The sequence below is a fragment of the Crocodylus siamensis genome, chromosome 1 (assembly GCF_052110815.1).
Source record: "Crocodylus siamensis isolate JL-2025a chromosome 1, ASM5211081v1, whole genome shotgun sequence".
NCBI lineage: Eukaryota > Metazoa > Chordata > Crocodylia > Crocodylidae > Crocodylus > Crocodylus siamensis.
This window is the reverse complement of record NC_143395.1, coordinates 344369008-344945723: the sequence shown is the minus strand read 5'-3', so window position 1 is coordinate 344945723 and position 576716 is coordinate 344369008. Positions and strand designations below refer to the sequence as shown.

General features: G+C 41.7%; 1 long non-coding RNA gene across 1 annotated transcript; it reads left to right on the top strand.

Annotated features, from left to right (window-relative positions):
* The first annotated feature begins 162087 nt into the window (after positions 1 to 162087).
* LOC149874918 (uncharacterized) lies at positions 162088 to 414578 on the top strand. Its single transcript, XR_016439985.1, has 3 exons — positions 162088 to 162264; positions 252736 to 252794; positions 414500 to 414578. It is a non-coding gene; the product is annotated as an uncharacterized LOC149874918 (long non-coding RNA).
* Positions 414579 to 576716: the final 162138 nt, after the last annotated feature.

The window sequence follows — 576716 nt, the reverse complement described above, 5'->3', positions numbered from 1 at the left end:
GCCACGTGATCATAGATTTGGTTGCACAAACTTGTGTGTGTACCCTAGGTGGCAGGTGCATTTAAACAGCTGTGCTAGCAAACCAAAGTCTCAGGGTTATGGTCTGATAGTAATCATGTTGACTGAAGCAGAAGCTCAGGCTGCATTTGGATGATTGGAAATATTAACTGCTGCCACTCCCAAAAACCTGGAAGAAATCAGAAGTTACTCAAAAGGAACTGAGTGAACTGTCCTGTGCTTTGTACAAAATAAGGCCTGATGTAAAAGGAGATAGTATTGGAATACTCCAGCCAGATGCCTATCCAAATAAAAGCCTTGTGTTTGGAACACAGCAAAAGTATATTGGGAATCATTTATTTGAAATAAGGGTGAATGCATAATCAATATGTGATTAAACGTGTTTTAATAAGATTAAATCATTGTGTAAATAAAAAAGTAAAACATAAATCTTCATTGGTGTAAGACAACTTTGGAATTAATATACTCTATGTTATCTATCCCTCCTTGCTAGCAGTCTGAGTCTGATTAGCTGTTTGACAGTAATTAAAGGCTATTCCAGTAACACACTCATGACTTGTGCTTTGTATGCTTAAATCTTTAGACAGAGCATTTTACAGGCTACAGCCAATGAAATTGCTCTTACACAATTGTCAGGTGACATTTAGTCTCAACCTGCACATTGGTTGTGCATTGGATGAAACAGAATTCTACTCATTATGCCTGTAAAGAATAATCTCCTCCCTGGGACCTTAAAGCTAGGGGCAGACATTACACATAAATCTGACCTGTTCTATTTAGCATAATAGTCAATAAGAAAACAGATGTGAGGAAACTATGTATTTTCATCAAGTCTGTGATCGCCTACACTCAACAGTGGTCTAACTGTTTGGGGTGGTGGGGGGGGACATCCTCTCCCCCTACCTGGGCTTCCTTGGCTAGGGGTAGACATTACACACAAACTGGTTTAAATGATCAGAACTGGGTTTAAACCTGCAACAGACCAGATGTTCAGTGCACATAAACCAGTTTGAAAATGACTGAAACCAGTTTGGGATAAACCTAGTTGAATGTAGTATCAGACTTAACTGTTTTGGATCACACTGGTTTATGCAATGTCTGTCCCAGACCCTTTGCTGGTTTAAGCTACATCAGACACCCCCAGCATCCCGGCATGCTCTCTGGGCTGGGCAGGGCTCTCTGCTCCATAGCAGGGATGGCCTCTTCCCTCTGCTCCCTGGCCAGAGCTCCGGTAGAGACTGCAGGCACAGCAGGGTCTGCTGGCTTCCCCATGCCCCCCCTCACCACTCACTGCTGAAGCAGAGATCCATCCTTTCCTTCTGTCTCCCACAGCAGGGACTGTAGCCAGCATGGTGTATGCTTGCTAATGCAGCATACCACAGCATACCTAAGGCACAAAGGACAGTATTCACTTAGGGCTTTTTGAAGGTAATCAACAGCTCAGATGGTAATATCCCTGCATCCCTTCCTTTCAAAAAAGCTGTTTAAGAAGAGCTTGTAATGAACAAGGCTTTGTGTTCTGATAGGGTGTTAAATGCTGATAACAGAGGTAATAAATGCTCTGTTATCAAGGGGGGGAACCCCTCCCTAAACACAGCATTCCCCCTTAACTCAGTGCTCTGTTGTGGGAAGGGAGGGCCACTCTAACACCCCCTGACTTCTAGCCTGAGCCACTGCAGGCATGTGCCTGAATTTCTGGGGTGTCTGTCTGGTTACAAAACTGATTTAGCCTAGCCAGATTAAACTAACCTGCAAAGATTGAAGCAATTCAGGCTCAGGCTTTTTTGATGTATATCCCTAGCATAGAAGGGTATCTGGAGACAGGGGCTAAGGACAGAAGTTACACAGAAACTGGTTTATGTGATCAGAAGCTGATTTAAAACTGTATCAGAACATACGTTCAATACACATAAACCACTTTCAAAATAGCCAAAACTGGCTTAAGACAAACCTAGCTGAATGTAGAATCAGACTTAACTGATTTGGGTCAAACCAATTTATGGAACTTCTGTCCCAAACCCCTTTCTGGTTTAAGTTAACTCAGAGTCCTCCAGCATCCCAGCATGCTTTTCAGCCCTGGGCTGGGCTGGGTTGTTCTGTCTACTCCAGCAGAACAGGGTTGGCTCCACCCCGTCCTCCCTAGCCAGAGCACTATCACTACTCCTGCTGGCTGAGAAGGGGCTGAGGGTGGCAATCCTGCTCAGGAGTACAGCCAGGTCTGCCTGGTAATGGGCACAGCAGCCATTGCCAGGTTTCCCACCCCCAACCCTCGCTCACTGCTCCAGCAGCAGGAGCAGGGGACATGGCCAGATACAGTAGCCTGAAAGCAGGGGAAGGATTAATCCCCCCTCCCTCTGGCATAGGATAGGGGAAAAATGACAGTGAAACTGTAAAGGGACAGAATGGGTGCTCCAGCAACTGATGGGAGGCAACCGCATGCCCAGGCAGCTCAGGGTGGGCAGCTGCAAGGGCCAAGACAGGACTGCAGAGTCTCACAGAGTGGCTAGGTAGCTGATGCCCTGGGTAGCTGAGGCCAAGTGCAAGGCAGAGGGGAGGCTTGGCCAGTGGTGGGCATGACAGGGTAGACCAGTGCCAGGAAAAGGCAGTGGGGTAGGAGCTGGGGCTACTGGCAGACTGGGAGCTATTGCTCTGGGGCCAGTCAAGGAAAGCCTTGTCCCCCATACAGCCCCAACTGTGGCATAACCTCTTTGCTGTTTGGCCCCGCAGCTGAGCCCTGAAGGCCAGGAGCTGTAGGACAAGCACATCAGCCTGTGACTAGAGAGGCTGAGGCCTACCATGAGGAGACTCCTGCTCCCCAAGAGGGCAGCAATGCACCACGCTGGCCCCAACAGGCTGGAAGCTGCATCCTTGCAGGGCTCTGGGGTGCTGCTACACAGTGCTTTGCTTAGAATGCTGCAGCTGGGGGCACTAGCTACCCCTGACATCCCTTCCAGCCCCTGTCTCCTATGACACTGAGGCTAGCACTGGGCAAGGGCTGGGAGAAGACAATGGGTGGGAACCAGGTCTGAGCCCAGAGGAGAGAAGCACTGGACTGAAGGATGTCTACCCACCCTGCCTGAGCTAAGAGCCAAAGACAAGCACATCCATGGGCCCTGCAGCTGTGCATGGATCTGCCTCCCACCTTCTTTCCCCGGAGCTGCTCCCAGCACCACTGTGGAACTAGGGCCATCTGGGCTGTGTTGGGAGCTGGGTGGGCTACTTCCTTGGTGCTGGCAGTGCTGGGCTGGGCCAGGCTGGCTCTGGGGGTCCCTGGTAGGGCACTGCTCCCAGGGTACAGTGCTCCTAGGACACGTCCCCATGGGCCATAGCAACTTTGCGTGAAGTGACAGGGACAGCCCAGGAGCTGGGGTCCGAGGGTTCTCTTGGCCATGCGGGGCTGGGCTGCAAGGGCCTCCAGAAGGAGGCTGAAGACTGGCTCCTGCATGACCAGTGCTTGTCCAGGTGCTGGGCAGCAGCTGTGGGTCCAGCTGGCAGGAAGCACTGCCCAGAGAAAGGCCTATCTGTCTAGGGAAGAGCCTGGCCTTGCCCCCTTCCTCCCCCAGGTCATCTTGCTTCAGCCACTGCCAAAGGGAAGGGAGGGCTGCTCTAGCACACCCTGGCTTGTAGCCTGAGCCATTGCAGGCATATGCTTGCATTTCTAGAATCAACAGTGAATGTCTATTCACTTGCAAACCATTTCAATCAAGGCAGGTTAGACTAACCTGCAGAGATTGAATCAATTCAGACTCAGGCTTTTTGAATGTCTGTCCGTAGCCTTAATGTCCATGTCAATGTTTATAATCCTGCCCCCTCTTGCCTTTATGGAGGAATATATATTATTCATGCAAATAGCATCAGCTAAAAGAACTGTTTTGTTATAGCCTTTTATGGCAAGATCACCTTTTACTGAATTAGGATATGGTATCACTCAATCTCCATGCCTGTTTCTTCAACGAAGCAGTCATGGAGTCATATATGAATTAAATTATTAGCAGTATTTTTCTCAATGCTACATACTAATCAAGTGAAAACCAAGCTAAACCCCTGTGGATGTGCAAAGAACCTTAACCTTTTCTTTGTGAAGACCAAATCCTTTAAGGCTTCCCCAAGCCTATCTTTAACATTATCTTGATCATACCATATCAGCATGGAAGTTATCCAGGTGGATATTTGGATATGTTAAATCCATTATGAATTAGCTACTGTAGATTCTGAAGCTCATATTTCAGTGCACCCCATTAGGGGTCAGTAGCTTTTTCAGTTTCTTTGCAAGGTATATGCATTTTAGGCATCTGGATGTTCAGATGTGGGGTTCAGTTTATGCCTTTTACTAAATGTTCCCTAGTGGATACATCAAGTGTAATGTATATGGTCAAGCACTTGAAGAAAAGGAAGAAAGAAATTTTACTTATCTTTGGCTTGAGTTTTAGATTCATAGATGCTAGGGTCAGAAGGAACCTCAACAGATCATTTAGTCCAACATCCTGCCCTGGGCAGGAAAGAGTGCTGGGGTCAGATGACTCCAGCCAGATGCCTATCCAGCCTTCTCTTAAAGACCCCCAAAGCTAGGAGAGGGCACCACCTCCTTTGGAAGCCCATTCCAAATTCTGGCCACCCTTACCATGAAGAACTTCTTCCCAATGTCTAGCCTAAATCTGCTCTCTGTCAGTTTGTGACCATTGCTTCTTGTTACCCCAAGAGACACCCTGGTGAATAGAGCATCTCCGGTTCCTTGCTGCACCACAATTCATTCATCTCATGAATTTGTAGGTGGTCACAAAATCACCTCTCAGCCTTCTCTTGCAGGGGCTGAAGAGATCCAGGTCCCTTAGTCTCTCCTCATAGGACTTGGCCTGCTAACCTTTCACCATACAAGTGGCCCTCCTCTAGACCCTCTCAAGGGTATCCATATTCTTCCTAAAGTACGGCACCCAAAACTGGATACAGTACTCCAACTGTGGTCTGATCAATGCCTCATAGAGGGGCAATGCCACATACAGGGGAAGAGGGGAGTTATCTATATGTAGTCTACAACCTGATTTTCTTCCAGCTTTGATGTAAAAACTGAGTACTGGTAGGCCTACTCTGCTCTACATTCTCTGTCATGGGAATACAAGGACAATCAGGCTCCATGTGGGTCCTCAACAGACATTTTGTGCCAAAATACTGAAAAAAAGTGGGACATATTCCACCCAAGAGAGGAATATATGTAACTGACACCCTGAACTCACTCCAGATACTATAAGAAACTCTTCTTCAAACCAAACAACCAAATGGAGTCTAATCCTGGAATTTCCCCAGCCAACAATACTCCATAACTATTTGCATGCTACATATACTACATCCAGTTTATAAAACTCTTTTGCAATTCAGTACTGAGCATCTAGCCAAGGTCAGTGGTTAAAACAATAACATATAAAGTTACATTTTATACCAAGGAAGGAATGAATGTAAAATCTGGTCCACTGTCCCTTTATGTCCTTCTATTATTAGTGCTTCAGAAATCCAAAAGCATCAGCTAAATGTAGTTATGAAAGTAATACATCTGAAATAGTTTTAGGGGGGGAGAAAGGCAGACATTTTCATATGCAAAAACTGGGTTATCTCCAAAGGGATCTGTAGAGTTGCAAACTTAATTCCATACTAGAAAAAGGAACCCCATAATCATGGGACTCATGTCTCTTTAATTGGTGATAGTTAAATAGTTTTTACAAAACAATTTAAGCTGAATGAAGATACAGAAAATATTCATAGTCCTCAATACTGTCTAACTATGTTTGAAATAGCAGCTCCGTGCCACTAGAGATCAGTGTTGCTCTTTGCAGAAGTGAACCTATTTAACTGTACATTGCAGCATATATCTACAGTTGCAGTCTTTTACTTTACAGAAGAATTCACCTCAAAATATGATAGCTGTAGAAAAGCAGGAAATATTTCTGGATCCCAGGTTTCTTCTTTAAAAGTGCAGGCCTAATAGTAGCAATAGGATTTGGAGATGGGTTGGTCCAAATATTGTAAGGTGAAGTTTTAATGAAGGTACACAAGAAATGAATTTAATCCAAAATGTTAAATACTAAAGGTCAATCTGATATTTTAAGCATAATTTGTACTAAAAGTACAACTAACTATGCAGTACAGAATTTTAATTTAAAATAGTTCAGTTCAGGGAACAGATCAGTTTAGGGAGTCATATAACTCTATATCTATTGGGATATCTATGGATATCTATAGGGCTATAGATCTATAACAGATCGGTTTAGGGAGTCATATATCTACATATACAGAATGTAATTGAGGGAAAACACTAGAAAACATATCCCTCTATATCTATATCAATAGATCGATAGATAGATATTGAGAAATATATTTTCTGGTGTTCTTCCTCAATTACACTTTCTTTATCAATGCCAAGAACTTTTTGTTGGGTTGCAAGTTGTCTACAAGATTTTGTGCTCCTCCTTCATTCTATCTTTGTACTTCATTGTAGTTTACTTTCAGCAAACTACAGAGAAGGAGTCTTACCTTAATCCTAATATGTCAACAGAAAAAGTCTTTGAGCATTGGATCAGACCATAAGTGTTCTGGGTAATATATTCTAGGTTGCAGACAATAACATAGTAAAAATATTATAGAATAAAAGAAATATATATATATATTTTTTGGTCTTGATTACTGCTAGGATTTAAAAAAAAGGCAGGGGGCGGAGGGAATTATCCCAAAAAGGAAGGTATTGAAGGTGACATTCTAGCCCCTTTGACTTCAATGGCAAAACTTCCTTTGATTTCAATAGGTCAAGGATTTTATCATCTTCAAGATTCTCTTTATGGTTATAAATAGCTATTCCTGCTATTGTGCAGTCACAGGGGTAGCCATGATATTCCCCTGGAGGGTCTATGACTATGCCTCATTCCATCCCTAAGGTGCCTTTTCATCTTTTCTGCCATACCTTGATGGTAAACATAATAATATGGATGATCCCACAGGCTTTCACTTGACCCAGTTCCATCAAACCTCCATCAACCTCTACCCGTGTCCAGGCCCCTCACTGAGCCCGATTCCATAACTGACTCCTGGATAGCACCTCTAGCCTTAAGGGCAAATTGTGTGGCTCCAAATCCTCCCCTACACCATGCTCCATGCCTTGCAGATGACATCCTTGCACATGTTCTGCTGGTCATTGATGCAGCTCCTCCCTAGGCCTTCTGATCTCTCAGCCACTCTCTGGCCCTCAGAACCCTTGGTCTCTCTCCTGGCCCTTCTCTGGTTGCCAGACCCCTCAGTCTGCCCCCTGGCCCCACTCTGAGCCCTTAGACACCTTGGTCTCACCCAACCCATTCCTAGGCCACCAGACCCCTCAGTCTCTCTCAGGCCCCAATCTGGGCCCTCAGACCCTTAGTAACTGCTCTCTGAGCTACCAAGCTCTGCAATCTCTCTCCAGGCCCCTCTCAGGAGTATCAGCTCCTCTGTACTTTTCTGGCTGCTGTCCAGGCCCTCAGACCCATCCAGCCCTACACTCTATTCCCATTCCCTCTTCAGGTTGCTGCACTTTTCCAGTCCCACTACAACACTGGGCCTCACTATAAGCCTCAGTCCCCATGCCTTACAACTCTTGGTCTTGAAACCTTCTGGTCGTATCCTCTATATTTCAACCCCTTGCTGGGCCTCTGGACCCACATGGTTCCAATCTTGCCTGGTGAAGTGCTTTTCTGTGTAGCCTTCCCCCTCCATGGGGTCATCCCACAAGGCAATGGGAACTGAGGCTTCCTGGCTCCCCTTGCTTGCCTTTCCCTGGAGTGGCCCATGCAGGACATTTCACTGAGGCTGCCCTGACACAGGCAACCCCACCACACCAACTAACTCCAGCAGAGTACAGTTTTAGGTCATACCCAGGACCAGTTTTTGAATCTTTCTGCTGTTACATGTTCCTCTCTGGGCTCTTCCCTAGATGCCCTACACACCCCCTGGGCTGCTAACCACCAGGCCCCCCGGTCCTGACTCCATCTCACAGCTAAGTCCTCTATCTCTAGCCCCCAGCTCACTCTCAGACACACTGGCCATCATCATTCCAGAGCTGCCTGCCCCTTGTCTCTTTCAAGTCTCTGCTATGACTCCCACCATGGACCTCTGTGTCTCTCCTATGCCCTGGCTCTGCCTCCAGGCCAGTTGAGACTCCAGGCTATCCCAGCTTTGGCTGTCTCTTGCAGTGGCTGTCTCACCCTTCAGCCCCTCCTGGGCCCTGGCCCCAGAATAGGTATGTCAAGGTTCTCAGTGTCAGTTCTCTCTCCATCAGTCCCTTCATCTCTGTGGGTCCACCTTCTTAGGCCTCCTATGACTCACTCTCCCTGTTGCTGTGGGCTTGGAGCCCTCCCTAGGTCTTGCTACAGAGCTGCTTTCTTCTCTTGTTACAACTGGACAACTCAATAGGCCCCCTGTACTCTGACTCCCTCATGGACTTCACCCAGACCCTCCACCAGGTCTCTCAGGGTCCCCCCAGTCCTATTGGCCCACCACTTCTCAGGACACACCTGGTCTATCATTAGGCCCCTGTGCATTCAGCCTCTCTCTTTCTAGGCTCATCTCACATCTAAACAGAGCCCAGACACTCAGCCCTTCTCTCTTTGCCCCTCAACAGATGCACAGAGTCTCAGTCCCCATCTCAGGGCTCTGGATCCCACACTGGGTTCTCAGGAACCTCCTCCATCCCCTCAGTTCCTACCCAAACCTCCAGATGTTATTCTCCTTACTAGCATTCAGGAGCCTTCCTGCTGCATGATATTCCCCTACCAGCTCCCAAGGTATTACAGCCAGCCCTCCTCTTAGGGTCTGGGCTTAAACACTGTCTAAGCCCAACCCTCTTTCAATCAGATAACTCTCTTTAACCAAGTGACTCCTTTGAGCAGGCCTAGCCACACCTGCCAACCTCCTGGGTCAGCTGACTGCAATCAGCCCCTACCCTCACCTGCCAGTGGTTCAGCAGGCTGCCTGACCTCTTAAAGTGGCTGGCACATCCAGTGCCCTGGCGCACACAGTTTCCAGTCTTCAAGGAAACCCTATAATGAGAAGTACACTGTGTTTAATAGTATTAATTGTGAGTACATTTTTCTATTGAATTATTCACCACTATAGCTCATAGACTTCAGCTTCTTTGGCTTTCTTCTGCTCCTCACCCTGTTGATAAAGGCTAATTTGGACCTAGTTCATTTTTTGTTCTTGCCTTAATTAAACTAAACACAGATACTTTCTCCTTCTCTCTCTCTCTCTCTCTCTCTCTCTCTCTCTTCCTCTCGCTTTCTCTCTATATATGATAAATATGTGTGTATAAGGTCATGATATATTACACATATACATATAAACATTACACATGTATTCTCTCTCTTTCCTCTCACAATATACACACATACATATATAATGAGCTAGGCTCCTTGGTTTTCTCTGATAAAAAATGCCAAATTTTTTGATTAAGAAAAGGTAACCTAAAATCCACATTTTTCAACGATTAAAATGAAACACCATTAATGTATAGATATAAGGATGTTTCATTTTAATTGCAGGAAAATGTGGGTTTTGTGTTACTTTTTTTAAACTGAAAATTGGGCTTATTTTTCTTGTTAGAGAAAACCAGGATCCCAGATAATGAGAGTGTCTGGTACCTGTTTACCTAGAGCTAGCTGTAGATATTCACAAAGAATGAGGACTTTCCAAATCCTTAGAGTTTGTAGCAGTCTTTTTTTCCATTGCACTTGTTCCCTGCTGTGTAGTCTTCTTGCTCTGTTTCACAGGCAGGAGATTTCATTGGAAATGGCTTTTTCTGTGACACTACTGCGCAGTAGCATCATGTGGCAACAACAGTATTGTCTCAAGCTACTCCACAGTAGTGTCACAAAAGAGCTATTTGTCAGTGCTACTGTACAATAACTCAGGTTATGGTGTAGTCATTTAGCACTTGTTTATACTGACTGCGTAGTAATGACTGCACACTCAGCATCTCATGAAGATGTGGCCTAAACATAATAAAAATCATTGGAAGAAACCAGATCCTGGCTCTTACACAAATAGCATAGAACAAAGGAAGAGTAGAGTTTCAGATTAAAATGAGAAAAAGAAAAAAGAGAATCAGTTTTTCCTAACATCACTCTAGATCCAGAATGCCTGATGTCATATATCAGGGATGCTCAATTTCTAGCCCTTGGGCCACACCCCTGTCCTTCCCCCTGCTGTGCATCCAGATTGGGGCCTGGAAATGTCCCTCACCCCCTGCAGCTGCATCGGGTCTGGATCACGCTCCCTTCTACCCCCATGCAACAGATTAGCCCTGATTCAACCCATGGGCAGATTGAGTACCATCCTCTGTCCTGAGATGGAAAAAAATTGGGCACCGCTGCTCTAGATGATATAATAATTAGTATTTTTCTGATACATGGATGGTTTGGAGGCAGGGGAATGGTGAGAGTTTTGGTTGCCAAAATGGCTACTATCACATGGCTGCTACCATTGTTGTCACTTTTATTATTCCTTTTGTGGTTCCCTGCTGACCAGCTGCCCCTCTGACCTTGACCATTATTATTTCCTTGCAAGGCTTGAGAGAATGAAAAAGCCTTTTTGTTCCTCTTCACCTTCACAGTAACCAGCACAGATTTCATTTCTTGCAAATCACAACAAAAATAGAATAAAGACTGCATAATATATTTCATGGTAATAACACTATTCATAATAGATGAATAAAGCCCAAATGCTTTCTTTATTACTTTGTCTTTGCATTGCCCATAAAAACAGTTAAAATCTACTTGTATATCTAAATTTGCATTACTGCACTTCTAAAGTTAACTAAAAACAAAAATATAACAGCAGATCTTTCTTCTACCAAATATGCTGCCTGTATATCTCCCAGATTGTTGAGATACTTTCTTTTTCGGATAATAAATACAAAGCATGTGAAGTATAGTATATCTTTTGATATGGATTCTTGATGTGTTTGATTATAATTTTAACAGATGCTACATTGTTTGATGAAACATTTCAGATCCTGAATGAAGAGTCCTTGAAGACCAAGAATGAAAATAATGTCCTACATGTGCAAAATAAATCTGACTTCTCAAGTATAATAGTTATTTACTGCTATCCAGAGTGCCGTGCAATACAGTCATCACAGAGTTCATCAATGAACAATAGATGATTATTTTTTTGTCTTTGTCAAAGAATTACCCTCTACACATATTTTTATAGATATTTGCCCAAGTCCTGAAGACCTTACTTATTCAGTGCCTTATTTATGATGGATAGTATGCAAATGCTTAGGTACTTCCATTTGCATGCTGCTTAAGGAAAGCTCATTCTTGACTAAACCATCCCAGCTAAGTGTCTGTTTAACTGGTCCTTTACAATTTCCAGGGATTGGAAATGTCACTACCTTTCTAGGTAGTTTATTTAATGCCTGAATAGTGGGAAAGTTTTCCTAATCTCCAATCTAAATTTTCTCTCTGTAGTTTCAAACTAGTGTTCATAGTACTGTTCCTGAGAAAAGTCATGAGAAAAGTTTATCTTTTTTCTTATAATAGCTCTTCAAGTATTTGAAGACTGTTATCAAATCCCCCTCCAGTATTGTCTTTTCCAGACTAAGTAACCCTAGTTCTTTCAGCCTTTCCTTGTAAGTCATGCTTCCCAGGTCTCTAATTATTTTTTGTCACTCTCCACTGGACTCTCTCCAATCTGTTCACTTCTTTCTTGAAATGTGGGGCCCCAACTGGACACAGCACCCCAAGTAAGGATGCATCAGTACTGAATACAGTGCCAGAATCACTTCCCTTGATTTGCAAGCAATGCTCCAGTTCATCTAAGCCACTATGCTTTTTAGAGGTTTTTTTACAAGAGTACACTGTTGGCTCATATTCAGCTTATGATCCACTGTAACCTACAGGTGATAAATGAGCATCTGGAAAATAATTAATGTGTATGAAAATAGTATTGGTTTTTTTGGATTTTTTTTCACTGAAAATATAAGCATTTATTCATATTAGGTATTTATGCTTACTGATGCTATTTAGCTGACTTCAGTGGAAAAGCTGTCATGTAAAGACTACTTGCGCTCATTAGTTTTGCAGGGTTGGGCCATAATTGAATATAATATTATTAGTTTTCAGTCATTTTCTTCATCCACTGGGAAACAGCATCCAAAATAAATACACGAATTATCAGGAAAGCTGGAGAATTAGTATTTGCAAACATCCCATAAGTTTGTGGAGCATGTTTAAATTTCCTAGCTATTGAAAGATTTTTTAAAAAATTTCTTTTTTTTTTACATTTGTTTCTAACTGGAGCCTAAAAACTCACATATTTAATTAGTCTTTAAGGTATGTAAAGAGTGTAAAATCAGTAATAGGTTCAAGTCTCCCTTCCCAAACAAGAGTTATGAAAGTAAGACTCTACCAGATCTATATATATATGTGTGTGTATATATATATATAGAGAGAGAGAGATGGCAATGATAATTTAGAAATTATATACATATATAATTTCTAAATTACCATTTTTCCTGATTCAAGAGTGCTTAATAACCAGACCCCTTTCAAATTAGTAATAAATTTTATTTTGAGTAAAAATCACAAGAGAAGTACTGAAGTCTTGTTAGCTAAACTTTTTACATACATAAAGGCAAGCAATAAAAATATTATTCTAAGTGCTTCCTAGTTCAGCAAAAATGAACATTAAAATCTATAGTGCCTGAGCTACCTGTTGTGTTAAATTCTAACAACCAGTAGAAGGTGACAGGAAGGTCATTGTAACCTATAAACATGTTATGCAAATTTGTTGCTCAGAGAAACCACAGAAGTTGATAAAGAAATGAGGTTATACAGGAGGTCATGCAAAATGATCTCATGGTTCCTTCTGGTTTTAAAACACATGAATATGTGAAAGGGGATGAGGAAAATGGGGGCGGGGTTGTATTTGGGAGGGTTTGTTAAGCAAGAAAAGAACAAAAAATAGAGAACATTTGTGTTTTGATTGGGAAAAATGCATATTTCCAAACAAAAATATTCAGTTAACTGTATTTTCACATGTCTAGGAAACCCTCAGAGTTCAGCTATGACCCTGTGAAGCCCCTTTCCCCCACTGCAGCTCCGTATTCTTCATGGGCTCCCTGGCAGCATGACTATAACTGATTTAGTGTGTAATAACACTCTTGTGACTGAGGACAAAATTGAGCCCATGGGGTAAAATACATTTAAACTGAATAAAGTCACTTTAGTAAGATAAAGTGAAAGTGATGTGCAGAGCTAGGGAGGGGAACAGGGTAGGGGAAACCTATAAATCCACCTTTAGGATAAGTTCTAGGTTTTTAGTAGGGCTTCTAGGCTTGAATTTCCAATGGCTTTTAGGTACCTAATTCTGTATTGAAATCACTCTATTAATCATTTCCCTTAATGAGAGAGGTAGTTACCTGTGGTAGTTTGAAGTCAGGCAGAAGGTGGCACCTTAGAGACTAACTGGTTCAAGAAAGGTATAAGCTTTTGCAAGAAACAGCCAACATCTGATGAAATAGGTTTGTCGCCTACAAAAGGTTATGTTACTCTGAACTAGTTAGTCTCTAAGGTGCCACCCTGCCTTGTCTATTGCCTCTGTATAGGAGACTTTATGCAATTTAAATCAAGGGTGGGCAGTTTATAATCCATAGGCCTGATTCTACCCACAAAGGGATTGGATCTGGCTCACTATTGGTTTGTGTTTTACCAGCAGTGTGCTGAAACCCTGTTGCAGCCTAGGTCTGCAGTCTGGCCCAGAATCATGCATTCTGCATTTTACTAATGGGTGCCTAATCCCCCTGACTGCAGGTTTCTGAAGAGGACTCTGTATGATCTTGGTTCTGGCTCCACTCCATGAAGACGGTGCACTCTCTCCACACACTGCAGCTTCTGCTCACTGAGTTAGTCACTCTGGACTCTGTGGTTAAGAGACATTTCTGATGAGGCTATATGGGGAGGGGGTATCAAGAGATCAGTCCCTCTGCACAGAGCTGAAACAACTGGGGCACAGCAGGGGATGGATAGCTCAAGGCACCGGCCAGGTTGCAAAGAGTGGAGCAAGGTAAGTAAAAGTTTGGCAACCACTGATGTAAATATATTTTACTCTCTGGGCTCTAATCCTGCCCTCAGTCATGACAGAGCTATTAAAAATAAAATCAGCTGAAATCAATAAGATATTAATCATTTGGGGGAATTTGGTATCTATCCAAACTTCATGGAGTATCAGCAGTTCCTTCATTCCACATGTGTACTTAGGTTTCCTAACTACTAAAATCAGACCGGACTACTATGATCATGTAGTTTGACATTCCACATAACCCAAGTCACTGCATTTTACCCAATAGTGGTGGTATCCAACTACCTCCCTGAAACTGGTGTTTGATCTTGACCATGTCCCTTATTTATGCTGAAACTTTCACATTTATCTGATGGCTTGTTCTCACTTTGGGCCCTCTCTTCACCTCTCACTTTCCCATTTGCCCTGTCCAACAGGATTTCGAGGATCCTTGAACATAGGCTATTCTGCCTGATTTCCTTTTGCACATCACCTGTCCTAGGCTTATGAGCTGAGAAAAGTCTTTGAAAAATTTACATGTGTAACATGACAAGAAAGATATGGACATGTTTGAAAGAAGCACAAAAGAAATTATTTAAGGTCTATAATGGCTGATATAAGACCTGGATGCGCTGGGACATTTTAGCTTATCAAACAGAAGACTGGGTTGGGAGAGAGAACAGAGGGGAAGGTATTTGGTAATAGTCTTCAAGTGCATAATAGTTATGATAAAGAGAACGGTATTGACTTTTTTGTCTGTGCACAGTGGAGATAGGAGAAGTAATAGCATTAAATTAGAAAAAAATACATTGGGTATTAGAGGAACTTTCTAACCCTAAGGGTGTTTAAGTACTAGAATAGATTAACTAGAGGCTGTATTCCTGTCACTGAAAGTTTTTTATAACATGTTAACCAACTTTGTTTTCCTGGAATAAATTAGACATGGATGATCCTGTCTTCAGCAAGGGGTTGGACTAAATGACTTCCTGAGGTCCCTTCCAGACATATTTTTTTTATGATTCTAAAATAAAAAATACAAAAGGAAAACTAACGTTCCAACTATTACTTCAATAGTGTTATGGTAAGAGAATTATAAGCAGGAAGGTCACTTGGAAGGCTATTCCCTCTGCTTACCAGAAAGCTCTATCCCTGGATATGGTGCTAAACACAGAAAGCACAGGTCAGAGGAAAAACATACGATGCAAGCATAAACTTACACCCAATTCTCAGATATAAGGAGATTGAGATATAGAATATATAACCCTTTTTCCTGTGGAAAGGAAAGAAAGGAGCAGATCTTGCTCTGCTTACTTAAACAAATAGTTGCAACAACTTCAAGAAAGTAATAGGAGTTGAATTTAGCTCAATTTATATATATATTTGTATTTATTCTACATTGTCTGTCTTTATTTATTTCGTAGAATACTTTTTTGATTCATATACATTAAGAAATATATATTACATATGCATATTGAAGGTATGTCACTGCTATTTAAATTATATGAAAATCTAAGGTATACCATAAAACAGTTTTTTGGTTTTGTCTATAGGGGGCAGCAACAACCTAAATCTCTTACATTTATGCTCTAAATGAAGCAGTATTTCAAGAAAGTTATCTGTATAGCAGAGAAGAATATTCTCTTAATAATACATGAACATTATTTAACAGGAACTAGGGAGTCAATAGAAAACGAACAATGACTCCCCCCTCCAAAAAAAAGCCATTGCAACCAGAGCTGGTCCTTTTCTTCAATGAAGTGAAAGACTCGTTCAATTTGCTCAGCGTGGGAGTCTTTGTCATTTTAACTGGATGGCACAATAGATATTGATAAAAATAAAAGTCTTTTAACATAATAGCAGTGCAAGACAATACCAAGAAAGTGTCTTGTCTGTCAGCAACGGCCATTAAAAATGTATTAAAACATGCATTCAGCTCTTTTATTTCCTAAAAAATAAAAAGGCTGGTAAGTGCTTACGTGCAAAAACCTTCTCATAAGGAAAGAAAGAAAGAGAGACAGAGAGCTCAGAAAGGAGGCCAATAGATTTAGACATGGAAGACAAAAGCAAACTTAGGGGAAAGGACCCATGAGACAAAGGAAAAGCTCAGTGACTAGATTTAACTGGAGAGAAACATAATAAATCTAAACAATGCAGTGGCCTTCCTATAACTCTGTGCAAAATATCATTTGAAGATGCTGTCTATAAAATTCCCCAGTCATCTCTTCTGAATCCAAAATAAATTTGTTCAGTTTAGTTTTCAGAATTATCAGGTTGCTGTTCTTCAATTGGCAGTATTTTGCCTAAAAGATGCAAAGATGTATTTTTATGACATAATAGTAGACAAAGGCACAAGAAAGCATAGTCTTTCATGAAGGCATTGTTTCTCTTGAGCTCTTTAAATAAAGTGCCCTCGTTAAACTGTTTTGTAGGTAAGTGAAGTGAACATGATGGTTTTCTTCTATACAGAAAGGATAACTTTCATTGTGGAAAAACAGTGAAGAGAGGGAAAGATTAAAGGGCACAATACAAGCCATGGAAACATTTTTCTGATGAAGCCAGCTATTGAGGAAGGAACTGTTGTTTTACAGTGCCTCACAGGGTTCAAAGCATGCATATTAAAACAACTTACAGATGTAGGTTGTACAAAATATTAGAGAGAGTTCTTACTAAACTCAGTTTGCTCAGCTATTTCCAGTCCTTCAAAAATTCATAAGTCCTGTAAATCCTCCAGAGCCCACTGTCTAATTATATTGGGCATCTTGTATACCTTCTCATTAAAAGCTAACCTCCTATTTTAATGACTTGTTTGAAATCCTTTGAAGATCAGACCGTTAGTGACTGAATGCTAGTAGTGTGAATATCCTTTCACGCTAGCCTCCTCCCTCTGTTCTAAGCATTGGCTATTTCTTTCCTGTTTTCTTCAAACCTAATTTTAGGTTCTCCACCTGATTCATAGTTGAAGTAAACTGAGGTGCTCCTTGATGTGGGTCACTTCTGACCACTGACAGCTGATCAGACTGAATCAGACATTAAGGTTGCTTTTAAATAATAGAAGAACAGCTATTAACTATTTTGGTTATGCAGTGGCTGAACAGATGCAGTATTTACAAAATCATATCTTTAATAAATTGAGCTAAATTCATCCCTGGGATAATTTCAATTAACTTCATTCAAATTATGTGACTGATTAATGTGTACCCCTGGGTTTAAGATGATAAATCTATACCCAGTTTCCTAGTTATAGGGTGTCTTTATCACTGGAGTCTATCAGAGAACACAGTGGTCTGGGCAATCATACTGATTCATCAGTTCGGTCTTTTGGGTGATATAAAAGAACTGGTGTTCAGGATCAGAACTAATATTAAAGCGTTGATATTACTGTGATATCATCATTCCATTCCCATCTTTGTTTTTAAATAAAGAAAATTATATTATATCTACAAAACCAGCATATATAGATTTATATATAGTGTATATAAAACTATATATGTTGGTTTATTTCAACATTTTAATCTATTTATAAATATATACGTATACTTGTATGTTCAGTAAACATTTTACTCAGCTTCAGAATTATGTTTCCCCTATGCACTAGTGACTCTATATATTGAGGTATATGATATGTTGTAGAATACCATCCCTTCCCTGTAAATCAGTGACCACCAGTTCTCTTGAATTTTCTTCTTTCAAATTCAGCAAATAAAACTTCAACAATAAACACAATACAGGAAAGGAATACAATAAAGGAAACAAAACAATAACTATATAACTATGATATTAAAGGTACCTTTAGATATTTTAGCTATTACTAGTGTCTAATGCATAACCCTATATAAAAATATAAGCCTCTTATGGCAGGAAAAGCCTTTCCTAGGTGCATCTATATGACACCCTCTGGCTGAGCCGTAACTCATTACTATAACATCGTAGCATCACCGGGCACGGACCACGACGGTGAAGCTACTGTGCAGTAGCATCTAAAACAAGACGTGCTGGTGGCATTATGCAGTAATGCCAGTTGCTGCACAGTCATTTAGTACTTGATTAAGCACAGTAACAACTGCGTAGTCTGCTGCTCATGTAGATGCAACCTCTGTCTTATACAAACCTAAACCCATTGATGGTGTTCAAGTAATTAGTGCTCAGACTTTATTAATATGCATAGTTGCTTCACTCCGAGCTATGTAACAATTTCTGTACTGTGGGATACAGTCTACATTTCTTACTGTTACAAAGCACGTATAGTGTCATATTATGATACCTGGACATACAATGAATGCTGCTTTAGTCCTCATGTATTCACATTAACACCAATTAGTTACAAAGTGACATGTTTTATGCCCAAAGAAACTAATAAATGAATCTTCCTAATTTTCAGATCGAAGACAGGAAAGTATAGCCCGCTGAGGAAAAAAAATGAAGTCTGAAAATTCATTACAAATTATACTGGAAATTATATTTTATTTATTTTGACAGGTACAGAGAAAATGTCTTAAAATATTTCCTTTTCAAATTGAATGTAATAGTAAATAGGGATATTATTTTGATACATGGCTTTTATAACAAGTTGCAAGATGAAATATTGCCGATCGTAGAAAATACACAAGCCTTTTCACAAGGAAAAAAAAAAGCCAGCTTTAATAAAAGCCAAGGCTTACTGATTAAATAACATCTTATATTAAAGAGCTTCTCTAACATAAAGACCTTTATTGAAAGAGGAGACACACACCCAATGGAAGGGAGGGGCCATCACCAGGGAGGACTATAGTGCAATTGCTCAGGGATGCAGGGGGGCAGTCAGGGAGGCCAAGGCGGAGATGGAACTGAGACTAGCTTCCTGGATCAAGGACAACAAGAAGTCCTTTTTTAAATACATAGGGGGCAAAAAGAAGGTACCGGGTAATGTGGGGCCCCTGCAAGACACGCTAGGAAATTTGGTCGTCATACCAGATGACAAAGCTAATCTATTTAATTACTTCTTTGCCTCCATTTTCCTGAGCAGGGACCAGATCAGATCTAAAGAGACCCACCTTTCCATGATGCAGATCCCCTAGTAGAGTCCCAAAGGAGGCCGTTGCCTGGTTTAAGGAGTTCTGCTGTAAAGGCATGGAAATACCTGGTATTGGCCCTATAATAGAGAAACCAAACCTTTTCTGCAACACCTCGGGCCCCAGGGGAGGCACACCTGGGCCAAGGGTTAGTGAGGAACTAGTTAGGGAACTTCTGGAGGGACTGGATGTATTCGAGTCAGCTGATCTGGACGATCTCCACCCTAGAGTTCTAAAGGAATTGGCCGAGGTCATTGCAGAACCCCTGGCATGGCTTTATGAGCACTCGTGGTGCTCTGGTGTGGTGCCAGAAGACTGGAAGAGGGCCAACATGGTTCCCATCTTCAAAAAGGGGAAGAAGGAGGACCCAGGAAACTATAAGCCAGTTAGTCTTACCTCGATCCTAGGCAAGCTGTTTGAGAAAATTATTCTGGCACACATCCAGGAGGGGCCAGCAGGGCACTGCATGCTTAGGGGCAACCAACACAGGTTCATCAGTGGCAGGTCCTGTCAGACCAACCTGGTGGCCTTTTACGATCAGATCACCAGATCATTAGATGCAGGGGTAGCAGTGGACATAGTCTTCCTGGACTTCCAGAAGAATTTCGACACTTCCAAGAGAAGTGGTGCAGGCTCCTACCCTGGGAGTCTTTAAGAGGAGTTTAGATGAACACCTTGCTGGGGTCGTTTAACCCCAGTACTCTTTTCTGCCATGGCGGGGGGTCGGACTAGATGATCTACTCAGGTCCCTTCCAACCCTAGAAACTGTGAAACCTGAGGCTTGGTAAGATTGCAGGGAATTTGTATGTATTATGACTAGCTGACAATTATTCATCAGATTTAAAAAAAATATTTGCTCCAGGAAATAACTCCCAGAAAGGACAAGGTATAACAAGAAGGTTAAAAATAGTGGGGTGAGAGAAACTATGCAAACTGGCTCATATCTCAAATTTGACAAAAAGCTATATGCAAGTTGAGCTCTGATTCATTATACAGTTGGGTCTGAGTTGTAAGGCTGAGCTCTGGACTCAGATTTCCCAACAGCCTAGTGAAGTTTTAGTTCCATTTTATGGCACATATCCACCGGTAATTAAACTCATGCCTTTTTATTCAACAGTTCAACTCATTTTTATATTTAGATCTATATTGCCTCACTTCACAAGATAAAATCATTTTTTACTGCTTTCTATTCTTGTAAGCTAATAAAGCTATGGGAACAAACGTTGCTAAGTGTTTGCTGCATATCTTACTGATGACAATGATGGTATCAAAAAGAATTCACTTTTACTTTCATATCCTAAAAAATAATACTTTCATATCCATTTAAAAAAATAAAATATTTTTTCTTCTAAATTGATTTCTGAATAGAAATTATCATCATCATAGACAATCCCTCATAGTCAAAGATGACTGTCCTCTATGATTGTCTTACCTGTGGGTCTGAAAATGGCTGACAAGGCCTATCTGGGATTGATGGACTCTGTTTCAGAAATAGAAGCCAGAGGCAATAAATAAAATAATGCTACTTTTACAGAGGTACTTCTTTGTGTGCAAACAGACAGACACGGTATATCTCATTTTCATGTCAGTGATGACAACATGCAAACTAAGGATGTTTAAAAATTGAAAAGTATTCAGAAATGAGGCCCAAGAACAGTTCAGAATCTGAAAAATATACCTTAGACTGAGAGATTTTAAAAAGGTAAATCTTTTCAGTTTATCCAAGAGTTAAGAGGTGACTTGAGTGTGGATTGTAAGTAACAACAAAGAGAAGAAATTTCTGACAATGAATGTTTTTACCTGAACAGCGTGAGTCAAAACAAGTACCTGGAAGCAGAAGCTAGACAAATTTAAGCTAGAAATTAAAACCAGATAAAAACCAAAATTATGGAGTTACAGATTTTGCCATGGGAGGGGGTTTGTTATTACACTTGTATTTTGCAATGGATTAGATTAGGTGACCATAAGAGTCCCTACATGCCTACGAAGTGATTATTCTGTTTGTGAAGCCATGCTAAATCTATACCAAATACTGTTGTGAAGATAGGACTAGGAGGAAATTCAAGGGAACACTAAAGAACACTCCATTTGCTCTTCTTGGGCAAAACTAGTGTAAGACTAAGCAGAAGAGTGTTTAAAATTTAAAGACTAGTGAACATTAAGCAATAAGACCCACTGGTATGAAAACCAATAAATTGTCACTAGTGGATAGGAGGGAGGATGTGCTGACTGCATTCCAGGGGGAAAGCAAGGAGAAAGGACTCTTTTCAGCCTCTGGGTTGGAGGAAAGATGTTAGGTAAGTTAGCAGAGATGGGAACCCCTTTCCTTCCTTCCAGACATTTTTTGGGGAGCATTTCTCTCAATGGCAGATGAAAGAGACAAAAGACAAGAGCAGGAAGTAGAAAAAAAAGAAAGAGTAAAGTCTTTCTTGTAGCCCAGCCTAGCCCAAAATCTTCTGGCCGGTATCAGTGTACTGAAAAAATGGTCTGTCACAGTTTTAGGTATTTCTATTTAATTATAAATCTACAACAAGATATATGTTAGAACTTGATACCTCTGTGCTGCACATGTAATTTTTGTGGCACTGATCTATTGTACTACATCACTGGAGTTTCCAGTATTAGGAAAGTATTTGAAACAATTCTATATGGTACAAAATTAGTAACAACATTTATGAACCTTTTGCTTTAAATTTTTTTATGAAAAATGAAAAGCCATATAACAACCTTTGTTCATTGCATACCTTGTTTTTGGAATATGAAACATTACACCCTACATACAATGCAAAGGTTGGTCCACAAACACAGAAATGTATTTTGTTGTTGCCGTTGTTGTTCAGCTATGCAGCACTGTATGCTGAGTATGTCAGATTAGAATCTGTCTCAGTACTAACATATTCAGCTTTCTACATATTTATCTTTTCCACTAATGGAAAAAAAGATTTTTTTTTGTATACATTTTCTGTCATCATTTTTGTGGTCTTATCCACACGCTGACTGAAGTACAAGGACATTTGGTCAGATACACTCCTATACATTCTTTGTAGTGCATGTTATTATTCATTATATGGGAGAGGATATTTTTCCCTCTAATAGGGTGATAAAATAAAACACTTATATTTGGGGGTTGAATTACACGGTCACAGTCACCACAGAAGTAATTGCCATCGGGTAGCAATGCCAGTGAGGGTCTACAGTGATTAACAATGCACTTTGAGAGCACACTTTTGTCTTTTAAGTTGGGCTTCTTCCATAAACCATCAGGAGAAGATCTTTAAACAAGTTATTAAGGTCAGGGTTGTTTTAAAGAATGTTCAAACATTTCCTGATAATTGCTTGGATTCCACCTAGCTATTCCTTAACCTAGTGACATGACTAATAGAAAATTATTTGTGTTTTGATGCAGGGCATTCCAATAAGAGCTCCATTCATGTTTTCCTAACTCCAGGTTTATTCTAGACATTAGGGAATTGTACTCAAGAAAATTACCCTATAAAAATAAAACTTCTCTTTCAACCCGTCAGACCTTTTCATAGTTTCATAGTTAGTAGTGTTGGAAGGGACCTGAGCAGATCATCAAGTCTGACCCGCTGCCATGGCAGGAAAGAGTACTGGGGTCAAACAACCCCGGCAAGGTGATTGTCAAGCCTTGTCTTAAAAACCCCCAGGGTAGGAGCCAGCACCACTTTGCTTGGAAGCTGGTTCCAGATCCCAGCTGCCCTGACAGTGAAGTAGCGCCTCCTGATGTCTAATCTGAATTTACCCTCTGCCAGCTTGTGAACATTATTTCTAGTCACTCCTGGCAGTGCTCAGGGGAACAGGGACTCCCCCAGTGCCTGCTGGTCCCCTCTGACTACTTTGTAACAGGCCACTAGATCCCCTCTCAGCCTTCTCTTGTGGAGGCTGAACAGGTTCAGGTCCTGTAGCCTCTCCTCATAGGGCCTGCCCTCCTGCCCCCTGATCATGCGAGTGGCCTTCCTCTGGACCCTCTCTATGCTGTCCACATCCCTCTTGAAGTGAGGCACCTAGAACTGGACACAGTACTCCAGCTGCAGCCTTACCAGTGTTGCATAGAGGGGGAGAATCACCTCCCCGGACCTGCTTGAGATGCATGACAAGGTGCGGTTGGCCTTCCTGACCTCGTCCCTACACTGTCGGCCCATGTTCATCTTAGCATCAGTGAGGACTCCAAGATCCTTTTCTGCCTCTGCACTGACGAGAAGGGAGTTCCCCAGCCTGTAGGTATGGTGCTGGTTCTTCCCCCCCAGGTACATCACCTTGCACTTGTCAGTATTGAATTCCGCCCACCCCTGTAACCTGTCTAGGTCCGATTGTAGCCTGTTGCTTCTTTCTAGTGTGCCCACATCCCCCCAACATCTTAGTGTCTTCAGCAAATTTGAACAGGATGCTTTTACCCCTTGTCCAAGTCACTGAAAAGATGTTGAACAGTGCGGGCCTGAGGACTGAGCCCTGTGGAACCCCACTGCCCACATCCCTCCAGGTCAAAAATGATACATCTACTACCAATCTCAGGGTGCGGCCCTCCAGCCAGTTGCCGACCCATTTGACTGTGTAGGTGTTGACACCACAGCCCCCCAGTTTCTTAATGAGAACGGGGTGGGAGACAGTGTCGAAGGCCTTCCGAAAGTCCAGAAAGACTATGTCCACTGCTACCCGTGCATCTAAGGATTTGGTGACCTGGTCGTAGAAGGCCACCAGGTTGGTCTGACAGGACCTGCCTCTAATGAACCCATGTTGTTTGCCCCTAAGCATTATCTTCCCTGCTGGCCTCTCATGGACATGTGCCAGAATAATTCTCTCAAAAAGCTTACCCAGGATTGAGGTAAGACTAACTGGCCTATAGTTCCCGGTCCTCCTTTCTCCCTTGTTTGAAGATGAGAACCACATTGGGCTTCTTCCATTCCTCTGGCACCACACCAAAGCACCATGAGTGCTCGTAAAGCCGTGCCAGGGGTCCTGCAGTGACCTCAGCTAATTCCCTCAGCACTCTGGGGTGGAGATCATCCGGACCAGCTGATTTAAATACATCCAGTCCCTCCAGAAGTTCCCTGACTAGATCTTCCTTGACCTTTGGCCTAGGTGCGCCTCCCTTGGGGCCTGAGGTGTTGCAGAAAAGGTTTGGTTTCTCTGTTATAGGGCCAATACCAGGTATTTCCATGCCTTTACAGCAGAACTCCTTAAACCTGGCAATGGCCTCCTTTGGGACTCTACTAGGGGATCTGCGTCATGGAAAGGTGGGTCTCTTTAGAAATCCTAGTACTGGTAAAACAGATAATAGACATTTACCTGGCACGCATACTCCTTTGGCCTGCTCAGTTCTATCCTGCACTGTTCAATGCTTTCACCGCTCCTTCAAATCACCATCTGCATAGACCAAAGGAATGGAAGATTCTGTCAGAAAAACAGCTTCATCTCACTCCTAAGGTTCGCTCTGTGTTTGTCAGGCCACGACTGAGCTTTGAATAAGACCTTAAAATCTGAAGAGTGTTTTTAAAGCTTATTTGTTTTACAAGTGTAATCTTAAAACAAAATTACTTACAAGAACCAACATGTTTTAAGTGGCATAAGTGAAAAGGAGATATTTCTCAAAATAAATCGGCATTTTAGTCACTTAAATCCTAGATAAGTTCAAATGTAAGACGACTCTTAACAATTATATTCAATTAAAATGATAAATTTGTTTAAATTTTTCATGTATAAAGTACAAATATTAGAGAGTTGCTTTATGTTCATCCCCCTGCACTGCTGTGATGGGAAAGTAGCAGCAAGGGAGAAAGTGTTGGGGAAAACCAAGGGCAGAGGCCAAGCAATGGGGAGATCAGGCAACCTAACCCTACACCTTGCTTTCTCACACCTTGTGCCCCCAATGTCTAACCTACCATGCTACCTAACCATCTACCACTCCTTTGTGTCTGCCTCCCTGCCCCTTGCTCCTCGTATCTTTCTTCCTTCCCCTGCCACCACTTACCTCCCTGCCTGTCCCACTGCTACCCACTACCCCTTCTACTGCTGTCTCCAGCTGACCCAGGCATGGGAAGAGCCACAGAGCCACCCCTGATCTGCTCCTTGGTTGTGCTACAGGGACCAGTTGTGCAGGAAGTCTGGCTTCCTTCGTATTACTCCTTTCCCCCCTAATGTCTCCTCTGCTGGTTGGGAGCAGGCTGGAAGGAGCAACCTGTGGACTGTCACAGCTTCTCCCTGAAGCAGGGGCCGGAGTAGATCAGGAGCAGCTCTGGGGTTTCCCCTCATGCCTGCATCAGCTGGGAGTCAGATCACTGCAGCTGGGGAGCCGTGGGGAATATCTGTGCATGGATAGCATCTTGGTAGAGGACAGCATCAGCACTGTGTAGACTGCTCCCTCCAGCATCTGTTCCCTCCCAGTGAGGAAGAAGTGGCAGAGGGGAGCCAGGCAGGAACCTATATGCTGTTAATGTTGTCCCTGCACTGCCATTCCCCACAGCTCCCAGCTGGCACAGTCTGATACACAATTCTAAGATGAAGCTTTGTTTTTCCCATGATGAACGGGAAAGATAAACTCATCTTCGAATTGAATAAATGCAATAAATAACTCATTCTTTTGGCCAAGGGAACCTGGGGGCTAGATGAGATTCAACCAGTCTCTTTCTAGATGGTTCCAAGTTAAGTGACATGAGACAGTCCCTCACTAAAGGTGTAGATGTTTTTTTTTTCCAGTTAGATGTGAAACTATTTTTTCTTGTTTTAGATTATTTTTTCATGGTGTCTGTTAAACTAGAAAACAAGCAACAATTTGATTCAACTAGTAAATCCCAAATTCACACAGACTGTGGAATTCAACTTACAAATGGTATAAATGAAAGCAAATCCACAAAAAAGTTATGTTTGCGTATGCACAACCAGTGGTGAATTTGTCCCTGTAGGCTGCAGTCTATAGAAACTTCTAAACGTATTGCTCATGGGGAAATTATGGTTTTAAGAGTTTCTCTCACAAGCAAGATGGAAGTAGTTATTTTGTTCAGAAGGTCAGGTAACACAATGATGACTCATTAGAGCTCTGAGCACTGAAAGAAGTTGTTTTCTGTTGGATTACTTGGATGGGGGTGATTGTGGTTCCATGAATAAATAATACCATGAGTGGAAGAGTGGAACAATTAAAAGTGTCCTCAGAATTGAAACTGTATAGATATCTTCAGGACAGCTATAGAAGTTTTAAATAGTACCTCATTCTGAAATAAAGCAACATATTGCTGAGAAAAGGAAAATAGTCACATAGTAACTTCATTTTTGAGAGTAGTTTCTGAATTTCTTAATATTCTAAATAGTTTTTAGTTAGCTTTGGCAGAGAATGTCAATGATAAAATTGTATTGCAGAAATCTGAGTAGTGAATTCCATATAAAAATAAATTTATGAATAGTCTGTCTTTACATAGAGGCTACAAAAGGAACATAAAAGAGAAGATTCTTATTTTCTAAGACTAAAGAGTCAATCTTGCAATTTTGAAGACTGATTCCCTGATAAAAGGCCACATTGTGATAGTATCTAGAATAAAGCTCTCAAAGTAATTCTGACAGACCCAGAATTAATCCTTAACAAAGCAACTAGAATTTGATGATCAAAGGAAGTCTCAAACTGATGCATGGTGGACAATGCTCTGGCACTGTAGGCTTCCTACAGAAAAGAGACCTAGGGCAAGAAGTCATGCTGAGCTCAGAGTCACACTCTATGGCCACATCTACACATGTACTTTATTGCAAAGCAGACTAATTAGCTGTGGAATAAAGTGTTATTGTCTACATTTACAACAGTGTTAGGCTGCAGTTAACTAATTTACACTAGTGTAAGATAGTACTGTAGGTGACAGTACTATGTTATTCCAGGATAACTTATTACAGTTACACACACATGTAGACACTGACGCTAGATGTAAATTGAACCCAGTCAGCCCAGCCAGCCAGAGGCCAGTCTCCTGCCTGCTGCCTAGTCATATGGCTCTGCACTTTCAGGACCCAAATGTCCCAGCCAGCCCGTCTTCCACTTAATGCTACCTCCCAGAGCCAGAGCCTCAATGCCCTTGCCAGCCCAGGACTGCTCTGCCCTGACTCAAATTGCTGCTGTCCCTGTACATGTGTAGATGCTGCACTCAGAAGTAGTTTATTCCAGCTCAATCTCCTCTGGGTTTTTTTGCTTCACATTAATTGTACATGTAGATGTACCATATTAAAAAAGATCACTTGTGGTGCTCATATACATGATGAAAATTGGCCGTTTTGGTGATTTAATTGCGTCATGCTGTACACAAGCAGGTTTTTTTATTATTTAAGAGTTTGCTGCAAACTAAACCAGATCTGCATGTAGTTTATTTTGCAATGTAGCCAAAGGAGGTGAAAGGCCAGAGCTAATGGAGATTAGCCCCCACCCCACAATGTGGGGCAGCAGGTAGGGCCATGGGGCAGCCCAGCTACAGGTTCTGGCAACTGCAGCAAAGGTGGGGAGGAGCACTCACACAGCCAGGATTGCAGCCTCATGTGTGGATCACTGCCCAGCACTGGCAGGCAAATATTAGTCTATTCTGTGAAAAGGAAGGGGATTGGAGAGTGGGGGGACAGATTGAGGCCCCTACATTGAGGGAGGAGTGAGGCACAGGCAGAGACAGACAATCCAGTGAATGGGGCCCCAGGGAAGTTCATGGGATGCTTTGAGCCCAGGCATCTCATCCAGGGGTGATGCATTGGGCGTCCCACAGCTGGCAAGGGAACACAGTGCAGCCCAGTGGCAGCAGGCACATGGCATTACACAGCTCTGAAAGCAGGGGCAGTGGGGCACAGAGCCCAGTGCACAGTAGCAGCTTGCCTCTGTCCTGAATACAGATGGGGGGGCATGTGCCCCCTGGGCCTTCCCTAGGGTGCATGCAGCAGCAGGAGATCCCCCCCTGCTGCATCCCAGGATGAGCTACCCAGGCTCTGATCCTCTCATGACCCACCCCTGCCCTGCCATTCAGCCCAGTCCCTGCCCCTGCCTCTGTCCCACTCTCTCCCTCACCACAGGGGCCTTGATTTGCACCCCCATGGCCCATCCCTCTCCCTCCATCCCTTCCCCCGCAAAGTAACTTGCTGGACAGGGGTGTAGGGTGCATGTGGACCTGCATTCAGCCCCTCCCCCAATAATTTTTTCTCCTTCTGCCTATGAATCAGCTCACCCCCTGCTGTGGGAGAGGTGAGCTGAAGGAACAAGCAGTGAGGGGCCCAATCCTTTTTCCTTTTTCACAGAGCTTGCCTGCATCTCCCACAGCTGTGGCATGAGCTTCCAGTGGGTTGAGTGGCCCCTGAGGTGCATAGGACCCCAGTCCTTCCTTCAGCAGCAGCTGCACCACCTGAGACTGCCCACTAGGTGCTGCTCCCTGTGCAACCTCAGGGAAGAGTTGGATCCAGTCCGTGCTGCCTATGAGTTGGGCAGCACCTACACAACTAGCACCCTACCTGGACAGCCCCAGGGGGTTCCCCTGCCATGGAGAAAAGGACTAGGCCCCCCTGCAGCTCAAGGAATGCATGGCCTGGTGGCAGCTCATGTGGGGAGGCTTCACTGGGGAAAAAAATAAACAGCAGAGAGAAGCCTGATCTTTCCTGAGCCTGCCTACCTCTCTCACAGTGTGGGGGGACAGCAGTGCCCCCTGGGTGGTACCCACCTGCTAACAGCCCACCCAGGAGGACCTGGGGGGGTGATGCCATGGTGGAGGGATGGACCAGTGCCCCCCATAGTTCAGGGGCCATTCAGCCTACCAGAAGCTCATCCCCCAGCTGTGGGACAGGCAGGCAGACTCTGCAGGGGGGAGAAAAGGAATCAGGTCCTTCACCGTAACTGTGACAGAAACCCCTAAATTGAAACAGTGGGTTTCTAATGATCACAATTAAAAACCACCATTTCTATTTAGGGGACTAAACTCCCCCCAACATGTGCAAGTGGCCTTGCAGTGTGCATATAATTGGAAAAAAATCACAAGCTAAGACTAAGCCCTATGTTAAGAAACCTATGCAAAAAACTAGAACAGAATATATAACTGAGCTTAGAAGAATTGGAAAGTGACAACAGTGTGTGTCATTTAGTACTTGTTTAGTGCTGCACAGTCAACATCTCATGTAGACACAGCCAAAAAGAACTAGTTATAGAATAGTAGACAGTGTAGCAGTAAGGAAATAACGGATAGTCTGTCTGAAAGCAAATGGGATATTTATTCATTTTAAGTTGGATACACCTGTACAAACCAATCTGGCACTAACTGAAATATTAATGCAGGCATAAAAGCCATTGGTAGGAAAATGTAAATGAATAAAATTCAACTCTTCCAATGGTATGAGAGACTAGGTATAGAGCTAGGTATAAATGTATGGGTAGAAAGCAAATTGGAAAACATATGTTTTGTAATTATATACACAAAAGGAAAAAAATTAATTAAAAACCTGTTGAGTCGTTGACCTCTTCAATAAGGTAACCTCTTGGGAAGGCTAAGAGACCATAACAATTCTTTAATATTTTTAAGGCACTGGGAAGAATCTGAAATGCTCACTGGCCCCACAATTCATGCAGCAAGAAAGTTTATCTCTCCTTAAGACAGAGGTTTGAATAGGCTTAGTGCTCTGGGACTTAGAAAACAAGTAGAAGAACCAATAGAGTAGATGCATTCATTAGTCTTTGTACAAGTGTGTAAACTCAAAAGAAATAAACTGATAAACAGAGAATATTTTCTGTTTTTTTCAAGGAGAAGAATTCTGAGAGGTGTCTGATGAGATGACAACTTTTTTTCTAAACTTGATGAATCATTAGATTATTAGCCAGAGCCCTTGGGAAACAAAACAAAACAAAACAAAACAAAACAATGAGGATGCATTTGTTCCCATTGAACACCTGCTTTAGAAGACTCAGACATCATCCCTGTTTAATTTTAACTGACTTCAGGGTAGTTGCAGGCATACCAAGAGCTAAGATAGAGCAGCTGAAGTCTGATATATCTGCATCCTCCACAATGATACCAAATAATTGTACATTGTGGGAAATTAGATATCCTTTGGGGGTCATGGTAAATCATATTTTTATTTAGGGAAAACAACAGGAGAGTGAGACAGGAGGCTCTGAGAGGCCCAATAAAGGACAAGAATTGCTGGTCTATATCTAGACAAACAAGAAGCATTGTCCAGTGGGAAAAAAGTCAACCCATCAACAGGACTGCTTTGTAAGGTGGTGGCCTTCACCAGTATTCATGCCACAATATACAAGGAAGAGACACAACAACTCCTGGGAATTATGAACTTTTTAGGGATTTTTGTTTCCTAATCTACCTAGCCAAATCAAAGACTTGAAAGTGCTACCTTGTGTAAAAATATCCAACAGACCTGACATACAAATCTTAAAGAATTTTAGAAACTAAATTAATTAACAAAAGGAGCTCCCATCCAGGGAAACAACAACAGTAAAGAGATTTGTGGGTTTTTACTTACAAATATATATTTTCCAAACTAAATACAAGTTTGAGAGAGAACTTGTAGCTGATAAGCAAATTCTTCTAGATTAAGGTCAGAAATCCATGGTGCATTAGCTTTATCTAGCCAGCAGACATGGGGCTTGGGCAGTAATCAGCATCAGGAGTCTCCAGCAGCAGTCACATTTCCCTGCTGCCAGGGAAAAAGGCAGAAGTGGCAGATGAGTCCTAGTGTCCACCCACTTTCCTGCTCACCTTTAACTCAAATTGGGCCAATCTGGCCTGCCACCTTAAAAGGTTACTGACCACTATTCCAGACTGCTTGCGGAAAATGCAATAAAATACTGCATTTAAATATTTTATTTATACCATTATGAAAATATAATAAATAAGACAAAAAACTTTGTTCTGGAACTGCTAATCAGTATGAGACACTGAGGGCTTTGTTACATTTTACATGGAAAGCCACACAAATATTTATCAGCTTAGTGCTACTTAGCTTAGTGGAGCAGTCACACCTTAAGGCAAAAAACCTGCTCTGACTGACCCACACCTGCACAGCTGTGACTTGCCACTAGAGGCTTGGTAAAAGGGGTCCTCATGGGGAACTAGGGAAAGGACAGACTGACTGCTCCTGCTGGGAGTGGATGCAGCATCCCCAGAGTGCCTGACAGCCTCACTATCTACCCACCTCACTGCTCTGACCAACTCTGCTTCCAGCAAGAGAAGAGCGAGTGGTTCTGAGTAGGAGGCTCTGCTTCCCTGCCACTGCTTTGACCACCTCCTTCCCTGCCTCTGCTTTTGCTGGGACTAGAGTTGGTTGGCGTGGCAGTGGGGAGGCCATGTCGCCCCCTGCCCCCAGCACTTGGACTGGCTTGCTCTGCTCCCACCTGGAGCAGAGCCAGGTAGAGGGGTGGCAGGGGGCACTCTGGCACCAGGAGTTCTGGAAGGGCTGCGGTTCTACTCAATATGCCCAGGGGGGCAGGCATTGCGCCCAGCTCTGCTGTGCCCCTACGTCTCAGCTTGCCCTGTTGCGGGAGGGCCCACTGCCTTCTGCAATGCTGGAGGGCTTAAAGTTTGGTGGAAAAACTGTGGAGAGTGGCCACACATTAATGGAACAGGAGCATAGTTATGCAGATTAGAGATAATCCTGCCATGGGATGCCATAAAATTAAGGCCAATAATGACTGCATTATGCCACTTAAAAAGGTGTTAGGCTCCAGAAGCCACATAAAATTACAAAATAACAAGGCTCTGATAGTACAGGTTGACTAGAACAGAATACTCCCAGTTTCCATTATCAATTTAAGAAGAACGTTGTTAGATGGTATTTCATTTAAAGCACCAATATAGTAATTCCTATTGTGTTATATAAAAAAAATCTTAACAGATAAACATGATGATTTAGAGAGGTGGTTCATATTAGTTATGAAGGCGGACAGAGTGGCATCTCAGTTTAGAAAGTAATGTGCTTTCCTGGGCAACAACGTACTTCATCAGATGCTATGAAACCTATTGCATGATGACTATTTAGGGATTGAAAATTTAAATAGAAAGACCAGAGGTGTTTTATAATAGCTTAAAATGAAACAGCATTGAAAAACCTGCTAATGTTTGTCTTATAGGCTAGATCATGTGAAAGAGTCTGTGTTGGTGGCACTGGAAAAAAAAATGACCTGTGGCAAAATAATGATTTTGACCATGTAGATGATTACACAGTCAGGTGGGTGGCAAATTGGCTTAGGGGTCACACCCAGAGAGTGGCGGTGGATGGGTAGGTATCAACCTGGAAAGATGTGGACAGTGGAGTCCCACAAGGCTTGGTCCTTGGACCTGTGCTGTTCGATGTCTTCAGCAGTGACTTGGATGAGGGCATGGAAGACACTCTGTCTGAATTCACAGATGATACCAAATATGGGGTAAAGTTAACACACTAGAGGGTAGGGCATGAATCCAGGCAGATCTGGACAAGTTGGAAAAGTGGGCGGAACAGAATAGGATGTAGTTCAATAAGGACAAGTGCAAAGTGCTGCATCTAGAGAGAAGGAATCACACTTACAGGTTGGGGAAGGACCTTTTCAGTAGCACAGCAGTGGAAAGGGATCTCAGAGTCATTGCTGACACCAAGATGAACATCAGTCATCAATGGGATGAAGTGATCAGTAAAGCTAACTGCACTTTATCGTGCATTAGCAGGTGCATCACAAACAAGTTCAGGTAGGTGATATTTCCCCTCTATGTGGCATTGGTCAGGCTGCAGTTGGAGTCCAGTTTTGGGCACCACACTTCAAGAGGGATGTGGGCAACCTTAAGAAGATTCAGAGGAAGGGCACTCATATGGTTAAGGGCCTGCAGGCAAAGCCCTACAAGGAGAGATTGAGGGCCCTGGATCTCTTCAGCCTTTGCAAGAGAAGGTTGAGAGATGATCTTGTGGCAGCCTACAAATTCATTGGGGTAGGGGGGAGGGGCACAGTAAGGAATAAGATATGCTCTGTTTACCGGGGCACCCCTTGGAGTAACTAGGAAAAATGGCCACAAACTGATGGAAAGCAGATTTAGGTTAGACATCAGGAAGAGCTTCTTTATGGTAAGAGTTGCCAGAATCTGGAATGGGCTTCCAAGGGAGGTGGTGTTCTCCCCTACCTTGGGAGTCCTTAAGGGGAGACTTGACATGTACTTGACTGGGGTCGTCTAACCCCCACACTCTTTCCTACCCAGGGCAGGGGGTCAGACTCAATGATCTACTGAGGCCCCTTCCGACCCAAATATCTATGAATCTATGAAAAATAGATATAGACTTATTTTTGATGACTGTGCAATATTATGTACTTGCTCTTGATTGTTATTCTTATTTCCCTGAAGTACCTTACTAGAAGATACTACATCTAGATAGATGAATGTGCATTTTAAACCTACCTTTTTCAGAGTGGTGTAGGGTATAGTGATGTCTGAGAATGAGCCACAATACAGTGGACATAAATTAAAGTTATTTCCTACAGTATAGGTATAGTATAGAGCCAGAAATATAGGTTTCGATAAGAACTGTTAGTTCCCCATTTCCTTGGATGCTCTTTGGTTCTGCAGTATAGATAATAGAAGGAAAAGGAGCTACACGCTCTTTCCCACCCTGGCACATCTCAGAAAGTGTGGGTAGATCTAATTGTTTTCTACTGGTTGGAGCCAGTAACAGAGAAAGAACAAGTAATGAACTCTGTGCTTCACCATAATCAGAGATTATATGTACACAGGCAACATTGTTCATATTTAAATTCCCAATCCTGCAGAATAATTTGCATGTACCTATTTTTATTCCAGTGAAAATTCCCATTGAGTTTTTACTGGAGTATGAATCAAGATAAGTATATACATAAGCCTTTTCAGGATTGGGGCCAAAGCATGTAAAATTCAGTGACAGAATTATAAAAAAATAATCTGTATATTTTAATATTTTGCCAAATTTTTATAAATATGTGGAATTGATAACTAGTGAATCTTCACTGAAAAGTATTGTACATAGTGTATACACACAGAAACTAATCATATTTGTCAGTTAACAAATTCCCTTTTAAATAAATATGATTTGATAAAAAATGGATCCCTGTGGAAATGATAGAGCTAGATGGATCACACGCCCCTTTGAAATAAATGGTATGCGATAACTATCACTTCCCAATAGATGTGTTAGTTATCAAATCCCATTCATTTTCTTGGGAATAAATTGCAATTGCTTTTGAATACTATTCAGTCTAATGTAGAGAGGCCAGCTATCAAATCCCATTCATTTCAAAGGAGATTTGGTTAGCTATCAAATCCCATCCCACTCATTTTAGCTAATTGAGGGCTCAGTTAATGCCATTATTCCCATTGGCTAGAAGGGGGGAAATACTTGGTATGTAAAAAAAAAATTAAAGGAAATACTTTAACAAACTATAAGTTATATAACATTCAGATCTGAAAAAGTTCACAGCTTTAAGGGCCTTTTTGCTTTAACGAAACCCTAAAATATATACTTTTGATATAGGTCTTGTAAATGTTTGAACCTACCACTTTTTACTACATGCAGTTTGAAACTACCACTTATGGCATGATATAGAGGGAATCTAAATTTACTGCTAAACTGGCTCAGTGTTTTGAGCAAATACGGATTGATTTTCAGTTTCAGAAACAATGCTTTCTTATGGCTTGATTGGGTAACCAGACTACACCTGAGTATTTTACATGAATTTTGCTCATAGCATTTAGTTTTGAGGCTATCCAGAAAACACAGTTAATCTGCAGAAGGAATAAACACATATGACTAAAGAATTAAAAAAAAAAAATGCTAAAATTAGTGGGGTGGGATTTGATAGTTAATTCCTAAAAAATGAAATGACCAGGTTTCACACAATCACACCTCAATGAGCAAGTCTACACGTCGCCCTACAACAACATAGCAATGTGCTACATTTCTGTACAGTGCACTACAGTGACATAGCAATCACATGGGTCTAAATGACATCAGCAGCTATATCACCATAGTGGCGCACTCCTCAGGCTTAATGTGACACTGTGGTTAGTAGTGATATCTAACCATGCACCATACACACAGTGTAGTAACCACCCATACTGCACCATGGTTTAGTACTTCCTAAGGAAGTACTAGAGCACAGTGCTATAGCAATGTCACCATACGGTGATATGTAGATGCACCCAATAGTATTCAACTGCTTTCAGAAGCATACTTAAATATTTTGTGCAAGCTTCATGTGATTTCCTGCATGAGGGAAGATAGGGGAAAAACAATCCAGCTCACAGAAATAGTTATACTGGCCCTGTACATGGTGGTGTAATAATTATAGCAAGAAAATAATAACTGTATTTTCCGATATAAAACATGGCCCTGAATAATATAGGTAACTTGCGTTTGAAAAGCAAATGAAAGAAAAAAAATTATCTTTCCTAAAAATACTGGTAATTAGCAGCAAGTAACTGAGAAGCAGCTTCCATAGCTTATAGTAGAAAAGAGAAAATATCCAAAGCCAGCAGCTAGAAAGCCTCATGTGCAACACTTTCACATTTCCGGGCAGAGGCAAAAACTTTTATCACCATATTTCTTCACATATAATGCTCATACCTGTTTCCAGCAGCTGAATTTAGGAAAAAGGTGTGTGTATTGTATGTGAGAAAATTTGCATGTCTGGAATGGAGACTATAATAAAGGATTGTTTTTTAAAACAACATACCACAACATACAATTCTGCTACAGCACAAGGACAGTTTCATTTTTGTGTCTTCTACACATGCTACTAAGTACCCATGGTAAACATTTTCCACAAAATGCATCCTACAACTCTGTTTCCATCCAGCCATTGCTTCAGTGCACAAGAAGCAGATGAGATTGGGGTTATTTTGAATCGCAGTGCTTGCTTCTCTTTCTGTTGGTGTTTGCCTGCTACATCTTATTTCAGAGAATGAATAACAAAGGCTAGAAGGTAGCTGTACCCACCATTGAGGGCAGATTTCTCTCCTGAATTTCCATAATCTTGAAAAGATCCATTCTAATCTTCCAGAACCTGGACATACCTAGAATGTGATCACGTTTAGGAAATACTGCCAAACTCTCCTTTTCCAAAAATGACTTTCTTCCCTAAAATGATGCATATAATATTGAAATCACAGTTACACAAAACCCCCAACCAACCAACCAAACAAACAAACATAAAGCAACCTAAAATGACTCACAAAATGAATAAATCAGAGAACTTTTAAAAACAACCCCCCCAATTCTAAAACGGTTTATATATCAAGACAAGAGAAGTACCCAGGGGAAGATGCAGTGGAGGTGCAGTTGTATCCTGCTTTCAGACCCTGCCAGAAGCAAAAGCCAGAGACTCTTCACTCCTTGAAGCTAATCCCACTCTTTCCCTTCCCCTCCATGATCAGTGAAAGGGAACCTGCTATTTTCATCCCCCATCCTCTCCTATTCCCCTATTCCCTGCCTGCCACAGCTGATGTCCCCACTGTCCCAGCTAACTTAGGGTTGTGGGAAGCGCAGAAGCAGCCCTTCTGTTCCTGCTGTACTTAGCTGGATTGGATGGGAAAAGAGGGGTCCCAAAAGTGTGGTTACCTGATTCAGAGACTTAAAAACTGTTTCTGGCTGCTGCTTCTGTGTCTTGGTTGGAGGAGTACCTGGGTGCGTAAGGTGCAGCCACTCTTGAAGGCTTGGTCACTGTTCTCAGCCCCCTTCACAAAATCCTGAATAAGCCTATGGAAGTATCATATATTCCATGAACTTTGCTACAGACTTCGCACTTGTTACTGACTTTGCTTGGAAGGTATACTATGGGGGACAATAGTTAGAAATCAAACAGACAACCCCCTGTATAATAAGTATAAACATTTTGTATGGGAGCAGGTGTAATTCAGGCACTTTTAGAAAGAGACCCTTATTTGAAATTTTGCTAGTTCATCACTGACAGTAAGCCTGTTTCATAAACAAATCAAATGAAGCTGTTTGATAATTTTATAGAGAGCAACCGTCAGTCAACTGCTCCATCATCTGTAGAACAAAATAATTAAATTGACATCAATCATTTGAATAAAAGAAGTCAAGTAATTTTTAAAGAATACTGTCAGAGGATGAAAGTGTCCTGATCTGTCATTTGCCTGTAGCCTTTCAGAATGAAGATCTTTGTCCTGGGGCAATGTTCTATTCTATTAAGATTATCTCTCAAATCCTGTGAGCATAATTGTGGTGTTAACCTGCAACCTGAAGTCGAGTGCAGTGCATAGCTCCCATGCCTGGAAAGAGCTTTAGAAGGTCAAATTATTTATTGTTTATTATACTTGGTGAACATATCCATGATTGCAATAGAAAAATGAGCTTTTCTTTTTTGAGGTAGGACTGGAGTGTTGTTCTAGCTGGGTTGGTCCAGAAAATGTTCAAGAAGGCAGAGTTTTTTTGTGATATCTTTTAGTGCACCAACTGTAGTTAGGAGAGATGTTGGACAAGCTTTCAAACACAAAGATCCCATCTCAGGTTATTTGAAAGAGGTCATTTTATGTCTGAAGGCTTATCCCGTGTCTCTCCCACCTACACCGGTGATCCAATAAAAGTTATCATAAAAACTTGCCTCTCATATTTTTCTTGTTTTGGTTCTTTTTTTTGGAAGACCCATAATACTGCATCTTTCCTTTTGAAAAAAATATTCTACAGAACTATCATGTTTCATTGTTTTGGCTCTGTATCTTCCTCTTCTCTCTTCTTGATGTTAAAACATCAATGTCAAATTTTAAAAAGTTGTCTCTTTTTCGTGTGTGTTCAGTAATCATGTTTAGGGTTTGGTTTTGTTGGGGTTCTTTTTTCTTTCTTGCTGATAAGTCTCAGCTAAAACTTCAGCTAAGTTATATGGGAATATATTTTTAAATTTAAAAATCATAAAAACTCACTCTCATACTACCACTGCCCACAAAATAATTCCACACATATATGCCTGTGTAATACCACTGTACTAAATAGGTTTCATGTGAGCACATGGGTGTATCCATCAGGAACACTTTGTAGCACTGAGGTCTAGAACATCTGGATTGGAGCATCTGGATACCACACAGTAAATAAAACAAATATTCTTAACAGACATAAACATATTCTCCAAGACTTCAAAGGCATGTTCATTCCAACAGTTTCCAAAGCAGAATCATCTTTTAGAAGTTTCCAAAGAATTATTTTATTGACTGTTTTTTTTTTTTGAAGTAAGGAAGTTATATATAAATGATTTGAGTTTGAAATTAAAAGAAAAAAAACCCCATGTACTAAGTAGATATGTTGAACTATCAATGCTGAAAATGGCGAATACATGGCTGGTGTGTTAGAAGTACAATGGACAGGAAAAGATGATGAAAGCAGTAATTAAAATGGTTATACAAACTAAAAGCATTTAGAGCAAGGTTGGGGATTGTTTTTTTTTTTAAGAGAAAGTCATATATTTTTCAATAAATGTAACCATAGGAGAAGTGAAGTTAGTGCAGTCTGAATTCATCGGTGTAGCAGAGAAAGTTTGATGACAGGGGTAAAATATGGAAAGCCTTGAGGATATAAATAAAGGCCAGATCCCATAAAATCCAGACTGGTCATTTGCATGCCTACTTACCAATAACAGAAAGATGTGGATTATGTTCCTTGCATTTAGTGTTATTCCCTTTAAAAAAAAGTCTTAATATAAAATTCATAACCAGTATAGGGATCAAAGACTACCAGACAATGAGATGCTACTTATCTCTTATGTAACAGCCTAGTGATTAGTTCAGCCACCAAAAAATGCGAGACTAAAGTTCAAAGACCTCTCAGGCTGAGAGAATTCAAAGACCGTTTTCCAACCCTCTGGAGAATTTGCCACCAACCAGTCTGACGGGAAGTACCTCCATCTCTTTTGTTGAAGATGGACTATGGGGCATTCAAGAATGCAAGATTCATGAGACCAAAAGAGGAGGAAGCAAAAAGTAGCATGACTGTGTAGGACATTCAGCTGAGGCGGGTTCTGAGTCCTGATATACTGTGTCCGGGACATTTTTATCTTCTTTATATCACTCACTATACAAATATCTCATAGGTTTCTACCCTGCCTCCTATATACCGTTCTGTGGCTGCCTTTTTAAGTCTGGGACGAGTTACATGCATTGCTTTTTGCATCTCTGTCTTTTAACTAGTATCTTATATTTTGCTGTACAGTTTTTGTTTTCTTTTAAAAAATATCCTTATCAGTAAGAAAACAAAATGCTTTCACTGTCAAACAAACTCCATCTTGTTAGTGCAGTTTAAGTATAAATGTAGGTTAGGTAGGTTCAATGTAAACTAAATGGGTAGGTGTGTGTTTTCCAGAAGGGGAATATAAGGGAATGGAGTTGAGTTAGAAATACAGTTTTTACCCAGTGCTATAAAGCATTCAGTGGATAAGGAGGGTACAGGAATTTCATACACCTAAAATATAAATATTAGTCAAAAGCTAGTAATTTGGCTTATATCTTTATTTCTTTGCAACTAATTTTGTTGTGGAGATATTGAATTAAAATCTCTTCCTGCATTTCTTTTCCCCAGTTATGCGAACAAAACATGAAAATCAAGTGGAAAATAAATGATACATCCATTTTTGGTTTTAAGATCCCACTTCCCATGAATTTCTGTTAAAATATGTTGAAAATGTGAACCACAAGCCACTCTTTTTAAACCAAGTAGTGACACACACAGTTCATTTTCCTTTCAGCTTTCTAAATTGTGCATCTAACATTTAGAACAAAAAAAAAAGATAATTGAGCAGGATCATATTGGTGGGCAGCAGTGATAACAATGTGGTTTCTGACCACCTTGTGAAATTTCACTACAGTTAGGAAGAACTTTGTCAAATCTGTTGTGTATCATATATTTTATTCTTTTATTACTTCATATTGTAAAAAGCAAGATCCTGTTTTTGCTATCAGTGAATAAAATGTTTCCTGCATTATTTAACTGCCTTACAAATTCAAACCTTTTGATTTTTTTTAACTTCTTTTTTTCCTGGCAACAGTCATTAAGAGGAAGGCTTTGTTTATGATCACAACTGCTTTTATTTAAAATCCTTTATGTTTAAAAGCTATGGGAAGAGCTTCAGTGCATCAGGTTGACTGTTGTTTATATGTAGTCATGGACTATTCTTGAGAAAATTATGTTCCTGTTCCATCGGCAAAAAAATGTTCATTAGACAGAAATAACATGGAAACAAATACTTTCTTTATGTGAAATGTCAGCATGGAAATATGAATTTGAAAGCACTGTGTGTCACCGAAAAATGATCAAGAGGGTGCTGCAATGGTTTTTGAACTAGGGCAGTTTGCATAGCATAAACACATAGGACCTGATTCTTCACTCTTCCTCCTTCTTATTTACCCTTTGCATAGTGCTACCAAATTAACATTACTCTCAAAATTGACATGTTTTACACAAATTGTACATAGTAGGACAATAGGAAATTGTGCTAACGAGTTGCTGAAATAAGATCGACTGGAGCAACTGAAAGAAGAATGAGACAAATTAAATGTGTGATTCCTAGTCCCTGCTATCTGGCTTTAAGTAATAAGTATGATCCAAATTATTTTGTTGCTTCCTTTATCCCAGCTGTTTGGTAGCTGCTTTGCATCACCAGAACATCAAAAGAAGCCCGATGAACCTGACCCCAAACCTCAGCATGGGTTTTCTCAATCTTGGATTTGTGACAGTGCCCAAGGCCCATTTTTTTATACATCTCAAGCAACTTTAACCTTAATAGGAGTTTGATTGCATTAGGAATTTAGGTTTGGATCCTAGTTAACCATCTTATTTTATTTTATTTCCAGTGTCTAGTATTGAAGAACAACATCTTGACATGAAATGTTCATTTTCTCATCAGAGCTTTCTGATGTTATCTTCACATTCTCTGAATCAATACTTTTTTCTCATAAATCTTTATTTAAGTCCTCTTTCTTTTTCCTGTACAACTGAACATCTTTATTAAATCAAAATGACATCTGTAGTAGTCCCTAACCTCTCACTTTTAATCTCTTTCCCAAATGTACATAAGTGTCTTAAAAATATATATGCTTATACAATATTACATTGCAAGTGCTTAAGCCAACACATTTTTGTAACCTTGTGCCCTAATTTGTTCAGAGGATAGTGGTAACTATTGTCAGTTAATTTTTGGAAAGAAGCGGCATGCAGAATTGGGTAATCTTTTAACTTGTTAACGTTCACTCATATGTTGCTTTAGCTCTTTTCCTGGTTATGTCATTGTGAATTTGACTGTGTAAAGCCATTCTAAGCCCCTTTTAACTGGCTCATTGCTTTGAATCACTAGAGCAGGGAAAAACAGCAGAGCATAACTATGTATCTGGTCCTGAGCCTTTTTGCCCCCCCATGAGTGCCTCAGTCTGATTCTGAAAACCCTTACTTCTTAATATATTAGTTGTAGGGCATCTTATCTTATTCTAATTGGAATCACTGCCTTCCCTGAACCCTCCTCTTAACCTGAAGTTATAAGATTACCCAATTCTGCATACCACTTCTTTCCAAGAAATAACTGACAATAGTCACCACTATTCTCTACCTCCTCTGCAGCCTCCTCCTGACCTGAACGGAGCAGGAGTCATAAATGTTTATTCACACACTTCCGTAGAGTTTGTAGAATTAAGCTCTGAGCTGAAATTTAGATATATCAAGACTCTGGATTTGTTTTGCCTTTTGCACTAGTGTAACTCAGCTGAAGTCCATTTAGCACTGATATAAAACTGATCTAATTGAACACACATTGTGATTACAGCATGTCAGGCAAAATTGATTCTATGTACTCAGTTGTGTTTTTGATCATATAGTTTCCTTTAATGGCTTGTGTGGTCAATACAAGGCTTTAAGCACTAAGATAGGCTATAATAGCAATACAAGGAAGGCATTTTATTTTAAAAGGGAATATTGGTGACTTTTGGAGGCAAAGGCAGATGAGCACAAATTAGCAAATTTTTGAAGCTGTGGATTCAGTTGGCTGTTGTTTGGAAAGACGGGATACACAAGGAGTCTGTGCTATTATAGATGAGAAGAGGGAAAACCAGTAACTGACAAAGGTCACAGTTGCATAAAAAGAATTGAAAAATGAATGTATATAAGAAAGAGAGCCACATGCAATCATGGAGAAGACAGATACATCAGTGGAAAGTTGTCACAGTTCAGCTCAAGATCAAGCTGGCTGCAGGAATCATCATAAATATCTGACATGTTGAGGTTAAGGAAAGTATCTAAGCATTACAATGACTAGATAAGAGAACCACAAATGACTGCACAAATGTGCTTAACCCTTTGAATGTTGTTGACTGTTCTTATTATTTGAAACATAATTGTAGCACGTCCTGCACCTATATTTGAAGTATTTTCACTGTTAAGTATATTTTATTGGCAATATTTTGTTCCTCCAAAATCATATGAAACATTAAAAGAAAATAGCTATCTTATTCAACTTCCAGAAAATAAGTGATCTTGAAGGAAAACTTTTTCTGTCAATAAATTCTCTAGTTCTTAAAATATTTGATAAAAATGAATGCTTTAACGATTGATCATTCTTATCCACATGTGCAATTAGAGGATCATAATAGACTTGAAGCAGCATAACACATTCAAATAAAGCCATTGCAAATATTTTTCAATACTTGAAAATTTCTGTAGTGTCAGCACAGGATTCTGTAAATCTTGGTTTCTCTGCAACCTGAAGTTTTTGTTATAAGCAAAATTACAATAACCTATATATTAAAAATTACTTCCTTCATTTTACCCCTGAAATCTGTTCAAATTAGAAAATGTTTAAAACTATGCATGTCTCTATTGAAATTATGATTTTAACCTAATTTATTTTAATAAGAATTGTAATGTATTCTGCCCTTTGATCTCTTAGTTTGAAACACTGCCTGTTGTTCCATTATTCCACCATCCATTTGCAGATAACAATACATCAGAACCTTTTTCTTGCTGCAGAAACAATGCCCTTTATTTGAGAAAGGACATTGTTTTGACAGATAAAGTAGGCATTTGATAAATTGAAACAGGTTCTGAATTATTTTGAGGGGAATGTGTGCTACATCTGTCTGCTGATTTTCCACTGAAGCAGTGCTTAACTTTCTTGTCTGTTTGTGATTTATTGAGCTGCAGAAAAGGTTAGGAAAATTTCATGGCTCCTCTCTTATAATTTGTAAGTGAATCAAAAAACATTTGTTACTGTTCATGATGCTCAAAAGACAAAATTATCCCTAAATACTTACCTACAAGAGAGACTATGGTGACTACAGAAACAGAAAAAATACCCTTAATCAGGATTGCTATCTTCTCAGTTATTAAGATTCCAAGTTTAAAAATCTAAATACAGTCCAAACCCCAAATTCAGCTATTAAAATGCATATAATGGTAACAGAGTTTTGAGTGCCTTTAAGAAATAACACTGAAAAAAGAACTTATTTTAAAATGTAAGATTGCTATTTTGATAAGATTATTACAAGATAGTTTTTAATTTTGAAAACACTAAAGTTTTTAAACATTAATTATAAGTATTAAGAAACCCTAACAATTTGTCCCTTTATATATATATATACTTTTTTTGAAATTGTGTTTTGCACTTGATTTCAGGGGGCCTGGGATTTGCTCGTTTCTTATATTTTCATCCTACAAAATACTATAGAATCACATCATATTAAACAGACAACACATGAAAGCTATACTCTTTCACATTTTGTGATCTCCCCACAGCCTTGAGACACATGCCAGAGTGTGATCCATGTATTCATGAAATCACAATTGCTTCATCCACCCACTATTCCTGGCACCTGGCCTCTGTCCCTGCAGGACTTGATTCAGCAATCTTCCTCTGCTCAGCTGAGCCACATGTCTTGCAAACTTGAGGGGTTTTTTTACTTGACCATCTTGAGGATATTAGGTATCATTCCAGTTATGCTGCAAATTTGGATGATTACCTCTCATCTGCTTTCCCAGAGCTTTCCTTTTAGGCAGTTTGTTAAACTATGGACCACACCAACTTTTCTACTGCAAGCTAGGATCAGTATTAATTAACATACTCAAGGGTGGAAGGAGGAAGAGGAGCACCATGGCACTCTTCCCATCTCCATGACTGTTCATGCTGTTCCAGATGAAAACACACAGCTGAAACATTACATTAAATTCAATTGGACTCCAAGGATTTGGAAGAATTTTGGTGAAAGAGAAAAGCAGTTCATCTCTGGCATTTTCACCTGGCCCCTGGGACAGTATCCTATTTTATAGCAGATGATGAAAATGGAGTTTGAGATTAACTCTAAGTTACCTGACCATTGTATAGAAGTAGTATATAACCCCTTGGGATATGTAAGGATGAGTACAAGCATTGGCTGTATCTAGTCTATGATCACACAGCTTCCTTTAAGCTGTGACCAGAGACAGGAAGCAATGTGTACAGATGTTTGTTGGTGCTGGGAGTCGAATGGAAAACCTCATGTAAGTAATTCAGGGGAGGGGTGAGTGGGGTCAGGGGAGGATGACAGGTCTGCTGGGGGCAGTGTTTGATAGCCATGGGTTTTGGCAAGAAGTGGGGATGGGGAGGGAAGGGGGAGGGTAGGAAGAGCCTTGGAGCTGGGATGAACAGCTGGGCTTTCCCAGCCTCAGGGCTGCACTCCAAACCCATTCAGTTGTTTGCTGGATCATTTTAAGCCATTCCCAATCTAAGTTTGTTCATATACTCAGGTGATCATGTAGATCAATCTAATTTAAGCTTAGTCTGCACATGCCCTAAATGTCCCCATTATAGGGTTAGGGAAATGTTTAAGGAGCTTACCTAAAGGATCCAAGTTCCGAGCTAAATAGATATATATATGGTGTATGATTATAGACATGAAATAAACTACAAGTCCATGCAGGGCCTTGAAAAAAAAAAGTAGGAATTTTCTACTAAGGGCCATCAGCCAACAGAGCTATCTGAATATAGGTCTAATGAACTCATACTTTTTAGGTGAGGATGGTGGACCAAAACATTCTGTATATTCCTGAGTTTGGAGAGCTTATTTAGGCTGCACATTTTTGTTGTACCTCTGGTTATTGTCTAAAATGGTTGAACTCCAATAGAATCAGAGAACATAACATTTTAAAAAAACTCAACCATTTTGGGGGCCACTGTAGTGACATACTGCAGGCAATCATTTTGATTGTACATGTTCATTCAGGGTGGTATCTATTCTATTAACCTTTATTAGACTTCAGATTATGGTTGGCAGGAATAAGAGACAAGGAAGAACAACGTACAAACAAATGTACTCCTTTACAGTGGACCCCATTCTACCATTAGATCTGCATATGAGGCTGCCATTGCTAACACATCCAAGACTAGTAGTTGGCCTACTGATCTTTGCTATTTAAATAACAACTAATATAAAAACAAAGCCTCATTCCAGATTCTGAGAGACCATAGACTGTGGCCATTCCATGGAAGTGTTCAAGTGCCACTGAAATGTCAGCCATTCACAAGTGTTTTTTCAATTTCATTGAACTACTTTGGAAAACTGACTTGAACTAAGGGGCAGTTCTAGAGCTGTGTGAATGGTTACTGAAGCAAAAAAAGAAAAGAAAAAAGTGAATAAATGTTTTTGCTTTGACTGAAATTTTTTTTTAACCTTTTGGAAAACTTTGTACATTTACCTTTTTTAAACTTAAATTTAGAAGCAAACCACATTTTCAACATGATTTGTTTTTAAAGTGTTAACCAAACATTCCATTTTTTCACAGTTATTTTATTTGCTGAATTTGGTACAGGTTTGCAAATGGCTTTAGTTAGCCAAAGACTGTATTTTTTGACAAGTAAATTATTTATCCAAATAATACATCCAGTTCTAGTCAGCAAACTACCCTGTGCACTAAAGTAGGTAATGGCCTCACCTGCTTTTACTTTCAGTGATCTGTGATGATAATTTACAACCAACTGTTGTAATATAACTGACTTATTATTCAAAATCTTTATGCTTCTTCACAATTTAGGAAGCATCCTGGGAAGGTTGCTAATAAAAGGCACATGTTCCAAGGCAGAAGAATATGCAGAAAGAAGCAAGTGATTGCAGAAGTGGTAACATGATGCTCTGGTTTTAGCTGGAACGGCACTTTCATTCTAAGCTGCAATTTTTCCAGTGCTTACCCTTTAGTTTTCATTACTTGTCAGGATGGCATTTCTCATGCTTGTTCAAAAAGTGAGTATTTAAAAAGGTTTTAAAAATTCCATTGAACTACTTTGGAGAGCTGAACATGAAAAAAGAAAAAAATGGTTAGCAAACATGAAGGCTTTCTATTTGAAGTAGATTCAAGGGGCCAGATTTGTAGTTAGCGTAAACTGGCACAACTCCACTGAAAATACCAGCTGAGGATAAAACAAAGCATATAAGGAGCATTTATTTTCTTCCATAAGCTTCTAAAACTACAATGTTATAGGCAATGTCAGGGATAAAAGTGCTACTTCTATGGATTTTTGTCTTATTATTTTCAGAAACATTTAAGCTGTCATTTGATAAAAATCTGCCTGTGGTTTGTCTGTTACGAGAAATAATATTTCTCTTGCAAAATATTGCCATCAGACACCACAGAAAACACATGGGACATTAACTGCTCAAAAGAAAATAATTTTAAATTGTCTTACTCTGCAAACTGATAGCAAAGCTACAATTGTGATTGTAAATTACTTATACTGATTAGGTCTTTCAGCACTTATCTCATAGCTACTGTAAACTAGATAATCATTTAGAAAGGAGAGATTTGGGGTTTAGCCATATATCTCTGTAACATTATCTTTGCTTTCTTTTTCGAGACTTTATCACTGTTCAACAACATTCATACAACAAAAATAAGAGGGCATTTTCCATTGCTGGTAACAGAAAGCTCCGGGCTCAGTTGTATTCTGTGTATAGGCATATTCTGCTGTTGAGAATACTCTGACCAAAAATATAACGGCTGTTATGCCTACTGGCAAAGGAATTTTTTTGTTGGGAAGTATGAGATTAAAGTTGAAATAGGACTCGCTACACTGATAGAGGTAACAAATTCTAATAAATAACTGAATTGCTGAGCTATACTGGAGAACAGTTGAGCTGGACTAGTGGCCACAGCTCCTGTAATAGGGATCCACTTAATCTATATAATTTTAAATAGTAGACAGTGATGTGGCATAGGCCCCTCTCCACTGGGTTGTGCAGATTTGGCACACATGTGGAGTCATCTAATGTGAATGCTTCCTCCCCAAATAGGACAGAGCAAATACATGCAAATAAAGTTATTTTGTGTATATGTGACAGGGAGAATTGAATATACTTTCTCTAAAAGAGTCAGTAAATATGACTTCCAATTCCTTGTCTCTCTGCCTGTCAGGAAGCATTTCAAGTATTTTTAGATCTGGTTTTATGCCTTCCCATTGTTTAGAGAAGTGTTACAAAAGTGGTGGTTAATGAGTAAAAAGAGTCACAAAAGTTTTATTAAATATATTTTCTCAAGATTTTAGTAACATGGCAATGCCTTTTTTTCATTTGTTTTAATTTTCAGTATTTGTCAGATTCTAAATAACTTTGGAATGTGTATATTAGGCTGTTTGAATTATTTCAGCGAGAATTTTACCTTGAGTTAACATTAAGTTAGGATTTAAAGAACTACTCTACAATTGCCCTACAATTAGTGTCTACATAACAGAACTATTCATTCCTCTAGGACAGGGGTGGCCAACCTGCAGCTCTGGAGCCACATGCGGCTCTTCAGAAGTTAATATGCATCTCCTTGAATCTTTGCACAAGCACACGGTGATCAGCTTCCATTTGGGTGGTTAAAATGCATAATCCAGCACCCTACTTTAGGGTGGTTAAAATGCATAATAGCATTTCCAGGTTATGTTTGTTTCGTTTAATTGAGAAAACTTTGAATAAAGCGCTCTTTTTGACACACTGAATCTGGAGCTTCCTGATAGTGCCACCTCCAGGAATGTCATGGATTTCAGTCACTACCTCTATGTACTGAATACTCTAAACAGTATTGTTAATTCATACATTATTACTAGCTTTCTGGCTGTGATGTGATGATTCTGCATCTGAAGCTCAACATTTTGCTGACACTTTCTGACTCTACTTTTGGATATTATTATTTGTTCTAATCATAGCCACATGCAATCACATAGGAAAACACAGGTCCCTACCCCAAACCATTTACATTCCTAAAAAAGTTCATATTCAGCTTGCTGACCTCCCTAGATTTCCTCAGGCATTGTTTCTTTCCAAATATCTTCATTCTGTATCTAAATTTCAGATGATTTCCCCCAGATGTATTGATTTTCATTTTCCTAAATGAATCTCATTTAGCTATTTCCTGCTAGTATTTCTAACCTTTCTAGGTCACTGTGTTTTATATCTGCCCTCAATGGTGTTCACAACCTATTCCAATTTGGTATCATCTGAAAATTTAATTAATGCGTTGTTTACCTCTTCTTCCAGATAAATTACTGATACATATTCTCAGTTCAACAGTCAAACACCATCTGCAGTCTCTCTCTCTTAGGCACACCCTGTGCATGCCCTCCTACACATGTACATACTCCAGTCCATCTGGATTTCTTTGCACAAACCTCATACTCAAGAACAAGGATAAACCTCAGTCCCATTTATTTCCTAAAAACAGATTTGCCTGCATGTTATCAAGATCATATACATTTAAAAAAAAAAAGAAAGTTGTAAATTAGATATTCTTCTCCAGAATACTTTGCCATCCATATGACACATTCTACATTTTTAGGGCCAGATTTTCAAAAGTGGCTTCTAAATCTCCAAACTTGTGTGACGTTTTGGAGTAGTCAACATTTTATAAGTTTCGAACTGTGTACTTTCTTGCACTGATATTCAGATAATTATCTTTTGCAGTGGCCAATGCAGGATACTAAAATCTATTTTGAGGTGCTTGAGTTCAAACGCAATTTTAGATATCTGCATTTAAGAACTTTGAGAACATGGGCTATCATGAGCATTCAAGGTTAAATCATCATGTTACTGTTTCCCTGGCTTAATTTAAAAAGACCAAGGTTCTTGTGAGATCTAATAATGCTGATCAAATGTACTCTTTTCAGAGGCCAAAATAGCTCCAGTCATGATGAACTGTTCTTCTTCTAAGTATCCTGTTTTCAAGAGGAGAAATATATAAAAAGTGAAGCAGACTGAGAGAACTGTAACTATGGCATTCATTAACAGGGGAAAAATGATACTGCTGGGCTGTCTAATTTCTAAGTGACTCAGGGATGGCAAATGCCCACAGGGACCACAAGGCCTACAGGCTGCATGCCACATGCCACAGGTGCCCTCTTTGGTACACAGCATGCATAGGTGCTCCCCTCACTGTACTGGGTGCATGGGCAACATTCCCCACATTCATCCCCTGTTGAACCCAGGGAAGATCTTAGAAAAGTTTATTAAAGAGGCCATCCTTAATGGACTGGCCAATGCCAACATCCTGAGGGATAGCCAACTCGGGTTTGTTACAGGTAGGTCTTGCTTGACCAATCATTTCCTTTTATGACCAGGTGAACTTCAAAATCTTATATGGTCTCTCCCCCAAATGATTCTCTGAGGATCCCACATCTGCTCAGTTGCATATTCAGACTGCTATTAGTAATCAGCATAGCACCTGAGGATTTAAACAGGCTTATGTTTTTCCACCTTTAAAATGAGATCAATTATTCCAATTTTGGGACCAGGTAGCCTTCCAGAGATTGAGACGGAAGGTTGCAGAATCAGTTTAGAGACACAGGGGTATAGAAAGAAACAGGAAATAGCATGTGTTAGAAAAAGCAGGTCATGTCTGATGGAGGCAAAACCATTCCCCATGAGAACTGTAGCAACAGGAGGGGAAAATAATTCTTCCCTGGACTTACATGGCAACCAGCAAAGCCCAGAATGAGGGGAAATATGAGGAGTAGAGCACAGGCATAACTATTCCTAGGTTAATCCTAACCAATACTTGTCCAGCCTCTTCTTGAAGATCTCCAGTGGTAAAGATTCCATAACTTCATTAGGCAGACTAATCTACTGCCTTACTGTTCTAACAGTGAAGATGTTTGTCCTGATAGCCAATCTAAAATGACTTCTCTGCAACTTCAAGCCATTGGTCCATATTCAGCTCTCTTCCCTCTTCTTTGTGGAAGCCCTTCAGATATTTGAAGATAGGCATCTTAAGCACTTTTCCCAGAAACTGAAGATGCTTATTTTTTTTCAACCTTTTCTTGTATGACTTGCCTTCTAAGTCCTGTATCACTACCAGTGCAACCCACCACCAGTGCAACCCACCACCAGAACCAGCCAAATGTGATAGTGACTATTTTTGTTCCTATTCACAAAGGTACTACTCAGGTTTGCTGCCCTAGTCACTCAACTATACTACTGCAAATTCAGAGGCAAACTTTCAAAAAGCTTCACATTTGTGGAATGCAAACCAGATATTTTCAAAGCTAGTCTTAGGTCTGAACAAACTACCTTTGACTCTAACATATCTTTGTTACATACAAACACAGGCTAATTACTCAGGGCCACTAAATATATCAAATATGCATCACTAATTCATACATAGTCTGAAAAATATTAATTCTCTTGAAATGCTGTGTGGACATTAGAGGGTGTTTGGCCTATCAGATGCAAGCTGCTTCTGTTGAGAGAAAGATCCCTGTCCAGTTCTCCTCTGGAAGCTGAATTTTCTGTTATATGACTATTGAATTCTCAGTCTTTTTTCCATATTAACCCAACATGAATATTTTCCCTCAGTGAATTGTGTTCCTTTTCATTCTGTCTCTACATTTCTTGGGAAAGCAAATCATTGGCATTTGGCAAATGCTATATACAATTTGTATACAATTTATTTAGTTTTCCAAAGGTTCATGTAATCCAGATGACCTCCATTACTATGAATATTTTTTGTTATAGAAATAGGAGATTAGAGTATAACATTGAGATGTCACTTATGGGGAAAAAACAGCTAAAGTTTCCTATATTGATGTGGAGTAACAGTGCATTATTAACCAGACAAACCAGGGGTATCTGTGGGAAGAATGGCAATGTAACACAGCTGCCCTTAAAGCCCCATATTTAAGAAGAGCTACAAGCTATGATTTAGAAAGAATGTGAATTGTATGCATTTAAAATAAAGTACTGAAATACAGTTTTAATGATAGCAAGCACAAAAACACTTAGCATGTTCACTCAAACACAAATGTTTAATCCTCTGAATTCTTTAAATCTCTGATCTCCTTTGGGAATGAAATAACTTCAGGGCTCAATTTGTACTGGTAGCTTAATGATTAAAGATGAAAAATTCTTTGCCTATGCATCTGATTTTTATATGCCTTGTTTTACTGCAAATCCTATTAAAATAAACTCTGTTTTTAGTTGCTGAGAGTAATTGGATCCAATACTTCACAGTTGAAAAAATGTTAGCTCCTGTTTTGAAGGCTTGTTGCTAGAAGGGAATTGACACTCAGGGAAAAAAAAGGCTCCATTACGTGAAATTGTATAAACAAAAATAGAGAACTGTCCATCAGGGTGCAGCCTTCTTTGTATTCGGGAATATTCAAACTGCAAATGAAAATGATTGTAAAAAATAATGTTGTAAGTTTGTCACTCACGTTGGTGCCTTGTGCGCCTAGCAATAATGCATAAATTCTCTAAAGCATTTAATACAGTACTGAGTAGACACTTAGGAATTATGAAAATAACTTGTGGGATGAAAACTCTCAGAGATGGCCTTGCTATGCTCATGTTAAAGGAGCAAGATTGTTAATGCAAACAGTCTTGCTGCTATACAATAAAATATTGCTAAGACTTAGTTGTTATGTATGGGTTTTTTATACAACAAATGCTATATTTTATTTGGTTTATGAAAAAAAGTGTAAAATAACTTTAAAATAAAAATACACGAGTTCCATTTGCAACGCTAAAGTGAAATACTCTAGACCTACATGTTTCACTGACAAAAAACAACCATATAAATCTTCCATACACAGCTGCAATTTAGTGAAATATGCAGTTTTCTGTTTTCCATTACTATATACTGTATAAATTCTTCCTGGTGGAAGACAGATTGTGACAAATTTGCAAACAGCATCTGTATTCATACATTTGAAACATTAATTTATCTAGCAATAAAAACTCTGATTTCCCAAAAGGAGTGCCATGCCTGAGAACTAATGCCTGTGTTTGAGACTTAACTGAGTTTTCAGTGTTAGTCATTTTCTTATGAGTTACAGTACTCCTATGAAAAAATATACAACTTAACAGCAAGTACAGAGAGTTAAAAGGGTCACACAAAGCATAAATCTATATGCTTAGTTTATGTATGTGTATAATTTATATAAACAGACAAAGTTCTGACTAGGTAGAGTTTCCATTGTGGAAAAACCTTTTGTTAACAGCAGTGCTTAAAAGAATAACAAGAAAGCTATAACATCTTCCCTACATTCATTACTTAAATAGAAAAAAAATATTTTTAAGTGAGGATGAAAAGGTATAATCAGAGATTATAGTTGTAGTGCTTCTTTAAAGGTAAAATTAAAGTCTATTTTTGGGTTATCTTCTCATATTCTTCTTGTAGATTTTTACCCCATTAGATCAGACTTTAATAATATTAGCAAGTAGATCCTTTGACAATATAGTCCTTCCTGGAACATATGTTTATCTGAATGTGAAGGTATGTGGCAGGTTGTAGGATCACATATATAATCTAAAAAGCTGATACCGTGGACAAGTGCCCTATGTTAGACATGCTTTCAGAGAAAGTTGTCCCTTAGAACAAAATAATTTCTTTAAGCAAATTATATTATATTATAACTGGAAACTTTACCTTGGAATTTACTTTTTGTTTGTTGAATGATAAGCCAAAGTTCCTCTGAAGAAAAGACCAAAACTCTGAAACAAATGTATTTCAAAATATCCACCATATAGCTTGCAACTTGGGACATAACACCCAAAGCCCCTACTGTCTTTTAACAACCTTCAGCTCTGAAAATGGAACCACTTTATGTTCCTACTTATGGAATTTGAAGTTGATTTTATTTGCCTGCAATTTACAGTTAGCCCAAATGCATTGTAGTTATTTTATATCTTTCTTCATCCAGGGTATATTTTGGAAGATAACTATTTCATATAGTCATATATGATGAGTCCAGAAGGAACTACTAACCATTTAGTCTGACTTCCTGAATAAGGAAGGTTCTATAATTTCAGTCAGTTATTCTTGTATTAACCCCAATAATTGTATTTGTATGAAACATAGTGGTACAGCAGCTCAGAAAGGGTTAATGGAAAACATAATTACTTCCCAAGTGCTGATCAAAGATGCCAATCAGAAATAGCAGCTGGGAAATTCAGGGAGTGGTTATATTAAATAGAAAATAATTTTTCTTTTTTTAGTGTGTTCCTCATGTTGGTATTACTTGGCAGGGGAGAATGGTGTTGTCTTATTCTTTCTCGATAACTAAAATTAAGGTATGTGGGGCATAAACACATTTTTATACATCCCAATAGATTTTACCTTATCATTACTTACATACAGACACATGTACACACACACACACACACACAAATATTTTTACTAATATGCCTGACTTAGGTCCCTCCTACAGGTTACATCTATAACACAATTCCTTGGTTAATTGAGTACTACATTTAGACAGACTACACATGCAAATCAACTATGGTACCTTAAAAAGGTCCAAAAGGCTATAAAGTTATTGGTCAAAACATGTAATCTTCCAGTCCCAGGGGTGCTTGGGGTGATCTGTGGCTGGGAGATTGCAGCAGCTGTGGTCTCCCAGCCATGGGGGTGCATAAAGCACTCCAGCAGCTGGGAGACTGGAGCAGCTGCATTCCCAGCTGTGGGGGTGCATGGGGCGCCCCTGTGACTGGGAGCCCTATTAGCAGAGGTGAGTCCTAGCCATGGAAGCCTGCTTCTTGCTAATTAAGGGCAAGCCCAGGATCAGGTTCCCTCTGCACTAGCCAAAAAGTATAATGAGATCTAATGCACAATCCCAAAATCAAGCCTCCTGCTATGTAGAGGGGGCCTTATATTGATGCAGCTTGTAAGGGCCACACTTAAGATAAGATGTAATTGGGTTATATATGTTATGAATACATAGCAACAAACTGTAGGTCTCTTTAGCAGGTTGTTGTATGGCCCAAGTGAAGATGACTGACTTACTTAAAAAGTAAAGAATAGGGTTAAACAAAATAAGCCATGTAATCTTGAAATCACCTGTGTAGATACTACCCAGCTTGCTTCACATGTAACAGAATGAAGATTTGCAATACTCAGTTTGCATACACAGATGAATGAAAATACATTCATTTATGTGCCCAGATTGATAACATGGTAAATGAGAATGCACAACTGCTTGCATACAAATGCAGAGCACAAACCAGACCCTTGCATTTATTTGGCTCTTTAATGCTATACCTATGATTCCAAGAAAGCTAAAACTACCCCCACAAGGCACCTGCATAGTTCCCTGACACAGGAAAAATGTATCTGGGTACATTAGGGATGTGACAGAACAACTATTACATAGGGCTGTGCAAAGCTTTGGTCCCTGATTGGATTCGGTGGAGATTCAGCCAGATTCAGCGGCCGAATATCCAAATCCAAACTGAACCAGAGGATCCTTTGGATCTCTCCAAATTGAATTGGAACCTTCTGAATCGATTCAGAAAGATTCGGAGATTTGGACATAGACACAGCTTTAAACGTTTTTTCTACATATCTCTAGGTAGCAGGGGCTTATGATCGCTGCAATGCTGGGGTGCATGGAGTGTCCCACAGAAGCATGGGGGGCTCCCCAGCACACTCAACAGAAGACCCGGAAGTGGACCAAAAGTAGTTGTGGTCCACTTCTAGCTCTGCCAGGGAGTGCGCTGGGCCCCCACCCCATGCCACCCCGGCTCAATGACTGGTGCCTCCTGAGTCTGGGGGGAGGGTATCCAGGGTTCCCCTGAAGCCAACTGCTGAGCCAGGGGGGCCCTCCAGCATGCTTTCCGGCAGACCCAGAAGTGGACAGGAAGCACTTCTGATCCACTTCCAGGTTCACCATTGAGCACATGGAGGGCTCCCCCCACTCCTATGGTATATTCCACGTGCCCCATCATGACAGCAATCATGAGCCGTGCCTGCTACCTCAAGGTATGTACAAAAACTTTTAAACTGTGTCTACAGCTGAATTGCTGATTCTCTGAGTCAGCATCGCATCGAAACTTCAGATTCAGTTTCGTCTGAATTGAATCAAGGACAGTGATATGAATCAATAAATTGAATCACTGTCCTTGATTTGGGCCAAATCCAAATCTGAATCAAATAGGGCCCACTTAGCACACCCAGGTGCTGACCTCAGCCTCCCCTACCCCACTCAGGGCAATCTGCACATACCACAGCATGAATGCAGGAGTATGCACGGGGACAAATATGTGCTGCTGCTAGTTGTCCCCGGGTAAATGCATGTTCCCACTTGTGAGTGCATAGAGTGTATCTACATGAGATGCTTTATTGCGCAGCAGAATAATCTGCTGCACAGTAAAGTGTCACCCTCTAAACATGTGTGGCAAATAGGGTGCAGTAAACTGATTAATTGTGCTGCTGGATAGTCCCATCAGAAACAAGTGGTATCTGGCAGCACAATAAATTACTACACTTAAATGCATGTGTAGACAGTGATGTCAGATTAGCTCACTCTGGCTCCAATTTAGCCAGGGTATATTCAGTCATATTATTTGCATGTGCAAACATGCCCACAGACAGTTTTGCCATTACTTTAAGTTATGAAGCAAATATAGGGCTGCTGCATATAATGGTTAGCCCAAATTTTATATACTTAACCCACAAGGCTGTTACTGTAAGCCTTATTATATTCTTGCTTCATTTGTACTATGAAATACTTCAGGAATTATTTGGCTTAAAAATATGAAAAACTCATGTTAAAAACATTTTAAGTGCATTCAAATAAAAAGCAATATTTAAAAAAGGAAGAAAAAACCTATAAGATTTTAAAATTCAAACAGCTTTCCCTGTATTTGAATAGTGAAGATCTAAAACCTGTATTCATGCTGCTTTTTTAATTAAAATTTTACCCAAAGGAAAACAGTATTCAACAGTATGCCAGTTTACTCTCTCCAGAAATTGTGTAGTGAATTGTTTGCACATACCATAAGGTGCCCTGGTGTCTTGGGCTTTAATATGGTAACTGACTGATCTCTTTTTCCTGCTGTTATGCTTTTGACCCATTTTAATTGATATTAACGATTGCATTCAAATTGTACTGATTACCTGAACAGGTAGTGAAAACCAAAGTGTAAAAGGCAAAACTATCATGCATTGATTGAGTGCCACAGAATTTGAGTACTATTCAGTGAGGGAACTTAAAGAAGACTTGTCTAAAAAAGAAGGCAGTGACCACAGGGGTCTCTGCCTCTTCTACAATTATGAATTCCCCATTTTAATTAATCTCTGCTCAAGATTAAATGCTTTCTCTTTCTTTGACCTACAAGTACAGTAGAGATGTTAGAGCTCTAGCCATTTTTTGTTGTCAAGTAGATTGGAAAAGAATGATCAATCAATCACTTGTTTCTTGTGCTGTCAAATATAGCCATGACATCTTCATGTCCTAGGAAACTTGTGGGATGTATGGACATAATAGTTCAACTTTTTCATTTATTGGTAATCATTCCACGATTGTTGCAGTTAAGAGGTGTCCACATACACACTGGCAAGGGTTCTAAGTAGAACGGTCAATATTTGGGCATTGCAGTACTGCTGAACTACCATCGGGGTGGTAGTGAATACCACAGTAATCCATGAGCAGAGGAGGAAGTCCCCTATTGGTTGGATGCCAAGGAAGAGGAAGAGGAGATGAGAGTCCAGTAAAGAGAAATTGAGTTTAATAAAGACTATGCTTCCCTTTACTGAAATCTGTGTGGTAGTACCTTGACTGGGTGCACCCAGGTGTGTGCACAGGGTGGAGAAAAGGGGACCTGTCTTGACTCCTGCTTTTGGGATGATTTCTAGAGCTTTAGTAGCTTCTAAAAAACTTTCCCCATCTATTTACTTCCTGGCAATGTACTGGAATCCAGGATGATTAGGGAGTGAAGAAGTTGCCAGCTGGTTAGTGGGGGCAGGAAGGGGGGATGCCTAGACCTCTGATTCTTTCTTCCTGATGGGGATGGATGCTCTGAAATTCAGTCCAAGTTCTCTGGCTCAGGCTACTGCTTTAAAACTTTCTGTAGGGTTGGCCATATATAGGGGGAATACCTGGACTCATGCTTCCCAGGAAGTTGGGTGTTCTGGGAGCTGCCCAAGATCTCTACTTCTTTTAAATAGCACTTTCCCCATGAGTATCCAGCTCCCCAGAAACAGAGGAAACCTCTCTACCCACATAACACCCCTTCCAAGCTCAAACTGCCCTGGAAGGCCTAGAAACCTGGTAATTGCCACCAATGGACTGTTACTGACAGGTGGCTTGAGGAAAATGGTCTTAAAAGCTACAGAGAAATTGGGCACAGCCCACCCTCCCACAGCCCCCAGCACCCCAGGAACCCAGAAGCAAAAGTGTCTGTACACACCTGACCACCCCCTCATCTCTCCACAGCCTGGCATGGCACAGACTGGGTCAAGTGCAGTTAATATAGTTTGGGGCAGTAGAGTTCTAGGTGCATACTAGAGTATGCATCTAGTATGCATACTTGCCACGTGGAAGTTTAGGGGATAATGAGGAGTGCAGTGTGGGATGTCTGGAGGACAGACTGTTTCTGATCATTTCTGACTGTTTCAGGCTGGACATAAGGAAGAACTTCTTTACTGTCCAAACCTGCAAGGTTTGGAATAGATTGCTGCCAGAGGCGGTTCAAGCACCTACTCTGAGCTCCTTCAAAAGACATCTGGATGTCTATCTTGCCGAGATCCTATGATCCCAGCTGTGGCAGAGGGCTGGACTCAATGTTCTTCCAAGGTCCCTTCCAGCCCTAGTGTCTATGAAGTCTATGAAATCTATGATATCAGTGATGGATAGGTAGTTTGGTGCCGACGTGTAACACTAAAATGGGTCCTGGACCTGATTATTCTGTTGTACTTTTGAAATGTTTCAGGATATGTAAACTGTTTTAACTGGCTTTTATGTCTGAAGCCATGTGGTTTAAATGGCATTTAAACAGGTCTAAGTGTTATGTCTGCCTGCAACCTTAATGAAATATTTATTTAAAATGCACCCAGAGAAGCTCCAGCTAGCTCTGGGAGAAGGTGGAGATATCTAAAGAACTGTTGGAGTAAGTAGGGAAGAACTGTAACCACCATAATAATATATGAAAAGGGGGTGTTTAAAAATAAGTTAACTTAGAACCCTTCCACCAACTTAATGAAACATTCCATTTCCTTGGTAATTTCCCCAGACAATAATAAAATGTGATCTTCTAATCAAAGCAGGAGCAATTGTAGAGAAGTAGAGTAGGGATGTGATTATTTTGCATGTTGTTGCAATAAAAAGGAAAATTAAGTTAATGTTTTCAAATCTTTCATGTCCTAGAAATCCTGATCAGAAATCCTAGAGAGAGATCCTTTTGTTTATCTCTGAAGCCATTTACCTTTGTTCTACTTCTCTATTAGCTACCAGATCTACCCTACGTTGGTTTTCCACTTCTCTTTTGAAATTGTATTCCCAAGTATTTCTAAGGATCTTCTCTTCACCAAAACTAGGTGCCAGGTTTTATTTTGCAGCAGACAATACACAATATATTCAGGCTTTCACTGAAACTTGTGTTTCATTTCTTTTTTCAGGGGTGTAGGCATGTTGGTATAAGGACATAGGCAGACAAGGTTCTTTGAGTAAATCTGATATCTTTTATTAGACCAATTCAAATAGTTGGAAAAATTGAATAGAAAATAGAAAAGAAGAATTTTTCCAACTATTTGATCTGGTCTAATAAAAGATATTGGATTTACCCAAAGAACCTTGTCTCCCTATTTCTTGTTGCAGTTTGTTATTGTTCAGGTGGAGAAGCTTCTGGAAGGTGTAATAAGTTGAGAAGAGGTTAAGAAAAGAAAATGGGGAGCAAAACACATTGAAAATGGGACTTGAAAAGAAAATGATGCATGTCCCATTTAGGAACATAAGTTCCTATCACCTCTCACTACAGTACAGCTTTTGAAACCAGTCTCAATCTAATCCTAACTTCTCACTGCTTCAGCACCCATTCTAGTAAGAGAAATAATCATGTATTTACTCTCATCCTTTTTATGTCTTGTCTATTTAGACTGTAACAGGGAAAAGAGATTCTTTCACACTATGCACACAGAAACTAGCACAACTAGGTGCCACTTTATAGAAAACCCAGTAGGATACTTTAATGGACTCTGGAAGTAGTTCAGAGTATTGTATACATCAGAGTGAAAACATAGGATGCAGCCCCTAGAAAATCATGTGATATTCTCACAAATTTAGAAAAACTGATGCAAGCCAGAATACAAATAGGCAGTATCTGGTCTATAATGACCCTCAACATCTTTTACTGATTGAACTTGTAAATGGAATTCAGACCAAATCTAAGCACCATCTGACATTTCAACAACAGGCTGTAAGCACGTCAAAAGAACATCATGGTTGATAATCCCAAATGCTTTTGAAAGGTCTGACAAAACCAAGAACAATAAAGAACGTGGATTGGACAAATTCAATATATCAGACACAATTACCAATCAGGCTCCCTGCTATAGTCATGACAGAAAAATAATATTAAAATACCTAGAAAGGTTAAAAATGGGAACAACAAAATAATCATCTTAGAAGAGAAAAAATAAAGCTACAACAATACAATGTGTGTACTGGGAGTTGGCTGCAACTTATTCATTGTGAGGAATAGCCTGGGAAACATATCAGAAGACACAGAATATGTAAATATGGTGAGATAAAAAAGCACAAAGGTATTTTTCTACCAACCATTTTCCGAGTGCAGTATCTTTCAATTTACAATGCTCAGGTATAGCGGGAGTAAGAATTATGGGAAATCTGAAGCATGTCCTGTTAAACCTGTTATTTCATCTCCAGTAATATATAACTGTTCAACTGTTTTAGAAAGCAGAGCTGACAGAAGATGAATTTACACAAAGACCAAATAGATGAGCCAGAAATAATGCAACTAGTTACTAGATTTAGCCAGAAATTTTCTGCTGTTCATTTTTCCCCCAGAAAATTCCAATTTTTCAATGGAGCTTTCTAGAAAAATATATATATTTTTTAAAACATTCATCAGGAAAGTTCAAGTGTATCTTTGGATGGGTTTGACCCCAGAATAGTAGAACGGTCCGCATTTAGGGGACTCACTTGGGATGTGGGTGTTCCATGTTCATGTCCCAGTTCTGCCTGATTCCCTTAGTGTGAGCACAAGTATACAGGTATACATGTTCCTAAGGATCTGCCTCAATGGGAAAACTGTACCAGCTATACTCTTACAATTAAGTGCATATAGTTTTACTTGTACAACTCTCCATGATTTCCTGTGCAAGATGGATTTTTCTCAGGTTCGCTTAACCCCCACTAGCTTGACTTAAACTAAACAAAAGTCATTCTTGAATTGGAATTAGTATGTCCATGTGGGGAGTTATATTATATTTGCTACATCATCTTAAATTGCCATCTTCCCTTATATGCTATAACTGTTCCATGTAAAAAGTTAATAATAATTTATACTCTGTTCCTACAGGAAAAAAATGATTCCAGTGTAAACACTTATGTATCATTATAACTGAATTTATATTGATGGGAGTGGGGATAATTATATCAGTATAGTTAAAGCTGCAACTTATGTTAAAAAATCTTAAAGCACTTTCTGAATGTAAAGCATTTAAAAGTAATGGCATGCCATCATCTTTACCTGCATTTTGTTGAGAAGTAAAGAAATAGGAATCCTGATGGTCAAGATACAGAAATATTTCATTATAAACAAAACCAAATAAACAAGTTTTTATTAATATTGATTGCCATATTTTCTCAAGGCATTAATTTAAAACTTCTTCTGTCTTAGGGTTTTGCATAGGTAATAGCACATTCTGATTTTATTAAAAAAGCACTCTTTTCCTGAAATAAAAGACAAATGTTCAAGAACAAGGGTTGTAATAATACGGGGATGTGTGGTGCTATAAAGTGATTATATGGGAGAAGTCTTTGCCCTGAAGGGTTAACAATATATGACCCCTTAATGCAATGTTTCTGTGTATTATCTACAAGGTCTTGCTTCTCAATTAAAAAGGTAAATTTTAAAAGTAGTCTGTGTGAATTTGGCTATGTAACTCCAATTAACATCAGTGGAGTACTACTGCTATGTCCCTGTGCTCTGCTTTGAAAATTTACCTTTAAGTTGCTGATCAAAAGAGCTTTATTTCTCAGTGATCTGATCTTAGATAAATCTCTATAGTTTTCTACAAGTCCTATTAACCAAACCAAAACATTCTTACTTAATAAAAACTTTTATCTAATCTCACATTACTTTTAAAAACAAATTCTAATTCAGAAGATTTTTCTTGAAAGACAGATTTTAAGGGCATGTATACATATACTCTGGGGTGGAGGATGGGTGCTTTAATTAAAGCGGCTCTGAGAGTTGGTCTAATTAAAGCGTCCACAGCATCATGAACTCAAGCTCATTCAACAAGTTTGAGTTAAAGCACCCCCACCATCATTTTGAAACATGGGGACACTGAATAGATGTGACATGGAGACTGCTGGAGATCATTAATACTTTCCAGCAGACTCAATAATTGAGTCTGCTCCAACATGTTCAATTAGCATGCATTGGAGCAGATTTCCAACACATGTATAGGTGTCCTAGGACACTATTTTATATACTTCACTATATACATATTGATATATATATATATGTATGTATATATATATGTATATGCATATGTATGTATGTATACACACACACACATAGTGAAGTATATAAAATAGTGTCCTAGGGCACCTATACCTGTGTTGGGAATCTGCTCTAATGCATGCTGTATGTGTATATATATTCCTCATCCTAGGATTGATGACCTTTAAGGCATGTAGTGAGTACTGCCTCTTTTTCTTAACTTTATTGGAAGGCTAAGGATGATGAATAGATACCTGGGAATGACAACTGTTTGTGTTCTGGAGCAGAATAGGCTTCAGAAAATGTATTTTTTAAAAGTGTATTAAGCATGCTATATTTTTTGCATTTCTGCAGGAAGTTATGACTTATGGCAGAAATCTGTAGTGTTTAAACTTGTCTTAGTACCCCTGTAGACTCAATTTCTGCAAAATGGTATGATTAAAAAATCTCTGGGAAATTCCATACGTTGGAGCATATTTCAGTGCTTTTCTGTCTTCTGAGAATCGTGGCTCTTTTAATATAGCTACAGTATTATGTCTGCTTGAATTTTTAGAGAGAAAAGTAATAAAAGTTTGCAGTCATTATGCCAAGCATATATTATTGCTCCATGAGGGGTTTGTATCACCTGAAGACAGAACAAATTCTTTTCTTCAGGTTTTAGCTGAGTTAGGATCTTATCTGTAGTAGGATGTTTATCAGTAGGTATGCTACATAGATGATGACAAGAGACATCTGTTAACATGATGATGATGATGATGATGCATGGTAACCATGCTCAAAACCTCCTTGAAGTTAATTGAAGATTTCTCAAGTGACTTGATGGGCTTTGGATCAGGATTGTAAATATAACTTGCCATTTAACTTACGCATTGTTGAATTTTTTATTTCAATATATATTTAGCAGCTTGCTATTTAAGAAACGGAAGAGTGCAAAAACAGAAGAAGTACTTGGCTAGAAGGCAAGAGACAGAGTAAAAAGATCGCGTTAGGACACATATTGGATGTATTAGAGAATCTGCCTTAAATAGTTGGAATGGCACTCAGCAGATTACTCTGTCTTCCTGACACTAACAGTATTTCTGGGTCATATTTTCACATGGATGAAAAGTTCATGAACCAATTCTCCAAAGTCTTAGGTATAAACTTGGTCCAATTCAAATGCAGGCATTTATTTCTCCTTCCACCTCTTTTTTCTATAACAAACATATTTTATTTTGAAAACACAAGAAATATCAATTTCAATCATATTTTCTGTCCTGTATTATACCGTTCAGCCTCAGAAACTGTCACCATTTCTTTAAGAAGTTTTTGAAATGGAAGTCATAATATCCATTCTGGATATTCTTAAATCAAAATAGTTCACCCACTCTCCAAACATATTGAATCTAAAAGTAAGAAGTGATGAAGTTTAAAATAATGGCAAAGATCTTGATTTATTTTGTTGGATTGCTGTGTTCAGGAATTTAAAGTTGTGTGAACTGCACTCTATTCAAACGACATACCCATTTTTGCCTCACAGAGGATAACAGTGGATAACATATAGAATGTAATATTTATATCCTATAACTAATCAGATATATTGTATACACCGATTATCCTAACAAGATAATGACAATTTAGAAAAGGACCCCTTCATGAACTGTGGATGGGTATAATATTTTGGATTTCTTCACACTATAATAAAGCTATCTATGATAGGGTGAGTTTCACTCAGAAGAAAGGGAAATACCTAAGAAGAAAACATGCTAAACCATTTTCCAAGTGGCTAGATATTTGGGACATGGAACTCTACCCTAGGCTTGCATTGTTAGTGATTCTGATTTATAGCCTCTTCTTGGAGCATAATAAAAAGAGTACTGGCAAAAAGATCACATCTCCCACTTTCTGGAACACAAACACGCATACACACTCACACTATGGGACCCTCAAGAAGTTCAGGTAAAGGCACTATAGGATCTGATTCATGATTCACACAATTACACCTCCTGCCATGCCACACATGCATAATAGGAGTGATGATTGTAGGATCCAACATCAGATCTAATCACACCTTATTGCTGGTGCAGGGGGAACCTGTGATTATGATCCTGGGATCCTCCTGCACCACAAAATAGCAAACTACTGAGGTTGACAGTCCAACAGCTGGGGGTGGCTCTTGGCTGCAACAACGTGTGTAGCACTGCGACAGCCGCCACCCCCATCAGCTGTGGCAGCTTGCACTTACGACTGCAACATAGTGCACCCCTGCAGTTGGGAGCCCTGTCAGCTGATGGGTCTCCCAGCCACAGGGGAGCATCTGGCCAGATGTTTAATTAATGGCATTATAAGGATGAGCCACCAAGTTATTATACATTTTTTGTGGAATAACTTTGTGACTTATTCCTTGTTTTATCACTCCATTAATTGATTGAATGTGTGGCTAGATCACAACTTAAGTCATGATTAACTAGATGAGACCTAGTTTTCTTGCTGTATAACTCCAGAGCATGACGTAAAATGATCAGTCTGATTGCAGCATATTTTAGTTAAATGGTTTAATTTCTGAAATGCAAAAGGGTTTCCTTAGTGGAATATAATGAACATATCTCTTAGGAGAAAAATGCTTCAAATGCATATTCATGCTTTTGGCAGTTTCTGAGTGAAGCTTGTCAACAATGGCTTACCTATATGCTTGTTTCAGTCTATGATATGATAAAGTAACTTGACCACAAAAAAGAATAATTAGCAAAATTGTTGCCTGAATTGCTAGGTACTTCCACTAAGAGGAAAGGTAAACTCACTTGATGATTTTTTTTTAATATTACCAGAATAGTGTGATGCAGTCCAAAATATTGTACCCACCCTTGCTTCATGTGGGCATCTTTTTTCTTAATTGCTATTTTTATAACATAATTTGCTTATGAAAGACATCTGAATAGTTAAAAAAATAAAGCACTCCCACTCATTTCAGAGTTTGAAATTTGCAGCCTTTACTTGAGCCAAGTTTCCACTTGTGAACTCCAGCAGTAACAGAACCTACCACTAAAAAATGATCTAAATGTTGGTCACTGCTTGATAAGTAGAGAATAACCATAATACTCCATCTAAAAGCATAAATATTTTTCACCTTGTTCAAAAATAACTCTGTTCAACCTGACATGTGCTGTTAACAAACTTGGTAATTCATCTCATCTTTTCATACAATTATTTTATGGAGGAAATATATTTAGAAATTTACCATTCCCAGTGGAACAATCTACTGTCACACAAATGGTCACCTTTTCCATCTATGCAGCCTTCAGAATAATGACTAAAAACTCAATTCCATCTTCCGCCTTTGTTTCTTTTACCAAGAACTCCAACTTGGAACTTAAGTGGCATCCCCCCACCTCACTGGCCACATTGTTGCAAAAGTAAATATTAGGTGCAAGTGACAAAAAACAAGATACAGTGCTTTAAAACAAGAGATAAATCAATGCATTAGGCATCAAATCTCTCAGGGTTGTATAATATAAAGTATTATCAGACTCTCTTAATTATTTATTCTTCCCTAGAGGAAGCAAACTCCTCACATACAAGACCCCTCTTAAAGTTACACAGTCCTTCATAAATACGGAAAGGAATCTGAAACATGCATTTCTTTCTTTGTGCACAACTACATATTCCTGTCCTATAACCACCCTAACTCAAAGAGGTGCCCTGGTGAACAGTTTTTTGCTGAGCCCTTGATGTATTCCCCTGATATAGAGGTAAGCTGCTACCAAGTCCCCTCTCGCCTTTCTCTTTTTAGGCTGAAGAGGCCCAAGTCCCTCAGCTTTTCCTCATATGGCTTGCCTTGCAAGTCTGATCAGACAGGTCACTCTTTTCTGGACTCACTCAAGCTTTTACACATCCTTGTTGAAGTGTAGCACCCAGAACTGGATGCAGTACTCCAGCTGCAGTCTAACCAATGCTGAGTAAAGCAGAAGAATCACTTCCTTGGTTTTGCTTGAGATGCTTCGGTTGATGCATGCCAGAGTGTTGTTTGCCCTGCTGGCCGCAGCATCGCACTGACAACTCGTGTTCATACTACGGTCTATTTACCCGTGGGTCCCTTTCAGTCATGGTGCTAGTCAGTTTGGTGCCATTGATCCTCTATGTTGGGGATTGTTCATCCCTGGATGGAGCACTTTATGCTTCTCAGTGTTTCTGATTCAGATCCTCCCAACCTACCAGCCTGTCTTGGTCCACCTGTATCCACAGCCTATCTTCAAGCATGACCACAGTCCTTCATAACCTGGTGTCCTCTGAAAACTTGGCCAGTAAGCTCTTCACCCCCCACATTCAAATCATTGATAAAGATGTTGAAAAGCACTGACCCCTGAGGGATACCTGTAGCCACTTCTCACCAAGATGACACAGATCTGTTCATTAGAACTCTCTGGGTCCTACCTCACAGTCAGCTTCCTACCCACCTAACTGTCAAACAGTTAAGCCCACAATTCTCCAATTTTCCCATGAGAACATCATGGGATACCAAATCAAAAGTCTTTTGGAAGTCTAGGTATACGATGTCAACCTTCTCCCTCTTATCCAGGTGTTGAGCTACTTGGTCACAGAAGGAGATGAGATTGGTAAGACAACACCTGCTTGCGACAAAGCCATGTGGGCTGTCATTCAGAATCCTACCTTCTGAAAGCCTACCACATATAGACTCTTTGATTAATTTTTCCAGGATTTTCCCTGGGATAGAAGTTAGGCTAACTGGCCTATAGTTACCTGGATCCCCTCTCCTCCCCTTCTTGAAGATGGGCACAACACTGGCCCTCCTTCAGTCTTCAGGGACCTCCCCTGAGCACCATGAGTTCAGGAAGAGTTTCACCAGAGGTCCCACAGTGACTTCAGCCAGCTCCTTCGGCACTCTTGAATGAAGTTCATCCAGTCCTGCTGACTTATAAATTCCTAACTTTTCTAACTGATCATGTACCAGTTCAGTGTCAACAGTAGGAAGGTGGTCATTCCCATCATGCTCATTCTGTACCATGTCTAGCATGACTTCTCTCTTAGTCCAGTGAAATACCGAAGCAAAGTAGTCATTCAGAAGTTCAGTTTTCTCCTGAGTATTGGCAACCAGCTATCCTAAGTTGTTAAGCAATGGCCCCACACTTCCATTTGTTTTCCTCCTGTTCCCTACATATCTAAAGAAGGACTTCTTATTGTTCTTCATTTCCATTCCTAGTTTAAATTTGGTCACCACCTGAGCCTTTCTAATCTGCTCCCTACAAGCGTGGACCATTGTTGAATCATCTTCTTTGGGAACGGTCCCAAGCTTCCATTCTTTGTATGTCTCTTTCTTCTTTTTCAAGAGGACCATGATATCTCTATTAAGCCAGGAGGGCTTACCAGCCCTTCTGCTACATTTCCTCCTCATGGGAATGGACTTCTTTTGGATCATGTCATTGAGGAACGACCGCTCTTCATGCACTCCTTTCACCTTTGGTCCCTGGTCCCAAAGCCCTGAGCCTGTTGAAATTCCCTTTTTTGAAATCCAAAACTTCAACCCTGCTAGCTGATTTGCCTGCCATGTCACAGATAGTGAATGTGATGGCTTCATGGTCGCTGTCACCCAGGCTACCCTCTATATTCAAGTCACTCACCAGATCATCTCCTTTGGACAATACCAAGTCTAGGAGAATGTTACCTGAGGTCTGGGTAATTGAAGTCACTCATGATGACCTTGTCCCATGCACAAGTGTCCTCTGCCAGTTCTCAATAGAATTCCCTGTGTATGAGCTGTTGACCAGTTCTGGGACTATTGAGTCGGGCAGCTGCAGCTAGCCTCCAGGTTAGAAAGCAAGGGCTCGGCTCAGGAACCCTGTGAACCAACAGACCCCTTTAGACCATTCGGTTTTATGCACTGTAAATGAACAAGTCAGCTATCCTGCCTACGCTGCGACCAACGGTAGCATGAGTACAATTAACCTTTCATACAACCAATACGCTTCAAGCCACCTGACTCCTACTCGCCGCTACTCCCCACCTGTCCAGTCATCTATCCCTTCTGCGCCAAGCTGGTTGTGCCGACCCAGGCTTGCAGGTCAAGGGTATACCGGTTATGAGGTGCAACACATTCCAAATATGTGAGGAGTCCCACCAAGTCTCCATAATCCCTACTAGATTGTAATTCTGATTGGAGAGTAGGAGGGCTAGCTCCTCCTGCTTGTTCCCCATGCTCCTGGCATTAGTGTACAGGCACCTGAGTCCTCCAATTGAGAGCCTTGATTTCTTGTCATGTTGAGGGAGAACCATTCCCTCAGCTTTTGCTAGAGTGGCTCTCCTGGTGTCTCCTAATTTGGAGCTTCTTGTGTGCCAGTCCCTGGGTATGCTCCAATCAGTGTTTCCCCATCCACCCATGACCTGGGCAGGAGCAGGTGCATCCTGCAGATCAACACCTGGCTGCACACGTGGCATCATCAGCAGGGCTTTCCTTTTTCAACCATGGGATATTCAAAGATGAAGGATTGCTGAGAAGAGATTGACTAGTGGAATGAGTTGACTAGTGGTCCTTTCTTCCAGAGTGTAAGGTGGATAGAAAATTGGTAGTAATCAATGGCTCAATGTCTGGTTTGCAGCTGGTATCAAGTGGAGTTCCTCAGAGGTTCGTTCTCAAGCCAGTATTGTTCTATGTCTTTATCAATGACCTCGAAGATGGAATAGGGTGCACCCTTAGCAAGTTTGCAAATGACACTAAGCTGAGGGGAGTAATAGATACACTGGAAGGTAGGGCTAGATTTCAGAGTGACCTAGACAAATTGGAGGATTGGGCCAAAAGGAATTTAATGAATTTCAACAAGGACAAGTGCAAAGTCCTGCACTCAGGTCAGAACAATCCCATACCCTGGGGGCAGGGTGTCTCCTGGCCTTGTGCTCCCTGCCAAGCCCTGGGCTTGAACTAGAGCCCAGAGGGAACTAGAGCTCCCTCTGGTGGTGGTAGAGGACCACTGCAGGACCCCAGGAAGTGGGAGCAATTTGCTACCATTAACAGCAAATCTGGTCCTGCTTCCCTACATGTGTAGACACCTGCCTGAGAGCATTTACTCATGAGTAAACTGATCCTGGATCAAAAGCATGTGTAGATGCATCCAGTAAGTTTTGCCCGGGAACACATCTACCAAGATTTGTGCCCAATGGCAATAGGCAGATACAGGCCTGCTTCTACTCTACTCTGGCCCCCTGCAGAGGCCATCCAGGGGTAGCTGCAGTCTCTGCCCACAGTTGCCTGGGTTCCAGGGGATTCCAGGGGAAGGCTCAACCTGGCAGGGGGTTCTGGGAGCACAGGCTCAGGCTGGCAGGCAGTCTGAGGCAGGTCCAAGCTGGCAGGGGGCTGCAGGAGGGAAGGATAAGCCTGGCAAGAGACACTGTCCCAGGAGCCTGTCACCAGGGTGCCTTAGATGGTCCCTGCCCTCTCCTCCAGCAGTGGTGAACAGGGCACAGTGTCTGCAATGCGCTCACAAATCTTATAAAATCATAGAATCATAGAAGTAGGGTCAGAAGGGACCTTGTAGATCTTAAAGTCTGACTCCTCGCCTGGGTGGGAGAAAAGACTGGACTCAAATGAGTCCAGCCAGGTAGTCATCAAGCCTCTTCTTAAAGATCCCCAGGGTAGGAGCCAGCACCACTTCCCTAGGAAGTTGGTTCCAGCTCCTAGCCGCCCTAACTGTGAAGTAGTTCTTGTGGATGTCTAATCTAAATCTACTCTCTAGTAATTTGTGGCCATTGTCCCTTGTCATGCCAGGGGGCACTAGGGGAAACAATGTCTCCCCTAAACCCTTCTGGTCCCCCCTAGTGAGTTTATCATCACCCAGTAAAGTACCTGAGTAGCCGCTCATGAACCTCAGGCCCACAGGGCAACTCCAAGACCATGCACACTATGGACAGTATGCAGTAAACACCAAACTTGATTTCCCTCCACCACACAATAACAGACCTTCCCCTCCTTCTCTAGCAACAGACCCCCTCCTTCCCTCCTTCCCCACCCTCCTTCCCACTGACACATCCCTCTCTAACCCTGATATATACCAACAATAAAGGTCCTTCTTCCCCTTGCAACTATATAGAATGTGCTTTCTGAACTGTAAGGTGGGGAGGGCAGATCTATGAGGTGGAAGTGCCTATGCCATGGGTCTCAGGAAGAAGTATCTGGCATCCCAACCTCTGAACATACTACTGCAGCTGCAGATGCTGCAGTGAGGCTGGCAAGCTGGAGGTTCACCCAGGGGTGAGGGACGGTACTGCTCATACTGCTCAGCCTGCTTCATCTCCTCTGCCATGGGGCTGGGGCCAGAAGAACCTATTTACAGAGCTGGCTCAGCTGTGGGCCCCTGTGCAGGGCTTACCAGACAGACATTCCTGTTGGTCTGACTCTGTCCCTGCTGGCAGTGAGGTCATCCAGCTTCCTACAGTGTCATGGGGTGTGGAAGCATGGTGCTTGGCCACCTGGGCTGTGGCCACCTCCAGAGAGGACCTGGAACTGCTTGTCACTGTGTCCATTCCTTGCCTGGATTCCATGCTTGATGTGTGTGCTCAGAGTTGATGGGGCAAGTGTTGGCCTAGAGTCCCTGCAATGTCAATGAGGCCAAGGGCAATAAGCATGCCAGGTTTTGTCACTGGTGCCCCTAGGCCAGATCCCTCATGGCCAGAATGCAGTTCAGCTTCTGTGTGAAGGGTATGGTCCTGTGGGTAGCCCCAGATTGGTAGTTGTGGTCCATGACATGGGCCCACTGAGTCTAAAGGGCCTTGACCTTGATGAAGCACTGCATAGGCTGGCCCTGACCTCTGGTGGCTGTGGTCCCACATACAGACTGTCATCTCCTCATATATATGGGTGTTTGACTGGGTGGCCCAGCTTCTGGATGTCTGCCTCACCCCAGATAACTATAAAGTCACCAGTCTATTGCTCTATCCAACTGGGGCTCAGGGCTGATTTCTCTGGTATCAAGGATGCTCACATTGCAGATGCTGCCAGGGGCCTTGAGGGCCAGGCAGGCACTCCAGGTATCACTGGGTACTAGCAAATGGCTTATTAGACTAATTTATTGTGCAGTCATTGCTGTGTACTTGTAGAGGGTGATGCTTTATTGTGTGTGAAATTAGTCTAATGTGCAGTAAAGCCTCTCTTGTAAATGTGCTCACTGTCACTTGTATATCCCATACAGATATAAAGACGCTGTCCATGAAATTGTTATCCATGTTTTGGGAGTGGTAGGACCCTTGATAATTTACTCCCATGTTAATCATTTTACTGTCTTTAATATATCATGTGCACTATCCCATTAGATAGTTTGACCACCTATAATAAAAGATGAATATTCCTTATTGGCTAAATATAAAGTATTCCATATGTGTGCATTCTATACTGTCTGAGAAGGAAATTCTAGGGAAAATTTTTTTTTTAAATTTAAAACAAGTAGTTATAACATGAGGAACCCAAGAAATATGAATTAGAATTTTACACACTGACAAGAGAAGTCAAGAGTGAGTTATAGGTAGACATAGCCATAATACTGCTGACTCTTTTGCAAAGGTCCAGATAGTACTGCTTGATAAGAAAGATGTTCTGTACTTCCTTGTCTAAATGGTAGATAATTTTTTGAGTTCAGACATAACATTTAGTTATGCTAGGCAGACCTATCAGACCAACCTGTTTTTTGTAGCTTTTTTCTCAAGGATAAATCAGGAACAGAAAAAGAAATGAAATTTTACCATGTACAACTTAAAGAAAAACAAATATGCATCTTATTGAAGGAAATTTGTGAGGGGATTTGGTTGCTGTATACCGGGGAAGATAACACATACAGTACTACTTAGAGTCTTTTCAATGATTCAATATTTTTTCAAGGGTTATAGTTTAACCCATTTTTTTTAATAATTATATATCATATGTTCTTGGAATCAGGAGGAATAGTTGCAATGGTCCTTGAGGCTTTGGAGTCTGTAAATCTTTGAGTTCTCATATTGAATTTTGTTTTCATATGCCCTGTGACAATGGAAATCTCAGTATTGCTTTTAATATACCTATAATACAGCTAGCTCTGCTTTAAGACAATGCCCAAAATCAAATTTCATGCTTCAGGACTTCAGTCAATTACCTGAAGAGATGAGGAGAAATTTCTGTCTCCCCATGCCTAATTGTCCAGATCTGTTCTAGGTTTTTGGTTGCATTTTCCTTGGAAACAAGACATTGTTAGTGGTAGGACACTGGATGGGGTGGACCAGTACTCTTAGAAAGTACAGGGATTCCTTTTAATTACATACCAGGCTGGCGTGTTTTGATCATATCCTAAGGATAGAAATGACTGCTAGATTTGGGATGGGGAAAGACTTATTTCTAGATGTATGCCACCTAAGCAAGTGTGTATCATGGGCTTTGGGCACTGGTCTGCTCTCTGTTAGTGACACACAAGAGTTTTAAATCTCCAAAGGACAAAAAGCATCAGCTTAAGTGTAGTATTTTCAACAGAGAGGTATCTGCTTGAAATGTGATTTATGGAAAGTCATATTAAATAATCTAATGATCTTTGTGGCTATGAAATGGATGTTCTTAAAAGCAGGTATCACAGTTTTCCCCTGGCTTTCCCAATGATTCTATTAATATAGACTGTGAAGAGAAATGGGCAATAGATCAAACACTCACTGCAGGGAATGAGATGGAGCGGAGGAGAGAAGAGACAACGGAGGGAAAGCAATGCTTCTGGAGCAGCTGCTCCATTAAGATAGAACAGCACTGGGAGGAGAAGGGAGGGGCATGGTACTAGGAGAGCAAGGGATAGCTCTGGGAAAGCCTGAGATCACAGGATGAAAGGGGGAATCCCCTAGGACCAGTTTTGAGCAGGTAAGAGAGCTTGACCAGATCCTAATAAGCTAGGAGTCACTGGCAAAGCAGATTCTTCTATACACAATATCCTGAGCAGCAAAGGAATTCCAGCTGAGATGGTCATGCTGTGAGGAAAGCAGCTGTCATTCAGGTTACAGTGAAAGATGGTTCTATTGTTCTTTTATTTCATTTGGACTTTGAATTAAGCCAATTGGGCTCTAAAGAGACTTAGGAGTGAGAGAGCCTGAGCAATGGTAACTCACTAAAACCCTTCAAGAAGCAGGAGGGCCTTGAGAGCTCTGCTGAGGCAGGACCCCACCAGGAGGCAGCACAACCTGTCAGAAAATGCTTAAGATGGGACAAAATAGGAATTCCCTGTTTTCATTTGGACTGTTAAGTTATGATTACCCCAAACTGTACACCCAGTCATACTGGGGTGAATCTTCTTGAAATTAAAATTAAGACTTACCTGATTCAGCATTGAAGTAACAGCAATCTGTTAAACTCTGGTTGATTGCAGATGTAAAAAAGATCCTGAAAAGTAAAGAAAAAATGGAGAAATGAATCATAAAGAAAACTGTTTCACCCAAAGAAGACTATTTCAATCAATGACATAATCTTTGGGTGGTGCTTAGAAGGGATGTGAGGAAGTTGTAGCCCCCAAAAAGTCCTCACATATGTTGCTGGGGTCCAACTGTGGTAGAAAGCAAGTAATATCTCCCAACTAATAACATCACAGAAAAATCAAGATGTGGCAGGAGAGAGTCAAAACATACCACAGGGAGTCTAAGACAGACCAATCTCAGTAAGAGCAGTTTAGAATAAGATGCTAGGCCATAGGCAGAACCACCACATAGACAAATGCATTAAATTTCTGTATTTATCTTACCTATCAATACTAACTGTCATCACCAGGCATCCTGGTTTTCTCTGATTAAAAAAAAAATCCCCAATTTTCAGGTTAAACCCCCCCCCCCGCACCCAAAATCCACATTTTTCCATGATTAAAATCAAAAGCCACACACACACAATGTGTGTGTGTGTGTGTGGTGTGTCTATGGCCTAGTGTTTTATTACAACCACTCCTTACTGGCTCAGACTTACACTCCCTGTGGTATCTTCCAACTCTTTCCTGCCACATCTTGATTTTTCTATAATATTATTATAGAAATGATATAAGGTTATTGTCATTGGAGAGAATGGGAGAGAGCGGGGATAGATGGAAGAACTAAAGAAAAAGAAAAACACCACTTGCCTGCACCAGGAGCCGTGGCACAGCAGGGAGAAGAGAAGAAGCCCACATGGCCCATCAGCCACATCTTTATTCAGCTGGGACCGGCCGGTGATGTCACCAGCGACTGCCAACCAGCAAAAATAAAAATGGTGGTCAGCAGGAAAAGCAGCAGGGAGGAAACAGACAGCAGCAGCGTGTGCCCTCAGGACCCCTGCCAGGAAGCCACCAGGAGGGAGAGAGGGCTGGGTAAGGAGTCAGAAGAGACTCCTGGCCCTAAGCCTGACAGCAGGAGCAGCAGACCAGCCACCAGCATGGGAAGTGGGCTGAGGACTGTTCCTGCAAGCTGCAACCACAGCAACAGCAGAGCCCAGAGAGAAATGCGTGGCAAAACCTTCAATACAGCAGGTGGGAGTATTGGGCATGGTTGGGAGGAAGAGGAGTCCCCGGCAGAATAAGCCCAGCAAGAGCCCAAGGAGGGTGCTGGACAAGCAAGGCACCTCCAGCACCTATAGCCAGGTGACCAGCCCTGCACAAGGGGAATGGTGGAACTCCTGGAGGGGGGATGCCATCAGTGGGCGAGAAGAGACGTGGCCTAAGTGCATGTTAGGAGCCAGCAAGGAGAAGTAGATAACCCGCATGGGTATAGATTAGGAGTGTGCTAGAAAAGGGGAGGTTTCCCCTAGATATATTAGAGGGGAACTAGGCCACTCTAACCTCTACCATGAGGAAGCAAGGAAGGGAACTTTCCTAATTCGCAGCGAGGCAACAGAGGCAGTGTTTAGTGTTTTTTGTTACGTGTGTTTCTTTTGATTTCCCTGAGTGAAGGGGTTGAGAGAGAGAGGGCTGGCTAGCATAGCCCATAGGACATCAGGTGATGATTTGAACCTGATGCCCCAAGTGCTTAGGGTAAAGAATAGGGTCCATGATTAGGACCTCCAACCACAGAAGGCCCACAAAGGGGGTAAGCCAGGCAGGCTTCAAGAACGGGACACCAGTAAGAAGAAACTTGAGAGGCACCATAACCGTAGGAACGAGGGGACGTGGCCAGGAATACAGCTGGATCCATCGAGGGGGTGTGAGGCTGGGGTGTAGGGATGGTGGAGCCCCATGAGTGACTGTCGAGCCCACCGTGGACTGCAGAGGGACCCAGGACAGTCACCCCCCCCCCCCACAGGGAACATTTAAAGTTGGGGCAGGAGAGATAGGAGAAGATGACTTCTGGAGGGAACAGCTATTCTGCCAATCACAGGAGCCAGTGAGACTTACATCACCCATCACTCAGTCTAAAGCTGCACATGACAGGGTACTGGAAGCTCGGCGGTCACAATTATATATGATGATCAAAGTGGTCTAAGACCAAGAGAGCCAAAGCTAAGCCCAGAGGGGACAGCAGGGGCAACCTGAGGCTGAGAATGCCAGGGCTGAAGTCCAGATGGAGTTTATCAGTTTTGAGCCAGAGTAACCTATAGGCTAAGACTAAGAAGGCTAAGGCCTATATAAGGGAGTAAATAGTGACAGAGTAACATCTGCAAGGCATATAGGGAAGAAGGCCACGAATAGCCCTTAAGGTGACTGATGCCCTGAGGTGTTGATGGGGCCAAGGGGAGACCCACTTAGGATGTGAAGAACAGGACTGGGGCTCTGCTTGGTACTGGAGGGACCCACTGGCCAAAGCAGACTAGATCGCACTCAGGGACCCTGGGGCAGCCTCCCTTCTTAACAGAAAATAACTCCATTGAGGCATGGCAGGAATGGACAGGAGCTGTGTGGCCACCAGGGGGTGACATGGCAAACCCTGGGGATCAGTCCTATCTGCTGAACATCTGGTTAAGTAGTGGGTGTCCTTCTGGGAGCTTAGAAGAGAAGAAGAAGAGGAAGAAAACTATGAGTGGAATAGTGTGCTGCAAGGAAGAACCAGGGGGCTACGCTGGGGCCAGAGCCTAAGGGGCTTTCCTTCTCACATATAGGACAAGGAAGAAAGATTTGATTTCATTTATCTGTTTGTTTGTCTATTAGTTTAAAAGCTCATGTTTTGATTTGGCTGGAGAGCTCCTCAGGGAATGAACCCATCTGCAGAAGCCAACACTCTAAGCAGAAAAGAGATTCCTGCCCAGATCTTTTGTGAAATATGAAACATCATAACCAGAAGGAAATATGATTCTACATCCTGTTTACCACCAAACAGCTTCATGGTAAAAAGACTTTTCCAACCTTCCTTTGAGCCTAATCTCTACAAAATGTACTGTTCCAAACAGGAGACTTTACTTTTCAGCTCTCCTGTGAAATATGAATACTAATTTCTACCTAGGAAAACTTTTACAATCTTTGCAGTTTCCTATGCCTGATGAAGGGTGCCTGTGCCTGAAAGCTTGCAAATAAAGATTTTTTTTTTTACAAATATCTAGTTGGTCTAAGAAAAGATATCACATCAGAGATATCACGAATCTGGATTCCTTTTTGCCTCTAGACCAATATGGCTACAACCTGGATACCAGTCTAAGTACTGCATTTATACCTCCTCTCCCCTATCCCTCCACATAGCTTGATTTGTCATTTCCATGTTCAGTTACTGCTACATATTCAGAGGTCTAGACCGCATTTCCTCTTCAGTTTTATAGCAGCAATGATAAGAAGACAAGGTCCCTTTCTGAGATGAAGCATAGCTTTCTCTTTCTTTTTTATTTGGAGTGGAGAGAGGGACCATAAAACTGTAGGGTAAAACTGTACTGAAGATAAACATCTAAGACACAGCTGATAGGTATAGTACAGGTCAGCACAACATATAAAATCGATTAAATCTTTGCTGGAAACCATAGTAAATGACAAAATCAATTTGCCAATCAGCTCAGCAATGTTTTCATTCCAAACCCATACAGGCAGTTGATTAGGAACATACTTGCAGTTATTATATCCATCATTTCAAGCAATGTCAATGGACGAGTCCTCTCCAAAATTTCAGAAGAAAGCAAGGAAGAAAACTCTGACAACTCAGGACAAATTCTTTCCTGACCCCAAAATGTAATGAACAGTGTGACTGGTTGATATGATGCAAACAAAATATAATTTTTCCTTTTTAGTTTTACACCAAATAAGGCCAGGTACCAGGTAACTGTCCATTCGATTTTGGACATACTCCATGCCACATAAGTATGTACTGTATTAAGGAGCTCCTAGTCTAAACCAAAAGCAGAAATGTATGACAAGCAGGCTGATATTAAATTTCCAAGGACCATCATTTAATGGCATTATGTAAGAAGTGTTTTTATCCATTATTAAAATATACCTCCTCTGCAGAAGACTGGATAGAATGTCCTAGGTCAACAATTTCCTCCCCTCACTGAGTATATTTAATAATTGCATCAAGCTCTATCTTAAAGTAAGTTGTTATTTTTCCCACTACTACTGCCCCTGGAAAGCTGTTCGAGATCCTTGCTCTTGATCATTATAAACCTTTTTCTGATTTTTAGCCTAAATATGAATACATTTTATATCAATTTACTTTTGTGCTGGCACTGTTAGCTTAAACAGATTATATTTTCCCTAGTATTTACCTCCCAGATATATTTAGAGAAAGGAACATCACCTTTCTCAGGCTTCATTTTGCTAAGCTAAGAAAGTAAAACACAACTAGTTGGTTTAAGGTACCTTCTACTTCCATAACTTTCATGTTTGTATGCTGACTGTCAATATGGCAGTAAGATTCCAAAACAGGAAATAAAACAAAAGACTACTTAAAGAAGTTCAAGTATATATACAGGCTGCAAATGGGCATTTGTATTGGATTTTGACTTGGAGAAAAACAGAACCACCACACTCATTTATGCATGTAGTTCTTCAAAGTTGCATTGATTATTTTTTACCAGTTGGTAGCTAATGAGAGTACACATCCTAGGCAGTTTGAATGGAATGACAAATACACACCAGAAAATCCTGGGGGCAAAGTAACGGTACATTTTATCCCACATACTTCAGTAGGACAGTGGTCTTGCACATCTGTAGGGAACATAGGACAAAACACTTCATTCCAGGACAAGTGCAATATCTATTTAGCACCACGGTAATCACATTTTCTTCAAGATCTGACTAAGCTTTTATCTGAGAGGCTTCTCTTAAAACAAGTATTATTGCAGTATATATTCTGAGCTACTTTCCATTCAAACTATATGTGTTTCAAAATAGCCAAAGACAAAATGATGTATCTAGGAAGAAATAATGAAGTCTGTGCATATAGAACAGAGGACTGTATTGTGGAAAACCAAGAGAGTAATATGTAGGAGTTGGAGTATGATTTTAATTTTATAAAATCACCCCTCCAATTCAGGAGTATAGGATAAAGTTGCCATTATCATATTTTAAAAGGATCTTGAAAAATTGAAGAATGCAAGGAAGAGCCCCAAGCCTGTTTCCATGAATGGAGAACGTACCTTAGAGTAGGAAATGTAAGTAGCTGTTTAGTTTGTCAAAAAAGATGGATAAATGACTTGATTACAGGGCAGAAATAGTGTCGTGGGGAGGAAATGCTAGCTACTAAAAGACTTATTAATCTAGTGGAGAAATGTGTAACAAGAATGAATTCTGGCAAGTTAAAGCTAGATAAATTCTACTTAGAAATGAGACATGCATTTTTAGCAATGTTGGTTAACTACTAGAATAAAGTGACTATGGCCGTGCATATATGAAATGATGGGGGTGTGTATATGACACTTTAAAATGGGCTAAATGCTTTTGTACTGTTTTAATGGTGTTAGTGTTTGTGTGTGTTGGCAGCATATTGCATATTAATTCCAGCCACTGTAGGAAATCCAGTGGTGTAATGCACCTTATAATGACTTGGGGCTCAGCAAACTAAAACTCATCTGAGCGAAGCACCAGGATCCATGCAGCTCTGTGGCTCTGCAAGAAGCCCTGCAGGTAGCCTGGCAACAGCCCAGGAAGCCAGGCTCCACCCAAGAAAAGCAGTGAGCCTTATTTCCCCCCTCCTCCCCTCATTGAACCTACCTGCCTGCCTGAGCTGCATAGGGGCCCAACTTATAGCTTCCCTTCATGTCTGAGGTGGCCCCCAGGACCACCTGAGCTGGGTGCCTGCGGGCAGATACTGCCTGGGTGGGGCTGCACAGAGGGAAGCACCAGTCCCCCTTCTTCCCCGCTCAGCCCAGGGACCACTCCACCCAGCAGCAGCTAACTGTCTCCTACCCACTGTTGGAGAGGCAGGTAAGTGAGGAGCGTATGCATGACACAGGGGTTTACTTCACCAGGTAATCAGTGGGAAGGAATGTTTGTGGGTGTGGGGGGGACTATGTGGGAGAGGTGGGTCCTCTGCCAACTCCCCTGCATGGCGCACAGCTGCACACCCTTGGACTGGGCTGGGCTGGCCAGCCTGGTCTAAGGGCATGCAGCTCTGGTGTGCAGTGCCAGGACTCACAGGTAACAGCAAGAGTGGCCCAGTCCTGTGTCAGGGCATGTGCCAGAGGCTCTGGGATGGCATCCTGCACCATGTGCAGCCACAAGGGTTCCCTGCCTGCAGGGGCCACAAGCACTCTGATGATTGCTGCTGTTGCTGTGGGGCCCACCCCACCACATGGTTTCTCTCCACTCTCACATAGTCCCTCCACACCCACAGTCCCCCCATCCTCACACAGGCCCTTACACCTATAACCCCACCACAATCCACCCAGAAATCCCACACCCCCACCCACAAGCCAAGGGGAGAAGACAATAGACCAGGCTTGTCTAACATATGACCTGCGGGCCGCCATGCAGCCCTCCAAGCCATTTTCTGAGACCCGAGGTGCTGCAATGGGAAACGAAAGTAAACACTGTACTTTTGGTGGGGTGATGTGATACCACTTCCTGTGAGGTTTTTGAATATGGCTTACCAGCCCACTGGGTGATAAAAAGTTCATGATCCAGCCCCACATTCAAAAAGGTTGGACACCCCTGCTATAGACTGTAGAATCCTAGTCTTCACAGGACAAAAACAACAAAGAAGACTTAGAGCCTTGTTACATGGTAATTTTAAGTGGCTCCTGAAGCTCTTAACCCCTGAATTTGCTGCATATAAGCACTTTTAAGTAGCTTAAAACACTTGTTATAGGTCAGGCTGGCAGGTGGGTCAGCTTGAGGTGGGTCAGGCTTGTGGGGAGTGAGGAAGGAATGAAGCATGGAAAGCCAGAGCTGATACACCAGGATAGTGCTGCAGGATGGGTAGAGCATGGCCCAGCACAAGAGAAAGGGGAAAGTCATGTGAGTCAGTGCTGAGGATGCAGAGAGTGCAGGGGGAGGGGGGTGCCTCTGGTACTCACTCTGCTGTCCAGCCCTGCAAGGTGCTGATGGTTCCATTGCTGCCCAGTCTGGGAGCATTTCACCATGCTGCCTCCCCACTAGTTTCCTCCCACAGCACCATGCTGATGGGAGCATTTAGCAGTGCTGGCAATGGCAATGCTGGCAGTGACAGGGCAGGAAGGGTATGATACCCCATCACGGTGAGCCACCAGCATGCTGCCTGCACCCATACCAAGCCCCAGAGAAGGTAAGTGACAATGACAGTTACATGTTCTTGCTCCTTCCCCCACCCCATCTCTCACACCCTTGCCCAAAGTACAGGAATAGAAGCTTGTCCTGGCTCACCAGCCCTGCTCACCAGTGGCAAGTCAAAGCTCTGCAGGTGGGAGACAATCAGAGAAGTTTTTTAGCTTTATGGTGTGACTGCTCTAAACTCCAAGCTAGTACTAAGCTGATCAGTATTCGTATATCTTATAGAGTAAGGTGTAACAAAGAATGTAGGTTCCAATAGTTCTTAGAACTTAGTACATATGCCCCCATAAAAACTATTCTACAATTTTAAAGTGAAAAACATAATAGCTTAAATAAAAATCTTATTGAAAAATAACTACTGTAGTTGTTTTAACCTTTTGCATCTGTTAGATATATGGTAAAATTTTGTTCAGAGAACTTAAATAAACAATTTTGTAATGATTATAAACCTGTAGTAATAAAGGGCAAAATGAAAAATGATGAGTTCTGAAGAAGTACCAGTAAAGAACATTATACCTTTTCACACTGAGTGTAGAGTACAAATAGAGAGTAGCCTCCAAATGTTTAGTGTGGGGGGCATCTATAGGAGATGCTTAATGCACAGTAGACTGTGCATTACAGTATCACAGCAAATACTGTGCTATTAAGCTAACATATAATAGTATTAGTCTACTGTGAATTAACCATCACACGACAAGAGTGAGATCATGCTAGTGCTCAGTACAGCAGCCTATGCTGCATTTATTTAGTACTAACTTTAATGTGCAGTAGGAGTTGGAATATAATGTGAGTATGGAGAAAAATGAATAGAAGAGAGAGAAACAAAGCAGCAACACACTTTGGAAATAGTTAACAGAGATTTATACAGTAAATTAGGCCAGAAGGATATAAATTTTGTGTAGTCTCTCGCTAACTTATCAGTAGTATAATAGAATAGATTTTATTGTGTTTAATCTCTTTTTTCTTTAAAGAGCAGGTTTGGGATTATTGCTGTGATATTTTGAAGTAATGAACATCCTAAAGCATAAACTCTATGAATATTTGATTTCTGATTGTCAAATTATGTTATTTGTGACTGTCACAGAGTTTATGCCTCCACAATGTTTCCTTGACATTAGGCCAACCATAACTGTGTTAAATAAAACAACAAATGCAAAAAATGAGAATGAAAGGCCAAGATGTAACAAGTCTATCTGATATGCTAAAGGGATTCGCAAGTGTGTGTTCTTTCCATTGGTGATGAGCACTGGGGGAAAGGCGGGGGGGGGGACCCTTGCCGCCCCCCCCCCCCGATTTAATGTTCATTGATTTTATTGATAAACATCAATAAACATTGAAATGTATAGAAAGGAAGGAAGGGAGGTAAAGGGAAAAGGAAATCTGGGGCTACAGGGAATGGAGTGCCACACACATGCATGTGCACACACACAGAGCCAGCACTATAGGGTGGTGGGAGGTACTCCTGCAGCACCTTCCACTCCACTTCAGGCAGGACTCAGGAGATGCTTCTACAGGAAAGTCTATGGGATGGGGCAGGGAGAGGGGCATTTGAGGACCAGGGGTTGGAAACCATCCCTGTACCACTGGGGCTGGGGACTGAGCTCTAGTGACCCCAAATGAGCCCTGACACATTAGAGGCCTCCCTGATGGCACAGGGCCAGTCTGGGCATTCCAGAGCCTGATGCACAGCCCCATTGGTGCAAGACCAATCTGGACACAACTTTTAAATTATGCCCTTGATCAACAGGATGTTTGAATAGCAAATTATTTTTAAAAAGAGATGGAAGTAGGTAGATTATATGGAAACTTAGGAGTCTAAGTTGAGAACCCAGGACAGTGCTATTGCTTTGTAAAGGAATCCAAGGAAATAGCAGGAATTGACCCAGTGTTACAACACCTGCGTAGGTGAGATATAGACTTTACAGAAAACCTACCCATTGTGCTTCCTCTTCATAATCCAGGGGTGGCCAGCCCATGGAATATATGCTACACACAAGTGCTAGGTGTCTTTACTCTGGTGCCCAGGGCACACACTCTGTTGGGTACGCTTCTGGGGCATGGAGAGTGGCACTCAGGGAGGGTCAGGGATTAATTTTTGGTAGGTTGGCCAAAAAGTTTAGCCATCACTGTTCTGGAGTATTTCTCTACCTTGTACTCAATATTGCTGAGGGCACCTGCTCTTGAGCATGACCAGGCCATATTCTCTCACACTGAATCCAGAATGCTTCAGGGAATTCACCACCTGCCTATAGCCACTGCCAGGCACACTAGGACCTATGGGAGTGTGTGCTCTTGGAGTAGCATTACTCTGCATTTCCACATTTGATACATGTTAGCAGGAGTGTGGGGGAAGCAGGTAGTCCTGGCAAAACTGGGAATTTATTCTGGTGTTGACTTACCCTGAAAACCTTTATGGAATATATGCAAACATTGAAAAGATTAGGTGGGTAAAATGTATTATGATATACAGGAAATCAGACTACATAATATAAGACTCTTTCTGGCCATAAACTATATAAAACTAGGTCTCCCAAACCACAGGTGAGTGTTCTAGACAGTAGGGAGCCACTACAACTAATGAGCCATGAGATAAGGGGAGGTAAGTAGCTATGGTCCCTCTTTGGCCATGTTTTCATTGAAGGACCTTTCATCAGTTCAAAGGAAGTAGGCAAAGGCTCCGGGATATATAACCTAAATAGAAAGAGATGCCTCTATGAACACAAACTGGGCACATCTACACATGTGATTAATAAGCATGAATAAACCCTGGATCTTATTGCTCCAGAGTTTTTTGCTCCCAGGTGCACCATCTGAACATGTGCCCAGAAACAAAAACTGTGGAGTTTATTCATGCCCAGTATATGGAGCCCAATTAGAAGTAGCCTGGGCTGACAGAGAGCCCAGAGGGTCAGCCTGCCAGCCTGCTCTGATCAGACTCCACATGCTGCAGAGTGGCTGGCTGGCTGAGGTACAAGCATGCTTCAGCAAGGGTGCTGCCTGCCAGCTAGCCCCACACCAAATCATTCTGTGCCCCACACAGCCAGGGCAGTGTCTACACATGTTGCTGCTCTTTGAAAAACTCTGCAGTAGGGTAGTACTTGTATTTTACTCCTGCTGTGGAGTTTATTAATTTTGTGCACCTTAATAGGGGTGCAGGTGTAGATGCCAAGATGTTTACAGTACAGTTAATTAGTCAACTGAACAGTAAGCATCTCGTATAGATGCACGCACTGACCCTGTCTGCATGAGACACTGACTGCACTGTAGCTTGTTAATACTGTGCTGTAACTTGTTACTACTGTGCAGTAGCGTCTCATGGCATAAAGTGTGATGCGAGACTAATGAGCAGTAGTAATGAGCTACTGCACATTTGGTGTCACCAAGAAGTCATTAGGGATGTTACTATGCAGTAACTCTGGTTACTGCACAGTCGTTTAGTATTTATGTATGCAAGTACTAAATTACTACACAGTAACAACTGCAAAGTCAGCATCTCATATAGACACGGCCACTGTGTCCTAGATTTGAATGGGATTTAACATATCTCTCTACTCGCCCAGTTTAAGTTGACCAGTTTATGCTTCTCTACTCTGGTTCTTGTCGATCACTTCCTTAGGCATATCTAGACCACTCCTGTGGTGACTTTGGGACCTCTATTGAGAAACAAGGCCTTACCTACTTACCTACTGTGAACTTGTTGCTCCCAAAAAAATATTGTGCAATTTACTTTTGGTAAGTGCTTTCAGGATACCAATATCAGGCCTTCTCCTGAAAATAATGGTAGGCATGAGCAGAACTACTCTACTAGTGACTATATAATATTTTTTCAGTATAAGTCATGTGTGAACTGTGATAGGACAGGCAAGATTCATCTCTCAGCAGCAAGCTTGGAGACAACATGGACATACTATTAATTTCAGGAGCCTCAGAGCCTCAGCTGTCAATTCCACTATGGAGAAGAGGTGTCTAAATCCCTATATAGATTTTGCTACCCTTATTTTTTTAACACTTTTGTTTAGTATAGCACGTTCATTGTATTCAGCCATAATGTATTTGGAATAAAATAAATATTGTAATTAGCTGCTGAGCATTGGCATATACTGTACATGTAATTTTCTCGCCAGTGAACATTTTACAGCATCCAGTTTTATCATTCACACATTTTAAAGTTTTAGTGCCCAGCTGGTTATTTCTGTCATCTCCTATATCTGTTAAGTAAGATTTTGTTTTGTTTAGATAGTAGTTACAGCCATTACTATATGAATCAATCTTGGTTGGAGTCATTAATGATGCCTGAATCTTGTCTGAAGGTAACTGTCTTCTGAAGAATTGTTGTTTATTAAACTGAACAGCTTGAAGGAGGATTTTTTTTTAGTAGCTCTAATATTCTGATACTTTGGAGTTCTTTTTAGATGGAATAAGTCAAACCTAGTATTTGCAGTTGCTTGGTTTGTCATGTACAACAGGTTCACTATTAAAATCCTGTAATGGTGTTTATGGGTCACTGCTCCAACTAAAAGCACTACTAGTTCCTGGCTGCAGAACAGAATGGAAAATATGTCCTGAATTCTTTCAAAATTGGGAACACTAAAGCCACAAATTCATAGAAACAAGATTTGTTACCAATTAAACTTGACTCACATGCACCTGGGAATAGGGAAGTGAAGGATATTCAAAAATCCAAGCAGGAATGTGCTGAGGTGGTTACTCAGTGAAACAGGAACACAACAGTTACTACTTAATATATTTCAGTTGTGATCACATTTAAGTCTGAGGAGATGTGTTTTTGTTTAGTCCTCTGTATTGTTTTTCTTTTTTTTGGTATGACTAGCAGTTTAATGAAGCTGGCACAAAGCCCAAAATGTAATTTGCTATTTTTATTACTCTGTCAATATTGTGCATTAAGGCCCTCAATAGTCTTCGATGAACGTAAAAGAACTCTTTAAACCAAGCAATGTAGAAATGAAAACAGGAAATGTCTAATGCATGTTTCTTAATACTATAGGCTAGATTAAAGGTTTAGAAGTGGACTGACTAATTAATTTGAAACTGTTATGAAAACACAAAGTGCCCATAGAGGTAAGGTTTCCAAGATTTTCTGGCAAAAGCATTTCTTGAAAGATAATTCTTGTTTTTGACAAAAACTATGGATAGCCAGGATATATAATAGCCTACATAGAAGCCATAGTTTCTCCTATGCCCCAGGAGAGATAGAATAAATCTGTATTTCACTTCTTAGATCAGATTCATAAGCTACAAAATAAAGCTTCTGGGGAGGAAAAAGAGAGAGATGTAAATCTTTAATCTTATTTTCTGCTGATAGTTCCATTTTATATTTTCTATAGTAATTTTGCATCATCTCAAACTCTGAAACAAGTAGCCATTAATTTTTTTTTTCATTTTGTAGCATGTATATGAAACATGCTTCAGATAATCTCCTGATATTCAGCAGATAGGAAGTAAATTAATATAAAATTAAAAGAAAAGAAAAGCAAATACCTAGAAAATTAAAATAAATATTACATTAGTAAATGGTTCTAATTGAAGAGATTGATACATCTTTATCTTAAAGACTATACAGCAGTCCTAATTTAGAATTTTGTCCGAGAAAAGATAGGCTCAGCTACATGTAAATGCAAATATGCAGACAAATTGATTGTGTTTCACTGTGTCAGCAAAGGAAAGGTGATATGTGAGCATTTTAGTGTTTAACTAAAATAGGACTTTTTGACTAAACTTTTACTATACATAATTGCTTATAATGATCCTACTGTAGTACTTGATGCACATAGTTTTGAGACTGTGGACTACCCAGTTAGGACTTCAAGGCCTTTTGCGCTAAACAGAAAATTTTATGAGGAGGAAATCCATGTAACCAATCAAAACTTGGCCCTGCATTCCCTTGTACAAGTGCTATATATGTATAAGGCACAGCACAGGAGACAAAGCAAGCAAGTCAGAAGGTAAGAGTGGAGAAGTCACAGTATCCATGTTGTGTTGTCTCCCTGATAGACACATTATGGGTAAGATTCTTTTATTGTTATGTTAATATGTCCCTCCATTCCCAGTCCCAATTTACTTAAGTCACATTTCTGAAACAGCTCCCAGCATACATGAATGTGTGCACTGGCAGGGCTCAATCTACAATCACAGGAATGTCTACACAAGGTACCTAAGTGTGATTCTTCTCCACCCTTTTCAAGTCCCTGAATAGTCATATTGAATATTCACATACCATCATCTGAACTTTAAGACTGAGTCATAAAAATGCAGCTAGAAAGAGGACCTGCCTACCTTTTCTATCAGTCGTTTTCCAGGAACTTCAGCAAGGTGGAGTAGAATTATATTTAGGCACCTAACTCCACATACATGTTGAATAAGAGAATTAGAACATGGTTCTAAATAACTAAGTTCCAACAGCATAGTTTTCTAAAAGGGAGACTAAGCCTTTTAGATACAGCAGAGTATAAATCTAAAAATAAATACAGACGTACATAAATAAATATTCAAATGAAGAATCAGGCCACTGTATCTTTATTACTATGTTTATACATTTGATATTTGCCACAAATTCCAAGATTTCTAAGTTCCGATTTAATAGCATTAATATTTAGTAAAATAGCTAGCAGCCAATGACCATGATTTAAATAAGGTAACATAGCAATACCTCTTTAGCCCACAGAGATCTATTTATAAACTGAACAGCTTGGATTTATGCTGAAGTTTATTGTTATAAATACCAGTAACTAACTAGTCTTGATTGTCCCACTGTAGCCATAAAAATGGCCTCTAAGACAGATGCCACATTTTACTCATACTCGGGCAGTTCCACACATTTCTTACAGTATTTTAGAGCGGAAAAAGCACAGACATTCCAAATAATTTGTATCATATTTCAAAGAGTTGCTAAAATTAACTGTCAGGATCTTAAAAAAGAAAAATAGATGCAACTTGCTGCATACTCCCTCCCCTTCCAGCTCTGGGAAATAGAAAAAAATATATAATATCTTCTAAAACAAAGGGGGGCAACCATTTGGCAAGTTTGCCACAAAATAGCTCCACGCTCTCCCTAAGTGCCACTCCCATCCCCTTCCCCTACCCACTTGGCTGCTTTACATTGCATTCCCTGCCATGTGCTCCTTCCCTGTTTTGCTGATCTGTTTTCTGTCCCCTCCCAATCTGCCACATGCCACACACAAAGGCTGCCTGTACTACTTCTGACACATGTGCCACAGGTTGTCCCCACCCCATTTTAAAATATTTAATAAGATTCTCCTAATTTTGTTATCATGACTTACTTCTTAAGCAACAATAGGATAAAATATACCTTTGAGTCAAAACTGATATGACTTTTTTAGTATTTAAAAAAATTATAGGAAATGTATATCATTTGAACGTCTAGTTTACACAAGAAGATTATGAAACTGTTCTTTATAATACATTAAACATTTCAAAATAACTATTGAAATGACTGACATCCCAGTCTTCCAAGAGGTCCTACTTAATGATGATTTGAAAAGTATATGCACAATGATGATGACATAGTCCAATGATTCTGTCTTGATACAAGAGAGATAAGCAGTGAAATGGCCATGACTAACCTCAGGCCTAGGCTCAGAAAAGTCTAGGGAATTCTTCTGTGTGGGAAGCAACTTAAGAAATGAAACAAAGTTTAATTGCTCTGGAAATATGCTACTGTCCTGCATGTGTCTCACTGCAGATCTTTCTTTTCTGCATACTGGCCAATCTATTTATGTATGCAGATAAGGTAACCTTCACTAATATATGCAGTTTACATCTTTAACATAGCTCACCATTTCACGTAAGAAAAAGTAGAAACTTGAAATCTAGTGCTTTACTCAACAATATTGTCATAGGTTCAGGATTTAAATGTAGGGCTCTATGCAAAAGTTAATGCCTTGAACATAAGACATTTATTAGTCTCTATTTATTATGTACATTCAGTTTTTTCTGTTGGGTATGTTTTTGTCAAGTACATATTTGTATATTATACTGTTCTGAATAGCCCACACTTCATCACCAGCTGTCAGATACCAGTTAAGGCAAAGAAAATACCTGTACTACAAAACAGAGATTTCAGGGAGGCATACTTCTTTCTTTGCTTTTTTTTCTTTTTTCTTTCTTTTTTTGAGCAGACATAATTCACTTTGTGCTCTGCTATTGCTGATAAAGACTGAAAATGTATTCATAACTGTAATATACCAAAGGATGTTTATTTACATAAATAGAAACAATATTCCCACTGTAACAACAAATATTACATACAGCATGTCATATGTCTGTCATCATATATTGAGGTTTGGGGCATTCTTTTTTCAGGTCTGGGGTGCACTGTTTGTCCATGGGAACACTGAATGATATTTGGACTGACATAGAGTTCTTTGTGCTTTGAGATACAGCTGGGTTTGCCTATAGCTGCATCTTTACCAAAGTAGGAAATTTGCCATATGCCATGTGCTTTAAAGCAGTGGTTCTCAAACTTTTTCAGCTTAAAACACCCCTCTTTAGACTCAAGAAAATGTCAGCTCTTATTTTTCACTCATTTTTTGACATTAAAAAAAAATTAATAGAGCAATTTCTGTTTCAAAGAGCTCAGAAAGACCACAACAGGTCAGAATGTTTTAACACTATGGATTCTTATTTGAAATCCCTAGATTTATCTTGTGAATCAGGTTTTCACACTCAACAGTGCTAATATTGCATGGAATCCCCATAATACCCTTGAAAGAATCTCAAGTCACCCTAAGGTGCTACAGCACCCTTCTTGAGAATTGCTGCTTTAAAGTGTCTCAAATGCTGAGAAGGATTGTTATGGTACCTTACTTTTTAGAGAAAGAGTTAGAAATAGTGAGGAGGAGGTAGTCTTCCTGTATTGTATCTTTTGCTGGCAAAGCCCTGGAACAGCTGGGCACACTCTGGTTTGGGTAGAGAGCACCTTGAGCTCTGCTCCTTGCAGTTTATTTATTTTTTTATCAGGAGTGAACCTTTTTTCTTTTTTTTTAAATACTCTGTGAGTATCTGTTATATTGATTTTTTCATTTGGCTTCCATACCCCTGCAATTTTGTGCTACTTTCAATCTCTTTGTACTGATATCTCTATTAAAAATGCATCAGAACTGGAAAAAATATCATGAAATGACTGAGTTGTTGAACTGAATCATGAATAACCTCAATTTCATGTCATCAGGCTAAAGTGAATGAGAGATTTAACTTTAAATTCTTTTAGTTGAAACAGTCAATTGAAAAAGAAAATCCTTCTGAAAATACAACAGTGAGAAGAGGAAAATTACTAGATAGACATTGTAGGGTGGGATATTTTCTTTTAAATCCACTCTATTATTACTCTCAAATGATAACTGCAAGGAGCCTTGAAAGGAAGTCAGTTTAGGTTGGTATAAAGGTTGCAATGATGTGTAAAATAATGTGGATTTTTATGTAAGATTAGTAGTGCAAAGTAAAAAAAATCTTAAACCAATGGAGTGAACATTTCCCTCTGCAATATAGGAATTCAGAAAACCATAATTCAAATTAGAGATTAAGTTTTTATATCTATCAAGGCGCCATTAAATATCTTGTTTAAAACACCTGAAGGCATCCCAAGTGACAGTTATCAATATTAATATCAGGGACTCCTGGTGTTCACTCACATTTATGCCCTTTGTTAAGCCAGATGACACAATGGTAATGAAGTGCATCCCAAACAATCATGCTGAATAAGGAAATCAGTGAGATAAAGCTAATACTAAAATGAATTATTCGTTCAAAAAATTATTATGGTACTCTTCTTTGTTGGTATTTGAGATGCATATTTTCCTGTTATGATTATAGTACTATATTCTGTAGAAGTGGCCCTCACAACATATGTAGGGTCAATGATCCAAGAAGCATGTAAAATGCTGCTGTGAATGGGATAAGAATATTGATCCATGATATTAGTCCAAATCAAGTAGAGATGAGTTTGAAAGTATATCATATTTAGTATCTAGGGAAAGAAAGCATCTACCCCAGCAATTGTCAACCAGGATGTCACAGCAGGTATTACATGTTATTAAGGCTAGAGACAGACATTCACAAAACCTGAGCCTGAATTGATTCAATCTTTGCATGTTAGTCTAACTTGCAGAGTTGAACCAGTTTGCAAGTGGATAGATGTTTGGCACATGCCTGCAGTGGCTCAAGCCAGAAACCTGGGAGTGGTAGAGCAGCCCTCCCTTCCACAAGGAAGCTGAGCTGAGGAGGGGGGGCATGGCCAGGCTGCAGCAGGTCTGCCCCATCAGCTCCCTGACAGCCAGGAGCAATCCAGGCCCACAGGGCTGCACAGCCCCAGAGGGCAACTCTTTTCCCTCTTCCCTCTCCCCCACCACCCCGGGGCAAGGAGGGGGTCCTGTTTGGTGCTGGGCAGCTCTTCTCCCTCCTCTTTTCCTGCTGCCACTGTGGGGTGGGGAGGGGGGCTCTGTGAAGTTGCTAGACCCCAGAGGGGGACTCTTCCCCCTGCCTCTCCCCCCCTCCCAGGAAAGGGGGAGGCTCTGTTCCATGCTGGGGGGATCTCTTCCCTGTCCTCCCCCCACCCCCCGAGGGGCGGCAGGAGTGTGGGTTCTTTTGGGCAGGGTGTGGGGGTGAAGATTTTAGGGACTTCTACACAGTTCCCCCATGGCATGCAGCCCCCACTGCCTGGAGGTAGTAGCAGGTGGGGCTGTTAGGGTGCTCGTGCCTGATGCGTGTTCAGCCAGCACTGTTTGAGGGACGAGGGGGGGAGCACAGCCCAGCACAGCCTGCCTGGCTGCTTCTATCCCCGGTGCTCCACACTGCATGCCTGCAGCTCTGCTCTCACAGAAGAGAAGCCCTGTGCTGGACTCTGTAAGGAAGCAGGAGTGGGGCTCCCTTCATTCCCAGTAGAGTGTAGGGGCTGCACAGCTGGCAGCAGGGGAGTTATCAGGCTCCAGTCTGAGGCTTCCCCTGCTGCCAGGGCTGGAGTTACAGGTGTGGGGAGCAGAGCTTTGCAGATAAAGCAAGCTGTGCTCCCTCCCCCTGCCCCCCAAGCAGCGCTGGCCGGAGCCACATCTGCATCAGGCACAAGTGCCCTGACATCCCTGCCTGCTGCTGCTGCCAGGCAGTGGGGACTGCACACCATGGGGGTTGTGTGTGGGGGTCCCTACACCTTGCCACCCACACACCCTGCCCAGCTTACTTATGCACTCCTGCTTTCCCTCAGGGAGGAGGAGCAGGAGGGGGAATAGTTCCCCCCAGCATGGAACAGTGCCTCCCCCTGACCCCTGACCCCATTCTGGGGCTGGACAGCATTTCATGGAGCCCAGGGTGGCAGGGGGGAAGGGATGGAGGAGGAAGAGTCCCTATCCAGCACCTGGGAGGAGGAGGAGGGGGAAGAGCTCCCCCCAGCATGGAACAGAGCCCCCTTCCCAATCCTGTGGGACAACCAACCCAGCATGGCCCTGTTAAGGTGAAGGGTGCAGGGAGAAGGATTAATTCCTCCCTCTGTTTCCTTCCCTGCAGCTGGGATCTGGCAGACCCAGGGGCCACTGCTGCAGCGTCCTCCCCTCTGCTCCCTGTTAGACCCTGGCTATGGTGGGGCAGAGAGGAAGGGGGGAAGAATTAACCCCCTCCCTGCCCACTTTGCCTTAACGGGGCTATGCACATTGATCTCTCTGCTAGGGCCAATCCCAGCTCTGGCTAGAGAGCAGAGTTGAGGGGCCAGCTCTGTTATGGAGCAGAGAGCTTCGTCCAGCCCAGAGAGCATGCTGGGATGCTGAAGGTGTCTGGTTTATCTTAAACCAGCAAGGGGTCTGGGACAGACATTGCATATGCTGGTTTGAGTCAAATCGGTTAAGCCTGATACTACATTCAACTAGGTTTATCTCAAACCAGTTTTGGCCACTTTGAAACTTGTTTATGTGCACTGAATATCTGTTCTGTTACAGGTTTAAACCAGTTTCTCATCACTTAAACCAGTTGATGTGTAATGTCTGTCCCTAGCCTAAGCCTGCTGTGGGGTGCCTCATACTATTAATACTGTTAAATGTGCAAATATGTGCATGCGAATCACAAGATAGGTACAGGAGACACATCTAGAAAAACGCGCACATGCAGTATGCTGTGCCACAAGCCCATCTGCTGTGTCACACGCTGCACACATCATACATGCAGGTGTTCCCGGCAGGAATTTGATACCAGGAGATCCCAGTGTCAAAAAAACTCACACCTAAAAAAACTGGGGTGGCACATGGGGTGGCAACATGCTGCTGCCCGAAACCAGACGTGGCCAGGCACCCTGCTGCAGAATCACCATGACTGCAGGCCCCAGAGGCCCCCAGGATCCCACTTTAGGCTGCTGAGGCCAGCACAGGTACTGGTCTCAGCCTCCCCTACCCAACCCAGGGCATTGTGCCATGTGCTAGAGCATGCGTGCATGGGCATTCCACACATTGTGCTACTGCTGTTTGTCTCCAAGGACACACACATTCCTGGTCAGAGAGTTTTCAAATAGGAGTCCATGAGTCAATATTCTGAGCTGTTGTGGTCTTTCTGAGTTCTTTTTGACAAAATAATGTCTGTATTATTTTTCTGTAGTAAAAAAAAATAATGACAACCAAGAGCTGGTATTTTCTGTGGGGTGGCTTGAGTCTAATGGCAGGTACTCTGAGTCTAAAATGGTGGAAAACCACTGATCTACCCTGTTGTTCAGCACAATCTTCATTTTCTTACTGATACATTGATTAGCACTGGCCATGCTCAAAACATACCAAGTCTCAATCAGTAACATGAAAGTGGAGTCACTGTGGTAGACTTTGAGGGAGAAAGCAAACTTTAAAAAGATGGCATGATCATTTTGGAAGGAATCTCTGGGCTCCCTAAACAACACGCACATTCTCTTTACACAAAATAGACAGTATATCACATTAGGTAACTGACTTCCACCATATTTCAACTTCCCCTAGGGCAATATTGTGCAAATATAAATGACTGAAATGCACTGAAATTTGTTTCTTTTATAGGTATTGCTAAGTTTTAAAACAAAGGACTGGGAAATACATTTGACTCTCCTAGTCATTAAACTGTGATATTTTCCTCTGCTTAGACAGCAAAAAACCCAAAATTCTCTCATTTGCACTACTGCAAATGCATTGACTTTATTGGAGATATTCTAGCAGTAGAGGAATATATACCCACACTAAGGTCTCTTCTGCTAATTCCTGCCTTCAAAGTAGCAAAATTTGGTATGGGCAAGTGAAACACCAGCCCTGTAGAAAAAATTAGAGGGGGCACTATAATGGTGGCCCCATGAGATATCTTTCTTTGATGCAGCCCCAGCCCTAGCAGCTCTTTGCTGTGACACTAGCAGTCAGACCTGGGGGCACTGTATCACTGTAGCACAGGAGCGAGAGGGATGGCAGGAAGAAACAAGAAAGCAGGATCTTTGAGTCCTGACCACTCCAATTAATTCCACTCTCAGGCTAGGGATAGAAGTTGCACATAAACCAGTTTAAGTGATCAGAAACTGGTTTAAACCTGTAACAGAACAGAAGCTCAGTGCACATAAGCCAGTTTCAAAATGGTTGAAACTGGTTTAAGATAAACCTTGACTAATTTGGGTCAAACTGGTTTATGTCCTATACCCCTTCCTGGTTCAAGTTAAATCATAGTCTTTCAGCATTCCAGCATGCTTTGCAGCCCTGGGCTGGGCTGGGCTGTCTGCTCCAGAGAGCAAGGCTGGCTCTTTCTGTCTGCTCCCTACCTGGAGCAGTGAGGGCTGGCTGACAAGGGGTCAAGCCTGGCTGGGGGAACAGTTGGAGAAGAAGTCCAACTACAGACCAGTCTATAGCGAAAGGACTGCCCTCCCTGGCAAATCGCAGCCAGGGTCTGGGACTGGGGAGTAGGGTTAAACACCCCATCCTGTGCTCAAGCTTACAGCTGGCTGCAGCTGTAGACTACAAATCCCAGAGGCACCTAGAAACAGAAAGAGGAAGTGATGAGCACCCCCAGAGAGTCCTGCTGGTGTGATTGTGAACTGCAAATCCCAGGGACCTTGGGGGCAGCAGGAAAAGGAAGTGAACAGACAGCCCTGATCTAGTGCCCCTTGGGTTCTGGCCAGAGCTATGGCAGGCATGTGGCTGCATTTCCTGCCTCAAAGGTAAATGTCTGTTCACTTCTGTTTCAGTTTAATCTGTGCAGTTTAGATTAACCTGCAAAGTCTGAATTGAATCAGCCTCGAGCTTTTTGACTATCTGTACTTAGCTTCAGGGTTTTGCCCAGGGCACAAAAACTAGTTATTTATGTAACTGGTTCCGGGGACACATACTTAATTCTTTAAATAGTTTTAGTCCATTCATTTCAGTAGGAAGTAATTTCTAAGGAACATATTCTGCGCTGAAACCAAAGTTCTGTTTTCAGAACCCAAAGATGATTTTGAAACGAACCCTAGAAAGCTAAGTTTTCCCATTAAAATACAAGTGACTCTCCTAAATTCTACATTTTCAATGGTATTTTGTGTCCTTGTTTATTTTGCCTAGCAGAGAAACATGATAATGCATACCCAGAGGTATAAAAAATAAAATAAAAATGTTTTCTGAAAATAAAAATGTTGCTTGGAAAAGCAAGTTAAAGTTATCTAGAAATTTGGGTTTATGGTTAATGACTTCACCATTTACAATAACCTTATTTCAGTAATTCAGTTATAATAAATGTATTCATCTTCAACATGTTGCAAAATGTTGATGATCAAATAAAATTAGGGGTTTTTTTTATCATCTTAGGTATGAAATAGCTTATAACTGTCCTTTCCTCTCAAAATATGGGGCAGCCAGAACTTACAGAGAGAGCAGAGAGGGTAGAGTGCCTTTCTAAGTTGTTTATTCTACCCTAAAATTTTCTTCTGACATGGTGAAATCTTTGCAGCCATGTTGTCTTGCTTTTTCTTCCTAATAAGGAAGGACATGCTTTTCTCTGATTTAAAAAAAAAGCCCTAATTTTTGGTTTAAAAAAAGTAACCCAAAATTCACATTTTTCTGTGTTCAAAATGAAACACTGCGCGCACACACACACACACATGCACGCACACACTAGTGGTGTTTCATTTTCAGCACAGCACAGAAAAATGTTGATTTTTGGATGTGGATTCTTATTAATAATAAGAAACGAGATGCATAGACAACTCTGGATACTCTAGTTCTTGTATCCTTCCCAAGCCTCCTTTATTTCAACCAGGAATCCCACTCTTAAATTTATTATTCTCTAATAAAAAAGGACTTGAAGAAAGAAAAGCTCCATCTTAAATTCCCCTAAGGAAAAAGGAGCAATAAATTAATTAATTTTTTTTAGAGTATATCAAGTCTCAGACTTGAGAGCATCCAGTGTTAAGGAGAAAGAAGCCCATGTCCCTGTGGGCTTATTGTTCTGCAATCATGGAGTTGTACACTCTCTGGGGAAGCATATGGTATTTTCTATATTCCCACATTCCATAAACAATAGGGTAACTATGATTTTGACATGAAAAAAAACACACAAAAGTTTTGGTATTTAAAAACATTTTTTTCCAGAAACAGGAAAATCTAACAGATTAAACCAATCTCAATCATTGGCTTCTTAGACCAATATATTGTTAGGCCTAATACATGCTAAATGAGTAAGGAAAATGCTCTAGCTGGAAAAGAAAATTCCTACATAGAGAAGAAGGAGAGTGTGCATTTAAAAAAATAAATAAATAAAAATTGATGCACTAAAATTTTTTTAAAATGGTAAGTCACTCAAGAGCTGTATACAGGAAAATACTATTTGGGTAAAGCAAGATGGATCTTGAGTTAGAAGAAATACTAGATATAGTTAAAGGTTTCTGGGCTATCACTAGATATTGATTTAAAGCTGTAAAAACAAATAAACAAACAACCCCCCCAAGAAAACAGAAAAACCAAAATGTGCCATTTCTGTAAGCACATAGTTTATAGGAACAAATACCATATGGGAGGACCAGATTGTGCTTACTCTCCTGAGTATGATAGGAGGTAAAACTTTCACCCTATTACACACTCTAATGCAACCAGACAGACTGAGAATCACAGCATATGCAGAGACTGCGTAAGTGTTCCTGTTATTCTTTTCTCTTAATTTGTTGGTGATCACAAAGGATCCTGTAGTTTCATGAAAAAGGAAAAAGAAGAAATATTTTGACAACTGATGGTAGTTTTATGACAAACAGGTCTGTTTATGTAGTCACTCAGCAAAATATCAACCATTGTATGAGCCATGTTTCACATAAGAGGGAGTCTGTGAAAATAACAGTGTCCATTAAATTCCCAAACTCTAATTAAGCCAAGAATATAAGACAGACAAGAGTGAAATTGTCATAAAAAACATACAGTGCCCAGAAAAGCTGATGGAGAAGTGTGGGTTAATAAGAGCAGTATAAGGATAAAGACTTCGGCTGTAAGTATTTGAGGTACTCCTTACAGTCTTGGGTCTGACAGAAATGGCACAGGCATTTATGCACTTATATTTCCAAGCTGCATTGTTGCTTCACTAACCATAGGTGGCAGTGACATGCATTCTTGTCCATGGAATGACCCACAATAAGCTTGGAGACATATACAACACTATCCCAGGAAAAAAAAGAAACTTTAGTACATTTTATCCTGCATGTTTTGAAGACAATGGATCTTACAGATAAAGGAGTCTGGGACCAAAAGCTTTTTCCCAGGAGAAATACAACATCTGTTTACAGCTATAGTAGAACAAGTTGTGATAAAAGGGAAGCACTGAACAAAGAACAGACAAGAAAACAAAGTCCTACAAAAAGGGATGCATGGGAAAGAAAAAAAAGCAGTGTTATATGAGACTTTCATTCCCTTCAATAAGATTAAGGGTATGGAAAGGTGAGCTGAGAAACCTCTATACTCACTCAGCTGTTATTCACCTTTGCAAGGTAATGGACAATCCACTCTGTGCTTCTGGATAAGTTTACTTAGTAATCACTAGGGCTTATTTGAGTAAGTGGTTCAAAAAATGTATATCACTGTTGTTTCAGGCTTTCAGTACGTATTTGGAATGACTTAAGGACTATGACTTTGGATGGAAACAAAAAAGGAGTTGTATTGCCACTTGCCTCTCATACATATTGTATCGCTTGCATATCAAAACAGCCAGTTCTTTCCTTTACTATGTCTTATTATCAGGGATCCTGGTTTTCCCTGTTTAAAAAAAACCAATTTTAAGAATAAAAGAGTAACCCAAAATCCACATTTTTCCATTATCAAAATGAAACTATACGGCTTTACGAGCACTCATGGTGCTCTGGTGTGGTGTTGGAGGACTGGAAGAGGGCCAACATGGTTCCCGTCTTCAAAAAGGGGAAGAAGGAAGACCTGGGAAACTATAGGCCAGTTAGTCTTACCTCGATCCTAGGCAAGCTGTTTGAGAAAATTATTCTGGCACACATCCAGGAGGGGACAGCAGGGCACTGCATGGTTAGGGGCAACCAACACGGGTTCATCAGTGGAAGGTCCTGTCAGACCAACCTGGTGGCCTTTTACGATCAGATCACCAGATCATTAGATGCAGGGGTAGCAGTGGATATAGTCTTCCTGGACTTCCGGAAGGCTTTTGACACTGTCTCTCACCCCGTTCTTATTAAGAAGCTGGGGGGCTGTGGTGTTGACACCCACACAGTCAAATGGGTCGCCAACTGGCTGGAGGGCCGCACCCAGAGGGTGGTAGTGGATGGGTCCTTCTCAACCTGGAGGGATGTGGGCAGTGGGGTTCCACAGGGCTCGGTCCTCAGGCCCGCACTGTTCAACATCTTCATCAGTGACTTGGACAAGGGGGTAAAAAGCACCCTGTTCAAATTTGCTGAAGACACTAAGTTGTGGGGGGATGTGGGCACACTAGAAGGAAGCAACAGGCTACAATCAGACCTAGACAGGTTACAAGGGTGGGAGGATGAGAATAGGATGGGATTCAACACAGACAAGTGCAAATTGATGCACCTGGGGAGGAACAACCGGCACCATACCTACAGGTTGGGGAACTCCCCACTTGTCAGCACGGAGGCGGAAAAGGACCTCCAAGATGAACATGGGCTGGCAGTGTGGGGAGGCAGTCAGGAAAGCCAACCGTACCTTGTCATGCATCCATCTCGAGCAGGTCCAAAGAGGTGATCCTCCCCCTCTATGCAGCACTGGTCAGGCTGCAGTTGGAGTACTGCATTCAGTTCTGGGCGCTGCACTTCAAGAGGGAAGTGGACAGCATGAAGAGGGTCCAGAGGAGGGCCACTTGCATGATCAGGGGGCAGCAGGGCAGGCCCTACGAGGAGAGGCTATGGGACCTGAACCTGTTCAGCCTCCACAAGAGAAAGCTGAGGGAGGATCTAATGGCCTGTTACAAACTAGTCAGAGGGGACCAGCAGGCACTGGGGGAGTCCCTGTTCCCCTGAGCACTGCCAGGAGTGACCAGGAATAACAGTCACAAGCTGGCAAAGGGTAGATTTAGGCTAGATATCAGGAGGCACTACTTCATGGTCAGGGCAGCTAGGATCTGGAACAAACTTCCAAGAGAAGTGGTGCAGGCTCCTACCCTGGGGAGTTTTAAGAGAAGGTTAGATGAACACCTTGCTGGGGTCTTTCCTGCCATGGCAGGGGATTGGACTAGATGATTTAGTTATGTCCCCTCTGACCTTAGAAACTATGAAACACCAAAGTTGCTTTTGGGGAAGCTACTGCCTCTGCCCTGGGTAGTAACTCCAGAAGCTCCAGATTATGACCCCCTACCTTCTTCCCTCCCCACCGCGACTAGACCCCACTCTTAGACCTGTCTGTGCCTTGTGACCTGGCAAAAGGCATTTTCTCTGAAGGGGTAGAGGGGTCACACCTAGGGGTGAGAAGGGAAGTTGGATCAGTGCCAGAACCACCCCTTAGGCAGTAGAGTTCAGGGGGAGGAACATTTGTCCATACAGAACAGGAGGAAAAGCATGCTGCATTCTGGGATGCTGGAGTACTACAACTTGAGCAGCTCATCTATGGGAAGTGGCCATATATTAATGGAACACAAGCTGGGTGAAATGGATCAGAGATAAAACTGCACTGGAGTAGCATAACTTAAAGCTGCAGAAAGTGCGCTTAAAGCTAGTTTCAGGTGTTAATGTGGAGACAATCCAGGAGTTAAGAGCTCCAGGAGCTGTCTAAAATTATTGTGTCACAAGGACATATAATAAACTCAGAACCCCTCCACTTCTCTGCAACATGTATTAGATCCACCATTCAAACAGTAATGGAATGATAAATGCTGTTACCTTAATCTGGCTACATTTTCTTTTCATTTTCCTATACATCACTTGCCACCTCTCCCCACCTCTGTAATTTCAGATGTACCAGTTTCAACGTGAGTCAAGAGAACAGGATTTGTCTGTTTTCAAGATTATACTACTGCTGAGAAGCCCACTGCTCTATTGCTATGCATTGGTTTGATAACACTCGCTAATTACATGAAATTTGCACTATTTTAAAACTGCATATAGGAAGCAAACATTTCAGGAGCAAGGAGTGCTTAAGCAGGATAGGACATTTTAGCTTGTCAGTGGTACATATAAGGTCATTCCAGATGAATTTGGTTTTGGCAGATAAAGATTTACTTTAGCGAGGAAGACTGTTGATTTGCAGTTATTCTGTTTCAGTGTGGTACACAACATTGATTATGAATATTATTTAGATTGTGCCAGGGTGCATGCAGCTTCTTGGTCTATCCCAACATTTGCATTATTTTCTCATTCTTTTCTTTCCATTTTTCTCTTCTCTCCAGTCATTCTTCCCCACTCAAACCCTCTTTTTTCTCATTTATACTTTCTTATTCTCTCTCTTAACTATATTTTGCCATGTTCCTGTTCTCAATTTCTCTTTATTCCCCAATTCTTAAGGCTATAAACATTATTTTTTCTTTTTCTTTTCATCTATAACTTCATTCTGCTGAGTAAGTTAAGATTTTTGAGGCAGAAATTTTAGATGCAACTTTATAGGAACCTCTACATCCAGCGACAAGTCAGCAGATCTTAAAAGCAAAATATGTAAATAATATAGAACTAACTATAGAAAGAATAACAGCAGATCCATACAATATTGAACTTCAATTAGCACATAACACTAAAGAGGAAAATTTGGAATTTACCATTGTATTCTGAAAATGGGAAGGACTTCAAACTTTTTTTAGCATGGCAAATGTTTATTGAATTGAAGATATAAAGAGAAAAGGCTGATCTAACAATGTGTGCTTTTTTACAAACCTCCTCCACTTTGATGTCCTCAGAATTTATTTTTCCAAGTTTTCAAATGATTTACTATATTCAGTAAATATTCTTGTGCATTCAGCTCATTTTACTTTCAGCCATGCTATTTTGGCCTGTGATCTTGCTGGATCTTACAAGTTATGCAAGATTGAATTTCTGGTCAATAATTGGATTAGAAAACTCCCTCCAGTATTTCAGGTTGTGATTCTGGTGAATCAGTACTCTTCCAGCTGAGTCAATACTGACTCAGCATAGTGAGTCCGATCCAAAAACACATTCAAGTCAATGGAAAGACTTCAGTGATCTTTGCTTCAGACCCAATGGTAAAGAAAATCACTGGTAAAAGTGCCTTCTGTAAAATAAGATATTAATTCAAGGTTCTGACTATGTATGACCAATAGATACCTCTAGAGATGGTTTTCAGTTAGATACATCTCTGCTTTTTGTTAACTGTCTATTCTGCATTTGTCTATTCTAGTTTAAGTGTGGTTATATTGCAGTATGAAGATAATCTATTACAATTATTAATTTTTACAATTTTCTTAAGTAAAACAGGAAGTAAAACAAATGTTCAAATTGGCTCATTGCACATTATTAAATAGGATTCCATTTATAAAGGATATATAAATGCTAAATATGTTAATCAATGGTTAATCAACTGTTATAGATAAAAAAATGACAACTCTGCTTATAACTATTTCTCACCTTCTGCTGCTTTGCTTACACTTGCATGTCTATAATTAACCTCTAGAGACTGGCCCACAAGGAGGATATATTTCCTAAAAGCATGAAAGCTGCTGGAGAATCTTTATTAGATCAAATGGCAGAGTTCTATGCCTTTAGAGCTGACAGGTCTGATGTGATGTCTGTTCATAAGCACCAGTCAATTCAGTAAAAGACTGCATCAGAAAGAGAGACACATATGTTATGTTATATGCCATAACAATCATGTGAAAACTACAATCAGATTTTTTTTTTCCTTCTCCACTTTCTTTTTCCTAGAAGATAGATCCAGCAACAGAAGATGTCTGGGTTTTATCTGAAAATTATTGCACCCATCTTCTTCAGAAGTTGATGGATATTACCAGACACCATTGATAGTTTTATGACTAGTTTGGCATATAGTTAATTCTTTTATATCAGAAAATTCAGTTTTATATTAAGTAAACAAGAATATTGATTTTTAGTGAATATTTTCTGCCTATTTTGATTTTGAAAGACAAGATATGCATAGCATATATGCATGGTTCTTCCACCCTGGAGATGGACAGCAGTTAGCATTTGGCTCTCCAGATGAAAATCCTATTCTTCAGTGCCTAATCCTAGCCTGTCCCAGGTAGACAAACACATCCATCTCTCTTTCTATTAGGAGGCAGATGTATGGACAGCCTAACTCATTTCTATCGTGTTGCAATTCAGCTTGTTTTGACTTGCAATGGAGAGGGATAGCAACATAGAAAATGTCTCCTGATGTGCTTAAATTGGGGAAAATGGACAGTGTGGTAGAGCACAATTGGGTTACTCATCACTGAGTGTGGGCTGCAGCAGGCTGGAAAAGTTCCTGCTTTCAGGACAGCCTGGAGACACTCCCCAGGAACCATTTTAAGGGGAATAGGTGGGTAGCAGAGCACCTTTGGTGTCTACTGCTTTAAGGAGGAGAGCAGGCAGCGGATAGTTGAAGGCCAGCCCTGATGAGATGACCACTTTAAGATCCTGCCTCTCAGGGCTGGGACAGTAGTTTACTGCCAGGAGTCACAGGAACAACACCACCTAGCTGCGCTGCTGTTCAAGGAACATCTTAGAGGTAAGGGCAGGAGCTGTGGGGATGGCGGGCGGCTCCTGGTCCTGGGCATAACTGAAAATTGCACCCTACCAGGGAAGGGAGGCCTGGCAGGGCTGTTTGTGGTGGAGCAGCCCCCAAGAAATGTCAGGCCAGTGACCTCTCCAGTGTAAGGCAGGTAGAGGTGCCTAAACTGCAGCCCCCACCAACCGCTGGGTTTATGAGACCAGAGACTAGTGGGGCCAGACACACCCATGATGGGCACCTGAGCCCATGGGGGTGTGAGACCCCAGAGAGTGTAGTGGAGCTAGGCATGTCCATGAGTGCCACCTGTGCCTGTAGGGATGCAAGACCCTGGAGAAGAGTGGTGGGGCCAGGCATGCCCATTCAAGGAGCGCCTGAGTCTGTTGGGGTGTAAGACCCTGAAGCCTGAAGAAGGGGTGAGAGTTGAGTTGAGGCCCTGGCTGAGGGCTGAGTGTGTTGCAGGCCAGGTAAGTCTTTGGATACCTGAGGCCACAAATGGGCCTTAGGCTGAGTAGGCAGCAGAAAAGGAGCTGTGAGTAAGCAGGGCAAGTAATTTGCTTCAATTAGGGATGAGTTACCTGGTGTGAGGCTAGAGGTGAAGTCAGCCCAGCTTTTGACTAATTGTCCAGCCACCGTGTAGATGATGGTCGTGGGAGAGACCCAAAAGTCTACACCAGGGCCGGCCAAGTAGAGAAGGATGATGACCTACATGGTCACTCAAGGGAGCAGGGTGGTATGAGTGAGGCCCAGTAAAGGGCATGAGTGTGAGAGGCCTGCTGAGAGCAGGCAGAGTGCTAGAGGCCCCGGGGAGGGTGGGGGGGTAAGAGGAGCTATATGAGTGAGGCCCTGAACAAGGCAGCGTGAGAGAGGTCTAACCATGTACTGAGTTTGCTGGCCTCAGGCCAGGGCATAAACCAGCTTAGAGATGACATCTGAAAGGCATAAGACATGATAGGGGAAGGTAGGAGTTGTGTTTTTACCTTCTGTGAACAGCAGGGCACTCGAAGGGCAGCCTCCCACCTAATTAACATAATAATTATTTAACAACAAGGTGTGGTAGGTGAGGAAGGTGGGTGGCTTGCCCAAAGACAGGTGGCAAGGCCAGCACTGACTGGACCTGGAGTTTGCCACCCTGTCACAGACAGGAAGAAAAAGGGACCATTTTGTCCATAACTCTGGTCATCAGGACACTTGCTCAGGAAGTAGAAGACCTGGGTTTTAGAGTCACCTTATCCTGAGGAATGAACCCACATTTCCATTAGAAAATTGTCCTGACAAACAAGTAATGGGCTAGGAAAGGCTTAGGTCCTACTACTCCGTTCCCCATAAAGGACAGTTACTGAGAAACTAAAAAGAGTCAGTAGGCCAAAAGAAAAATAAGAAAAAGATAGCATGGTATCTATAGCCTAATGGTTAGGGTTTTCAGTTTTGAGTTCTGATCCCTGCCATGCTATCCAGTGGTTGCATCTACATGAGATGCTTTACTCGAGATATAGCAAGCTACTGCATCTGCACATGTAGATGCAGTAACTTGCTCTAATCATGAGTGAATTTGCTACCTTTAAATACAAGAAGCAAATTTACTTGGGGATAATTACTGCATAGGGGATAATTACTGCACATGTAGACAGCTGACTGGAAGCAAATGTGTGGCAGAATCTCCTAGCTCTGGCTCCCCAGGCACAGAACTTGGGCTAGGAGATAAGGATCTCTTAGCCACTGCTCCAAATCATAATAATGCACAAGAACTCTCTGTTGCCAGAGCAGGGTGATACTGTCCATGCCTGGGCTCTGGTGGCAGAGCCCACCCTGGCAGCATGCAGCTCCCAGGGGCAAGGAGCAATCTCTTGGCCTCATGATCCCTGCCAACCCCTGGGCAAGCAGCTGTAACAGCCTACAGCTCCCCTTGGCTGCTGCAGGGGGCTGGTACAGGAACAGTGGAGTGGGAGCAGACTGCTACCATGAGCAGCAAATCTGCTCCCACTTCTCCACATGTGTAAACTCATCTCAGACCATTTACATATGTAGATGTGTCCAGTAACTACTACAAAATGCATAAAGAGTTCTGACAGCAGTTGTTGCAACCACTGCCACTATGTCAACCAATCTGTGGGGTTATTTCTTGATCATGTGTTTGCAAATCATGTATTATACACTTTTCCAGACGAATTAAAATTGCACAAGAGGTTAAGCAGATTTAGAAGTCAAGGTAACTACCTTGAGTTTTCACAATAGGAAAATCTAGATATGTAAAGAATTGTAGAGAGCCTTTTAGGCTAAGATTGAAGTGCCTAAAAGAAACATCTGGAATCAAAACTGCCCTAGCAGAATTCTGGTTATTGCATGGGAAGGAGTAGAAACTCATGTTATGACTGAAACCCCCTAAAATGTCCTTAGAGACAAAATGCCATTTCAGCCATAGTTTAAGATTCGTTTCAGGGACAGACTTACAATAAAAGATCAGTTTTATTGTGATACAAGTAAACATGTATCATTCAAAATACTCTTGAATTGTTTTATGGAAAGAAGGAGAATAGATAAATATATGGTTTATCCCTTTACAAATGCAGTAGAAAATTATCGTTTTAGGTTACATTCGTTTGTAGTCATTTATCATATTCAAGGTGTTTGTTCAATCAGTTTTGACCTCAGATTCAGAAGTGAAAGGTCATGTTATTAATCTACAATGTCTATCCATTCTCTCTCTCCACCTATCTTTTGGATTCCAATTGAATTTAATATTATTTTAAATGGAGTTATCAATAACTTTTTAAATTAGATCTTGGAGCAAAAAATCTAGTTGCATTTGCAATGTGTATCTCAGTTTATTTATCAATACACTGTGATAGATTTGATTTTTTTTTTCAGGTGAAAGAAGAAAAAAGACCTTTATGAATCTTTCTTTCACAAAGCTATTAATGAAGATTGATTTCAAGAAGCAGCTTTACATAAACATTTTTTGTTGAGAGAAAAAATTAGTAATTCAGTGAGCTTTTTGCAAAGTATTTACAACAGCACAACATTCTTTCACTGCTCTGCACTCTTTAGAGTTGTCATCATGAGTGAGTGTAAAATTGTGTCAGCTGACAATGAAATTATCAGTAAATTTTAGTGAGTCTAAACATGGCAACAGATAAAAACATGAGACAATCCTGACTATCACTGTACTCTCAAGAATAAGTTTTCTTTTCTGTAGCGCATTTGATTACAGGATTGAATAGGGCTTTTTAAAAAAACCTGACCATTATTTATGCATATTTAATGATTCATAATTAACATTTGAGAGATAACCATAAGATTTGCATATTGCTTGCCAGTGTTCCCACTATGACACTTCTAAAAATTTCCCCCTAAATCTGAAGGGGAGAAACCTTGGGCCCTCAGAAACATAATAATTGTACTATTCTAATTCTTTAGGGAGACAGGCAACAAAATATGCCCTGAATATTAAAAAGTTCAAACTTTTTACCATGAAACTCTAAACTATGTAAAATTCAACTGCTTTTAGATTTTGCTAAATAATATGAGCAAGTATATAAAAATACATTAAGGTTTTGTAAGCTTTCAAGCACAATTGGCATTGGTTTATAATTTTGTGTTGAAATCAGTCACATTTTTGTGTTTTCTCCTTGTAATGCAAACACTTCTATTGAGTTTAACACTGAGATTTTGGGGTAGAATTCAGTATCCAGCGTGGGAACATTTGTAACACTTCCTAGGACAAGATCTTTTTTATGGATCAAAACAATCACAGAAACAACTCAATTTCCCTGAATTGCAGGGGCCCCAAAAATACATTGTTTTGTAATATATCAAGAAAAATCTCATTGTATGAGTGATTCTTAGACCACAGTTTGAGTCTGGCATAAATATGGACATTAAGGGTTTTTTACTACTTGATAATAAGGAATAACATATTTTTAAAAACTTGTGTTGTGAATTGTTTAAGGAGAAATAGTTTCATATTTTTAACTTTCAGATAATATTCCATCCTCCAAATAATTCTTGTGGTGACTAAAGGTTGAAGTCAAGCTGGAAGTCAAGTCAAGATTTTTTTAAGTTAATAAAAACACTGTTGTCCTTGCAAAGTAGGTAAACTGTTATTTTTACCATAATTTTCTTAAATATTAAAAAGTCAAAGATGGAAAGAGTTGCATTTCCATCTTCATTACTTGAGCCATAATATAAGACTATATTGATGCTATATTATTATTGGTGCCTTTTTTTGCAGTAAAAGGAAAAGAAGTGGCGGCGGGGAGGAGTGGGAAGAAGTTGATGTTATGAAAGAAGTTGGTAATCTGATGTCATGGCAAGCAGAACCAACATACATCTGAGGAAGAATTAAAAGAACACACTGCAGATGCAGATATGCTTTAACATATGACTCTAGCAGTGAGATAGATAAGTGGTATGTAATGTTAAAATGATATCTGTACAGTAAAGGAAGTTTTTTTCTGAGCGTGAATCCTATGGCACCACAGCAGCAATTAAAATCCCTGTAAGGTGTGATGGGTAAAAAGCCAAGGGCGTGGTGCCATGGGTAAAAAGCCAAGAGTGGTACTATTTAAATTATTGCCAAAGTAGTGCTATATTCTTTTTAAAAAGTCAAAGGACCAAAAGGCTAACAGTACTTCCTCCTTAATTACAATATGTACATTGGTGGCAGGAAAAGATATAGCAAGAAACGTAGAACAAAGTATGTTGATCCTTCTGGACAAGATTAGTTCTGAAGACCAAAGATGAGAAATCGGAGAATCTTGGGGATGTTCAGGATTTCCTGCCCGTGATGACCAGTTTTACTGGGAGGTTCATTTTGGGGCTACAAACATTAACTTATTTTTCTGTCTAGCTGATTTTCAAAACAGAAATGATGTTTGGAAAGGCCTAACAAATTCATGTCATGTTAAAATTCTTCTTCCTGACTGAATATAACCGGGGGAAAAAAGCCCTTCTTATTGGAGTCCCTGATATAATTTCCAAAAGCCCAGTTGCTTCATATTATATTTCTGTATTGATTTCCTTGTGCTATCTTACACAGTGTAACCACACACACACAAAAAGGAATGCAGCATTATTTTTTTCAGTGGTAATCTCTGTGACTACCAGGGATCCTGATTTTCTTTGATAAAAAATAACTATCCCCAATTTTGGGGTTAAAAATGTAACCCAAAATCAACATTTTTCTGTGATCAAAATGAAACACCAAAAATTGGGATTTTTTTTTTCAGAGAAAACCAGGGTTCCTGGTGACTACCAATTCTAGACAGTTGATAAAATGTCTATGGAGCAGAAGATGTGGGGATCTCACTTTGTTAGAAGAACTGTAGTAAGGACAAAAGGGTAGGAGTACATAGGAACCTTTGAAAGGGGAACTGCATGAGTCATCTCTGTTGTAATGTCAAATTACCACCATGGTATTATTAGCCATATTTCTCTGTTGTTGGATTGTTCAAGACTACCTCACCAGCTTCCTTCATGGACTGAAGGTGTAGATTTAATGTAGTTCCTGTCTTTAACATATTTCATTTCTGTCGTCATTCTGCCGATCCCACCTTAATTATTCTGGAAAAGTTGTGGTGTCTGATACTTTTTTCTTATGTCCTTGTCCTTTTTTAGTTAAATTTTATTTTTTCCTTTGACTTCAATTAAACTATTATCTTTTATAGGGATGAAGTTCAAACTAGTTTCCTGCCAGGGCTTTTCCCCATGGTTCCAATTGCTTACCATTGTCCAGTTTGCGCTTTTGCATTTTGTTTAAAAATATATGTATATTATATATCTATATATAGGTATATATATTAGAAAGTTAAAGATGGAAAGAGTTGCATTTCCATCTTCATTACTTGAGCCATAATATAAGACGATATTGATGCTTCAGTTCCTATTATTGGTGCCTTTTTTGGGAGTAAAAGAAAAAGAAGAAAACTAGTTTAAAAAAACATATACCTATATATAGATATATAATATACATATATTTTTAAACAAACATATATATATATATATATATATATATATAATTGCAGTCTTAGCAGCTGTAAGACCCTTGCAATGTATTATTTTTCCTAACCTAGCATCCTGACAGTTAAGCATAGCAACATAAATTTATTGGATTAAAAGGGACTACACATATTTTTAGGCACACTGTTGAATTATTATATTCAAAAGTGATACTCCATGGAAGTTGAACACCAAATTCCCATATGTATGTTTGTTTGTTTTCTAAATCCCGCACTAAACATTTTCAACATGTTCAATGTCAAGGCCTCAGTCATATATCACAATGAAATCTGATTTTTTTTTGATGTAGCTATTTCTTTCTATTGCAAAAGCTCTTCATGAATATGGCCTTGAATATATAAAAAAATAATAATAATATGGTTTATAGCAGTAATCCTCTTAAATACTTGAGGCTTTGCCAGCTTTTAACTAACAAGCTTGGTTATTAACAGCTGCAGTTCTACAACACTCAAGGATTATTGTCTAGGCCTGCTGACAATGCATTGCTAGTGACCAGTTTGTAAAGTGCAATCTTATTGTATTTCACAACTAGATCAATGCTTGAAAATGCTTGAAGCGTGAAAACTTGCCTCTCAAAACAAACCCACATTTTTTTAAATAGCATTGTATCTTTCTTTTTATCTGTGATTAAAGGTTATGATTATTACCAGTGTAAGTTATCTGGCAGCATTTTTTAGTTTGTGGTTTGATCAAGTAAACTTGAAAAGAACATCAAGCTTAAAAAAAATTACTTTTTACCTTTAGCTATAAAAAGGGACAGATCTGTCAGAAGGCTGTCTTCTATTTCCTAATTCTTAATATAGAGTTTCTGACAAGTATACAGATTTGCCTTAATTATTTATTCATTTCATTGAAACCATCTTCATCTGCTTTAAATTTCTAATAAGTCTATTTAAATAAAGAGAATCCTATTTGAATGTTGATTTTACATTTAAAAATCCTGAAGGTGTCTGTATTCAGACAGCAGAGGCATGCAAGATGCTCTTCTCTAGTGTAATGCCTCCTGTTGAAAAACCTATGGCTTTCTACACAAATGATTTTTTTAAAAGAAAAAAAACACAACAATCATGGCTGTAATGTAAAACTTATATTATTTAAATTGTCTCTATAGAAAATGCCACTTTTTATGCTTAAAAGCTGAAATTCAAATCCCTTAAACCCCTGCACAACAATTGAAAACCTTGGAGGCACTAAGTTGCCTAGGCACCTATGTTTCTCCGGGTAAGTTGCCACTAGGTTCCTACATTTCTACAACTGGCAGGCAAGCTACAAAATCCTGATTGTACTAAAGTGCTCACCACCTAAGCACCAGCAAAATTCTGAGACTAGGTGCCGCCCTTTCTGTTTTGCCTCTGGGGCCCAATCTACTATGCATTTTCAGGCCGTGCCCAAAAACATACTATGGCACATGCACACATGGATACAACACAGCGCTGGACATTTTTAAAAGCACTTTGCATTGTGTTGCATGCATTTGTATAAACAGTGAAATGCACATCAATGCTGAGAAAATAGCAGCAGTGTGTTTCTCAAGTAAAATGCATCAAAGGTGTTTTAGTTTCAAGTGCACCACCACCATTTTCTTAATGTAAAGGCACATTTCACCATTTATACAAATGCATGTGATGCATCACTGGGTGCATTAGTTCGTGTGCTCAACAGACTCGATTAATTGAGTCTGCTTTGACATGCTGGATTTCCGGTGCATCAGAGCAGACAAGCATATGTGTATAAATATCTAGTCAACAGTATCTTCCTGTATGTATACTCAATATATGACTGGGTATAAATATACTCAATATATGACTGTTTAGAGTACCTACTTGCAATGGGAGACATTTTGGTTCAGATCTCCACTTTGCCCAACTTAAAACAGAAATTTGTACTTTTATCTGCATACCTGCCTCATCACTGGGCCAGAAAGTAGTCTATGGTAGGTTACTTTCAATCTCTCTTGTCAATGCATAATAGATTTAAATACTCACTGCACTAGAGAAAGAAGATGACTCTATAGCCTAGGGCAGGGGTTGTCAACTGATGGTATGCATAGCCTCAGGGGTATTTGGAAAGGCCCTAGGAGGTACACACAGGCAGGCAGGGATGTAATGTTGCCACCTCCCAGAGGCAGGGCTGGGGGGGAAGGGAGGCAAGGGCAGTGTCACACCTCTGCAGACCGCACAGGTACCACCTAGCTGGCCATGTGGATGCTGAGGAGGGAAGCTCACATGCAGTGGCTGCCACTGCCACCCACTACCCCTCGCTGTCTCTGGTCTGTGTCCAACCACCTGTCACCCCCCTGCTCCACTTCTGGCTGTGCACCACCCCCCTCCCCCCAACTCTGCATCTGGTCACATACCATCCCCACCACTCTGTGTCTGGCTGCTATGAGTACCCTTATTAAAAAAGATTGAAAACCTCTGGCCTATGGTTCATTCATGGGGATACCTAGTTCAAGTCTCTGAATCAGGACCCAAAGTGGAAATGTGTTGCCTCTCTATTCGTATACCTCTCTTCTCCTAATACTATGGTAGCTTCCCACTGGTATGTGACTCAGACTGGAAATAGTATAGTCCTTATACACATGTAAAAGCCCCCTTGAAAGCTACATAGACAGACATTTTGGTCCTATTGAAGTCAATGGAGTGTTTGGCCATTAACGTAAATGGACCGATATATTCTGTGTATGGTCTCAGAATGTTTGAAAGTGAGCTGGAGTCAGGAAGTCCTATAAATACATACCCCTTTGTGACACTGGTTTGGACAAGCTAAGAGTAACTGCAGATCTTTGGGCATTGAAATATAGAACAATAGCCTGCTATGGGTCTCTGTGTTATGGATCAAACATCACTATTAAATATACAAGAAGTAATATGTATTCTCCAGAGGGAATGACTAGATAAACTCATTGACTATGACTAATTTCTCTTTGAAGAACACTTAAAACATAGCAGTTGTGATTTAGTCTATAACATTCTCTTGTAAATCCAGATCTCTTCTCAAAGTTATGATGAAGTAAAAAAAAAAAAAAAACCAAAGAAAAAGAAAAGGAAAGATAAGAAATATGGCAATTTTTTAAAACTTATTTTAAAATATCGGCTTGGAAACAATAAAAGCATGATAGCAGTCATTGTGGAAGTTGGGAGGGGAGCACAGAGGAATTCCACCTGGACAACAAAAGCCTCAAATGGATGCCGGTGAAAGCTTTCCATTCCAGCATAGTTTATCGGTAAGGGGGGCTTTGTTCTTTGATTCACAGATGGTAACAGAAAGAGAACTGAAGGCTCTGCAAGACATTTCACAGAGACACTTCTGACAGGTGATCAAATCATCGAACACTTCTCTCTGCAAAACAATGTTCAGATGTAGTCTAAGCATGCACCCTGTGACAGCAGGAACATACCTTCTTCTGTGTTGACATTCATTTTAATAATAGAAAATGCAAGCTGAATTTCTGGCATTAACAACAAAAAAAGTATATGCCTTCATGTTTTTGATTCAGAACTCTCGTCTTTTTTTTTTTACTTGGGAATTACCGTTTTACTAGGAAACTTAACTTTAGAAAGCATGTGGAAAAATTGTGTGTACAATATGGAAACACTAAATAAGCTTTTTAAGAGGTAAATGGTCCTATTCAATGCAGGATTATAAATGTTGGTGAAGATGCTATTAATGGTGTTAACATGATGGTTTCCTACTAAATCATGTCCTTGATATTTGAAGCTAAACACATAAACAACATTTCAAGGCTCCTGTCACTCAGAAGCACATTTCTGCAGAATTTAAGCATATCTGTCAACCTGAAATATATATACAGAATTTTTAAAAATGCAAACAATTTTCTCATTTTTAACTCTGCATAGTTCAAAAATGACTGAATGAGGTTTTAATATTTCATAAAAATTGTAATCTTAATCTCATAGCTCAGAGAAATAAATTGCTAGGAAACACTTCCCTTTAACTCCAATGGCCTAGGTTTGATGCTCTACTTCATTTGATGTCTAGTATGAAACATAACAAGTGTCATAGAACCTATCCGATATATTCTAAGTGCATCTAACATAAATTTATAGATACTATCAGGGACAAATCTATTAATGTGATCAGTTAACTAATAGCTACTTTTTATTCAGTACTGGAATGTTTACAACATAATTTTTAGCCGTTTACTTTTTTCCCTACTATATGTATGGCATTCACCATTTAGAACCGAGTGGAGCAGTACATTTTTTGGAAATGGAAGCTGAATTTAAAGAACACAGAGCCAAATCCTACCCACATACTTCTATTGAAATGAAAAATTGTGCCAGGAAGGAATACTGGCCATATGTTTTTGGGTAGATGTTCAAGTGGTGTAAATAAGTATTGTTTTCAAAGGAACTATGTTAATTTATTAATAACAGAGTGCATACAGTTTAACCATTATGTATATTCTCAAATCAGTTTCTGGAAGCGTTGGTAGTATACAATATTCACAGGAATTAAAAGAAATGTATGTCTTTTCTGTATATCACTTAAGCAATCATACAGGCATTTGTCACGAAGGGAGAAGTAGGTTGTATTGTTCCACTGTCATTAGTGAAAGACAGATAATCCTTGTTATAGCAGTACAATTTTTGGTGCTGACTAAAATCTTGGAAACTCCAATGTGCTTCACATAAAAAGCATGAAAAAGGTACTCCTTAATACAAGCAGTAGGACATATATAGAGTTTAATTCAGAAAATACCAGGATTCCAAAAAATACAGATTTGAACTCAGTTTAAAAATTCTCAAATGCCAAAAACCATTCAAGCAGCAACCTTACATACATGTCTAGCAGAAACTTGAAGAACTAGCCTTTTAAGAGAAGAGTTTAACTTCTAATACTGCTATCAGTCTCTAACACAGAGAGAAACGTAACTGTTCTTTATAGCAATGCCAAACTGAATCTATCGTATTGAAAATAAGCAGGATGAAATTACCTTTATTTGAAGGGATACATTAAATATAATTTGAATATTTTTTCATTCCACAGTTGAAAGATAATTTTAGTATTTCTAAGTGTTCAGGAATGTACATTATTGTCCAAACTGTCCTTGTTGTATCCCATTCATTCAGAAAGTACATTTTTTATATAAACTGAACAAATAGTGATTCTGAGAACTTTTCATAGTTTCATAGTTTCTAGGGTCAGAAGGGACCTGAGTAGATCATCTAGTCCAACCCCCTGCCACGGCAGGAAAGACCCCAGTAAGGTGTTCATCTAACCTTCTCTTAAAAACCCCCAGGGTAGGAGCCTGCACCACTTCTCTTGGAAGTTGGTTCCAGATTCTAGCTGCCCTGACCGTGAAGTAGCGCCTCCTGATATCTAGCCTAAATCTACCCTCTGCCAGCTTGTGACCATTATTCCTGGTATTGATATTATTTTATCAAACTGTAGCCTTGAACTGTAGCACAGAATTGGCCCAGCTGGATAGTGCAGGGCTCATGCATGCAAGACCCAAGCCAGCAGTCTCCGTGAGCAGTGTGCAGTCCCAGATGACAGCCCTTAGATGCCCAAAAGCACATGGGCCCATGCCACACCACGCTGCACTGCACTGAGCTACAGCAGCATGCTGTGACATAGGCTGCATGGATACCTGGTGGCTGGGGCCGAGCTGTGCTGCCCCCCACCATGCAGGAGGGGCTGTGCCATGAGGCCAAGAGCATGGCTGCTGTTGCTGGTAAGCTGTGGGGGTTGGGGGTTTGAGCTGGAAAAGAGGTGAGTGAGGAGCATGCAGCCAGGCGGGGAGCACACGGGGGTGCTGCAGCCAAGCAGGGGGCATGCTGGGGGGGCTGCACCTGGGCAGGGGGTGAGCAAGGAGGCTGCTGCCAGGTGGGGAGTGCATGGGAGGGCTGGAGCTGAACAGGGAGGTGAACAGTGGGCTGAACCTGACCGCAGGCCAAGCGCGGGACCTGGAGCCGAGTGGGGAGGCTGCAGGCAAGCAGGGGGCTGCACCCAGCCGTGGGCTGAGCAGGGGGACTTCAGCTGAGCAGGGAGGCAAATGAGGGGCTGGACCCAGCTGCTGGGTGAGTGGGGGAGGGCTGGAACTATGCAGGGAGGCAGCCAGTGGACCCACTCCTCCCAAACTGCCCCAGCATGGTCCCTAGAACCCTCCGTAGCACCCCCCACTCCTCCATCTCCCCTCACCCCCTACTTACCTGGCACAGAACTCAGGACCCAGTTTCTGTGACCGCTGTAGGGGGTATGTGGCACCTGTGGGGGGGAAGACCATGAGGTGTGCAGGGAGGCTGCTCCCTGTGGGGGACAGGGGACTCACCCCTCCTGGCCAGGCCCCCCTCATAGCCCCCTCCACACGCACCCTTCTCTCACAATCCACCCACAAACCCCACAGGCAGAAGTGAAGAGAATGAAGTGGGGGGGTAAGATGTGGGTTGAGAGTGAGGGACAAGGCAGGGACATATCAGTGCTTCTCAACATTGCACATCCTGGTGAGTGAAGTGGGTAGCGGAAGCTCTGATTTTTCTATGACAGGAAGACCAAAGTCAATGCCAAACTGTATAGATAATTAGAATTTATTTTATTATGATGATGGTGGCACTGGTAGGCTTCCAAGTTGCTTTACAATTGCAAATATATTAATAAAACATTGCCCAACTGACTCCCCACCTCTCTCTCTCTCTCTGTATCTATTTATCTATCTGTCTATCTAGATAGATAGATAGATATCTGTTCAGAAAGGAACCTTATTCTTAGGATATTTTGGGTATGTCTATGGCCACGTTTTAACAAACTGAGAGGAGTGTGTGCATAACATTTTAAAGTGGGCTAAATACTTTTGCACCACTTTAATGGTGTCAGTATTTGCATGCCTCGGTGGACTATTGCACATTAATTCCAGCCACTGTAGGAAATTTGGCAGCACGCGCGCGTGTGTGTGTATTTTTTATATATATATATATATATATATATATATATCTATATATAAATAGTGGTCTTTTGTTTTATTTGTGGAGGAACATGGATTTGGGGGTATTTTAAAGAGTGAATTTTGGATTATTTTTCAGAGATTTTGTAGGTTTTAAACAGGGAACAACAGAATTCCAGCTAGTGAGGCAGTTGGCAGGACCCAGAAGAGCCTGCTCAGTGCCTGCTTGGGGCCAGGAAGACATGCTTTGAAGGTTCAAACCAGGCCACTATATGGGAACATCTTCCGGGTGATAGCTGTCCAGATGGCCATGCAGGGTCACACATGACAGTAGTGCTCCACAAAGGCAACTGTGCTGCCACATCCCATTTGCAGCTGGCCCAGAAGGCCAGGTACCTCTACTGACTATGCAGTCTCCATCTGGGTCTGGCAGGTGTGCAACCTTGGGACCACATCCTGTTGCAGGTGGCAGCAGGTCACAGCCAGGCAGCAGCCCCCACTGCCAGACTGCTGCAGTGGGTAGAGGATGCAGAGAATTCTCAGTGCTGCTTCAGCAGTCCAGCTGGCACAAGGGCTAATGTCCCCAGATACCAATTGACTGGTCCCCAGAAGCTCCTAAGAGGAAGGAGCCCTGAGCTACTTGCCAGGACATCTTTTTGTATTTCTGGGGCCAGCACAGGTGCTAGCCTTAGGCTCTAGCTCCCCCTGGCTGCAGATCTGGGAGGAAGCAGGCAGGGTTATTTTGCCCCAAGTGGCATAATTTGCCCCACACCAAAGTGCATGTCTGGGCACGTGCATTGAGGCAAAAAGCCCTGGCTCAAATTTGCACCGCTTCTATTTGAGCTCCTGCAAGTGCACATGCTTGCATGTAAGGATGTACCATCCATTAAGGTGTGGCAACTCCCCATAGATTAGATGCTCAAGTGGCTGTCCTTCAGCATCCCAGGATGCAGTGTCCCCTCTCCCACCTCCATGTTCTGTGTCAACAGACTTTCTGCACCCTGAACTCTACTGGCCAGGAGTGGTTCTGGTACCAAGCCAACTTCCCCTCCCATCCAAGGGATGTGAACTTTCCACCTCTAGGTATGCAGCTCTGTGCAAACAGCCTGCAGACTGCTAGCCAGCTAGCAATCAAGCAGAAACTTTTCCTAGTCCTGCAGCTCAGTCATCTTCAGCATGAGCCAAAGGATTCCCCTTCTGGACCCCATTAAGGCAGGCATCTAATTGGAGCCTTGGTGAAGTGATGGATCTCATTGTGATCTGGGGAGAAGAGAGGACCATTGCAATGACTATGAAGGCAACAGACAAAATCAGATCATCTATGAGAGGATAACAGCAGAGATGGTGGTGCAAGAGTCACTACTTGTAAGCTCAAAGAAGCACACTTTGTGCCATCCGGACAATCTTGTCACAAAAATATCATGCAGGGTGCCAGGAATCTAACGCTGGGATGGGAGAAAAGATTTCTGATGGCTGGAGAGAGGAGGGTGAACAACATCTTAAGATTAGGAACCTAAGAGGGCACTTACCATGGTGGCATTTCACTCTGGGCCTTCTGTTCCATTGAAGTCCCTGGGCAGAGCAAAAGGAGCTCAATATACCCCATCTTAAAACTTGCTGTGAATGAACCATTGTCTGGGCAGCTGTTGGCTTTTGTGTGGGACTGAATGAATGGCTGAGTGCGTGTAGGGCCAATTCAGTCCCAAACGAACACTGGTTCATTCGCAGCAATGAGAATCAAAATGTCCCATAGCTGAAAGCACTGGAGGAATACTGTGATCAACTCCTCGGTGATATCACAGACTCACCTGTGCATGTAGCAGAGAATGCTGAGAGCTGGCTTTCTGTTTTTGGGGTCAGGCAGGAAGAGACAGCATCCATTCTGAAGGCTCTTCAGCAGTCCCCCATGGCTGATGCCATGGACGTACAGATGTCCTTCCTGGGTGATGCAGTAACAGTCATAGCTATAGATAGGCCGGTTAATGCCATGGACACAATGGCTACTACCATGGCCACAGCAGCTTCTGCCACAGCCATGGTAGTGGCTGCTGCCATGGCTATAGCTATAGAGAGGGCAGGTTCTGCTATGGAGCAGTACTTATGCATCCAGGCAGCAAGACCAGCCTACCCACCACTTCCCAACCATAAGCATTAACCTCAGTCTCCAGCTGACCTGACCTACCATGGAGACTGGACACCTGCCCCCTTATCTCCCCTCTTCCATCCCTGGTTGGCAATTGCCACCAAGTGTGCCATGTTACAGCTGTCATGAGGATGCCACCCCCCAGAGTAACAGAATAGCAAACAAAGAGCATGAACTTGAAAGGTATGTCTGGAAGAGGCAGATTTCCCTTCCCAGGGGGTGCAGGGAATGCTGCCAATGTCCTAAATGTTTCCCTTCTAATAGGGGAGAGCACCCTCAAAAGAAGGCTGTTAAGCTTTGATGATAACTTGACTTAGCTACCCAGCAGTACAGAGTCAGAACACCCAGTCATGCATATGCACCCATCAAGCTCGGAGGAGCCCCTCATGTCAGGCTGTGATGGCATACAGCCAGTGTGCCACAGCTCTCCAAGACATCAGAAGAAATGGTAACCAGCCCACTGTCTATGCCATGGTTTTGTTTTGCAGTTTCCATGGTGTTTTGCTGTTTGTGCTATATTTTGCAGCTTGCACTCGTGTGGGTTTCTTTATTTGGAAACAAATGACGTTCATACTTTTTGTACATACTTGCACTGAAATGAGCTCCTTGTGTATTACACAAGAATATGCAAAGAAGTATCTGTTTACTTCTGTGAGCTTTGACCTAAACTTGGCAGGGAAGACACAGCACAGGAAAGCAAGACTTCAAGGACAGAGACCCAGGCAACCAGTGGCAAAAGAGCTCCAATTAGCACTGTAACTGAAATTTCTGGCCCTTCTGTTTGCATCTGGGGACAAGAGTGTAGACAACACAGCCCTCAGGGAGCAGGGATAGAGTTCAAGCAGAGGAAGGACTACCCATAGACTTTGGGGTTTCTTTCTCCACCCCCAGCCAGGCCAGCCAGCCAAGCCAGGCAAAAAGTATCCCACATGACTAGCCTAGTGGCTATTTTGCTTTATGAGGTAGAACCTTATCGTAAAGAGTGCAAGTGGTATTTACATGTCCACCCGCTGGCCCATCCCAGCAACCACTCAGTGCCTAAGTGTCCCCCAGCCTGTCCCAAGCCTGGGGCACTGGGGATAGCTCTGGCCAGCAGCAGCCAGCCAGCCATGTGAGTTTCAGAAGAACCACAGTTACAAGCAGTTAATTGAAACTTTCCCACAGCAGCTAAGGCAGCTGCTGGCTGGGCTGCAGGGCCTGAACTAGTCCAGGACTGGGGGCTAGCAGACTGGGGACACTCAGGAAACAGGCAAGTGGGCTCAGTCAGGCTTTCTGACCCCGGGCAGGTCAGTAGAATGATGAAGGCTCCAGCAACAGGCTTACCTCTACCGCTTTCAGCTGCCCCAGACCAGAGCAGCAGGTGGGGGCGAGCACATTTCCCCACTAGCCCCTGTCTCATCAGTGTCCCCAGTCCAGCCCTAGCCCTGGGAAGCAGAGGCAGGGGGCCAGATCGGGTGAGGCTTCCTTCCTGGGGCAGGGGCAGTAGCTCTCTCAAAAGCACCTTTCCTCATTGCTCACAGCTCCCAGCCACCCTAGGCAACCTACCCACCACCTGCAACACCCCAATCCCTCATTCTCAAATCCCAATTTATTAAAACATGAGGCCTTCTTTAATTTAGTTCCTCTTTATTTCTTTTTAAATTCATTTTTTAAACTTTATTTCTTTTTATTGTATCCTTCAGTGACTGACTGACTTCATTTTATCACCCTTTCTCTACCCTCAGTTCCTTTCCATCTCCCATTTCATTACCCACCCTTATCCTATTAATTCTTCTCCTCCCAGATTCACATTCCTGTCCCCCATTCCCATCCATCTCTCACCAGTCCCTCCTCCAGAGCAGAGATAAAAGCCTGTCCTGGCTTACTAGTTCTGTAGTGGCAATTCACATCTATAGCTCCTAGTCTGGCCACAGTAATAATGGTCACAAGCTTATATGCAGGTAAAAGCCTCTGTGCAGAGTTAGAAATTAACTTTTTTGAGGGAATATTACAATTTCCCACTTACACTTGGAATCTAATCTGTTCAGAAAGGAAGCTTATTCTTAGGATAGTTTGGGCATGTCTATGGCCATGTGTTAAAGAACAGAGAGGCATGTGTGCATGACACTGTAAAGTGGGCTAAATGCTTTTGCACCGCTTTAATGGTGTTGGTATTTGCATGCCTCGGTGGCATATTGCGCATTAATTCCAGCTGCTGTAGGAAATTCAGCAGTGTAATGAACCTTAAATGACTTGGGATGCAGTAAACTTAAACTTCTTTAAGGAGTTTCAGTTTGCTGCCCCTGCAGCTGTGGAGTGAAGCAAAAGGCTCCATGCACACAGCTCTGCAGGAAGCCTGTGCAGGCAGCCTGACAAGCAGCCCAGGAAAGCCCCACCCAAGAAAAGCGGCAAGCCTCTAATTTTTTCTGTTCTTTCCCACCTGGAGCCTGCCTGAGCTGCATGGGGGCCTGGTGCTTGCCCCCATAGCTGCAGTGGCCTCTAGGACTGCCCAAGCCAGGTGCCTGCATGTGGGTGCTGCCTGGGGGTGGTCTGCCACTGTCATGCACTAGCTGCTGCCACCCTGCTTGCAGGCCAGGGAACACTCTGCCTGCTGGCAGCTCGCCTACCTCTCCCCACCAGAGAGGCAGGTAAGTTGGGGTTTGTGCACGACATGGGGGTTTAATCAGCCCTAAATTGAAGCAGTGTTTTTTAAAACTCACCACTTCAATTTAGGGTCCCTGTTTCATCTACACACACCCAACATGTGCATTTAAGCATGACTAAATATAATACACATTAAACTGATGCTCATTGAGTGTTTTGTTTTGTTTTTTGTCCAGTGTTTACATATGCGGCGACTTGGGACTAAAGTTAGCAGCCCTTCCATGTGCCCTGTGGCCACCAGGGGGAGCTCAGGTGCCAGCTCCTGGCAGCCATGTTGAAGCCAGAGCCAACTGCCAGTACCTGGCAGCCATCTGGGAAACTGATCCCTGACTAGCCCTTTCCCTGCCCAGGAGCTGTGTGCTCAGTACAGGGGCAACATGTGGCAACTCCCTTTTCGCTCACCCTGCTTCCCTGTGCCAGGGATGATCCAGGTCCTGCCCCTGCCCCTTCCAGCAACACCCAGCACCCTGCTGCTACAACCCAGCCCCTGCCAGCAATGACCAGCACCCTGCGCTCCCATTGCCCATGGTGCTGGCCCTGCTGGCTGCAACAACCTCCTCCTCCCCTTCCATCCAGGCCCCAGGACAGCTGAGCACCTGCAAGTGGGGGCCAGGGCACTGCCTGGAGGAGGCCCTGCCCAACCCCCCCCCCTTGCACTTCCAACTCCAGTCCACCTGTTCTGCTGTCCACTCCCTACTCCCTGAAAACCCCCAGCACCTCTCTCAGGTGAAAAAATGCACATGGGTGAAAAAAAAACAAACTTTATTACCTTCACAACATCCACCCCATCCCTTCCTGTTCCCCCCTCAACAAAGAGAACCTTCTGCCCCCTCAACCACCCCCCTCCCCACCCACCAACAATAAAACTTACAAGGGAGAAACTATATACAATATTTTGGGTCTTCAAGCCCAGAATGGGAGCAGTGGGGGACCTAGGGGAATGGGCCCCAGGACAAGTGCCCAGCATCCCAACCCTTGGATATTCCCTGGGGCTGGGCTCAGGCTGGCCCCCTAGTGGCAGGGCAGACCCGACACTAAAGTTAGTGCCAGGTTGGATCTACATGTGCATTAATGCACATTAATTAATCATGCCTAAAATAGACTTGCATTTGCAGGTATCAAATTTAGGCACGATTAGCCTAAATTAATGTGCATTAAGGGCACACACATGTAAACACGTGCCCATAATGTGCATTAACTTAGGTTAACATGCATTAATGCATCTTGTGTAGATGTGCCCTTTATGTATATACCAGTTATTTTGCACCATTTTAGGCAAAAGATTGTTAACCAGAATACTGCAGCACCCTGGGGTGCCCCAAGCTCCTTTCAACACACAATAGCAGCACAGTTAGCACTACTATGTGTGCAAACATGATTTACAAGGCAAGCCTAGAGATTTCAGATAAGAAGCCAGTGTTGAAAACATTCTAATGTGTTATGGTCTTTTTCAGTTCCTTGCAATAGAAAAACTGTTCAATTAATTTTCCACGGTCAAAACAGTAGTGAAAAAAGAGCCAGCATTTTCCAAGGTGTCTACTGAGGGGTGCTTTAAGCCTAAAAAGAGTGAGAACCACTATTTTAGTGGCATTTACAGCTCTGAACCATGTACAGTGTCGCACCTGAGTAATTAAAGCACTTTGTTTCTCAGTCAGAGGAAAAAAAGGAATATCTATTTTAAAATATCACTCTGACATTGTTATAATACTTAACCTGTAGCATACCTGAATTATATAGAATACTGGATCACATATTCTTTAGTCAAAATCTTTGATCAGCATTCATTTGGGATGACCAAAAAACTTTACCTCATATCCAATCCAAAAGTCCTAACTCCAAGTGCCAAGAAAACCATGACACTACAATGCCACATTTAATATTTATATTACACTGTCAAGTTCTGTGCAGTATGTTAAGGCTGATCCCATTGCATTCATACACTATACAATTTAAAAAATTTGAAAACTGGTCTGTAAGGTTATGTTGAGTATATATATTCAATATTGAACAAGAATATGTAAATGTGAATAGAAGTGTGTGTTTGACCATGAATTACAACTATTCAGTGATTAATATGTATTTGACCTTGAATACTTTTGCAATAGATTTAGATTGCTGCCATGTTATTGTTACTTTTGTAATTATTATTGTAACTATATATGATAAATGATAATAACATGCTTACCTTTACCTCACCTCTTTGAATTCAAATGTGTTTATTATGCACACATTGTCCAATAGTAAGGAGAAATATATAATAAACTGTGTAGTAGACATGAATTATAAAGAGAAAAAGGATTGGTTAGTGATGCATATATTATCAATGGTGCTGTTTGAACCCAGGTGAAGGCAGGAAACCTGTCTGTTGCTGTCCCATCATCTTGAAGGGCAAAACTAACTTATTTGAAAGGAGAGAGGAGAAAAAATCCAAACTGGGGGAAGGTATTGCTGGGAGGAGAACAAAACATTGGAAGCTACTGGAGCCAAAAGAAATCAGAACTGCCAATCGGGCCTATGATTGGCTGAGCAAGGAGAATAGAAATAAGGATCTGGAAGGTCAGGGAACAATAGGCAACACATAGGAAAGGAAACTGCTCTTGGAGTGAGATGGGAAGGATTCAAGCTATCAGTAAGAAGCACAGATTAGAGGATTTCATAGACATTACGGCTGAAAGGGACCTCGGAAGATCATCAAGTCCAGCCTCCCGCCCAAAGGGCAGGAAGTCAGCTGGGGTCACAGGATCCCAGCAAGATAAGCATCCAATTTGCTGTTGAAGGTGTCCAATATAGCTTCTTGAACCACCTCCGATGGCAGGCTATTCCAGACCATGGGGTCTTGAACAGTAAAGAAATTCTTCCCTATGTCCAGCCTGAATCCATCTTGCAGTAGTTTATGACCGTTCGACCTTGTCATCCTATGGGGTGCTCTGGTGAACAAAAGTCCCCCAGATACTGGTGGTCACCCCTGATAAACTTATAGGTGACCATCAGATCACCCCGAGCCTGCACTTTTCCAGGCTAGAGAGCCCCATAGCTCTCAACCTGTAGTCATAAGGTCTGTTTTCCTGACCTCCGATCATGAGCGTGACTCTTCTCTGGACTCTCTCAAGCTTCTCCACATCCTTTTTTGAATTGTGGGGCCCAAAACTGGACGCAGTACTCCAGCTGCGGCCTCACCAAGGCCGAGTACAAGGGGAGAATGATGTCCAGGGTTTTGCTTGAGAAGAATGTATGGATGCAAGCCAGTGTTTTGGTCACTTTACTAGCTGCGGCATCGCACTGAAGGATAAATGGAGCCTTGCTTAGAGATAGAAGAATACAAAGTGTCAGCTTATGGCAGAACACTCTCCTTCAGTCTGAAGTGGAACCCATGATACCCACATCATTCCTCTGCTGTCAGCAAATATCTGTGAAGCCCTGTGATAATATCGCCCCCTCTAATTGTGATTCAAAGAAAGTGTTAGACCCTGACTTCATGCAGCACCCAACGACTAGGGAGATGACGATCCAATTGCCCATGGTTTCTGTTACTCATTAGCCAGAGCAAGCAGGGACACATTGCTCACAACAGCTTTATTCAGAATGGAGACAGCTTTGGAGTAGCTCCTCCCCCAAAAAAACAAACCAGGGAGCCTCCCTGAACAGCAGATTTTTCCCACACATGGGGTGCACGTGCCCCCATATCCCCTGTATGCATCACCTGTGCTGATATACACTTTGGTTTATACTCATTAAGATTCATTCCAACTCTGTCCCTCCTTTTGTTCCACCCATTTCTCCTCCCATCTCAAGCTCTGCCTCTGTTTACTGTTTGCTTCATTAGTGTGGAATTCCTATGCCTTTCATTTATTTACATGTCTTTTTGCTATGAACACATGTCTAAGACCTTGACTTATTTTCAGTCAATGGGCAGCCTTTGACCAAAACCTGGAAGCTTCTGGAGGCTTCTTCGCCAATAACCATTCACTTTTTCATATAAGTTCATCTTGGATTCTGTTACCAATTATGTGTTGTTTTTCACATTCCAGTCTGTTTTTCTGTCTCAGATTGTACCATCTTCCACATTCCTGAAATTTTACCTCATTCACAGCCTACAGACTCACACAGCTACACTTGCTGCATTTTCCTCAGAAAATGGTTGACAGTTAAGATGGTTACATAGCGTAAGCAAATGACTGGCTTAGCTATCATTCTGCCTTGTGGTCAGCAACTCTGCTAGGCCACAGGTAAAACCTTCATTCAGCCGAAAATCCAGTGCTCCCCGAAAATCAAAATATTGTCACCCTAACAGAAAGGATAACTTAATACTACAGTGGTGTTCTGCTTTTCTGGGCTCCAGGCCAAATTAGTTATGCAGGATCACTCCACAGGCTAGATTTTGTGCATGAAATGGTCTGTGGGCCCTGATCCAATGCTGAGTCAGCATGTAGGCAAAATCCTACCAGATTGCCCTTCCCCCAGCCTTGCCTATTGGCCTGATCTGCATGGGTAGCTGGTGCCTCCTGAGTCTGGGGAGGCACCAGTGGAGCATAATTGGGGGGGATCCCCCAGCAGTCAGCTGGCGAGCAATTTCAGGGAGACCACTAGCACTCCCTGTGCCCCCTACCAGCCAGAACACTTGCTATCAGGGTGGTACCAGTGCTCTCGAGGGGGGGCACATGCCTGCATGCCCCCCATATGCATCACCTATGTTGATCTGGTATACAGGGTCGGATCACCTGGCCTCAAGGATTAGAAATTTGGTGGCAGGGAAGCAATGGTAATATTAATTACAACCACTCCCTCATTGCTAATTTTCAGATGTCTGAGGATCCCTGTGGGCTAGATGAAACAGTTCTGCAGGGTGGATCTGGCCCATAGACCAGAGTTTGAGCACCAATGTACTACTGCATTCAGTTACTCCATTAGCTCAAATGCAAAAGGTCTGTACAGGGGACCTAAACAATCTAACCCTGATGGTGAATCATAGAGGTGTCAACATAATGCCATATGATGGACTTCCTGAGTTGGCTGGTTTGTTTTCTTTTTTTAAACCCAGGACATTACACCATAATAGGCCTGTTTTCTAGGTATGAGTAATATTTTCCTCTAATTCTGTCAGATGTTGAGGTTTGCCTTTTTTTATCTTTGGGGGGAAAAGAGGAAGGGAAGTCTTGACAAAAATGGCTCAAATGCAGGTATTGGTTGGGGGGAAGTGTCTTGTGTGGAAAGTTGTAACTCTTCAAAAGAGATGAATATATTTTCTTTGAACAACTGTCCAAATGTTATCATGACAATATGTTTCCAGTTATTAAAACTTTGTAATAATTCATTAGGATTAAATTCAATATTATTATGTATCTGTGCTAAAGATGATGGTTATGAACTTACCTTCATATACGTGTAATCCTCAATTCTCATTGTTGTTCTCAAAAAGAATAATTATATATTGAATTTGTCCTGAAAGATTTATTTAGCCATGATAATATCTTAAGTTTATCTCATACACCAATTCCTAAATTGTCTGGCTTCTTAGTAATATTTAGTACTTAAAAACAGAGGGGGGGGTTAACACTTATACTATTATAATTGGCAATAGTGTAATTTTCACAAATGTAGTTTTACCCCTGGTTATTTTTTAGGGTAATTGTCTGCTAAGTTTGGTAACAGCAGCATAAGCCTCCCATTTCATATTGGTGCAAGGGCAAGCTACATCTGCGTGTATGCCGTGCATTCAGGCCCAGCTTCTCTTAGCTAAATTGATCTGTGATATCCGTATTAATTCTTGAGTTTATCTTAGTCCATTGATAATATTGTAGTATCATAGAGAATATGTTTTCTTCAATAAGAATACCAGAATAGACATAAGCTAAGTCAGAAAGCATGAAGGCTGGTTGTAAAGTACAATAATATACCTTATTACATGTATATACACTGACTTTGACTAATATCTCATTTTTATATTAAAATATGCAGCAATATTAATTTGTTAATATGAAATTTAATCTCCAAATTATATTATTGAGTATGACAATCTCAACACAAAAGTATTTTTGTAGCATATACTATAGTAAACTTTTCATAGAGACTGTGTTATAAAGAGTATTATTGGTTCAGCAAGGTCAAATATTCATAAGTTAGGGAATACCATCATTAAGAATGCCTGTATGACCTTAATTCTTCACCTTTATGTACATACACTATCATAGAAATTAATTATATGTTTTGCTACTATTATTTCCTTAGGACTCCAACTTATTCAGGGCATAGAATGAATGGCATTTATCTAATTACAGTACTAGCTATTCAATATTTTGTTTTCTCTGCTTTGTTTGGTATATGGCCTCAGGCCTAATTTACTACACAGTATTCAAAATCCTGCTCTAAAGACAGCATTTTTAATTCTCAGGGTTTCCCCCTCACTCCCTGCAGCACTCTTCAGTATAGCATCTGAGTACTTCATAAAGCATAATGAATTTCTTTTCACAACAGTCCTGAATCAATAAAAATTGAAGAAAATAAAGATGAAGGAAAATAAGTAAGCACTAATTCTGGATCCCCAGTTCAAGACACCAGGACATGGTTTTTAGAATACTGAGGATCGCAAAATGCTTTATCTGCTCCAAATACAATTCCAATTCATTCCATTACAGCTGTAAGTGCTCAGTACTTCTGAAAATTAGACTACCAACTCTAAGTCTCTCACATACACATACTTTCTCTCTCTCTTTGTAAGAGTTGTTATTACAGCTCTGGTGGAATTGGTGGCAGAAATCATGATGCCATGGGTGACTGGTGCCTCCTGAGTCAGGGGGGCACTTGCCCCCCCAGCAGTCAGTCAGTGACCATGGTGGCTACCGCAGAGCAGGGGGGGAGGGCCTCCCAGCGGCTGATCCTGCTGACCCAGGGGGAGCAATCCTGCAGACTGGGGAGGATCCCTTTGTGGCTGATCCCACCAACTAGCAATTGGCAGCAGCGCACTGCTGGCACTTCCAGGTGAATGCGATCAGCTGCTGGGGGACCACTTCTTCTAGTGCCCCCACTCCCTGGCTGACTCTCACAGGGGGGCACCAACGCTCTTGCCTGCCCCGCCTGCCGAGGAATGCTGGCTGTCAGGGGATGCACTAGCACTCTCAGGAGGTGTATGTACACCCCATATACCTGCTATGCATGGCCACTGCATGACACCGTCTTGTAGAAGGCATGATTTTGGGACTGGAGATCAGCTAGGCACACATTTACTTAATGGTGTGATGGGGCCTGATTTTTAGTCCCCAGCTCATGACTCCTACCGTACATAGGAGTCATGGCAGGAGGCATGATTTTGGGAAACTGAGGATCAGATCCCATTATGCCATGAAATAAACATGTCTCGGGGGCCTTTGCTCCTAAATCCATGTAGAATCTGGTCTCTAGCAATGTTCAGACTGCAAGTATCTTGGGCTACCCATGCGCTGGCAAGTTGTGGGAATCCGGCTTGCTGAGTGAACCAGACCTAGTCTTGGAGTTGGGACCAACAATCAGCTGAATGTTGTTCTCAAAGCCAGCACTGCACCAGAGCTTGAAATCAACTGTGGTACAGACCAGGAACAGGGACCAACAATCAGCTGATTTTTGTTCTTAGCACTGGTACAACAGCAAAGTCCACCTTGGTCTCTTGGTCCCCCAGATCCTAAACCTGAAGTTCAAAATGCAGGGTTCCTCATTAGCCTCCTTCATAGCTCCCTTTAGCCACTCCCAAGCCTCACAGACAGGATTGTCCTCTAGAAGAAATGTTCAGTTCCCCTCCATCATGCATTGTGGCCTGCCCCATCGGTCCCACTAGAGCTTATTTGATTAGCTTCCTCTGACTAGTGGTCTCACCTGGGAAGCCCACTACTCTATGCAAAAAGTGCCTTCCCTGGCACCTCCACCATGGGCTTTTGCCTCCCCATGAGCTTTTACCATCAACATAAACAGTCCCAAAACCAAAAAGCAACTTAAATCTCTCTGGGTCCAAGCAACTCCTACCCTTTATCAGCTGGATTCTTCCAGCTTTCCCGTATACCAGCATCAGTGCTCCCCTTTCCTGCAGCCCAGGTTTACAGGACATCCTCCTTTTTCAGAGTTCAAAAAACAGACTAAATCTTCTGGTTCGGGAGCTAGGCTTATGGACTTCACCCCTTTTAGTCACCTAATCTCTGCTACTCAAAACCAAGCAGAAGGGTTTCCTCTTTGCCCATGGATAAGCCTGCTTCTCTAGGCTGCAACCCATCCAACTGCTCTGCAATCTCTACTTAATTAATTGTCTGGAGCTCTGCCCTTTGTTGCCTATTGCAATGCAGTTTGCTCCCATGTAGTCACTCTCAAGTTTGTGGCTCCTGTCTCTGTCTTCCCTGGGAAGCTTTCATCCTTGCAGCTGGCACTAGCTCAGCTGCCGATGGTAACATGCAGCCATATACTCACTCTTAAAATAACAGGGATGCTTGACCACTGTTACAATGCCATATCTAATCCAAAATATAGGTTCAGAAATTAGCCACTACTATAGGGATATTTAAGCAAAATATAAATGGTAACAGGACTTTAGGTTATTATTAGTACTTTTTTTGTTTTCATTCGATGCACAGAAGGATGCACAAAGACCCAGTCTAAACTTTAATCTGCTTCATAGATTGTGAAAAGAGGTTGATAAATATGTTTCTTCTGCTTTTTGTGAATTCCTGTTGAAGCTGTTCATCCAGAGAGACACGAACAGAAACAGAATAGTGAGGGATGACCTTCTAGTTGCTACTCTAATAATGTCCCTTGTAGTATAAAAGCATAGTAATTTCTTTTCTATATACAATGTGTTAGTGAAAGCAAACATTGGCCTTCTTATATCTAGTCAAGTTGGCTATAAAGAAATGGTCTGCCTTTTTTAATGGTCAATTAAACACTTATTATTACAGAGCCAAAGAACTGCAGTGTTTCTTACAGAAGATACTTAAGGGTTAGCCTGACATAAATCAGCAAACATATTTTAGAACAAGAAAATGACTAGACATTAGTAATAAGCAGACTGAAAATATCATGAAAGCAATTAAAAATATTTATAGACTATGTTTCATGAAACCAAAATAATACTCATTTTTTCAGGAGATGACTATTTACTGTAAATAATATAGTTAATGGCATGCATTCATCATATCCCACATTAATTAGTTTTTTTCCTCACATCAGGATCTATGAAGCAGTTTTAAGTAGCAATGTCAACAACAGTTAACATGATTAAAACTGCATTCCTAATAAGAATTTTATCCCAACTTGTATTAATGTTTATTTTAAAATGCTTCTGTGTTGTGGAGCCATCTGTTTCTTGCTTGTTATATAGTACCTAAGTTCTACAATCATAGGACCCAAGGGAGATTTTCATCTTTTTTTTCTTCATGATATAACAGGCATTCAGTAGTTCATTCAAAAGAAATATTTCAACTGAAGTTCAGAAGTTGTAGCTAGGAGGAAAATGCCCCCACATTTTAAAAAATGAAAACCTCTCAACAAGTGCTCTAACTGTATTACTATCTTTGCTGGCTATGAGTCTGAATCTGTAGCTTGCTTGTAAATTCCCCTGGATTCTATTAGAGATGGGAAGAAAAGACAGCAACACTGTCAAGAAATCACATTTTTGTATTTATGTTCAAATCCACACAGACACAGCCGCTGAGGTGAATTTAAAAGTATGACTTTCAAATCACCTTTTTGGAGAACACTGAAATCAATTAAACAATAAGTATATTCTCATTTACAAAAGAAATCAATCAGCTGTCATTTTTGATTGATTATTCTGGAATAGAGTGGTGTTTAATCTATGAATTTATTGCACATTATTCAACTACTATAAAAACAGCATGTGGATTAGGTATGACAAGTCTCATAGTAAATGGACAGAAAATTTAGTTTCCCTTTTGAAGTCTTGTGATCATCTGCTCTTGATTTGGTAAGCCATTTTTGTTAAGCACAAAACTATATTACTTTCTAAAAAAGATCAAGGAAATATGCATTACAAAATATTACTAAATTGGAAAAGACATTGCATTGTATATGGGATGGAGAACTACATTATAATGATTAATCCAAGAGGGACATCACCTTGAGGGGAACTTTCAAAACTGGGCGATGTTACATGACACATGTTTTCAACAATATGGGATAAAAATGAGGCTAGATATTGATACAATTATTTTATAGATCAGCCTAAATTCTTCCTTATATCAAGGAAAACATATGGCATTTTCATTTCATTATTAGTATACTATGTACTTTCTTTAGGATTTTAGAACTGGCAAAATACTGCATTGCTTCTATCTGGGGAAGCTGCTTACTAACATCACAGTAGAAAGGAAAGAAGAAATAAGTCCTAAGAATTTGCCTCAAATATAAAAATGTGCCTGATTTTTAAAAGAGTTGAAGAAGACAGGGAAATTTTTAACCTAACATAGTATAATATTTTGTATGCTAGAAATATATGATATTTTCAGTGTATGCTAAAACCACCAGTTCTGTATCACATTTAGCATGTGACATTAAATGAGACAAGCTTACACACCTTTTCTAAGCAGTGGTAATATCCATATGATAAATTACAGAGCTGCATGTTGAATTGCATTTAACATGCACTTCAGATTGTCTCACTGGCACTCTACCCACTAGTGCATTGCCACTGGGAATACTTCCAGCACTCCTACTTGTAAGTAGTTGCAAACAGACAGTGTTAAGCAAATTAAATAACAGGGAAAGCTGGAGCACAGGTACAAAGACAGTGGGGAAATAGGATTCACTAAAGGAGGGAAGGGATTGAAGAAGTTTATATTAAAAATGAGAGCAAAGATATGAGTGGTATATTGTGAATGAAAGTAAGGAATGTCAGTTTTTATTAGTTACAGGGCAGCAGCCTTCCATTTGTTTTACCACTTGGAAGTGAGGTCATTGTGAGACTGCTTTCTAGCTTCAGTTCTCTATTTCATAAACTAAAATATTCATGTTTAAGCTTTACCTGTTCCTTTTTCAATTATAACAAGTATATTCCATGTGACACCATTCTTGTGAAATGCTGCAAGGCTTACATTTGCCTGCAAAACTGCCCCCCGCCCCCCTGGCAGTCTCTAATACCTCACTTATTTTATACAGTCTTTGGAATAGGAAGGCAATTACCCTATAGCTTCTTTATTTTTCTCTTGGCTCTGATGTGTTGACTAGTTGGTTTATTTCCTTTAATTAAGCTGGGAATGGCTATTTAACTCATTTCATTGTACCACAAATTTTCTGGGCTTGATAAAATAAGGCCCTTTCCTCTCTCAATGGATGCTGAAGAAAGATTTTCTGTCAGCCATAGTGGGCCTGATTCTATTCCATCTATTAAGCATCTAAATGGACTTAGGTGTCTAACAACACATCTACATGTTCCTCTATGGCAATATAGTGAAGAGCTACATCACTGTACAGCTTACTATGGTAACATATTGATCATGTATGTATACATGTGATCACCAGCTATGTCACCACAGCAGCATGCTCCCCAGATATAGTGTGCCACTACCAGGGCCAGATTAATGCATAGGCAAACTAAGTACATACCTAGGACCCTAAGTGAAGGAGGGACCCAGTTGTGTTTATTCTACATATTATAATTATTGAGTGAAAAAAGTGGGGGTCTATGAGTTTGTTTGGTTAGGGCCCATTAAAGGCTTAATCCAGCCCTGGCTGCTACAGTGATGTAGTGGTGACATCACCCCATGCAATGCATGCATTGTGCAGAAACCACCTATACTGCACCATGCTTTAGTGCTTCCAAAAGGAAGTAATAAAGCATAGTGCCATACCAATGTCACCATACAACAATGTATGGGTACACCCTAAGTGGAATAAAATTACACCTATTAGATGGAACAGAATATTGTCTTGTGCTATTTAAGAGGATACAGAAGTTTCTATTGCTACCCTTCCAATGGGCATTTGCCTCAGGAAGGGAAATGAAATTCTTCAGGTTAATATCAAGTTTTAAAAGAAATTCCAAGGATACATCTACGCAGTGTACTACAGTGTAGTGTACATACCCGAGTTAGCTTTAAAGAAGCTACCTTGTAGACCAGAAGCAGTCTAGCTGTAGTGGCACAGAACTCCATTAAATCTAATTCATACTGTTCACAGAGTAGACCCATCTAAAGACTAAAGTAAGCATTCCAGATTCTCACCAATTGGAAAGCCTAGAATGGAACATGCCAGAGCTGCCTATATGTGGGGCAAGACAAGGTGGAGCTCCAACAGAGACCTGAATACCTTTGTTGACACATCAGCAAAGGTAGGATTGGCTGTGCCATGCAGGATGGTTCAGGGAAGATTAAGGAAGTAAGAATACATTGGACAGGGCAGTGAGAATAAGCACACTGCCTGGTAAAGTGGAGGGTCTATCTGAAAAGGGAGACCAGCTGAACAGCCTTGGAGCTTGTGGCTGGGCAGACTAGAGAAGGAATACATGACTAGCTTTGGGATACTCAGGGATGTGCAGGCTGGACTGGGAACAAAGGAACTATTTAACCCTTTGGAGGAGGCAGAGAATCTCTGGCTGGATGGTCTTTGCCCCCCAGAATGCCAGCACTGAAGAGGAGATATTTTCTTTGCTACTTGGAATATCAAGGTATAGCTCTCCTTGTCAAGAGGTAAAATCCCATTTTTAGAAGCAAAGTAGGCAGGGTCCTGAGGCAGGATCATGGAGAACCAGGCATGGTCAGGACTGAGCTAGTGGCTCTAAGCTAGAAGGAGCCAGGGTTCCTCCATTGCTCTAGAAATCACACCTGGGCTGGCTTCAGGGTGGGTGGTCCTGACCAAGTGCCCTTCTGGGAGGAGAGAGAGCAGTCCACCATGTCAAATGCTACAACTGCTACTTCAGAGTAATACTTCTGCTTTGGATACTTGGTCAAATCATCTTATATTCAAAATAAGAAAAGCTTGTGGACTTTTCTCACCAACCATTGGAGGTGTTGTCTGTAAAATACCCATGCTTCACAAACATATAAAATAGCAAAAAAGCATGACCTAATAAGCGTTAGTCCTTGTTAAAGTACAAACCTGAGCCACTAGGGTAATATTTTCAGAACATTGCCTTGGCCACGGTATGCTGTACATGGTAACTGGTGCTACTTACATTCCACATGAGATTCTCCTATTACCTTTGGTTCATCTATATTTTTTTCTCCCATTACATGCATGTATAAAATGTTCATTCTTTGATGTGTGATGATAGAAGACATCCTGAATGAGGAAACAACAGCGGAAATTATAAACTTCAATTTTAGCAAGACTTTTGACATGGTTTCCCTTTATAGTCTCATAAGGAAGCTAAGGCAGTGCATTCTAAATGAAACTATTGTAAAATAGAAGCATAACTAGTTGAATGTTCAAACACTACTTATTAATGGCTCTGTGATTAACTAGAAGAAATGAAGTCTTCCAAGGTTCTGCCCTGGGTTCAGTACTGTTTATCTTCATTAATGACTTGAAGAATAATACTGAGTGCACATTTCAGAAATTTTTAAATGATGCCAAGCTGGGTGGGGTATCTTTGAAGATTAGAAGTTAAGATTTAAAATGACTTGATATATTGGAGGCATAATCTGATAGATTAACTGAATTAAATTCAGTAAGGACAAAAGTGAAGTACTATGGCAAGGATGGGAATAATGCATGAATAAAAAATTAAGAATGACTGTCTTGTCATGAATGACCACAAAAAAGAATCTAGAGGACCTAGTGGCCTGCAAATGAAAATGACTAGGTACCACAGTATTATTGCAAAAAAAAAAAAAATCTAAAAGCATTATGGGTTATTTTTGGAAGAGTGTTGCATTCAAATCACATGGCATGACTTATTCCATCTATTCCAAGCCAGTGCAACCACACCTGGAATTCTGTCTAGTTTTGGGGATTCGATTGTAAGAAAAAGTGGAAAAATTAAAAAGAGTACAGTGGAGAGATCTAGAAAACTTAATAACAAGAAGGGAAAGGCTGGGCTTATTTAGTCTGAAGTACATTGATGGGAGATTTATTAACAGTCTTCAAATACAACCTGGGTGGTTGTAGCAGGTGACAGTCAACTAAGGGATAAGGAGTAATTGGCTTAAAGTGGAAAAGAAAAGCAATAGGTGACATTTGAAGGAGAATTTCTAATTAGGATGGTGGTAAACATTGGAACTACTACTACTGCCTTCACTCTTCCAAGTTTTTAAGTTTATGATAGATAAGCTGTTGAGTGGGCAGTTTTATACAAAATGTTTCAACTAAGATGCCTTTCAGCCCTATTTTTTCAATTATTTGTATGATTCTATATATGAAGACTGTATAGCTCTATTTCTATCATTTTAAATGTGAAGAAATACCTGACCATATGCAAGAATAATTGATAAGGTGAAGTAGACTACTTATTCCTTTAAAAAAGTTGTACAAACTGTAATTAAAAGCTACACTGTAAATCCAAAATGACCTGCAAGACTCCAGGGAAACGTGAGTATGATGTCTTTCCAGCTATTCTAGCAAAGACAATATAATTTTTGAACTTCATGACAGGTCTACTGCTTTTTGTGCCATGAGCTGGCAGTAGGTTATAAGTACCTTCATCCAGAAATGTTCTTTCATCCAAGACTGCAAAGTCAAGACTTTCCTGTCATCCTTTTATGACATTGTAACTCAAAGAAGCTACAGTACCAAATGGAATAGGAAGAAATTGAACCACAATTACATGCTAACCTGAGTGAATGTTCATATTCTTAAAATCTTGACAGTTATTGTGGCAAGGATAACATTTAAAAACGGTATTGCTATAAAAGATATTTTATAAACCAAACAGTATTTCAGAGGTTTGTCTTCTGCGACCATATTTTTAAAGTTTTGGAATAATTCCATCTGAGAAATTCCTTAGATCTTACATTACCGTAGCCCTCAGGAGACCTAAACAAGTGCAGGGACCCAATTGTCTTGGCACTGTACAAACTCAGAACAAGTCCCAAAGGGTTTATAATGTAAGTATAAGACATGTGACAGAAAGTAGATCTAAAAGTACAAGGAGACAATACTGATCAGTATATTTGGTAGCGGTCTTGGCACACCAGTGATGTAACCATTGTCAAGGCTTTTATAAGCCTTAGGGAAGTTTAAAGTGATGTGACTTTCTCATTGTTTATGGGGATCCCTTCCAAGTATGCGGGGCAACCAAGGAGTAAGCCTGAATGTTTAACATGCGTTAATTGAGGCTTGCTCATTGGTCAGATGGAGAGTTGATAAGAAAAGAGAAGACAGGGGTCTTGAAAAGGAAGACAAGTATCTTACGTTTTATAAGTGAGAAAAGAGGGAACCAAAGATTCATTCAAAGAGATGGGTTCACATTGTCAAAGCTGCAGCCTAAGAGAATGATCTGCAGACACAGAAGGGATGGATATAAGTGCTCAGAACTATATTTGTTGAGAGAGAGAAAATGATGTAGGAGAATTAAGGTAGATATTGTCAAGGCTCTAAGATGTTTCAGTATTTTGTTATAAGTGCTGGTTACTGTGTATTGAGTTAGTATCTGTTATTACAGGTACTAAACTCAATGTGCAGTAATTATGGTGAATTAATGTACATGTAGACATGCCCAGGAAGACTAACAATGTCATCCTAGTATGGATGGTATGGAGAAGAAGGCTGAGATTGAGGTGATGGTTACTCACCCACAAGGAAATATCAATATGGCAAAACTGGTTTTGTGGGAATCATCTATGTGACATCATCATCAAAAAATAGCTGGATGGAGCCTTTTTTTTAGGTACAGTGGGTGCATCTGCATGAGATGCTAACTGTGCAGTAGCCTAATACCATGTATCTCATGCAGATGCACCCACTGTACCTAAAAAAAGGGCTCCATCCAGCTATTTTTTGGTGATGTATATTGCATCTATTCAGGGATTTGGGCTAGATGACCCCCAAGTTACCTTTGAACTATATGACTCTATGAATATTTCTAATACAACTTGTTAGAGAAAAGAAAGTTTTAATACTTTTTGGTTCCATTAGAGTCAGAAATGTTTACCTTGCATTCACAGATCATTTACCCAAACACCCTGAAAACTGCTTGGCTATATAAGTCATGATCAATCCAAATAAATAATTGTGTTATTTATTTTAGTCACATATGCATTTCTATAAAATTTTAGTTACTGTTTTAATGTCTGCTTGTGCCATTCTTCTTCAAAACAAATAATTATCACTATACAAGTAGTCTCAATCACTTTTGTGAAACTTCTTGCAGAGTAATTCAAGGAACAGTGTAAATGTAAGTTATGCTGTTTGAATGTTTACACAAAAGAAACATATATTTAAGGAATATGTAGTTTGTCTAATTATTAAGAAAGTGTACCCACAAAAAAGTAAGCATGGTAATAAGATTTAATGCATGTTTATGATAAGTGTTTTGTATGTTTTGTTTAGAAAGTATACTATACAGAACAATTAAGTTAAAAGGATCAAGTACATGTGGGAAGGAAGATTATCAGAGGAGAATGCAACTAAGGAAATGTTTTGCAGATGTACTGCATTTAAATTAATAAAATCTCATTAGGTTTTATGTTTGCCAATAACGGCTGGAAAAGTTACCATACATCGTAGGAACAATTACCCAAATCTTCACTGTCTCATTAGGTTTGTCATACTGTTTTCATTATAATACATTAGAACTTGCAAGTGAGCCTTCAGTAATGACATATTGTTCCAATTCTCCTTTCAGCAGGCTCTAAGATATTTTAGTATTTGTGTTATAAGCCAGCAGGTGTCTTCACTTTGGTTTTTTCTGAAATGGTTTTATACACAGACCTCCAGACATAGAATGGAATGTAAAAGCGCTTTCAACAACCACATAAAAATGAGTCTGATTAGAGTAAAGCAATACACACTATTTTTATGTTTTTATGGTAATTCAAGGCACTAAAAATGTGCACCTTTGGAGTATATGTCTATTCCTGTAAGTCCTGTTAGTGAAAGCTGTATTAATGTAGATAAACCATGTGATATATAAAGTTTGCAGATTTGCATAACAAATAGAAGGCATAAAGCTGATTTGAATATCTAAGGCATTATAAACTTCAATGAGAACAACCAACACTGAGCTTCTGAGGCACTTGCATTCAAATGAGTAAGATTTAAAAAGGATATAATTTTAAAAATGCTTTGAAGCACCCTATTAAAGGTCTTAGGCAGCTCAAGGTTAAAATAAATATTGGATTTAAGATAGGTGGGGAAGAGATTTAGAACCAATTTAAAATAGAAATCACTTAGCATTGCAATGGTATGTTTATAGCTATTTGGTAGAAATGTCACATGACCTTCAAAAATGAGCTGCTGTGTATGCTATTCACAGGAAAATGAAACTCTAGTAAATAAGCCCTTTTAAGTCTGGAAGCCTACTGCTGTTTATTTGTTAGGTACCTAATGAAGAGAAACATTAAACAACAAATTGCCCTAGGTTCCTCATTGCAACCCTAAAACTCTGGCAAAAAATATAGAACAGATCACATTGAAGTGGTGTATCACTTTCCATAATGTGATATAATAAAGTTATTGATACCTTACAGGAATGTTCAGTGATTATTCAGTAAAGAATGAGAGGTCTTTTTATATGAAAACTATTGATATGTCTACAGTGTCTCACTCCACATTTGCTATATCCCAAAATAAATGTAATATAGCCATCTTAGAGCAACACTGATGCGTGCTGGGAAAATACTTAAGGCAGTGAGCCTAAAGCAGTGCACCCAACACTATTTTAAGTTATCTATATTGTACACATTCAAGACAGCGCATGTAAAGTGGAGATATCACCATTCACTGTGGCATTCTAGAGTGGCCCAGAGACAGTATACACATGCCTTAGGGAACTTCTTAATCAACCAGATTAGAAAGTCATGACATAAAGTTGAATCTATGATGAGGTAATGCTATACATCTAAGGGTTAGCTAGTTTATAAGGTACAAATCTATTCTGCATTCTGCCTGACTTCAGAATAACATGACTAACTACCCCTCTCTGTAGTATTGGAAGCTACATTAAGATTACTCTACACCTTCTCATCCTCTCCAGTTAATTGCTTTTTCCACTTCTCATCCATTTGCACAGATATGCTTAGCCACGTAGATCTGAAATTGGGTGGAAGGTGGTACCATTTCATTCCTTGCCAGTCCATTCCTAGTATCTGTTGAAGTGGGTTGTTGCCTATGAACGCAGAGTCCTCCTATGCCTGAACATAACAAAAAATACAGGGCAAGGTAAACAAGATCTAAGAAAAGTAGCTCAGCTTGCTCCAGCAAAGACCAAGTGATAAAAGGACATTCTTCTATCTTCCTAGTGTGTTAAAAAGTCTCTTAAATAAAGAAGACAGATCTAATAGGATAATGGAATTCCAGTCTGATTGATGCAATACATATTTGTGTGTGTTTGTTTCTTACTAGATCCAGCCCTTCCTTTGGGTTCATTATTCTAGTCCAAAAGTCTTAGAGGAAGATTTTTCCACAGAGAAAAAAGAGTTGTTGAAAGAAATTTCAAAATTTAATCCTAGAGGGAAATAGAAATTTTGATGAAATTATCTTTGACATCGCAGAAATGTAGCCTTTTCAAGACAGTTCAGTTTAAAAATAAACTACCACCCTTGACCTCATTTTAACATATTTATAACTAACTTTACAATACTAAAACGCTACAGCTAGCTCCTTACCTCTTATTACTCTATTTTATCTTCTGTACGATGGTCATCCCTCCTGTTACTTATTACTACTTTGATACCCTTGGGTCTACTCAACTTCTGTTAAGATACAGGTTTTCTTAATTAATGCATAGCTTGCTGCTCTAATTTTTTCCTCACTTTTAATTTCACTGTGAACTTTAATTAAGTTCCTCCATCATGACTCACAGGTTGGGCAAGATTTTTATTTAAAAAAAAATCGAATTGCTCACCTAGCAAGATGACCCAAACTTTCAAACTCCACAAAAAGTCCTGTACTTCACTTGTGTATTAGAAATAGAAGCATCTGAGGTCTTTACTTTTTTATATGAATTAATAACTATTTATCTGCATTGTTAATAGATTACACTGTGACCTTAGAGTCTATAGCTTACACTAGACTCTATTTTGATTTTATAAATATTATAAACCTACTTCATTTCTTTTGCTGAATCAAAGCCTTAGTGGAAAGTGGCAGTGACCTCAATATTTAGACTGCCCAGCACTTTCCACTAGAAAACATTCTTTGAAAAGCATCCGGTAAATAGTCCTGGGATCAAAAAGGTGTTTTTGGCTGCCTCTGTAAAAATCCATTCAAATTTGGCTATAAGTTCCTGAAAACACCATCTGCATTTTGCTCACTATAGCTTGTTTCTGGCTTCCTGCCAAGCGTTAGCAACAATTCATTAACATTGTGCATGCACCACCTTAACATCGTGCTTCAGCAAGCTATGCAAAACTGAGCGGACAGAAGGAAAACAATTCTCCTGCTGATGCTGCTGCTGTTCTGCTGCACCCACCCACTGTGTACCCTTTGGTATCAAGGAAAAAGCATTGGGTTGGGAAGGAAGAAACCATGAGTTTTAGTCTAGCTTCTATGTACTGGTGATATTCATTTTGTGACCTCAGAGCTGTTGTTACAGCTAAAGACTTCATACTTCACAAAGGGGTTACAAAAGATTGAAATAGAATGCATGTCTCTACCAATGTGGATCCATATCTTGGACAATCTGATCCACTGCCTCAGTAAGAATCTATTTAGCCAGATTTGATTCTCCCCTCTCAAAAGATGAAGTGGCTTTTGCCTATGTGATCATCTTTTTCAAAAACACTTCCCTACTAACATCTAGTAGTCAATTGTTAGTATCAATACTCCTTTCACTCAAGGAGGTGGTGCTGCAATGCTGAAGGTGTTGGGTTCTAGCTCTGCTGATAATGAGCAATTATTAGACTTGCATGTGATAAAACTCACTTTTTCCTTTCACTTCATAGAAAGATGGGGCATTTACAATACATTTTAAAGATGGGTAAGTTTTCAAAATCAAGCTCTTGAAAGTTAGGGATCACAAGGATTAAGATTAGTCATATAGCCTTACTCTGCATCATCTGTAGAGGTACTGTTGTAGCTTTTAATGATAAGACCACTATTAAAGTGTATCTCACAAGGCACAGGATGTCAGATTTAAGGCAGTATAGGCACCCTGGGACATTCTGGTATTTCTTAATTGGAGAGCCATTTTTTGCAATGTGCTTTTGTATATATGTGGGGGAGGGGTTGCATGCAATTGTAACATATAGAAGGATCGCTACTTTTGATAATTATATATTTTATTCAGTTACAATTTATACAATTTACATTTTAAGCCCTCACTGTGCAGTGCTTTCTCAGGTATAAGAAGTATGATTTCAGTGGGGCCACTTGAGTAAGAGTTTACCAACTTAAATTAATTCTGTAGATCTGAGCCTCTAATAGCAATAATGTAGCTGGGACGGGGGGGGGGGGGGGGGTGAAAGAGGTACTTGTCCAGGATGCCAAGTGAGGAGGCATGCCAGAATTTCTCCCCTGCTCCAGGGACTGTGCACCCATGCAGCAAGAGCAACCCCACAGCTTACCCATACTAGGAACTCCCAAATTGTCACTGGCTGCTGCTGCTTTAAGAGCAAAAGCTAGGGTGAGCAAAGCATGCCGCTGCAGCATTAGCAGCAGCCCAGATAGGGGACATTTAGGAATTCCCAGAAAGGGTGCTGCATTTCTAATCCCCCTGTCCCCGATCCCCACTCTTTGAATCTATGCCCCATGCCCACGTCTCCCTCTCCCTCGCTTTCCAGTTGGGTTTGATCTCAGTTCCAACTGTGTACGTTACGCCTCTGCTTAATAGGCACCACAAAGGAACAGCCACATTTCTGAGATGCCTGTAATGTTGCATAGACCAGTCACCCTCCTTCACAAAAGAGAACTAAAAGGAAATCTCTTTATGTGTGTATCAATACATTTTTAAAGCATGTAAATGCTTTGAACACATATTTCTTAGACTGCCAGAAACTAATCGTACCTCTTGCCCTTTGAAATGTAGCACAAATGACCACAATCAGAAATATAATAAAAATGGGAAGGGCAGGAAATTTCAAATAATGTAGAAATGATTTTTTTAAGTGCTAGAAAGGCTTTTTACAACTCTAGTTCCATAAATTGGCACTTCTCATTTTTCTAAATTTTATAACAAAGTATCAAAAAAGGGGGAAAAACAGAATTTCAACAAAAGACCTTTACTTGTGGTTAACAAGGATTCAATAACTAAAATATAGCATCTGAAAATAAACAGAGCACCCTAAATTAGCCTGACAATTCCAAATGAGTTGTGGTGGCACTTTTCTAAAGTTCAAAACGGTGAAACTGCGAAAAACACACCATCTGGTTATCACCAGGGAGGGCTTAAGAGAAAACTGAAGACTCTCATCTGATTCTCCTCCGACTCACACCTTTAAAAAGCAGGAATATCTTCAGTAAGATGCACGCAGTTGCAATACTCTGCAGTTATCATTAATGAAAGCAGAATCAACTCAGAATCAAGCAGTTTCACGTGATTCATACTAAATATATATATATACAGTATCACCTAAGCATAGACGTGGGTTTGACGTAATTTATTCATATGCTACTTCTGGAGCATGCTGGGTAGGGAAGGAAAAAAAACCAAACCTGTCCTAAAATTAGACTCCTCAAATAGTTGGTTAGGACCCAGTCCAAAGTCTGATGAAATCAATAGAAAACTCTCATTATCTTCAATGGTTTTGGATCATGGTCTTAGGCTCCTCGATGAAAAAAAGGATTTTTAGGAAGTGCTCAGCACCATGTAGCTATGACTGGAATTAATGGGAGCTAGAAGCTGCTAAGCACTTTCGAAAATAGGTAATTTATTTAGAAACTACTTGCTTCTGAAAATCTTAACCTGTATTTTCATGGTTGTGTTTTGCAAGCTCCTGCATTCCTTTGGCTCTGAGTTAAATAGATGTTGAGGGTGCAAAATGCTTTCCCTGGTTTGGGATGTTAATAATTACAGGACAGCAATCATATCAGCAAACTACTTAAAGCCTTATTTACATGTCTTGGATTTCATGTGTCACCAGGGATACCATGCAGGAAGTGCATATGAAAAATTAGCAAAATCTATGTACAATTTTTGTAGGACTAAAAAGGTATTAAATAAATTATATTGCTTGTGGCTTGTAGAGAATTACAAGGTTGGAAACTATGCAAGACAACTGTGACATAACTCATTATGGCTTCTGGTACTAATAAGTTATGAGGTTCTTACACATGTGAGATAAACCCTGTAAGTTACTGGTGTCTATATCATGTCTCCATTATGACTAGGGATATGTGAAATAGCTGAAATTCAGCTCAAACCCCTGAAGTTAAGTCATAAAACTGAGCAGACCTGCACATATTCTACTGTTTTGTGTGTATGTGTGTGGGTGTATGTTTTAATCTGTGCCTCCCTTTAATACCTAGGATTTTTACATTTCTATTCTTATCCACTGCATATTGGCTATATCTTAATTTGTTGGATATTGCTGGTACAACTATCAAGACAGGCTTTTCCCAAATTTCACAGTATCCACATTCATCAGATAGAATTATATAGTCTCTATTTTCATCATTAAAATGTATTGAGGCAATCCAAAGGCAAAGGAGTTAAAGCAGATTAAAAACTTCCTATACAGGGCGAGAGAGCCTTTAGGCTCAGATCTGTATTAGAAAGTGCCCTGGCACAGCAAGTCACAATTTTTCCTTTGTTTCTCCTTTGCTGTTGGGGGAAGTTATTTCCCTTCAGACCAATGTAGTTGATGTCACACTGAGGAAAGCAGAGAAAAAAAAATCCACTTCATCCTCCACTCCCACCCTTCTTTTGGAAAAAACACAGAGCTTACTTCTCTTGCTTTCTGCACCATGTGTAATTGTGCAGTCCTGAAAAAAAGGGTGCCTAATATGGCTATGACAAAAAGCTGGGGTAGAGTTATCCAACTTCATGATCCATCCATACCTCTGCATTTAGGACTGGTCACAATCATGCCTATAATGTATAACATTACAAACTATTATTGCAGTGTAATTCAGCATATATTCCCAATGCAGATAGCTTTTTTATATAAAGCATTAACTTTTTGGAGGATGAGAGTCAGGTTAATCTGGAAGTATACCTTATCGACTAACTAACTAAGAGATGCATAAGCTTTCAAAAGTTCAAGCTCATTTTATCAGCATCTGATGAAACAAATGGGCTCACAAAAGCATATGCATTTATGATTTAGTTTACAAGATGTATCTTTACCCTCATTTTTGTCTGACTTCAAACTAACATCAGACTAATTAGCTGTCTAATTTTGAAATGGACTACTGAAGGATAATTTGGTTACATTATTCTGCTACGGAATGTAATAGGGATAGTTATAATCTGCCGGAAGAAACAACATATATGATAAGATGTAGTTCATATGAGAGAGAGGATCTTTTGTCCAAAAGGCCTGAGCAGTATGGTAGCCGAACAGATAGCAAGGGGTGACATGCTTGGCAGCAGGCTTCCATTCAGTGACATCATTTTATTGCAGCTACAGGAGGATAAATGTAAATTTAAAGGAGGAAGGGAGAGAATTTCACCAATACAAAGGCACAGTGCATGGAAATGGGCCTTTCTTGGGGGAATTTAGGAGTCATTATGCTTCTTTTAAGCCATCTCTTATCTGTGCGCATTCCTGTAAGCGCTGGACATAATGTGGTAAAAAATTCACCTGAATATGGTTGGAAAATAGAAACACCTCTCTTGAATGTAGAAATCATGGATGTTTGCTCTTTCGGCACAAGTTCTTTGTTTCATTTATTTGCTCATCATTCCAGGTCATTGCTGATAAACTTCAGTGACTGAACTTGCCTGCAATTAAATGTCATCGCCATTATTGTCCTGTTGGTTCTCCTGGAAGTTAATAAGTGTTACCTTTTGGTACCTAAATAGGAGAGAGATCTTTGCCTGGCATTTATTCAGGCTTTATGAGATAACATTATGTTACCTAATATACAATATATAGAGTGCTTTTTTTTTTTTGAAATATTTACAATCTACAGCAGAAATTGCTTATCTGAGTCTATGGAGTCTACAAAATGTCAATGCAAACATGGTTAAACACTACTGCTGCCTTACCAAGAATAGGTTTGTTCTACTTTTCAGATTTGTAATGCGACATTGCAAGCACTTTAATTTAGCATAATATATATTTTTAATATGTCCATTTTGACATATCATACACATTTAAGGAAGTTATCATCTTGCTAGGCAAATGGCCTGCTTCTGAATCATCCAAACCGTACAATTTTGGAAGGTCCATGAAAGCTACAAAGTCTTGTGTTTCCAATATTGCCTTCTGTCTCTTCAATCTCACCTTTGTGTTTCATGCCTGTCACATGTTGTCCTTATTTAGACTGCTAGGACCAGTGCTTAAGTCATTGATTGAGACATACAAGCAGTAACTTTTAGGTATTCTGGCCCAGATCCACAAAGAGTATATGTTTTAAAATACTTTAATGATTTTGGAAGCTGGGACTGGAAACACATCTCTCCTATGAATGTCCTCATTACTAAGCTACAGTCAGGTTCTGTTTTGCTTAGTGTCTCTCCCTAGCTCCTAAATCCTGTCAACTTATCGCAGAGTAGCATAGCTTCAATGGTAAGGGAAGAATGTACTATATTTCCATGCATCTTGATTTATTCTGGTGAGTACAGCATCCTCCTCATGGCTGGGAGATACAGATTTGAAATGCTGCAGCTAAGGAAGGGCATTTAATGTATAGTTGCAACTGTCTAGGCAAGTGCTTTTATACTAAAGGTATTAATGACAGTGAGTACCTTTAATTCTATATAAAATAAAAGATTGAGCCAGTCAATCACACCTAAAGTTATTTCTTGCATACCTAAACCCAGAATAGGAGGTGGCTTAGTCTGTAAATCTTAATATTACGTAGGTTCTTAACTTGAGAGACAGGTGGGATTTCAGACATAGCCCTCTCTTTAGTATTTCCTAATTGCTGGCTTAAGGGGTTACCCATTCAATAAGATCACTTTGTGAATCCTATTCCAAGGTGCCTAACATACACGTCATGGTGAACTTAAACACTTAACTTACTCGATTAAATAATTCTGCTCCTAGAGCTGGGCATCAAAATGATAAATGTGCTCTCACTGAACAAAACCCCCATAAGTCTCTTTGTGGATCTGGACCTTATGTTTCTTAGGGTAGGGACAGTCTCCTATTTTATATGTATACAGCAACCAACAGAATTGGTGGGCCCTATTCTGGACTAGGATCACTGGCTCCATGTTATCAAAAATAATTATAGTATTATTAATAATCAAGTAATAATGCAGTAACAGTTTTTAAAATGTTTCTGGCAGTATTTTGGCATTTTTTCCAAAACATCACATTCTATTTTGCTTTCAATGGCCAAAACTCTTCATTCATTTTAAAAATTTTGTTAAGGTAATGAACAGAAGGTACAGGGCATATTTGCTTGCTCACACTGAAATATGTCTATGTTATGCTATTCATTTCTTTTTGGCCTGCAGTATATTCATCTGCTAGAACATACTAATGAAAATCCTAGGCAATATGGTAACTGTCAAATTTGCTTTAAATTTTTGCTTAATTTCTCTAATTTTTACATTCACTTTATGTAAGCTTCTTTTATTGTCTTATTTCTCATTTCCTTTACATAATAAATAGATGAGCAATCAGAATGAAGGACTAAGCTTCCCAAATAATAACTTGCTGGAAGTTCTTGCCTACTTCTAGATTTATGATAAAACTGCTTTGAAACATTTGAATAGTATCTAGTAATAGTCCCAAACATATTTTTTCTAAAATATATTATCATTATAGAAACCAGAGGACAGAGTTTCAAAGGTATTAGGTATTTAAATACTGTCATCTTTAAAGATAAAAATAAGTATCTAAGCACAAGCATTTTTAAGTTGGTCAGATGCATAAATCCCTCTTAAGTCAATGACCTTACATTGCAATTAGGCACTAAACCTAATTTACCACTTATTTAAATCTCACCAGGCACATATTGTATCTTTAAGATCTTTCCTGGATGCTACTGTACTATCGACTCTATAATTATACTCATCACATGAGTTTGCAATCATTCCATCCCCTCTGTCCCAAGGCCCCTTTTCAGTTTTTCCTCTAAGATTTGGCTTCTTACAAACTCCCAACAGAGGGAGTAAGTGCATATCCTCCTTTTTGTCTCTCTGAATACTAGGAAAGGATTTATCTGCGAATGAGCGTCAGTAGGGGATAATAAATCTGTACTATTATGGCTGAAGCTTGAGGACTGACCAATATGTAATATATGTTTTACATTCATACATATATCCATACCCATATCCATAAGAAGTTTATTCTGTCTCTAAAAGCATTATTGATTCCAGCAATATTCCCTGTATATTAAAATGGGGCTATTAATATCATAGAATCATAGAATCAATGAGTCAGAAGGGACCTAGACAGATCATCGAGTCCGACCCCCTGCCATGGGCAGGCAGGAGCACTGGGGTGGGAGGGGTCATAAGACCCCAGCCAGGTGCCTATCCAGTCTCCTCTTGAAGACCTCCAGGGAAGGTGAGAGCACCACCTCTCTGGGAAGGCTATTCCAGGCTCTGGCCACCCTTACCATGAAGTAGTTCTTCCTAATATCTAACCTAAACCTCTCCTCCCTCAGCTTGTGGCCATTGTTCCTGGTGACTCCAAGGGGGGCCCTGGTGAACAGACTTTCCCTGAGTCCCTGATGGTGGCCCCTGATAAGGTTGTAGGCAGCCACAAGATCCCCCCTCAGTCTCCTCTTGTGGAGACTGAAGAGATTCAGGTCCCTCAGCTTCTCCTCATAGGGCTGGCCATGGAGGCCCCCAACCATATAAGTGGCCCTCCTCTGGACCCTCTCCAGGTTCTCCACGTCCTTCTTGAAGTGCAGCGCCCAGAACTGGACACAGTACTCCAGCTGCGGCCTGACCAGCGCTGCATAGAGGGGGAGCAAGACCTGCCTGGACCTGTTAGTGATGCCCCTGTTGATGCATAACAGGCTGCAGTTGGCTCTGCCTATTGCACCCTATCAATATAGCCATTGATATTTCTAAAACTAGGATGTACATTCTAAGTGCATTCATTGTACATTCCTCCACACAAGGTTGTTCATAATCTATGCTTTCACATTTCTGCTTGTTGGACCAGCCCGATCCAATTCCAGTGAAAGGATTAAAAATTGATTGTAGAGGGTTTAGATCAGTTCTGCTCTTATTATCCTGATTTGAATTTGTGTGTAGACATCAAACCTATCTATGTGTTGTTCTCAAAAGGACAAGGAGTTAAGCTTATAGAAGGATCAAGTTTGTTTATTCAGAGAGCAGTGTTCAGTCTACTGTTCCACGCTTCCCTTCCCTTTCTTCCTGAAATCCTTAGGCAAAAATAATAACTTATACATAACGCTCTTAAAGGTAGCTATACATCTTCCCCCTTCACACGTAACGTATCTCCATGTAATACTAACATTGAAAGTTTAGTTCAACCCCTAGTTAAAGCACATTTTAACAGGCCTCTATTATTTTTTCTGTTGTTTTTTTGTCTCTTCGCAGTTTCTCTGTATTCTCAATCCTAATTGGTTCAACTCCTGTTTGGTTTCCTTGTTCAGATATCTCTACTTCTGTGGCATTTTCAATCAAACTGTTTTGTGTCAGTTTGATGTTATCTCTGTTTCCTGTGGTGAATTTCATGATGCTGCTTCTTTTCTCCCCGTTAGGAGCTGCAAGTGTCATCTGTTCCTTCTGTATCACTGCTTTATCGGATCTGGTAGTTTCTTGATGGGAAACTAGTGCTTTTTGTTTCCATGTTTGTCCATCTGAAATAAGCATGATCTCTTCGTTGTGTAGGTGTAGTAACTCCGTGGAACCCCTGTCATAGTACCATTTTTGAGTTTGTCAGTTTTTAAAAACATTTTCACATGTTGCTTTTCATTATAATGAGCATCATCCACACGATTTGGCAGCCCAGCTTTGAGTTTTTCGTTAAAAAGTATTTCTGCGGGGGAAAATCCATGTTTCATGGGGATTCTTGCCCTGTAATTTAAGAGTGACAGATAAATATCAGTGTGTGAATCTATAGCTCTTTACAACAATTTCTTCACTATTTGTACTCCATTTTCCAAATAGTGTTTGGAAAATATATTTGACATTTGATATTTCCAAATATGTGTTTGCAAACTCTTGAACCTCAAGACAGTTAATTGAGGTCTGTTGTCTGTTCTCACAATTTGTGGAATCCCATGTCTAGCAAAAATTGATTCTATGTGAGTTATGACATGGTTTGCTGTTGTGCTTCCGAGCAACGCAAATCAGGATAGTGAGAATAATAATCTAGCACTAATACATAATTTTTTCCTGCATGTATGAATAATTCAATGCTCACTATATCCCAAGGACCTATGGGCTCTGCTCTGGCCCATGACCATCATGGGCTCTTTTCTTTATACTGATCTGTACTTTAGACACATTGTACAAGCCTTTACAGCATCTTCTATGTCATCATTTATGCTGGGCCAATATGAAGCACTCCTTGCTCTCCTTTTGCATTTTTCAACAACTAGATGCCCCTGATGTGTTCTGTTTAACACGCCTTTCTTTAGCACTGCTGGAACAACAAATTGTGATGCTTTGAACAAAATGCCATTCAAAAGCTCTTCCTTGACTGAGAGTAAGGCCTAGGTATATGTTTTCCAGGCCAAATAGCGCAAATAGCTGCTATCACTTTCTTCAATGTGCTGTCTTGAGCAGTAGCTTCTGCAATTAATGCCCATGTTTTACCTGTGACAGGAATCACTCTGTTAATTAGATTAACATGTACTATGTCTGAGTCTGGAATTCTGTCATTTTACATTGTGTCATATGCTCTGGACAGCATATCTGCAAAATGTAGATGTTTTACTGGCATGTACAGTATGTCTAAATCACACATTTACAGATGAAAGAAATGTCTCTGTAATCTGGGTGGCATGTCTGATAACCCTTTCTTTGCTATAGTTACCAAAGGTTTATGATAATTTTCAGCTATCACAGGCTTCCCATAGACGAATATATAAGATTTCTTACAGCCATATACCAGAGATAAACTTTCTTTCTCAATTTGTACATATAGACAGTTTGACTTGCAGAGTGCCCTAGAAGCATATGCTACTGGTCTCCAGCTATCCCCATGTGTTTCAAGCAAAGCTGCTCCAGTGCCTTCTTTAGAAGCATCTGTTGAGCATTTAATGGGTCTTTTAGGGTCATAGTACTTTAGTACCAGTGCTTTCATTATTTTTTCCTTCAAGTTTTTGTTCCTATGTTCACTGAGCATTTTTTTGTAGGAATGATGTAGGGCAGAGGTTCTCAAACTGTTGTCTGCAAACCACCACTGGTCCACAAGCTCCACTTAGGTGATCTGAAGAAAGGTTGCGAAACTATCGAGAATATCTGTACTTGTAACGTAAGACTATCGATATTAAAATATGAGTGGTGTGCTTTGATTTGTAGAACAAGAACAAGTTTATCAGGTGGCCCACTGAGACCCTTAGCAATTTGCAAGTGGTCTGCAAAAAAAAAAAAAGTTTAAGAACCACTGATCTAGGGTGTTTGGTCTGCTCTGCTAAGTTAGCTAGATAATTCCCTACAAAATTGATCATTCCCAGTAATCTTTGCATTCCTTCCTTATCTGTAGGGGGTGGCATGTTTGTAATGGCTTTAACCCTTGCAGAATTGATTTGCATTCCTTTCTTAGACAGCTTTTCTCCCAGATATGTTATTTTTTTACCCTGAATTTCCATTTTTGCTTGTTTAGTTTCAAGCCTGCTCGTGTGAACTCTCTCTAATGCCTTTCTTAGCCTCAAGTCATGTTCTTCCAAATTATTTCCTCAAACTAATACATCATCAATATAAATCATAGTTCCATCAAGACCTTCAAAAAATTGTTGCACCTTTCTATGAAATGCTTCAGATGCAGAACTCTGTGCAATAGGAAGACTATGAAAGCAATACCTTCCAAAGGAAGTATTGAAGGTACATAATGTAGTGTTAGTCTTTTCTAGGAGCACTTACCAAAGCCCAGAAGTACTCCTAGAAAAGAGGCATCCAAAGTGGAGAAATATTTACCTTCTACTATGTTGCCAAAAATCTCTTCCCTGGTGGGAATAGGAAAATACTCCCTTTTGATGTACCTGTTCATTTCCTTAGGATCCAGACACAATCTCAAGGATCCATCTTTTTTTTCTGTTATGACCAGTGAATGAACCCAGGCAGTTGGTTGCTCTCCTTTTTCTATTATGTCCATGTTAACAAATCTATCTAATTCCTTTTTCAGTTTCTCCCTTAGTACAAAGGGAACATTTCTTGCAGCATGTGTGGCAAGAGTATCTGGTTCTCTTGTACTCAGTTGACAGTTTCCCTATGCTTTCAAACACAAAACTATGCCCTATAACATTCCTTCTATGTTCTTGCTTTCTAGTCCCTCAGTGGCATCCATTCTCTTAATTGAACCTAGAGTTGTACATGTTCACAACCCAATAATTAGCACTAGCTTTCCTGGGACTTACAAACTAAACTATTACTATATTACCTTTGTGTCTAACATGCAGTGTACAAACACCCTTGGCTGCAGTCATGTTCCCATTTTATGCTTTAAGTCTCACTTTGTTAGTCTCATAGTATTTAGGTTTAGTTTTCATTTTTTTGTGATGTATTCTGGTATTACATTGACCTGTATCTAATTTAAAAGTTACCATTAGTCCATTGACCTCCACTTGCCTGTATCATAGTGAGCTCCTCATTTCTGTATAGTTTGTGTGTTGACTTAGGTTTTTGCAGTCTTGTAATCCTATCTAGTTCAGCTTGTTCTGTTTTTTCATCCAGGTTCTGCAGCTTGGAATTTGTTATCTCAGCCACTTGGCACATTATAATGGCCTTTTCCAAATTAAGCTCAGGATCCTCTGTATTCTTTCCCTGAGCCATGTATCCCTTATACCCAATACTATTTGGTCTCTGATCATGGACTCTTTTAGGTCTCCAAAGTTGCATGTCTGGCTCAGCGGTCTGAGGTCTTTGACAAACTCCTCTATTGTCTCTTTATTTATCTCTTTATTCTTTATTCTGCTTCATGGAAATTATACCATTCAAAGGTCTCATCTTGTTTGTGGATGCAATATTCCTCAAACTGTTTTATCACTGTGCTATAGCTTTTCTGTTCTGCTTCTGACAGTTGTAGGCTATTATAAGGAGGCAGAACTTCTAGGCCTGCAATATTTAAAAAAATAGCTACCTTGATTGGATATTCCTTCTCTGTAGCTCCATTAGCCATCATCTATATTATGAAACTCTGTTTACATTTCTTCCAGTGTTCTACTGTATTGCTGCACAGCTTTAACTCCTCTGGAATTCTGAGATGCTCTTTCTTTTTCTGGTCTTTCTTTGCAAACCCCCTCCTGGTACCATGTGTTGTTCTCAAAAGAACAAGGAGTTAAGCTTATAGAATGATAAAGTCTGTGTATTTAGAGAACAGTGCGCAGCTTACTGTTCTGCTCTTCCCTTCCCTTCCTTCCTGAAATCCCTAGGCAGATGTAATGACTTATACATCACAATCTATATTTATTCATGTTTATTTTTCTGTATTTTTCAGAAACTATTATTTTCCAGATTCAGCATTTATTTAATATGCTATAAAGTAAAGGCCATGTTTAAAGATGTTTTATCATTTGGATTCACATTATTTGGAATCTTGTAATTTTAGAAAAGAAACTGATTCATTTTATTGTGATAGACTGAAATGGGTCATTTGAGCATCAATGATCTGACATTAATTATGAAGCCATTAACATTTTCTTTCTAATTTTGTCTTTTTTTGTTCATTTCTATTTTTTAATATTTTTTCCTTTCCATTTTTCATTCTCCATATATTTTTAGTATGTTGCTATATTAGTCAGGTGTTCCAGAACTGTAGTTGAATTCCAGCTATTCTGGTGGCAAGGACTTTATGATTTACTCTACTTATTTTGATGTTAATCATTCACTAGGAAATGTTTGACAATTTGTTTCAGACAGTTTGTATTTGTGATGCATGCTTGGAAACCTTTCCTAATTTATAGTGCATTTCTCTTTATCTTATTTCCCGGGTGGCTGTTCTGGCATATTCAAGCTGTTTTGTAACTTCTCTTTGTAGATGTAAATCTTTTCAAAACGATTTTTGTAAGTTTTTCTTGGGTATTCATTTGCTCTTTTTTCCCCCTCAATCTTGATATTTAAACTTCTATAGAGATTTTGAGCCTTACTGTTCAACATTTTAGTCAGGCCTTTTTTTTTTTTCTACATTTTATAGATTCTCTGAAGTTCTAGAAAAAGAAATTGTTCCTCCTGTATTTGTTAATGGGTCATATGCATGACTGAAGTGCCACCTTATAGTTCTAAATCTGCCCCACACTGGACTTCCATGGCACAGGAGTCTTGTACCACTGACCCCATAGATCCCATGCATGTCTCACATTAAGAAACTCCCAGGCAACTTTTTTTTCTAGTGTTTTCACTTGAGAGTTTAGGTTAATTAACTATCAAGCTGAGTAAGACAAAGTTTTTCCAGATTGCAGATTGCATTTCACTGGTTGAAGATAAATGGACTACACAGAGAAAACTTCAGATATCTGGGAGGAGGCCCAGATAACTTCTCTTTAGGCCCTCTAGGAATGGTGATAACCAAGATAGAAATGTACATATGATGCATAGATCAGTGCCAAAGTATCCACCCACTCTGATGCCTTTGAATGTGAGAAGCCACATTGATCCCTGGTGCAATTCTTCTGATTTCACTGGAGTTTCACCACAAATTAATGTGACCTGCCTCATCAAAATTTGCATATTAAAAATGATCTCTTATCTTGCTAAAATCAAAGGACATGGGCTATTTACTTGATCTTAAAAAGATTTTAAAATAGTACAAGAAAAAATCCTGAACCTTCAGAATCTGTAAGAAATAATGTTTGGTAAATATCCTGGCTTCCTTCTAACATTCTGTAAACTCTGAAAAAAAATCTCTTATAGCAGGATGCAAAAGTATTAAGGTTTACTGATGTCTGTCTCTACGAACTCATTCTCTTTTACCTTTCCCCCTGTTCGTTTGAATGTGATTTTGTGTAGAAAAGCAGCAAGTCAGTGGGAATTATGATTAACAGAAACAGATCAGATAAATCCCAACTCAGCGAGCAGTAGATCATGCCTACTGAACCATGAATGTTGAAAGCAAATGTAAACAAAAATTGGAGGAGGCTACTAACCCATTTGGAGATGATTTAAAGTACCAAAACCTAATAGCAGCTTCAGCATGTGCCTGAATATGGCCCAATTATATTAAGAACAGTTTTGAAATGCTGCTTCATCATGTTTCTTCAATTCTTCAGAGTCTGTGGTACTGACCAACATCAGCTACTATTAAGAAGTCTTCATGCGTGTAAAATAATATGATTTCACAATGATTACATATTCACTCTACAGCTGGCTGAGTTTTTACATCTCCATTTGTCATTGACTATTGTGTCCAATTAAATGATTAGCTTTTAAAAACTGCTGCACATTATGAGAGTGAACTTGTGTTCCATTGCACTGAGTGATGCAGAAACAAACTCATTACAGCATGTAATTCACCCATATTAAATAACAAACAGATGGCTGCTGTAAATGAGAGCTGCTTTTTCTCTTCAAAAGTGCCAGGAAAAAGGTGTTTTTATTTATCTTTGTTTCCAGCTTCTTTCTGTTTTCTTGACAAGTGGGCAGCTGGTTGCTGAGGTTTTCAATTGGTGCAGAAGAATGAAAAGCCTGTTTCCATTAATTTCCCCATAAAATAAGTCTTTGAATCATTCCTGTTATAAATGCATGTGCAGTAGCAAGCTGCTGCTTGATTAATTCACTTATTATGAAGATTTCATCTTTTATAAGAGGGCCTGCAGGTAATTTATCTTGTTTAGTAAGATTAGAAAAATGTAATTATCTTGATACCTTTGGACCCCTCTCATTTTAATTGTGTTCCCATAAATTTCAAACATAAAGATGGGATTTTTTTGTGCACAAATGTTCCAACATGTGGTAGAAAAATGTGTTGTAAGATCTGCATAAAAAGTTATCAGGTAAAATACATTTGGGTTATACTATTAAAGGAATGCATACAAATAAAACTAGCATACAATTATGGCTGCATATACAAATATCTGCATTTCTGGTTCCCTGGTCACAGGCATATAACAGCTGGGGTGGGGTGAAGGGAGTTGGGATTTGTTAAGGATTTTTTTTTATCAATCATGTATGTCACTGGGGAAATGCAGAAATCTGTCTTATTTTCACTAATCAAATTAAAATTGTGTTTGTCTTCATAGGAACCACTAGTACTAAGAAAGAAAAATAAATGCATTACAAGATGAGGCATATATTAAATCTAGCTCCTAGTACCACCTTGTTTCTTCTACTTAACAGGCTTTTAGTCTTAGAGTCTCATCCTCAGATGTCGTTTATATTTTTCCTCTTCTATCTCCTACTGTAATCTTAAAACCAAAACCCAGAGTTCCTTCTTAATTCACACATTTGTTTTCCCATCACAGCAGTTGGACTGTTGCTCTCTTTAATCAGACTTCCTGCACGGTTGTATTTGACTTCTGCTCTTTTGTCCGGAAAGAACTGATTTCTTTCCCTGGTGTCCAAATGGCCCTCTGTTCAGAAGCTCCTCCTCTTCTTCAGCCCAGACTTTTCTTGATTCTTTTGGCAACCCTCAAGGAGGGCAAGTACCAAGGCTTTATAGTTTTCTTTTATATTTTTCTTTATATTAATTCAAAAGACATTTGTGGTGGTTCTTATAAATGAGCTTTGCAAGATATTCAGGTCTTCTTGGGTTGTTTGTCTGCTTTAAGTGCAAGCTACAGACAGGCCTGTTAAAAATCATATTTGAAGCTTTGACTATCACAATCTTTTTACATATATCAGTCCCTACAGATTTTCACCAATGCTGCATTTCCAAATTACCAATTGCCTGATGGAATATAGGCTTGACAGCCAGGGAAAAAAAAGATACTTTTTCTTTGCCTTTAATTTAGTATTTCATTTTTCAGGATAGTTTATTCAGATTTTCCCACATTTTTTAGGGGTTGTCAATGAAGTGAAAATCATAAATGGCAGTTATAAGCATGCAACATAAGGAATGTGCAATGGAAGAAGTTTTGCTAAATGAAAGTTTCTGCAGAAAGGAGATGATTCATAAGTGTATGCAAACTGTAGAAGGCTGAAGCCATGAAAATAAGAAATGTGTACAGATGGTTGAAACATTTCAAGTCAGGTGAGACTAGCAATTGTGACAAACCATGATCTTAGGGACCTGTGTCAGCAACAACACACATGAATGCTGAAAAGGCTGAGTAGCTCATTAGGGAAGACTGATGAATAACCTTTAATGACCTTGCTACCAGTTTGGAGTGCAGTTCTGCATCAGCACACAGACTCCTGCAGTGGGCTTTTATAAACTTTGTGCTTTCCAGGCCCTATGAAAACTCATCCTGGAACATTCACAAATTGGTGACATTACTTTAGAAATTCCTATTTAATTAAATGCTAATTTCTAAGTGAAACAAACCTTAATACCAACATGAGTTACCATTGCAACTTTATATTTTAACTTGATTTTTATTAAGAAATATGTCCTTTCTTAATTGGGTGGATTAGGTTGCATTAAAATTCCTTATATTTTATTCAGTATAATCTTAAGAATATAAGGTCACTTTGTCCTGAAGAATTTGAATTAGGACTGAGGTCTTTAAAAAAAAGGAATTTAAAGTGCAGGAGCCAATCAGCATTCTAAAGGGAATTATTTTTTCTAGCCAGACATTTCTTGGTAGCAAAGAGTCATCTGCAGATTAAGAGGGAAAGCTATGAACTCTCAGGCCTCTGGGTTTGCTTCTAATGTGAATTTGAAGAGCATTCTGCTCAGCCATGTTTTATGACACTGCTTCAGGAGTGTTGACAGGAGCAACACATAAGGAAGAAAAGGTGACTGTGTTATATAGTTACACAGTTAGGTGTAGCCTACTGAGAAGATAAAGGTCCTACTACTATTAATTGGGTTTGTTTTCAGCTCAGTAGAAGAGTCTTGTGTTTTCGGACAGTTATGTTACTCCAAATGTCTTTTGTGCAGTTTATTTGCAGTAATGGGTGAGCTTATATCTTTTTTTTATAGATTTGGTCCAAACTGTTGTAGACCCTAGGAGATTGGAAATGAGCTGTGTCTAATGGGATTATATTTAATGCTATGATTCATTTCTATTTTTGTGTGATTATACTGCTCTCTTTTTACCACTAAAACTACAGAAAGTGAAAAAGTTTTATTATAGTTAATGAATAGCTATTTTTCTTTGCTTACCCTTTGAGTTAGAAGGTGGAAATCAGTTAATGTCCCTTTGTATAAGAGTGAAAGGTATGGAAATTTTGACCCAGGACACAGAACAAATCAGAGCCTTTGCTATATCGAAAAGTGTAAAGAAATCTATCCAACTAAATCATGTCTTCAGGATACAGGAGTACTCCAGAAGCAGTATTCTGGACTAGAGAAGGAATGCAGCTTTTGAGCCCCCTTTCCACTATGTATAGCACATACCCCCAGCTAAACTTTGGGAAAATTCATGCTATAGAGTTGCAGTCCTTGACCTAAGGGTACAGGATGAAGCTAGAGTACCTCATTCCTATACAAAGGTATGGGGATAAGTGAAGCCTCTTGTATTTTCCTTTATTATATTATGTACCTGAGCAGTTCCAAGTGTAATAAAACCAAAATTCCCATTTATAGCAGATGTAATATTACTTTTCAAGATACTGTAAAAGCCCAACTGCAGAAAACTGTAGAATTGACAATACTACTCATAGTAATAGTTAATGTGAGAAGCAAGCATTTCCTAGGGTGGTATTTTTTATTGGACCAACTATGTAGTTGGGATAAAGTTAGACAAGCATTTGAAATTGAACAGTGATGAATGAATGGCCTTGGTGACCATTAGGGTTCATACAGATGTTGAATTGAGAAATTGGAGAGGTTAAGTAGGGTTATAAATGGCTGTCTAATCTAATTCAGTGATTAGCTGCATGCTGGAAGCCTAATCTAAGGTAAATTGGGTTGCGGGAGGAGTGGGCAATATTGCGGGGCTAGCAGCACCATAGGAGGAGGTCTTGGAGGTCTGCAGAGATGTTTTGGGGTATCAGAGGGATGAGTGGGACCTGCAGGAGTTTGGTGGGGTCCATGGGGGTCTGCAGGAGGGTTGGGGGGATCAGGGGATATAGAGGTTCACAAGATGGCTTGGGAGAATCTGGGGTTTGGCAGGATTACGGAGTCCTTCCCAGACCCCACAACCCCTCCTCATACCTTCCGATACTGCAAATCACTCCCAGTGCCAGTTTTACTGGCATTCATTGGTGCTGGGAGTCTAATCAAAGTAAGTCAGGATTGGGGGAGGCAGGTGGATCAAGTAAGGCCTGGGGGGCTCTCTTCTCTCCCCCAACCGGGAGTATTTTTAGCCACCCAACCCAGCACCAGGCAAACAGCCCTCCCTGTGGATTAATCCCCACATTCCCTCCTGTCCCTCTCCTCATCCTGGATCCAGGCTCCTGGATCTGGCTAATGTTGGTAAAACAGGCACGAGAGGCAGCTTGTTGGGTTTGTGAGGTGGGTCTGGCAGGTCTGCAGGGGAGGTACAATTTGTCCATCTTCTGGTGGAGGGAGGTGTCAGGAGACCAAAAATAGCTTGATGGTGTGGGATGGGTAAAGAAAGCACATCCCTAGGGCTGGGGCAAGCAGTTGGCTTTCCCAGTCCTGGGGCTGTATTCTGAATATGTACAGATGTTCAGTAGATCAATTTAACTCATGCCCAATCCAATCTAGTGCACCTCCCAGGTGAATTAAAGTTAGGCCAGGCTGGCCATTTTTAATTGATGTAAAGTTTGGAGAATGTCTGTCCAGTTCAGCACTTAGATTGACCTAACGAAGGATCTAAGCATAAGGTCTATACATAGGTGAACTAAGCTAGATTTGGCAAGCATTTTTACCTGATCTAACCTTCTAAACATCTGTATGCACCCATAGACTATAGGACGGAGTAAGGAAGGGAAAATGTTTGGAAAATCATATGGAATATTATAGCACTGGAGTAGATGCAAATGATGCTGTTTTGTTCATTTTGAACCATTAAAGCTCTTTGTTTTATTTTGAATGGTAGTGGGAAATAGGCCTATAGTTTTTTGGTTTGGAAGTGAAATGTTTGAGGCTTTTGACTTCTTCCAAGACCTCTACTCTGCATTTTTTTGCCACAGTCAACATTTATTATTAGATGTAAAACTTCCATTTGTTTGTTATATCTGTCATTGGATGTATGGTAATAATTTGGGGGATTAGGGATAGAATAGGTTAGCATTTAATTATTTACCTTGTTTTCCTGAAAACATTATTGTCATGAAGAAAGTCCATCTGAATGTTACCCCCAAAATGCTGCTTCTCTAATTCTTTAACTTGTTTTGATGAAACAACATCTCATTCCAATTTGGAAAAATCTAATCTCCTTCCCAAAAGTTTGTATAATATATTGAGAAAGAAGTGGTTGAAGATTTTGCTGATCAGTCATTTGAGAATTCCACTAAGATTAGGTAAACTTTTATCTAACGGGGTTGAGAAAACCTGTATGTGCATAAAATTGCAAGCTCAGGCATTTTGGACAGACTAGGAACCAAATGTGTTTAGGTAGCATCTTCTACTATTTGGCAGCTATCAAAACCACAAATTCAACAAGAGAAAATAAGTGATTTATAAAGCCTTGGAGTTTGGTGTATCTTAGTGAATTACTACACAAAACCTGTGTAAAAATGGGGTAATACATATGTATAGTTTGTATAGAATGTATCAAACCCTTTTAAAGAATTGCTAAGAATATGGTGGAGCTAATACACTGTAATGCAATATATTACCATATTGACTCGAATACAAAATAACGTAGAATTTAAGATAAACCCCCCAACACTTAGATTCTATACATGGAAAAATTATAAATGAACTATAATTTTCCATGTATGGAATTTTATTACTGGGGGAATTAAATTCACCCCCCCCCACTACTGCAGGCAATGGGGGACAGTAAGGGAGCAGTCAGTAAAGGAGAAGTGTGAAATAGGCAGGAGGCGGCAGTGGGCAAGCAGTGAGAAAGGCAGACAGCTTGCCCCCTGTTGCCTGTTACCTTCCCAGCCACCTACCCCGCCATTGTGCCTGCCCCTTGCAGCCTCAGGTCCCTGCCCCCACTTCCTCCCATCTCCCCACCACTTCCCACCCCTGCCTAGTGCCTATCCCTCCACTCCCACCCATACCTTTGCTCCACTCTGGCAGACTTCAACCCTGTTGCACCCTGGGGCACTAAGCATGGCCCCAGCCCTGCCTCTGTAGCAAAGGTGCAGAGCTGGCACTGCTACTAGAGGGGCCACGTTGGATCATGTGCTTTGAACTCCAGGTTGCAGCAAGGATAGAGCCTGCTGGCTCCATTAAAAGATAAGGAGGAGTGCAGCAGAGGGGAAGAGAGAGGGAGAAGTGGCACAGGGGTGGGGATACTGGGGCCAGTATGGCCTTCAGGATGTGGAAGAGAAGTGGCAGGAGAGTGCAGAGGCAGCAGCTGTGGCTCCAGTCACAACCCCAGGTTGGGGTCAGAGCCAGAGCTGCTGCCTGCCCCCTGCCAGCTCATATTCAGTTGTGAAGCAAGGGACATTTTTTCCCCCCATGTTAAATGGTTGAAAAAAATCTTGTCTTCTAATTGAATAAATATAGGGTGGGTGGGTGTGTGCACGTGTATAACAAATTCCACAGTGTATAGATTGACACTATATAAGTCAATCCCCAGCTTTCCAATTTGAAAGGTGAGGATTTTCATAGGAACAGTGTATAAGTTGGGGCCGCACCAGCCAAACACCAAGCCCATCTTGTCCCTTGCGAGCAGCGTGTCCCTAGCTGAGTGCTGAGCCCATCCCCATTCTTATCTCTGTCCCCTACAAGCAGCGTCAAGCCTGGTGCTGCTCACAGGGGACAGGGATGGGGATGGGCTCAGCTGCCATGGCCCAATCTCCTGCAAGCAGCGCTGCTAGCACCACTCGCAGGAGATGAGGCCATGCCATGCAAGCACCGAGCCCATCCCCATCTTCTGCAAGCAGCACCAGACTTGCAGGGGATGGGGCTGCACCAGCCAAGCATTGAGCCTAGTCCTGTCTGCTGCGACCAGTTCTGTCAAATGCCAACCTTGGCACTGTTCACAGGGGATAAAGCTGGGCTTGGCACTTGGTTGGCATGGCCTCATCCCCTCTGGGCAGCACCAGGCTCAGCGTTCAGCTGATGTAGCCCCATCCCCTGCAACCAGTGTTCGTGCAGCCCAGGCAGTGCCACTCTCTGTGGATGGGGCCACACCAGCCTAGCACCAAGCCCAGTCTCATCACTGTCTCTGTCTCCATCTCCATTCCCATCCCCTGCAAGCAGCACTGGGTTCAGCACTCAGCTGGCATGGCCCCATCCACAGAGAGTGGCACTGCCTGGGCTACACAGGTGCCACTCTCAGGGGATGGGGATGCACCAGCCAAGTACCAAACCTGGCACTGCTCTCAGAGGATGGTGATGCAATGTATGAATCAAGGTCGAATTTTAAGAGTTAAAAATTAGACTTCAAACCTCAACTTGAAATATGGTACACACACACACACACACTATATCTATCTGTCTGTCTATCTGTCTGTCTATCTATCTATCTATCTATCATATGGTATAATGTAATGAAATAGAATATATTATAATGCCACTGCAGGAGGAAGTGTTGCATTTATGTTCTATGGAACTGCATAAGTTCATATATGGTCCACATATCCATAAGTCCCTTCGCTTAGAAAGCATCAGGCAGATAGGGTAAATACCTTTAGCTTCATGTAAATCACAAACTCTTATAGTTTGAATTCTTTTTTTGTCCTCAAGTTAAAAATACCTCTGTGCTTCATTTTGATGTGGAGTGCAATATGCTTCCCTTTTTGTAATGCAGTTTCATGAACAGCTTCCTCAGAATTGTTAGAACTCACTGCTGTCAGACTTAAAGCTACCTTCTGACTGTTTTCCTTTTCAGCAATACTGATTGCCTTGCAGAGACAGGATGAAGTGCTGTTTAAATATCTTTCAGTTGTCTTCTGTATTTCCAAACAATTTCAGTTCTAATCTTCCATTCAGGTTGTTTCTTTAACAACTTTAATCCATGTACTGAGGATGCTCAGTCATCATCACTTAAGACCTAAGTTTCCTTGAGAGGATGATCTTCATTTGATGCCACAGTTCCACTAGCTCTGCTTAACAGAACATTTGCTTCTGTAGTATCTCGCCCTCACACTTCGTTTATACAAGGCTCAGAGCCTTCTGTTCGATAAGCTAAACCACTTTATAGTACAATCCCTATTACCACAGGGAGTAGTTGATCTTGGGAGCTAGGAAGAAGAACATCTGAAGATGTGGGAAGATCCAGGAATTTGAAAAAGGGAGAGTTGCTATAGGAGAAATTACAGCCGCCTTCTTGCCTCCCCACCCCCATGGACCAACTTTGCTGTGGCAGCAGCTGCTAGGGAATTTTTTGAGTCGCTGAATCAGGTAAGACAAGAAAAATGTAAATTTTAAAGAAAGAAAAAAAATGGGGATTGTCCTTTCTATTCTGTAGTGCCCTAAGTTAGTAAAAAGAAACAAGGGCTTTGTGAAACCTCAAATATTGATATTGTGTTGAGGAGGACATGTCGTCCAGTGAGGATAATTGCGACTCCATCTAAAAAATGTTTGCTTTTATAGTTGTCATGAAGTATCCTACCTAATTTTCAAATTGAAGTTGATGAAGATGATGATGATTTGTATTATAGTTGTATTGATTTGTATTACCCAAAGGCTATTTAATGTCTAATGCACTGTAAAAATATATGATAAAAGGCATCCTGCCCCAAAGTGTTAACAATCTAAAGTCCCAAACCCTCAACCACTTATGATTATGATAAACTTTAACAACCTTAAATTGGTAAGCAAACATAATTAACCCATATTTAAACTCAGGAATACAACCCACATATATGCATCTTTTAATATTCTAAAATTAAAACGTACAAGATTTGCTTTATCTTCCTGCTGTTTTTAGTCTCATATTTAGACCCCAATCAATCCAGCATTTCTGCTTATCTATACTCTAAGGATAAACTTTGTGCAAATTTTAATCTAGCTGAATCTCAGTTTGATTCTTGAGTTAGCATGTGGTTTATTTGGGTTTGATCACCAATTATGCTGCCATCTGATAAGGAACATGAACTCACCTGGAATCTATTTAGGTGCAGAGTTTCTGCAGAATTTATTCTTACGACAACAGTAAGACTATTAAAGCAGTCTTTGATATTTAAGAAGCTTTCTCAAGCATTAGCTCTAGTTTTTTAATGCATCAACAACATGTTTCTTTGTCTCAGTTATCATTTTATTTGTATTAATGATTCATCTGAAATTCCTGGACAATCTGAAAATGAGAAACATAAATAAATAAGTAAAAATTAAAAAATGTTATTAATTGTTAGATAATGGATGCTGATAATGATAGAGATCATTAAATACATTTTCCTTCAGGATACCATTACATTTTTTATTGTGGCAATTAGAAATGAAAAGAATAAATTGCCGCTTGTTTTATCTAAAGTTTAAATATTTTTTCTGTTTACATTGACTCATATTGGAAAATAGATTATTCCATCTATGCAAATAAATTTAAAGTTGAATTTTGTGTTTCCGCTTTCTCACAGAAATTAACTTCACTGAGATGTGTTGCATTCCATTAGTGGTAACCACAAAGTTTCACATAGAAAGTCCCAGTCTTGGAAGTGCATCTGTGTGGTGGACTCTGTTCCCAAAGTACCACCCATGAGGCCAAGGGGGGATTTCTGTAGGTGTCTAGCCAAATGCATACAGTTGCAGGATGAGAGCTCAAATTATCTCCTATACCAATTAGCTATATTCTACATCCCTGAAATTATTTATTATTCCTTTTTAATGAACAAACAGGTTGTTTCAAGTAATTTATCAAAGTAATTTTTGTTCCCAATTTTGTCCTTGAAAGACTTGTCTATACTATATCATGTCATGGGGGAAATGAGACTGAACATCCCATGCCCATGTTCCATCCATCTAAGTCTACTGCTACCCTCTAAAATTGGGGATTAACCTATGAGGCTCCTTCAGGCACACCACTAGTGCCCATTCTTGAGTCTTTGATCTCTGGTTGTTAGGAAGAAGCCATAAAAATGAAGATTACCTTTTTTCTCCAGGTGCAGGTAGCAGGATACAGGCCAATTGCTTGAAGTTGCAGAAAAAATAAGTTTAGATTGGATTGGATATCGGGGGGGGGGGACCTCTTCTTCACTATTGCAAGAGTGAGACAGTGGAATAACTTGCCTGGGGAAGCTGTGGAATCTGAAGGCGTTCAAAAAGAGGTTGGATAAGAACTGGTCAGGAATGATTTAAGGGTACTGATAGATGTTGAGTTAAAGGTGTGATGACATCCCAACAATTGCACCTCCTGCCGCCCCAAACATACATGACAGGAGCTGGGATTGTTGGATTCCAATCACACCCTAATGCCAATGCAGGGAGAGCCTAGCATCATGATCACAGGCCCCCCCCACCCCGACAACCACTGGCCAGAAGCAAGCTGAGTGCTTGATGTGCCCATGGTTTGGAGTGCCAGTCAGCTTATCAGCACTCCCAACCTTGGGAATGCATGAGAGCCTTGAAGGGCCCCAGTACACTCCTGAGGATAAAAGTGCTGATGAGCAGATTGATGCTCCCAGCTTTAGGAGCACATTGGAGCAATGGGCTTTGATGCACTCCTTTGACTGCAAGCACCAGTCAGCTAACTGACACTCCCAGCCATGGGAAAGCATCAGAGCAAAGGTTTCTAATGGACTTCTGTGGTTGGGAGCACCAATCGGCTGGCTGGTGCTAGCTGACTGGTGCTCCTAACTTTGGGAATGCATTGTACTCCTAAATCTGAAAGGGTCAATCAGCTGACTGACAATCCCAGATGCTCATGAGAGCCTTTCAAGGCTGTGGTGGGCCTCCAAATTGAATTTAAGGTGTGATAGGAACCAGCCACAAAGTTATTACACATATTTTGTGCAGTTATGTCTGCCTGATGCAGTTATCACGTCTTAAGTGTAATGTCTGCCAGAAGCCTAGGAGTAGCTCTGCTTATGATCTACTATTGGTATTTCCCATGATTTTAGGCTTTGCTGGTTGCCACATGAGGTAGGAAGGATTTTCCTCCCTTCACATATTGCTACATTTGACAGTTGTTTTTTTCTTTTTCCCTTCTGCCTCAGAAACATTGAGTGTTAACTACAGTCTAGGCTGCAGATTTTGAACTAAGGTGTACCAGTGTTCTGCAAGAGCTCCTGCTGGGACTAAAACATGGAGGTTGCTCATTAGATCATCTTGCCTTTCTGCTCAGGGTCATACTGAATGCCATATTTGGAGTCACGAAAGACTTTTACCCAATGTCAGATTGGTATGGACTGTGGAAAGAGGGTTGCCTTCTGCTGTATCAGGGGATGTGATCTGCTTTCTTAGAGCTCTCAAGTGCATTTTACCAGCTTTGGCCACTGTGATTCTCCTGCTCTACTCTTCACAGATTAGGGCACCGTCCTTGGTGGTTTTGTGACAGGATTGCCTGTTTAGTTTTAGCAGTAGATTGGATAAGGATTTGCTTGGGATGCTTTGGATAGGGACATGAACAATGCGTGCCCTCAGGGGCTGAAGCGGGACAGTGACCACCTGCAGGTGGTGGTGGCAGCGGGGGCATGGCAGAGGCAAGCAGGGAGCTCCCTCAGGCAGCCGTGGTGGTGCCAGCAGTGGGAGAAGAGGAGTAGTGAGCTCCAACTGGCAGTTGGTGACCACCCGCAGATGCCGCCAGTGGTGTCGGCAGCAAGGGGGAGGGGGATGGTGAGCGGCAACTGCCTGCAGGCACCACCAGCAGCATTGACAGTGCTTCTTTCAGGGGGTGCCCAGCCAGTCACCCCCAGTCTGTACTCGTGCAGGGGACTGTTTTGTCCTGAGTCCAGGACGTTGCACTTGTCCTTGTTGAACCTCATGAGATACCTTTTGGCCCAATCCTCCAATTTGTCTAAGTCACTCTGAATCCTAGCCCTACCCTCCAGTGTATCTACTACACCCCCCAGTTTGGTATCATCTGCAAACTTGCTGAGGGTGCACTCTATGCCATCTTCCAGATTGTTAATGAAGATATTGAACAAAACCAGCCCCAGGATCAACCCCTGGGGCACTCTACTTGATACTGGCTCCCAACTAGACGTTGAACCATTGATTGCCACTCTCTGAGCCTGATGCTTCAGCAAGTTTTCTATCCTTCTTATAGTCCATTCATCCAGTCCATACTTCCTTCTCTTGCCTGCAAGAATGCTGTGGGGGACCATATCAAAAGCATTGCTAAAATCAAGGTACACAACATCTATGGGTTTCCCCACATCCACAGAGCCAGTCACCTCATCATAGATGGCAATCAGGTTTGTCAGGCATGACTTACCCCTAGTGAATGCATGCTGACTGTTCCTTATCACCTTTTTTTTCCCTCCAAGTGCTTAGAAATTGATTCCTTGAGGAATTAGTTCCTTACCAGGGACTGATGTAAGGCTGACTGGTCTGTAGTTCCCTGGATCCTCCTTCTTCCCTTTCTTAAATATGGGCACTATGTTTGCACTTTTCCAATCATCCAGAACCTCTCCTGACAGCCATGAGTTTTCAAAGAAGATGGCCAATGGCTTACAATCACATCAGCCAATTCCCTCAGCACCTTCGGGTGCATCCTATCTGGCCCCATGGACTTGTATACATCCTGCTTTTCTAAGTAGTCCCTAACCTGTTCTTTCACCGTTGTTGGCTGCTCACCTCCTCCACAAACTATGCTGTTCAGTTCAGTAGTCTGGGAGCTGACCTGTGAAGACTGAGGCAAAATAGGCATTGAGCACTTCAGTCTTTTCTGCATCATGTCACAAGGTTGTGTCCCTCATTCAGTAAGGGACCCATACTTCCCCTGATCCTCCTTTTGTTACCAACATACTTGTAGAAACCCTTCTTGTTACCCTTCACATCCCTTGCTAGCTGCAACTTCATTTGTGCATTGATTTTCCTGGGTTCTTCCCTGTATATCTGAGCAATGCTGTTATATTCTTCCCTAGTTAATTGTCCAAATTCCCACATCTTATAAGCTTCCTTTTTATGTTGGAATAGATGAGCTCCAGAGGTTGCCTCCATCCCTACTTTTCTATAATTCTATAAGTCAGGAGCAACCTCAGAATTAACTTCCGCGTCTGGAGAGGTCAGCATCAGCAGACTACGTGAGAACTAGTGAGAAAGTATAACAAGTCCTTAAAGGGGTATGCTCAGATAATACTAAGCATCTGTTCACTATAAATAGAACTCCTTTGAAGTGTCCCCACATGGACATACACAATTTGCATTGTTGCAAATGAAGGCTTTTCCATAACTGTTTCATTCAGAGACATATAATAGAATAGACTCAATTCTGCAAAACTCCATATAGAGCACTTCTATTCCACTTCTGCTTGGTAGTGGTTCTGCATACAGATTGCTTGCCAGGATTAGGTCTGATGTGCTCAAAAGGCTTGTAACTTTCTGGGCATCATTGTCATTTCACCTTGACTAAAGGCTATTAGTGTAAACAGAGATAAACCATATTTCATGGCAACAAACATCTTAACATTTGACTGTATATTACATAAACTTATTCCAGCTTGTTTACGAACAAACTCACTTTTGATATTTTTAAATAAAACTGTATGTGTATGTAAGAAACAGGACCTGTAGTAGATAACCTGCCATGTAAGTGTTATGATAGAGTTGAATAAAAAAGAAAATTATTCAAGCCAATGTATCATCTTTACTGTCAGCCAAAGCAGTGGGAAAATAATACTTAGGGTATGGAAGCAGTTTCTTGTGTGTATAGGTTTCTGTCTTGTAATTGCACTATTTTCTACTGCAATATTGTACATGTCATACTGATCAGCGCAATACAACTACACATTAACATTTAGCTTTGCATTTTATCACTCTGCTGAGATTTATTTAGCCTTTACATTTCATAGGGATTAATTTATTCACTATTTACTCCTCCCTAAACTTGATAACAATGAGCTAATTTATTTAAATCCAGTCTGCACTAGATACATTTTCCAATGTAGTCTAAGAACTGCGTGTTGAGGCTGGGGATTTTGACTAGGATCCAATCCTTTGTTATGCTCCTGCTTGGAAACAAACCCAGAGGCGTCTGGCTAGATGGCCTTGCCCCTCTTCTCAGAGCAGTTGATGTACTTGGGGTTAAAGATGAATTAACCCCCTGGTCAGATGGGTATGGACTGTGAGATGTTTTGCTTTGCACTGTGGCAGGGGGAATGGCCCTATTCCTTGGTTGGATCTCTCAAGTCTATTTTAACATTTCTTGCAGCAGTAGGACATTGGACACTATTGTCTGCCTGCTTTACTTTGGCAGGCTAGGGACTTATGCCTTGTGGTTGTTTCAGGGTTAACAGTACTACCTTGTAATAGGTGAGGCAGTGGATTTCCTTGGCCTGCTTTGAATAGGGATGAGCCTGCCTCAGGCAGTGGGTTGGCTAAGAGTACCAGTGCAGGTCCCTTCCAGCTCTGCTTTTCTATGATTCTAGACATATTTAAACATAACCTCTTTTCTGTATTGTAAGGTCTCCTGAATTGATTGCAAGTTTTGTAATAGTTAATGTTTTTCTTAATCAAGATTCTAGACCTGAAGCTTGTATAAAAGAGGTGGAATATATGATCTACAAGTATGCTAAATATATATATTTTAATGTTTAAAATAAAAGGAGTCCTGGCATAATTTCTGAATGCATCAGGATGATAATCCTGGTTGTTGGGGGTTTTTTTGCTGGAAAGAATATGGCTGCACTAGAGCTGGTAACACTTCAAGCTTGATACCACAGTAGTAAATGTTAGTGTTAATGTTTCACAAATGCTTAATTTAGAGCACAACTGCTTGTTCTCTATTATTATCCTTGAATAAATATTTTTGATGTATCCACACTAACTTTTATAAATGTATTAGCTTCCTCAAATTACTTGTCAATGAATGGATAGGTTAAAGGATATCAGGTACAAGCAACTAAGCAGCTAAGTAAATGATAAACCCAAATATTACTGATTTCTCTCTGTGAAGCAGACATTCAAGAAACCTGCTAACACTGTATATATGAAGAATGTATTAGTTCCTGTGCCTTAAAATAAACATCAGTGTAATATTTTTAAATGATTGTGTCTGAACATTGGACTTTCCAATTTGACTTCTGAAAGCAGAACAGTGCTTCTTCCTCTATTAATGATAGTTTTGTTGGATGATAGTTTAATTTTCCATGACCTGTATTAATAGCATATGTTTACTATTCCCAATTTTGACTATTGGATAAATAATTATTATGTGTATGTGTACTGTAGAAATACATGATGATTCATAAAGGCTAACATGTACTGCATTAGCCATAATCCCTTCTCTGCCTACATGATATATGTATTATTTGCCATCTAGTCCATCTAGTAATCATATGCCCATCATTCTAGTATGGGTACCAATCATGTACTGTTGATCCTATTCTGTGTTCTTTTCTTATATTATTTACAGGGAATGCAAATACATTTAAATAATTTTCAACAGAGTTTGAATATTTGCAGCTTGTGAACTTGATCTGCCTGCAGTTCAGCTCAACTAACACTGTAGACCAGATCCATTGTGGTCTTTCAGGTCAATAATTCCTGAACTAAGAAGGATTAATAGGATTTATGACCCTATTTTCAGCTGCCTGTAGCACAAGCAGTACTAATTATATTTTCATTAACCTCTGTGGCTAGCTTATGTTCTAATAATTTAGTCCTGTTATGGACTAATCCAATGTTTTACATGTTCAATAAAGTGTACATACAAACAAGATCTATATAAATAAATCCTCATGGACATATCATGGCTGCTCTAGTGAAGATACACTTGCTGGGAAGAGTCTGTGCATCAGGGGACGACTATAATTTGACTCTCTGTCCTCTTTGACTAATATTTATCCCTACAAAGCTATGAGACACAGAAGCTGAACAACATGAGTCCATAACTCATGTTGTGATATTCAGATATCCTCGCCTGTGCTAAAATCTGGATGACCGGCCATGTCCTGACATATGTTATTCACTTCTCTGCTGTACTGATGGATGAGGCCATAAATAATTTGGTTGTTTGTTCAGTTAGTTGAAAATGGTCCCATTTTCCACATTAAAAAAAATTATATCAGATATATGAAGTAGGAGGCCTATTTTTCAACGTAGTTTCAGGAAACTTCAAGGATTCCCATATGAACCATGATAGTTCTTGTTGTGTAAGGACCAAAATAAACCTTTGCCATATGAGAAACATGGTATATTTTTAGTTATTGGTACTTTTTAACACTGTGGTAATGTTAAACATTTATATATTCAGTCACACTATTTGTTTAGTGAATAACGGGAGGTGAAATATTGACTGAAAATTAGGAACAACTCCAAAGTGTTTTTAGGTAGTGTTTCCTTGTGGAGAGAACTGGAAGGAAGAAGCACTTAAACATAATTAGACCTTTCCTTGCTATTACTATAACAACTTCTACCTAACATTCATGAAAGGTGCAGTAAAGTTCTTGACAAGATGCTTGTAGACATAATTTTGCCTGGAAACTCTGTGGAATCCCAAATACCAGCCAGGCTCACCCAAGGTGCCCCCTTTCAACCAATATTTTTGAACTTCCATTGTCTATAGAAACTAATTATGAAATCTTTGCTATAGCTCAGGCTGAAGTGGCTTAGACTACAACCCGAGTGCACTTTGCTATAGCTCAGGTTGAAGTGGCTTAGACTACAACCTGAGTGCATGTGAACGGGTATTATTGCTAGCAAGAAAGCTCAGTGGCTCCAAAAATATTCACTGGTTCTGCATAACTGGACATGCTATACAAACAGTAGTGTTCATGGGGGCTACTTTTGTTCATTTCATCTAAGGGACTTGTCACTATGCGCACGCTAAACTTGTGTACTGTACGTACTGAATCTAAAAGGTAGACAGCAGTGAGGAACAATATGGATTTTTAATATAAGAAAGCCAGAGCCTTTGAATTTAGTCCTGTGATGAATGACAGAGGAAATTTGGTTAAATCTATGACCCCATTGTTACGAATTATTTCACCTTGCTAACCTGTTCCTGCAGTTAATCCAGCAAAATGGGTTTCTAGAAGCCCTCTCTGTGATATAGTATGTCACCTATGTCCTCCTACAATAAACCAGAAAGAAATTAGATTGTCTGAGAAATATTGTAATACTCGCTTTATAGAAATCAAAGGATTTATTGGAATGCTGTAAGATACAACCCCAGCACATGAAGGCAAAACTTGACTTCCATTTAGCGTCCTTGTGTTCCAAAAATCACATCATAATGTAAAATAGATGGCAACTTAACCACATGTCCTACTGGTGGAGGTACTTTCTGCATTGATTATTACAGCTTTTCTTCCTCTCATTTAATAAGAATTTGGAAACAAAAGTTCTGTTATCATTCTAATTCTGAGGAATCCAGGGAGTCTGCCATCCATGTGAGTTTCCATGTTGGTTTGCTTGCTTGAGTCCTAATTCAGTAATTGGGACATAGCTAGTATTTGGATCTAGATTATCATCAAATACAGAGTTTATATCCTCCAGGCCTAGCCCATCTGTTGTGAACAGACTGTCTGTTGAAGGCGGGAATGTGCTGAGGTCCTGAGGACCTACTGGCAATTCCTCTCCCACAACCAGGCTCTCATTATGAACTATAGAAACTCGCTGGGGTATTTCCAAATTCTCTTCTGCATCTGTTGAGTCTCTTCAGTGTTTTCCCTTCCATTTCTTTCAGTGTGTGTGTGCACCAGTTCTAAATCTCTTTGTTTTCATAGGAGCAAGGATAGGTTGTTTAGTTTACTAATTAGTGTGTAAGTTGTCTCCTCTGTAAAGAAGTCAACTTAAGATATTTTTCCTGGCTGATTTTTTTTTTTCTAATTATCCACCTATGAAGGTAGAGCAGGCCTTGCTAGTTCTTGATTCCTTACCATCAAATCAAAGGGTAGCATGGATTTATGTAGTCCAAAAATAGAAGAAAAACAGACAGTTAAGTCTGGATTATGTTATATGCAAGGACAACAAAATATGACTTTGTGTCTTAGGTTTTTTGGTCTTAATTGCCTAATAGTCAACATGTGGAATTAATAGTATGGCTTGCTTTCCCCAATCCTTTGTTATTTGCAGGACAAGTAACACTGGTCCTTAGGTTGTTTATCTGGAGTTATTGGTCAAACTTTGTCTAACAAGACTGATTCAAATTACTTCCCCTGATCACTGAAGGTGCAGATTTTGTTTTGTTTTTTCCACTGTCTCCTTTTGCTAGTATCTGGGCCAGTTTACATGAGATGCTTAACTGCACATTAGTATAGTTTACTGTAAATAAGCATGTGCATCTACATGAGCACATGCTTACTATGCAGTAAACCTCCCTAATTCCAAGTAAATTTGCTACCTGAAAATGCAAGTAGCAAATTTACTCAAGATTAGTAACAGGGAAGTATCATTTGTGTAGATGCCTGCTGACCAGAAGCAAAATCTGCTCCCAGTCAGCCCTCCATCAGAGGCTCCGCAACAGGCTCCTCCACTGCCTACTGCCAGGGCAGGCTCCGCAACAGGAGCCAGAGGATGGAATATGCCCCACTGCCCCAGCAGCATGGATTTCCAAGCCCCCTGCTCTGCTATTATGATTGGGGAGTGGGGGGTTGCTGGGAGAGCATTATATCTCAGTGCCAGCTCTGTGACTGCTAGGGCAATGCTGGGAGACCCTGATCCCCCAGCACTGGCTCTGCAACTGGGTGACAGATTACCCTAACAGCTCTCTTCCAGCTCCATGCTCACAGAGCTGCAGGGGGAACAGACTCCCCTCCCCATGCCAGCTGGGAGCTCCCAGTGCCAGTTCTGCAACCACAGGGGTGCTGGGACATCCTTATCTCCCAGTGCTGGCTCCATGCCAGCTCCTGGTAGAGACATAAGGTTCCTAGCAGACAGACAGGGTCTTCCAGTATTGGCCCCATAGTCATGGAGCCAGTGCTGGGAGATAAGGGTTTTTATGCAAAAAGATCAAAAGAACTGGGATTATTTATTCTGTAAAAGATGGATATTTAGGGGGATTTGATAACAGTCTTCAAATACCTGATGGATGATTATAAAGAGGATAGAGAAAGACTTTTCTCTATGGCTTTAATGGACAGGACAAACAATTAGGGTTGCCATATTTCCAATTTCTAAAAAGAGGACACATGTCAGGGAGGGGCTTTAATATGATTTTGGGCAGGGGCAGTGATATGCCTGTGCCCTACCTCTGCCCCTCACTCCAGAGCGACAGCCCCCCACCCACCCTGCTACTGCCCCTCACTCCTGACCCACAGTATCCCACCCCACAGATCATGCTGATGTCCCTCACTCTCAACCTCACCCCCACCATCCCTGCTGATACCCCTCACTCCTGACCCAAAGTCCCCTGGCACTGCCTGTGCTCCTCTCTCCTGACCCACTGTCCCCCACCCCCCGTGGTGCCCCTCACTCCCAAGCTACAGTCCCCCAGCCCTGCTGGTGCTACTCACTCCCAACTTGCACCCCCTGTTCCCCCTGGCCCTGCAGCATCTCCCAGATGCCCTGCCCCTGTGAGCACAGGCACTGGTTATAGTGCTGCTGACCTGGCCATGCTGCCCCAAAAGGGCCCACCATCCTCTTCCCCTGCTGGAGGGGAAGGCGCCTCCCCCACCACTCCCACCCTGCTGCAGCCCCAGCACCCAGACAGCTTCCCCCAGTGCCAGCAAGCACCCACCCCTTTAAACACCTATCCCTTCCATACCCACACACACAGCCCCCCCAGAGATTCCCCAAGCCCTGGTCCTCCAACTTCCATCCCCTACTTACTTACCTGCATCCAGTTGCCAGAGCTGCTCCCACCACCCAGCCACATGTGCATGCATACCGACCACTCATGTTTGCACATGTAGATGCACGTGATCCTTCCTGCCTCCAATCATTCTTCCCTCTTTCTCCCCAGCCCCAATCAGCTCCTTGATAGGGCAAGCCACGAAGCACTGGGAAAAACGTTGATGCTGAACAGAGCAAAATCCCAGACATTGGTTGATATTTAAAAAAAAAGAGAAAAACTGGACAGAGATGGGAGGACCCAAAAAGAGGATATGTCCAGGAAAACCCAGATGAATGGTAACCTTACAAGTAAAGAGTTTAAATTGCAACTAGGGAAATTTAGGTTGGATATTAGTAGGAACATTTTGTCTATGAGGGTGGCTAAGCATTAAACATATAAGACAGTGGGTGTACAGTAGCTTATTTTACAATGCATTAAAGCATCACGTAAAAACTCATGTGATTACACTAATATGCAGTAAAATAGGTGACTGCACATTAAGCATCACTTAACAATCATGTGCATTCATTACTGTGCATTAAGGCAGTGTAATGCACATTAGTTTAGTACCTTACATTGGAGGTACTAAATTTAATGTGCATTAGGAAAAGCACATTAAAGCACATGTAGACATGACCTTGATAGATATTCAATAGACTTCTATGCACAAATAATTTACTTACAAATATAAAGATTCTATGTTCAGCAATCTAGAAACATGCTAATTTAAGACTGACCCATCATAGCCTGAAGTCAATGGACAGATTTTCTTTGAAAATGTTTAGTTTATCTTGCCTATTTTGTCCTATTTTTCAGCATGTAAATCTGATTCTCATCTCATTTTCAACTTTTATGCAGTTATGTTAGCATAGTAACTTCCAGGGGATAATTCCTCATTTACAGGCATGCCAAATCAAAATCAGGTCTCATTCATCCAAATAAGAATGTATATTACTTTGCTGTTATGATTGTTATCACGATTTTTTGTTTTATATCAATTAATCTTCAGAAATAGAATCTAATTGGTTTGCTTTTGAAAAATCCTGGCCTATTAGCTACTACATATGTAAAGCAAGCAAAGCTCATGGGAGCTGACAATATAGCCTTTATTAGAACTCCCTATAAATGCTGGAGGCTGCAAATGAGAGAGGAACAGTGAAAAAAGAAACCCATGGTCATACCCAGTTCACTCCCCCTTTCAGCATCCACTCTCTGCCACTGTCTGACACAAGATCAGAGGCAGGCAGTTATTTCAGGTGGAAAGCTGCTTAATGAGTTTTGGTGAGCTGTTGAAGGCCACAAGGGTAGCTGCACCCCTTGACAGGTGCACCATCTTGGGACTAAAAGTCCTGCAGCCCTAACCTCTGACCTTTGACACCAGAAGTCCCTCCTCTTGCCCCCCAAGAATACTTCTTTTGGGAAGGGGGTTTGCCATCTTGGAACTGGAAAATAAACAAATTGTATAATAAAAATCAAGCATTGGTAATAACATATTTTAATTTTATTTTAAAAAAATTATCCTGATTTGTGTTTCATCTACCAAATGGCTAAAGCACAGGCAGTGGTCCTGAAAATACCCACTACTTGAACCTTTCAATATATCACAACTCTTTGCTGTTGTGATGATAAGGTAAATCAGCCTCTTATTTAGTCCTCCTCTCTTCTGAGACTACCAAAAGGAGCTGACAATATGTTTCAGTTGTTATAGTGGTTTTTATGTTGCGGAGAATTTGGCTGAGACTACCAGCACATTTTACACAGGCTACTTAATAGCCATCACATGGCAAGGACACTTCTGAACTCAGATAAATTAAAACCTGCAATGGAGAATGTAAAAAACTCTGAATCCTCAAAATATCTTAACTCTTACCTTCTTTCTATATTACAAGCTTTCTGATATCTTATGCTTAATATGAACATCTAAAATGAACAACTGGAATCAAGTCCTCCATAAACGGAACACGAACGACTATCTGACAATTTGACTTTTTGAGATGAAACAAAAGTAAGGGGTAAATTGGCCACTTCTGTCTTCATAGTAGACGTCTCAGTATATCTTCTGCTCTTCTACTGATGTAGGTCAGGGTTCTATATTTGTAAAGCTAGTAACGCATCTTAAAAAGATTTGTAGTGACATTGGCAGTAAGGAATGTAGAATTAAGTGTTTTACAAATGTAGGTTACAATAGTATTACTGGACTGAAATAGGAAAGACTTCACTTCACCAGAATTTAATTCTGCATGTTAGTGGAAGGGATATATGTGTCAGGAGGGGGGCTATTAGATATTGCTGGTATAAGAATGGAACATAATTCCCAAAATAACACAGTTAAATGTGGGGTATTTATTAGAAAAAAGAAATTAAGAAACAAAGAAACATCCAAGAAACAAAGAAAACAGGACTTTGACTTTTTAAATACTTTATTCAGGGGTTCAGGGATACAACAATGGTGGCCGCTTGCAAAGCGAAAGCACAAACAACTTACTACCAACCCAAAAACGAGACGGGACAAGTCTCTTTGTCCTCGGATCCAGAAACCAAATTGGGCAAGGGAGTTCGTTTTCCACACGGGAGCCACCCGCACCCATTTTAATGCCCACCAAAGTGCGTCCAACGCACACCAAATAACCAAAAGATCCGAGCCACAGACCGTCCGCAAAAGTGCGTCCCATGCACACCAAATCCCGGGCCAAAAGAATCCCCGGAACAACCAAACCACCAACACATCACACCGTGACACACCCCCTCGCTGCATTTCCCGTCGTTTCTCACATGCTACGTGGTCAGCGTGCCGGCCACACAGTCCTAAACAATTCCAACCCTGCTCCATCCCATCATACACGTCACACAACCTTCAACTTCCACACAACAGAGAGCAAAAAAAGCAGCCTGGCGAGGGCCCAGGACGCGGCAGAGCTGGAAATCGCAGTTCGACACTGAGCCAGCCCGGTCGCCCAGACCGGTCATGACATCAGAGCGTGTATTTGAGACGGCCGTCCTCCACCCGGCACAGCGCGCCCTCAAGGGCCCAGCGCGCCTCAAAGGCGGACACCGCCCGCCGGAGCACAGCGTGCTCAAACTCCAGTGAGAGGACAAAGAAAACAGGAAGGAAGGTCCCACAACAGCACTATTATATTTTAATTTATATGTGGGGTTTTTTCTGAGAAACGATTCAAGAAACTGGGAAAGGAAGAGAAAGGGAAACCTCAAAACAGTGCTTTCTTGGTTTAGTCACTTCTGTTTTCCAAACATTTCCATGATAGGAAAAGCTGAGACAATCCCAAATAAACACTTCTAAATTTCAGAGCTTCCTAAGCACTTTTAAAGAGTTGCTTTTTTTCTGGCATTGGAAATATTTTGGTATCTGTGAGAAGAACTGGGAGTGAAGCATCTGGTGCCAAGTTCAGATTTTCAGGGGGATGTACTTCTAACAGCTCCCAGGTTACTGACGCCTTCTTCACATAAGTTTGTATTTTTTCAATGTCAATACTAAAATAACCACCAGAAATATGCATCTTCAACATTATGATAAAAGTATTATTATGCAAGTCAATTAGAAATGCTCAAACAACTGAGTTTAAAATTACTGATTAAAATTCTGGGCATTTAGCAAATAGGTCATGTTGTCTATACTACTGCCATAAGAGGACTGTTTTGTATGTTTATAAGCAACTTATAGCTATGGGGCTTCTGATACTCCCCTTTCACAAACTAGATATAGTATAGCAGATATAAATACTATAAAACCTCATTAATTCAAAATGCAGGGGTCCAAACACCTACTTCAGAATAAATAGCTTTGAAACAAACATGCCAATGTTAATTTGCATATATGTAAATTATGGTGGTTGCATACCAGCTTAGTTCACCCATATACGGACCAAAGTGAGGAGCTACCCCAGTGACCACTTAAGCCAATTTCATTGGATGTAGCTCAAGGAGTTTCTAATGTAAACTAGCAGCAATTCTCTAGGTCCCCTTTTCTCCTACTTAGATAAATCTACATGAGGAACTGTCTCTCCAAGCCCCCCCCTCCCAATCCTCCAACCCCCCATGAACCCACTAGCCCTGATTCTGCAAAACTGCTCCTGACTTCACCCCCAATTGTGTATGTACCCCCACCCCCACAGACTTCCTGGCACTTGCTGTCCTGAGCCCCAGCCACTGTGTGTGCTTCCACCTCCTTGGGCACCCCCAGCCTCCAGCTATTCCTGTGGCAGTGGTGCTCCCAGGCCCATCATGTGCTGCCTGCGGAGGTGGGTCTTTATTAGGGTTGTCTGAAACAACTCCGTTTCATTTTGACTTTCATTTCACCATTTCAAGGGGACAGTGTTTCATTTTGACTTTCATTTAGTTTCGAAAGCACTGTTCCGTTTTGTTTTGTCAAAACTGCTTTGACGGTGTTTTGACGTTTCACCCATAGGCTATAATGGGGAAGCATGAAACTGCCAATAACTTTGTCATTTCTTGCCTGATTCAGATGAAACTTACAGTAATGGTAGCCCCTTCTGAGGCCATGAAGCCTGCCAGCTTTCAAGTAGATGGGTGCAGGGGTTTCTGGGAAACTGCACCTCAAGCAAAACTCATAACATGGGTGACAGAGAGTGTGTGTGTGTGTGTGTGTGTGTGTGTGTGTGTGTGTGTGTGTGTGTTAAGGAGCAGTGGGGTGAAAACCGCAGGCATGGTAGCACCAGCTGAGGCCATGAAGCCTGACAAGTTTTACGGAGATAGGTGTAGGGGTTTCTGGGAAACTGCACCTGAAGCTGTTCAGAGCAAAATTTGTATCACTCGTAGGTATGAAGGCACTGTGAAAGCTCAGTTGAAACAGTGCTTTTTATGCTGTATTTTTGTCCTTCCCCCAGAGCACTGGGATTGGAAGGGGCCTCAGTCACTGGCCAGCTACACAGTCAATATGAGAGCAGTCCTTTCTCCCTCTTCTCCCTCCCTCTCTTTAGTTTCTCTTTAGCTGCAAGGAAGCGCAGCTTTGAAACTCAAAATGTTTTGAAACTTTCAAAATGTTTTGAAACTTCAAAACATTTCAACTGCCCTCACTTCATTTCAAGGCTGTTTCAAAGCCTTTTGTTTCAAATGCGTCAAAACAGTGTCGAAATGAAACAGCTGGCAAAATTTTGCACAGCCATAGTCTTCATGCCTATTTGGCTCAGCTGCCTCTCACCCTCACACTGTAAGGCCTGGAGTATGCAGCCCCTGCCCTCCCTCTGGCCATGGCCTGCCAGGCTCTTATTGCATGTCACTCCATGCCAGAACTACACTGTAGTCCATAGTGTGGAAAAACTGCAGTTTGACATGACTGGGGGTCAGTCTGGGAGTGCCTGAGGGGGTGGGAACATGTAAAGTGGCTGGCGTGCAGAACAGCAAGTACCAGGAGGAGTCTGCAGGGGTGGGAGATAGGGGCAGCAGCCCCAGCTACATGCACAGTTGGGGTTGGGTTCAGGGGTAGGCATGATCAGGGGTGGTTTTGCAGGATCAGGTATGGATGGTCTGTGGAGGGATTGGTGGGAATGTGGGGAAGAGGGACAGGACAGTTCCATACTTAAATTAATGTAAGCAGAAGAAAAAGGGCTCCTAAATCATTGCTGCTGGTCTACATTAAGAACTTCTTGTGCTACATTCCATTAAGTCTGCTTAATTAGTCCCTTGGTTTACTCTTCACATTGTTAGTAAGGTCAGCATGTGGGCGAACTAGGTCTGTACGTACCCATAGTAATACGGATACCTGCAAATTACTTTCGGTATGTTTATTTTGAACCCAATTACAGTATTTCAAAGTCAGGATTTTTTAGTTCCCTGTGTTTCGAATAAGCAATGTTTTCTTGGTCCATGGGACCAAATAACAACTTCAAATGTGAAAATAGACATATTTTGAATTATCAGTATGGTGAGGCATACAAAAACCTAAACTTTTGATAGGGGAGTGCCAATAGCTTTGAAGTAGCCAGCATTTTGAAGTACCCTATATCGAATTAATGATGTTTTACTGTATTAGGAATTATTCTCTGATATTCAACATAATATTCTGTTGATTGTTTTTCACCATGACTTCTCACTTTCTGTCAAGACTTACATCTTCTATCCCATTTTTGTAGATTATTACGATGGATGTATTCCTCCAATCACCCACTGTCATTTGTGCAAGTTGTATATATTGTTCATCTTTTAATCTTCTTTCTCTAGCTCCTTCCTCACATTTATTTCTCTGAATTTCATCCAATTTGTTAACATTCCTCATGTAGCACATGCCCCAAACAACATAACATAGTATATGTGAGATCTCCCACTGACAGCTAGGCCATCCAAAGTCCTCAGTGAAAAGGTTCAGGTGGCTTTAGATCAAGTTAGTCTTGCCATGCTGGACTACCATCTACTTAATCCACAATGGTTTTGTTTATACAGTCCAAAATTATTAGCTGCTTTTACCACCATAGCATCATCATCATCATCATTATTATTATTTTTATTATTATTTAAGATCTCTTTCTCTGCTTCCTGTTTTGGGTCTTTACTGGCATTACTGGTTTGTAAAGTAACTCTTTTACCGAACAGTTGTGCTTCAAAATATATTTCTCACAAATATATTAATATTATTTTTTTTCAAGTTAAATGCTACTTTATATTCAGCTCATGGACAAAATTCAAGCTAAGTGTAAGCAGGTATGTTCTATTTTGCATGACACCAGCACAAAATTTGATTCCATATTTGGGGAAATTTATTTTTTCTAGGCCTCTGTTCTAGTATTTTAACCTTTCCCAGGTTAGTAATACGATTAGGTAAAATTGATATATATGAACATTTACATTTATGTTTTTGAATTTGGGAAAATGATCAGACTATCTCACTGCTTTCAGACATTTTCCTAGGTATTCATTCATTCCATAGGTATAAAGGTTTCCACCAAACAAACAAAGTGAACTGCAGTTTAGTGTAGGACTCAGATATTTCTCTTTTTTTTTTATTTCTTGGTCAATAACTTAAAGAAAGAAGAGGGATAAATGTCTTTGACATTGTCAGAGGTAAAACAAAACAACAAGCCTGAAGAAGTTGGAATGTTTTCTGGTACTAAAACTCCAGAGCTTTAGGAAGTTTCTTTATTACTTAGTACTGTATGTTCTAATCAAGCATAAAGCAGGAAAGTGACTACTATCAAAGGACCCATAAAAAGAGTTTATGATGTTTCAGATTCAGACAACATAAAAAAGGACATATTCAAATTAGAAACACTATTATAAAGTGTGATTCTATAAGGAATCTCCATAACAGACTTAATAATGTGATTAAAGAGACAAAGTAATAGCAATATACACAAGTACTAATTAGAACATTGAAACTATTACGCCTCATGTGGGAGACAAGTAATAAAATTCAAAGAATATTTGTAAGAAACACTATCAGACTAGCTTTTAAGTTTTCCAGTGCCTCAGGCTGATTATGTGAACTTGTGGCATGTGTCGAAAATGTTTAAGCCAATGCATTTGGCCTGGTAATTCTCCCTTGTTTCACTGCCTTTTGCACCACTTGCAAAGTCATAGATTGGTGAAATCACACTTCCCAACAGGCCTTCTTAGTATTGATAAGAGTCACAAAAAGGATGCCCTTATATTTGAAGACGATATATGGTCTAGGGTAGAGCTTTCCAATTGGTGGCTCACAGGCTACATGTGGCCCTTGACGGGTTAAATTGTGCCTCCCAGCTCCCACGTAGCTGCCAGCTCCCCACATTACTCCTGCTGCAACAGCAGCTGCTGGGGGCTCCAGGCTCCCTCTCCAAACAGCTTCTTCTTCTTCCTGCTGCTTCCCTGGGTGATGGGGGAGCATGGCATGATACAGCTCTCAGTGTTGGTGGAGCTGCAGCCTAGGGTGCCTGAGTGCAGCAGGGCAGCTTGCAGCCAGGAAGCAAAGGGTGCTACAGTACAAATCAGGGGAACTTGATGTTGTGGGTAGGTGTAGAGAGCAGCAGCAGGGGGGCTGCCTGGTACAGTGGGAGAGTACAGGGCGCAGCAGGGAAGAGCTCATAGTGCAGAAGGCTCTCTCATGTGGTGCAGTGGCAGAGGTGCTGAGGCTTGTGTGCAGCAGTGGTGAAGTGCACAGGCAAGTGGGCCCACTTGGTGCAATATTGGGAGCAGCCAGGCATGCAGTGCAGCCAGGAGGGCATGTGTCCCTTGGGGCCCATGGCTCCTGCTGGTGCAGCCCCTGCCAGTGTGGACCAAGGCGCATGCAGTTCCTAGCCACTTAGCAGCTGAACAACCCTGCCCTGACAAAACGGTAGTATAAAATGGCCTGCAAATAGATGCACTTGACAAATAGGTTTAATATTTGCCCAAGTTAACACTCAGTGGCTGTGTTAGGACACTAAGGTTTATACCAGCATTTTATTCTGTAGAAGCATATCTTTGCTCACCTCTTTCCCATTAAAGAGAGTGGACCAAATTATACTCCCATTCAAAAATCATTCAGAGCCTCATGAGCGTTTGAGATTATATTTAAGTTAAAGCATATATATAAGTCTTGAGGGACTGGAAAAACTGAATTAGGTTGGTACCAGAGCACATGAATTACACACGTTTTAAAATGTGCACACTCACCAAATACTAAATCAGTGCCAATTATGCTATATTTAGTTGTTCCAAAAAGCAGCAGTGATCAATTGACACCCATTATATAAACTGCCACCATCCATATCGCCACTATATCTGACTCAGAAAATTCTAAGGCAGGTGAACCCTTTTACTCCAAACTGCATTTGTCCCATTATTTTAAAACTATTCCTGCTGCTGTGATGTTAAAAGGTTTAATAAATCTAAGACTGCTATTAGAAACATTAGCACCAGCCTGTGTGCATTTTTATTTTATCCCTCTGAGGCTTTTCTGCACAGCATTTCTGATCAATTTTTCTTCCACCATTCATTATTAAAATAAATTGCTCTTGTATTAGACTCAGCTGCAGGCAAAATCCTTCCATTTCAGGTGTCCATCAAGTTTTTAACTCAATTAGGTTAATTGACAGCAGGTTTAACACTTTTCTTAATTATGACTGCAAACTAGCAAAACAAACCCAACCCTTTAAAAAAAATACACCACATACACAAAACAAAACCTTCCTTGATTGCCCAAGCTATTAAAAAGGCTTTCATGGTAGGGATCCATAAAGTGAAAAGGAAGGAAACCCAATGACAAAACACCTCTGTCTCTCAAAATCACTTTACAGCTTTTTATTGGTATACTTCAAAGTGTTAAACCTATGTATGAATTAGAATCTGGCAAAGTAGATGCTGTTGATTCAGTAAGTGGAGCTCTTCCCTCTGGGTAAATACAGAACTAGAACACTCTTTGGGCCATTGTCATTCATGCCAGAGAGACAAATCTGAAACAGGTGAATGGATAAATGGATTGGCTGAAAGAGGATTCTTTGTAAATGATAAATTGTATACAGGCAATTCCACTTAACGCTGTTTTGCTTAGCGCTATTTTGTTATAACATTCATTTTAAACTGATACCTGGTTTCACTTAGTGCTCAGCGAGCTTTGCTATAATGCTTGTGGTCACCATCTTGGGTCATTAAAAACAATTGCAGTTGCCATCTTGAGTTGTCAAATATGTTCGGCTTTGCATAATACTCATTTTGCTTAATGCATGGTTTTTCAGGAATAAATTAAGAGTACTAAGCAGGGGTTGCCTGTATTTGTTTGTGTAACACCTTCTCTGCCTTTTTTCTGTGTGAACATCCATAATAAATTGTCCAGCTGAGGGTGAAAATACATGTTAGGGTTAACAAGTGCTAATTGTAAGTAATGTTAGGCAGTCTTAAGGTTAAGGGTTGCAAGCTAATGTGCACTGCTCAGACCTGCTGCTACAGGAGTAGTGAACTGGGGTGTAGCTAGGGGTTGCAAGTCTGTTCTGTGTCCTGTTCCCTGGTTCTCTAGCCATAGTCTAGTCCAGGGGGCAAATGGGGAAAGAGCTTGCTTAAATAGTCTCCCCTACACCCTGATTGCTCCCTCCACCCCCTGAATCATACCATTGACCCTTAGATTGTCCCATGCCCCTGGTCATCCCCTGTCCCCAATCAACCTGAAAATGGTGGCAGCAGTGCGGAGAGGGAGGGTTCCCACTTCCTTCCTGTTCCCAGACTCCCTGCAGCCTGTGCCACCCCCACACATCTGGTTCCAACTGCCACTGTTTTTCATGTCTGCCTGACAGCTTCTTATGACAATGTTCCCCCTTTCTGTTGCAGAACCAGAGGAGACTGGTTCAGAGCATAAGGGGTCAGAAGGGAGCTCAGAAGCAAGCGGGGAAAGGGAACTCCTGCCACCTTTGCTGCTCTTGAGTTCATTGGCATAGCAAGCCAGCAATTGGGTAGAGGGCCCAACGGGGAGTAGAGGAGGTAAGGGAGTTATTTGCAGGGGGCAGAGGTGGATGGAGCAGTAGCCCACCAGCTACCCAATCACCTGCTTTCTCCCTCCCCTGCGCCCCCTTTCCCCTCCCTCTTTTTCCCTCCACTGAAGTGACAAAAGGAAGCTATTGCCCTCTTCAGACCTCAGTGAGCTCTCCTGTGCCTTCTTCTGCTAAGTTCCACTTCTTCTCCAGTCATCATTTACCTTAGTTCCCCTTGTTGCTATATGTAGTCAGTAGGGACCCTGGTTTTCTCTGATTTAAAAAAAAATCCCCAATTTTTGGTTTAAACAAGTAGCCCGAAATCCACATTTTGCCATGATCAAAATTAAATGCCACACACACACACACACACACACACACACACACATATATTTGTGTGTGTGTGTGTGTGTATGTATGTATGTATATATGGGCTACTCTTTTAAAGCAAAAATTGTGGACTTTTTTTAATCAGAGAAAACCAGGATCCCTGATCATCAGTAAGCAAGTGATGCCCTGAAAACCCCACTGTTCTCCCTGATGTCGGATGACCCTGCTTACCAGATTAGCAGTGCCTCTCCTCAGGAGTTCCTGAAGCAGAAGAGGAATCTATACCTGTTACAGGGTAGTGTTCTAATAGAACTAACAGTAGAGCTGGTTGGAAAAGAGCACAGTAATATATATTTTTAAAGGGCTTTATTCTAATTCAGAATGAATAAAAAAAAATTATTGAAAAAATTGTAATCAGCTAAAGATGTATTTTTGGATAGTGATAGAGATGCTATATTTCCTTTTTATTTCTTGTATTCATTAACATAGTAACTACATTCTTATATACATAATCTGCCAATATGTGCTTAATGGGTGTGTTTACACCTTCATTAATGTGCTTTAGGTAATACAGATTAAATCTAGTGCCTCTGTTGTGAGGAATTAGAAAAATGTGCATTAGCCTATTTTAATGCGCATTAGCTGGAGAATGTTTTTTGTTACGCTTTAATGCACATTAAAATAGGCTTATGTGCATTAAAGTGCATGTGTAGCCATGTCCAACTGGAAATAGATCAGTATCATAGTATCAGAATGAAACATATTACTACTATCAGACAAAATATTTTGACTTTTTCCATTGAAAAATGTCATCAAAATTAGTGTGCTTGCAAAATTTTAGATTTAAACCATTTCAAGAAAACTTAATATAATTATATAATATACAGTCAGTATGATGAGAGTATTCATAGATATTCACTGAAGACCAAATTATTTCACTAACTAATGAAACAGAAGGAGTTACAATGGTTTGCTATTCTTCCTGTCTCTCCTTGGCTGGGTGGCACTGAAACACTAACTGTAGCAGCAGAGCAACTGTGTAGTGATCCCACACTGTGGTGTACCAGATGACATCTGCTTTAATATCATGTGACTCAGCTTTGCCAAAACAGTAGTTTGCCAGTTTGGCTTCAATAAATCACAACAGAAATCACAACTCCTCCAGATTAAATCATTTAGGATAATAACATAAGCATTTACAAGGCTGCCTGCATGCTGATACCCTGATGTTTGAAAACTTAATGAGACTATTCTTGTGAATAAGTTGATTGTCAAATTAAGAGTTACAACAAACACTCTACTTTTGCATTTTCCTTTAATGAGCTAGCAGATACATCTGATACATTTTTGTCAATTAATACTGTACTGCTAGATTTCCATCAGGGGAAAATTGAGTTTGTGACTACTCTTGTATTCCCAAATGTACAGTGACTACTTTTCTATTTTCTCAGTTCTACATTCTGCATTGAATAGTCATTGGATAAAATGAATAGATAATATTGGGTAGACCCCCAGATCCTCCACTCCTTTATGGCAGTTCTTATCTCACTGACAGAAGCAGGCTCCTCCTGTCTTGGTCTCCTGTGTCCACAAAGTAAATAGGATCTAAAATCTGTAAAAGGGGCCTAGAATGCCATTTATTCAGGTAAAGTTAGCAATGCAAGTTACCTTATTTGTCTAAAATTGTTGTAGGGACTGGTTCAGTAATAACCTGCACCTACTTCTTGGTGCATTGTACAGAGACCACCTCTTGATCAAGGGTTGGCCTGAAGTTGCAGCCTATCCCACCTATAGTTTGTGCAGCCTATGATGCTTTATAAAATCAAATAATTTCACCAAAAATATTAAGAGTAGCTTGTAAACAGTGTCCCATCCAGAGATCTGATACTAGAAAATACGAATAGGCTAAAAAAGCAAAACAGAAATATATTTGCATTACATAGAAGAAAAGAAACTAAGTCTTAAAAGGGGGTTGGATCTTTACATTGTTCAAAGAAGATATTTTGCAAGGTTTATCCTGGCATATAACTTCTTAGGAAATATGATTTTGGGGGCAGTGGTGACAGATTACAAGTTCTATTGTGATATTTCTGTATTAATTGTTTTCATGTGGTTATAGTGTAGCATGACTCGGTTTACCTCCTTAGCCTGTCCACAGAGAATGAAGGGTTAAATGCCAGGCCTGACTATGTGCTGGAGCAGACAAGATGGTCCTTTACCATCAACATAGTATTGAATATCCTTGTTAGCTAGGGAGAACCAGGAAAAGCTTATATCTCCAAATGGGAAGGAGCCTGGGCTTACCCCTTGCTCTAAAAGAGAAGAGGGTGCTAAGAGAAAGGACTCTCTGAGACTGGATAAGGTTTCAGTGGTCCAGAGCAAGAGCCCCCTGGAGCTAGGTATGGGCACTCCATGACCAGGGGGTCACTTGTTTTTTATATGCTCTAGAAAAGGTTTGGTAGAGTTCTCATGAAGACTGTAATTTTTAATTTTAACTAGAAATTGTATGAGTGGGTGAACTTATACATGATTTTTTTTTAATGTTCCAAACTTCAAATTTGCCTGCATTTAATTCTTTAACTGTATTTCTTGTTCAACATGTTTCTAAATGCAAACTACTTAGACCTTGTTTCTCATTGGCACTTATGGTGATGATCATAGTTTAAAATCTATACTATAGATATATTGTTTGGTTTTACTCGCATACACCTTGTGCTTCTTTTTCACAATGTTATTTGGCAAATAAAAAACAGTCTTTTTGTTGAAAGAAGTACTAAGTTCTGCCACTATCAGAATCAATAGCAAGGTTTCCATCAGCTTCACACATGTGGGCCATTACTTTAACATTTAGACAAGGCCATTGTCCTCAATTTTTATAGAGGTCTTGATTCAGTACATGACCCACAGTTTGAATTTCATCTTAGTCCAATATGAATTTTATTTTCAGCAGGCCTACAGCTGAAAGCACAAATTCATCAAGCTTGTACTGTACATATAAAGGTGGTAAAACAAGAACAGCTACGTCACAGTAGGTTTGACACACATCAAACCACTGGGATCTACAATCAATGTTTTGAACACACACAGCATGTGTTCGTTAGTCAGGTGCATTACAAAGAAATGTTCCTTTACAGAAAATGTCATTGTAGTTAGGAGGCTGGTACAAAGCAGGATGTCAAAAGAAGTCTGTCAATTGATGTCAGTAGAAGTTGGATGGGGCCCTATAACAGTATACACGTGAAAGTCAAGTAAGTATGAAATAAAGGATATGAACAATATATTAGTAAAAACGTTTTTGCATCCCATCATAAATGAGTAAAAATCATTAAAACCATAGAGCACGTCCACACATGTAGGCACATGCACCTGTGCTGGCCCCAGCAATATAAAAACCTGCCCTGGCAAGCAGCTCAGGGCTACTCAGAAGCTTCTGAGGCCTAGCCATTTGATATCTGGGGACTCTATCCCTTGTACCAGTTGGACTGCTGAAGTGGTCCCTGCACCATCGACCCACTGCAGCAGTCTGGCAGTGGGGGCTGCTGCCTAGCTGTGACCTGCTGCTACCTGCGACATCATCTGCCCTCTTGGACCTGCACCCCAAGGCTGCTCCCCTCCAAACCCAGATGGGGTGCCCCCACTATGTTATCTGGGCAGCTATCATGCAGAAGATGTGCTCCTTGTAGTGGCTCATTTTGAACTTTCAAAGCATGCCCCCAGATGTCAAGAGGTCAGCCACCTCTTCTGTCCTCCATGTGGGTCCTCAGTGTTGGGTCTGGACATGCTCCTCTGCCTGGGTCTCACCACTTGTCTCACCAGCAGAGATCCTGGTGTTCCTTGTTTATGAACTGCAAATGTTTTGATAAGAAACCCAAATTCTCTCATTAAAATACCCAAAATACATTCACCTGCTATTAAAATGAAATGACACTATATAGAGAGAGGGCAATGTTTTATTGATATATTTGGGCAATGCTGGGCAACGTGTTATCGATATATTTACAAATGTAAAGCAATTTGTAGGGGGTGGGGGACTATGGGGCTTGTGCAGGGGCTTGGGGTTGGGTAAGGGGTGTGTGAAGGTGGCTTGGGGATGTGGGTGTTGTGTGAGTGGATTGTGGGGGACTGGGTGCAGGAGGGCTATTGGTGGGGCTGCTCAGGAGGGATGGTTGTCCTATCCCCCCACAGGGTGCAGCCCCCTGTCCCACACAGCCCATAGCTTCCCCCCACAGGGCACCCCCCCTGCACAGCACACATCCCCCCCTGCAGAGCCCTCATGTGCCCCCTGCCAGGCCTCAGCCCCCACCTCCCACAAGCCCACAGCTAACACCCACAGCAGCAGTGCCAGTGGGGTACTCAGGACCCACCGTGGCCAGAGCTCCCCGAGGTGTGGCACAGCCTTAGAGCCAGCACCACTTGTGCCGCCTGTCACAGGAAAGGCCCAGATCTGCATGGCACCGCATGAGGTCCATGGAGGCAGGACCTAGTGCGGCGCAACATGCAGTCCCAGCAGCAGTGCCAGCCCTGGGTGACAGCCCAAGTGGCCCCAGAGCTGCCTGAAGCCACACAGTGCTGTGCTGAGCCCTGCAACTCCCACAGCAGGTGGCACAGGCAGTGCCAGCTCTGAGGCAACCAGGGCAATGCCGTGCCACTGGGGGACTTTGGCTGCAGCAGGCCCTGAACACCTCACAGCTGCTTCTGCTGGGGGGGCTGTAACCCCTGCAGGGGACCCATGCCCTCCAACCAGCCCCCCCACAGCCCCCACACATGCACAGCCCCACCCCTCACACTTCTTCCCTACCCCACAGTCCCTACTTACTGGGGACAGCACCCTACTTACTGGGTCACAGCCTTGTGCCACTCCTGCTTGTCCCAGCATGTAAACACAGCATGCCAGGGCAGCAGAGGGTACCATAGAGACACCTGGGGTGCCAGAGAGTTCTGGAGGTCCGAGCCCTGGCTTGCCTTAGGGCGGGGGAACCGTGCCCTGCACCGCTTTTCTCTGCGGTGTTTTTATTTGATACCTGGGAATCCAGGTGTCACATTTTGAACTCGCACTGCAAATATGCAAAGTGGGGAACATTTTTTCATTCTCAGCATACCTCTTGTGGCGTCTTAAACTGGTTTGAGGCACAGCAAGAGGCATTTGTGCACTTGTCTGGACACACCCAGAGAGGTCAATGCAAACAGCAAACACAAAATAAGGCTTTTTGTGATAAAACACAAGGAAAGATGCATCCTACTAAGGCTTTCCAAAGATGATGAAGCTGGACATAAAAGTGTAGCTTTTAAATCATCTAACATTAAAGTGCAAAAGAGATGAGAAAAATGCATTAAGAATTAAGTGTAAATACTTAGAGCCATAAATGTTAAGGAAAAAAAACCCCAATCTGACATATTTTAGTCAAATATCAGAAATACAGCTTATTCTTCATGGAGACCCAATCTTTGACCTCTCTGATGCGGGCAACAGTAAGGGAGACAACTGTGATAATGATAGAATTTATATTTCATGAAAAAAGTAAATATAGTAATGAGGAAACACTGCCTAAAGGAATTTTACTTTAAAAATGGAAAGTCTCAGTAATGGTGTGAGTAGAAAAAGATCATGGTTGATCACTGTTTTCTTTATAATCTGAGACAGAAATTGCATGGAGGATAATACTGTCAAGGTGTCCATTGATATTTTGAGATTTCGGTTTTGAGGCGCTAGAAGCAGTAGGTTTTATTTTACTGTTTCTTTGTTTGTCTCTTGTTTTGAGATTTTAAGAATCTCGCATTGACTTCTTACAAAAGCTGAGGTAGCCAAAAACTCTAGCCAGTGGGGGTATACATTTTCATTTTTTTTACTATTATTGTTGTCAAGAAGTTTGAAAAGTGAAGTTCAAGACAGCTGTGATGTGTTCAAGTACCACTTATAATCTCATTGAGCTGTAAACTTTATTTTTTACTGCTAGGGCCCTCATGTACAGTAGAGCAGAAATGGTTAGTAGGTATCAAACAAGAACTGTCATTGTTAGTTATACTCTAAATCAAGTATGACAGAACTATTTTATTGTTTCCAAAAAATCTAAAATTGGCCTCTATTTAACTAGGAAATCATTTTCTCCAAATTGACTTCTGCTTTACACTCCTGCTCACAGCAGTCAGAAAATAAGTCACTGACAGCTCTGCTTCAGTTTCAAGGAACAATAATACAAGCCAACTCTTTCGCTATAGTATCTTTTTCAACATCTGTAGTGAATTACTTTCCTACCCGTTTAAGGAACTCTGTGTTCCATCATCTTGATTTCTGTAGGAGGCTTTATTTTGAGTTTGTATAACAGGACCAAGACCTACCCCATAGTAACTAATCTTGTCTCTGCATGCTTTGAATATGACAAGTGAGTAGTGGGAGCTTTCTTTTTTTTAGCTGTATTACAGATTACTTCAGGAAAGTTGGTCAGCTGTGGCATTTATATCTTCATTAAACAGCTATTTAATTTTTTTTTTCTGGTTTAAAATCCCACCCTCTGTCTCTTCCACAGCATCTGTTCTATAGAAAAATCACTCTGCAGTTTTTACAGATACAGATTTTTCCAATTTATCTGGTTTATTTGTATAATATGAGTCAATTAAATTTGCGTAGAGCAGATCTCCACTATTGGGATTCTCCATTCTGAGTCTTTTCAATTTCCCTACAGGGTTCTAATACCTGCTGATGATTGTTTTTTGTAATTAAGATTTAAGTATCCAATCCCTCAAGACATGCCATACAGAGCGCTGCCATTCAACCATTTACCAGTCCTTTCAGGCACACCCTCTCTTTGTCACAGCCTTTTTCTAGCATTTCAGAATTTAGAAGAAAGCCTTTTGTCAGAGATTGCAGTATTTCATTCCACATATTTTGCTAATCCATCCCATACCCTAGCTCTAATCTACATCAAACTAATAAAAGGTCAAAATGTTAATGTCTCTCTTAGCAGCTGCCAACGACACATCATGGGAATGAATAAGACTTCCATTTGGCTGAGTGAGCTGGGATACTGCTATTTCAATTCTGAAGATAATCCTTACTATTAAAATGTATTAAAAATCAAATGGCCTAAGTATAACTGTCTAAAATGATGGGTTGATTTCTGGTTCCCACACAGAGTCACACCCCAAAATTCTAAGGCAAGAGGAGAAAAGTTAGGAAAGTTGTGGTCTTCTATTGGTTCTCTGTCCTGTTAAAGAGAGGTTGGACAGAATGTGTGGAGTGGCGTGACATTCGGATTTAGGGACTGTATAGTATTATCTGATGCTTTTGAATGGTGGCCATGCCCAACCACCTCTAAAATGATCCTGGGAGAACAGTCAAGAAGCAAGTGTACACTTGCATCTCTCCATGTATAATGAAACCTATAAAATAGGTAGGTAGCAGATCTGAGCAGATGCCCCAGAAGTACCTAAGACACTGTTTCAGGAAAGCAGAGAACAGCACTTAGGCCACATATGCTAGCTAATTTATGGGTGGAGGTATATAGGGAACAGGCACAAATGTATGAGGATATGCTTCTTAGCATCATTCCCATGATTGCTCCAAAGAAACTATTGACCTGACCTTTAGAGCCTTTGCTCCAGAAATACCAGGCCCTCATACATGCCATACAAATTGTATCCCATACCCCAAACCACATTAGATACAAGAATGATTTGATGTAATGTATCCCTCAATGTTTTACTTATAATTTACCATACTACTAATCTATCAGTACAATCCTGTATTCAAAATTATTAGTTGGCATTAGTAGAAGAAACTAATTCTTGAGGTCCTACTTGTTCTTTAAATTATAACATATTTTCAAATTTAAAATTGTCATCAGGGTAGCAGAACTCCAGAATACTAAATAAAACACCTCCTTTTGTTTGATACAACCTTTAGACATGTCACATGCTGATGATAATGAGTTGCATTTATCCAGATTGGATTTAGGAACCCTTTTTGTCACAGATTTCACAAATAAGAGGGCTCCTAATTAGAAGTGAACTACATATCTAGCACTTAGCCTTAAATTTTGAGTAGTAATGTGATGAAAATCTTAGCATAATCTGGAGATATCCAAAAGAATTCTTCCCAAAATTTGCATGTCTCTAAAGAAGACAAGAAGGGCTTAAACTTCCAGAGAGACATAGAGAAAATGTAGGTATGGGGATGTGCACATAGGTATTTGTGTCTATGTTCCTTATTGTTTTGTAAAGCAGTTTGTGTCCTCAGTTTTACTTCTCTTTCCAATACCAGCAGCTTACCTTTACTATCTAATTTATATCAGTAACTATCTCAGAACTATACTGACAAATAGCCTTCGTTTTATTTGTTACAAGTTTTCAAGCAGACAAACCAGTTTTCATAATAATTGATTCTCTGTCTCAAATACCTGCATTATTCATGTGATTCACAAAACTACCCTATTCAAACAGAAAAGAAAAATGTTCATTTCAAGTAGCCTATGTTTTACGCAGTCATTTCATGTAAAGTGGAAAAGTTCATATTTAAGTGCAGCTTCAGCAGCAGCAAGTCCTTCTAAAGTATATGGCCCCAAGGACTCCAGAAGATGCTAGGGTTATTTGGCTTCAATTATATTGACATAATGACTAACTTTAGGAAAGCCTGAGTGGACTTCTCATAACTTACATACAAAATCAGGCCCCCGGCAGATATTCAGTTGAAGGTATGATGAGATCTGATATTCAATGTCAACAATCAAGTCATATTTCCGGTGCAGGAAGAATCTAGGATTATGATCCTGGGCTCACCCTGTACTGTGAAAAAGTAAACTTGTCAGTTGATCTTTATGCCCAGCCTCAGGGGTGCATTGGAATCCTTGACTCTGATACACCCCTGAGACTGGGGACAGAAGCCCTGGAAGCACATCAGAGCCCTTTACTCTGGTGAGGCCCTGAGGGTAGGAGCTCTGATTATTTTATTGATGCTGCTAGTGTCAGGAAAAGGGGAGGCACCAAAACCCTTGTCTCCACTGTGCCCCCCAAGATTGGTAGTGGCAGCCTCAGAGGCATATCAGAGGAAAGGGCTCTGTTGCATCCCTAAGTCTGAGACCTCCAGCTTCCCCTCCAATGTGCCCCTGAAGTTGGGAGTCAAAGGCTCCTATGAAGCTTCAAGCCTAGCAGTGCCAATCAGGTGACCAATACTCCCACGCTTGAGGGCACAGCTGAGCCCTTGGATCTGAGGCTCCCAACCTTGGTGGTCTATCACAGTCAAGTGCTCTGATATGCCTCCAAGGCTTGGGGTGCCTATGCACTGACTGCCATTCTTGGGCTTGGGATATACCAGAGCCCTTGATTCCAGTGCATCAGTGAGGCTGGGAGCGGCAATCAACTGAACTGAGCACATCAGAGTCAAGGGTTCCCATACGCCACCAAGGTTGGGATCCCCAGTCATCTAATGTCTGGACCCACATTGAATTTAAGGCACAATGAAAACCAGCCAAAAAGTTATTATATGTATTTTATGTAATAACTTTCTGGATTATTTCTTGTTTTATCACACCATTAATTGCATTAACATGTGGCCAGGTAACTATTTCAGATATCGTTAACTGATTAATCCTGTCTTTAATGCAATATCTGCCAGGGGCCTAAAGCAAACAATAAAAATAATATATACAGTATTTGCCAAGAAAGATAGGAGAGTCTTTAGGTTTATTCTTTCTCAAGGACTGTGGCAATCTCTATAGAGAAAGAGCTGAAGGACCTAAAGTAGGGCAGAGGGAAAACCCAGAAACCAGAAACTGTAAAGGAGAAGATTAAAACTTGTAGAATATAAGAAAAGGTAAATAATAGCCATTCCTGATGTTATATATTCATTACAGTATTCAATACATTTTCTTTTCTATTTTCTATGTATACATTTCTGTCAATGATGTATATTTTGTCAATATTTAAACATTATTTTAAAATATATACTTAAAATTAGTTTCTGATTTATTTATGCACTTAGGGTACCTGTACACGAGTGTGGAGGCTGCTCCAACCTGGTGTAATTACAGCACATCAGTCTTGATTAATCGAGTCTGCTGGGGCATTGAAATTACTGTGCTCCAGCCAACCTCCATCTCACATGTATTAGCATCTCCATGCTTCAAAATGGCAATGGGGGCACTTCATCTGAGCTTTAGATAAAGTGTCCCCACTTCCATTTTGAAGTGTGGTAACACTTATACACTAGATGCTCTGGGTGCTTTAATTAGAGCGGCTCTTTGAGATGCTCTAATTAAAGCGAATCCCCCACCCTTGGAGCATGTGTAAAAAAAGCCCTTAATCACTGAACAAATGTTGAAAGGAGTAGAGATAGAAACTATATTCAGATCAGTTGCTTTCTGAATGAAAGCAATGCCATGGTTCTCTTTCAGATATTCTAGAGCAGTGTTTTTCAACCCATGGGTCATGACCCAAAAGTGAAAAAAGAATATGTGAAAGGGTTGTAAACAGATTTAAAAAATGGATCAACAAATTTTAAAAATGGGTTCTCCTTTAAAGGAGTAAAGTGTGGGAAACTGGCTTTTCTCTTGCAGGCTGTCATAGTTCCAGTCTGCAAGGAACTGCTTGCTGCCCCCCCCCAACCCCACACACACATCTCTACCCCCTGTCCCACACAGTGGGGGGCTAGGGGTGTGGGGCAGTGGGTCGGGAGTAAGGTGCACTGGGTCAAGAGTGGCCATCGATGTTTACAAATGGGTCCTGGTAAAAAAAAGGTTGAGAACCACAGTTCTGGAGGATAGCCTTATTTACAGTTCTGGCTAAGGACCAGTGCACTTTCCTTCTTTGAGATATTAAAAGTATAAAGTAGATATTGCTTTATTACCATTCATATGTTTGGACTGTATTATCATATAGCAAAATATACCAGAATAATAGCAGCATTTGTCTAATCCTATACAGCAATATCTATGTTCCTACATTATACATTTGAAAATGTATGCTGAGCTAAACCTGTTTTATATCATCTGAATTGGGCAAGTATGAAATGGCAGATGTCAGAATGGCAGAACAGTGGATGGCAACACACAAGACATATTCATAACCTTTCAAAAGATCAAAATAGGGGCCCCTAATGTAAAGTGAAAACTCTTTGTGCAAACCAATGTTTAATATGGAATATGCATCTTTTAATGTAGAGCACATATGTCTTTTTTTTTGCAGATAGGATTTATAGAAGCATGGTAAACCCTTAACTGTATGATGTATTAAGTTAGCACTCAGTACCTAAAACTTCATTTCCAGCCTTCTGCTGATCCAGAAAAGAGTAAAAAGTAATGAAACAGGAAAGCCTTTTAAATTAAAACCATTGCTCTTTTGTAACGTAACATATCTTTTCACCTTGGTGTAATTCCATCATGTGAAACATAACAAAGAGCTGTAACCATGAAAATTCCAGCCTTGTATAACTCACTGCTATGAGGAAATATTGTTTCTTGTGTTATGTAACCCAGAACTAATTCTCACACTGAAGTCTTGCCAAATTGGCACAGAACTACATGAAGGACAAAAACTTCACTGTGGATAATACCACTCCAAGAAGATTAATTTACAAAACACTTATTACCAGCTAAACTAAATGTTAGAAGTGCTTAATCCATATAACTGTCTTTAGGTAAAACATTCTGCTAGAGTCATTCATCTAACAAGCATAGTTAATCGGACCAGGAGATCTGAAAGATTAAGAAGGTTTTAAGAGACTGTTCTTGTTCTTTAAAAGGAAAAAGCTATAAATGCCTAATGTATTTTCCTTACATTTTCTTGAAACGGCACAAGGCTGTTAGTGACCAAATCTAATTTTTACTCCCTTAATTTTGTCATTTTAATTAATGTCCAGGGAAGCCTTTGTTTGTGCAGGGTGATGCTTTCAGCATTAGAGTGAATCTATTAGTTTTAGAAAATGAGCCTAGTACCCCAAAACTTCCCATCTTGACTGCTTCAGAGAGTGCTACAATAACTTTTCAGATCCAAGCTTTTGTTTACATGTGATGAGCAAATTTTCTTTGGCTAAATGGTTGTCTTCTCACTGAAGTAAATGTACAAATTAATTGATAGGAGATTTTTTTCCTGCTCATTTTATGCGGTATAATTAAGAGAATAACAGAATGTACTATTACTAAACCCAATGGAGTTGCTCCAAGTGCAACTAACTGTTCTACACTCTGAGCCAGCTGCTTTGTTACCCTCCCTGAAACCTCCAGACAATCTGGGTAGTTTACATAATACCTTTAGTTGTTTGTTGGGTTGGTTTGCTTTCATTTTTTTTTTTTTATGTTAAATCATTTCTCTAAATGACTACTGTTTGCATGACCAGGCCTAACAATAGACTATCACCTGAAATAGAGGAGGAACTATTTCCATTTAGGTGGGGAAAATGTGTACATTTCTTATGTGCTGGTTTATTTATGAAGTGTGCTGCTTTCAGTGAGCACAGAAAGAAGTCAGAAATATGTCTGGCATTTTATGCCTTCTCAGTGACCAGCCATGTTCAGTCCCTTGGCATCTCTCTTTATCTTCCTGGGCATGTCCAGATGAGTGTGCACATGTGCTTTGTGGCTCTTCAAAGGCTTTTGAGGTACAACAAAATGTACACAGTGCACGTGAAAGGATTTTCCTCACTGTATATTTGTAGAATGGAGTCAAAATTACATACTGGGAAATCCCGGTATCTAAAAAAAAGGGTTAAAAAAAGTGGGGCAGTGTACATGATGTGGCTGCAGTGTGCACCTCCCAAAAGCAGAGATTGCCAGCCAGAGCCACACTCCAGCTGCCGACCAGGATCTGTATGTTTGGATCACTGCCACTGCAGCCCCAGCAGGCCCCCAGGAAGGACCCCAGGTATGGCTGCTGGGGCCAGTCCACATGCTGGTCCCAGCCTTCCCTATATCACCCAGGACAATTTGGAGCTCCAAGAGTCACTCTAATTAAAGCACCAACTCTTCCCTTCCACCCTGTATATGTGTACAGATATCCTTAGAAAGTATAAGTAATGCAGTTTACTCCTGATGCCAGGATGTTAGAGAGAGAGAGACTAACCTCTGACTAAACTCTGCATGCAAAGGGGTCACAATTTCCTTCACAAATGTGAATGTAATGTAGAAAATCACTTTCTATTACCATGAGCAACACTTAAATATAACTGCTTCACTTGGTTAAGGAGGTCCCACTTCCATGATGCATACTGGACATCCTGGATAGCAAGGAGCTGGTGTAGAAATATAGATGCATACTTTTAAGTCTGTCTGTCTGTCTGTCAATGGCAGCCCTGTTCAAATGGGTAATCAGGAAGCCAGTTTAGATAAAAATGGAATCATTATGTGCCTTTCCCAACATGAAATATACTCAGACTTAAGATCTTTGGCAAATAAAATAAATTTTATTTTTAAAAATATTTTTCCAAGTTTGAAAGTTACTGGATAGTTTGGTGCTGTAAAAAATTATGCAGAAAAAGAGAAAAAAAAAACCCTCTGTTCTCACCAGCTTTCCAGTTTGGCTAGATATTCTGAAGACTTCTTCCTAAATAAGCCCATTCCTGATAAATTTCTTATTTGGTTTTTAAATGCACAGATACAGTGCATCAGTGTATGAATGACAATGAATTGACATATGTATATACTGATGTGTCAGTATTCGTGTGTATAATATTTCTGCACTTCAAATGTTACATATGTCACCCCCATACACATTCCCCATAAATGTTCCTAACCTTTCAAACATGCATAGATAGTACTGTTCCATTAGTTTATAGCATTTGCTAAGTAGGGCTCTATGGTGTCAATTCATCTCAAGAACAGCTGTTGAAGATCAAACTGAACTGTAACAGAAATAGTCCTATGTGCCTGAGAAGGGGTGATGCAAGTCTTTTGTGTGATTTTCTTGGGACATCAGAGGCCCTTTTTCCTTTGGGGGGTGAAATTATATTCACCTGTGTCAACAAGGGTGAACCAAGACAAATATGTTGAAAAAAACTCAAGGTTTGTTCAATGATAAGTTTAGGAAGGATGTAATAACAGCAGTTATTTTGGAAAGAAAATGATGCTTGACTATACTAGTGATTGATACTTCAGAAATTAGAAATCCAACCCCCCGCCCCCCGTAAACTCTGACTAACTTTTAGTCTGACTTCTATTTCTGACAGAGGCATTTTAATTACAATTCTAGGAAATCAGCATTTCAAAAGTACTGTAACATAATTCCCAGTAGTATTGTAGAAAGCTATAGCCTCTATTGATGTGTTAGCAAAACTCTGAACATGTAAGCATGGCAGAAAATGACACCAAGTAGGAGTTGACCATTTAATTATTTGCACTATGACTAGAACACTTTGAAAGCTACTGGAATATATGGAAAAATGTAAGTATCTTGATTAACCCCTTTTTGAATACGGCTGCCATTTTTGTAAGCGAATCATTTTCTAACCACAATTGATATCTATCTATCTATATAGCTATATTTATCTGTCTAAATTGTGGTTAGAAAGTGATATATAGATATATCTATTGATAGATACATAGATGTATAAATATAGATATCTATACATAGATATCTATATATACCTATATGTATCTAGATATCTATAGATCTATACTTATAGATCTGTATGGAAGTATCTTGATTAACACCTTTTGAACTGGTCTGTCATTTATAGATAGATAGATAGATACAGATCTTTACCTATACCTATACATCTGTAGATAGATCTATACCTATAGATCTATAGATACAGATATATATAGCTATATATAGATATCTATCTATCTATAAATGGCAACCCTGTTCAAAAAGTGTTAACTAAGATACTTCCATATGTGCACTTATAAAACATATAAAGGTACTGTTAATGATATTTGTAACTTAGAATATTGACAGCATATTTGACCTTGATATTTTAAATACAATACACACTTATTTATAAAATATTGCAGTTTTCCAGAAGATTTTCAGTGTCCTAAATAGACATAATTTATTTTATTTTCTTAGTTAAACTTCAAGTAAACACAAACTTCTAGTAATGTTCAAGAAAAGCAAGAAAATAGTAGTATTTGTATGATAGAATATCTTTATAGAACTTATAAAGAGTAGTTTGTGATTTTCAATGCCCCCAATACTTTCAATTAATTTTTCCCCTTTCTGAGAAAATGTAATTAAAAATCAAATGGGAGACCAAAGTAAGGGAAAAGTAAAAGAAGAAAATTATGCATTGCAGTGGTTAATGGGAGAATGACCAAGCAACAATGGAGAGAGGGTAATGAAACTGAAAGTGATAAGAAAATGATGAGGGACATTAAATGCTCTGACGTTGTGTAACAACTGTGGGGAGTCAAAGATCTTGCTGTTAGAAATACATACATCTGAACTGTAATAACACTTACACACTGCTGCAATCCATTTCTTTCATATAATTTCACTCCGCATGGGAGGATCTAGTTATAACCTTTATTATGTTGTATGAGGCATTCATCGCATTAAAATATAATTATGTGTTTGTGAGTTTTGTTTCACAAAAAGGACCTATGGTTCAGTACAGCCTGGAGAGAAATGATGATACGCATGAAGGTGGGGAATATATGTACTGGGGGAGAGGGGGAGCAGGAGTAGGAAGGGAACTCTACAGAATAAAACATGTCTAGAGTTTGAACAAAACTTGTATGGTACTTGATTAGAAATGGTACTAGGAGATAAAAGAAGGTAGAGAAAGGGAAAAATTAATGAGAAGACTTCTTCATAAGTTTTATTTCTTACAGAGAGAGAGAAGTTTTTAGTCCATTTTTTGACATCTTTGATTCCAGATTTGCCACATGATTTTCATATCTGGTCCATATGACTTAAGCATAAAAGACTAGAATGATGGTCTAGCAATTACAGAAAAAGAGGAAAGATAGGAAACATGGGATCTGTTTATGACCTTCATGATATTAACCTTCTTTGTGCCTCATATTTTTCAGCTGTAAAATGAAGGTCATATGCTTTATAACTGCTTTCTAAAGGGCTTTAAAAACCTGGATGCAAATTATTTTAAGTATTGTATTGTTATAAAAATAGAGACAGGAAAAGCTTCCACTAAGAGAAGCTGCTTAAACACATCAGCAGTGAAAGGTTCCAGTTTATTCCTCAGATAACTTGACTGCCTCTGTGCATTCATTTGTCTCCAAGTGTCTCTTCCACCTCCTTGTTTACTCCTAGAGAGGTAACTTAAAAGTACTTTGACTTAATTCACAAATGGTTTTGCATTATTCAATAATCTTTAAGTACCATTGATGAGGATGTATAGAATTTTCTAAGCAAATGTATGTAATAGAGGTTGAACTTACATATTTTGAATATGGGTCAGTTGCTTCTGAATGCTATATTGTCTTCCAATAAAGAATTGGAAAGGCATTTCAATGGTCCAGGTTCATAGCCAGAGCATAGACCTACTACATTCACCCAAATCCAAGATGACTTTAAATTTAAGATGCACCTCCCCCACCCTCCCGCCCTCAATAAGATTTCATACGTGGACAATGTTAGACTTGTTTATATTTTTCCATGTACAGAATCTAATTAGTGGAAGGTCATCTTAAATTTGTCCTTTCACAGCTGTGGCAGGGAAAGCAGTAGTGGGGACCATACTCTTACTCCTTGTTGCCTTGCCCCTTGTCTCTCTTTGCCTGTGCCTTTCCCCTCATGCCTGCCCCTCACCATATGCCCTCCTACTGCCTATGCCTGGACCCTGTCCCTTGCCCACTGTGCATGTGCTGTGCCCCCACTCCCTGCCTTCCCCACTCCATGCTCATCCATGCACTCTGTGCCTCCACCTTTTTGCACTCTTCATGGCTGCCTCCCCTATTCTCTGCCCCCACCCCAGTCTTACCTTCTGCTGCCCCTCTGCTCCTCCAGGGAAGTCAGTCAAAGCAGTGGTTTGGGCCTGGCCTCAGCCCAGCCTGGCCAGGAAGGAGCAGGAGCAGCTCCCAGCCCAGCCATGTTGGGGTTGCAAGGACTGGAACCAGAGCAGAAAGTAAGTGTGTGTGTGTGAAGGTGGGGGTAGCTGGGTGGAGGAAGAGGACTAGAGTGTTTGTGGACAGGCTGCAGAGTGGATCAGGGAGTAGAGAGGGCAGGTACAGGCACAGGTGGCAGACTGCATATGCCTCCATCCTTCCCACACTCTTTCCTCTGCTTCCCTGGCTGCATGGTCTCTCCCTCACCAAACAATCCATTCCAGCCTGGGGCAAATTGATGCTTAGCTCTGGTTTCAGTCCCAGGCCAAGGACTGAAGCCAGAACTGAGCCACTGTCTTCTCCAGGCTCATACTCAAATCAAAGACAAGACCTTTCCCCCTTGCTGACTGGGGAAAAAAGCTTCTTCTTAGATTCAGGTAAATAATTAATTACTGTAAACCTGTGTACAGTGCACTCTAAATGTATAGAATGACTGACGATCAGATTTACTCATGCTAACTGTGCCTACTGATATGATTAAAACCTTCATCTTCTATACCATTACATAGAGAGATTTAATAAGTTATAGTGAGTGAGGAAAAGCAGACATTCTCCTGACAACTGCACCCCCAGCTTGGTGTCCCCTGCAGACTTGCTGAGGGTACACTCTATCCTATCTTCCAGGTCATTGATGAAGATATTGAATAAAAACAGCCCCAGGACTAACCCCTGTAGCACTCCACCTGATACCGGCTGCCAACTACATACTGAGCCATTGATTATTACCCTCTAAGCCTGATGATCCAGCCAGTTTTCTATCCACCTTACAATCCATTCATCCAGCCTGTACTTCCTTAGCCTGCTTGCGAGAATGTTGTGGGAGACCATATCAAAGCCTTGGTAAAGTCAAGCTGTATCATATCTACTGGTCTCCCTGTATCCACAGAGCCAGCTGTCACATCGTAGGAAGCTATCAGGTTTGTCAAGTATGGCTTACCCTTGGTGGATTCATGCTGACTGTTCTTAATCACCTTTTTCTCTTCCAAGCACTTAGAGATGGATTCTTTGAGAACCTGCTCCATAGCCATAGAAAAAAAGTTAGGTTCACATTGTTGATATCTCAGACCACTGTTCTAAGTCCAAGGTGGAAAGAAAGCTGCTGGGGTTGGTCCTGAGGCTGGTATTGTTCCATATCTTCAACAGTGACCTGGAAGATGGGATAGAGTGCACCCTTAGCAAGTCTGCAGGTTACACCAAGCTGGGGGGAGTAGTAGATATGCTGGAGAGTAGGGCTAGGAATCATAGTGACTTAGATAAATTGGAGGATTGGACCAAACAAAAATCTCATGAGGTTCAATAAGGAGAATCCCATGCACCAGTACAGGCTGGAGGCTGACTGGCTGGGTAGCAATTCTGCAGAAAAGGAACTTGGGGTTACAGTGGATAATAAGGTGAATATGAGGCAGCAGTGTGCCCTTATTCTGAAGAAGTTGCAGCAAGGAATGTTTAGATTAGATATTAGGAAAAACTTTCTTACTAGGAGGGTAGTAAAACACTGGAACAGCTTAGCTAGAGCGGTTGTGGATACTCTATCCCTGGAGATTTTCAAGACCCAACTAGACAAAGCCTTGACTGGAATGATCTAGTTGGGAAGCAGGCCCTGCTTTGAGCAGGGATTTGGATCCCATGACCTCCTTCTATGATCTCCCTGGAAGTAGGAGACATTATTTAAATTATTTCTTCAGGCTGAGACCATTCAAACCCTTTTTTCACATCTCAGGAAAATGCCCTAATTACAAACTATAGGCAACTAGCTGTGTGTGAAGGGGAGGAAAGAAAGTTCTATCACCTGTCCATTTGAAGTTGTGCCACTGTTAACAAAAGAATGTAAAATTCATGCAGCCATGCACAGAGCAAGATTTTGAAACTGAGTGTTGAGCAGGGATCCTGGCTTTCTCTAATTTAAAACTGTCTCCAATTTTCGGTTTAAAAAAGGAACCCCAAATCCACATTTTTCCATGATTAAAATGAAACACCACTATAGTTATATCCTATATATTAGTGGTATTTCATTTTAATCAAGGAAAAATGTGGATTTTGAGTTACCTTTTTAAAACAGAAAATTGGGGATTTTTTTTAATCAGAGAAAACCAGGATCCCTGGTGATGAGAGCACTTCCCTAGTTTGGGGAAGGCCTAGGTTCCAGTACCTTCACCCAGGACTATTTCTGTTACACAATAACTGTTCAAGGCAGAATGTATTAGAGGTTCTGTGAGCAGGAACTAGAACTTAGGTTACCATCCATCCCCTCCATCTTGATGAGTACCTTATGTCTGAGCTATAGAGATATGTTTCTTGTCCCATGAAGTGGCACAGTTTGAACAGGAGGGTTGACTATTGTTGTCCCTTTATTCTTTTCCCTTTGCTGGTTGAGATACTGTCCTAGGAGGGAAGAGATGTTGGCTTGAACTCTCTTAGATTGAAGAAAGGATTGAAACTAGGTCTTCTACTTCCTAGGTATGTGTCCTAATCTCTCAACAATTATACATGGATGACTTAAGCACAGAAGTTCAGTTTCATGTTGTTACAATCTCAAATAGGTACTTAAATAAAGGCTGCAGGAGTCCGTCATTTAACTTCCAAATTGTGGCATTTACTTTTGGCTCTTTGTACACCTTTCCTCCATCCCCAGAGTGCTGCTGTTATGAATCATTTTCCTAGGTTCCTAACCCTCTATGCACTCTATAGAAAACTGCAGCATCTTGCCTAATCTTTCAAATTCCACTCCAGGTTCCATATACTTAAGTTTTTCATCTAGAAATGCTCCAAATCATCACACCTACATTTCTTTTTTGGATCTAGTAAAAAAAAACTAGAGCATATACCAAGATGGGGGCAGGCTTTACTGAAGATCTTAAACTAGCTGCATCTTGCCTGTCAGTAGCTGCTTGTCAACAGCTCTCGGCTAAGTCAAAGGAGGGAAAGCTCCAACAATCATGTGAACAGAACACACGTGTACCCTTTGGTGTGGGGGAGCAAATTTTTGACCAGGTTCCTCTACTTTTAAACCTGTCTACACGTGCTGAAGTTCTGGTCTATTATGGGTTTCTGATCACTTATACCAGTAAAAGTGTAACATTTGTACCTGGCCAGAAATGCAGACCTATTTCCATGTCCTCAAGCCCCTATTGCATACCAAGTTTTGTGGATCATCATTTCACCAGCAGCTCTAGCAAATCTATATTGTCTTAATTATTTTAAACTTTAATTATTATTTAATTTATCATCTCTTATGTTGTATTTTTTATAGCATAAGAGACTAGACCTGAAGTAGTTTTTTTTATTGGGAAGCCAGGATGAAAGATAGTGGAACTCCAAATAAGTTTACATTTTTTTTATTCATGCATGAAAATTATACAACATTTAATTTCCCTTCTAGAATCCCAGATTCTTTCCTATTCTGGCATTGCACAGTATAATTTAAAAAAAAATTTTATGCATATTTTGCCCCAAGTAAAACGTGCGTCTTGTTTATAGAATGCAAAATTTAAGAAAAAAAAATTTTTTTTTCCTCTGCAGTAAGAGAGAAAAGGTGCTTTCCCTCTTCTTGATGGGAGCCCTTTGAGTAGTTGAAGACTGCAATCATGTCCTCTCAAGTGCCTTTTCTTCATGCTGAATACGCCTAGCTCTTTCAGACTTCCCTCATATGACTTAATTTCCAATCTCCTTTGCCAGCCTCTAGACCATCTCTAGCTTCTCTTCATTCTTTTTAAAATGCAGAGTCCAGAACTATATGCAGTACTCCAGATGAGTTGCACCAGTGCCAAGTAGAAAGGCACTTATCATCTCCTGTGTCTTGCATCTGATGCTTCTATTGATGCATCCCAAAACCACTTTTGCCATTGCATCCCAAAATTGCCTTCGGCACTGCAGATTCATATTGGGCGTGTCTACATGTGGGCAGCTAATGTGCATTAGCCCACTTTAAGGCACATTAAAGGCATGCATCTACACATGCGCACCATCAGTGCTCCTTAAAATGGTGAATTTAGGTTAATTTTGCCAAAATTTGATACCCACACAAGCAAGTATCATATTTATGTGTAATTACTTAAAGTGCATTAATGCATGTGTAGACACATTAATGCACATTAATGCAGGGTCTTCAGTGCTGGGTATGCCCAGCCACTAGGGGGACAGCCAGAGACCAGCCCCAGGGCTCCTGGCTAGCCACCTCTCCTCCTTAGGGCTGGGCTGCTCTCTGACAGCCTCTAGCTGTGTGCTATAAAAACTCCTAGCCCTACCCTCCAGCCATTTTGTGCCTTGGGGCACACTGCACAGGGAACCTGAAGGAGCCAATGGTGCTTGCAGGAGCCCACCAGGCCCCATGTGTGCCTCCCTGGACATGACCAGGCAGCCTTTATCCATCCTGTCCCCTAGTTGGACCTTCTCCTTGGCCACAGATGAGTGTTGCAAAATGCTGCAGCCTGCTGCATCCCTTGCCCAGCCCTGAGATCACCCCTAGGGCTGCTGGCCCTGCTTTCTATGGCAGCTGGGCCAGCACTTGTTCCTGGCTGCCTCTCACCCCCAGCTCTGTCTCTTTGCAGGCACTATGGTGAAACACCTCTGCCATGTAGCTCACTGTCTCTGGCTGTCCAGGGTGCTGCTGGCAGCCCTCCAGGGCAGGCAACACAGGGACAGCCGTGCAGGGCCCATAAAGCCAGAGTGGAGAGCATGTCCAGCACATTGTTCCTAGGGAGCCCTAGCTCCACCTGTGTACTTTCACCCGTCCTGAGCACCTGTGGCCCCAATTGGACCTGGGAGAAGATGCATGACCTTATGGAGATGCATGACCTCTAGGGTGGGGACAACATCCAGAGGCAGTTTGCAAAGGGAGGGTGCATGACCCATCCTCACCACATGTCGATGCCTGACAAAAACACGTAATGCACATTAAGCTAATCTGTATTCAATTTAAGCTTGCTTAAATTTAAATATAGACACACCCATTGAGTCTGTCATCTACTAAGACTCCCAAGTCCTTTTCCATAGGGCTGCCATCCAGCTAGGTGTCACCCATTTTATATCTGTGTTCTTGATTTTTTTTTTCCTCCTTGCATTTGTCCACATTGAACTTCATCCTGTTAGCTCTAGCACAGCCTTCCAATCTGTTGAGATTCTTCTCAACTGCATACACATCTTCCAACGTGCTTGCAATCCTTCCCAGTTTTGTGTTGTCTACAAACTTATTCAAGATACTTTCTATGCTAACAACCAAATTGTTAATCAGCACTGGGCCCAGCACAGACCCCTAGGGACTCCACTCAAAACCTGCTATTCTGACACAGACCCGTTAATAATTACCCTTTGTTTGTAGCTATTGAGCCAGTTATCTATCCACCTTGTAGTAGTTTTATTTAGCCAACATTTCTCCAGTTTGGGTTTGTTCCTTGCTCTAATATTTGACAACCACAGAAGCTGGCAAACACTACGAAGATTTGGGGAAAATTAATGGTACATCAGGATGGCGGGAGTGTTTAAGGAAGGAGTATTTTCCCTTGTTTTCAAGCTGTAAAATTCTTCTTCTTCAATGCACTCTGTTTATCATGATTTTTTTAATACTTAAAAGACAGAAATTCTCCTTCATTTAATATCTATACAAGAATATGGGATCAGCCAATTTATGCATGTATAAGCTCCTTCTATGTATTCAAAGTTTTAGAATCATATAAAACAACATCTGATCAAGTAGAAAAAAATAGGGCATCTCTTTTATGTGAGTAAAATATTGATGTTCTTGGTTTATAAATTCTTTTTTGCATTGATGTTACACTTGTATTGTTTCTGCACATTGAATTGATAAGCTGTCTTTCCTATGATACATGAAGTAAATAAAAAATTACTAAAATGTAATGTTGATGCCTATTGACATAAACTTTTACTTGGTATCAGGAATATTCTAGGTAACAGTCAAACAATGCTCTTTAGTTTCTAAATTGAACACTACATACTCACTGCCTTTTAATATAATTATTTCACATAATTGTTTCTGTCAAGAATAAATGAAGCCCTAAAAGAAGATCACAACCATTACAAGCAGTACAGTCTAAGATATATATTACATTGGGCCTTTCACCCCTCCTGTTATCCAGAGTTGCTATTAATGGATCAGGGAAGCTACAGAAGTATAAGTGGTTAGGCAGGAAAATATCTGCACAACCAGACTACCCTAGTGTAATTTGACATGTCCTCCTGTTGCTAGGTGAGTATCCACTAAATTATGTTTGCTTCCATTAATTTGTTCAGCATGAGTGGAAGTGTGTTATGGAGACTAAGCTGGGATGAAATCCAGGAGTCAGAATTGATGTATCCTATACTGAAATCATTGTCCATTTACTGAATATATATTAATATATCCTGGGGGAGGGGTTGGTGGGTTTTTTAATTTTTTCCTTATTTGTATGCATTTGTGTTCTATTCATTGTACTGTGAAAAATAAGGATAGTTCTTTTTATTTCAAAACAAAAAAAAAGATCTTTGCTTAATAGGTAACCAAGGTTGGTTAAGAGGGATGGGCTAATGGTGGGGCACTGCCTGGGCCTGAGTTCAGTTTTCAGATCTTCACAGGTTTTTTGTGTGACTTCAGGTAAATCAGAAAATGATATGGTTGGAAAGAACCTTAAGGGTCATTTGGTTCTGGGCTAGCCGACTTGTAGCGTGGGTACGACAAGTGGCACAGGCAGCATCCATGTGCAGCATATGGTATATAAAGGACAAGAGAGGCAGCACCACAGCAGATAGGTCTGGCCCAGAAATCAAAGCAGAACATTTAACAGGAAGCAAAGGACTGAAAGCAGAACAGCAGATCAGTTAGCAAAAGGGTTTTACAGTGGCAGGTGTGAAGGATGGAGGGCTAATACCTGGCACACCTGCCAAAAAGGTTAGCGCCCACTGATCTAATCTGACACCTTGAACAATGCAGATGCCCTGTTTTTAAACTATCACAGTCAAATTTTTACATCCAACCTGATGCAGCTTAAAGGTCCTAGATTTTTGCAAAATGTTTAAGCATCTACCTTATGAAACTCAACTTGGCACACTTTTAGCTTTTTTCATTCCTTGGAGATCTCGGAACAACTACAGAGTTGTTTATATAATATATATATTATATAAACAACTTTGTTTATATAATAACAAAGAATTATATGCACAAGTACCCTATGCCTGAAGAAGGGTACTTGTGCATAAAAGCTTGCAAATAACTTTGTTCCAACTACTCAGTTGATCTAATAAAAGATATCACATCTACCAAAAGAACCTTGTCTGCCTATGTCCTTAGCCCAGCAGGACTACAACCAAAACCCTTGCAACCTCCTTAAGGTATTTAAGAGAAAACAGAAACACTGGGAATCCACTATAACTTTTAAAATCTTGGCTCTTTTGACTATCCTGTGCCTCAGTTCATCATCTGCAGAATAGGTGTTGTATGGGGAAAAAAAAATGTATATTTTTTTATGTACATATATATGGTCAGCTTACCAGCAGCAGCACTCTAAAGCACTCTGCCCTCCTTCAATAAAGCTGTTATGAAGTTGGAAGCTGTGTGGGTGCCTCCTACTACTTTTTATTAACACTACTAATTAGCTGTGCTGAGTGACTGTGCTAATTAGCCTTCCCCCAACCTAATTAGTCCATCTGTTTAGCCACATTGGTATGGCTTTACAGCTTATGGATTAGCAGACGGCCTGACTTAAACAATTCAGTGGCATACTTGATTGCATTGTTCTTGGGGACAGTAAGTTTAGTCATATAGGTATAACCACCACATAACTGCCACATATATTTATATGAAGAGGGTTATTTATGCACCTTGGGGCGTGGGGTGATTTATTCAAAGTTAATGCACTACATCAACATAAAATGCATCATTAAAAGGAGTACTAATCCTAAAATATGTGCCTCTGTTATTGATGCTATGTTAATCTAGGGAAGCATAGCTAGAAGCAGACATTGTCTTTGGATGCCTTTATGCCACCATAAAAAGTGTTATGTCAGCACAAAGTTAACATACAGATGCTCTTACATGCTGTTGTGACAGAAGGAAGTAATAATGTGTGAGCTTTATTGCAGCAGATGTCTGGTTGCTTCTGGTAGGAAAGTGCAGTCAGCCTGGACCTGTCCACACTCTCCAGCTACTCACTCTTGAGGGGCCTGGTCTTGTACACCCCACAAATTCCTATATAGAATCAGGCCCCTCCTGCTCTTGGACACCCTGTCTGGATTTCCCCGCTTACAAGATGCACCTCCAGGGTGTTTGGGGATACATTTGGGTAAGCAGGAAAAGTTGGGATTTCCCCACTTACCTAAATACATCCTTAGGATCTCCAAAGATGCATCTGAGTAAGCAGAGAAAGTTGGGGATTTCTGAGAGACATGTCTGGGTATGCAGGGAAATCCTGACTTTCTGTACTTAACCAGGCACGTCTCTGAGATCTCCAAGGATGTGTTAGAGTAAGCAAGAAAATTAAGTGTTTTCCTGCTTATTCAGATGCATCCCGGGTATCTCTGAGGCAAGTTTCTGAGTTTTCAAGGAAATTTATTTCCTTATGTACCCAGATGCATCCATGGATATCCCAGGAGTTCATCCCAGTAAGTGGGAAAGCCACTGACTCATGCTTCAAGTGGAGGTCCCACATGGATGTGGGGTGCCAGGGATACCTGGGCTCTTGTGCCATCAACTGCTTCTCTGACTGTGCTAGCCTGTCTATATGAAGCGCACGGATCAATGCAGGTCCCATCATAGAGGCACAGGGGATTATCTGGCTCTTCTCCAGTTCTGTACCGGGACCAGCAGTGTCTCCATGTGATCCATGGGTCCCAGCAAGGAGGTGTGGCACAATGGGTACTTGGGAATTCCCGGTGCCTCATGTTTCTGTTCTGGGATCCATGGATACATACTTCATGCACAGGCATGAGTCAACAGGGGTCCTGCTGAGGAGGCTTGGGGACAGTTCGCATGCTGGCCCGTGCCTCTGCCAGACCCAGCATGGGGCAATGAGAGATGTGGGGAATTCCTGGGGAAGGGGAGTGTGTTGCCAGTTGTCTTGTATCAGGCCCCAGGGCCCTATGTGAAACAACAGGCAATGTGTGAGCTTATACACATGCAGCAAGGCTGCTTCATTGTGCTGTAATTATGGCACATCAGAGCAGACTTGATTAACTGAGTCTGATGGAGCATGGTAATTACTGCACTCCAGCATCACATGAATCAGCATCCTTATGCTGAAAAACAGTGGCGGAGGTGCTTTAACTAAAGCTCATTTAATAAGCTTTAGTTAACGTGCCCTGTGTTAAGGCCCTGTGAGAAGGGTGCAGAGAGGCTCTGGTAAGCCTTCAGGCATTTGAGACCACAAGTGGGCCTGAGGCTGAGTGGGGCAGCATGGAGAGAGCCGTGAGTGAAAGGGGTGAGTCACTGTTCCAGTTAGGGAGCCAGTGGGCTGTGTTACCTGGTGTGGGGCCAGGGATGGAGTTAGCCCAGCATTTAGCTAATTGCCTGGCCACTGTGCAGATAAGGCTCACAGGAGAGGCCCAAAAGGCTGCACCAGGGCTGGCCACCGAGTGCTGAGATGAGCCTGATGGCCTACGTGGTTGCTTAAAGGAGCAGGGCAGAGTGAATGTGGCCCAGTAAGGGTCATGGGTGCAAGAGGCCTGGTGAGAGCAGGCAGAGTGGTAGAGGCTGTAGTGAGAGGGGGCAGTATGGGTGAGGTCCTGAACAGGGCAGCAAGAGAGAGGCCTAACACTGTGCTGAGTTGGGCCCAGCCTCAGGGCAGAACATAGCACAACTCACAAAAACATCTGCGAGGCATGGGATACTGTAAAAGGGAGGTTGGAGTTGTGTGAGAACCACCCTTTGGCACCAGAGTGCTCAAAGGGCAGCCTCCCACTTGGTACTATCTTAATTATTTAACAACAAGGCATGGCAGGTGAGTAAGGCAGGTGGTGTGCCCAAAGACAGGTGGACAGGCCAGCACTGTGACAGGGCCTTGGAGTTTTCCTTCTGTCACATGCCTTCACTGCCATTTTTTATTGTGGAGATGCTGATACACTTGATGCTCTCGGTACTTTAGAGTGGCTCTTAGAGCCTCTCTAATTAAAACACAGCGCCCCCTCCTGCTTCCAGAGCCTGTGTATAAGTGAGCATGTGTTTCACCCAATAAAGTGAATCAGCTGTGGTGCAACACACTTATCAGAGCTGATCCACTGTGGTGTGCTGACATCTCTGTCTACTACCCTATTGTTTCCTTGGAGGTAAGATCTATAGACATATATATATATATATATATATATATATATATATATATATATATAGTGTGACATATTTAAAAGGTGGAAGTAAATTTATGTTGGAAGAAATCTAGTTGTTTCATTTTAAGTGGGGAGATTACTAGTCTTTATAACCCAATTGTAACACAACTTGTTACAAAAAATCAACTGAAATAGTTAATGCAGTACATCTTTGAAATACATGAGTCCTGTAGTAGAAAGTGAAAAATCTTTGAATTAGAATTCAAACTCTTCTTCCTGAGCTTTGGCTTTATTCCTAGTTAAACACCCTCAATATATTTTATTCATTTATTTATTCAATTTATAGGCCACCCTCCCCAACAAAAGCTCAAAGCAGCTTACAATAAAAGAACAAAATGATGTATAACACAGGAAAATGAAAAAGAGAACAGAACTTAAAAAACATGTTGAGTATTCACATAAAATTGAAACCCCTTGAACAGTACACAAGCTTAACTTTGTTTGCTAAATGCCTGCCCAAATAAGAAGGTCTCACAGCACTTCTGAAAGATGTCAACTCTCAGGCTCTGACAGGCTTCAAGGGGAAAGGAGTGCCAGAGCTGAAGAGTGACATCAACCTTATAACTAATATAAACCTAGACTAAGCTTCCTGCCTGATGGTTGGATTCAAAGCCCAATTAAATCCATAGGACTTTTTGGAATGACTTTATATAGGTTTTACATTCACTCCTAAATTAGCTGCCATTTCAGTTTTTGACATTTACCTTCTCTGGCCTACCTCCCTAGTTCTCTTGGATTCGTTTGATTTTTATATTCGGGTTCCCAAACAACAGTTATATTAAGAAGGAAAATCCTGCTACTATATCTTTAAAGATACTTGTTTTGTGTGACTTTTGTTAATGTCTAACACATGACATGTCTAATATGTGAGCTCAGAACCTTGAAAATGTTGGGAGCTGTTTTTTTACTAACATTTTAATTTCAGCTTTCCCAAATTAATGTCATATTATTAAAGTCCTTTAATTTTCAAGGCCATGGGTTCCAGAACTGGCTAAAGCATACATGACTGCTTGGATACAATGGCATCCCTGAAATGGTGCTATCTGGGATTTTTTTAAAGTTATTTTTATTTGTTTAATGGCTGAGAGAATCTTGAATGACCATTGTGTGGGTGGGAATTAAGTAGTATAAACAAAAGATCTTATTATCAGCAATGTTTACAATCATCCCCACTTGCATACAAATGTCTGCAAGCAAATCTAATTAAAATGGTCAAGAAGTATTGCCCATGCATTAAGGTAGCAATCTCATAAATGTCCTATCCTGCTCATCCACTGCATGAAGTTACACACTGAGTTTTTATACTGTAATTGCATAAATGTCTTCTAGATGCACTTTCTTCTTTCTGGAAGATATGAATGGTCATGATTTTTCATACTGTGCATCACACCCACAAGCTGTAATCTTCAGTATTAACAATGCAAAACTAATAGTGTAAGATGATGTGGGTCTTCTGATTGAGCTGAGCTATTAAGTTTGTGTTAATAAGATAATAACGATCTTGGAGTAAAATTTGTAGCATTTAAGTTGAGAGGAAGAAGCAGTTAGATTACCCTTTGTCATTTTTAAAGCAACAGTAATGCTATTTGTTCTTGAAATATGATTACTTTTTGAATGCCACAGTACAAGTCTATAATTTAACATTATAATGATTTCAAGGTGATTTGCTTTTACAGGAAGAAATCCTGTGTTTGCACTTTTCCCACATGTTTCCCAAACATAATCGCATATTAGTTGCAATTTTCTCTGAAACATGAGACTTAATTATGCTAAGGAGAAATGCTTCTTCTTATAAAAGATGTAAAATACCACAGGTATCTAGTTTGTACTAATACCAAGATTGGAAACTCATTACCACTAAAAATGTCAGTTCTGATGAAGCATTTAAAAAAAATCCCAGAATCAAATTCAGAATGTCTTTACTAAGCTGTTTTATGGTAGACTGTACCATTGGAAATGTGATGAGTCTTCATGTAAAAATGCTGATTTGAATTAGATTTAGAATATATGTCATCCTCAATTAGCCTTCCCTTCATCAAAATGATCTCACAAACACGGAGAATGAATCTTTATTTCCTCCTTTGCACATGGGAGGTCATTTGTCAGATTTAATATACTTCTACCTATGTCTTCCTACATGCTTTGGGTTCAAGATGGATGACCACAGACTTCATGGAAAAAAAATACCATCAGTGAAACTTGAATTCTGTTTTTATTAAATGCTGAGTACATTCAATTCTTCATGTTGCACATTACAACAGGATTTACGGGCAACAATAAATTAATTGTAATTGTATGCAGATTCCCTTTAATAAACATGTTTTTTACGTCTTCCAGAAAACTTTTGCTCTGCCTGTTAATTCTGGTACATAAAATAAACAAGATACACATTTTGTCAAACAGGCTACCAGTATATATCTTAACTAGTAGATTTACATATATTATTTTGTTGGCAAGTTTAACATGAAAACAGCATTTTTTAATTTTTTTTTTAACTTTATAAACTATCCACCATAGAAACTATTTCTCACTTTTGAACTTCCTGGATACATTGTGGCCTAAGTATAAACATAATTTTAAAAACAAGTAAAAGTGCATTTTGAATTATTCTAGATAAATATATGTTGCTAAAGCAAGTATCCCCTATAAATCTTTTAAGAAAGTATACATTTTAACGAACATAGGCAAAATAAAGTTTTTGTTTAGAATATGAAATTTAGAGAAAGAGGGTGAAAAGTGAACAAATACTAAAGAACATCAACAGACTGGATATGGGGAAAGTGGATATGTAGAAAAAAAACTCAGTTTTTCTTTTTTTTTTCTTTTAAAATGCATTCCCTCCCATTCCCCAACCATTTCTGACCTTTTCTTTCCCTCTCTATTCCCTATAGATAAGTATAAGTGATCTAAGATATAGGATAAGCTTCAGCATTTTATTTTGGTAGCAAGTTCTATTTGTTTTGTTTTTCCCCTTCTTTATATTGTATAATTATTATGTTTATATTGATTTTTACTGTTCTATATTACTGTTTTACTAGTACTACATGATTTAGGCCTACATGTGTAAGTTAGAATAAGTCAAGTTTCCATTTTGTTTGTCAAGTCTCCATCCTGTCCCCAGACCTAGTTGTGTAATACATGACTCATGCCTACCCCTCCTATGTGGCTCGGTTCCTGAATGAATGGAGATGAATGAGGGTGCTTGAGAGACAATGGCAGTAGGTCTAAAAATAGCTCCCTCTGAATGACTGAGCCATCAACACCAATATCTGGACCAATGACCCAGCCCTTGGAACCACACTCAGTGTTCAAGAAACAAAAGATGAGGAACCCACCATTCTGCCAAGGCTGCACATGCTCAGTAAGAACACCTGGAGCCCCCTGGGACAGGACTAACATTGCCTGGACAGGCTCTCCCCATAGGAGATCAGAGGTAGTCTGCCCCATAAAAAGGGGTAGTGAAGACTGACTCCTTGGAATGCCCTCTCATCTGGACCAGCACCAAGTCACATCACTTATCCACCTGGAGGCCCTGCCGGCAACCCCCCTCTCTGGACAACACCTACTGGAAAAAGACACCTTTCCAGCCTGGATAGGTAGCTATCACCTCCCACCCCCTCTTCAACAGAGGACTTGGACTCTGCTTCTCTTCCCTTCCTGGACTCCAACCCTTCCACTGAGTCTCTTTCTCCTGCTGCCATTGTGAGTGCTTATGCGTGCGTGTGTGTGAACAAATAACTTCATAGGGCGGTGTAGTGTGTTGTCTGTTTAATAAAACTGTTATTTGGACCCCTAAGTTGGATTTTACTTTACTATGGTTTGTCCCTGCTCCAATCTCTGCTCCTCACCCCTCTAACTTCTGTCTCATTTCTCCCTCTCCTGCTTCTGGCTCACTGCCACCTCCAACATTTGTCCTGAGCTCCTCTCTGCCTCCAGATCCCCTGTTTCTTTGCCACTGTCTTATCCCAACTGCCTTTTCCTATTCCTCTGAGCAACCAGGTTTCTGCCTCAGTTTCTTTCCTGGCTGTCTCCTCCTTGCCACCACTTATCTCCTTGCCACCCAGTATCTCAGCTGTCTGCCTCAGTTTCCAGCCCCAGTCTACCTTAAGTAAACCCAAAGCTCAGTTCCTCAGTCAGTTTCTCTTTAGTTCTTGGTTCTGGTAATTTTCACTCCCTACACTTTAACTGTCTCTCTCTCACCTGAAACTTTCCCCAAGTATCCCAGGTACCCCAAGCACGCACATACACACTGTACCATCCAAGTTAGGAACTTACTTGTGTGTATGTGTAGGTGGGTTGTATGTGTGTGAACTGGTGTGTGTGTGTGTGTGTGTGTGTATGTCATTGTGTGAATGATATATGAATTAGTCATCAGTGTCTAAATTTGGAGTGGAGTGTATAGTGTATGTGCTTGAATTGGTGATAGGTATGCATGTACCTAGGCTGGTTTGGATGTGTATGTGCCTGAGCTGGTAGTGTGTGTGTGTGTATGCACCTGGTAGATTTGTGCGTTTGTATAGCTGCAATTGTGTCACACCCTCCTGTCTAACAGCACAATATTGAGATCCTGAGAGTTGTCTTGACCCCACAGGGCAACAGATAAGACCACAATTTTAACAAATTTAGAAATATGGAGTGGCATTGTCTACTTGTTTTTATCAGCGTAACTCAGTCTAAGCCTATTTACACCATTAAGATTTGGCTCATTATCATATTATGATTAGAAACAATTCACTCAGGAAGGAAGGAAGGCTCTGAGTTTAGGACTTTTCATAACATTTTTGGATAATTTAATCCAAATAGAAAGACTGTACAGTTTTCACGTTCTTACCATTATACATTACTGTTTTCTCCTGAATCAACATGTAGTTAGGAGAAAAATATCCCATCTTATATTAACGCACATAAAAGATAGCTTTTTATACAGAACCTGTATTTCAAGAAAGGCAAAATGAATTATCAAGCCAATTTTAATGTAAATGTTAAATATATTCATTTTTAAAATTCATTTTATAGTATTCCTCTATTTTGTGAGAAGACCATTTGATGTTTAACAGGGAAACCCAGGAAACAGAAGTTATATATGGACAAATGGCAGCTAACATATTACTATTTAAATATTGTTTGTTTAACTACATATAAATTATAGATAGCTTCTTTGCAAATTTACAACAAAAGCATAAAAATATGGCACATATAAAAATAAATATGGGTTAATCACTTCTACTTCTTACTGTAACAACTTATGTACAGAATTTACAACACCCTCCAGTTTCAATATTTTTTTATCAGCTATTTTTAAGATTATTGTATTTTATGTTTTAGATACATTCTTAAGCCACCTCCCATGCTTTAGGCATGGGTCTATTCCCACAAAACATTGTATAGTTAATTGTAAGTACAAATGAGAATATCTACATAAATGTCTGACTTCTGTGCACACTTATGTATAATTTAATCAGGTATGCAAGTATTATCAGTTGCAATAAGAAATATTTGTAAATGCAATTATATGCAAGTGCAACATACCAGTGAATACAGCTAGTAAAAATGTTATATATGTGCTACAAACTTTGGGGGGGAAATCCCATTTTTTCTGAAAAATTAAAAATAAAATACATTCTCATTTTATCTAAGCACTGACAACTGAAAAGAAAAGATGTTTTCAGTTCTGAAACCAAAAATAGACGTTTTTTTAAAATTTAGGTTTCCCTTTTTCTTTTCTTCCCTCAATCCTTTATCTTTTCTTTTATAGTTGCCACTGAAAGGGAGAGGATAGGAAAAAGAAAGATGAATGGAGAGGGAGTAATAATTATAACTATTAGTAATAATATAAATATTACTAAAGTCTCTTTATAATTATAAAGTTTGAGGGTCTTGTTAGAAAATTTCAGTGAGAGGTAGTTAGCTGTATTAGTCTGAAGTCAGTCAGTAGGTGAGGTAGATATGTACTTTTACAGAATTTTTTAAAACAATAAAAAGCTTCTATGAAAATGATTTCTTGTAAGAAATTAGTCTTGACAAAATAGTTTAACTAAATCTAGCTATAATAATCTTTAATCATTTTTGCAAGTATACCAGAAATAATGACTGTAATAGTTTGTCCGGAGCTTCTAGTTCTTCCAGCAAGCTAGGTCGTATATAGTGAGGAATCAAAGACGTCAAATTTTGACAGACAATGCTTATGGAAAACGTACATTTTTAATACCTCACCTGCAATGTATACATTCATATGAAGCCAAAATAAGAAATAATTGCCCCAAATCTTATCCTGTCTCATCCAACATGTCTTGAATACATTATATTTGTCATTTTTAATGCTAATCACAAATTTACATGCTTAAAAATCAGGGGCTAAATTCTTATCTGGTACAAATTATCATAGTTGCATTTAAATTTACCCTTAGTTGAGTAAAATGAACATGACTAAATACATTTATGCCTTCAAGTAACAGCCCTAAGGTATTTGTTTATTTGATTTTCCCTGGCCACATGCTCACAGCATGTGTCCCTATATTAAAGCTTGTGAGGAGGTCCTCAGAAGAAATGTGATGGTTGCCACTTTCAGTTCTTGTACTTGGGGAATTCTGCTACTTAGATAGGGTCTTTCATAAGCCCCATTTTGCTAGTCTAGCTCTATTACTTTACCAAGTAGGTCTTAAGCATATGTTTAATGCACTAAAGAATTGTTCTGAATCAAGACCCTAGCACATCCAGTTAAAGATTGACTCTATTGACTTCAGGGAGATAATTTTTAAGTGGGTAGATGTTGCTGGATTCTGTCAAGTGCCATCCTTGTCAAGAATGCTAATGATGTGATGGAGGACTGTTTTCCACTTCACTCTGTTGTCTGCTTTGCCACTCTACTCATATGTAATCCAGTTTAATCATGTCCGTTCCTTGGATGGCTTCTCTGTGTACCCTGGTGCACAGACTTCTGTTCCTGTATTTTCTCACATACCACATGCCCCTCTCTCCCCCTCCCCCCATCCCATAAGAAAAATGCACTGAATTTTTGGAAGGCAGGCAGTGGCGATGGGAAGGAAGATTTTTCCCCCCAGAATCATGGCTTACTTTTTGACATAAAATAAATCAATGTAGAAATGTAGAGGGTCCAGGAAGTGTGCCCCCCTAGTCTTGGTGTGGTCCCAGGCTCTTCCTAGTGTGGGAGGAGACCAACAAGACTTGGCTCCAGGCCCTCAAAAAGGGAGTAGCAAGACTGTTACTCCTTTCTTGTACATAATTATTTATATAAGTTCCTGTAAATAATAAAGTGTTACTTTCACACCCTGAGCCTCAGTAAGATACTATAGACTGCATGCAACCTTATTGACCCTCAGCCAGATCAGTGACTGTTCAGCCAAAAACTACTCCTTCCTCAGTGGTTGCAACACGTTTAACAGTAGACTGTATCCTTCCTGGTACTGTCTTAGGTATAAGTGGAAGTCAATTTTTGACTGCCATTTTAACACATGCTTGCTTTTTCTTCTTCCCTGTTTCTATTCCAGAGAAGAAAAATCATCTTCCCCACTTAAGACATCCATCCCAATTTAAGAGAGCCAATTTTGCCAGGCAAATGTGCATGTGGTGTGCAAGTAAATGTACTGTGTCTTTTTCTAGATTATCTTGTGCTTAAAATCTGCTGATAGTCCTTTAATTCCTTCTTTTCCACCAGTTGCATAAGTTCAGGTTTGGTTCCAATATGAGCAAGCACCTTTTCATTTCTGGACCTTACTGTTTGTTCTGGTTATTTTGTTCTGACATTTTGTTAATTGCATTTCTGTCTATTCAGAAATTGTAACTTTAGCCATGGTTCACAAACTAATGGACTCATGGCAAACTGGCAATTAACTTCCTGGAACCCCACACATGTCCTAGTAATGACCTTGGGCAAGTTGCTTAAGCTCTGTGGGTAATATTTTTCATAAAGGAGTCAGGGAGAAATTTTATAACAGGCCACTTTAAATAGCAGCCCAAGCCTGTTTTTACTGTAGTTTGTGGGACATTTGTGATTGACTTCGGTGAGAACAGAATTGAACCAATCATGCTATTAGCATTTGAATTTGTGAGATGAATCATTATTTGACAATTTGTAATAAATTGTTAAAAATAAAATGTAGAAAGGTTGGAAAGTTTTAGAGACAGGATAAATGAATTTTATTTAATTTTTTTTTTAGTATAAATAAATATAAGATCATAAGACAGTAAGGCTGGAATGGACCTCACAAGGTCACCTAATCCAGCCCCCTGCTCAAGATGGGTTTATTCCTAATTGTATCACCCAAGCCAAGTGTTTACCCAAACTGCTCTTGAAAATTTCCAGGGATGGAGATTCCACAATTTTTCTAGGTATATTTCTCCAATGGCCAACCACCATCATAATCAGAAAGCCAGAAAGGTCCTAATCTCCAGCTACTCCAACTAAATAAATTCTGCTATATCTTCGGGACATTGCGCATAGTCCTGGCCCTTGTGCTCACAAAAAAAATATTTTTTCATCATTTTCTCTATCAAGGGCAGATAGAAGTTATGGTAGTTGCACTATAAGCTCCTTGAAAGCACTATAAAGCCATGCCCTGACAGAAGCGCACCACTGCAGAGTGGAAGTGCACCACTCCAATAGCCATGCCCTGATAGAAGCACACCACTCCAAAGTGGAGCACCTTCATTAACTTATTTCTGTCCCTGCATGCCAGCAAGGCTGGATACAGACCAGCCGTCCCCACAGTGTTGTCTTCAGGATGGGAGGGAGGGGGGAAGGAAGGCGAGGGAGCTCTTTCTGGGGTTTGCCCAGCCTGTGCTGGAGTGCAGAAAGGTGGATTGGAGCTCCAATCCACCCACCCACCCCTTCCAGCACAGACTGGGCAAAACCCAAATCAAGATCCTTCCCCTCCCCTCCCTTTCCCCCCTCCCTCCCATCCCTAAGACAGCACTGGAGCCTTGTGGGGTTGTGGGGGTGGTGCTAAGCAAGACACAGGCAGCCTCTGTCCTCTGTATCAGCTCCAAAGAGAAGCTCAATCACTTCCCCCTGCCCCCCACTCACCCAATCAAACAGCAAATGTCTGTTGGGTTAGAGGGGGAGGTCACTGTAACTCATGGCACTTTCTGTGTAGCACCTGTCGGCACCCATAATCACCCTTCAGGTATTTGAGGACTGTTATCAAACCTCCCATCAAACTTTTCTCCTCCAGACTAAATAATCCTAGCTCTTTCTGCCCTTCCCCATAAGTCACGTTTCCCAGGCCTTTCATAATTTTTGTAGTGCTGTGCTGGATTCTTTTCAATTTGTTCACATCTTTCTTGAAGTTTGAGGGCTAAAACTGGACATGGTACTCTGGATGAGGCACCAAAAGTGCCAAATAGAGCAGAACAATCATTTATTTTGATTTGTAAGGGACATTATTGTTAATACAACCCAGGTTGCTGTTGCTGTTGCTTTTCTATTTTTTTTTTTTTTTTTTGCAACACAAACAATATCTATTTATTCCTTACATCAACACTGAAGTGGGGGAAACATGAGTTCCATTCCCTACTGTAAGGATGATTTATATGAATTAACCAATGACTCTAATGAAAACTACATAAATAATCAATTCCTGACAGCATGGATTCAAACGAAGGGCTCTTCCTTCCCAGGGGATCAATGTGCATACTGGGTTACAGTTCTGATACCTCATGTTTTCTCTCCTTTTAATCCCAAGAATAATACATTCTTGCACTCTTGCCTAATAGAAAAGCTTCAGTGGTACAGGGTCTACCCTGACTAGACTACAAGCTGATGGTAAAGGCATTCTCCTAGAAATTAAGACAGGTAGGTTTGAATTTTCTCAGGTAAAAAGGATTCAGAATCCAGGTCTTCTATAGCCTAAGTTACTGCTTTAACTATTAGGCTAGTGGGGGAAAGATAGGCATTACCATGACATATGAGGTGAACTCACTCACAGCCATGGCAGTGTGCTCTAAGTTCCTACTGAAAATAGGCCCATCCTTTCTGGGCACTTTGGATACCAAAATTATGGAGATGCCTAAGCAACCCTGAGCTGCTCATACATACTCTGCTCATATACTGTGCCTTGCATGTACCACAGCTTAGTGTAGATGCCTCTCTGCATATTGCTGTGAACCTATTGCTTAGGTTCACCCACTGCAGGAACCTAATTGTATATTTAAGGATCCTAGCCTCCTAGTCTTTTCAACCTCTTGGACAAGATACCTATGTTTTAAAATCAGTGTAGATATGTAGCTTGGACTTTCTATTATGTAGAAAACACAACTATTCAGTAGCCTGTGTAGTTATTTAATGCATTGTTTGCTTCCTTGTTACAACTGCTTCATCAAAATAATAGCTGAGTACTAGCCCATCTCCATTGGGAAACCTCAATATGATATATATTACTATTATTTATTATATATTATATATTACCACATAGTATATAATAAAAGTGTATAGAGAAACTGATGAAAGAAAAATGGTGGTTCATTGAGAATGTAGGCTAAAAATGTCTGTAAGGGGTCAGCAGGGGAAATTATGCTCGAGGCAATCAACACAGGTACATTAGAGGCAGGTCCTGTCAGACGAAACTGGTGGCCTTCTATGACCAGGTCACAAAATCCTTAGATGCAGGGGTAGCAGTGGATGTAGTCTTTCTGGACTTTAGGAAGGCCTTGACACTGTCTCTCACCCCATTCTTATTAAAAAACTAGGAGACTTTGGCGTCAACACCTACACAGTCAAATGGGTCACTAGTTGGCTGGAGGGCCACACCCAGAGAGTGGTAGTGCATGGGTCATTTTTGACCTGGAGGGATGTGGGCAGTGGGGTTCCGCAGGGCTCAGTCCTTGGGCCTGCACTGTTCAACATCTTCATCAGCGACTTGGATGAGGGGATTAAAAATCACCCTGTTCAAATTCGCAGATGACACTAAGATGTGGGGAGAAATGGGCATGCTAGAAGGGAGGAATAGGCTGTAATCAGATCTAAACAGGTTACAGGGGTGAACAGATGAGAACAGGATGAGTTTCAGCACTGACAAGTGCAAAGTACTGCACCTGGGGAGAAAGAACCAGCAGCATACCTATAGGCTGGGCAACTCCTTTCTCATCAGTGCAGAGCCAGAAAAGGTTCTTGGAGTCATTATTGATGCCAAAATGAACATGGGCTGACAGTGTGGGGAAGTGGTCAGGAAGGCTAACCACACCTTGTCATGCATCCACAGATGCATCTCGACCAGGTCCAAGGAGGTGATCCTCCCCCTCTATGAGACAATGGTCAGGCCACAGTTGGAGTACTGTGTCCAATTTTTGGCACCGCACTTCAGGAGGGATGTGGACATGGAGAGGGTCCAGAAGAGGGCCACCTGCATGATCAGGGGGCAGCAGGGCAGGCCCTACGAAGAGAGGCTACGGGACCTGAGCCTGTTCAACCTCCACAAGAGAAGGTTGAGGGGGGATCTAGTGGCTGTTTAGAAACTAGTCAGGGGGGACCAGCAGGCATTGGGGGAGTCCCTGTTCCCCCGAGCACTACAAGAAGTGGCAAGAAATAATGGTTACAAGCTGGCAGGGTGTAGATTCAGGCTAGATATCAGGAGGCGCTACGTCACTGTCAGAGCAGCTAGGATCTGGAACCAACTTCCAAGCGAAGTGGTGCTGGCTCCTACCCTGGAAGTCATTAAGAAGAAGCTAGATGAACACCTTGCTGGGGTCATTTGACCCCAGTACCCTTTCCTGCCATGGCAGGGGGTCAGACTTGATGATCTGCTTAGGTCCCTTCCGACCCTACCAACTATGAAACTTACAACCTGCTGCATAGTTTAATGCCCTGTAAGAAATCCATAGGCACAGCAGTTACAGAGATTATAGAAACTACAAAATTGCAGGATCCACTGGCAACTGCAGAGATTGACATATTTATAAATGGAATACAAAATAAAAGTATTTTGAAAATACTGTAGAATTAAGGAAATTAGCAGATCATCACTAGTGTGTAGAGAGTCTAAATTGTGCATAATTGGATCAGTTATGGTATATGCAGGTTAAAAATCCAGTTTTGGCTGAGGTTAATTTACCCTTAGATATCTGTTAGAAATTGTTAGTTGCAGCTACTAAATCATAGTACAGAAACAGCATCATGGAAGCTGCACAATAAATGAATTGTGGGTCAAGCAGAAAGCACAAAATGGAGAACACTCAATGACTGTGTGTTTTTATTGTGGGAAACTATCTAACAAAGTGAATGCTTGTTGGTTCAAGGACAACCTTGTTGAAACTGCTAGAAATTGAGGCACACACAGAAATGTACAGTGCAGTGAAAAAAGCACAACCACTATCTCATGAGGGCAATATAAAATGATTTCATTGTCATTAGCTTGCAAAAGACAACATGGAATCCATTGAAGATCTTTATAGTGTTTCTCCAAATATTTAATTTAGAAAACACTAGGCAAATGTTATTCCCTGACAAGTACAAAAGTTAAGACTTAAAATGTAGTTTGATATTAGGTATGCTGGGTCTTTAATTACATAGCGGGTTTATCAGAGGCAACATAAGGAACTGAAGTTGTGCAAAGCACCCCTGCTACTTAATGTACATCCAAAAGAAATATATCCAATATATATCCTTAAAATATATCCAGAAGAAATCCTCATTCCCCTAAGTATTAGTACTGTAAGAGTCATGCTAACCCTCTATGTTATGAAAAACACTGTCATAGATTATGTTGTGAAGAAGATCTGAGATGGATTTGCAATGCATAAAATGTTGTATGTTTTAAAGGTAATAAAATTATGAAACCACATGCAAAATAAAAATTAGCTGAACTTTTGGACAAGGCAATAGGGGCACATCCAGATAAGTGCACAAATGTAGTTTGCAGTGCCTCAAAGCTGTTTGAAGCACTGCAAGCCACGCATGGTGCATGTGCCACCATTTGCCACACTGCAAATTTGCAGCATAGCACCAAATTTTGAAACTGGGAGATCTTGGTGTCAAAAAAAAAACCTGCTGCAAAAATAGCAATATGGTGTGGTGCACATGACAGTAGGGTGCACCACCAGAAGCACCGCCTAGCCATACCAATCCACACTATGGCTGCCAGCCAGGCTCTGTGCAGCCAGATTGGTGTCACTGCTGCCCCAGGAGGACCCCAGGACCCCAGGTAAGGCTATTGCGGCCAGCACAGGTGCTGGCCCAGCCTGTTCTACCCCACCTAGGACAATTTGCCATGCGCAAGAGTGCATGTGCAGGGGCGTGCCCTGGAGTACCAAGCCATAGCACAAATGTGTGCCACTGCTATTTTTGCCATGGCAAATGCATGCCCCTGCACATGCATGCTCATCTGTACACAACCTAGATGTGTTTCAGGATGGAATTTCTATCTTAAAATGTAAGGAAGCAAAGGAAGTATTTGAATTGGGAGAAATTCCATTTTGCAAAATGTATCTAATATTATTTGTGGTGTATCTACCTGTAAAGGAAGAACTCCAGCCTTGCTAGAGTAAATGGAGCAGCCCTATAATATTAACTTCTTTAAGAATAAAAAAGACTGTGTATATCTATGGTGATTTCCAGGATTTAACCCAGTGTTACATGGGTATCAGTGGGTGCATCTTTGTGTGTATTTTAATATGCAGTAGCCTATTTTACAGTGTGTTAAAATGGTGCATAAAAAGTGCCATTATGGTAACACGCTATAAAATAGGCTAGCGCGCATTAAGCATCACTTAATGCACAGATGCACACTTGAAGTGCTGTGCATTTAGGTCAGCCTAATGCACATTATTAATTTAGTACTACATATTGGAGGTACTTAATTTAATGTGCATTAGGAAAAGTGCTTTAATACACATGTAGATGTGCCCAGCATTCTTAACCTAGACTAGAATATATGTTTGCTTTATTTGCTAGCAGCAAGTATTATTCCAAGACAGGCCTAGTCTATGTTGATTGACAAGTGGAAGTTGAAATAATGAGAAAAATACTTCACAATCAACACACACACATGATTTTTCACTATAAAAGTCAGGTACCTGGAATGCTATTCATGCTAGAAGATATTATATGATACTTCTGGTGCTCAGTGTTTCTTGGACAATATACTGATCATGGAAGCTAGTGTTGAAAAATTATTTGAGAAACTTATAAAAGCACTTATGAAGATTTCTGATCATGGCCTTAGGACAAGTTGCTATATGATTTTTTTTCCAAAGATGTAATTGTTTTGCAGTTACCCCATTTATGGTTTACCTAATTCACAACATGAAGCTGTCATAATCCTTAAAATACTCCAGCTAAAAATGTGACACAATGATTTTCTTTTCTCAAGATGGCCAGTTGCTACAATAAATTACTGCTTTATATATTGACAATATTATATTCCCCAAATGGTGAGATTCCAAGAGTGTTCCAAGTCTCCTTATGAGACCAATGAGCTTGTAGCACCTGGAAGGCTCCCTCCCCCCATATTTCAGTGTGTCTTTGCCATAAAGTTAGCTCTTCATGATTCTTAATTTGCAGGGGTCCTGGTTTTCTCTGATTAAAAAAAAATCCCCAATTTTCAGTTTTTAAAAGTAACCCAAAATCCATATTTTTCCATGATTAAAATGAAGCACCACCTAAATATAGTGTGCCCCCCCATCTCTCTCTCTATATATATGTGGGTTACTTTTTTAAAACTAAAAATTGTGGATTTTTTTTAACAGAGAAAACCAGGCTCCTTGCTAATATGACAAAGCAGCAATATCTTAGGTGGTAGAAAACCATACTGAAAGGCCTATTGCCTTTTGCTTCTAGGTTTTCTATTTCTGCAGGATACAGGTAAGCTTACAGATTTACTCAGCTTAATCTTTGGAAAGTTTCACCAGTATCCCTAAAGACAACATCTCACTGTCTTCCTGTAAAAGACCATTGGCCACTTATTTCAATTTTTGACCTCAGGAAAGTAGTTTAGGGAGTGGCTATGGCATGGCTGCAGAAATGGTAATATTATTGAGCTGTCATTGATATTGAATACAGAAGTACAACAGGATGTCCACATACAGAATACTTGTACTTCTTGTTATGTTAAGATCATAGAATCATAGAATCAATGAGTCAGAAGGGACCTAGACAGATCATCTAGTCCAACCCCCTGCCATGGGCAGGAAGGAGCACTGGGGTGGGAGGGGTCATAAGACCCCAGCCAGATGCCTGTCCAGTCTCCTCTTGAAGATTCCCAGGGAAGGTGAGAGCACCACCTCTCTGGGAAGCCTATTCTAGGCTCTGGCCACCCTTACAGTGAAGTAGTTCTTCCTAATATCTAACCTAAACCTCTCCTCCCTCAGCCTGTGGCCATTGCTCCTGGTGACTCCAAGGGGGGCCCTGGTGAACAGACTTTCCCTGAGTCCCTGCTGTTGGCCCCTGATAAGGTTGTAGGCAGCCACAAGATTACCCCTCAGTCTCCTCTTGCTGAGACTGTAGAAATTCAGGTCCCTCAGCCTCTCCTCATAGGGCTGGCCACGGAGGCCCTCAGCCATATGAGTGGCCCTCCTCTGGACCCTCTCCAGGTTCTCCACATCCTTCTTGAAGTGCAGCGCCCAGAACTGGACACAGTAAGATGAGAGATAAGGATAAAGATAATACAAATAAATTCCTGAAATGGAACCAGAAACTATTTATATTTGCTAAATGGCACAAATGAGACCTTTGCAAATGAAAAATACCTTGGTACAATGTAAAACTAAAATATTCTAGGGCTGGTTAAAGTGTATGGCATTATGATGAATGGACAGGATAAGGCACATAAACAACTGTTTTAAGCTTTCAATGATTGAAAAGAATGGTAAAAGATATACCAAATTTGCCTAATGTCTGGCACAAGATTGTGTATTCCTAGGGTTTTGTAGACTTATTAAAGCCCAGTCTCCAGGGGAACTTTTTAAGAAAGAGTGTGTTCAAGTTGTCAAAATGGTCAGATAGGGGAAAAGCCTTAGTAAGATACTATCAAGATTATTTGACACCAAACTTGTCATAGAGCAAACATGTAAACCAGCTTTTAAATACAAATTCTGCAAGGCATTCTCAGGATCTAATGAAAATATTTATCCTACCATTCAACCACAGATAATGGCAATTATCAACTGCAGGAACAGAAGCAAAAAAAGAAGTCTATGGTACAGACAGAAATTAAACATATAGGTATTGATTCCTAGTCTGGTAACTTGCTGGGGTCACCTGACCTCCAGTTATCTTTCCTGCTTGGTGCAGGGGGCTGGACCTGATGATCTTCCGAGGTCCCTTCTGGCTTTACAATCTATGAAACTTAAACAGGTGGTCATCCTTCTTCCAAGTTATCCTTTTCTGTATAAGGATAGGAAACACCTACCTGATCTAAGATAATAATAAAACATATTGGTTCCATTTTCCTATCCTGAGAAGGAAACTAGTGTTATTATTGTGTTATAGTAGTACTATAGACAAATATTCCCAATGTATCAGTTTATCCATTTGTGCAACATTGCTTACAGTACCCACCTTACTGTAATTAATATATATTTTTAATCAAATAAAAATGACTTGCCAGCAGAAATAAGAACAGAGCATTGTCTCATAATTCTGTTACTGATTATTGATAAGAAATATTCATCAGAGAAGAAAAAATTAAGCTTTCTTGAAAATAAATATTTGGCTGAGATTCCCTATTCCCTGGAGCATACTTTGTTCCTCTTGTTGAACTGTAAAACACCTGGAGATAAGCACTAGAGAATTTCCATTTTGCAGGGGGAGAATTTTTGCCCATGTAAAGTAGTCTAAAGTTTCGTAACTATCTATTATGATAGCTCCATTCTCTCATACCATTCCATCGCTACCAAAGGTTTGGTCAGGGGGGGAGATGGGAACAGAAAATGGCAAAGGAAGGCTTTGTATTACAATTTCTCTATGTTAAAATTGTTGGGTTTTTTCAGTCTTAATTTAGATAGCATCTAAATAGTGGAGAATCTTGTTTATTCCTCGATAGACCCAATCCTTCAATGTCAAATATAAAGCTTTGTAGGTCAAATCAATAGTGAAGTGAGTAATCAACTGAAAATGGGTACATTTTAGAAGTTATATACTTTATGTATACAAACTGCATTAAGAAATAACAGAATTACTCTCAGTATTTAAAAAACATATCTTTATTTTATCCCACATTAAATATTTCCATATCTGGTTTATATTTAAGAGCAATGCACTTACAAATTAAGATTCAATTGTTGTATTTTTTCAAAACGATTTACATATTGAAAACTTTTACCATTGACAGCATCTTTTAAAACACAGATCTCCATCCATATGGTTTACTGTGACTTTATCTTCCTACATGTTTTACCTGTTATTCAATATAATTTCACTGTGTCTGTAATGATAAGGTTGAAAAAATAACCTTTATGATACCAGATGGATTCTAATTCTCAAAAATCTCTGGTGATGGCACATTCATATTGACATTTGTACTGACTCCATTTATGACAGACTGAAGGTGATGAACGGTCCCATGCAAGAGGTCACCTTGTGTCAAAGCTGGTACACAGTCTGTCAAACACAGTGAATATAAGGCTGCTAATGAGGAATTAGCTAGACAGAATGTGGCCATTTTACTGTTTTCATGCAATCCAAACCTGTTAAACAATGCTAATCAGGTGTTTATTAAGTGAAACCATTAAGCCAAACTTGCTTCAGACCCTACCATATGTCAAAGAGGTTGTAAAGGATTATTCATCAGATTTAAAGATGATTAATAAGAGTCATTTAATAGTGAACCTTTCTTTTCTTAGCCCCCAGCTACGCATATGTACCAAGGTTAAACTAACTCATACAGCTTTAAAAGTAAAGTTTCAGTTTTGAAAAACAGATTCTTAAATAACAGTATTAAAGTTCAGGAAGTCAAAAAGCCTTCATGAGAAACACAGGCACCCTTTATTTTATTTTGCTAAGTAAAAAATGTAAAAGGAAAGATCAATTAAAATAAAAGGAAAAATTAATAGAAAAATGATTTCTGAAAAAAGGAGGTGATTCTTAAAAGGTTCTATATCAGTTACCCATTGAATGTATCTACATGTGCATTTACTACACAGTAACTTACTGCAAAATAACTTACTGCACAGTAAGCAGTTTTTAAACCAGCATCTACATGTTAGGCATTACAGTTGGGAGTAAAATTACTCCCAAGTCAGTCCACTCACACAGTGTTACTGCACATAAGCCGTATACATGTGCTTTACTGCTCAGTAACTAAGTGGGTGTAAATGTGCTACCTGCATCATGTAGGCATCAATTTTATGCCCAAATCAGTGTAAGTCACCATAGTTACTATGCGTGTGCATGTGTAGATACACACCCATACTGCATAGTGGGGGTGTGCGAAGCAGGCCTTATTCAGTTTGGATTTGGCCCAAATTAGGGGCTGTGATTCAATTCGTTGACTTGGATCATTGTCCCTGATTCAATTCAGCCAAATCTGAAGATTTGATGCTGATTCGGACATAGACACAGCTTTAAAAGTTCTTTCTACATACCTTGAGGTACCAGTGTGGCTTGTGAACATTGTGATGCTGGGGTGGATGGGAGAATCCCACAGGAATGTGTGGGGGGGAGGGAATTCCGCATGCTTGGTGGTGAACCCAAAAGTGACTGGGGCCCCTGTACTCCCCCTGCCTCAGCAATTGGCCGTGGGGAGACCCTGGGTGCCCCACCAGACCCAGGAGCCACCACTTGCTGAGTTGGGAGGGGTGCATGCTTTCCAATGGACCCGGAAGTGAACCAGAAGTGTTTTTGGTCCACTTCCAGGTCTTCTGCTGAATGCTCTGAGGAGCCCCTCATGCTTCTGTGGGACACTGCATGTGCCCCAGCATTGCAACATTCACGAGCCACCTGCTACCCAGAGGTATGTAGAAAAAACATTTAAAGCTAGTCTATGTCCGAATTGCTGAATCTTTCTGAATCTCTCCGAATTGATTAGGAGGATTCCAATTCAGTTCGGAGAGACTAAAGGGTCTTCTGATTCAATCTGGATTTGGAGATTCATCTACCAAATCAGGCTGAATCTCCACCTGTGTAACTTTTGGTTACTGTGCAGTAACCCAAGTTACAGCACAATAACTATGCATGTGTAGATGCACTCGTTAAGTGTATTATCTTTGGTTATGATCATTTTCCTATTCTAATGCAAAAAGGGTGCATCTACACATGTTATTAATGGACTTACTTCACAGTAAAATACTGCACAGTAGGCCTCCCCTGGGAGCACATCTACATGTACACCTTGCTGGGAGAAGATTTGCTCCCAACAGGAGCAACATGGTACAGAGCTATTTCTGCTCTGCTCTGCACCCCTGCAGCAGTCAGGAGGACCTCCAGGCTCCCCTGGGTGCAAACTTGTGGGTAGCAAGGGGCACAGAGGCTGGTCCATCCTGGCCCTATGCTCATCAGAATGGGACTGATGTGCACAGGTCTTGGAGACAGCTGCCACTGAAGCTGGCAGAGCTGTCTTGGCCCCATGCACATGCATCACTGCATCATGGAAAAATGTGAATTTTGGATTACTTTTTTAATCCAAAAATTGGTGATTCTTTTTTTATCAGAGAAAACTAGAATCCCTGGTTATCAGAATCTGTGGGGAGAGATAGTCACCTGTATTAGTCTGAAGACAGGCAGACGGTAGGGTAGAGATGCACCTTATAGACTAACTAAATCAGACATGCATAAGCTTTTGTGAGTCTGAGGACCTTTCTTCAGATACTGTGAATAAACATACACATAGTAGCCCACCCACCTTAAGGATCTCAAGCAGGGATTTGTACAGTTATGATACAATCCCAGAACTGTAACCATTCCAAAGCCAGACACATTGGGTGCATCTACACATGAAAATGCTGCAGAATAGATTTATTTTAGAGTAAACACATTCCAAGCAGACATGTGCAGGGAAGCAGGAACAGATTTGCTATTCGTGGCAACTGCTCCTACCGCTTCTGGTCCTGCACTGGTCCCTTGCCATTGCTAAGGGAGTTGGAGGCTTCAGCCACAGCTACCTGTAGCTGGTAGCCATGTTTAAAAGGCAGCCCCATGTGCTTTGGTTCCTGGATCACCTGTTATCCTGTCTCAGAGCAGCATGCAGAGCATGGTGGCAGCATGCAGCAGTTCTGTCACCACAGCTTCTCCCCTCCATGCCATGGATGCTCCAGCCCCTGGCCCTGGGAGGGCTGCCAACAATACACTCCTTGATGCCACCACAAGGACCATCCACAAACTCCTGGGCATACCAGACCAGTCAGGACTGGTGATTGCACATCATCCAGACCACCAGGAATGATGAGTAGTGACTTCAGTTGTGCTGAATAACCCATGCCACCTTCCAGGAGCTCCTCAACCAGCTCCATATGCACCTGGACTGGCAGGATACCACAATATGGCAGCACTCCCTCCAGTCACTTGGCAGGCCATTGACCTGCTCAAGCTGGCCATGCCTGCCAGCCTCCACTGTGTCAGCCGCCTCCTTGGTATAGGCAAGGTAACCACTGAGGAGACTATCCTGGAGGTTTACTGTGCTCTCCAGGACAGTCCAGGGCACACTCTGCTTCATATGCAGAACCTCCTGGAGGTGGTAATGGGGTCCTGTGCCCTGGTCTTCCCCCCAGTGCACGGGGGCCCTGGATGGGACCCACATCTCTATCACCTGCCTGCTGCATGGCAATTGGTTCTATTACAGCCAGCAGGACTTCCACTCTGTTGTGCTCCAGGCTGTTATCAAACATTGTTGTGCCTTCATGAATGTGAGCACTGACTGCGTGGGCAGTGCCCAGAGACCCAGCATGTTCTGCAAGTTCACCCTGACAGCCCTGGTAGACAGTGATTTTCATGTCGGGGTGCTGGACCTCCAGTTGAGCATGATGGTGGTCCTGCCCTCCTCATTCGGGACCCCACCTACCCGCTTCTCCCCTGGCTCATGTGCCCTACACAAGCCATCTGTACCTCCTCCTGGCACACTTAAAGAGGTGCCTGGGATGGATCTCGACACTGCTGGAGTGTGCCTTCAGCTGCCTGAAGGGATACTGCACCCTTCAGCCACCTGAAGACAGACTGCACCCTCACCACCCACCTTGAGGTTGCTGAAGCCAACAACCCCCAGGTCATCATCACAGCCTGTTTGTTGTGTAACATCTGTGAGGCCTGGGGGGAGATTTTTTTAATGAGGCCTGGGTAAAGGGTGGAGGATGCCTGGCACTGGGAGTGCCAATTGCAGCAGCTATGATAACAGTGGGCCCCGTGCCAAGGCCCCAGGTGAACCAGTCACCTGCTAGCAGGGGCCAGGACACTGGGTGCAAAAGGCACTGGCTGACCACCTCCTCCTGCACTCCCCACTGCAGTCCACCTGGATGATTGCTCACTGACCTCTCTTTCAGGACCAGAAGCCTGTTCCAAAACTCCTGGTGCACTCATTACCTCTTGGGTCTCCCTTGCCTCCTCACAACAGTCCATTGCCTCCTCACAGGCAGCATCCTCCACACACCAGGCCCACAAATTCACCAGGCACTCCTTGGCCATGGTGACCAGCCAATCCATCAGCCAGGTCTGGTCCTGTGTTCTGGTCCAAATGATGGTTGCCCACCTGGTCAGATACTGGACAAATGTGGTTGGGGGGGCATAATTACCAACCAATAGTCAGTGTGAAACTGGTGAGGGATCACTTAAAGCAGCTGAATGTCTTCAAGTCAGCAGGACCAGATGGACTACACCCAAGAGTGCTGAGGAAATAGGCTGGAGTCATTGTGGGACCATTGGTGAAGGTATTTAAAGACTTGTGCTCAGAAGGGGTCTTGGCAGTGGCGATGCATTGGGGATGCACGGGGATGCCCCCGAAAGCACTGCTGCACCCCCTGACAGCAGCATTTCCTTGCTTAGGCAATGGGGGGGCAGGCAAGAGTGCTGGTGCCCCCTCCAAAAAGCACTGGCTGGGGTGTGGGGGCACCAGGAGAAGTGGTCCTCACAGTCCCCCCATGGCCGATCTCACTGACCGGGTGGGAGGGTTCCCCTGTGGCTGATTGTGCTGATCAAAGTGAAGGAAGGTTCCCCTGCAGCTGATCATGTCAGCCCAGAAGTGCCAGCAGTGAGCCCAGAAGTGACAGCTAGGTGCCACTGACACTTCTGCATCCATGCAATTGGCCACAAGGAGGGGATGCATGGTTGGCACAATCAGCCACGGGGGGGGGAGGAAGGTGGGGCTATTGCCCCCTGACTCAGGAGGTACCAGTCACCCATGGATCTTGGAAGACTGGAAAAGGGCCAGTGTGGTTCCAATCTTTAAGAAGGGAAAGAGGGAGGATCCAGGAAACTATAAGCCAATTAGTTTGACGTCAATACGTGGTAAAATGTTGGAAAAATCAAGAAGTCCATTTGTGAGAGACTAGCAGATGGCACAATGATAAAGGATAGTCAACATGGTTTCATTCTGGGCAGGTCATTTCTGACCAACCTTGTTTCCTTCTATGACTGATTAACAAATTGCTTAGATCTGGGAGTTGATGTCATATACTTGGATTTTAAAAAGGCTTTAGACATGGTCTTCCATGACACTGTTATAAAAAAAATGGGGGATTTTGGGCTGGCAGAGTACATGGTCAGGTGGGTTGGGAACTGCCAAAGGGGTCAAACCCAGAGACTGGTAGTGGATGGGTCTGTATCATCTTGGCAGGAGGTGACCAGTGGTGTCCCATAGGGTTCAGTTCTTGGCTTCGTCCTGTTCAACATCTTTATCAGTGATTTAGATAAGAATGTGGAAAGCACACTGGCTAAGTTTATAGGTGATACTAAGTTATGGCAAAAAGCAGTCACATTAGGGGATCAGATGTGGATCCACGTGGGCCTGGACAAGCTGGAAAGGTGGGTGGAGCAGAACTGGATGCAGTTCAATAAGGATAAATGCAGAGTGTTTCATTTGGGGAGAAGCAACTGATGACATGAATATAGGTTAGGAGGAGATGTCCTGGCCAGCATTATGGCTGAAAGGGACCTCAGGGTTATGGTTGATCACAGGATGAACATGAGATGCCAGTGTGACTCTATAATCAACAGAGATAATAGTATATTGGGATGCAATAGCTGATGCATCACAAGGAGAGCTAAGGAAGTGATACTTCCTCTGTACTCAGATTTGGTGAGACCCCAGCTGAAGTACTGTTTCCAGTTCTGGGCACCACACTTTAAAAAATATGTGAAGAATATTGAAAGGGCTCAGAGAAGGACCACAAGAATGATTAAGGGTCCAAAGGAGAAACCTTATGAGGAAAGACTGAGGGATCTGGGACTGTTCAGCATGGGGAAGAGAAAACTGAGGGGGGACTTGGTGGCCACTTATAAGTATGTAGGGGTTGAATATCAGGAGCTGGGAGAAAAACTGTTAACTAAGGTTCCCCAGGGGAGGACAAGGAGCATGGCCATAAACTGTTAGGAGATGGTTACAGGTTGGATATAAGGAAGAAACTACAATAGACTTCCCAAGGAGGTGATGCAGGCCACAGCCTTGGAAATCTTCAAGAGAAGACTGGACAGACACCTTTTTGGGATCACTTGTTCTCAGCAGTATCCCTGCTCATGGCAGTAGGTTTGCACTCGATGATCTTTTGAGCTCCCTTCCAGCCCTTAATTTCTATGATTCTATGATTCTGCACTGCACTCCTGTTAACACCTGCTGCCATGCCCCCAGAGCCACTCCCCTGCTTTCCCTCTTGAAAGAAAATCTGTGTCCTGTGCTGCCACAAAGCCTAAAGTGTCCAGTATCAGGACACAAGGGGCTCCTGGGCAACTGGGACATGGAGGTGCTGGTGCCCTCTCCTTCTCCCAAGAAGGCCTCTCTAGGAAGGTGCCCTGGGGCCTCCACTGCTCATCCCCCCCACCAGTGCCTGGGACCAGCTGGAGTGGGAACCAGTAGCCAGAGGCTTGCTGCAGGTGGCCCATGGTGTTCCTGCAAATTTGCTCCCAATCAATGTCTACACATACGTTACTGAACAGTAACTAATCATATGTAAATTTTTTACTTGTAGCAAATTTACTTGCAATTAGACCAAATTACTGTGCAGTAAGCATCTGCAAGTGTGGACAGTGGCACTTACTGCACAGTAATTTGCTCTAATCTTGAGCAAAGCATCTCATATAGATGCACCCACTTTGCTCCAACCTGCTACAATATCAGTCCCAAGGAAATGACAATAGAATCTTTCTGGTTGTCACCTGTAGCCCTCAATGCTTTGGACACATCAGTTAAAAACAGGCATCTTGGTTTTCTCTAATTAAAAAAATTCCCCAATTTTCAGTTTAAAAAAGTTACCCAAAATCCACATTTTTCCATGATCAAAATGAAACTATATATGTGTATAGTGGTGTTTAATTTTGATCATGGAAAAATGTGGATTTTGGTTTAATTTTTTAAAAACTGAAAATAGGGATTTTTTTTTTAATCAGAGAAAATCAGGATCCCTATTAACCTCCAATCCCTCCTGAAAAAAAAGTGACCATGGAAACAAACCTGTCCTGGCCTGTAGACAGCCCCCAAAATTCAAATGGTGTCTGCTAAATAACAGACTACTTAACTCCTATTTTTACCAAGGCACCAAGCCTTACAGCCAATCCAGGTGCAAGCTGTGCCCTCTCACTATAGACCATAGTCCCCATCAGCAGTGGACCAAATAAAATGTATTATAGCATCCAAGGTTCATTTACCTGCAGCTCTACCAATGTCATATATGCCATTACTTGCTTACAGTGCAATGTCCTTCTGCTATCTACATTGGAATGAATAAGAATGAATGATCATTGATCTGAGATTAATTTCATAAAGACACAAAAGCCCAAGGCAGTATGCTTTGGCTGCATATACATGTCCTTGAAGGTGGGGGTAGGTGGGGACTGTTTTAATTAGAGTGATTCCCAGACAGTCACTCTAAATAAAATGGCTCACTGTCATGTGTATTAATCCTGCACCTGCCCCCCCACCATGTATCAAAATGGCCACAGGGGTGCTTTAATTAAAACGTGTTTGATGAGGACTAATTAAAGTGCCCTCATGGCCATTTTGAAATGTGGGAGGGCTTAAAACATATGACGGTGAGGCAACAGTGGAGCACTGTAATTAGAACTGAAACAAGCATGTCTATAGGCAGCCTTAACAGCTGACATTCCAACACTGACTTAAGAATGACTGTTTCTAAACAACTAAAACCACCTTCAACATGAAATTTCAGAACAAGAGATAATCCACAGACTAAATTGTGTTAAGTGTGGTATAAACAGGGACTATGGATTCTTATCTCATTACAAGGATTTACTTTTGTGACTCCTTGGTCTTTAAGGGTTTTTTACCTGTTTGCCTCTACCTATACTGTCCCCCAACCTCCTCTCTTCCCTCCCTCTCTCTGTCCCTTCCCTGTCTTCTGTATTCAGATCACTATATTTGATAGACTACTCAGTTTATGTCCTTTCACAGCATTTGATAAAGAGAGCTCATACTCATGCTTATGCATCTTTGATTTAAGAAGTGTTTTTAAGGCACACCTCTATTCTGCTTCCATTCAAATCTGTGTCATTTTGGAAGAATTTAATTTACCAGATTATTAAGAGGTAAATGCTACTAATAATGATAGTCAAAGAGTCATGAATGTGACAGCTAACCAATCTCTTCCCCTAAAAAGCAACAAAAGGTGATTCTGCTAGTTGCCTCTGTAGTGCCTGCTTGTCTCCCAGAGGCCTAAGAAAGAGTACCGTGGTATCCAAAAATTTGATATGTATAGCCCAACCGTGCAGTTGATTCAATAAAAGATATTGCCTATAAGAATTCTTGTTTCTACCAAAAGGTGATGCTATTTTATTTTTGTTCTTGTATACTATAAAAAATATTTTAGAAGGTCCAGTCACAGAAAATAACCTTGGGTTAGATGCTTGTGACTTGATTCAGTTTAAATAAAATAAAAGAATAACTAAAAGGAGTTCTTTAGCTGAAATTTTAGATTTTAGTAAGTGAAACTTTTAATAAATTAAGGGAACTAGTTTGTAAAACAAAAAAAAGAAAGAAAGAAAATCTTGCAAGGAAGTAGTCCATCCAAACTAGATGAATAACCATCTTAAAAAGAATGTTAGACATATGGGGATCTTACAAGAACAGAAGAACAACAACAGAATAGGAATGGCCAGCAAACCTAGGTCTTAAAGGCCAGGAAGTGTAGAGTAAAGTAACATATCTTAGAAATCAGGAAGAGATCCAACTTACAAAGGAAATTTTAAAATACTTAGCAAAAGGTCCCTGTATCATAAAAAAGATTTTGGGCCAGTACAGAGTTTTGTTGTTATACAGGTGAAAAAATAATATAGTTATAGACCAATACCCAAGTAGATTTCCTCCATTTTCAAAAGGTGGGGAGAGGAATAGAAAGGCTAATAGGAATGAAGGTACAGAAACTGAAATTAATACATTCAATTTTGAAAACAAAATTAAAAAAACTGGCACATAAAATAGAGAATTAGATTTTTTAACTCTCTCAAATCAGCAGTGGTATCATGTGATTGTGGAATAGCAAGTGGAGCCTAATCTAACAGAACTGGCCCTTACTATGGAATTTGATAGGTTGCCATATGGGAAATAAATGTGTACTCAGTGTATTATTGCTAAAATCATTTATTATGGTTGCATGTTTACTTTGTAAATAGGATTCATTTGTGAATACCTCTTTACACCACATTTCTTCACCAACCATGAGCTCCTTGAAGACTTACCACTAAAACATGCTTCAGATTTTAATACATGATCAAATACATCACACGTTTGAACAACTCCAGCTTGTTTCATTTGTTCTCCCAACGTCTCTTCTTCCTTCCATTACGCTTGTTTTTGCTTTTAAGGTTTTTCTCTTTCCTATTTTTCCTGTTAATCTTCTACTAAATTCTGTGTCAAGTTTGCATAAAGTTACTGGCAAAAAACTTGAAATTTTCAGTGAAGTGGTATAAATCAATTTTAGCTAAAAATTTGGCCCAGCCTGTAGCAGCCTTTCAAGTCCTTTCCACCTTATCATACAGCTGATCAAGTAATTTAAAGTCGCATGCTTCAGAATATTTCTACGGCATCCTATGACAAAATGAGTTAAAATATAACAATACAGTCAACCTAACTTTTGCAATTAGTTGTTGAACTTGAAGTAGCTTCAGAAGGGTGTTTCAAGATATTTAAACATAAGTAGTTTTAATCATTTGCTAAGTCATAAAAGGGCAGAAAAACAGCATGTGATCTTCAGGGGGCTTGTAATACTTACAAACAGGTGATTCCTAGTCAGTCTGGGATAGGTAATACACTCCACATTTCTTTTTCTTCTGTTATTTGTAAGTGATTCGTTCTGATTAGTTCTTAGCAGAAATTCTGGTTATTCATTTCTAAGTATAAAGTGTATATAGATATATAGATGTGTATATATAGTACAAAGTGTATATAGATCTATATACTAGTGGTGTTTCATTGTAATCATGGAAAAATGTGTATTTTGAGTTACTTTTTTAAAATAAAAAACTGGGGATTTTTCTTATCAGAGAAAACCAGGATCCCTGAAGATAAGGGTCTATCTTGTTTTGACCTGCATGTAGCTTTCCCTGGCATTAACCCATCATTTGTTGTTCACCGCACCATGAAAACAAAAAAGCAACTTCATTCCTAAGATATACCAGGTGATGTATTTTAGTAAGTGAAAGTAAAGAAATAGGGGCATTGCTGAGGTCTTAATCTAGTAACCCATATTCAGGAAAAATTACCTCATGCCAGCATGGGTGCAGAGAATAGCAAGGGAATGGAGAACCTGTATCACAAAAAGGGTTTGGCTTATTTAGAAAGAAAAAAGAAAGTGCTGAGAAAAGAGTCTTATTGTTACTCACTATAATTAGGGGCATGTAAAACAGTGTAAAAATGTGGTGCAGGGGAAAGGGAATAAAGACAATGGAGTAAGAGGAGCAGTTTAAGCTGCTTTCAGATTGATATGAAGGACTGCCTGTGGGATGCCTAATAACGAATTAATCCAGAGGGTTGTTAATCCTCTATAACCCTCAGGCAGTCAGTTTTGGGCATTAAAGTCAGTTAATTTCCCTGAGCATTGATTTACTGCCCGACCCCACTCAGAGTTAGGAAGAGTAGCTACACACTACGACACAGGTAGGTTGAGCAATATAATCTGTATTACACAACAAAACCTGCACAACTACCTGATGCCATATTCCCGTAACACCCAAGCTGTAACACAATAAAATAAACCCGAACAGACAATAACCCGATGTGCATCCCAAACCCAAAGTACCTGGTCACTACACAGTTAACTGCTATGCATCTTCACAGACAACCCAGCAATCACAGATGGCAGCAAGAACATCCTGGGTGTAGTCAGCCAGAGAAACCCTCTGACAGTCCCTGAGGGTTTCTAGCTTTTCCCTGATTAGGCACTCAGCACCTCAAACAGGGAAAGGGTGATACTTTACCCAACTTCAGCTTTCACAGCCAAAGCCAAAAGGAACCTACACTCAATGAATTCCACACCACAAGAGCCTGGAGTCAGAACTGTTTAGCAAGAGCGAGAGTGAGGCCAAGCTGGACAGGATTTATAGCCTTCTAATCAAGCCACCTATCGCTCACCCAATGGCCCAGTCATCGCCCTTTTCACAATACCCAATCAAATTCAAACCTGGACAATTCTTAAAAGGACCAATCAATTCAAACTTTTTCAACTCAGTACAAGAAACATGATTATAACTGCCTTATTAATTAACATATCAATACTGATAAACAGTTGCATTACCATTATACACTGTGCACGTCCACACCTTAAAAGTAGGTCATGACTTTTATCAAGGTTGAAAGTTCAAGCCCTCTGGAAACTTCTCACCTCTAGTCATAGTTTCATAGTTAGTAGGGTCGGAAGGGACCTGAGCAGATCATCAAGTCCGATTTCCTGCCATTGCAAGAAAGGGTACTGGGGTCAAATGACCCCAGCAAGGTGTTCATCTAACCTCCTCTTAAACACCCCCAGGGTAGGAGCCAGCACCACTTCTCTTGGAAGTTGGTTCCAGATCCTAGCCACCCTGACCATTGACATCTAGCCTAAATCTACCCTCTGCCAGCTTGTGACTGTTATTTCTTGTCACTCCTTGTAGTGCTCAGGGGAATGAAGACTCCCCCAAAGCCTGCTGATCCTCCCTGACTAGTTTGTAACAGGCCACTAGATCCCCCCTCAACCTTCTCTTGTGGAGGTTGAACAGGTTCAGGTCCTGTAGCCTCTCCTTGTAGGTTCTGCCTTGCTACACCCTGATCATGTGAGTGGCCCTCCTCTGGACCCTCTCCATGTTGTCCGCATCCCTCTTGAAGTGCGGCACCCAGAACTGGATGCAGTACTCCAAATGTGGCCTGAGCAGTGTCACATAGAGGGGGAGGATCACCACCTTGGACATCCTTGAGATGTATCTCTGGATGCATGACAAGGTGTGGTTGGCCTTCCTGACCACGTCCCCACACTGTCGGCCCATGTTCATTTGGCATCAATAATGACTCCAAGATCCTTTTCTGCCTCTGCACTGATGAGAAGGGAGTTGCCCAGCCTGTAGGTATGCTGCTGGCTCTTCCTCCCCAGGTGCAGTACCTTGCACTTGCCAGTGTTGAAACCCATTCTGTTCTCATCTGCCCACCCCTGTAACCTGTCCAGGTCTGATTGTAGCCTATTCCTCCCTTCTAGCATGCCCACTTCTCCCCACATCTTAGTGTCATCTGTGAATTTGAACAGGGTGCTTTTTACCCCCTTGTCCAAGTCCCTGATGAAGATGTTGAACAGTGCAGGCCTGAAGACTGAGCCTTGAGGAACCCCACTGCCCACATCACTCTAGGTTGAATAAGACCCATCCACCACCACGCTCTGGGTGTGGCCCTCCAGCCAATTAGTGACCCATATGACTGTGTAGGTACTGATGCCACAGTCCCTTAGTTTTTGTAATGAGAATGGGGCGAGAGACAAAGTAGAAGGCTTTCCTAAAGTCTAGAAAGTCTTTGTACACCGTGACACCCGCATCCAAGGATTTTGTGACCTGGTCATAGAAAGCCATCCGGTTGGCCCAATAGGACCTGCCTCTAATGAACCCATATTGGTTCTCCCTAATCATAATGTCCCCTGCTGGCCCCTCATGGACATGCTCCAGGATAATGCTCTCAAAAATCTTACCCAGGACTGAGGTAAGACTAACAGGTCTATAGTTTCCTAGGTCCTCCTTCATCCCTTTTTTAAAAATGGGAACCACATTGGCCCTTTTCCAGGCCTCTGGTACTTTGCCAGAGCACCATGAGTGCTTGTAAGGCTGTGCCGGGGTCCCGCAATGACCTCTGCTAATTCCCTCAGCACTCTGGGGTGGAGATCATCAGAATCTGCTGTTTTAAATACGTCCAGTCCCTCCAGAAGTTCCCTGACTAGGTCCTCTCTGACCCTAGGCCTGGGTGCACCTCCCCTGGGGCCTACATGGGTCCCAGTGTGGGTTATGACTGAGTACCTGCTCAGAAAAATGGAGGCAAAGAAATTATTAAATAGGTTAGCTTTGCTGTCTGGTGCGATGACCAAATTTCCTAGTGTGTTCTACAGAGGCCCCATGTTACCCGGTACCTTCTTTTTACTCCCTATGTATTTAAAAAAGGACTCGTTCTACAGAAAAAATATGAAATATTGCAACAAGAACAAAATATAATTCAACATCCTGGTTGACACCAGACAACATCAAGGTAAATATACTATTTTAACTTTTATCTGAGCTTAATCTGCACAACGTAAACTATTCCAACCAGGAGATCTTACAACACCTTGAGCTCTTATGAAATATGAATTTTCATTTCCACTTAAACGAAATTTAACAACCTTTGCATTCTCCTATGCCTGAGGAAGGGTGAGTGTGCTTGAGAACTTGCAAATAAAGAAATCTTTTTGTGAAATATCTAGTTGGTCTAATAAAAGATAACTGTATTTTAACATTTATATTTTTAACAAGTTTTAACATCCATTGTATAATGATATAAGTACCATTGTTTAATGGTGTAACAACAATTAATTACATTACATATAATAACAGATGTCTAGTTGTTGCTTTACAGACATATGAAGAGATTGGCTTGATGCCCTATGGCCTTACCAAGTAAGAGCTAGATATTTCTTTTCACTTTTGCTGGCCACAGACAAATCAACAAAACTGGGTGGCTATATGGAAAGCAAGTCTTGTGTGGATTAAAGGCCCCAAACATTACACACTAAGCCAACAAGCCTTCATAAATTGTAGGGGATGCCCTGAAGACAAGAAATGGGGTCAAGCAAGCAGCTACTTCATGGGACTTGATCCTCTTTCATGGGAAGCATAGTTTGGAGAAATGTGTCTGGAAGTTCAGGTGCACTGACCACCATTAGCTCTCGCATTTCATTATAATACCATTGGCTTGGAAACTCCTTTTAACTCCTTTTAACTCCTTTTTATCCATTTATGCGGTGTCTGAATATGCCCCAGGGACTGCAATCAGATGATTCTTTGACCAATCTTCTCAGTAGCGAAATACTGAAGGATGTTTTACCTCCTCTGAAACAACAATCAACTCATTCAAAACTCTGATATTATCAATAACTTTGTTAATCATGAACTTCCTATGAAAGAATGGGTGAATGAGAGAGCATAAAGCAAGAACTTCTTCAGAATGTGCACAGACATTGAGGAGGAGTGCCAGCTGAAGCCAACTTTACTCTAGCATCCCCCAAACTGGAGTACTACATATTGGCTTCATCCTCCCATCTAGTTTTTTTTTCCCCCCATAGTCATTATTTGAAAATGATAAACCTTTCATCCTTGAGAAGAAAATGAAAACTCCAGGAAGTGAACCATGACAACAACATTGGTAGCAAAGAGCAAAGAAGTAGGTAGCTAGCTGCTGAACCTCTGGATCATTGTGTACATATAAGAGGTCTAATCAAATGCCTGATGACTTCATTTGTGGCTGACAAGCCCAATTCAAGAGTGACATAGCTTACTATAAGTCTCACAGATCCATATGTTGTCTGAGTTGGAGTCCAAATTTACAGCATGCTGCTTTCTTCTTTATCACATGGAGTACATTTCCTCCTGAAGTGGGTCCCCAGGATCCTGAAATGGAGAAATTTGTTCTACTCGTTTTGGCAATCAGGGTATTACAGGAAGGGGGTCCACAGAGACTCTGGTGGCTCTTTTTTTCCTCTGTGCTGCTGCGCATCCAGTGGAAGGGAAGGATCAAGCATAAATTTATATAATTTATAATCAACATTAACATTTTCAATGTGGTGTAGAAACATTAACTAAAGTAGTCAGAATAAAATTTATAACTAGTGTATGTTTTGTTTCTTAATGACTGTTGAATTATTTAAATACTATTCTTTTTTTATGTTTCAGTTACTCACAAAATTCATGAAAGATAACAATCTCTAGTAAGACATAAGGAAGTAAGTAATACCATTTTGAACCAGTAATATATAGTCAATGCAAACATTTTAATGATTTGGATTCATTAAATTTAATGCTTCTACCTTTACATCATGTTCAGAAATTAGTGAACAGTATAACCAATATGCAGTGGCTGAGTGCACTAATCTACAATCTTCCACTGGCTTCAGAAAAATCTTCTTGCCTGATTTTCTTTTAATTTACATTTTCTGAAAAGGCATCTCATAGTGCAGTTATCAATGCAGATAATAAATATAAAAAAAAAAATTGGACTAACGCCAAATCCATCAAGTTCCCTTCCAAAAGATAACTTCCCATAGTCCATCCCTGATGACAGCGCCTTGAATATCTTTAACTTTTCCATCAGAACCATTTAGTGTTACTATACTTCTCCACAGCTTGAACATCACTACCATTGTCAGAACCAGGCAAACAAATTTATGATGATGTTCCTGGGAATAAGGAACTAATGCAAAGGGGATTTCTCTGTAGTTCTTCATTAACATTTTATTCATTATAACAAGGGAGTTATACAAGTTTCCTTTTAAGCAAATTAGGTCACAGGATAAAAAATACACAGCATGGAAACACAGTGTATTACTACATAGAACAAAAGATCTGGTTAATAAATTATGATAATGGAATTAGTCTACTGCTAATGCTGAAAGGCACATTTAAATATTGTGAAATTTACTTAGAGTGGGAAAAGCTCTTGCATGTATTCATAAATTGTTTTTCTCCTTTGTGCCTCAGTTTCTGTAGTTCTTTCCTGTGTCATTTCCCACTGAGGGAGTGTATATATCCTACTTTAAACATTTACTTTGGTTGTTAAAAGCCGAAGGAACTGTTTAAGTAGGTAAAAGACAAAGTTGTACAGCATTACTGTTGAACTGAAAGCTTCTGCTGTGTGTAAAGACCATCCAAGGCAATTCAAGCTGATGTAGTGTGGAAATAGTGAGGGGATTGGAAGGTAAAAATAATGTGTCTATTAAAAGGAAAATCAATAATTTAAGTATTCTTAAATACAGATATAAAAAAGTAACCACAAGGGGAATAAATATACTTAACTGTGGTATCTAGCTTCACCAAAACTATGTAATACATATATATGTAACTTTCACTGTACTTTTTTATATATATCAAGCTTCTTTCTAAGGTATCCTTAAACAAAATGGGCTATATTTAGACTTGGTTTAAATTGCCCAGCTCCATTAAGCTAATTAATTTGCAACCAGCTCATTAATTCAGTGATTACCTTCAGTTTATTCATTATTCCATTTAACTCCTTTTTATCCATTTATGCGGTGTCTGAATATGCCCCAGGGACTGCAATCAGATGATTCTTTGACCAACCTTCTCAGTAGCGAAATACTGAAGGATGTTTTACCTCCTCTGAAACAACAATCAACTCATTCAAAACTCTGATATTATCAATAACTTTGTTAATCATGAACTTCCTATGAAAGAATGGGTGAATGAGAGAGCATAAAGCAAGAACTTCTTCAGAATCTGTATTACTGCCTCTTTACAGACAAAGACAAGTTTAAAACAAGAAATGACAGCCCCCCCCCCCTCTATTTCTTACTTGTTTTATCTGTAGTTTAATTCATTCTATACTTCAGGGCATCTGTCTCTCTCATGAGACGACAGATTTCTGCTGACTGAGGCATCAGATCATTAAACATCTGTGAATGTGGGTCTAGAGCCCAATTCTCACGTGATAGTCTTCTCTGCACTTATCACCAGGGATCCTGGTTTTCTCTGACAAAAAAAAATTCCTGATTTTCAGATTAAAATAAGTAACCCAAAATCCCCATTTTTCCATGATCAAAATGAAATGCCACTAATATATATACATATAAATAAATAAAGAGGAAAATTACAGGTGGGTTATTTTTCACTTGACCCTTTTTGGGGCTACCAGTGACTATTTAAGCGAACAATGCTTTTCACATGAACAATTATATGTGGCTTGCTCCAGAGTTGGTAGTTGAAGAGGGTTCTATATATTGACATGAACAGGAAACACCATGAACATTGTTTACAAAGAAGTTCTACAATAAAGATAATTAATTTGGATGCCATTTGAAATGTTGATCTATGTTAAATATTAAATTTTAAATATGTTATACTAATGTTCTTTAAAAATAAATAATATTTTAACCTACATGTTTTGACAAAACACTGCAATTACAAAAACAATAACCCAGGTGAAGAACAGGTCCTTCAGCTAGGGATGCGTGTGTGTGTGTGTGTGTATGTGTGTGTGTATAGACACACACACACACACACACGTAGATAGAAAAAAGTAACTCAAAATCCACATTTTTCCATGATCAAAATGAAACACCACTATATCTATATAGATAGATATGTAGTGGTGTGTATACAGATGGATAGCTAGCTAGCTTGTTAGATGTGTGTGTGTGTATACATATACATATTTATGTTTTAGTTACTTTTTATATATTTTTATATATTCCAGATAGCTATATATATATAGTGGTGTGTATTATCTATCTAGATAGATAGATAGATAGATAGATGGATAGCGGTGCTTCTATTTTGATCACGGAAAAATGTGGTTTTTGAGTTAATTTTTTTAATCCAAGAATTGGGGATATTTTTTTCAGAGAAAACCAGGATCTCTGGTTATGAGTGGACACTAAGGCTGCATCCAGATGTGTCCAAGATCCCTGCTTATCACATATCTAACAGTTGTATATCTAAAGCTCTTATGTAACAGTCCTGAATGTGGTACAGGGTTCTTCCTGAGGTTCCTTTTTTCTTGTGCACGTTGCACTCTTCATTCCCCAAAAGTCTTCATTCCATGATTAATAGATTGTTTCCAAGTGCTTCAGTCAGGTTAGGTAGTTAGGTCCGGTTTGCTTGCTACCATAATTTACAGTAGATGGTTGTACCTGAGACTATTAATGATGAGTGTTGGGCAATGGTTAAATAGCTTGGCAACCTCTAGGGTCAATGGCTTCAGGCAGAGGAGCACCTTAAAGGAAGTCTTACCCCTGCCAAAAGACATGCCACCAAAATATTGTGAAACTGAAGTCCACTCCATGTTAGGGTTACTTAGGCTCTTTAACTCTGGTCAGCAGCCAGCCTAGCTGTGGAAGCCTGATTGAAAGTCAATCAGATAATCTCCTTTGCTTTGGCACATCCTGAAGCCAAACTGGTTCTAAATGTATAGGCACCTGCCTTTCCTTTGGATTAAACCAGCAATGCTGAAAGAGGGACACTGATACGTGGGAAACCCAGTGTCTCAGACTTTTGCTCAGGCTTTTGTCATGGAGTGGTCATTCCACCTTTACAGTATCTCATCATTCTATACTACCTAACTAATTTAAAGATCAATCTGAACAAGAGATATAAGCAGCTTAAATTCCAAAGTATTCGTCAGGAGTGAGAGAAAATAAAGCTGAAAATTCATCTTCCACAATACTGTGGACCAGTAACTTTTCTAACTTTCTTCAAATCCATCCATCACGTTCTAATGTCTCCCGTTGCCTGCAGTCCGTGGACACTGATCTAGATCCAAAAATAACTTAGTAGTAATTGCCACTTTTGGTGCTTAACTACAAAATTTAGATCCTTAAAATCTCTGATCACCTGCCACCTAACTTGAAGGCACTTAAATTGCCAACAGCAAACTTCCCAAATATCTAGGGCTAGAAACATTTTTGGAGCAGGATCAGCTATGCCAGGATGTATCCATAGGCCATAATGATAGGCCATAATGCAGTAGGACAATCGCCGCAGAGCATGTGCAGAACCAGAGTCTGGGCATGACAGCAAAAACATATGCCACAGAAATCCCCTGCAAGTGAAGAAATCTCATGAGTGTTTCATGTCTTGTCCCACAAGTTGGGGCATGCAAGCTGCAGGAATCCCCTGCATAGGATCCTCATGGTGCACTGTAAGGAAACAGACATCCTCCTATTTAAGGTGCCACAAACTGTGACTACCTTTGTTTGCTCATATTTGTTGCTCTTCAGTGAACTCTTTGTCCACATATTTCTTGAAGTTTGGAGCCCTAAATTAGACAAGAGGTAGAGTGGCAGGTACCAAAGATGCCCTGCCACATACTTCACAATACATGTACGTCACATTTATATATATGGCCTCCTCCTTTTCTTCCTTGCCTATTCTTCCTGAACAATCTATACCTATCCCTGACCATGCTCCTGTCATATGACTATCCCATCACAGCTCCATAATACTAATTATATTATAAATCTCTAATTGTACTTGGACCTTTCATTCTCCCTGTTTGTTCCAAATGCCTCTGATATTAGTTTCTAAATATTTTAGGTGTTTTATTGTCCTATTTGCTCCCAGAGAACATTGCTAAGGCTTCTATTACTACTTTCCCTTACTGAGTTTTTATCCATGTCCCCTGACTCTTTATTTACCTCTGAGGCTTTTTCTCCTGGAGAACCTAGTTTAAAGCTCTCCTCAGTAGGCTAGCAGTCCTATATGTGAATACACTCTGCCTGCTCTTCATCAGGTGGCCTCCATCTCTTCTCAGTAGTTCATTTTCTTGGAACACTACTCTATGGTCAAAGATGCCAAAGCCCTGCTGGAAACACCATCTACAGATTCAAGTATTGATCTCTAGGATATGTCTGCTCCTATCCCAGCCTTTACCCTTGACTGGAAGAATTGATGAGAACTTTGCCTGGGCAGTATCCCCCTCATCCTTATGCCCAGAGTCATGTAGTCACTTTCCCTAACAATATAATTAATGCCCACTTGTATGACCCATCAGTAGACCAGATGAGAATAGAAAACCTTTCCATGACATTTTTAATATGGGTTACTGGTAGGCAGGAGACCTCCGAAGCTGACATTTCAAGCCAGAAGATAAATTCTTCTGTGTCATGTAACAGGGAGTCACTAACTACCACTGCTCTTGCTTCCTCTCGGCAAAAGCGGTCTCAGTCTTCCCAGTCATTGGGGTTCATGTATTGGCCTCTCCTGCCACTGGAATATACTCTTTTTCATCTAATGCCAGGGCTTCATACCTGATCTTCAGCTGGGCAATTTCAGGTGGAAAAGAAGAATGCTGTCTGTTGCCAGAGATAACAAGCTACCAGTTTCCACATTCCAGAATACCTGTGTCTTCAATGTCTTTCAGTGCTCCCTCTTGCTGTTCCTCTAACTGTGGTACTGAAGGTCCCTTTGTGTTTCAAGTCAAGTTAAAGAACAAAGATCCATTTATGAATGCATGATAGGTAGGAGAATGCTTAATTTCAACATTTCATCGTCACTTATATGTGAGCTAGAGCTCCAAGCAGCATGGCAGCATCATTATTTACGTGTTTTTTGTCACTGGAAGACACTTATAACTTAGGGCTCCTCCATGTTAGGCAACAACTGGGTTTTGAAAATCTAATTTTTGGCAGATAAGCACATGGATCATACCTAAATGCCAGTATGAATTTAATTCTTGGCTTTAATTATAAATAATGATCTCTTCAATTTTGGTTTGTTTATTTTAAAGTGTGGCATTGTGCGCAAGACATGTATTTAATGAAGCTACACAGGTCTCTAATCTGTCTTGGAGGCATTGTACCTCATATATTCATAGTCATCAGAATGCAGGAAAATAGGACTGGAAGGGTCATTAAATCCAGACCTTCGGCTGGTTTAGGCAACTACATCATTTAACCTCTTCCTAGGTTTCATATACTTCCAAGTATATGGGAATGTTCCCAATCTGTTAGGATGACTCCCTTGCTCTCATCCCAATTTGGAAGAGTTTGTGTCTTAGAAAGCACAAGAAAGAAACCATCTATATCTTTAGGAGATCAAAATAATATCACTTATGTCTGCCCTCTACCGTTGGTTATAAGTAATGGAAGGAGGCTCTTCACACCTTCTGTACTCCATCTCCCAACACCTTTCACAGCCAATGCAAACTAATATGATTATTTCCATGGATAGTAATAATAAACATTTTCTGGAAGATTAAAAGTTTTCAAATAGAAAATGTACCCTGGCAGGACACACAGCTTGACAATGTTCAAATGAACATCATGAGCATAGAAAACAGATTCAAGAACAAGCAATCTTTCCTGAACAGACAAGTATGCATGTTAGAGTAACCCCTGTGCACATCTACATTGAATGATAAACACATATACAGCAGATAAACCAAACTGAAACTGACCTTGGCAGCAGTCCAGGGATAATATTTTCACTGGGATGAGCTGTTCTTGAATATTTTTTCCAAAAGAATTAGGCATAAACAGTGTATCCATAGGCAGATTAAAAAACGCAGCTACTTTTTTCAATGTAGTTAGGGATCCTGCAGGGAAATCTGAATCTAGTTTAATTTCCAGATTTATGATTCAATCTGCTCTCACTGAAGTTGATGGCAAAACTCCCACTGACTTGAATGGTGAAAACATTGGGCCTTTACTACTCCACTGAGTATATGGCAATAATACAGATCAGGATTTAGTTTGACATTGAATTCCCTTTTGAGCTGCGCTTTTGTGAAAACTACCTTGAACCAAACTAGGGTTGACTAGAGTTTAACTGCAGTTTTCCTACTCAGTAATGGTGCTGGAAGTCATTATTTTGTAGTATTCTTTGGTAGTAACTGGCTAGTAGTAACTAAACATCTAGAAATTTCCAAGTGTTTTCAAGATGCACCTTTTTAAAACTCATAACCAAGTACTCTTGTGTGCCTCAGCAGTTTTCTTTACAGCAATTTTCTTTACACGTTTACCTGTCACTTTCCATCTAAGATGAGAGGTCAGATGTATACATAGCCCCAGCCATGGCAAAAAACAACATAATCCAAAGGAAGAAAAAGATCTTCATGGAAACTGTTTTTTGCCTTGGAATCTTTTAAAGTCAGCTCGGCAGTACTTGGGAGGTCCTGATAGTAATGGAAAATATGCTAAATGGCATTAGGAATCAACATCTAAATGGAATATAGCTGTGTCCAACGATATATTTAATGATATTAAAATAGCATAATCTGATCTAGTGCTTAGGGTAGAAGTCCCAATATTCTATTTATAGGTTGCTAGCAACTTGGTGACTTTTAGCAAGTCAGAGAAATTTTGATTCTCAAAGGGATTTAGGCACAATATTCCCATTGAAATCTGGACCTGTGCTTTTATCCATCATTAGAACTGCTATATCTGCCTCCCTCTCCCTGCAAACAGATGGGTGTTGCCAAGCATATGTAGTCTTACTTTTTATTTCTTTGACATCTTCAGATGAAAGAGATTTAATAAGAACAAATGAGCATTGATATTTAATATCTCTGTCAACAGAAGCTGATGTCTTGTGTTAAAAATAATATTTTCTTACTAACGCTGCTTTAGCTCTTTCTCTCATTTAGTATTACACTTCACTTTGCCCCTTTCTGTTCAATGATGTCTGGGTTAAAAGACTGTAATTTAAAGATAGAAATTGAATATATTTTAATGTATCAAATTATTTTTCTTAGAAAGAATTCTCTATTCAAGACCACCTAATTTTATAGACTTTTTTGTGGTTTTATTACCTCTTTTTGCAGACTATCTGTATTTTTAGTTTATGGTCATTGATTTTATGAGCTTTCTGATTTCTAGCTAGATAAAGTTGTTGAGAGATTCTATGCACATGTAACTGTAATCTACATTGTAGCCATCTTTAGGAAAGAATTAGTTGCAATCACTTTGCAGCACACACAACAATAAAATAATATTCTTATATTACTGGAGAGAAGAATCCATTAAGAGATTTATTCTAGCCTTTCTTTCTACCTCAGCTACAATATTATGTTTTTTCTCTCATTTACACCATAATTTTTATATGAGAAATAGTAAAATAGTATTAGTAGCTGCATCCAATTTTAAATTACTACCACAATAGTAACTTTCCTCTAAAAGCTAGTATATTTAGTAAAACTCTGGAAACTTACAATTCTGGAATATTATTGTTAAAAGTAAGCAATTACATTGTAGGAAATATTGGTGTGACTTGGTCTTTATCGTCATATGGGAAGAAATCTAAATCTTTACTTAAATAACCATAGAATCTTTAGGTTTTCTGTTGTATTTAATTACGTGAGAAAGTGAGCAAAGATATGTAATAGGAAAAATTACCAATAAAATTAATAAAATATAAATCCTAGTTGCTTATAATGTTGTTTTATTTTTTTAGAAAAACTAGTGCAAATATTAGTAATAATAATAAAGTCTCAGGAAGATCCAGTCAGGGTGTTTTATACACAAATATGCACACAAAAAGAGGTGCGTCATATAGATCTGGGATATGAATCTGATTTACCTTAGGGTGTCTTACATTTATATCCACTTCAAGGCCTTTTTTCATTACTAGTGCATTAGTAGGTATAAAGCTTTTAACAATAAAGATTTTACAATGAGACTACATTGTGATCGCACAGAAGTTTGATAGACTACTTAGCATCAACTCAATGCTTTTCATCCACAGATATGATAGACCCATTCAAAGTTGCATATCATCCCTGGACTCATTCTTCAATTATGTAGGTAAGTAAGTGTATATTTTTTTCATGTCAAGTGTCAAATATCTGTTGTATGGAATTGTCCTGAACCCAACAAAATCTTGGGGTATTTGTGGGATGTCTTACAAATTTCCTTGTGTTTATTTTACTTATGTGACATGTTTGATCTCAATGAAAAGCCAGCATTATGGATAGTCATTTATGCCACTTCTGTCACAGTATGGATTGCATTGTATTGTCTGTATACATCTTTACAGTCTTGGACAACAGTTAGTTAAAGGAAAACGCAGTAAGGAGAACTGCTAAATATCTCGTCCTATTGGGTTACTAGGCATAAATCATTAAAGCCCCCAAACACAAGCAGAAGGGGCTATTGTTGGAATGGGTACCCAAGGTCTGCCTGGACTGGGAAAAACAATCCTACAAGCAGAGAATAATCCTTTAACTGCAGGAATTCCAGATGCCCTGGCAGGAAAGGGGGGTGGTTTGGAGGTATTTAGGAGCTATCTTTTAAATAGTAATGGTCTTGTGATTATCTTAGGCTTGAGTGCCCAAATCCCTGAAGGTCTGGTATGATCAGTAGGAAGGCTCTGTTTCAAGGATCCCTGGAAACACTAGCAGGGCATCTTAGAAGGGCTAGATGAAAGCCAGATGAGTGGGTAGGAAACTTTACATGTTGTTTTGTTTTGTCTCAGGGTGAGTGATATTCCAGGCTAGTCCATTCTATGGAAAGCAGAACCTCAATTTTGTTTCACAAATCAAGGGGAATCTACCTGGAGCTGGCAGAGATTCCTCTGATACAGTACAGGTTTCCCTCAATTTATGCAGGTTCTTTATATGTGAATTTGCTCTCATGTGATGAGCATATTTAGACTCATAGTTCATTATATGCAAGGGAAATTCACTTTTATGTGATCAGCATAGATGCCCCCCCACCCCCCACCTAAGCAGGTAAGTCTGTGGGAGAAGGGGAAAGGGCTGTGGCCCCACTCACCCTAGCCTTGACTGCAGTGGCCCCAGGAGTGGCCAACACCAGCTGCCTGCTGCCGCTGGGCTGCACTGTGCACCACCTGAGCTCACCTCTGTCCACACGATTGCAGCTGTTTTCCATGGAGACCCCAGCAGCAGCGGCCAGGACAACACAGAACCGGGGTTTCCATGCAGACCATCCCCAGCTGTGCTGGAAGGGCTTGTAGCTGTGTGGGGAGCTGCTCCAGGGCTGGGTTCTTGTGGCAGTGACAATGTGGTCTGGAGCCAGAACACAGCTGCAATCTGCTGCCTGCATGTTCCAGGTGATGCATGCCCCAGGGGATCTGCTGCATGCAGGCAGTGGATCATGGCTCTGCTCCAGCTTCAGCTCATGTTGTCACCACTTCAAGATCACAGCCCTGGCTGCAGAGCCCCTCCCTGCACAGCCTCATTGCCTGCCAGCACTGCTGGGGCCCGTCTCCATGGAAACCCGGGCCCCATGCTGTCACAGCATCACTGCTGCTGGGGTCTTCATGGAAACTTGCCACAGTGATGCAGGCAGGGGCTGCTGGGAAAGAGTCCTGCTGCTGGCTGGGTCTGCCATTTTGCCCACCCCTGGGCTAAAAGAACTAGGATTATTTATGCCAGGAAGGAGAAGACTGAAAGGGAGATTTAGTAATTGCCTTTCAATACCTGAAGGGTGGTTATATGGAAAATGGAAAAAGACTACCCTTTGTGGCCACAGAGAACAGGACAAGGAACAATGATCTTAAATAGCAGCGAGGGAAATTTAAGTTGGATATTAGGAAGAACTTTCTCACTCTGAAGATGGTTAAGCATTTGAACAGGCTACCCAAAGAGGTTGTAGGATCTCTATCACTGGAAGTCTTTAAGAGCAGGTTAGTCAGACACTGAACTGGGACAGTTTAGACAGGATTGGATTAGATAACGTCCTGGAGCCCTATCCAACTCTGCTATTCCATTATTCTATAATTTTGTGATTCTAGGACCTACATGAGCTACAATCAGACCCTATACCTATTGAAGACAGGTACCCCTCTTGTACTTGCAGGTTAAATATACCTAAACCATGCCAAATGGTCTAACCTATTCTTAGAAAACTCCAGTGGAGGATATTCCACAACTTTCCTGTTCCAGCATTTCAGTTCCTTTGTTCTTAGAAACTACTTCTTTACATCTACCCCAAATCTTTGAGAATGGATACCTACATTCCTGAGCAAGATGCCTAGGGATAACTACAGATAATGGAGTTGATAATGTGATAATGCTGCATTCTGTAGTATATGAATAAACTTACTGTATTTACCCAAATACAAGAAAACTCCACATTTAAGACAACCCCTCCCCCCGCCCAATTATTGGATTCCAGACCTAGAACATTATACATTTGTTTTAATTTTCTTGTCTAAAATATAGTTATTGTAGAGTCCTGTTAAATTAATTCCCCCCACCATTGCCACAGGGAAAATAGTGGCAAGAAAAGCAGGCTTGCCTCACAACCCTTTTCTTTGCCTGCGCACTTGTCTCCCCATGCTCCTTTCCCAGCCCCAATGCCTTTTCCTTTTGTCACTTGTCCCCCTACCAGCTGCCCCCCCCTCCCCTCAACTACTTACTTTTGCAGTTGGTCTGGCTGTGCTGCAGGGCATAGAGCACCATGCTGGGTCAGGCAGTAGCAGCAGAAACAGCTCTGGCTCTAGCCCCCAACCCAGGTTAGTGTTGGAGAGGGGGTTGGGATCATGGTGGGGCTAGAGCTAGAGCAACAGTAGCTGCCTCTGGTGGTCCATGCTTCCCTGTGCTCTCCTCTCCCCATGTCCCCTTTTTCCATGCTCTCCTCTCCTCTGTGTGCCTCTTTCCCCATGCTCCCCCCATCTGTCCCTTTCCTGCAGCCATTCCCTGTGCTCCCCTTACTCTTCACATTCTTTTCCCTACACTCCTCCTGCTGCCCTTTCCCCTTTGTTTCCCTCTGCACCATGTACCCCTTCCCTATGCTCTCCACCAACCCTACATAATTTTCCCTATACTCTCTCCACATCCTGCACCCTCTTTCCCTGAGCTTCCCCTAATCTATGCACCCCCTACCTGCTGCATGAACCACCCTAGCCATGGTCTGGTGCTGCAGCTATTTGCCTGGCTTGGGCTTATGTCTAAAACAAGCCCCCCCCTTCTCCCCCCATCATGTTGAATGGGGGAAAAAAACAAAAAAAACCCCTAATTTTATTTTGGAGTAGATATGTTATGGTTTTTGACTCCACTTCTACCATTACAATTTACAGAATCATCAATAATAATGCTGCTGAGGTTAATGGATATTTTAATGTTATGACTCACTACATTGTGCGAATAAGACTAGTTTGGGAATCAACTATTTGCTTTCTACATAATCATCAATAATAATAACATATTTAAATAGAAAGGAAAAATAAAAATCCAGTTCAGGAATCAATAATGTTGGTAATGATGTATGTAATAGAATATGGCTGGCTTTGACCCTCAGAGTCCTATACAAGCAACTTATTCTGATTAGTAAACTGAACAAAACATAATGTGGAAAATATATAGACAACAGTAACCTTAATGTTAGCATGTCCAATAATATATGGAACTTGATTCCATCACAGGGTTCTGCTGATATCATAAACTGCCTTCAAGACTGAATTACAGTCTCAGTATTTGATAGGAGTAAAATTAATTGAAATTTATTATAGCAATGCCCAATTGTGTTACTGAATGAAGGTCCATTGTTTCCATTTTAAGCTGTTTTTGGCTTCATTATCACCCACTTGTGAAAATTCCCCTCAGTTAGAATTTCCAAGACAACTATTCAGCAAAAGACCAACTTTTTTTTTATTAATATTTTTCTTTGGATTTCCTGTTTGGGCCACTAAATTGACAGACATGCGCAAAGGTGGCGTTGTGTCCTTGGTAGCTAGGTTAGTTGCTGAAAAACTAAAGTTAATTTATTATAGTAAAACAATATATTTTATTCCATTGGAGGTAGAGAGGGGGATTATTAAACAGTAATGATTAACCAGGATCTGGATTTTCTCTGTGAAATAAAAAAAATCCCCAATTTTCAGATTTAAAAAGTAACCCAAAATCCACGTTTCTATGATTGAAACAAAAAACCACTAATATATAGTAGTGGTGTTTCATTTTAATTGTGTGAAAATGTGGATTTGGTGTTACTTTTTTATCTGAAAATTGGGAATATTTTTATTAGAAAAAATCAGGATCCCTAGTGATTGCTAAATTTTAAACATTGGCTACTGAACTCATTTAATAACACTTTTTACTCTGTATTTATATTTTGACATAGCTTTGTTTAAAATCTCTATTTATATCATGCTTTATTATTTCATTGTCTGCTTTAAGAGTGTTTTCTGGCTAAAGAGGAAAAATCCAATTTGCACATGTGGTTTGAGCTCTGCAAAGCCATCTACAGTGATGCAAACTGCATGTACTGATCACACAGGAATTTGATGCACTGCTAGTTTCCAGTATGGTAAGTCTTTTTGACACTGGATTCTCCCCATGTCAAAAAACAGTGTGCCAAAAAAAAAGCAGGGTGGTGCACTTGGTACCAGTGTGCACCACCCAAAACCAGAGCCTGGCTGGCCAGACCCACACTTCAGCTGCCAGCCAGGGTCTGCACACCTGGATTGTTGTTGCTGCTGCTACAGGAGGCCCCCAGAACCCCAGATAACGTTGCTGGGGCAACTTCCCATACCCCACACAGAGCATTTTTCCCCATGCTCTGGGGCCATAGTGCAGGATATCATCTCTTTCCAATTCTGTCATACTTTGGCCTCTCCTAGTGTTTCAGATGCTAAGACCTTTGCATTCATAGTGTCATAGTTTCATAGTTTCTAGGGTCGGAAGGGACCTCAGCAGATCATCAAGTCCGACCCCCTGCCATGGCAGGAAAGAATACTGGGGTCAAATGACCCTGGCAAGGTGTTCATCTAGCCTCCTCTTAAACACCCCCAGGGTAGAAGCCTGCACCACTTCTCTGGGAAGTTGGTTCCAGACCCCAGCCGCCCTGACCATGAAGTAGCGCCTCCTGATATCTAGCCTAAACCTACCCTCTGCCAGCTTGTGACCGTTCTTCCTGGTCATTCCTGGCGGTGCTTAGGGGAACAGTGACTCCCCCAATGCCTGCTGATCCCCCCGACTAGTTTATAACAGGCCACAAGATCCCCCCTCAGCCTTCTCTTGTGGAGGCTGAACAGGTTCAGGTCCTGTAGCCTCTCCTCATAGGGTCTGCCCTGTTGTCCCCTGATCATACGAGTGGCCCTCCTCTGGACCCTCTCCATGCTGTCCACATCCCTCTTGAAGTGCAGTACCCAGAACTGGACGCAATACTCCAACTGCGGCCTGACCAGTGCCTCATAGAGGGGGAGGATCACCTCTTTGGACCTGCTCGAGATGCATCTGTGGATGCATGACAAGGTGCGGGTGGCCTTCCTAACTGTCTCCCCACACTGCCGGCCCATGTTCATCTTGGAGTCAGTGATGACCCCCAGATCCCTTTCCGCCTCCGTGCTGACAAGAGGGAAGTTCCCTAACCTGTAGGTATGGTGCCGGTTGTCCCTCCCAAGGTGCATCACCTTGCACTTGTCTGTGTTGAAACCCATCCTATTCTCGTCTGCCCACCCTTGTAACCTCTCTAGGTCTGATTGTAGCCTGTTGCATCCTTCCAGTGTGCCCACATCCCCCAACATCTTAGTGTCATCAGAAAATTTGAACAGGGTGCTTTTTACCCCCTCCAAATCACTGATGAAGATGTTGAACAGTGCGGGCCCGAGGACCGAGCCCTGTGGAACCCCACTGCCCACGTCCTTCCAGGGTGAGAAGGACCCATCCACTACCACCCTCTGGGTGTGGCCCTCCAGCCAGTTGGCGACTCATTTGACTGTGTGGGTGTCTACGCCACAGCCCCCCAGTTTCTTAATGAGAACGGGGTGAGAGACAGTGTCAAAAGCCTTCCAGAAGTCCAGGAAGACTGTATCCACTGCTACCTGTGCATCTAATGATCTGGTGATCTGATCGTAAAAGGCCACCAGGTTGGTCTGACAGGACCTGCCACTGATGAACCCGTATTGGTTGCCCCTAAGCATGCAGTCCCCTGCTGGCCCCTCCTGGATGTGTGCCAGCATAATTTTCTCGAACAGCTTGCCTAGGATCAAGGTAAGACTAACCGGCCTATAGTTTCCCGGGTCCTCCTTCCTGCCTTTTTTTGAAGATGGGGACCACGTTGGCCCTCTTCCAGTCCTCCAGTACCTCACCAGAGCACCACAAGTGCTCGTAAAGCCGTGCCAGGGCACTTGCAATGACCTTGGCCAGTTCCTTTAGAACTCTAGGGCGGAGATCATCCAGACCGGCTGACTTGAATACATCCAACCCCTCCAGAAGCTCCCTGACTAAATCCTCGCTAACCCATGGCCCAGGTGTGCCTCCCCCTGGGTCCGAGGGGGGGCCAGCAGGGAGGTGGCTGTTCTGGTCCCTACTTAGGAAGACGGAGGCAAAGAAATCGTTAAACATGTTAGCTTTGCCATCTGGTGTGACGACCACATTGCCCATGTCGTCCTGCAAGGGCCCCACATTACCCGGGACCTTCTTTTTACCCCCTATGTATTTAAAAAAGGACTTCTTATTGTCCTTAATCTGGGAAGCTAGTCCCAGTTCCATCTCTGCCTTGGCCTTCCTAACTACCCCCCACATCCCCGAGCAACTACACAATAGTCCTCCTTGGTGATGACCCCTTCTTTCCATTGGGTGTAAGCCTCCTTTTTAGCAAGGAGACATTCCCGGATGCTTTTGGTGAGCCACGGAGGCTTGTGTGCTCTCCTGCTCCCTTTGATCCTCATTGGGATTACCTTCCTTTGGGCTTGGAGGATCGTCTCCTTAAGGAGCGACCACTCTCCTTGGACACCTGGCTCCCCTCCCCTCCGGGACCTCAGCGCTTCTCCAACTATCCTCCTTAGCTCGTTGAAGTCTGCCCTCCTGAAATCTAAGGCCGTTGCCTTACTGCATGCCTTTGCCACCTTGTGCTGGATGGTGAATTCCAGCCGGTGATGATCGCTGTCACCCAGGTGGTCGAGCACGCACAGCACCCTCACCAGGTCATCACCCATGGCCAGCACTAGGTCCAACAAGGCATCTCCCCTGGTAGGGCTGTGCACCTCCTGGGTTAGATGGAGGTCCTGCACTCTGGCCAAGAACCTACATGAGTATTCAGACCTGGCTGACTGTTCTTCCCAGCAGATGTCTGGGAAGTTCAGGTCCCCCATGACTACCACATCCTTAGCCTTCACTACCTCTGTGAGCTGACCCAAGAATTCCTGGTCAAGCTCTTCTCCCTGGTTGGGAGGTCTGTAGTAGACTCCCACCATTAAGTCTCTTTCCCCTCGACTGCCTTGTACTCTAACCCAAAGCACTTCAGAGTGCCCCTCCTCTGACTCCTTGCTAATTGACGAGGATGTGTATTCCTCCTTAATATAGAGTGCCACACCCCCACCTCTCTTTCCTATCCTGTCCCTCCTGTACAGCCTATAGCCCTTGACATTCACCACCCAATCATGCATTGCATCCCACCACGCTTCCGTAATCTCCACTATGTCTGGGCTGGTGTCAGCCAGCAGGAGGGTGAGTTCCTCCTGCTTGTAACCCATACTACGAGCATTTGTGTAGAGGCATTCATCTGCTTCTTTCCTAGCTCTTCCCTTAATCCCAGTCTTCTCAGGGCTAGGCTCTGCCAAAGGGAGTGAAAGTCAACCAGTTTTTCTTCCCCCTTTTGCGCCTCCCCATATAACCCCACATAACCTAGAGACTTCAAACAGTAATCTATAGTGTTAAAAATATTCTGGACTTTTGTGGGCTTTCTGAATTCTTTGCAACAGAAGAATTGCTCTGGAATTTTTTCTGTAGTCAAAACATAAGTGAAAACTAAGACTTATCATTTCCTGACAAGTGACTTGAGTCTAACAAGGGGTGTTTTTTTTTTAAAAAGTTGAGAACCAAAGTTTTAGACACCTGTCATGGGAATGCTCACATGCATGAAAGAGTGGGACTATTTAGCAGGTATTCCACAAATTAAGTGCCCTCCCCAGGTGTCACTCCAATCCCATGCCATTACCTGATCCACCACTTTTCTATGTTCCCTGCCCCATCCTCCTTGCATAATCTGATGCTTTGCTTCCTAATTCCCGCCCTCTGAGCAGCTGTGCTGCCTATTCCATCCCCAACTGCCACACACAGAAGCTGCCCATGTCACTTGTGACTTACATGCCACAGGATGGCCACCTCTTTTATAAATAAAGCTACTCCCATTCAGAATAGTCAGTAAGATGAGGACCCAAGTTATTTTTAATATCCTTTTGCTTTATAAGAACTCCAACCATAAGCCTTTGTATTAGTAATGAAGAGTTAACCTCCTGGACACTGGAAATTGGAAACTGGAAGTTATTTGAAAGTATCAGTAGTCCTTTCCTTTATGGCAGGGGTCATTAAACCATTTTGGAGATGCCCATGGAGATGCACCATTTCAACAGAGTGAGGTTTTGGTGGCATTTCTGCAGCAGCTCTGGCTCCAGGTCCAGGTCCAGGTCCACATCCATCTCTGGCTCCAGCACTAGGTGGTGCAGGTCATGCTAAAAGTGGCCTATGGCTAGAGCGAAGCTCAATTAAAGTAATCCCCTACCACAAAATGTTTCTGACTTCTGCCTTACAGTATTATTTTCCTATTCTACCCTTACCTGTATGTAGAAACACAGGAATTAAACCACTACAACATCTTATTTTTCCACCGTTACATTCAGCAATAGTAATCCAAGCCCGGTAATGACTCTGAGGTCAGTACAATCATTGCATCTATATTTGTAGCTAGGAAAAGATAATCAAGTAATGCAACCAGGGCACTGTTATGTCCTTCTCAGACTTAGTGTTGCTATTAAGATCCAAGTTAAAAATTGAACAGTGGAAAATACTTAGGAAATGTATTAAAATATAATGTCAATTTCTTGAGAAAAAGCTGCACAATCATTTCTTTAAGAATAGTTAGCAGGATTGCCGGTGATACTGTCCAGAAAATGGTGTGCAAGGCCTGTTTTCACAATCCATAGTTGTAGAAAAGAGTCTTTTTCCACCTCAGCATAAGAAACAGCCATCACCACTATGGAGTCCAAAAGGTGTGTAAAGCTTCCACAGATCAGTTCTCACAATGTGTTTCTGTGCATCATAACCTCAATTTCACATAACTTTATGCTGAGTGCAACTAGCGATACCATGGTTTATTTCACAATGATAAAAGAAACAAGCAGCACAGTGAATATGAAATATTGCATGTTAGTTCATAAAGGCAGAATGCCATTAGCAGATCTCATATAGCTATGGGTGTGCTAGGTAGAGAACTTAAAAGGGAGATATTACACAAATGAATCTTTATTTTCCTTACTAATTAATAAACACCATGCTGTGAATAACTGGTGATAATGTTCTAATAAGAAAAATCAATACATTTACACCCAGGGTCACTGTAATTGATGCTGCAGAATAAAAAATGCTTTCTCCATTGATCCTTTAGCAATCTTCTAACTAAAAAGGAGAGGAAAGAAAGCCAATTACTGTAGTATGCCTCTGAAAATGATAAGATTAAAACAAGCTAATTATGCGTTCTTGAATAACTACATTTTTTGATGAAAAGAAGTAGAATAAGGACATACTTGGTCTCCTGTTCAGAGGTATTACTCTTTAATAATTAAAATATAGTAGTTTTACATTTTATATCTCTTAACTAATAGACAAACAAATAATTATAACAGTCAATTAAAAAAAAATGTTCCAGGATGAACATTTCAACACTGCTGAAACAAAATATTAAAGAAGAACCAACCCTAGGATCCTAAATACAAGAAACTTTGTAAGTGAACAAGAAGGATTCTGGAAAAGAAACACCAAAAATAAAACCTTTGGCACAAATGCCCATGCAGTGTATTTTCTGAAGTCACCGATCCTTCAAATATCCTTGCAAAACATACCTATACATAGTTGCACCGAGTTCAGTTGGGAAACTCGGGCATTTTTTTAAGATCCAAAAGGGAAGGGCTGCTCTTGAAAATTATTAGGTTTTTAAAAAATATCTGAAGTAGCCATTTGTACCCTTAGACACGTAGACTTTCTATTTCTTCTGCTACAGTAAGTTAAATAAAAATAGAAAATCAGGTTACAAGAACCATTCAATAAGATTTAAATGTGCAGCTCACCAAAGAATCTCATACAGTAATTTCCACATAAAGTCCATAAGTGATATCTGAGTTACAGCATACTATTTAGAAAGACTTCAGCTCTTGATCTAAAGAATTCAAGTGATGGAGAACTTACCAGTGCCCTAGGAAATCATCATAAAAATATTAAGTTGATATTCCTTAAACGCATATTGTTAGTCATTAATTATAATATCTTCCTTTAATTCTTTATAGATTGCATCCCAAACCAACCTTTTCATGATTTTACCTAGGAGTGTTGTCAGGCAGTTACTCAAGTTCTCTCATAAGTGTTTTTAAATATTGGCATATCACACTTAAAAAAGAAATGAACCTGGAGCCCAAAATGGGAAATTAAGAAATGTTTAGCCAAATTATTCAAAGAATTAAAGTTTGACAAAGTTATAAACAAGTGAAAATAGGGTTTAATAATGAGAAGCACCAGACAACCATAATACTAGGCAGTTCTACCAGCTCCACATAACATCATTCAATGTGTTATATGTATTATTCCTGGGATATGGTTAGTTCGTGAGAGAGAAAAATGAATTAAAAAAGAAAAGATAGAAAACTAGTAAACTAAATAAACAGTATCATGAAAAAGGACTCTATTTTGTAGTTTTCAATCTCCTTAATTGTGCAAGATATTTCCTTACTGTATGTTTAATGGCAACGGGCTTAAACTAAAATCCAGGAACTGAACCTGAGATCCAAATGCAGTTCAGAAATGTAGTTCCCAGAACAGAGATGTATCTTTAACAGGATGATTCCAGATGGTTCACATTTTTGGAAAGTTCAGATTCACATCTTTATTGTGAGTCCCCAATATCAGCACTATTCCTAGCCGGGATTTTTTGAATTACATCATTATAAAGCTTATCGTCCACGTCCAGAATGATAGCTAAAGAGCAGCTCTGATAAGATGCAGCAAAAATGTTTACAGATCACTTTTGTGATCCTCTGATCTGTACATAAGCAATATCCAATCAGCATCTAAGTAGTTCAAGATACGGTGGCTAGAGATCCTAGGGAACACTATCTTTCTGTTTTAAAATTCCTCTGTGTTGGCTTCAAGGAGAAAGGCAACATATCTTAAGTGTTTAGTCTATTCTGATTTAACTGTTCGGTGTGATCCTGCTTCGTCTACCTTTCTTGAAGGAGTAATGTTCATGCAAATAATGCTTACTCTTGCTTCTATGTGAATAGTCAATCCTCAGACAGCTGCACTTCTTTTAACCTCCTTTGAGCTAGCTATTTGTATTACTGCCAAAAAAGAGCAGAAGTAGTATTTTGTAGTGGTAGCAGCACTGTAAATAAAGATTTTTTAGGACTTTCTTGGTCACATACTTATCAGAGAGAAGAGATGAGCTGAAAGCTAAAGCAGATGTAAGAAGCTGCATCTTGCCTAAGGCATACTTTCACTAATTTTAGTTTGTTGTTATTCAGTTCAGTGAGCTTGTTCAATTTTAACATTTCAATTAGTTGTGTAACTAAAGAAGTATCACACAAAGTAGTTTGTTTTAGGGAACCCTAAAGCTGGCTTATAATATGTAAAGTATTCTCACACACTCTTCAAAAGTATATGTTCAGTCAAGCCTTGAGTTGATTTTGTGGAAGATGAAAGAAGTTCATGTTCATCACATTACACAAGATATGTCAACAATGTTATTGGAGTAATGAATAAAGCCATTACTCCCCACCGATACCCTATGACTTCTAATTCTCTGAATAAGCAAAGAATGCACGTCCTCCTATCAGGGCACATTCCTGTCACCTATATAGTAAGAAGTACCTCAGCTCCACAAGTACTCCAAATAAACTCAATCATTAGATGCTCACAGTGGTCCCATCTGGCCAAATACATGTATAAAATTTGAATAATAGCAATCAACTGCAGTCTCAAGGGAGGATAAAAATAATCAGAAATACTTTATACTAGAGACATAGCTAGCAATTTTACCATCCTGGTAGAGAGGTGATGGGACAGGGGGAAAGAAGGGGTTCTGAGCATCAGAAATTCAGGGGAGTGCTAATCTGGTAAGGGCATGATGCAGTTTCCAGTACACCAATTGCAGCTGCCATGGCAAAGGCTCCCTCATCTAAATCAGTGCCCACAGCTGATGGCCATTGTCCTGACTTAGTAACACTACAGCTTTCTGCTGTAAGTTGCAACCTCTGAGATACTTGAAAACAAACAGAACCAGGGTAAAATATTTCCTTTCTGGCACTCCATTATATCTGCTGCAAATCTGAGATATTTCAGTGAAATCAGTAGAACATTGAATACACACAGCACTTTTTCAGGCCAGAAATGGATCCAGGATTTTACAAAGGGGGCTGCAGGAATGCTGATTGATTGGTGCTGAATGGGTGGCAGCACTCAGGCTCCTCACCATCATGCATATTTAGCCTGTGAACATTTCAAAATGGCCATGGGAGCACTTCAATTTAAACCTCATGGAATGAATTTTAGAAAAAGGGTCCTGTGGCCATTTTGAAAAGTGTCAGGGCTTAATACAAGTCATGGTGTTTTAATTAAAGCAGCTGCCCAGGAACAGCTCTAACTAACCACCTCCAGCCTCCTTCCCCACAACTGAGCATATGTGTAAGCAGTCATATTTCTTTAATGTATGCCCTCCGGGAGCATTAGAGATCAAAAAGGAAAAGGGACACTGTCTCAAAGATACAGTATGCTAGTGTTTTCAGACTCACTGGGCCCTGTGGCAGATCTGGATTACAAAATTTTGCATGTGCTAGATCTAGACTGTGGGGCTTCCTGAAGGTCAGGGGTGGATCAAAGGGGGTGTGGTATGACACTTGCACTGCCCTCCTTTGATTGCTGCTCCACCCAAACTTTAAAACTACCTGCCTGGGAGGGGCAGCGACATTCAGAGAACATTGAGAGAATCAATTGAATCCTTGGCTCATTATCATCTCAGTGATTCCTGCTAATATTTCCTCATTCCACAGGTATTGAAGTCCCTCTATCATTTTTAACCATCTTAATGTTCAACTACTCACACTATCCTTTCTTCCACAGTTTTACTGTCTGTTACCCATTCCTGTTAATGTCTCTTTTCCATTTCACAACTCTGCAGATTATTTTAAGCTCTAATGAAAAACCTTAACTTAGCCATGATAATACTAACTCAGGTGTAGAAATGAAGCTTTGGAGCATTTTGACCACTACCTGCTCCAGGGAGCTGAACCCAGAATCCATGCTGGTAAGTGGGGGGGGACTGGAGGAGGAGGGAGGGGATCATGGGGGAAACCCTGCCAGGCCCCATCCCCTACCTGTTCCCCCAGCCCCCCTGAGCACTTCCTGATCCCCACCCACTGTCTCAGCCCCTCCCCCCCATGGCTGCCTCACCTGGCCCCAGCTTCTGGCTCTTTAAAAAAAAGTTTTTACTCACCAGCAGCTGCCAGGCAGCAGGGCAATCTCCGCTGCCCCCTGCTGCCCCACACTGCATGGGGAGCTCTGACCTGAGTGCCCTGTCCACTCTCCTAGCCCCCACCCATGGCTGCCCTGCCTGGCCCCAACTCCCGGCCCTTAAAAAAAAAGGCCCTACTCACCGGCTGCTGCCAGGTGGGGGGGGTGATCCCCACTGCCCCCCACTACCCTACACTGTGTGAGAGACTCTACCATGAGTCCCCAGAAGCCCTGAAAGTAGGTGAGGGTCAGGGGGCTCATGGCAGAGCCCTCCATGCAGCATGGGGTAGTTGGGGGCAGAAGGGATTGTCCCCTACCTGGCAGCACCTGGTGAGTACAGACTTTTTTTTAAAGAGCCAGGAGCTGGGGCTGGGTGAGGCAGCCACTGGGGGGGCTGAGACAGTGGGCAGGGATCAGGGAGTGCTCAGGGGGGCTAGGGGAATAGGTAGGGGATGGAGCCTGGCAGGGTTCCCCCCATGGTCCCCTCCCTCCTCCTCAAATCACTGAATCAAATCACTGTCCCCTGTAATTGGCCAAATCCAAATCTGAACTGAATACTAGCCACTTTGCACTTTATAGTAGTAGTGAAATATCTATAGACTTTTGCCTTCTATAAAGTTACACTAGATTGCTAGTGTAATTAAGAGTAGAATTTAGCTTTGTGTGTGCTTCACTAGACATCTTCATAACTGGGATTGTTACAACATCTTCTATGAAGGCAAGATTATTCATTATATCATGGATACGTTATTAGGTTACAGAAAACATAGAATTCTTCAGAGGGAAAAAACCGTCATTCCCTCTTTTAATATTCACTCCCAAGTTCCAAATTTCTCTTTCAAACAAGTCTCTAGTCACTGGTTCTTTTTTTCTGCTGCCTTGCACTTTGTGTTGCTGGAGTGCATGTCCTTATTCTGCAAAGCCTTGTGCAATAGTCATTTATATCCAAGCATAGTATTAAATGCTACAATTGTGATTTGGTATACCTTTGCACATGAACTTCTGAAGGAGAAGAAGGATTTTCACTTCAGAATTTGAATAAAAAAAATATTTCAAGATATTTCTAACTTGGCAGAATGAAAAGGAAGTTTAAATAGCGATCCCATCCTTAATAAATTTTCATACTGGAGTTTGAGATATTTGTCTAAAACAAACCAAATGGTGAACAGTGGAAACGTCAATAAGGTTGTGATATTGTAATGTCATATGTAACCCAAAGTCCAAGGTAAGGAATTTTAGTAAAAATTTTTCCCCATGTATTTCATTGTATAGGAATAGCAGGCATATAGGAGAAAATCATCTGGAATTACAGAATAAAGTATACTGATTCCTGTTTCCCTGGACTCTTACCAAGTCACATAGGTGTTACAGGTGCATTAAATGTAACAAACAGGTTGGTCCTATAACATTTGTTTTCAAAGAAAAGTCAAATTATGAATGCTTTGAGTGTATTTTTACTATGCTATTTTGCAGGTGGAAACAAAGGGAAGTATTAACATGCAACTAGCCAGTTCCCCACATAGTGCATGTGGTATGTTTATTAGGGCTTTGTGAATCTTTGGGTGTTGATTCAATTTGGAGGAGATTCAGCTCAATTTGGTGGCCGAATCTCAAAATCCAAATTGAATAAGGAGACCAATAAATAGGTCTGAATTGATTCAAAGCTCTACAAATTGATTCAGAAAAGATTTGGAAAGCTTTGGAGATTCAGGCAATCCCCACTCACTGCTGCAGGAAGCTCAACCTGGACTCCATCCTGGCAAGTAGTGGGCATGGAGGGGGAGCTGGAGGAGGAAACCATGAAGGAACCCCAGCCAGGCCGCATCCCCTGCCAGCTCCTCCAGCCCTCCTGAGTGCCCCCGACCCACGTCCATTCTCCCAGCCCCCCATGGCTACCCCTTTAATTTAAAAAAGCCCCACACTCATTAACTGCAGCACCAGCCTTGGGGCTTCTGTGGGCTCATGGTGGAGCCCCTTCCATGCAGCGTGGGGCAGTGGGGGGCAGCAGGAATTGGGGCAGTGGAGATCGCCTCCCTGCCTGACAGGAGACAGTGAGTCTAGAGCTTTTAATTTTTTTTAAAAAAAAGCAGGAGCTGGGGTGGGCAGTGCAGCCATAGGGGAGAGGGTGGGAGAGCAGGTGGGAGACATGGGGCATCAGGGCACAGAGGGGATTGCCTCCCCTCCCCTGGCTGGCTGGCAGCACCCAGTGAGTGGGGGCTTTTTTTTTAATAGAGCTGGGAGTTGGGGCTGGGACAGTGGGTGGGGAATGGGGGCTCATGACAGAGCGTCCCATGCAATGTGAGGCAGTGAGGGGCAGTGGAGATCACCCCCCACCTTGCAGGAGCTGGTGAGTCTGAGGATTTTTTTTTTTTTCACAGCAGGGAACTGGTGCTTGGTGGGGCAGCCATTGACAGGGCTGGGAGAGTGGGCGGGGGATGGGGCCTATCTTATTCGGAGATTCAGTCGATACGGCAGCGGCCAAATCTCTGAATCAGATTTGGCCTAATTGATTTGGGACAGTGATTCTAATTACCAAATTGAATCACTGTCCCCTGAATTGGCCAGATCCAATTTATGATGCAGTTTACACCCATCAATGAAAAATAAATAAATGCTTTGAATGCATAAGTAGAAGATCAACAAGATCAACTGTGTAATCAACAGGGTTCCTGGTTTTCTCTGATTAAAAAAAATCCCCAATTTTTTTCAGATTAAAAAAAGTAACCCCAAATCCACATTTTTCTGTGATCAAAATGAAATACCACTATATATATATATATATATATATATATATATATATATATATAGTAGTGCTGTTTCATTTTGATCATAGAAAAATGTGGATTTTAGGTTACTTCTTTAATTGGAAAATTGAGGATTTTTTTTTTTTATCAGAGGAAACCAGGATCACTAGTAATCAGCACATCTTTTTTGCTCCTACCCTAACACCCATGTCCCATTTAATATCTCTTCTCCCTACCCTTTTCTTTCTACTTAGCTTATCTCATACTAACTTTTCCCAGACCCCCCAAAATGTGGAACTAATATGACATTTGCAGTTTTAATATTATATCCTTCCCTTTCCCTCACTCTGTCTTTATTTTCTACATAGGTAAAGGCTTTTTTATCAGAGACCATCTACAATTCTGTTTCTACATTGCCTAACACAATAGGTCCTCATTTCTAGTTTATCTTCAGACAGGAACATAATATACATAATTACTAATAATAAATAATTAACAATAACATTAAGGGTCTGGAAGTTGAGGTAAGTTAAAATGAGCTTGAGGAGCTTGAAAACTTGAAGTTGAACTTGGGACTTGAAGTTGGATAAAATGAATTTGAAGAATGACCTGAGTGGTTTAGAGCTGTACAGGAATAATTGAGGATTGTACTGGGAATTCTATGTTTTTAATGGAGTTATTTTCCAAAATGGCTGAGATCTGGCTGACAGCCTGCAAAATTTTCACCTGTCTTTTTGCACAGCAAAAGGTCTGCAGGAACAAATTAGAATATTTTCTTTGTACCCACAATGAGTGAGAGATGTCAATGAGTATAACAGGCTCTTCTTATGAAGCACGATGTACACTTTAGCTCAGTTCCTAATTTTCCTTCACATATCCAAGAATTGGCTATGTTGTACCTACTTGTAGCTTTGGGCACTTACACTCAGCTTTAGCTTTGGCTTCTGCTCCCAATGGCCAAAACCTCACAAGCACACAAGTGCAGTTCGTGGTGCCTCAAAACAGTTTGAAGTACCACAAACCACATATGGTGCACATGCAGTCTTTTGCTGCACTGATAATTTATTTGACACCAGGAGATCTGCCATAAAAATGTAGTGTAGCGCATGCGACAGCAGCATGTGCTGCAAGAAAGGGAGACTGTCATGGCTCTGATAAGCCAGATAGCCACTGCTGCTTCCCTGGGAGGCCCCCAGGCCACCAGGTAAACTTTCTGGGACAAGCTCAGCTGCTGGCCTCAACCTCTTCTACCCCAACCAAGGTCATTTGCCCTGCAGCAATCCCAAGTACAGGGGCATGCACAGTGGCAAAAAGCAATGGCACAAATTTGTGCCACTGCTATTTTTGCTATGGCAATTACACACATCTGCATGTGGGGATTCCCCCCAATGGGTATAAACAGATGTCTTCTTTGAAGTAGGATCCCAGTCCTGTGGGACAATGGCCCTTAGTCCCGTGTCCTAAATCAGACATCCTCTTCTATAAAACATCAGAAAGGGTAAATACCTTTGGTCATGGCAAAAATTTTAGGGATGACAAGGGGCTAGGACATCTGTTTGCTCACAACTTTTGCCACCAGAAGTGTTGCATCCAATGTAGCAGAAACTTCGCCAGTGTTCTTTATTCTATGTATATTAAATGCAGGGTCCAGAGGGACAGATTCAAGAAGATGGCCAGAAAGGCTTTCCTCACAATAAGAAATAGAAATGGAAGCTGTGCAAACTTTCCAAAAATGGTGGTGAGGTACATGGATAAAACAGATTTAGCCCTTTTATTTCCTAACAAATAGGAATTTACTTCCTAATCATTGGCTACAGAACATGTAAAGATTTATTTCCTAATAGTGAGGTACAGGACATGTAGAGATCATGTTTAGGAATTTCTATCCAGTTTTATTTTGAAAAAAATATATATTTTTATGTAAATTATCTTAGCATTGCCTATCATTCTTAGATGTCTGATTTGGTGTGTAGTAGTGAAAACAGAGAAACATGCATGCTTATATATGTACATACACTTTTTACCATTGGCCCATAGTATATATCCTTATAATGTGTGCTGTGATATGTGTGTCTACATAATATAGATATGATTATAGTTTTCCATCCTTTTATACTTCCTTGTTTTTAATGTTCTAATATTACTTTCTGGCTATAAAGTAGCAGGTGCAATGCCTCAACAAATAATGAAACACATATCTTTTCTGTGACTGTATTATATTCATACCACTAAAGAAAAACATTTTGCAACTTTTAATAGTAATACACCATGTGCTTTTCTCCTAATTCACTTTACGTTTCCATAAGAATAATTGGTTTTGCCAGTTCATGTTGCAGGTGTAAATATTTCCTTATATAAATAATAAGAACCATCAAGACCTACAGGCCAGATTATTTGGCTCAAAATTGTTTCAGTTTTTACATGCAAAGTAACATTTTGCACTAAGGCAGAAGAAAAGAAATCAAAGCTAACAGAAAGATATACCACTAACAGTCCCAAAGCACACACTGCAGGGAAAAAAAAACTTCAAAAAAGCAACAGCATAAATAAAATGGCTATGGGACAGATCATTCTGTGAAGTGGATGAGATAACAGCTGGAAATAAAGATTACTATACACTGCACTATCCTTTCTGCAGAACAGGAAGACATTGAAACAAGCTTCCTGGAGTAACTGAGCAATGCTCTCTAATGGAGGTTTTCAAGAAAAAAAGCAGAGAGCCAGCTATTTGGGATGTTCTGAAATACAGAATCCTGTATATGTACAGTAGACCTGTGCGAAGCAGTTATTGTTTGCTTTGGATTCGAATTTGGCTTATTTGGGGGACAGTGATTCGATTTGGTGATTCAAATCACTGTCCTGAGCCATAGAATCATAGAAGTAGGGTTGGAAGGGACCTTGTAGATCTTCAAGTCCGACCCCCCGCCTGGGAGGGAGAAAAGACTGGACTCAAATGAGTCCAGCCAGGTAGGCATCAAGCCTCTTCTTAAAGACCCCCAGGGTAGGAGCCAGCACCACTTGCTTAGGAAGTTGGTTCCAGCTCCTAGCCACCCTAACTGTGAAGTAGTTCTTGCGGATGTCTAATCTAAACCTACTCTCTAATAATTTGTGTCCATTGTTCCTTGACATGCCAGGGGGCACTAGAGGAAACAGTGTCTCCCCTAAACCCTTCTGGTCCCCCCTAGTGAGTTTATAGACTGTCACCAGGTCCCCCCTCAGTCTTCTCTTGTGAAGGCTGAACAGGTTTAGGTCCCGCAGTCTTTCAATGTAGGGTCTGCCCTGTAGTCCCCGGATCATGCAGGTGGCCCTCCTCTGGACCCTTTCAATGTTGTCCACATCCCTCCTGAAATGGGGCTTACAGAACTGGAAGCAGTACTCCAGCTGTGGCCTGACCAGCATCGCATAGAAGGGGAGGATCACCTCCTTGGCTCTACTTGAGATGCACCTGTGGATGCACAACAAGGTCTGGTTAGCCCTGCCAACCGTGACCTCACATTGTCGGCCCATGTTCATCCTGAAGTCAATAATGACTCCAAGATCCCTTTCTGCCTCCGTGCTCTCAAGAAGGGAGATTCCCATTCTATAAGTGTGCTGCTGGTTTCTACTGCCTAAGTGAGTCAATTCGGCTGAATCTGATTTGGTAATTTGACTGCTGCCAAATTGGCTGAATCTCTGAATTGAACAGGCCCTGCCCCCATCCACTGCCCCGGCCAGTGGCTGCCCCACAGTGGGGGCAACGTGTATCAGCCCACCCCCCACCCCCCCGACCTACCTGGCAGCATCTGTTGAGTGTGGGGCTTTTTCTTTTTTTTTAAAGAACTGGGAGCTTGGGCCAGGCAGGACAGCCATTGACAGGGCTGGGAGAGTGGGTGGGGGTTTGGGGGTGTTCAGGAAGGGTAGAAGAGCAAGCAGGGGATGGAGCCTGGCAGGGGTCCCCCCATGGTCCCCTCTTCCAGCCCCCCCTACCCCTACATACCGGCACAGTGTCCGGGTCCAGATCCCTGTGGCAGCAACCAGGGACTGCCTAACTCTCCAAAGCTCTCCAAATCTTTTGTGAATCAGGCTGAATCTCCTCCAGATTGAATCAGCACCTGAAACTTTGCACAGCCCTAAGATGCAGATATAGATTACCCTTGAGGTCTCCTTTAATACAGTGATTCTATCTACCATTTAGTTTGCCACTAGAGTCCAAATTCAAAGAAGATTGTATGGAGAATAATTCTAAGAATTGCCAGAAATGGGGCAAAAGAAAACCTTACTGTAGAAACCCTGTAACAATACAGGATAGCAAATGCATAAGTGGAACATATCATGTTAATAAAGTTTGGAAGCCTTCAGAGGAAATTTTCTGGGTTCTGCCTTTTTCTTCCCTTCCCTTCCCTGTCCTTCTCTTTTTGCTGCTACTTTCACTGGAATCATCTTCAGCTGTACTCAGGTATCACTGCTGATAATTAGGAGTAATTTAATAGTTTTCTCAAAGACCTAAAAAATTGATAATCTAATTCCCACCCATTGTATAATCTAAAAGTAGTCACAGCCCAAAGAAACCATAGCTAAGTGCAGACATTTGAGGGTATTAGTGAGAGGTTAAAGTATCTTAGAAGGCTACCCAATCTAAAGTAAGTCAGGATGGGGAGATGAGTGTGTGTGTTGGGGGGGGTGGATGGGTAGGCAAGTAGCCTTTGTGGGGAATAAAAGGGAGCTTTGGGGGGGGATCAGGCAGATCTTCACAAGTGATATGGGAACAGGTAGTGTCTTTGGGAGGGATGGGGAGCAGGCAGTGTCTGTGGAAGGGATTTGGAGGCAGGAGTCATCCACAGGGAGTTGCTGGCATCTGGGAGGGTTTGGCAGGATTGCAGGGTTTACAGGGAGGCATGAGGGGGACCATGAGATATTTTCCCCCAGCCTTCCCCACACTGATACTTACTTCATTGGCTCCCAGCATTTGTAAACTGGCTTCCAGCATCTATACAAATGGTACCCAGAATGGCTTTTGTGATTCGGGGTTCGGGGGGGTGGACACTGGCTAGTCTGTGTTGGGCGAACAAGGAGTCAGGGGGCTAAAAATAGTAAAAGAGTGAATAGGAAAAGTGTAGCCCTGGGGCTGGGCTTTCCCAGCTCTGGGGCTGCACAGGTAACTGTACTGAAGTTTCATGCACTGGTTTAACCTAGATCAAATTTGAGTATGTATCAATCCAGGTCTATCTTAGATCAGGTTCTGCCATTTTTAGCCATGTCTATATGCATGGCACTACTGTACAGTTAGTGGTTTAGATTGATTTTTGATTACTGAGACCAGGTCTCAGTGTAAGATCCAGATCTGGGCAAAATAAGTTAGATCGAATGTCTGTTTTTAACCTGAACCAACCTCCACGAATGTCTACACTTAGCCCATATCAAAATTCACTATCCATTTGAAACCTTTAAAATCCATTTAAAACTATTTGGAACAAATCCACGCATTGCCCACTTTATTTATTCCTAGGGATAGAGACAGACAAAATAATTACACTACTTCAAAGTTAAGGAAAGATGTATCATGTGTAGCTGAGCTTACATAATCATCCTCTTTGTCTGTTTGCCCTAACCCTCAGTACGCAAACTACAGTAATTTATTCTGTGTTATTTAGAAGTATATTACTACAGCTTCACATCCTAGGAGCCAACAGACAAACAAGCTTTGCCATATCAGCTGATGTGCATTCTTGACTGGTAAACCTCACATACTTATTTAAAATAGTGTAATTATGGTCTAGTATTCTTAATGTTCCCAAGAATATCCATCTCAAAATGTATCACTGAATTTGGAATGAATTGGCACACTAGTTTGTAGAGTATATCCTACCTACTCATAAATAGAAATAGTTCATCAATGCTGAAGAAGAATTTTTGGATATTTGTTTGGTGGAGAAAAAAGTCTTTTGTTTCCTGGATGATCAGTCTACCATATTTTTAGAATATTAAAATTTTAGGGGAAAAATGATATTTCTCTTACATATAAGTTCTGACACAGATGTAACATGGATGTCAATAACTTATAATTCCTCCCTAGCCTACTTCACTGCAACCTTCCCTGGAACTTTTTAAATGCCCCGCTCCTTGCTCATACATATAGCTTTTCAGAGAAACCAACCCCAATCTCTCATTTATCAACTTCTTCTACAAACATTTATTTATTTCACAAATAGGCAGGTGATTGGAACACCCTCCATAAACTAGTCTACCAAGCTCTTACTTTTTTACCTTTCATATTACCCCTCAAGAAAGATTACCACTGTGTTTGCAAAAAACTGGCCAACTGATACTAACTATGGAGTAGATCCCATTGCATTACCTATTATATGTCTAAGTCTACTTAGACATGTGTCCACATTGTTCAAGTCTTGAAAATCCATTAATGAATCTAATTTTGTAACACACCATCTTTTTACCCTCAAGACTTAAGTCAAAAGCAGGAAAAAGAAAACCCATGCACATTTTGCCTTAATTGTTTTGCAGGACTCAGGCAGGATGGAACAGAATCACACTTACATACTTAAGTCCACTTATACACCTAATAGGTGAAAAACAATTTGGCCCTATAAGCAAGGCAGTCAAGAATATCTAATTCTATTTAACAATACATACTCCATCTCCACATTTCATCTATGCCTGATCATCTTAGTTTGTGAGCACTTCTGGGCAGGACTTTATACATGTAGAAAAAAGCTAGCACATTATGGAGGTTATCATAACACAAATACTGTAAAATAAAGGAGGTGGATGGCAAAAACCTCATGCAAACAGCAACATTTTTCTTACGTACTTTCTCATCAGACTATACTAGGACACTGATTTCTTTTACAAGAGAGGTTGCTGGTAGCTTCTCACAACTACCAAAGGAAATGTATTCTGTAGGCAGCGAGTGCTCTAGGCATGTTTCCTTTAGGATTGTATGTGTGTGTGTGTGTGTGTGTGTGTGTGTGTGTAAGGGTTGAACAATACTATGTTGGGCATTGGAATCTCAGTATAATTTTCAATATCAGAATGGTCATTATTGTTTTGGGTTAGTTATAAATCATACAAAAAAAGGCTGATACTGAAAAAGAATAAAATGCATTTGAATGGTACAATAGAAAACTAATATACAACACCATGCACTTGGATTAACTTTTTACTTTTTAATCATTTTTTACTTTTTGATTAAACACGTTATAGCTTGGGCACTATTTAGGACAGCTGGTAATTAATATATGTTTGGACATGAATTGTATTTCTTTTTTCTTAATTCCTGACATTTCTGTCATGAGTTATCGTGTCATCTTCAGCTCCGTCACATTAGCTTATACCACAAGGCAACAAACATGACACAATATGGCACAATAATCCAGATAATATGTCAGAAAATTTAGAAAAAAAATCCTTCTCTTTCAACTTGGATAGTGAGTATCAATTATTACAAGAAGCACTTGACCCGACTTTATCTTAGCAACAACAGTCAGATAAAATGTTCCCTAATGATGAACTAAGAAAATACCATATTTCAGTGATATTCAACCTTTTTTTCATTTTCAGACCCTTAAAAAATGTCAAATGGATGTGCAGATCCCTTTGAATTTTAAGTGAGTATTCCAATAGTTTTGATTGATCATGGTCATCTTTCACGGCCCCCTTAGACATAGTTTGCAGACCCCTAGGGGCCCAGGGACCACACTTTGAAAATCATGTTTCCTCAAACATAAATTGGCCCTGAATTTAATATGATCACCCAAAAATTAATTGCTATGGAAAAATTATAAATTTGTTATAATTTTCCAGGTATAGAGTCAAATTATTGGAGGGTTGTTTTAAATTCACCCCCCAGGAAGATATTAGCTGGTGGGGGTCAGATGGCCCCTTTGCCCTCTGCCCCCTACTTCTTCCCCTCTCTGCCCCCTCCTACTTCCCATAATCTATGCCTCTTTGCCCCACTACTGCCCCCCCCCCCCCCGCCCCGGCATAGTACATAGTAGCTCAGCCCTCACCAGAGCATGTAGAAGTGTTGGCACTACTGATTGGCTGAGCAGGGGACAGAGTATCCATGTGCTCCCTGCCCAGAAGGAACCCAGCCCAACCCCAGCTGCACCTGACAGTAAGGGGGGATGGAGGGGGCAGGGGAGAAGAAAAGCTACAGAAGGGAAGTAAGGGGATCAAGAGGCTGCTGCAGGCCTGACTCTGGGCTTGACCTGGACTCAGAACTGCAGATCTGCAGCAGCTGCCTGCTCTCCCACCTCTACTTCGTATGTGAATCTAAAATGAGGGGCCTTCCTCCCATGCTGACTGGGGAGGGACCTCATCTTACATTCAGATGAATACTGTATATTCTCAATATGCCACCTAATCAAATATTTTCATATGAATACATACTAGAAAATTACTAATTATTTTTTAAAAAATTATGAATAAAAAACCACCACATAACTTGTAAAATTTAGAGAACTTTAGCTAACATATTGTCATATAATATACTCATAAAAATAACTGAACCTCAAATGTTGAAGTTATTTTTCAGTTGATTATTATATCTACTTTTATAGATGGACTGATGAATGTTAGGTGACCAAACTGGGGTTACAAAAATCATCACATATCCAGGTTGTAGCCGTATTGGTCTAGAGGAAAAAGCAATCGGGGCTCATAGTAGAGGTGATATCTTTTATTAGACCAACAACATGAACCAAGGCATTTTAGCTGATTCTGGAACATGGCACACTTGACTCTAATATATATGTTCGTAAACATGCAAACACATACCATATTGCTTCCCCTTTTCTGCTTTAAATCAAGAATCAACCCAGCATGGTATAAAGTATACCAGAACACTATGTACTGGAAAATGAAAGCACCAGATGTTTGATGCAAAATGTAAAACTGTCACAAAGAATAATAGAAAAGTTGTTTTTTAAAGTATACTTTAGTGTGTAATCTACTTATTTCACAGTTTGTACAGACTTTTATATAAATTATAAAAGGTGATACTGTAGACTAAAGCTATTGGCAATTTGCAGAGACCATTTTGTTGTCAACTGGTAGTCTTTTTCAATGTTTTTCATTATTAGGTGACCAATTAAACCACACTCAGACTATGCCACATATGCTAAGTACATAATTTGTATAAAATTCTTATCTGTCCATTACCTTTATCTCATTGCATTTCCTTCTCGCTGTCTTGGGGTAGTGGATCCACTGTTTTTTTAATAAGAATTTTGTGTTAAAACTGGCATGTTGAAATGCCTGACATGAGAATTCTCAGACTGTCTTAACTAGATTTTGGCATTTAATAAGCTGTAAACTGCTGAAGCTATTTGCAGATGAAGTCTCATTTTTGTCCATCAGCAGGGGGCTGGGAGCATAATTAATTGAGTGAAAGTTAAAAGACGGACAGCATGGTTACATTTATGCAAATATTGCAGTAGAACATCTAACAGAAGAGAAAAATAGCTTGTAACTGATTGGTTTGATTTTGGACCAAAATCCACAGGGTCCATTTAAACATTGTGGATTGTGCATATGACAATTAAAATCTATAGTGGTTTTTATATATATATATATATATATATATGAAATAATAGGAAAAAACTTACTAGCAGTCAAAAGTTCAAAACCAATGAGAGAATTCTATTTCTGTTTTAAGGTCTTTTAGTGCTCATGAATGTTAAAATACAGTCACATGCACAACAAATCATACGATGCATGTGCCTTCAACCATATGCCAGTCTCTGCTGTTTGTTTCATTTATTCCTATCCCAGTCATATTCATCCTGGTACACCAAAGGTTCTATTTAATTAAAGTTAGTTAAAAGCTTAAACCACAGAGATCAGGACAGCTGCTAGAGGTATTAACTTGGGTGCTTCTCAGGGTGATCATATGCTCTTCCAAGTATACTACTCTATGTTATACTGTACCGTGGTTTTTATCCTCATAGCTGTCACTGTACATTGGAGTGACCCCTGAGTCAAAAGTAAAGCCTGCAAATATTTTAAATGTTCAGATGTGAGGTCAGACTGAAACACATGGTTCTTTGTATAATTTGTGCTTATGTTTCAGAGCTGCAAGATGTGCATAGCTATTTTGCTCTTTGATTTTTGCCTGTGCATAAACAATGTAATTTAGAGCAGATGAATTCTGTAAACAAATTTGTTATGGAGTCTCTCCTTTAATGCCCCATTTGTCTTTAGGGTGGCTTCATTTGAGCATCCTTTTCCAAAGCCTTATAAAACAAAGTGTTGTGTTGTTTTGTTTCATTAGCACAGATGAATGTATACCATGCATTGTTACTTATGCATTTATAATGTATGCATGTGAGTTTATGTCTATGTTCTTTAATTTATTTGATTCCACTGCTTATCTTTAAATGCTGCAAAGTGCTGCTAATTATTCTAGAACCAGATTCCTCATAACAAAGCTTTGAAATTGTAGGAAGAAAGTAATATCAGAAAACTATGAGACACTTATTTTTTGGTACTATAAAGCGGGGAATAAGTACTTGATTCTCATTTATACGAAGGTCCCTTTTGTGTTTGGCAATGTGAAGGGTGCTTAAGTTAGGTCAAAGTAATACTTATCTTCATTTTAGGGCTCCTTTACATTAATAAAGAAGTGTAATTTGGTGTTAGGTGGATACATCTACATGTGCATTAATATGCTGTTAATGCATTACTGCACATTAAGTTTGGTTGTAATAACAGCTCAATGCACAGTAACTGATGCTACTGCAGTGATGCTAATGTTCAGTATACCAGTTCTACTGAGCATTAGTGCAACAGCATGGCTTTTGCCATGACACACTAATGCACAGTAGAATTAGTCTACTGTGCATTTAACATCTCGTGTACATGCACCCAGTGTAAATGAAAATCCTGTTCTGTGTAATTTAGGCTGTCATCCATGAAAGACTGCAAGAGTTTAGGATTAGGAAAATGCCATAATTGAATAATTCAGCCCTTAATACAATACACCTAAATGCAGGGAAGGCATAACTACTGGTGGAGGACTGAGTTCAATAGAAGCATTTTAGAAGCCAATTCAAAACTGGTCCAGTGTGGATCCAATAGCCAGAGCAGGACCTTTTATAGGCTCAGCTCCTCATGCCTCCTTCCACCCACTTCCAGTGGCAGAGACCCAGCTGACCCCAGCCTGCGTAGTGCTGAGCTCTTGGCAGAGAGGGTGCAGGTTCAACGGGTGGTGGTTGTACATCTTTGCAGGAATACGTGTAAGAACAGCACCTGGTGCCAGGGTCAGTGTTGAGGTGGGGGACACAGCCCCTCTCCCACTGCTACAGGAGGGAAAATAAATCTGGGGGTGTTCAGGTGACCTTCTCTGCCCTCTGTTTCCCCTCCCCACCAACTTCTTCCCGCTGCAGGCTCTTTCTCTCCACTCACTATGAGACTTTGTTTTCCCTGACTAAGAAAGTGAGGAACAAATTTGAAAAAACTTACTTTGAAATAAACGTGTATGCAATAATTTAGTTCATCCAGAATTGATGCATTTTACCTTTTTTGAAATTTCTGCATATCTTAGTACAGGTGTTTCATAAGAACAGCACTTCTGTATGTACTTATACATAATACAAATTATGTATGATAATAGTCTAAAGCTAAAAGGCAAATGACTTATCATGTAGTTCATTGCACTGGGACCCAGAACAGTCAACAATGTTTAAAGCCACAATGACCTGTTCAGGCCTGCTCCTCAGTGGAGACACACAGGTAAACACCCATTATGCCCCCAAGAGCTGAAGACCCAGACACCACCTGGACATCACAGACCCCCCAATGCAGAGCCAGGAGGTAAGGGACCAGGGCAAGGATAGGGTGGGCAAGCACAGGGGCACTCAGAGGTGCAGGTATGTGCGTGAGAAGTGTGTGTGTGGGGGGGGTCACGCTAAGTGGGGCATGCTGACTGACTGGGACCAGGGAGGGGAACACACCACCACCCCAGATCCCTAGTAAGCTGCGGCCCTGAGGGAACCCTGTGACCAGAGCCATGCAAACAGAGCATGTGAACGTGAGTGGCTCTGCTTGAGCGTGGCATTTAGTGCAGGATTTCCATCGAGGGGCACCCAGAGGGCTGGTCTGCATGAGGAGCCTGAGGCCTGAAGCCTGAAGGGAAGCTGCTGATACCAGGTGGGGGTGTAGACTCACTAGCAGCCACGGTCAAGACTCATCATGCCCACACTCTTCCTGGTGCTGCCAAGGCCTCCACCCAGACAGAGCCCTGACTCTGGGTTGTGAAGGCTGCCTGGGGTGGTCACTGGCAGCTGGGAGCACCCCCACTTGTGGGTGTGCTCCCTAGTGGAGTCTCTGGAAGGCCAGGTGTGGGAGCTTGAGGAGGTGGTACATCAGCTATGCACCATCAGGGCCATGAACACTACATTGATGGTTACTGCCAGGCCCCTCTCCAGAACAAAGGAAGAAGAAAAGAAGATAGAGGAGAAGGTGGCCAACAAGAAGGCTGGCTACCAAGACTGGAGCTACCTGGAAGATGGTAATCTCAGGCTCCAGGACATGCAGGGCTAGAGCTGCTCCTCCCCTAGCACTGCACAACATGGCATAATGATCTGGCTCTACCTCATTGAGGGCAGGACCACAATAATCATATGTGACAGGCTGAGAGGGGGTGACAGAGGGATTCTTGGTGATCTGTTTGGGCCCGCAACTAGTGATTTTTGTCAGACATTTAGGGCTCATAAAGAAACAGGAATCATTGGAAATGTGAAATAAAGGCACACCTCAGCTGTAGAAGTGAAGAATTCAAAACGTATTTGGTGCAGTAGCTCACTGTGATTTTTAAAAGGGTCAGTACTGATGGGGGCTGAGCACAATGGATACTACCATATGTTTTATTTAGATGGTCTGCACTAATCTAACCCATACTTACCTTGCAGGGGAAATGCCATAACCATCAAGGTGGTTTTCCTACTGGCTAGGGAAAACCATGAACATGGCAGAGGGTAGCACCCTGACCCATGTAATCATAGTTAGTCTCCCACATTCACTTCCAGTGGGAAGATCTCAGCTATACAACAATTATATGGAAATGGGATACCCTTCCCTACCTTGCTCCTGCAGCCAGGTAAGGGTAAGCTGAGGGTAAGCAAAACTTAGGGGCATCTGCACCCCAAGCCTCCAGGCTTGCACCTGCATGTAGGATGCCCCACAAAGGATTTGGAAGTGTCTGAAACCGCAGGTGAGGGTTGGGGATGCTTGCCGGTAGCAGGGCCACGTATGTTTCTTGAATGACTTACATATTTAGAATTGATTTGACTGATTTGACTTGGGACACAAAAAATTTTCCTTAGAAATAAAAAGGTAGGTTCCCATCAGTATGTTTGCCCCGTATGTGGTCCGTGTTTTATAGTCACGCTCAGTATTCGCTACATTTAATCAACTTTGTAGATGGTTTCCCTAACTGAGCATATACTGCTTTTGGCAGCAATTTAATGATAGAAAATTAATTTAATAAGGTTTCCTTGTATGCAAATATAGGACAAGGAGCTTTTTCCCCCATGCTGATTGGGGGGAAAATCTTATATTCAAATATAGTAGATTGTTTGCTTTTGAGTGTTGAATACAATACTCCAAGCAGTCCCCAAATATTGACTATGTAGTGGTTGCCATTAACAAGTAATTTATTTTCCAACTATTACAATAATATATAAATGCTACTTTATTCTTAATTCTTAAAAATGCTCATACCTGTGTATATTAGCAGTTGGTGGCAGTCAGCTTTTAAATGATTGTTTCTGTACCTCCCACTTGCGGCTGGAAGAACACATCATTATACCATTCCTTAGGAAAGTGAAAAATATTCCATATGTCAATAACTGGGCATTTCACTGACATATCAGGCACCTATACATGTGCTCTAAAGTGTTCTAATTAGACTGTATCATAGCTCTATTCATCTCATTAATCAAATCTCCTGAAGTATACTAATCAAAACACTTCAGCATGCTGCAGCATCTCATGTATGCAGTGTCCCCACATTTCAAAATGGTGGCAGGGACACTTTAACTAAAGTTCATGGAACAATCTTGAGAGCTGCTCTAGTTAAAATGCCTCCACCCCCCACCTCCAAACCCAGAGCATGTTTTAAAAATGCCCATAATACTTAATACTAATACAGTTATTCAGATAATGGAAATATTTGTTTGCGTCCCTAAATCGTCTAGGTAAAGCCATAATTTTAAAATGTTCCTTTCTTGGTATGACTTGTAGATTTCCAATAAAACTGGATCCAAGAATAGTAAAAGAAGTTCAGACTGATAAATATTGCAGATGACATTTCTTGTGTCTTATACTAATTACTAATGTTAAAATATGTTCATATGGGCAAATAGAATAGAAAAAGAAATTAGAAAAATACCTTTGCATAGCAAATGCGTAGATGCTGTTGGAAGATTTAGGAATGGAAAACCATTAGAAAAAAATGCTCATGTAAGTTTAGCTCCCAAAGACATGAATAAAAAGAGTGTGTTGGGGTGGAGGCAGGGGGTAGCACAGGGAACAAGGGAAGAACCTTACACCTTCTGGATTTCTGTTGTCTCTGTATATGCTCACCAGTGGCTTAAATCAACAAGTTAAAATCCAGTTTGCATTGTATAATCATTCAATGGATATTTTTTAACATCTTAAAAATAGTGGTATTTCTGGGTGAAATAAGCAAACTTGGAATGACTGATGAGTACCTATAACTGTTGTTACCTCTTGTTAATAACATAGTTACTGAGCAAATCATGCCTTGTTATACAAAAGATCCAGGCTTTGTAACTCAAAAGATATCAAACAGCTGATGGAACTGTAATTTAGGGGTTTAGAAGGAGGAAGAGCAATAGAGGCTTCAGGAAGGAACAGAATTTATTACATACACTGAATTAATAATTTTTGCTCTAATATATTGAAATGTTTCAAACCCAATCAAAATAATTAAAAAAAGGATAAAAAAAGTGTCATTTACTATTCATCCCCATGCAATAAGTATCAGTTAAAACTACTGAAAAGAATGGCAATAAAAATCTGGTGGTTGTGATTCAGTCAAGCTTATAACTCTCTTTCTTGCAAACCTCATGAAACAGCCATGTAGTAAACACATACCACTTCTAACAAAGTTGCCTGCCAAAATAACTCTATCAAGGTGGATTATGTAAAGGTATATGAAGGATGTTGTAAGAAGCATTAAATACTATACTTATGGGAACTATAAGGCCCTTTACTGTGGAAGTTAGAATCTTCTCATGAAAGTGAAGCTGAATATAAGGAACAATATTTACTTGAGCTAGCTACAGAAGCAAGACAATTTAATAGATTTACAACCTATAGAATGTCATCTTGCCACGTGCAAAAAGTAAAGCCTTTACATACCTTCAGAGTGTTTGAACCTAGTACTAAACTCAAGCAAAGACATTTTTCTCAGAATTTTTCTTTCCTTCTCCTGACTAACCTCATTTCTCATGTTTGAGCTTTCTTTTTTTCATAAGAAAATACTTGAATAGATTGAGATGTTGGAATAGATACAAAATTACATATTTGGAGCTTTCATTTAGTAGCTTCTAAACGGCCTGCTAAAACAGGGTGCAGTCCACAAGCCTCTGGAGCTGATTCCTATGCTCCATGTATTCGGTTAATGAGGAGGACTCTCCTTGACAAACTAGCATCAGGAAACCCATGTGTTTTCTACCAATAAAAAGCAATGATGTTAAGGATTACGAAAAAGGATTATTAAAAAAAATGTATGCTTTTCAGGTGTTCACAATTAGTGAACAAATCCAGGTCTGAGAAAGCTGAAGATAATACTACAGCACCTAAAAAGAAATTAATCAACATTTTACATTTGCTCTATCAGTAGAGCACCTTTCTCATGTTTCTGTTGGAGTAGAGTGATGCACCAGAACCAGAAGCAGCAATATCAGTGAGTCTGAACTGGTTTCTGTATTTCTGCATAGTTTTCTCCCCATTTATTTGCATGCAGATAAATTAGTTAATGTTATTATTTCCATAGAAGCCACATGCATACAGTGGGGAAAATATGTATTTACCATCTTCACTGTGTCTGATATTAAAATTGGAAGAAGTTGATTGGGCATTTTGATAGAGACTTAATAGAAATGTCATTTCACAGGCTGGATAATCATAAAATTAGCGAGTTTAAATTTTATCTAGAAATATCATTTTGTTGACTAAATAAGATCTGAAATCCTAAATAACTTCTTAAAGAAAATGCTTTTTAGGAAACTCCTGAACAGGAAATGTGGAAAAGCATATATTTCTTCCCCTTTTCCATGATTAAAATGGTTGGCCTTTGAATGAAACTGAAAAACATTTTTATTCCTTGTATAGACAACCAATTGGCTATTGGGAAAGCAGAAGCAGATTAGGTGGGAAAAGAGCAATACATCTGGGGAAAAGCTCTGGTGAATCTCTAAAAGCCCGTTATAAAAGGGAAATATACTATAGATTCATATTCAGAGTATATCACATGTCACTGGCGTAAACAGTTGTATGTAAGTAATTGTCCTGGTCTGAACATTTGTTATGAGTTTATACTATCATTCTTGGTAAATGAATGTATATTGTATTAACAGAATGGTCCTTCCAACTACTTTTCTAGACAAAAAGTTAAATAGCATACTATAGAAAATCAGAGAAATGGTTATCTTTGTTAAAACTGCAGACATTACTGGAAAATAACACATTACCCTCTCAATTGAACTAGGTGTACAAAATAGCTCCACGTACTTCAGCTCTTGTGCAAGAGCCAAAGTATCTGCTCTGATCCCTCAGTTTCTAGGGAAAAGTGCTCTTGAGTTTGCTCAGACCTTTCCTCCAATTCCTACTTGCATATACCAAACCCAGATATATACTGGCAACTGTAAAACCACTCCCAGCATCTCTGTGTCAAGAGCAACTATAAGGAACACCTCTGGAGCTGATTCTGTGTCTCATTTCAGGCCTTTGCTAGCAGAGAAAGGGACTGGATACCAGCCTTTACCAGGAATGCCAGGGAATCCAATATAGACTTACCCAGTGCTTCTTTTAGATATTGTTGGTAAAGCCTTTCTTTAAAATCATGAAGACATTTGCTAGTGATTTCAGCAGAGCTAGAATTTCACTCTCTGGTTGTGTCTACACAAGACGCTTAATGCACAGTAGACTAATAACACCGCGCAGTACCAGGCTGGGCAAAAAACGCGGTAATATGTTACTGCACAGTACTATTAGAGTGCTGCACAGTAAGCATCACTAGAAAACTGTGCGCTGGCACTAATGTTCAGTAATTATAGTTACTAGGCATTTAGTTAGTATTTCATTAAGCAAGTACTAAGCTAAATGTGCAGTAGCTACTGCACATTAATGAAAGTGTAGATGTGCCATTTATATTGTAACTATTGGTAAAGTCCCTAAAGGTACAGAAGAGTACTTTTCTGTAAAAACTAAACATTCTGGATCTCAAGCCACAGCTTTGTTCTTATGTGCCCTGCATTTGAGTTCAAAGTACTCAAAAGCTTGACAGGCTAAAGAAAATCAAAATTCCAATAGCAAAAAGGTTGGAAAGAGGCCTTTATGGTCAATTTATACTTTCAGTAGCTTTTTTAAAAACCCAGAGTATTGTCCATTATCCAGAGTAATTCTTCAAAAACACTGGCTTGAGATTCAAATGTTCTCTTGTTGGCAGGAAGTGTATAAAAATCTACAGCAAATTTCTTAGTTGGACTACTGTGTAAGTTCTTTGATTCACTGGAAGAAACAGAATTATATGGCATAGGAAATCCAATTGGCTTTCTGGGCCAGATCCAGATCACATTTCATCTCTATGGGTTCATCCAGATGTACAGTTTACAGCACCTCAAAGCTGTTTGAGATGTCACAAAGTGCATGTGGCATGTGCACCCATTCGCTGTGCTAATTTGCAGTGCACCACCAACATTTGAAACCGGGAGATCCCAGTGTAAAAAATAAACACAGCTAAAAAAAGCAGTGTAGTGCATGCAGCATCAGTGTGCGCTGCCAGAAACAGAATCTGGAAGCCCAGAGCCAGGCTTTGGCTGCCGGCCAGGCTCTGAGCAGCCAGATCGATGCTATTGCTGCCCTGGGCAGCCCTCAAGACCCCAGGTAAATCTGCTTTCACGTGTGTTGGCCTCAGCTTCTCCTACCCCACCCAGGTCAATTGGCTGAATGCTAGAATGCACTTGCAGGGGATTGCCCTACATACAAAAAGCAGCAGCAAAAATATGTGCCATTGCTAATTGTCCCACAGGAAATGCACACCCCTGTATGTGTGCTCTCATCTGGACACATGCTGTGTGTCTACCTATGCATGCAAATGTTTCCATGCAAGCTGCATTTTTGGCAGTTACACAAATTTTAAAACTTATTTCTAACAGTATGCCTGTATTTGCCCTTCTGAGCATGCTCAGAAGACTCCACTATAATCGCCTATCCTCTGTGATGTAATTGGATCACCTGACTAACAATGCCACTATATATAAGACCTTAAAGCATAATCAGATATTGTCAGAGAAGGAAACTCATCAGAAAGTAGAAGATTGAGTTTTTATATCCTTCTTGCCTAGAAGGGGTTTGAATTGATATCATACACTTCTTAGCAAAGTACCCTAACCACCAGGCCACAGACTAGAAGTTGCCCAGAATATCTGCTTCCTGATGCTGGCTAAAGGGCATTGATAGGCGGTGGCAGAAGAAGATGGTGTCAGCAGAAGGGATGGTTCAGTAGGCTGGATGCTACTCTAGCATGAAGACAGTCTTGATTTCTGGCTCCTTCTCTGACCCCCAATAGAGCAAGAACTATCCCAGTGCTGTTTTTCCAATAACTATTACATGCCAGATGGAGAAAAGCCACTATGTTCTAAAATCTGTATATACCTGGATGCCATTTAGGGAGCTACATTAGAATCTGCAAGAAGGACTTAGATTTTTAAAGATGAAATAAGTTTGGGCCAGTTGGGGATAGTATTAGAATTATTCTCTGCATGCCTTATTTAATAGTTTATAGATTTTATACATCAGTAGAGCCTCTTTCCATCTTGTACAAAACCTGTCATATATGTGTAAATGTGAATCTTAATATCTTAATAAATATGTGTGTATCTATTTACATAGAGAAATATAATAATACAGTATTATGTCATCGTGATATATGATGATATAATAAGCACACAAAAAGGTAAGGATCTATATATTTTAAAAGTACATTTTAAAAAGAAAAGATTTGCTAACCAATTTCAGATATGCTATACATCTGTTTTATCAAGATACTTCCCAATGCTATTTTAGCTTTGAATTATTCAAAACTCACTGACATCCATGTCTGGATGCACTTCTGGGTACTCCTAGAGAAAACAGCAGGAGGCTTTTTGAGTATATTACAATTTTGGGCCCACACATAAATGCACTCATTTTGAAGTAGGTCTTATATAATAATATCTATAGACTTTGACAGAAAGTAGGAACTAAACCAATATTATATAGCATTTGCTATTTTATCAATGAAAACAAAATTGTTGCATGGTAAGAAATCCAAGCTGTGAGTAGACTCTACAGAGGTGTTTAAAGGCATAAGCAGACAAACATTTATATCAGAACAATCCCCGTGATACCCATACAAAACAGTAACAGGTGAACAACAGAAATTGTTAAACTGAGGTAACTTCATCCAGTCCAGTGTAGAATTATCCCTGAAAGAAGAGTAGAGTAAAACTCTACAAATTATGCTAGTTTTGTTTCAACTGTTCCCTTCCATCTTGGGGTGGTCGTTGTTCCTAAGCTACCTACTAAGAGAGGTCTGCAATATCTGCCTACTGTGTGTGTTACTTCAACGTAGCTGCATACCTTTTTGTACCTCTCTCTGCAAAATCAGTATAAATATGTTTTTGTCTGTCCGTGCCCTAAAGATTATCAGAAGGGATCCTGGTTTTCTCTGATAACATCCCCCCCCCTCCCAATTTTTGGTTTAAAAAAAGTAACCCAAGATCCACATTGTATCATGATTAAAATGAAACACACACACACATATGTATATACAGTGGTGTTTCATTTTAATCATGGTAAATTGTTGATTTTGGGCTACCTTCTTTAACTGAAAATTGGGGATTACTTTTTTTATCTGAGAAAACCAGGATCCCTGATGATCAGAAGTGCTTAATGTTTCTAAGGTAATTAAAATATTAACTAGTGTTCTTTAATGAACTAGAAGGATAGAGTTCACACTGAGAATTCAACCCTGAGTATTAGAAATTCCTGGTCTTTTCAGTGCTTGATCTCTCAACCTTAAAATTGCATTAATACTATTTTTTATTTAATGTAATGACTGTATATGAGAGACTATGTGAACATTTAAAGAATAACTAAAAGGAAACCTTACTCAAGGGAACAAGGATACACAGCTTGTTGTGATCCTAGCAGTCTCCCATGTTCCAATCAAATGAATAAGCCACAGGTGCAATCAGGAAGAACAGGTGAACAAAATAAAATGTTATTGTGATGGGAATAAATACGATTTGTTGCCCCTAACGTATTCATCTCAAGGCATGCTGGTGCATCTGTTATGTACTTCAAGCAGCAAGGTCTTTTCTTTTTTTTTAACTAGATGTTTTAGAGAAAGGTATCTGTTATATTCTACACCTAAATCTGTTATATTCTACACCTAAAAAACACTTAACCAACTTTTCTTCTGGTGGACTATGGCGATGCCATTTTAAAACACTGAATCCAAAAGAACCTTTGTATTGGAAACCTTAGTTGTATCCAGTAGTCCAGGATTGTTAAATGGCCTAATTATTCAGCAACAATAATGTTTAAAAAAAGTTGCATAATGAAGATGCCTGCAGTCAGGAAATGCAGAGGTTGTGGTGAGATGGAGTCAAAACCCTTAACTGGCATGACAAGCATCTCTCTACAGCTTTCATTTCTCTGCTTTGCTTTCTGTAATAACTTCTCAGCCTGAGAGCTTTATGCAAGACCAGAGAGATGTAGTCAGCCATATTCATCTGAACTGAAGTAAAAGGAAGGGTAGATTTGTACCTTAGAGATTAACATATAGCATATATCTCATTTCATCAGATGCACAGACCAGTATGTAGCATGGAGAGAATTAACTGAATGCTAAAAGTAGAAATAGATGGGGAGAGTGTAGTGGCAATAGAGGCAGTGCTGGGAAAGGCAAACAGGCAAAGAACCTGTAGGAACAAAGGGGTCACAAAAGCTAATTCAGGTAATAGGGTAAGATCTCATGGTCCTGTTTAAACCATATCTAACACAATCCAGTCTGTGGAAGCTTCCTTGTTCCACAATTTCCCATTCACATTGTTTTTTAAGAACAGCTACCCTAATGTCAGTGATGGAGTTTCCAGGGAGTTAAAATGTTCTGCCACAGGCCTGCATGTCTCTGGAGCTCATGTCAGACTGGTTTTCATTCAATCTTCCACTTAGGGATTGCCCCATCTGTCCAATATAGACACAGCAGGGCATTGTAGGCAGGTAATTTGATGTTGGCAGAATTGCAGGTGAAGAAACTTGGATGTCATAATCTGCTTTATTCAGTCCAATGATGATGTGGGCTGTATTGATGTTGGGATACAGCAGATATCTGGGTCCACTGAGAGGGCTGGTACTCTGATGAGAATGAAAGTTGGGTAGCCTATTGCTTGAGACACACTGTTTGTGATTGGGAGGCTCTATTTAAGCCAAAATAGGTTTGTCTCCATTGGCTACCTTGAGAGAGCCATCATTTTCCAGGAGCTGGCGGGGGGCGGGGGGAGGGAAGGGTCCTTAATGATGGCCCCTTCCCCTCATTTTCTCATGAAAATGTATATTATATATACCTCTAATTTAGGTGGAAACTTACCCTTCCTATAGCCTTCTGACAACCACAAATTGATTAGTCAGTTTTGACCTTTATGAAAAAGTTAAATTTCTCCAACTGAAAGCAAGATTTGACTCAGGATATGTGATGGATTATGAAAACATTGACCCCATGCACCTTCAAATTATTCTGAGTGCTGCCAATGCACGTTTCATAAATGTTTTTGTCAATCTAATGAAATGATATATACTATTTTTGCAATAAGGATTACATGGCTGAGAATAACCTGCATACTGTGTACTTCTCTCTCTCATATTACTCCAGTCACAATTTCACTTAGTACCTCAGGTTCAAGAATGGCTCTCGCACATGTATGTAATCCCCCAGGACCTCATGGTCTACCTACATACTTATCTAAACTAGAAGGCCCATGGCATCTTAGGTCTATGGCCTCCTTTTTAATTCCTCTCCAAAAGCTTTCTTCCCTTACGTTCAGGGACCTACCAAATTCATGATTTCATGAATTTTGCAGATTCTGTGAAATTGAACATTGCCCACAAATCCATGGAATCCACAAAATCCACTGAGAAAAAAAAAAAACGTATCAAAAATAAAATGCTGTCTCCCCAAAGGGAGGCAGCTGAACTCAGCATGCTAGGGCAGCCCATCAGGTGGGGAAGGGGGGTGGGGCTGCCTGCTCAAAGGGCTATTGAGAAAATTGCTGCCACCCCACCCTGCCCTGCTTCTTGTCACTGGTTGGCTGCAACAGTGCCTGTCATGTGGCCCTGCCCTTCTCCACCAGTTGGCAGTGAGGGTGGGTCTGCATAAAAGAAGCCCTTGCGTCCAATCAATGGTGAGGGGCAGGGCCACCAGGGGCCCTTAATCAAAGGCCTGTGACACTCCACCCAAGCAATGGCTGGCTGGGCCCACATTCTACCCACAAAATCAGGGGGCAGCCCCTGTGTATTAGCTAGGTGCCTAATTATATTAAAATATGTTAGCTGTTTGTACATCTATGTAAGTCAGCCATAATCTGGTCCTTACATCACTATTTTTTTCTAGTCTGCAGGAGATAGACTGTAACAAATACTGAGTACTGAGAATTATTTACTCAAATCTATCATGACCAGGGATCCTGGTTTTCTCTGATTTAAAAAAAATCCTGAATTTTCAGTTTAAAAAAAGTAACTCCAAATCCACATTTTTCCGTGATTAAAATGAAACACCACTAATATAGTTACAGATAGATTGATAGATAGATCTATCTATAGATATATATAGATATATAGTGGCATTTCATTTTAATCACAAAAAAATTGTATTTGGGGTTACTTTATTTTTTAAATCAGGTAAAACCAGGATCTCTGATTATGACCCTGAATATAAGATGATTCCCCAATGATAAGATTCTATATATGGAAAATTTACAAATTTATTATAATTTTCCAGGTACAGAATCTAATTATTAGTTTCATAGTGCTTAGGGTCAGAAGGGACCTAAACAGATCATCAGGTCTGACCCCCTGCCCCAGGCAGGAATGAGTGCGGGGTCATAACACCCAAGCCAAATATCTGTCCAGCCTCCTCTTGAAGACCCCCACTGAGAGCACCACCTTGGGAGTCCATTTCAGAGTTGGAGAGTTACCTTGAATTTGTCACCCTTCCACTTCAACAGCAGGGAAAATAATGGCTGGGGGGAGGGGCAGGTGGCTCCCTTGCCCTTTGCCCCCTCAACTTCTTCACCCTGCAGCATCCCTGCCTCTATATATTTCCCCCTTCAATCTCTGCACCTCTCCACCCTTCCTGTCAGACCTACTCAGGCTCTGTTCCCACCCCAAGCACAATTCATGAGCTACATGTCATAGTAAGGGAGAAAAGAGGAAGTAGGGCAGAGGGATAGAAGGAACCTGCTGTAGGTTTAACTCTTGCCCCTACCTATACCCACAGCAGCTGCCTGCCCCTTCCTCCCCCTTGTACAGGAAAACCTTGTTAAATTTGAAACACAATGAACCAAAATGCATGGAAATTAAAATAAACATGTCTATAGTAACTTGTATATATATAAATTATAAAAGGATCTAAAGCCTTAGTTAATTTAGAATTAGATTGGCCTTCCGGGAGCAGGTCCATGGGTGACGTGGTGTCTCTTTTCCTCACAGTCTCCTGGATTTTATTGTGATTTTTCATGGTTGCCAGGCCCACATTCTGCAAGCCATACATGTCGCAGCATTGGTTCAGGGTCTCATAGAACCAGGGAGACTCCATGATCCATGGCCTGTGATTAGTTGGGGTGAAAACTCCCCCAGTGGCTCAGAATGTGCCCAGCAAAGCATCTCACAGGACATGCCATTTTGGTGTTTCCTCCATCACCAGCTTACAGATCATGCTCATGTACTTGGACTACAGAAACAGTAGGATATCTGGCACACCCCTGCCCCCAGACCTCTTGTCCTTGTACAATGTCTTTTGGGTGACCTTTTCCCATCTGAAGCCCCTGAAGAAAACACACATGGCCCTCTGGATCCTATGAGTGATGTGCTCAGAAGGGGGGAAGACCAGTGCGCTGTACAAAAGCACCAGTAACAACACCACCTTCATGAGCGTGATGCGCCCCCCCATGAAGAGGGAGTGCAAGTGCCGCAGTCCCAGTTTCTGTTTTGCCTTGGCCTCCATCTTCTCCCACACTGTTCTGCCACTCAACTCAGAGTCAAATTCTATCCCCAGGATCCTGACCACCTCGTGGGGGACAGAGACCCCCAGGGAGTCCAAGTCACTGACCTCGCCCACAGCCAGGCAGGTGCTCTTGCTGACATTCAGCTTGGCCCCCACTGCCACTTCATACACTTGCATGTGTGCCAAGGCTCTGGCAACTGATCCCCTGTTCCAGCACAAGATGTTCAGATCGTTCATGTAGGCCAGGACCTTGGCCTCTCAGTTGCTGCTTTCAGGCATGTAGACTCTGTTTATCCTCGGGTATTGCCTCAGGCACTAGGCCAGGGGCTCGATGATGCAGATGAACAGGATCAGGGAGAATGGGCAGCGCTGTTGGGCTTTCGACTCCACCACAATCCGTGCACTCAAGAAGCCATTGATCTGTATGTCTCTGCTCACTTCCATGTGGAGGGTCCTGATCCATCCAATGAAGGTCAGTGGCACTCCCATCCATTCCAGTGTCTGGATCAGGAACCAGTGGGACACTCTGTCATAGGCCTTCTCCAGGTCCAGGTTTAGGACTGCGATGCTCTGCCTCCTCTCCCTGTCCAGCTGCAGCGTATCTGTCAGCTGTACCAGGGCTTCATGGATATGTCTCCCAGGGACCCTGCATGACTGATCCTTGTGGATGACTGTGCCTAAAATGGATTTAAATTGCTTGGCCAAGACTTTTGCCAGCAGCTTATAATCAAAGTTCAGGATGATCGGCCTCCAGTTCTTCAACTCCTCCCTCGGACCCTTCTTATATAGGAGGGTCACAAGGCCCCATTCCATCCCCGCTCCCAGCTGGCTCTCCTGCAGGTGCTCTTGAAAGGGTGGAAGAGCCTCTTATCTATTTAGAAGTTTGGTGATATTTTCCAGACATTGAAAGCTTGGGAAGAAACAGAAATCATTGGAAACAGGAAAGAAAGGCACTACTAAGCTGTGGGAGTGAAGAGGACATTGAAATTGTAGTGGTTGACTATGACTTGAAAAAGAGTCAGTGCTGAAGAAAACTGAGCAAAATAAGCACTATATCTTATTCAGATGGGCTACTGTAATCTATACTTGAGGTGAGTTCCCATTAGTAGATTGCCCTTTGGCCAAAATCAGGATGATGGCCATGTCTGGTTAGAAGGCTTAGGAGGGATCAGCAGTGGCTGGAGCAACAGTGATGGCAATGGCAGCAGCAACATTTGAAGTGTCAAGGAAAGAGATGGGAGTGGAGGGTAATGGATGAGAGCTGAGAGAAGGAAGCAGTTCTGCATGAGGAACTTCACAGGCAAAGTTTTTGGTTGGGTGTTTCAAGTTAGAGATGACTTACCTAGATTTCAGCAGGCTGATAATGCATGGGATGCTGAAGGCTTGGGTGCTTCATATGAATAGCTTAATCCAGACACCAATCAACTGGGAGATAACTTTTATGGATGAGAAAGGAAACCAAAAGTTCTAGGGGACCTACAAGGAAGGTTGGAAATACCCAGTCCTGACACATTTTGGTTTCAGGGTTGTAGAGGACACCTGAGAAAGAGAAGTCACAATTAAGATATATACAAACTTTATTGAAGAGGAAGATATAAGCTTTTGGCTATTGAGGCACTGTGAAAGCATGTTGAATGTGGACAAGCTCCAAGACCCAGGAAGAGTATAGACTGGGGCCTGGAGAGCCCAGGTATTACTCTGGATGGACTCAATAGGGACAGGCACGGTACAAGACCTGCCTCCAGGAATTTCCTTAGGGATTCACAAAGAACCAGTGATTTACAGCTGAAATTCTGCTTGAGGTGCAAGAAGAAGGGATGTTTTACAATGGTCTGCCCATACAAGATTTTCATAGCATGCAAAGAGAGTGTAAGGAATGGAAGTGTAATTTGTGCAAAGAATTGAGTCATGTGTTCTGCAGTTGCCTCAGATCATTCATAAATAGAGTCAAAAGAAAACAAGGTGGAGAGAGTACAGAATGGGAAGTGGGTAGGGAGCAGTGGATGGGAAGGGTGGAACCTCACAGACGATGGAAGAAGAAGCAGATAAGACAGGGGAAAATAGGCTGAAGGGAAAGGGAAAGATGAGGCCCATGGAGAAGGAGTCAGGAGGGATACAGAAGGATGAGATGAGGAGAAAGGGAATGGGAACGGGGGGAAAGGGAGGATAGGACGAACAGGAGGAGAAGGGGGATATAGAGAAAGAACAGGGGTAGGGAATAAGAGGTGGGGATGAATGGAGTAGAGAACAAGGAGGGAGGTAAAAGTTCAGAGAGGAATTGGGAAGGTGCAATAGGAATAGGGGAAGGGAGAATGGAAGCAAGAAGGGTTATGGAAAGTGGTATGGAGTGGGGGAAGAAGAGAGAGAGGAGAAGGAGGAAAAGGAGGATCAGGAGGAAGAATAGGAAGAAAAGAACTTTGATATGGAGTGGTCCATATGTGGAGGACAGGTGAAGCAGAAAGTGGAATGGGAGATGTGGAGACGCTGGTGGGAAGAAAAGATGATGAACAGATGACAGGAGTTTCTCTTCCATCAAGTTTTACCCCCAAGTCACTCTGAACCCTGTAGCTGTCACGTTCGGTGGGGCTTGCAGAAGGAAGCCAAAGCTCCACTGGGGTACAGTTCTTAGAGGAAGTCAAAATACAAAGTGTGTTCCTTGTATTTGACATGGTGAAAGGAGAAGGCAAAGGAAGAAGAGCACAAGAGAAGGAAGGGTTGGTCTGAAATTCAGAATCAGAAGTGGAGTCATACCCAGACCTAGCCCCCCTGCATAGATTTGACTTGGAGGGTGGCGGGTAATATCTTGGATAAATATAATCAGCATGCTAATATTGGTTGAAGTAAGGAGCATTTACAGCCATGTGAAAGGGGTGAAGGTGGGCCAGTATTTGGACCAGAGGGAGACAGACATGATATGCCTTCAGGAATGTGGGATCCCAGGAGACAGGAAGCATAAAGACCTTATAGGAAGATAGAACCATGGCCTTGCCATGTGGTCAGGAAGTAATGAGAACAGAGCAGCAGCTGTGGTGCTAGTAATTGAAGATACACAGCTGAGACTAATAAGCTATCAGAAATAATTGGGGGAAGAGTGTGACAGGTGATCAGGGAGAAGAGAGGAGAAAGTTTTAAAATGCTGAACATTTACATAGCAGCAGATTGCGAGGCAAGCTTCACTCTCTTAGAGGAACTGACAGTCCTCTTACCTAAAACACTGCCCCTAATACTTGTTGGAGATTTTAATTGCATATTGGAGGAAAAGGAGAGGATGGGAAGTGACTTCTCAGAATTAGGTAAGAGCAGCTATACTAGAGGGAATGTGGTAGGCTACTCATGGTCCTGCACTGACTTTGTTTTTGGGTCTGTAGACTGGAAAGCTTGAGTGGCAGAGAGAATACCGATCTTCTCTGAGCACCTGCTACCGAGGATGGTGTTGGAAATGGGAGAACAAGGAATACCAGGTAGAGGGCAGTGGAAGTTAAATACAAGCCTGTTAGATGAACAAGTGTTCAGATGGTATAGAAGACACAACGAAGGATGGAGAGCAATGAAAAGATTGTATGCAAGCAAAGTGAGATAGTGGGAATATGCTAAAGGAAGAACATTAGCATTTTTCTTCAGAATGTGGGGAAAAGAAGGGTCAGGGAAAAGCAGAAGAAGTTTACAAGATTGCAATGAAGGCTACATGATTTCCTATGACTGGTGGGGAAAGGATTCCCAGTAGCAGAGGAAATTAGAGACAAGAAGAACCTATTGACAGGAATGTTTAGAAAGAAAGGAAAGAGAAACGCCATCCTTTTGAAGGCTGGCGAAGAATGGTCCTCTTACTTTGCCCAAAGCAGAACCTGCTGGTGTTCTTTTGGAAAGCCAAATGAGAAAGGCTTAGAAGAACAACATTATGCAAGGAGAAACTGAAGAGGGGATAGGGCTTCCCAAATTTATTTTTGTATGTTTATGTAAAATATGTCAGTTTGTACTGCACAGAAGGGATAAAGGGGGGCAACGATTGGGCTGGGTTTGCCTGGTACCATGTGGGGATGTTACTGCATAAATACAATGTATGTAAAAGGTCACTTCCAGGGCCCTAGGCCTGAATAATGCCACCAATATATAAGAAGATTGTAAAATTTGTGAATTGGTACAAGATATAGACAAAAGCTGCAACAGAGTTAGTGGATCATAAAAAAATTAAGGCCTGGATCAGGAAAAAGGAGACTGTACCCCTTGTCATGGTTGGGGCTATGACAAGACATATATGAGATAAAGGGCAATAGGCATTAATAGATGAGCTTAGGAAGCAACAGGAAATAATGTGGTATTAAAAAATGAAAGTGTCCAGGGAATTTGGGGAAGGAGGGAATCATTGGATAATGTATAAATGTTCTGGTTTTTTGTTGGTCTTATTTGTTTAAGTTTTGGAAGCTGATGTAAGCATGTTTTAAGCTTAGTGTTTCATTTTCCTCTTACCTGATGCATTTTTTGTAAAATAATATAAGCTGATGGAACTTGTTTAAGTTTCAGTACCTTATTTTCTTCTTGACCTGTAATTAATGTAGTCCTTTTATAATGCAGTGTAAGCTGATAGAAGCAGATACTTTCTTCTTCTACTACTACTTCTTCTCCTTCTCCTGCATCATCATCATCATCATCATCATGATAAAAGGTTCCCTTCAGTGTATTTCTCCAATATAGTCAGTCATGTGTTTTATGGGTATGTTCAGCATGGGATGCATTCAATTAACTTCATAGCTTGTTTCCATGACTGAGCACATGTTGCTTCTAGCAGCAGTTTAATGATAGGAAATGCATGGGGCTGGTATATGAATATAAGATAAAGGGCTTTTTTCTCCAGGCTGACTGGAGAAAAAAGTGTTATCCTATAGTTGAGTAAATATGGTACAGTTAAAGAATATTACTTTACTCTGCAAACAGTCTTCAAGCTGTAGTGACTACAGACTCTGCTATAGGATATTTCTCCTTTAAGAACAGCTGCACATTGTTCAGATGCCAGTGCCAAGCTTTTGAACTTTTTAGATGTTTTTATACATATTTTAAACCTGATATTTACTTACCCAACATTAAAAACTAAACAGCACTTTTATAAATTCTCTAGTACAAATATTTTAGCTTACAATACAATCTGCACAGTTTTGAACAGAAGGTGCAAACATTTGCAATATGCTGCATTAACTAATGCATTTTACTTGTTTTCCCATCACAATTTTAAAAGAATTGAAACAGTGTTATGGAGAAGTTTCTTGCCAAATTTTGCTCTTTACTATTTAAGCATGCTGTTGAATTACATGAGCACTGGGAAGGATCAAACCAGATAAATGACTAATCTTTGGCAGTGTAATTCAATATCCAAACAAAGCAGTTTTCTAAAATATTGCTCAAAAGCACTGCTTTGGGATTGAGATTGTCTATGTCTAACTGTTGTTGAAGGGTTTTTTTGAAACCTGAAGTTGTAGTGATGGGCAAATATCATACAAATTAAACACTAATTTCTTCCTAGAAACATAAAAATGTCTACTAAAAGGGTAGATAAAAAGGTTCCCCAACAAGCATATGGGTGATAGAACAATCCTGTATCTGCTTCCTGAATAACTTCTAGAATAACTGTTGCATGCTAATAGATTGTGGTGCACTGCAACTATCCTGGACAATGCAGCCAAAGGCCAGAAGTGGCCTTACAAAACAGGCACTGGTCTAAATCACACAGAATTGAAGAAGCAAAACACTTTTTCTAGGGTGCATCTACACAAGACATTTACTGCATAGTAGACTAATTAGCTCTAATGTAAACATTGTGCGTCTACTCAGGAAACCCTATTATACTGGAGTAAACTAATTTGCTATGCAGCAGAATAGTACTAGAAAATGCAAGTGCTATCCTGCTGCAGAGTTTTTTACTTCTTACTCTGAAGCAGCACATGTGTAGATGCTACCCTGGCTGGCTGGGACATAAGGATGCTTCAGTGCAGGGGCTGCTTTGTGCCCCAGCCAGCTGCTTAACAGCATGTTAATGCAGGGGGAGCAGCCTTGGTCTGGCAGGCTGATTCCAGGGGCCCCTTGCCAGCCAAGACTGCTGTGATCTGGTTCAGCGTGCTGTAGTCCCAGGTGCACGTGTAAGCAGTGTGCCCAGAGCAATAAATTCTGCAATAATCCCATTATCCCATTCTGCAATAAGTGCTAGAGTTTATAGCTTTGTATTAATATGCAAGTTTCTTTCAGGGAACAGAATCTGGCCTTCATTCTAAGACAGTTAAACTCTTCAAACATATTGAAAGCCCTTATGCAAACTTTTCTTACTGCCCCCTACCTTTTACTATGTGGCTATTTTTCTTTGGTAGTGGCAGAAAGAACAGCATTCTTTATAAAAGGTTCAGCAGCCTTTCCCAGTGCTGGCAAAAATGCATACTGGTGGAGGTCATGGTTGGGAGAGGTTTCCAAGCAGAAATAGACAAATGTAATGAATAATAACCTATGATTCTACTAAAGTGTTGTTTCTTGCTGAATAAGCTATTTGGATGCAGAACAAATTTCCATAGATTTTGCTCTTTGAAAGCTGAAAAACGTTCACAAATGAACAGAACTCTAAGAAAGTTTTAAGTCTTTTAAACAAGAAAGCATACAAATGTGTGAAACCACTAGCAACTGCTCTTGTCTACACCGGCTTTTCATATTTTATAAAAATTAAGTTCTGATACTGTTTCAGGTAGAGACCTGGAACATGAAGCTTCCAGACTGAAGTTAATATTTATAGCAGAAAAAAAATGCTACAAATCATGGCTTATGTCAAATTTGTTAGCCTGTATAGAACAATTGTTGCATAATATCATTCTTTCAGCAGGTCTGAAGTCTAAAATGTAACAGCAACTCTGAGAATTTCTTCTTTCCTGAGACTGACCTTTGAAGTTTATCATCTATAGAAAGCATGGATTGCCTCTGGGAGCATCTACATTTGAAATTAATGTGAAATAATTAACTATGGAAGAGTTAAAGTTCAAGTAAACTGCTCCTCGATGCAGCTTTTACATGTGCACACAGAACAGCAGCAATTTGAGCTGGGGTGGAGCGGGCCCCCAGTTGGCTGGGCTGACTGGATACAATTTACGCCCATGGTCAGCATCTATACATACATTTCAGTGCAGTAAATTACTCTGCCAGAAGATAGTACAGTCCCAGACAGTATTATCTTATGGTGGAGTCTACACACTGTGTCTAAGGATTTTGTGACCTGGTCATAGAAGGCCACCAGGTTGGTCTGACAGGACTTGTCTCTAATGAGCCCATGTTGGTTGCCCCTAAGCATAATCACCCCTGCTGGCCCCTCGCAGACATGCACCAGGAGAATGATCTCAAAACACTTACCCAGGATCAAGGTAAGACTAACTGGCCTATAGTTTCCTGGGTCTTCCTTCCTCCCTTTTTTGAAAATGGGAACCATATTAGCCCTTTTCCAGTCCTCTGGCACAATGCCAGAGCACCATAAGTGCTCATAAAGCTGTGCCAGGGGTCCCACAATGACCTCTGCTAATTCCCTCAACACTCTGAGGTGGAGTTCATCAGGACCTGCTCATTTAGTTACATTCAGTCCCTCCAGAAGTTCCCTGACTAGGTCCTCTCTGACCCTAGACCTGGGTGCAGCTCCCCTGGGGCTGACGGGGTCCTGGTGAGGGGGATGACCTGATCCCTGCTCAGAAAAATGGAGGCAAATAAATTGTTAAATAGTTTAGCTTTGCTGTCTGGTGCGAAGACCAGATTACCTAGCATGTCTTGCAGAGGCTCCACATTACCCAGTGTACCTTCTTTTTACCCCCTATGTATTTAAAATAGGACTTCTTGTTGTCCTTGATCCCGGTAGCTAGTCCCAGTTCTGTCTCCACCTTGGCCTTCCTGACCGCCCCCCTACAGCCCGAGCAACAGAGGTATGGTCCTCCCTGGTGATGGCCCCTCCCTTCCATTGCGTGTACACCTCCTTTTTAGCTAGAAAACATTCCTGGATGCTTTTGGTGAGTCATGGGAGCTTTTGCACCCTCTTGCCCCCTTTGGGATTACCTCCCTTTGGGCTTGGAGGATTGTCTCCTTAAGGAACAACCACTCTTCTTGGACACCCAACTCCCCTCCCCTCCAGGACCTTAGTGTCTCCCCAACTATTCTCTTTACCTCATTGAAATCCACCCTCCTGGATGGTGAATTCAAGCAGGTGATGATCGCTGTTGCCCTGGTGGTCCAATACCCGTAGACCCCTCACCAGGTTGTCGCCCATGACCAGGACCAGATCCAACAAGGTGTCTCCCCTGGTGGGGCTGTACACCTCCTGGGTTAGGTGGAGGTCCTGTATCTCACCTAGGAACTTATGTGCATGGTGAGACCTGGCTGACTGATCTTCCCAGCAGATGTCTGGAAAGTTCAGGTCACCCATGATGACTACATCCTTTGACCTAACTGCCTCTGTGAGCTGACTTATGAATTCCCGATCTAGCTCTTCCCCTTGGTTGGGTGGTCTGTAGTAGACCCCCACCGTTAAATCCCTTTCCCCTTGACCTCCTTGTACTCTAACCCAGAACACTTCAATGTGCCTCCCTCTGACCCAGTGCTACTCATTGAGGATGTGTATTTCTCATTGACGTACAGTGCCACACTCCCACCTATCCTCCCTGTCCTATCCCTCCTATACAGCCTATAGCCCTTAATATTCACTGCCCAGCCATGCGTTGGGTCCCACCATGTTTTGATGAGCCCCAAATGTCTGGGCTGGTGTTAGCTAGCAGGAGGGTAAGTTCCTCCTGCTTGTTCCCCATACTATGAGCATAAGTGTAGAGGCATTTGAGGCCTCCTGAAGATGCATGCACTGCCCCCCTAATCTCAGTACTACCCGAGACCCTGTTGCTTACCTGGGTATTTGTTCTGCTCATTGTTGGTCTAGGCTGGGCTCTTCTTGTAGATGAGGCTTGGTTTAGTGGTCCAAGGCTTCCTCTGCCCTCATCTTCCCCTTCCCCCCATGACCCTAGTTTAAAGCCTGTTGGAGGAGATCAGCCAACCTAGAAGAGGGTGCTCTGTGCTCCCTCCCCATGGTCAGACTGTGCCCCTGGAGAAATCCTTGGAATCTTTTTATAACTAGGCTAGGCAAAGCTTTGCCTGGGATGATCGAGATAGGGAAGGTCCTGCTTTGTGAGGGGTTGGACTAGATGACCTCCTGAGGCCCCTTCTAACCCCATGTCCTAGGGCAATGGCAGCAGGTTGCAGAGCACAGCCCACAGTGGCAGCCTACCTCTGCTCCACACAAAAATCCAGGGGGTATGTGCCCCCCATGTCTCCCCCATGGTGTGCACAGTAGTGGGAGCCCCCTCCACACCCCTGGATAAGCTGCTTGGCCGCAGGTCCCATTAACTCCTGCCCCTGCTTCTGTGCCACTCCCTCTCTCACCACAGGGGCTTTTATCTATCCACCCATACCTCTTCCCTTCCCCATACACGTACCTGCTGGGTGCTGCTCCGCATGCTGCCAGTCTGTGCTCCTGGCTGCCTACATGCTGTGTCTGTGTCTGTACCCCTTCACCCTGCTCCCTTCCACTGCAGCCTGTGCTGCAGCCACTGCCCTGCATTTGGAGGGCTTAGCCCTGTTAGCCCCAGGCTTCCACTGCCTATGCCTCCTGGTGTTCCCAGTGAAGGAATTCAAATATACCACGACAATCAGAAATCCTCAGAGACAGGAAGAAATATCTTTTCCACCCATGGATTTATATTAGTATTTTATTTGTGTTACTACCATACCACGTAGTGTGCTAGTAAAGAACACTATTGTGTGGGACTCTGTACAAAGACAGAACAAGAAAAGATATATAGTGTGTGGGGGGGATTAAATTAAAACATGGGGATTTTTTTTAAAGCACAGAAAACCAGAATCCCTGCTCATGAGAACCCAGGTAGAGGGTCACACCACACACTAGAAAGCAAACCTGTACCAAACAGCTTACAATTTCAATATCTGATCAGAGACTACAATTAGATACACATTGATAGGAATGAAAGAAAACAATGAGGTATTTATCAGAATGTTAGGCACAATTGTCAACATGCCAATGGCCTCATCATCCTCAATTTTTTTTTGCAAGCTTCATCATAAAAAAGAGTTTAAAGAAGGATATGATGGAGGTTAATGAGGCAGTTTTGAGGATGCTTATAGACTGCTTCATTCAAGTGTGAAGGAGAACATGAAAAAAGTACAAAAATGCTTATTTAAAATTGAAGTAGACAATAAAGGTTGGCAGCACTGGCCAATCAGAGGTGGGCATTTATCTCCTTACTGAAAGGAGATAAATAGGGATGAAGGGTTTTGAAAATGAAGATAAGCAACTTATAGAATCATAGAGGGCTGGAAGGCAACTCCAGAGGTCATCTAGTCTGACCCTCTGCTTGAGGCAAGATAAGCCCTATCCAAACCAATCTATACAATCATACTCTAAACCCCGCATAAGACTACCATCAACCCAGACACAACACAGAGCTAACATCCTAACCTGCCAGAGGTAAAGCAGGGGAACCATGGCAGCCAATGTCCTGCTTCTGTGAAATGTTGTCAATATATGTTTATGAACAGGAATCCTGGTTTTCTTTGATCTAAAAATTCCCCAATTTTTGGTTAAAAAAATTACTCCAAATCCACATTTTTCCATGATTAAAATGAAACAACACTGATATATATATATATATATATATATATATATATATATGTATAGTGTGTGTGTGGGGGGGGTTAAATTAAAACATGGGGATTTTTTTTAAAGCAGAGAAAACCAGAATCCCTGCTCATGAGAACCCAGGTAGAGGGTCGCACCACACACTAGAAAGCAAAGCAAAAATCCCTATAGTATGTACCAATCTCACAATAGGATAAAATTCCTTCCTGACCCCAAATATGGTAACCAATCTGATTCTGAGAGGAGGGGCAAGACCTTCCAGCCACAAACCTCCAACTTTGGCTCTGATAGGAACATTGGCACACTCTGATCAAAGAATCAAAGTCCTTGGCCTTAGCCATAGCCAACACCCAGTGCCTCTGAGGAAAGTTTAAAAACACCCTGACATGTAACAGAAAGCAGGGGTGGCAATCAGCAAAGCCCAGAAATATGGGAAAGACCCATAGTAGAACACAGGAATAGCTACACCCAGATCATCCTCAAATTGTGGCTACCTTGATATACTGTTTTTATGCAGAATCCAGCACAATAGGCTCCTTGATGTTCTTGAATCCTCCCAGTGATAAAGAGTCCACAACTTCCCTAAGCAGTCTACTGCACTGCCTCATTATTCTAATAGTGAAGAAGCTTTTCTGGATATCCAATCTAAACTTACCTTGCTGCAACTGCACATCATTGGTTTGCACCCTCTTCTCCACAGCAAGAGAGAAAAGGTGCTTTCCTTCTTCTTTATGGTAGCTCTACAAATATTTGAAGACTGCTATCATATCTTCTCTTAAATAACATTTACACAGGCTGAACATGTTTAGCTCCTTTAGCGTCTTGCGTGACTTGCTTTCCATGCCCTTTATCATATTTACTAGTGAATTTCCCATCAAGTATGATGGAAGAATTGCGACTTTCTTGATGGTGTTGTCTATCTAATTGTCTTCTCATAGCAGCATTTTCTTGAGACTCATTTGCACAACTTCCTTGATTATGTCGTGTATTTGTCTTCTCACAGTGACTTCCTCTTGTGGTTCATTTGCACAGTGTTCTTGATGGTGTTGTGCATCTACTTGTCTCTTCACAGTAGTCTCCTCTTGGGACTCATTTGCACGGCACTTTTGATGCTGCCTCAAATTCAATCACCTTCTCTGTGTAGCTTGGTCCTCAGGGCTTAGTTGGTCTGTCTGTGTGTCTGTCTGTGTCTCTTTCTGTCCATAGTGGTCTTTAAGGCTGCTGGGAGTCTTTAAGGGTGCTGGGAGCATAAAGCAAGGGGCCAGCTAAGGAAAAGCAGGAACCAGGCTTCCGGCTACTCTGAGGCTATTTTCTTGATGGTATCTAATTGTCTTCTCATAGTAGCTTCACAGTAGCCAGGATCCCAGTTCCCGCTTTTTCTCAGCTGGCGCTCCCTCTGCCTTCCCCACCACACCAGGCTCTCATCTCCCATAAAGAAGATTACAGACAGAGACACACAGACAGACAAACTAAGCCTTTTATGTATATAGATCGTCCATGCCCCTTATCATCTAGGCCCTTTGTTGTCTTTACTGCCAACCTCTAGATCAGTGAGGATCTAGTCAGGGAACTTCTGGAGGGACTGGATGTATTTAAATCAGCTGGTCCAGACGATCTCCACCCCAGAGTGCTGAGGGAATTAGCTGAGATCATTGCAGGACCCCTGGCATGGCTTTATGAGCACTCATGGTGCTCTGGTGTGCTGCCAGAGGACTGGAAGAGGGCCAATGTGGTTCCCATGTTCAAAAAAGGGAGGAAGGGGGACCCGGGGAACTATAGGCCAGTTAGTCTTACCTTGATCCTGGGGAAGCTTTTTGAGAGAATTATTCTGGCACATGTCCACGAGAGGCCAGCAGGGGAGATTATGCTTAGAGGCAACCAACACCGGTTCATTAGAGGCAGGTCCTGTCAGACCAACCTGGTGTCCTTCTATGACCAGGTCACCAAATCCTTAGATGCAGGGATTGCAGTGGACATAGTCTTTCTGGACTTTCAGAGGGCCTTTGACACTGTCTCTCACCCAGTTCTCATTAAAAAACTGGGTCGCCAACTGGCTGGAGGGCCACACCCAGAAAGTGGTGCTGGATGGGTCATTTTGGAACTGGAGGGATGTGGGCAGTGGGGTTCTGCAGGACTTGGTCCTTGGGCCCACACTGTTCAACATCTTCACATAGTGACTTGGATGAGGCGGTAAAAAAGCACCCTGCTCAACTTTGCTGATGACACTAAGATGTGGGGGATGTGGGCATGCTAGAAGGAAGGAATAGGCTACACTCAGACAAGTTACAGGGGTGGGTGGGCGAGAATAGGATAGGATTCAACACTGACAAGTGCAAGGTGATGCACCTGGGGAGGAAGAACCAGCACCATACCTACAGGCTGGGGAACTCCCTTCTCATCAGTGCAGAGGCAGAAAAGGATCTTGGAGTCATCATTGATGCCAAGATGAAAGTGGCACGGCAGTGTGGGGATGCAGTCAGGAAGGCCAACTGCACCTTGTCATGCATCCACAGATGCATCTCAAGCAGGTCCAAGGAGGTGATACTCTCCCTCTATGCGGCACTGGTCAGGCCGCAGCTGGGGTACTGCATCTAGTTCTGGGTGCCACACTTAAAGAGGGATGTGGACAACATGGAGAGGGTCCCGAGGAGGGTCCTCTGATTCGCATGATCAGGGGACAGCAGGGCAGGCCCTATGAGGACAGGCTACGAGACCTGAACCTGTTCAGCCTCCACAACAGAAAGCTGAGGGGGGATCTAATGGCCTGTTACAAACTAGTCAGAGGGGACTATCAGGCATTGTGGGAGTCCCTGTTCCCCCAAGCACTACCAGGAGTGACTAGAAATAACGGTCACAAGCTGGCAGAGAGTAAATTCAGATTAGACATAAGGAGGTGCTATTTCATGGTCAGGGCAGCTAGGATCTGGAACCAACTTCCAAGCGAAGTGGTGCTGGCTTCTACCCTGGGGGTCTTTAAAACAAGGCTAGATGAACACCTTGCTGGGGTCTTTTGACCCCAGTACTTTTTCCTGCCATGGCAGTGGGTCAGACTTGATGATCTGCTTAGGTCCCTTCTGACCCTACTAACTATGAAACTATGAAACTCTGGACCATCTCTAACTTCTCCATGTCATTTTTAAAATGTGGAGCCCAGAACAGCACAAAATACTTCGGATGAGGCCTAACCAGTACCAAGCAGAAAGGCACAATCATCTCTCTATTATAGATTCATAGATTCATAGATGTAGGATCAGAAGGGACCTTGTAGTTCTTCTAGTCCTTCTCTCCTGCCCTGGGTAGGAGAGAAAACTGGACTCAAATGACCCCAGCCAGGTAAATGTTGAGCCTCCTCTTAAAGACCCCAGAGTAGGTCTAGTCTAAACCTACTGTCTAGCAATTTATGGCTGTTATTCCTTGTTACTCCAGGAGGCACTTAGGGGAACAAGGTCTCTCCCAAACCCTGCTGGTCCCCCCTAGTAAGTTTGTAGATGGCCACCAGATGCCCCCTCAGTCTTCTCTTATGAAAGCTGAAGAGGTTAAGGTCCCATAGCCTCTCCTCATAGGGTCTGCCCTGCTGTCCCTGGATCATGCAAATGGCCCTTCTTTCGACCATCTCCATGTTTTCCACATCCCTCTTGAAGTGTGGTGCTCAGAACTGGACACAGTACTCCAGCTGCAGCCTGACCAGTGTTGAATAAAGGGGGAGGATCACCTCCTTGGTCCTGCTTGTGATGCATCTGTGGATGCACAACAAGGTATGGTTAGCCTTCCTGACAGTGTTCTTGCATTGTCAGCCCATGTTCATCTTGGAGTCAATAATGATTCCAAGATCTCTTTCTGCCATCATGCTTTCAAGAAGGGAGTTCCCCAGCCTATAGGTATGCTGGTTGTTCCTACCGCCCAAGCGCAGCACCCTGCACTTGTCAGTATTGAATCCCATACTATTTTCATTTGCCCACCCCTGTAACCTGTCCAGGTCCTGCTGTAATCTGTCCTTTTTGTTTGAGGTGATAGAAAAGGATGAGTCAGTGAAGGGGTTAAAAGCAAGAGGCTTACAAGAGGTTGGGACAGAGATTTTTGCAAATGAATGCTGAATAGATACAAGAAGGACAAGCTTTATTTATTAATGCCAGAGAAACAAATATTGAAGCAAGTGAGATGTGATTACTGGGGATGATCTGGGTGTTGCTATTCTTATGTTCTACTATGGAAATTTACCACATTTCTTGACTTTGTTGAATGCCCTCACCCTTGCTTTCTGGGCTATATGAATGGGTAGGAAAGTCTGTGTCCCTAGGAATAGTATGTAGAAATATAATCTATAATATTTAGATTTAGTGTGAATGTAAGAACCTAAGGTCTAAATCAAAGATGTCACCCAAGCACCAGCTTGATTGACAGGCAGAAATGCTGTGTTCTCTCAAAGTAGTTAAGAAAGTTGGGGCTAGTTTGGAGGGAAACATTTAGCTATATTTTAGTTATGCTGAGCTTGAGGTGACAGTTATCTTCCAGGATATGGTAGAGAGACAGGCTAAGATTTTACTTAAGGCAGAAGACAGCTATAAATTATCAGCATAGGGATAGTAGCTGACTTTGTGTTTCAAAGGGAAAGTACCAACAGATATAGTGAAGAAGGAGTAAAGGAGACCATGAACAAGGTTTTGTGAAAATCCAGAGAAAGTTTGAGTAGGTGGAAACAGTTCCAACAGAGAACGCATAATGTAGTGATTAAAACATAATCAGGGCTCCTGGTTTTCTCTAATAAAAAAATTCCAATTTTCAAATTTAAAAAAGTAATCCAAAATCCACATTTGTCCATGATTAAAATGAAACACCACTAATATATAGATAAATAGATATATAGCTATATAGCAGTGTTTCATTTCATCATGGACAAATGTGGATTTTGGATTACTTTTTTAAATCTGAAAATTGGGAATTTTTTTTTTAATCAGAGGAAATCAGAATCCTGAACATAATGGAGGAGAAAATCTAAAAAAGGGAAGTAAAACACCCTAGGGAGCATATAGTTTCAATAAAGACCTCATTGCCACTTGTGTCAAAGGAAGTGTAACAGCACAGAAGAAGAGAATAGGATGATAGCTCTGAGATCTGGTTAGGAAGAGGTCTTACATTTTTTGCTTGGCGCTTGTTCAGTGGAGCACATGGGGTACTGATTCATTAAGGTTCTAGGATGGGTTCAAAGGTGACAAACTTCACAAATGTATTGTAAATGATGTGTTCAATGACCTTGGGGAGTTAAGAGTTGAAACAAAGCAAATGGAATGGTAGCTGGAAAAACCAAGAGAAAGGCAAGGGAATTTTTATTTAAGTAAGGAGTGACTAAAATATGCTTGTATTTTGAAGTCAAAGAGCCGAGGGAGCATGAGAGATTAAGGAAAAGAGATTAAGGAAAAGGGTGGGGATGAAATTAGATACAAAGGAGATCAAGAGATTTAATTACTCCTGGACATCCTAAAAGCATGGATAATTGTGGATGAATAAAACAAACGATTTGTTTAAAAAAGTACAGTACAAAATTTCAATTAATTCATATCTGGAATTCTTCAGGGATGAACTTGTAATCTGTTTTTTGTTTTAATTCTATATATAAAAAACTTTCCAAGTCACTGTGGGGAGGGCTGTGTACAGGATGCAGCACTTGATGCAGACATGAGGCATGGGAGAGGGTGAAAGGACTGCATGTTTTATTCCCATCTCTGCCACTGGCCTGTTCTGTAAATTTGAGCAAATTGCTTCACCTCTCTCTGCATTAGTTTCCCCATCTGCAATATGAGAATAATGATATGTTTTACTTTATCAACAACGCTGAGATCCACCAAGGAAAAGCTCTGTAGGAGAGTTGTACAGGCAATTTTACTTTTTTTCCATTTTCAGTTTCTGAAGGCACTTGGGGCTTGATTCATCTCCCACAGAAATCAAAGTCAGTTCATTACATATGGAGCTAGATCAGACCCTTGGTGATAGTTATTTTTTGTGGTTTTGCTGATAATACACACACATTTTGTAATTCTTTTGACAATATTTTTTACCAGAAATGGCTGCTGTAGAGCTGAACTGGAATCTGCACAGATACTAATGTGCTGAAAAAACAAGATGTGGTGTTGAATATGTTCATATAGTAAATCTCGCCAACATAAAAAATTCTTCTGTAGGGAAGCATGAAAAAACATTAAAAAAAATTGGGAACTTGCAATAAGTGGGAGCTTTGCTTTTCTTTTCTGTCCTGTCCTGTCCTAAATCAGTTTTAAAAAATCAAGATGTCAAATGTCCCTTTAAATAGTCAGAAAACATTTGCAGATTTAAAAAAGAAAGATATGATGTCTATTTAAGAGCACATGATTTTTATGCCGTATTCCATTTTATATATGGGTCCTATGATTTATTGACAGCCAATATAGATGGTTCGTTATTTTCTATTCATCCTAACCTTGGTCAAATAATACAACCCTACTTCTTTTCACAATATTTTCCTAATATCTCAGTTCATTTAATTCTATTGATCCACTGAAGAGTATAATGGCAATGAAACTGGAATTAATAGCACCTCCCTTTTCCAATGCTAAGAGCTTTCCTATTTAGTCTGTGGACCATCACACAAAATCATAAAAGTAGACAAAAAAACAGACTGACCTTTATCAGCTAGTATTGTGTTGCAAAATTCACCAAAGCCAAGAACATCATTTTCAGTTTTATGGCACTGTTTTCTTAAATAATGAGAGAGAGGAAAAAAGGAACAACTGACCCCTGTTCAGCATTTACTTAAGCAGAATTGGCATTAATAGAGTATTCTGTCAGAAATTCAAGCTCAGGAAAATGTATGGCTTTGTCCACAGCAGCAGCTATCTTAGCAGATTGCACTGTCACTGCTTCACACAAAGAGCATTGCAACACCATTAGTGGACATAAATAATGCACAAGCTCTTATGCAGTACTCAGCTAAGTGCATGGAAACCTTGGGCTCCTGTTGTCAGAAATTCAATGGATTAGTACCTAGATTTATTTTAAGTCTGTAAAGCACTTTGTTCTTGACAGCGTTCAAAGTAGAAAGAGTGCTATCCTGAATGTGCATCTTAATACTGTCATTCCTGTCTTGTAAGAATAGATGAAATATGGGCTGCAATACTTCTTTTTAATATTTAAAAGTTTTCACTGTGCACATGCAAGAAATGTATTTATTAATAGTTATCCACAGTTTTCTCATTGATCTGAAAAAGCAAAATTAAGGTCTGCAATTCAAGATTAGTAAGAGGCACAAATTAGTAAAATGGAAAATAATAAACAAATCATTATCACTGTCATGCATTCTTCTTTGTAAACTAGATGTGCCCTCTGCTAGCTTTCTATATAAATATCAAGTGTATTCCTCCATTACAACACAAATTGCTTAGCTCTGAAGATGAGCATTATTAAAAAGAGATCATATGGTTAAGATGAACATTATTGAGGAAAGATCATGTGGTTAACTGAGTCAATCATGAATATTGTAATCTAATTACATTTATTGAGAGCTCAAAAATTTCTTACCTAGCACACACAAAATACTGCCATAGTCTCATGTACGGTCTTGTCTAAAACTAAATGTCATTGGATTAGTTTTAAACAGAAGTTTTCAAAACCATCATTCAAAGACATCTGAAATATGTTCAAAAAATTGCTTCACAGCAATATAAACTGAGGGGTCTTTTTGCCTCTGGATGTGCTGTAGAGTTAAGCATGATAATCCCCCATGCATTGAGAGGATAACAGGACCCTTTGTGTAGATTAAAAGCAGTTTTCTATTGATATCAGGGTGGTAATGCAAGAACAGCAATATCTCATGTGAAGGTCAATCTTTCACAATGCCACTAAGACATAAAATCTTCGTTTGAAATAATAACAGTTACCTTTTCTCTTTGCTTGCATGGTCCATGAATTTCCACACAATTCATCGAACCACCAGTCAATGAACTATTCGTTACTGAACACTATGATTTCAGAATCACAATATGTACGTCATTAATGTCCAAGCAGAAAAAAATATGTTAATTCCACAGAACCTAAAGATATTTTAACCAAACTAAAATAATATTGCAATATTCACATATTAACACTTGAAACTGATTTGCTTTGTTAATGACTCTTCTGATTTCTGTGGCAAATCCCCCCTCTCCAGCTAAAACAAAATATACGTTTATCAGTTTGTTTACTGAAAGACACATGAGTTAGGAAGTATATGAGCTTATCCATTAAGATTGGAGATACTATGTTCAGAATATCCTTAGGTTCTGTTCTTTTTTTCTAAACCTTTGATTAACATAGTGGCTGAAATCCTTGTGACTTTTTCATTACAAAAGACAAGCTCTCTTACAACTGAAAAGGTTTGTTGATTTGCATTTCAGTATATAGGCTATGGATACCTCAGGGATATATTGTTAATTTATTCTTGATTATTATATGCAATATTTTCTGTAAGCATTTTAGCTGTTCAACATGTAAAAAAATATTAACATTAATAGCTTTCTGGACCTGAACTGTAGGTAGTGAGAATTTTAAACATAAGTACTGCAGGTATCAAGGAGCAATAAATAGCTTACATGCTATGATCAATAGGTGGCGCTTTTCCCCTTTCTGATTGTAGCTTCTCTGAATACTGTGGTCAAATGTTTTAATGAGTGCTTTTTGAATATTCAACATTACTTACTAAACAGAGAAAATTTTGAGTAGTTTCTAGTAATTTTTCTCCCTCTCTGTGGGATATTCAAGGGACTTGCAATAGAACTGCATATCTCGTCATTATCATTAAAAGTTTGGTACAGGAGTTTATCCTGTTTTGCTTCTAAGAAACTGACTTCTAATTGTATATCTGATACGATTTTTCAAAACTTGATTTTGTATGGAAAAGGGACAGACTCTAGAGGCCATTTGCAATTGCCATAGAACTGAGGAAGAAAGCACTTTTTTTACATTTTCTTTTTTATATATGAACCATCATGAAAACTAATAGCATACATAATATGTTGTGAACTTTGATACAAAAGAAAGGCCAGATGCTACAGTCTTCTTGTCATCAGTCATCCAATGAAGAAAAAAAAGAAACATCCCAACTGCAGCATGTCATAATAAAACAATCTGTACTTATGTATACATATTTTATATTTGTATCCATATATATGAATGCTAATATACCATAGTAATTTAATATCAGTCATATGTGACCATGAATCTTGAAATCCTGGATACACTAAAATTAATGATAAAACTCATACTGATTTCAGGGGATTCAGATTTTCACCCTCATTTCCTAAGGAAAAAATGACACATACTTCCTGAGAACAGAAAGAATTTTACTGCTCCAGGGTTAGAGAGAGAGAAAGACAGAGTACACACTCATACACCCACACATCTACATTGCTTATATATGTACAGACTTTTGTCATTCTCTCTCATTCCTGCATTGACATTTTTAAAGGCGAAAAGATAATTGATTAGCAATGCAAGACATTTTCTTAATGCTTAAAGGCAAAATAAAGTTTCTTATCTAGTTCCAGTTATCAATATCTTAAAATAAAAACTGCATTTTGAGAACAGAATTATATCATGATAAGAAGTTCTGGCTGTAACTATGAGTTTTGCATTGATTAATCGGTGGAGTTAGAAGGTAAAAACTCTCTTTGCAACAAAGTCAAGTAGAAGCCATGAAAGTGAAGCTCAAGCTGTTTGCAATGTTATCAGAATGGTGCATTGTATGTCAATAGCCTCATTTTATGGCTTTTTATGCTTAGAGTAAATTACAAGTTTTTAAACCGCATACAAAGTGTTGCAATTGAACAAGTTTATAGAATTTTAAGATTACCTGGAAATAAATTTTAAAAAGTATTTATTTAGTTTGAAATAAGTAAATGTTCATACATGTATAAAACAACTACAAACATGCTATCTGAGGAATGATTATTGGTTTTAGATCATTGACCAGCTACAATGATCAGATTAAACATATATTTTCCCATTAAAATCATACTTTAGAGAACAATAATTTTCCTGATTGTGCTGCGAAGAACATATTAGGCTATGAACAGATGTCATAGTTGTTCCAGGAGAAATCATTTTCTCCCAGGACAAAGTATGATCATACATATGTCCATATCTGTTGTTTTGGGACAAACCCTGAATAAGGTTCATTTGATCTGTGGTCCCCCTGCTTTACCTGCCTTACTTGTGGTAGGTTAGAGTATTATGTCAAACCACGGGTACATAAACTCTAACTTGTAAGCCAAATGTGGTCCACAGACCCATGACATCTAACCTTACAAGTTGCAAAAATTGGCGATGAGGAGTGAGAGAAGCTTCATGCAGCAAGATTCAGCCTTAACTGGGCCATCTGGATTCACCTCCAAGGAGGATTAATTCTGCACTGGTCCAGTCCTGCAGGGAGCAAACCAGGAAAGCCAAGGCTGCAACTGAAGTCCAACTAGCTTCGAGCATCAAGGACAACAAAAAGTCCTTTTTCAGATATGTGGGGAGCCGGAGGAAAAGCAAGGGCAATGTTGGACCCCTGCTAAACCAGATGGGGCAACTGATGCCCGGGAAAAAGCCAACCTATTAAATAGGTACTTTGCATCAGTCTTTCATCAGTCCCATGGGGCGCCCATGCCTGCTATGGGACAGGGAGATCCTGGTGATGGGGATCCCCTACCCTCCATAAATGCTGACCTCGTAAAGGAACACCTTGAGAAGCTGGATATCTTCAAGTCAGCCGGCCCTGACAATCTGCACCCCAGGGTACTCAAAGAGCTGGCGAGCGTCATAGCCCAGCCCCTGGCACGGATCTTTGAAAACTCCTGGGGCTCTGGTGTAGTGCCCGAAGACTGGAAGAAGGCCAATGTGGTGCTGATCTTCAAGAAAGGGAGGAGAGTGGATCCAGCTAACTACAGGCCCATTAGCCTGACTTCTATCCTGGGGAAGATCTTAGAAAAGTTTATTAAGGAGGCCATCCTTGAGGGACTGACCCAGGCTAACATCCTAAGGGATAGCCAGCATGGGTTTGTTGCGGGTAGGTCTTGTTTGACCAATCTCATTTCCTTCTATGACCAGGTGACCTGGACGAGGGAGAAGAGATTGATGTCATATATCTTGACTTCAAAAAAGCTTTTGATCTGGTATCCCATGATCACCTCTTGGCCAAACTGGCCAGTTGTGGCCTTGGCTCCACCACGATCTGCTGGCTGGGAAATTGGCTCCGTGGTTGGACCCAGAGGGCTGTAATTGAAGGCAGTCACTCATCGTGGTACCCTGTGACCAGTGGGGTCCCTCAAGGCTCTGTCCTTGAACCCATACTGTTCAACATCTTCATTAATGATGTGGACATTGGAGTCAGGAGTGGACTGGCCAAGTTCACTGATGACACCAAACTGTGGGGCAAAGCATCCATGCCAGAAGATAGGCGGGTGATCCGGGCTGACCTGGACAAGCTCAGCAAATGGGCAGATGAGAACCTGATGGTGTTTAACACCGAAAAATACAAGGTTCTCCACCTTGGGAGGAAAAACCTGCAGCACCCTTATAGGCTCGGCAGTGCTACGTTGGATAGCACTACAGAAGAAAGAGACTTGGGGGTCATCATTGACCACAAGATGAACATGAGCCGGCAATGCGATGCTGTGGCTAATAAAGCGACCAAAATGCTGGCTTGCATCCATAGATGCTTCTCAAGCAAATCCCGGGACGTCATTCTCCCCTTGTACTCGGCCTTGGTGAGGTCGCAGCTGGAGTACTGCGTCCAGTTTTGGGCTCCACAATTCAAAAAGGATGTGGAGAAGCTTGAGAGATTACAGAGGAGAGCCACGCGCATGATCAGAGGTCAGGAAAACAGATCTTACGATGACAGGCTGAGAGACATGGGACTCTTTAGCCTGGAAAAGCACAGGCTCAGGGGTGATCGGATGGCCACCTATAAGTTTATTAGGGGTGACCACCAGGATCTGGGGGAATGTTTGTTCACCAGAGCGCCCCGAGGGATGACGAGGTCGAACGGTCACAAACTCCTGCAAGACCGTTTCAGGCTGGACATAAGGAAGAATTTCTTTACTGTCCGAGCCCCCAAGGTCTGGAACAGTCTGCCAGCGGAGGTGGTTCAAGCACCTACATTGAACACCTTCAAGAGTAAATTGGATGCTTATCTTGCTGGTGTCCTATGACCCCAGCTGACTTCCTGCTCATTTGGGCAGGGGGCTGGACTCGATGATCTCCCAAGGTCCCTTCTAGCCCTGATGTCTATGAAATCTATGAAATCCATCCTGCCCCCTGAGCATGCAGATCAAGTTGGGCTGCTCCCCCATCCCACTCACATGTCCATACTGGGGCTGAAATGTTCCACCCTGTCCCTCCCCTGCATGTTGGGATCAGGGCCTGGTTGCTTCCCTTCCCCAGCCCTGTGCCTGTCCAGATCAGAGTTAATCCATTCTCCACCCCCCTCCCCACACGCCTATTTTGGGACCACCCTGTCCCAACTCGCATATCTAAATCAGGATCAAGACTGGGAGCTGCCTGCTCCCCCTCTCCTCCATCCATTCACATTAGTGTCGCTCCTCCCCACTCCACCCCCATTCCCCATAGCACATCTGGATCATGGTCAACCTGCACAACCCCATCCCCCCAAGCTGGATTGGGCCCATTGGCCAGACCTGGCCAGCAGAGGGACCTGGCACAGGTCTCAGGTAGGGAGCTGAACTAGATGACCCTTGGAGGTTCCTTCTAGCCCTATTTTTCTATGATTTAATGCTAGGAAGTGCTAACAGGTATCTCTGAGCATCTCAAAATGCATCTGAATGGTTCTCCCAAGATAATACCATTGAATCAATGGCAGAAAGCAGCATTCAGCTGCTCACCAAATCCCAGTTGGATAGGCATATGTGGATATACCAATCCCAGGACTTTTCCTGTTTTGAACAAAAGATAAGCACCAGTAGTTCCAGGACAGTGCATTGGCTGTTTCTAGCCTTAGAGTGTTAAAAATAAAAGATTTGGAAATCTTGATTCTCTGGGCCAAAATTATTTGACTGAGTTTGCTCCAGGTACTGCTGTGTGGATTAGGGTGCACTGAATTATTTATGCTAATAAGCAGAGATATGTCTAGCTATTTCTATATTTTAGGCAGAGCAGGCCAGGGAAGGGGAGGTGGTTAGTAGGCAGGCAGATACTGTGTGAGGGCTCTGGAGAGTGAAGTGATTGGAAAACAGGGACAAGCTTTTATCCCTCATGTCAAGGGCTCACTATACTCTGCTGTGGCTGTTGTGGCTGTGGGACAGCCTCCCCATATACCAGTTGCAGCAGCCCTTTAGTATATGGTCCACTGGGGTCACCATTCTGGCACCCTCTCTAAATCAACAGTGGGACTGGTGCCCTGCTCACCTATCCCTGGTTACACAATTGCTAATAGAGAGGCAAGGCACAGAGCACTCAGTTATCTGAGCCACAACAATTTCTACAATCCATAGACACCTATAAACAGTAGAAACAGCCTGTCACAACATTCTTTCTTGGATGCCCTGATTCTCCAAACTTTTATAGAAACAAACAATATCAGCTCCTCATATGCCCAGTGCCCAGCACACAGTCTGCACCTGTGAATATTCTCGCAGTGCTTCCATAGGCACCAGTTTCAATTGACAGGCCTATCATCTGCTAATCTCTCAGAAAGGAATCCCATCATTCCCTCCACTCTTCAGTTGGACTGCCTGGGCCCTGATGTAGCCTTTTTTCCAAGAACTCTGACCACTTTGAAAATGCTGGGATTACGAATAGCTTGCTTTTCAAAATAAATTATTATTTATTTATCCATAGGAACATACTGAGCTGATAGAAAGAGTTTAAAGCAACAAAATAATAAATAAATAAATGCCTATTGCCCTACCTATCCTTAACATTTGTTTCAAGTGAGTACCAGAGGTGGGACAGTCATCCACCCTGGTAATCTTCAAAAAGCATCTTCACACCCATCTTGCAGGGGTCATCTGATCCCAGTCTTTCCTGCCCAAGCGCAGGGGGGCTGGACCCAACGATCTGTAAGGTCCCTTCCAGTCTCTAACAGCTATGAAACTGTAAGTAGGTTAGGCTGAGTTTTTTTGGTGTCTTTCCTTGAGGCTCTTGGATAACAAGTTGCAGCCTGCTTTTCTGATGACCCTTTGTATTCTTCTTTCTTCAGGTTCAGCTTCTTAAACTAGTTGTATGCTTTTTATTTGAGACTTCTCACCAAAGTTAGGATCTCCCCTAGTCGTGGGACTACCACAACCTGAGGCATTAAATAAATCTAAGAGAAATTACTACTTCCGTTGTCTGCTTCACTACCAGGTATGAGTGAACTGCTCAACCTTCTCTGTTGGGTTGAGTTAGGCTTCTGACACCATCTTGAAGAAAGCGTATGTAGACTTCTGCCAGCAATAGCCATTCCTTCAGTAGCTGGTGTTTTCTTCAACTATGTTTCATGTCTGGCAACAGAAACTGCTACAGTGAAAGGATTCAGAGCTACACTTGGATGTATATGCATATAGGAATCTGGACAGTAGTAACTGCTTCCTGCCACTAAATAGAAGCAGGTAAAAATAGATAACCCCTTGTTACCTTTTAGCTGGCACTCTGAAGTAGGCCAGAGGACTTGGCTGTCATTTACTTTGGGTTTTGTCTATTCTTTCCATTGTTCTAAACTTAGGTAATAAAAAAGATGGGTAAGTCACTTTAATCCTTTGCCAATTTCCAATAAAGTCTTTATGTTCAGCTGATAATGAAGTGGCACCATATAAAAAGATAGGTGGAAGATAGGTATGGTGGTAGACAGATAAGCAGAAAGATAGATGGATCGATTCGTATGTTTACTCATTGGCATGATAACTTAGCACCTGTGCATTTGAATCAAAATAGAGGCAGCTGCAGAAAGAGAAATCTTCACATTAGTGGAATGCCAGATTGTTTAAAAAAAAAAAAATCCAGTATAAACAGTTTTAAACACATCTTTGTTTATCTACATTTTCATAAAAGTTTGCTTTCTCAAAACTTACGTTTTAGGTGAAACTATGCATTCACATTTGTGTGAAAACTGATTGAAAATAGGGATTTATACCTGTGAAATACTTCTCTTTGTATCATATCCAAGAGGTACGAGTTGTCGTTTGCCAGTTGGAGTCTTGCTTTATCTCTTTCAAAATATATAATTATTTCATATAAATATGTGTGTTTATATATCCTCTATAACATACTGTAATTTACCAGGCAAATTATCACTGCTTCACTATACTTAACATAATAGCAATGATTAGCGGTGCACTTTGGGATACATTTTCAAAGATTTTCAAACATTGATATTATGGCAGTTGGGTTGGTAAAAATCCATAAAAACACCTTAAAAATGTGCCATCAATTCAAGTCTCTTTACTGAAATTATTTTTGTTTAAATGCAAGTTAGAACTCTTGCCTACTTTTCTACAAAAATTTGCATTTTGAAGTATGTATTTCTAAATAATTATAGATGTTTATCTTTATAGGAGATTTACAAATCTTTTCCAGTTCTCTCTTAACAGAGGACTGACATCTGTAGGCAAACCGTGAACTAGAGCAACAAGTTATTACATTTCTACTTTTCTTTTCTTCAGTGAAGTTGAACAAGATGTTAAATATGCTCTATATGCAATGCATAGTGTATTTAAACCCTAGCTGCCTCTTTCATAGACAACCATGCTTTGCAACTTCCTCTTCGCTGACGTCTGTGCACCATGGACTTGTTCTTGTCATCCTGTGACAACTTTGGACTCACTATTAACATGAAGAAGAGCAAAGTGATGCTTCATGAACCTGCACCTGGCTCAACACCCCAGGAATCACATGTCTCAGTTAAAGGTTAATAACTGTTGATGGTCAACAAGTTTGTCTATCTAGGCAGCACACACTTCCATGCTGTCCACATCAACAACAAATTCAATGTGAGACTAGTGAAAGCTAGTGTGGCCTTTGGCAGGCTCTGTAAGTCGGTCTGTAACTTGGTTAGAATGTTGATGAAACTGAAGCTTTCCAAAACCATCATTCTCCCGACTCTCCTTTATGCCTGCAAAACCTGAACCATCTACCAGCGTCCTGTCAAGAAACTAATCCACTTTCACCTGTGCTGCCTGGAAAAGATACAAAGATCAAGTGGCAGGACAAGATTCTGGATACTAAGGTGCTCAGAAAATCAGCTGTCCCCAGTATTCACACTCTACTGAAACTGGGGCAGCTAAGATGGGCTGGCCACCTTTCAAGAATTCCTGACACTTACCTGCTGAAGAAAATCTTCTACAGCAAACTGTCAAATGAAGTACACTTTCACGGCACACCAAAGAAGTGGTTTAAGGACACCCTAAAGGTGTCCCTAAAGAGTTCTGGCATTGACCCAGAGTTGTGGGAGCAAATCACTTGTGACAGTCCGTCCTGGAGGTCATCAATCCAGAACACCACTGTCCTTCGAACAGCAATGCACAGCAGAAGCACTGAAGAAACACATGGCCATGAAAATGAAAATCTCTCATACCCAGTCCTCATCACTTTCCTGCCTCTGCTGCAGCAGATTGTTCTAGGCAAAGATCAGGCTTATAAGTCACTTACATACCCATGTGACCTAGGCTCCACCTCCCTCCTTTCTCTGTCCTCTCTTTCTTTTTTTTCTTCTTTTCTCTGTTCTCCCTCCCTGTTTCTTTCCTACTTCTTTTCTCTCTTCTTCCCCCCCACTAGATACAGTTGTCTTCACCCATGAAGAAGGATGAACACACTGGCATGCCTCTTCCACAGGAAAAGAGAAAAAAGAACAGATTCAGACCAAGACAAAAAAACCTAAGTAGGTAATATGTACTGGCTGGTATATTGGAAAAAGATCAAAGTAGGTAAATAAATCCATACTTATAGGGAAGTAAGGATGGGAAAATAATCTGAAATTGGCTGTGAAGAATATATTAGCTGACCTATAGCATTTCTAGAGTGTGGCGGGACATAGGAATTTACAAATAAAATTAGCTTTAAAAACCATAGAGATGGGGTTGGCAACGCTTTCCAGCAGCAGGGCAGAATAACTTTTAGGGCAGAGGCAGCCCAGCATTAGGACATGTTTTCCTCTGCCTCTTCTCCCTGTTAGCCACTGTAGCAAAGCCACAGGCACAGCCTTCCCCTGCTGAAGCTCCTGCCACCCAACTGCAGCATGTAAAAGCCCCTTGCCAGAAATTCTGCTGAATTCATGGCTCCAGAAGCTGAATCCAAAAGCTCTAGCCCGCATTCCATTGGTTGCCAACCCCTGCTATAGAAGAATATCTCATATGGCCATGCTCTTGTGGGAGAAGAAGCTGTTATATGTTAGTAGAGAGTGTGCATCTAGCAATACTTCTTCAAGGCTTCCAAACGACTGGGATGAGCTCTTAAAATGCTAGTAAAAATAAGTCATGAAAAATCCCAGGCTGATAACAGATTTGCAGAAATTAGGATCATTCATTAAATATTCATGATGAATAATTCAACCAGCTTTAGTGTTTAATAAATAATAAACAAGTTATAAATATAATAATAGCTGGTTAGAAGAGTCTTTAAACTGTTATTGTCTGACCCATTAGTGACTAGAAAGCCAGAACCCTCAATAAACAAACATGTAAGGAAAGGCAGGCCAACAGAACACTATCAGTTACATGAACTCACTTATAAAATAGTTCAGTTTATGTGACATCTGTCACAAAACTTATTTGACAGACATTATTCTTCAGTTTGTTCTACCTATTAGAATCTAATCAATATATCCAGATTAGCATTCAGAATTCGCATAGTATACTGACTACTTCAATCTACATTTGATCTTATATTTTCTCATCATCAACTTTTTCTTATCATCAGAAATTTGAATGGGAATTTTGTCACTTCCTTGATAATATATATATATATAGTATAGGTGCACTTTAAAAAAAAATTAGGAGAAACACTAAGATACTAGGTTTGCTAATTTTGCCTTTCTATCTCAGAATCAAATGTTCACCAAAAAGGAATAGAAATGAAAATTATACAATAATGTTTTATAAAGTCTTTTACAAATGGCCCTAATAAAGAATAAATAATACATTCTTAGAGGACCTACAGAACTAAAAGAAGGCTAATCAGAGTTATATTCCTTAGTTCAATTTGTATTAATATCCACATAGGTAAAAAAAAAAAAAGAAGGTAAAAATGGAATTGGTTGAAGCTGTTTTGGATTTACAATACTTTTGATAATTTTCAGTGTGACTCACTAAAGGTGTCAGTCTTTGGAGAATTCTTGGGACCTTTGGATAAACTAATATTTCTCTTACTAGAACATTTATTTCCTATTTAGATACTATATGTGTGACAAGGGTGTCTTCCAGGCCCAGTGCTAGTATAGGCCCACCCCTGTCTTTGGGCAAACCACCTACCTTGCTCTCCTGCCACACCTTGTTGTTAAATAATCAAGATATTAATTAGGCAGTGTGAGGGAGTGGGGCCTAGGAGCAGCCGTGAACTCCCTAGCGCCCCCTACCGTCACTCAAGGCTGGACTCAGCACCCTCGGATTCTCGTCCGCCACAACTTTGATGATAAATAATTTTAGATGGGAGGCTGCCTTTATCCCCCCGGTGAACAGTACATATGTTCCTGCCTCTACTCCGTATGGGGTACCTCTGTGCACCCCTGCCTTAAGGGCTATGCATGCCTCCAAACCTCCCCTTTAGCACACCCCAAGCCTCGCAGCTGTTCCCTGGGACGTTATGTGGTCCCCTGCCCTCTGGTGCCCCTGGGCCTGGCACGTAGCCGCCGCCCTGTTACCGGCGCCTCTGGGCCTGTTACACTCTTGGGCTACTACTCAGCCCGTCGCCCCACTCTGGGACCTATGCCGTGCTCTTCATGGCCGTTGCCCCCTTCTGGGCCTACACTGCACTCTTCACGCATGCTCGCTGTCCCCTCTGGGGCCTCGCCCTCTCTGGGGCTTATGATGCACTCTCCACAGCCATTGCCCCCTTCTGGGCCTACACCATGCTCTTCACACGCACTCACTGCCCCTTCTGGGGCCTCGCGCTCTCTGGGGTCTAAACTGCGCTCCTCGCGCTTGGGGCTCAGGTGGCCGCAGCCGTGCCTGGCCCCTTGACCCTTCTCTGGGTCGTTTGCCCCACTGGGCAAAACACCGCCCTTACAGGCTGGGGTCCAAAACCCCGCACCCCGCGCCTCTCCGGCACAACACCACGCCTCTCCGGCGCAAACAGTGGTGCCCCACTGGCACCGCTGATTGTGCCACTACTGGGCACTCGGGACCCTCAGGTTATTGGGGAGCTCCCATGAGGCTCCTCTCACCCCTACAGCCTCACCCGGTCCTCCAGTAACTATAACCGAAACCTGAGCTACCTGGCTACAACATAAACAACACAGAGCCTCCCCGCTCATAGGCAAACTCCAAGCCCCTCTAGGGCTTGCACCGTACCTCCTTTCAGGGTTTTCTCATCCCTGGCATCATCGCAGCCGGTCAGCGTGTTAAGGCTGCAACTACCAACTCAGGCCGCTCAGCTCAGCCGCAGAGCTCCTGCGGCTGCCAGAAGGGAACTGCTGGTTAGGCTCCGGCCTGGGCTGTTTATAAAGGCCCAGCCCTGCCCCTTTCTGGCCACCTGACCTGCCTGGCTGCCCTGGCAACTGGCACCTGAGCTTCCCTAGTGATTGGCAGCTCTGTCAATCTCAATCCCAGTCACGGGGCACCTATGTGACCCCGTGACAGGCAGGAAGCTGTCCTTCAAGTGCCCCAGTAATGTTTACATGCTCCGACCACCCCTTATATGTCCCATATCTCACAGATGTTTCCTCCAGTGGTTTACACTAGGTTCTTCCTTTAGACAGACAAACATACAAACATACACAAACACACTGGGCCCCTGGCCCCACATACTGGACTCCCAGCCCTCGGTTCCCCTCACTGGGGCTTCATGCTGCCACCTCCCTGGGGCTCCTCTGGGTCTTCCACCCTGTGGGGCTCAGGGTCTGCAGCCATGTCTGGCCCCCTCTCAGGGCCTCTACAACCTCAGGCCTCACAGGGAGCCTGGATGCTGATACAGGTCCTTCCACTGACCTAGGCCCTGCCTTAGGACTCCCATGATCCTGGGCTCCTTCTGTGCAAATCAATCTCACCAGGGATTTGGGGGCTGGAGTTTTCAGGTGCCCCTCCTTACCTTTCACCAGAGAGGTAACTGGCTTGGAACTTCTGGGGAGCTACCCTGCCACAGGTAACTCCACCAGGCCACCCTTCCCTGGTGGGGTGCAGTTGCAGGTCATGCCCAGCACCAATGAGGCCTCCTCCTCCCCTATAGCCTCACTCTTTACCTTCAAGTGTTCCAGGAGCAACTCAGCCTGATGTTGCCTTCTTGGCTGCTCAAACTGGACTTCTGCCTTTCTGGCCTAAGTTTAAAAGTAGCTGCTGCAATCAACCATCTGGCAGTTGCTTGTGCCAACCCTTAAAGTGATGGAGCACTAAAACTGCTCTGTCACAATAGGATACTAAAAATAAGCATATAATGAAACCCATCTCCAATAAGTTATTAGATGTATTTTTTCTTATTTCAGTTTTTCCTCAGCTTCCATACTTTTAAAATGTCCTGCTTCAGCTGATATCAACATTTGATCTATGCATTATAGAGACGCCATATCTCAACTGATTGTTGGGACTACAGTTGATCTATTTAGTCACAGAAGGGAGCGGCAGATTGAGGCAGAGGGAGAAAATATTTGGGAGTGTGCCTCCCCAGCAGGTAAGTCCCACCCAGCTGGGGCCCCACTCAACTTACCCCTGCTCCTGCCTCTGCAGTACTATCCCTCACTGCGGGGGCCTCAATCTAGCCGCTGCTTCTCCCCTCCCCCACAAGTTGACATGCTGGGCCAGGGTACATGCAAGCATGCACACAGTTAATCAGCCCCCCACCCCAGCCTCAGATCGAGGTCCAAGAGGCTCTGAGATCTACCACAAGAGGCTCCAAACAAGATCTACCGGTGGATCAAGATCCACGGGTTGGTGACCACTGAGCTATAGGCTATAGCATATTATGTTGCATTTGAATGGAATATCTATGCTTACTAGAAACATTCCTTTTAATGCTGTTCACACTAGTTATTTGTATGGAAATAATGGAAGGATCGTGTACAGTTTACACTTGCCTTTTTAAGTGATTTTTGGAGGCTCTGGTTTCCTTGAACATTTTTTTATACTTCAAAGAGAATTACAGAGACCCTGAATTTGAATGAGATAAAAAGAGATTCAGGCTGTTTTCATGTATGTACATAGGTATATATACTGATCTAAATTCAAATTAAATCTAGATAAAAGTCTACACCCATTTTTTTTAGTATTGTGTTATAACAACTTTGGATACGTTGTCTTTATTTTCAACAGACAACATTCCTGCAAACCATGGGCACAGCTATTGGCACAAAGAAGATTACAATATACCAACCTCTTTGTAAGACACTGGGAAAAGAAGTTTTTTTGAAAAACACACCACCAAGCCTATGCTACATAGATGACATATTCATCACCCGCGTGCAATACCTGGATTCACTTACTGACTTCTACCACAGGTTTAACAACTACCACCCTTCAATTAAATTCTCTCTGGAATAGTTGTGTGGCAATATCAACTTTCTAGATACTACAGTTTACACCCAGAGTGGCCAAACTGCTATATACCAAAAACCCATGGAGTACCACAATTAACATCCACAAAACCAGCAATCATCCCAAATACAACATAAAAAGCAAAGAACTACAGTCAGGCCCTCAGATACCACTGCATCTGCTCTGAGGAGAATAATCATGAAATCTATCTCACCAAAACATAAATTGCCTTTACCAGAGAAGGACACTGTAGCAGAGAAACAGACTGTATCTTTGAAGGATGTACAAAAGTATCCTGCAGCAACCAAGTACAATATAAGAGAAAAACCCCTCTGCTGACTGTTATCTACCATCACACACTTAAACCAATAGGAAAATCATCAAACAACTCCAGCATATACTTGAAAAGGACTTGAAAGAAATACTGTGAGCCCCTTTGCCCCCCATGTTTCTGGCCTTCAAACAGCCCTCTAACCTTGTTCAACTCATAAGTAAATTCCCTGCTGATCAAAAGGCACCTAATAGGACCCAACTCTGCTTTAAGTATATATGTTAGAACTGTAAACTCATTTTTACTGCCACAGCAATCCCCACAACAAAACCATCAGAATTCAGGGATCTTGAATATTTTGTGGAATATCAGAGCAAAAGTATCACTTGAACATTACTTTAAATATGGTCTGAGAAAATAAAACATACAGTGACAGGATTCATTCTGGGACCACTCTCTAGATGTCAGGAATTTCATTTAGGATTTTGCTTCATTTAAGCACCATTGCACTCTCTCAAAATGGATGGAGTATATTCTCTTGATAATAACAAGGGCCACATGCTTTCCTCCCATGGTAAAGTCATAAAATGCCATGACTAACTACAAAGAAAACCCAGGAGGGTTTAGAAGCTATATGACAGGAGCTATTGACTACTAAATACATGAAGCCTGATGAGCCATAGAAAAAAAATCCTGTAATACATTATTGGAGATAAAGATCTGGGTGGAACATCATCCCCTTTCTGTTGTTCTCTGCCTCATCTATCTTCCAGTATCATATCCTCTATAAGATGGTAAAACTTAACATCTCTTCTTAATTAATTTGCTAACTAGAAAAGATGCACATCCAGTTTCAGACTCCTGTGACATTATTAAAATTTTTTGTTCTTCCAAGATGCCCTCCAGCAGTCCCATCTTTCTTCTAACATGGCCATTGCAAACATCAGAGGGGAAAAAAGCCACCCATTGTAACTATTTTCCTACAGCTTGAATAAACAGTAAAGCCTGGAAGTCTTCTGTAATTTCAACTCTGTGCCAGGAAATCACAAGAATTACAGGTTCTGCAAGTGTCCACATTGATGTTACTCATAGTAAAATCAGCCCCTTGTTCTATTTCAGAATCTAAGATGAATGCCATCTTACAACTCCTGTATTCCCACTTTGGTTCCTTCTATTACACCTATATGTAACAAACCTTAGACAATCAGTAGTGATTGAATGGGGACTGAGTTTGCCAGTTACAACAGTTAATGCTTATCATCATGGCTGGTCATTTAATGGAGACAAAGAGCAGATACCTGGTGGAAAGCACTCATGCCAAACCTCTGGCCACTGTCTTGCAATGATCTCTAATAGTGATTGAACTCATAAAGTACAGCACAAAAGTAAAAAACCTCTACTGCAGTGGTTCCCAACCTTTTTAAATTTAAGGCCCTCTTCAGTTCAGTCAAGGTATCCTTCTGTGACTCCCATGAATTGAACTGGCCCCCCATTTAAAACATTAATTTATTTATTACAGTGCTTCCCCACCTTGCAGAGGGGCTAGGCAGTAGAGGCAGAGGAATGGCCAGGCAGGGGCTGAGGGTGGGCCTTTGCTTATCTGCTTATCTCCACATACCTAGCTTATGTCCTCATATCTTGGGGCACCCTTCAAAGGATATCACAGCACCCCTGAGTGCTTTGGCACCCAGATTAAGAATCACTGCTCTACAACTATAAGCTAAAGGTATTCAGCTGATAGAGACTGATACTGGTGATCCAAGTGCCTATTTCTACTTCTGTTCCTCAATGGATTTTTTCTTTGTTTGTTTGGATGTTTTAAGAAAAACTCAATGAGAAAATTTGAACATTTTTAAACAATATGTATTCCAAGCCTTCACCATTTTTCATTTTTCCAAAGCCAGTTGCTGACAACTCACTATGTCTTTTTACATGTGTTTCTATTTTTTCCATATGCCTTAAAACCTAGGAATAGTTAAGAAGCTGGATTCTACAGAAATATTTTTAAAGGGAGGTTCTTGTAGGTTTCTAAGTGAATGATGCGCCAGTCAGAAAGAAAATTCAAAGCTTGCTTTCCTGATCAAGTCAGCTTAAGAGTTAATTAAATGTACCTGTTAAATTATAGCTAAAAATATATATAGATGAGTAAGATGCTAAGGTGGAGTGAATAAGCAAAGGTATAATGATATGGTCAGGTATCCAGGCAACTGCCACACACAGGAACAGCAGGGACCTCTGGTTGCTGCTTCCACCACTGGTGCAGTTGTGAGGCTGCCATAGCAGCCTTTTTATCCTGTCCCCTGTCCCCAGGTTGCCATACCCTAGTTAAACCACTGTGAATCAGCATAAGTTCAGTGCAGCATGCTTTAACACCAACCATAAATATATCCCAGAAGGTCTATTTATAATTTAGATTAAAATATTTCACTTTACTGGCAAATGAACTGAAAAAAATGACAAGGAATTCAGAGTGGCATTATTTTACAAATGAAATAAAAAAGTTTTTATACCCAAATCAGGTAGAATAGAATTATGTGATTTAAATCACATATGCTCTCAAACCATCCCATAGTATTAAAATTAACTTAATCATTAACAAATTAGAAGGTTTAGGAAATAAGGAGTGACATTCTGGCTTTAGATTGTGCAACTTGTGGGCATCCCATGTAATATGAACACTGATTTACAGAAAATGAAATAAATTACTTTTAAAAATCCACGATAGGATAATTACCAACCTAGTGGTTGGAACACTTCATCAGCATTATAATATTAAATATTAGGCCACAGCAGGTAAAACTGTTTTAGCAATTCTTCACAGTTCCAGAAGCTTCATGTTTTCATACTGTTGTGTTCATGAATCAATCACATTACACTTTTTTCTGAAGTGAACCAGTGGGGTTTTTTAGGATAAAAATAACAATTAATATAGAGTGGTATCTCTATTGATTTCTTTCAGTTGCTCTTCAATTAGTACTGCTGTCTAATTTGACCTTAGTAGTACAGGCCCTTCTGGAGAATATGAACACAACAGAGGCAAAAAGACAGAGCAGTTAAGGGAGGCATATTAGTTGCATGGCTCATAAAGCTATGCCTGCCAGGCACAAATTCATCTTTTGCCTGCCTTTGAAACGTGGCATGATTGGTGCAATGCTAAGAGATGTTAACATAGCTTCTTGGCCACACGGTAAGTAAAAATGTTTGTGGAGGGGAAACAAAAAAGCCTTGGCATGGGGCAGGGGAGGATTTTTTTTTATTCCTTCAGAACAAGAGAAACTATGACTGTGCAGATGGATAGATAGTTTAGTGATTAGAACAGTCACTCAGTAAGGATACAGGAGACCTGTTCCCAGCCCTGTTTTTTATCCAGTAATTGTTTCATGTAAAATACAGAAACAAGCTTTGGGAAAGGCACTAGAACCAAGGACTTCATTCTTCCTGGTGAATGCCCTAATCACTAACCTGAAATGTCATTCTCCCTTTTACACCCTGTTTGGCCCAAGGAAATGGTACACTTTGGGCTGTACAGTGGCTTAGTATGAACAGCAGGGATGGGAAATTACTTTCTCATCTCCCTTAGCATAGCCTATAGCCTAGCAGTTGGGACTTTCTGATGAAAGGGAAGCTTCTGAATCCCCTCAGGAAGATATATGAATGAATCAGGATCTGCCATATCCAAACCAACTTTTCAATCCACTGTGTCTTTATATCAAAAGAATGGCTTCATCTGTCAGACCATTTTTTTCCTTTCTTTATTTTTTTAAGTAGAGGCCACAATTGTACTTTGCATGTTAGGTGTGCTTGGAAAGCACTTACTAGATGGAATTTAGTATGTGAATTAAGTGCCTAGTTTTTTGATTTTGACTGTGTTTAGACATGTTAGGGCTCAGCCCAATGAAAACTGATTATACCTTCAAGATTCGGTGCAACTAAACAGGGGGTTTCAGTATTTCTACCTTAGACTTAGGCACCTTCTTTCCACCCAACTGCTACATTAGACACCTAAGGGTATAATTATTGAATCTGGCTGTGTGTATTCACAATGATCTGGTAATGGTATGGCTGATATGGAAGATCTGTAAAAGGTTGCATTGATAATTGGGGATAAGCATTCTTATTATCAACTATTAACAGATATGCCCCATTTAGCTAAATGCATGTCAATAATCTGTCATAATTTATAGAATCATAGGAAATTAGCATTCAAATGGTCCTTAGATCATCTAGTCCAACCCCTTGCTTAAAGCAGGACCATCCCCCAAAATATCATCCCAGGCAAAACAGGACCAAAGTTTCTTGGTTCTTTAAGGATATTGTTCTTTAAATTTAAACTTTGCTCATCAATCTCTTCAAACCATAGAATCATAGAAAATGAGGGTTGGAAAGGACCTCAGGAGGTCATCTAATCCAACCCCCTGCTCAATGCAGGACCATCCCCAACTAGATCATTCCAACCAAAGTTTTATCTAGCCAGATCTTAAAAACTTTCAAGGATGGAGATTCCACCACCTCTCTGGGTAACCTTTTCCAATGTTTTACTACCCTTCTAGTGAGAATTTTTTTCCTAATATCGAAGCTAAACTTCTCTTGCTACAACTTAAGACTTTTGCTCCTTGTGCTGTCATCTGCTACCAATGATAGCTCTATCCTCTTTAAACCCCCCTTCAGGTAGTTGAAGACTGCTATTAAATCCCCTCTCAGTCTCCTCTTCTCTAGACTAAATAAGCCCAGTTCCCTCAGTCTTTCCTCATGTATAATGTTCCCCAGCCCCATCACCATTTTTGTTGCCCTCTGCTGGACTCTAAAATTTGTTCACATTCTATCTGTAGTGGGGAACACGCAAAGGTGAACACAGTACTCCAGATATGACCTCATTGGTCCTGAATAGATGGGAATAGAGGGGAGATGCTTCTTGTCTTTGAGGGCCCTTGACAATAGCAGGAAATCCATATATATTTAATATTAGTCAAATCATCCTATGCAGTAACCTTTAAATCAAAAGAAATATACCCCAAATATATCAGCCCTGTCCTTTCAGAAACAAAACAACAGAGCAGATGGCTGCAAGGTATCACATCACTTACAGTCATTGAATGTCTTTTGAACTTTCCTGTTGCACTCAGGAAATTTAGAAATGGTACATAGGCTGTGTAGCTCCTTGTGTTCAATCCTGTCCCATTAAAAAATATTCCTTCCTCTATGTTGATTCTTTTAGACCACTGCTATAGACTACACAATTTGACTGACATAATGGCAGACCTTGGCAATGATGGTTACATGGTAACATGGTTTTTGATTGGGTGAATGGGGGCTAAAAATCTAGGAACCAAGTTTCCTAAGTAGAACTCAACCTGTTCCTTCAGAAGCCTTTTTATCCAGTGATGGGAACTATTTAGGAATAAATGCCATGGCCTATTTCTTCAGAAGCAACCTCAAAAGAGCGGGGAGGAATTGCCACAATTATATTTAATTCAGTGAATATATGATGTATCCAGAGATCCCATCAGGTGCGACCTTTTATTATTGACAATTCACAAATAACCAATTTTGCCAAATTGCAGGGATAAAAATATATTTTTAATGTAAACAAAATTTGACCCAGCCAATTAATTGTCTATATACGAGATAACCCAATATGGGCCTCTAAAGATTATGCCAAGTTAAAACTAGTGCAGCTGATTTGAGTATGAAAATACAAATAAACAATTTTTTTTTGCCATAGTACGTATTGTAAATAAATTGCTCACAATCACCCCAAAGCATGTCTTCTTAGATTAAATAATTTACAAGTCTTTCCAATGTTCTAAATAACAACGTGTAATTCTTATTTTATATTTACATAAACAGGCTGCATAATTGTTGTTTTAGCAAGGTTACTGCATATGATGATTTGACTAATATTAAATATGTATGAATTTTCTGCTATTCCCTAGGGCCCTCAGAGACAAGAAACATCTCAAGAGATTGGTGAGCAAAGTTTAAATTTAAAGATGAATATCCTTAAGAAGCCAAGAAACTTCGTTCCTATTTTTAATTGTTGAAGTTTAATTTTCACCTCAAGAAAACAATTAATAAATAATTATGAATTAAGGTTTACAAATACTGCCAAGGTTAAGTAAATTATCTGTGTATCTTTTTTCAAATGGATGGACAGTTTGAAAACTGTTACATCCATGCAAACAATACACATGACATGATTGATATTAACCATATTGACTTTTTACAACATTGTTCATGCTGATGAATTAAAAATTTTCAGTATAGCTGACCAAGTAAACTAAGTGTTTATAGTAGGCTTGAAAGATGTAATCCTGGTATCACTATCCTTCAGATATTGTTAATGTCTTTGCAGGGGTTAGATAACAATGAATAATACTGTTGGTAAGAACTATATAGGACAGACACCATTTTATGTATATTAAGAAGAAATTAATATTTTTAATACATGAATGACTCTGAGGGGCTGTAGAATAAGTATTATCATTTATAAGTTTAAGCTTGCTCTTGTTATCATTTGTGAAGCCACTATAACCTAAATAGGGTTTTTGTAAAATGAAGGCAGAATGAGACAGAAGAACTAGAAAAAAGTAACTTGGAAAATATGAAAGTTGGACTTCCTTTCGCTTGGAGAATTGCTCATTACATGATTCTCATAAGATGTAACCTAAACTAGTGTTTAATATCTGAAGTGCTGGTGACTTGACCACATCCATAACTCTCCTTCTCTATTTTAGGGAATCATGATACTTCTACTTAATTTTTTTTTTAATAAAGTCCTTGTTCTGGAGTCTCTGACTTAAAATTTTTGGAGTTCAAAGAAAAAAAAATCCTACCATCCCTATTATATGTTGCCTTTTCAGGTCACATGCTAATTCTAGTTCCATTTGCAGGGTAACCCTCTGCCAACACAAAGTATACAAAATCTGGCTTAACTGGTTACTAGGCCTTCTCTAAACTAGTATAGATAGGAGACCTAAGAGCTGGATATAGAATCTGAATCATAAAAATTTACGGTTGGAAGAAACATCAGGAGATCATCCAATCCAACCCCCTTCTCAAAAAAGGACCATCCCCAACTAGATACTGCCAGCCAAGACTTTCTCTACTCAGGTCTTAACACTTCTAAGGATGGAGATCCCATAGCTACTCCCATAGGGTAAACTATTCCAGTGCTTTACTATCCTCCTCATGCAAACTACTTTTTTATATCTAACCTAAACTTCCCTTGCTGCAACTTGAGATCATTGCTCCTTGTTCTGTCATCTTCTAACACTTAGAACAGTCTAGCTCCATCCTCTTTGGAATCACCCTTCAGGTAATTGAAGGCTGTTATTAAATCCCCACTCTGTTTTCTCTTCTCTAAACAAGCCCAGTTCCCTCAGCTTCTCCTCAGAAGTCATGTTCCCCAGGCCCCTAACCATTTTGGTTGCCCTCCATTCCAAGTCTCTCCAATTAGTACACATCCTTTCTATAGTGGGGGGTCCAAAACTGTACTCCAGATGCGGCCTCCCCAGTGCTGAATACATGGAAATATGACATTCTTTGATCTACTTGCAGTGCTCTTACTAATGCATGTCATCAGCTTTCTCATAAAAAGGGCACACTGTTGACTCATATTCAGCTTATTGTCCACTGTAACCCCCCCAGGTCCTTTTCTGCACAGTTGCTACTTAGCCAGTCAATCCCTAGCCTGTACCGGTGCACAGAATTGTTCTGTCCTAAGTGCAGGACCTTGCGCTTGTCCCTATTGAACTTCATCAGATTTTGTTTGGTTCAATCCTCCAATCTGTCTAGGTCTATCTAAATCCTAGCCCTACCCTTCAGTATATCCACCCAGTATATCCACAATCTTTCTGAGTTTCTGATCAAGTCACCGCTCCATCCCATATTCCAGATTGAAGGGGATTGTGACAGGGGAATATGCCAGTGTCAGTCAGCCCACCACAAGAGGGGCCAGACACCATGGAAGGAGAGTGGCAGAAAGCCTGATAAGAGCAGGAGACAGCTGTTACTTACCCGCAGGTGTGGAGGTGCCAGCAAAGGAGCAGCACAAGTGATCCCCGACCCATTTTAGGAGCATGTGTTGCGCATCAGCGGGCACACAACAGCTGATGTCATCAGTCCACGCCTGGAACCAACAAGTGCTGGGGAAGCAGGACAGAGTGGTGGGAGCTTCAGGAGCTCCACAGCTCCCAGGACCCAGCAGCTTTGGAGCAGTCAGGGGACACAGCCGAATCCCCAGACTGAGGACCTGGAGAGGTTTTCAGTCTCAGTGACCCTGGACACGATGGAATGAGTCCACTCACAGACCCCAGCATACTGACCCAGAAGGTGAGGGGCATGTGAGTCAGATGGTCTCAGTGACCCAAGGACCCAGATGCTGTGAAAACATTATTTGATTTATTTTTCTTTGGTTATGTGGAGTAGCCGATAGTGACATTGAGCTGGTGAATTAATGAAGGACTATAGTGATTGGCATGCCCAGAAATGGATTAGCGGCTGTGATTGAGATTCACCTTCTTATGTATAAATTAATTGGAACCTGAAACTTCAGTTGTAGATCCCAGAATTAATTGGGGTAGTAATTTGATTTCTGAAACCCAGGAATCAGATAAGGGTTATGCTAATTGAGGAGCCCTATCCATAGATTGACCTCAAAGCCCCTGAGCTCATAGTCACTTGAGACTTAAGTTCCTGAGGATTGAATGAGGGTATTTTTTTCATCTTCCTGTTTACATGTGAACCACTGTGTGCAACCCAAGGACCTGTGCAGACCTCCCTTCTATGAGTTTAGTCTGGGACACACAAATATAAGGAAAGGCATTAATATGAATGATAATAACCTATATTTTTTCCAAGTTCTGTAGGTTAGAATTAGAATTAGGACATTATCCAATCACACTTCTAAGCACAAGCCAAAGTTTATTCATATGACATTAGAAAAAATAAAAATAAAATTTGAGGTGACTTCAATGTGAGCCAAGTAGTGTAATGAACCTATAAAATGCTTAGTGAGATGCAGTCAGGCTTGCAGATGTGTTTACAAAAAGGAATGTTCTGGTTTCATATTTATTATGAGCTCTCACTGATTTAAGACTATTATATATTGAAACCCAGTAAGCAGCCGCTTATTTACATAAGTGTCAGCATAACAAACCAAAAATATAAAAGGCTCTCAAGACCAGCATTATAGTCAGTAAGCTCTCTGCAATTAGAGAATAAAGAAACATCATTTAACTCAAGAAATAGTTCAGAAAGGCTATTAGAAAAAAAAATCAATACTCTTAAAAATAGTAATGCAAAGACGTGATTCTTAAATGCTGCCCACTGTACTTAGGTTGCATGAGACCAGAAAAGAGCAGCACTCTAGTAACATTTTACTAACACATTTAGGTGGTAAAATAGGCAGCTTTCCACATTTTACTCAAAATTCCTCAATGTATATTTTGGCATGGGGAAAAAAAAAGAATTTATATAAGTAATCTTTCATTGATGAGTCTGAACATTTGCTTTTCAAACAGGTTAAATACAGAATGACACTTTGTCCATCAAGCCTGATTCTCCACTGTATTTACACTAAACAAACTGAGCAGAGACTGTGGAAGTGAAGGGAGCTATATTCCACTAATGAAGATCATTATAGTTCTACATCCACGTTGCACAGGTGATAGAGGTCACAGGAGATACACAAGAAAGACTTAAACCCAGTATCTGTTAAAGGGTAGGGATGGAAATGACACAGAAACTGGTAAAAGTGATCACAAATGGATTCAGATCCATAATATAACAAAATTCAGTGTATATAAACTGCTTTCAAAACGACTGAAAATAGTTTAAGATAAACCTGGACGGGTGTAGCATCAGACTTAACTGATTTATATTAAATCGGTTTAGTACATTTTTGTCCCAGATCCCCTCCAGATTCAAGTTAACTTAGTTCCCTGGCATCCTGGAAAGTTTTGCACCTCCCCCACAAGCCTGCTCTCTCAGAGTGGTTGGGCTAGCCTTGTCCCAAGCTTTCTGCTCCAGCCAAACAGGGACGCATGCTCTAGTGTCCCCTGCCTTCTGGCCTGGGCCAAGGCAGGAATGTGGCTGAATTTCCAGAATCAAAAATGAATGTCTGTTCACTTACTTATCAGTACAATCTCTGAAGCTTAGACAAACCTGCAAAGATTAAAATAATTCAGTGCTGGGCTTTTGACTGTCTATACTTAGCCAAAAGGTTTGATCCTTGTCTCAAAACCTTGTTGCAAGTTTTGCTATTAACTTCAATGGAAAGGTAGATTAGATTAAGACCTAGTGGTAGTGAATCTAAAAAATACTGAACATCTCTATACTAAAATGCCATTGACTTTCATAAATGTTGGGGTTGTTCAAGGATACTTAGCTGTTCCTGGGAAACAAAACGTAAGAGTATATTCCACTTCCCCTGAAGTCAATAGCAAAACTCCAAATGAATTATGCAGAAACAATTCCTAAATGAATGATTTGTAAAGGACTCTGTACAAGGCTAATTATGCAAGAGCCTAGTTTATTCTTTGCTGATTTGAATGACCATAATATGAAATTATTAATTTAAGTACACTATCTTAATGCTAAACTGGTTACTTTGCATAGTAACACATAATCACCATCAAGGGAGATTATTTTGAAACATACTTCATACTGTTCATGCCATACAAATACAAATGGTGGGAAAATGCTCTATATCTGTTCTGCTGTCCCATTGGGAATACTCTGTTTGCAAAAGGAATCGGTCAGTTCTAGCCTAGATTAAATCTGTTCAGTTTTCCTATGTTTATTTCCCATATGTTCTAGTCCTCAGGAGATATGAATTTTTCCATTATTTAATGGGGCTTCTACCATTTCCCTTGGGACACATAATGCAGTATAATAAATCACACCATTAGGATACTTTTCAGTCTAAATTTTCCTTTTTTTCTATTTCACCCCATTACTTCTAGTTATATTTCCTGACATCTTCATAAACCCTTTTGTGGTTTTTATGTCTTTTATTAAGAAAATTCAGTAATGCTTAAAGGGGTCTCACAGTCAGAACTCATAAGATTGTACTGTCCTTTGAGAGTGAGTCTACTCACTCTGTTCTTCAGTCACTCTCGCCTTTGCTGATCTCTTGCACTCAGTTCTGGAAAAAACACAAACTGTGAGTAAAGACAGAGATCCTAATTTGTTCCAAAGCTTAAGTGTTGTAGAGTAAGCTGCATGCACAGTACTTTCAGTATTCAAAACGGTAATTTGCTGGAGCAAAATTCTCTCCACGTGAAGTATTAGCATTAATTCCACGTACAGAAGATACACCCACTGTGTATTTCAACCCATAAGATACAGAAACCAAACAGAGTCTGAGTCAGGGATTTAAATAGGGTACGTCAAGCCCCAAAATGGTTCATTTGTTTTCTGTACTAGCCCAACTGGCAGCCCAGCATTCCCAGTTAGCTTACTTCAGCCAAGAGTACTTACTCCAGCTGAGAGCTGCTATGCACCAGTGGTTCCTGTGGTGAACCATGAGGGGTTAGCGACATGCAATCAAATGACACACACTAGCCAATAACAGCTCTTCCTTCCCCTGCTGAGCATAGGTCTAGGGCTTAGGAAGTGCAATTATTTACTGCTAGTGCAGTGGAAATGATAGAAGGCCATAGGGATTACTGAATATGGGGACTGCTGCTGCTCTTCATTTGTTTCTCTGTGTTTTCAAGGGAGTGGTGTTTTTTTTTATTTATTATGTTCCTATTATAGAGTACTTCTGTGAACCAAGCATTTATGTTGGGATAGAGAATACTAATTAAACGTAGGAGTTTCAAAACCTCATAAATAATTAAGTACCATAAGTCACTATTAAATATGGGGAGGGAGGAGGCACGTGCTTCTAAGTCACTTAGGTACACTTGAACATAACACCTTATGCCATTATTTAATTATTGATTATTATGATTATTTTACAAATTTTTAAGTTTAAAGAAACATTCAGCCAGCCATAGTCAGGCACAAACAATTTGAAATATAAAGGAGTTATTTTGTCTTGTTATATCTACAATTTTTTTCATGTGAAGTTCAAAAAACAGCAGGTGTGATTTACATCAGCTGATGTAAATCAGTGGAATTCCACTAACTTCATGGGAGTTATGTCAATTTATGCAAGTTAAGGATTTGACCGCAATGTCACTTTTAAGGGCAGAATTTGGACATGTCCCTTGTAAATAAGGAGCCCAGACATTAGAAAAAAAAACTGTACTTCAAGGTGATTGCTGGATTATACACAGAGGGAGTAGTATAATGATATCAATGCTACACACAGCTTTATTGCATATACAGTAGCTTCACTTGATTTCCTTTTCACATTTATATCAAACTGGATATCTATTCTAGACAGACTATCGTTTAAAACAAGAGACATACCAAATCAGTAAATGAGGTTATATTACTAATTAGCATACTGTCTCCCAATACCTCCAGTAAGCTACAAAAATGTGACTTCCATTTTATCACATAGATGAAACAGTTATCTTTCAGGGTTTGAAATTTCTGTGATCTTTATGCTTAATAAGCTCAGTAAAAGGCATTCAAATTACATCACTTTTGTCTTGGAACTTAAATTGGGAAATATTGCATTCTCTGAGATGATAAACTCTGTAGAAGATAAATTATCATGAGAAATAGTTTTAATTGATTTACCATAATAAAAGTTATGTGACTTTGAAGTGCAAATGACACATTAAAATGAATCTACAGTATGTTGATAATAAAGTGGCTTCTTTGTTAATGGAATTACTGACACTGCAGATGCTTACAGGAGAGTTGTCCTCTATTGTTAAGTGAGAAACATTGATGGAAATTGCAGATATACTATACTTAAACCCCAGCACAACTATGATTCTAAGTGCTTAACAATGATTCCAACAAGAGTAAATGAAATATGTTCAGCGCCCACAGGTAAAATATTAGAGCAATTTAATCTCAAAGGCAAAGCACAAATTTGGCATATAGGAAGTAGACCTCTGATTTCAGCTTTTGGCTTTGGAAATTTTATTTCATCTCTCTGCCTCAGTTTTCTTATGTGCAGAATGGGTTTATTGAACATACCTACCTCCTAGAAATGTTAATCACTGTGTATACCATGCTTTGAAAAGTGCTGCATCAATGCTATTTTCTTTTCAAGGGACTCTGGAGTCAGTACTCAAACCAACAGAAAAAAAAAGCAGGTACGGTCCTCATTCTTGGACTATATTCTACCTGCAGGTTCCTTTCACAGTTTGCTGATACAATCATCATGGCTATCCCATAAGCCGAGTGACTTAAAACAAATTTCTCCCTTTTTCCACTTCTCACTTCCTACCACAATCAAACATTGTGGAGATGAAATATATAAAAGTAAACGTTTTAATTAATATGTATTGGTATTGGGTTTTCTCTTTCTACTTTGGTATCACTGTTCCTTTTTTAATTTACTAATTTCATTTGATCATTTTTTATCTCCTACTTCTTACTTTATCATCCTATTATCTTTTTCTCCCTGGATCACTGAAACTTTTTTCATCTCCAACATATTTTTCATATTCATCCCTTTCCTCTGATTTTCCCAGTTTTCTTTCCCCTCCCTTTTTATTGGATCCCCTATATTTACATCCCGGTGCCTCATTCTCCATCTCATTTTTTCTTTTGTCCCATTTGACTATCATCCCATATTTCCCTTAATTTTCTCAATAATTCAAATCCTCTGTCCAGTAAATATTCTGTCAAGTGTCCTTTTCTACCCAGAGTTCCTCATATTTATTCTCTGGTGGTTTTCTTTCCCCACAGTCTCTACCATACTGTACATGGACATCTGCCTTATTTTATCTCTCTTCCATATTTCCTTTGTTCTCTTCTTCCCTCCCTGTTAGCATATCTTCTGTTTTCTTTTCTGTTATCTCTGAACTCTTCTGATTTATCTATGCTTCTTTGTAACCATTTTGTATCTTGTCCTTTACCTCCAAAATAACGCCCATTCTTTCTCCCATCTCTCATTTTCTCTCTCTCTCATACACAAAAAATAACTCTACCCCTTCTTATATTTTGCTCTCACTTTTCCTTTTTCCTCATGGTTTCTTTATTCTAGATTGACCCAAATTCCAAAAATGGCTCTTAACAGCCTCCTATCTCTCTCCTATCCTGTTACTACTCAGCCAAGGAGCATAATGTGTAAGTATTAGAAACTGTTAGCACACTAAACTACCACAAACAAAATACCTGTTTAGATTTTTTCCATTTTCTATTTTCCATTTTTTCCATTTTCTGTTTTCCTAATCTGTTGGGGGGGAAATCTAATGTTAATCTGATTATTTTTGCATATCTTCTCCAGTAGTTTTTGTGCATTACCTTATTTCCCAAGTAAGTCTTCTTTATATTAAAGGATGAGCAAATACAGGCAAAATGGTAGAGTTAACAATAAATATCAGGACTTCAGCAGTGTGCATTCATTTACCAATTTGCACCACTCATATATTCCATAACATTTCAGCTGGGAAAGCTTCTATCTGATTTTTAGTAGCTGTTTAAACAAAAATAGATGTTTATCTCTTTAAAATTTTGCCAGGAAGCTGTCACTTTCCCATTTACTCATGCTATGTTGTGACAGAATGTGTCAGCATCTCACACAAATGAAAAGAGATATAGACCTGTATTTACTTTAGCTGCAAAATAAGTAGTCATCAATTCAGAGAAAAGTGTTTTCCCATCTGAAAAGATGGATAAATAAGAGAAGTTGTGAGAACCAACTATTTCCTAACGCTTAAAAAGCAGATGCAAACCACACATTCCAAGTATGATTAATTTATAACCAACATCCAAAGAAAAAAAGAAAAAAACTCACAATAACTTTAGGAAATAGTATCAGATACTCAGCTACTTTTTGATGTAATACGATTAATGGGTTTATCATAATCTTCTAGATTTAGAAATGGCCAACAAAAATGTGTGAAGGAATGTTTTCTGGTTTTGATGCATGTTCTCATGTTTCAACTGGGACAACAGGTATCGGTTAGCTCTCCTGTGAAATTTTAGTCCTACAATGAACAGAATGGGACAGTTCTGGTGAGTGTTTTAACTGACCAGATATGTTCCACTCAGGTAAAGAATACTGGACTATAGAGGCCAAATCTTATTTCACCTTTGCATGTATTTATTTATTTGATTTATATGTTTCCCTACAAAAGTTTGTGGTAGTTTACAGTAAGAAAAGAAAATAGATTAAGAAGAACAAGCATGAGAACAAAGCATTTCATAAAGTCAAGTACAGTATCAAAATAAAACATAACCACCCTAAACAATATCCCAGCCTAGCCTTTCTTGCTAAAGGACTGCCAAAATAGGAAGGTTTTCACAGTACATCTGGAAAGTGTCCAGGCTCAGGTTCTTGGGTGAGGGAGCTCCAGAACAAGGAGCAACTCCAGAGAATGATATCCCGCATGTTTTTGCCAAGTGAACTTGGTGTATGAATGACACTGCAGGAGGTTGCTCTCACTTGACCTTAGGCATTATAATGACACATGAAAAAGAAGGTAGCCTCATAGTTATATAAGGCCTTTATAATTTTGGACCATATAGGCCAAAACCAGCACCAGAAATGTTACCTAGAAAGCTATTGGAAATCAGTGCAAACACTGGAGAATTGAAGTTATGTGCCCCTGGTGACACTCTTAGCTGCAGCTTCCAGGTGGTCTTGAAGGGTGGCCCAAGTGGCATTTATAAAGCTACAAAACCACATTTATGTCACTTATGCAAGTTCAGATCCTATTTCCAATCACCTTAAACATGCAAAGAGGGTTAAATACTTGCTGTGTAGGCTCTTGGGTAGAATAAACTCACCCTATGTTTGTGGGGCTGGGTAAGTTCCTGAAATATTAGCTGACAAAAACAGAACTAATGACAGTCTGAAGAAACAAGGGAAACAAAGGGAACACGATACCTTCTAGCTATAACCTAGCAGAATTTGGCCGCTACCCTCCAATGACTTTTCTGTGCCTTACGTTTAATATGTTTTGGATAAAATGGATAGGATCGTAATCGAACATTTTCTGTCTTAACCATCTCCCCCATGCTCCTACTTCCGGGACAGTGTCCACTTATGTTTGCCATGATCCCTCCAGCTTTAATTACATTTGCAGGGTGTTCTACCAAGACAAAATATAATAATATTTACTATTAAGAAAAAATATTATTAAAACACAGAAGGCAGAATTTTAAAAATGCACAAAAGGAGGAAACTAAGAACCTTGTATCTGACTGCTACATGAGCAAGAGGAATTGACTGTGACAAACAAAAGTTCAGGGCTCAAACAGATTTTAAGGATGAAATCCTGACCTTGCTGAAGTCAACTGTAAATCTTCCAGTGGCAGCCATATTATATGTGAGGTTGAAAACAAGGTGACTGCAGGCGCATCTATATGTCCATTTCCTGTGGCACCAGTTGACTCGCAAGTAAATTACTTGCAAGTAAACAGTGCTGGGAAAGCATCTACACATGCAGGAAAGCAGGAGCAGATTTGCTGCCAATCTGCTCCCACTTCCTGGGGCCCTGCAATAGGCCTCTCCCGCTACCAGGGGGGAGCTCCAGGCTCCAGCTGCAGCTGTCAACAGCTGGAAGCCCTGTTCAAAAGCCAGCCCTACTCACTGATCTGTTCAGCCACTTCACTGGCCAGGAGCAGCATGTGCATTGCAGGTACCGCACATAGCAGTGCTCTCCTTGCTGCTTCTGCCTCCCTACACCATGGCTGCTCCTGCTCCTGCTCCTGCCCCTGCCCCTGCCCTTGGCAGCAACAACCAGTGTCCTGGGCTCCTGCTGGCCATCACACTGGCCCTGCTGATCCGCCTCAACAACGACTGGCTGGTCCATGGCCATTTCACTCCACTTGGATCCCCTACATGCAGTGACTACCTGCCTACCAACCATGCATCATCCCAGAGCCACCACTGCTCACCTGCCACCTGCCAGGTCCATCTGGCCGGACCCCAGCAGGGACACTGATGATGAGTTTCAGGATTCCACCACCAGGGCCACCATTGCCTTGCTGGTCCTTGAGCCCCACTACCACTGGGCCTGCTGGACCAGCCAGGACTACTGAAAGCACATTGTCCAGCAAAACTGGGATGACAAGCCATGCCTGAAGGCCTTCAGGATGACCTGGGTCACCTTCCAGGATCTCCTGAAGCAGTTCTGGCCAGAACTGGAATAGTACGACACTGCCATGCAGCCATTTCTCCTATGGACACTTGGCTGGACCTCACCCTGCTCAAGCCTTCAGTATATCAGCCACCTGTTTGGTATGGGCCAGGCCACCACTGGGGAGGCCATCCTGGAGGTGTGCAGCACCCTCCAGAATGTGCTGGGGTACACCATGCTTTGTGTGCATGACTCCCTGGAAATGGTGGTGGGGTTTTGTGCCCTGGGATTCCTCCAGTGCACTGGACCCTGGATGGAATTCACATCTCTGTCACCTGCCTGCCCCATGGTGACTGCCCCTACTACAGTCAGAGGGGCTTTCACTCTGTGGCGCTCCAGGCCATTATAGACCAGTTAGGAGCCTTCACACATGTCAGCGCTGACTGTGTGGGCAGTGCTCCTGGTGCCAACATCTTTAGGAACTCTGGCCTGCTGGGCCTGGTGGAGAGTGGCTGCTTCACACTGGTGGTACCACACCTGCAGTTGGGTACCATAGGTGTTCCACCCCTCCTCATTGGAGACTCCACCTACCCACTCCTTCCCTGGCTCATGCAGCCCTCTACTAGCCAGCTAGACCCCCACCAGGCCCACTTAAACCACTGCCTGAGCTAGATTCATGCTCTGGCAGAGTGCACCTCAAGTTTGCCAAGGACAACCTTCCCTACATCATTGTCACAGGCTGTGTGCTGCAAAACATCTGTGATGCCTGGTAGGAGCATGCTATTGTGAGTTCAGTGGGTGGGGAGCTCACCCAAGGGCAATGGCAGCCAGTGCTTCTCCAGCACAGGTGCCTCCCCCTCTGGCAGGCAGTGTCCAAGCCCGGCAGGGCTGGTGTGTAGCCCTGGCCCTACTGGAGGCAGCTCTAGCTCTGTGCCTACATGGAACTGGGGTGAGAGGAAGGCCCAGGCCCAAGCAGGGTGGGGGGTGGGGCTGAGTGGCTCTGGACCTAGGGCAGGGACTGGGGCAGGAGCTCCTGGCAGCTGGAGGTGATGCAGGACATCCTGTGCCTACTGTTGAGCAGTGGATGGCTGCCAGGGAGCAGGCAGGGATAGGGTCTGGAGCCAGACAGTGAGCAGAACGAAGGTGATAACCGGGCCAGAATGATGTCCAGCTGTTGGTAATCATCATCCACGGCCTGCACTACCCTATGCCAGGATGGCATTCTGCTCTTCCAGTTCCTCCAGCTGCTCATGCTCCAGGGCCAGGGTGTGTGCCCAGAACTCCTGGTCCACCCAGCCCCTCCTCACACCAGTCCCACAAGTCCTTGTTGGTGACATCCTCTGCCCTCCATATGTCCTTCAGGGTCATGTTCTCCATCCACCAGGCCCAAACAACCACTAGCTGATCCTCCAATGCCATGGTCATCCAGTTGGAAGATCCTGTCCAGGATCCTCCTCTGGAGGAGCTGGCAGATCTGCAGGGCTCCCGGCTGTGGGCATCAGTGACCCTGAGGCCACACCCCAGCTGCCAACCGCATACCCTCCCTCACGTGCAGCTGCAGGCCCTGTAGAGCCATGAGAAAGAAGCTTTTTGTGTAAGTTTGAAACACTTCAGAAATAAGATGCTCTGTATGAGAGGCCGTGTGGTGCCTGGCCTCAGGCTGGGGGTTAGGCATCTCTGAGCTACGATGGAACAGGGACAAGCCCAGGCTGCCCTGCAACCTCTAACAGTGCCTGGTTGGCTACCTGTGGGTGTGCTACACATCCCTGTCCCCTGCAGCTGAGGAGGATAGCGATACCACCATCAAAGCATCCTTCTGCATGTGAGAGGCCTGTGCCTACCTGGCTGTGGAGGTATGGATTGCTCAATAAAGTTTTATATTGTCTCCCACCTCTCTGTATTCTGTGGGGAGGGTGCTGTGCTGCAGGTATCGGATTTACTCACAATTAGGGTTTTTTACTGCACAGTAAGCATACGCATATGTAGATGTTCTCACTTACTGCACAGTAAACTATGCAACTGTGAAGTAAAGTGCCTTATGTAGACTCAGCCTGCCACACCTAAACTTCTCCTAAACCTGTTCCCAGACTGAGGCCAACTTTGGCTGTGGTATAATTTACAGTAGCCAAGTTGTAGTGAAAGACTACTTTTAATTGTGGTGGCTTCCAAGAGACTCTTACGTATAAATCCCACCCTAATTCATATATCACAGTTTCACAACACAAAACGATGTAGACCAGATTATTAATTCTCAGGAAATCCTCAACTGGCCTCTTAAGGTGTCTGTAAGACCCCATTGTGCTTCCAGAGCAGTAACATGGAGCTCATTTGGTTCCTTCACTAAAAAGCCTTGTAAAATCAAAAGCTAGGTTCTCTATAACAGGAAATGTACCTCCAGTGGAGCTATCCTGTTAGGAAGCCTCCAAGAAAAAAGTGCCATAACAGGACCTGGGGAAAAAAAAAACAATTTTCCACTTTCCAGATTTCCTTCTACCACAGGAAAAGGTGAAATTCCCCTTGCTAGGAACACAGCAATTATTGATTGTTTTCATATTGATCCAAAAGTTGCCTATTTTAGCCATTTTTACATGTCACTTCAAACTTGAGACTGGCAAATTAAATTAAATAACCAGATATATTTGGTCTATGTCTACATGGTAAAAGTCTTTAGTTTATTTCAGCAATGGCAAAGTGGCTGAAAAAATAAGAATAAATGAAAGGAAGTTTTTGTATTAACCTTTGATTAATTCATATTAACAGAGTAGTAATAATGTTCTTGGGCTACAGCAAACTGATTTGTACAGAAAATATAGGCATATCTAAGAAGCAATGTAGAGTCAAGGTCAGTATGTACAAAATTGCTCAAAAATAAACACTTGGGGGTTAGGATATTTATTCACTGACCCTGAAATGTCAGTTTGACACTGATACTAATGTAGAACACTTCTCTCTAGAGTTTATCCCACTATGCAAAGGTGCCACTAACTGTGAGAATCTTACTGAGGTGCTTCAACTGCATGCTAGAAACCATCTGCATATGTTATTTTATTGTTAGTCTCATAAATCAATATTATGGGGAAACATCTATAATTTCATACTGTATTAGAAATAAGATAGCCACAGTGCTGCACATCTGAGGTTCTAATGACACCAGTGGTACAGTACTTACACTTTAAAAATGTTATTGCACAGCTTGAGGTTATTTGGTTTATAAAACCCCCAAATTGCTTCCTTGAAAAGCCCTAGGGTACTGACCTACTAATGTTCAGATTGCTGAAGGCAGGGCAGGAGTCCTACTTGTATTTGCTAATGGAAGGTTAGGAAGAAACAGTTTATAGCATTATAAATTTGAATTCACATGGCCAGAAATAATGAATACTACGAAATAAATAATTGCATTTCTGGATACATGTATGTGCTTTGTTTCCCTTATATGCTTGAGAGTCTAGCAAGGAGGTTGAACCCTGAACATACACAAAGAGTTCTTACCTGCCTTACCTATTCTCAGTCACCAAGCTGTGACCTGTCATGGGTCACTGGTCCTCAGCTGTTGTTCATTTTGAAAAGAAAAGACAGGTATCAGCCAGGAACTACCTGTTGCAATTGTCATGATAGTACTATACTGTGTCACACACCACACCATTTCATTTAGCTGAATTGGGTATCTTATTATTTCCTTATTTTACCCTGTATACTTTAGACTTGAATTTGAGGTAGGTGTATGGAAGGAATGATACATTTCCTTAGGAGCAGATTTCCCCTGTACCTCTCAGTAAGTTTCTTCAGCATGAAGTATATTGAGCCTGCAGGCTGCATGTGGCCCACCAGGCCATTCTATCCAGCCTGCGGGGTCCCTACATTTTTTTAAAATTAATATTTATCTGCCCCTGGCTGCCTGTCATGCGGCCTTCGATGGCTTGCCAAAACTCGGTAAGTGTCCCTCCGCCCAAAATAATTGTCTGCCTCTGATGTTGAGGAATGGTCAATATAGACCCAGGCTCCATTTCATTCTTCCTGCTTTCATCTGTCTGGAGGAGGATTGGTTCCCCAGTCCCATCCTTAATCAAGGGAAATGAAGGCATTTGCCAAATATGTAGACATATCTAATTGAAATTAACCTTTCATTTCACCCATTACCTCTGTTATTTTTGTAGCTAAATTAAAAGGGCCAAAGTATTTAGAAACTCAGTAAGAAAGTCAACTTAGAGTGCAGACACACATAACGCTTAGACTGTTTTAAATATAGCTTAAACTTGAAATATCAAGACATACAAGCCCATTTAGAATGGTTTAAATCTCCCAAAATATTTCAGAAGTATAAATGGATAATCTGGTATTTCTCACATATCACACTAAATAAGTCTCTTTTTTTAGAAGGCAGAATATGGGGGACAGGGAAGTTTTTTCCAGTATCATGGCCTAGAGCTGTGCCTTGTAACAGTGCCTTTATGCTTCTGCTCTTTCTTCACCAGAATAAATGCATAAAAAACAGCTTCCCTGCTTCAGACATTCACCCTACCTGTAGAGGTCTGGTTCTTGGGGAAAGCGTGTGTATGGTTTATGAGTAAATATGACATTTTGAACTGATCCTCAGTGAACCAGTTCACCTGGCAGGGGAGACACCATGATCAGTCAGGTGGTTTTCCCAGGGCAGGTGATTGTCTCTGATATGTCTCCATCGGAGGTCTATATTGAGCAGATTCTTTTTGGTGTTGGGTGGTGGAACCAGAGCTTGCTCCATCCACTCCATGCATTGACCTGGTATAGCAGTGCTTCCAGGACCGGTGCAAAAAAAAACAGGGGAAAAAAAACGTTATTTGTGGACAGCAAGATTTCCATATCTAGTGTCTGGAACACTTCACCACTCCTCACTTTATCCTGCCCCAACCTGCGCAGTAGCATCACTAAACAGGCGTGCAACAGCAGAACTGGGCAGTAATGCCAGTTGCAGCACATTGATTTTGTACTTGATTATACAAGTACTCAATGCACAGTAACTATGGCATGTTAATGAATGTGTAGACGTGCCCTCTGACAAGTTATATCGGTAATATAAACCCATTACCCTACAATCAGAGAATACTGCATTATATTGAGTTGTAGTGGGCTTCCAGAAGTCATTACCTCCAGATACACTTATTCCATATGTAAACAATGACCTGGCATTACTATGGGTCATGGTGATGTGCTACACAAAACCTGCATGTTAGTTGACTCAGAAGTCATTAGCTAATTAACACAGAAAGAAAACAGCACATGTTTATAAAGCTCAACTATAACATGAGATTATGTAAATAATTGCACTTTTGTGGTAATAATATTTAGCTTACTTATTCTACATTTAATACCAGTATTTAAAGAAAAATTCTCACTATAATAATGAAGAGTCGATACAGTGTGCAAGTCAGCTTTTTATCACCTTCATAAAAGAGGTAGTATTTGAAAACCAAGATTAATGGCAGACCAAATATATTTGTCATCTTCATTGTCATTATGTCTTCCTCTTTTTGGACTATTTCCTAGTAGTTTATAAATGAATATCCTTTTCTCCCTCTTGCAAAATACTCTTATCTTATGGCATCTGAAGATCATGGTAAATGTGTGATTGAGGTACTTCTCAATCTTAGAATTACAGTGGAGAGAGAACCCAAGAATGAAGCAGAAAATAATATGTAATATGGACCCTTGTATTGTGATGACTCAAACCATTTTTCTTTTCACTTCACTTTTTTATTGATATTTAAGAACTAGAGGCATGTATAACAAGCATTTTCTGCACCCTGGGCAGCAGCAGTGTCTGGCACAGTAATAGCTGCCAGCCAGCTGTGGCCACCATTCTTGCACCCCACTCCCCTAGTCATTAGGTGACCATTACCCTTCATTGTGCAACCATTAAGAACTAATTAATAGTAAATAAGAATTATGTATTTTATTATGCCAAGATGTTATATAGTTTATGTCATAAGAAGAACTGTGATAATGGGCACATTTATATGAATACCAAGAAAGTGATTTTCTAAACCTAAGTAGTCAGGGTGGATTACAACTTTAATTTTCCCAAAGTATCTTTCACCTGTACTTTGTTTCTGAAAGATTTGAACTAGTTAGCCTACTTTCTTATGAAGATTTATGAACGTTGCCTGGTGTATTAAGCACTAGGGTTTGCCATATAACTGTGTGTTGCAAAAGATAGAGAGGTTTTTGCAACTTAAGTACTACCATAGAAAATGTCCAGGCTAAAATAGCAATAAATATGACATGGGGACTACCCTATATGCGAATCATTCCTTATTAAAGCTGAGTGATTACCAGCTTCTAAGATTTTAGTTCAAATATGGGACCAAAAATGTGAGTTTTTTCATTTTTTGAAGTTAAATACATTCTTCAATGCTTCTCTTCTTATTTCAGAAAATCAATAATATCAAAGGGTTCTTACTCTGCTCCTCCAACCACCGAACTTAGTTTAGTCATACTAGCACCAGTCCTTTCACTACTGTTATAGATTAGAGCAATTGTAATGACCAGACAGTTCTATTATAACTGTTCAGAACAGAATAGGGTTCTCTGATACCTCACTCTGACCTAAGGAAGCATTTGCCTCAGATAGCAAATTAGGCAATAGTACTTTCATTTTGTCTTGAACAGAAAGCAGCACTCCTCTTGTGAAAAACATAAATTAAGATACAATTTTAATCCCACAGAACAAGAAAGAGACATGGCATCTCAAGCTGCCCACACTTCAAACTAATATTAACTTCCTACAGAGGATCAGCATTTCAGATCACATGCTACTTGCTATTAAAAAAATCACTTAATATATATTAAATTAGCATTTTAACTTACAAGCTTGCAAACCAGAAGTTACTATAATGCCTCACACCTCTAAAAAGTAGCATAACCTTCAATATTACTCAGTTCTCAAATACCGAAGCAAATATGTATGTAAGTGATATCGTGCTATATCTGTAAGAAACAAGGACTTCTGAGTTAAGAAAAATTCATTGGCAACTCAACTTTTTAAATGGGCCTTTCCATTGCCTGCCTTTTCAAAATCTTTCTCAGAAAACTATGCAATAAAATTTCCCAGGTCAAGCTTTCCATCCTGTATTTTGTGCAGTTTATGAAATAAATATTTCACTGAAATATAGCATTTGTAAACTTAATAAATTGCATTTTGGTATCAATGGCTTAGAAAAAAATTTTTTTAAAGGATTTCTGGGGATTTTTATTTGTGTTTTTTATTTATTTTCTCTTTTTGTTTAAAAATAAATTAGTCTAATTGTTAATATTAAGCAATAGCAACAAGGAAATTAAATGAAGAATAGTGAGATGATAGGAGGAGGAGAAAGAAAAGAAATTATCATCAGTTTCTATTTATCAGTGTGAACCAGATTAAAAAGAGTTTTGTTAATCTTGTCACCAGAAATAAAGCTGTACGTGTTTCAACAGTGATTCTTGATGGTAGTACAACCAAGAGGAAAGCCTTGATTAAACGAACAACTAAGAGATGAATGTGAGTCTCTGAGTGGGCGGCTTACCTGGAACACTGAAGGGGACTGGACCTTCAAATTCTTCTGCAGGGATGTGCCACAAGTGACATGTTCAGCCTCCATGTGTGGCATGCAGTAGATGAGGGAGGAAACATAGCTACAAACAGGGCAGGGGACAGTGCATGCTTAATTTGCCTGCCAAAAAGGTTCTTTTGAATCCTCATAGTTGATGTCCCCCATAACCAAGACTGGAGATTTTTAAGGCAGGTTTTTCTTGATTATGTAACTCTGGTATTAGGTGCCTATTGAGTCCCTTTTTAGACTTAACAACTTAAAGGATCTTGGACATGTCACACGTTTTATTCTATAACTGTTTACATCTACATATATATGTTTACTGTCTCCAAATTCACAGTTGCCTATCTTTATAATGACACATTTCCCTGTCATAGTGCCAGCAGGATCTTGACTTAGAATGTGGAATAAGATTGGAAGAAAGGAGCAAGAAGGCTGGCCATCAATTACACATCAACAAAATAAAATATAACGTTTCCTGCCTGCTGCTATTTGAATTCTAAAGTAAAATTAAGGAGATACAAACTCATATGAGCTATGAAAAAAACGAAGACAAAAAGTTTGCATAAATGTCTGCAACTCAGAATGTTCTGATACAAATGCAGTATCCTGCAGAGACACTGAAACAAAGTACATACCCAATAATAAGTGAGGAAGAATGAAAAAGAAGAGGAATAGTATACAATGGGCACATCTACGTGTTGCCCTACAGTGATATAGTGACAGACTTCATTGCCGTACAGTATGCTAGAGTGCTACAGTGATCATGTGGGTCTACATGTGATCAGTAACTATGCCACCATAGTGGTGCACTCCCCTGTTATAGTGCACTGCTATGGTGACGTAGCAGTAAAATTTAACCATGCACCACATGCACAGCATAGTAACTGCCCATAATGCACCGTGCATTTGTACCTCCAAAAGGAAGTACAAAAGCATGGCACTGTAGCAACGTCACCATATGGCTAAGTGTAGATATGCCCAATTGCTACAAATCTGTAATGTAGATATTCCAAGGACATCTGCATTTTACAGTGTGAGGCTAGGAAGAAAATACTCTTTCCCCATGAATGGCTTAATAGGTTTTTGTGAGGAGCAAGGATTACTGTGGGTAATATTTTTTAATGGACCAACTACCCAAGTACACAGTTGGGCCAATAAAAGATATCATGCATAACAATCTTTGCCTATCACATAATTCCCGCCCCATCATGGCTATAACATCATCCCAACACTACCAAATTCATTGGCTTCTGTGTGTTCATATTGTTGTTGACAGCAATGTTTTTCTGCCTTTCTTTGAAACAACTGATGTTAGCCACCGCTAGAGGTGGCCACTTGGTGGGCATACTCTGGTTTTCCTCACAGTGTTAAGCAACATCTCTGTATAGTCTTGTTTAAATGCATGGAGTCACACTATAGCTAGACTGGGGAGAGATTTGCCAAGCCTGGGTTTTTTTGGGTTTTTTTATCTTTCACTAAAGGGTGGGGTTTATCCTCTTTCTAGTTGAATCTGAGCACTTATTATCCTATCACATTTCCTGCCATTCCAGTGGCAAAGCATTGGCAGTGCACTTGTCATCTCTGATCTTTATCGGTGGAATTCTCTGAATGTTTTAGATTTGTGTAGGAAATTTTGTAGTGTGTAGTTTTGGCAAAGCTTTGGTCCAGGAGTTGCATAAGAATGCCGGAGATTGGGCTCAATGGCCTGGGAGATCCCTGATAGCCCTGAATATCTATGGTCCAAATTTTAATAATGTTTAAAAATAAGATAAGACCCCTTGATTTAGATAATCAATTTCTACCCTGCTTTATTTTTTCCCTGAGTGTATCAACAGTAATTAATCTGAGTGCCATATTATATTTATAAAAATATTATAACTTCTTAATTCACAAATGAGAAAATCTTTTTTATAGGCACTAAATAGAAGATATTAAAATAAAATAAGTCAGGACAGAATATAGTCTTCCTAATTCAAAGTACAATTTTAAACATGACATTTTGTACAACAAATAGTTCCCTGTTAGATAAAATTAGTAGCAATTATTTATTTGGATAGTTGCATTCAACTAATTGCATTGGTTATGTAAGCTTTAATAGTAGCTATACGTATAGCTACAATTACAGCTTATATAACCAATTCAGCTACTTTTGCATTTGTCTGTGTGTGTGTAGCTACTGTTAAATATACATGGCTATACATACTATTAAATATATTATTATATAGCCATACAAATATAGCTACTATTAAATTTTACATAACCAATGCAACTAGTTCTGGATAAGGAGAAGACCTTTTAGAAGACTATGTATTATATATTGCATCAATGGAAACCTATTAGAAAAGGAAGAAAATAATTTTAAAAGGTGATTACTGTCTTAAAACATAAAAGTACTCAAAAAGAAGAAAGAAAGCACTAGATTTTTGGAATGAGGTAGCCAAAAGCAGCCATACTTGAAATAGCATTTTGGATTCAGTAGCAACACTTACCTTAAAAGTCAGTATTAGGTAGCTATTCAAGTTTTGTATTTAGGTGCAAAGCATGGTTGACTTAGTAATATAAATATTCCAACAGACTTCAGTAAGACTGTGCATGTATGAGTAATGTGAGTTTGTTTGGTTTGTAGTCTCCTTTCAATGCTTACACATACTCTAACTGTGATAAATAAAGCTAAGCTACATTACCAGTGACAATCTGGACAAAAACATTTGGTAATTTTGCATTACATAAATCTGTATTTTGTGTTCACCTAGGCATATAACTTATGTATTATGTCCACAAAAAGACATAATGTGGATTAAAAAAAATTCTAAAGCCCAGCTTCACAATTCCATTTACAAAACATAGGATCTTAGGATCATAAGAAAACTGGGTTGGTAGGGATCTCATGAGGTCATCCAGTCCAGCCCCCTGCTTAAGTCAAGATCATCCTTGACTAAACCATCTCAGCCAAATATCTGCCCAAACTGCTCTGGAAAATTCCAAACGATAAAGATTTCACTATTTTCTGTAAGTAACCTGTTTAGATGCTTGATCTCCCTTGCAGTCAGAAAGTTCCTCCTAATCTCCAACCTAAATTTCATCTGCTGCAGCTAGAAGCCAATGCTTTTAGTCCTGTACCCTATAGCCACAGAAAAAAAAAAAACAATCTCCATTTTCTATCACCTTTCAGATATTTGAAGACTATAACCTAACCCCCTTGAATCATCTCTTCTCAGCTAAATACAGATATTCAAAAAGCCCAAGCCTGAATTGATTCAATCTTTGCAGGTTAGTCTAACTTGCATAGATTTAACTGATTTGCAAATGAACAGACATTCACTTTTGATCCTGGAAATACAGACACATACCTGCAGTGGCTCAGGCCAGAAGTTGGGTGGGCACTAGAATGAGCCCTCCCTTCCCTTTCACAGTCATTAAGGGAAGCTGAGCTGAGGGATCAAGGAGCATGGCCCGACCCCAGCGGACCTGACTATGATTAGAGAGGGGTTTAAACCTAAACCCTGGCCTGCAGGGACACCAGCCTGGGTGTGCCTGGAGAGAAGCAACCCTTGCTAGGGTTTTCAGACAGGAGGAGGGGGAAGGAGTGTGGCCAGGTCTCAGTCCCTGGTTGGCACCAAGCAGCGAGAGTGGAGACATGGCTAACCCCCTGCCCATGTTAGGGGAGGAGGTGGAGAGGGAGAGAACTGCCTGCTACAATGACTACCTGACAGCCTGGCCTGCCCTGGATGTGGGGAGTCAGGAGCAATCCAGGCACACAGCTCCTATGATCCCAGACCAAGCCCCACCTCTAGCTGGGCTGGGATCATAGGAGCTGTGGTGGCAGAGGTGCAGGAAAGGGACAAGGACCTTGACAGGGGCTGCTCTGCCTCAGCCAGGCAGACCCCAGCTGGGGTTTCCCAAAGGAGGGGGGAAGGATGGGGAATAATCCCCCTTCCTTACCCTTTGCTTTAGAGGGCCATTCCAGGACAGCAGCTGGCCATGCCCCTGCCCCTGCCCCTGCCCCTGCCCCTGCTCCTTCTATAAAATGGAGGGGTGGGGCCAGCCCTACTCTCTGGAGCAGAAAGCACAACCTAGCCTAGGGCTGAAAAGCATGCTAGGATGCTGGGGAACTCTTATTTAACCAGAGGGTGGGACTACTGTTGGGGGCGGGGCTACTAATACATCCCTTGACAGCTCATTAAGAGGTGCTTCAGTCAAAATAATTACCTGCCCCTGCTCTAAAGGAAGCCTCTCAAAGTAGTTACAACCCCAGGAACAAGGCATGGCAGGTGACAGGAGATGAGAGAGGACAGAGTGTGTAGCAGATGAGTTTAATCACCAGAGGGAATCAGACACTGGGGTCAGACCCCTGAACCTGCTACAGCAAACATATTTTCCTCCCTGCCCATCCTGCCTGAGCAAGCTGTATCCCCATGACCATACTCCAGTCATGAGAACTATCCTATCACATTTCCATAATCCCAATTACATAATTTAGTTACTAAGACCTCCAATTCTTCCTATTTCTTTCACATTTTTCAAGCATTAGTATATAAACACTTCAGGTATCTAACTGATTGTCCTACTTTTTTCCTGAGAACATTGTTACGGCTTCTGTATTGCTACCCTTTACTACATGTTGATCCAGGTCTCCTAGATTTTCACTAACTTCTGGGATTTTGTTTCCTCCACCACCAGGTAAACCTAGTTTAAAGCCCTTCTCACTAGGTTAGCAAGCCTACATGTGAAGAAATTCTTCCTTTTGTTCATCAGGTAGACCCCCATTTCTTCCCAAAAGTTCATCTTTTTGGAATACCACCCAATGGTCAGAGGAGACAAGGCCCCACTGGCAGCATTCCCTCTAAGCTGTGCAGTGTTTGCAGCCATGTGGGAGCACCTGGTATAGTGGCATGAGTGCACCTGCACAGACACACACACCAGGCAGCTTAGAAGGAATACTGCCTGCTGGTGACACAACCCACACATGTATCTATATATTTATCTCCAAGACATATCTACTCCTAGCAAGGCCTTTTCGCTTTACTTAAAAGATGAATGAGAACACCACCTAGGCCCTCATCCCCTTCACCCTTGAGCCCAGATCTGTGTAGTTACTTTTGAACTGTTCAAAACTGTCCCTGGCAATATCATGGATAGCTCACATGGATGAACAGCATGGGAAAGTAGTCAAAGAGACAGATCAGTCTGCACAAGCTTTCTGTGATGTCTCATGTGGGGGCTTCTGGCAGGCAGCAGCCCTCTCAAGCCAACCAGTTTAAATTCTGATTAGTTTGTTATCTTATATCAGATAGCATTAAGTATTCTCATTTGCAACTTTGCCAATTTAAACACATACACTTGATTCTGTTATTATTCCCAGATACTTATCTTATTTTTAATCTTTAAAAATTAGACATATGCAGGAAAAATATACCTTGCTTGCTTATAAGTTTGAAAGTATTACATAGGCATAGCGATATCCAAGTAACCAAGTTTATTAGGATATTAAACAGTCAAAGGAACGCTAATGTTTACAATATAAAATAGGTAGTAATTCTTCATATAACTTATGAGTCCTTTGGTGTTGCTTACTGTGTTCAGTGTTTTAGAGGCCACAAGAACCAGATCTGAACCAGAATCTAACCAGAATAGTGGTGTTTTTATGTGGCTTGGCTTTGTATGTGGCTTGGTTCTTTCATATTACGTTTGTTGTGTGAATTGCAAAAGAAACAACCAAAATAGGGCAAGGTCAACTACTCAGGCAGTGTGGGGAAACCTATGCTGCTCCAGCATTGATGAAGTGTTTCTTTTGTAGATGAACAATGGGCTTCAGTCTAATTAACAGGTAAACTGCTAACGGCTTGAATACTCAAAACATCAGATTTTGATTACAAGAATCCCCCACATAGAGTTGGAGTAAACTTTCAACCCGACCATGGGGATTAAAACACTTGCATGAACCCAAACAGATTCTGTTTTCTTTGTGTCAATGATTCTCAATCAGGGTGCCTGACCCCAAAATCATTTTGACCTGTTGTGGTCCTTCTGAGTTCTTTCCAACATAGAAATTGCTCTATTCTATTTCTGTCGTTAAAAAAACCAACAATATAAAAGCTAAATCAGGGAAACTCTTTGAGAAGATCATCATGGAACACATCTGTGATGGGCTGGCCTCAGAGATGATGCTCAAGGGCAACCAACACGGTTTTATTAGGGGGAGGTCATGTCAGACCAACCTGATTGCCTTTTATGATCAGGTCACAAAAGCCTTTTATGATCAGGTCACAAATGCCTTGGATGCAGGTGTTGCTGTGGATGTAGTCTTTCTGGACTTCAGCAAGGCCTTTGACACCATCTCCCACCCCATCCTCATTAAGAAATTGGGTGACTGTGGCATTGATGCCTACACAGTCAGATGGATTGCAGATTGGCTGAAGGGTCGCACGCAGAGGGTGGTGGTGGACGGGTCATATTCAAACTGGAGAGAAGTGGGCAGCGGAGTCCCCCAGGGCTCGGCCCTTGGGCCTGCACTGTTCAATCTCTTTATCAGCGATTTAGACAATGGGATGAAAAGCACCCGGTTTAAATTTGATGATGATACCAAAATTTGGGGTGAGGTGAGCACACTAGTAGGGAGGGAAAGACTGCAGCAAGACTTGGATAGGTTACAGGGGTGGGCTAGCAAAAACAGGATGCACTTCAACACTGACAAGTGTTGGGTGCTGCACTTGGGCAGTAGTAACCAACAGCACACTTATAAGATGGGAAACTCCCTTCTGGAGAGCACAAAGGCAGAAAGGGATCTTGGAGTCATTATTGACTCCAAGATGAACATGGGTCGACAATGTGAGGTCACGATTGGCAGGGCTAACCACACCTTGTCGTGCATCCACAGGTGCATCTCTAGCAGGGACAAGGAGGTTATCCTCCCCCTCTGTGCAACACTGCTCAGGCCACAGCTGGAGTACTGTTTCCAGTTCTGTGTGCCCCACTTCAGGAGGGATGTGGACAACATTGAGAGGGTCCAGAGGAGGGCCACCAGAATGATCCAGGGACTACAAGGCAGACCCTACAATGAGAGACTGCAGGACCTGAACCTGTTCAGCTTCACAAGAGAAGGCTGAGGGGGGACCTAGTGACAGTCTATAAACTCACAAGGGGGGACCAGAAGGGTTTGGGAGAGACCTTGTTTCCCCTACTCCACCCTGACATAACCAGGAATAACGGCCACAACTTGTTGGAGAGTAGGTTTAAATTAGACATCCATAAGAACTACTTCACAGTTAGGGCGGCTAGGATCTGGAAACAACTTCCAAGGGAAGTGGTGCTGGCTCCTATCCTGGGGGTCTTTAAGAGGAGGCTTGATGCCTACCTAGCTAGGATCAATTGAGCCCAGTATTTTTTTTCTCCTGCCCTGACAGGGGGTTGGACTTGAAGATCTATAAGGTCCCTTCCAATCCTGCTTCTATGATTCTATGATTCTATGATAAATCTGGAATTTTCTGAAGGGTGTCTAAAAAGGTTGAGACCACTCTCCTATACTATCACATAAACAAAACTTGTCACTGTAATGACAAAAAAATAGTAATTTAAATCACTTTAATTCAAACCAGTTCACCCTAGTTGAAAGTATCTCCATTGTGTCAGTGAAAATCAACTTATTTTTGATTAAAGGCCAGGAAACTAGCTTTAGTTCTAGCAGGAGCACCGATGCACCCCAGACAAAGTTGCCAGCCTTGGCTGCAGACCAGAGGAAGGCAAAATATGGTCTGTGGGCCAAATAGGACTGCCTGGCCATTCTATCCAGCCCACAGGGCCCCTAAAAAATTTAGAAAATTAATATTTACCTGCTCCTGGCTGACTGTCTAAGATGACAAAGACAGGGGCACTAAGGACCCAGGGGAAGCTGGCAAGACTCAGTAGCAAGGCCAGCCCAGCCTTGCCCTGCCCCAAGCCTCCTCCAACCTCCACCCCTCCCTACCGAAAGCCTCTGCCTGTTGCACCTTTCACTGCTTCCCTGAATGTCTGCCAGCTGTTCTAGCTCCATGTGGCCCCCAGCTGCACTGCCAGACTGCAGAAGCATGCAGCCTGCACTGGTATTTCAGGGCCAGGAGTGGGAGGGTGTGTGTGTGTGTGTGCACACATGCACATCCCTGAAATGAGGGAGGGGGAGAGAGAGCAATGAGGGAGGGAAGGAATCTGTGTGCGTGTGTGTGCATATGCAATGAGGGAGGGAGGGAGGAAGAGAGGGTGTGTGTGTGTATGTGCATTCATTGGTCATGTCCCACACACACCCTCCACCATACACACGCACCCTTCCCTTGCACTACCATAGACACAGGTCTCCAGACCCACACCCCCTCACACACCTGACACATCCTACCCCACACACAACTCCTCACAAACCCCATAACCACCCACACTCCACATACGCACACATCCCCCCACATGCTCCCCACACTCACATCCTTACACTCTCCCCCACACCCCACATACCCACATACCAACATCCCCCCACAAACCTATACTCACCCCTCTATGTCCTCAACCCCCTACACAATATACAAGAGTAAGACTTCAGTTTAAGCTATTTGTGAAATCACATCTATGTACACTACAGAAACACATGTAAATCAGGACAAAAATATTTCTTGAAATCAAATTAATGAATGTTGTAGATGTTTGATTTTTAGAATATAATTTAGTATTTTTCTGGTTGTGAGATGGCAAGATCCCTTGCTGAAAGGACTACTTCTGGTGGCATGGGGAGAGCCTTCTAGTGGCAAAGGTCAGGGGTTAGGGGTGGGACTTCTGATCACAAGATGCCAACCAGGGGGTGGGGCACCCATCAAAAGATGGGGCTACCTATGCAGCCCTCGACAGCTTGCCTAAGCTTGGTAAGCAGCCCTCTGACCAAAATAATTGCCCACCCCTGCTGTAGATGATACCATATGCCTCTGAGGGAGGTTTAAAAACACCCTGACATATGTAGAAGAAAGATGGTGTGAGGGAGACTGGGGGCAACCAGGAAAGTCCAGAAGCATGGGAAATATCCCTAGTAAAATATAGACACAGCTACACTTAGATCATCATTGACCAGTGGCTGTCCAACTTATTTTTGAACACCTGAATGAGGAATTATTATAGTATCATAGTATCATGGTATCATAGTGCTTAGGGTAGGAAGGGACCTAAACAGATCATCAGGTCCGACCCCTTGCGTCAGGTAGGAATGTGTGCTGGGGTCATAATACCCCAGCCAAATATCTATCCAGTCTCCTCTTGAAGATCTCCAAGGTAGGAGAGAGCGCCACCTTCCTTGGGAATCTATTGCACAGCCTGGCAGCCCTAACCATGAAGTAATGCCTCTTGATGTCCAGCCTGAACCTTCTCTCTAACAATTTGTGGTTGTTATTCCTAGTAACCCCCGGTGGTGCCTGGGGGGAACAAATTCTAGCCCAATTTCTGCTGCCCCTGCCTGGTGAGTTTGTAAATGGCCACCAGATCCCCTTCCAGCCTTCTTTTGTGAAGGCTGAATAAGGTCAGGCTCTTTAGCTTCTCTTCATAGAGCCTGACCTTTTGCCCCTTGACCATGTGAGTGGCCCTCCTCTGGACCCTCTCTAGCTAATCCCTCTTGAAGAGCGACACCCAGAACTGGAAACAGTACTTCAACTGTGGCCTGACCAGTGCAGCATAGAGGGGAAGGATCACCTCTCTGGATCTGTTTGTGATGCATCTGTGAATGCACGACAAGGTGTGGTTAGCTTTACTGACTGCTTCCTTGCATTGGTGGCTTATGTTCATCCTAGAGTCAACAATGACTCCAAGATCCCTTTCTGCCTCTGTGTTGACAAGTAGGGTGTTCTCCAGTCTGTAGGTGCATTGCTGGTTCCTTCTCCCTAGATGCAGCACCTTGCACTTGTCTGCACTGAATTCCATCCTATTCTCAATTGCCCACCTCTGTAACCTATCTAGATCTAGCTGGATTCTGTCCCTCCTCTCCAGCGTGCCCACCTCGCCCCACATCTTAGTGTCATCAGTGAATTTGGACAGCATGCTTTCCACACCCACATCCAGATTGCTGATAAAGATGTTGAACAGTACAGGCCCTAGGACTGAGCCCTGGGGGACTCCACTGCCCAGATTCCTCCAGGTTGAAAACAAACCAACCACCACCACTCTGTGGGTGTGACTATCTAGCCAATTTGCCACCCATCTGACTGTGTAGGCATCGATGCCACAGTCACCTTGTGTTTTTGAGAGAATGTGGTGAGAAACCATGTCAAACCATGTTAAAGTCCAGGAAGACAACATCCACCTCGACACCCACATCCAAGGAGTTTTTGATCTGTTCATAAAAGGAAACCGGTTAGTCAGGCATTTTCTGCCATCAATGAACCCATGTTGGTTGCTCCTAAGCATTACCTCCCCTGCTGGGCCCTTGCAGATGTGCTCCTTGATAATTTTCTCAAAGGTCTTCCCAAGAACTGAGGTAAGACAGATTGGCCTATAATTTCCAGGGTCCTCCTTCCTCCCCTTCATGTAAATGGGAACCACATTAGCCCTTTTTCAATCATCTGGTATCTAGTCAGAGCCCCATGAGTGCTCATAAGGCCATGGCAGGAGCCCCGCTATGACCCCCAACAATTCCCTCAGGACCCTTAGGTGAAGAACATCTGGACCTGCTGATTTAAACACTTTCAGCTTCTCCAAAAGTTCTCTAACTAGGTTGTCCCTGACCCTAGGCATGGCGGTACTACCCCTGGGTCCATCTGTATCCTAGTGGGGGAGATACCCTGGTCCCTGTTCAGAAATATGAAGGCAAAGAATTTGTTAAAGAGGTCAGCTTTTTCATTTGCTGCAATCACTGGATTGCCAAGCCTATCCTGTAGGGGCCCTATGTTACCCTTCTTCTTACTCCCTATGTATTTGAAAAAGGACTTTTTGTTATCCCTAATTCTGGTCACTAGCCCTAGCTCCATCTCTGCCTTGGCCTTCCTAACAGCCTCCCTGCAGTCACGAGCAACGGAGGTGTAATCCTCCTTGATGATAGCCCCTTGCTTCCACTGCTTGTATGCCTCCTTTTTTGCCCTCAGGCATTCCTGGATGCTTTTGCCAAGCCATGGGGGCTTTTTAGCACTCCTGCCCCCTTTGGTACGCATTGAGACGGACTCCCTTTTAGCCCCATTTTACACAGACTCCCATTTTACACTATTGTGATTGCTTCTTTCCATGTTACCCATTACCAATCACCTTCATATCCTCCACCAGTTCTTCCTTAATGGTTAGGACAAGATCCAAGATAGATGATCCCCTCATTGTATCCTCCACTTCCTGGTACATAAATTTGTCCTCTACATGAGTCAGGAACCAACTTGACATTTTGTGCATTGTACTTCCAGAGGACATCCAGAAAATTGAAGTATCCCATCAGATCCATCCCATAGCTTTTGGACTGATTTGTCACCTGCTTGAAAAGTGCCTCATCCACCTCTTCTTCCAGATTTGGTGGCCCATAAATCACCACCCTTATATCAGCACTGCATCTGTCACCTTTCATTGTCATCCAAATGAATTCTGCTTTTCTTTTTCCTTTCTCTTGAACCAGGAAACAAGTGTATGTGTCTTAGACATACAAGGCAACACCAACACCTTCTCTCCCAGCCCTGTCCTTCTCAAACAGAGTGTAGCCCTCAGGGTTGATGCTTTAGTCATAACAGCTGTCCCACCAGGTCTCTGTTATGGCAACAGATTACAGTTATTTTATCAGGCTTGAGCTTTCAGCTCATCTTGTTTATTCCCCATACTTCTCCCATAAAATAGTTTGGTCTTCACAAACTATTTTATATGAATGTCGGAAGAACATTATAAAAATTATTTCCCTGCTTTATGTAAACAAGACAGAGGAGTTCTCAGCAAATGAATTGAGCTCTGTTTTCCTTGGAGGTCAGAGATTTAAACATAATGGATTTTTTATATATATATATACTGATGATGATGATAGTATAGCAGCTCTTTTTATTTCATTTCTGAGTTATCTAGCACTCTGTGTCATTATTTAAGCAGGAAGTATTATATCATTCAAACAACTCTCTGCAGATGATATAATAAGAACATTGCTGATCAGGACAAAATTATTCTCTTCAGTCTACACAGTACATCTCAATTCCAGTATTTTATTCTCCTTGCCATATACATATGGATTTCCCACTGGTACTGTGTGGAAGGAATTTTCTTCTCGATATTTCCTTTCCACCAATTTACCTTTTCCATTTCTCCTCCTATTTGTTTTGACATTGCCCAATTCCATCCTTTTTATTGATACATTTTCATTAATTAACAAATTATATCTACACTAACCTTTACAGTGTAACCTTTTCCCCACAACTGAAATGTACCAGATTAATATACACACAGATATTAGTGCTGAGAAAAAGTGGCTCCTTTTATTTCTTTGTGCAAATTTCTTAGGATAATGCCTAATCAAATCAGTGTCTTCCAGGAAAAATTAAAACTTGTTGTAAAAAAGTCATTCTATTATCCCCTATTCTTCCCAGTTCTCCCTCACATAGATATTATTATTATTCCTTATTTAAATACTTATTTTTACTTGATTGCAAAAGTCTTGAAGAGTTCATCATGACAAATTCACACAAAGTTGTCTCGACTGCAAATAAAATTCTACACCCACACACTCAGCCCTCCAGACAAATAATCAAGAGAAGAGATGAGTCTAGCATAATAAGTCTAGCCCAAAAGATTGAATAGTTTGGATTTTTTCACACTGGCAAGGCAGATGTATTATAGAACCCCAAGTATACACAGCCACAATTGCTTGGGAATTTAAATTTAGGGAGTCATATATTAAATACATTAACTGACATTAACTGCTGCAGAGGTACACTGAAAAGAGATGCTCAAAACCATATGTCTGAGACATATTGTTTAATATAATTTTTTTAAATAGTTAATATTTCTCACATTGCTTCCTCTTTCCTGCTTCCTGCTTTCCGGCTTCCTGGATGAATCTCTCTCAGCAGACATTCATCAGTTTGGTCTCCACTAGATGCAAACATTTTGGGCAGTATTCTGTTGACTTCTCAGGGTGTGCCCATTATAGATATATGCAAATATCTGTGCATCTCCAGAGGGCAATCCTATTCCTATAATGGGGAACCATTAACATCTAGAGGGAGTAATAGAATTGATCCTACACAATAGTTATATAAATTAGAGAGAGTCCCAAGTTTCACTTTGATTGTTCACAGATAATACTTGTTTTGCCTTGGGTGATGTTTTCTAAGCAGAGAGATATTTGAGTTTCTCTTACCAAAGTGGTTCACAAACTCAGAGGGAGAGTTCTCAAAACCAGCATGTTTCAAATTCCTTGCAACCACAGCATAAACTGGTGAAGCAGGAGAAGCAGCACAAGCAGGAGGGGGCAACAGGGAAGGCCTTTTGATTCTTCCTGAGAAAGTAGGGTAATCAGCTAGTTACCTCAGGTGTCTGTATATGAATCCAAAGAGAAACAAGCAGAAAGTATTAGAATCCTCGCTCAGTGATGAAATTATGACATTACTGAAATAACAGAGACTTGATGGGATAGTGTGCATGATTGGGGCAGTGTCATGGATAGGTATAACTGTTCAAGTAGGACAGGCAGGGGAGAAGAGGAATAAAAATTGTGCTTTATGTAAAGAAGCTGTATGATTGCTCAGAGCTCCAGTAAGAAACTAGAGATAGGCCTGCTGAAAGTCTCTGGGTAACGGTAAAAGGGGAAAGCAACAAGTTGGGTGTGTACTATAGACCACCAGATGAGGAGAAAGAGGTAGATGAGGCTTTCTTCAAACAACTAATGGATATTTCCTATTCACAAGCCACGGTTCTCATGGGGGGATTTAAATCCCCCTGACATCTGCTGGGAGGGCAATACAGAAGTGCGCAGGCAATCCAGCAAGTTTTAGAGAGTGTTGGGGATAACTTCATGATGCAAGTGTAGGAAAGACCAACTAGGGGCCATGCTCTTCTTGAGCTGCTGCTCACAAACAGGGAAGAATTGGTGGGGAATGTAGTAATGGCTGGAAACTGGATAGCAATGACTATGAGATGATTGAGTTCAGGATCCACAGAAAAGGAAGGAAGGAGAGCAGCAGAGTAAGGACCCTGGACTTCAAAAAAGTAGACTTTGATTCACTCAGGGAATTGATGGGCAGGATCCCCTTGGAGGCCAGTCTGAGGGAGAAAGGAGTCCAGAAGAGCTAGCTGTACTTTAAATAAACCTTACTGAAGGACTAAAAAAAACTATCCTGATATGCAGGAAGACTTGCAAGTATGGAAGATGACCAGATTGCCTTAGCAAGGAACTTTTCAGCAAGCTAAAACACACACAAAAAAATGCTACAAGAAGTGGAAACTTGGATATACAACTAGGCAAGAGTATAAGACATGTGGGAATTAAATCATGAAGGCCAAAGTGCAACTGCAGTTGTAGTTAGCAAGGGAAATGAGGGGCAACAAGAAGGGCTTGTACAAATATATCAGCAAGAAGATTCTGTAAGGTTATGGAAAATGTGGATCCCTTACAAAATGGGGGAGGCAACCTAATCGTAGAGGATAAGGAAAAGACTGAAACACTCAATGCCTTTTTCACCTCAGTCTTCATAAACAAGGTGAGCTTCTAGACTACTGAAGCTGGTAGTATGGTTTGGGGAGGAGTTGAGCAGCCAGCAATGGCAAAGGAACAGGTTAGGGACCACTTAGAAAAGCTGGACACGTACAAGTCCATGGGGCCAGATGCAATGCACCCAATGATGCTGAAGGAGCTGGCTGATTTGCTGATTGCAGAACCACTGGCAATTATCTTTGAACTCTTGGCAATTGGGAGAAGCCCTAGACAACTACAGACCAGTCAACTTCACCTCAGTCCATGGATAAATCATGGAGCAGGTTCTCAAGGAATTCATTTCTAAATACTTGGAGCAGAAGAAGTTCATTAGGAACAGTCAGCATGGATCCACCAAAGGGAAGTCAGGTCTGAACAAATCTCATTGTCCTTTATGGCAACATAACCAACTCTGTTGGTTGTGGGCAGAGCTGTGGATGTACTCTACCTTGTCTTTATCTGGTGTTGGGTGGTAGGCACAGAGGGGAGACTCATCCATCAGCAGCTGGAGTGGCTCTGGGCCAGTGCTGGGAGAAGGCAGTGGGGCCAGGACCAAGGCTGGGGCCAGGGCCAGGGGTGGGGCCAGAGCCAGGGGATGGTTTCACTGAGCCAGTGCCATTTTGTAGTGGCTTCAGCCCCTTCATCCATTGTTTCCTCACAAAGCTGCCTGGAGTGGTGAACCTCAAACCCCAGTGGAGAGGGCATGGGGTTATGATAAGATCCTGGAGAGAAGCCATGGGTGGTGAATCTGTGGGCACCAGGTGAAGCGCCAAGCACAGCTATGGGGGGCCACCATCAGGCACTGGGACACAGCCAGGGTGGTGGGTCTGGGTGGGCCTATGGCCTGTGCAGGACAGATGCATTTCTGTGCAGTACCCTGGGCCTCCTCCCACAGGGGTGATCCGGCATCACTGGTGCCTAGTAGCAACTGCAGCAGCAACAAAGCTAGCTCGCAGAGGCATGAACAGCCTGATCTGAGACCCAAGCAGTGGTCCTCAGGGACTGGTTCCCCCATTCACCCTGCAGGTAGGCTGCACTGGGTCAGGGGTGATGTCCACCCCACTCCAGCCACTTCCTTGGGACTTGCATAATCTTTGGAGGTCTGAGTTGGCTGGGCTGGGTGGACCTGTTGAAACCCGCTTGCAGCCCCCCAGGGGGTGGAGGTAGCAGACCTCCAGTTGAGAACCACTGGACTAGATAGCCTCCTGAGGTCCCTTCCAAACCTAATTTTCTATGATTCTATGAATGGAGGGAAAATTCCTGATTGTGACTTGTCAGTACCTCAACACATGCAAAGGCATCAAGTAGGCTGCCTATACCTTTGTTTTGACCTTCACCTATATTGTGTCTCATTCTTCTTATGCCAGTTTTACAGTATTGTAATCACATTGATTTTAATAGTGTTACTCTTCAGTAATGTAAGTGAGAGAGACCTTACATCTGTCTGTGCTACATTGACTGGGCACAGGCCCATCAAATTTCCAATACCAGCTGAAAGTTTTGTGAAGCAGAATCTGTTCTTAGTTGCACAACTGTAAATGTGGTGAAACTCCAGTACGGAGAGCTGATGAAAAGCTACCTCAAACCCCTACCTTCCTGTTAGATGTACCTAATATTTGACACTTGTGACTTGGTGGGAACATTGTAAATAAGTATAATTTATGAACAAAATGCACAGACCATAGTAAGGGGAGATACTATCTCCTTCAGGTACTGTGTTTTCGCTGATGGCCATGCGGCAATGTGACTCTTTGCCAGATCCTTTTCATAACTTCAGTCCCAACATTGTTTCTACCCTAGATCCAGAAGAAATTGGTCAAAGATCAGATTGTGCCTACTTGAGAATGCAAAAGGAGACACAACTACAAAGCCTGAATGTTTGCATGTAGGAATAATTATCCTATCTTGTGTAACACCAGATGTTGTCACTACTCTAAAACAGAATTTATTCTAGACTCTTGGGATTAGAATGAAACAGAATTTATACTAGATTCTTGGGACCAGATCATACACCACCTATACAGTGCCTAAGTGTTATCCTTTTCTATTCCATGCTTAAGTCTATAAAAAACTGTTAATACAAAATGTGGGTAGGTCCTTCCTGCTTCCTTTTTGTAACATAGTTGTATGGCTAAAATGAACAGTAAGTTACAAAAATAAACACATAAATGGATTTTTCCGGGACTTAAATAGGGTGCAATAGGATCACACTTAGATTTCTAACAGGTGGAGTAGGATCTGGTCCTTGGTCTCATCAACATTCAACAGTAATATGTTTCTTCCAGGTGGTATACAATAAAATTGCTTCCTTTTTATCATTTAAAAAAAATATGTATCTTTTGACATTATTGTCTACCACTTTGTTTTTGTTTTAAGAAAGGATAAAAAGGGTATTTGTCTTCTTTGAAGTTTTCAATGTTTTTCTATCTTTAACATATCCTTTCTTATTCCTTTTCTTCTTAAACCAAATTTTCCATCCTTACCTAAAAATATGCATTTTAATCCATATTTATTGATACTGGAATTAAATCTTATAAAAACATTGCCTGTCAAAAAATTGTTCTTGGCAAATTCTAAAATGTCAAATTTTATTTATTCCTTTTTTATCCTGAAGGAGGATGAAAAGTCAAAATATCAAAAATTTCCTGGCAAGAAAAATTTAAAAGTGATTCAGACATTTTTAAACATTATATTTTAATAATTTTTGAGTAATTAGCAGGGATTCTGGTTTTATTTGATAAAAAATCCCCATTTTTTGGATTTAAAAGATAACCAAAATCCACATTTTCCCATGATTAAAATGAGACACCACTATATATACTGATATATATCTAGAAATATGCATATCAAGATATATATGTATATATTAATGGCATTTCATTTTAATCATGGAAAAATGTGGATTTTGGGTTAGTTTTTTCAATCACAAAATTGGGGAATTTTTTTTTAATCAGAGAAACCAGGATCCTTGGTAATTAAAAATGTTTCATCTTTCCCAAACTAGAGAGTTAGAGTTTGGGTTGAAACTGAATTGGTTCCTTTCAACTGAGATCATGATCAAATTGTCTCTATCTGACCTGCTAAAGTGCCACGTGAAAACTGTAGTTCTCTTTCCTCATTTCTCCTCTGTATGCCGGGCTTCTTGGCCTAACTACATCTGATAATGCAACATAACCTTTTCTCCCACAACACTTTCATCATTGCCTTCTCAGAAGAAGCACTATGATAAATTCTTCAAGAGGCAGTCTGGCAGGAAAGCATTTTTTTTTTTTGTGTAGAAATACTTTTTTCATTGATAAAACAGTTAAATGAAAAATGCCTAATTTAATGCCTATGTAATGTTATCTGTTGTCAGAAAACTTAGATTTAGGCTCTTTGTCAGAACTTCATGAAGCTCTTCAGTTTTTTATGAATTAATTTAATCATTGTGCATCTTCTCTGAATCTGCCTAATAGGTACTTAACTTCTTTAATACCTTTTGTAAATAACTAGGTCACAAAAATTCAGAAAATCTCAGGTGCTTATGGTCATGACTTTGGACCCATGGAAGCCCACTTTTCTTGCAAAGAAACAGTATTATTTTTATTGCATAATATCTACTTTTTAAATTCCTTTAAAAATGTATTTGTTTTGCAGAAGTATCCTGATAATGAGGCAAGGCTCATTGGTGTTCACTTCCAGGTCATTTTAATATCTTTTAAAAGAAGAAATACAGCATTTGTTATCCTCCAGTCCCCTGGTATAGAAGTTGAGTTTGGCTATATAGTTATACTGGTTTAACCTAATCGTTTTTTAAACTCATATAGTTAAATCAATTCAACCCTCTTTTGGGATACTCAGATCAGTTTAAGTGTACCTCAAATCAATTCAGATTAAGTTGTTAAAATAAAGCAATGAATGGGACTGCATATTTTTGTCAGATGCACGGCTCTTTAATTCTTAAACTCCTTTAGAACTTTTGAATGTTATACCATCTGGTCCCAATGACGTGCCCTTCAGTGTATCAGTTTGGTCCAATACTGTCTGTTTTGGCACATCAATATTTCATAAAACTTCATCTTCTTAACACGTATATATATATGATAAATGTACATATGAGGTAAGCATTTAATCAATATTGTCTAGTCTAAATACCACATGGCAAATTTATTCAGTTCCCTTGTAATGTCTTTTTCCTCCTCAGTTGTTTCAATTACTTTCTGTTAATCCACAGGGCTCTTAGTACTCACAGAATTACTTTTTATGATAAAAAGAAAAAATCTGTTCATGTTTTTATCTCTTTGCCTAATTGCTTTTCAGTTTCATTTGATCCTTTTCTTTCTTATGTTTTGCCTGTCACAGTTTGCACTTCTTTCTGTTGACCTTGATTGGCTGTTTTCTAAAGGATAACTATTTGACTTGAAGAACCCCTTTAACTTTTCATTTATCCCTTTTTTTCTCCTATCTGTTTTGTGTGTGTGTGTGTGTACGGGAATAGATTCCTTCTACAACTTAATTATATAATGTAATTAGGTAGCTTAAATAGACTTTATGCTTAGTTTGAGGATAATTTCTTTACTTTTGACAAGCTTTTTAATATTTTGTAATCCTTCCTTGCGTTCAAATGCTTGTCTAACTTTATCTTAACTACACAGTTGGTCCAATAAAAGATATCACTCTAAGATATCATCATTGTCTCTGACCATTCTGGCATTTGACTTCCTTTATGTGGGTCATTGAAGTAACCTATTATTGTTTTTAAGCAGAGCATTCTGTAAATATCTTTGTGAGCAAGTAGTTTGAGTCGAGGTAATGACTAATTCCTTTCTGGCAAAAGTACAGAACAATCATTAAGAAGACTTCCGTAAAAGCCATTGGGGCAAGTTAAAGTGAAATGAAAACTCAGGAATTGACTTTCAGTTTCAGATGCATTCTTAAAATTACTATAGAAGTTTACACTAAAGAAAAGAAATGGACTCAGTAGTAACACTTTACTATAAATATAATAATTCATCTTTTATGCCAAGTCCACACCAAAGTGGACACTTGTTTCCCCAGGAACAAGAAGCAGTGGCACACCTTGTGCTGCTGCTACTTGTCCCCGAGGAATGTCTGTGCAATGTGCCCTCTAGTGAGTGGCAGATTACCCTGGGTGGGGTAGGGAAGGCTGGAGCAAGCAACTGTGCTGGCCCCAGAAGCCTTACCTGGGCTCCTGGGGGGCTTGGGGAGCTGCAGCCATGGTGATCCTGACACTCAGACCCTGGCCAGCAGCCAGAATGTGGCTCCGGTTTGGGGTGGCATGCAATGTCCCTGCATGCACTGCCTGGTTTCTTTTCATGCGGGTTTTTCTGACCCTGGGATCTCCTGCACTGCTACCTTGAAGAGTGGAGAACACATGGATGTGTGGTGTGTGGTGTTGCAGAAATGTGTGGTGTATGGGTCTGCAGCGCCACATACTGCACAGCCACACTTGTCTGGACACAGCTTTAGGTACCAAACTTTAAACATCTAAATTTGAAATGATCATGTGTGCATGTATATGAACACATATATGCACTTTTATCTACATATATATTTTACTTTCCTTTATAGGGCAGTGTAATTATCCTTTTAACCTGGAGCGTATGGAAAAATGATCAAACAATAGTAGCTTTAAAAGGTGCAAGGACTTACCACAGAAATTTGCCATGGACCAGGACAGGGCTAGGAGGAATATCAAAGCTGCCAAACCTCTGCCTGCAGTTGCACAGCTTGATTGGCCTACATGGGGAAGCCTGAATCACCTCCAAAAAGAGGTCAGTAAGACTAACATTAGCATGCAACCGTGGGGATACTGTACCAATTCAAACACCATGTGCAGATGTGGAGGAAACTATCAGACTAAAGAAAACCCATTGACCTGTCCACTTATAAGAGAACCAAGTGCCAACAAAGACCTCACTAAGGCTACAGATTCAGCAATAAAATGTGCCCACTTCTGGACTTAATTTGAACATGGTGACAGGACACAAGATTAAGATGAAGATGATCTGGCTGTCTTTGGCAGGAATATACAGGCACTATCCCTACAAAGCCAAACAGGACTTGAACTATGTTGTATACAATAGCTCGGAAAAGTCACCAATAAGACACAAAGTATATTAAAACCTAATTTGCCTGCTTCAAAATAATAAAACATTTCCCTCCATATACGTGTACTCTATGTGTGAAGCGTGAAACCACCTGACAAAAAACTTGAGGATGAACTTGTAGTCCTTACTCATTCAAAACTCCCATGGTAGAATCAGCTCTATGCGTGGAGATAAATTGGGATTCATAATGGAAGAATTATTGACTTTTGAGTTAAAAAAATGAGACAGTAGGAGTTGATAGGGGGATATAACATCTGAAAATGCAGTCTGAGAAACATATTCCTTGGTTAATGGCAAAACTTTTCAAATTGCATTCACACTTATTTTTTGTTATACACTAGGTCAGGGTATTATTGTTTAACAACTTGTAATTTACACAATAAAACAAATGTTAGCAGCCATGTCAGTGCCCCATATCTGATAATGAAATGCTTTCACATTGAGCAGCATTATACAACAGAGTGATTTGAATAATTAAATATATTTATTTAAATAAACATAAAAAAAAATTGAGAGCGAAAGACAGTTGTAATGTCAGTATATCAAAAATAAAATGAGATCATTACCACTGTATGTTGAAGGAGTAGAGGAGGATGAAAAACCACCAGTTCAGCCACAATGATTTCATTAGGATATATATGGGGAAAGATGAAAGGAGAAGATTGCTAACAGATTGCTAGTGAAACAGAAAGTGTGTTGAAGCAGCTGAAAATGATAATACTTTCCAAAATGAAAGTTAAATGCTTCAGAAAATAAAAATAAAATAAATATTTTCCCTCCATCTTACAGCACTAGTGAAAGATAAAATGCACATTTTCTCAGTTTACCCCAGAGTCATTGATCTCTGTGGAGTGTTGAACCTAATGAGGCAAGTAGAAAAAAATCATAATGGGTTTTACATATGTGCACTGTTGGGCTTGGATTATTGTGTAGAACTAAATCACGTTTCCTACAGGAAAGTCAAATACTGACAGACTTCTTTTACTAATAAAAATATTTTAAAATATGAATTTTAATCCACAGGGAAACCGTCCTGGGCTTATTTTAACTTTGAAGGTTTACAGTATAAATTCCACAGATATAAAGCCACCCTTATTACTTAACTGTGTATTCTTTACAAATACTTCATATAGCCAAAAAAATAAAACTGGAAATATTGCCATAGTTTTAAAAGCTCTTATTACTCCCTTCAGTGCTCTCTGAATATGTGTAAGCCCTATCTGCTGTAAAATTTTATAAACATTTATCTAACACCCTACATAGCATTTGCAAATCATCAGTAACAGAGCAGTCGTCTGCAAAATAAAGTAAAGGAATCTAGATATATTAAAATTATGGAAGGCAGGATTGGGCAACTCTTTCATGCAACTGAACTTGGACTAATAGCCCTGTATTTCTATGGGGTAAGCAATGGTGCTCATCAGTTCAGAGATTTTCATTATTAATCTTAATGGTAATCTTAAAATTTTCATTTAAAACCTAAGTATAACAGGCCCTAGACATGTACTTTTTCCTGTCACTTACAGCAGAGATTTCTAGGAATGAATCACATATTATTCTAGGCTGCAGTTCCTAGTTATGGCAGTTTTGAGTTAGAAATCCATTATCACTAAAGGCCATGGGCTTGATTTTCCACTCTGGCATAAAACTGGTGTAATGACATGGATAATCAGGTCTCAAATTTTGATTCTATTGAATTCATATTTAATTGAATCTGCAGCAGAGTCCAGGTTCCAAATTATCTTGTCAGTTGAAAAAGAAAGTGAGGAATGTGTGCTTGGACAAATTACTTATCCTCATTGGGTGATGTCCTGCTTTTATGAGAGTTTGGCCATAATTTTACTGGGGCCTGGATTTTAGTCCAGTATCATAGTTAACTCAGCTGACAAATGATAGAAAGACAATATCTATTGGAAACTACATTTAGTTTCCAAAGGATAGATGCATACCTGAACTGACCTTTTTCCCTGTCAAAAATAACTATTATGACCTCAAAGTTCTGGATAAATAAAGCTAAATAAAGGCAGAAATCTCATAGAGTGCAATTACATATGCCCAATGCCTGCTCTGATGCGTTCTAATTAGAACAATTAATCATGTCTGTTGGAGCATTCTAATTAGAATACTTCAGCATCCTCAACATCACATATACTGTATTCAGCATCCCTGCATTTCAAAATGGTGTTGGGGGTGCTTTAATTAAAGCTCCTTTGATGAGGCACCTAAGGCCAGTGCCTGTGACCAGGTGAGCAGTCTGGCTCTTCGGACAAGAGGAAGAGGAGCTCCTGGGAAGGAAAACAGAAGAAAGGCATTGACCGGCATCCAGGCTGTTCCCAAGGGATGAAAGTAGACAGCTAAAGTGTACTTATAGCTTGTGAGGAAGTTATTGACCCAGTTCAGGAAGGTTTTTTTGTTATATAGTCTGTGGGTTTGCATTTATGTTCTGACCAGATGTAGCTGTAAGGGGTGGAAAAGGAGACAACAAAGGCACCTGAGGAGCATAATAGGTTTTGAGCCCTTCCAGGAGCAGGGGTGCAAGACATGGTGAGGCCGAGGCTGAGAGGCCATAGCAGGATCCCAGAGGGGCAACACAGGCAGCCAGGTGCTGAGATTGAAAAGCCAGGCTGGAACCAGGAGGCCTAGGCTACCAGTCTACAGCCAGAGTAACCTATAGACTAAGAAGGCTAAATCCTATACAAGGGAGTTACTGGAAAGAGAGCTAAAGTGAGGCATGGGTATAGCTGTGAGAGTCTGTGAGGCATGGGCATAGCTGTAGGGATGCCACAAATAGGCCCTAAGACAACTGGTGCCCTGAGACTCTGATGCAGACCAAGGGAGGCCCCCACTTAGGGACTGAAAGACAGGACTAGAGGTCAGCTGGGTAAGGGAGGATGCTGCTGGCCACAGCAGGCTAGAACTTACTCTGGGATCCTGGGGTAGCCTCCCTTCTATAATAAATTAATTCCATTAAGGCATGGCAGGTGAGAGGAAAAAGGAGGATACCCTGAAGAGCCAGAGTGGGGCAGGAGTTGAGGAGTCACCAGGGGGAGTCACAGCTGCCCCTGGGGCCCAGCCCTGTCACAAGGACTAAATATATTTCACAATTATTTTTACTTCATCCTCTTCTATTTTGTCTCAACTCTGTAAAACATTTAGGCCATATCCACCCAAGAAAGTTTTATCAGTAGCTTTTGTGCCAACATGAAGCTGCTGACACTGCAATTTATCAAAAGCATATGAGCAGGTGGAGGGGTTTGCAGGTGGAGAAGGACTACTCCAAACCAAGAGCTTAATCTGAATGATATTGTGCACTGTAGCTAAGCACCTGTGTTCTTCAAACAATCAGGTGCACTGCTTTACAGGTCTTACTGCACTGTTGTGAGATAACAGCACTCCTCTCAAGGAATTGTAGGAATTTCAAGGTCAAGATCTCACTATACCTTAACCTCTTTTCCCAACATTTTTTTTTTTTTAATCCCAGTAATTCTTCTATTACATTCCATATGCTGCTGTTACTCCTCCTGTTTTTCAGTCTCTTTTGCTATCTCACTGGCAGAAGTCTGAACCCAATAGAAGTGAAGCACATATGTATGTTTTACAGGCAAGGCACATAATTCTTCTGTATTTGAATGTTATGTGTGTATTCATGAATTCATAGAAATTTAGGGCTGGAAGGGATCTCATGAGATCATTGAGTTCAGCCTCCCTGCTTTGGGCAGGAAAAACTGCTGGGGTCAAATAACCCCAGCAAGGTGTGTGTCCAGCCTCCTTTTGAAAATCTCCAGGGTAGGTGCCTGCATAAGTGGGGCTTTTCCCTGTTCCTTTTGTCTCCTGTTGCTGCCTATTTTTATCTTTGAAGAACATTCAGTTAAGCCTTATGATCATTCAAGATGTGTGTCCTGTTGCTCCCTGAGTGATCTCTCTGGGACAAACACCTGTAACGCATGAAATAGTACATCTTTAATAACTACCTAAACAACTTGTAATGCAGCAGTGACAATGAGAAGCCCAAGAGATGTGAATAATGCTGTGGAATGTGGCCCTACCCCATCAATGAAGTATAGAAGGAGTCAGGGAACTGCTGGATGGCACCAGCCACCTAGAGCAACTGATAGGGGCAGAGGGCCTTCGAATAAAATGGACACCCACCCCAGATGTGGCCAGCACAGTACAGCATGTGATTGACAGGCCTGAGGTGGAAGTAGAGGGTCATGTGACTCAGCGAGGGGATTAGAGACATAAGATAAGCCCAGGGCCTGAGGCTGTCAGGAAGATCTGACCCTGCAGGCTGCAAGAAGTGGAGCTCCAGGGAGGGAAAAGTACTGACTGGCTAAGGAGCAAGGATTCCAGACTACAGGGAAGCTTCAAGGAAGTCCCTCCATGACCACACAGCAGAGATAAGTATTTTGGGAGTAGTGTTATAGCTCATTGCCACAGTTTGGTGTTGACTGGGTTGGACAAGCCTTTGGTTTGGAAGCAGATGTTCATATGTTTTGTTTGAGTTGAAGTTGTACCAGAGGAACAGCTTGTGGCATAGGGGAGGAGGAGGCCACTGAGAAGTATGCCACAGGCACCCCAGATCCTAAACTCTTCAAAGGGAAGAGCACTGTTGTCAGTGGAAGGACTGTGGTGTTAGACAGAGAAGACTGGGGACACAAGCCCAGAGCCTGAAAAGGGCAAGACCAGGTATGAAAGCCCCAGAGTTCATGAAGGGCAAGACTGAAATTGGGGCCTGGGTTCCTGGGAAATTTGACATTAAAAAGGGGGCTCCAGTCAGAGTAAAGTGAGCCAAGAGCAGGGGGATGTCAGCACAGCCAACCCAAGATCTGAAGCAACCCCCCCCCGCCATCTAGGGGTAGCCTACCTGTCTAATTATAATACCAAATTGTGTCAGAAGAAACAACATGTTGGGACCCTGAAAGGCAAGAGGGGATGAGCACAGTTGGATCCAGGCAGCCACCAGAAGATGACTTTTGCCACCCTAGCACCAAACCCTCTTCATGTAAATAGTGCATGAAAATCACTAAGTGCTACTTGAATCAGTGACCTAATGTACACTATAGAATAGAGCTTCTGAGAAAAGAGTTCCAAATATTTTCATATCTCAAGACAAATGAAAATTTTCTGAAGTGGCTGAAGAACTTCTGAATGCAGACAAACACATTCTTAGAACTGTGTGCCAAGCCAACCTTAGTCTGAAGGCACAGAGACACCAGAATGAGAAGAGTTCAAACATCTTTATTTCTGAGGCACAGGCTGGGGGAGTACCAGACGGCCTTCCTAAAACTAGCTGCATCAAAAGTCTTGCCTGAACTGGCCTGCTTAGGTGGAGCTTTACCAAGTGCCATGTGTTAGCACAGGGGCGGGCATTTATTTCGGGCAGAGGGCCGCTTGCCAGTTTTGGCAAGCCATTGAAGACTGCAAAGGTAGCTCTGCCCCTTGACAGGTGCCCTGCCCCCTGGTCACCACCTTGGAACTGGAAGTTCCACCCCCTCAACCCCTGACCTTTGCCACTGGAAGTCCTTCCCCTTGCCTTCCCAGACGTACTCCTTTCAAGAAGGGTTTGCCATCTTGGAACCAGAAAAACAGCAAATTATATTCTAAAAATCAAACATCTACTACAACATGCATCAATTTAATGTCAAAAAATATTTTTGGCTTCATTTACATGTTTTTGCGTAGTGCACGTAGAGGTGATTGTATAATAGCTTAAATTAAGTCTTACGCTTGTATATTGTGGGGAGGTGGAGGGCATGGGGTGGCTATAGGTTTGTGGTGTGTGGGTGAGGTGTGGGGAGGAGTGTGTGTGGGGGCGTGGGTGGAAGGATAGATGTGGGGGTGTATGTGGGGTGGGGAGCATGTGGGTGTGTGGGGGACATGGGGTGTGGGTGGGTATGGGGTTTGTGGAGGACTTTGTTTGGGGGAGGGTGGCTGAGGAGAGTTGTGGCATGTGTGGAGGAGGAAGGTTTGCCCACAGCCGCCCCATGGCAGATACAGCCCCCACCAGTGCTCCTCCAAGCCTGGGTGCCGTACTCCTGCCACTCCTGCCCCTAAGGTACTGGTACGACCCCATGCTGCTGATCACAGCTGCTTCATCCTTGTTTGCCACCAAAGCACTTCTGCTATTTTCCCATCCCCAGCCTCAGCTCACGACTCCAGCACAACATCCCAGCTGCATGGCGAAGCATGCAGGATGCAGCAGGAGCTGGACTGCTTTGGCCAGCACTGCACAGAACAAGCTAAGAATCACAGGGGCTAGACCAGATCCTGCTGCATCCTGGTACTGTAGCTGGGAACCACATGGTGCCAGAGCAACCAGCAGGGTGGGGGAGGGGAGTCATGGCAGCAGCGGGTAAATGGCTGCAGCAGGTGGGGGGGAATAGGAGTAAGTGAGCACATGGAGTACAGCCACAGCACCAGCGGGGCCCAGAGTAGCGTGGCAGGAGCATGGGACAGGGGCCAGCAGAGGCTCTATGGAGCCAGGCTGGGCTGCACCAACAAGGAGAGGGGTAACTGGGCACCACACTCCTGCTACCCCACTCAGGGCCCCACTGGCCCTGGCCCAGTGCACCAGCATGGATCCTGTGCTCCCTCCCAGCTGTTGCTGCACTGCACGTGGCTGCTTACTGTCACTGCCCTGCCCCGCCTGCTGCCGCTTTCATTGCTTCCCCGCCTGTGGCTACCACTGCTCCTCTCCACCCCACACTGTCTGCTCTGATACCATGTGATTCTTGGCTGCAATCGGGGACTGCAGCAGCCAGCTCAGCTCTACCCTGAGGACTGGGTCAATCAACCATAGTCCTCCCCTGCCTCCCCCTGTATTATCTGTATTTCCCTCTGGCACAGGGAGGCAGACAGCCCCAGAGTCCTTGGCCAGAACTCTGCTCCTCACGGGGCTTCCGGCTGGGGGTAAGGGAGGTGGGACAGGCCATGCTTCTGAAGCCACTTGGTCTTGCTGTCAGCTTCCTTTGGGTCCTACTTCCTCTGGCTCCTGTCATCTTTGATAGGTAGCCAGGAGTAGAAAAATCTTCCTTTTCTAACATTTTTAGGGGTCCCACAGGCCAGCTAAAATGCCCTGGCACACTGGATCTAGCCCACAGGCCATATTTTGCCTGTCCCTGTGTTAGCATGTTAAAAAAGTAAGCAAATAGAAGGAAAGGCATTTTCAAAATGTAGTGGGAATGTAAGGAGAAAAAGACTGCACACTGCTGGCTCTCAGCAGCAGTGTTTGGACCCATGATCTGGAACTGCTTGGTACATAGGCATTACAGGATTGTTGTTGGACAGCAGTTCATATCACCATCGATTCTTAGTGTGTCCTTATAGATATTGTAACAGTTGAGAGGTAGCAGAACAGGACTAAGTGAGTTTGGCAAGGTAGCTTAACTTGATTTTCATAAACTTATTTTTACCTGATATATACTCATTCAGTTTTGAATCCTAAGATATATTTTATTGGTAAAATTCTATAAAGTTGCCATGTCCTATTTCTTCTTTGGGCCTAACTCACATTAATAGTTATAGTTCCACAACATCTCAAGAACACTTACTAAGGTTTTGTGAATATATAACATTAGCAATATGAATATTCATATCCAGGATGCTGTTCTAGAAAAGTACTGTATGTATGCTGGCAACAATGTCTTCTCTCTTGATATTTCACTAGCCTATTGTTTCATTTTCTTCAGTTATATTACTTTAACTATTGCTCAGTGCCTATCAAATTCTCTGGGAGTCTTGGACATAACCTTGAGTGACCATTCACTGGAAGCAGAAAATTAAAGGCTTATGTTTACTAGACTTACCTCATACCCAATGGGCTCAGAATATTTGATTTTTAATTTTTTTTTTAAAAGGACAAGTGACTGTCATAGCAATATAATGGATCTGCAGTTGGGTACATGTAAGCTCTCCCTATAGCTTCCTTTGCCATCTATTTCAAATTGTTTCTACATATCCCTTTTTTACCCAACATTTCCCTGGGTACTTTTGCATTATGCCAATTGATAAATGACAAAATGATATGTGCAACTTAAATTTGGAATTGTATGTTTTCCACTGGACTTACCATATTAATATCAAAATGCAGATATGTAAAAAATGGCAGCTTAGATTTCATACTTTAGCTATCAAAAAAGGAGAAGAAAAAATTATAATACAACACCTTTGGGAGGCAAGTACAAAGCATTTTCAATGTTTTTATGCTAAAATATCGATACATGATACATTTTTATTATTTTCCTCATATGCATAAAATAACAATTACATTATACAAAGAAAATGTACACAACATATTTCTTGTATGAATCTAACAAGCATGTCCTTCCTTTGTAATTTTACAATAGATTAAGGAGAAAATAGGGACAATCTAACATTTTATATTTTGTTAATATTTTAGCTTACATTAAATTAAGTGTCCCTAATTATGTACTTGCTTGTATCTTTTGGCCCTAATAAGCTACTTTTCTGTTTAAAAAAAATATTGCTTTATACTTGCACTGTGCTGCTATATGGTTGTCATTACCAAGGTCAAATGTATCATTACTGGGACTAATTTGATGTGGTTGAGTTCTATACTGTCATTTTAACACAGTAGATTGTATTTTATGTAGGAATTATGACCCATTCCAATAACCCAGTGACATCTATTGATCAGAAAGGAGTTATCAGAAGGAAGCTGGGACTGGAAGTGTGTCCCCAACATCTATGACACCAAACTTTAGAGTTCTACTTTATCCAATCCAAAAAATCCAGTCAAGTGCCATTACAGTGGTTAAGTTAGAGCAGAGAGCAAACAAAAACTCTCTGTTCAAGATTCAGTCTATACCAAATTGTCAAAAAAAGAAGTTAAAAACTCACCCAACTGGCCTAACATGATTAAGGTATCCAGTTTCCATAGCCAGTGATCAAGGAAAGGGAAGCCATCAATTCCCATTGGAAGAAGCATTTTGAAGACTTCAGCTGAGACTCTGTTGTTGATGAGGATGCTCATCAACATCTTCTCCAAATTGTATAAGGTTGAGGGGTTATAAATATAATTTGTATTTTACTATAGCCCCCCAAAAATAAGCAGACTTGGAACCCTGTTGGATGATGCACCACACTAACACATAAGTAGTATAATGCCTTGTGCAACTTGTATAATATAGCAAAGATTATTGCAGCCTTTCATATTGAGAATCTATTGGCATTTGCTACCAAAAATTACCACATTTTCCCACATTTGAGGATCAGATTATATTCCCAGATGCTTTAAAGTACCAAATGGCACCAGTGACCAAGACTGCTTTTTCTTATTTGCTTTACTAAGGATTGAGATCTTTTCACATTTTTCCTACATTCAGTAATCCATGTGTAGACCTGAGGAAGGGACTTCTAATTATGGTTAATTAGGAATGGACACCTCCTTAAATGCTCTTGAAGTCAGGTGGTTTATTTTAAGGGTTAGGCACCTATAGGTACAGACTTAGAGCCCAGTCTTGCCTAAACTATACTAGTTAAAGACACACTAGACAAGATTAAAGATTGAACAACAAGACTGCATTCAATAAAACATGTAATAAACAACAAAAACTGATAGTGATCGGTAGTCCATTTATACATATATATACAGGATAGGATTTTACAGTCTACAGAGAGCAACAAGCTTCTCTCATACACTTGCTTAAAAATGGCAACCTGTTACAGTGAGATTTAAAGGAGTCTTCAGGCCAAGAACCAAGAGAGTCAGAGGTGGCAGCTCTTCCCTCAGGATACAATCTTCCATGGTATGGGATCTCTTTCTCTTACTTACTCTCAATGCCCACTCTATACACTAATAGTTCAAAGCTTACTCACACACCACACCACAAACTCATACAGACTACACCAATGACCATGACCACACTGCACACCTATTCTAACACTTTTGCATACACTGAAGCACTCACCCACTGTGACAAGGGTGACTTCCTGGCCCGATGTTAGCTCTGGCCCACCCCATCTCTGAGCAAACTGCCTGCTTTCTAGCCTGTCACACCTTGTTGTTAAATAATTAGGATGTTACATAGGTAGAAGGCTGCCCTTCAAATACCCGAGTTGTAATGGAGCAATGTTTACAGGCTCTAACCACTGCTTATATGTCCCATGCCTTGTAGATGTTATGCTGTTATAATAAACTGCTCCAGCTCACAGCTGGGCTTAATCTCAACTTCCGTAATGTCTCTAGCATACCACCCCCTGTCACAAGGGCCTCTTTCACTCTGCCCTCTAGGTTGTATACACACCACCCTACTTCCATGGTGATCTTTTGGTTTCACCCCTCACGCTTCAAGCAGCCCTAGCCCGGCCTGTTGAGCCTCTCCCACAGCCCTCATCTGAGTGGTGACTGCCTGATTCATTCACTCTCACTCCTCAAGTAGTCCTAGCCCAGCCTTTTGGGTTGCTCACTGGGCCCTCATCTGCATGGTGACTGCCTGACATAACTTCACATAACTCTGCCCTGGCCCCTCACCAGGTCTCTATGCTCCTTCCTGGGACAACACTCTGCTCCTGCCTTTGGTGCCTGGGGTTAGACAACCCTCCCCACTTGGACTCAGCTGCTTCCTCATAAGCTTAGTTGGCCCTGCAACTCTTCCCCTTCCCTCACAGGGCTCAGGGTTCCTCTCTTTACAGGCTCAGGTGCTTCCTAAAGCATGACTGGTCCAACTCACCAGGGGCATCCACCCCTACAGGCTCAGGCACTTCAAGAAGCTTATTTGGCCTAATTGCCATCACATACTCTCTCAACCCACTGGATAGGGTCTCGGCCCTGGTATTTAAGTGGGGCTACCACACCACTGGCAGTCCCACCAGGCCTCCATTTCCTGGTAGGGTGCAGTTTTAGGTCTTGCCCAGAACCATTCCATTGCTATAGCTCCTGCCCTTACCTCCAGGTGTTCCTGGAGCAACTCAACCTGATGTTACCTCCTTGTCTGCTCAGCAAAGACAGCTGCCTTTCTGGCCTATGTCTGAAAATGGCTCCCGCAACCAGCCACCTGATGGCTGCCTGTTCCAGCCCTTAAAGTAACAGAACACTAAAGCTGCTCTGTCACACCCATGTGCTCACCGAGGCACTCACCCACACCCTTTTTTCCAAACCACATCATGTCACCTATCAGTCATCCAGTCCACCAATGACCACATGGAACTATCTGTCTATCAACTGTCAATCACACTTGGACCAATCCAGATTTCCAATACCTCAAGTAAGACTGGTATTTTTCCCACCATAAAGGTGTTATAGGATCATGCTCAGTTGACACTGATTATTCCTGGTAAGCAGAACATAACCAGGATCTCTGATAAAAAAAAAATCCCCAATTTTCAGATTAAAAAAAGTAATTTTGGATTATTTTTTTAAATCTGAAAACTAAGGATTTCTTTTTTAATTGGAGAAAACCATGATCCCTGGTCATAACATAATTGAGGTCAGAAGTTTAAGGATTCCAGAGCCTTCTAACCTCTAGTCATCCTACACATGCCTGGCTTCTTCACTATGATGCAAGGCCAGGATTCACTGCTAACACATGGAGACACTCAAGCTGGTAACCCCATGCTACAGGAAAGGGACATACTGAAATATTGTTCTCTATAAAGTCTTTGTAATTATTTTCTTTCTTGTTTCAAAAAATTCTAAATTTGTTGACATTCAAGGAAAGCTAGATAGCCTATCATGTTGATAGCCCATCACAGAGTAATTGTTGTATGCTGGGCAGGATTCACAGCTGGTTTTGTTTTACGGTTAGGGATTACACTTTTAATAATTAATGGTAGGGTGATTAATATATGAGATTTGACTGATTTTTTTCTCTGTACTTAAATCTATAAATAAGGTCATCCCTTTCATACCTACATAGAATGAAGGAGTACCAATACAGCCACATCCCTACAAGTGGGCATGTGTGTTTCCCTGGGGACAAGTAGCCATGGCACACCTTGTGCTGCTGCTACTTGTCCCTAGGAAACACCCATGCCATACATGCTCCAGCGCATGGCAGGTTACCCCGGATGAGGTAAGGGAGTCAGGGGCCAGCAATGGTGCTGGCCCCAGAAGTCTTACTTGGGGTCCTGGGGGCCTCAGGGAGCTCTAGCCATGGCATTCTTGCAGCAGAGATCCTGGCCAGCAGCTGGCATGTGGCTCTGGCTGGTCAGACTCTGGTTTTGGGTAGCATACGCTGCTGCCACACACACTGCCCCACTTTTTTTTTTGGCATGGGTTTTTTTGACCCTGGGATATCCCAGGGTCAAGAAACCCTCCTCTCCCTCTCTCCCCCATACTGCAAAGTAGTAATGCAGGGGATTCCTACATGTACAGTGTGTAGCGCCACAGATGGGTCTGTGCTCATCCGCACTCATCTGGAGGCAGTCCATGAGTTTTGCCTAAGTAAAGATTATGGGGTCAGGCTCAGAAAAAAGAAAAGTACAAGTACATATTTGTATTATAAAATATGCATTGTGAGATGAAATTCTGGTGCAAGTCTACTCAGATTTGTACCTGAACAACAACCAATCTTTGATTGTACTGAACTCAACAGGACTTTTGCCATTTGCACCTTTAGAACCAGTTTTGGCCTTAAGAGTAGAAACCAACACTCTGATTTTGTTTCGGTTTAACCAGACAAGCTAAGGCTAAATTAATTTGTTTACAGAAAAGTGCACAGATCGCTAATATACTTGACATTTTTCATTCACTTTACTGATGCTATGAACAGTTATAACAGTAGACAAGAATTGGTTAATTTTCTGAAAGAAACCATGCACTGGAATAAAATAGAATAACGTTGATGAGGGTTGGTGTTAAAGTGTAAGAACACATAAAGCAGATGATAAAGAAGTACTATTAAAAAAAAGGAACAAAGGAATACAGGAATTGCCATATTAGATCATGATGACCCATCTAGTCTAATACCTTCTGTGACAGTGGACAGCTCCTCATGCTTGAGAGTAGGTGCTTGCTGTAAACATGATGGGTGCACACCGTAAACACGCTGTATATATCTGTGAGATGATCTGCTCCCCAGTAGCTACAGGTGGAAATATGAGGTCTCAGATCTCTTCAAAACATTTTATTTGCATCAACTCTCTGACATTGACTTCTGATAGCCAAATAAATATCTGTACTCTTTTTGGATCATGCTAAATTCTTGGTCTCAGCAATATCATGTACAAATCAGGTAGAATTAGAAATGTCCTTTACATACATCTGTAAACCTCATGGATCGTAGCATATACCATGATCCAGAGGACTGACAGTTGCCAATACATATATCAATAAAACACATACATTAACTGAATCAGAGATGCATAAGCTTTCATGAGCAAAACCTGTCTCCAGCAGATGCTGCATCTGATGAAGTAAGTGCTTAGTCCTGAAAGCTTATGCATTTCTGATTCAGTCAGTCTATAAGGTGAATTTCTATCCTACCTTCTGCCTGACTTAAGCTCAACATGGCTAGCTACTTCTAACTAAAACTCTGTAACTTTACATTCCAAGCATAAAAATTATGGAAAGAGGATAGAATATTGTATATCTACCTTTGTTCCCTTGATGTACCACTACCCAAACTCATAGAAGGACATAGTAAATTATTATTTAGAGTTTTTATCCTGTGCCTTTCGCAACCTGGCTCTTTAGTGTGTCATTCTGTGATGTTAAATGTCTAATCTAGATAGTAAACTCTTGATGGGATATTTGCCTGTCAAGTATCAATCACTCCTAGGGTGCTGTGGAAATAATAACAAGGAAATATATTCACCACAGCTGACACTGAAAATGAGTTCAGGCTCATATAGTCAACAGATCATAGGGTGGAGGAAGTGAGTAAGAATTTGTTCTTTAAAAATGGCAGTTTCCCCTAGAATAAAATGTGTGCCCATTCCTTCTATTTGTTTTCCGCTACCTCCATCTTTCCCAAGATTCATTTTCAAAGCCAACGCCTGCCCCTTCAAATAAGAACCATTGCAGAATGTATACACCAGATAAAGATCAAAACAGAAAGTTACTTTATGTTGCATTACTTCTGAAAAACATAATTCTGTATTCACCTAGTTGTTTGGCAGTGTTAGAAGTACCAGGTGAAACTATGTCTTGTATTAGGTAGAGTTTTAAAAAAATACATAATGTGATATGAAACTAGCAAAATATTGACTCAGGATGGGAATATTTTAAAACTGGTCATACCTTTATTTCTTATTGAATTCTGGAGCATTTTTTCTTCCTGAAATAAATACACAAGACATTTTTAGTCTTTTTTACACTATATAAAGGTCTCTCAAATAATGTTGGTGACATTCTGTTTTGTTTGTATTTTTTAACGTACCTAAATATTTTTTTCATTAAATGTTGTGAAAACTAGATGCGCCCAAAAATAGCTTTACAGATGTTTTACCTTCATTTTAATTTAATGCTTTTTTTTTCCTTGGTATTTCTCCAGCTAGAATTTGTTGATGTAGAACAATAATGACTTTATAGTCCAAGTGACTTTTCAGAGCATGGGAACTGGTGATTTCAGGAGGTGGCTAAGTTCAAAATTCTGTCTCCTTGAAATTTGTTTCCAGGATGTTAACTGCAAAGCAAGTTATATATAGCAGTAAATGCATGCTTAATTTGTGCAGAAATCATGGTGTGATGAATACAATTAAGAGCCTCGGAGGGAATAATTATATTACTGCATAAAGCTGGAGGATCTCAAATTGCTTGGTGCCTGGACTTTAAATTGGCCTGAGTTCCTGTTGTGAAAGTCATCCATAGTGGTAACAAAACTGCAGTCAGAAATGTAGTAGTTTCAAAGTCATATGAGTATATTTGCTTGTCTGCATCCATTGACAGACAGTACAAATGGAACATCATTAAAACAAACAAAAACGACTTTAAAATGAGCCTTTATGTAAATAAAATGCACAAATATTAAATGTAGTAAAAAACACTGATTATAAAGAGAAACAGAAATTCTTACCCTGTAAGTGCATTTTCACCTATATATTCACAAGTAAGAAGGCCCTAATGATATAGTCCCCTATTTTCTTTTTCTAGGTAAACTATTATAGACATTTTTAAAGTGTTTTCCATAAAAAAAGAGAAAACAACACCAAATAAACAATTCAGAAACTCATTCATAGATTTAAAGCAAGTTTCCTAATGGGAGTTAATGGGACTTATCCTGAACAAGGATTATTTGTTTGACCAAGGAAGGTGGAACTCAGTTGCATTATATGAACTGCTAGATAGAGTCCAGTTGGCTCAGACAAGGTCATGTGGCCTAAAATAATTTGGTAACAAAGACAGTGTTGCAGCACTGCACTCCTGGCTGTCTTATTTGTTTAAAACTATTGTGCATCTAGCAACTGGGTCGCACAAGATTCACTTGACACTCTGACCCGGAGTCCTCAGTGTAAAATAACCAGGGACAAGAAAATGGGTCCCAAATGCTTTGTGGAGTTGGAATAAATGTAAGTGCCTCAGACCTTGAATTGGATGCAGCAGCAATTACCTTCATGGATCCTGGTTTTCTCTGATTTAAAAAAATCCATAATTTTTGGTTTTAAAAAAGTAACCCCTAATCCACATTTTTCCATGATTAAAATGAAACGCCACTAATATATATATTAGTGTTTATTTTATATATATTAGTGTGTGTTTATTTTATGTATATTAGTGGCATTTCATTCCAATCATCGGAAAAATGTGGATTAGGGGTTACTTTTTTAAAGCAAAAATTGAGGATTTTTTTAAATTAGAGAAAACCAGGATCCATGAAGGTAATTGCTGCTGCATCCAATTCAAGGTCTGAGGCATTTACATTTATTCCGACTCCACAAAGCATTTGGGACCCATTTTCTTGTAATTCTGCTGTTTTGTTCATTTGTCAATCCCACTGTAGAAATTGAAGTGCTATGCTAGAAGAAATTGTGTGTGCTATGCTAGAAGAAAGCAGCATGTAAATAGTGACTGGTTTTAAGGTCAATAACTGTAAAATATGACTCAAGAGAGTAGAAAAATTACTCAGTCTTAAACAGTATTACGATGTGAAAAATAAAGGGTAAGATCATTTTTTTTGAAATTCTAGCAAAGTATCTTTTTCCCAGGCCGATGTATTAGAGAACTTTTTTTTGGAAATCTAGGTACCAAATTATTATAATTGTAACTTTCTGCCGTCTTCCTGCAAAAATATAAGCTTGCTATGTCTGATGCATTGGCCATCTTGTTTTCTGAAAGAATATAAGCTTAAATAAGGAACTATTTAAGCTTATATTACTATTTTGTGGGAATAGTATAAAATAGTTTTTGCTGCAAACGTCTCAGATCAAAGTCTGAGTAGATGACAAAGACTGTTGCACTGATGATGCCATGGTAACAATGAAATTAAAGCTTTGTGGTTATCCATTTCATCTAGTTCATGGTTTTGTAGTGCTACTATCCCCATAGCTTTGGAGGACCTCCATGTGAAATGAACAGCAATAGTGAAGTCTCTTGTGTATTTCAAAGAATTTCTGGCATTTCGTCCTTTGCTCAGTCAACCTCTGTGCAGTTTTAATTTTCATCTTTTCTTCCAAGATCTGATGGTGGAAGGTGTTTTCATACAGGAGATCATTAATATAAATGAAACCTATGCCTCAGTTTTCCTATTCCTTTCCTATTTCTTTTTTGAGCTTCCTAAGTCCCTATTTAAGCAAAGAACACAAGTTACTTCAAACATGTGCGTAGCCAAAAGAAGCAATTCCTTAATGGAAGTACAAAGTTGTGTTGGGTTTTTTTTGTAACAGTATCAATGCTTTGTATAGTATTTTGAGCCATGCCTGAGTTTGGGTAGAGAACACTGCCCATGACACTTGTTTCCTCTAGTGGGAAAGAAAAGCTGAAAGAAACTTTGATTTTCACCACAATAAAAGAATTCCCAGTGCTGCTTCATCAAGCTTTGACAAATCAAAGTTTCTAAAAAGTTCTGCCATTTTGCTTTTTTCTCCTGGAAAAATAAAGCATTTAGGGTTGGAGGACCATCCATATGGAATTCTTCCCTGGAAATAAACAATGAAGGTCATAAACAGTGTTTAGACTTTTATTTGGGCAATTTCCTCAGCGTCAAATCAGAAGTTTAGTATCTGCACTAGTTTCTGCACTAGTGGTGGAAATAAGCCTTAAAACAGCAATCCTTAGAGAAAGATGAGCCAATATTATCATTTTCAACATCCATTTAATCAGTATTTTATTCAATGCCTTCAAATGGAAAAAGATGGTGCCTGATGGGACTGCTAATAGAGAAAAGCAAACAATGAACTTTAGATAGGATAAAAATTGCCTAACACCATAAATATAACAGTACCAACAACAAAAGATTTCATATAACATAAATATGGCCAGTATGATTTTCTTAAAATATCATTATATTGATTCCCAAACCCATATCAACTTCTCCTGATAACACAAATCAATACAAGATATACTTTGAAATCATTCTAAGGGAAACATTTCAAGTCAGTTTTAACTTACAATTAGAAATGTGGTTCATTGCATATAAACATGGTTTCATCTTCTCAGAAATACTAAAAAAAATGTCCTTAGTATATTCTAATATGTACTTTAATGAATGCCCTGTTTTCTCTATATTTCACTATAGTGTAGTTGTTTCCCTCCTTCTTCCTGGATGGCATTCACAAGGCCCAGATGTTGAGCAATGGAAATTTCTTTTCCAACAGTAGCATCTGGCTCTTTGGCAGAGCTTGTCATTCTGTTGGCTACATTGCAGCTGTCTTTAGGCTGTGAAATGATTAGGATACCATTGTGATATCTTATTCAATGGGTTGCCATTGCTTTTAGCTAACTCATGATTTCTGTTCTGTAGCATTTCCAAAAATTTGTAAGCGATAAAATTTCTCACTAATCTCCCCATGAGCAGGAAATGAAGGGGGGGAAAAATCAAGAGTGTTTCTTCATGGAGAATGAGTTTTCCAGATCAGAATGGAAATTTGCTCACTACAGGATGATGATGACCTAACAATGATTGCTCATTTTGTCTTTGTTTTGTGGAAGGGGAAAGTGGAAGAGGAGACTCAGGATTACAAAAATGCTCTCTCTGTAGAGCTTTGTTGCACATCTGCTTCGTCATTTGCGTCCTTTTTTTTCTCTGCACAAATAGGTTTCATTGCATATACTAAATATGTGAATGTTCAACCATTCTGTGTCTTTTTTTGATTTATTACAAATGTTCTGTTTCTACAGAGATTCCATCATTAACATCTTTATATGGCCATCCATTAACTTTAACAATCCTCGGATCAGGTCTTCATGATAGAACTCGGCCTATAAGGCCGGCTATTTCCTAGTGACCCCACTATCCTGCCTTGCTCTCTGTTCTTCCTAACCTATCTTTTTTTCCTACAAAACCTTTGACATTAACAATTGTATATGGGGGAGGCTACCTTTAGATGGCAGAGTGGCTTGGCATCATCTTGTGGAAGTACTTAGGACTTCTCTGCCCCCAAGCTCAGTCTCTTGGGTCTTCTCTGCCTTGCCTTCCTATGCCTTTCTAGGATGTTTCCTCTTTACAGCAGATCCCAGGGTTCTCTGCCTTCTCTATACTTGTGGTCCTACAGATCCTAAATGTGGACCCCAGATCCTAATCATGCCATACCCATGCTTTGTAGTTGTTGCTCACCTGTGATTCCACGGGGGCTCCTGTCCCAACCAATAAATCAGGCCTCAAGCCCTAGTTTGAGCTTTAGCTTTGCCAGCTTTGGCCTTTTTCCTACAGCTGAGACCCTCAGCCCTGACCCACCATCTCCGATCTCAGCTCTTTGGTGTAAGTCTGTCACGTCCCTGCCCAGAGCAGGTCACAAAAGTGTCCTGGGTGGGCACCCTGCTGCCTGGGTTTCAAAACACTACTATATCCATAACATAGTCCTCTGGTCAGAGCATAAGCTCTAAAAGGAAAACAACAATAACAAAAAGCATAAACTACCAGGTTGCAACTCAGGCATTAACCCTGCCTTGGGTCTATAACAGCTGCTATGCTCCTACCTTGGGAGCTGGCATGTTCCCCCAGCTTCCCAAGTACCTCCCTTGTTTTCTGGTAGCCAGCTGTCTGCCATTCCTGTTCCTAAAACCTGCAGGCATAGCCTGCCTGCCCAAGCCCAGATGTGGGGCTTATGTGTATCTATTTCCCATCAGTTGGCTGGAGGTGACTCCCAGCTGGTCTTTACATGCTTTGTAAGATCATTAGCGGTAAATCTACATCTTTGCCTGTCTGGCAAAACCCACTTTTGCTTGCACGCATCTGAGGCAGAGATAGTAGTAAGGCAGGGGTGAGCAAAATATGACCTGCAGGCCACATTTGGCCTGCTATGGGATTTTATCTGCCCCCCTGGGAGGTTCCTTGGCCCCACCCAGCTTAGGTTCAAGGGGCAGCCAAAGTTGTTATGCATGCAGCCTGTCCTGCTACCCTCAGGCCCACAGAGGAAATGGGGCAGCACGTTGTCCAGACTCTGCTTCTACACAACCCCAGCAGCGGTGGCTCCTTCCAGCTGCCGCTGCCAGTGACATCACCACCCTGCTGCCCAGGCACCCTGACATGTCTCCTCTGTACCCATTGCTGGGGGCACCAGATGGAGCGGGTGGGTGGGGTGTCCATGGAGACCAGACTTGGACCTGTGCGGCCAGGGTGCACGTCACTGGGTGGATGCTGACCCATCCCAGAACAACTCACCAAAACTCCCTAAATGGCCTTCCATCCTATATAACTGCCAACCCCTGAGGTAAGGCCCTATGGAAGGAGGTGGAGGATGGAGAGGGAACTGTACCACTGCTCAGTGGAGACAAAAATCACTAGATGAGTGAGGAAACAGTCGTCCCAGTGTACCTTCATTTATCTGTAAGTATGTGAATGAGAGTGTGTGGATGGGATGTACTGGAAAGAGGCACTGCTCAGGGTCATTTGGAAGAGTTGTGTACCTTCCCAGTTTCGGAATGGTAAATCCCCCACCTCCTCCTGCCCCTGGTATTTCTCTCTGAAGATGTTCTAATTCCCTGCTGCAAGAATAGGCAAGCTATGAACATCCCTATTGAAACAGGATTATCCTCTGTAGGTAAAACACATATTTTGAACAAAAAATGCAAAACATCTATTAGACAGAGTAACATTTAGGCAAAAATCCTTCAGCACTTTTCTTCTGGACTCCCATTTTCTGTATGCATGTTCTTTGCACATCTGCAACTCATACAACCACTTTTATTCCTCTACTATGCTGGTAATTCCTATTCAACTCATGTAATCTGAGTGTTATTGTTTATTTCTGACCACAAAAATGATATATCAACTATTCAAATAATGCATTGCATAATAAAGGTAGTTCAGAAAAAACAAAAAGCACATGGAAAATCTGAAGATTCTGCGACCCCCAGGCTATATTTCAGCTCAAACTAGCTCTCTAGTCATATACCCTGTATATAACAAGGAAAAAGATGTAGCTGATATAAATGAAACAGATGGTGAAAGGTACCTGCTGACCAAACAGGAGCACTGGGACTGAATTTGGGTAGGTCAGCCCATCTGTAATGGATAATCTCAATTGTCATTACACACATCAATTGCGTCTGCTGTTACTGTATGTCATTCAATGCCTAAGAGCCGTATGGCTTTCTTTGAAACATTTAATGCAAAACTGCTGAGATATTGTAATATTTGCTTCACATTTTGAAGCAAGTTTGTAAATGACCCTATCCTTAAGAAATAAATATAGCTGGTGTTATTTTATTTTAAATTAAACATCCTTTCCTTTTGTAAAGATACAAGACCATTACTTGATATATATCCAATTTGTCTGCTAATTTATGAAAGTATAATGATATTGCATTATTGTTATAAAGTTAATCAAGACTTTAATGGGACAGCTATGTTACTATCAAGGTTTTTTTTTTCTTTTACTATAATGTATGTGTTCAATGAGCTGATTATGCTGTGTGACAATGAATTCACTAATTACAAAGTTATTACTATATCTCTAATGGATAGGAATTCTAGCTTTGTACATTTCAGTTTAAAAGTCTGAGGATGTTTTCAAATAGAAGGCAAATCAAAAACTGAAAAAAAATATACAATCAGTAGATACAGCAGGGTGTTTATTTTATGGGCATAGTATCTGATTGTAGGCTCCACTGTTTTGCACTTAATGAAGAACATTTCCGTGTGTAAAGTAAGTGCCTGCTGGCTTTGCAGCATTTTTAACATTTTCTCTACACAGGTGTAAGAGACACAAGAGGCTAAGCAACAGAAAATCAGGTTTCTTGCATTCTTTTGTAATGAAAGTGGTTATATTATTTTAATGAGATTTGCTTTTCTCATTTCTGGTATATAATTTGGAACCAGGATTTATGTCCTTTTCTTTTTCAGTAGAAGAGGAAGGAGGCAACTTGACTCAGAGAAAGAAATATGGGAAGGAAATTGAACTATGCATTGGGATGATAATAGATGAAATGATGACCTCAGTGGTAGTATTGTCCTTGACATCAATGGGAGAGCAATTTCACCCCCAGCATTTAGTAATATACTAGGATTTGGATTACGTATGGCCATAATGCTGTCAATCAGCAAATAAATGTCTGTAGAGTCTGGCTCCTCAGTTCCTAAATTTCTAGCCCCCCCAAAATATCCAGTCTCACGTGAAATCTCATATGCTTTCTTCAGTTCTGTTCATCACACCGTGTGCCTCAAGTCCGAAGTTTTAAACAGGAATCTGCACAAAAAGCAATGGAAAAAACCACAGAAAATATGTCATGAAGAATTTCATAGAAAGTCTGGATAACTAAAATTTCAGTCTCCAAAACTGAAGCCTCCTTATTCACTTGAGAGATTTTAGCTCATTTTTATATATGAACTTTTTAATAACCATAATGTGAGAAAATTGTAACACTAAACTAAACTATACAATAAAATTACATAAATGCATATAAAAATACATGGAATTGCACCATAAAAGTAGATCTATTTGGAAATGTTTCAGTGATTTCTTTTTTTTAACTGATTCATCAAAACTGAACCCTTCTGTGGAAACACACCAGGTCCATCATAAGCTTAATTGGGAGGAGCTTGTCAAGTCCACAGTAAAATTCATGGTCAAGAACAGTGAAAGAAATCTAGTATAGGAAAGTTAATATTCTGCTGGTTGGAGTAGTCACGTGGAATATGGCTAGCTTGGATTCAAATCCATGCTCTTTCTGATTTTGGAGTAGAGACTTGGCCCAGATGGGTATAACCTTTGCATTATCATCTGTCATTCTCTGGCTCAATTAAAGTTTATGGAAAATGAAACAGCTCCAACAGGAGAGACAGAAAGAGTGCCAAAACACTGTTTTCTTTCTGTGGGAATGTCTAGCAATGCCACCATTCCCACTCAATCCCATTCTGCATACAAAAAATCTCAGAAGTGTGGTTCTGTAGCAACCCTCGAAGAGAATAAAATGCCAATAAATACGCCCATGGAAAATAGCATAAGAGGGCCATGGAAGCAAGTTCAGTGCCACTCATAATAACTATATTGCCCATTTTTTAAAGTGAGCATTCATGGATTACAGGAGCAAATAGGTGGTGCAGGCTTTATAATGGAGGTAGGTGTTGTAGACTTTAGGGCTGTGCAAAACAGCCATGTTCTGTTTCGACCAGCATTTTGACATTTCAGTGGAACAGCAGTCCATTTCAAATTTAGTTTTGATTTGAAATTGCTGTTCCATTCTGTTTCATTGAAACAGTTTTGCCATTTCAATGCTGATTTGACATTTCGCGCATAGGCTATAATGGGGAAGGTCAAAACAGCCTATAAGCTTGTCATTTCTGCTCTGATTTAAGTGAAATTTGCAGAAACGGCAGACCCTTCTGAGGGCATGAAGTTTGCCAAGTTTCAAGGAGATAGGTGCAGGGGTTTGGGGGAAAATGCACCTCAAGCTGCGGACAAGCAAAACTCATGAAATGGGTGAGACTGTGTGTGTTAAGGCACAGCAGAGCGAAAGCTTCAGGCCTGCTAGCCCCTGTCAAGGAGATAGGTGCAAGGGTTCTGGGTTCTTGGACTCTGCATATCTAGCTGCTGACAGGCAAAACTTGTGATATGGGTGCTAGTGGGAATCTGTCTTTCTTGGGGCAGAGGGTGGTGAAAACTGCAGGCTTGCCAGTGGCTGTGCTATGATGTCTGCCAGTTCCTTTAGCACTCTTCGGTGGAAATTATGTGGACCGGCTGATTTATCTGAGTCTGGCATAAGGGGGGAGACCAGCTGATTTATGTTAGCCCAGCATAAGAGGGGGTCCAGCCTGTCAAGATGCTCCCTTTCAAGATCCACGCCAATGGTGGACATATTTCATAGATTTCATAGACTTTAGAGCTAGCAGGGACCTCGGAAGCTCATCGAGTCCAGCCCTCTGCCCAAAGGGCAGGAAGTCAGCTGTGGTCATACGATCGCAGCAAGATAAGCATCCAATCTGCTCTTGAAGGTGTTGAGTGTAAGTGCTTCAACCACCTCTGATGGCAGGCTATTCCAGACCTTCGGGGCTCGGACAATAAAGAAATTCTTCCTTATGTCCAGCCTGAAATGGTCTTGTAGTAGTTTATGACTGTTCGACCTCGTCATCCCTTGGGGTGCTCTGGTGAACAAACGTTCCCCTAGATCCGGGTGGTCACCCCTGATAAACTTATAGGTGGCCATCAGATCACCCCTGAGCCTACGCTTTTCCAGGCTAGAGAGCCCCATGGCTCTCACCCTGACATCATAAGGTCTGTTTTCCTGACCTCTGATCATGCGCGTGGCTCTTCTCTGGACTCTCTCAAGCTTCTCCACACCCTTTTTGAATTATGGAGCCCAAAACTGAACGCAGTACTCCAGCTGCGGCCTCACCAAGGCTGAGTACAAGGGGAGAATGTTGTCCCAGGATTTGCATCTATGGATGCAAGCCAGCGTTTTGGTTGCTTAAGTAGCCGCAGCATCACATTGCAGGCTCATGTTCATCTTGTGGTCAATGATGACCCCCAAGTCTCTTTCTTCCATAGTGCTAGCCAGCATTGCACTGCTGAGCCTCTTAGGATGCTGCAGGTTTTTCCTCCCAAGGTGGAGAACCTTGCATTTTTCAGTGTTAAACACCATCAGGTTCTCATCTGCCCATTTGCTGAGCTTGTCCAGGTCAGCCTGGATCACCCGCCTGTCTTCTGGTGTCGATGCTTTGCCCCAAAGTTTGGTGTCATTGGCGAACTTGGCCAGTCCACTTCTGACTCCAATGTCCATGTCATTAATGATGCTGTTGAACCATATGGGTCCAAGGACAGAGCCCTGGGGGAACCCACTGGTCACAGGGCACCATGACAATTGACTACCATCAATTACCCCCCTCTGGGTGTGACCACGGAGCCAATTCCCCAGCCATCAGACCCACGGCCACAGTTGGCTAGTTTTGCCAAGAGGTGATCATGGGATATCAAATCAAAGGCTTTTTCAAAATCAAGATATATGACATCAATCTCTTCTCCCTTGTCCAGGTGATAGGTCACCTGGTCGTAAAAGGAAATGAGATTGGTCAAGCAAGACCTACCCGCAACTAACCCATGCTGGATATCCCTCAGGATGTTGGCATCAGCCAGTCCATTAAGGATGGCCTCTTTAATAAACTTTTCTAAGACCTTCCCTGGGATAGAGGTCAGGCTGATGTTTGCCGGATCCACTTTCCTCCCTTTCTTGAAGATTGGCACCACATTGGCCTTTTTCCAGTCTTCAGGCACTACACCAAAGCGCCAGGAGTTTTCAAAGATCTATGCCAGAGGCTGGGCTATGACGCTCGCCAGTTCCTTGTGTACTCTGGGGTGTAGATTGTCAGGGCCGGCTGACTTGAAGGTATCCAGCTTCTCAAGGTGTTCCTTCATGAGGTCAGCATTAATGGAGGGCAGGGGATCTCCCTCACCCAGACCTCCCTGTCCTGGAGTGGGCACAGGCATCCCATGGGACTAATGAAAGACTGACACAAAGTACCCATTTAATAGGTTGGCTTTTTCTGGGCGTCAGTTGCCCCATCTGGTTCAGCAGGGGTCCAATGTTGCTCTTGCTTTTCCTCTGGCTCCCCACATATCTGGAAAAGGACTTTTTATTGCCTTTGATGCTCAAAGCTAGTTGGACTTCAGTTGCAGCCTTGGCTTTCCTGGTTTGCTCCTTGCAGGACTGGACCAGTGCAGAATAATCCTCCTTGGAGGTGAATCCCGTCCTCCATCCTTTGTAGGCTTTCCTTTTTAGCCGCAGGAGGTCAGCTAGGTGCCTAGAGAGCCAGGAGGGCTGCTGTGCCTTCTTGCTGCCTTTCCTCCGTGTTGGAATAGATTTAGCTTGTGCATTGAGGATCTCTCCCATGAGGAGCAACCACTCTTCTTGAACTTCCCTCTCCCTGGAGTCATGGTCCCTTAGGGCCTCACTGTCCAGCCTTCTGAGTTTGTTAAAGCCAGCTTTTCTGAAGTCAAGGACTTCTGTGTTGCTGACTGACTTGCCAGCTTTACGGCAGATGGTGAAGGTGATCAGCTCATGGTCGCTGTCACCCAGCTTCCCATCGATCACTAGGTCACCGATTAGGTCATCCCCTGTAGCCAGTACCAGGTCGAGCAGCGCTTTGCCTCTTATTGGCCCATAGACTTCTTGAGTTAGGTAGAGGTCATCGACACACAAGGGGAAGGTTTGCAACCACTCAGATTTTGCTGAGTGATCCTCCCACGATATGTCCAGGTAATTGAAGTCACCCACGACAACCATAGTCCTGGAGCTTACAGCCTCAGCCAGTTACCGGGTGAACTCCTGGTCAAGCTCTTGACTTTGGGTGGGAAGTCTGTAGTAGACTCCCACCGCTGTGTCCCCTGTGCCATGTTCCCCTAGGATTTTAACCCAGAGGGTCTCCAGTCATCCACCCTGGTTGCCAAGATCCACTTGCAGGGATGTGTATCTTTCCTTAACATAGAGAGCTACACCCCTGCCCCTTTTATCTACACGATCCCTCCTGTAAAGGGTATAGCCATCAATACCCATGGTCCAGTCATGGGTGGAGTCCCACCAGGTCTCCATTATCCCTATGACATCATAAGTATTTGCATTGAGCAGAAGGACGAGCTCCTCCTGCTTATTCCCCAAGCTTCTGGCTTTTGTGTACAGGCAGGCAAGTGTCCCCTTGGGGGCTCTTGCCTTGCCCACAGATTGTACCAGGGCTGGGGCAGGGGTGGGCTCCCTTAAGTACCTTTGTAAGTAAACAAAAGTAATGACAAGTTTCCATTTTGTATGTCAAATCTTCATCTTGTGTCCTCTGCCCGGGCATCCCCTGCATTGCAACTGTATGATCACATACCCTTCCCATGTAAATTGGTTCCCAGATGAATGAGAGTGACTGGGAATGATTGAAATACAATGGTAGCAGACCTCTACTGAATGGCCTGTAATGACTGGGCCATCACCTTGCATTGATTCATCTAGGAACCATGGACATCACCCAGGAACAAGAGACAAGAACCGAGCATTTGAAAGACAAAAGACCCTGCAGAACCAGCAACTCTACCATTGTACCCCACCATTACAGACACCCAAAACTTCACATCCCTGCATGAAGCACACATGGTCAGTATGCCAGGGGCTGACCCTGCCTGGACATGCCTCCTATCACTAGGGTCACACAAGGTCTGCCCCTATAAAAAGGGACAGTGAAGACAGACTCAGTGGGGTGTCCTCTCCATCTGGACCAGCACCATGCCACACCACCTATCCATCCAGAGGGCCTGCTGATGATCCCCGCTTCTGGACAACATGTACTGGACAAGCTACCTTTCCAGCCTGGATAGGTAGCTAGGTAGCTATCACCTCCCACCCCCTCTGCAACCAAGGACTTGGACTCTGCTTCTGTTCCCTACCTGGACTCCAGCCCTTCCACTGAGTCTCTTTCTCCTGCTGCCATTGTGAGTGTTTATGTGTGTGTGTGAACCAATAACTTCATGGGGTTGTCTGTTTGTGTTGTCTGTGTAATAAAACTGTTATTTGGACCCCTAAGTTGGGTTTTGCTTTACTATGGTTTGGTCCTGCTCCAATCTCTGCTCCTCTAACTTCTGTCCCATTTCTCCCTCTCCTGCTTCTGGCTCACTGCCACCACCAACACCTGTCCTGAGTTCCTCTCTGCCTCCTACCCCCCTGTTTCTTTGCCACTGTCTTATCCCCACTGCCTTTTCCTTTTTCTCTGAGCAACCAGGTTTCTGCCTCAGTTTCTTTCCCGGCTGTCTCCTCCTTGCCACCACTTATCTGCCCCTGCCCCCAATATCTCAGCTGTTTTTTCTCAGTTTCCAGCCTTAAGTAAACCCAAGCCTCAGTTCTTCAGCCAGCTTCTCTGTAGTCTACCAGTTCTAATCCTGGTTCTGGCACTTTCACTGCCTACACTTTAACTGTATATCACCTGAACTTTCCCCCAAGTATCCCAGGTACCCAAGCACATACATACACACTGTATCCCAGGTACCCAAGCACATACATACACACTGTACCATCCAAGTTAGAAACTTACCTGTGTGTATGTGTAGGTGGGTTGTGTGTGTGTATATATATATATATATATATATATATATAGGTCATTGTGTGCATGATATATGAATTAGTGGTCTGTGTCTAACTTCTGGGGTGTATAGTGTATGTGCTTGAATTGGTGATAGGTATGCATGTGCCTAGGCTGGTTTGGATGTTTATGTGCCTGAGCTGGTAGTGTGTGTGTGTACACACCTAATTGATTTGTGTGTTTGTATATCTGCAATTGTATCACACTCTGCTGTCTAACAGAGCAATACTGAGATCCTGAGAGCTGGCCTGACCCCACAGGGCAATAACATGTGTACGCCATTGGAGGCCCTAGGCTTCCTTGTACTCATAGAGCTGTTAATCAGCTGAAATGAATCCTGGTATCAGCAGTGCACCAGAGCTAGTTTAAGTCTGCCAGTAACAAAGACCTGGCTTGCCCCAGAGATACAGTAGCAGGTTTGGATCTAGCAGGAGGGTGATCTTCTCCCAGGCTTGGCTCCCCATTCCTCCCTGTGCCCACCGGCAATAAGAGAAACCCATTTCTTCCTAGTATGCCAGACAATACCAGGCTGGATAGTGCTGGACACACAGCAGGGAGGTCTTGAGTGCCAGACACAGGGGCTTCATGATGCATATCCTTACAGATAGATGTACGAGCTGTGGTGCCTGGTGCTAGAGTCATTGTTGAGAGGGGTAGGGAGGGGACACAAGACACAGCAAGCTCCAGCCCTGTTCAGAGTGGGTGAGGTCATAGTAAGCATTGCCATGTGACTGCTCAGGACACATTCTAGCTTTCAATATAGTGCAATAATGCTTACTATGATAGCAAATAAAGTGTGTGCTACATGTCCCATTCAATAAGGCTCTGTGATGACAATTAGAAACAAAGAATAACTTTGCACAGATTACTTGCTGTTTGTGAATGAAATAGCTGCTTTTTTTTTTCTGAGTAACTGTAAAAGAATTGTTAAACAGATTTATGTGACCGAGTACTTGAATTTTAACAGTATCATCCAAAACACAGATATGACTTCAGAAGATGACTACTGCGGAACCAGGGGTATTCATGGGGACAAATATGGAGGGAAAGTGGGCACTGCAACATGGATTGGATCAAAATGGATCTGTACTTATGTTGGTACCTGGATATAAATATGAGAATGGCCAGAAAAGATTAAAAAGAAGACAGCAAGGAAGGATGAGACAAAACCACAGGAGCATTGGTAGCATGACCCTGAGAAAAACCTAAGACAGAGAGCACTTTTAGCCTACTGCTGTGGGGGAGGAGGGATAGAGGGTTGGTTGGAGCTGTGAAAAAAAATAAACTATCTCCTATCACTTTATACCATAGTAAGGAAACAGGAGTTCATCTTGAATAAACAGAATTGATTTGATAATAGCCTTTAACTATCTGAAAGATGGTTATAAAGGGGATGCAGCTAGCTGTTCTCGGTCGCAGATGCCAGAACAAGGAGCAAAGAGCTAAGCTGCAGCAAGGGAAGTTTAGGTTGGATATTAGGAAAAACTTTCTCACTAGGGGGGTGGTGAAGCACTGGAACAGGTTACCTAGAGATGTGGTGGAACCTCCATCCCTGGAGGTTTTTAAGACCTGGTTCAACAAAGCCCTGCCTGGAATGATCTAGTTGGAGATGGTCCTGCTTTGAGCAGGGGGTTGGACTAGATGATCTCCTAAGGTCCCTTCCAATTATAATTTTCTATGATTCTGTGAATTACATGAATAATACCCAACTCCATCATTATTTGCTTCTTCTAAAGGAAAGGGCTCCAAACTGTGGTTACCTGCTTACAGAACCAAAAAACCAAAAAAACTAAAAACCAAATCCCAGCAATATAAATTCCCTGAATCCTCAACAATAACAAGAAGAATTAGAAAAAGAAAAAGATAGTTTTTGTACTTCTTAGGTACACTGTTTGGCAGCCTTCTGTCTCCACATATTGTAAGGGAATATATATATTTAACATAATATAACATATCATGGCTGGCAATCCCTCAATTCATGGATGATTTCTACCATGGCTCATTGGTGGTTCTTGAGGTGACTTAAGAGTCCAGTCCTTGAGCCACACATCTGTCCACAGAAGCTGCAAGAGGGAGAAAGCCATAGGCTGGGATTTTCTCCTTTTCCTTCCTCTGATCTCTCTTCTCTGCTTCAATGGCAAGATGCTTTGCCCTTCTTTGAGAAGGCAGTTAGACAAGATGACCTCCTCATGCCCCTTCCAACCCTAATTTTCTGTGATTCTATGCTTCACCTGGAAGTGGGCTGCCACTTGGTTGAGGTTGCTGCTGTCTCTCGACGCTACTATGCTGTCTGACTCTGTGCTTTTGGCAGCCAGCAATGACCCTGTGCTGCTGTTCTTCAGATGATGTTGTTTTAATGGACACTACCCAACTGAATTTGGCAAATGTAACAAAAATAGCAGTTGAAAGAGATGCTGCTGCATCTTTTGGCAGTGGCACATAGTTTAGATTTACTATCCCATCATGCTCCTCTGCTTTTTTAACTGTTATTACCACTACTACAAATAAAGATGGTTTGGACCCATGGTCCCAATCTAAATTTGTCCCTTGCCCCACTCAAGTGGATTGTGTGCCTAAGCTTGTTGTGGCCCTAGGCAGGGCCACCATAAACACTTCAATAATGGCAATACAGGCACTGAAGCTTCAGAGGAATAGTGCCAGTTCAGTTTGCTCCCCTCATTGCTTTCAGAAACCCATGCCTTCAGCCTGAGCTCTTTGGATAAATGAGTTAACTTGCTTAGGGGACACTATTTGTGCCCTTGTATAGTCACACTTTAGATTATCCTTTATGTTATTTTGGAAGAGCTTTCTTTAAATCATATTAAAATAAATAATTATGCCACCTACCCCTTCCCAGCCTGCTCCCTTCTCCCATCTACAATTAAACAGACTAAAATATAAAAAGTCTTTTCTTTAAAAAAAGAGAAAAATGAGATTCTTTGGGCAGAAATAGAATTGCAGTGTTGGCTTCTACAAACAGGATGTTAGTGCATAAAAATAGAGATTTATGCATTGCATTGAGGTAACTGTATGCCTAACCACATAAAAAATCAAGCCTACATATAAATTGCAATAGCTAGTAACTTGAAATTGTCGCAAAGTAGGTTTAGAATAAGTATCAGGAAAACGTCTTCAATGTCAGAATGGTAAGACAGTGGAAAAGACAGTGGGTAACTGCATAGGGAATTGTGGATTCTCTTTCATTGGAGGTTTTAAGAAGAAGATTTATAAGTGTGGTTTAGAAAATGTGATGCCCGGAGTGTGCTGTGAAAAGCAAAAACTGGAAGCCAGAAGACACCCACACGTGCATCACTTGGAGATCATGAGAAGAGCCCTGTAGTCGAGAGCAAATGGAAATTGGAGAGGACCATGTTCAGCAGCAGGAAAATGAACCAACTGGATTGGTTATGAAAAAGATTAGAGGTTTTGGAATAAGATTATGGAGGGGACAGGATGATGCAAAAGTTAATTGTGGTCAGAATGTTAGATGCATGGACTTGGTCCCCAGTGTGTTTTCTAGAGTGGGTATTTTCCATGCTTTTGGTCTTAGCAAATAATCACATGGGAATAAGAAGGATTTTTTCCCTTCCTGTTGCTACAGGGTTATTTTAACCTTCCACAGGGGCACTGGGTGTGGGCTGCAACCAAGGCTGAGGAGTTTCATTGGACTGTACTGATGCTTATGCTAGGACTGAAAAAACCCAAAGGCTCCTTGCTAGAGGGTCTTGCTCTTCCACTCAAGGTCATATAAATTCCCACATAGGAAGGAACGTGACCCCAACAGCCAGATCTGCATGGACTTTGAGGGGATTTTCTTCCTCTGTAGTGAGAGCTATGGTCAAATGTTAACTACTTCCTTCTATCCTTGCACTGGCAGGACATTGACAATACCCTCGTCTCCATGCTTATCTGTGGCAAATTCATAGTATTTTTAATGTTTCTACCATTGTTCCTGGTAGTTCTACAAGAGGGTTGTTCACAACATTTTAAGAATAGGTTAGATAAACACTTTGCTAGGATAGTGCAGATGGGGATGATCCAACCTGGAGCAGGCAGTTAAACTAGCTGACTTTCTGCTGTTATTTCCAGCTGTACTTTTCTCTGATTCTATTATATAACTCAGCAATTTTAATAGTGTGGATTCATATATAGTGTGCATATCACACACCCCTAAATAAGACAGAGACCTTGTTTTTGGACAGCAGAGCAGAAAAACAGATTTTCCCAGAGTAAGTCTTCCTGGAAACATATGCTGCTTGTAGATGTTAACAACCCCACCCCCCCCCGCCAAATTGTGCTTTACCAAAAGAAGCAATGAGTTACTTTGACCCAGCTCCACACCATCTGTACATATTGGGCATTTCAGCAGGGCTTTTTGGTGCTTTTACCTAAAGCTCAACCAATCCACTATTAGATAAAAGTGCCAATAAAGCCCCATTAAAGCACTTGATCTATACAGATGTTGGGCAAGCTGGGTCCAACTAACATGATGCCTCTTCTTGGCTTGTGCTGGACTTGGCACAAGAGTGCAGAGAGTTTAAAGTGCCACTTTGTTTTGTTTTTTTAATGTCTGCAAGCAGCCATAGTGTCCAAGAAGGTGGCATCCCAGGAGACAGTCTTGGTGAAGCAACAAGGACTGCTTTGTGTGACACAGCAGCAAAAAGGCTACACCCCAGACCTCTGTAAGAGCAGTATCAAGACTGTTACTTATTTAGTGTAAATTATACTTTATATATAATGAAGTGTTGTTTCCAAATCAAAACCCTCATCAAGATACTATACACTGAATGCAGCAGCTCACTTATTCTGAGCCAGCTCAGAGAGCTTAGGCTAGAAGAGGATTAACACTGCCCCTGTTCTTTGCAGTCCCAAGTAGAAGTGGCAGTCATCTGCTGGCTTGCTTCTATGTCTCCCTGCTTCTATTTAAGCTGCCCCTCCTAAGATACACATCCCAATTTTGGAAGGGTGATTTTGGGAGGAAAAGTACATGTGGTATGTAAGTAAATATGGTATATGCATATGGTATATCTTCAGTATAGGGGATGCCCTATATTTAAAGGTGTGATTCCTCCTCTGAAGCAGAAGAGGTAATTAGCAGCATTAGTCTGAAGTCAGTCAGAAGGCAAGATACATACACACCTTCATAGACTAACTAAATAAAATATATAGAGAGAGCACAAGCTTTTGTGAACTCAAGTTCACTTCATCAGATTCTGACTCCTCCAAAGCAACCATATAGCACTCTTTGTGAATATCTAAGAACTCCATTTCCCTTGAAGCAGAGTTGTGCAGTGATAGCTAGGAAACCACTGTGCATTCTTCTTTTCCATTCAGTACCCTCCTCCAATGTTCTAGCTAGAAAATAAATTTAAATATGCTTCACACCTGAAACCTATTGAGACTACAAGCTCCTAGCTAAATAGAGACGAGGTGCCTACTCTAGTTACAGAGAAATATTTTCAACAAATTATAGTAAACTTTAATACAAAACAGCAAGTCATGCATAAGACCACTGTTTGCACAGCTCTTCAATTCCCATATGTACAAAACATGTTTTCATTTAAGTAGAAGGTGGAAGGAGCTACCGGATTGGTTATCTTGGCAATCAGCTGAGACATGCAACCCTCTGGAGTTTACATGCCCTAGCAAAACCTGTATCGTGTGGTTTGAATAGAGCTCTAATTTCTATTAATATTCATGTATATATGTAAGAGCTTTTATGCATTTTTACAAAATAATATGGAAAAGGAAAGATTTACAGAAAAATCAATGGGTAACATAGATCATCATACAGGAGAAAAATAATCCACTGTTCTCTGTTCATTTTTGTAAGGTTCTAATTTTGCATTTTTAATTTCTTAGGCATTAAATATATTAATAATAAAATGAGAACAGGTGTTTTATTATGAAGTTAATTCCCATTCTCTAATGTTGTACGTCTTTATTTAGTTATTGCTTCCTTGTATCCCCAGAAGCTTCTTCTACATGTTCTTAATGAGCATTTTGCCTGGTGACCTTACAAAGAAAGTTAAATGCTCTAAAAGAAAGCACCAGGTTGTGGTCCTTAGCCTATCTGGCATAGATACTCACCCTAGTCTGTTACTTCCTCTCAGCAGAGAATTCTTCCAACTGGACCTAGCCACATGCCCACTCCCTGCCACCAGAGTGGCCAGCCAAGGTCAGCTGACCTCTCATCTCTTCCAATATGACCCAGAAAGTTCATCTCTGTACCTAGGCTTCTGCACCTTTCGGTTATGTTGTTAGTGGCTACCTGACAGGCCTTTTAGATATCTGACCTGGTTTGTTCCCAAGCCCTAAGTTTGGCCTGACCCAATTCTGGTTTGAATGGCCTGACTCATCTCTTGACCTCATACTCTGCCTGACCTTGTGGATCTCTGACTCAGTTCCATAGATGGATTTTCTAGCTTCTGGCTTCCATCCAGCACACTTCCCTTGGCTGCTTCTTCTGACCTTGGGGTAACGCCCAGACCTGGCTGCCTATGACCTGGCATAACAATAGGCATCCTAACATAAAAGCCAAAAGACCTCTGTAGCAGGCTAAAAAACAAAGGAGGGCTCCAGTTGGATGTAATAGTGACTATAATATTGAATAGATTTAATATTTGGGAAACAGGAGGAAAAAGAACAGCATGATGTCAAACAGAAACAAAAGGTTGATAGATACATACAGACTCTTCTGTCCTAAGGTCTCTGTCAGACTTTTAGCTAAGGATGGTATGGGATCTGATGCATGATCCCAACAATTGTGCTTCTTGCCACGGTACATATGCATGGCAGGAAGTGGTACTGTGGGACTGGGGATCAGGTCTGTACTGTGCCACACTGCCAGTACAGGAGGAGCCCAGGATTATGGCAAGTAGGCAACCAGTCAGATGATCCTCTACTCCCAGACTCCAGAGTCTATGTACCAGATCAGCTGACTGCCACTCTAAGCCTCAAGGGCACACCTGAGCCCTTGACTCCGATGAACTTCCAAGGCAAGGAGCCTTAATCAGATTCTGCTTCCAGACTCTTGGGTGCTGCAGACCCCGATCACATGATTTGTGTTCCCAGCCTCCAGGGCATAGTGGACTCAAAGGCTTGATTGTGCCCCAGAGGCTAAGAGCACAGATAACCTGATCTGCACTCCCAACCCCTGGGGCAAAGCTGATCCCTTGTCTCCAGCTTCACCCCAGATGCTGGGAGCAAAGATCCATGGGCTGGAGATCCCAGCCTTCAGGGCACAGTGGAGCCCTTAACTTTACCTGTGCCACCAAAGCTGAGAGCACAGATAAGCTGATTGGGGCTCACAGCCCCTGGGGTCCTGTGGAGCCCCTAACTCCACTATACCCCAGAGGCTGGGAATTCCAATAAGCTGCAACTCCCAGCCATGGGGGCATATTGGAGTCAAGGGCTGTCCTGCACTTCTGTGGCTGGAAGCAACAGCTGAAACACAGCTCCCAGCTTTGGGGACACATCAGAGCTCTCAATTCTGATGTGTCCCCAAAGACAGTAGTGACAGTCAGCTGATTGGGCTCCTAGCCTCAAGAGCACATTGGAGGCAAGGGCTTTTTAACCTCTTGTTAGATCGTTGGTGCTTCCAACCTCCAGAGGTTGGTAATCCCAATCAGCTGATGCCTGGGCACGTGTGCAATTTAAGGTGTGTGATAACTAGGGATCTTGGTTTTCTCTGATAAAAAAAAAAATCCAATTTTTTAATTAAAAAAGTAACCCCAAATCCACATTTTTCTGTGATTAAAATGAAACACCACTAATACATATAATGGTTTTCCATTTTAATCAGAGAAGAATGTGGATTTAGGGTTACTTTTTTTAATTAAAAAAAGTGATTTTTTTTTTTTTTATCAGAGAAAACCAGGATTCCTGGTTACCACACACCTTAAACTTCACACATGCCCAGGCATTAGCTGATTGGGATTCCTGGCCTTGGGAGGCTGTGGCTTATCCCTTGTTTTATGAGCCATTCATTAATGTGTGGCCAAGTTACTAGTTAACAGGACTGCTTGCAGATGTTAAAACCAAAAAACAAGGTGCTTTACTTTAAACTTGGCATGTTCTTGTGCCAAGCCCAGCACAAGCCCAGAAGAGTCAGCATGTTAGTTGGACCTGACTCACCTGACATCTGTAGAGATTGGGTACGTTAGTGCGGCTTTTTGGCACTTTTATTTAATGGCTGGTTGAATTAGCTTTATCTAAAAGCACCACAAAGCCTTGCTGAATCACCCAATCTATACAGATGCCGCAGAGCCAAGTCAAAGTAATGCACTGCTTCTTCCAGTGAAGTGTGTTTTGTTTTGTTTTTTAATCTCTTCGAGCAGCCTATGTGATTAGCCAGTTAATCATGTTTTAAGTGTAATGTCTGTCAGGGGCCTAAAAGTGCTAAGTTTTAAATTTGGACTATTTGATTACCCTGGAGCATAAAGAGGTTAAAAACTTCTTCCTTTTCTTATGGCCTTCATAGTTTCTCAGAACTTGAGTCCACTCTGTTCTACAGTTAGTGAAAAAGGAGAAGTGGGAAATGATAAATTAAGCTTTATTTCCTTAAGCCATGATGCTTTTTTCCTCTAGATTGATTCTGGAGCAATAAAGAAATGAAAAACTCCCATCCCTACCACCAGCCCTTCATATGGGGACTCAATTTACTCTACCATTCTCCATAGTATAGGGGCAAATAGAGCCAACAGCACATTAAAAAGAGGTACAGATGTCTTCCGAAATCAGAATTTTTCACACTTCTATTCAATTAGGAGGTAAAATGTGAATTCTGGCTTCTAAAATTTCTTGAGATGAGTTTTGTTTGTTCTTAGTTACCACATGTAGATACAGAGTGATTTAATTAATTCAATTAAATTAGCCTGAGTTTAAGCCAAAGTAACTGGACCAAGAATTGTAGAAGATGTTCACACAAGTATGATAATAACAGATTCATAAGAGTATTTCACTTTTTAGCTGTTTCCAAGAGTGACTATGGTTAAAAGAGGTTGTAAGGTGTTTTCATTCAGTGGTTACTATGTTGTTTTTTCTGGAAAAAAATGTGTCCTCTAAAATATTGGATAGCCTCCACAAAACTAGCAGAAGAATCAATCTATGAATTACAGAACAGCAAGTATAACTTCAATAGCTAGTAAATTGCTAGAACATTTATTAAAGCAGTCTATTTGTAAGTGCCTAGAGGAAAGCAAGGTGATAAACAGTCAGCAACATGTACTAGTTGCAAACAAATCATGCCATCTGACTTAATTTCTTTCTTTGATAAGGCTTAGTGAATTAAGGGCATGTTTGAAATGCCATAGATCTCAAGTTTGATAACTTCTATGCTATAGTTCCACAGAATATATTCACCTGGGAATGAAGGGGTAGTTAGGTTGAAATGCTACATTCTGAACACACCATTGGCTTAAAGATTGTGATAATTACTGCTTTTGCCAGGTTCCACATCAAAATGGAGAGAGTATTGACTGGAATCTAAATGCTATCTCAGCTAAACAGGCCAAAAACAATTTTCCATTTTTTCACCAAATATAAAGTAAAATATTATCCCATCACCTAGTCTTCACCCCAGTTGGAGGAAATGCAAATAAAATACACTAAGAGAGCCATCTTTCTCAGAGCTCCTGCCAGGGTGATTCCCATGGCTTACACCAAATTTAGCTGACTGCTTTCATATGACATCAGATCAGCCAGCTCCATATGAAACAGTTCCCCAGTTGATTAGTTATGTTTTAGAAGGGCTTTTTGCAGGTCTAATTAAGAGAGATACAAAAATGTGTTTTGAAATCATGTAAGTGCCTTTTGGATCTGTAATAAGGTTTTTTTAAAGGATGTGGCATTTCTATGGGGGTTGTTTATTAATTATTAAAACTATTATTAAAACAAGGCAAAAGCTTGCCTTGTCATTTTAAAAACTTCAACATTTTATCATTAAGGCAACCACTCAACCATCTCTTCATCCTCTCCTCATAACCACACATATGCAGACACACATTGTGCATCGTTCTCTGTCATAGCGAAATGTGTAAAAATAATAACAATTCTAAATAAACATACAGTACGCTCTATAAGGTTGCTTACATATAGATAGTTAGCCAAAAGGAGCAGCAAGATGCTCAAGACAAAAACAAAACAAAACAAAAAGAAGTGCTACATCTCCAGAAAAGTCTTCTTAGATATCATTGCTTCTATTATGGACATTAGGGCTGTGCAAGACATTAGGGATGTGCAAAACAGCACTGTTTTGTTTTGACTTCTGTTATGCCATTTCAACAAGACAGTGTTCCATTTTGAGTTTTGTTTCATTTTGAAAGCACTGTTCCATATTGTTTTGTCAAAACTGTTTAGCTATTTCAACATTTCACCCATAGGCTATAATGGGGAAGCACAAAACTGCCGAAAACTTTGTCATTTATTGCCTGATTTGGATGAAACTTGCAGAGAAGGTAGCCCCTTCTGAGGCCACCATATTGTCTGTTGTGGAACAAATTCTTACGTGCCTGACTGCACAGAAAATGGGAGTGCAGGCATCTAGTGCAGATCTGTGTACTTTTAGGCAGCTAAAAGTTTAAGGCTCAGGAATGCAGTATCTCAAGCCCCAGCATACATCTGAACAAGCCAGGGAATACCAGTGAGAAAGAAGATTGGAACATTTACAAACACCCAGCCCATCAAAAAGGGCTATGAAAGTACTTCAGGACAGGCCTCAGCAAGATGAGAGTGAAACAGAAATTAAACTGTATCCCTGTGATGGACTATGGGTTTTATATTGATATTTCTGTGGACACTGTGTTTATGCTGCAATAATGTTGGTTCCTTCCTGGCTAACTTCTGCAGAGGGGAAATAATTGATTAGAGACAGTGAAGCAGGAGACTAGATGGCATGTGGGACGAGATGAGATGGACCCCTAGCATCCACAGAGACTGGAATAGCTTTCTTTGTTGACACCTCAACAAAGGTGAGATGACCCACTTCTGGGAGACTGGAAAAAACGCTGAATGGGACAAGTAAAGATGAAGACAGAGTATGAACAAGAGCTTGTCAGACCTTGCAAGGGGAATTTGGAGGAAGAGAGAAACAAACTTTGATGCTCTGGAGAGACTGGAAAGGGAACAGCTATCTTTGGGGGTGGTCTGACCTGTGCAGACTGGACTGGGGACAGAAGAACTGCTTAACCTCTGGAGGAGGGCAGAGAAACTCTGGCTGGTTGGCCTTGGTCCAATAAATACCTTTATTTAAGTGTTGCATGAAACTTTGGGTTGTGTGGGTCTCCCCAACAATAGATCAAGCCACATCATTAACGATGTGGACATTGGAGTTAGGAGTGGACTGGCCAAGTTAGCCGATGACACCAAACTTTGGGGCAAAGCATCCACGCCAGAAGATAGGCGGGTGATCCAGGCTGACCTGGACAAGCTCAGCAAATGGGCAGACGAGAACCTCATGGTGTTTAACACCGAAAAATGCAAGGTTCTCCACCTTGGGAGGAAAAACCTGCAGCACCCTTATAGGCTAGGCAGTGCTACGTTGGTTAGCACTACAAAAGAAAGAGACTTGGGGGTCATCATTGACCACAAGATGAACATGAGCCGGCAATGCGATGCTGCGGCTAGTAAAGCGACCAAAATGCTGGTGTGCATCCATAGATGCTTCTCGAGCAAATCCCGGGACGTCATTCTCCCCTTGTACTCGGCCTTGGTGAGGCCGCAGCTGGAGTACTGCGTCCAGTTTTGGGCTCGACAATTCAAAAAGGATGTGGAGAAGCTTGAGAGAGTCCAGGGGAGAGCCACGCGCCTGATCAGAGGTCAGGAAAACAGATCTTACGATGACAGGCTGAGAGCCATGGGACTCTTTAGCCTGGAAAAGCGCAGGCTCAGGGGTGATCTGATGGCCACCTATAAGTTTATCAGGGGTGACCACCAGGATCTGGGGGAATGTCTGTTCACCAGAGCGCCCCAAGGGATGATGAGGTGGAACGGTCACAAACTCCTGCAAGACCGTTTCAGGCTGGACATAAGGAAGAATTTCTTTACTGTCCGAGCCCCCAAGGTCTGGAACGGTCTGCCAGCGGAGGTGGTTCAAGCACCTACATTGAACACCTTCAAGAGCAAATTGGATGCTTATCTTGCTGGGATCCTATGACCCCAGCTGACTTCCTGCCCTTTGGGCAGGGGGCTGGACTCGATGATCTCCCGAGGTCCCTTCCAGCCCTAATGTCTATGAAAATCTATGAAATCTATGAAACCCTCTCCGAGGAGCAGAACTGGATGCTAGCTACTTGAGTCAGGGCCATGAAAAATCAGGGACCATGACAAACCAAATTCTCAGAGTAGGAGGGAGACTGGTCTCCCCCTGCAGTAGCAGACATGCCTGGGGTGGCTTCAAGGAACACTCACAGGGCATGTGCAGATGAGCATGTATGGGTGGTGTGCAGCATCACAGACCTGTCTGCAGTGCCGCACACCACACATGTGGTGTTCCCTATGCTGCTAAAAAAGTGGCACGTGGCACTCAGAACTGGGGCTCAGTCAGCCGAAGCCACACTCCAGCTGCCAGTGAGGCTCCCTGCTGCAGAATCACCACAGCTGCAGCCCCAGAGGCCTATAGACCTCAGGTGTTGACCCCAGCCTACCCAACCCCACCCATGGCAACGTGCTGTGTGCTGGAGCACATGTGCATGGGCGTTCTTCAGAGACAAGCAGCAGCATACATATTCTGCCGCTGTTGTTTGTCCCCGGGGAAACGCATGTTCCCACTCATGGCAACATGTCTACAGAGACTAGACAGGGCTACAGTAGTCTTAAGCAATCACCCCTCTATAGGGCACTCCATGGCAATCACACTAACATTTCTGATACAGGGAGTCTAACTGCAATGCAAGGGTATGAGGTCATGTCCACTTCGAGCTTCTCAGACCCATTCCTAACCCAACTTCATTGCCTAATTTGTGAGCCTTGGTGCATAAAAATGGACAGGGCTTATCTATAAGCAGTGTACACAGCCTTGCTCAGTTTGTATAGCTTTATGCTTACTGCTTAGTCCCTTACTAGATCTATCTCTATATTGAGGTATTATAACGCATGCTTTCCTGTCTATTATTCATTCCTGTGGCTTTTCTCTGAAACATTTATTTATCCACATCCCTTGAAAATGTGGACACCAGACCTGAGCAGCATTCCATCAGTGCCAAATGCAGAGGTTATATAACCTCCCTACCTTTACTCAAGATTTTCCTTTTTACACGTCCTTTTTACGTGCTTGTGCTGTCCCTTCGGCTGCAGCTTTGCTAATATACAGCTTATTGTCCTCCATGCCCCTCAACTTGCTTTTCAGCAATCCACCAGTGCATGTAGGTTGGTAGAAACAGCTTATTCATATTCATCAGGACTTAAGCATACATCAGTGGGCATCTGAAAATGTGGCAAACTGTTTTTTGAATAATAGAGCAAATCTTCAGTCCTCTGAATCACATCACAGCATGTAAGAAATTCCAAAACACTGGAACTACATAACATTTCTTTTACCTGCTTAAGATATTTGTAGTCATACCATTTAATCGCATTTTATTTAAAAATAAATTAGCCCACTGGTCCTTCACGTGTTTTATCTGTTACCAAGATTTATCCTGTGATGTTAGTGTCATTAAATTGCCACTAGCTGCTTTCATTCTCTTTGAGGTTATTAGGACTTAGACAGCAATTAAACAAGTCAATGGTGCTAGTGTTTCAGCATATACTATTAGCATTTGCTAGAAAATCCAGCATAGCCCTAATGATTCTGCATTCTTTGTTATAGATGCCAAGATTTAAAATAAATTTCTTGTGACAATACTGCAAAGAGGTGAGGAGAAGTAATTCTGAAAACTTTCTTGGGAAGTTTGAGGAATTTTAATAAGAACATTGCAATCCTCTAGACTTCACAAGGTTCCTCAACTAAGCACCCAGAACCCACACAGGATCTATCCATCCCCTTCCTTTTCCTTATCTTGGGGAACACATACTAGTCTATAACAGATACCGACATTTTCTCTTAGTTCCCATCTAGCTTTGTGAATGTCCTTCTAATCTTTGTGAAACAAAGAATGAGAGATGGAAATTGGTATCTCCCCTAGGTTCTTTACCAACAGGACCTCTAGGCTTCTCTGAGAGAGACTCTGGGAATATATCCTGATCCTATGAATTTACACACCCACCCCAACAAAGAAAAACTCCATATAATCTTTTTTTTCCTTCCTCTTAAAAATACATGATGCAATAAGTAGTCCACATGAAGCAGGATCCCTAAGCAGTAAAACAATTGCTGTCTTGTTTCCATACTTGCGGATAAGCAGGAAATGATTTCTCCCACTAATCAAAACTGTAGTTTAAAAAATGTCACTGTTTCAGACTGGGATGGCATTGAGACCTTTGCAATTTTTTTCATAAAAAAAACCCAGCCCATTCCAGAATAGCCTGGAAAGTAGAACATTCATTTGGAATTTGGGAGACCTCAAAGTTTGAATTCTTACTTAGTCATTCTTTATTATGCCTCATATACAGTGCTTTACTCATCAGTGTGGGTCTCTTTCTGGGTGGGTCTCTCTCATTCTCTCCCACTGTAGTATTGCAACCTTTGTCTTTAACTTGTCTCCCATATCTCATGTGACCACTCAAATAACTGGACTATACAGTTAGCCTTTCTCTAACCTAATGGACATTTAGCAAGTTATGCTAAGAAGAATATCTTACATGGTAAAGAATGGTAAAGAATGGGCAGACAGTGAACACCAGCAGGAAGAAACCCTGGGTCCTTGTCATCGGAGACTCCATCCTATAAGGACTGGAAGGTCCCATCTGTCAGCCTGACCCCATGATGCGGGAGGTTTGCTTCATGCCTGGGGCTTGGGTTAGAAACATCACGGAGAGGATGAGGCCTGCATTGGAGAGGTCAACAGGTGCTTAGGCAGTTGGTGCCTCCAGGCAGGCCTTGGGTTCTTTGATAATGACCCATGCTTTCAGGCGGGGGACTTGCTGGGGCAGGATGGGCTTCACCTCTCTCCTAAAGGCAAGCGTGTCTTCTCTTCCAGGTTGGCTGATCTTGTACGGCGAGCTTTAAACTAGCATCACTGGGGGAGGGTGCCGCAGGAAGACAAGGAGACACCACCCGAGCAAGACAGGTAACAAATGCTAGGAGTGCCCAGGTAAGAAACAGGGGTCCAAACAGTTTCCCAAATTGGGGGGGTGGCACACGCAGCTAGGCAGGGGCTTAAATACCTATATACCAATGCTTATACTATGGGGAATAAGCAGGAGGAACTTGCCCTCAGAACAGCCAGTTCAGACCCAACCATAATAGGGTTTACAGAAACTTGGTGGGATTCATCCCACAACTGGGCAGTTAGCATTAGGGGCTATAGGCTTTACAGGCAGGATAGAGAAGGAAGGAAAGGTGGGGGTGTGGCGCTCTATGTCAAGGAGCAGTACACATCCTCTGCCAGCAAAATGGGGCCAGAGGGGCAAGTGGAAGTGCTCTGAGTCAAGATACAAGGGGGCCATGGGGAAAGGGATCTAACAGTGGGGGCCTACTACAGATCCCCCAACCAAGGGGAGGAGCTGGACTGGGAATTTTCAGGCCAGCTTGAAGAGGCACTTAAGGCAAGGGATGTAGTTGTCATGGGTGATTTAAATTACCCAGACATCTGCTGGGAGGAACAATCAGACAGGTCGGACCGTTCCAGGAGGTTCCTGGCCAAGATACAGGACCTCCACTTAATTCAGGAGGTGCACAGTCCCACGAGAGGAAATGCCCTGTTGGACATGGCAAGGGGCCTCCAGGTCCTTGCCCACCTGGGTGATAGTGATCATCACTTGCTAGAATTCATCATCCAGCACAGGGTGTCAAGGGCCAGCAGCAAGGCAGGAGCCCTAGACTTCAAGAGGGCCAACTTCAACCAGTTGAGATTAGTGGAGAGGCGCTGGGGTTCTCAAGGTCAGGGGAACTCAGTGCCCAAGATGAGTGGTTGTTCCATAAGGACACGATACTCAGGGCCCAAGGGGTGACCATCCCAACAAAAAGCAAGGGGGGCAGGAGTGCCTGAAAGCCCCCCTGGCTCACCAAGGGTGTACGGAAATGCCTGATTACCTCCAGACCTTAGTTTGGGGAGGACCAGGTTAGGGAGCTTCTGGAGGGGCTGGACGTGTTCAAAACAGCAGGTCCAGATGGTCTCCACCCCAGGGTGTTGAGGGAGCTAGCTGGGGTTATTGCAGTGCCCTTGGCATAGCTTTACAAGCACTTGTGGTGCTTGGGCCAGGTGCTGGATGATTGGAAGATAGCCAAAGTGGTCCCCATCTTTAAAAAAAGGAGGAGCGAGGACACGGGCAACTATAGACCCGTTAGTCTTACCTCAATCCTAGGGAAACTCTTTGAGAAGAACATCATGGAGCACATCTGCAATGGGCCAGCTTCAGGAATGATGCTCAAGGGCAACCAGCACGGTTTCATTACGGGCAGGTCATGTCAGACCAACCTGATTGCCTTTTATAATCAAGTCACAAAAGCCTTCAATGCAGGTGTCACCATGGATGTAGTCTTTTTGGACCTCAGCAAGGCCTTTGACACTGTCTCCCACCCCATCCTCATTAAAAAATTGGGCAACTGTGGCATTGATGCCTACACAGTCATATGGATTGCAGATTGACTAAAGAGTCTCACTCAGAGGCTGGTGGTGGATGGGTCATATTCGACTTGGGGAGAACTGGGCAGTTCTCAGGGCTCCGTCCTTGGGCCCACGCTGTTCAATCTCTTTATCAGCGATTTGGACGACGGGGTGAAAAGCCCCCTGTTTAAATTCACTGATGATACCAAAATTTGGGGTGAAGTGAGCACGCTAGTAGGGAGGGAAAGACTGCAGCAAGACCTGGATAGGTAGCAAAAACAGGATGCGCTTCAATACTGACAAGTTCAGGGTACTACACTTGGGCAGTAGTAACCAGCAGTACACTTATAAGATGGGAAATGCCCTTTTTGAATGCACAGAAGTAGAAAGGGATCTTGGAGTCATTATTGACTCCAAGATGTACACGGGCTGACAATGCGAGGTCACAGTTGGCAGGGCTAACCGCACCTTGTCATGTATCCACAGGTGCATCTCTAGCAGGGACAAGGAGGTGATCCTCCCCGACTATGCAACACTGGTCAGGCCACAGCTGGAGTACTGTGTCCAGTTCTGTGAGCCCCACTTCAGGCGGGATGTGGACAACATTGAGAGGGTCCAGAGGAGGGCCACCCAAATAATCCGGAGACTACAGGTCAGACCCTACAATGAGAGACTGCGGGACCTGAACCTGTTCAGCCTTCACAAGAGAAGGCTGAGGGGGACCTGGTGACAATTTATAAACTCACAAGGGGGGACCAGAAGGGTTTGGGAGAGACCTTTTTTCCCCTAGCTCTCCCTGGCATAACAAGGAATAACAGCCATAAATTGTTGGAGAGTAGGTTTAGATTAGACATCCATAAGAAGTACTTCACAGTTAGGGCGGCTAGGGTCTGGAACCAACTTCCAAGAGAAGTGGTGCTGGCTCCTATCCTGGAGGTCTTTAAGAGGAGGCTTGATGCCTACCTAGCTGGGATCATTTGAGCCCATTTTTTTTCTCTTGCCCAGACAGGGGTTTGGACTTGAAGAACTACAAGGTCCCTCCCAACCCTACTTCTATGATTCTATGATTTTTAACAAAAAAGAATGAGAAAGAACACACCAGAATTGCCAATAGCTTAATGGTCAGGGGACTCACCTAGAATGTGGGATACCCAGGGTCAGTTGTCTGATCTGAATTGGGCATAGCTAGGACTTGAGCCTGTTTCCTTTGCATCCCATATGAATGTGCTGGCTGTTGGATGTACTTTCTCAGGCCCTGACCAAAAGTTTTGTTCCAACTCGTACATTCCTAGGAAAAGGTTTCAAAACATTACATCTTACGAAAAACTATGATGTCAAACAAAACAAGGTCCCACTTGCTCTATACAGTTTTCAAAGGTACTGCCATAGCTGTCCTTCCACTACTTGTTTAGAACCCCCCTCCAAAATAAGATGGCAAAGACAAAATTATCAGGCAACCAGAGGCCAAATTGGCCATGGCTAAGCTATTTGGCTTTGCACTCTGGACAGCTATCTTCACACATGAACAATCACTCAAGCATCCAGTGAATTGTTATCATCCACACTGAATTTTCAGTCCTCATTATCAGGGATACTGGTTTTCTCTGATAAACAAAAATCCCCAATATTCAGATTTTAAAAAGTAACCCCAAATCCACATTTTTCTGGGATTAAAATGAAATGCCACTAATATCACTAATATGTGTGTGTGCGTGCGCACGCGTACACGTGTACAGTGGTGTTTCATTTTGTTCATGGAAAAATGTGGATTCAGGGTTATTTTCTTTAATCCAAAAACTGGGATTTTTTTTTAAATCAGAGAACTCCAGGATCCCGGGTAATAAATGCGATCTCCTAATTTAGGAATGCGCTGGAACAGTGTTATTGCAGAAGCAAAGTAAAATTAGTAAATGATCTGCCTGAAGCACTGGAGTAACTTTCAGTGTAGAAAAGCAAAAGGGTTAAAATATCTATCACAGGAGAATGGACTTGGTTGATGACTCTGTGAAGGACTGGACTGCTTATACTGAGAAATTAGAACAGTCTATAACAGTGGCTTCCCATGGGTCTCTGGCACCTGGGAGCCAATGCCTGCATTTGCATGCTTCCTGCCCCTGCCCCCCAGGCCTGGATGATCCAAGCAGGGTGCAGGTCCCAAGGCAAATCAGCCTGTGTAGGGCCCTGCCTCCTGCCTCATGGGACTTCAGCAGGAGAGTTAGCAGCATAGACACCAGCCATAGGGGGAGGGGTGCCAGCCAGAACGGCAAAAGAAGAACCCACCAGGCGGGTTGGTGAGCCACACACAAAACATGGGAGGCACTCCAACCTCTCCAGCCAGCATGTCCCCCACCACTGGCCGGCGCCCAGGGGCCATGGCCCCCTACAACCCCACCCCATCGGTACACCACTGGTCTATAATCAATATATCAGTATATACTAACAATATATAATATCAGTAATGTGGAAAAGGGAACAGTTTACTAGAGTAATGAAAGCGAAAACCTATAACTTGCAGTGCGGTCTAACAGATTCTGTTAAAATCAGCATAGAAAACATTTTCTGACATAGTATTTCTACAAAATTACCTATCTCCAAAGTCACTGTTTATTAAAAAGCATTTCAGTTTTATTACTTGAAATTTAAAAAGTCTTGAATCTAAAGTTGAATTAAGTAAATTAGCAGAGAATTGCTAGTAGGGAGAAAGTCTAAATGATGCATTAAGAGACAACTTAGTATGTGGTATGTAAAATTAGGAAGCTCAGAAAAAGTGTTATTTACTGAATCTATTTTGACCCTAAAATATGTACTAGAAATTGATGTTTTCAAAGCAACTTCTTACAGTTTCAACAGGATCATGAATAATGTTATCAATACATAAAGCAGATGTTAATCACAACATAGTTCCTATTCAGAGACTGTATGATTTTTATTGTTGGAAATGGTCTTTCAATGCAAATAATTGTGAGTACAAGGACAAACCCTGTACAAACTTCAAGAAACTGGGGCATACATAAAAGATGTACAGGTCAGTATGAAAAGCACCTCATGGGGGCAATACCTGAGAATTTCAGAGTAATCATTTTGCAGACAACAACAGAGTCCACAGAGGATGCTGTAACATCTCTACAGATGTTTAATTTAGAAGACAATAAACAAAGTATTATTTGGACTCTTTTAAAGAGACAGGAATACACTTAAAAATAGAGCTGATACTGGACCTACTGTTTCTCTTATTTCACAGCAAGTTTATTTGGGACTCTTTAAAGGACTCAGTATTTCTAAAAACATATACAAGGAAAATTCGTACTGTCCAAATGCTTTAATGATAAAGCTAACATAAATATAAAGGTAGGACACTTAGTTTGTGAAATGAGAGCATCATCCATTATTTGGTGGAGACTGGGTATGTCTACACATGCATTAATGCACTGTTGCTACTGCAGATTGAGTTTAGTACCTCTAGTACGAGGTACAAATGAAAGGCTCAATAACCTACACTACTGCACAGTAGCAACAGCACATGGTCTTTTTCTGACATTTATGTGCAGTAGACTTAGTAGAATGGAGCTTATTTAGTCTAGAGAAGATGAGACTGAGAGGGAAGTTAATAACTACCTCAAGAGGAGTTTGAAAGAGCATGAAACTAGACTGTTCTCAGTGGTGGCAGATGACAGAAGAAAAAGCAATGGTCTTAAGTTGCAGCATGGGAAGTTTAGATTAGGTGAGTATTAGGAAGTATTATCTCACCAGGAAGGTAGTAAAACACTGGAACAGGTTACCAAGAGAGGTGATGGAAGCTTCATCCTTGGAGGTTTTGAAAACCTGTCTAGACAAAGCTTTGTCTGGGATGATCTAGTTGGGAATGTTCCTGCTTTGAGCAGGGGGTTGGACTAGATGATGTCCTGAGGTTCCTTCCAACCCTAACTTTCTATGATTCTATGATTAGTGCATTAGCATGGCTTTTGCTGAAACATGCTGATGTGCATTAGAATTAGTCTACTGCACATTAAGTCTCTCGTGTAGATACATCCACTGGGTGAGAGATTCAGTTGGACTAGCAAAGGATTATAGTAGTGGAAAGCTTAAAAATAATTCTGAACCCCAACCAAAAAAATTAGCTGAAGGCTTAGGAGATGCAGATGTTGACTTTCAGGGTGATCTCAGACCTTAAAACATACAAAGGCAAAAAGCACAGAATGATTAGGAGCTTCAAACTGGACTTTTCTGTTGCAGTATTTCAGTAGAGATAAATATGTACTTTGGCATAGTCCAGTGGATTGCTGAGTCATCATTAAGCAGCAATGATACAAATGTAACTGTCCTTTTTGAGCAAATAAAGTGGATATGATGGTTGTGTACATTACACAATCCATTCATCGTAATGCTGTTTTTGGTAGGCACCACCAAATCATAGCCTAGCATTTTTGATAGGTGTGTCTGGTATAGAACAGTGGTGGCCAACATTTTTGGCAGGTGTGTTACAAGGTAAGCCCTGCCTCATCCCTCAAATATGAAGCCCTCTTCCCCTCCCTGATGTTTTAGGTCTTGGGTGCCAGAATGTAGACAGAGGGCTCCAGCCTCCAGCCAAGTGAAACAGAGCAGGGTCAGGATGATTCTGTGAAAGGTGTGGAAGTCAAGAGTTAACCCTTACCTGGCTTCATAACAGCCACAGTTTTATACATGAATATCTATTTTGCTACCCTTCCACAGGGGGTTCAGCCCACACACAGGGGCTGCGGCCCCTCAACAGGGGATTTGGCCCCCACACAAGGGCTACAGCCCCCACACAGGGGCTATGGCCCCCCACATAGGTTATGTGTGACTGTAACATGGCTTACGGCCCCCAACAGGGGGTTTGGCTCCCACACAAGGGCCTCCCAAATGGCCCCCACAGGGGCTACCACATCCCCTGCAAGGGCCAGAACCAGCTCTCAATTGCTGCCCCACCTGGCCCCATCCCCCACCAGCTGCTGCAGCCCCCCTGATGGCCCACCTGCACCCCCAGGCCACCATGGCTGCCCCCACAACCCCAGGCACTGTCACTTTAAAGAAAAAAAGGGGGGAAGGAAAAAAGGGGGGAAGTGCCTCTGCTTACCTTATAAGAAGGGGGTGGGGCTCCAGAGCCTTTTGGCAGAGCTCCCCTGGGCAGCACAGGGAAGTGGGGGACAGGAGGGCCCAGGTTGGGGCTGCTGGGGTTGTTCCTCTGTCCCACAGTGTGTGGGTGGGGCCCCAGTGACATAGATGACAGCCAGACTGCTGGTGAATGCCACAGATATTTTTTTTAAACTACGGGATGGGGGGGCAGGGATCGGGGGGCTTGGGGGAATGGGGCTGGGCAGGACAGGTTTGCGGAGTCAGGGGGCTAGTGGAAGGTGAGGCTGGGCAGAGAAGTGAGCAGGGGGTTTGTGGGGCTGTCAGGGGGAGGGGCGGGGCAGAGAAGTGATGGGGTTTGGGGCCTGGCAGGGGGTGGGGTCAGGCATGAATGTGATGGGGAGGTCGGGGGGGCTGGCAGGGAGTGAGGTTAGGCAGGGCAGGTATTGGTGGCTGGGGAAGTGGGCGGGCCTGGCAGGGGATCCCCCATTGTTCCCCTCCCCCCTCCTCCAGCCCCCCTGACCCCTTACTCACTGGCACTGGAGCCCTGGTGCTGAACACACAGCCAGGTCAGCCGTGTATTTAAGCACCAGGGCTAGAGGCCAACCACAGAGATGCTCTGGCAGCCAAAGCATCTCCGTGGAGGACCCAGCTTCCAGTTGTTTCAGGGCACAGTTCCAGACCATGCCCTGCCCCACTTTTTTAAACTTCAATTTTTTTAGACTCCTGGATATCCAGGGGTCTAATTTTCTCCCTGCGCTGTGAATTTGAAGCATGGGGAACATTTTTTTGTTCCCGCACATGCCTCTTGCTCCATCTCAAAGGTGTTTGAGATGGGGCAATAGGCATGTGCATGCTTGTCTGGACACACCCACTATAACTTATTAATATCATTTTGTAATTTGGGATTTAACAAATCCCGACAAAGCCTTAAATTGTGAGACTACTGAATGCTACTGTGTCCCTGGTAGGTGTTGAAATGACAGCATGATTTGGATCTCAGTACTTTTTTGCCTCATCCCAAAAAGAGCAGATCCTGACATGCCAGATATACAAGTCAGGAGGTACAGTGTTTGGGATAAGACACAAAATTCCTCAGATTCCTATACTATTGTGGGGCTGCCTCCAGCCTGGTCCTGCAGATCAGCTAGGAAGTGGCTCTGCCTGAACTCCAGGGCAGCCCACTTCCTGATCCCAGTACTCAGCTGAGCATTAGGATCATTTAAGAGTGGGGATTGTCAGGACCCAGGGCTGACAATCAGAACATTTTTGTGGCTGGCTTGTATGGCAACTGAAATTAAATATGTGGCCTGTGTTGTGTTCCACACCTGGGATTGTCCAGGACTGGTGCTGACAATCACATAACTGTTAGCACCAGCCACTAACAGCCCCAGGTCTTGTTTGCCATCGATGGCACCATTAATTTGATTATAGTGCACCATGGTATAATTTATGGTGAAATTAACACATTGACCATACTGTAAATGTAGCATCTGCCAGGAGGTATATGTCTGTTTTCTTTGCAGGAAAGGAACAATTAATTATAACCACCTTGCCTGCTATCTGGTACTTGAGTAGCAGTTACTCATGTTATGATAGTGCCAGTGAGCTTGTTATCCAAGTTTCTAAAACAACAAAGCATAAAGTTGCTTCTCATATGGCTAAACCAGAAATGAAGATACTAGTCCAATACAATATGCTATAAATTAAGTTTGAGAGAAGACGTCAGAAATGTATGTTGAGGGTGGCTGTGATAATAATATCTTTATAATTCCTCCAAGTCCTTTTCCATGAAGACCAATTATGTACTGTAAAAAAATTATGTAATTTCCTTCTATATAATGAGAGACCACTATTTGACTTCCTTGTCTTCTATTTCTTCAGCTATTCACAACTGGGCGCAAGCAGTGGTGTGCATAGGTAGACTGGCCTTGTATACATGTGTTTTCCTTATTAATGTTATGTACATAGCAAGGGTACAACAGAAGGTATCATTATCTCTATTATTTATAAAGGGAATCAAATCACAAGGGTATTAGGTGAGGTAACAAAGTCCATGGAAGAGGACTAAGAATTAAACTTGAAATAAGTATCCGGAGAGCCTAACTTAGCAGAAAAAAAACATATTTTCACTCTCCACTAAACTCTGACAAGTATATTTTCTTTCAAGGAGTAGTTTCTTATATGAATACAATAAGCCTGAACTTCAGATACATTCAGTACACACTAAGTTGTACCTATTGTATGGAAGAATATATATATATTTTTTTATATAAATATAATTATATATATATATATAACTTCCGTATATAAAGGGTGGCATACGTTTCTTGATAGAGTATCAAATTTATGTTATTACAGACCGAGGGGCAGGAAGTCAGCTAGGGTCATAGGATCCAGGCAAGATAGGTGTCCAAATTTCTCTTGAAGGTGTTCAATGTAGGTGCTTCAACCACCTCCGATGGCGGGCTATTCCAGACCTCGCGGGTTCAAACAGTAAAGAAATTGTTCCTTATGTCTAGCCTGAAACAGTCTTGCAGTAGTTTATGACCATTTGACCTTGTCATCTGTTGGGGCACTCTGGTGAACAAATGTTCCCCCAGATACTGGTGGTTACCCCTGATAAACTTATAGGTGGCCATCAGATTACCCCTGAGTCTGAACTTTTCTAGGCTAAAGAGCCCCATAGCTCTCAGCCTGTCATTGTAAGGTCTGTTTTCCTGACCCCTGAACATGTGCATGGCTCTTCTCTGGACTCTCTCAAGCTTCTCCACATCCTTTTTGAATTGTGGAGCCCAAAACTGGGCGCAGTACTCCAGCTGCGGCCTCACCAAGGCCAAGTACAAGGGGAGAATGACGTCCCGGGATTTGCTGGAGAAGCATCTATGGATGCAAGCTAGTGTTTTGCTCACTTTACTACCCACATCATCTCACTGAAGGCTCATGTTCAACTTGCGGTCAATGATGACCCCCAAATCTCTTTCTTTCATAGTGCTAGCCAGCATAGCACTGCTGAGCCTATAAGGATGCTGCGGGTTTTTCCTCCCAAGGTGGAGAACCTTGCATTTTTCAGTGTTAAACACCATCAGGTTCTCGTCTGCCCATTTGCTGAGCCTGTCCAAGTCAGCCTGGATCACCCACCTATCTTCTGGCGTGGATGCTTTGCCCCAAAGTTTGATGTCATCGGCGAACTTGGCCAGCCCGCTTCTGACTCCAATGTCCATATCATTAATGAAGATGTTGAACAATATGGGTCCAAGGACAAAGCCTCAGGGGACCCCACTGGTCACAGGGCACCATGACAATTCAATTCCATCAATTACCCCCCCTGGGTGTGACCACGGAGCCAATTCCCCAGCCATTGGATTGTGGTGGACCCAAGGCCACAGTTGGCTAGTTTTGCCAAGAGGTGATCATGGGATACCAGATTGAAGGCTTTTTTAACATCAAGATATATGACATCAATCTCTTCTCCCTTGTCAAGGTTATAGGTCACCTGGTCATAAAAGGAAATGAGATTGGTCAAGCAAGACCAACCCACAACAAACCCATGTTGGATATCCCTCAGGATGTTGGCATCAGCCAGTCAATTAAGGATGGCCTCTTTAATAAACTTTTCTAAGACCTTCCCTGGGATAGAGGTCAGGCTGATGGGCCTATAGTTTGCCGGATCCACTTTCCTCCCTTTCTTGAAGATAGGCACCATATTGGCCTTCTTCCAGTTTTCAGGAACTACATGAGAGATCCAGGAGTTCTCAAAGTTCCATGCCAGGGGCTGGGCTATGATGCTTGCCAGTTCCTTGAGTACCCTGTAGATTGTCAGGGTCAGCTGACTTGAAGGTATCCAGCCTCTCAAGGTGTTCCTTCATGAGATCAGCATTGATAGAGGACAGGGTATCTCCCTCATCTGGACCCCCCTGTCCCATAGTGGGCATGGGTGTCCCATGCAACTGATGAAAGACCAAAGCAAAGTACCCATTTAATAGGTTGGCTTTTTCTTGGGCATCAGTTGTCAGTTGCCCCATCTGGTTCAGCAGGGGTCCAATGTTGCCTTTGCTTTTCCTCTGGACTTTTTATTGCCCTTGATGCTCAAAGCTAGTTGGACTTCAGTTGCAGCATTGGCTTTCCTGGTTTGCTGCCTGCAAGACCGGACCAGTGCAGAATATTCCTTCTTGGAGGGAAATCCCATCCTCCATCCTTTGTAGGCCTTTATTTTTTAGCCTCAGGAGATCTGCTAGATCCCTGGAGAGCCGAGGGGCTGCTGTGCCCTCTTGCTCCCTTACCTCTGAGAGAGAATAGACTTAGCTTGTGCATTGAGGATCGCTCCCTTGAGGAGCAACCATTGTTCCTGGACTCCCCTCCCTCTGGGATCATGGTCCCTTAGGACCTCACTGACAAGCCTCCTGAGCTTGTCAAAGTCCACTTTCCAGAAGTCAAGGACCTCAGTGTTGTTGACTGACTCTCCAGCTTTATGGAAGATGGTGAAGGTGATCAGCTCATGGTCACTGTCACCCAGCTTCCCATCAATCACTAGGTCAACAATTAGGTCATCCCCAGTTGCCACTACCAGGTTGAGCAGCACTTTACCTCTTGTTGGCCCATAGACTTCTTCAGTCCAGTAGAGGTCATCCACACATGATATGAAGTTTTGGAACCGCTCACATTTTTCTGATTTATACTCCCGTAAGATATCTGGGTAGTTAAAGTCACCCATGACTACCATGCTCCTGGAACATGTGACCTCAGCCAGTTCCCGTGCATACTCCTGGTCAAGCTCTTGACTTTGGGTGGGAGATCTGTAGTAGACTCCCACTGTTGTGTCCCCTGTGCCGTGTTCCACATGGATTTTAACCCAGAGGGTCTCCAGTCATCCACACTGGTCACGAATATCAGCTTGCAGGGACATGTAACTTTCCTTAACATAGAGAGCTACACCCCTGCCCCTCTTATCTACTCAATCTCTCCTGTACAGGGTATAGCCATCTATACCTGTGATCCAGTCATGGGTGGAGTCCCACCATGTCTTTGTTATCCCTATGATGTCATAATTATTTTTGTTAAGCAGGAGGACAAGTTCCTCCTGATTGTTCCCCAAGATCCTGATATTTATATACTGGCAGGCAAGTGTCCCCTTGGGGGCTCTTGCCTTGCCCACAGATTGTACCAGGGCTGGGGCAGGGGTGGGCTGCCTTAAGTGCCTTGGCCTGTGCTTTTCAGGCTGAAGAATCCCATGGCTCTCAGCCTCTCTTCATAAGGTCTGTTTTCCTGACCTCTGATCATGTGTGTAACTCTCCTCTGCACTCTCTCAAGCTTCTCCATATCCTTTTTGAAGTATGGAGCCCAAAACTGGATGCAGTACTCCAGCTGTGGCCTCACCAAGGCTTGAGAAGCATCTATGGATACAAGCCAGTGTTTTGCTTGCTTTACTAGCCGCAGCATCACATTGAAGGCTCATGTTCATCTTGTGGTTAATGATGACCCCCAAGTCTCTTTCTTCTGCAGTGCTAGCCAGTGTAGCACTGCCAAACCTATAAGGATGCTGCAGGTTTTTCTTCCCAAGGTGGAGAACCTTGCATTTTTTGGTGTTAAACACCATCAGGTTCTCGTCTGCCCATTTCCTTTGCCTGTCCAAGTCAGCCTGGATCACCCTCCTATCTTCAGGTGTAGATGCTTCACTTCTCTGTTAATTTTCAATAGTTACTTCTCCTTTAATTATATGATAAATATTTTGGCACGATACTATATACTATATTTCACAATGTATAAGTTGGGTTCTGAAGCCTAATTTTTGTGTCTTAAGAATCAAACTCAACTTTTACACTGTGCCACATCAAAAAATCAGTGATGGGTTTGGGCTCAATTGGGCTTAGCTCTTGGCTCACACAACCCCATACCCTGTGAGTGGTGCTGCCAGAACCATTCACATGGAATGAGGCTGCACCAGCCAATCACAAAGCCCAGCCAAGCCCCATCCCCCTCCCCTGAGAGCAGTGCCAGCCTCACAGGGAATGGGGCTGCCCCAGCACAAGCCTAACCCTGTCTACTGCAATCAGTGCTGCCAAACACTGAGCCTAGTGCCACTCACAGGGGGCAGGGCTGAGCCCAGCGTGAAGACTGGCCTGGCAACAAGCGTTATGGTAATTACATGGGCAGAGGTTTGTTAAGCCTCTACAGTACCAGGGGTCTATAATTCAATTGTCCCTGAAAGGGTTAATCCCTCAGAGTATTGGCCTGTGCCTTAGCCTCACCCTGAGACCCCACTACTGTAAATGAAGAACACACCAAAGGGTTAATAAGCAAATCTGTACTATAAGCCAAAGGTATCAACAATCATAACAACATGAACTAATCAACCATTAGCATAATACTATATACAAATATGTACAAAGAGCAATACTGACCTGTCACCAGTGGTGGCAGCCAAGAGCACTGGCTACAGGACCCTCTGTCAGATCCCTGTCAGTCAGAGGATTTCTATTCTTTCCTCCACAAGTAAAGTACTTACTTGGCAGCCTCTGAGGGGAAGGGTGATACTTTACCCATCCTATGGGGGGAAAATGAAGGTAAGAATCTCAGGTGGAATTCAGGTATATCTTGGTGGACTTGTCCTTGTCCCTGCAGACACCACTCAGCACCCACACTCCCAATCTTCCCCAGCTTCTCATATATGAGCACCACTCACTTCTACCACATTGCAGCTTTCAGCCACAACGCCCAGTGCATACAGACACCCAGACGTACAGCCAGTCATGCACTGTCAGTCACATCTACCTGCATATACACAGCTCCCACAGCCTCTCAACTGTCACAGGCCAGATGGACACTGTGAGTATATCAATTTAGTTGCAGACTGACTGAGCACTGCAACTTTACTAGCCACCGGGCTTTTTGGTTCAGGATCGAGAAGGTGATGTTGGAAAGGAAAGAAATGACAAGTTTCACTTACAACAAGAAATGAATTTTACTTATGACAACAAAAGATATAATTTGCACATATAATAGTTAATAAAAAGGTTAAGCTAATAAGCAGACAACATAACAATACAGATTAAAATTGACAGTGATAATAAAACAGATAAAGAAATTAACCAAGAGTTCCCACTTGGTTAGTAACTTATCGATAGGCCCTTGATTAGAAGATGCACATCAAGTTGAATCAGGAAAGTCAGACGTCTCTGAACTGGGCTGCCTGAAGGATACCAGTGGAAGCCCCTCAGTCAGGATCTGGTCCTTGCTCTCACAGGGAGTAAGAGAGATCCGTGGGGGTATGGGACAGCAATGACCCTTCTGTTTCATCCTTCCCGAGGGTTACTATGACGTGTGTTTTTTTATATTCTAATTATGCTAATTTTTAGTTATATAGCCATTCATAATATTGCTTTATAGCTGTTATCCTATAGGGTTAAAAGGTGTTAGAAACTATTATAAGTTACCGCCCAAGCTTGGGTTTATCCAATAAGCAAATTGCAACACAACATCTTCAGGTTTAAAATTAACATTACCCCGCCTAAATGCAGCCCCTTCAAAACTCACTGACTATGCTTTTTTGAGATGTCCTTTCTTGAAATGTACTGGATAAGCTAGGCAGTTGAATCCAGTTTTTATCATCATCAAGGCTAAATTCCAGTCAAGACCTATTTTATGGTGGCCACCTCACACAACCTGCCAATCATGCCAGTGGTCCAATCACAACTCATTCATTTCAATCAATCAAAAACATAAGTTTCTTTATTACCATACAATCACATTCATTATTACCACATCAATTTATTAACATAATTTCCCTTCTCTGTGGTTATATAGCAAGGTTTCAACTGTGCGAGCCTCAGTTTCCTAAGTAGGTCATAGCATCATCAAAGTCAGAAGTTTAGAAGCTCCAGAGATTTCTAACCTCTAGCCATCCTACACATATATAATCAATATTATGACTAGGCCAGGACTTACACTGTTTACAGGTGCTTGACTGGCATGGCCTCATCCTCTGCAAGTGGCACCAGGCTCAGTGTTCAGCAGTGCTGCTTGCAGCAGCCCCATCCCCTGTGAGTCTGGCACTGCTCACAGGGGATGGGAACTAGGACAGGGCTGGGCTAAGCCAAACTCGGCACTCAGCTGGCCCGGCCTCATCAACAGTGCCAGCAGTGCCACTCTCAGGGGATGGGGACAGGGCCAGGCTCAATGCTTGACTGGCACAGACCCATTCCCTGCGAGTCGTGCTGGCAGTGCTGATATCAGGGGATGGGGCCATGCTAGTTGAGCACTGAGCCGGGCCCTGACTTATACACTGTGACTATAAAAATCCTTACCTTTCCAATCAGAAAGCTGGGGGTCAACCTATACACTGTGACAACCTATACACTGTGAAATATGGTAAATTGTATCTTGCAATTCTAATAACAATTGCAACACAATATCTTGTCATTGGAATGGAGAAAAATAATTGTGTGATCATCTTGTAATTATATTGTACTTACCATGCAATTACATAGTAAATAAGTTGTGAATTGAAAATAATTATAGAGCTGTTTGCCATCTATCCCATCCAAATTTGACATATAAAAGAGTGATAGAGCTCAAAATACCTCAAGGATTATCAGATAAAGATGTCAGCTGCACAGCAGGATTTGTAGCAAGGAAAGCAAGCAACTGAGCCTTCTCAAACAAGCTCACAATATGAAGTCATTACAGGTTAGCAATCTTGTAACTGTAATTAATAGGCATGGTAAAACAACAAGAAAGAAGATGAGAGAATGTTGTTATAAAATAAATATATCAACAAAATGACTTAGCTATAGAGATGTAGAGTGTTGCTAATTGACACAGTAGTTTCCTCAATTAAAATATTTTCAATTAATAAAACTGACCGTCTACTTTTAAAAAAGGAATTAACATTTAATAATGAAATGGTAAAAATGTATACTGTTGATACCCACAATCCATATGTTCTGTAACAGTCTTAACAGGATAGGAATGTAGGTATCTACTGAATTTTAACTATCAATAATATATTCAAGTCAACAAAATTACTTACGTACTTAAAAGTAACTACATACTGAAATTGCTTTGCTGGATCAAGGTCTAGATGAATAAAATATTTTTCAAATGTCCTGACCTTCTACCAGTACTATATTCAATTTAAAATAGTAACAGTTAATTACTAACAACAAACTGATTTAGGAAGCTCTCACAGCCCTTGTAGACCTTTTCCTCCCTGGACACTCACGTTCCCTATATTGGGTCCCAGTGCATTAGAGTTCTATGCTTTTCAGTTTCCCTGACTCTGAACAGACCAGGCAGTTTTTCCAGGTGGGATCTCTAATTTTCCCAGCATTGATGATGCATGGGGGTGCATGTGGGTGCATGTGCACCCCCTGAGATCGGCCATGCACCCCGAGTGACCCCCATCCCCAGTTGGCAACTGGCTGCTGGTGCCCCCTGGTATTAGGAGGCACCAGTTGCCCATGTCTCTAGGCATGCTGTCAGTGTACAGATCCTCCTCTTAGCACCCAAGTGAGGGTGGTTCCATAAAGAACAGGTTAGGGACTATTTAGAAAACCTGGACATATACACATCCATGGGGCTAGATGGGATGCTGAGAAAGTTGGCTGATGTGATTGCAGAGCCACTGACCATCACCTTTCAAAACTCAGGGCAATCAGGACATGTCCTAGATGATTGGAAAAAGGCAAATGTAGTGCCCATATTTAAGAAAGGGAATAAAGACGATCCAGGGAACTAAGGACCGGTCAGCCTCACAGTCCCTGGAAAAGTCATTGATTCCTCAAGGAATCCATTTCTAAACATTTGGAGGAAAAAAGTGATTAGGAACAGTTGGCATGGATTCACCAGGGGCAAGTCATACCTGACCAACTTGATTGCCTTCAAAGATGAGGTGACTGGCTCTATTGATGCAGGAAGACAAGTGGATGTCATATACCGTAAAATCTCTGTTATCCAGCATCCCCTGGGAATAGGGGATGCTGGATAACTAAAGATTCCAGTTAATTGAGCAGTCCCAGCTGCTGCTTCTCATGCCACATTTGGGGCATCCCTCCGCCTCTCCCACGGCATTGCTGGCGCTCCTGTGGCAGGACAGGGAGGTGGGTCCCACACAGCCCATTATGACCCCAGGCTGCAGGAGCTCAGCAGCACAGGCTGCTTTGTCTTGAGCCATGGGGGCTCAGAGAAACGGGAAGTGCTACATTGGGCACTTCCAGTTTCACTTTATCTTACAAGCTCACATGCCGGTTAGTGCAGCATGCCAGCTTGTAAGATTCCAGAAAACAGAACTTTTACCGTACCTTGATTTTACTGAGGTTATTGATATGCTCTCCCAGAGCATTCTCACAGGCAAGCTAAGGAAGTATGGGCTGGATGAAAACTGGCTTAAGCATTGGGCTTAGAGGGTAGTAATCAATGGCTCAATTTCTAGTTGGGAGTTGGTATCCAGTGGAGTGCCCCAGGGGTTGATCCTGGGGCTGGCTTTGTTCAATAACTTCATCAACAACCTGGAAGATGGCATAGTGCACTCTCAGCAAATTTGCAGATGACACCAAGCTGGGAGGAGTAGTAGATATGCTGGAAGGTAGGACTAGATTCAGAGTGACCTAGACAAATTCAAGAATTGGGCCAAAAGAAATCTCATGTAGTTCAAGAAAGACAAGTCCTGCACCTAGGATGGAACAACCCTATGCACTGGAACAGGCTGGGGGCTGATTGGCGGGGCAGCAGCTCTTAAGAAAAGGACCTGGGGATTACAGTGGACAATAAGCTGAATGTGAGCCAGCAGTGTTCCTTTGCTGCCAAAAAGGTTAATGGCATAGTGGGCTGCATTGGTAGGAGTTTTACCGGCATGTCAAGTGAAGTCATTATTTCCCTCTATTCAGCAGTGGTAAGGCCACATCTGGAGTACTGTGTTCAGTTTTGTGCCCCCCACTACAGAAAGCATGTGGATAAATTGGAAAGAGTCCAGCAGAGGGCAACAAAAATGGTGAGGGGGCTGGGGAACATGACTTCTGAGGAAAGGCTGAGAGAACTGGGCTTATTTAATATAGAGAAGAGAAGACTGAGGCAGGATTTAATAGCAGCCTTCAACTACCTGAAGGAGTATTCAAAAGAGGATGGTGCTAACCTGTTCTCAGTGGTGGCAGATGACAGGATGAGGACCTATGGTCTCAAGTTGCAGCAAGGGAAGTTTAGATTAGATATTAGGAAAAATTTTCTCACTAGGAGATTATTAAAACACTGGAAACAGAGAGGTTGCAGACCCTCCATCCTGGAGGTTTTTAAGACCTGGTTAGAAAAAGCCTTGGATGGGATGATGATATAGTTGGGGATGGTCCTGCTTTCAGCAGAAGGATGGACAAGATGATCTCTTGAGTTCCCTTCAAACCCTAATTTTCAATGATTCTAGAATCCAATTTCCTGGTAACTGGGTTTAGTGATCCTACATTAAGCATACCCCCTCTCAGAAGGCTGACCACAAGGGACCATTGTGCTTATAGTTAAACTCTTCAGTTAAACTGCCATGGCATATGGTACTTGCTATGAACAGTCTTAAGGATCTTATAGACCTCACACTGTGAGATGCACAAATGTTGATTAGTGGTAGTGCTGGTATTAAAGCAGTCACATGTTCAGGCCTACAGGGCCCTGGAGGACTAAAAGATAAGAATCTACCTCCTCCCATTCCAGGCTTCCTACCCACTGTCCTGTGGAGCTCCCATATCTCCTTCCTCCTCCTAGCCCTCTCCCACCCCCCGTTTCCCCACCCCTGCTATCACTTACTTCTGGCTGCCTGAGCTATCTGTCCTAGGAGAGCAGGCAGGGAAGGGTTAACCCACCTGCCCAGCTGCCACCATGGCTGCTTGGCTACTGTTCCCAAGAGGAGGAGGGCAGCAGCAGTGTTGGCTGGAAAAGCAAGTTAATACTTTACTGGGACAGACAGTGCAAGCATCCACAAGTGAGTGGAGAAGGGGCAGTGAGCAGGGATCTGGGATGTTCGGAGGTCAGTGGGCCTGATCCTGGTCAGTCAGAGAGGGGGAGCAAGTGGGGTGTTTATAGTAGAGGTATAGCCTAAAGTGTCTACAGTTTAGTGTATCATGAGCTAAGTAACATGAACCAGAGATAGTCCTGCCCTGGAGTGGCATAACTTTGGGTTGCAAACAAGTGCTTAAAACTAGTTTGAGATGCTAATGCATGGAGAATCCAGGGTTAAGAGCTCCAGAACCCTCTTCAAATTACCATGTATATAGGCCCTTAGCACACTCTTACAAAACCAAATCATTTTTACTGAGACAAAGAAATAAATACTTTAGACAAACTATTTAACTATCTAGGTGGTATGCTTTTGTTTTCCCCTAATTCCCTTACTGGGTAAGGAACTTTCTTTGTGCTTAGGTCCATGAACAATGCGTGCCCTGGTGGCTGAGGGGGCACAGCAGCAGGAGTGCAGCGGTGGCAGCGGGAACATGGTGGTGGTAAGCAGGGAGCTCCCGCAGATGCCGCCGGTGCTGTCAGCAGCAGGAGGAGGGGAGGCAAGCACTGTCGCACTCAGTGGGTGCACGTGCACCCACATGCACCCCCTACATATCACCCCTGCTTAATTTAGTATTCTGATGTGTCCAGGAACCCTCTTCTGCCCTTTTCTCTGAATCATGGGGCATCTCTCTCTATGTCACTTTGCTTTGACTTTGGTCTTTCCCAGACCTTGGTCTGTTTTGAAAGAATACTCTTTTCTGCTTCTGCTCCCCTAATTAGTAATAGCAGTGACTGTGGGCTTGAGCCCACTAAAGTCAATGTAGTTCTTTTCATTGACTTCAGTTACTTTCTGTCTGTGTACCTCTATTGCAATCAATGGGATGGTTTGCTGCATAGGGTACTACTTGGCATGAGTCAGAATAGAAGAATCTGGCCTTCATTGAGCTACACTGAGGAGAATCTGTTCCAATCTAATTTAAACATTTACAAGGTTTTGCTTTTAGCACTTTAAAAACAAAGTATCAGACTTAATGTATTATAATGTGAATTCTATCAAACACTATATCATTTACATTTAGCAATCTTGTTTATTCAAGTCAATCCATTTATATATACAAATCTGATATTTGCCTTTTTAAAAATTTAACGGGCATAAGTGCCCATAAATCAGTTATGACAATCATTGTTAAAACAATCAATAGTAAGGAATATGCATTAATTCAAATAATATTGATAGCCACATGAACCTGCATCAGTCTTCTGTGAAATAAGAAAAATGAGACATCTTCTTAAAATCAATATTTTCCTTTTTATGTCATTCATTTGAAGAGTATCAATAATGCAATACTTTGTACCTTATGTGTCAGTGGTCTTATTTCTAAATGTAGAGATATTTCAGAAATATATTAAAGTAAAGCAAAAGAAAGAAAGTTATCAAAGCAATCAATTGCTAAAAAGCTTATGTTCATCCATTCTATTATGGATATTCATCCAAGTTAAAATATGTATGTGCAGCATTACTTGTTGGATATATTATTTATACCTCAGACCTCAGTAACGGATGCTTGAATAGTATCTTTGTCCTAGAGTTAAATAGCAAAAAGAATCACAAGAAAACTTGGTAATACCTTTATCTATCTCTGGCCCTTATGAGCAGAAAAGTTATGCAGGTGTGCAGCTTGAAGTAAAAATACAAGATGTGGAATTACAACTTCCATTCATCACAAAAGAAACATTTTAATTGGTTATAGGTGGAAAATATCTACTTGACAGTCAGTTTCTCACTTTTCACATAAGTGCTTTGCTGCTTGGATGCCTAATCTTGTTTAGTATAGGGAAAGTAATTTGACATGAAAGTACCTAGATGGCTGCCGAAAATTAATTGCCAATTAAAAAAGAAAAATGTTTGTGCTACTCTATAAACAAGCCAACATATAAACCTTTCAGTCTTCTTGCTTTATTTATGTCTTTGTAGATCTGGTTTCAAGCTATTTGCATACAATTTACAAATTCATATTATAATTCTCTAGTATATTTATGATTTTATAGTTGTATATATTTTACCTCTATGAAAAATATTTCTTTCTTTCTGCTTCTGTTGCTTATTATTTAACAAAAACATTTCATTACATTTGATGGTTTATGTCTCTTCCTGAGAAGGAGGCATTTTTATTTGTAGAGCTAAAAAAGAGGGGTTTGTTTTTACCTACAAGTTTAAAAAAAAACAAACCCCAAACTATGGACCCTTGTCTATAACTTTCCATAGCTTTCATAGGCTGCTTTCACGCAAGAATGAATACCCCTATGATTCAAAGTATACAGGTTAATCAGAGTGGAAAACGATGGCTTTAACAGGAATGTAAAGCTTAAAGACTCCATTCACCACAAAAAAGATTTCTGAAAGTAGTGAACCATAGAAGTTTCATAGATTTCAACGGATTTGTCCCTTTAGATCCCAAAACTGTTTCAAGTGACACAATTGATTTCTTCAGCAGAATAGATTATTGCTTATAATTTCCCTTCCCCCTAACCTACCATCCACACACATATCAAAAAGATATTTTGGATAAAAGTGCAGGTATCTGGGCACTAACAAGTATAGTCAGTAAAGATAGATAGATAGACAGATAGATAGATAGATAGATATGATATGTGTGTGACTGGTTGTAACTTTATTATTAAAATAAATTAGAATATCTATGGTTGGAAAAGCGGTTGCTGATGACCATAACAATTATTGCTCAGCTTACAACTTTAAATGAGTGTGTACTTCCATGGGATTAGAAGGTATGATGGAGAAATAGTTCATTAGTAAAAGGCCCCTGTCTCCAACTGCCTTTCCAAAGGCCAGAATGTCAATGCCAAAGAAAATGTTTTGTTTTCATGTACCAGCAAAGTTAATTAACCTCCTAGTTAAATATGAGTCCAAGATTTGAGACCTTCTATAGATTTAACCACCATGGGAGTGAAGGTGGGGGTGGGCACATATCATTTGTGATCAACAAGTTATTGTAGTTAAACCCATTCTATAAGACCTTGTGTGCACACTTAGACACCACTTAGTTTTCCACAAAGCCTACAACTCCATGCAAAGTATCAATAGAGTGTGACAATAATGTAAGGATAATTTATTCTGACTGTGTGACAAATGGCTCTAGAGTACTCAAGACTGACGTTACACACAATATCCTTCATTCAGGCATTGACTGAATAGATACGTGTCCTATTTTAACTGATATGTCAAAACAAGTTATATATTTATTTCAGTGATCATATATTTATTTCTATTAAGGCATCTTGTGTTACTGATCTAACAAAGAATTATTTAATAAAATATGTTTAGAAATATTAAATATTAGCATAACATTGTAAATAAATGGCTGAGATAACTATTTCACAATTTGAATTGTTAGTTATGCAGCTATGTAGGAATCTTTGTGAACGCCTTTTTTCTTATTCTCTTTTCCCTTCTAAAACTATTTATTTTTAGGCTTTCTTAGCTGCAAGCTCTAACCTGATATAACAAACCATGGATTTTGCCATAGAAAGACAAAGATCTTGACTTTGGGGTAGGGTGACATAGCTGGCTAAGTATATCAGCTAATAAAGATTAGTGTAAATCTACTGGTATATAAAAAAAAATGAATGGAGAAGATAGTTCTGGCCTCATAATACTGTAGCCATTCAGCTGCCAACCAGGATACTTTCACTTCATGTAAATAATATCAGAAAATGACATTTTACTATTAACAACCACCAAAAGACTTGGTGTGCCTAATCTGTGTTCAGGACAGGAAGCCAGGAACTCATGAGGTTTGATTTCAAGTGTGTCTCTGATTTCCTTCAGTCAAGAATCTTAGTCTACCATCAAAGAATAAAATGTAGAGAACCAGATATTTGGAACAATTTTTTAATCCAAAGATACTAAAATGAAATCTAACTCAAGTATAATGTTTTGGTAAGGACATCAAGGTTACATTGCTAAATAAAACACCAAAAACAAATCCTAATTTAGCAAACTATCTCACCTCACAAAATTATCACAGACTAGAGGGGAAATCAATGCTTCTACCCTGGTACATAGGGCTTAAATATAGCTCAACTTGTGGTGACTTCATTTTTCTTCTCAAAGGCTCCAGGCTAACTTTTCCAAGCTACTTGTTAAAAAAAAAATCCCTGTTACAGGCCTAGATTCACTTATGGACATGAAAAATTTTAATCCTACAATTTAAAATCCCCCCAATTCTAATCCCATGATATAGAAAGTATTTTGCTAATTGAACAATTCCATATTATGGTTACAGAACTAGCAGCTGACCAAGGTGAGGAGAGTTAAGCCCAGAGCTGGGTGAGGCTGGGCGGGAAGAGTGTGGCCCTGAGAGAGGGCAGTATGAAAGAGGTCATAAATGCAATGGTGGCCAGGCCCTTGTATCTTTTTAAGATATCACCCACAGAAATCTTTGCGTCATGCATTTTTCCTAGGCCATCACAGCTACAACATCACCCCTGAATATATTTGTGGTTCCCAACTGGGTATGTTGGACACTTCATTGGCTATCTATCTCTATTAAGTTACAGTTTATAAAAATGTCATTATCATTTGATAGTGGCTTTTAATTGCTAATAAATGTTTTATGGTCAAATGTCTTAAACGTTGAAATGATAAATGATAAATACATATAACATAGAAAGCCAGGATTTGGTCTCACTCTCAGAAAGTTTCTTTAGTATGATTCTCCTAGAGGAAATTAAACGTCTCCAATTTTACACCAGTAAAAGATCAGGATGTTGTCAATGGTATTTAACAGCCAGTAATTTCAACCCTCTAGGCTCTTAGCCACACTACACTTGAGCAAAAGGAACACAAATGACTCCAGAGAGGTAGAAGAACTTCCCTACTGTCTTGTGTATCACTTTTCCCTGTGCAGAGTGAGTGGAAAATCCTATTAAATCAGCATTGTTCACACACTTTATGGTAGTTTTGCAAATACAGCTACTGTATACTGATGTAAATAAATGTCAAAGTCATGTCAGTGCTCTGTGTTTCAACTATTGGGATAAGACAGTAACAATAACTATACTGAAACACATGATTCAGCTCAAATAAAGGATACTAGTGTTACAAATTTACTCTTTTGACTACAAAATACAAAAGTATTAACATTCGAGCAACAGAACACACATCCGGAGGAGAAAGGACTCAAAAAAAGCATTTTAACTCTGGAAAAGGCCAAGAAAGCTACAGGATTGCAACATGTAGGGAAAAAGGGAAGTGACTAAGTCAAAATGCAAAATACCTCTAGTGCATGTATAAAAATGTGAGAAGTATGGAGAATAAACAAGATGAGTTGGAAGCTGCAGCCTTTGAAAAGAACTATGATTTGAGTAGCATCACATAGTCACCTGGTGGGACAGCTTTTATGATTGGAATGTCAAAATCAAAGGTTACACCCTGTTTTGGATGGACAGGTTTGGGAGAAAAGATAGTTATGTTACCTTGTATGTAAAAAATGCATACACTTTTCCCCTGATACAGAAGGAAGAAGATGGCAAGCCAGAATGCATTTGTGTGGAGATGAAAGTTAAACGATTCAGGACCAATATAATGGTGTAGATGTATTATCAAAATCAGGGAAAGGAGGTGGATGAGGCACTTTTCCTTCAAGTAGGTGACAAACCAATCCAAAAATTATGGGATAATATTGATGGGAGACTTCAATGTTCTGAACATCTGCTGAAAGAACAATGCAGCCAAACATAAAATGTCAAGCAGCTTCCTAACTCGTGTGGAGGACAATTTTGTGTTCCACGAAGTGGAGGATACAACTAGGTGACTGTCTATCTTGGATCTAGTCCTGACCAACAGAGAAGAAGTGGTGGAGAATGTGAAAGTGATGAGTAATTTGGGAGGAAGCAATTGTGATACGACAGAATACCAGATCCTGAGGCAGGGAAAGCATGTGTCCATCAAAATTAGGATGCTAGATTTCAAAAAGAAGGATTTCATCCAACTCAAGTTATTAATAGGCATGGTGCCATGGTATGATAGACTGAGGGATAAAGGTTCCCAAGAAAGTGGTAAGAAACCAATGTGGCTCCACAAGGAGCTTCTAAAATGTTACACATGCAAAAGGAAAGAATACAGACAATGACAGAATGGGCAGGTCACCAAGAAGATGTATCAGGAAACAGCAAGAACTTGCGGGGACTACATTAGGAAGGCAAAGATAAAAAAGAAAATGGCACCCTGGCAATGAAGGTTAAGGATAACAAAAAGAGGTATTATAAGTAAGGTGTCCAGAAAAGAAGGACCAAGAAAGCTCTGGGTCCTCTGTTAACAAGCTGGGGGAACACCTAATGGAAGTTCCAGAGGAGAATATACTCAACAGTTACTTTGCCTCAGTATTCACAAATAATTAAGCTGCAACCAGACATGTAATAAGGATTATCTGAATAAGGAAGGGGGGAAGCTGAGAGAGGAGATAACAAAGGAGACCTTCACAGAACTTTTTTGGGGGGTCTGAATGAATTTGAGTCAATGGGGCCAGAAGAACTTTATCCCAGATTACTGAAGGAACTGGCAGAGGAGATCTTGGAGCCCTTGGCAATGATCTTCATGAAGATGTGGGAGATGGGTTAGGTACCAGAAAACTGGAAAAGGGCCAATGTATTACCCTTTTTTAAAAAAGACAAAAAAGAGGACACAGGGAACTACAAACCAGCTAGTCCTACCTCATAACCTGTAAAATTACCAGTGAATATCCTACAGAAGGCCATTTCCAAGCATTTCCTATCTGGAGGAGGAAAGACAGATCATAAGCAGCCAGCAAGGATTTATGAAAAAAAATGTGCCAAATAAACTTGATTTCTTTCTTAGACAAAGTAACTGTTTGGGTAAATGAAGGGAATCCTGTTGATATAATGTATCTGGACATCAGCAAGGCTTTTGACAAGGTCCCACACAACCTTCATATAAAGAAATTGGAGAAATGTGGGCTAAATAAAACTACTACAAGGTGGATACATAACTGGCTCAATAGCCCCAAGCAATGGGTAATCATCAAGGATCCTGGTTTTCTCTGATAAAAAAAAAAAAACCAAAGAAACAATTTTCAGATTAAAAAATGGAATCCAAAATCTACATTTTTCCATGATCAAAATGGAACACCATATAGATATATATGTTAGTGGTGTTCCATTTTTCCATGAGCAAAATGATCAAGATCTATATATTAGTGGTGTATCATTTTGCTCATGGAAAAATGTGGATTTTGGGTTACCTTTTTAAATCCAAAAACTGGGGATTTTTTTATCAGAGAAAACCAGGATCCTTAGTAATTATTAATGGGTCCATGTCAAAATGGCAGGAAGTTTTGAGTGGAGACCCACAGGGAGTTGGCCTGGGCCCAGTGCTGTTGACTGTGCTTATTAAGAATTTGGATGCTGGCATAGAAAGCTTCTTGAGTAAGTCTGCAGATGACACAAACCTTGGAAGGGTTGCAAACACATTGTGGGATGCAAGCACAATTTGGAAGCATCTCAACAGTTCGGAAAGTTCAATGCAGGGTGAAGTTCAATGCAGACAAATGCAAGGTGCTACACCTCAGGAGGTAAAAATAAAAAATATATAAAAATAGGTGACATCTAACTGAATGGCAGTACTATGGAAAAGGACTTGAGAATCTTGGTAGATCACATATTTAATATGACCCTCCAGTTTGATGCAGCTGTACAAAAGGTAAATGCAGTTCTGGGATGCATCAACAGAAACATTAGGTGCAAGACATAGGAGGTGATACTCCATTTCTACTGGGCACTGGGTTGGTCTCCTCTGGAGTACTGTGTACAGTTCTTGGCTCAACATTTTAAAAGGGATGTGGAGAACTAAGTAAGTCCAGAGATGGCTAAAAAAGATGAAAAAGGGTTTGGAAAGCAAGTCATATGAAAAGAGGCTGAAAGAGCTAGGTATTCAGCTTATGCAAAAGGTACTTAATAGGGGACATGATAGCAGTCTTCAAATATTTGTAGGGCTGCCATAAAGAAAAGGGACAGCACCTTTTTTCTCTCTTGCTGTAGAGGATGCAAACCAATGGCATGAAGCTGCAGAAAAGTAAGTTTGGACTGGATATCCAGAAAAAAATTCTTCACTGAGAACAGTCAAGCAGTGGGATAGACTGCCTAGGGGAGCTGTGGACTCTTCATCACTGGATGTGTTCAGGAAGAGGTTGGACAGCCACTGTTGGGGGATGATCTAGGTGTAGCTATGCCTGTGTTCTTTTATGGGCATTTTCCCTGCTTCTTCGCTTTGCTAGTTGCCCCCCCCCACATCCCTGTTTTAAGCTGTCCTCAGAGACATTGGGTGTTGGCTACAGCCAAGGCTGGGGAATTTTACTGGGGTGTGCCTGCTGGGTGGTCCTGCTGGGACCAAAACTGCAGGTTACTGGATGGAATGTCTTTCCCCTCTGCTCAGGGTCAGACCAATTGCCATATTTGGGGTCAGGAAGGAATTTTACCGCATGGTCAAATTGGTACAGACTGTAGGGGTTTTTGCCTTCCTCTGTAGCATAATTTCTTTCAGGGAAGCCACTTAATGACTCTATCAGTTACATGGTACAGATGGGCAGAAATGGTATTTACCTCCTACAGTCTTTTACATGATTTAACTAAAGAAATATTGTGAGTGAAGAGGGTTATTAAACTCAAGTTGGAAAAAATCCTTTAATATTTATAGATTCATAAAATAGATTAATTGATTGTAAGGAGCTGGAAGGAACCTTGCAAGATCATTGGGTCCAGCCTCCCCTCCCCATCCCTGCCCCTGCACTAGGCAGGAAAGACAACTGGGAGGTGACCCCAGCCAGGTGACTGCCCAGTCTCCTCTGAAAGATTTCAAGGGTAGGTGAGTGCACCACCTCTGGAGGGAGTTTATTCCACAGTCTGGACACTCTAAATGTGAAGAAGTTTTTCCTAGTGTTAAAATGGACTTCCAGGAGTTTGTGGCCATTACTCCTGGTTTTCCCCATGGGTGCCCTGGTGAACAGTTGTTCACCGAGCCCTTGATGTAGTTTCCTGATATAGTGGTAAACTACTACCAATTCCCTTCTCAGCTTTCTTTTTTTTTGCCTGAAGACACCCAAGTGCCTCAGCCTTTCCTCAAATGGTTTGCCTTGCAAGTCTGATAATATAGGTGTCTCTACCCTGGACTCTCTCAATCTTTTTGACATCTTTGTTGAAGTGCAACACCTGGAACTGGATGCAGTACTCCAGCTGTGGTCTCATCAATGCAAAGTAAAGTGGAAGAATCGCTTCCTTGGTTCTGCTTGAGATACATCGGTTGATGCATGCCAGAGTATTGTTTGCTCTGCTACAGCATTGCACTGATGGCTCATGTTCATACTATGGTCTATTATTATCCATAGATCTCTTTCAGTCATGGTCAGTTTGGCACCACTGAGCCTGTAAGTATGTTGGGGACTTTTCCTCCCCAGATGGAGTACTTTATACTTCTCAGCATTGACCTTCATCTGGATCCTGTACACCCAACTTGCCAACCTATCTAGGTATTCCTGTATCTGCAGCCTACTTTCAAGCATGACCACCCTCTGCCATAACTTGGTTTCATCCACAAACTTGGCCAGTGAGTTGTTCACCCCCAGATCCAATTCTTTGATAAAGATGTCGAAAGCGCTGGATCAAGCAGGGGCCCCTGAGGGACACCACTGACCACTTCTTGCCAGGATGATACAGTCTGTTCATTAGAACTCTCTGGGTCCTACCCCACAGCCAGCTTCCTACCCACCTAACTGTTGAGCAGTTAAACCCACAATCCTCCGTTTTTTCCATGAGAACATCATGGGATGCCAGATCGAAGGCCTTTTAGAAGTCTAGGTATACAATGTTGACCTTCTGTCTCTTATCCAGGTGGCAAGTTACCTGGTCATAGAAGGAGATGAGATTGGTAAGACAAGACATGTCTGCAACGAAGCCATGCTGGCTATCATTCAGAATCCTACCTTCTGCAAGTGTATTGCACATAGACTCCTTGATAATTTTTTCCAGGATTTTCCCTAGGATAGGAGCTAGGCTAACTGGCCTATATTTGCCTAGGTCCTCTCTCCTCATCTTCTTGAAGATGGGCACAGCATTGGCTCTCTTCCAGTTTTCAGGGACCTCCCCCGAGTGCCATGAGTTTTGAAAAAGTTTTGCCAGAGCTCCCACAATGATTTTGTCCAGCTCCTTCAGCATTCCTGGATGCAGTTCATCCAGTCCTGTTGACTTATAAATATCCAACTTTTCTAACTGAACATGCACCAGCTCAACATCAACAGTAGGATGGTGGTCATTCCCACTATGCCTATTCTGAACCTTATCTAGTATGATTTTCCCCTTAATCTGGTGAAATACCAAAGCAAAGCAGTCATTCAGGAGTTCAGTTCTATCCTAAGTCTTGGTAACCAACTATTCTGAGTTGTTAAGCAATGGCCCCATCCTTCCATTTGTTTTCCTAACCTAAAAAGGGACTTCTTGTCCTTGATTTCTGTTGCTAGTTTAAATTCAGTCACTGCCTTAGCCTTTCTAATCTGCTCCCTATAAGTGCAGGCCATTGTTGTACAGTCCTCCTTGGGGAATGTCCCCAGCTTCCATTTTTTGTATGCCTCTTTCTTCTTTTTCAAGAGTACCATAATATCCCTATTAAGCCAGGAGGGTTTATCGTCCCTTTTGCTACATGGGAATGGACTTCTTTTTTGCTTCAAGGATCTTCAGCTAGAATTTAAGGAACCATCAAAGAAAACATAAAAAGTACAACCTGTCTTTCCTGGTAATCGGGAAAGGGGAATTGTGGATGGAAAGACAGCCATTCCCAAATTAACAATGATTTACCCACATCTCATCTATTAAGTTCTGAGCACCTTAAAGACTGAATGTCCATTCCACAATCGGCCCATTACTCAGAGTTTTTCTCATGCAGGGCAGATTATGCCAGTGAAAACTCCTGAAGATTGAGAAGAGAATTCAATTTTTTTTGTGCATTTTCCCTCCACCTTGAACTGATATCCAGTGTGGTTTCTTAATATCCAGTATGGTTTCTTAATCTCTACAAGGTTGGAAGTATCACTGAACTTCACTAATAATTCTCTTTTTAGTAAAAGGGAACTTATCCCTACTGCCAGGACAATACTGTGATAAGAAAATAACCACAATAGAGCTATCCTGTGATAAGCAAATAACCAAAAAAACAACACAAAACCACCCTCCCTCTAAAAAAAGCAAACAACAACATTGCCTTACTTTTAGTGCCTGTTTTGGCTTATAATGTAAGTTTTGTCTCAGGAAAAAAATTATTTGGGAATGTTGTGAATTCTCAAAATTAAGCTGACCCCAGCTAAAATTCAAATTTACAACTACCTAAATTGCAAAAGTAAGCTCATGGAAATAAAGAAATGCTGGATGTGACACTAAAGGGTATTCAGTTGGTGTTAATTAGTGTGGCAGAGCTGATTTCTGGCAGCAAAGCAGGAGGAGGCTCGCATTACCTTTCATAAGCAATGGCACGTAAGTGGTGGTTAATACCAGAGTCCTTTAGAGCCAGGGATTTTCTCAAACATTTTTCCTTGAACAAGAACAAGTGTCTACTGGCACCATTCTTCCGGCAGTGCCCTGCAGCCAGCACTAACTGTAATTGCTAGCATGTTGTCATGCAGCCCTCTTCACATGAGAAAACAGAAGATGTCCCTGCTCCTGTTTAATGAACCCAGATGAAATTCAAGGTGTTATTTAACTTTTTGTACAGAAGTTTGACTTTTCTGGGTAGTCATATGACCACAGTGAACAAAAATAATTTTCAATGACCTAACTTAGTAGTATTAGTTAGGGCTGTGTGAAGTTTTGGGTGCTGATCAGATTCAGAGGAGATTTGGCCCAATTTGGTGGCTGAATCTCTGAATATGAATTGAATTGGGACACCAATAAAAAGATCTGAATCGATTCAAAGGTCTCTGAATCGATTTGGAGAACTTTGGAGAAAGTCAGGCAGTCTTTGCTTGCCACCACAGGGAGCTGGACCTGGACTCCATGCCGGTAAGTTGGGGGTGGGGGGAGGCTAGAGCAGTGGGGAGGGGACCATGGGGGACCCTCATCAGGCCCCATTCCCTGTCTGCTCCCCCAGCCCCTATGAGCACCCCCAATCCCAGCATGCTCTCCCAGCCCCATCGATAGCTGCCCCACCTGGCCCCAGTGTCCTGGTGCTTTAAAAAAAAAAAGCCCCTCACTCACTGGCTGCTGCAGAAGACTTCAGGGTTTCTGGGGGCTCATGACAGAGCCCCCCATGCCACTTGGGGCAGTGGGGGACAGTGGCGATAATCCCCTCTGCCTGGCAGCAGCCAGTGCATGAGGGGCTTTTTTTTTTTAAGAGCCAAGATGCTGGTGCTGGGCAGGGCAGCTATTGATGGGGCTGGAAAAGCAGGTCGGGGATGCGGCCTGTTTGATTCAGAGATTCGGTCAATTCAGCAGTGACCAGATCTCTGAATCACATTTGGCCAAATCAATTCAGGACAGTGATCTGAATCACTGAATCAAACACTGTCCCCCAAATCAGCTGAATCCAAATCCAAAGTGAATACTAGCCACTTTGCACAGGCCTAGTATTAACCATCAGGGATCCTGTTTTTCTCTGATTTAAAAAAATCCCCAGTTCTTGGTTAAAAAAAGTAACCCCAAGTCCACATTTCCCCATGATTAAAATGAAACAACACTATCAGGGAAACAATAGTATCAGACATAAAGCAGACCCAGAATTCAGCAAAACACGCCATGTCTATTTGCACACTATGATGTTAAATGGAGCACTGTATGCAAGTGAGAAGCAGCTGTGAAACAGGAACCATATCCTATACCTGAAATGGTCTACCTCGGAAGCTGTATGCAGTGTGGAACTCTTTTGTGTGGCATTATATTTATTGTACATAACACTGTATTACAGTGTCTTTCTTGCACATTATTTACTATTTTGTACTTAGGCAGCTTTTCTTTGTGCTGTACAAAATATGGCTAATGTGATGAAGGATATTTAACCATGCATCATATTAGCCACTTGTTTATTAAATATATGCTGCTATTTCCTCATGAGTTATTTATAGTTTGAAGCCCCATAATTCTAGAGCTAGACCTCCTCTTCTCTCAAGGGAATAATTGAAGCTGAAAGATTTGCACATACTAGTTTACTATAGAAGGTCTTTACACTAGTTCCTGAATAAGTTTTAGGTTACATCCATAAGGAGATTAAAATGCTTAAGCCTAAAATAATTATTTTTAGTATCTCCTTCAACTGTATCATAACAATGGAGTGTTCCCCCTCCCCTTCAGAGTTATGCAAAGAAATTTCTGCTTCTGGGCATACCCAGAACCACCTTGGCAGTGCCCATGTAACACCAGTAAACATCTCACCACAAGCTAGTGTACTAGTTTTCTAGATACTTTTCTTAGGCTCCTAATTCCCCTCAAGGAAGTTGGTTTCTGCTAAGGTGGGCATTTAACTATAAAATAGGCACTGCAACCCTTACCTTTCTAGTGCCCAGTTTTTCATATGTCTAGTTCTTTGTAAAAGAAATATTTTTAAAGGCCAAACTTAGCTATAGTCTTCTTAAATGGAAATTTGTCATTAATATTGGTACACAATAGATGCAGACTAAGTATTAAGCCCTAAATATATACACATGTACTATATAGATATAGATATAGATAAAATCCCGAATTATAAAAAAATGACATTTCCCCCTACCACTCTGGGACTGGCTACTGCTCCCCCTACCTTCCTGGATGTGGAAGGGGAAGCTTGCATGAGGCAGCTGGCACCAACATTCGCCACCCCACACTGCTGCTTTGTGTGCAGCCACTGCTCTGGGACCCGTGACTACTACCCCACCCCCCTCCCCCACTCTGTGACCAGACACTGTGCTGATTTAAAAAATCTGGTATGTTCAAATTTCTGGCAGGTCCTCAGTCCTGAGTATGCCGGATTTATGAGGTTATACTCTGTGTGTTTGTGTGTGTGTGTACAATTTGTAATTGTAGATGTGTAAGGACTATTACTGCCATTTTGAAATCACTAAACCATGTTAGATTATCCTTTCCCATAAACTTTTATAATTGTGTTTGAATCAGCACACTGCTTTTTTCAAGGTGTAGAATAGCATTATAGACTGCTGTCAGAATTGCTCTTTGGCTCTTCTACAGCTGCCTCAGGATTTATATGAACTGCGGCCATACAACCTTGGGCTGTGAGCTTATCAGCTTTTACAAGTTAAGCTGCATGAAGTTTGGTCAATATCTGAATGGCAGACTTCCAAGAAAAATACAGAGTTCTTCTGGAAGCCAGCTTGGTGAGACAATAGGCAATATTTTCCCTTCTGGGTCAGTTGTGAACCAGTGTACCAACATGCTTCTGCTGAAGACAGAATCCAAAATTTAAGAAAAAACAGAAGATTGGATCCTAAATTGAAGCCCTCCATTTCATAAATTAGACACTTATTTAAGTGATCTGATATTCAAAGGCAGGCAAGGTTCTTTGGGTAGAAGTGTAGTCTCTGATCTGCTCTGGTCAGCAGAGACTTCTTATGCCTGGAGAAGGGTGATTGCACCTGAAAGCTTGCAAAGAACTTTTTTTCAACTACTCCATTGGTCTAATAAAAGATATCACATCTACCCAAAGAACCTTGCCTCCTTAGATGAAAACAGCTACAATCAGAACCAACTGTAGGAGTGTGCAAGGCTCAGGGCATATCAGCCTGTGTGGGCCTTGTGCGGGGGAAAAGGGGTGGTGAGTGGCTGGAATGTGGAGCAGCGGGGGTGGAGAGCAGCTGGACCATGAAGCCAGCAGCGAGCATTGCCCCCACAGAGTGGTGACATCCTCAGCACATGCCAATGGCACTGTCCATGGGGCCTGTATGGCATTGTCCACAGGGCACCCCAAAGCACGGGTCCTGAGGTAGCTGCCGCAATCCCCACCCCCACAAGGTACAGCTCTGGCTACCACCAAAAACCCATCTGATATTTGAAAGCACTGTACACCGAAGAACTTCCCATTAAGTTGAAGGACATCACTCAAGACTCTACAATTTTTCAAATGAATTTACTTGCTAAGGCATAAAAGTAAAATGCTAACTTTAAGTTGGGTTTCTTGGGCTGTTCATCATTTGTACCTAAGTCATTTGGTTGAGACATAAAATAAAGTGTCTTATAGTATGTGGTCACTAAAGAGCCTTGCATACTTTCTGGAAGAGTAAACTGTTACTTGTATAGAAGTGTTCAAAATCATAACAAGAAAGAGTGCTTAGTGCACCCACTTTCATGTGCTCTCCTGGACCACATTATTTAACAAAAATCTGGTTTTTTGCATTAGCTCTTTAGGGCACAAGCATTGGCAGGACTCAGAGGAGTTAGGTTGTAGCCAAATGAGTGAGTAAAAAACATTACTTGTCCTTCTGTTCTGTCTCCAAACTGTATTATCAGTTTATCTTATATAAATATTTTCTTCTATGTAGTAAAACCTTTTATTGTGTTGTGTCCTCACTAATTGTCTGTGATAAGAATAATCTCAGGGCAAGTGATAATCTAGGCTAGATCATTCAATGAAAGGGTCACCAAAAATTATTTTGCAAGTCAAGAGGACGCTCCCTGGAGCTGGCAGAGATTCCTCTGCTTCAAGTGTGGGGTCTGATATACGGGTATTGGAGTTGAGGTGTGTGGGGATAAGGAGTTATCTCAGAGCAAACCTCAGTCTGTTGGGCAAACAAAAGGAGAAACAAGAGGAATCTGGTTCTCCAGGGGTATCCCATGGACAAGTTTGGGCTACTGACCCCAGTTAGAGACTGAGCTACTGATAACTACTACTGTCCAGCCAGTTATGGCCTCATCTCATATAAACCATAGTTGTTAAAGTTACTTATGAAAATATCATGGGGGACAGTGTCAAAAGCCTAGCTAGTGTCAAGGGACATCTTGTCCAGTACTTTTCCCCATCCACAAAGTCTGTCACCTTGCTATAGAAGAAATTATGTAAATTAAGCAATTACTGGCTTTTGAGAAATCAATACTGGCTCCTCCTGATTTCCTTCTTATTTTCTAAATGCTTAGAAATGGATTGTTTGATGCTGTGCTCCAGTATGTATCCAGATAGCAAATTTGGACTTAATGAACTGGAATTGACTAGATTTTCTTTGGTCACTTTTTTTTTAATGGTTACTATCTTTGCTATTTCCCAGTCTTTTGGTAATTAGTTTGGTCTCCTGAAGGTCTCAAAGATGGTTCTACAATTACCTTAGCCAGTTCCTTGAGTATTCTAGGATGAACTCAAAGCATCCAGTTTAGTTAATGAGTGAGTCATACGAACCCCAACACCTGTCTGGGGTTGTGTGATCCCAGCGTGTGCTCTGGCCAGTGGTAGGGGGTTAGACTAGATGATCTATCTAGGTCCCTACTGACCCCTAACTACTATGAAACTATGAAACTAATCTATAACCTGTTCCTCCCCTACTCTATGTTGATTATCTCCTCCCCTATCCTTGCTGTGAGTTGTACTTGTCCCCGAGAGTCAGCCTGTTTGTCAAGTATAAAATAAAGGGTGCAGAAGGAAGTGCAGCTCCCCGCTGTAACTCAGAACATTTTGCAGGAAACATTCGGAGTTACAGCAAACCCCTAGAACAAACAGAAATTCACTGTTTGTTCGGGGTGGGGTTGGGAATTGAGCTTTTGCCTGGAAGCCTGCAGCAAGGTTTCCCTAGCAATGGCAATGGCATCCTACCTGTGAGGCTGCAAAGTCTTTAGAATGGGAGTGGGGGAAAAGGAGCAGTGGGAGCTCATTCTAAGGGTTCCCCAGCTGGCACTGGAGGTTGGGGTCAGTGGATTGGAGCACCCACACTCCTACACACACATGCACAACTGAGTATTTTGCTGTTTTTTGTCTTTACTTCTTATACATTATTGTGCCCATAACATTTTCTCTCCCGTTGTCCTTTCTACCATTAAATTTACATTTATTGAAGTTTGCTGTTTTCAGTTTGTTAAAAATTTCCTTTTTCCTCCCACTGTACTCAGCCTTCGTGAGGCCACAGCTAGAGTACTGCATCCAATCCTGGGCTACACAATTCAAGAAGGATGTCAAGAAGCTTGAGAGAGTTCAGAGGAGAGCCACACGCATGATCAGAGGGCAAGAGATTAGGCCTTATGATGACAGGCTAAGAGCCATGGGACTCTTCAGCCTGGAAAAACACAGGCTCAGGGGTGACCTGGTGGCTGCCTATAAGTACATAAGGAGTGTGCATCAGGATCTGAGGGAACATCTGTTCACCAGAGCACCTCAAGGGATAACAAGGACCAATGATCATAAACTCCTCCATGACCTTTTTAGGATGGACATAAAGAAAAATGTTATTGTCTGAGCCCCCAAGGCCTGGAATAGACTTCCTCCAGAAGTGGTGCAGGCACCTACTCTGGACTTATTCAAGAAATGTTTGGATGCTTATCTTGCTGGGATCCTATGACTTCTTGCCTCTAAAGCAGGGGGCTGAACTTGATCATCTTCAAGTTCCCTTTCAGCCCTAATGTCTATGAAATCTATGAAATCTATTAATCCTAGTTGGCTCTCCACTTCTTCCAAAAACTTTTTGGACTGTGTATTTACTGCTATGTTACTATTCTAATAGATATAATGATTACTGAAGTTCTCTATGGCTAGGGACAGAAGTTAAACATCAACTGATTTAAGTGATCAGTTATTATTACAGAATTAAACCTGTAACAGAACAGAAGTTCAGTGCACATAAACCAGTTTAAAAATGGCCAAAAATGGTTTCACATAAACCTGTTGAATGTGGTAGCAGACTTAACTGATTTAGGACAAACCAATTCATGGAACTTCTGTCCCAGACCCCTTCCTGGTTCAAGTTAAATCACAGACCTTTAGCATCCCAGGATGCTTTACAGCCCCCCTCCAACCAGCTCGAGACCCCAGCCAGGGTCTACCTGCTGTCAGGCTTTTCCTCCATGATCACCGATCGAGCAGCAAAGGTGGGGGCATGGCTAGACACCAGCCCTGGGCCAGTCCCCTGAGGTGAATGGCAGGGTGGGAAGGAGGGGGTTAATCCCCTCTCCTTCCCTTCTCCCACTGGCATAGCCCCTGTCAGTATTCCCCCACCCTGCTCACTGCTCGAGTGGTGGGGGTGGGGCATAGCTTTCTCTCTCCCACTGACATGGGACTCCAGCCAGGGTCTGCCTCACAGGGATGCAGCAGCCCATCTGCTCCCCCCACACCCACTTAACTCACAGGGGGTATGGCCAGACACCAGCACAGACAGGGAATGCTTTCCCCTTCCCCTTCTAGGCACACCTCAGCTGGGGACTGTACAGGCCAGGGTGGGGGTTTAAACCCTCCCCTATAATATTCAGCAGCCTGGCCAAGGCCCCCACCCCTATCAGCTTTCCTCCAACCTTCTGGTCACTGCTGAAGGGAAGGAAAGACTTACTTTAATGCCCTCCCCACCCCACCCCCAGTTTCTAGCCTAAGCCACTGCAAGCATGTGGGTGCATTTCTGGAATCAAAAGTAAATGTCTATTCATTTCCTTCTTGGTTCAATCTACAGAGGTTAGACTAACCTGCAAAGATCAAATTGATTCAGGCTTAGGCTTTTTGAATGTTTGTACTTAGCCTACAAGGGCCACATCTTATGATTTTTTTTTCAGTTAATTTTTTATTTAAAAAAAGCCTCCTGCTTCTGTTTTGGTAGTCCTTGAAATTACTCTTGCTGTTATCCCTTTTAGCTTAACCCCAAGATTTTCCACAGGTGTACCTCCAACTCATACTGTACCTCCAAATGAGTGTATGTATTTAACTTTAATATATTAGGCTACATCACCTGTTTTTCTCCTGCCTGTCCTTCATGAACTAGTTACAGACACTCATAATTGCCACTTTCAATCATAAGGACTATCCCATCAAATTTCAGTTATCCCAATTAGATTATAACTTTCTGTAGTCATTAGGACTTCCTGCCAAATCCTCATGCTTCTTTCATTACTTTATATATATGGTTTGGATAGCTAGCTGAATGCCTCACTAATTTTGGTTTACCTAATGAACCCAAGTATCTTTGATACAATCCCATTTATTTACAAAAGACATCCAAGTCTTGTTTTGCTGAATATGTCAGGAATCAAAGACAAGAGACTGATCCTTAGCTCACAGTTCCAAATCACCATCTAGATAACACTTGTCCCAAAAGCTTTGTCTTAAGATTTTACTTAGGGCTATACTACAGGTGTTTTCTGAGCTGTATCTAGTTTTTCTTGCTTCCTTCTCTTTCCTTTCTTTTACATTTTTATTGCTCTTCTCTCAAACGTGCCAAGATGTCCATCCATGTTTGCCTTTGTTTTGCCTAGAAATTTAAACTTGTATCTGTGTTTTAGACTGAGAACATTATTTGTCCAATTTTTTGGTTACATAAGTACATACAGTTTGACAAAAATTCAAGACAACAAAAAGTCCTTTTTTCAGGTATACAGGGGGCAAAAAGAAGGCACATGGTAACATAGGACCCCTACAAGACAAGCTAGGGCAATTAGTGATGGATAGCAGGGACCAAGCTGAGATCTTCAATGAGTTTTTTGTATCCATATTTCTGAACACAGATAATGACATATCTTCAAATTGTATTATAGACAAGCACAGGTGGGACACTGGACCATGAATGGTTAGTGCTGACCTAGTGAAGGGACGCTCAGAGGGGCTTGATATGTTCAAGCCAGCAGGCCCAGATGATCTTCAGCCAAGGGTGCTGAAAGAACTCGCCAGTGTCATTGTAGAACCACTAGCAGGACTGTTTGAGCACTCATGGCACTCAGGACAAGTCTCAGAGGACTGGAAAAGGGCCAATGTGGTCCCTATTTTAAAAAAAGGGGGAGGAAGGAGGTAACTATAGACTGGTTAGTCTCACCTCTATCCTTGGAAAAACCTTTGAAAAAAATATTAAGGATTATATTTGTGTGAGTCCAGCAGGAAAAATAATGCTGAAGGGCAACCAGCATGGATTCATAGCAGGTACATCCTGCCTGAAAAACCTTGTTTCTTTTTACAACCAGGTCACAAACTGGTTAGATGCAGGAGTCAAGGTGGATGTCATATACTTGGATTTAAAAAAAGCATTTGATGCGGTGTCACATCCCATTCTCATAAAAAAAAAACTAAGCAGCTGTGACTTAGATGATTTCACAGTAAGGTCGGTAGTGAATTGACTAATGGGGTGCACCCAGAGAGTGGTGGTGGATGGGTCAGTATTAACCTGGAAAGATGTGGGCAGTGGGGTCCCCCAAGGCTCTGTCCTTGGACCACTGCTATTTAATATTTTCATCAGTGACTTGGACAAGGGTGTGGAGAGCACACTGTCTAAATTCATGAATGACACCAAATTATGGGGCAAAGTAAACACAATGGATGGCAGGGAATATATTCGGTTGGATTTGGACAGGCTGGAGAAGTGGGAAGAATGAAATAGGATGCAGTTTAACAAAGATAAGTGCAAAGTACTGGACCTAGGGAGAAGGAATCACCAACTCACTTAGAGATTCAGAGATGACCTTCTTAGCAGCACAGCAGATGAAAGGGATCTCAGAGTCATAGTTTACTCAGAGATGAACATGAGTCAACGATCTGACAAAGTGATCAGTAGACCTAACTGCACTCTACTGTGCATTAACAAGTGCATCACAAGCAGTTCTAAGGAGGTGATACTTCCCCTCTATGCAGCACTAGTAAGGCCACAGCTGGAATACTGTATTCATTTTTGGTTCCACACTTCAAGAGGAATGTGGATAACCTAGAGAGGGTCCAGATGAGGGCCACTTGTATGGTTAAGGGCCTGCAGGTAGGTCCTACAACAAGAGATTGAGGGACCTGGATCTCTTCAGCCAATGTAAGAGATGACTGAGAGGTAAAGAGCTGCTCGACCTGGTACTGGCTTCTGGGGATGACCTAATCAGTGACCTAGTGATTGATGGGATGCTGGGTGACAGTAAACACAAACTGATCACCTTCACCATCTGCCATAAAGCTAGAAAGTCAGTCAGAAAAACTGAAGTCCTTGACTTCAGGAAAGCCAACTTTGACAAGCTCAGGAGGCTTGTCAGTGGGGTCCTAAAGGACCACGATCCCAGAGGGAGGGGAGTCCAGGAAGAGCAGTTGCTGCTCAAGGTAGCGACCTTCAATGCAAGCTAATTTGATTCCATCTTGAGAGAAAGGCAGAAGGAGGGCACAGCAGTCCCCCTGGCTCTCCAGGAATCTCGCAGACCTCCTGAGGCTAAAAAGAAAGGCCTACAAAAAATGAAGGATGGGATTCACCCTCAAGGAGGAATATTCTGCACTGGTCCAGTCCTGCAGGGAGCAAACCAGGAAAGCCAAGGCTACAACTGAACTTCAACTAGCTTTGAACATCAAGGACAATGAAAAGTCCTTTTTTAGATAAGTGGGGAGCCAGAGGAAAAGCAAGGGCAACATTCGACCACTGCTGAACCAGATGGGACAACTGACAACTGATGCCCAGGAAGAAGTCAAAGTATTAAATGCATAATTTGCGTCACTCTTTCATCAATCCCATGGGACAGGAAGGTCCAGGTGAGGGAGATCCCCTGCTCTCCATCAATGATGACCTTGTAAAGGAACACCTTGAGAGGTTGGATACCTACAAGTCAGCTGGCCCTGACAAGCTACACCCCAGGGTACTCAAGGAACTGGCGAGCATCATAGCCCAGCTTCTGGCACTGATCTTTGAGACCTCCTGGAGCTCTGGTGTAGTGCCCAAAGACTGGAAGAAGGCCAATGGGGTGCCTATCTTCAAGAAAGGGAGGAAAATGGATCTGGCAAACTATAAGCCCATCTCCCTGATTTCTATCCTGCGGAAGATCTTAGAAAAGTTTATTAAAGAGGCCATCCTTAATGGACTGGCCAACACCAACATCCTGAGGGATAGCTCGCACGGGTTTGTTGTGGGTACACAAGAAGCTGGAGAGCATCATAGCCCAGCCTCTGGCACAGATCTTTGAAAACTCCTGGTGCTTTAGTGTAGTGCCTGAAGACTGGAAAAAGGCCAATGTGGTGCCAATCTTCAAGAAAGGGAGGAAAGTGGATCCGGCAAACATCAGCCTGACCTCTATCCCAGGGAAGGTCTTAGAAAAGTTTATTAAAGAGGCCATCCTTAATGGACTGGCTGATGCCAACATCCTGAGGGATATCCAGCATGGGTTAGTTGTGGGTAGGTCTTGCTTGACCAATCTCATTTCCTTTTACGACCAGGTGACCTATAACCTTGACAAGGGAGAAGAGATTGATATCATATATCTTGACTTTAAAAAAGCCTTCGATCAGGTATCCCATGATCACCTCTTGGCAAAACTGGCCAACTGTGGCCTTGGGTCTCCCATGATCTGCTAGCTGGGAGATTGGCTTCATGGTCAGACCCAGAGGGTAGTAACTGACGGAAGTCAAGCCTCATGGTGCCCTGTGACCAATGGTGTCCCCCAAGGCTCTGTCCTTGGACCCATATTGTTCAACATCTTCATTAATTATGTGGATATTGGAGTCAGAAGTGGGCTGGCCAAGTTTCATAGTAGTTTCATAGTTTCATAGTTTCTAGGATCGGAAGGGACCTGAGCAGATCATCTAGTCCGACCCCCTGCCATGGCAGGAAAGAATATGACCCCAGCAAGATGTTCATCTAACCTCCTCTTAAACACCCCCAGGGTAGGAGCCTGCACCACTTCTCTTGGAAGCTGGTTCCAGACCCCAGCCGCCCTGACTGTGAAGTAGCGCCTCCTGATATCTAACCTAAACCTACCATCTAACCTAAACCTACCCTCTGCCAGCTTGTGACTGTTATTCCTGGTCACTCCTGGCAGTGCTCAGGGAAACAGTGACTTCCCCATGCCTGCTGATCCCCCCTGACTAGTTTATAACAGGCCACAAGATCCCCCCTCAGCCTTCTCTTTTAGAGGCTGAACAGGTTCAGGTCCCACAGCCTGTCCTCATAGGGCCTGCCCTGTTGTCCCCTGATCATATGAGTGTCGACATCCCTCTTGAAGTGCAGTGCACAGAACTGGACGCAATACTCCAGCTGCGGCCTGACCAGTGCAGCATAGAGAGGGAGGATCACCTCCTTGGACCTGCTTGAGATGCATCTGTGGATGCATGCCAAGGTGCAGTTCGCCTTCCTTACTGCCTCTCCACACTGCCGGCCCATGTTCATCTTGGAGTCAATGATGACCCCCAGATCCCTTTCCGCCTCCGTGCTGATAAGAGGGGAGTTCCCCAACCTGTAGGTATAGTGCTGGTTGTTCCTCCCCAGGTGCATCACCTTGCACTTGTCTGTGTTGAAACCCATCCTATTCTCGTCCGCCCACCCTTGTAACCTGTCGAGGTCTGATTGTAGCCTGTTGCATCCTTCCAATGTACCCATGTCCCTCCATATCTTAGTGTCATCAGCAAATTTGAACAGGGTGCTTTTTACCCCCTCATCCAAATAGCTGATGAAGATGTTGAACAGCGTGGGCCCAAGGACTGAGCCCTGCAGAACCCCACTGCCCATGTCCTTCCAGGTTGAGAAGGACCCATCCACTACCACCCTCTGGGTGCGGCCCTCCAGCCAGTTGGCGACACATTTGACTGTGTGGGTGTCAACACCACAGCCCTCCAGCTTCTTAACAAGAACGGGGTGAGAGACAGTGTCAAAAGCCTTCCGGAAGTCCAGGAAGATTATATCCACTGCTACCCCTGCGTCTAATGATCTGGTGATCTGATCGTAAAAGGCCACCAGAAGATAGGCAGATGATCCAGGCTGACCTGGACAGGCTCAGCAATTGGGCAGACGAGAACCTCATGGTGTTTAACACCGAAAAATGCAAGGTTCTCCACCTTGGGAGGAAAAACCTGCAGCATCCTTATAGGCTCAGCAGTGCTACGCTGGCTAGCACTATGGAAGAAATAGACTTGTGGGTCATCATTGACCACAAGATGAACATGAGCCTGCAATGTGATGCTGCAGCTAGTAAAGCAAACCAAAATGCTGGCTTGCATCCACAGATGCTTCTCCAGCAAATCCCAGGACATCATCCTCCCTTTGTACTTGGCCTTGGTGAGGCCACAGCTGGAGTACTGTGTCCAGTTTTGGGCTCCACAATTCAAAAAGGATGTGGAGAAGCTTGAGAGTCCAGAGAAGAGACACACACATGTTCAGAGGTCAGGAAAACAGACCTTACAATTACAGGCTGAGAGCCATAGGGCTCTTTAGCTTGGAAAAGTGCAGACTCAGGGGTGATCTGATGGCCACCTGTACATTTATTGGGGTGACTACCAGTATCTGGGGGAATATTCATGAGAGTGCCCCAAGAGATGACGAGGTCGAATGGTTATAAACTACTGCAAGACCATTTTAGGCTGGGCATAGGGAAGAGTTTCTTTACTGTCCGAGCCCCCCAATGTCTGGAACAGCCTGCCATCGGAGGTGGTTCAGGCATCTACATTGAACACCTTCAAGAGTAAATTGGATGCTTATCTTGCTGGGATCCTATGACTTCAGCTGACTTCCTGCCCTTTGGGTGGGGGGGCCTGGACTCAAAGATCTGCCAAGGTCCCTTTCAGCCCTAACATATAGGAAATCTATAAAATCTATTAAATCTAGTGGCCATCTACAAATTGGGGGGGGGGGGGCACAGCAAGGGACAGGAGATACTCTATTTACCAGGGCGCCCCTTGGAGTGACTAGAAACAACGACCACAAAGTGACAGAGAGCAAATTTAGGTGAGACATCAGGAAGAACTTTTTCACAGTAAGGGTTACTTGAATCTGGAATGGGCTTCCAAGGGAGATGGTGCTCTCCCCTACACTGGAGGTCTTTAAGAGAAGACTGAACAAACACTTGGCTGGGGTCATCTGACCCTAGCACTCTTTCCTGCCCAAGGCAGGGGGTTGGACGCTATTATCTACTGAGGTCCCTTCTGATGCAAAAAATCTATGAAAATCTATGAAAATTACTTTTTTAACTGAAGGATGGCTGTTGCATCCACCATTTACAATTAGGTTACACTCAACTCACAAATCCTATCCACACTAGTTTCAGTTTTGTCAATTATCTCTTCAGAGCCTAAATAGTGACCACTAAACAACCAATTCCAATGTCACAGAATATAATCTAATGTAGCTAAGAGAAAGCTATTTTGAGGTGAAAGCTTGCTAGTAGTGGGTGTAAAGCTTTGAGCAAAGAAACTGGTCTCTTTTTTAGTTCTGTTCTGCCTCAGTAAACAAACAAATATGACTGCATCAAAATTAGCCAACCTCTTCATTTCTTCCCCCTCCTCACTGAAATAACCCACAGAACTCTAAATTTTATCTACCCACTTGTTTTATAATGGTTGAGATTAGAAATTTGTTGAAGAGTTTAAAAAAAAAGCATGAACTGTTTTATTTAGGTACCTGGAGTCCAGCAGTGGAAGCCTAAGAAATGGAAAATAACTAATATATTTAAAACATCTAGAAATTAACTAACTAGCCCTTCTTAACACATGAATACAAGAATGTTAACTTAAATATATGGGACTTTCTAGAATTAGAAGCACATGCTTTCTTTTTGGAAAAAAGTAAATTTCCCTTTGCAATTACATAAAGTTACTGTTTCTGTCTGTACAAGATCCCAAAATATCAAGAATTTAATTAATTAGAATTACCATTGACTTATGTGTCTGTCTTAAGGACTATTATTCTGGGTCTTAAGCCAATATCATTTTGGTGCAAAAGAACAAAACATTTCTATGAAAGAAATCATATCTACTTTAAAGCAATTCTTGAAGCTATTCAGAATTTTACAACATTAAAAGTTAGTCTTTTAGACAAAGGTATATACAATTCATATTACATAGATGAAGGTAATATTAATAAATTTGATCAATTGCAAAGTCAGCCAGTATATGTAATTCAGTGTGTATCTTTCTGACTATTTCACCTGCTCTCCTGCCCACTAAATCATTTAGATGGATATATGTATAATGTCTATGTATAATGCTGTGGGATCCTTTGGTAAGTGCAAGTTTTATATAATGGTGAATGCAGTAATTGATGCAAAAGTTAAAAATATTATTTCTCTCACTTTTACAAAAAGCATTGAATTTGAACGGTGCTATCAGGCCTGGTGACAGGTTTGACCTTGGAGAAGATAAAGTCAATGAGATGATTTATTTGTTTGATAGTAACACGCCAATACTATCAAGTGCATGCCCACCACATTGCCTAAGTATGTGGAGGTTTTGCCAAGGATCTCCTAGATGATAGTAAGACAACTACTTAAATATTAACTCTACCTTTGGCACAGCAGTGGAGCTGTAAAGGGAATATCATAACATATTTTCACTATGTGTCACTTATCAAGCTACACCTATAAAAATCAGAACTTCTATTCCTATTTAAATTAATATAAACTATTTAATAATTATTCTAGTCCCATCAATAAACTACTGATGGACTTTTTTCTGATCTCAACTCACATCCAGATATATTTATATTTGTTTTCTTCTTTTCTGTAGAATTGGTGCTCTCTGAGTTTGACACTGCAGTGTCTGGGTTACACTAAGAATAAGAGGAGAGAGACAATGCCACCTCTTAGTCGTTTTTGCTGGGGTTTTTATGAGTTATAGCCCAATGCTATGAGGGTTTTTTTTCCATTTTATTGATAGAAATCTTTTTGCTGTAGACATTTCCTTGGCCTCTGCCATATTGATCGCTGTTGTTGAGGGGGAATGAGTCTCTGATTGCACTCTACTTGAGAGACTGTTAATGCAGAACAAACCTGGAGATGCTTGGCAGGTCGCTGGACAGTCCTTCATAAATATTCAGCAGGAACAAACATTGTGAAAGACACTAATGCTGATAGAATTCACAGATATGCCTAATAAGAATAAAGTATTTCCTGCAGAGAACTCCTGTAGGGATTATATGGCCTTCTGCTTTAATGAAGTTACACTTTTGACTAATGGTGAATTATGTCAACATTTTCCTTTCAATACAATAATCTAATTCTATTCTACTGAAAAAAATATCAGAATGAGGAAGTTTTTAGTAACTCTATTAGTGTTTTAAAACTATTTAAAACTATTTAGTGTTCTAACAAAATTGTTAATGAATTTCAAGTTATGACGCCCAAAATATTTTTTAAAAAGGATAGTAAAATGATCAGTTTTATTATCTAAATGATATCAAGACTGTCAATATCATGACCAGTACCCTCTTGCTATAGAAAGATTTCATACAACTTAAGAGAATATTAAACCCTTCCCACAGGATTTTTACACAATGTATTCATTTACTTAGCAGGAGGTCAGTTCTCCATTAAATCCTTCAGACTGGTTTGAAAAATATTCTTTGCTGAATTCTACAAGTAATAATCTGACTAGAGCAGGGTGACCAAGGACCAACATAGGGAGGGTGGGAAAAAATGCTGCCATCCAGTAGCACAATCATGATAGCAGCCAAAAGTTGCCAATTGGCCCTGAGTGTTGTAGTTGCTCCAGGTACCCAGCTGCCTTATGTCATCTTTGTGTACAAGCTATAATTTCTATACAACTTTCTCATGCATATTTATTCCAATCTCTGAAGGCAAGATCCACAGTTGCTGTAAAAGTCATAAGTCCAAGTTATCAGGTAAGGGATCTTATGTATCATTGAGTCCTTATTCTCTGTTCAGAGCAAAATTTGCTTTAGGAAAGAGTATAAAAAATTGATGGCTGCAGTATATGACCATTTTATACGTTGAGTACTTCTTTAACCTACATGCTTGCAATACTTTTCAATGAAAGAGTAAAGCACTAATCAACGTGAGAAAAGATGGCAGAATAAGGTTTCTTTTAATAAGGAACTCAGGAGGTGGCCACTAAAAATATACACATTACTTATACCATTTCCCCGTAATGCACTAATAGTAAAAAGTATTAGCTTTCCATTCACTAGCCTTACCCTTTTTACTAAGGTCACCCTATAAGATGTATTTCTGGTAAAAAGTTTACCCATAAGTGGTAAAAATTTTTCCTCAAAGGAGGCAAAATAGAAGGAAAGGATTTATGGATAGTGCACACAGTAATATGAACTAAGCAGTCTAACAGCAATGAATCAGACAAAGAAGAAAGGGTGTTAGATTCTGTCACCCACCATAAACTGCCCATCGAAGTGTGCAAGTGTGCTGCATGTGCTAGCATGACACATTCTAGAAATGCTAGCCTTCAAAAATTAACTCTTTCTAGTCCATATATAGTCTAGTTCATATACAATAACTGCAACTTGCCTCAAAACAGAGTGAAGCCATGATCTGCTAGTTGTAGCTGGAAGTTTCATAGCATAAGTCACACCCTCTCTTCTGTGGCCATAAGTGGTCAGTTCAACTGCACTATGGAAAGAAAGGATGCTTTAAGCCTAATAATCCTTTATATACAACCTACACACTGGGCATGTCCACATGTGTAATTCAAAACAATAAACTCCAGCACTTATTGCACTGGAGTTTATTGCTCCCAAGCAGGCCATTTGAATGTGTGCCTAGGACTGCAGCACATTGAGCCAGGTTGGAGAAGCCCTGACTGGTAGTGGGCTCAGGGAATCAGCCTGCCAGCCCAGGGCTACTCTGACCTGGCTCAACATGCTGCAGGGGGGCTGGATGGGGCACAAGGATGCTCCAGTGTGGTGCTAGCCAGCAGGTAGCCCCTGCACTGAAATTCCCTTGTGCCCCAGCCATATGCCTTACCATCTACACAAGTGCTGCTGCAGAGTAAAAAACACAGCAGGGTAGCGCTTGTATTTACAAATCCTACCCTGCTGCAAAGTTAATTTATTCCAGTTTACTAACCTTGCACATGTAGATGTGAGACATTTACTGTGGAGCTAATAAGTCTACTCTGCAGTAAACATCCCATGTAGACACACCCACCGAAGAACAGAGTTTCACAGAAGCTCTTTCCAATAAGTATTTGAGGCTTGTGCTGAGCACAGGCCAGTGAGAGGGAAGGCTAGAACATTCCTAGTTTCAGTTGATTCTCCCACCAAAAGGGGGATAAGGACAAAGCTGGATTAATGCATAGGCAAACTAGACATGTGCCTAGGACCCTGCTATGGGGAGGCCTGGTTCTTCCCTCCACAGTGGCGGCGAGAATGGCCCCATCTGCCTCCCTTTCCTTCTCTTCCCCTCCCCTCTGCCAGCCTTGCCACTGCAGCATCTGCTTCCTAGCAGTGGCTCTGAACCCTGTTCCCTATAGGCGGCAGCATCACAGTGGGAAGGACAGTCTCAACTGGCCTGGGGCTATGAGTTTGTTTACCTACGGCCCACTAAAAGATTAATCTGGTCCTGGATAAGGAGGTATAAGAGTTTAAGAGACTACTTGTACCATTAGCTGGAATGGAACCTATGGGCATGTTCAGATGAGCCCACATGTGCTTCTTGAGGTATCTCAAAGGAGTTTGAGATACCACAAAATGCATGCCAGGAACAAGAAAATATTGGACTCAAAATTTGGTACCTGGAAATCCAGGTACCAAAATAAAACATGTATGAAAAAAGCGGGGCAGGACATGGTCTCCAACCATGCCCTAAGGCAACCTGGGAGTTGGTCCTCTGGAGAGACACTCTGGTTTCTGGCTAGAGCATCTCTATGGTGTTCCTGCTGCCCCAGGCATTGTCACAGGTAAGTTAGAGACATCAGGGTGAGGGGGGTTTATAGGTGTGGGTGGATGTAAGGAGTGGCAGCAGGATAGTGGGGTGAGGTGTGGCAGGAGATGTTGGGGCATATGGGGAGTGGCAGGGGGATGTTGGGGGTTTTGGGGAGTGGTGGAGGGGATGTGGGTTCTGTGGGTGGATTTGTGGAGGGGCTCAAGGTGGAGCCACTGCACACCTGCCCCCCCCCCCCCCGTGGCACCAGAGGCAGCAGCCAGCACAACTGTGGCCTGGTTGCAGGCACAGCCAGCAGTGACATGTTGCTGTGTGACCTGGGCTCTGCACATGCTGAATGGATGTGGCCTGGCCCAGCCTCTTACCACATAGCTTTCTCAGTCCTGTCCAAAGCCATGCACTAGGGGGCCAGGCAAGGCCAGGTCCATTCAGGATGTCATGCCAAAGCCATGCTCTCATGGCTTCTACGCAAAGGCACACTGGCTTCACAGCTGGGCTGGTGGGGGACATTTTCCATCAAGGTCAGGCAGTGGTGCACAGCACAGTGCTATGCCTATAAGAGTCTATGGCATATCACTGCCTGAAGGTTCACAGCCCCATGCCATGCCATGAGTGGCACAAGTGGCACCGGCTTGGGTGCAATCGGGACTGTGCTGCACCACACTGCTGGGGGTTCTGGCCACAGCAGTCCCTGAGCACCCAACAGCTGCTGCTGGTGCAAGGGTGAGTTGTGGGCCCTGCAGGGGGGAGTGGGAACTGGGACCCTGCAGGGGAGGGGCAGTCCATGTGCTGTGCAGGGGAGCTGCAGCCTGTGGGGGTACAGGGGACCCCCCCTCCTGAGCAGCCCCCACACACAGCCACCTCACACCCACAATCCACCCACATCCCCAAGACACCCCCAGAAATCCCTTACCTACATACTCAACCCCAAACCCCTGCACAAGCCCCATACCTCCCCAAACCTCACTGCCACAAACCCTACACCCACCTACAAACTCCCCCAACCCCTCCAAATTATTCTACACTTATAAATATATCAATAAAACATATAGTGGTGTTTCATTTTAATAGTAGAAGAACAATATTTCGGGTATTTTAATGAGACAATTTGTGATGCCCAAATGGCATAGTGGGGGTTCCCCATCTGGGTCTGGTAAGGGTACAACTTTGTGGCAAAAGGTTCAAGGGGAAGATGCTGTCACAGGTGACAGCAGGTCATATCCAGGGAACAGCTCCCACTGCCAGACTGCTACAGTGGGTAGAGGGGGCAGGGGCCACTCCAGGTTAGGGATGCTTCAGCAGTCCAGCTGGCACAAGGGGTAGTGTCCCCAGATAACAAGTGGCTGGGCCTCAGAAGCTCTTGTCTATTTGTCCATTCAATTACCATGGGCTGTATGGCCCACCCGGGTAGCTAGTAGCCCCTTTTCATGGGGGCTAATGGATGAATAGAACAACTAAATTCTTCAGACAACAAAGGCAAAAACAGGATAGGAATGACATGAGAGTCAATGAGTCAAAACATTAAAATGAGTGCTTCTGAGGGGGACACTGAGCAGAGGCCCAGGGCCACACCCATTGGTCCTCAAAGGCATCTGAGGAGCCAGTGGACACTGCCTGGTGGTATTCCACTCAGAGGTATGTGCAGACCAGTGGCAGGAAAATGGCCCCACAGTCCCTGAGCACCATCCCAGCCAGAAATTCTTTCCTGGTCATGTACAGGAACCACTTGGCCAGAACAAGGAGGAGATTGACCAGGAGGTCCTGGGACTTTGTGGGGCTATGGATGGGGTATCCAAAAATTAAAAGTTCATCCAGAACCTCAGAAGGAGGTTCCACCAGTTGAGGAGGACCTCAGAAGGATGAGGGTGGAGCATGAGCTAAGCCACTGGGGCACCTTAGAAGTGCCTGTATATTTGTATCCATCATATTCGCATGGGTCTTAAGGCCCTCCACCCATCTAACTAATAGTCCCCACAGTGTGGGGTCAACGGTTGAAAGATACAACTTTTTTTTTGGACAACTAATGAAAAAACAGTATAGGAGTGACATGGGGGGTCAAAGGGTCAAAACATGTGAAATAAGTGTGCCTGAGGGGTACACCGAGCAGAGCCCCCACCGGACCTCAAGGGTATTCAAAAAGTGGGTGGACACTAACAACTGGTGCTCTGCCTCTAAACATGCATGAACAAGTAAGAGGAATGCAGCCCCACAGTTCCCAGGCACCTTCCCAACCACAGCCTCCTCCCTGGTCATGTCCAGGGCCCACTTCACCAGGGCCAGGAGGAGGTTGACCAGGAGGTCCTGGGACTCGGTAGGGCTGCAGATGGGGTGCCCAAAAAATAAAAAGGTGGGGGGTAAAGTTCAACCAGAACTTCAGGAGGAAGTTTTGGAGGTGGAGGTGGAGGGGCTGGACCCTGGTGTCAAGTGTCATGTGTACCAGGTTCTCCCTCTCCCCACAGAAGGGGAAAGAGACCGGAGTGTCTGTGAAGCTTACCACATTCATGTCCATGGCAACAGCTCCATGGAGGAGCTGCCAGCTGAGGTCCCCAGTGGCTTGTGGGATGAGGTTGTAGTACAGGCTCAGCCACTAGGACACCACAGAAGTTCCTGTCTATTTGTATCTTCCATATTAATGTGGGCCTTAAGGCCCACCCAGATAACTAATATCCCCTTTGTAGGGCCAAAGAGTGAAAGATACTACTAACTGGGACAACAAAAGCAAAAACAGGATATGAGTGATGTGGGGGTCAAAGGATCAAAATGTGAAAATAAGTTCTCTGGAGGAGGATACTGAGCAGAGCCTCCTGGCATCCAAAGAGCTGGTGGACGCCAGCCAAGTGACAGGAAAGTGGCACTGCAGTCTCTGGGCACCTTCCCAGCCAGAGCCTCCTTCCTGGTCAAGTACAGGGCCCTCTTGGTCAGGGCCAGGAGGAGATTGACCAGGAGGTCCTGGGACTTGGCGGGGCCATGGATGGGGTGACCAAAAACAAAAAGGTGGAGGGTAAAATTCAACCAGAACATCAGGAGGAGGTTCTGGGGTGGAGGTATAGGGGCTCTCAAGGGTCATGTGTGCCAGGGTCTTCCTCTGCCCACAGAAGGGGAAGGAGACCAGAGTGTCCATGAAGCTCACCACATACACACCTGTGGCAATGGCTCCATTGAGAAGCTGTTAGCTGAGGTCCCCAGTGGCTCATGGGATGAGGGTGGAATACAGGCTCAGTCACCAGGGCACCTCTATTTGTATCTTCCAGATATCATGGGCTTTAAGGAGCACCTAGTTAACTAATAGCCCCCACTGTGTGCGTCCAAAGTTTGAAAGATACAACTGATAATTTTTTTTTTGGTGGGGCAACTAAGGAAGAAAAGGGTAGTAGTGATGTCGGAGTTAAAGGTTTAAAATATGAAAAGAAGATATCCAGATTGGGACACTGAGCAGAGCCCCATGGGCCGCACACACTGGTCCTCAAAGGCATCCAAGGAGCCTGTGGACACCACCCATAGATGCTCTGCCCAGAAACATGTACAGACAAGGGAGAGGAAAGTGGCCCTGCGGTCTCTGGGCACCTTCCTGGCCAGAGCCTCCTTCCTGGTCAAGTACAGGGTCCACTTGGCTAGGTCCAGGAGAAGGTTAACTAGGAGGTCCCGGAACTTGGTGGGGCCGCAGATGGTGTGACCAAAAACAAAGATGGGGGGTTAAATTCAACCAAAATCTTAGGAGAAGGTTCTGGAGGTGGAGGTGGAGGTGGAGGGGCTGGACCCTGGTAATGTGTGCCAGGGTCTCCTTCTGCTTGCAGAAGGGGCAGGAGACCGGGATGTCCATGAAGCTCACCACATACATGTCTGTGGCAATGGCTCCATGAAGGAGGTCCCCAGTGGCTTGTGGGATGAGGGTAGAGTACAGGCTCAGCCACTGGGGCACCTCAGAAACCCCTCAGAACAAGTAGTCCTGAGCTGCTTGCCAGGACAGGTTTTTATACTGCTAGAACCAACACAGCTGCTGGTCCCAGGCTCTAGCTCCCCCTGGCTACAGATCAGGGAGGAGCTGGGAAGGGTTATTTTGCCCCAAATGGCACAACTTGCCTCACACCAAAGTGCATGTCCCGTTACATGTGCTGAGGCAAAAATCCCTGGCTTAAATTTGTGTCACTCCTACTTGAGCTGCTGCAAGTGCATGGGACTGTATGTGTGGAAGTCCCCTTTGAGGCAATTTTAGTGATGTCCCATAATCTAATAAGGTGAAGTTTCCTTTCCTATTACTTCTGTGGATTGCCTCAGTATCCTGCTGAATTATTTAACCTGGGTTTGAAGGCCCAGCTTTGTAGCCACTTAGGATGGACTGATTTAAAATGATATAAACCATCATAATAGAAACCTTAAATAACCAGTTTTAATATTGCCTTGTGTTTGTGCTCTTTCATGATTACCCTGCAGAAAGTTTCCCACTGGTTGGTATAATTTTGGTACTAGTTGCTACCCAAGTTATATCAACTGATATTTATGTAAGTGGCTGTATTGCACAACAAAGCTTTTCTCCAGAATATTATCTTAGGAAAGATGAATGAAGTATTACTTATTTACTATGTTATTTATGTCTACTTCATTTAAATGAAAATTAGAATTCAATTAAAACAAATATAATTTTTTAAAGCTTTTTATTATGCAAGTAAATGTCCCTGATAAATAAATGGGAAAAGTTATTAACAGGTTGCCTTAAAGTTAACTGATTTATTAAGCAAAGAAAGTATTTTGCTCATTTAGTTTTTTTATCTGATTCTGTCTGGTCATCCTGTAGTATACCTCATTCTTATATACCATATCTTTATTCAGAATTTGGTATCCTGCTCTTTCAACTCCTGATAGATTTCTCAACTTTAATAACTGGAATGAAGAAAATACTTTCGGCATCTGCAACAGAGGCTACAGCTGTTAGAAACTGGTTTAGGCTTCAACTAATTCTGATTTTATGGGTTTAGTCAGTGTTCCTTCAGCTCAATGTTCTGTCACTTGTTGAAACTTTGGCAGCAATCATGTATTACTTGGTTTATTTAATTTAAATACATTTGATTGCAGTCAGATGTCAGAATATCAAATTTAATTCTAAGATAGATTTTTAATATATTGAAATAGAATAAAACACTTTTGACCTTGACAGAGAAGGGGCTGGATAAAGGGTTATCTTGAAGTTCCTTCCTGTGCTACATTTCTATGATTCTGTCATCCTGTCTTCAAATTGTTTTAAGCCTTTTTTCCCACATCCTTATGGTTAACTGGTAATGTAAAAATATACAAAAAACTTATGTTTACAAATAACTTATGTTTACATCTAGATAATATTCCTTTAAAGCCTGGGTTTTATTTATTAAGTTTTGTTTGGTGGCTTCTTCTTTGAGAGGTGGGAGGGAGGGATACCATAGGCCATGAATACATGTTCATTTCTACTAGTGGAAATTTCTCAGAAATCCTGCCCAAGGAAGGAACAATACAGACATTCAGTCTGTATCTTCCCCCTGCCCCTGCTCTCTGTGCCCTGTATAATCAAGTACTAAATAAATGCACAGTAACCGGAGTTACTGTGTAGTAGTACCAGTGGATGTCTTTTAAAGTGATACTACTGCACACTTGGCTAATAGCACTGCACAGTAGTGTATTAGCACTGTCTCTGCTGTGACACACTACTGCACACTATTATTCGGCTGTTGTGCAGTCAGCATCTCATGTAGACGCACCCAGTGAGAACCAGGTGGGTAGCAGCTAATGGAGATTCCCCTAGTAAACTGAATGTCTGCATATAGTCATATTCTACAGGTGTGAAAATTGTTATTCATTAACAAATCCATGTGTTTCTGTTTCTTAAACTTAGTAACTGCCTAATAACCGCTGAGCAATACTACCACTTCCCCCCATTTTTTTCCCAGACTTATCTGTGAAATTTTAATAATGAATAAGTCTAAAGATTGCAAAAAGAACATACCTTTAAGATGGATAGTAAAATCTAGTTCAGGTCATTATAACCTCCATTTTTATTAATTAGGCTGTGGGTGTCCTGTGGCCTTCTGACATTCATGCAAATATCATTAGCCAGCACTGTTCCTCAGTGACAGTCATATTGCTACAGTTAAATCCCAGATTGGTTATTTGCATTCAATTTGGCCCAACTCTCTGTTCAGAAGTGGCATTGACACAATGCTGCAGATTAGGAGCGAATGACCTTAGCTCTAAAATACCTTGTGCAATCCCTTTGTCTGCTTGCCTGGTTCTAAAAACCCACTATTAGTTTTTCATCACACACTTAATGTTTTGTTGTTGTACAGCCATGAAACAAGGATAAGGACTTCAAAGTGCTAAACGATATAAACATACAAAGGAACCTGATAGTCCTCCCCTGAAAGAGCTACATTCTGATTTAAGGCAATAGGTAGGTAAACTCAAGAGAGGGATCATAAAGTAATAGTGAGATAAATACGAGCAGTCTGATCCACAGCAGTCACAGCACACAAGCTGCCTAACCACTGTTGAGTTTTTGAAGGAATTATGGTCATATGCAAGAACCTGGGAGGCATAACAGCCCAGGTAAGAGTATTAAGGAGAGGTCTGAAGGACAACAATATTAAGGTTTTGTGGGTATGAACAAGGAGCTTCTCTTATACACAGAGGGAAAAAGGAAAAAGTTTTCAAAATATAAAATAATTCCAAAGCCTACTCACAACTAAAATAAAAATGTAGACATGTCTGAATACATGAATAGAGTCATTTAAGACCAGGAAGGACTATTCCTAGCATTTTGCCTGACTTTTTACATACCACAGATAAAAGAATGTTACCCAGTAAAAAAGGTCTTGCAGTGTTGACTACCTTGCATTGATTAGGTGTTCACACAACCTAAAGCTATCCCAGTAAGCCAAAAAAACATGGAAATACAGGAATTTAGAGGACACAGACCTGCTAGTAGCTGAGAAAGGCAATCATATCTGATCTCTTCGAAAGAAAAAAATTCTACCTGGCAGATTATGAAATGGCTCTGGTTTTTGTGAATGCTGCAAATGGTTCTGACCTATTTTTTAAAAACATCATCACCACATACATAGACTGCTAAAGAAGCAGAAAAAATAAATGTGTTCCCTTGGATGCAGAGTGCATGTGAAAGCTTTTATGTTTTTAAAATGCTTTCTTTTAGAGGATGTTTAATAAATGCAGAAGATGGGAAAGGCAGAATTCCCTCCTTCCCCACTCCCCTTCAAAGTCAAGATAATAAAAAAATGCTTCCTATAGAAATGAGCTACAATAGATTCCAAGAGTTCAGTGACTTTGAAGACAAATGCACAGCCATAATACACAATAGTTCACATTGAACATTGGATGCAATAATTATTTTAATGAGCAAGATAATGGTTAGTCAGGACACTGGGGTTAGACTGTTACTGTATCAGAGAAAAGCTTTGTGATTTTTAACTTCAACATAGACAGTCCCCAAAAAGGGACAGAAAGGGCCTACATTTAATGGTCTGACAGCTAACATATTTAATACACAAGAACACAATGTCCACCAGGCACTGTCCCATTCACTAAATACAAAACTGAATCACAACATCCCAATGGAGTACTGGTGCTTCAAAGGAATACTATCTTCTACTCGAGCACAAAAGCTGTAGCAAAATTCAAAAACATGAATTAAATATATAGTTCAAAGCATTTATACACAATGAACTCTCTTTGGCTAAATGCAATCTTGTCACACCTCACATATTAATGCATAAGTACCTTAATCTCCATTGTGTCATTTGCATAGTTATTTGCAACTGTGCAAAGAAAGTAAGAAAATGTTAGCATCTCACAATAATAGATTTGTATTCACCATGGACAAGTCACAAAAGCAAATGCCAAGGCAGGGCAGAATTAGGGCCAAATGTAATACTCCTAGGATTTTTGCCTCTTTCTACTTTTCCCTTTGTTGGCTGTAAAAGGTGGAAAACATTGCACCACCTCACTTGTTTGTGAGACACTGGAGAACACAGGCCTACACTTAGGCCAGATCCTGGTCATTAAGGGCACCTACACACTTGCCTGACGCCTGCTCCAAAGCATGCAAATTAGTATGCATCACAGCAGACTCTATTAATCACTAATTAGCACACTCCAGCAGCCTTGTCATCACGTGTATTCAGCATCCCCATGCTTCCTTTTTCCCCGTTTTCTTTTTTTTTTCTATCTGTAGCTTTTATGTTTTTTTCAACCTTTATCTAGTCAGGCTGTGACACTCCCACAGATATATTATGGAGTACTAAAAGATGTCACACTTGGCTAACTTCACATTACTACATATTTAAAAGAATCATTTATGTAGCAACAGCTAGTATGTATTCCTAAAACTTTCTACTCTAGTATATGCATATAAGAGAAGCCATTGAAAAAACAGTCATAAACCTAAATCATTTTACCTCCTACCTTCCAATCTCATCTTCAGGCTTTCAGCATTCTAAGAAGAAATCATACTCCTAGAAAAGAGTGCTGTAGTATATAGAAACTATAAAAGGACTCATTACATGCTCATTTTGAAAAAACAATGTTGACTTTTATACCTCCAATGTAGGAGGTACTATGAAGAATCTGCAATTACCCGCATGTGAAGAGGTGTCCATTTTCTCCACTTTGATTCCTGATTTTGAAAACTTCAGTAATCCTCCAGCTGCTTTTCTGCTGAAGAAGGTGTTACAAACCAATGACCTGGTTTCTGTTACAGGAATGAAAAATTAAAAGAAGGATTAGAGGGTAAAGTTAAAATGTATCTCTATTCCTGAACACAATGATCCAAATATGTTATGCTTTGTCTTAGAGCAGGACAGTCCAACTTCTAAGCGACCAGGGGCCACATGCCCCAGAGGGCTTCACTAGCTGGAGCCATGCTAGTGGGAGCCATGCACCATAGGCCCCTGTGACTGCATACCACATGCCTTCCCACTGCACCATGCACCACATGCCTTCCCACTGCACCATCTCCCTACTGCTCTCCACACATCTTCTGACACACAACACATCCCAGTACCCCCAGTCCTACTGCACTAAGTGAGCCCCTAGCTGCCCCCTCCTCCATTGCACTGCATGTCCAGCCATCACACCACTGCACCATGCACCCAGGTGCCCCCCTGATGCATTGTGCACCTGAACAACTCCCAGTTGCACAACATACTCAGGCATGGCCTGCTCCATGCCTCTCAGGTGCCCTGAGCTACAGGCTTCCTAAATACTGCTGGCTACACATTGCACTGCCCTCCCCAGCTTTGAGGAAGGGAAGTGAAAGGTGGAAGGAGAAAGAGGTCAGAGCCCTCAGCTGCTTCTGCAGGCAAAATAATCAGGGAGGAACAGCCAGGTGGCAGCTTAGGGGTTGCAATTTAACCTCTATCTGCCACCAGCTGGGCAGCCCTGGTCTCAGAGAATTCAGTACTTACTGAAATCTTTCCAAAACTGAGTCAGAAAAGAATTACTGATACTTATTTCTCTGCATTGAGGTAGAGCTGATGTTTGGCCTTAATGAAATGGAGCCTGCCCTACTTTAGTTTCCTTAATGGGCTTGTTTTTTAGTAACTTTTTTGAACTCAGCCTCTGAAGTTGAAGATATTAAGGTACCCTGTAGAATAACTTAAAATAACAATCCATTTAAATTGGTTCTTTCTGCCTAGGCTAGCAATGCATTACATTTATTCCTAGTAACAGTATTTTTTCATGTACATTGTAGTTAAGGGATCCCAAAATGATGGACAAACTACATGCAGAATCCCTGACTGCAGCTCTTACAGATGTGAAGGACAGTGGCCATGTATAGATAGCATGCACCACAAGAGTAGAGAAAAATGAGGCACTGTGGCTATGAATTATGGGGCAAACTATTACTGGTGGAAATAAAGATATCATAGGAATGAAAAGATGCAATAGGAATTTAAGACTTTCTGCAAATCTATTGGGATTTTAGTGCCGCATGCAGGAGACAAAGAACTATATTTTCAATGGTATTTATTGGCAGAAAACCACAGCTTGATGATTAGTGGTATTTGCAAGTGCTTAAGATAGTTAAACAGCTAACTTAAAATTGATCTCAATGGAAGCTAGTGACCTCACATATTCAGAAAGCTTTGAAAATTCCATTTGGTTCCTCTGTATTTCTAGGCACCAAAAGTATTGAAAAGGCCCAAAAGAAACTGTTGTAATTTCCCTTGGAAAATTAAAGGGATCAGGCAATACCAGGAGCAAAGACCCTCAGAACTGATATCTAAGCAATCAACCTATGCTCTTCATAACAGAACAAGTTACTTATGGAGAAAAACTGAGCATTTAGAACTGCAACTGTATGTATTTCAAAATAGCTGAGACTTAGTAAACATGCAGCAAATGTACATATCCAAAAAAGATTGTAATATTATGTTATGTAATGAATGACTTGCTTTCCCTGTGGAGAGAAGGATTTCTTCTCTGTCTATGGAGGGCATGCATATTCTTCTTTACTCCGGACTATGAGTCCACTACTGACAAAATAAACTCTCCTCCCCCACTTGCATTAGCTACCAGCAATTGGGTTGAGTAGTGACCTCAGGGCAGGCCTGAACGTGTCCTTCAGTGATGTGCTCATGCCTTCTGCCTGGGGAGAGCCTTACAATGGTGCTAAGGGGCATGTAGGAAAGCACTTAGGTCCCCTCCGAGCCACTTGAGATCATTCCAAAACTGTCTAAGCTACCTAATTTCCGGTTTCTAATAACCCAAAGTATGAGCAAACAGGCAGAGTTTATTTTGTCAGTGGTGGACCTTTGGTTGTGATGAAGGCTTTATAGACATAGTGTAGTGTTCACCCGTATACAGACTGGTACAGAGACATGACCTTGACAAAATATATGGCTGGTGGTTGTGTATGAAAAAATGTAATGGAAAACTTGTAGGAACAGAGGAACAGTGCCAAAGGAAATGTTAAAAAGATTGTCCTTAGTGACAAAGGGAGCTTCATTTTTACTACATAAGTACCGTATTACAAAAGCAGTTCTGGACTTCCTTGGGACTACTATGAATATGTTTATAATATGATTAGGCAGGCAAAGCATTCCTAAAGTGCTGCATCACTAGTCTTGTGACTGTTATACTGGTGTAGTGGGACCTCTTAGACTTCTAGTGGGCTAAAATAGCACTACTTGTAAGTGTACTTATGTCTTACTTTGAATGAAGCAAGACTTGCCAGCTGGTGGCATGAGGCCTGAAGGATGATATTAGTGTTACAGATAATGACAGATTTTTACTGGCTTTACTTCTTCTAGCTCAGCTGATAGCATTGCAATTTTTTTAATCTCATGGTTCAAAATAGTTCCCTCTTCACCAAAAACAATGTAAGACACTTAGCTGATCAAAGTGAGGACATTAATGCACATTTGTGAATCACTAATATGGTTCTCTCAAGGAAGTTGTGAAAGTATTACTATAGGACTACCAAACATGGTGCTGTACCAGAATGGTTAGGATTTCTGGAGACATCCAGATTTGCATTTTCTTTGTAGTTTCATTAACATAATTGGAAAACAGATTTAATTAGTGTTTTAACACCATTAATGTTTTATTTTTACTCTCTCAATTTCTAAAGAAGCATTTTGCACTTGAGTAAGGTACTGAACTGCCATTCCCCTAGAATAAAGTTTTTTTGTATCTGCACAATTGAAAGCGCAAAGGAAGTGTTAATACAAGTCTTTCATTCAGGCAAGTAACATTTTTGAAGGTGACTAGTGGTTTCAAGTGCTGGATTTTTTTAATGCCCAGATGAGATTAGCACATTAAAAGGGCATGTTTTTCCAAAGAGAAGTTCTCAGAAATTTTATAAATAATAAATTGTTTCAAATTAGGCACTGAAAATCACTAGCCACTTTTGAAAATCCTGGCTATTACTTCTGTGGTTTAGGAGACACTTGAGTCTCTGTGGAACATCTCTGAGAAAGAACATCTTTTTGGTGATGTTCCTTGTTACAGTTCATACAGAACTGTACTTCATGCAAATATGGTATTCTCTTTATTTTAATTTATTAAGGCAGAAATGCAGGTTTGTTAAATTAATGATCCTGAAAATGTTTGCTTTTCTGAAAAAAAAATGAAAATCAATTTATGCTTTCTGCACAGCTATATTTCATGTGTGGCTTTATTTTTTAATCTCTCAACATGGACATCATTTTGATCCTGAACAACCAAATTGTATTCTGTCGTGGAATCCTTGCTTTTTTAGACCAGACTGCCAAGTGACACTACACATGAAGATTTTGCTAGTCTATTAAAAATATGCAGTCCCATTTCTTGCAGGACTTCAAACAACAAACAGATGGTAACTATGTTCAGTCACGATTTATTTTCGAGCACCAAATCATGGGTGGTCTGGCATAGGAATTGGTCTCTGTGGGAGAGATGAGGATCCCAGAGCTAATCACCCAATCTGGAGGAAGATACTGGAGCAGCATCTCTAATGTGAGATAGGGTCAGCGTCCAGAAAGTCAGAAGCTGAGCTTCCAAGTCCAGGGGGGGAAACCCACAGGTCAAAATCCACACACAGAGCTAAGCCAGGGGTCAAGATCAGAACACAGATCCATAGGGGAAATCCAAAGCCACAGTCTGAGGAAAAGCTAATGACTGGAGTCAGGAACCAGGAAAACCAGAGATCTCAAGCAGAGCCAACCCTAGGGGTATCCATGGCTTGGGGCATAGCACCTTGTGTGGGGTGGGGGGAGGGGGGGAGGTGGTGACCAGCCAGAGCACAGAACGGGGGGGGCGGGGAAGTGGCTGGAGCACAAAGCTGCTGGTGCACAGTGGCCACGTGGAGGGGTGGCACCCTCAGCAGAGCCTGTATGGCCCTGCCCATGGGTCCCCACAAAGCGCAGGGCCCGGAGTGGTTACCCTGATTCACCCCCCACCCACAGGGATGGCTCTGATCTCAGGAGTCAGGAGGCTTGCCTCAGCAGACAAGTCAGAACAGTTTACTGGCTTGGAAACCTACAGCCCCAACTGGTACTAAATGAATAGATGGCATTTCCAGCAGCCAATCAAGAAGTTTGCTGTTTGTGAACTTGGTCAGAGCTCACTAGCTGATGGCTTACTACAAGCGTAGCTACTGAAGAACTTGGCCCAGTTTGACCTGCCTGATCAAAGTCCCTAACACCTTAGTCAGATATTAAATGTAAAGTAAATTGGGGATCTAGGAGTAAAAGCCTTAGCATTACATTAAAATTCTTATATTTATGGCTAAATCCAAGAGTACTGAGGTGCCTAACTTAGGCAAAGTTTACTTACCTAAATATATACAAAATACAAAAGGTGCCCAGATTTCACTAGTAAAGTGCTGGTGAAATCTACTGTGCATACCAGAACTGTTACTAGTATGTTACTGTTTTTGTCCATTCCAGAAGTCCTGGCATTTTGACTTAGCTGTCCACCACAGCCCTTATTTATATTGTCCAGGGCCATGTGGAATTCATAGACACTTTGATGCCCTCTCAACACCTAAGTTCCCTAAAGGATCCAAATATGGGAGGCATTCTCAAACCACAACTTTGGAATCAGCTCTAAACATAGCAGCCCCAGTTAGATTCATTATAAAATACTGGTGCTGGTGGTGCTGAGGGTGGGAACAGTCCCTTTTAATATAATAGTGCAGTGGTTAGAGCTCTCAACCAAGATGTAGGAGATACAGGATTTATACATTCCTCAGCCTAAGAAGGTTGAAACCTACAGCTTTCAATTCTCTTGCTATGGGTGAAGCCATGCTAACTATGAGTTAGGCTGAGGCAGGGGCTATCTACATCCCTTCTGTAGAAGCTGTGACTCAGCAATCAAGACTACAAATGGAGCCAGTTACAAAGTAATCAAGATGGAGCATGCTTCTGCATCTCCATGATAAGGACGTTCCCCTGGAGGAAGTGAGATCTCGACTGCATTCACTGATCCAAAAACAGTTTATATAATTTAACCAATGATTCTATAATTGGGGAAAAAGCATCAGTCCCTGAAGCAGAAACCAGGACCTCTGTCTCCTAGGAGACTGTCCCATCACTGAGTTACAGAATCAAACTCTCTCTATGACTCCAACAATCTTATATTCTTGTCTGCACAAGGGCACAGTTTGAACCTGGAAATTGCCCCCAGTCCACATACCCTCATGACTTGAGCAGGACTTTTAGAACATTCTTTTGGGAGGTGGGAGCAGCATGTTTGAACCCTTTCAGGTTGAGGAGAGTACTGACACTGGGTCTTCCATTTGCAAGCAAGTACTTTCCTTAACCAGTAATTCATTATCAGGGATCCTGGCTTTCTTTGATTAAAAAAAAAAAAAATCCCCAATTTTCGGATTAAAAAAGGTCACCTGAAATCCACATTTTCCCCTGATTAAACTGAAATGCCACTAATATATATATATATGTGTGTGTGTGTATGTATATATATAAACCACTTCATCAACCTCCTGGATACTAAAAATCACGGACTAAATATAGACACTGGATTTATGACACATTATAATCTGCCTGACACCTGACTCCCCAGGTACCTCTCCACTATTCATCCCCTTTCTCTCCCCCACACCCAGCGTGTCTCTCACCCATTGACTTCTCAATCTACATCTTTACTGACTTCCTGTCTTGGAACTTAGCTGTTAGTAGCGCCGTGTAACTACTTCAGAGGCGCCTGGAATTGCTAATGTCCAAGTTATAGTATTGTTGGGTGAAGGCGAGATAACCTAATAAACAGCCAGAACAAGTCCCAGCCCAGCCTCTGGCTTCTTTACTTTTCACTCCATGAAAGCGCACACCAGCTGCTGAAACTTCCACAGCCTGATGAAAGGTTTTTGAACCCAAAAGCTTGCTTAAAATTTTTTTCCAACTATTTAAGTTGGTCTAATAAAAGATAACAGATTCACCTAAAGAACCTTGTCTGCCTATGTCCTTAGATCAACACAGCTACAACCTACATCCCTGTATATATATTAGTGGCATTTCACCTTATTTTATATATATATATATATAAAGTGGTGTGTCATTTTAATCACAGAAAAATGTGGATTTTGGGTATCTTTTTTAATCTGAAAATTAGGGATTTTTTTTTTCCCCAGAGAAAACCAGGATCCCTGGTCATCATGTATATGTCAAGTGGAGGCAGTGCTACAATGATCACTGGTTGCATCTTAAATGGCAAAAAGTTAAGACAGTTTTTTGTACCCAAAGAAAAGACAGGATACCAGACAGAAAGAATCAAAGGAAAGTAAGGATGGAAGGGACCTCAACAAGTCATCCAATCCACTACCTTCTCTTGGTTTGGAGGCCTGTACCAGATGTCCACCATGACATGACCACTGCTGCTCTCTCCTTTGACCTTTAGCCAGAGGCTTTCAACAGGTCTACCTTTCTATGGAGGAGGGTAAGCCTGTTTTAATGGATGGAGAAGATCTTTTTCTGTGACTAAGGGACTGGATTAGGAGCAATGGTCTCAAGCAACATCAAAGGAAATTTAGGTTGGGGATTAAGAAGAATATTTTTCTCTCTGAAGGCGATCATGCATTGAAATTGACTACTTAGAGAACTTGTGAATCTCCATCCTTGAAAATTTTCAAGAGGAGGTTAGGCAGGAATTTGAATGGGATTGTTTAGTCAGGGACAATTCTGCCTTGAGCAGGGTTCTGAACTAGATGACCTGTGAAGTCCCTTCCAGCCCTACTTTCCTATGATCCTACAACCTTCAGGTATTTGAAGACTCTTACCCCAGTCTTTTCGTCTCCAGAATTCTTCTCTTCTTCAGCCCTTCCTCATAAATCATGCTTCCCAAACTTCTAATATGTTTTATCACTCTGATGGACTCTCTCCAATCTATCCACATCTTTGTAGAAGTGTAGGGTCTAAAACTGGACACAGCACTCCAGGTGAGGTTTTACCAGTGCTGAATAGACCCAGAAGAATCTCTTCTCTTGATTTGCAAGTAGCATTCCTCTTACTACAACCCAGTAAACTGTTGATAAGTTTCACAAGGAAAGAACACCGTTGGCTTATATCAGGTTCCACTATAACCCCCAAATCCTTCTCTGTAATAGTGTAACCTAGCCAGTCATTCCCCAGTCTGTATTTGTGCATATGATTATTCTGTCTGAAGTGCCAGACTTTTCATTTGTCCTTGCTGCATGTGTTGAATGGGTAGCATAAAAAGACAAGGTTTCATAATCATGATGAAGACCTAGTTAACAGGTTTTTTATAACCCATATTCATCTCCAACCATGGTAGAACCTAAAGCACTTGCCTAAAAATAAATAATTTCCTCCTGCAAAACATCTGATTCATTAACCTTTGTTTTATACTACTGTTGGATCAGTTTTGGTATTTAAAAAATACAAACTATACACTGAGTTCTGGAAACAATGCCAACTACACACCTTGTTTTTTTTGGAAACCTTCTTCTTGTCTTTGATCTTTCAGGTGCACAAATGTGACTTGGCTTAGCTGATTGGCAGGGATCCTGGTTTTCTCTGAGAAAGAAAAACATCCCTGAGTTTCAGATTTTAAAAAGTAACCCAAAATCCACACTTTTCCATGTTTAAAATGAAATACCACTCTATGATAGATAGATAGATAGATAGACCAATCTATGATTCTGTTCCCAGCTGGCAGAGCAAGCCAGCCCCAGTACGGCAGCAGGGCATATCCCACCCCCCAACTGCCCTGGGAACAGCTCACTCTGCCCAGCAGGAGCTGAGCCTATCCTAGTGGCGGTGAAGTATACTGTGGCTGCTGGGAACGTTTGGGCTGTGGTGCTCGCTCTGCCTGATGTGTCTGAGGGGCAAGGCACTGTGCCCTGCCTCACTGCACTCTTGCTTTCCCATGTGGCTGAGGAGCCACTGCATCCTGGGATGCTGTAGGGCTTCAGCTTGGACAGAATAACATCCTGGAGTTGCCACACCATAAGGGAACAAGAACAAAATTAGGTGGATTAGAGATAACCCTGCTCTGGAGTGGCATAACTTTAAGATTAATAATGAGTAGTTTAAGCCACTCTAAAAGTGTTTACATGCAGCCAGTCCAGGGGTTAAGAACTCTAGAAACTGCCTAAAATTACCAGGTAATCATTAGCCTAGAGCCTGGACACTTATTTATGTAAGTAATTGCAGAAATGTTTTTAGATTTCCTGTAGTACATATGAACATTAATGTAAGCTGTGAGTAGCCCTGCTCAGCACAGTAGGTATGTGAATTAGAAAGGCTCAGGTCTGGTTTCTCAAAACTTTTCCTGCATCTATCATACACTGAGATATTAGAAATTTAAGAAATAGATGTTCACAGAAATAACTAACAATGAGTCAGTAAAAAGGTGTGGCAATTATAACACTCTGACACATTCTCAGATGGAGTAAAGTGCTTCAGTATATTCTACTGAAATCAATCACATTGGCCACAAAGAATTTAGTAGGAAGATGAAGGTGATAATAGTAATTGCCTGTTGCACAGGTTCTGGGGCAGCTTGTTAATCAGAAGTTGTTAAGATAGTTGTTTGAAATGTTGTCACTGGACAGGATCTTTATAAACAAATGAGCAATCCCTACAGTACTAATGATACCAATTTATCACTGAGCTTCAGTTTGTATGTTTTTTAGTTTGCAATCTGTTACAGGAAAATGGCAGTGGTGGTTGACTCCTTTTTAATGAACATTTTAAGTACATAATTTTACTCCATTTGTGCCAGGAAATTGCCCAGACACCTTCATTAGAAATAAAGCAAATCTGTTCAATACTACTCTGAACAGCAGGCACTATATGCTTTATTGAACAGAAAAGCTTTAACAAACCTTATCCTGTACACATGTTCATTCTGTCTAAGTCTGTTTATGTGCTTACAAGTTTATGAAAATGTGGGTGCTACTACATAATAAACAGTATTTTGCTAGTCTACTTTGTTGGGCAGGTGGTTGATTATATGGTATGGGATATTTTTGCAGGTGGTATAGGAAATCGTATATACCAGCTGCTGCACCCACTGAGTAACACTTTGCTAAATGACACAGCACCAATCATACATAACAACATCTAATGACTCTAGAGTGATATCTTTACTGGATGCATCTTTACCTCATTGAGAAAAACCTTCCAAAAAGAAAAGACGTTTCCCTACCTCTGTTTCTGCTGCATGCTGTATTATGTTTGGGAAAGAACATTCATGGCACATATAAGCAATTCAAAGAAATATTGTAGAAAGGAAGCTAGCACAGGAGAGATGCACTGTTTGCTCAATGACTTGGCATGTTGCCACCAGCACTTGGCATAAAATACTTTCTGCTGACACCTGAGGTATTAACTGGACAAGCCACTGGGCTCCCAATATAATCACTAACTATGTAGGATCTGTACTGCATAAACAACCAGATGAACCTTGTACACAAATGATAGGAAATAACATTTGAATTATTTTACATAAATCTGAAAAGGTAATAGTAGTAGACTATTCCTATTAGGACTGTGTTCGAATACTATGATCATAATTGAATAAGATTAAATGTCCTTTATTGTATATCAGTCCATTGGCTGCTTCACCTATGACAATGATCAGTGTGATGAAACCCATAAAAAAATCCCCTCAATTGGTACTCTTCTGGAGGAAAGCCAAAGTATTTATTGCTATTTGTGCAATTAATAGCTATTTTGATTCCTTGGGTTTTTTTCAGTAAATAGTAGATAATCTGCAAATTTTTAGCTATTCCCTTTAATTAATGTAAGTGGAATTTAGCTGTTAGTAGCACCATGTAACTACTTCTGAGGCTTCTGGAATTGCTAATGTCCAAGTGATAGTATGGTTGGGTGAAGGCGAGATCACCTAATAAACAGCCAGAACAAGTCCCACACAAAATCTTAGGCAATTAAATGGTTAAAGCTTCCCTGACAACATATTTCAAAGGGTAGAGGAGAGAAATTCTTTTTGACAGCACATAACCTCTTCAATTTGATATAGCTTTAACATTACAGCAGTTTACCTTCATTCATGTTGTCAGGATAGCTAATCCTGAACACTGGAACCCTCTGTCCAAGGAAGCACATGCAATGCTCTGTTTCTGAGTCAACATGCTTAGATTATAGTCCAAAAGTGGAATAGGATTAGACCACAGGGTAAAGGTGCATATGCTACACCACCTGAATGAATATAGCAGTTGTTTTTCTGGTAAGCTCTCTGGAACAAAGAAACCTCTATAGTAAATGAGAGGCAAGAGACTGGGCACCTGGAAACCGGACAATGAATTCTGTAAGTATCATCCTGCTTCACAAGTCTTGGACCATTCACTCCACTGGAAGCTGCCAAGTCAGTGAAGCTGGCTTGAGTTGCTACATGCAGTGTTGTTTCCTGATGTGACTGGTGAGGGATAACAAAGTAATTTTAGCAACATTACCACTTTCCTCCTTGTTATAAAATCCCTTGTTCTATGTAAGAAGAAAGCAATGTTCTCTGTGCTTCCTTGCCTTTCCAAAAGACACATTCAGGTCAAGATCACATGCTGGGGATGAGGCTTCTAAGAGAAGGATGGGAAGCCTATCACTTCAGACTTTTCAGATGGGCTGGACTAAACAACTGAAAATGTACCATCAACATAAGAAGATCAAGAAGAGAGTGGATATTAAAATAGATTGAGAAGATAAGATGGATGAGCTGAAGGATCCCTACATCTTTTCCATGTCCAACTTCTAGGAAACATAAAGGAAATGCCAAACCTCTATTTCCCTTCTTAAATTAGTCAGATTAATTAAAAAATGAAAACAAAGAAAACAGAAAAAAGGAACACTTAAATATATGCTTTTTGTGATGAGAGAGCAGAAAAGGTGACCGATTTTTTGCTGACTCTGGTCCACCTTTTATGTTCTTTAGCTATCCAAGACTTTTTTTTGTTCCAAGACGCTGGCAGTCCTTTCAGAAGCATGTTGACAGCTTTGAGCTGACAGAGAATCATTATAATCAGTGTTGAAGATATAAAGTCACAATGAGAAAGGAATTCATGTTTACAGTAGTGGGGACCACACACTGTGATAGTTTGCATTAGAAACTCAGCAGGGGTAGTATGAAAAGCTGTAGCATAATAGTAGATATGGGAGCTTTTTCATATGAATAGGTCATGTTTGTTCAAGTACCTGTCTAATATGTCCCAATCACAAAATATTATCATATTCAGTAGGACCATTATTGCTGCTACATTGAATATGTAGCCTCTTAATTCTCCCAGAGCTCTCCACATATGAAAAGGATACAACCTCTAATAATGGATTTTTTCTGACAGCGTCAGTAGTGCATTTCAGTGAACATTGGCACGCAAAGAAAGAACGGAGGCATATACGTAAATAGATCAAAACCATATGGAAAAAGTATCATGCTAGAGCAAGGTTATTCCTTCAGGTAATTAAAAATTGTTAAGCCAAAATTCTGAAACAAATCTTTGAAAGAAAGAACAAGTGAAGCTTTACCTCTAAGCTCAGAAAAAAAATACTTTTAATGTCATAATGAGTGGGGGCTTATAGCAGCTCAAGCCAGCTTTAAAATCCAGAATCCACACCCTGGGGGATGCATGCACAAAACAAAACTGCAGGGCTGAGAAGAGATTCTGCAATTTCATTCTTTGAGATTATGAGATGAACTGTAGGCAATTTGAAATTACAAACAAATCTCTCAGAGAAGGAGAGATCAAGCAGCAAAAGTTTGATTCAAGGTCCTTGTTGCATTAACAGAAGCCACCTCACCTACATTGTATTATGCATAAAATGCCACCCTAAAAGAATGTTAAGGTGCAATGTAAGCACCTTATTGTATAGGACAGCTAGGGACTTGTTACAGTAATTTTGGGTGGCTCATGGAGCTCTTAACCCCTGAGTTGTCTGCACATTAATTATCACCTTAAAGTTTTTTTAAGTACCTGTTACACAGCTCCAAATTACATCACTCCATGACAGGATTATCTCCAATCTGCACTTACCCAGCTGTTGTTCCAGTAAGGTATGCTGCTCCTCACAGATGTGCTGAGTAAGTTGAAGTCTTCCAGTATCCCAGGATCTCTCACACCCCTGCCTGTACAGCAGGGGCAAAAGCCCATCCTGGCTCAGCAGCCCTCTAGTAGCAACTCACAGCTCCAGTTCCTAATCCTGTCCCTGTTCACCAGGCCTTTAGTGCCAAGTCACAGCTGTGCAGGTGGGGGACAGTCAGCAAAGGTTTCTAAACTAAGGGTATGACTGCTACAAACTCCAGGCTAGCACTAACAATGATCAACATTTGTGAGGCTCACAGCACAAAGTAGAAAGCCCTTACTGTGTATTAAATCTGTGCAATGTTCTGCAGTATTATAATTAGAACATGTTTTGAGATGGCACATGATAATGTTTACTAGGAGTGTGTGAAGCTTCGGTTGCTGATTTGATTTGGAAGATTAAGCCCAATTTGGCATCCAAATATCTGAATCTGAATCGAATTAGGAGACCCATTAATCTCTCTGAATTGAACTGGAAGCCTCCAAATGGATTCAAAAAGATTTGATGATTCAGCCATGGACACAACTTTATATGTTTTTTCTACATACCTCAAGGTACCAGACATAGCTGATGAACACTGAGATGGTTGGGTGATGGAGTGTCCCACGGGAGTGTGGGGGAGTCCCCTATATGATTAGCGGTGGACCCAGAAGTGGACCAGAAATACTTCCAGTCCACTTCTGGGTCCACTGCAGTGCATGGGGGGGACTGCCCTGCTCCCTGGCTCAGTGACTGGTACTACCTGGGTCTGGGAGGGGCACCTGGAATCCCCCTGTGGCCGATTGCTGAGCTTAGAGGGCACAGCAGGTGGTCCCCCACACACTTGGTGGCAGACCCAGAAGAGGACCAGAAGTACTTCCGGTCCACTTCCATGTCCACTGCTGAGCGTGCAGTGCACCCCCCCACACTTCCGTGGGACACTCCAGCAGCCCCACCATCTCAGTGTTCGCAAGCCACTCCTGGTACCTCGGGCTATCATAGAATCATAGAATCATAGAATAAATGAGTCGGAAGGGACCTAGACAAATCATCTAGTCCGACCCCCTGCCATGGGCAGGAAGGTGCACTGGGGGTGGCAGGGGTCATAAGACCCCAGCCAGGTGCCTATCCAGTTTCCTCTTGAAGATCTCCAGGGAAGGTGAGAGCACCACCTCTCTGGGATGCCTATTCCAGGCTCTGGCCACCCTTACAGTGAAGTAGTTCTTCCTAATATCTAACCTAAACCTACCCTCCTTCAGCTTGTGGCCATTGTTGCTGGTGACCCCAAGGGGGTCCCTGGTGAACAGACTTTCCCTGAGTCCCTGCTGGTGGCCCCTGATAAGGTTGTAGGCAGCCACAAGATCCCCCCTCAGTCTCCTCTTGTGGAGACTGAAGAGATTCAGGTCCCTCAGCCTCCCCTCCTAGGGCTGGCCACGGAGGCCCTCAACCATACGAGTGGCCCTCCTCTGGACCCTCTCCAGGTTCTCCACGTCCTTCTTGAAGTGTGGCACCCAGAACTGGACACAGTACTCCAGCTGTGGCCTGACCAGCACCGCATAGAGGGAGAGCAAGACCTGTCTGACCCGTTAGTGATGCCCCTGTTGATGCATCACTAACAGGGTGCGGTTGGCTTTGCCTATTGCTTCATTGCATTGGCAACTCATATTCATCCTGGAGTCAATCCTGACTCCAAGATCCCTCTCTGCCTCTGTGTTGCCGAGAGGATCAGCCCCTAACCTATAACCATAATGTTGGTTCCCTCTCCCCAGGTGCAGCGCCCTGCACTTGTCCTTATTGAACTGCATCCTGTTCAGATGCGCCCACTTCTCTAACCGATCCAGGTCTGCCTGGATGCGGTCCCTGCTTGCTGGTGTATTCACTTTACCCCACAGCTTGGTGTCATCAGCGAACTTGAACAGGGTGCTCTCCACACCCTTGTCCAGGTCGCTAATGAAGATGTTGAACAACACTGGCCCAAGGACCGAGCCCTGGGGGACTCTGCTTCCCAAACCCTCTCAGGTCTGTCCACCACCGCCCTCTGGGTGCACCCCTGGAGCTAGTTTGCCACCCATCTGACCGTGCCACAGTCCCTCTCCTAGTGAGAAAGGTTTTCCTAATAACCAACTTAAACCTACCTTCCTGCACCTTGAGATCATGGTTCCTTTAGTAGGCCATCTGTCACTACTGAAAACAGTCTATCTCCATCCTCTTTGGAACCACCCTTCAGGTAGTTAAAAGCTGCTATCAAATCCCCTTTCAGTCTTCTCTTCTGCAGACCAAATAAACCTAATTCCCTCAACCTCTCCTCAGAAGTCATGTACCCCAGCCCCCAACCAATTTTCATTGCTCTCCACTGGACTCTCTCCAGCTTGTCCACATCCTTTCTATAGTGGGAGCCAAAACTGGACACAGTCCTCCAGATGTGGCCTCACCAGTCCTGAATAGATCAAAATAATTACTTTCCTCAATTTTCTGGCAACGCTACTACTAATGCAGCCCAGTATGCCGTTAGCCTTCTTGGCAACAAGGGCACACTGCTGACTCATATCCATCTTATTGTCCACTGTAACCCCCAGGTCCTTTTCTGCAGGACTTCTGCTTAGTCAGTCAGTCCCCAAGCTGTAGCAGTGCATGGGATTTTTCTATCCTAAGTATAGGACTTTGCACTTGTTGAACCTCATGAGATTTCTTTTAGCCCAATCCTCCAATTTGTCTAGGTCACTCTAGATCCTACCCATTCCCTCCAGCATATCTACTACTCCCCCCAGCTTGGTGTCATCTGCAGACTTGCTCAGGGTGCAATCTATCCCATCTTCCAGATCATTAAAGAAGATTTTGAGCAAAACCAGTCCCATAACTGACCCCCAGACCCAGCACTGTACCTAGACTCTTGGCGGCCTTGGACAAACTTTTAGTATTGGGCTCCCATTCACCAGAGAATGATAATAATAATCAGGCAACAGAAAAAGAATTACCATTTTTTGGGTCCCCTTTCTGACCAGGTCCTAGGAAGCCACACAGTTCACCCATGCCTGTGTCTGGCCCTGCTCAGGGAACTCTACTTTATACTGGCTGCCAACTAGACATCGAACCATTGACTACTACCTGTTGAGCCTGACAATCCCAATGGTGATGGAGTGTGCCTTTGCATGCCTGAAGACACACTGGAAGCCCCTAGAGGTCCTCCTCAAAACCAGACTGAGGAACATTCCCAGTTCTGTGGTTGCTGTCTACAACCTCCACAATATATTTAGGTTGGGGTTGGGGGTGAAGTCTTTGTGGAAACCAGGCCAGCTTGGGATGGACCCATGCTGGGGGAAGCCTCTGGCACTTTAACTCCTGCCCAGGATGAAGCCACACTGCTGGCTGAGAATCCCAGAGAGGAACACTGTACCTTTTATGTGTTGTAGGTCTTAACACTTTCTGTTGTTGGGGAAGAGAGGTAGAAAAGTGGAACATGGAGGGGGAGACTGAGGAATGGGAGTGCTCAAAGACTCATGGGGAACAAGGTCCAGGCAGGTCCAGAGAGGTGAGGCATTGGTCAGGCTACAGTTGGAGTACTACAGTCAGTTTTGGGTGCCATACTTTAAAAGAGATGTGGACAACCTTGAGGAGGGACATTCGTATGGTTAGGGACCTGCAGGTAAAGCCCGATGAGGAGAGATGGAGGGACCTGGATCTCTTCAGCCTCTGCAAGAGAAGGCTGAGAAGTGATCTTGTGGCCACCTACAAAATCATTGCGGGGGGGAGTGGCAACAGCAAGGAACAGGGATTCTCTGTTTACCAGGGCACCCCTTGGAGTAACTAAGAACAATGGCCACAAACTGACAGAGAGCAGATTTAGGTTAGACATCAGGAAGAACTTCTTTATGGTAAGGGTTGCCAGAATCTGGAAAGGGCTTCCAAAGGGAGGTGGTGCTCTCCCCTACCTTGGGGGTCTTTAAAAGGAGACTAGACATGCAGCTAGCCGGGATCATCTAACCCCAGTGCTCTTTCCTGCCCAAGGCAGGTGGTAGGACTCAATGATCTTCTGAGGTCCCTTCCAACCCAAACATCTATGACTATGAACAAGTGAACCTGCACTGGGAGTTTGTGAGGCTGGCTAGGAGAACATGCGCTATTGAATGGGTCAAGGTTTTGAGAAACACATGTTCTCTCCTAGACCAGAAGCACAAAAGGGCTCAATTTTCATAACTGTATAAACTTTGTTTCTTCAAATCCACTTGAAATAAGCACTTGAAAACAAAGTCCATCATGCAAGACACTGTGAAGAGGATAATATTCCTGACATTGTGCTAAATATGCTGTGGGATGCTTTTGGGTCCACCCAAATCCCTTATCTACAGGATCCCTGATGTCTGGGGGAGAGGTCCCTGAGAGATCTGTGGCATGGAAGCATGCCCCCCACCCTGCTCTGAACCCAAGTCTGAGTCAGGTGGCTTCAAGGAACTTGATAGCTGAATCTCCATACTCAAGTCTGGTTCCACACTGCTGGAGAGCTGGGTAGTGGCAAATAGCATCACAGTCAATCCTCCAATTTCATCATCAAAGTTCAGGTAACTCTTTGTGGTGCTGTCTCCCTATTCCTGGGGTGTAGATGCCTGGGAGGTTCATGGCATTACTTGTTGCCAAAGGGCAGGGTCACCCCTGCTGAGGCATTTGGCAAACATGCAATTCAAACCCCTATTCTCTCTTTGGTGTCCAGGTATGCCAGGGGGTGCAAGACTGCAGCCAGCCAGGGTGGCTGGAGAATGGGGAAGCATGCAAATAGCATGCAAGACCAGCCTCCTTTTGCTTTGACTGACCATCTAGCAGCAGTTGCTGGCTATGGAAGGGTGGGGGAGGATGTGCAGCAGGTGGCCAGGCTCCATGGTTGTCAAAGAAGGTGTGCGGCTGGTACCATTGCCTCTCTCAGGTGGGGGAGAGCAGGTGGCTGCAGGTGGCGACAGCTTCACAGTCATGGTGCAGACATATTCCTCCACAGCCACAGGAATGACTGCAACATACAGGAGAGACACATGGATCTACAGAACTGATTTCTGGACCCTTTCTGAGCTTCTAGCCAGCCCTTACAACAATGCCAGGAACTGGCAGTCCTAAGCTGCAAAAGTCTGCTGAAGAGGTCTTAGTAGCTCCTCTGACAGGTTCTGCCAGAAGTCATAGGCAGCAAGCCAGCTGTCAGTGGAGCTGGCTCAGCATGCAGAGGGCTTTCCTGAGATCATCCAGCATCTGATCTCACTAGTACCACCAATGTTTTTGGCTACAGGATATCCTTTGAGCAGAAGTCATGTCCTTGGGATGTTCTTCATCTCCTTGGGATAGCATCAGCACTGGAACATTCCAAGTGCTTCTTGGCCAAAGCAAACTCTGAGGAGTGAACAAAGTAGAAGCGACCTTGAGTATTTTTCCATAGTTGGCAGAGAATTTCTGCCAGTTCTGGAATCCCCATTCTCTGATAACTGCACAGACAAAAGTGCATTGACAGCATAGCATAGACCTTTTTTTTACAAGCTCTAGGATAGTATGAGAGAAAGCCAGCACATATTGCTCTCACTGCTCATTTCCATGGGCAAGCAAAATAAGAGCAGGAGTGAGCATGGTAAGCACTTTCTCATATAGCTACTGTTAGCAAGCTACCCTTCATATAGGTTCCCACAGGTGGGTGGGGATCACCATGTGTAAGGTACCGCTGCATGCTACCTTATCTGTTGCACTCTCAGAACATTGCTACTCTAGCCAATGTCATCCTTGCAATAATCTTCCGGAAGCATAGAGTGGAACTCTTTGAAAATGGTAGTCCCACAAGATATGCTCCATTGCTTCTGCAAACACTCATGCCAACAGCTGCCCTAGTCATATAAGGGAATAGTCAGTTATGAAGGCTCCCTGAGAAAGGTGATGATTCTATGGAATGTATGTGAGCCTTTTAAAATCTTTCTATGCATCCTTTACAACTTCACAGTTTTGCCACACCTCCTAGCAATGAAAGGAAAAATTGGTCTAATCCTGAACTAGAATTACTTCACACTCCCCCCTTGCAAGCTCTCCCCTAAAGAATTATGCCCTAAACTGTGCACTATGTGAATGATCTGAGCCTGCTGTTGCCATGACCCTGAGCTGTGAATGGGATCTGGAATCCTGAAGGACAGCAGCTTTCACTGCCTTCCAAAGCAGTTGCACCCAGTATCTCTGGGATGACTGAGGTGGTTGCCATGATGGGACCCAAAGAATGGCAGTGTTCCCTGGCACTGGACCCACTTTTACCTGTTCCCCACAGAGAAGTATAAAAGACTTCCACCAGTCATACCAGCAATGCCTTTGCAGCACAGTTATACAGGCTGGTATGGGGCTGTGGTCTATTCTATATCTCACCTCCTCTCAGATTTATCATATCTGCTCACACTCAGGTGTACCTAAATAAAAACATTTGATTGAGTGTACCAATAATATAGTGCCCTTTGGTGGGGCCAGGGAGGCATGGGGGAGGGGCAGAGATTTGGGGTAGCAAGGAGATAGAGTCCATTCTGCACTCCCCTTAGTCTTGTCTTTACCTCCTTCAGCCACATCTCTGCTCAGGCTCAGATGCACCTAAATAAAAGCCTTTGAGGGTGTGTTTCTGTGTTCTGGTGCTCCAAAAAGCTGTTCCCAGGGGTTGGACCCCAGTTGTGTGGGTGAGAGTTCTGTCAAGCCCACCCTTAGATACTGGCATCAGGAATTCAAACACAGTAGTAGTAGTAACCTATATCTGTGGACCAGAAGGAAAGTGGACCCCTTCTGAAACCCACCGTAATACCCCAATGTGCATGAGACATATAGAAGTAGGTAGGCTGCAAACTGCCATTGCTAAGCAGGGTTGCCTGGGGGTGGTTTCGGTTTCTAGTCACAGCCTGACAAAGGGTTTTTAGACCCAAAAGCTTGTTAATTTCTAACCCCCTCACAACTATTTAAGTTGATCTAATAAAGGATATGAGATTTACCCAAAGAACCTTGTCTCCCTTATGGAGTATTAATTCTAACTGGCCAAGCCATGTAGCACCTTAACTGGCCCATCAAGCCTTAACTGGGCTGTTGGCCCCTGCAAAATTGCCATAGTCCAAGCATGGGTGCGCCACCAATTCTCATCTCCTCTATACTGCGAAGACCACAAAGGCCTCTTCCCTTCTGGTAAATTTCAGGGACAGGGAGCAATCTGTACTGATTCTTACCGTCACACCTAGGCACTTGCCTATGCTATAGATAATAGGAGTGTATGAAGCAGACCCTATTCAATTCAAATTTGGATTCAGCCCAAATTAGGGACAATGATTTGATTCGTTGATTCAGATCACTGTCCCTGATTCAATTAAGCCAAATTTGAATCTGAAGATTCAATGCTGATTCAGAGAAGCAACAATTTGGACATAGACACAGGTTTAAAATTTTTTTCTACATACTTTGAGGTAACAGGCATGGCTCATGATCCCTGCAATGCTGGCCCAGATGGAACATCCCATAGGAGTGCAGGGAGCAAGGGGAGGGGCCTCAATCTGCTCGGCAGCAAACTGAGAAGTGGACCAGAAGTACTTCTGGTTCACTTCCAGGTCTGCCAGGGAGCACACTGCCCTCCCCCCTAACCTCCCTGGTTCAGTGATCGGCTGCAGGGGGACCCTGGGTGCCCCATGCCCAGATGCAGGAGGCACCAGTTGCCAAGCCAGGGAAACACGGGGGGCGGGGGGAGCACTCTCCAGTGCTCTCCCCAGCAGATGCAGAAGTTTCATAGTTTCATAGTTGTTAGGGTTGGAAGGGACCTATTAGATTATCAAGTCCAACCCCCCTGCCCTGGGTAGGAAAGAGTGCTGGGGTCAGATGACCCCAGCCAGGTGTTTGTCCAATCACCTTTTAAACACCTCCAAGGAAGGGGACAGCACCATCTCCCTTGGAAGCATAGTCCATATTTTGGCAACCCTCACTATATAGATTTTTTCCTGATATCTAATCTAAATTTGCTCTCTTCTAGTTTGTGGCCATTGTTTCTAGTTACCCCAGCAGGTGCCTGAGTAAACATTGTATCCCCTATTTCTTGTCCCCCCCCATTGAGTTTGTAGGTGGCCATGAGATCACCTCTCAGCCTCCTCTTGTGGAGGCTGAAGAGATTCAGGTCTCTCAATCAGTCAACATAGGGCTTTTTTCATAGGCCTTTAACCAGATGAGTGGCCCTCCTCTGAACCCTCTCCAGGCCAGACTCATCCCTTCTGAAGTGCAGTGCCAAAACTGGATGCAGTACTCTATCTGTGACCTGATCAATGCCACATAGAGGGGAAATATCACCTCCCTAGACCTGTTTGCGATGCCCCTACTTTTGCAAGAAAGGGTGTGGTTAGCTTTACGTTTTACCTTATAACACTGGTGACTCATGTTCATTTTGGAGTCGACTACAACTCCAGGATCCCTTTCCGTAGTCGTGCTACTTAAAATGGTCCCTCCCAGGCTGTAGGAATGTTGATAATTCTTCCTCCCCATGTGCAACACATGACACTTGTCCTTGTTAAACTGCATCCTGTTCTGTTTGGCCCATTTCCCCAGTCTGGCCAAATCAACCTGGATTCGCTCACTGCCATCTGGTTTGTGTACTTCTCCCGATAGTTTGGTGTCATCAGCAAACTTGGACAGGGTGCTTTCTACTCCCTCCTCCAAGTCACTAATGAAGATATTGAATAGTACCGGTCCCAGGACTCCACTGCCCACGTTACTCCAGTTAGAAACTGACCTGTCCACCACCACTCTGGGTGCATCCCCTAAGCCAATTTTCTACACACCAGACTGTATAATAATCTACACTGCAAATGTTTAGTTTATTTATAAGAACTGGGTGTGACACTGTGTCAAAGGCCTTCTTGAAATCTAGGTAAATCACATCTACCTCTATTCCTTCATCTAAGCATTTTGTGACCTGGTCATAAAATGAGACAGGTTAGTCAGGCAGGATCTGCCTGCTAGGAACCCATGCTGATTGCCTCTTATCATCATTTTACCTGCTGGTCCCCTACAAATGTGATCCTTAACAATTTTCTCAAAGGTCTTGCCAAGGATAGAGGTGGGACTATCCGGCCTGTAGTTACCCAGTTCCTCCATCTTCCCTTTCTTGAAAATAGGGACCACGTTGTCCCTTTTCCAATCCTCTGGGACCTGTCCTGAGCACCACGAGTGCTCAAACAGTTGTGCCAGTGGCTCTGCTGTGACACCAGTTAATTCTCTAAGCACTCTAGGATGAAAATCATCAAGACCTGTTGACTTAAAAACATTCAGCCCCTCCAGGTGCTCCTTTACTATGTCAGCACAACCAGTTGGTGGGCTGGTATCTATACTGGGCTTACCTAAGGTCCCAATGGAATGCATAGTTGTATTTGTGTTCAAGAATACAGATGCAAAGAAATCATTTAGAAGCTCTGCTTTGGCCGTCCTATCTGTTACCTGTTGTCCTAGTTCATCCTGAAGGGGCCCTAAATTACTCTGCACCTTCTTTTTGCTTCCTATGTACTTAAAAAATGACTTTTAGTTGTCCTTAACTTTTGCTGCCAGCCTAAGATCCATTTCAGCTTTGGCTTTCCTCACTGTTTCCCTGAAAGCTCAAGCCTAGCAGGTACACACCTTCTTGGTGGCAGCCCCCTGCTTCCACAGCCTGTAGGCCTCTTTTTTTCCCTCCAGGCTCTCCTGGATTTCTCTGCTACCCCCTTTTATGTGTACTGGGATGGTTCTTTTCTGTGCCTGCAGGATTAGCTCCACTGAATCAGACCAAATCTCTGCCAAATTAAATAAGGGACTGAAGCTTCGTACAACCCTAATGGAAAACCCCCCAAAGCCCAGAGTTATGTGCAACCCCCAGAGCCCTGAGTCACCCCTAGACCATACACCACTCCTAAAGCCCTGAGCACCCCAGGGGCCTCTAGTCACCCTTTCCCCTTGAGTTTCTAAAATTTACCAGTGGCTGAGACTCCGTTGTCCATGTCTACCTGCTCAATGAAGGCCTCATCTGAGCCGTTCCTATCTTGCATAGCCTGGGTCTGGTTCTGGGTGGGGAGCAAGTCTACTGAGCAGGCATCCTTATGTTCCTCCATGGCTGTTTTAGTAACAAGTTGTAAAGAGGTAACTCCATCATCATTTTGGTTGTTCTGCTGCACCAGGTTCACAGTTCACAGTGTGGTGGGAAGCAACAGCATGATCCCCCTCAAGGATCCTCAACAGCTCCATAAAGAAAGAGCTCACAGTCCTTGAGGCATCCAAGACCTTGTTGGCATCCCTGCCTTAAACATATCATGACTTTAGGCAGTTGGTCTTAGTGAAGATTTTCCAGCAATCCTGATGGTACCCCAAAGGCACCAGTTGGGCTATGATGTGCTTGTATACCACCTGGTTTTGTTGGATGATATAGGTGATGGTACAATGGTTCTTTCCTCATCCTGTAATGCAAAGAGGTCCAGCACTTCACCACTGCTCCAGTTCACAGACTTCCTGCAGGGTTCTGAGGATGAAATCATCTAGTTTGTTCAGTTCACAAAGCTAAGTGGTCACTATTCACACTGGAGTGCTCAGGAAAAAGTGCCAAGCTTTGGTGGGTGGGGATACTGTGTTGCAGGAACTACAACTCCCATGGTGGCCTGTTCTACCCACTTGGGCAGTAGAGTTGTGGAGGGTGGATAGATAAGCTAATAAAGTCTGGATGGAAAGGTAGCAAGTGGTGCATCCTGGGATGCTTGGAGGACCACAAATTGCTTCTATTATCTCTGTGGAGTAGGCTCATAGTAGCTGAACATATGTTCCTAATATGATTTGCAGATGCTTCTTGCATGAAAAATCATAAGTTTGCTAAGATAAAAGTAGCACACTTAGAACAGACTTTGCTGTTTGAATGCATAGTTGCTTGTGTTGTACATTTAACAAATATTAAGAGTCCCATTTGACAAGACACTAAAACAATCAAAAGTTAGTAAGTGCCATTATTATATTTTATAACAACCTTATGAGAAGAACAGAAACTAGTATCCTCTTTCCCTACACATGAGGACCCAAGGAACACAAAAATTAAAAGTGAAAGTATCCAGTAATTGGGGGTATGCAATTTGACATGCTCAGAGGTAGATTTGACAGCTTAGCATTATGTAGCATTTTATATATTCAAAGCAGATATCACTGAGTTCAGTTATAGTTGTGATTGCTCAGAACTTCTGTATATTGGGACCTTGGAGTTTAAGTCCAGTATCTGTAAAATGAGTTATGGCCAGAATGAGTGCTAAAAGCACTCTGCTTTGCAGTTAAGTGGTTTGGCTACAAGGTTTCTTAAAAATGGAGAAAGGTTTGTTACATAGCTTAGGTTAGCTGAGAAAGAAAAATCTCAGCCCTTTAGTAGCTACTTATAAAAGGTCTAGTTCAAGTATGAGAATCACATAGGAACTTTGTAGGACAAGCCAAATTGAATGGCGACATAACTGATTCTATTGCCTTAATTATGAGCAGGGAGAGTAGTTAATCATGCTACTCTAAAGTCAGGCAGAAGACTGAGTAATTTTGCACCTTATAGATTGAGTAAATCAGAGATGTGGTGCATAAACATTCATAAGCAATGAGATTACTTCATTAGACCATAAAATTATAGAATCATAGAAAATTGGGGTTGGAAGGGACCTCTGGAGCTCATCTAGTCCAACCTCCTACTCAAAGCAGGAGCATCCACAACTAGATCATTCCAGACAAGGCTTTGTCTAGCTGGGTCTTAAAAACCTCCAGGATGGAGAGTCCACAACCTCTCTGGATAACCAGTTTCAGTGTTTTACTACCCTCTTAGTAAGAAAGTTTTTTTTTCATCTGCCACTACTGAGAACAGTCAAGCTCCATTCTCATTGGAACCACCCTTCAGGTACTTGAAGGCTGCTATTATATCTCTCCCTTAGTCTTCTCTTCTCTAGACTAAATAAGCCCATTTCCCTCAACCTCTTCTCATAATCCATGTGCCTTCTAAACATTTTTGTTGCCCTCCACTGGATTTTCTTCAATTTTTCCATAGCCTTTCAGTGGTGGGGGGCCCAAAACCAGACAAAGAATTCCATATGTGGTCTCACCAGTGCCAAATGCAGGTTTCCCATGATTTATGCGGGTTCTTTATATGTGAATTCACTGTTGTGTGATGAGCTTATTTAGACCCATAATTCATTATATGCAAATTAAATTCATAGGTCTGTGCAAAGCTTTGGATCGTGATTCAGATTTGGAGATGATTCAGATGATTCAGAGACTGAATCTATGACTCTGAATTGAATCACTAGAGGCTTTAGGCTTTCTGAATCAATTAAGAAAAGATTCAGGAAAGATTCAGCAATTCAGAGATTGAGAGGGCAGACTTTCTGGGGAAAAAGAAATTTAGAAGAGGGAGGGGGAGTAGGGAGGGAGGGGAGGAGGGGGAGCAGGGTGGGGAAGGACTGACATGTCCAGCTGGCTAGATAGCATGGTTTCTCTCCGACTGCCCTTCCAATTATAGTGTTTGGGGGCGGGACATAGAGACAGCATAAAAGCCTCTGTCTGAAGGCTTGCTGTGTCTTTTGTGAGCTGGTGCTGAGTGAGCATCAGAAAGGTATTGTGCTGTCTGGATTGCTTCAGTCAGTTGCCTGCTCCCTTTTGTTGTTAGAAAGGATTGGATATAATTTAGCTTAGCTTAGCTTAGTTTATCTTAAAATCTCTTTACTTCATACTATCCAATTCATTTCTTTCAATTTATAGTTGCTCTCTTCCTTTTTTTTGCAAACTTTAAAGAAAGAAAACTTATTGTTTTCCCTATCAGTGTGTTCCATCACTCTGCAGGGAAGCACACACATTGCACACATTTATACACACATAGAAGAAGGAAAATCAGATATTCATAGAAGAAGTTAGATTATATATAGTAATTATTAATATTATTATAGTTAGTGTACATACAGACTGAAGACAACACAGAAGTCAGATAGAGATTCAGATTGAAACGAACACAGAACTCAGGGTCTTAGAAGAAGGAGATATATCATTTTAGGTACACATTACAACACAGAAGAAGAACTAGAAGTACAGTAGTAGTCACACATTCACATTAATAGAACATCACAGAAGAAGACACCATATATAGTTATTAATAATCAAAGCAGGGTCCAGTGCAGGCACGCAACACAACAGAACAAAACATGCAACTGAGTCACACTCTGTATTCAGAATTCATAAAAAATAAACACATCCCAGCAGAGAAGAAGGCAAACAGCACACATTTTTACATAGGCCTGCATACTTATTAGTGAATCAAACAATCAAAGCAGGGTCCAGTGCAGGCACTCAACACAACAGAAGAAAATGCACAACACAAAAGGAGTGACAAACACACATACACCTTTTGCAGCACAGGAAAGATTAATATGAAGCATGCTGATAAGGCAGGTGCCAGGTCTTCTGGCCGGGGAGGAAGAACTGCAAGCTCCCCTGCCCCCCCCCAAACACAGATGCATCTTCTTCCCAAGTAGCCATGAGGCTTCTGCTGCCAGTGGAAGCAAGAAGGTGGCAGCAGTACCTTTACCTGATGACCTTGCACATGTACCACCTCCCCTAACTATAGAAATGGGCACCAGCAGCAGAATCACTGTCGCCTCCACCCCAATATCATTGCCCAGCATGAGCCTCCCACCGCCAGAGGAGGAGCTGGAGCTGGAACTAGGGGGAACTGAGTGCTCTAACTCAAGCTATTCTGGGAACTGAGGGGGAATCAGAGTTTGTCCTCCACACCTCTCAAACGTCCCCTAGACCCAGGTCTCCTTCTCCAGAAAGCAGCACCTTGGAGGAGATTGAGATTGTGGAGGCTCAGGCAAGTGGCTCAGCTGAGGCAGCTCCTCCTTTTGGCTTCCCTCAGCCTGCTGAGGAGGGGGATAAGGTAGCATCCCCACCCTCAACCCAGAAGTGGGTGAGTAGCATAGTGTGGGAGCATTTTGATCTGGCAGATGATCCCAGGTTTGCTATCTGCCAGCACTACCAAAGGCAGAACAGCTGGGACAAGGATGTGAAACACTTTGCCACCACTGTGATGCTGCTGCATCTCAGGAGGCAGCACCCTCTTGCCCTTCTTCCTGCTTAGCCTGGTACCAGTGTGACTGTGCCCAAAGGGAAATCCACCACTCTCTCCAAAGCCCTGTCCCCCCAAAACAGAGGCAGACCACCCTGGGACAGTGGGGGAAAGGTGGACAGAAAATGGGCTGAGTTGCAAAGGCGAGTGAGATCACCGAGAGCATTGAGGAGATGCTTGCTCTGGATAGTCATCCCTTCTCCCTAGTTGAGTGGCCAGGGTTCAGGTGGCTCATAGCGCTTGTGGTCCCATCTTACCAAGTGCCCACATGCACCACCTTTAGCAGGATGGTGGTGCCCGCCCTGTATGAGGCATGCAGGGAGTACTTGAGGGAAGAGCTGTGCAAGACAGGGCCACAGGTATCCTTGCATTTCACCTCCAACATCTGGAGCAGCCGGGGTGGCAAGCACTCCTAGGTTTACCTCACAGGACACTAATGTGATCAGTCAGGCCATAGGTGGGATCTCCTCCAAGCCAAGGTGCTAGATGAGTCCCACATGGCAAGGGAGATCATGGTGGCTATGAACCCCATGGTGCACAGGTGGCTTGCTGGGCAGGCCAAGCTCACTTGTGAGTTCATGGTCACTGACAATGGGACCAATACAGTGAAGGCTGTCTGTGATGCCTGCTGTGTGGCACACAGGCTGCACCTCATTGTCAGTGATGCCTTGGAGGGGGACAGGGCTGCTGGTGATGGCACCACCACCACTACTGCTACAAGCTAGCTGATTTCAAAATGCAGAAAGGTGGTGGGCTACTTCCACCACAGCATCAAGTGGGGGAAGATGCTGTCAGAGAAACAGTCATAACTGAGCATCCTGCAGCACAAAATCATGCAGGTTGTCAAGACTCATCGGAACTCCATATACCTGATGCACAAAAGGCTGGTGGAGCAACAGAAGGCCTTGCATGAAATGGCTTTGCTTGGGGAGATTGGGATCAACGGCCCCCTTAACAAAGCTGAGTGGGGTACCATCTCCCAGATCTTGATTCCAGAGTAGGTGCCTGCACCACTTCTGGAGGGAGTCTATTCCAGGCCTTGGGGGCTCAGACAGTAAAGTAGTTTTTCCTTATGTCCAGCTTAAAATGGTCTTCGAGATGCTTATGACCATTGGTTCTTGTTATCCCTCAGGGTGCTCTGGTGAGCAGACATTCCCTCAGATCCTGATGCAGTTAATTTCACCTGCCATTGTTTACAGTGGTGGACTGAGCCAAGGCTGTAGGAGAGGAGGAGGCCTCACAGGGCTGTGCTGTGCAGAGGGTGTCACCCACCCATGTCACGAGTTTTGCCTGTTAGCAGCCAGAGGTGCAGGGCTCCAGAACCCAGACTCCCTCTGCATCTATCTCATGACAGCTGTCAGGCTTCATGGCTGCAGCAGGGCCTAGCAGGCATGGAGTAGTTTTTTTCATCCCCCTGTGCCCCGAGAGAGACACAGTTGCACAAGCACCCATGTCATGAGTTTTCCCTGTTAGCAGCCAGAGGTTCAGGGCCCCAGAACCCAGACTCTGCCTGCACCTATCTACGTGACAGCTGGCAGGGTTCATGACTGCAGCAGGGCCTAGCAGGCCTGCAGTTTTCACCCTGCTGTGCCTTAACGCACACACAGTGTCACCTATGTCACAAGTTTTGCTTGTCAGCAGTTTGAGGTGCAGTTTCCCAGAGACCCCTGCACCTATATCTTTGAAACGTGGGCAGGGGTGAGTGTGGACAAGTGGATCCCTGGGCAGCACAAGGCTCAATAGTCACCCCAACTGCAGCTACAGTGACCCCAGGAGCAGCTGACACCAGCTGCCTCCACCAAGGCATGGTGCAGCTGAGGTGCAGAGGTGAGTGGGGAGAGGTGGAGTATGGCACAACCCAGTGAATGCAGGCTGTTGGCACCAGCTGCTCCCAGGGCCGCTGCAGCTGGGGCTGTGGTGACTGCTGCTCTATTCCCTCTGCTTTGCTGCCTTATGCAGCCCCAGGAGCAGCACCCCTCCTCCTGCCCCTTCCCTAGTCCCAGCCTCACTCCTTCCCTTTCTTCCTCCCTCACTGCCATGCATGAATGACTTGTGCCTCCGGCAGCTGGGGAAACACGGTGGTGATGGGAGCATGGCGGTGGGAGTGCAGTGGTGGGTGTATAGCAGCAGTAAGTATAGGAGCTCCTGCAGATCCTTCCAGTGCTGTCGGCAGCGGGAGTGGGGGGGTTGGCAAGTGCTGACCAAAGGTCAGCAACCCCCTGAAACCACCGCCAGCAGCAGCCAGTGGAGATGGCAGACCACCCGCAGATGCCACAGGGAGGGTTGGCAGCATAGTGGTGAGTGGCAACCACCCACAGGTGCCTTTGTAGGGGGTACACAGCCACACTCAGGGGGTGCATGTGCACCCATGTGTACCCCTTATGAGTCATCTCTGCCACCATGGGAACCTATCCCTTTTTGTTACATTGTAAAGTGGGTTTGCTTTATGCAAATTCAATTTATGTGCCGTTCTTCAGGAACACATGTACACCATGAATCAAGGAAAACCTTTAGAGGAAGATAGTCACATCCCTCAATCTGCTGTGAACCATGGTTCAAATTACACTTTGACTCTTGTGAGGGAGGGGTCTGCAAAAAAAATGAAACTGGTTAATTGATTAACAAGTCCACCTAAGTGAAGGAGCAGTCCAATCAGAGACTCTCTCCCCAGGTTATGATTTTCAAATCTTACAGGGGGTGCTTTTGTCTCTTAAGCGGGGGATCTTCCCCTCCCCGAGCTCCCCCTTAATTTGCACGCTGCGGGCAATACTTCTGCTAATGCAGCCCAGTGTGCTGTTGGTTTTTTTTGCAACAAGGGCACACTGCTGGCTGATATTCAGTTTTGTGTCCACTGTAACCCCCATGTCCTTTTCTTCAGAGCAGGTGCTTAGCCAGTCAGTGCCCAGTCTGTCCTAGTACATGGGATAGTTCTGTTCCAGGTTCAGGCCTTTTGCACTTGAACATAATGATATTTGGGGGGGGTTCAATCTTCTAATATGCTATGAAAGGACTGCAGGAAGCAGAGCTTCTAAACAGAAAACAGTGATTAAAATACAAGGGGTAGGAAAGGGAGGAAGAAAAAGGAAGAGGGACTGCTGACAAAGGAAATATTGGTAGGAGAGAGAAAAAACCATTGAGGGGTAGATGAAGCATAAAAGATAATTCAGGTAATGGAATAAGTCTCTTCAGTCTTATTTTAAACTGTATTTAACCAATCCAGTTGGTAGAGTATTTTTTATTCTGCAATTTCCCATTCAGATTCAAAGCAGAATTTCAGTAGGGGGCTAGGAATATAAGGTACCTAAATAACTTCCAGAATCTGGTTCCTAAATTTTAAACCTAAGGAAGGACCTTGATGTTCAAAAGTTCTCCCAACTTTATCCTTTGCCCATTGAAACATAACACAAAAAATCCTTGCTTCTTATATTTTCCGGACCATCATGGCTGTAAATACACTTCAACTCTACTGTAAATTGGCATTTAATTTTGCTTATGTCCTTTAGTGGACCTAATCTCAGTGTTTTAGCCACTGCCTTTGCATAAGGAAACGGCAAGGTCAGGACTAGAATTTGGCAGCTCCTCAGTACCAGTTTCCTTCTTTAGCCATTGGACCATGCTACCTCTAATATTCCTGAGCTAAATTGAACTCATTTAATTAAATGGAAATATTCCTCATAAAATGTGTTAAAACAGATTACAGAATAAAATATCCCCTACTTCTGAGGTATATTGCTACTCCAAATTAAAAATATTTCTTTTTCCTCAAGTCAGTTCTGCATGACTTCTCATTGTTACGTGCTTAACACAATATACTCAGCATTCAGCACCAGCAAGTAACAGTGGAAAAGGCTTAAATTCTGTAGATAACTAAATAAATTAAACATGCCACAACCTCTAATTGCCCACACAACAACTAAAATTAGGTTCACATAAGCAACATTTCTATGCTGTGCTATCCTAATTGCCTGGACTGAGAGGATTATAATTTGCCAAGCAAGGTGTTGTGTTATACTTCTTCATGTCTTACAGCTTTTTTGTAAAGGGCAACCAAGGATAGCCATTAATATTACCCATTAATCTGTATCCCCATTAATATTGAAAATAGATATAGGAATACCACTTTATTGAAATAAGCCATTTTTCTGACTGGGAATCTGCATTATTTTATATCCCAAATTAAACTATGCTATAAAGATAAATGTGTGATAGAAATGTGTTACATACATAAGTCATTTGAAACAAATGCAATGGGACACCAGCAGCAACAGTGCTTCATTCTGATTGGTACATTAGTAATAGTCCTGTATCTAACAGAAAATCTCCACCATCAAGGAAGCTCCATTAAAAATGCTTTGCTCTGATTTGCAGCTGAACTGTGCTGCTATTTGCTCTCATCTGTGCTTTCTAATTATAGTCCATGAATAAGATTCTTCATTGGCAAAGTTTTGTCTCTACAATCCAGCAGAACAAAGCACATTGATAAACTGCTTGATGTCTGAAAACTGTCCAAACTTCAGCTTGGAAACTGCTTCCAATTATCTTCCAAAAATATTTTCCTTTTTAAATTTGAAGGCCAAATCTAGCTGTGTTGTGTATTACTGCAACTCTATTGACCAAAGCTTCTCAAACATTCATGCTATGTACTTGGGTTTGATTTGCAGTAGGTAAATACAAATCTTCTAAGGATCATTTGATAAGGACTGGTTAATCATTGTGGCTTGATTCAGTCATACATGCACTTAAGCATATGCATAACGTTAAACACAAGTGGCCAATGAATCAAGGTCTCAGAGCTTGATCAGCTCCTCATTGAAGTAAATAATAATTTTCTCCATTAACTCCTGCCAGCATTGGCTCAGTTTTTAACTGCTCAACACTGACTCTATAGATGCATCCAGACAAGTGCATGTGCCCCTTGCAGCATCTCAGACCTCTTTGAGACACTGCAAGAGGCACATGAGGAACAAAAAAACATTGCCCCTGCACTGAAAAATTCCTGCTCACCCCTCATTTCCCCTGCTCTCCCCAAATCCCTGATTACTTCCTGGCCTGGTCCCCCACTCAATGGCCTGAGCTTACTGGCAGTGGCAGCAGTGATTGGGGTCACTTGGAGCCTTGTGGTAGAGCCCCCACCCCTGCATGCTGGGGGGGCAGTGGGGCTTGGCCCCAGCTTCCTGGCACTTGTGCAGCCTCTGCCCCATCTGGCGGGCACAGTCCGGCTTGGCAGGGCACTGCACAGCACTGTGTGCTGTCTGGCATCTCTGGCTGTCACCCAGGCTGGTGCCGTTCAGCTCCAGTGGCCCCCAGCTGCTAGAGGGTGCATGGCACCCTGCTGAGTCAGGCTGCACCCATGCAAGATGCAGCACTGGCAGCACATGACAGGCAGTCAGGACTGATCCCTGGTGCCCCCTGCTGTATCGGGGACTGTGTCATGAGGCCCCAGTGGCTCCAATGGCTTCTGTTGCAGCCGGTGGGTGTGGAGATGCTAGGGCCAGGTAAGGCAGTGATTGGGGGCTGCGACCAAGTGGGGAAATGATGGAGAGACTGGGACAGTGAGCAGGAGCTGGAGCCAGACACAGGGTATGTGGGCCATGTGGGGGAGGGGCAGGATTCCCTGGGGAGGGCATGTGGCCCCTGTTGAGGACCTGTGGGCCCCTGTTGGGGGACTTTGGTCCCTGCTGGGGCAGCAATCTGTGAGCTGTGCAGGGGGGTTGTGCCCTGCAGTGGGGAGGGACCTACTCTCAACAGGAACCCACAGCCCCTCAACAGGGGCCACATATATATATGTACATCTAGTGGTCTTTTGTTTTACTTGTGAAAGAACATGGATTTGGGGGTACTTTAGAGTGACTTGGGGGGGTTTTTGGGGATTTTGCAATTTTTTAATAGGCAACACCAGAATTCCTACTAGTGAGGCAAGTGGCAGGACCCAGGCAGAGGAGCTTGCTCAGAGCTGGTAGCTAGAACTCAGCTGGAGATGGCTGACTTCCTGGCCAATTGGGGCCAAGAGAACATTCTTTGACAGTTCAAAGCAGGCCACCACCCCGAGAACATCTTCCAGGCGATAGCTGCCCAGATGACCAGGCAGTGGCACACATGACAGTAGTGCCGCACAAAGGCCAGCTGGGATGCCACAGCCCACTGGCAGCTAGCCCAGAGGTGCAAATGCCTCTAATGTCCATGAAGTCCCCATCTGGCAAGCATGCAGACTTGTGGCCACATGCAGTTGCAGGAAGCAGCAGGTCACAGCCAAGCAGCAGCCCTCACTGTCAGACTGCTGTGGCGGATAAAGCGTTCAGGGAACTCTCAGAGCTGCTTCAGCAGTCCAGCTAGAAGAAGGAGTAGTGTCCCCAGGTACCAAATGGCCAGGTCCCAGAAACTCCTGTTTATTTGTAACACTCATACCGTGTGCACTAAGGCCCACCTGGCTAACTAGTAACCCCATGTAGGATAATGAGTGAGTGGTACAACTAAATTCTTGGGATAACTAATGTAAAAAAACAGGATAGGAGTGTCATGTTGGTCAGAGTCAAAACATGAAAATGAGTGTGCCCGAGGGAGATACCAAGCAGAGCCTCCTGGGCTGCACCCACGGTCCTCAAAGGCATCCAAGGAACCGATGGATGCCACCCAGTGGTTCTCTGCTTGGAAACATGCACATACAAGTGACAGGAAAGCAGCTCCACAGTCCCCAGGCACCTGCCCAGCCAGAGCCTCCTTCCTGGTCATGTACAGAGCCCACTTGGCCAGGGCCAGAAGGAGGTTGACCAGGAGGTCACCCCCCCACCCCCGATAAGCTCCTGAGAGTGAGTTGCCTTAAGCTGCTTCTCAGAGCAGCATTTTATACTGCTGGAGAGCAGCACAGGGCAGGTTTTTATACTGCTGTATAGGCTTTAGCTCACCCTGGATGCTGATCCAGGAGCATCCAGGCATGGTTATTTTGCCGCAAGTGGTACAACTTGCCCCACACCAAAGTTCATATCTGGGTACATGCACTGAGGCAAAAAGCCTCAGCTCAAATTTGCACCACTTCTATTTGAGCTGCTGCAAGCACATGTACCTGCATGTGTGGATGCACCCAATGAGGTAAAGAGATAAAATTCCCTGCAACTCATATTCTATCTAGTGTCTTAATAAAAAAAATAGGAACGTTTTATTACTTAAAATACATTTGAAGTGTAAGCTTTGTTTAATCCAACGTTTCTATAAATCTACTCCAAAGTCTTAAGTCTGTGCTTGTCTGAGCCAATAAAGCATTGCATGATTTAAAATATGTGTTCTATTCCAATTAAGCACATTACAAAAGAAAGTACCGGGTAATGTGGGACCTCTGCAGGACATACTAGGAAATCTGGTCATTGCACGAGACAGCAAAGCTAATCTATTTAACTATTTCTTTGCCTCCATTTTTCTCAGTAGGGACCTGGTCATCCCCCTCATTGAGACCCCTGTAGGCCCCATGGGAGGTACACTCAGGCCTAGGGTCAGCGCGGACCTGGTCAGGGAAGTTCTGGAGGGACTGGACATATTTAAATCAGCAGGTCCTGACGATCTCCACCCCAGAGTTCTGAGGGAACTAGCAGAGGTTATTCCAGGACCTCTGGCACAGCTTTACGAGCACTCATGGTCCTCTGGTGATGTGCAAGAGGACTGGAAAAGGGCCAATGTGGGTCCCATTTTCAAAAAAGGACTACCCATTAGTCCCATAGGCCCATTAGTCTTACCTCGATCCTGGGGAAGCTTTTTGAGAAAATTATCCTGGTACGTGTCCACAAGGTGCCAGCAGGGGTGACTATGCTTAGAGGCAACCAACATGGGTTCATTAGAGGCAGGTCCTGTCAGACCAACTGGGTGGCATTCTATAACCAGGTCACCAAATCCCTGGATACAGGTGTCACGGTGGATATAGTCTTTCTGGACTTTAGGAAGGCCTTCGACATGGTCTCTCACCCGATTCTCATTAAAAAACTAGAAGACTGTGGTGTCAATGCCTACACAGTCAGATGGGTCACTAACTGGCTGGAGGGCCACACCCACAGAGTGGTGGTAGATGGGTCTTATTTGACCTGGAGGGATGTGGGCAGTGGGGTTCCGCAGGACTTGGTTCTTGGGCCCGCACTGTTCAACATCTTCATCAGTGACTTGGACAAAGGGGTAAAATGCACCCTGTTCAAATTTGCAGATGACACTAAGATGTGGGGTGAAGTGGGCATGCTAGAAGGAAGGAATAGGCTACAATTGGAGCTAGGCAGGTTACAGGGGTGGGTGGGTGAGAATAAGATGGGATTCAACACTGACAAGTGCAAGGTGATGTACCTGGGGAGGAAGAACCAGCACCATACCTACAGGCTGGGGAACTCCCTTCTCGTCAGTGCCAAGGCAGAAAAGGATCTTGGAGTCATCATTAATGCCAAGATGAACATGGGCTGGCAGTGTGAGGATGCAGTCAGGAAGGCCAACCGTACCTTGTCATGCATCCACAGATGCCTCTCAAGCAGGTCCAAGGAAGTGATCCTCCCCATCTGTGCAACACTGGTTAGGCTGCAGTTGGAGTATTGCATCCAGTTCTGGGTGCCATGCTTCAGGAGGGATGTGGACAACATGGAGAGGGTCCAGAGAAGGGCCACTCGCATAATCAGGGGCAGCAGGGCAGGCCCTATGAGGAGAGGCTATGGGATCTGAACCTGTTCAGCCTTCAGAAGAGAAGGCTGAGGGGGGATCTAGTGGCCATTAACAAACTAGTCAGGGGGGACCATCAGGCATTGGGGGAGTCCCTGTTCCCCCGAGCACTCCCAGGAGTGACAAGAAATTATGGTCACAAGCTAGCAGACAGTAGATTCAGGCTAGATATCAGGAGGCACTACTTCTCTGTCAGGGTGGCTAGGAACTGGAACCAACTACCAAAAGAAGTAGTGTTAGCTCCTACCCTGGGGGGTTTAAAAGGAGGCTGGATGAACACCTGGCCGGGGTCATTTGACCCCAGTACTCTTTCCTACCATGGCAGGGGGTCAGACTTGATGCTATGCTCAGGTCCCTTCCAACCTTGCCAACTATGAAACTATGAAATGCTTCTAATAAGACTGACTACTCTTAAAACAGTGTGATTTTTTGGTCTATAGAAAAATTAGATTCATATTATCATATGACAGGCAAAACTAATTTTCCAAAAGGAGAAAATATTTTGTGAATAAATAAATAATTAATTAAAGAAATAGTGGTATTTCAAACCATAGATGCCCAACTGATTAATCCCAGGATCCAAAGCTGTACAGACATATACCATATTTCATGGTGTATAAATTGGGTTTTGAAGCCCAATTTTGGTGTCTTAAAAATCAGACTCAACTTATACACTGTGCCACTTCAAAAAATTGTTGCTGACAAACCCCTAGTTTAGTGAATGCATGAGCCACAGTTATGGTAAGTACTCTAATTGCAGGAGGCACAGCTGCACTAACTACCAGCACTATTTTAGTGAATACCAAACTTAGGGTAATTACCAGTACTCAAGACGCTGCCAAAACGAATGAAATATGGTGCCAAATTCAAGACCAGAGTCATCAACTTTGCTCTCAGTACTAACAGCAGTTTTGCAGCCCATCAGTTTGGTGCGAGTAAGAAACTGGTTAGTGACTGGTGAAAAAACATCAACAACATAAAGAAGATGCCATGTGAGAAGTGTGCAGATCACAGAAAGCAATGCATGTGAACAGAATTAGAAAGAGACCTTGCCAAATGAGTCAACAATCAGCAGGAGTCTGGCAGAGTCCTAACAAGAAACATCTGACTGCACACTATGGAGAAAGGGTTGAAAGACTTTACCAGCAACCCAACCTGAACTTCCTGGTTTATGTAAAGGAATTCTCACTCTCTATGCTAGGGAACAAAGCTATCACAGAGATTAACAGCCAACCTCAAAGACAAGATAACCTAGTTCCAGAGCTATGTATTGAAACCTCCGAAAGAAAAACAATTACAATCTCAGCTAAATCAGCAATATAGATGAAACACTCTTACGTTTCAATATGCCAACAAGCTTAACCATAGATGACATTGTCACTAAAAGTATACTGCTGAAGATTGCGGCCCACAAGTAAACCAACTTTACTGTAATTCTTGGCTGACAGTACAAAACTAAAACCAATAGTCATCTTGAAAAGGAGAATATTCCCCAAGAAAGAAAAATTCCCCCACTGGTGTTGTCATTCACATGCACCCAAAAGGCTGGATGGATGAGGAGGGCATTTACATTTGGACATAGTGAGTGTGGAATACACACTCTGGCATGCTGTTGCAACCAAAGTTGATGCTCATGTGGGACACATTTAGGGCTCACCTCTGCAGCAGTGTGAAAAAGAATCTGTGGCAAAGTAAAACAGATTTTGCAGCTATCCGTGGAGAACTAACATCCATTGTTCAGCCATTGGATGTGTGCTTGAACAAACCATTCAAAGATCGCATTTGCATCAAGTGGCAGACCTTGATGATGAGTGGCCAACATTCATGTACAAAAGCTGGAAACATGCGAGCAGCCTCCTTAGCAACTGTGGGCCAGGCCACTGGCTTATTACAGCTTGGAGGGATATTAACCCTGAAATCATTTCATGTTCATTCAAAAAAATGCAGGATCAATAATTCTATGGATGGTGAGGAGGAGGATTTTCTGTGATAGAGATCAAACAGAGGAAGAAGACACCAAAACGTCTGATGCCAAGGATCCATACAACGATTGAATTTCTAACCATTCAGATTGGGAGGAACTGTTTGGGGCTGACAGTTCTGTTGATGACAGCAAATGAGGGTTTTTAAATTGTCACTTTATACTAGAATGCCTAAATTAATTAAACGAGGGATTTTAAACTGTTAGCATTATAAGGGATTATTATTATTAAATGAGGGGTTTTTTAAATGTTAGTATTATGTGACTGCAAGCCATGGTGACCCATGCTAATCACTGGTAACAGTGCTACTCATGGTAGCAATTGATTGATTGATCGCTCCTGATCTGTGCTGATTGCTAAGTGCATGTAACCCATGGCAACTAGTGCCAATAGTGCTAATCATGCCGATTATTGTCTGTGCTTGACTCTGAATAAATGTGGGTCAATTTATACACCATGCCTATATAAATCCTGACTTTCTGAATCAAAAAATTGGGATTGACCTATGTAGTGTTAACCTATACACCATGAAATATGGTAACAGAAAATTAACTCCTTAGTAATGCTCAGAAGTGGTTCCACAATGCCTCTTGAAGTGATAGGAATAATTTATAAAAAACTATTAACCTATCTACTTTTGCAATGCACCTTCATCTTGCTTTGAGATGAAGGGTCAAATCATATGCCACCGCTTAGAGGTATCTCTCCTGATCTTAGGTGTCTGTAACACTAAACAAAATCCTCTTCCCCCAACTGCAACAGCTATCATGTATCTATAACATCTAAATTTCTTGACAATCTCCAGTTCAGCTTTCTGACATGCTCAGAAGTGTTCCACCAAGTCGACTACTTTCACTTATGCTTACCTAATTTAACTCACATTCTGTTGCAATCTTAGACACATAGGAAGCATCTAAATAAGACCTCAAGTTCTTAGTTTCAGGGAAAACATAACTAGGGACTGTTTGACTGGAGGATTTGCCTGTCTTTTAGCCCAATAGCCATGTATCTAGAACATTTGCTCAGGGGTTAGGCGATCCAGGCTCTATAGCCCTGTCAGCCAGAGGAGGTTTGAACTTGTATCTTCTGCTGCCTAACAGACTACCTTAATGAACATGTAGGTCATGGAAAACAGAACTACAGTAGCATTTGGGCATAAATCACAATAGTATTTTTCAGTTTTTTTACCCCCAGGGATTTGAGCAGAAAAATAGGATTACACTTGGACACACAGAACTGAATTCACTTTAACAGGGAATTCAGTTCTATTCCTAGTGCTATTCTATTTCCAACCACACCCAGGTTCCCATTACCACTTGCACATTTCACTTGATAATGCATTGATGAAAACACTTCAGAGTTGTCCCCAGTCAGCCCTCTAAAGTACACTAGAGGCTGAAGTTTTAACAGAGGCTGCAGATGACTACCCTGGGGTAGGCTCAGCAATGTATTTCCAGGTTTGAAGTGAGTATATGGGAGCAACCGTGTGAGGTATAGTTAGGAATGACAAAGTTGGGGCTTGCTGATAGTTCAGAGTGGACTCCAAAGTGCAGAATAGATATTGATTGTTTTTTTCTTGTGCTCCTGGGCATATCTAGTTGCCACACGAGGCTGGAAAAGATTTTTTTCCCTCTCTGGTTGCTACAGGTGTCAGTGGGGGTTTGCCTTCCTCAGAAGCACTGGGTATTGGCTGCAGCCAAGGCTGGGGATTTTGATTGGGATGTATTGAGTTTCATGTTGGAACTTAAACCCAGGGGTTCCTGGCTAAAGGGTCTTGCTTCTCCACTCTGGATGCACCAATACAAGATGCTTTACTGCACATTAGAGTAATTTAAAGCATCACCATCTATACATGCTTGGGATTTACTAAGCAGTAAATTAGGCTAATGCAGATTAATGGTATTGCAGGTACTAAACTAATGATACATTAGTTACTGCACAGTAGTGCATATTTAGACCCTGATCAGGAGCAATTTGCAGTCAGCCCAGGCAGCAGGAGCCCACTTCTGCCTGGCTAAGCCCCAATGCTGAGGGGATCTGTGCTGGCTGGAGGGGCAGCTGTCTCCCTGCCATGTTGGGTCTGGGACCTGCCCCATTCCCCATGTCGCTAGGAAACCTGTTTCTGCAGCTGAGACTGCTGCAACCCAGCCACATAGGAATCGGGTCCTGACCTGATCCCCATGTGGCTGAGAAAGCTCTCCCTACTAGGTAGGGGTCCTCACATGGCTGGCAGGGGAGGTAGGATCCTGATCCTCACATGGCTGAGATCCCCATGTGGCCAAGAGAGCTGTCCCTAGTAGGTAGGGATCCCCATGTGGCAGGGGAGGCAGGATCCTGATCCCTACATGGCTGGGAGAGCTGTCCCTGCTTTGTAGGGATCCCCACATAGCTCAGGCAGCTCTCCCAACTATCTGCGGATTGAGACTAGCCCCTATACCCCCTGCCAGCCCCAGGTCTGACACCTGGGAAGCCTGGAATTCCCTCTAACTACTGCAGGGGGGCAGAGCAGGGCAGAAGCAGCCTGGGACTGGATTGCTCCTGTCAAAGGGGGCACACATTTACAGCCTGAATTTTCTGACAAAAAGAAAATTTCTGAAGGCAAAAAGAAAATTCAGGTGCATTAACTGCACAGGTAGATGCACGCTCAGTGTCAGAAAAATCCCCACATCTGGGATCAAAAAGAAATTTTCCACATAGTGAGATTGGCACGGGCAGTGGAGGCTTTTGCCTGCCTCTAAGTGGAGAGTGTGTCCCTATTCCTGAGAATTCTTTAACATATATTAACAAATTATCTCCTGTCTTTGCAGTGACAGGACATTGACAGTACCTTCATCTCCCGCTTTACCTGCGACCAGTTAGGGTGGTCTTGATGTTTTAGGGCATTGTGCAAGGCAGTTTGGATTTAGAAATAGCTGTAAGAAGCTACGCCATGACAACATAGCTTTGAAGCCATGCTATTACAGGGTAAAAATTAGCATTCAGACCTGATTCAGGAAAGAACTTTAATGCATGCTTAATTTTAAACACTGTGGGCATGGCTACATGAGATGCTACTGCTCAGTGGTTACTGTGCATTTGTTTAGTACTTGTATAAGCACTATTGAAGCCAATGTGGCTATGTATATACTTAGAGTTAAGCATGTGCTTGCATCTTCTGCTTAAGAAATCTTATGCTTCTTCATGGATACATAGGCCGTGTTAGTTCTTTACAGATTTTAGAACATACAGATTATGGGGAATACAAATTCCTGAACTGGATTAACACTGAGTCCTCTGTGACAGAAAAATTCAGAAGAAACTCCATGGGTAGTAAGAAGAGGGACTGGCTAAAAGTGAAGTCCAGGTAACAAAAGAGAGATCACGCCGAGAGAATGTCATTTCCGCAGCAGCTGATCCTTTAAGATAGGTTCGGAGGGGCATGGTATGGCGTGCCAGAGGAGAGAGCATGGAGCAGGGGTTCACGAGAAGAAGAGCTGTGGGGAAAGGTCGAGACGGGAAAATCCCAGGAGCCGGTTCTGCCAAAAAGAGAAAGGACTCAACTGAAGGAGAGGACTTGGAATCCCTGAAGAAATAAGGTGACTCTCGAATCACCCAGAAGAGTAGAGTAGAAAAAAAAAGAAACCGTGAGAAAGAAGGACCCACAGATGCTCGTCAGATTTCACAAAGGTCAGGCTTGTTCTTATCCTGTTGTGGTTTTCTCCTTTTTTTCTTTTCTTTTTTTAAAATTTAATTGGGTCTGATTGTGCTCCAGGTTGCACTCACACCCATACAAGAAAGAGGCAGGGGTGTACGGAAGAATTTATTAATATTATCTCTCCCCACAAAATAAAAAGTGGAAGAAAGAAGGAGACTGAAAGCAGTAGCCCTGGTCAAAAAAAGAAAATTATAACTAATTCTAAGTTGACTTTACTTAGATATGTGCATATTGTTCTGGTGTTAAATAAATGCAACAAAGTGTTTGAATATAAAAATAAAAGTATGTAAAACAGTTTCAAAGAGTCTCAAGTTGTATGGATGTAAACTGATGGAGGTGGTAAGAAGAAAAACAGATAATTATAAAGAGAATTAATCAACCATATTCTAATTGGATTCAATTGGTGATTAAAATTCTGGGGTGTTGTTCAAAGAAGATAGAGGAGAGGGGTAATGCAGGCAAAAATCTAGCTGTATTCCTGATGTTTTACTGAGTCAGTAACTCCTCCTGACTGATAACATCAAATTAGATCAAGCCATACAGGTGAGAGTCAGAATATAAAGCGGAAGTACACAAATCTGGCAATCAGAGAGGTAAGAGCAACAATCAGACCCTCAAGCATCAAGGGAAAACCCCACAAGTAGAGACTCAGTTTCATGTTTCTTACATTGTTTTTAACCACCTAAATAACAACCTAGCCCCAGGATTGGGGCAGAGTGGAAAAGGTTGCCTTCAAACATCCTGCCCCTGCCTTGATATCTAGACATTACAAAAATAGTTTCCAGAGTTTTCAATCCTAGGTGTTTAACAGGTCTCAAGGTCACTGTTTAAAATTAAAATATTTTAAGAATGTGTAAATATGTCCACCTAATGATTTAAATACTTTTATTTTCTTTTGAATCTATGATTTTTAAAGCTATTGAGAAACGATTGGTTTTGTGCGTATGACTAAACTACAAAGACATTTACACAGTTTAAGATAAACACAATAAAAGTCTAATTTTTCCAACCAGAGAGGCTTCTCCTTAATTGCCTCTAATCATTTCTCAAAGAAAAAAATGAATAGACTAGTTAATGTCACAAGAATATTTTACATTTCATCAAGAATAATAAATTATTAGAATTTTCTTTACACACTATTCTAATTTTAACATAATCTTCTGCTTAAACATGATAATACACTTTCTGAAAAGAATTTTAAAAAGCTAAGAATACTGCATGTCAGGGAAAATAAGATTTTTTGTTGTTTGAATATATAATGCTGTTTTATTTTGAAGTATTCCTGTTTCAATGTGCTGAAGACAACTCAGACAATGCAAAGCTAAGCACACATATCTTTTCAGGATCCAGACCTTAAACTGGACCAAGCATTCTACATTTGTATACACAGCAGTAGCATAACTGGAGGCTGAGGGAAGTGAGGCACAAGCCATAGGTAAAGATTTAAAGAGGGGAGACAGAATAGTACCCCCATTCCCATCCCCAATCTTACTGCAGCAGAAACAGCCCTTCACTACACAAGTAGGGGAGCCAGATGCAAAGACACACAGGGAAAGGTAAAACTACCTTTTCTCCACTTCCACCCCAACCCTTTTTCTCCTCCCGTGGGGCACAGGGGAGTTTTGCCTAGGGCATAAAACTGATTAGTTATTCCTCTGACTCCAGTCCTGCCCTTACTGAAGTCAGGGGTTTCAGAATCAATCTGTAAATATTTATAGGTGGGAAAATTTTCACTGAGGAAAAAATGTTCAGGTGTCCATGGATTCTGAAAGCCTCAGTTTGAGAATCCAACTTGATATAAATTTTTTAAATTACCACTACTTAACCTTCTCATGTGAAAAACAGAAATAGTAATGCCCATCCCTTTTTAAAACCCCAATGAAAGCACTCAAAATCATCACAGTTATACTATCAAATAGTTTTTAAACACCATAAATCTATATTTAACTGTAATCTTTTTTAGAGACACTTTCTAGTGTGGCAGAAGCACCAGTCATGTCTCCCAATATGGTTAATCTGTAAGCTTTGGATGTACCTCTGTACACCACAGATAAAGTTGCAATATTCATGCAACATTTAACATACAGATATCATGTATATAATTTGCTTGTATATAATAATATATAGAAAGAAAACCAAACAATAGCAATGTTTATGATCGAGTTTAAAGTAGCTAGGAGTCCAGGAATATAAGAGCAACATGGGTGTGTCTACCTGTCCATTTATGTGCTTTTGCTACTATGCATTAAATTTAGTACCTCTAATATGAGGAACTAACTAAATGACCATTAGGCGGCCCTAATGCACAGCAGCAAAAGTGCGCACTTTTTTAGTTATGCTTAACATGCAGTAACCTAATTTAACTGTGCATTAGCGTGTTAGCATGGTTTTTGACATGATGCTGTAATGTATAGTAAAATTGGCTACTGCACATTAAAGCACATGTGAAAATGCATCCTCTTTTTAAAAAGACTAAAAGGCAGGTAGTGTGTGCATGTGTGTGTGTGCATGTGCATGTGTGCATGTGCGTGCACATGTGTGCACGTGTCGTATTCTACATAAGTTAACTTAACAACATAAGAAAGGGGCAGAACTTCCAACTGACAATCGAAAAATATTAATATTAAAAGCTATTGTATGCCTTTATCTCTTGCTGATAACAGTTTTCCTTAAAAGAGCTGTATGAGACATTTTGAACAGATGGTAACTGGTTTGCTCTATCCTGAATCTCTTCACAACTGCCACAGAGCCTTACCATTCATTAATCTTCTATAGACTTCCAGTAGCACAGCAACTAAATTACACACATAGACACTCTGAGGCCAGCATTGCTGTCAGGCTTAAAATTAAACTGAAGTGCACCATGCCAAGTCTTTTAACCAAACTCTACTATAAAACAGTTAGAAAAATAAACATTTAGCTTGGAGCCTGACCCATGAATGTTTGCTCCTAAAAGGGGAAACACTGGCTGGTCATTATATCTAGGGCATTCTATGCAGCAAGTGTAGCTAAGATTCATAAGTGGGAATAAAACCAGAAAACATCTGGTTTGAATTCACCTCAACTCATTAAGGTTTAAGAAGAGAGCTATTTCCTCTCTCTTCGAAGCAACAGGGGGAAAAAATACATGTACCCACAATACCCACAATGATGCTTGCATTTGTAACAAGGTCTCTACACAGCAGGTGATAACTAAATAAAATTGTAATACATTTTCTTGGATTAGATATTACCCTGTAAATGCCAGAAGATCTTTGCTGCTTGGAGAACAAACACATGCATCAAATTCCTAGTGCTCCATGCTTCATTTTCTGCAAAATAGATCCAGCATTTATAGCATATGAACACTGCCAAGACAACTTCTGCAAGTTTCTCTCTAACGTACCCTTTAAATCTACTGATAGTTTAAACCTTCCTTTTAATGTTTAGTGCATTTTTCAAAAGCTTTAGCAACATGTTGACTCAATAGTATTTTAAAAAGCTGTCTACTGATAGTTGTGGTTTCATCAGCATTTGGGTACTGTGGAGAAAATACAAAATGAACTTTACTCCTGAGATTTAACAGTCCAAAAAGGTGTACTTCCCATTTCTTCTGATGCCTTAGCAATGTCTGGTGTCTACACAAAAGGTATTACAAACTGACAAACCAATAGAAACAAGAGCAGTTTGGTGTCCTACCCTATAATCTATTTTAATGGCAACATAGATACACTTATTACATATGGCATGTGGGCAAGTGTCCCAAATTCCAGAAGTAGCATCTTACAGTGATTTGCAGAACAGAACCTTTACAGTAAATAATTATAATGTTCTTTCAGTCTTTCTTCTTTCCTTTCTTTCCTCCTTTTGTTTTTTCAGGGAAAAAAATAAAGATTACATTTTTACTTCACAAAGTTTTATTGACTAATCTAATTGTTATCTTTCAAATGCAAATTTGAGGTTTTAATTTAGAACTACTACTATCTTTTAATTGCATCAGTTTTAGCAGAGAATTAGTATTAGTGTGTAATCTCTATAATCTCTATAATTATGGAGATTTCTGCAGTGGGAATCATGGAGCTTCAGATATAATGTATTCAGATTTCTTCATTTACCTTAATATACTTTTGTTGCAGAATACCTCCAGGTACAGTATACAAAACTACACTATTAAAAGAGGAGTCTCCTTGGAAATTGTTTGTTCTCAATACTTCTACATTCTAATATTCAAAATTGCCAGTATTATTTTATTTGGATCAGCATATGTTTCCTTTTCTGTACAACATTTAGTTATAAAACATTCAGATTTCATCCTTTCACAGTGTTGTGGGGAAATATTTAAAAAACATTTAAGTATCTGCCTGCATCTTCTGGCCCTGCTACATAATGGTGTATGTGTGTATAGAGGGACATTTCCTCAGACACATACAGGCATCTGAAACAAATACACAGAATTCTGTTGGAGCAGAGAGTTAGGGTCCTTTTAAGAGTTTTCGAATTTCAATATTTTTTTCCCTTAGAATGGAATGGATTTTTGTTATAAGAAAAAAGCCTATGTTTCTGGTCATAAAAATCTTTTTCTAAACAAGGATCATGCTATCTTTTTAAGTTTGGAATATCATGAAACAACATTCAAAGAGTCACGATCTGTTTAATTCATCTTAATGGGCTGTCAGCTCTGACAACCCAGTAATTTAGGTACCAGTTGTAAACTTCAATCCAGTTTTGGTGGATCACTCTGGCTAACATATTAACTGAGTATTATTGATAAGAGCAAGGACCACAAAAGCATAGCCAATGTCTGTACTGATTCTTCTTAAAGGCTGTTTTTAAAGCTTTGTGACAGTATGGTACAGAATAATTATCAAAATGATTTTGATTTGGCTATATTATTCACTAGTGGAGAAGCAATATATGGCTTTTAGGCTTAGTAGAATCATAGAAAGCTGGGGTTGGAAGGGACCTCAAGAGGTCACCTAGTCCAACCCCCTGTTAAAAGCAGAACCATCCCTAACTAGTTCGTGCTAGCTAAAGCTTTGTCTAGCCAAGTTTGAAAACCGCCAGGAATAGAGCTTCCACTACCACCCCGGGTATCCTGTTCCAGTGTTCCTAGTGAGAAAATTATTCTTGATATCTAACCTAAACTTCCCTTGTTTCAACTTGAGACTGTTGCTCCTTGTTCTGTCATCTGCCACCACTAAAAACAGTCTAGCTCCATCCTCTTTCAAATCCCCCTTTAGTTGAAGGCTGCTAGTAAGTCTCTTTTCAGTCTCCTCTTCTCCAGACTAAATAAGTCCAATTCCCTCAGTCTTTCCTCATAAGTCATGTCCTCTGGCCTCATCATTTTTGTTGCCCTCCACTGGACCCTCTCCAATGAATCCACATCCTTCCTGTAGTGGGGGGCCCAAAACTGAACACAGTACTCCAGATGTGGCCTCACCAGTGGCCAGTGCACCAGTGCTGAATAGAGGGGAATAATCACTTTCCTTGACCCAGATTTATAGATTGTAAGTCTGGAATGGACCTCGGAAGAACATCAGGTCCAGCCCCCTGCACCAGGCAGGAAAGACAGCGGGGATCAGGTGACCCCTGCAAGCAGTTGGTCCAGTCTCTTCTTGAAGACTTCCAGGGTAGGTGATTGCACCATCTTAGCTTATTCCTCAGTCTGGACACTCTTAACAGTGAAAAAATTACCTACCTACAGGCAATACACCTCCCAATGCATCCCAGTATGCTGTTAGCCATCTTGGTAACAAGACACCATTGGTTCATATTCAGCTTATTGTCCACTATAACCTGCAGGTCCGTTCTGTGGAGCTGCTGCCCATCCAGTCAGCCCCCAGCCTATACTGGTTTATGGGATTTTTCCATCCTAAATGCAGGATTTTGCATTTGTCCTTGTTGAATCTCATGCAATTCCTTTTGGCCCAATCCTTGAATTTGTCTAGGTCATTCTAAATCCTAGCCCTACTCTCCAGCATATCTTCTACTTCTCCCAGCTTAGTGTCATCTGCAGACTTGCTGAAGGTGCACTGTATGCCATCTTCCAGGTCATTGATGAAGACATTCAACAAAACCAGCCCCAGGACTGACTCTGGGACAATCCACTTGATACTGGCTGCCAATTAGACATCAATTACCAGGGATCCTAGTTTTGTCTGATTTTTAAAAATCCCCAATTTTTGTTTTAAAAAAGTTACCCCAAATCCACATTTTTCCATGCTTAAAATGAAATGCCCCTATATATATATATATATCTATATATATTAATGGCATTTCATTTAAAGCATGGGCAAATGTGGATTTGGGGTTATTTTTTAACCTAACATTGTGGACTTTAAAATCAGACAAAACCAGGATTCCTGTTGATTACTTCTGTCTGACCCCAATGCTCCAGCCAGTTTTCTATTCATCTTAAAGTTTATTCATCCAGCCTGTACCTCCTTAGCTTGCCTGTGAGAATGTTGTAGGAGACCATATCAAAATCCTTGCTAAGATCAAAGTACGCCATATCCACTAGTCCCCGGGCATCCACAGAGCCAGTCCCTTCATCATAGAAGTTCATCAGGTTGCTGAGGCATGACTTGCCCCTGGTGCATCCATGCTGACTGTTCCTAATCATCATCTTTTTCTCCAAGTGGTTAGAAATGGATTATTTGAGGATCTGCTCCATGATTTTTCCAAGGATGGACTGATCTGTAGTTCCCTGGATCCTCCTTTTTCCCTTTCTTAAATATAGGCACTATGTTTGCCCTTTTCCAATCATCTGAGACCTCTCCTGATTCTCACGAGTTTTCAAAGATGATGGCCAATGGCTTTGCAATCACATCAGCCCCCTCCCTTCCTTTTCCTTATAAGCTTCCTTTTTTGTGATTTAGTTTACTGAAGAGTTCCCTGCTTAGCCAAGCTGATCTTCTGCCATACTTGCTAGTCTTCCTCCATATCAGGATGGTTTGTTTCTACATTCTCAGTAAGGCTTCTTTCTTGTACAGCCAGCTCTCCCAGACTCTGCCTCAGACTGGCTTCCCAGGGGATCCTGCCCATGAGTTGCCTAAGGGAATCAAAGTCTGCTTTTCTGAAGTCCAGAGTCCTTACTCTGCTGATCTTCATGCTTCCTTTCCTTAGGAACCTGAACTCAATCATTTCATGGCCACTGCTGCTCACATTGCCATCCACTACTACATTTCCCATCAATTCTTCCCTGTTTGTGTTCAGCAGCTTAAGAACAGCATGGCTGTTCCAGCACTTGCACAAGGAAGTTTGATCCAATAGTCTCCAAAACCTTCCTGGATTATACAGACATTTGGGGGCACTGGGGGAGGTTAAACCAATTCAAAATGACTGCCCAATATCAGGTAAATCAGGATGGTGGGTCTAGGGTTGTGGGTCCACTGTGGGACTGGGGGAAGTCATGACCCATGAGTGGTCAGGGGGCAGGCAAAACCTGAAAGGGGGATGGGGGGGTCAGGCATGACCCACAGAAGGGGTAAGGGGGCAGGCAAAACTTGAAAGCAGGATGGGGGACCAGGCATGACCCACAGATAGGCTGGGGGGCAGGCATGACCTGCAGGTGGGGTGCAGGAGTCAGACATGATCCATGGGTGGGTCCCCTCCTACACTGAACCTACACCCACATCCCTCCCACCCTTCCACCCACTGGGACTTACTTGCTGAGCTCCAGCAGCAGCGAATGCTGATAAAAGCTGCTGTACTCAGAATGGCTTGTGGGATAGGGTTGAGAGAGCTGGCTGCTTCAGGGGAGGTGGAAAAAGGGTTGGTGGGGTAAAAATAGCTGAGTGGTGTTGGGGGTGAAAAGAGAAGCCCTGGGGCTGAGGCCAGTGGCTGGGTTTTCCCAGCCCCAGGGCTGTTCAGGGAAAATGGACAGAAGTGCCATGCACTGGTTTGACTTAAATCAGATGTTTGATACTACATAGATCTAGGTTTGTCTTAAATTGGGTTCTGCAATTTTTAGATCAATTTACGTGCATAGAACTTCTGTACAGTTATAGGTTTAGACTGACTGCCAGTCACTGAGACTGCAGTGTAAGTGTAAAGTTGGTACTGGGATGAGCAAAGTTTAAATTCAGGTGGCCATTTTGAACCCAATTTAACCTCTCCAAATGTCTGCATTTAGCCGTACAAGTCATTCCAATGGGACCCTATATTATTCCTGTAGTTGTCAGCTTGTGGTGGGCTTTGTGGGGGAATGGGGAGACAGTAAAGTGTCTTTCTGGAGTCTCTTTAAAAATTCAGAAGCACTGATGCATGAGAGAATACATGGGAAACTACAGCAAGGTAATACATTTCAATATTTTGAAAAGACCTTTTAAACTTTTAAATAAAGGACAAGATTTTATCCCAGTACCAGCACCTGTCAACCACCTGTCAATGTTTCCCCACAAAAATTTAACTTTTGACATTTGATATTGCCCAAAAGGGAAGAATTTTATGTCTATGACATCACTGCTACCCTGGGAAGGTATCCATATATTTCTTTGCTAAATGGGCAATTTTTTACTTAATACTGGCAAAATTGATCCTAAGGAGGAGTAGATGTGAGCAATTATATAATACAGGTAACCTGTTGTGCCAAGGTAAGTAAATTGTCAGGCTTACATACAGAATTAGTGTATTTATTAATTTACTTGACTAACACAATAACTAAGCAGGATACTTCACAGAAAAATATATACCTGACTTAAAGTGTGTGCAGTCTAATACAGTAAAGAGAACAATCTAAACAAAATTATTAAGGTGGTAAGAACTGGATAAAAGAACATAAGAAAGGGTAAGAGAGTGAATATTTTCCTGCAGTGGATTGACAGAGACTGACAAAATAATGATGTAATTACTGCATTTTGCTATTTTGGAACCAATATTACAGAGATTATTTCAACCCTATATATATAATTTATTCCTCAATAAAGTTAAAGAGGAAGAATACTTCAGTTATAAGTTTCTTTGCATAGAAACTATAATTTATAGAGAGAGAGCAAGAGATAATTGTAACTATTTATATTCTGAGACATACTGTGCTCAGCACAAGTTCCTTGACACTGATTTCTAACTCCTGTTGATATTTAAACAATTAAAGGTTAATCAAAGACAAAATGTTTTGAAGAAAGATCATACCAAGATAGTACATTTATCTCCTAATTGTCTGAGGGTAAATTCACAGAGAGCTGGTTTTGTTGGCTTTTGTTATCTGACTAGGGGCAATGAATTTCAGGTTTTTTGTTCTGGTGATAATCAATTTACTCATCAGGTTGTTTAAAGATTAGCCATCATTAAAGATGTTTGACAAATACATGAGTTACATTATTATAGCATTTTTTTTTCTTCTTTAGCATGCATGATATAGCCTCAATCTTATAACAGGTTCTTATTTCATGGACTATGTCATGTTGTGGGGATCCCAGGACTGGCCATGATGACCCTAGAGCTCCGTGACCATGCCAGCTTCACCCTGCAGGCACCTTCTAGTCTCTCCTTCCATGTCTTGTTGGTTAAGATAATAAGTAGGGAGGCTCCCTGTGAGTTTGTATTACCAATGTTTTTCATAAATAAGTTTACTCCCACTAGAGTCAATGGGAGTAACACCAAATGTGTTGAGTAATGTAAACTCCCAGGTGGTACCAAAAACTTGATTTGGGTCTCATACACTTGAATCCTGGGAGTTTATATTTAAATGAGTAAATATAATGAATATAACAGATCAGAAGAGCCCAGTCACCACTGCTGCTTTTCCATGGTTTCCGCATCAAACCATGAGTGTGATAACTTTGCCCTCCTTACAACAATTCTGAATTTATTTTCCTTACTACTTGGCCATAGTCTTGTATTCAGTTACAATATGGTATCCTTTAAATTTTACTGCTGCGTTCTTCAGGGGCAGCATCCTCAACTTTAGCAAAACAGAACTATCCCATATTTTAAGTTTCAGTGTTATGGGTCTATTGGTCTTAGTAACAATTTTCTATTTGTTGTGTTTAATATTGGAATGACATTGTACTCAAAGTGTTCCACATTTTCAGTTTTTATTTTAAAATAAAAAATCTGAGAATTTTCAGGGTTTATCTTCCAAATATAAAAAAACCAGATGAAATTGGGATAAAAGGAAGAAAAGAAAAAAATGGTTTAAATCAGGGAAAATAATAATATATTCCCATTGCAGTGAGAGAAGGAGGGACTGAAGTAAGGCTGGGACTAGTGAAGGGCTGGAGGGAGGAGCATGGTGCAGCCTGTCAGCCACTCCCAGAACTGCAGCAGGGAACAAAGCGGGGGGAGCTGTTAGTGGGTGTGTGACATGGGGTGGGGTGGGGTGGCGTGGCTCTTGCACTTACATGCCCCCCAGGAAGGTTGCAGACTGGGGAGCTGTGCTGGCCTCTTCCCAGGGGGGTGCCTGCCTCCAGATCTGCACACAGGACAAGAGAAGACTGCTGCCCACCCTCAGCACTGGGAGGAGCCTGGTGCCACTACTGACCATAGCCAGCAGCAGCAGCAGCCTGCTCTCATCCTATGCATGGATCCAAGAGCCCAGCACAGCCTCCCAGCCTGCAGCCCTCCCAGGGGGTGCGTATCAGGAAGAGCCACGCCCCCGACAGCTCCCCTGCTTTGCTCCCTATTGCAGTCCCAGGAGCGGTTGATGGGCTGCACTGCACCCCTCCCCTCTGCTGCAGCAGCCTGCTGCCGGGTTGCCCTGGAACTTGGGGGAAATGGGGAGTGGCACACAGCCAGACATGGGTGCCACCCGGGGTCAGAGCTGGGAGCCCCACATCCCCAGGCAGCAGCTTCAACCCCATGTGCCCGTGAAGAGCAGCTGGATGCAGTACTTGCCACAGGAAGCAGGCTGGACTCTCTTGCTTATCCTCCCAGCAGGACTCGCAGCTCCCAGCACCTGAGGCCCCAGCAGGAGCTGGGAGTGATTCCCACAGCCTGGAACTCACCTGCCCTGGGAGTGATTCCCACAGCCTCTCCCACCCCACCCAGGGTCAAAGCCAAGAGCCCCATGCCCACAGGAAGCTGCTCTAGCCACTCTCCCCTGGCTTCTGCACAGGCACCGTCACTCCCTTTGCTCCCTGCTAAGCCAGCATCTGCTGCCACTTCCCCCCACCATCAGTTTTTATTGATTGACACTGAAAAATAGGTGTAAAACAGTAAAAACCAAAAAAACTTCAATAAAAAAGTCTGGTTATTTACCAGTGAAATTAAGTAAAAACTGAAAATGCAGAACACAATGTGCTCATGATGGTCCATGAATTATGCAGGAGGTAAGGATCCTTGTGGGTGATATCTTATATTGCACAGTGAGGATAAAGTCACACAAGGTTTCAAATATAAGGCATTTGAGGACCTAATGAAGAATGCCTTGCATTTGAAAGCTTGTCTAACTTTATGTCAACCATACATTGATCCAATAAAAGATATTACCAATAAAAGATATCACCCGCAAAAATCCTTGCCTCTCACATGTTGGCATGAAATTTTATGAACTAAGGACTTGGATTTTCCTAATGCAGATGGCCTTGTGTGACTTGACACCATATCAGTGATAAAATTGAAGGCCATTAACCTCCCGGAAGTTATAAAGCTCCCTACTGCATGTCACAGTGCATCTATGATTATGTGCTTTAAGGAGATAACATGTGCTCTCTTTTTCATGAACATAGGGGACTAGCAAGTTACAGTCCTTGGTGTCAGAGGCATGAGGGTTTCAACAGTAACTGGATGCTGCACAGTAGAGAATTTTGTTATCTTCTATCCTTTTGTTATCTTCTATCTTCTACCCCTATATGATGTCAGTTGTCAGGATATAAGATGATCCTATCTAAACATATGTATCTACAGCTATAACTATTGATCTATCTAGATGTGTGTACACAACTCTATTCATACTATATATCAGACATGATAGATGCTTGATCATTGTGCTGAGATAGAGCAGCTGAGGTTAATAGCACAAACAAACACAACTCAGCAATCTCAGACCTGCAAATGAAAAATAAAATTCATCCAGGTATATGAAAAATAATTTAGGTTAACAAACCAGTATTCAGATTTCTATCACTTTCTTCTGTTCTTGAAAGAAGTGACATACCATTTTGAGTGTTCTGAAGACAACTTTCTCCAACACCTTTTCTTGTCTCTAAAAGTACTGACCACATACAACAATATAATTTAGTGCGAACTTACATTTTTTGAAAATTTATTGTTCAGCTAACATATATCCCTTTTCCTGTCTTCATTGAATCCATGTATCAAAATAATGTCACTTAGTGTGTTCATTGGTTTCTTCGAATTTAAGGAAAGGAAATTACTTCAGTCCTCCTTTTGCTGACTGAGACCACATACAAGCATTCATTCCTAGTAGTGAAAAATTTCTACCACTGGAAATATTTCCAGGAGAGGGAACAATACAGGCATTCAGCTTATAACCACCCCTGCTCCTTGTATCTTTGTGAAACTGGAGTAATCCACTGAAGCAATCTGACAAATTCATCACCGTTTTTCATTCTGGGGTCTCCAGTGTGAGATGTGGATAGGGAGCTTTGCCATGCTTCTCCATCTGCTTGGCTTCCTGCACCAAGGAACCAGTGAAGCTAGCAGTGCTGTAAGCTCTCTGCCTATGGGAGGGACAGGAGAAGCTTACCTTTGTGCCTTCTTCAAACTAAGGTGGCCCTGGTTTCCAGAAGGCATAGGAGCTTTTCCCTATAGTTTGACTTCTGCTCATCTACAGGAGGACTTAAGCTGTAGGGAATGTGCACCAGCATTAATTCTCCCAGGAGCAACTTCTATTGAGTTGGAACTCGGTTATTTTTCTCCTGGAACCACCACTTTTGGTCTGGGATAAATAGTTTGTAAACTTGTGGTTTCTACTGGAAGAACAGTATTTCTCCTGGTAGAAATGTAATGCATATCTGACCTCAGTGGCATTTAGGTATTCCAGCTATAAATTGCTTCTGTTTTGCTAGAGACATATTATCCTTGAGTTTCTTTTAGTATTGTCACCGTTCTCCTTTTGTGATATACTTGCCAAACTAGCATTTCATGGCTGTATGAAATGTTAGTGTGTATGGGACATTAATCTCTTAGCAGTGGCATCCTTGCTTGGATAAGCAAAGGTCAAGAGTTCATGCTTATCTTCCCTATGTTTTCTTGAATTTTCTTTGCTTCCTGTGTACTGCAGATATTAGTGACATGTCCAGTGTTGAATAAAAACAAGAGGGATACAAAGATGTTAGCTAGGCTGTTGCCCTTATATTTAATGAAGAATTAGTGTGTAATAATGCAAATAATTAAAAGCATAAGCAATTTTCAGGACCTAGCAAAGATTATGCAGCTTCAAATTATGACATGGATTTGTAGGTTAAGGAACTGTTTAGAGTTGTTGCTTCTGGTTATTCAAACAACAACTGGGTTCTGACCTGGGACCTTTGCACCTCTCAAACAGAGAGACCCGAGTTCTGAGTCATCCTCAGGTTAATTTTAATGCATGCATTTTCCACTCCCCAGAAAAATGCCCTAATACCATGCTGTAGGATAGGCAGAGCTAAGTGCATTCTCCATCCTTCCTGTTGAAGCTGGTTCTTTTGTTGGAAAGGAATAAAGTTATTAGGCCAGAAATTATGAAGGAGAAATACTGGCTCTTGTAAGCTCATTGAGGCAGGAATTCTTCCAGAAAGAAAAGAAGTCATAGGTTCTGACTTCTCCCCTAATACTGTTTATGCATTTCCTCTAAAAAGACTAGTTAATTAAAAATAAATCATAGGGAGAAGGGGGAAGAACCCTCTTAGTACCAGTAGGGTACCAAGGACTCTATGCCCTACCTAGATTCCTTTTCTATGCAAGGGGCTTGTCCAATGCCATATGTAGAAAATCAAGATAAGTAATAACCATAAGGCCTTAAACCAAATATAAGACTGTCAAGAAAAGTTCAGATTGAGAGAAATTGGATTTGGGAGTGTAACTTTCATACATATTTAACTTTCATACTTTTTTAAAAACAAAGTGTTTCTAAATGAGAAACCTTTGCTAATTCTAAATGCATTGTTATATTGCCACTCATTTCTAAAACTATAATTAGGAACCCAGCCTGGGGTTGAATGTACCTGAAGGAACTCAGTGATCTGAAATATTGTAGTACTAATTCCAGGGTCTATGAGCCAAACATCAGAGGATCTCTAGCATCAGGGTCATCAGAAGCAAGATCTGCTTCAGAACAGCCTCCTTTAAGAGCCAATCTGTTCATCAGTCTCTAGACCCTGGGCACTTAGAAGTACCAGAAGCACTTAGATCTACTGTTTAAATCCAGTTACAACAAACTGGCATCCATCCATAGACTATGACTGACCAAGGAGTCAAATGGAGGGAAAGTAGTTCCATCAGTAGTACCGAACATGATACTTATTGGTAGGGCTGTGCAAAATTTTGCTGGCAGTTTTGTTTTGCTGTTGTTTCAACTCATTTTGAGCTTGAAACAGTGAAATTGAAATGAAACGGAGAGCTGTGAAACAGCCTCGAAACAAAGAGAGGCAAATCAAAACATTTCAAACTTTTCAAAACATTTTGAGTTTTGAAGCTCAAGCTAGGCTTGCCTGCAGATAAATAGAAACTAAAGTAAAGAGAGGGAGAGGGAAGAAGAGCAGGGACAGAGGGAAAGGAGTGCTCTCATTATTGACTGTGTAGCTGACCAGTGACTGTCATCCTCCCCTGAGATCCCTTCCAAGACCAGTGCTCTGGGGGAGGGATGGAAAAACTGCATAAAAGGCAGCATTGTTTGAACTGCCCTGGTTTCTGCTTTGGTGTCAGTTACTGAGCTCTGTGTTCCAGTTTTGCCTTCCAGCAGCAAGAGGTACAGGGCCCCAGAACCCAGAATCCCCCTGCACCTATCCCCTTGACAGCTGGCAGGCTTCGTGGCCACAGCAGGGCCTAGGAGGCCTGCAGTTTTCACCCAACTCTGCCCTAAAACAGATACAATCAGTTGTACAAGCACCCATGTCATGAGTTTTGCCTGTCAGCAGCCAGAGATCCAGGGCTCCAGGACCCAGAAGCCCCTGCACCTATCTCCTTGACAGCTGGGAGGTTTTGTGGCCTCAGCAGGGGCTATCATGCCTGCAGCTTTCACCCTGCTGCACCTTAACACAGACAGTGTCACCCATGTCATGAGTTTTACTTGCCCATAGCTTGAAGTGCAGTTTCCCCAAACCCCCTGCACCTATCTCCTTGAAACTTGGCAGGCTTTGTGGCCTCAGTAATGGCTACCATACCTGCAGTTTTGACCCCACTGTGGCTTAACATATACATGTGACATGAGTTTTGCTTTCAAGATTGAGGTGCAGTTCCCCACAAACTATCTCCTTGAAACTTGGCAGGCTTTATGCCCTCGTAAGGGGCTACCATTCCTGCAAGTTTTATCCAAATCAGGCCAGAAATGATAAAGTTATAGGCTGTTTCATGCTTCCCCATTTTAGCCTATGGGTAAAATGTCGAAACAGCGAAACTGTTTTGATGAAATGAAACAGAACAGTGGTTTCAAACTGAAATGAAATTTGAAATGAAATGCTGTTCCATCAAAACATCGAAATGCAAGTTGAAACAAAATGGTGCCATTTCGCACAGCCCTGCTTATTGATGAACCCTCCACAGAAGAATGTCTAGGACCTCTGAATGCTGGAAACTATAAGGGAAGAGGGCAAGGGGACAGACGATACTGTATAGGTTCTGCATAAGTACTCTTTTCCATCAAAACCATTCTCTACCACTGTGAGATACAGGGTACTAAGCTAAGGCATTTCTTATGTTTATAGAGAAACACTGAGACAGGCTGTGACAACTATACCTCGGCATGACCCAGAAACCAAACTGCATACAGACTTTGGTAATAGACTTAAATGATACTCTACACCAAGGCACAGAGTAGCAGCACCCAGTGACCATCAAGGGTCAACTCATTGTTTACAAGTGAAATTTAAAGTATTAATTTTAACTCCTAAAGAGCCAAATGGCTGGAACCTGATTATCTAAGAGTCTGACTGACTCTCTGCATGAAATGGAATTGCAATGACAGTCAGCAAATGTACTTGAGCTGCAGAAGCAGGAGGCATCTCAGCATGGAAAAATTACTCTCCACCAAGTTGAGCCATGAGACGAGTTTTATTTTTCTTTTACCCATCTTTACATGTCTTTTACACTTTGTAGAGACTGCTTTTAAATTATGTTAAATGGCATAAAAACTAAAGATTTTCCTAATATATAAAATATGTTATTAAAAATAGCATATAAATAATTCACCATAATGTATATTGGCATTATACAATAATATAGCAGTTTTGCCATGTGCATAAATTAAACAGCACTTGTATAATACTTGACTTATAGAGTGGCTACTGATTAGCTGAATATTTAAGACATGATAAGGGCACAGGACAGCAGCATCAAATATTACCCATTAGAATGATTAGGCAGCTTATGTATTGTCACATTGGCACTATGAAGATGGTAACTTTGTAGCATACAAAGTGCAGCATCTGCTATATTAATAGCAGATGCTGTTCTTTAGTACAGGCGTTTTTGCTACCAGGCACTCAGATGGATACACAGTTGCAACAAAAGCAACCACATACCAGTACCTGTAGTTCAATTAGCATGAAAACATTGGCTCCAAGGTGCCTTATGGAAAGATCTGTAAAAATATGCTCAGCAAAAGCATTTGAGAGTAAGGAACTTTGAGGAAGTTTAAGAATGCTAAATGAATATTAAAACTAGATTTAAATAGGCAGGAAAAAGAATTGCCTTCAGTCCTAAATAACCAGCAGGAAAAACAAAATCAAAGGGAAAAGTTATACATAAATAAATTGCATACATCAAGAGATAGCAAGGAAAGAAATGGAATTTTCCAGTTGACAAACATACAAAAGAAAGAGGCTAATTGTAAACAAGACTACTGTAAAATCAGTTTAATTGCTAGAGAATGATGAAAATCTGAAAGGGAAGTCAGGGAAGCTTGATACACAGAACATACTTCAGAACCTGAGTGATTATGATTATTCCCATTAAGGCATTTTCAAATAGCGCACAATAATGGAAAATAATGCAGGCACATCACAAACTGTTCAAGCCCTATCAAGCCCTTAAGCCAGTAGAAATATAATGTGGAAAAGAAGGTACACAGAAAATGGGATATAATTGTATAAGACAAATCACTGGTGAATCAGAAAATTGGAAAAAACTTGAAAATCTAAGTAAAGGCAGCAAAAATAGGGTAATCATTTATAATTATAATAAGAAATGAAATAGCATACCCACACTTACTTTTAATTTCTTTTTTTTTAAATAGTGGTAAATCTAACCAAAGAACAAGAATTGAATCTAGAGTTATAGCAAAAGAATAAGTGTAATCTAAAACAAATAAATAGAAACATTTTGCTATTGCATACATGACACTGACCATATTTTTCTTCTAATTACATAGAAATGGTTATTGCACTAAAGCAGATTCAAGCATTAACTCAGCATAGTGATATATGATCACCTCTTGGCCAAACTGCCCAGTTGTGGCCTTGGCTCCACCACGATCCGCTGGCTGGGAAATTGGCTTCATGGTCGGACCCAGAGGGTTGTGATTGATGGCAGTCACTCATTATGGTGCCCTGTGACCAGTGGGGTCCCTCAAGGCTCTGTCCTGGGACCCATACTGTTCAACATCTTCATTAACGATGTGGACATTGGAGTCAGGAGTGGACTGGCCAAGTTCGCCGATGACACCAAACTTTGGGGCAAAGCATCCACGCCAGAAGATAGGAGGGTGATCCAGGCTGACCTGGACAAGCTCAGCAAATGGGCAGATGAGAACCTGATGGTGTTTAACACCGAAAAATGCAAGGTTCTCCACCTTGGGAGGAAAAACCTGCAGCATCCTTATAGGCTCGGCAGTGCTACGTTGGTTAGCACTACAAAAGAAAGAGACTTGGGGGTCATCATTGACCACAAGATGAACATGAGCCGGCAATGCGATGCTGCGGCTAGTAAAGCGACCAAAATGCTGGCATGCATCCATAGATGCTTCTCGAGCAAATCCCGGGACGTCATTCTCCCCTTGTACTCGGCCTTGGTGAGGCCACAGCTGGAGTACTGTGTCCAGTTATGGGCTCCACAATTCAAAAAGGATGTGGAGAAGCTTGAGAGAGTCCAGAGGAGAGCCACGCGCATGATCAGAGGTCAGGAAAACAGATCTTACGATGACAGGCTGAGAGCCATGGGACTCTTTAGCCTGGAAAAGTGCAGGCTCAGGGGTGATCTGATGGCCACCTATAAGTTTATCAGGGGTGACCACCAGGATCTGGGGGAATGTCTGTTCACCAGAGCGCCCCAAGGGATGACTAGGTTGAACGGTCACAAACTCCTGCAAGACCGTTTCAGGCTGGACATAAGGAAGAATTTCTTTATTGTCCGAGCCCCCAAGGTCTGGAACGGTCTGCCAGCGGAGGTGGTTCAAGCACCTACATTGAACACCTTCAAGAGTAAATTGGATGCTTATCTTGCTGGGATCCTATGACCCCAGCTGACTTCCTGCCCTTTGGGCAGGGGGCTGGACTCGATGATCTCCCGAGGTCCCTTCCAGCCCTAATGTCTATGAAATCTATGAAAATCTATGAAGGCAATCAGGCTAAGTATAGACATTCAAAAAGCCTATGGGGGAAAGCATGATAACAGTCACTCTTTACTTAAAGTGCTATAAATTAGAGTGCATTCCAACTAAAGGGATGTGCCCTGTCCACTGCCGGGGGTTCAGTGCCTGCCTGTACTGGTCAAGGCCAGCTGGCAGGGGGTGTTAATACAGGCCTCCCAGGAGGCTGCCAGAGTGGCCCCTCCCGGACCTGCCTCCCCACCAGCTGCGGGCTGTCAGCAGTGGCTGAGGGGGAACAAAGGGGAGAATGGAGCCCCTCCTGCCATGAAGATCCAGCCTGCCCCTCCACCACCCCAGCCAGCAAGCTGTGGGTGGGCCCTCATGGCAGGAGGCTCCTTTCCCCAAGCTGCAGCCAGCAGAGTCACAAGTTTCATGTGCCACCTTTTGCTGCACTAGGACCCCTGGCAAATTGGGGGTGGGAGGAGTGGAAAAAGGAGTCCCACTGCTTTTCAGCTCCCCGCTTCCTGGTTTGGGCCTTGGTGGGGGCAGGGCTGGGCCCACACTACAGGGGCCTCCTTTTCCATGCTCCCATCCTAGAGTTCCCAGTGTGGCAAAAAGTGGTGCAGAGAACTTGCACTGTTGCTGCTGGCTGCATCTGGGGAATGGGAGCCCCCACCCCACAGCTTGCTAGTTGGGGTCTTGGGGGGGATGAGATGGGGGGCTCCCTCCCTGGCCCCGTGCCCAGCATGGGAAAACACCAGGTCAGCTGGCCCCTCCAGAAGTGCCTGGCTGTTACTGTCAATAGACTTGGGTGGGGGGAAAGAGAGCCCCCTACCTGTGGCCAGGACTGAGCCTAACTGCCCCAAAGAAACCAACTAGCAAGCTGTAGGGGGACCTCACAGTGGGGAGGGCTTCCTTTCCCCTGCCCCAGACTCTTGACAGGGGCAGCCAGCAGCTGCAGCAAAGCTGCCCAGCCATGTTTTGCTGTGCCAAGAACTGAGGTGGAGAGAGAAGGGAGCCCCTGTGCCATGCAGACCTGAGCTGACCCCCCCCCCCACAACCCTCTAACCAGTAAGCTATGGTGGGGACCCTTGCAGCTGAAGGGATCCTTCCCCCCCAACCACAGTTCTCAGAATAACAAGAAGCTGGAGCAGCCCCACTCTGCAGCTTCTGGTTGCAGCTGCCAGATCATGTGGGAAGGGGGGAGTGAACAGAGGCCCCCTGCCATGCAGACCCAACCCAATCCCCATCCCAAACCCCAAGCCAGCAAACTGTGAGGAGGCCATTATGGTGGGGAGAGGGGAGGGCTCCTTCCCAATTGCTGCTGACAGGTAGCACCTGGCAGGGGTGGGGTGGGGCTGGGGAGAGGGGCTGCTCCTGCAGCAGGTGCTGGAAGAGAAATTCAACTCCTTCTCCTAATGAAGCCTTTCTGTCTGGGCTGGGCTGAGCTGCATCGTAGGGCTGGAGCAGCTGCAGGGGCAGAAATGCCCTCCCTCCCTGCCACCAGGCTGCTTGTGGAGCTGTGATCAGAGGTTCTCACTGATTCAGGTCAGTGACAGATCAGGGGGTGGGGCCTGCCCAGCCACTCAGGCAGAGGAAATAAGTTTAGAGCACAGCCCTGTGCAATGCTGCCTGGGATGGTTGAGATCATGCTCCAAGTTAACTCTTAATGGGATCTGGCACAGGTGTTTGGTAAGATGCTCTAACTGAATGCACTTTAGGTTAGTATACAACCACCATTAATTTAGAGTGGGATCCACCGTTTTTAAAGCACTTTATGTGCTTTGAATGTCTGTTACATTATGGCTGTAAAGCACTTTGTGTGCTTAAAGCACATGAAGTGTAAATCTGCACTTGGCCTCTGATTCTGGAAGTAAGAAGCAATAATGTTGGATACACCTTCTTGTTCCGTATGCAGAGCCAAGAGTTAAAAAAGGGGCAGAAGTAATGTACAGTTTCCAAAATCAGTCCAAGTTTTCAAACAAGTGAGCCCTGCACACCTCAGATGATTCCTGGCTCTGAATCTTGAGTGAACAGAAGCATGTGATGTTTGGCCTTAATTCAGATACCTATACTCCAGAGAGTATTGGGAGTTCAGACCCATTCCTTCACTTGCCATTTTTTTAATAACAGAAAAAGAGATCTGTGCATAACCTCAAGAAATCATCTAGTCACCCCATCATCCAGTTCTTTTCAAAAACATTTCAGATAAACTCTATTTGTAGCTTCCTTCTCAGCATGTGGGGTTGTCAGGGGTTTTCTTGTGGATTGGTTATACCACATAGAGAGCTTAGAAAACCAATTAAGTTTCTTTGGAGCATCTACCTGAGGATAGAGTCAAGTATTATACCTAACTTTTAGTGCGCACACAGACACACACACAGACACACACACTCCAAAGCTCAAGTCATAAAAACCTAAAGTGAGTTTCTCAGATTTATTTTAAGTGACTTATTCAAAAATCAACAGTCAGTTGAAGAATAGAACTTACAGCCTCTTATTTGTACCACTAGATTATGTCTTGCATCTCCATTCATTATCTGAGAGTAAATTCATTTTAAATTAGACCTGATATTTCTTTTATACACCTCTCTATTTTATCCTGTTACTTAATGGACTTAAGCTTAAGACTATGATAGTCAAATCGCAAACACATCAGAAGCTGAAATGTGTGGATAGCCATTTAAAATATTGTATTATTATTACATTGACCAATACTTTTCTGAACCTTTTGGTCAGGAAGCTGAGCTGGCTATATGATAACCCCTAGTCTTTCATAAGAGTTTCAACATTTCCCAATTCACAAATATTCAAGGATGACATCACTAAAATGAATTTCTGCTTCTATTCTAGCTAAAATGAATGTATTCAGACTGATCTGTTCAGGGGCAGATCTAGGGGGAGATGCAATAGACCACCCAAACTTTAAGACCAGCTCCCTGGCAATGGCAGACAGATTTCTGTTTGGGGAGCAGTGACAGCATCATTTGACTTCATGGCTTGTCATAATCTACCTGATGCCTTCTGTACACTGCTATGGGTAGATTTTGGGTGGATCATAGCCAGGCATGTTTAGTCACACCAGCAGAGCTGACCACTTTCACTTTTGCTGCTGACTTTGGCAAAGTCCCTCCAGGCCCCTTGCCCAGGCTGCAGAAGAGCTAGTAGATGATACCAGGAGGCTGTAAGATGTAAAATAAGGAAACAAAGTTAAATAAATAAATTGCTACTTAGCTCTTTGCTGGCTTCTTGCAGCTTTTCTCAGGCTTCACCTTCTGGTCTCCTCTTATCTTTCAGAGGCTTTTAAGAGAGCCTACAGGACTTCTCCAAAACAAATAAATGAGGGACCTTGCCCTTGGCCTCTCCTGGTGGCTGCTTGACCCCTGGTAACTCCAGGCAGCCTTGCCAGTACAGCCACCCCACAAGGCTGCTTTCATTGTCTCTTATTCTTCTCCCTGCTGGCCGGCTCTTCCTTATTCACCATACCTATGTCAGCTCCCTTGCTGGGAGGCTAACTACATCCCTGGACCTGGATCCTCAGCCTTCAGTAAGCCCTTCCAAGTCTGGGGTGGGCGTTTAGAAGTGCTCCCAGATTGGGGGGCTCTTCAGGCTCCCCCATACCCATAGTAATGGGGACCAGCCCTGTTACACCTTCTAATCTCGTCATTCCTTAGGCGTTAATGACTCTGTCTCTTTCCTAATGGTATCCAATGATTCCAAGTCAAGCTATCATTTCTTCTGCAATTCTGCTGTCGGTTTGCTGTTCCTGGTAATATACTTCCTATTTCACAGCCCTGCAGATTGTTTTAAACTCTATCTAGAAACACTGACCCAGGTGTAGAAATATTAACTCAGGTGAACATTAACTCAGAAATAACTTTCAATGAAGCACTGGAAGTACTGTCAAGATGCTCAGGAAGGCTTGATTTTGTTTTATAAATATGAAAAAGATAAAAACAAGTATAATGAAAACAGAACTAAAGAACAACATATTTTGATTATTTTTGCCTAGGTTGTTGTGTTTATATACATATCTTACACAGAAGATTAATGTGAATTACAATAAAAGTTTTTCTGGGTTTTGCTTGTTAGTTTTGCTTCAGTCTTAAACTGAATAATAACTCCTAGGCCGCTAGCTATTAGTAAACCTTTCAGTTTCTCTTTAACTGCAGAAAAATGTATATTGTGTTACATGTGATCATGTTATCTTCAGCCCCATTTTCAAAATCCTAGATACTCCCTTGGATCTATTGCTTAGGATATGGCCAGCAACTTCAGCCAGCCATCTCTATTCAATGGCTTTCTCATAATGCTTCTAATCTTGAGATGGCTTTATATATTATTCCAGCTGGATTTCATGCAAACATTTGTATTGTATGTAACTGCTGTGTGGAAATCTGTTTTCTACCAACTGAGGAACATCTGTAGATTATGTCCTAGTTAATGTGAAGGGTCTTTGCTCATTTCTTTGTTTTAGACTATTTATACATCGCACGTTTTATTAGTCTCCCTGCTGTCTAACAAACTTCAGTCGATATAAAGTACTGCTGTGAAAATTTTCAACTGGATTAGACAAAGCAAGTATATAGGGTAGCCTCAGTTTTCACTTGCTTAAGGATATTTTTTCCCTGCACATCGTGCATATAATTCCCACAAATGTTAATGGGCTTTAAGATTGTGTACCGAGGGCAAACTAGACCTGTTATATTAGTTGCCAGTTAGATTCCATCGTGCTTCATAAAACACTAACTGGTGAAATGTAATTATTAAAACACGGTCCACACTGGAAGAGAACAAAACCTTTTAATTCCTGTTTGGAATAAAATGCATATGGGAGTTTATGCAGAAAAATTCCTGTAGAAAATGGTTTCTGTACTACTTGTATCAAAACACATGTAACAGCAATTAGTGATCCTTGATGGATTCACTGCTATAATACATATTGTGGACAGCAAAAGCTGTTATCAAAGTGAATAGGAACATTGATTTTTATAAGGTCAGCAATTTTTCAACAAACTGGCAAAGCAAGGATTATGACTTCAGACATCTTGGTACCTATTTAAATATCTAGAACTTTGAACATTTGTTGGTGTTTCTAGGGATAAAATAAATCATTTAGGAAGAGAAAAAGAAAAATGATCGCTTTATTACATGTATTTACTTCCCCTTTGATGTTCATGTCAGATTTGCTCATTTAAAAGAAAATAATTCTCCTACAGTCATTATAGTAATTCAGGTTCAAACAGCCAAAGAAACCAAGTTATAGCCTGTCTCCTTTGAAGATCTGCAGTTAGTTTTCTCTCACACAATTTGAATAAATCTTCTCAAACACAATGCTAAGACAGAAGGTGACAGAAAAGAAAGGGGGTAAATCACAATATAGATGTTAGAAATGGGGGTAGGCAGGGCTTCTTCAAGATGTCACACAATCCATTCTATATAGAAATGGATTTTTTTTTTCTGTGTGCTTTCTGGAGCTTTTTCCAAATCAATTTTAAGAATTTAATTTCCATCTCTTTCTATATATAATTAATGTATTAGGGAGGAAAGGGGAGATATCATCTTCTTAAGAATAGTATATAGAGCAGAGTTTCAAAAATATGCCCTCTCATTTCTGCCTGATGGAGATGCTCACCTGCTTTAGTTGCACTAGCTCCTGCCTTTGAAAGAGCCTATCCAATCAAAAAAGAAAAGATACAACAGGAAGAAAAGGTCTGCGACTAGGCAGACTAGAGGACATGATGCACTAAGACCAGTGTATCCAGTTTGTTTTACAACCACATTCAGGAATTGATAATGTAAGGCACTTCGCTCCTGACGCTTTGCTTTTCTTGAATAAGGTTGTACCGTTGCCTACAGGAGACTATTGGAGCATCCAGGAAGTGCATCGAGTGATGGGGGAGGTCAATTTGTGCCAGAGCTGTAATCATGGAGTAAGGACTTTCTGAGCAAAATCTACAGATAAGTGAGAAGGGGCAAACCCTGTCTCACTTGAATGATTGATTCCTTCCAGAGATTTTTACTAGCATTCTTGTGACTCTCTTAAAATTTAGCTTTACTTTGATGGAAAGAAAATGGTAGAATCAATTGTAAAATTCAGTTGATGCCAAGTTAATTAGTAATACAACTTATGAAGAAATAGATACTACAGAACCTCCCAGTACAGAGTAATGTTAGTAATAAGCCTGTTTCCAACATCTTACAGACCAAGAACATCCAAAAAAAAATGCAACTCCTGAACAATGAAAAATTGGAGGAATGTGTGACCTGCTCAGATTTTCTAAACAAATAAGAAAAAATTCAGCACTAACAAAAATAGGCTCGATGTGGATGAAATCATACTTATATTAAAATCTTTGTTTCAACAAGAAACCTCAATGTGGGTGGGTCAGGGGGTGGTGCAAGATAATAATTACCCCCCGACCTGATTTAATTGGTAGGTGACCATCACTTCTTGCCTTTCTCACAAGTTGTTGTTAAAACTTAATAACACAACAGGAGGTGATTCACCTTTTTATACTGTGTAATCAGTGAAGGAAAAGATATGACCAACTCTACAGTCTCAGTCTTATGTTCTCAGACCTGCCCCTTTATGGGGAGGGTTGCGCTTACTTGCCTCGGTGACTCTGAAGCGGGGCACCACTGAATTGAAGCTCCATCTTGCCTACGCTCCCTCCATATGCCACCATAACCTTTCCACAGGTTTAATAACAAAAATGTAGCGTAACAGAAAATGCAGAAACCATTTGCTCCTCTCACCTTTTTTCCAGACTTGTTACAGCTGGAAACCTCTGTTTTCCCTTTCTCTTTCTTCCTTCCAGTAAGTCACAACAGCTTTCTACTCTCTCACGTACTCCAAGCAACTATTCAGCTTGCTTCTTTGTCTACTATCATTCAGCTGTACTCTCTGGTAAGTTCATCTTATTGGGTGCATTCCCCACCTTCTCCAGGTTTTACTGTGGTCCAAGCTTTCCCCTGTACCTTTGGATTGTGAATGATCACTTCCTAGGGTCCTCAGGGTTTACCAGGTTGGGAAATTTCTCCCACCCAGCAAACAGTGGACTGCCAGTTCCTCTCCATCCCAGACATTCTCCCCTGGCATCCAGGCCCTGCACTGCAGGGAATGGATGAGATCATGGGAGGAAGCACAATTTCCTTTTCTCTCTGCTGTGCTACGTTCCCTCCATGCCAAGTTCTGCAACCCCTCACTCAAAGTCTTAGTGTCTGTTTCTTTTCATCCTAACTCTATCCTCACTCATGTGGTTTCACCAGCTCTTCCTAATGCTTACCTTACAAGAAATCAGTAATTACACCCTGGCCTGTATTCCACCTGGAATTTATAAGGCTGTAGAGCTAGGGCCCAACACATCAGGTGGGCTTATCTGACTTTGCCATCTGTAGCCTCTTTAGGGCCTTGTGATCCATAATTAACTTAAACTTCCTTCCTCAAAGGTAATAATGGAATAATAGAATACCCCATTTGAAGGCTGGGCATTCTCACTTGATGGTGGAATATCATCTTTCATGCCCTAGCAGCTTCTGACTGGCATATGCTATCAACAATTCTTCATCTTTGAATCTCTGTGTTAGTACAGATCCAAGGGCTACCCCTGAAGCATCCGTTTGCGGGGAAAAGGGTCTCTTAAAATCAGGTGTGAAGAGCACCAGCTCATTGCACAAGGCCACTTCAAGTTTTTCCAATGCCTCTTGTGCTTCTTCATTCCATACCACGGGTTTGGCTTCCCTTCATCAAGGCCATAATGGGGGCTATCAGCTTGTAGAAGGGAGGTATACATTTATTATAATAGTTTTCTAGTACTACAAAGGACTTCACTTGTGTCCTTGTACAGGAAATGTTGTATGTTCTTAATGTCTCTGCTTTGTCCACTAGGGGTTTTATTCTCTCTTACCCTACCACATATTCAAGATATTTTGTTTCTTCCAGTCCCAAGGTGGATTTACAGGAATTGGCCATTCTCAGTTTACCTAACACAACTTGCAGGTCTTCTCTATCTTGTTGCCTATTATTAGGGAATATAAGAACATCATCAATGTAGGCTGCAACCCTAGACCGGTATGTGGCAAGGGTCTGGTCCATAAAATGCTAAACTATAGCCACAGCTCCACTGAGACTAAATGGTATCTCTGAAATTTAAACAGACCCAACAGGGTCCCAGAGGCTGTTTTTCTCACAATCCTCAAGCGCCATGGGTATTTGCAGTAGCCTTTGGTTAACTCTAACGTAGAAATATATTTAGCCTAGACTATTTTCTGAATCATTTCTTCTACCCTAAGGATGGGGAAAGCATCAAATTGAACTATAGCTTTTACATTCCTAAAGTCTATACATAGTCACAGAGACTTGTCTCATTTTGGTACCAATACCAGTGGGCTGTACCACTGACTTCTTGATTCCTTTCATAAGCATTTGTTTCATAAGCAATTTCCCTTTTTATCTCTTTGTGAAGTCCCTGTGGCAACCACTGACAATGCACATACACTACCTGGCCCACCAGAGTCTCGATCCAATGTACTCTGACTGTAGCTAAGCCAGGCTTGCTACAAAACACATAGTCAAAAATTCATACTAGGTGTTATATCTGCTCCTTCTGTTCTTCTGTGTTCTCGTGGGTATGCTGGAATCCTCCTTAATCACTGATCCTTGTTCTCCTAAAGGCCCTAACTCTACAAAGTCTGGCTATAGAGACATCATCCAGACTTCTTGATCCTTCCAATTCTTGAGCAGGTTTATGTGATAGTCCTCATAGTCCACAGGACCCATTTTTCAAATGACTTCATAAGGACTGCCATCCAGAAATCAACTTGCTTCTCTGGTCTGGGAGCACCACAAGTAAGTTATCTCCAGGGATCCTGATTTTCTTTGATTTAAAAGAAAAATCCTCAATTTTCAGATTTAAAAGTGTACCCCAAATCCACCTTTTCCCATGATAGATGTACCTGCACATTAGTGGTGGTTCATTTTAATGATGGGAAAAGGTGAATTTTGGGTTACCGTTTTAATCTCAAAATTGGGGATTATTTTTATCAGACAAAATTAGGATCTCTGCTTATCTCCCATGGCTAAACCTCACTCTTGGGTTCTGCAATCATAACCTTCTTTTTGTCTGTTCTGGGTCTTTCTTAAATTGTCCTGTGTCAAGTGTTGTACTGTGTGTAGCCTTTCCTGCAATTTCACCATGTAATTTGGAACTGTGGTCACACCATTCACCTGGCTCTCCCAACTAGATTGTATTCTCTTCCACTCCAGATTTCAGTAACTACTCTATCTGCTACTGCTGTTCCTTCAGGATTCTCAGCATCTTTTCTTGCATTTGTTGCAAGGTATCCGTGGTCACTGAGGTGGACAGACTTCCCTCCATCTTGCTTGGGTTTGATTCCTGGCCAATGCACCAAATGTAGGCAAGTCAGGGGTTGCTGCAAGGTACTAGTTACCCCCTCACCTGATTTGGCTTGTTAGTGACCACCACCTCTTGCCTTGTTCACCTGCCACAACTTGTTCTTAAATCTTAATAATATAACAGAAGGCGATTCACCTTTTTATGCTGTATAATCAGCAGGGATCCTGTTTTTCTCTCCAAAGTTGACATTTTCCCATGATTAAAATGAAACACCACTAATATATAGATCTATATATAGTGGTGTTTAATTTTAACCACAGAAAAATGTGGATTTGGGGTTACTTTTTTAATCTGAGAATTGGGTTGTTTTTTTTTTAATCAGACAAAAAGCAGGATCCCTGCTCATGATGTACTCTGCTCTTATCATTCCAAAGTACCGCTACTGTTTCAATACTTGGTTAGGGGGGAGAGGAGAGGGAAACAGTTTTATTTTATCAAATGTAACCCATATTTCAACTACATTATTGTGGGGAGAGACTTTTTGTAAATAGGTACATTTTATATCTTATTTTGCAAAAAAAAATTAGCCTTGTGCCAAACTATATGGTATGAAATATTTTATATATAAAACACAGCTTATGACATTTCCTTTTTTCTAGTTCTTGTGCAAACCTTTCACCATAAGAGCAAATGCAGGCTTTGCCAATTGAAGTGCCTTGCTATATCTCATAGCACAGTGGTGTGAGTTAAATGGCAGAGGGAAAGAGCTGGGGAGGCTTGGTAATTTGAAAGCCAAAGGAAAGAAAAGGCTAATGCATTAAACACACTCAGATAAATAAAATACTTTAAATAACTCAGTTTTGCTTGCTGTGATACGTTGATGAAGTTGGACTATTCAGTCACAATGACAGGACTTTGGCTTCAATCTGTATCTCTTCACTTTATTCTTCTCCATCTGTTCAGCCCCGTGTCACTCCTAACAGCTTCCTGCATTTCCTTTACTCAGACAAGACTCCCTCCCACTCTTCCAGAAACACTGCAAATCACAATGCCTTCCGACTACAATGAGCACCTACTACTTGGTTTCTGTACAGTACTCTTTGTTTTGTGCTACACCATCTGGTGCCCTTAGAACATGAGTCCTTTGGGGTAGACAACTTGTTAGCTGTTTAGCACAGCTTTCTGAGCACTGCTCAGCACAGTTTACACTTAAAGCACTGTAAAAATTATCATGTAGGTACTGCCATAGGTGCCATAATGCCACTTAATAAATGATCAAGAACCTTCTTGTTGTTTTCTAATGCCCAAGGAAATACTAAGGTTCATAACAACAAAGGTAATCACAGTCCCTGCTGAATGAAACTTCTCTATCTCATTTCTCTCTACAGTATGAAATACTTCATGTAAAAATACATCAGGCCAATATTGGTATTGATTCTGGAAACAATATTCCTGAGACTGGCAAAAAGACCGTGTGCATCATCTTCCCTCCTTCCCACTCCAAACATACGTTGTCATTGTAGAAAAATAATATTTAGGATATTTATTGCCTATTGTGCATAAACACACTCTAAGTAGGCAACACAATTTTCAATTTTTCTTCCAGATAGTAGAAAGGCTTCCAAGACTGAATTCATTTATCTGAGTGCTTATTTCACTTTCTCCAGGCACATATCAAGATTGAATAGGAAATCTCTGTATCTTTGTGTACTTTTACAAAGAGTGAACACAGACTTAAAATGACAACAAAGTTCCAAATTGATATTCTCAGCATAATGCCTGTCAATATAAAAGCATCTCCATTTTTATACACTGAGAAGCAAAACAATAGCAAAGCGGAATAGTTAAGTAGGTGGCATAATCTAACATATAGCTCATGCTTTAAAAAGTATTCTTTGATCTTGATCAAAGCCAAAGGAAGATAGGTGACTGCCTATCTGTATACCAGCTACAGTGCCAGAGGCCTTTCTCCTGTAGCATCAGATTAGGACCTCTTAATTTGCAATAGTAAACAGTTATTCACTGCAAAGTCAATAGAACTACTCATATTAATAATTGCTCACCAATTACAGGGCAGATGATTCACAGTCCATCATTTAGTGAACAACAACACATTCTGTTACATTTCTCCAAACACGAGCTGTTTCCTAATTCTTATCAAGTGAGATTAGTGACTATTTTACCACCTCAAGTTTAGCTGATTGTTAATAACACCTATGGCTTATTTGCACAATTCAGGAGGCAAAGGGGAACCTTTAAAAGAACAGAAACAGAATATTAGCTGTTCAAGGAGTATTCCAAAACTTCAGCTAGTGAAGGAGTTTTATAACTACCCTAATCCCAGCACTAGCTATCAATGTAAAGATATTTAGGAGAGGGGGGTAGAATATATAGGGAAGAAGGTGGACAAAGGTGGAGGACACTTGGGTACAGTTACTTCTCAGAACCAGCGGAAGAGCTAAATAAAAATAGACCACAAACTATAAAACTCTTTAAACAGTTCTGGTATTAGAGAATTGACAGAACTCTGAGTAATCTCAGAATATGGAGTACAAAGATGAGTTAAAGCTACCTTCTCCTACCACCAAACATTATGCTAAACCTGGCAAAGATGAGAATGAGTTCCTATTACTTTGAGCTGGACATAAGACCTTCCAGTTGAGGTGTTCTTCTTAATTCAGATATTCTACACTAGGGGTGTCCAACCTTTTTGAATGTGGATCATGAACTTTTTATCACCCAGTGTGCCAGCAGGAGCATGCGCTCGCATGGCCTGTCCAGTCCGGCCATGGCCTGGGGCTGCAGGGGTCAAGGGGTGCTGCCTGACCCTGCTATGTCCTCCCTGCCACCTGGGTGGCCTCAAGGATGCTCCCACACCTGCGCTCCTGGGCTCAGCAGCCAGGGGGACATGCGGGGACACTACAGGGAGGTGAGAGACATGCAGGGACATCCCCCTCTCCCTCTCCTTCTCCCTCTGCCCCGGGGCAGCCTGGGCCCAAGCCTGACCAGCAGGGCACCCTCTCTCCTCAGGGCCTGCGACTCACCACCCCCAGCACCATGTCTGCAGGCATGGGGGGATGCGGGGAGATGGGAGCAGTGCCAGCTTCCCACCCCAACAGTCACAGTGGCAGCAGCATCTGCCATGGGCCCAGCCGCACATCCTTCCAGGCCAGCATCTGTGCCCCCCGCGCCCACCCGCTGCACTGCAACCTTCTCCAACCCATGTGGCCAGCAGGGACTGGCGCAGGGTGGGGACAGCATGCAAATGAGGAAGGGAGGGCCGGGGCTAGGAAGGGACACACTGAAATGAGGGGTAGGGGAGGAGCTGCACCTCATTGGCAACGTCAACCTGACATGGTGCATGTGGGAACCTTGTCCCTTCAACAGCCATTAGGAAGCTGCTGAGAGGCTAGAGGAGGGACAAGTGGGGAACAAAAGTAAACAGTGTTTACTTTCATTTCCCATTGCAGCACCTCGGGCCTCAGAAAATGGCTTGGCGGGCCTCATGGAGGCCTGTGGGCTGTATGTTGGACAAGCCTGTTCTACACCAAATACACACTATTCTAGAGTTAATTCAGCCCTGTCTTAGATCCAAGAGAAAGAAGAACTGGGATCCCCCCTTCCCCAGGCCTGACAATGGTTGGAAAATCCCCAAGACATTGTATTCTTATATGTCAATAAAATTACCTCCTGGAACACCTGTGAAAATAGTACCTTTTGTGCAGGCTCTTCTACTAGCAATTTAGCTAGACTCTCTTACCCTAGCTTCCCCAGTTTTGGGATCCCCAAAATCAAGGATACCTCTTCTTAAAGCATAATCAGGATGTTTACAGCATCGCCAGGCTGTGGCCTTGGCTTACCTAGCATAGTCACTCACCCTGGTCTGTCACCTCCTCAGCAGAGCATTCAGAGCAGACATATGTGGCCTGAGTGGCCAGCCAGGGTCAGCTGACTCCTCACCCCTTCCAATATAAACCTCTGACCTGGAAGATGAAGTGTCTGGGCAACAAAGTTTAATCCTGTTTTAGGCTGCTGCACCTTTGTCTTGTATTGCTACTGCCTTCCCAACAGACTCTGTGGATACCTGACCCAGCTTGTCTATGGACTAGCCTTACCCAAACCTGGTTCGGTTTCCTGAATACCTTACCCAGCTAGCTTCCTGACCCATACTCTGCCTGACCCTCTGCTTCTCTGACTCAGTTCATCAGATGGATGCTCTGGCTTCCTGACTTCCCTACTGACTCAGAAAATTCCCCAGGGACCTTAGCTGCTACTCCTAACCCTGAGTCAATCCCCAGACCTGACTGCCTACAGCCTGACATGGCAAGCATGTTCTGAAGATCACCGAGCTCTGAACGGAAGTGTTCCCAGAATATCTTGTTGCAATGTCCCAGCAATAAGCTCTCTCTTATCTATACCAGTAGTAGACTACAGCACAAAGATCTCTGCTCATCCATGCTATCAAAATAACAAAATGGATTCTCTTGTGTTAAAATTGATCTCTACATTAAGGCATATTAAGTGGATCTACCTTGAATTAAATCTTGTGGAAAAGTACAGTAGATTTCAAGCCACAGTTACTATGGCAAGTTTTACACTGGTGGTAGCCAGAGGTGTCCTCTATTTACAGTGAGGATGAAGTCACTCGGAAGAATATTAGGTCCTTTAACCATTCACTCCTTTACAAACATCAGCTTGATATGGTTGGTTCCCACAAAAGCCATTTGACTGTAGGTACTTAACAATGTACTTCAATAAAGAGTTTTCTACCACTCCCTTAACTTTGAATATTCACGTGGTCAAATGAAATGCAGGTCCCATAGTTCTGTCTGCCAGACTGAACAGACTGTACAAGTCTGGTACAAGCAGACTGTACAAGTCTGATAAAGAGTGTACAAAACTGTACAAATCAAATTACAAGCAACATTGTAATTCCTAAAAATTCATTTGTTGTGATATAGTTACACTAACAGAAGTAACTTTCATAAAATAAGTTAAAATCTTTGTATTTGTTACAAAATACACAGTTTATTTTTATTTAGAGAATACTCTGCAGGACAATTTTGTGCTGAACTCCCAAAGGATCCCAGGAAACTATATGAATAACAAATTATTGACTGTTCTGCCTGCTATATCTGTCAAAATAAAAAGCTCAAGAGTCGATTTTCTAGAAATGCATTAAAAAAGCATGAATTGGAGGTAAAAAAATCTTTGTATAATAAATCAGAAATAAATATATTTTAAGAAAAGAAACTTTTGAATTCAACATGCCATTCTTTCTTCATGTACCACTTTCCCAGGGACTTGACCTACATTATCAGTCTGACTTTTCCTTCCATGAAGGTCATTGTTAAGATAAGGACATCACAAAACTGAGACTTAGGGCATGTGTAGATGAAACAATATTTCATATTTACGTCGACCCAGCTGCATTTGTGTTTGCATGACCCAGGATTTCCCACCACTCTGAAGTCCATTTAGTGCCTTAAACTAACACTACTAAGAGATGTGTTAATTTGCTGTGCTCTCCAGTTACGCTACTCCAACGGTGGATTTGTTTGTGCAAACAGCCAGAGACTCCAAAGATTTCTAATTAATTCCCTTCACCATGAGAGGGCGCCGTGTTCCAGCCTTTAGCCAGTAGATGCTGCTGTGTGTTCTTTCTTACCCTCCTTCAATCCTCACTCTATGGGATGGGCCTGCAGAACTTGTGCAAATTGAGCTGATTCTCAGACAAAAGCCAGTGAAGAAAGCTCAACTTCTTTTGTGGCCAGCAATGATTCAAAATTTACTAGGGTGCAATGAAGAGGTGTAAGGCAGAGGTGGACAAGTGGGGTGAAGAGCCTACTTTCCAAACACCAGAGATCTTGGCCAGCAACCAAGAAGAAGACCTCCAGAATTCAGAAAAGAAACTCAAGCCTTGGCTTCCTTAGTGGAAGGCCCCTCCTGCAACTCAAGCGCTCTGCAGTAATGAATGAAATGTGCTTGCAGAACTTGTCCAGCTTGTGCTGATGCAGGACATGCCCAGTAACCAGGAGGAGAGCAAGAAGACTATGCAAAATGGGCCCACAGAACTTGTGCAAATTGCACTGTGCTCAGGCCAAAGCCAGTGAAGACGCCTCAGCTTCTGCCACTGCAGTGATCATAGCTCAGGAGCACAGCTTCCTTTGTGGTCAGCAATGATTCAGAAGTTACAAGGGTGCAATGGAGAGGTGCAGAGGTGGGCAAGTGAGGCAAAGAGCCCACAGGCCTGGGACTACTACCTGGACCCCAGGAGGGAATTTGCTGGAGGACTTGGTCAGCAACGAAGAACAAAGCCTCTGCATGGAGCCAGCAACAACATTCTCATTACAATTCCATAATATGCTCATTAGCAGACAGGGCCAACAACCAGGAGGAGGGCTAAAATAATAGAAAATGGATCTGCAGAACTTGCGCAAATCTTACTATACTCAAGCTGATGCTCAGGCCAAACCCTTTGAAGAAATCCTCCACAATTCAAGTAGTACACAGAAGAGAAGCCTCAGCAGTACTTGTTGCCCACAGTCAGAAGGAGGAAGTAATACAACTTCAGTAAGGGTAGTATGTAAAGCAGAAGGGTATATATCGCTTCTCCATGGGAATAGAGCGACCTACGGAGGAGTTTGAACCAGGAGGTGGGTATTTCCTCCCTACACATGGGGAAAAGGGCAGGAAAGGCACATAATCACCTCCTTAGTGTCTGCTCTCTCATTATAAGGAATCAAACTGTAATTATAAGTCTATATAACAAAAGAAAGTATCATACATTGGCTATATATATGTGGTGGAGGCCCAGGATGTGTGTGATGTGTGCAGATGTGTGATGTGGCCATCAGATCACCCCTGAGCCTGCGCTTTTCCAGGCTGAAGAGTCCCATGTCTCTCAGCCTATCATCGTAAGATCTGTTTTCCTGACCTCTGATCATGCGCTCTCCTCTGGACTCTCTCAAGCTTCTCCACATCCTTTTTGAATTGTGGAGCCCAAAACTGGATGCAGTACTCCACTGTGGCCTCACCAAGGCTGAGTACAAGGGGAGAATGACATCCCAGGATTTACTCGAGAAGCATCTATGGATGCAAGCCAGCGTTTTGGTCGCTTTATTAGCCGCAGCATCACATTGGAGGCTCATGTTCATCTTGTGGTCAATGATGACCCCCAAGTCTCTTTCTTCTGTAGTGCTATCCAACGTAGCACTGCCAAGCCTATAAGGATGCTGCAGGTTTTTCCTCCCAAGGTGGAGAACCTTGCATTTTTCGGTGTTAAACACCATCAGGTTCTTGTCCATCCATTTGCTGAGCTTGTCCAGGTCAGCCTGGATCACCCGCCTATCTTCTGGCATGGATGCTTTGCCCCAAAGTTTGGTGTCATCGGCAAACTTGGCCAGTCCACTCCTGACTCCAATGTCCACATCGTTAATGAAGATGTTGAACAGTATGGGTCCCAGGACAGAGCCTTGAGTGACCCCACTGGTCACAGGGCACCACAATGAGTGACTGCATCAATCAATTACAACCCTCTGGGTCCGACCACGGAGCCAATTTCCCAGCCAGCGGGTCGTGGTGGAGCCAAGGCCAGAACTGGCCAGTTTGGCGAAGAGGTGATCATGGGATACCAGATCAAAAGCTTTTTTGAAGTCAAGATATATGACATCAATCTCTTCTCCCTCGTCCAGGTGATAGGTCACCTGGTCATAGAAGGAAATGAGATTGGTCAAACAAGACCTACCCGCAACAAACCCGTGCTGGCTATCCCTTAGGATGTTAGCCTGGGTCAGTCCCTCAAGGATGGCCTCCTTAATAAACTTTTCTAAGATCTTCCCCAGGATAGAAGTCAGGCTAATGGGCCTGTAGTTAGCCGAATCCACTCTCCTCCCTTTCTTGAAGATTGGCACCACATTGGCCTTCTTCCAGTCTTCCGGCACTACACCAGAGCGCCAGGAGTTTTCAAAGATCCGTGCCAGGGGCTGGGCTATGACGCTCGCCAGCTTCTTGAGTACCCTGGGGTGCAGATTGTCAGGGCCGGCTGACTTGAAGGTATCCAGCTTCTCAAGGTGTTCCTTTACGAGGTCAGCATTTATGGAGGGTAGGGGATCCCCATCACCCAGATTTCCCTGTCCCATAGCAGGCATGGGCGTCCCATGGGACTGATGAAAGACTGACGCAAAGTACCTATTTAATAGGTTGGCTTTTTTCTGGGCGTCAGTTGTCAGTTGCCTCATCTGGTTTAGCAGGGGTCTAACGTTGCCCTTGCTTTTCCTCCGGCTCCCCACATATCTGAAAAAGGACTTTTTGTTGTCCTTGATGCTTGAAGCTAGTTGGAGTTCAGTTGCAGCCTTGGCTTTCCTGGTTTGCTCCCTGCAGAACCAGACCAGCGCAGAATAATCCTCCTTTATTAGCGGTGGCTAATAAACAAAGAAAAAAAGCAACCGTTGCCTCCCACCCAAGAGGAGGAAAGTAGACCTCCCACCCCCAACATGCAATGCACAATATGCCAAGAGGCACAGAAACAGACCCCGCAACAGTCGGGCACCACTGGTACTGCTCAAAATTTACAAGTACTCGCTTCAGAAACAGGTCCATATCTGCCACTGCCCATGCTAGCTGCAAAAATAGTTAAAGCAAATCATTAGTTTGGTGTCTATTACATTATGGGCTATTGAACCCATCATGCACCACCACCAAAAGAACATGGCAACCCACCTACAGCAATGCATAATTTTCTCCTCCTCCCCCCAGCATCCCAAATCCAACCAGCACAAACCCGGCCATTGGCTGGCAGTGGCAAAAGGCACATTACAAGAGAGTTACCATGTCCGGCATGTTCTTGGGTCTCAGTAACAGTACATGATGTATCAGCCACGTGGGTTTCTTCCTAACCCTCCACCTCTTCTGCTTCATTATCTGTGCTAGTCTGTGGACTGGAGGGACTCAATGGCACTAAGAGTATGGCAATGGATGGTTCTTCCTGTCACTCACAGTCATCAGGGAGTAGGGAGTGGTCTCCATACCGTACCCTCAGGAGGGGCTGCTGCCACCTCCTCCTCCTCCTCCGCCCAACCCAGGTGCTGAAAGTCTCCATACTCAGGTTGTCGCCCACATCCTTAGAGAGAATGATGGAGAGCTAGTCATAGAAGGGGGCAATTGTGTGACCTGCCCCAGAATGAGAGTTTGCATCTTTGGCTCTGTAAAACACTGATTTCAGGGACTTGATCTTGCACTGGACCTGGGTCCAGTCACGATGGTGCCCTCGTGCGTGCATGCCTTTTGTTATCTCAACATAAACAGGCTTATTTCTCCTACTTTCCAGCCTATGATCCTTTGCTCCAACCAAATGTCTATTAAGTCCTTCAGTTCTTCCCAGGTCCACGGGCATTAGAGGTATCATCCACATTGTACATAATAACTAAGTCAGGGTGGGAAAGAGAGGGGACAGAAGTGATCCATGTTTATTGGCCTGGAGCAGACTGTAGTTGATGAACAATCCTACTACCTTCCAAGGGTTTTTGGAAAAGGACCTATGTGTGAGATATCTTCCATTTCCTGGACAAAGTCAGTGCAGCTGGTTGAGAACTTGCTTATTTAATCTTTCAGGCAAAATACCTCATTTAGCTGTTTTGTCTTAGTAGCAGTCAATTTAGCCTGTTTTGGAAAGGGATTAAACAAATACTAAAGTTCATCCATATGTGGGATGGTGCCTAAGTATATACTTAAGTAGAGCACAAGTGGAAGTGCTATTGACTAAATAAGGATGCTTTCCTGAGTCAAAGTCCTCATTATAAAATCTTTTGAGCGGGGGATATTGGATTTGCCCATCATCCAGCAGAAGAGAACCTGTGGGTTCCATCGCAATAAAATTCTGTCCAATAATAAAAATAGTCCATTCAAAGTTTCAAGTAGTACCATTTTATACCAAGTTTATCAAATTTTTAAATAAACATTGTAACATGATGCCTTTTCAACTGTCTCTACTCTCTTTATGGGCTATCTACCAAAAGACTTCTTAACGGAGCAGTGGCTTTTACACTGGGGAATGGGAAGTTTAATGAATCATACATACTTTATTTGACAAATATCAATAACCATTCACAAGTCTCCTCTTGCATAAACTATGTGAAGATTCCCATGTAAATGGTGCATAGCTTCTTTATGATTCATGTTCTCTTTTTTAGTACAATGCTAAATCATTTTAAAAAGTGTGGCTTTACCTGCCAAGCTTAAGGTAAATTTCCATCAGTGATTAAATACATGTTTCATTCTCTATAATCCTTGTCAGCCATATGAATAGGATGTAATGAAACTCTTTATTTTATCTTATTATTAAAAACTCAAAATAGTCATACAAATGTGCTGAACAATATCTTTTTGGTAGATTGGCAGGCTAATTTATATATCCAAATTCATAAGCCAGAAACAGACTTATACTATGAAAGCTTTAAAATGCTGCAAAACGATTGTTATGATACCTAGCACAAGCACATGCTTAGAATAACAATTTTAAAGACTTTAAAAGGTTCTCTTCCTTTTTTAATAGATGCATATAGCTCCCAATAATGCTGTAACTTCAACTGACCTTGACAAAGATCAAAAAAGTAGTTTAGACCATTGAAGTCAAACCCCCTGAAACATCCTGGATGTCAAGAGGAAATTAAGTCAATTCTGGAATGTAGGAGTTTTTCTGCCTTTGTATTTTTGGCCAGTTCTATTGGGTAACATTCCAGGAGATCCCATCATGCTTGTTTAATGTTTGTAAAATTGGAGAAAGGCAGCAGCACTAACAATGAATTTTCACTAAGTTAGTGTATTCTCTATGGACATATCTCAACAAGCATGCATGTGCAGTTTTCAGTCCCTCAAAAGAGTATGAGGCTTTACACACCACATGTGGTGCATGTGCAAGCATTCATTGCACTGCTAATTAACAATGCAATTTTTTTTTTTTATACCAGCAGATCCCAGTGTCAAGAAAAACTGCCCCTAAAAAAGTGGTGCAGCACACATGGCAACAGCATGTACCACCAGAAACTGGAACCTGGCCAGCAAGAACCATACTCTGGCTGTCAGCCAGGCTCCAAGTGGCCAGCTCAGCACTGCTGGTGCCCCAGGAGGTCCCCAGAACCCCAGGTAAGGCAGTTGGGGCTAGCGTAGGTGCTGATTCCAGTCTCTGATACCTAGGTCACTTTGCTGCATGCCATTTACAGATGACAGCAAGCTGCAGGGAGTAGTAGGTATGCTGGAAGGTAGGGCTAGGATTCAGAGTGACTTAGAGAAATCCAAAGATTGGGCCAAAAAGGAATCGCATGAGGTTCAACAAAGATAAATGCAAAGTCCTGCACTTAGGATGGAACAATCCCAAGTACCAATAGAGTCTGAGAGCTGACTGGCTGGGCAGCACCTCTGCAGAAAAGGACCTGGGGGTTACAGTGAATAATAAGATGACTATGATCCAGCAGTGTGCTCTTGTTAGCAAAAAGGCTAACGGCATACTGGGCTACATCAGTAGGTGTGTTGCCAGTAGGGGAAGTGGTTATTCCCCTCTATTCAGTGCTGGTGAGACCACATCTGGAGTATTGTGTTTAGTTTTAGGACTCCCAATACAAGAAGTATGTGGACAAATTAGAGACAGTCCAACAGAGGGCAACAAAAATGGTGAGGGGGCTGGGGGACATGACTTATGAGGAAAGACTGAGGGATCTGGGCTTATTTAATCTAGAGAAGAAGAGACTGAAAGGGGACTTAATATCAGCCTTCAACTACCTGAAGGGGGTTTTAAAAGAGGATGCTAGACTGAAATGGTGGTAGATGACAGAACAAGGAGCAAGGGTCTCAAGTTGCAGCAAGGGAAGTTTAGGATAGATATTATGAAGAGTTTTCCCACTAGGTGGGTAGTAAAATAGAGGAAAAGGTTACCCAGAGAGGTGGTGGATGCTCCATCCTTGGAGGTTTTCACAACCCAGCTAGACAAAGCTTTGGCTGGGATGATCTGGTTGGGGATAGTTCTCCTTTGAGCAGGGGGTTGGATTAGATGGCCTTCTGAAGTCACTTCCAACTATAACTTTCTATGATTCTATGAAGAAGCATGCCTGGGGACAAATAGAAGTGGCATACATATGTCACTATTTGTCTCACAGGAAATGTGTGCCCCTACATGTGCATGGTCATTGGGATGGACCCCTGTGGGTAAGGAACCAATGCACCCTTGAATCCACCAAAACAGCTGAGCCAAGATCCAACTATTCATGAAATATAAGTGTGAGCTGAATGTCCCCTTCCTGCTACAAACACAAGAAGGGACCTGAGCATCAAATTACAACCCATGAATACTAAGGGAATTCAGATCCAGGTTCCTAGTTTGGCCCACTAGAATCCAAATTTCAGCTAAAAGTTTTGAATCTACATCCTGGTTTGATTTTTATTCCTTTGGGATATTATTCTCTTTTAAATTACAATTGTATTGGGTGTGGTCATAATAAAGTATTCAATCTTTGCACATTTGTGTCTACTTTTATACAACGTGAAATGTTACCTGGTATTGTTCCAATGAATCTCATGAACAGAGGGTTTGATTGAAGATTTAATAAAATTAACACTACTTCCTTACTTTCCTTTTTTCTTCTTAATCTTCTCTTCAAGATTAAACTCATCAGCACTTGACAAAAACTGCAAATAACAGCCAGATGCAGGAGTTGGTTTTATCTTTTTATGCAAGTATGTGGTGCTAATTAGTGCAAATTGATTAAACTTTAATTGCCTGATCCATGGCTAATTAATATTTATAAGATGAATGAGCAAGAAAACCAGACATTTATTAAAACACTTTAATGATTTTTCATATGTTTTGACAAAGCAAAGCAAATAGATGTTATGAGTTTAGATGTGCCAGACACAAGGACTATATTTCTTACCTGCTTCTAACTAGGAGTACAAGAAAACTAATCATTCCCTCCCCCTTCCCAGTCACTTTGGAGACTTTCTCCTGTATATACAATTGCATAGAAACGCTTGTTAATTTGTTGTTTGTACAATGTTCTGGTTTGCACTTTATGCCATATCTTGTTCAACAAACAGTGGGGTTCTGCTATGCCATGATTTATGCAAAATAAATTTCAAAGTGCATCAGATGGAAATAGTGTACAAGTATCTTCATCAAAACTGGCTGAAACTGACTGAAGAAGCAATGCTTTAGTTGGCTCTCTCTCTTAGGGTGTACACAGATGTTGCCCTGTACTGCCATAATTGTTTTATGGCGGTACAAGTTGTAAGGAAACAGACATCCTAGCCCCGTCATGCTCCAAGTGTCCCAGATGTTGCCGATAGTAATAGTTTGTGACACCTTAAAGGGGAGGAAATATATTTGTTTACTAAGCATCATGGTAATTGTCTTGCAGGAATCCCCTCCAGAAGATTCCCATGGCATAGCTATCTTTCTCATGGCATGCCTGCTGAGCTCCAACTTGGGGCATATGACTGTGACCAGGGGACCTCCATAGCAGTTCTGCCACTACCTTACCTTTTCCTTTATCTCTAGCAAGTCAGATTTCCTGCTACACATGCATTCTCAATAACCTCCCCTTTAGGAGTGCTCCTAATTTCAACCTAGCTTGAGTCCACTCTAGTCTTCCTAGCTAACTCCTGCTCACTAAAAAATAAGATGAACAGCTCCTAAAACCCTTTTGTTCTTCTGAATCTCCTCCTTGAAAAGCCACAAGTTATATATCCCAGAGGCCTGGTTCTGAGCCATGTACTCCCCTTGTCATGTAATCCCTTTGCTCATTCCCTTTACCTGGGGAGGTGAGATGAATTTGCCATTAAACTAAACCATTGCTCCTTTACGCCCAGCTTACCCAGTATCAATCCTGTATACATACACTCACAAGATAAAAGGGCTTATTTCCATTTTTTTTTAAACCTGCTATGGTACCAGCCCTGCATTTTTTCTGGGCAATTTAGTTCATGAGATTTATACCGCCTTCCTTTTTTGTTATAAAGAAATGTATAAATCAGTTAATTTTGTTTTAATACAGAGTGCTCTCCAAATGAATACATTTTGGAACAATGATTATATGTAAAATCACTGAACTGAAAACTGTTCCTTACTTTCTCAAGCCAGTTAGTAATTCATTTTAGACAATGCCATTTTGAACTCTTCTGCTCATACACCCACACATACCCTTTTCACTACATTTTAAAAAAATTGTTCTGTAGCAAGAATTCAGCAGAATGCCTTTACTGCGACCCTATTAAGCAACCCACAAAATCCCTCCTAAACGTATAAGTGTTTAAAAAATAACATGTTAAAATAATAAACTTCCTGTATGGTAACAAGTAAATTACCATAACAAGCATATTAAAAGAACATACTTATGGCTTTCAGCTGAAAAAATGTTCTCCAAATTACATGCTGTAATACAATGGAACATATGGAGTCCTTTTAAAATGAATGAATATGTCCTAGCCTGCAGCCTATCAATGATGATAAATCCAAAAACAGGAACTAAAATAATCCTTGGAGCATGTAGGTGGGTAATGCTAAATTGAAGAAGTTTCTATTGAACTGAATTATTCACTGGACACAATATAAGTACTGAGATGACAACTGAAATACAAAAAAGATAACATTTATGAAGTGCACACAAACAAAGGTTTAAGTAAACTTGCGAAGCAAGGTTTTCCCCTCTAATCCATGATATATTGATTTTCTACAAACATTCCAGCCCCCACTGACATTATTGTAGCTACTAGGTGTAGAACAAGCCCATATCTGAAAGTCACAATGAAATACAAGAAATGCACAGTGAGTCTCACACAGAACAATAATTATTAGGAATGAAGTAACTTCTGGACAAAATTAGAATGGACGTAAATCTGAGCCGCCAGCTCAAGCTCAAATAAATTAATGTAATAAAGGATTATAAAATACTTGACAAAGATCAGGCTTCTGGTATTCTCCCCTCTACCATGCTAACCATTATTGCATTGCTTCTTATGTTACCTTGCCCTCCTCCATCTATCTATACCTTTCTGTTGTATTCCACTTGGAACAATCTCCAGTAAAGGATATAGCTTCCATTAACAGGATTAGGCAGACTTTAGCCACCTAGATATAAAATAATGATAAACCCCACATACACATTTTACTTTCTTAATACTGGCTCAGCCTAAAACTCAGTAGGCACCTCCTTTTTGACCTGTAGGTACCAGTAGTTTTGCAATCAGCCTGAACTGTAGGTACCTGTAGTTTTGCAATCAGCAGAAAAATTTTGGCCTCTGGAATAGGAGAAGGTGGGGGAGGCAGTGGCTGAGTTTTTACTTCCTTTCTCAGGGACAGCTGCAGCTGTTTCCGCCACAGTGTGCTGCTGTAACAGTGCAGACTCCCCCGGGGCTGCCATTCTGGTTCCCCTTCTAAATTAGCACCCACCCACTAATTATGCAGCTGGTACCTAGCTCCTACCTAGGCTCCACTGGGATCCAGACAGTTGGAAGAGTAGCATTAAGCCCCGCTGACAGCAGTGCCTTTCTTCAGAATCCAGAACCTTGTGTTAGGGACTTAGTCTCCCCATCCACCCAGAATAAGGATCCTAGAGATGGCTGACTAGTAGAAAATACAAAGCATGGTGATAGTCTCAAACAATGTCCCTCTGCCAAGAGGAGACAATTTATTGAGGGCTATTGGCAGGTACTCCATATACTCAGGATCTTGAGTCCAGAATTCTCTCCTGAGATTACAGGCCAGACTATAATTAATCTCTAAGGTACCTAAAGAGAATTTGGATAGATTTAGACCTCTAAGTCACAAAAGAATCTAGATCAGTTGTGCTCAAGCTTCTCGCCCCACAGGTCAGATGAGTGGCACAGAACTAGCCTGTGAGCCAAATTAAGCCGTACACCCCAGGATTGGGCTTCACATGCCAAGATGGGCCCTGAGGTTCAGTGCTTCCTCCTCCATGACCCACACACCAGGATGGAGCTCTGGGGCCCAGTGCCACCCCCACCCAGACCCTTGCACCAGGAATGGGCCCTGGGACCTGGCACCATCCCTGTGTGCTAGGATTGGGCCTCAGGACCCATTGCCACCCTGGCTGGCTCCACCTACTGATATCAGGCCCTGGGATTCAGCGCTACTCTCACCCAGCCCTGTGCTTCTGGATTGGGCCTTGGGGTCTAACAGAGTTCCCATCTGGCCTGCATGCTGGGAGTGAGCACCTGATTTAGCATGCAGGGCCTGGTGCCATCACTTCCCTGCTCTCAAATTCTGCGGCCCATGAAGAGCCCCATGGACCAGATGAGACAGCTCCAGGGGCTAAATCTGGCCCCTGGGCTGGAGGCTAGGTACCCCTGGTCTAGATCAATCCCACTCAGTGGGCACATCTACACGTGCTCCTAACTGAGCATTTGGTACTGCACAGTATACCCACTGGTACTGAGTAGCCTCATCAGTGCAGTTATTTTTAGACCCTATGTCACCGTAGCAATGAATTATGTAGCTCATTGATACAGCGACATAGCATTGGCATCACAGTTTGTGCCCACTGAGGTGCCCAGTGGCTGCAAAACTAATTAGGTACTTAAATTGCATAGTTGTCTTATCTTGGCCTGAAAATATTGTTAGGTGCCCAGACTGACAACTGCATACTCTGAATCAGTCCAGACAAGTCACATAAACAACCTATTTGTACATAAATGCCTCTGCAGCCCTAAGTCAAATGCTTAAATTCTAAGGAGGAACTAGAATTCAGACACCCTCTAACATTTCTTGGTCAACTATAGGCATCTCCCCAGTGACCATCTAAGAGATTTGGTAGCCAGGCATCTGAATTTTAGGCATGTGATATCTAACAGGAAGCAGGATCAATCATAATTTGGGCTTAAATGTTAAAATTTCTCCTTCCAAAGAAGTAAGCAAGGCTCACTTTTGCTTTTAAGATAGGGCTAAAGAAGCTGGTGGAGCTGATAACACACTTTTATGTTACAGCCTAGTGCCATACTCACCCAAGAAAAAAGAGGCTGAGGTTCAATGCCCTCATCAGTCTGATAGACTGGATCCTAGATGCTGGATCCTACCCATATCTCTCACCTCTTTAGAAAGTACTTTAATAACCTAGTCATGAGGTAAGAGGTCATCCCTTTGCAGTTTTATCTGTTCTGTGTTCCTGTGCACAATTCTGGGCCCACAGGGAGGTGGGAACAAAAGTGTCCTCGACTCTGTAGCCCATGGTCAAGCACTCACTTTGAGGAAGACACGGGTGCTAGTCTTTGCTCCTGGGGCCATTTCTGTACATTCTGTAAAAGTACTGAAAAAAAAGTCCTGAATCCATTTCTCTGCACTACCAGAAAAGTTTCCTAACCACTAAGCTACAGAATCATGTTTTCTTTTGCTTTTCTCCAGTGGTCTGAATTTCTTGACCACATAATGGAACTGTTTTCTCACCCAGAATAGCCTATACACTGGTGTTCAGGCATTGTCCTAAGGGGTAGGAAATGTACATTGAAGTCCTGTCAGACTGAGGTGTGTATAAAACCCTGGGTACTATCAACAATCAAAAGGGCAAATAAGATGTTAAGTATTATTAAGAAAGGAATTGTAAACAAAATTGAAAGTGTCATCATGTTCCCTTGTAAATGTCATCCCTTTGTGTCATCATATCTCTTTGCATCCACAGCTTGAATACTGTGTCCAGTTCTGATCCCCACAATTCAAAAAGGATATAGGAGAACTAGGGGGCAAAAACTGTACTAATATGCTATTACGCAGTAGTATTAGGTTACTGCACAGTAAGCATCACAAAAAAAACCATGCACCAATGCTACTGTGCTGTAACTGTAGTGCTTGTAACTGTAGTACTAATTTAGTTAGTACGTCATTAAGCAAGTACTAAACTAGATGTGCAGTATCTACTGCACCTTAATAGATGCATCCTGTGTGACAGGATACTGGGCAACTTCAACTCATAGTCTGGCCCAGTAAATAGCAATTCTTATGTTCTTAATGCACTTATTACGAAGTTACTACATAATGTTTTGTAATAAGACTCCTCTTCTACCCTGGTTTAAGAAATAAAGTAGCTACAGCTGCATTTTGTGAGTGGCTTGATTCTGTCAGGGTGTGTCTGCAATGTATTAGATCTGGGAGCAGATTATTCATGAGTAAACTACTTGTGAGTAAAGAGTCCCAGGCAAGCATCTACTACACATGTAGGGAAGTGGGAGCAGATCTGCTGGTAATGGCAGAAAACTACTGTCACTTCCTGGGATCCTGCAATGGGTACCTGCCACCACCAGCTCCTGTGTGCTACTCCAGGGGCTGGCTGTGTACACCAGTCAGGCAGACTGCCATCTCCTGGTCAGATCTGGGACATTGTTCCCTGCCCCTGGGGGAATTCCTGCTGCTGCAGTGGGGACAATGTCTCCCTGCCCCTGAAGCAGGGAGCTCCCAGCCCCGGCTCCCTGATCAGGGAAAGGAACTTGGAAAGAGCTGCAGGGGAGGGGCAGGCCCCAGCCCCTTGTCTTGGCCCACCGGTGGGGCAGCCAGGTGGAGGGGGGGTCTCTGATAGCTTCCCAACTAATGGGTTGGGACAGGGGTCTGGGACCTGCCCCATCTCTTTAGTTCTTTCCAAGCCCTTCACCTTGATCATCCAATTGGGGTGAGGGGCTGGGACCTGCCCCTGACTGAGACAGTTCCCAGCCCCCACTCTATGATCACGGGGCAGGGGCTGGAGGGCCTGTTCCCTAGTCAGCTCTATAATCACAGAGCTGGGTGGGTAACAGGTTCACAAGTCCCCACCAGCAGAGAGCTCCTAGAACCAGCTCTGCGGTCATGGTGCTAGTGCTGGGAGATCCTTATCTTCCAACATCAGCCCTGTAACTGTGGAGCTGGCACTGGGAGATAAGGATCTCTCAGCACTGGCCCCACAACCATGGAGCTAGTGCTGGGAGATAAGGTTCTCCCAGCCCCCGTGCCCTCGCTCAATCACAATGGTGATGTGGAAGTTAGGAGATAAGGATCTCCCAGACCCTCTCACGATCACAGAGTGGAGGAGCTTGGAGCTCCCAGCTGCCAGGGCAGGGGTACATAGTCCCCACCCAAATTCTGGTGGTGAAGCTCCTGGGGGCAGGGAGCAATCTCCCACCCCCTGGTGGTCAATTGACCAGGAGTAGATTTGTTCCCAGTTAGGTGTCTGCACAAGTGCTACTGCACAGTTAGTAATCACAAGTAAATTTGCTATTTGCATTTGCAGGTAGGAAATTTACTCACAGTTAGTGAGGTTTACTGCACAGTAAGCACGTACATGTGTAGATGCACATGCTTCCTGCAAAGTAAACTAAACTAGTTTTCAGTAAAGAGTCTCATGTAGACACACCCTCCGTGTATGTTACGGCTGCTCAGGGCATGCTTACAGCACAATGTAACACCTGGCTCCTAGATCCTAATCAAGTTTAGGAAGAACCTACATGCCAGACAGTTCAAAATAGACCTGTTCCAAGCATGCACAGAAACAGAAGTGTGGGCACCCAAAGAACAAGTCAAATAGGAAGGATCAAGTGAGGTTTTGGATTAAAGTTTGGATTTAGGCATATGAAGTTGACCTAATTCCTGTTCTAGACTTCCATAACTATTATTGTACACTCTTTCAGGTAAAGGCTGCTCTTTGGTTCTGTCTTATGGTGTTTACACATTGTGGTCCTAGACCCTAAAAGTTCCCAGACACTATGATGATGATTATGATGATGACAATCTATCAGGACCAGGAAACCATCCAAATCTTAAAAGACAGTATGCTCTTGCAGGTGCTTTAATTTGAATCCTTGGCATAAAAGTTCAATAAGCATCCACACTTCGGGACATTTGTCTTCTAACATAATGTCTTAGCTAACATTTTTTGGTAATTTTACTATAATAAGTTTATATTATACCAGTCAATTTATCTAGACCATAGTTATATATAGACCAGTATAAAATCCAATTTTGTAGCATAAACAATGAAATTCCAGTTTTCTATTAACAGGGAGAATGGTTTTCATTTGTCTACAAAGCTCTGCACAATTATATGACAAACATAAGCAGGTATTTCCACTGAAAGTTAAATAAGAAAATATTTCCTCTTTCTTGGCTTTGAAAATCTCTTTATGTTGTATAATGTCAGTAATACTACTAAAATAATGAAAAAACCCAAACTACTTGTGTCTATGTCATCCATTAAAGTAATAATTAAGAAATGACAGTATTTCAGAATGTGAAGTATATACAGAGCATGGAGTCTTAGCATATATTAATCCCATTGGGTTTCATTTTTAGTGTGATGTGCCATTTTAGAATGTAATGAGTGCATCTATACTTGTGCTTTACTGAAGTTGATTAACTCCACAGTAAAGCATATCCATCTACATGTATTAGGGTGCAGTAGATTAATTATTACTGTCCCTGACAGTACTATTTTACAGTGCAGTTACTTACTGCACCAAAGCACACATAGATGGTGACCACAGCTGGCTGGGGGAAGAGGGTGTAAAAGTGTGAGTGTGGCCTGCTGCCCAGGCCCCACGCTTTAGCATCCTTGTGCCTCAGCCAGCCTCTTCACCATCCAATGCCAGCACCGAGAGCCTGGGGCTGACCCCTGAGCCCTCTGCCAGCCTGGGGCTGCTCCACACCAGCTCAAACTGTAGGTAACCTGGGCACAACATCTGCACCTATGCCCTGGACCACAGCAGTTTGAACATCTACACATTACATTAAGGTACTGTGATAAACTCCAGCACAGACACTCTGGTGTTTATCATGTCGTCTTAATGCTACACACAGATGAACCCATAATCTATGATTATGTACTCTATTGATGCATCTGGAAGAACTTACAGGTGCATTTAAAATAAATAAATTGAAAGAAAAAACTGTTGGACAGAGTTCTGTAAATGAACATTGTCTCAATCTTATTTATGTTTATTTAAACTCCTACTGAATTCTTTTTTTTTTTTCTAATTTCACTGTGAACACTTTTTAATTATTCCTGTTTCTACCATAATACTTTTGTGATAAGGATGAAACTGCAGTGATAGTATAACTGATTTAAATAGCACTGACTATTTTAAGACAAATAAGTAAAATCCGTACCTAAAAGAGTTTTGGGAAAGAAAGGAGGCCACTGAAAGTTTCTAGGACAAGGCAAAAAAAAAAGGAGGGGGGAATATTGCAGGCTAAAGTTGAAATGGGTTAAGTAAATCTATAGACTTTTCACATACAGTGAAAAAGTCAACACTAGTAATTTGCAGAAACAAACATTAGTAAGACAGAGGAAAAAAGTTCTGTTTTTCTCATTGCTTGAACCCAAGATGTTCTCTCAGACATTGTGGTACTGAGGAAAGATGGTGAAAATTAGCTTCAAGTTTTCACAAAAGTCTTCAGAAATTTCTATTCAAAGACTTACCTGTGAAATAAATGGCTAAAAATTAATCATAAAGGGAAGTCATACAGACACAAAAGTCAAGGAGTCAAATTATGTTTTCAGATTGACATAAATCTGAAGTAATTTCTTTACAGTGTTTTGCACAATTATCTACTGGCCTGGCTGTTATATCACTTGTTTTTAACATAACACACAGTGGGCATGTGTATCAAATTTAGGTATGAATAACTAAGCCTCATTAGTGAACACACTAATGAACATTAACACGGTGTGTGTCCCTTTACTTGGGAATACCCTTAGTCCCAAGTTGGTCCATTCACCTGTATTAATGCACCTTAGTCCATGCACATGTACACACATCTAAATCACCTTAATGAGCATTAGACTAATGTGCATTAAGTTTAGGCATGCATAAAAGCATGTGTAGACATGACCAGCAAGTTGCAATGCACATCTCTCTATTTGGAGTAAGGATCAAATGGGAAATCAAAAATAGCTCCCCAGTTCATACATATATACAAACAGATATACGTGTGGGTGTGTATTGCCCATCAAGAATGTGGCGGGGGAGTGATGGACAAACTGTGTCTGTCCCCACCCCTGCCTTGTCTAGTCCAGTTTCCCCCTTCCCCATCTCCACCCCTGCCACTTGGGGCTTGGTCCTGCTCTCCCCCTCCCCATCAGGATATATCCTAGGGCCATCTATTCCGTCACTGGGATATACAAGGCCAGGAAACTAATTTTCAAGTATCTTTCCAAAAGGATGCTGTTCATAAGCTGAATAACAAAATAGTAATAACATAGTTGGACACCAAAAATAAATGTTGTTTTTGGCTACAGATACAGTAGCTCCTAAACATCATGCCTCAGACCAAGTCAGCTTGCTATATAGATGACTTGCACCAGATTAAATGGAAAGGAGGAGGACAAAACCATAAGAAAATAAATATAACCTTGTGTTTCATAAAGTCATAAATATTTATGACTTTAGACCTGATGCTATGAAAGACACTTTAATTGTCATCCAAGTAATTTCAAATTATATCTATTTTTAGAAATTTTAAAAATAACTTTACATTGGGATGTATATGTTGTCTCTGGTTCCTTAGCAGCAGTTTAATTTTAAGTGTATGTTAGAAAAAAGGAGTAGTGGATAGGATCTGCTTAATTTTTTGACCTTCTCAGTCATTAAGGAACTTTGGGAAATTGAAAGAAATACGATTCATCATGTCTTATTTATGAAGAGGCTCAATTATCCGCGGCTGGACAGGATCTGCTGAGTCAAGTTGAGTTCCTTATTACTGAAAATAACCACATCACAGAGTCCAATTCATAAACATATCCTTGTCCTAATTAAAACCAGTTTGCTTATTTTCCCAAATCACTCCAACTGAACGCTGTTCTGGAACTTCATTTCTCTGATAGCTAGAAATCTCCTAATTTTGCGCTTAAATTCATTCATGGACAATATAGTTTTTGTGCAAAAATTCCCTTTCACGTAAATAATCCTCTTCCTCGCTAGTGTTTACATGTGATACATACACCATTCCCACCTTTGCTTTGCTAAGTTACAAGGCAAGTACCCTTATCCTTCTCTTGTAAAATAAACTCTCTATTCATCAGTCATCCTAGCAACTCTTTTCTAGGCTCGTTTGAACATCCAAATCAAGGTTACACCAGTGCTTTGTACAGTCGTAGTGGTAATGCTTTTCCTATTTCTCCTGGAAAAATGTTTGCCTAATATGTTCTAGGACTATGTTTTCCTTTTCCACAGCTGCAACACATTAGTGGTACAGTCATTCAGTGTTCAACTAACATACAGAGCTCTTTCTCCACCCCTCTTGTTTTCAACTGATGAGTCCCCTGTTAATGAAAGACATTCTTGTTATTAGTCTATGTGCCCTTTTGTTCTATTTTACATTGCTACATTTTGTCCCACTTATCTGATTGCAATTTTCTTCTTCTAGGATATTTCAGTTATCTTATGTATCACACTGAGACAACAGCAATGACATCGTGTTCTGAAACAAAGAAAAAATCAAATAATTTGAAATTTTCTGAAAAAAAATTTAAAATGGGACAGTCAAAACATTTATTTTTGGTGAAATTTAAAAATGTTTTTACCATTGCATTTTTAAAAAGACGATGTATAATTTATAATTGATTACAAACGTAAAATACAAATTTATATGAAAACTAATTCTCTGGTACAGCAACTCTAAACAATATGTCCTAATGAAAGTAAAATTTCATCTCTTTATTTAATTTTTTTCTAAAAAAACAATTACATCAACATCAAAATAGTCCCACAGAAAATGTTGGTTTTAAAACATCATAAAAAAGTTTGAAACCATTGCAATATTAACCATTCCCATGGGCCAATCTAGCATTTTGAAAACAGGGGTGGAGATGGTGTGGCACATCAACATATATAACATAATACAGATGTTTCTCCAAGAAGAAAACAGCTTTACTAATATGTACAATTTTGGGAGAAGGTGAGCAGCCCCTAGTGGTGAAAGAACAGGTTAGAGTCTACTTAGAAAAGCTGGACATGTACAAGTCCATGGTGCCAGATGCAATGCACCCAAGGTTGCTGAGGGAGTTGGCTGATGTGATTGCAGAGCCATTGGCCAGCATCTTTGAAAACTCATGGCAATCAGGAGAGGTACCGGATGCTTGGAAAAGGGAAAACATAGTGCCCATATTTAAGAAAAGGAAGAAGGAGGATCCAGGGAACTATAGACCAGCCAGCTTCACCTCAGTCTCTAAAAAAATCATGGAGCAAATCCTCAAAGAATTTATTACTAAGGCCTTGGAGAAGAAGAAGGTGATTAGGAACAGTCAGCATGGATTCACCTAGGGCAAGTTATGCCCGACCAACCTGATTTCCTTCTATGATGAAGTGACTGGCTCTGTGGATGCAAGGAGACCAGTGGTTGTGATATACCTTGATTTTAGCAAGGCTTTTGATATGGTTTTTCACAATATTCTCACTGTGGTAAAATGAAACTTTTAATGCAATTTCTTTTTACATAGCAAGACAACAAAGATACAATAAACTATTAGATTTAAAATTCCATTTTTCTTGCACAGCTGTTGACAGGCTTGTTATACCCATTTGGAGTAAGTAAGTAAAAGTGACCTCGGGAAGTTTACCACTCATCATTCTACCCATAGAAGGAAGAAGTCAGACCTAGCAAAACAACAGATTCCCCATTCTTTGCAAGAAAATCTTGAAGATCGTCAAATTTCTGCAGGCATCAGGAGCAGCCATCCCTAAATTTAAACTGGTATTGTTAATTTGACTCTATTGTCATATTGCATAATTCTGGAAGACAAGGAAAGTATCTTGTTAATGGCTTACTGCTCGGTAAGTGGTTTTTATGCTGATGTCTACACATGCAGGCATTGCAGCGCAGGAATGCTGTGTGTGGATTGACTTGGAAATAACAGTTAGTCCCAAGTCAATCCACGCACACAGGGTTACTGTGCAGTAAGGCATCTACACGTGTCTTACTGCTCAGTAACTACTTGGATCTAAATTTTCTACCTGCATCATGCAGGTAGAAAATTTACGCCCAAGTCAACCTAAGTTCCCATAGTTACTGCACAGTATGGATGCACATGTGTAGAGACATGTCTGTACTGTGCAGTAATTTTCAGTTACAGTGCAGTAAAGTAAGTTACTTGCAGAAACTGTGCACATGCACATGCTCCTACTGGGTGCGTCTACACATGAAATTAAGGCAAAGCAATAAAATGAAGGATTGTTTGAGCCACAGTAAATTGCTTTCTGTAAGTTGCTACATGTGTACCTGGAACAGCAGGAACTTGAGCGGGGCAGAGCAGACTTCAGTTGGCAGGGGATACAGAGGGCCAACCCTAGGCTCCAGGTGGCAGTGTTGGGTGGCTGAGAGGCTGGCTAGAGCATGAGGGTGCTGATGCTGCAGAGCCAGGTGCCAAGACATCGGGCAGGAGTCTGGCACCCTCCTGGTCACCATCTATTTTTGCATTCCAGCACAGTGAATTACTCTGCTGTAAATATTGTCCCCCACCAATACTATCTTATGGTGGAATGAATTAGTTTACTACGCCTTAATACTGGCTCATGTGTAGACAGTGACACTTTACTGTGGAGATACTTAGTCTATTCTTTAGTGAAGCACACATGTAAATGCACCCACTGTCACTCAGCAGTTCTAGTTAGCTCCTCCAAAGCATTGTGTAAATGCAGCTATACTGCTTTTAACTTAAGATGAATCCTACATACAGTAGTGAAATATAGACATGGCCTCAGAGGAAGTTAACTCCAACTCCCACCAAAGGCTTAGATTTTCATAACCTATAAGATAAAGCTTAATTAAAATAAACACATCTTTACTAAGACTACCTTATCAGCAGTCAAGAGATATTAAATCTGTATTACTAAAAACATTTTCCAGCTTACTAGGGTGGCTTTCCTCATTTTGTCTTCCAGAATCATTAATATGCTTTAAAAGAATCATGAACCAGTAGAAGACCAGTTTCCATCAGGTATGCTAACATACGTACTCCCCCCAGCGGTGATGCAAGCACCTACTCTGGATTCCTTCAAAAAACAGCTGGATTTATTTCTTGCTGGCAGTCACTTGATCCCAGCTCACTTCCCACCTACGGTGGTGGGGCTGGACCCGATGATCTCTTGAGGTCCCACCAACCCCTAATGTCTATGAAATCTAGGTTTATATAAACAGAATAATTTAATCGATGCTCATTTAGCTTTCTTGGTACCTATGTATAGAAGATTCAAATTTTGGCTTGATTTTAGAACCAGGTTTTCTTTGCACTGAGGATCAAAGATCCATAGAACTCATCACTGTCCCGGGGGGATGAACCAAACCCCAGTGTCTCCCTTCGGGCGATACACAGCCCTAGGATCTTTTAAAACACAGCCCAGAGCTCCCTGGGTGAGCCGGACAGCTTTTCCTTCCCCGTCATCTCCCCGGAGGGACAGATACCCGCTCATAGTCTCCCCCGCTGGATTTACAGCTTGGTGGTAGTTTAGATGATCCCACACATTGCTCAGCTCAGTTGCCTGGTGATTCCCACTGCTCCATGGGCAGTTTTTTATCCACTCAGTCTCCAGTTCACCTCCCGTGTATCCTGTTCGTGACGCCATGAAACCCCAGTGTCACAATGGGCTGGGGTGGCAGTTAGGCACAGAAACAGGCCGGGTTCTTTTGGCTATGGAGAACTGAGGCACGGGAAGCGTAGGAGTTTCTTAAACAAGGTGGAATTTATTTGACTTACGCTTAGGTGCGTAGGAAAATGATGTCTTCAGTTACAGTAATCACAAATACAACAAAGGGGTCTGTTGGCCCACGAGGCTCAGTCCGAAGACCTAGTCCCAGGGCTGGTCAACAGCTCATGAACTGGGAAACTGAACAAACAAAACTGTAACGCGTAGAAAGCTGTGGTGTGATGCCAGTCCCAATTGGTGGACGATCGGGTAGCCGGAGAGTAATGCCGAGGTCAGGATGCCAGAATGCTGAGGTGAAGTCGCAGTGGGATGGTCCAAATCATAGTCAGTAATCAGTGAAACTTAATCAGGAACCAGGAGATCAAAACCGCAATCGCTCTAATAGCACGAAGTGCCAATCGGGGAAGGAGATCAGTAGACCCAAGAGCCTGACTGCCAGACAGTCCCTGGAAACACCAGCTTCTGTCTCCAGTGACGCGATCTTCTCCCCCCCCAGAGGAGGGGCTCACTAGCCCTAAATATGAATTTCTCTAACCAATCAAATCAATTCTCCGACAGAATGTTCTAGCCAGATTATGTCATGTTTCAGGGAAACCGAGCATGCGTCAGATTGGGGCTTGATTGTTTCTGCACATGAGTAACACAGAAACTGGGTCATGCTTGATTGACAAGCCCAAAGGTCATGAAAAGGGCAGCTTTGACCCTGTATGGAGTTTTCCACTCTCAGCCAACAGGTTCTTGCATTGGCAGCACCCATACCTAGACTATTTCTTCAACAATCACCAGTCCAGTTTTGTGGGGACCAGTACCTAACAGTGAACTTGTGGATTGTCATTTTTAGTCTTCTCAAGGGACATAGAAAATTTTGTCCTATTATTAGCATCATTGAAAGAGAAGAAAAGAGGAGACAGAATTGAAAGGTCAAGAAAAATAAAGGGGTAGCTATCATAACCCTCTCCATCATATTTATGAATACAACCCCCACCCAATATAGATGAAAATAACCAGTCATGCTGCTAAACATCAAGAGTTCATACTCTCTCTTCCTGTTCCTCCTACAGCTTTATTTCCTTGATAGAATTCTCACTATCACATATTCAACAGTGTCTGTCTGAAAATAATCACCCTGGAAACAATAGAAAATTAAATGTTACTCTTTCCATTGTTAAATGTTATGGGGGCCAATTCTCTCTCAGTAGTACAGATGCAATTCTCTTTACAACCAATGAAGCATCGGGAATGCACTTGCACTGAAGTCAAAGGAAGAATTGGACCTTGATCTTTTAAAAGGCTCTTTAATAACTAGAATGCCTAATTCAAAACCTGTTATGTTCCACGGGTAAATCAATTACAGTGGTAAGTGACACTGCCACTAAACAATAAAAAAATGTAGCTGAGTTTTTATGTAGCAGCATATTTGTAGTGGGCAGAACAAAATGAACCAGTAATATTTTTTTCTCTTTTAAAGAAATGGAATCACACACATATAAATTATAGAACAAATGTTCAGGCTTTGAGAAACAGCTATCACTTTGGATACGCTGGATCTATTCATTTTTCTCAGAGATGTAACAATTAAATAGATCTATGAAGAACTGAGTATGAGGCCCTCGAGGTCATACTGGACGTGTTTTCTCAGTTTGCCCATGCTGTGCTAAAAAGCTGTTGTCTAAAGCAGTAGCAGCAAAAAAGAAAATACATTGGGGGGTGGGGGGGAGGGGGGAAACAGGCTCCTGTGAATTTATGAGAAGTGCATCACAAAGAAAAATATTTCAGCCATGCAATTCCATTCGGCCTTTTCAGCTGTGTGTCCATAGCAAGTCAACGGCTAAATTGAAAAATCAATTCCAATTTAAATTATTGGAATAAAGAACACCAGGAGTCAGAGATAAAATGGCTTTGTTCTCTGAGATCCTTTTTAATTGGAAAGTTATTTCTTCAGGGTATTCTAATGGTTCTGAGGGAAGATTGCAAAATAAAGTTGATCGGCTGGGGGAAGGTTAATAGCTAATGTGCTTTTTTTGCTGCACAGCAGCCTCTCGTCTTTATGACAGCCCCCATCATATGTGAAAAGACCCATGATTCTAAATCATTTGATACATGCAACTATTGTATTTTTCTTGGTTTTCCAGGAAATAATATTATAGATGTTACTTTGACCTATTCACAGTCTTTGCTTAGCATTCCAACCCGGCTTTTTTTGCTTACAAATGTATAAGGTCATTTATTTAAAACTTTCCTGATGTTGAAGGGTTCTAGTAAAAATTAAGGTCAAGCAAGAGGCCACAAGAAAGCTCTAAACAGGGCACTGGAAATCCTACACATGCAACAGAAGAAAAAAAACCATTCTCTTTATATTTAAAAATGATTAAAACCATAACCTTGGTACAGAGTCACAATAAGAGCTGTTGAAATCAAAGAAAAATTCTGAGCAAGACTCCAGGCAGGAAGTATCTTTGCCTTATATTGACAAAGGAGAGTGTGGGAAGAAAAGGAGATGACTAGACAATTGGGGAGAAATGTACAAATTAATAAACAGGCACATGCTTTAAACTGAAGTAGAACAGAAACGAGAGGAATCCCTGTCTTGTAAGCCTTAAAACCACAGCCTAGAAATGTCATAGCTTAGTTATAACATCACAATAACCTTTGCTCTGTTGGCAGAAAACTGTTTAGGGCAGCTGTAGATTAGAAGCCTTAAATGGGCATTTAATTTGAAATTAATAAAACAGTTATGGTATGTGTTAAGAAAAGTTACTGAGGTTTGCTTAGTATATTTAATTAGTGTAAAAGAGATAAATCTAGTTGCCATGTAATGAACTGAGAACTGCAGATACAGTAAATGTGTACTTACGTTCCTATTATTAATGCATTAAACTTGTAAGAATGTTTAGGAATTTAATTAGCATTTAATAAGATAGCTATAGCAAATTACAGTAGTTAGATGTTAAATGTAAATTAATATTTTTAGTATTTAATTGATATTAACTAATTAATTACTGTTTATTACACGGCAACTAGATTTATCTTTTATGGAGTTATTAAATCTAAATTAAAAGTGCTATTTTAAGTGGCCTCTACTCAATTAAAAAAAAATATTCTCTAGGATTTTCATGGTTTACCTTCATGCAAGAATTGGAGGTATCTGATGTTTAAAAATTAAGGACCAAAATTTGTCGACACACCATCTATGCCTGAGTTACATTACTCTTACAGATCTATTACATACAACACAATTACTCTCTTGAGTAAAGCTATCCCCAGGTCTGTTTGTTTAATTCTGCTCTTGAAGCAGAGAAAGGAATAATTTCAAATATGAACAAAGCTTGATTTATCCAAATCAAGAATGGATATTGGTCCATTTAAGACCAATTTCTTAAAAAGCTCATTATCCACTAGGCATTAAGATAAATGGCGTCACAAAAAGTCTAGCACAAAAGTCTGCTTTTGAAAATCAAGTTAGAATACTGCAAGGAGCATCGGTGTATTTAGCACTTCTAAAAATTAGGAACCTAAAAGGGAGCTGAGAATCATTGGAAATTAGGGTTGGAAAGGACCTCAGGAGGACTAGGTGACCTTCTGAGATCCCTTCCAACCCTAATGTTCTATGATTCTATACATTTCTGAACATCTCACCTGACTTATGGGTTCTGATCCCTGAAATGATGGTCCTTATGGGAACAGCCATATGTACATAATGATCAGAGATCCTGGTTTTCTCTGATAAAAAAATAATCCTCAATTTTTGGGTTAAAAAAAAGAACTCAAAATCCACATTTTTCCATGATTACAATGAAATTACACTAATCCATTGATACACACACACACACGTGTGTGTGTGTGTGTGTGTGTGTGTGTGTATAGTGTTTCATTTTGATCACTGCAGGATGGTTTCAAACTCATGTTATGAGCAATTGGTTTGGTTTAAATTATAAACTATGTTATTTCCACTAGTTTCATAAATAAAGGAAATCTCATAACTAGGAAACTCCTGATTTTTATATTTAAATTTCGTTGGATCTAATTTCCACGGTAATTCCTCATCCAAATCAGTGTTAGATTCTGGGATTACCAAGACGTAAATAGCAGAAAAGTGGCCAATTCCCCTAGATTTTTAGTGGGAGTCAGGCACCTCACTCTCCTTTGTGCTTTTGAAAAACCTTTCCATGTTTCATAGACCTATCAATGGTTACCAGACTTCTCTTAAATTTAAGCAAGTTATGTGCAAGGCTATACACTAGTTATTTTACTCTTTTCTCAGGCCAGTCCCCTAATTGTTTCTTTTTCTCTCTTCCAAATTTCCTTTCATTTGAGAAAATTCACCTGGAGTTTTTTTAATAAGACTGCTATTGGCACTTAACACCCACCCTTAGTTCACCACAACACATTATATAGCTAGTTTTCTGTCTCCATGAAAGTGATCGTATCCATAAAATATTAATTAATATTGGGTGGTTCATTGAGCATCCTATAGTCCTACTTCTGCCCTGGACACACTAAGAACTTTTAAATCAGTTTAAGACAGTCAGCAGTCAATAAATCCCTGTTTCTCAGATGGTTTAATCTGTACTCAAACCACTTTCTCTTTTGATACCCCACTATGTGTAGGCCCTTTAGCAGAATAAGATGAAGTGAGCTTGGGCTCATGAAACATCTCTGGTTTATTTAGTCTATAAGGTATAAATCCTCCCTGCCTTTAATCTGTACTGGTGGTTATCATGGAGCAAACTTATGTTGTAAACTCATATCCTAGCTTACCTCATGATAAATAGTTCATTGAAACATACCATCGTAAATCTCTTCCCCACGTAAATATTGGTAAACAAGATCATTTTCTTGGATAAACTAAGGCTGCTTACAGACATTAAAAAAAACCCCCAAAAGGTGCTTCACTAGAAGAAGCAGTGCATTAGTCCTACTTCGCTCCGCAGCGCCTGTATAGATCAGGTGCTTCAGTGGGGCTTTCTGGCTCTTTTATGTAATAGCTAATTCAATCCGAAAAAAATCAAAGCATTCTACTAAAGCCAAAAAATTTCCACTAAAGCTCCCGAAACTTAGAGAGATTGGGTGAGCTAAGTCCAACTAACACAATGCCTCTTTGGGGAAAGTGCAGGAGCATGCCAAACTTAAAGTAAAGCACTGTTTGGAGGGTGGGATTAATGTCTGTAAGCAGACCAGGATGGGTTGATTTATTTAGTTACCTACTATAAGCCTTGTTTTCCCCTAGACCTTGAATAATTCTTGTAGTTTTTTTTTCTGAATGCTTTTTTTCAAATTCCTTTATGAAGTTTGGACACCAGAACTAGACAAAGTATGCATCTAATGGGCTCTCTAATTCTGTAAACAGACACAATACTGCTTCTCTACTTATGTGCTATTCCCATTTATGTATCTACAGTAGCTATAAGTTATCACCACATTAGCTGCAATTGCACACTAAGAGCTTGTGTTTACTTGGTAGTCTACCATTTCCCCTGAGTTCTTTTCATTGTTGTTGCACTTCATGACATAGTCCTCACTCTTGTTCCCAGACAAATGACCTTGAATTTGGATATATTATAATATATTTTCTAATAAGTCCCATTTATCAGGTAATCCAGACTGGCCTGCATAAACAACTTGTCATTATTTACCAATCTGTACATTTATAAATTCTGTCTTCTATACATTTTACTTGATGATATTTTTTATTTCCTTCTATATCATAGATTAAGATACGGCAAAAAACCAGAACCCCACTAGAACCATTTATTAGATAACCATTCTCCAGTACTATATGTTTTTAGATTTGTCAGCCCTTAGCACAAGTTATGTTTCTTGTGCAATTAAGGTGTTAATCTTGCCAGAAATAGCAACTGACCACTCATTCACAGAATTTATGGCTCCATAAAATCACAAACCCGCCACAAAGATATTACTTGAAAAATGTGCCAAAACTTGAATATATACAGCTCAAGCCACTGAGTGGTCCTAATCAGTTTATTGGCAGCTGGCAGGGATGTCCCAGGGCTCAAATCTCAGGGTGGCCCCTCCTAAGTGATCTGAGATTGGCATAGGACCATCTTCATCAGCTGATCATTGGCTGGCAGAGATTGTCCCAGAACTGGAATCCCAGAGCAGTCCCTGCTGGATAAGGGGAGATCAGGACAGTCCTAGGGCTTGAACCCTGAGGCTGTCCTGATCAGTTGAATGTTGGCTGATAGGGACCACCTGAGGGCTGGTCACCATGAAGGTCCCTGCCAATTGACAGCATATCAGAGCCTCCACTCCCCAATGGGCTGTCCTTATGAGCTAATAATCCATTGGCAGAGACTACTCTAGACAGTCCCCTCTGATTGAGTCCCTGCCAGTGGGGCTTCCAGCTCCAATCAACTGATTGCTGGCATGCAGGCACCACCCAGGGGTCAAATCCCTGGAGCACTCACTGCCAGCTAAATGCAGGTCAGGACTGCCCCAGGACTCAGTCCCAGTCTACCTACTATCAGCTGACCCCAGCAAGGCTTGAATGGCCCTATGTACCCTGGAGGCAACTAACAATCAGCTAATTGTTGGGCACCCAAACTGTCAGTGCAGGGGAAGCCTTGGATCATGAATCCAGGCTCCTCCTGCATTAGCAATATTGCATGTTTGGGATCTGATCCCCAAACCCACAATCACATGCCCTCCCATGCACATGTAGCACAGCAAGAGGCACAATTGTTTGGATCAGGGATCAGATCACATCATGCCTTTGAGTGACCATCCATCAGCAGCCTCAGTTAATCAGTTTTTAATATATTTAACATAGGCTACATTGATATGATATATTGCTATTCTTCTAAAAACTGGATATTGAGCAGGTTTAATCTAATCCTTACAAAAGTCAAAGTGTATTATATCAACTGAGTTAGCTTTCTCAAGTAAATTTGCCTTTGTGGGCCTCCCTTCTGCTGATGGCACTCCTAAAAAACTCGAAACCAGTGCTGCTATACTGAAAAAACTGAACACACGTAGTTCTTCCCATTCCCCTTCTCTCATTGCACTTAATGCACTCCTGGACTGAGGCAATTAAGTAATGCCAATGCCTGTCTCCTTCCCACATCTTACTGCACTGCAGTAGCTACAATTCATTAGCTGTTCATCCATTGCAGTCTGCCATTGAGAAAAGAAGGGGGAGTCAGCTAGGGAGAAAGGCAATGCCTCCAACACATTTTTTAAGGGAAAAAGGAGAATTGATTTGACTGATGGGGTATTTCCCCATTAGTACTTCATTACCAATTGTCAGAATATGTTAGGCTGCTAATACATCAGCCCCCGCTTAGCCACACCACTGCCCCAACCTCTACCACCCAGGGTACAAAACTTCCTATATATCTTCTTTGTATCACTATCTTTTATAAATCTATTCATTGTTACCATACTTCAAATTTAAATGTCTGATTACTGTTAACACTTATTGGTATCACATTTTAAGGAGAGTATCTTCCTTTTATCTGCACCAGGAAAGTGTCCTTTACATACCCTACCTCAGGAATCTCTTTGATGATTCATGTTTACCTGAATTTGTCACCCACCAGATGGTTGCATAGTTAAAGTTTCCCATGAGTATGGTGCCTTGAGATTTCAAACTCCATGATTGTTGGTCCAAGAATTTTAAATTTTTGCTCTCTCCAAGTCTTCAAGGTCTATAGGAAATTCTACTTTAGTTTCACTTCTTATACTGCTGCTATACCTGTTTTGTTATTTGAATTGCCCTCACTGCTTTAGAAATATTTTAGACCCATGCAATCAAATGCAGAGGTTATGTAATTGATATTTTAAGTTACATATTGCTAAGTGGTTGCCATCTGTCAATATAAGACTTCTGAACATCCTTTTACTTGCAGGGTGACATTTGCTTGAGCAACAAGAATACACTATTTTAGATTTTAAAAATCCTCCATTTTCCAGTCAGACCATACATTTCATAGGTTTATAGTTAGTAGGGTCGGAAGGGACCTGAGCAGATCATCGTCTGACCCCCTGCCATGGGAGGAAAGAGTACTGAGGTCAAACAACCCCAGCAACGTGTACACCTAGCCTCCTCTTAAAGACCCCCAGGGGAAGAGCCAGCACCACTTCTCTTGGAAATTGGTTCCAGATCCTAGCCACCCTGACTGTGAAGTAGCGCCTCCTGAATCTACCCTCTGCCAGCTTGTGACCATTCTTCCTGGTCACTCCTGGTAGTGCTCAGGGGAACAGGGACTCCCCCAATGCCTGCTGGCCCCCCCTGACCAGTTTGTAACAGGCCACTATATCCCCCCTCAGCCCTCTCTCATGGAGGCTGAACAGGTTCAGGTCCCGTAGCCTGTCCTCGTAGGGCCTGCCCTGCTGCCCCCTAATCATGCAAGTGGCTTCCTCTAGACCCTCTCGATGCTGTCCACATCCCTCCTGAAGTGCAGCACCCAGAACTGGATGCAGTACCCCATCCAGCTGCAGCCTGCCCAGCTGCAGCCTGACCAGTGTTGCATAGGAAGTAGATTCTGTTTATCTATTTTTGGGGAAGATGATTTCTTCACCTCTTTCTCTTTTGCTTCCACTTTCTCACTTCTCGGTTAATCCAAAGCCTACAAAAGCTAGTAGAAAAATCTCTTATTAACTTTTGGATCTGGCCCTTGCTGGGAGTATGGGCCCTTTATCTGACAACTTTTATCTTGAGTTACCAGATAACAGACCCAGCTAGCAGCAGGTGCGTACATGCATGTGTGTGTGAGAGAGAAAAAATGGGAGTACATATTTCTATATTCCTTTGCATTCTGACTGTTTTAATTTGTCACTGTGTATACTTTTGATAATGCAGTGGACCAGCAGAGGCCCCAAAGGCCTTTTATTACTGGAGGGTTTTGAGGTTTGGTTCACATTTTGGGAGGAAGTTTTGGTCAGTTCCTATTTTCTGTCCTGGTTTGTGCTTCCCCACGCTAAGATACAAGAGCCCTGCAACAATGTCACAGCTATTGTTTGTATTGTGTTATAGAAAAGGAAAGAGAGAATGTAACTTCTCCTGTGAATAAGGTTTGCAAGTGGGTCCCCAATCCTATTATCACTGAAGTCAATAAGCATTTTTTTATTTATATCAGTGGGAATAAAATGACAATTTAAGTTGCATTGATGGGATTATCAGAAATTGGCCAGATTATTTTTTTTCAACTGCAAACAAAACACATATACATTAGTCTAGTTGCATAGGTAAAGAATGTTCACTAGTGTTTCTTATTTGTTTTATACTAATGCTTTTTATATTAATAAATGCTATGATGCTGTAGACTGCACATATTTCCCTCCTTTGTTTATAACTGTAAGTAAAAAAGCTTTTAAGAGAGTTTGCAAAACTTAAGTTGGAGTGAAATATTATCAAACATGTTAGAGCCGAAAAATGAAGACATTTAAAGTGATTTCTTTAATGGCTTTCTGGGTTACACCATCATGAATCCTCAGTATTGGATCCAGAGAGAATAATCTCGCTGGAACCATGCTCCAGTTACTGTGTACTTTTTAATACAATTTATTCAAGAATCTAAACCAATATGACACAAATGTATAGCACTCAGCCTAAAAAGTTCATCACCAGCTGCAAGTAAACTGACTCAGTATATTGTGGGTTTCCCCATGCAGTGTTTTTCCCTGTCTGTCTCCCTAAACCATTTCACACTGAATGGTTTCCTGTGTACTCTGTTACAGATTTATTCTTCTCTAGATGCATGCATGTAACTCCCCATTAATGTTAGTAGGAATG